The sequence below is a fragment of the Zosterops lateralis genome, assembly GCF_965231275.1.
Source record: "Zosterops lateralis genome assembly, chromosome: 6".
Taxonomy (NCBI): domain Eukaryota; kingdom Metazoa; phylum Chordata; class Aves; order Passeriformes; family Zosteropidae; genus Zosterops; species Zosterops lateralis.
In genome coordinates this window covers 46468076-47044791 of record NC_139761.1, presented here as the reverse complement: position 1 = coordinate 47044791, position 576716 = coordinate 46468076, and the positions used below count along the sequence as shown (strand labels likewise).

The following is a 576716-nucleotide window of genomic DNA, read 5'->3' as shown; positions in this document are numbered from 1 at the left end:
ACTATTTTCAGTTTACTGCTTCACTTTGCCATTCAACCTTACTTGACTTCATAAACAAGAACTATCCCAAAGCCTGCAAAAGGCTGGCAATGACCCCAGGTGACAAAGAAGGACTTCAGACAATGCTGCTGCCAATGTATGCACCTATTCTGTGGGACAGGGGAGCCTGTTGCACCAACCTCAGCACAGGTGATGTGGAGCAGGGCTGGAAGTTGTGGTTGGGTTGATAAAGGCACAGAAAAAAAATTCCCCAGATGATTCCCAGTTAACTCTCAAAAAATTCCCCAGTTATTCCTTGAATAACTTTTACACATACAATGCAACATATTAAGGAAGTTTGCTTTGCTGTGAATGACTTCCTCATAAATAGAATTTTACTTTTTTATCAGAGCAATATCTACTGCTTGCACCTCCTAAGGCTGTCCTTAGGAGAGCCTTAGGACAGAGCAGACAAGGCCCCAGAAGGCAGCTGTCTGCAGGCCCGGGAGGCTCTGTCAGGAGGGGAAGTGTTAACGGGGGCTCACGCCCGAGGCAGGAGGCACAGCTTGCAGGGCCAAGGAAACTTTATCCTGGAAAATGTGCAGGCCCATCACATTACTTCGGAGAGGAGGGGTGGTGGCGGGGGGGGGGGGAAAGTGCTTCTAAAAATGGCCAGGGAGCTGCAGAAGGAGCTGCAGCTGTCTCCTGGGACGGCAGGCTCTGGGCGGTGCGGTGCGGTGCGGTGCCAGCCCCGTGACTCCGCCGGCCGGGGCGATGATGCGCAGCACAAGCCGCCGCAGGTGCGGAGCCGCAGCTGGGGCCAGGCGCGCCCGAGGAACGCGGGCTGTCCGCACCGACAGCCCTGCCCCGCACACACGCTGCCGCTCCGGCCCCAGCCATGCCGGGGAACCGAGGGGACAACGCCAGGCTGCAGCTCGCTGCCCACGATGTCGGCTTTGGATCACCTGTTCTGCGCGGAGGACGCCATAAATTTGGATGTCGGTGCTTGTCCGAGGGTGTTTTTTGGGGAGGAAGGCGCTGCAAGGGCCAAGCAGGGAGCTGGAGGAAGGGGTGTAAGTAGGGAGCATAGCCCAGTCACCGCAGGAAAGGATCCTGAATCCTGTGGCCCTGGGGAGGTCAACGCTAGGCACTTGCCCTCGCCACTCAAGCTGAGTGCCACTTGCACTCCCCAGCCAAGGCAGGGAAAAGCATGAAATCAAAAAGAAAAAAGCCCACTGGAAGAGACAGAGAGAACTCTCCCAATGCACAGACCCGCTCCGACAAGCAAAGGATGGAGAAAGTGTTATTAGCGCCCCTGTTTCTCCCAGCAGGCCACCCCCACCTGGTATTTATCTCCTTGATACTCAGGTAAGTAAATCTGCTCCCCCATCGCTCCCAAAGAGCAAGCTGGGTCATTAGGAGGTATGCAAAAAGGCTCACCCAAGTCTGGAGAAAATCAGAGTCGTGCTGGCTGGACAGGATGGACAGACAAGCCGCAGGCAGCTGGCTGAGTAAGGAGGTATAAAAGGGCTTCTCGGGTGGCTCAGCAGAAAATCCACCTTCTCTTTAAGGGCATGGAGACCTTCTCAGACCAATGATGTGCAAGAGTCCCCTGTGCACCTCCCTTGGCTGGGGCAGGCCAGGCCAGCAGGAGAACAGGAGAGGGCAGCCCCCAGGGAAGGAGGGGAGGGGAGGAGGAGAACATCTTCTACCCGGGGATCCGGAGGAGCTGGGGAGGTGTTTTTCCTCAGAAGTGCCAAGGAGGGAGCTTTCCTCTCCCTTCTCCTGCCACCAACCACTCACAATAGATATGGCTTCAAATCTCTGGGGACCCCAGGCTCCCTGCACGCAGCCATCCATCTGCAAGGCCTCTAATTAAAATTTCCCCTTGGATACACAGAGTGGCTTATCCATGGACAAGGGCATGACTCAATTTGCCTTCAAGGGCCTGGGAGTAACTCTGCCCTTCAGGAAGGAAGAGAGGAAAGAGCTTGCACCCCAAATATCCACTGCCAACAGCATATGCAAGAGCAATCCCTTAATGAGCCATCCAGCACTAGCATGCTTTTTTAACCTCAATTATTTTCTTCACACAGGAAATATTTGCAGCTCTTCCCTGTGTGAAATATTTCAACACAATTCAGAGTTTTTTTTGAAAAACAAGCTGTGGATCTGATGCAGGCAGCCTCAAGCCTCTAATCCAGCCAAAGACTGGGCAGAGGCAGCAGAGTATGGGGGAGCAGTGCCATGCTGACAGCAAGAAGGGTAATCCCCTCCGTGGGATGACCCAGACCCATATCTCCATGGATCTGAAGGAGAAGCAGGTGGAAACGTGGCTGAAAATATTCCCCAGCCCTGGTCACAGCACATGTAGTGCATTGTGTGTAGGGGATCCCATGGAGACAGGGACCCAAACAGCTCCTGCTCTCCTCCCCCAGGCCAGGCGCTCCCTCCTCCTCCAGCCAGGGTTTTTTAGGCAGATTCAGACATGGCCCTGATGATATTTTCCAGGCGCCTCCCAGACATTATATAGATCATGGAAAATCCCTTGCTCCAAGCTTCCTGTTTCATCATCCTCAGCACCATGCAAGCAGTGCTGCAGATGCTGCTGAAGGATGAGCAAGTCCTTGTTTTGGGGCTGGTGTCTTGCAGGGGTTTGCCATGGTAGCAGATGGAGGAGGGAGAAACCCCTAATGTGGGCAAGGCTGGGTCTACTTGGGATATGTCCCTTTGAAATGCTGCAGCTACACATTCTGGCCTCTGCTGGCCCATCAGTCCTCCAGAGAGCCACTCAGGTCTTGGTGGAGGAATCAAAACTGAGGGAGTTCTCCATTCAAAATTCCCCACAGCCAGGGAGTTTCCCTCAGCTCTGTGAGATGAAGGCATTCTGGACTTCCCAGAGTCCAGGCATGCAGCACAGCAAAAGAGATCTGCTCAGAATTTCAAGGGTGTGGTTATCACCTTGTGGCAGGAAAGTGCTGGCCTGATATAGAGGAAGAATGAAGTTCAAAGAAGTCCCATGAACAAAATATTGGCCAACAGAAGTGTTTGTAGGATAGGGGAGAAGTGGATGGTGAGGTGTGGTAATAGGATGAGAAGAAGGTCGAGCCTCCAAGTCTGCAGAAGGCTTTCCATGGAGCTGCCTTGCACAGGGGCTAAACTGTAGGGCAGCTCTCCCAGAAAAAGAAAGAAACACCAGACTTAAATAGCATGAGGAAGAAACCCAGTGAGGAGAAGGAAGAATGGAAAAAGAAATCCATGTCAAAGTTAGAAGTCATGGTTAGCATTAGGAAAGGCAAAAGTTTCCAAAGGAATTATTTAAGTTTTTGAGTGATGAAAGAACAAGCTTCTTGCAGAAAAGCTCAAGGAAGGCACATCCTTCAAAGAGGTGTTTGGCTCTGAATATTAGGTATTAGTGAGGTAATTAGGCAGGGGCCAGGAATGCATGCACTGTTCATACTTGGGTACTTTCCTGTAGAGCATCTTGTTCCTTTCCCTCATTTCCCCCCACCTGAGCTAGAGGAATGCACCTTGGGTGTGGGCCACCATTCCCAGAGCATTTTCCACCATCCTGTGAGGTCAAACAGAAGGAAGACCTGTCACACACAGGAGGTTCTGCACAATGTTTTAGAGACTCAGGTGCAGCTCTTTTGGGCCAGGCTCCTCCAGGGAATCACCACGTCTTGGAAGGATGAGGCTGATGAATCCACACAAGCTGTCCCTCATGACACTCCCTTACACCTTTACACCTTGCCTCCTTCTCAAGTGGACAGGCACTATGGAGTGATATGACACCAGATGATACTATGCCTTATTTCCAAGCAATATGGCACTGTGAGCAAAACACAAGCATGCTACTCAGCAGCAGCTGTGATCATGGTAAAAGCTCAGGCAAGACCACTGGGGAAACCTGTATTTGACTGCCCTGTGCTTTCCCAAAATCACATCTCACCAAAGCAAACCACAATTTAGCTCTGTGTTATCTTCCTTGACAGGGAGTGCTTCAGGCACATGAAGTTGATGCCCTCAGGCTCCAAACCCACCAGGAGGTCTTAATGACACTCCTCGTGTTCAGCAGATACGTCACAAACTCATAAGCTGACAGCTGCTTCATGCTGTGTTTCACTATCAGCTACACAATGATGTATACAGAACCCTGGGAGAAGCCATCCCAGCAGTGGATGAGAAAACAATTCTCTTTTTCCATCCAGACTTTGTTGCACTCAGCAGTGTCCCAGAAAGAGGGCTGCCCCATTCCATGACAGTCCCCATGGAGCAGAGCCCAGATGTCAGCCTTGAGGTGTGAGCTGAACCCTCTCTGTGGCAGAGGTAGGGGACGACACTCGGGCTGCTACTGCAGCTCATGTCTGTGAAGCTGTCAGTGATGAAGTTGTCAGTGCAGTTCATGCACAGCCCCTGCCTACTGTTGACGTTCCCTAGGTGGATGCAGTCAGTTATCTGAGTGATGGCAGGTCCTGTGAAGGGGCAACACACAGGTTTCTGACCACTGGGTTCCTCGGGATGTGGCCTCTTCTTGTTCTTCCTGAGGGATGTCTTGGAGCTGACATGTGGTGCAGGGGGCTGAAATTGGGCTCAAAGACCCACAACAGCTGCAAAAAGAGGGACAAGTGACAGGAGAGCTTGGCCTTGAAGGGGAGTCTGCTGGAGAAGGCAGGGGAGGAGCAGGGGTGGGACTGGATCTGTGGGCTGGCATCAGGGACCCCATGTTGTGGACTGCCCTTCTGCTCTCAGCCTCCTCCATCTGCCAAACAGTACAAAGGAAAGTACTGATGAGGCCACCAAAACTCACCTCTCCAGTTGCATGAGCAAGGAGACTAGGGAATATTTATAAAGCAGGCATGCTTGCTCCTAGTGAGAAGAGACCAATGGAGACCAATCTTGCTGAAGGAGTCGCTGCCTCCTGCTGATGGTGTGTGCTAATAAGAGTGACCAGGGTATCTTGCCACGTTGCAGGACTATGGACATCACATCCCCACCCTTCTCTTCAGGCACTTCACTTTTATACTTACTTTGGACAAGTGCCTGTAGGGACAGAACAACTCCCTACGGACACACATAAGCACTCACACAGGGCTGCTTTTGATATAAACATTGGCCTTGAAGAGAAACAAAGCATTTTAATGATCCATTCCACTCCAAAGGGACGCTCTTTGGTGTGGGCTTCTGGAAGAGTTTGCAGCTCACTGCAAGCTACAGCCTGGAGGAAGGGTGGCATCACAAAATGAAAACACAAAAAGGGGTGAAGAGAGGCTTCAAGGAGAGGGCAGAAAACAGAAAACTCCTCTGGATGAAGTCCCTTCTGACCATGGTAGCACAAAAGGGCTTCAGTCTCCAGTGATGGAGAGTCTGTGTTCATAGCCAGGGTTAGGATCACTTGGTTCCCAGCACAGTCCTGGGGACAAACCTCACTCCTCTCAGGAGCTTTTCTCACTTCTGCCCAGGACCAGAAGCCTTGGACGATTCCACAGTGTAGCCCTTCCTCCATGACCCCAGGCTGAGTTGGCAGCCCCCTGGAAAGTGAACACCTCTGAGCAGTGCTGGTCCGTGCCCAGGCCTTCAGCACTTAATGTCTACAGGAGGTGATCCCTCTGGAATTTCCACCCAGCTTGCCCCTGGATAGTATTACTGAAGTGACCCAACACCTGATCACAATCCTTCATGTACATGCACATCCTCAAAGCCTCGTTAAGAGCACGGTATGACCCAGAACGTGTCTGGGGAACAAGCTGAGACCTCTGTGTGCTCAAATGATTATGGCTGAAACATGTCTTTGCTCTCAAAAGATCTTTCAGGTTCTCTGTGCCAAGACAAAGCAGCAGCAAGAACAGAGTGTTAGTTTAAAAAAAAAAAAAATAAAGGCCATATAGCTCAAGAAAAACTGATAAATCACAAAGCACTTTTCTGCCCAAGATCAGCAATTGCTCTACAAACCAGTTGCCATGAAAGGAATGATTCTCCAGAATTTATCTATTCCAAGCACAATGGCTTTTTGAAAATGCTATGTGACCTCAGACACCTCATTTTACAAAAACAGAGGTGTCAGCTGCAAAGACCCTTGGTAGCCTCACCTACCCGCACACATTGAGAAAGCCTTGGGAGAGGACAGCTGCAAGGAGATGGGCCTCTGGAAGCTCTTCTGGAAGTGCTTCTCATTCAGGTTTGGCAATGGAGGGGATGAGCTCAGGAGAGGGCTGCGCCAGGAAAGCTCAACACCCGACCCCAGTGAGCATCTCTCAAGAATATCCCCAAAACAAATTAATTCACAGAGTAACTGAGACATGAATTTTCTTTTATGAAGGCAGACCTGAGTTTAGCACATGTTCAAAAGTTGGGAGTGGTGTGGGATGAGTGCATGCAAAGCAGAGAAACCTTCAGCAGAGGCCTTTGCAGGTATGAACACATCCTTTGTCACATCCAGAGTGAACACCAAAGCCAAGTGTTTTAACTGGACTGTCTTAAGTGAAAACCTTCGTACCAAGATTCAGGCTTCTATGTCTAAACTGCTCCAACTTGTATGTAAAAGTTAAGAGGAAAATGCTCTCTATCCATTCCAAAGGCAGATGCCAACTGGGCTGGTTTCCACATGGGACAGCCATCTCTTTCATGGGCACTGGGCCCTTCACCAGCTCTTCCAAGGGGGCAATGTTTCTTTTACTAAGTCAGCAATGACTGATTCACAACTCAAAGCACCCATTTCCCACAGAGAGCTTTTCAGGCTCAGACAAGGACATCTGCAATGTCCATGTTCATGAGCAGGGTGATGAAACACTTGTTTGCAAACCCACCCTCTTCCCAGATGCTGCTCACTGAACGTAAAATATGATATGGGTTGGGCTGTTTGCAGGTCAAGGCCTCTTTTTGGCTCAGTTAAACTCCTCTTCCTAACTGATTCTGTGCTTGTTTCTGCTCAAATTGAGTGGCAGTAAATGCCTGCAGGGGTTTCATCACCTCTCTGGGAAGTCAGCAAAGCTGCTTGAGAAATTCCCATCTTGTTGACATGCAACAAGTCATCACTGATGGGTTCCCATTCACCTCGAACACCAAACTACTTCAGGGAGAACCTTTTGCCCAGCAGCATGAAAGTTATGAAATCCTCATGCTGCTTCTCCTTTGGTTCCATCCTACCTAGACCTGAAATATGGAGAAACGAGAAGTCTGTTTTTTCCAGGTCTGCCCACAAAGTTCAAACTGGAACTTTGGGAAGCACCTCTGTACACCCATTATTATTCCTGTTTCTCAGACTGCACTGTTTGGGGCTTTTACTCCTCCCTTCCTGCCCATGGCAGAGCAAGGTGCATTGAGGTGTAAAGTGGTCCAAACAATATTTCTGTATCCAGAAACAAAACAAGCCCAACCTGGGGCAGGAACAATCCCAGATACAAGAGCCCCAGCAGCAGTCAGAGCAGGGGAAAGAGGCTGGGAAAAGGGAGGAGAAAAAAGGGGGAGAAAAGGGTAGGAGAAAAGGATAGAGAAAGAGAACTAGGGATAAGGATCCAAGAGCTGGAGCTTTTAAAAAATAAGCTCATGCATGACAAAAATACATATTTTGCCCATAAAATTGCAAGGCACAAATATGCTAGCTAAGGAATATTTATAAAGCAGGCATGCTTGTTCCTAGTGAGAAGAGTGTAGATGCTTCCAGCTCTCAAAAACTCTAAGACTAGCCAAAAAATCTGTGGCTGGAGGACAGCCAGCCCATACCCAGGCCGAATGATGACAGCCCGTAATCATTTTTGTCTCACTGCAGACAACTGGTGACAAGCACATATGAGGCTCAGCCTTCTCCTTGTACAGCCCTCCCATTTGATTTCCTTGAGTGCAGGGACAAATTTTTTAAAAATCACTGAATGAGGGAATAATTCACTTTGGGAGGGATTTCTGGAGGTGAAAAGTCTTGGAGCTGGATGTAAATAATTGAGATTATAAATCTTAGTAACAAACAAAAACCTCAATTTTCAGTGCTTCTCCTCTCTTTTAACAGACCTCTGCTTGGCCCAAGTCCTGCTTTTTGCCTTGCCACTGACCTGCAAAGCTGCTAATTAATGCAGAGAGACAAATTCCCCATCCACCACCTGGGCACCTTGGATGGCTTGGATACCTGCTTTTGCCCCCCTTAACCCTCTTTGCCCCTGTGGTGCAGGATCAGGCAAGGGCTGGCTCCTGCCCCCTGGCAAAAGCCACTGAGACACCTCCAGCATTGCTACATGGCCACCAACAGGCTATGCAGCCACGGGAACGGGCTTGCACAGCATCGCTGCTTTCTCTCCCTATTGAACACAGCCTCCATCTCCAGAAGAAGAAATCTTGGCTGGTGAGGCTCTAGCAGGGGCCACAGACCAGATGACACAGAGACAAGCTCAGAGCACGTACTGCCCTGCCCTCTAGATGCAGACACGGGAATCCAGCACAGACACAAGCTGAGGAAGAGTTGGCTTTCCCCCTCTCTTACTTCTCTTCCTATCGCATCTTCCACCCTCCAAGTGCAGGAGGAGCAGTGGTGAGGCAGAAGATGCTCAGACATCTGGCTTTGATCGATGAGGGACAACCACCCCCGCCAAGGCCACAGGGAGGTGAAAAGGAGATGGCTTGCACACGAGACAGGGCTGTCTGCCTCCCTGTAAACAGGCTCCCAAGCAGGCTGTGTTCATTTGGGGTGAAATAAGGCATGAAATGAAGCCCAGATCCACCAGCCCTGCTTCAAACAGCTGCCAGCAGATACTAAGAGGATCCTGCCAGAGGAGGAGAGTGCTCAAAGCCATGCTGGAAGTACACAAGGCTTACTGAGAAGGAGAAATGATGACAGAGGGAAAAAGCAGCCTTGGCGGTGCATTAAAAACTGGATCTGGGTGGAGAACATCCCCACCTGCTCGCCTCTCCCTCCTGAACAAACAGCTCGGTTTGCTGAGTTTTACTGCACAAAGGCTCACTCCAGGTTGCCCAGAGCCAGTCCAGCTGGGTGCTCACTCCCACATTCCCCAGCTTTTCCCCTAAAAGCACCATGGGCTTCCCTCTGCAGTTCTGCTCACACAGCACTGAGCAAGGCCAAAGCTGGAGAGAAAAGGGGCAGGCACTGGTATGGGGAGTAACATTTCTCAAGGAGGGGCTGTCCCTGCACCTCCTTCAACTGCATCTGTTTTGGGACTAATATGCACATACTTTTATGCCCAGCCCCATAAATTATGCAGTGAACCTCAAGGCTATGACTACAAAATAGGGGGACTGGAAAAAGCACATACACACACACACACAGAGACACACAGACAAATAAGAACTGCCTGTTCCAAACACCTCCAAGAGTCCTTTCTGGATGCTGCACAGCCCTAAATCACCACAACAGCGTCACCAAAAAACAGCCTGGCAATAGATTTGGAATCCGAAACCCAATTCAGAGATGTTCCTTTCTGCACATCCTGTTCTAGGCTGATTCTGAGGTTGAGACTTGAAGGCTGAGGCATTAAAACATCCTTTTACAAGTCTTTCTCAGGTGACTGATTTCCTCCTCCATCTCATTAGCGGCTGCCAGCAGATGCTGTTTCCCCAGCAGAAACCACACTTCACTTGTTACAGTCATCTCAAAACCACCCTGTCATTTCTCCCCTCCTCACGGCCACAGTGAAGCCTGGAGAATATTCATCAAGAGGCAGACACAGAAGCAGCTTTTTATGGTTACACTCAGGTCATTAATCTCTATCGAGACTTTTCATAATCTTCCTCAGCTTCATGTTTGTTTAACTCTTGGATAGTCGCTCTGTGGAGCTCTGGGTAATCACAGATTAACTGCTTTTTAATATTAATAGCTTTTCATTAATGTGCCAGGCTCTCTCCCCTCCAGGGCCCAGGCAATAGCTATTAGCACTGTGCCTGCAGCTCCCTGTGGTGAAAAGGACTTCTGTCTTTGGGGCCAAAATTCCACAGCATGAGCCCAGATCTTGTGTCCTGTGGCTGCTTTGTAGCAGAAGCATGTTAAAACAGGAGCAATTCCCCCCTCCTCTAGCCCAGTGCAGGGAGCTTCCTCCTGCAGATGGCTCAGCGAAGCTGCTCTGGAGTCACCCTAAACTGCAGCATACTCAAGGGCATGTAGGGGCACCACTCTGATGCCCTCATCCTTCTAAGGAGAGATCTTTACTTATGTAGCCCCTACACCAAGGCCCCACAAAGCAGGGTGGGGCAAGACATGTGGCCACAAAAAACCTCCCAGATTAAACATGAAACGTGGCCAGAAGTGACATGAGGGCTGCAAGCCAGCCAGGGTGGTGTGATCAGAGTGTGAAAGCAAGAGCCTCAGCTTCTCCACCCTGGCAGGACCTGCTAGAGGTGCAAATCTTACTGTGCCACTGCTGTAGGACCCTGTGAGGTGAATGGAGCTGACACTGTGCATCTTCATCCATGTGGTCCATGGGGATGGTCACTGGTGAGTCCCAGAGCCTGAGTCACATCTTAGTGTGCACAAATCGTCATGGGCTGAGAATGGGCTAAGTGTGAAGTCACATTGCTTCTCATTTAGTCTCTAGGCAGGACACAGAGCATGCATTGCAGAGGCACTAAAGAGCTACAACACCTTCCTCATCCACCTGTATTCCTTCTCTCAAGCCTCTTACATCCTTCAATACCTTGGTCTTGTTTAAAAACCTTCACAGGACAAGTGAAGCCTTTCCAAGAACACACTTCTTGCCAAGTTATTCACAACTAAAGAAACTTCCCACCCATGCCTCTGGCATGTTAACCCTCAGCTTTACAAATATCAATGGACTCTGTTTTGCATGAGCCTGAAGCTCTGTGTATTTCCTCCCGCAGCCCATGAGCAGTTGGGATGATCTGGCTCCTGTGCCCATGCCATCCCCTCTAGCACCCTTTGCTCCACATCCACCCTTGCCCTGGGATGCTGAGCTGCCCTGTCTCAGGTGTTACACAGAGCATGAGCTGCACCAGCAGCCAGATCATCTCTTGGCCAGAAGGAGTCCCAGTCCCCTCTTTGCTGACAATCAGCTGGGACCAACATGTCTGGGGCTTGCTGAGCAGAAGCCCCTCACTCCTCCACAAGCCCACCATCCTGCTCCCTGAGTGGAGAAGGAGACCCCCACTATCTGGAGTGCAGGGGCAGCTTGAGATGGGATTTGAGTCCCAGGGCTTTGTCCACCACCTCTGGGGGCTGCAGGATGTGCCACTGGGCGAGGGGCCGGCGTGGGTTGGACAGCATGTCAGACCAGTGCCGCAGCTGGTTGCCTGTGGCTCGGCAGCCCAGGAAGAGTTTGCCAATGGGCTCATTCTTGGTCACTTTGTCATGATCCCAGACGGAGATGACCACGTCCACATTCTGGGAGGGACACAAGAAAGAGGGTCAGTGGGAAGGGGTTTGCTGCACTGGGGACCTACTCAGCCCTGGGCACTTCAGGGAAACCCACCTGGATCTGACTGAAAGGCACCTCGAAAACAAACACCTCATTGAAGTAAGGGCTTAAGGTGTTTTTCTTCACACTTGTCCTTTTTTTCTTCCATTTCCTCCTGTTCAGTATCAGATGCACCTTGACAAAAGGATCTGAAGAGAGAGAGGGCACACCTGGCACAAGGGACAGTTTTTGACTGAAGAACTCAGTCATAAAATAGTTTTTCTGAGCCATTCCCAAGGAGACCATGACATCCCACTTGTCACTCCTCATGGTGAAACAGCCACCTCAGAGCTCACTTCCTCCTGCCAAGCTCCCTGTACAATCCAGGCATGGCATCTTCTGCTGGGAGACACCTCCAGCACTGCCCAAAGCGGCTGGGAGTCAGCCAAGGGCTGAATATGGTGGTGGCAGCAGGAAGCATGTCTTAACACCAAGAGTTTTCAAGGCTTTGTGGCTCTTGGTGCCACCACTAAGGCCTGGACAGGAGCAGGAAGGCATGGGTACAAGCAGCCCCCACTGACCTGAGAGTCCATTAGAGTCCATCCTCTTCAGCTGCCTGGCTTCCAGGATAAGCACCGTCAGCTTGCCAGTGCTGGGGACATAGCGCAGTGAGAAGCAGATCTCACCCAGATGCTCTTCCTGATGGAGAGATGCCAGTGATTAGTACCAGGCAGAGGAGCCCGCTCACCTGAGGCTGGAACACCAAGCTGGCCCCAGGTTTCCTGAGGGGGAAACTCTCATGCTTGCCCCTAAGGGCTTGCTTCTTGAGGTGGTGGCAAGCTAAGAAAGAGCACATCCCTCCCAGCAGAGTTTCCCACCCACCAGGACCAACCTCCACTTTACTGGCCACTGCCAGGTCACTCCACTGCTCGATGACATGCTGCAGGTCAACACTGGCCAAGGGCAGCCGGACCTCACCAATGATGTCATGCTTGGAAAAGCGGTTGAAGTCATAGATCTGCATCACCAGTGTGGATTCAGACACCTCAGCCTGGGGTATCTGCAGGGGAGGACCCGAAAGCCAGGACTCACTCCTCAGTGGCAGCCCTGCCCCATGAGGGTATTCCTCTCTCATGTATCTCCCTGTCTGGAGAGGTTTTTTCCCAGGGAGCAGTGTCTATGCAACACTCTTGATGTGACCAAAAACACATCATTGGCTTTGGTTTGTACCTGGAAAGTGAAGCTCTCGTTGAAGATGGGGTTCAGGGTCTTGCGGTAAACCTTGGTCTCATATCTCTTCCTCCTATCAGATGTTAGGTAGACAATCACATATGGATCAGATGTGCCTCCACTGTCCATGGCCTTCAGCTCTACTGCCCGCTTCACGCCAACTTTCAGCTGGAGAGGAGGGAGGCACAAGGTCACCGGGTGGAGGAGAATGGGGTCAGGCAGCTGGGGGCTCAGTGATTTCAACAGTGAGGAACATATTCACAGCATGCAGGCATGAGAGCTGGCAGGCTGCAGGCAGGTGGGAGAGGGTACATCCACCTCAGTGGGCAGCAAAGAGTGACCATGCCAGAGCATGCCTTTTTCCCTGCTGTGCCATGGCCACGAGCATCCCCACCTCCTGTATGCCGAAGTTGTACTCCAGGGAGTACTGCAGCTTTCCTCGCCGCTTCTGCTCTACTTCCTGCTCCAGATCCTCCATCTCAGGCTGGACCTGTGGAAGAGAGCAACACTACCCTCAGGATGCACTCAGACATGTCCCTGCCATGCCATGCTCCCACCATCCCTGGGGCTGGGCAGTGCAGCAGCAAACCCCTCAGGGAGGAGGGAGGTGGGATTGAGGGGAAGGCAGGACGCACAAGGTTGGTCGTGGTGGAGTTGCTGACAGCACACAAGCTGATTCTCTCCTTCTTCTTGGGCTTCTTCTTGCTACAGCAGCACTTGAAGATGCAGATGAGGAAGAGGAGGAGGAGAATGGCCCCTGCCACAGCCACAGTGATGAGTGCCCATTTGGGTACTGGTGCAATGTTCAGGGAGCAGAGTTGGATAGAAGAGTTAAAACCAAGCAAAACATACAGAGTACATTTAAACCCCTTCCTGGTGCTTCAGCATTAGGCAACTGCACTTTCAAAAGTGCCCCTAGACTCCTGGACAGGCCCCATGCAGCAAGACTGTGGCTGAAGACCATTCCCCCAAATGGGTAGCAAAGATATCCTCTGCTCCTGAAGCAGTGTGGTACCACTCTGCAGTAATCCCACCCTGATGGAGCCCATTAGAAAATGGAATTTGAAGGGAGGGTCAAGTGAATACACAGCCTCAAAGTCCAGCAGCCCCACCAGGTAATGCTGCCTGGGAGAGGAGGGCAAGAGACGCTGTACTCACACGGGATCCAGCTAAGCCAGCTGTCCAGGGAGCCCGGCCAAGCCGTGGTGGTGATGCTGGTGTGTGGGGAGGCCGTAGTCCTGCCTTTCCTGGCTGCCACTGCCATGGCTAATCTGGAGTGACCTGGGAACACAAGCAAAATTATCAGGGTGGGGATTTCCTCTCTGGTAGCACGTGTGCTGCCCAGGGCTCTAATGAGAGTAAACACAATTAAAATAGAGAGCCCAGGGTAAGCGATTAGAGCTCGGCCACATTGACAGTGAGATGTGAAATGGAGCGGGAGGGAGCCGCTGACAGGGAGGACTCTGTGCCAGCCGGCCCCTCCCATACAGCCTTCTCCTTCACTTCCTTGCAAGTCTGCCTGCAGAAAGGGGAGAGATTCGGGGGTCCAGGGCGTTTTGAGAAGACGAATCACTTGGGATCAAAAACCAAGAGCTGTTTTGTGCTGGCTCCTCCCTGGCCAGGCAGAGTGAGCTGAAGGGTTTGCTTAGCTCCAGGACAGCCCCGTCATCAGCTAACACCCCTTTGGGACTGTTTTCCCTCCTGTCACAGGGCTGAGGAGCGGAAAGGTTGGCTCCTGGGCTTGTGACAGGGCTGGTGCCCTCGTTGCCGGTGGCAGTGCTGCCACCAGTCTGGGGCCACACCAGCTCGGAAACTTTCCGTGAGCTCAGCCTGTGCACATGGCAACGCTGACACAGCCTGAGGGAAGGCTTCAAATTTAAAGCAGGATGGTTTACAGCATAGCTTTCCCCATGGCAAAGCTCTTAGTCTAGCATGAACGCTTCCTCATAGCCGAATTCCTTTCGCGTCACCGGGGCAGGTGTGCCCGGAGCCTGAGCAGCTCTGCAGCCAGCCCTGCTGCCTGGGCCGGCAGATATGTGCCTGTTGCTGCCCCAGCCTCCTGCCCTGCTCAAGCAGACAACCCCACCTAGGCTCTACCTGCACTCTGCCCACGCTCTGCCCGTCCCAAGGTACTCCTTGCATAAGGATCTCCCCGGGGTGTAGGAAACCACGTCTGCACTTCCCTTTTCTGAGCTCTAAGCCAGCAAAAATCCTTTCTTTTTCCAGCAGTGTGCTCTGCTGCATGCGGGCATAGGGCTGGAGAGACGTGGGAATTGCTGTCATCTCTGCCACATCATTGCTGGGACAATGAGGTGCAGGTTAAATGACTTGTCCAGGGCCACCTGGAACTTCTGTGTCATTGGACACCCGAAGCAATCACTCAGGTATTTTAGAGGTGCCAGGCTGCAGCTTTGGAGTGAAGGGTGGACAGGACAGCACAGGCAAGCAGACACCCACCCAGCACAGAATTGGGAGTGTCAGTACTTTTTGCCTGCCACAGGCTGTGTCACATTAGTCTAACATTGACCCTGGTTTAGAAAGCCTTTGTGCGAACCCTGAAGAAAGAACTGAGCCACCACTTTGGGAACAATGGGGACAGCTCTGCTGCAGTCTGGCACAGGAGGCACAGTCTCAGTGGGCAGTCTGCTGGGAGCATCGAGCATCTATGTTCCTGGAAAAGGGGCTGGGGGAACCCTGACTCTTGCTCCCACCCTGTGCTGACTGCGTTCCCAAATCCAGACTTACCGACAAGTATTCTTCCCAGCGTCAGTCTCTCCTCCCTGCTGTGCAGGCTCTGGTCAAGCCACCGCGGGTGGCAGGGGCATGCTGTGGGCTGAGATGGGACACCCCCAGGCGCGGAGCTGAGGGTGCAGAAGGGATGGTGGCTGCACTGCACAGCCGAAACAGGAAAGTCTGCTTTGCCAGCTCAGGAACCGGGTGGCCCCAGCAGCTCTGCCAGCCCCACCTCGCTGCTGACCCAAGCAGTGTTCATGCAGGTGAAAAGCCAGCAGGGAACTCCCTGCTGGACCAGGAAGCAAAACCTGCCCTCCTGCCTACAAGAAGCTGGAGGGCATTGCTGTCCAGTTCTATGCAGTGGGAAATTTGCTTCTCCAAGTTATCCCTGCAAGGATGCTGGGCTGCCTTGTGTGGCTGGAGGCATTTAGCACAAGGGAATGGACACTTTCAAGGGGATGGTTGCATGATTGCATCCATCCCTGGTGAGCTCTGCATTTGGGAAGCCCAGCTCCTTGGCCCACAGGGCATGCACTGTGTGAGGGCCTGCAAAACATGTGTGTAGATGAACAGGAATGTTCTATTGCAACACAGCAGGGAGGACAGACAGGACAAGGGGATACTGCTTGGGTGGTTTCATCCTCCAGCACCAACAGAAGCACCAGGCACACAGCCAGGAGCAATTTCACTTCCATTGCATTAAATTTATGCTTGTAAACTTCTTCCCTGGCTGCCAATTCAGCAAAGTGTGCCCAAAGCCTGCCTTATTGCCACGCGAATTTGGGGTGGTGTGAGAAGCAGGGAGCAATACTGCAAAACTCACAGTGTCTAATGGCTGAGGTAGTGATGACAGGAGATGCCCCAGAAACCAGACCTGTCCCAGCTCTGCCCCACCACCCTGACTCACCAGTCCTTCTAGATTTCCACATGGCCACCAAGGTGTTGCCATAGCAGGTGCCTAGCCACAGGAGAAGGGCACTATCTCCAGGAGCAGGAGATGCAGGAATGATGCTGCAGCAAACCTCTGGGGGAGTTTTTTGCTCTAAACTGGAAGTCCCAAGGGATGCACAAGAGAAATGCATTATGGGGATGGGGGAATAGGGAATATTAAAATACTCCAGAGAAAGGAGGTCTGCATATGCACACTAAAAGCTGAGTATATAGGTAGCCTTTTCAATAGGCTGTTTGCTAGAGACAGCTAAAAGGGAAGAGATTGAAATTTTAGGAAGAAATTCTTTACTCAGAGGGTAATGAGGCACTGGAACAAGTTGCCCAAAGAAGTTGTGGCCTCATCTCTGGAAGAGTTGAAGGCCAGGTTGGATGGGGCTCTGAGCAAGCTGATCTGAGGCGTGACACTCCTGCCCATGGTGGAAAGGGGTTGGAACTAGATGATCTTTAGGACCCTTCCAACAAAAAATCATTCTATGATTCTATGATCTCAGTGAGACCAAGCTGCACAGGACCCTGGTGGCTTCCCACATTTTGAGAGGAGATTTGGTGATCCTGGTGACATGCAGGGGGACAATTGCTTGGCCTTAGTGTGGGTGAGTTTGGTCTGCAGGAGCCAGGCTGCACAGGCTGGAGCAGTGGCCCTTGTTCCAGCAGGAGGGCAAGGGAAAAGCTGCAGGAGGGTCCTGTGTCAGCCCCTCTACCCTCATCCTCTCCCCCCCACATCCCTGGCAGTCACTCTTGGACAGAAAAAGGGTGTTGAACCATCCTGTCCCCATGAGCCCCCACAGGGCTGGATGCCACACAGCCTACCCAGGAAAGTAAAATCCTAGCCCCAAAATCAACCCTGCTCAGAACAGCACGTGAGACATGGCTTTCAGGAAAGAAGGGAAAAGAGATCCAAAACCATTACACTAAAATTGCAAACGCGCTGCCCCCAGCCAAACTCTGCAGCTGCCTTTGCTCCCTGAACCCCTGCATATGCTGTGAGTCACTCTGGACCAGGCACCACTATTTTTTTCGGTCAAACCATTCATGGGCTGGGAAATGAGAAGACTAGAGGCACGCTATAAATACTCCAGCTGCAAAAATAAGACATCACGGCTCAAGCACAAGCACCGAGGGGGCTCCGGAAGAAGGAACAGCGCCGAGTCCCCTCCGCAGGGTGACCGCGGCTGTGTCCGGAGCCAGCCCAGGTGACCATTGCTGTGCAATGCCGGCTGGGAAATGCAGTCCTGGCCGGGCACCATGCCAGCCTACAAATCCCAGCAGGCTGGGGAGCGGAGCTGCGCCCCGTCCCGGCTCCTGCTGCTTCCTGCAGCGCGGGCAGGGGGAAATATAAACAGCAGCGCCTTGGGCACGCTGGGGATGCTGCCGCTGGACAGGCTGTGCCGGGGAGCAGAGGCAGCGCTCCGGGTGAGTTTGGGCTTTTCTCTCTAGCAGAACCCTGTGTGCGTGCAGGGGGTGACATCTGCTCCCTGCCAGGCAGCCGGAGGAAGAGCTGCGGGGACCCGCCGGGAATGTTTTCCTGGGGTCTCGCAGCGAGATGTGTGGCGGTGCAGATCCAGTGTCTGTGTGCGAACAGCACTGCGGGTTATCGGGGCAGGGAGATGGAAAGGAGAAGTCGGGCTTGGTTTGCAGTGCTTGGAAGAGCGAAGCAGAAATTAGAGGTGGATTCTCCCACCAGGAAGGGCTGCTCAGCTCCGTTGCCTCCTTGCATTTAATTTTGACTTTGAGAGAATGCTTGGCTGAGATTGTGTCAGAGGAAAGGTTCTGCCTGCGCAGCTGGGCTAGTGTTTGCCACCCTCTCCGGGAGGAGACCCCTTCCCAGCATGGGGCATGGGGTGGAGGAAGCAGAAGGATGCTCAGCATCTCCTGGCTTTCCAGGCAGCCCTGGCTGGGGGAGTACCCAGCTGCAGCTGCAGAACTGTGTACTCCCCGACTGCCCATACAAGCACTGAGCCCCATGGCAAGTCTGTGGCTCTCACGGCTGGCATCAGCCAAGTGTGTTGTCTACTGGCCCGGGCAACATTTTGCAGTCCCTGAACAATAAACATTAATTAAATAAAACTGGGGCAAAAGACAGGTCCCTGTGGAGACCCTGACTTGTCCTTTACACTGCATGTTGGCTTTGCTCTTTGCTTGCTGAGCCCACCAGTACAGTCATCAGGTAGGGCCTGACTGGCTCACAGGGTGTGCAGGGGCAGACCAACCCCATTGCAGGGGTCTCAGCCTTTATCCAAGCCCGCACCACACACTTCTACTTACTCTGGCCTTTACTGCTGCACATGAGCTGCTGATTCAGTGAACTCTTTCATTTGCAGATACAAATTCACCATTCAACAAAAGTGGCAAAAAGGGCAACAAGAATGTGAACTAGAAACCTGTCTATAAGATCCAACCTATTTTGGCTTTTAAAGACAGCCTTATTTGGCTTGGTAAAGAGCTCCACATCAGCTTTCAACAGTTCCATGCAGAGAATAATTCTCTTTGAGAAAAACAAAAGTAAAAATAAAGCAGTGATCTCTGAAAAGCCACTTTTCCATCACATTTAACTGGAATTATCAGAACATTTTATCTTGGAGCAAAGATGCTGTCAGCAGAACAGGTTCATTTGGGCTGCTGTACTTGGTGTGTAGGATGTTTCCTGTCTCCTTATCACTCTTCCCCCTCTCTAGATTGACTATAGATTGACTATGTTGTAATCTGTCAGTTTTAATTTTATATTTTCTCTTAAAGGCTGAGAGTTGAAGATGGCAGAGCCGGAAAGCACAGTCATAAACACCAATGTAGAACAGGTAAAAGGCTGTTCATTACAAAACACATATCCTGTATTTCCAAACCAAGTTTTGAAATGCCACCACAGCCCAGAACTGTGGTGGCCTGAATTGCTTGGGCCTGGGTTTCAGCAGAAGTGGCTGTCCCAGGGCTGCTGGGCACCTAGTCCCAGTGAAATCCATATGATTTCCAGTTGCATGGACTGGGCAGGTACATTTTCTCACACTTAAATTTTGGAGCAGTCAGGGAGAAAGCAGCAGCTTCTCTACATACACAGAGACTTTATTCAACTATCCAAAACAGACATAAATGAAGGGTGATACCACCAGTATGTCCAGAGAAACCCAGCAGAAACAGGTAACTGTGGCTGTGCTGTCCCCACAAACAAATCAATTATGAAGCAATCCCCTCTGTGTGAGCTGTCCTTGGAGCATGTGACACTTATCAGATAGATTAGGGTTTCACAACTGCCAGCCTCATCGTTGGTGGCCTGAAGATGAAGACTGGGTGTGGTACCTTTGGCATGAGGAACCGTGACACAGGGGTGACACCTCCAGCACCCAACTCTACCAGTCTGGTTGGTGCCCCTGCTCACGCCACCTCCACAAGCTCCTTCTCTGCTGTCCCCTGACTCCTCTTTCCTCCCTGTCCTGCAGAAAGACCCCAGCATGGCACTGGTCATTGCTGTGACCACCAGAGCCATCTTCAACCTGGAGGAGGAGCACAGGCTCTACCTGGAGAAGGGCAAGGAGGAGTACACAAGGCACCAGCAGGCCAATCAGGACAAGCCTCTGCCACCAGGCACAGCCTTTGCCTTCATCCAGGTGAGCCCCACACCAGGCTAGGGGCACTCGCAGGATGGGTTGAAAGCTCAGCTTTCCCAGCTTTAAGTCTCAACTCCCATCACAAGGTGTAGTAATGCCTGTCCTGATCTCTTGGCCTCATTGCAGGGCATTGATTGAGACCTGTGCTCCTGACCAGTCCACCTCCCCTACAGCTTTTCCAGGATGGTTGCTCTGTCTGGCTCTCCATAACATGCCAGCCTTGCCACAGCTGACAGATGCAGCACAAACCACTAACCTTAACTGCAAAAGAGCCGCTACAAAGGTACTGCAGTCATGCCCTCTTTAAGAGAGTCCCATCTCCTCACAGGCAGTGCAGTATGTTAACAAGAAGATCCTGGAGAGCAACCCAGCAGAGAGGGACCTCTTTGACATCCTGGTGCTCTCCAACAACAGCCCAGAGAGTGGTGTGCGCATCATCAACAGCGCCAAGCACTACGGTAAGGGGGACCCATCCCTGGCCATGCCTGATGCCCCTGGAGGCTGCAGAGCAGATCAGGCACCACAGTGGACCATGAGTGGCAAACAGAGACGGGATATGAGGGGAAGAGGGAAGAAGTTCTCTTGGAGCCCAGCTCCCTTCAGCTATATCTTTCACACCAGGAAGTCTGGCAGCATTTTGCACAGCCAGGGCATGTTCAGGCAGGTACTGAAAATAAAAAAAAGTTGTTTAAAAAAAACACCCTAAATCCCAGAGTGCTGTCAGGAGGAATGCTCATCTAAGGGAGGGATGGAAGGAATATTTAACTGCACTCTGCAGTTTTATAGGAGCAAAGACAAGTCAAGAAGATGCAGCAAGAACACAGGCAGGTTCCCCACACACCACTGGGAAATTCATTGCCCTGAGCTCTTGCAGCAAAGCACACTGAGACCCAGGGAGGGAGTGAGGGGCTGTGAGAAGGATGTTGCTCCATAAGACTTCATTCACAACCCTTGTCCTCAAGGCCTGGAGATCTCCAAGTTCTGCTTCGTCAGTGACGAGGACTCCACACAGTACCTGAAGTCCCACGGCGTCAAGCTGTTCCTCTCAGCTGACAGGACAGATGTCTGCAACGCCCTCCGGAGAGGTGTGTTCTCCCCTCCATCCCATGTCCCCAAACCCACCACACTTTTTCCAAGCAGCTCAGTACCAAGAGACAACACCAGAGCCTTTGATTTCACAGGGACAAGGGGTGAATGCCACATTGATTACCAGTACAGTCCTGATCAGTTCAGTCTCCTCTTCTGTCCTTACCAGTAGCCTGCAAATACACCAGGCTTGCTCAAGTGCCCTCACAAGTCACTGACTGCATTATGCATCATTCTGGACACAGCTCTGCCATGGGCTAGTCATTCCCTGCCTGACATTTAATCCTTTCTAACCAAAGATGTAACTCCATTCATCAATGAGAGTTTATCAGTGATTCCCAGGACTTTGTGAGGATGCCACAGAAATCTGCTGTCTTGGTAAATGCAGCGTTACTGTGTACTTGGCAATAGATATAAGCACATGCCTGACCTCAATCAGAGGGAGTGCTGTCTCCCCAACTCCTCTAATGGGGTTAATCACCTTATTAATTCACTTGGGTATGAACACATCAGCTGGCCACTGTCCTTCAAGGTCAGGAGCAAGCCATCTGCAGCCTGGACTTTCCTTCACTACACAGCACATTCCTGGAACCTCCTGGAGAGACTCATTGCCCTGACAAGTGTCTCCCATCTGGGAGCCTGGGTCCACATATGAGGGTGGGCAGGGAGCAGCTTGTAGGAAGAGACTGTAATTAAGCCAATTACTACAATCAATGGAGATGCCAGCCCGTATTATTCACACCACGGAGTGCTAAATCTGGGCATTAAAGATTGAGGCTTGGCACAGTGAGCAAGCACCAGGAGGAGGGCTGCACATGCCTTGACAACCACCCACCATCTCTTACCACACTTCAGTATCTCCCCAGACGTCAGTTTCTGATCAGCAGCACTTTCTCAGGGGATAACACAGCCATGGAAAGGCTGTGCTGACTCCCCCAGAAAGCTCCATGACTTGGAGGCCCTGGCACAGTGATGTGGGACAGGGCTGCAGTAGATGCATGGGGAGCAGCTGGCTGTGCATGAGCTGCCCCAGGGAGGGGTGTCCGTCCTGACCCCACCTTGCTCTATCCCACAGGGGTCTCAGCAGCGCTCGTCTTCCAGCAAGAGGTGCAGGCCCCCAGCACCCCACTCCGTGTGGTGTTTGATGGGGATGCTGTGCTTTTCTCCGACGAGACAGACCAGATCTTCCAGGAGCAGGGCCTGGAGGGGGCAGTGCAGTACGAGCGGGCCATGGAGGCCATCCCCATAGGAGAGGTGAGCATGCCACCTCCCTTCCATGGGCACCCACAGGCTCTGCCCCCTCTCCTGCTAGAGCTTTGGCAGCAGCAGTCAAAAAAGTAGAAATCCTTACAGATTTCCTATGCATCCATTACTCCATCCCTTGTGTGGGCCTGATCTGGAGCCTCACTGGAAATGGATCTGTTACCTCCTATAAGTAAGCCCTAAATACCTAGGATTGTGGCCAATCCTCACACCACCTTTTGTAGGCTGTGACCTTTTGCTGTCCATATCCATACAGGACTCAGACCCAGAGGCACTACTTGCTGGGATGCACCTTGCTGGTCACTTTGGGATTAGGATGAGCACCACAAGGCTCACCTTCCTCCCAAGAACCAGAGTGCACAGCCCCAGTCTCTGCATTGCCTGGTCCTGCATTGTGTGGTCTGAAGAGCCCTGAGAAAGCCTGGAAGAGGAAGTGGCTTGTACAGGCAGAGTAGGGCTTTCCTGATTTCCCACACACTCCCAACTATGTTCCTGTGCTTGCAGGGTCCTCTGAAGGCTTTTGCCATGCACCTGGGGAAGATGCGTAAGAAGTTTGGCCAGGAGGGGTCCCCCATCCGCACCTATCTGGTGACAGCCCGCAGCGGCCGGGACATGGGCATCCGGGCCATCAAGACTCTCCGGGAATGGGGTCTGCCCATCGACGAGGCTTTCTTCATGGATGGGGCTCCCAAGGGCCCCATCCTCGCCCAGATCCAGCCTCACATTTTCTTTGATGATGGGCTCCATAACATCCAAGGGGCTCAAAATGTGGGGGTACCCTCTGCCTGGGTCCCCTCCTGCTGCTGACGGGCTGCAGGCCAGCAGTCCTCCCTCCCTCACAGCAGCACAGGGGACTGGGTCAGCTGGAGGCAAAACTTCTGGTGGAGAAGGGAAGATCTCCTAACACACAGCAAGCAAATCTCAGGGAAAGGGGACAAGAGCAGGGACTCCATGCAAAACTTGATGGATATATCTGCTCCTGATAAGAGGTCCTCCATATCTTAGGATAAAGCCAAAAGACACAACTGCTCCAGGACAAGAGGACACCTTTGCTGTAACACTGAGGACTACACCTACCTGCCATGTAGGATATGGGGACTTTTCTCAAAGAAATAAGTGAAACTAATGCCACACACACAAGCTGAAGGAAGGAAGAAAAAAATGCTAGATTTGCCTGTGCTCAGACAGTCTCCAAGATGAAGCAACACAGGAAAGACATCAGCCTGCTGAGCCAAGTCCAGAGGAGGCTGACTAAGATGATTAAAGGGATAGAGCACCTCTCCATTTGGGGAAAGTCTGAGAGAATTGGGATTGTTCAGCCTGGAAAAGAGAAGGCTTCAGGGTGACCTAACTACAGCCTTCCAGGACTGGAAGGGAGCCCACAGGAAAGATGGAGCGGGACTATTTACAAGAGCATGTAGTAACAGGACAAGGAGGAATGGCTTGAAACTGAGCAAAGGCAGGTTTAGATCAGATATTAGGAAGAAATTCGTTACTGTGAGGGTGATGAGGCACTGGAATAGGTTGCCCAGGGAAGCTGTGGATATTCCATCCCTGGGAGTGTTAAAATGGTCAGGTTGGATGGAGCTCTGAGTAACCTGGTCTAGTGAAAGGTGTCCCTGCTCACACCAAAGTAGGTGGAACTGGATGATCTTTGAGGTCTCTTCCAACCCAAACAATTATATGATTCTATTATTTATTCCCAGGATCTTTGCCTAAAGGGACCCCTCAAGACCCTGGCTCATCAGGCACACTCATCTTGGTTTCCTAAGGACACTGTTGTGCCAGTGAGTGCTTCAGGCAGCTCCAGCTGAACTCTGAAGAGGGAGAAAGACTTCAAAACTGTAAAGGACCTACAAATATTTTAGAAATGGGTGAATGGGTTGAAGAAAGAAAGCCTAAGCTATTCCTCCTCATAAAAGACATTATAGCACAAGACAGCTTTCCTTAGGCATGCACACTGCTCACAGAGTGCTTTTAGGAGACAGATCTGTAGGACACTCAGCTCCTGGAGCTGCAAGACAGGGACAAGGCTACAACCCAGTGCTAAGGTCCATGCAGGGGACAGAACAGCTCCAGTGTCCCACCAGGAGAGGGCACTGGAGATGGGCTGCCTGCAGCGCACGCCGGGGGAAAGACAGGGCTGCAGACCAGCCCTACAGGAGCTGGGGAAGGACTGGGTACTGCAGCCAACCTTAAATGGATCTCGAGGGCCATGGGTGGAGGGCATGGGTGGGGGTCTCAGGAGCAACTGCCCCTTGCTCATGGGGTACGTGGGTGTGCTTGGTGCCTGACATCGCACCATACCCCAAACAGGGATGCTTCTCCTCTGGCAGTGTGGACTCAGTTCTTAATTTTACTGGGGAACAAAGAACCTGCAAGGTTCACCTGCAGGTTTCTTTCCCCAGGGCTGGATGTGAGTTGCCGCTAGAGGCCACTGTGCTGCCTGGGGACATGGCACCTCAAATCCCGGCCAGCTGTCCAGAAATGCCTTGTAAAAAAACCACAAACTGGCTGCTCAGGCAGCAGCGGGATTATGGATGAAGAAATAAAGATGATGATGATGTCTTAGTTCCTTTAATCTCAGTGTAATCAGAAAATAATTATTTTTAAAGGCTTCACAAGTGTTGCTCTCACCAAAGCCTTTTTCCCCGCCAATAAATAAATAAACAAGCATCCCAGTGTGAATGCTTTTTCCTCGTGCCTGTGTCTAGCAGTGTGGGAGGAAGGGTGGGATAAGTCAGTGCTCCTTTACACACATTCATTTATTTATCAAGTGTCTGGCATGTTCATTAAAATGGCTTAAATACACAAGAAACCTTCAGTGGGCTTTGGATTAGGCCCCTGAATGTCATCTTGTATCTGTCTCCAAGCTCACTCCTGCTGCCTTGGGCATGAGGACTCTGCACTTCTTGCCTTAGCAAGGGCAGCTGCTGGCAGTGACATGCCACTGGCAGAGGTCCCTTTCCTGCCATCGTGGTCACCATGTGGGTCCAAACTCGGGGCTGCTAGGGCAGGGCAGGAAAGCCTATATGCACAGATTTGATAGGAATCCACCTCCAAAGAAGCAAAGCCTGGCAGTGTCTTGGCACCAGCCGTCTGGCCCCTAGCCCTTTTGCTCAGTGCAGATGCTGAAATTAGATGTTTCGAGGTAGCAACAGCAACAACATCAGCCACTCATCATTCGCTAATAATGCTAAGCAGCCGTCAGCTGAGCAAACATTAATTATGGGATGCTCCAAACACGCTCAGTAAGCAGGTGCAGATATTCGTCCCACTTTTGTGCAGGTCAGATACCACCAGGCTCAGTGCCGTGAGCCAAGCCCCCACCTCCAGCCCTGCCCGCCACACGCAGCCGGCTGCTTCCATGACAGCTGGTGCTGGGGACACGGACCCAGTGCTGGAGATGATGGCAGTCCTGGGCATCTTCCACCACCACGCTGACCCATGGCATTTGCCAATGCCTGGACAGGGCCAGCAGGAGCTTGGTGACCTCCTTGGGTGAGAGGAAATTAGCTGACTCAAGGGTGGTGGGGACAGGCCCACATGAGCTGCTGCAGTGTGTGGGATGCTGAGGCAAAGGGAAAGCACCACATGCCTTCCTCCAGCACTGTCAGCACAATGGGGGATGACAGAGCAAAATGTGCACAAAATAGGAAAAAAGGAAGGAAACTCAAGGCTTGTGGGGTTGCACCATATAGGACCAAGTACAGCTGCTTCAGGCCATAGTTCAGTCTTGTAGCATCAAAACTGCTCTTATTGCCCTGCTCCAATGATGTGCCATTAAAAAACACCCTCTGTCAAGGACTGCTGCCGCTTCATGCTGTGCTGCAAGGACAAACTTGCTGTTTCTGTCTTAGAGGCATCTGTAATAAGTTCATTTATGCTTGAGATGCTCCTCAGGTTTTGGCTTTCTGAGGCATCTTAAGCTCCCTCCTTCAAGGGATTGCTGATGACCAGGGTCTCGTGCCACTGCTGCAGACTGAAGGGGGTTTAGCTGCTGGGGCTGATCATGGCATGCTTCTCTGATGCTCATTTCAGGTTTTGCTGCCTGAGGACCTGCACTTAATTCTGACCGTTGCTTTCCAACAACCCTCCACGACCCCAGCCAAAGCTGCCTGGTGTCTGAGTTTCCTCTGAGACACCCTCCTAGTCCAGAAAAGGAAGTGGGCCCCTACTCTTCTCAGCCACAGGCAGGCCAGCTGCCTCCTCTGCAGGGCCAAGCTCTGCCAGCGATGCCAAACAAATGGCCCTTGTTTCAGGGTGGGGCGCGTGACCCCAAGAGATCAGAGGCTGCAGCTGGTTGGCCTCAAGGAGTTGTGGGAGAGACCTTTGCCCAGGACCATGCCCTTAATCCCTCACTCACTGCACCAGTCAATTTAGGGTTGCAATGCTAAAAACAAAACAACTCAGTGCTAAGCAAGAGAAAGGGTTTTATGAAATGATGGTACTGCAGGGAGGGAAGATTGGTGGGTATTTATCGCAAATAGAGATCTGCAATGTCTGTGTCTGAGCTGTTCAGCTTCATTGACTCCTGGCTGCAGAGGGAGAGGATGCTGGAGGCTGCCGGACCTGGGCGCAGCTGCAGTGTCTGCCAAGGATGCTCCCACACCTCCCTAACCTACAAGCACCTTTGGTCACGAGCACTGAGCAAGGCATCTTTACATTTTTGACCATAACGCTTACCCTAAGTCACCCTGGTGGCAGTATACCTTGAGAAACACTCAGGAGTTCTCAGCCAGAGAGGCCAAGATGCCACATCCCACGCTGCAAAAAATTATTAACAGGCTGTTCTGCATGTAGAAGGTCAGAGAGAGGGTGTGCAAAGCCAAAGACTGTGTTTGCCAACGTGCTTGAAACTGGTTTCAAGATCTTAACCCCAGGCAGTCACACTGAAAATAGTGGTTGTGGTAACAAGTAAAGATGGAGCTTAGCAGAAAGGCGACAATAAATTAGAATTCAGGGCCTTTGTGGAAATATTGACACAGCAGAAACTGCCTCAGGAGGTCCAGACTAATTCACCAAATCACCAGTGAGAGCTGGTTCCTCCCACTCCAAGAAAACACATTGCAACTTTTAAGCTGATCCATGGGTTGCAATGGGGTGTTGACCTCATCTTTCTGAGCCCACAGTCGTCACAGGATCAGAAGTGTCAATTGCTTCAGTGTTTTGTTACATGCAAGAGACATGATTGTACAAATGATGGTCATCTTTGGGCAGCTTCTGCTGGAAACTAAAGGAAATAATTAAATGACATCTAGTGCTGGCAAAGGAAATTAAATGTGTGCTTGGATGTGGCTGGAGGCACTTCTCTGCATCATGATGGAAAGCCCATCAGGATGCCAGTACCCCCCATCCCAAGCCAGGCTTACATGGGGGACAGAAGCAGGAATTGCTCAAGGTGGTGACAAGGTGAGTTGGGTCCCCGTGTTCCCCATCACATCCTGGCGTGGGTGGGGATGAATCAATACCATCATTGTCACTTACCACCCCATCCCGTCAGCCACGGGTCACGCTGCCTTGCTGCCATGTCTGCCAAGATTGTTGTTGACTGTCCCTGGCAATTTCAGCCTGCTGCAAAATACCTCAGGTGAGGCAAACAACATGAGATCCCTGCCCTGAGGAGCAGACAGGACCAGCAGCCGGGGAGAGACAGGTCCCTCCTCCCTAAGGTGGGTGCCAGGTGTGTCACTAGCTGTGGGGGAGGATGGGCCAGGGGATGACGAAGAACATCCAACGCCAAGCAGGGTCAGGAACTGACAGGTGGTGTGGGGGTGGCAAGGATTTGGGCAGGCCCTTGAAGTGCGTGGGACACAGGGACAAGGCAATGTCAATCTTGGCAGCAGCCCACTGAGGCAAGGTAGTGTGTAAGTGAACCCTAGTGAAGACACCAGAGCAGCTCAGAATCTTGAAGACCATAATTATATTTCACTTAATAAATCCTTTCTGGGTTTTGTTTTTAAATAGCTAGGGACAAGATGGAAGAGCAAGATGTGATGAAAACACTACATGTTTGAAGGCTGCTGCAAATGGCCATGATGAGGATGGAGCCATGCTCAGGGCTCCTGCCTGTTATGACATCCAGTTGTGTCACACGGCCACCAGTGAACCACCCTCATCTGCTGGCAGGATCACGGTTTGCAGTGTGAGGGACACCAAGGGAAAAAATACCACCCAGCCTTGGCCTTTTGTGACTCTGCTTAGCATTTCCCCAAGGTCACTGCAGCTCACGATGGCAGCCAGAACATGTTTAAGCAGGCTGCTGGCCACCTGTGCCTCCAAACCAGCCCCAGCCAGCCGGCATGAATGGACTGGGGATTGCCACCACCCATGATGCCAAGGACACCTTCCTCAGTGCCCACAGCACTGGGACACAATGGCCAGGGCCTGCATGAGTCACTTTGTTGTGATTAGTGCAACTCCTCCTTTGCTCCCAGGTTTCCCACCACCTGGAGCTGCTACTAAACCACCTTTTAGTCTTGTTTTTGTGGGTGTTACCCTGAAAAAGGGTGTAGTTTGGGACATGCCAGTGCCACTGCAAAACGCACCCTCACCTTATGAATTGTACATCAGTTTAGGAAACGATGTAGGGAGTGGGCGAAGTCCTGGCACTGTGCCGGGAAAAAGTTACCACTGCTTCACTCAGAATCTCAGGGATGGTGAATCAGGCTCCACTAATGAGCTGCATCCAGCACCTTCACACCAGCACCAGCACCAGTGGAGGCAGGGCGTTTGAAACCAGACTTGCCCAGGCTTGTGAACCCCTAGGCTCTGCTCAGCTCAGATGGGAGAATAGTTTTTTCTCTTTTAGCAACGAGCTTCAAAATAAGAAATGCATTCTCTTGAATTTGAAGATGCTCTCAAAATCCCACCAACAGCTGAGAAAAAAAAATAATCTGTATGTCTGAGCTGAAGCTTTTCTTGCCTTGTAGGTCATTGCAGTCCACGACATTAGTACTGCTGTGATAAATTTAGGAAGAAAATCCTGAGGAAAGGGTGAAGGCAAACACACAGCAATGTGTAAGGACAGAGGGCACTGTAGCAACCCTGACAGAGGTCTGCCAAACTGCAAATGGGAGACCTGCAAGAGCCCCCCAAAACTAAGGCATTTGAAACTGAACATGAGCCAGTGTGCCCCGGTGGCCAAGGAAACCAGTAGCATCCCGGCCTGTATTAAAAATAGTGTGACCAGCAGGGCTAGGGCAGTGATTGTCCCTCTGTACTGGGTGCTGATGAGGCTGCACCTCGAGTCCTATGTCCAGTTCTGGGCCACTCACTACAAGAAAGTTGTTGAGGTGCTGGAGTGTGTCCAGAGAAGGGCAACAGAGCTGTGAAGAGTCTGGAGCACAAGTCCTGTGAGGAGAGGCTGAGGGAGCTGGGGTGTTTAGCCTGGAGAAAAGGAGGCTCAGGATTGACATCACTGCTCTCTACAACTGACTGAAGGGGGACTGCAGTGAGGTGGGGTCTTGTTTTCCCAGGTAACAGATTACAGGATGAGAGAAAATGGCCTCAAAGTCATGCCAGGGGAGCTTTAGACCGGATATTGGAAAAATTTATTCCTTGAAAAGGTGATCAGGTATTGGAACAGACTGGCCAGAAAAATGGTGGAATCCCCATCACTGAAGGCATTTAAAAGCCATGCAAATATGGCACTTAGGGACATGGTTTAGTGGTGGACTTGGCAGTGCTGGGTTAATGGTTGGACTCGATGAGCTTGTAGGTCTTTTCCAAACTAAAGGATTCTATGTTTATAAACTAAGCTGCATCACGTCTCTGCCTGCGTGGCAAAGGGCAGATGGGACAGCCAGGTGTCACTTGCAGAGGAGACCTCAAACTCCTGAAGATGGGGTGCTCTTCCCAACTGGAGCTATTGGAGCTGAGTCATTTGACCCCACCTTGGGAATTCTCTCAAGCAGGCACCAAGGTTGCGAAAGCATGGCCGGGCCCCAGGGGCGTGTCACCCCACACCCACAGCTGTGGCTGCAGGGGACAATGTGCTGGTTCACCCCTTGGAGCCACAGGGGATGCAGGGGGCTAGGGAGACAGAGCAGCAAGGAAAGGGGTTCATCTACTTTGACAAGTAGGAGTGAGAAGGGATAGATCCCTCCATTGTGTCTCACACGTTCTCTAGATGCCTCAGCCATTGCACTCCCTGTTTGCTCCACAAACAAGGAAAAATGTGTAAAAAACCCTAAGCCCAGGCTCGTGCCACTCTATCTTTTTAGGATAATATGGTGCAACTCTCACGGTCCCAGCCTATATATAAATACCTAGACGTGCTCCCAGCTCCTGGTTAAACATACCCACTGTGCCTCTCAAGGCTTTAACATCAAGGCAAACATTCCACAGCAGTGCTGAGGGAGCCTGAATGCAGAAATCCTGTCTCCTTGCTGGAGCCGCTGGCCCCCAAGCATGCAGGCACTGCAGTGTCAGCTCTAAAACTACTGGTGCCAAGGGACAGAGACAGATTAAAATCTCAGGGGATAAGACCCCCAGTCACTTCCCATCCTGCAAGCGCCCAGGAGAGGATCACTATTGGGACATTCCCTGAGACAGCCCCATTCTCCCTTTTTCCCAATAAACCATTGGAAACATGGGACATATAAGTCACTTAGAACAGCTCTAAAAGCAGCAACCCTCTTGCAGTGGTATGAGAGCAGTCCCAGATGAGAACACAAGCCTTGCTACCATGAAGCTCAAGCAAAGGTTCATCCATAACAGCAAAGCTTGCTGCCTTTAATCCTTTAGAATAAAAAAAAACCCCAGACACAGCCTGGGTCCAGAGTTCTTTACTCTGCTGAAGCACTTTGCTGTGCACTGTGTGATGGTACGTGACTAGTACGGCATGCTGTACTCACTGGCCCATCCCTGCCCACTGGAGCCCACTCCATAGCCACGGGATTCTAGCAGAGACTGGCCAGACTGGAAACGCTCGAGGAGGAACTACCGTAGGTGCCCCAGCCTGGGGGCCAAGGTGCAGGTTGCCTGGCTAGCTGCAGTTTCCCAGCCACTTCAAAGAGAAGGGAGGAGGGCTGGTACTTCACTTGCTCTGCTACAGGCTCCAGGAAAGCCTGTAAGGGACGTAGGGGAGGCCTGGGCCTGGCGTCAGGACTGTCCTTTTTCTCTGCAAAGCACATTTATAAAGGGGTTTAAAGCCGCTTGGGAGGGCGAGCTTGCTTGGATGGGGCCACAGTCGGGCTGGTTTATGTCTGACCCACTCCTGCCCACGAGCATTCAAGGGGACAAGAGAAGGAGATCCGTGAGCTGGAGCCCACAGCAGTAGCAGCAGCAGCGGTGGTGGTGATGCCTCTGGGCTCAGGCTACCGGTGCTGTGGACCCACTATGCCTTGGCCCCTTGCCCGAATGAGCCACACGCGATTTTGCTGAGTCACACAGTGCCTCGGGGCCGGGAGGGAAATGGGTTTTGCTGACTCATGGTCAGTGGCACTCAGCTTGACCACACACCCGCAGGGGCAGGAGGAAAGCAGGTGCTGGCCAAAGTAACGGGACCCACCAGGTTCAGCCAATGCCTCCAGAATCCAATCCAATCGCTCCAGAAAACCTCATCCCAATGGCAGCTGTGTCCCACAGGAAGGCAGCAGGTTTCCTGAAGCCCCTCAGCTTGACCAAGATGTAGCAATTTGGAGAGCTCATGGAACAAGATACACCCCAGGGCAGAAACGCCCTCTAAAAATACTTGGGGTGGATCACAGTTAGGGGGGTAGATGGACCCAGGGCAGCAGGATCCTATGCAAGGCCATGGGAGGATGGAAGAAGCTTAGGGACAGAGTGTGGGAAGGAGATGGTGCAAGTGAGGTTTCAGTGACATGACACAGCAATTTTACAGAAGTTGCATGAACACAAGTGTGACGGGAGGGGGACAGGAACCCCACCGCAAAGCTAGGGGCCCCTCACTCCAGCAGGGCCCAGCTCAACCCACAAGCTGCTGCTTTCCCATCCCCACGACTGGACACAAGCAGGAGCAGAAAACAAGCCCCCCGCAGCCCTTAGGACTTGGAAGGGGAAATGTCTGTAAATCCGATTTAATTTTCATTGTTTTTCCAGCAGGTCTCGTGGCTCTGTAAGAGCTCTGTGGGGCAAACTGGGCAGAGATTAGCTGTGGCCTCCCGAGCTGGAGTGGTGTGACACCTCTGAACGCTGTTACGACACTCCGGTGGTAGTGAAGAGCCTATCCTGGTACTCCTCGATGCTCAGTCTGCATTTTGAGGAAGGGGCAGACCTCAGGGCCCCTGCCCTGCACCAGCATCCTTCTCGATGGCTGCAGGTGGCCCAGCACCACCACAGTGCATTTTGAGGGGTGGCAGATATGGTTTGGCATCCCCTCACCCAGGCCTCGCACCATGCCCCTCAAAAAAGCTGTGGCCTAGAATATGCCCATCTTTCCCAGAAACGCCCAGCTGGGAGGCATTGGAGGGATGAGTTCCCCAAGGTGGAGGTGTCCTGAGGCCTGGCATAAACCCGGGGCTGGGGGTGCCCAATGAGACCCCCGCGGTGGCGGACGGAGGGTGGCCAAGGCCCTGCGAGGAGCCCGGGCTCTGCTGCCCGGGGCTGTGCCTGTGTCCCGTGTCCCCCCGCCCCGCTCCAATCCCCAGGAGGAAAAAACGCCGGATAACCTGGAAAGAACACAAAGAAACCCAGCCCGGCAGAAGGAAGTTAAAGGCAATCCAGCAGAGAAGGAGCACGCGCGGCCGGACAGGCATCTCGTGACTGATTTCAGGGTGTTTATTCCCCTTTCCCGGGGGCTGAGTCACGGCCCGAGGCGCGGGGGGTCAGCCCGGGGAGGGGGGGCCCCCGGCCCCGCTCCCCGCCCCGGCCCGCCCTCACGTGACGCCGGTTGCAATTTTAGACCGTCAGCTGACTCCAGAAATCCGTGGAGAGGGCCCGCTCTGCCTACAAAAACACGGGCGGAAAGCAGGAGCGGCGTCGCGGCCTCTCAGCGTCGGGACCTCCAGCCTCTGACCACTCGGCACCGCCGGCAGAAGCGCCTTTGCCGCCATGGGGCCCCGCGGCCTCCTGCTGCTGCTCGTCCTGGCCGGGACCTGCGCCGCCCTCATCAGGTGAGAGGAGGGGGTTCCTCAGGGTTGGGGAGGACGGGGGAGACGCACCCCCGGTACTGCTGCAGCGGTGGCCTCCGAGCTCCCCTCACAGCCCTCCATCAAAGCGAGGAGGGGAAGGTTCGGAACACCCCCCCCCACCCTGCGCATGGAGGGGCCTCAGCCCAGCTTCCCCTACACCTGGTGACCTCCAGCAGCCCCCCGGCATTTCCCCCTATTCTCCGGCTTTGGGAAAAACACTGAACGCAGCACGGCGAGGGGGATCTAGCGTAGGGTGCTGGCAGGAGCCCAAACCTCCCCTACCTCGTACTGGCACATCCCCTGTGTTGAATGGAGCCTTGCTTGCACCCCTTCTCTAGCTATCCCTCCCCTACACACCCCCTTTAACACGTTTAACATGTTTGCCCTCCCCACACAGGATCCCCCTGACCAAGTTCCCTTCCATGCGGCGGATCCTGAGAGAGGCAGGGGAGATCCCAGATATGAATGCCATCACCGAAGGCATCAAGTACAGGCTGGGCTTTGTCGAGGAGGGTAACCCCACTCCAGAGATTTTGAAGAACTACATGGATGTGAGTACCTCCCCCCTGCACATCATCCCCTCTGCAGCCAACCCCAGCAGAGTGGTGGACTGTCACTTGTAGGGGTACCCATCCCAGGGGGTGGTGAGACATGCCAGCCTCCCACTAGCCAGGAAGGCAAAGGAAGGAGAGATGTTGATCCTGTAGGACAGATTCATGCACCCCCATGGCTTAGTGAGTGAGTGGGTGCCAAAAGGTGCTTCCCATCATTACTAAACTAAAAATGCTAATACTAGTAATTATAATAACAACAAACAACCCACTGCCACTCAAGCAGGAGCTTTTCAGTTTGTGACCTATTTCCTTTCCCCTTTGTCACTAATTAACAATCATAAATAGGGGCCTGCTCATTTACAATCCTTCCTAGTGTCTTCTGGCCATTTGGACTCTTCTTCTGGCAAGACAGGGGCATAAAAATCATGCTCCACTCCTCGAGGTGTTGGAGCATAAGTGAGCACAGGATATTGTAAGAAGACTCAGATTGGATACTAGCTTACTATGGGACTGGGAATGCAAAACCCTTCTCACTATCTTTCATCTTCTGCACTGCCTTGGGAGAAGTCACCCTCTACCTGCACTTCCTTCTCAGCAACTTAGGGAGCAAAGGTACCTGTGTGGTGGTGGAAAGAGAAGCCAGATAAAGGACATGGAGTTTGCCCTTGCCCTGCTGCCAGACACATGTAGGGTTTACTATTTCAGGGTTCCTTACCAGGCAGTGTAGGATATGAGCATTAGCTGGCAGAATAAAGCTGGACTCAGATATTTAGGCATTAATTCAGGATATATTCCCCCTGCTGCCCTTCCCCAGGAGCTCTTGTCACCCAGCCAGTGCCATCCTGTCCTGGGAAGGGCCACCGGTGTTTCCGCTGGCAGTGTTGAAAACCAGGAGAAGCGGTTGTGTCACAGTGTTGTCTCTGCAACCACAGCTCAGACCGCTGCTCAGGGCAGCACTGTTTTCCCTTGTCACAGGGCACCAACCCAACCTGTGGTGGCAGATAAGGGACCAGTGGGTCCCTTCCAGCCTGGCTGAAAATACTTTTGCTGCCAAAGGAATTCTTGGGACAACCCCCACTAGCCTGCCTTGTATGCTTCCTGCCAACACCTGAGACCCTTCATGGGTCTATGTATGAGACAAACGAAGCCCCTGTACTGGTGGCTGATTTTCAAGCCCCAGCAATAACTACAGAACCACTGGAAGCAAGTGCTGCATCCCCATTATGGCTAATTGCAACGTTGCAATGGATTGTTAATTACTTAGTGAGCAAGCCTTGCAGAATAAGCACACGGGAGGTGAACAACTGATAATCCTGTTTTCTTCTCTCCCCCCCCCGCCTTAATTCACTAATTCACTATATGAGAGGTTTGGAAAGGCTACTGGCTGACTTCCCTTTCTAGCAGCCTTCTCTCTAGAACCCTGAACCAGCTGCTTACCAGGCAGGACACAGCTGCCTGCCTGTTTGGGAGGACTGGGGAAAAATGAGTCCATGTAGCACCTGCCTAGCATTCTCCATTCATCCTCTCCTCTGTGGAGAGAGGGATACCTTGCCAACAATTCAGCCATTCAGGTTTCTTCCAGTCCCAGCAGAAATGTAGTCTCAGAGCAAAGGGGTATCCATCAGATACCTGTGCTATAGGGACTTCTCCCAGTCTTTCCCCCGGAGGCCTAAATCCATCTCTGGTGGTGCTGCTCATGCTCTTTGTTCCCACCACTCCTCCCATTTTCTCTGGAGACTGAGCATTTGTTTATTCCTCCCCATTCCTAGAGCTTACCATCAAGCACCAAAACCCTCAGCAACTGTACCTCCACCTGCAGTGGGCAGTGCTGCTGCTCACTGTAACCTACAGTTTCTCTGTGAACCCACAGGCCAAGCAGCTTCCCAGCCAAGTTCAGCTTTTCAATAACACAGGTGTTTTGCTTGGCCTCCTTCCATCGTTTTTTCTCATCCTTGTAGTGAACTGCATGCTAGCCTGCAGACCTTCCCCCTTCTCTTCTTCCCTGTCTCCCTGCCCCAAATGTCCTCCCCCGCACTCACCCATCCCACTTGTCCTCAATTTATCCTTTTCACACCCACTGTAATGAGTTCTGAACACTGATGGGGAACCTCCCTTCTAGAGGGCAGAGGCTGGGAACCCATCAGTGCCAAAAACAAGAGGAAGGTAATGTCTAGATAAGAAGCTGATCCTCAATTCAACCCAAAGAGATTTTTTGATCTTTAATCGCTGCTTTTATCCAGCTGCCTCTGCTCATGGCTCCCTTTTTCTGTTTTGCAGGCCCAATATTACGGTTTGATTGGTATCGGAACACCCCCCCAGAATTTCACCGTGATCTTTGACACTGGCTCCTCCAACCTCTGGGTGCCATCCACCCACTGTTCCAAGCTTGACATCGCCTGCAGTAAGTGTCTCGGGTGCCAGAAACTGCTAAACACCTTCTCCTTCCCTGCAAAATTGCATTGCAAGAGGAGAAACTGAGGCAGCAGCAGGAAATGACTTGCCAGAGGTCTATGGGTTTTATAGGGTCAGAGCTGGAAATACAATCCCAGCTTCCTGCATCCATCCTTCATTAGTCCTTTCCTGGGTTTCTTCTTTTCCAAGTAACACCCACACAGGGCCAACTCTTCTCCAACAGCTTCAGCCCTACAGCAAGGGAGCAGCGTCATTGGTTGTGATGTTTCTCCCCAAGTTATAGACCAGTGCTGCTGTTATCCTATTGCGCAAGGCTGACTTTTTTTAAGTCAGCCTCTTGCCAGATCTGATACAAACTGTCCTAGTTTCTGGTTTATTGCTGCACAGAGCATGTGTGTGCATGTTTATGGAGTTATAATTAACGAGGGCCAGGTAGGCACAATGAAATGAGAATGTCTTAGGAACTACAAAGTTTTTTTTATTATTATTCTGTGGCGTTCCTATGCAATAAACTTCCACAGCTGAAGATGTCAGACCTGGCTATGGCAAAATGCCATTTAAAAGCCACTGGTTGTGTTGCTTAAGTAGAGTGAAGAAACCTGTGGAGTCAACAAACGCAACCATGAAAGGCATTCCACAGCACTCATTGGGAGTAGGGTGGAAATTTAGACTTCTTGTAGACAGACCTTCTTTTTACATGTGTGAAAGAAGATTTAGGACACTGGCAGGGTGGTGAAGTCCAGACCTGGTATGCCTAGGGAGTTCCTGATTGTAGCAGGGAGATGGTTTCTCAAGGCAGTGCCTCAAGAGGTGCTGGGACCAAAGGGCTTGTTTTATGAATATACAAGGAAGTTAACCTCCTGCCAGACTGGAATCCAAAGTGGGACCCAGACAGCCTAGCTGGGAAGCTCCTTGTGTAGCACTGTCACTTTGTGTAGGGCTCAGCTGGTTCATCCTCAGCTGCTGTCTGCACCACTCAGCAACCAGCCATGGGACTGCGCTGGCCAACTCGTGACTTGGGAGGAGTCTAGGGAGGAGGAATCTGCCTGCCCATAACACCAGAGATGTCCTACAGCTCCCAACCCAGCCAAGGGGAAAAGCAGCTTAGACTAGGGGAAAGCCCTTCTCCTCTGCAAATAAAGGAATATTTTGAATTCTTTCTGTACTAAAAACAATGTATGAAAAATGTATTTCCAGCTACTCCTAGTAAAAGAACCAGATAAGTCCATGAGGTGGAAAATTTCATGCCCAGAGCAGACTATATTTAAAGCCACCCTGGTTCTCCATGGCGTGCGGAGGGATACATTTTGCTCTGCTGACTAACACGCCACACTAGCCACATAACCTCTAGGTTTTTAATACCCAGTGGCCAAATCGGATTTAACTGCCTGAATTGGATCTGCCCACCTAATTCCCTAGGCACTGAAATGCTTTGTTAAGCAGTCTGAGCTTGGCAAACCCTGGGTTCAGGCCCACCTTCACATCGAGTGTCCATTTGCCCAGATAAGCTGGATGGTGTGGGGTTAGGTATTGAGTGAGTGACTGTATATATAAAGGAACACTAATGCTGTGTGTCCCCTTGTGTCCCCCTTCCCGACTGCAGTGGTGCACCACAAGTACGACTCCTCCAAATCCAGCACCTATGTGAAGAACGGCACCAAGTTTGCCATCCGCTATGGGACAGGGAGCCTTTCCGGGTTCCTCAGCCAAGACGTGGTCACGGTGAGTTACGACTGCCCCAGACTGCTTCCAGTAGAGTGCTCAGAGCTCTTAGGTTTCAGTGGGTCTCCCTTCTTTAGTGTCCTACTCATGTAGATCATCCTTCAGTGCTGTGTTTCCAAGTCCTCTGAAATGACCTGATAATGATGACTGTTGAGGTAACAATAACCATGGCAAGATGAGAAGAGAGAAGGTCTTAATCTGCAGGTCAGCAGGCTGGCAGTGGGGACTGCTTACATGGTGCCCCTGCAAACAGGGTCTCTGGCTATCCCTCCAACCCTTTTCCTGGTGACCCCAAAAACTTAGCAGCCCAAGCACATGCCAACACCACTGGTGGTGCCCAACTTGTTCTTGGCCAATATCCACATATTAGTGGATGCCCACATGGGGCAGCTGCCCAAACACAGACCAGAAAAGGTCTCTTTACTGCCTCATCCTGGTCTCACATCAAGAACTGGTGCTTATGCTTGTAAAGACTGGGTAACACTGTGGGGAGAGGTTCCCCAGCAGTGTTCAGGGTGCAGCTTGAGTTAGCTGGTTGGTAGTTGCTTAACAGTTTGCTTTTCCAGCAAGCAAAGGCTGAACTTTCTGTCCTGTGAAGGACGAGTGCCTTTCATGACTTCCTCCCAGGTACAGATGCTTGTGAGAGTTTGCCAGCTGCCAAACGTCAGGGGTGCATGTGCTCTCAGATTACTCGCTCTCCTGGCAGGGATAAGAGCATATGTTTGCTTTGCAGGAGGGGAGAAACAAAGCAAAAGTTTTGAATAAACAGATAAACCTGGAGATTTGGAGGTTTCTTTTTAAGTCCAGCTGAAAAGTATTGACTTACAAATTTCATCAGAATCAAAAGAAAAGTATCCAGGAGAAACTTAAAGCATGTGACTCTTGCAAGGTGCACTCTGTAGCCCATCCTTAAAGCATGAAGATTTCAGGCTAGCCTGGAAGCATCAGCTATTGCCTCTATGCTGCATCCAAAGATACAGCAAGGCAAACAGCAAACTTCATTGTCCTTAGAAAGTGTGGGCTTAATGCAAGGGCTAACATGAGTTAGAAAGAAAATTGCCGGTTTTTTCTCTTTTTTTGATTTGTAATTTTCACCCTAGTGCCTGTTTCCTAATTAGCTCTTCACTTCCCAGCAGCTCAGAGGAAGAATTTTGTGCCTCAGTTTGTTCGGGAAGTGGGATGGCTCTTGTCAGATAGCACAGCTTGTAGCATTTGGTTTCTGTCTGTACAGAAGCAAGAGAAACCACTTGCATGGAGCTGAGCAGCATCCACTTGTAGTAGGCAGGAGCAGGGGTGACTCTGAGGGTCAGGGACCTTTATCTTGGACACCAGGATGCATCCTCTGATTCACATGTTGTAGGCAAGCTCCCAGTCAGGTATAGTCTTGAAAGAAAGACATAGAAATAACCTTTAGGGTGACCCTCTTGGCTCCAGCCATTCTGGTGGGTGGAAGCAGCCACAGCAACCTCTGGTAGCATTGACATCTGACCAAAAGATGCTTGTTGGCAGGTAGTCTGGAGTCCCTCAGCCCTAATTTTTTTTGGAGGGAGATGAGCTCATGTCAAATACTCTCTCTCATTCTGTGGAGGAGCAATGCCCTGTAGCACTGCACTCTGTAGTGCTGCTTGCTCTCCAAAGAGCAGCAGGTTCAGCCAGCCCTCTGCTGCTCAGGCATCTCATCTCTTTATCACAGCCCAACCTTGGAATGTCCTTCAAGGACAGCAGAGAAAACTGAGCTGGCCATGGGGCACAAAATCTCTCCCATGACTGCAGTGCAGATACACTGCACAGAGGATTACTTTCCTTGCTCTCCCTTGCGCCTCTGCACCCCAAGCCCTCCTGCCAAGCTGTGCCAAAGAGACCCTCACCTCGTGGTCTGCCTTTGCCATCCAGTGCTAACTGCTGGCTGAGGCCACTAACAAGGAGGCCAGGCAGTCTGCGGAGTGCTGACATCTGTCTGCAAAGTGCTGGAGGGTGGCCACGACACGGCCATCCACTGGTCATGATTTTTGGTTGCTCAGCGTCAGAGTGAGAGCCAGCCAAGAGACAGAGACAAAAGATCTGTCACCTGGCAGGAGCACTCTGATAAAGATGGTCTTGGGTTTCAGCCCTGCTGAGGACCAAGTGCAGGCAGGGTCTGCTGAGAATCCATGACTAGGCAGAAATCTGTCTCCCCCTTGGGATGTGCAAGCAGAGCAATATTCAGACAATCCTGACACTCAGTGTTATCAGTCCATTGCATTTTACTTTTTTTTAAGTAGAAGCTTCATTGAACTTTCTGAGTTGCTGAGGAGCAGAGGTGCTGAGGGGTGGCCTTTGTAAACCTGGAGTGCACAATTGGGGCAGGCGCTGGCGAGCGGATGCGTTGCCTTGCGCTCTTCCCCCCACATCCTGCCCTGTGGCTTTCAGCTTTCGCAAGGCTCGATCGCCCTTTCCTAGTGCAGTCCTCCAATACCATTAAAGGCAGCGCTGCTGTCCCAGCCTTGCACTGTCTAACCCTGAGGGGATATTAGTAATTTACAGGGATCGTTATCTGCCATCAGGTAGGAGAGGCCAGCTTGTCAGTCCAGCCTGGCTCACTACAGGACTGCTAGCTGCAGGCTGAGAGGCTGAAATTGTCCTAGCACAGATGCTAAAATTGCCTGTGGTCAGCCAGAAGCTCACAAGCCTCCTGAACTGCTAGAGCCAGAAGCAAGCAGATGCATCCTGCTCCCCATCAGCAGAGCTATCCTCCTTTCTCTGATCATCTTTTTTCTGGGGATCTGCCCTTGGAAGACGTTTCAGCTTTCCAGTGGGGAATGCCAGTCCTTTTCATGGCTGGCAAGGGAGGTGACCTTTGAATTCTCAGTACTCGGCTTGCTATTTTTGTGCTTCAGGCTCAACCTCACTTTCTTGGCTGGGTCTCCTTCCCTTTCACGGGAGGTCTCTGCAGGCTGGTGGCTCTTCCAAGAGATTCAGCAGTATCCTGGGGATGTTTCTTATGTAGGGGAGATCACAGGGGTAGTGGGCAGAGGTGAGAGGGATTTGTGCTCCCAGCTGAGGATGGGTGCAGCGCCCAAAGAGATAGGATACATAGATGACTTACAAGATTTCCAGAGTGGGGAAGAAGTTTAAAGGCACAGCACAAGAGCTTTTCAGACTGGGAGAAAATGATGAAGTAGGTGATGGGGGAAGAGATGTAGGAGGGACAGATGGATATGGGACTTCTGTGCAAAGAGGAGGAGCTGTAGAACAGCAAGGTCAGTGCTGGGACACTGCAAAAGGCTAAAGGGATTCTCCTGCCCTTAGAAATTTGCTGGGCTTTGCAGAGACTCGGGGGGTTCCACTGAGCCAGAGTTGCCAGTCTCTTCCCTGACAAGAGTGGCACCGGGGTATCTGGTTTCTGCAGCTGCCTACAAATGTAATGGTGAAAGCAGGCAAGAGTGTGGCAGCACATTGAGGGATGTGCTACAGCCTGTCTTCAGTGAGGTTCCATTACCACCCCGGTCCTCTGAGTCAGTTTTCTTTACAATCTGCTTTTCCCTTCCCTCCCTATCTCCCCACAGCTTGGTGACCTGGAAATCCTGAATCAGACCTTTGGGGAGGCCACGAAGCAGCCAGGCATGACATTCATCGCTGCCAAGTTTGATGGCATCCTGGGCATGGCGTACCCAAAGATCTCTGTGGAGGAAGTTGAGCCTTTCTTCGATAACATCATGAGACAGAAGCTGATCGCAAAAAATATATTCTCTTTCTACCTAAACAGGTAGTGTTGGGTTTGGCGACACTCCTCTGGTTGTGAGGGCAAGCCCAGTTGGCTTTTCTCTGTTTCCCAGTAGCACCTCTTGTCATCTGTTGTTTTACACTCTGGACAGCACTTCCCAGTTGAGGAAGTCACAGCAAGTTCTGCTTGCAGGACCAGTCAGGCCAAATTCTCTTATGTTTGCTGCTCTGAAGTAAGGAGAAGGGAAGTAGAAATGCAGTTCTTTTATTGATAAAAAGTTGGGTGGATCTGTGACCAGATTTCTTAACTGATGAATGTTAGACAGAGGATGTTTCCAGAGGAAAGAGAAATAAAAATAAACAGGGCTGCGATCATGAGATTGCTGCTACTGCAGTCCCCTTTAGAGAGGTAAACAGCCCCAGTCTGCTGCCAAAATCCATAAGCCATGTGGTTGCCACCATGTTGCCTCCCAGGCAAGGGTGCCCCCCTCTTTCATCACTAATGAGGGGGCTAATGCTCTGTCACCACCCTGGGAAATCCTCCTCTGCAGCTGCCAGCACCTTCCCACCCACTGCTGCTCCCCACAGGACACCCCATCACTGTTCTGGTACCGCAGCAGCGACTCTGAAATACTTCAGCCCAAAAAGTAGCATGCCAAGAGCAGGGGGGGCAGAGAGGGCGGCTGCTGGCCAGTCAAGCACCAGCCCTCCCCCATCACCATATTTCTTCCCATCTGCTCAGCACTTAGCTCTTACCTGACAATAACCTTGAGGATTCAGTCCAAGGCTGCTAGTTGGCAGAGTTGAGTGCAGGTAACCTAACCCTACATCAGCTGTGTCCAGCCCCGCACAGGCACTTCTTACGAGCTGATGTAGAAGTCCCTGTGTCAGCGCTCCTTCCTCTTTGCCATCCCCCTTTCCTGCCGCGAGTTTATTCAGGTCTCTGTGAGAAAGTACCAGGTGGAAAGCTGCAGGATGCCTTGGCTGGACCAAAATATTCCCATTTCCCCATCCCAGCCTCTCTCACAGTATCTGTCCTTACATTGACATAACATAGCACAACATAAGTTATCTGTCTCCAATACTGTTAATGTTATGCTTCACCTTCAAGCACCCTAGAAGGTATTTTGGGGGGCACTTGAAGCAGGTTGTTCTCACCCTGCTCTTGATGTTCACAGATTTGGATATTGTTTTTCAGAGATCCTGCTGGTGATCCTGGTGGTGAGATGATCTTGGGAGGTACTGACCCCAAGTATTACAAGGGCAAGTTCACCTGGTTTAATGTCACACGCAAGGCCTACTGGCAGATCCACATGGATGCGTAAGTTCCCCATCCACCTGATTACATGTGTGGGGTCACATGTGCAGACAGCACATGCCTGAGGCTTGGATGAGACCCTCCTCGAAAAGGAATCATGCCTGCAACACATCCACACCAAAAAAAGGAGATTAAATCCCACCCTAGGGCTGGGTTGTTTGTTGCTGAAAGGAGATGAAAGGCAGAAGCCATAAGGAGATGTTCTGTGAAATCCTTTCCTCTTGTTTATGGCTTGACCCTTGTGAAAGGAAGCCTGCTGCATCCTTGTGGAGAAAAATGTCAGTGTGTCCTCCTTGCAGGCAGAGCGAGCCCCATAGATTGGACTCCAGTTTTGCTCAGCTCTCAGCAAGGCCTGAGCTGCACGTCTGTCCTGCACACAGCTCTGGAGGAGCAGGATGAGGCCTCAGGAAGCCAGCCCTTGACTGAAGGGCACGGTGCAGCAATCAGCGCGCATTGTTGGAGGCAGAGGGGAGGAGAGCAGGCTGAGCTGACGGCCGCCAGCCCCACGGTCTATTCTGAGCTCTCCCACGTGATGGGAAGTTAAAAGTGGCCTGTGATCAGAGTGTGTCCTTTTCCTGGGAATTGCATCCCTCCCCAGCACAGAGTTTTAGTTCTCATTTTCCCCCAGAGCTGCAGCGTTAGCAAAGTATGGCAGAGCCTTGGCTACAAGGCTTTGTCTTTCTGCACCGCTGTGAAATGCAATGCAGGTGAGGAAGCCAAGCAGTTCCTGGCTTGCCTTTTCTCTGTACAGGAACCCTTCCCTTGCCCATGGCTGTCACACCACCCCCTTAACCCTTTGTTTTTCTGCAGTAGCACGGGCCATAATAGTCCGTAACTCATTGTCCTTAGCTCTCTCCCATGTCCATTAGCTGAAGCACTAGCTCTGAAGTGCAGGTAGCAGACAGGGTACCCAGGCAGCATCCATGCTCTCTGCAGAAATGCAGTTATACTTCAAGGCACCTGCTCAGTCACAAGCAGACAACAGGAAGCCAGGGGGTCTGTGCATTGAGTTGCTGATGCATCAGTGTTTCTGAGCATCTGTCTTTCCTGGGTGTCTGTCACAGCCCTCCCTTGCCTTTCCGTGTACTGCTTCCTTCAGCCTTCACTGGGAGGCCTTTAAGGGTTATCTAATGTCTGGGCATCTCTCCCCAGGGTTGATGTTGCCAACGGGCTGACCGTTTGTGAAGGGGGCTGTGAGGCCATCGTGGACACGGGAACCTCACTCATCACTGGCCCCACCAAAGAAGTGAAGAAGATACAGGACGCTATTGGTGCAAAACCACTCATAAAAGGCGAGGTGAGGCCAGGCTTGAAATGTGGGGGTCTATGGCCATCACAGCACCCATGTTTATATCCTACTTTGTACCCAGATGCTTAATGAGACCCTAGTCTTCTGCTCCCTCTGATCTTTGTTCCCAGCCTGTGCTCCTGGAAAAGCCACTGGCACAGCAGGGATCCCTTTATATTTTCACCCTGGGTAGCATTCACTACCCTACTCATACTCACAGTAGAAGTATGAGTAGGTCCCATGAACTTTGGGAAGCTTTGAGTCACCTGTGCACCCATCTCTGGGAGGTGGAAGAGAAGGAATCTGAGTTGCATGTGTGACAAAGGATTCACATTGTGAGTCCAGAGACACTTTAATAAAAGTATATTTCATGCAAATGGCAACATTTTGCATGAAAGTTTCCAGCCATCAAAGCTAATCTCACAAGACTCTCACATTCCTAAAATTGTAGAAGAATATGGATTATAAAGACCTTGTAGAAAAAAATGGCCTGCTCTGAAAATCCTCCCAAGTCAGAGCCATGAGCATTTGTTGGGCATTTCTGCAGTGTCAGAGAACCCAAGCTGCAGCAATATTTGGCTTAGACCTGCCATGATCCCCAAACTTACCATTGTTAATCAAACTGGCTTTGTCTGTGTACTGAGCCACAGCTGCCTCTCCTCTGGTAAAAAAGAGTTGTGACACCCTGGGACTCAATAGAGCCAAAATCTGAATCCAACATCCTTTGGGTCTATGCCTATCCATAAAGCCCTCTTGCCTCTCAGTTTGGAGCCCTAGGCAGGGAGCAGCCTACTCAAGCCCGAGCTTGAGTTTCTGCACCAAGATGAGCTGGTTTTAGGGAAAACCGCAGCAAAGATGTGACTGTGCTTGAGGAAGACTGAGTGTGGGAGGTCCAATCTAAAGCTTTTACTGTTGCAATTTCAGTACGTGATCCCCTGTGAAAAAGTACCAACACTGCCTAACGTCTCAATGGTACTAGGAGGGAAGGACTTCGTCCTCAGAGGAGAAGACTATGTCCTCAAGGTACGTCCAGGCAGATTTTTCCAGCCTTATGCTTCTTCCTCAAGGCCTGGCTTTTGCTTCCACTGCACCAAAACATGAGAGCAGCCAAAGCCGTGCTGGCGCTGCTGCTCGGGAAGAAGTCTGAAAGGTTGGGGTGTCAGGGTGGTGGCACTGCAGATGGATCCAGGTAACCTCATCAAAGTCTCACAAGAATAAGACCCCCTGCCAAATGCTTGTGAGGGATAGCAGGATGGTTAAGGAAGAGAAGGCAAGCTGTTGCATCACTTTATACAAACATTTAGTTCTTTTCTGCTGCATTCTGGTGCCATAAGGCCTTATTATAGCAGAGGCCACCAGCCTGTCATTTAAACCATCAGAATCAACTAGCAAGGACCATTTTGTGCAGACCTTCATCAATGGCTCTAATTCAGAGCTGCATGGGCTGGGAGGTTTATGGTCATGTGCAGCTTTGCTTGATGCTTTAGTGCTTGAGGGAGGGGGAGCTGGGTTTGGAGTCACAGAAGTGGTGGGTTGGAAGTCACTTTTGTAATCTCTGGATCTCAGTCTGGGAGAGGCTGAAGCAAAGGCAGCCTTGCAGGTGTTCTTGCCAAGCCTACAAGGTGGAGGGAAGGGAATGACCTGCTTAAATTGAAGCTCTCACTCTTCTTTCTAGATTGGTGGATCAGGAGAGGCTATATGCATGAGTGGCTTTTCAGGCCTGGACATCCCACCCCCTGCGGGCCCACTCTGGATCCTGGGAGATGTCTTTATTGGACCCTACTACTCTGCCTTTGACCGTGATAACAACCGTGTTGGCTTTGCCACAAGTGCCTAAACACCTGACCCCCACTGCCTCTGTCACACACACACAAACACACACAACACACGGGAGCCATAGAGAAAGGTTACCAGTATTAGAAACCCAGTGAGTGGAAAGGAAAGAAAAAAAGGAAAAAAAAAAAGAAAAAGAAATGGATTTAGATTTAAAATTACATGGAAAATAGTCATTAGTACCCTGCTAGCTATTTTTTCCACTCTGTTGAGTAAGTGGTGCTGGGAGGTCTCTAGCTGACAACTCCAGCTGGAGTAGTCCCTTGCTTTACCGCTAGGTCTTCCAGTAGTTTTTTGAGAATGATTCTCAGAGCTGAACAAGGCCCCATCTCACATCTCCCAGCGCTGTTGTCCTTCCTGGAGGGGGGAGCAGCTGGCTGAAGCCAGCCCCTGGCATGTCTGTTCATGCAGAGGGGCTGTACTGCTGCTCTTGGGTTTGGTCTTCTGTGCTGGGGGAGAGGGACAAGGGAAGGCTGTCTTGCACATTAGTTTTTACTGCTTTTTCACTCGTTGAGTGGGGGAGTGGATGGCCTGGGAGAATCTGTCTTTATGACCCCTCCTTGGCAGGTTGAGGCAGTGACCAGTAGGTCATTTCTCAAGGAGTTTGTGCTGGCTTGGTCCTAGGAGAGCATGTCCTGGGGCTGCAGCAATGGGGAAGCATGGTAGTGTGCTCAGGTGATGAGTTTCAGAGCCTGAGGGCTGTGGTGGTGGTGGTGTGTTTTGTTTAATGATGGCACTAGTGAGAGAGCTGGGAGCCATGATGTCCACATGCCTGACATAAAGGGACAAGGGTTTGTAGGGGGCTCTAGCCAATGGGACTTTTCAGTCAGTATGAATATTAAGGGGGTCAAGATAGGTTATAATAGAGTTAACTTGAATTCAGGACCTTGAAGGCCCAGCCTTCTGCTGAGCAAAGTCATGTGGCACAAGTTCTCTCAAGTTCAGTAATCTCCCAGGTTCTCCAAACAACAAATGTTCCCAGCTTCAACCACAGCCAGTGAGTTGAGAATAATGTTTCCTGAAGCAGCTAAGTGAACTACAGGCTGAAATCATACTGGTAAAATCCATGTTTGTCAGCCACATAAAAGCTTTTGGAAACATGATTCACAGCATTTTGAACTACCTAAAACTCAAGAGACAGTTGGCACAGCCAGCAAACCTCCTGGGTGGGAGGATGCCATAGCAGCTGCTGGACTTGAATTCACTTTCCCTGCTGCCCTGTCCCAAAATCCAACTGCCTTTAACACCCTCTGTACCTGCTTTCCACTTTACTAATGCTGGTGAGCTCTGTTCATGTCCAGCTGAGAGAGTGAGGCACCATCCTGCTTCAGATTTAGCTGATGTAGCTGTGCACAGAGATCCTCCCAGAGAGCCGGGATCTGCGCATGCGGAGCCACTTGCCGGGCTGGCACTGGTAGGCAAACACTGGTGGAGTTGGGAGGATGATAAAATGAGTTTTAAGCAGTACTGGAAAGCAGAAGATAGCCTGCCAAGAACTCCAGCCCCTGTGCTGGGAGTAAAAGACTCACTTCATTTTCCCAGTGTGCTGGATCAGGTCCTGAAGTTAAGGGAGTGGCAGCAGATAACGAGTAAAGTTGCTAGTGGCAAAAGGATAAGATAGCGGCGGCCATGACCCCAAACCAAGCTAAACAGATGGCAAAATCCTGGCTACCCAAAATTCACTGATAATCCTGCCAGCACTAGCAGCAGGGCCAAGAAATTTTTTGAGGAAGGTCTTTGGGCAGTGAGGGAATAGATGGTTTTGCCCAGTGAATTAAGTTTGACATTGTAACCATGCTTCACCTTGGAGGGGTCTGGCATTGACAGTGGGGACAGGCGTAGGCACACATGGGACACATGCATTGTTCCCTACAACCCCAGATGTGACAAATGCTGCTCCTCAAAGCTTGCTTCTGCCTCCTTGTAATCTTCACCTGGAGCTCTGTATCTGGACACCAAAGGACATCTGATTTAGACTGGCCAGAGAACAGTAGCATGTTACCAAAAAAACCCAAATCTTCAGTAGCTGCTCCAAAATTAGCAAATATTCAGCACCTCTCCAGAGATCTTCAGTTTCATACCAGTTAAGTGCCCAGAGCACCTTCAAGGTCGCTACATCGTTTCCCAGCCTCAGGATTTCTTCAGCACGGGGAGGTAGAGTTGGCCTCTTGGATACCTGCTGAACAGACCTGATGTGAGGAGGAAGTTTGACATGGACCTGACAGTGGCTTTTAAACATCTTCAGCATCAGATTGAAGTGGGATGTGCAGCACAGCCCCAGATGGAGCCCTGGAGCCGTGGCTGTGCTGCCTCCTGCCGCCTGCGTGGTCCCGGCACAGTGACTCCAGGTGGGCTGGTGTCTGTCAGCAGGCAGGAGGCAGCTGCCTGGGGAAAGCACAGCCCAGAGTGATGCCCTGAGTAGGATAGGCTGGAGGACCAGTTCACTGCAGTCTTCCCTGAATGGGTCTCCTCCCCTTGTTCTTTTATTTGCATTTTTAAACCCATCTCTAATCGTGTGACTGGTTTTTTAAAATTATTTTGCTGTCAGAATTAATTGTCTCTTCATAGATTATTGAAAAGAAAATACAGTATTTTCCCCTTTAACACTGAGTGTGGTCTTTTCTTTCACAGTTGAGGTGCCAAACTCTTTGTGGGTGTGCAGAGACTGTGTGTCCCTAACCTACTGTCCCTGGATATCTGGTTGCCCTCTTGTGTGGACTCGTGTGTTTCAGAAGGGCTCCTCCCCTTCTCTCTGATAAGGAAACATATTAGGAGTCTGTTGGATTAGTCATTTTCAATAGATTAAAACGTAACTCAGCCTCTGCAAGGTGACATGACAATGCCACCGGCATGATCCATCACTGCTGGGGCAGTGGGCACTCCCAGCATCCCTGCTAGCCTACAGCCTTCTCTTGGGGCCACACCTTCTCAGCTGAGTATTGCCAAGGGTAGTCCATTAATGGGGAACTCAGGCTGTGCCCTTGTCATCTGGACCACTTAGAACAAGTTCCTGCTTAGGATTTGGAGTGGTCCTGAAGCAGCCAAAGTGGAGCTTCAGTTTCTAAGTTTGGCCTAAAATCAACTAAGGTGTGAAGTCTGGGGAAGTCCCAGAGCCCAGTGATAAAACATGGTATAGAGTTTTTTCAACAATGTAGGAAAAATCCATCCCTCTTGCCTAGCTGTGTGATTTTTAGTCCTAGCACTGCTGTATGGGAGCTGGAGACTCTGAAGTGGAATGAAGGCCCCATGTGCCAGGTGGAAGATAAGAGCTAATCCCTACTTTGAAAAAAGCATCATCTACATAAGCAAGATGGATGCAGCCAAGTCCCATCCCATCTTCTGAGCGCAGATCTAAGCACACAGCTTAGCTGATTTCCCTACTGGCATGTCCTGAGCCTCTGTTCCCCCAGGATGCTTAAATTCCCCAATCAGCTGTTCTCCTATGTTAAAGAGATGGATTTTACCCAAAAGGGCTGGCTGGATCCTGAAAACCAATCATGCAGCCCACTGTTCCTCAATAGCCCAAGGGGAGAACAAGTCATCTGCTGCCAAATATTTATTGACAGGGATATGAGGGCCCTGTTTCTGCTGGGGGGATTCTGCCTAAGTCTTCAATCATGCCTTGTGTGCTGAATGTTACATCCCAGTGGGAACAATTACAGCCTTGATCTTGGCCAAGAGCAGGAGAAGCCAAGAGCCAGAACTGCCCACCCCTGCTTTTCCAGCAGGGAGCAAAGCACACCCTGCCTCGGGAGCAGTCTGAATGTAGCCCCATATTATCTTGCCCAGACAGTCCTCAGGTTTATTTCAACCCCTGTTTACTGCACCATGTCTGCAGAACTCCATGCACATGACGATTTGGTATTTCACTTTTCATTAAATGTCTCCATTGATGCAAAGAACATCAAATTTTTCATTACATGTTTCCATAAGTAGTAGGGTGCTTGGCACCGACCCCCAGGGCTGTCTTCATGAACCTGATCCTTTTCCAAGTAATTCTGCTCAGGGCTTTACCAAAAGCCCATTAACACAAGGACCTGCCCAAGGAGAGGGAAGATGAGACCCCTCATTTATGGAGATGACTTGCTCATCTGGTTGGCTCAGCAATTTGTTCATTTGGGAAACTATTTTTACTCACCATGAATGACTAAGCACATCGTTTTGGGGGCTGATGGCTTTTCCTTTTTCCGCTCTTTCTTGGATTTATTTATTTTTAGGATTCTTTGGGAGGGAAGGGAAGCAGAGTGCAGAATGAAAGCTCAGAGAACAGGAGACAGATCAAGGGAGAGTGGGAAGATTGGATTTACCCTTCTGAGTCTCAGGCTGCCTTACTGCTTATGGAATTTAGCAACACATTGAGGAATTTTATAGGGGTAATAGGAAAGGAGCATTGAGGAGGCTGTGGACTTTTTCCTTCAGAAATAAAAAAAGCAGGGTCAGGTTCTGCTAATGGTTTTCTGAAGAGCTTGAGTAGGATTTGAGACGGAAGATTTTCTCACAGCGCTTGATTATGCTACAGCCCACATGTCTCTAACGTGATTATGGGAGAGTTGCTTTGGGACAGGAAGCATCCTTCTGTTCTGTTTGTCCCGTGCTTAGCACGAGGGGAAGCCAGCCTTGATGCCACAGTAATGCAGGTGATTATTCATACTCTCCTCACCCTTTATTTGAATGTAAAGTAGTCCTAGACCAGGTCAAGGGTGTGCATGCATGACCTTTGAAGATCCCCAGAAAACTGGAGGAGGGTTAAAATAATGCAGAATATTGAGGAGTTTTGTTTCTTCCATTTTTTATGTCAGTTCCCTGGGGAAAGGGTCACATGAATGGTTTTTGAATCAGTGATGCTGCATATATGCCACTGTGGTCCACATAATAAACCTCTCACCACTCACACTTAACATTGAGGAAGATGATGAATCACTCACCCAAAGACCAAAAACTGTTCTGCAAACTGTAGGGATGACCTGGTACCTGGAGAAGAGGAAAAACAGCCATGCTACCTCCCTGACCTTTCAGTCCTATTCATACCAGGGAATGTGACTGTCTCTCTTGATCTCACATTCCCCTACACCACCCTACTGCCTCCTCTTGCCTCTCCAAATCCCCTCTTGACCTTTTTCTCTGCTCACCCTCCATCCCTCCCTGACATTAAGAAGAGGAGCAGCCTTACCCACACAACTTTCCCCAGACAAGCGAACAGCAGGCTCAGCAGTAGCTCCAGTCTGCATCCATGGGGTTTCGTTGTTTCTCCTGAGCCTGCAGGGAGGATACTCTGCACAGCTGAGTTTGTCCAAGCCCTCCAGAAAAGCTGACGACAGCTGGCCGTGGCTCTGCCTCTCTGGCAAACCTCTTAATCCCACAGGAGCATCACTCTCACCCTAGCACTGCCTCTGTTTCTTAGCAGCTTCTTGGAGAGAGACCTGGGTCTCATCACAGGCAGCCGAAGCACCAATAAAACCTTCTTTACTTTGGCAGGACCCAACACCACTCCAGCAGCAATAAATCCTGAACCAGAGGGCAATTTGTCCTTTTTTAACTAATGCAGGCACCTTCAGAAGGATTAAACTGGTCTCATGGAAACTGGACCTCCTCCAGCCTCAGAGACCTGTGGATGTGCAAGAAGTTCCCCCACATCATACCAACCCATAGGGATGAACACAGAATGGGTGCCCCTACACTGGAACCAAGCCTGCCTGTGAGGAGCTGAGTGAATTACCATCCTTCTCTCTTAGCTCAGCACTTTGTGGGTAGGCTTAAGGCTTTTCCAGAGGATTTCCCTTCCCTTGCAGTTTCTGCTCAAACGAACTTTTGTTCTACCCACCCTGTTTCCAACACTCTGGGGATTTTTCTGCTACCCTTCCCCAGCGCCACAGCTGAACTGCCTGCTGCAACAAGGCCACCTGCGCCAGGCTGTGTCACCGTGGGGTGACACGGCGTGTCCTTGTGTCCTCACCCCTCCTGTGCCACGGCTGCGTCCTCCTGAATGACCTGCAAGCTGTCCCTGTACGGCACCAGCTGCTCTCCGTCATCGTGTCCCCGGGGGACGCTACCGCAGCACCCTAGGGCTGGGACTCCGTGCAGCTTCCAGAGTGTCAGCAGTGGGAGGTGGCAAGCACATCCCTGATCCTGTGCTAAGCCTGGGCACAGCCAAATCCTCCCGGGCTTGACCAGCCTTTGTGACACCCCCACCCCCCTCCCCTAAAGCAGCCACATGCCGTGCATCCTGCTGCCGGAGTGCTTCCACCCCTGCCTGCATTGGGATTTGCTCCATGCCAGCAGGATCTATTACCTCACACGCAGCATTTATCCCCTTCCCATTCACCTCCTCACGACCAGAGCCCGTTTTTTCCCCACAGCATTGCATCACCGCTAACCCCCCCTTGTTAATTCCGGTTGTCCCCACGTACTCCTGCCACACTTGTTTTAGTTTTTCACTCAGGTCCATAGCGGTGAACCCGCAAACGAGGCTGCAGCGAGTCCCCGCTGCAAAGGTGTCTGTGGGTGATCCAGGGCCGAGCATCCCCTTGTGATGCTCGGGGAAGCCGCTCGGCCCGGGCCCAGGAGATGCCCTTCTCCAGCGGGGCGCTACCAGGATGCTCCAAGCAGGAGGTGACGTCCCAGTGGGGGGGACACGAGGAGAAGGGCTGAGACACGGAGGAGCTCTCCTGCGCGAAGCATGTTCGGGGGGAGAGAGGGGGCTGCAGGTTGACCTTCCCATCCCCTAACTCTCTCCCTGCCCATTCCTAGTCCATGGGTGCCCCCCTCCCCGCCCTCCCCTCCTCCTTCAACTCCAGCGCCGAGGAAGCCGAGCCGGAGGCAGTGCTGAGCCGGATATGCAGCGACTCCCCGCATCCCTCCTTGTGAGTATCCCTCGCTCCTCCTGATGCCTTCGGAGGAGACCGATGGGCGGACGGACGGGCAGACAGAGGTGGACTAGTCACTCCTATTTTCAAAGCTGGGGTGGAGGGGAACTTCTTCTTAATATTCCCTTTCCCATCCTCTGTCTTCATCCCCTCTTCCCCTCCTCCTCTTCCTCCACCTCCCCAGCCACGATATCCAAAAAAAAAAAAAAAAAAAAAAAAAAGAAGGGTGGGGGGAGGGGGCAATGGGAAACCTGCTGGCAGGTGTAAGGAACCGGGAAATGGAATCACCTCTGGAATCCCGCAAAGACTAGGACTCAGGGGAAAAATATCCCCCCAAATACCCACCCCCCTAAGGCAGGCAGGAGGGAGGGCGGAGGGGCGGGCTGCTCTGCCGCACCCGGAGACCCGCTCCGCCCGCACCGAGCCCCGGCTCCCATCCCGGCGTGGGACAGAGAGGAGAAGGCCCCGACAGACCGACAGACAGACAGACAGGCGGGCGGGGAGGGCTGCGGGGGGCTGCAGCGCGCCCGGCTGGCAACTCCCTCGCAGCCCCCCGGCGCCTCCCAAGTGTTTCTTTCTGCTTTTATTTCTCTCCCTTTTTAAAAAAAAAAAAAAAAAAAAGAAAGCTTATTTCCCCAGTGGTGGCTGGAGGGCGGGTCAGGCAGGCCAGCGGGCAGCGGCGGGGGGAGGCCTGGCAGAGGGGGAGGGATGCTGCCCGCCCTGCCCGCGCCTCTGCCCCCGCCGCGGGGCCGGGGCCGGCGGCAGCTCCGCGCCGAGGCGGCGGCGTCGTGGTCCCCGGGTGTAGCGGTGCTCCCTCCTCCCTCTCCTGCCTGCCCTACTCTCCTCCCTCTCTCCTCTGCCCACTCCCTCACTCTTCTCCCTGCTCTCTCCTCGCTCTCCCGGTCCCTCTCTGTCTCTCCTGCCTTCCCCCCCGCGTCTCCCCTTCTCTGCTCCTTTCCCCCTTTTCTCTTCTCCCCCTGTCCCCGGCCTTTCCATCCCCTCAGCCCCGTTTTTCACGGGGGGGGCTTTTCGCTTGGCCAGGGCAGAGCGCGGTGAGGCCGCGGCAGCCACCACGGAGAGGACACAGGACCCCCCCTTGGGCCCGCCATGCCCCTTTGAGGGGGTGGCCTGGACCCCGAGACCCCCGCAAGGCCCCCCGCAGGGCTGCTTCGCCTGCATCGCCAAGCCCCCGGCACTCCGGCAAGCTTCGCCCGTCCTGTCTCCTTCTTCTGCCGTTTATCTCATGGAGAGCAAGAGCTGCAAAGGGGACAGCCTGCGGCCAGCGGTCCCGTGCAAGCACTCGGTGGAGAAGAAGACGATGACCAACCCCACCACTGTCATCGAAATCTACCCTGACACCACCGAGGTGAACGACTACTATCTCTGGTCCATCTTCAACTTTGTATACCTCAACTTCTGCTGCCTCGGCTTCATCGCCTTGGCCTATTCATTGAAAGTGAGTACTGAGTGCGAGGCTCGGGGTGAGGGGACCAGGCAGGGGGGAAGCGTTTGGGGGGTGTGCCTGATGTGAAACACTTCTTTGCCACCCAAACGAGAGGCTGCAGACAATGAGGATGGGGATGGGAAGAGCTGAGGAGCCTGGGGTGTTACTTCAGGTGGGGAAGAGGCGTTTTCACTTGCTCGAAGTACCCTCAGAGGCTCCTCTGTACGGATGCTGCAGGGTGACAGGCAGGCAACACAGGGCTGGTTTGGCTCACGCTGCACCTGCAGGCATGCCGGCACTAGGTCCCTTATTTGGGATCCTGGCTCTTAGAGATCATCAGGATAGGACCCAGCAGCATTGGATGGTCAGGCAGGAACAGTAAGAAGCAGCCAGCCAGGATCAGCCATCAGCTGGCAAGTTGCAGGGGGTAAGAAGCTTACAAAGTGCAGGGCAATCCTGCTTGTTTCTTTCTTGCCCTCTCTGTAATTAAAAAACACCAGAGCTCGTGGCAATCTTCCCCCACCCCAAGCCCTAAAAATACCAAAACAAGCCCTGGAGACCTGCCAGCATCATGGGAATGGTGAGGAGGTGGAAGAGAGTGCAGGGGGCTTCCCACAGTGTCAGGCTCTGGGGGGATACAGAGCTGTGTTGTTGGAGAGGGTCATGGCGTGGAGCACAGCACATGATGGGAATGGGACCAGGTTATTATTCCTGATAGCTGCAGGGGAGAGCACCCGGCAGGGATGGTGCCTGGCAAACAGGCAGCCCCTTGGCAGCTGCCGGGAGAGAGGGGCCTGGGCTGCCCTCCCCTTCCCTGCCTGCCAGATGCAAAACTAACTGAATGGATGTGCAGAGAGCCCGGGGCGGCTGGGTGGCCCGGAGAGGAGCTGGCTGATTTGTTTTGGCAGGCAGCATTTAGAGGAAGGCCAGGGTGCAGACGGGCTTCGTCACAGAAGCAGATCAATTAACCCCATACAGCTCCTGTGAGCTGGACTGTGAGCACCCAGCACTGCAAGGAGGCTGCTCCCAACACTGTCAGGGTCTCCATCAGAAAGGCTCAGGGACAAATCTGTGGCCCCATGTCCTGGGCTCACCCAGCACTGGCCTTGTGGTGCCTGCCTCAGTTTCTCATTCCCCAAGATAGGAGGGCTCTCATCCATTGCCTGTGCAGGAGGCTCTGCTGCTGCCTGGATGAGACACTTAATAACTTAAATCATCCTGGGGCGAAGCATCATCACAAGCAAAGGGCAAATCCAGTCAGCAGCAGGCTAATATGAGTGGGGGGAGCAAGTCCCCTAACACTCTCCACACTTTGATCCAGCAAGGAAAGAAAAAACTGCCTTCCTCCTTATTTTCTTTAAGCTTTTCCTTGTCTGTATTTGCTTTTAGCAATTGACATCTTTCTTATGGAAGAGGCTACCATGAGTATCTGGGTACATGTGTTTCCTTGCTGCTGCAGCAGTGAGGCAGGACAGCCTGAGAACAGGGCTGACCCATCCCCTGGTGACAGGATAGAGTAGTGTCTGCCACCTGCAAAGTTTTTAGAGGCTGGACCCTTCACTATCCTTAACACGGAGTGGAAGGAAGGGCAAAGCCCAGAAGTAACTCAGGGCCTTGCGCAAGAACAGAGGCGTGGGTTTGGCATCTGTCTGCAGAGATCTAGAGGACACCAGCATGAAAAAAAGAGGCAGTGGTGAGGGAAGGCAAATGGGCAAATTTGCTCCAAATCAGAGAAAGGAGAATAGAAGATGGCTGTCAAAAGCCAGCCTTGGCTTTTGGATTGAGAAGGCGGTAGCTGATGAGATGTAACCGCGGTACCCAAACAGAGGTAACGCTGAGCGGGTAGAAATAACTCTGCTCTGGTTTTGTAGCTCCCCAGTGGCTGTGACTCTGTGGCAGGGGGAAAATAGAAACAAAATGTCCCTCAGAGGCGGAGGACAGAGCTAGCAAGTGGCTGAAGGGATGCTGAGTGCTCTCATGAGCTGCTGTTGGGGTGGGTGGTGAGAGGCAATGCAGATGCTGGGGCAGTAGCAGGTCTGTCCTGGGGAAGACAGGGATGTGTAGAAAGGCAGCTGTGTTCCTTATCCAGAGCTACTGCAGGGATCTTCATGACACCCTAGCCAGGCTGGGTGTTAGGGTTATTTCTCCACAAGCATGTTTTCTTCTCTTTTACCATCAATAATGTTTTTCCCAGAAGTTCGGAGAAAAAAGGAGCAAGAAATGCCCTGAGGACAGATGTGCCTATAAACAGACTTCTCATGTTCCCCTGCAATTAAATGTAAGGACATTTGAGCAGTAGGCACTTAAGTCCAGCCTTTCTAGGATGTCTGTGCTCTGAAGGGACTGAGTAAGGTGCTGTAGGAATGAGGAGTGAAGCTGCACCTTCCTCTCCCTGAGCCTCTTCTGGGACCCCTGACGGCAGAGCCCTCAGCCAGTGGAACACAGGTTTCCTCCAGGGCCATCAGTATGCTGATGCCGTGAAGTAGTTCCTGAGTTACAGCTTTTACACTTTCTTTAAATAACTGAAACATCTAGCAACTTCAGGAATTATCGTTTTCATTATCAGAAATAGCATTTTCAATTCCCTGTCATAAAGGTCACCTGCTTCTGACAGATTCATACCGTTAATAAAGCAGTATCTCCTTCGTGACCCAAGTCCTGGAGATGTTTCAGTATATATCTTAGCACACCCTAGCATTTCCTCTGGTTTCAGCAGCATAATGCCCTCACTGGAAGACAGATATATCCTTGGTACACTTGAATATTACTGTGAAGCTGTAATATTCTCCTTCCTCATGCCCTATTTTATTGGTTTCAGCCACAGCTGGGAAAACGGGCATGTCTGCCTGGCCTTTTGCATGCTAGCTACAGCCTTCTAGATTTCTTTCTGCAGGAAAATGCTATTTCATGGTGACAATCATTTACTAAAGAATGTCAAAAAACCCAGCCCCAAAGAATTTATGAAGAAAGAAACACATGAACTCAGGTGAGGGCAGAAACTGTGACATACAAGGCAGGTTCTGTGTATGACAGATGTCAGAGCCAAGCACTCTGAACAGGAGTGTGGCAGCATGCCTTATCTTTATTTATCCCCATAGCAGGCCAGATCCTGAGCAAATACAGCTTGCTGGGCTGCAACAGGGTCACAGAACTCATGGATCCCTCCAGGGGTCATTTCTAGCATCTCAGGCTTCTCAAGGTCAGCCTCCCAGAGTGCAAGCAAGGCACTTGCATCTAATCATGTGTGCTGGATGCTGCAGGAGAAGAGATAAACAGCAGGACCTGGAAAGTTAGAAAACCTAAAGTAACCCTAACCCCAGCCCAGCACAGATAAAAGTATCACTCCAACAGCAACGCTTTGGATTCAGTTGGTTTTGATCAGAAGCAAATGTGGTCTGATATTCAGCAGCTCCCTCCCTTCCTCTTTCCCAGCTCCAAGTGGTAATGAATGATGCATCAGTGCCTGGTGGCAGGAGATCTCACTTCAGTTGTTCAGAGGTTTGTCTCTGGAGACTGTCAGGGTGAGCCAAGTCCTCTGTACCCATTGTGCCATGAGGCAGTAGATCAGAGGAGCTGGGATCTGAGATGAGCTGCAGTATGAATGCCTCGCTGTGGTTCTATAAAGATGAAGATGCCAAGGAGCCTTGCTGGCTTTTTAAGCCTCACCAGCAGCCCACAGCATTACTTGCAGAGTTTTCTTGCCCCTTGCGGTCATGGAAACATGCCAAGCTCTCTTGCCCACTCTCTGCCCAGCCCTTAGCACACAGCTGCAGGCACGACTGTTTGCCTTCCCCTCTTGCCACTTGTTGATCTTCCTTGTTTTGAGTGGAAGCAGACCAGCACAAATCCACAGCTATTTGTTAACCCTGAGAAGCTGCCGCACCCAACCTCTCAGCAGGCTCTCATTCTGCTTCTGGGAAGGAGCAGTGCTTTATGGACGTGGGTGAAATGCAGGGGTGACAGTCCCGTGATGCCAGTGCCGGTGTGGTGGAGGCACGTGGGCTGGAGAGCTCTTGAGCAATTCACAAAGCAAATAAATCCAAGGATCGCCTCCAGAGCTCCTTCTGTACAGGGACACGGAGCTCTGCATAGAAATGGGTTTACTGACAACCAGCTGTGGACTTCCAGGCTGCCTTAAAAACAGCCTCATTAGACTCGTTATCAACAAACCATTCGTCTCCTGAAAGCTGAGGCAGCACTTTTTACTAGAGCAGCAAGTTTGCTGCTCCCAAAAATGACAGGGGCTGAGCCTCAGGGCAGAGAGAGGGGAGGTGACTGCTGGGGGAAGGATTAGGGTGGTAGGAGCCAGAGGGAGCACTTGCAGAAGACAGTGATGAGAGGGAGAGAAAGAACTCTTGGGCACTGGCACACTGGAGGTGTGGGAGGACACAGTGAGGCAGAGATATCAGAAGACAAGGTGAGCTGCAGGGAGGTGACAGGCAAGAAGAGATAGATGGAGAGGCCCCACCACCTTTTGCTGGTGGGAAAGGAGAGGAGAAAAGTTTGTCTGTTAGAGCACAAAAGCTGGCTGTGTTTCACATAAGGATAGGCATGGAAGAAGGAAGAAATTGTGTAATTTGCCAGCCGGGATCAGAGGTGAGCTCTGCCTTGTCCAGGGGGAGATCTCCAAAGAGGATACCCACCATATAGTGCTTGGAGGTGCCCAGGGAAACCCCAGTCAGCAGATGTAATTATCCTCACACGCCAGTCATCTCAGTGCAAAGCAGGGCTGAAAATCCCCATCTAGTTTTAGGCAAGGTGAGAAGGGTCAAAGGGATGATATGAAGAGCCTGTGACTAAGAAAATACCACACCTGGGTCTGGGGTGGAGGTCCAGCCTTGTGACCTTGAAGACCCGCCCCTCACTATGCTTCATCTCTCTGGCTATGGAAGGAATCAGCTTCCAGGGCTCCCAGAAGCTTGTGCACCAGCTGCCAGCACATTATGATGATGGTGGCCACAGGAGCATGAAAATAGGAAAAGCTGAAGCGGGGCTGTAAGAAAGACACCAGCATCTCCTTAAGGACAAAGCAGGGAAGAAGCTGAAATGCTTATCTGCTCTCCAGGAGAGCTCCTCCAGAGCCTGGCTCAGTTGCCACAGCAGGACATTAAAGGGAGACATCTGGATGTATCTGGGGGTGCAAGGCCATGCAGGAGGAGTCAAGGCTGCCCTGGAGAGATGTGAGAGGCTAAAACTGTAAGTGGTGTGTAAGGAGAAACTGCTTTTCATTGCACTTTTATGCCACAAGGGCCCTTGCACTTAGAGGTTCCATTTCAGTATAAATGATTATGGGCAATCAGGGATGATTTTGATGAGGGTGACCACTGAAGCCATAGGGGTTGGTTGGAATGTGTGGGTGAAACCAGCTGGAGGTGCAGAGAGAGGAGGCAGCTGGGTGCCCTCTGGTAGGAGTCAAAGGCAGCTATTGTTTGGAACCCAACCAACAGGAAAGAGAATAGATGGAAGGGATTAAAAAAAAAGGAGCTGTGGGGAAATGGTGTCACTGGGGAAAGGGCAGCCCCAGACGCCCTTCACCACAAATGCTCAGCATGACAGGAGCAGGGCCAAAGGGAGAGCCATGGGAAAGTCAAGGAGAGGTGCTGCTGAAGTATGTCATGGGAAAGGGCTAAAGCACCACTCATGAGTGTGAGCTGGTGTCAGGTGGGAGATGCTGCTGGGAGAGGCTGCTGAGAGCACTGGAGAAGGCTGAGCATGGAAATTAGGGTGCCCCAGGGACAGGAGGAACAGGAGGTGAGGAGTAAGAGAAAGCTCCTGGGGCCAAGAGGAACGGGCCCCACAAAGGTAAAGCGGCTTGGCTGTGGGAGGGTTGCAGAGCTCGGTGTGCCGGCCATGCCAGTCTGTTGGAGAAACCTCTGTCTGCCTGGCAAACTCTGACAGCAAACACCAGCTTGCCTGCGGCAGAGAGCACTGGGTTACAGTGCAGGAAGGGACAAAAGTCATTGGCTCCGTGTCGGTTTTGCCTGAGGCGGCCCCACCGCTGGGAAGAGGAAAGTGTGTGAGAGCTTCAAAGAGTCTGCTGGGAGCAGCAAGCGGATTTCTGGCCTGAATCCAGCACCTTGGGGCTTCTCACCAGTGCGTGAGGAGGTGCCAAATGCCTGGTGCTGCTGAGCCCATGGGTTTTTGGGAGGATGTTAAACTTACTGAGTAATTTCAAATGTGAGTCATCCCGGACATTCAGCTGACACAGAAAGGCATGTGGGCTCCCAAGCTGCCGGCTTGATGCCTTCCCAGAGATCATCTCCTCTGCTGAGAGCTCCAGCCAAGTGTGCCCCAGAGACACATGCAGTTTGTGACGGTCCCCTCTTTGGGATCCCAGAAGGATGCTGAGCTGAGCACTCCACAGCAGAGCAATGAGATGGCCCCAGCTACAGGCTCCAACAAGCAGGGCACATCAGAGGCTCTCATTCTGACCTATGTGCCTGCCAGCACCAGGTCCTGTGGGTCTTATGCCAACAGCAGCTTCCCTACCCGCCAAAGATCAGGGTTTGCTTCTGCAGAGAGGTCCTCATTGGTATGATGGAGAGGAGAAATGTGGCTTGAGGGTCTGAAAAGCAGTTTTGGAGGACCCATGAACCAGCATGACTCAGTGGAAACAAGGGGTGCAGCAACCCTTCCCCATGTCCAGCAGAAGGCTTTCAGGACAGCCCTGTGGGTAAACATTGCAGGAGGAAGGAGAGAAAAGTCTGTAAGATGTGGTCTGAATCTGTTGCAGTGTCTTTTTGGAAAGCTCCTGATCGATAAAAGCCTTTTAATATTCCTCAGTCTGACTCTGCTGCTGGTTTTTGCAGCTTGCCACTCACATCCTGTGTCCGGCCAGCAGAGCCCGGTGGGGGTCTCACTGCCAGCAGCAGGGCAGGTGAGGGGCTCACAGCCCCACTCCCCACAACCCCCCACCCAAGAGCAGGCAGCAGGACAGTGCCTGCCTCACCCTGGGCACCCCACCTGGATACGGGAAATGGATGAGGGGTCCAATGTCCTGGTCCTTTTGTCCAGGTCCTTGTGGCTCCAGCTGCCTGAGTCTGCTGAGTGCTGGCTGAAGGGACAGCCTGGGGACAGGGACATATCCCTGCTAGGAGGCAGTGGAGTCTGACCCCTCCTCTGCTGGGATCCAACTGCAGAGCTGCTGCTGGTGGACAGTGCCATCAGCTGCCTGGCCGTGCCATCATTGCCTGCCTGGCTGTGCTGTCACTGCCTGGCTGTGCCATGTCTGCCTGCTCGTAGCAACATTGCCTGGCTGTGCCATCTGCTGCCTTGCAATGCCATCATTTCCTTACAGTGCCATGTGCTGCCTGGTTATGCCTTCTGCTGCCTGGCAGTGCCATCCACTGCCTGGTAATGCCACATGCTGCCTGGTAATGCCATTGCTGCCTGGCAGTGTCATCTGCTGCCTTGCAGTGCCATCTGCTGCCTGGTGATGCTCGTACATCGGTAATGCCCGCTAGTGGCATTGTTGCCTGGCAGTGTCAGGCACTGCCTGGCAGCCTGGAAGAGGTGGGGACAGGCCAGTGACACGGACATGCACAATCATTGCCCACTGCAGAGCTGTCCCAAGGAAAGCCCATGCAAGTCCCAGCCCGCAGGATAATGAAGGGAGCAGCCTGTGCTGTCAGAATAGGAAACTGCCTGTGGCAGAGATGCTACACAATCCGCATAAGACCTGCAAGAGGAAAGGAACTCATTAACCCAGGACTACTTAATATGCTGGAGGCTCGTGTGCAGCCCTGGAGCTGCAGTAGGATGCTGTGCCAGCTCTCACCCGCTCGGCCCCTCAGTGCAGACAGAGGCACAGGGATGCTCACCAAAACTGCAGCCAGCTTTCTGCCTTGTGGGCTGGGGGAGCTGAAGCCTGGAGCTGCAGGGCCAGGGTGTTGTGACACAGTAGGAAGTGTGCTTTAGTGCCTGTGTCCCTGGGGTGTACAATGGCATCTCAGTTCCTTTGTGCACCCTCAGGCCCCAAATGACACTGCCCCACTCCGGGTCCATGGTTTGCCCCTGGTTTGCCTGGTTGGTAACAGCAACGGGTCACTCTTTCAGGTCTTCTCTGCTTGCAAGGATTTCCAGCCCACAGGTATTACAGTACTTGGCTTTACAAGCTCAACTCATAGCAGAGACTGGGTGCAAACCTCACCTCAGAGTGTTTTAGACACCCCAGGTGCTCAAATACAAAGAGATCCAACCCAGTCCTCACAGGTCACCTGCACAGGTAACCATGTTCGGGTGCACTGGGTTTTGTGACTGTTGCCTGAAACAAGTTATGTCTTTCATACGTGTTGCAATTACTTTAATTATCTTTTTGTCTCAGGTCCGGGATAAGAAACTCCTCAATGACTTAAATGGAGCAGTTGAAGATGCCAAGACAGCCCGGCTTTTTAACATCACCAGCTCAGCCCTTGCCACCTTCTGTATCATCCTTATCTTCATCTTCCTGCGATACCCTCTCACTGACTACTGAGTGAGGCCAACAGCAGCTGCTGCCGCCAAAATGCCTCTATGCCAGAAGTGTCTGCAGTTTCTTGTAGCAAGGACACACAAAACAAACCAACCACTACACCTTGATTGCCAAAAAGAAAAAAAAAATCAATTAATTACATAAATAAAAGTTAAATTCGTTTATCAGCCCAGCTGAGCATACCCTTCTTGCCCTGAAATGGTATGTGAACAGCTGAAGGAAAGGGTCTCACTCTTACACATGTACAGGAAGAAAAATAGACCAAGAAATATTTGTTTTATGGCCAACAAGCTGTGTGAAAAGAGTGTGCAAAGCACAGAGCTACTCACGCTTAGTGGCAGACAGCTGAGCTCTAGGGAGCAGTGGGATCCTGTGGAGCTGGGGACACCTACAGTGATGGATGGGGATCGTGGCAGGGCTAGCTCACAACATATCAGGTGTGTTCAGACCGCCCCATCTCCCCCAGCTTGTGGGGGTTTCTTTTCCTTTTTTTTTCTCTTGAATTTCATCCACTGGTTCAAACAACTCCCAACCCCTGGAGAGCTGAAAGTGTTAGGAAGTTCTTGCTGGGGGGCTCCAAAGCCTCCAGAGAAACCTCAAAGTGTTAAAGGGTAAGTTTCTCCTTGGGATCTCCCAGCAGTGCTGAGAAGGAAGGCACCTTCTGGAGAACTCGCCTGAGCCACCTAAGTGGAGTGCTACTGTATTTCTGTAAAGAGTCAATAAAAAGATACCTCTGATATGCGATGCTGCCGGGTTAATTCCTTCCTTAGCAGGGCTCGGCCCCTGGTCTCTATGGGCTGGCAAGAGAAAATGCTAATGTCCCCAGCAGCTGCTCGGGAGAGATTTAAAGCAGGAGTGAGGGATGCTGCTGCAGGTCGGGGCCGCATGCAGCCGTGAAGGAGAGCACAGACCCAGATTTAAGAGCAGAGACCTCGGTGACTCCTTGATGGAAGATCTATGGCAAGTAGGCAAAGGCAGCCAAGCAGGCAGGGCCCCCCTCCTCTGATAGGACCAACGCTGAAGAGAGAAATAAATCGCCGCAGTCTGAACCTGCTGCTACTGCGGCACTTCCCAGGGTCATTATGGAGAGCCAGATTTCGGAGACGACGTGCCTTTGCCACTGAAACAGACAGGAGCTCAGAGCCCTGCCCAATAGCTGCCTGCAGCTGCCTGTCATGCTGCAAATCAGCACACCCTGACTTGAAAACACTCACAAATGAATGACAAGACCAGGATTAAAATACAGCCTATCAGTCCCTCCGACCCTTCATCTCATCTCGTATGCCACAGCTGCCTCATCTTTTTCCAGCTGTGGGATGACCTCATGCCAAGGGGCACCAATCACTGCAGACCAGCCATGGAACTGAGAGAAGGCATCAGGATCCACCTTTGCACTCACCCTGAAAGCAGAGGTGAAGCAAGAGATGGGGAATGCAGACAGGCTGTCATGGGACACTTCATCATCTGCTGAGTGCATGGTTAAATCAGCAGGCTGTCTCTGGGCTGTACTCAGTGAGGGATGTGCCATAGTGAGATGTGAGAACAGATCATGAAAATGCTTCTCTGAAAGCATCATGAGATGCCACTTCCTTCCTGCTCAGGTCTCCACACCTTCATCCTGTCCTGGGCTTCATTTATCAGGGGAGCTATGGGCAGGAAGACCTGCAGCCCTCCCTGCTCCCCACTCACTGGAGAGCATTTCCACACCAGACCAGACTAGGGGTCTGTTTTGCAGTGAAGTTTTGGTGGGCAGTGTAATGTATGATTCCCTGAAATTATCTCAGCCATGAAAGTCCTATGATCACTCATTCAGAGGTCAATACTCTTCCCAGCCTTTCTTGGTTACCTCTTGCTTCTTTCCCTGAAGCAAGACCTGAGGAGTCATGGCCATCAGTATTTCCATCCTAACATATTTAGGGGCTATAGCCAGTCCTCATCCCAGGCTGAGGAAGGAAATGGCCTGCCACAATGGCAATGCCCTCGAAGAGGGTACAGCCAAAATTACTCATATTGCAGCCCCCCTGAACTGGCAAATTATATCCTGCTGGGACAGTGCTACCTTAGGCAACTCCCAGACCAGTCATCCCAGGATCCTCTGAAGTTAGGAGAGACACAGGGATGAAGTTGTATCCCTTTTTCCCTCCCCCTGTACTTGAACCAGGCTGTGTCTGAGGCTTTGGTTTGGTATCCTTCCCCATCACACCTCTCAAGCTTTTCAGCCCAAACACAGGGACAGCTGGATGGGCTCAGGGGATAACTCAGACAGGGTCACCCCTGCCAGGGGTTCCAAGCTGCAGGTTTAGATCCCTGTGGGACCAATGGCATCTCTTGCAATAATGAGTTCATTCCTTTCTATGAGCTGGCACTCATGTTAGCCACATTGCCACATTGCCACATTGCAAGTGCTTTTGCACTAAAAGACCTCCCCCAGCCCTAGGAAATCTTGCAGGGACAATGCCACTGTCCCCATCTCCTGTGCTACACAGGAGAGAGACGCCCTGCTTGGCATGAAGCTGCTCAGATAAAGGCAGAGCTGACACAAAACTGGAATTGACCCAAAGCCAGCCTTTTCTACATTTAACAAGTGTGACAAATGAGTTATCATCATCCCTTCCCCTGACGGACCATCTTATCTGCAGGAAAATGGATGCTGGTTTAATGAACCAGGGGGAATATTGAACGGACTCGCCAGCATTTTTTGCACGTATAATCCATCGGGGATGGAGCGAGAGGGTTTTTATTAGTAGCCATCATATTTATTGTTTGTTACCCATGTTGTAGGAGGTGAAATTGCTGTGCTGCAGCAGGTTGGAGGCCCACCCAGACCTGCCACGGATAAGAACAGGGTAGCAGGAAGGATGCAGTAACCCTGTGCCTGGAGGATGGGATGACCGACCCCAGCACATGCTCAGCTCCACCACAGCCCTCGCCTGGGCTCCACTTCTGGGGCAGCAAAACTCCTATGCTCTCCCTTCCTCTCTCCTAGTGTCTCTCCTTAAATGGAGTCCCTCCAAACCCACAGCAGAAGGAAAGCACCCCCAAAATGGGGGAAATATGGGGGACCTGTAGATTTACAACCTTTTTGGGGAGAAAAAAAAAAATTATGCATGAATCTTCCAAGTGAAGCAGCATCAAGGTATTCAGCATTCATTTTTCACCTTGTCAGTGTCAGGGAACCCCAAATTGAGACAGCAAAACTACATCCCCTTATACTGTCAGGCAAGTACATCCCAGATTGCACCAACTGTGCTGTTAAGCGAAAGAAAGAACTTTTTTCATTTTGAGGAAACAAGGGAAAAAAAGCAGCAGCCAAATTTGACAGGTCCTTTAAGTGCCTTTTTTTTTTTTTTTTTTTTTTTTTTTTTTTTTTTTTTTTTTTTTCTTTTTTAATTTTGCAAGAAAATTCTGGAAGTTCAGGTTTTGCCAAGGCTGCCACCCGCCGCGGCAGAAGGCAGGCTTTCAAGAGTTGCTTCTCTGCCTTTTCACTTCTGCCACTCACAACGTCGCGCCGCTCTCCAAATCGCACTTTTTTTTGGCTGCGAAGCCGCAGCCTCTGTTGCACTCCGCGGCGGGAAGGAAAACTGTGAGGAGAGGGTGGAAGAGAGGAACAGCTGAACGCAGCTTGAGAAGCATCTTTGGAGATGGAGAAGAACTGACTGGTCACGTCGCCATTTAAAGAATTTAATTGTATTCCTTCGGGGAACTGAGCCTGACAGCTTGATGAGGATTGCTTTTTGGGTTTTGTTTAGCTCGGGGGGAGCGACATTGTGCAATTGTGCCTAAGACACCTGTGCTGATTTTGCATCCCTGGGGTGAGCCTGGGGAAAGGCCACCGAGGCTGGGGAGGGTCACCCTTGTCCGGAGAGATGCTCCTTCAGCCCCGCGGTGAAAGGGCTGCGGGGGGGCCCCGAGGGCAGCGCCAGCACCCAGGAGGAGCTGAGGGAGGCAGGGAGCGGCGTGTCCCAGCCCAGCCGGGGCTGCCAGGCTGCGGGAGGCAGGCAGAGGGCTCTCTCTCCCCGCTGCACGGCAGCGCACCGCCCAAACCCGCGGCGGCCGCTTTGCCCCTGGCCAGGAGCGCAGCTCCATCCACTCCCCGCCCCAAGCACCGGGAACTGCGAGCCCCTACACGGGGCAAGAGCTGGCTTGTGCAAGAAGCAGCTGTGAAGTGAGGGTGGCTCCTAAAACCAGCCAGGAGCGGGTTCCCAGCCCTCCCTCCGTGCCAGCTGGGCTATGTGTGTCAGGCGAGGGCACCGGTACACATTTACCCTCCACGCTGGTGGCTGGGAGCCAGGCAGGGCGTGATGAGCAAACCTTGCCGTGCTTACGCAAGTCTCAGCTGAGCCACGCAGGGCTCGGGGATGCCACCTTTGCACAAATGCCACCGAGCCAGTCTGCAGACGGCAGTGCATCGAGTCTTAGCTGGGGTGAACTGGTTTGGGTTTGGCCGGTAAACACGACTCCATAATTCTCTTTTATCTTTGGGGTGGCAGTAATAAACATGAGGGGGAGCTCATTCAGGTAAGGATCTCCTGGCCCAGTGTTGACATCCGTCGGTTCCCCTGCCTGGGATGAGCTGCCAGGCCTGCAGGCAGAGCATGGTGAGTCAGGCCATCAGCCTGGATACCCAAATTAACAGCCAGGGAGAGATGCAAATGGCAACATCTATTCTGCTATGGGGTGTGTGATCTTCCAGCAAAAGCCAACTATACTGTAGCATCACAACCCTGCTTCCCAGGCACTCTGTGGGTCAGGAGACAGAGTCACCCTGCCAGCAAAGTAGCAACTCTCACCTCCCTTCCCCACCATGTGCTGACATCCTGGGTGACCTTACCAAAGCCTTTTCATCACTTTTCCTCTCCAATGCTCTCATGGATAGATGGCTTCTCAGAGGAGGAACGGCAGCCTTGCTTAGAGCCACCAGGTTCTGGGACCTTGGCACTGTGGGTGTCCTTGGACCTTGGCACTGTGGGTGTCCTTGGACCTTGGCACTGTGGGTGTCCTGTGGCAGGTACAATTACAGCAGTGCCCAGTGGTTGGGCCCAGTGTGGTTGGCAAACAAAGGGGCAGAGCTGGACACTGATGGAGCTGCCTCTTCTCTCCATCCCCTTATCCATGTGCAGGTTGGACACTGAAGAGCGCCTGGCTCTGCAGGCAGACCACAGCAGTGCTCAGCCCTGCCGGGGGGAGGAGGGGGAGGCACAGATGGCAGCAGATGCTCTCATCAGTGAAAATGATTGAAGCAAAACAAAACAAAAAAAAAAGCCCTAGCAACTGGTGAGCAGCCTAACAAAAACCAGCACAAGGGTACAGAGAAAGGGTCTGGACCTGACAGACCCTTGCATAGAGCCTAGCTCCATGCTGCCTTCTGGCCCAGGGTAATGTTTTTCCCATCTCCAATTCACATACAAAGAAGAAAGACCATACCTTATCCCAGAGCACTGGGCAGTGATTATTTTTTAAGACTTGGATATATTAAAATGAAACCACTTGGTTTCTCTCCCATCCCCCTGACAATATCCTCTCTCTTGTCCTTTTCCCTCTGCCTTCAGAGAAGTGAATATGACCCTGGACAGCTTCTAGGCACATCTAAGCCCCTCATCTACCCTCACCTACCCATGGCAAGTCTTAATGTAGGCCAACATGGCACTCCATTTCAGCACTGGGGGCGAAGGAGCAGGAACACTTCCTGCACCTGAGGGCTGTTAATGTAAAGCCTCTGTGCAGGTTGGCTGCTGCTGCCAGCCTCAGCTCTGCTGTCGTGACAGCCTCATGCCAGTGCAAAGGTCCTGCTCTTCCACCCCTCCCATCCCCTGACTTTGACCCACAGTGCCAGCACACAGCAGCCATGCCCCGCGTTTGGCACGTCTCCAATGCTCCTGCCCAGCTTTCCTCCAGTATGTCCAGGGCAGAGGGAACCAGAGGGAATTGATTCAATGTATGATGGTTTACTTTTCCTTTTCCCCTTTGGCAGGAGTGCCTCGCGGCACAGTCAGAGCTACAGAATGAATGCTTCTGCAGCATGTGCTGAGCTGAATGGCTCAGCACGCAGCCCTCCAGCCTGCTCCTTCTGCGATTAATTGCACAGTAGCTGCTCCTGCGACGAGCACGCACAGCTCTGCACGCTGCGAGGGCTGAGCCATGCTGCACACAGGCAGATTCTCCTATCAGGAAAATGGAGACAGATCCAGGGAAGCCCCTGTGTGAGAAACACACCTGCCTGGTGATGCTGCAAGTGCCTTCTTCCTGCTCAGGCGTGTCAGCTCTCTTCACTGAGTGACACCATTTTGGGCTTTGCAGGAAAACGGTGGCGTGCACAGGGATCTGTGCATCCATCCCAGCCATGAGGCAGGAGAACTGGGGAGAACATGAGCAGGTGCCAAAGAAAGGAGCGATGCCCTTCTTAAAGTTGATGCAGAGTTCACCACAGTCAGTACATTCCCTTACGGAACAAAACAAGGTGACACAAAGCCTGACAAGCCCTTTCCTCCAGCACCACATTGTGCTCCACTCCAGGACACCACAGCAAGGGTGACAGGCAAACACATGGTGGAACCAACCAAGCCTGGAAGAAGCAGAGCCATGCCAGCCCAAGGGCTGACTCTGGCCTCAGCTATCAGCACAGCTTTGAGGTTCCAATACCTCTTGCAGTGGGAACACAGTGTCTTGTGCCACAGCCAGCCCTGCTGGGCGAGGGTGATGGGATGTTGGCTCAGCCAACAGTGCAATAAACTGCATTTAAATAACTAGGATAGGTTAAAAAAATAAAGTTATTTGGCCATTTAAAGATATTGCAAGTTGACAAAAGTCTCTCCTTTTTGATGGATAAGAAAGTTGGTTTGGCAGCAATTCCTTTTTCCTAGTTTTAGTTTCCTTCATGATCAGGTTCCAATTTTAATCCCTGCAGGATGCATGCAGAAGGCTCTGCTGCACTCTTCTGCACTTGGCCTGCCATGGCAATTAGGGGGCCTGGAAAACGTTTTAGCAAGAACTATTACATGTATAAGCGTAACTTGCATTTGAAACATGTATCTGGGATGCAATCCATCTTTGGATGTGCCTGAAATCTGGGAAAGAGGAAAAACTGGAGTGGGGTGAATTATTTTTTAAGTGCTTAACCTGAAACAAAGTGCTTTCCTTTAGCCATAAGCAACTTGCTGTGTAATTTTTGCTCGGCTGGTGATGGCTGTGATGGAGAGGGGAGTGTGATGGCCCTGGGGCTGAGACAATAGATTCACATCTGGTAGATGGAGCTTAGAGATGAGGCTGCTTTGTTCTGCCTGCCTGACCATTACAGCATTGCCCTGGCTCTCCCAGCTTAATTTCCCCTGGGGAAAATAGGGGTAATAGGGACGATGGGAGCCATCCAGAGCTGACCAGGTGTGCTCACAGCACTTCCCTCGCTCAGACTGGCTGCCCACTTCCATGTAGCTGTGGGTCCGCACCCGAACGCCAGAATATCAGGTTGAGCAGGATTGGGATCTAAATAGGGTTAGCTCCCAGCTTTGAGAGGCAGGTGAGGTTTTGCAAGCCTCAATCAACGCCTGCTCCTGGCCCCTGTGATCCCGGGAGCAGTTTAGCAGCAATGAATCATTTGTTTTGGTTTCTCCCCACCAGGCGCTCGACTGCGGCGCCTCGCACAGAAGCAGTGGGTGTGGGAGAGATGCAGGTCCCGTGGGCTGGAGCCTCTCCCATGGCCGTGAGAACCCATGTCCCACTGGTCCCCAGCCCTGCTGGAGCTGCTCCTCCTGTTTGCTGCCAATGGGGATGTTGTGTGGGTCAAATCTCCTGTGTCCTCATCAGCCAGGGATGCAGCAGGGGCATCCATGGATTAGCTGAGGAGAGGTTGCCAGGGATGAAGGCTCAAGAGGGAGCTCAGCTTGGTCTCCTGCTGGAATGTACAGTTCAAAGGTGTCCCTCAGGACACTCCATCCTCTGCCTCATCCTCATCACCTCTCCATCCCTTGCCTGCTCCAAGCTCGACATACTTCTCACATCTGCTTCCCACTCTCCTCCCCTGTGCCATGCCACTGGACAGACAGGGAACAATCTTCCTGACAGCTCATCTGGGATGCTCATCTGTGATGAGCCAGGTCCAGTATTGGAAACACTGATTTTAACTGGAGTTTGGAAAAAAAACTGTTTAAATCCTCTTCCTTCAGCAGGCTTTGTGAGCTCATGGCTCTCTGCCTAGATGAGGAAGCTTTGGGATTTTAAGACTCATTCCTTTCCCCTTCTTTTTCCTATTTTACTCCAGAAAAGGGGTGTAGCTGAGGAAACAGTCCAAAGCTGAGGCAAGAGAAGTCTTTCTCAGGTTTTCCCCATCTGGGTGCTTTACATGGCCGCGAGGAGGGAGCTGGGCAGGAAAACCAGCAGGAAAGGCTTCGTTCCCGCCACGCCAGTCGTGCTGCTGCTCCAGTTCCCACCAGGACCAAGTGTTCCCATGCCACTAAAGAAGCGAGTGCCCATGCTACCCCAGCATCTTGCCACTGATTATGACAACTGGGCCAAAACCCATGAGTTTAGGTAGAATATCCCTAATTTTGTAAAAGTTTCCCTGCTGACAGCTTTGGGTGAGCTGGTTTTCTGCACTAGGAGAAGGGCACGAACTCAGCGCTGCTTATGCAATGGGGAGAGTGAGACTTTTTAGCATCCCAGGGTTTTCTACCTCTGGTGCTTTATGAGAAATGACATTTCTGGGAAAGATTTTGCCGCCAGTTACTGTGGGAGCTCGACATTCTTCTCAAGCGAGCTGCCGGCCGCGCGTCTGGAGACATGAGAGTTAATTTTAAAACATCCGGCATCTCTATCGGCAGGGAGGAAGGTTCCCTCCATTTCCTAAGCTCCAGCAAAACCTAAGCTTCTAAATCCTAATCCCTCTCTAAGCTGGAGCTGCCAGGCCAGGGCCAAGGGCAGAGAAAAACCCCTGCCGTGTAACCAGGCCAGTTGCCCAGTTCTTTGGTGAACCCACAGCAGGATGGGGAGCCCTAAGCTCCAGGATGGGGATGGAGATGGAGATGGAGCCGACTCCATCCATCCAGGAGCTGACCCGTGGGTCAGGCTCCTCCAGCTTTTTGGTCACACTTTGCCATGCCAGCCTGCCGTGCTGCCTCTACGCCCGTCCCTCTGCAGCTGGGGCACCCCAGAGAGAACGAGTCCCGTGGGGCACCCCGCAGGTCCCCGCTGCTCCAGGCTCAGCAGGCAGGGCGCTGACAGGCGGCAGGGTGGGAGAGCTCTCGGCTCAGCCTTGCCTCGCCAGGCAGCCCGGGGAGCAGCCACGACCCACAAACACACGGCCAGCGCGTTTTCTGCCCGGCGCAGCGCGGCTGCGGGGCTGTCCCAGCCGGAGGGTCACCGCGGGAAGGGTCTCACCGCTCGGGCCGCTCTCCCGCGGTCCCCCCGGCCCCCGACCCCGCAGCTGCGGCTCTCCCGGGGCGCAGCGCCCGCTCCCTCCCTCCGCGCCGCTCCGCGCCCGCGGGGCTGACGTCACCCTGCCCGCCTCCGATTGGCTGCGGGTGACGTCAACGCTGTCTCTTTTTTTTTTCTCCTTTTTTTTTTTTTTTTTTTTTTTTTCCTCTCCCCCCTCTCCCCCCCCCCCCCCCCCCGCTCCCGAGGCATGACCTCATCGCCGGCGCATTCCCGGCGACGCGCGGAGCGGCGCGGAGCAGCGCGGAGCAGCGCGGAGCGGGCCCCCCCCCCCGTCCCCGCCCGCCGCGGCATGCGGGCCCTGCGGCGCCGGCAGCGGCCGCGCCAGCGGAACAGCCCGCGGAGCGGAGCGGGGCGGCCGCCCGCGCCCGCCGCGCCGGGTCAGTGCCGTGTCCGCGCCGTGTCCGCGCCGTGTCCGAGCGGGACGGGGCCCTGCGCCCCCGGGGAGGCGGGGAGGGGGAGCGGAGCCGGCATCGCGCCCTCCCCGAGGCGGCGGGCAGCATGTGCCGCTGTGTGTGCGTGTCCGCCCGTGCGCCCGGGCACCGCGCTGCGCGGCTCTGCGGGCATGGAATGGCTCCGGTGCGAGGGGAATGATGCGTGTGCCAAGTGCTGGGGCTGGAGCAGCCACACGGCGGGGATTGGGGAAAGGAAGGGGGGGTTGGGGGGCTGGCGCTCCGCGGCCGCGCATGTCGGGGATGCTGCGCTTGTTTTCGGGGCGGGGGGTGGTGGAAATCCCACCCTGCCCTGGCGGTGCGCGCTCGCCGGGCGGCCGCGCTGCAGGTGAGGAGGGGGCGCGGGAAGCTCCGGGGAACACCCGCCGGGCCGGGGGTCGCGGGTGGAGGGGTGTTCTGGCGAGGCGGAGGGCTGGTGTTTGAGGAAGCGGTGTTAACAGCGCTGTGGTTTTTCTGATGATGAAAGAGGTTGGAGTGTCGCCCTGTGTCCTTGGCGTTTAAACGCAGCCGGCATGTGTTCAGCAGCGGGGGTTTTCATGCAACGCTTCACTGCTGCGGCTCCAAAGGCGCTGCTCGCGATTAATGAGTTAAGCTGCTCGTTTAAAATAATCCTCTCCACCTTCCCTAATGTGCCTGGACCGATTGATCGCCCCCCGCCCACCCTCAATCATTATATAGTGATAAATGTTGCTTTCTGTGCTGAGCGTTGTTTGTTTTTAAAGATCCCTGGTTATTTCCCTTATTGATAAATAAGTTCCTTCTCCTTCCTGCTCCCCCCCTCCCTTTTCTCCTCCCCCAGAATTAAATTCCTGAGCAACAGCAAAAGCTGATGTCAGTGCTTCAGCTTGCATTGGGGGAGCTCTGTGCACAGGTCAGTAATTTGCGGTTTCGTTGGAAGGAAGAATGCGGAGCAGTGCTGTTCTGACAGGGATATTTGGATTTTTCTAGGCACGGACGCGTTCATCCCTGGTATTGCGGTAGTTACCGACAGGTTCCTGCTGGGAGCTGGGTGCTGCATAAGCGTATGTAGGAGAGGAGAGGAGAGACCATCCCTGTCCCAAGCAGCTGGCGATGACGAATGCCTTGGGAATGGTTGCCAGAGGTTCCATCTCGCTCTGATTTGGGGTAATAAGGCAGACCCCTCTGTGGCAGGAAAGGGTGAGGGTACCCAAGCAGCCCGCAGAGCACAGGTAGCGCTGGGGATTGTGCCTGGCAGTGCAGGGGCCATGATAACCTTGAGAGCAGCTTGCCCGTGGAGCGGTGTTTGACATTGGCTCGCATTGTCTCATCCTCCTGCGCTGGGGCACGGCTGCCTACGCGCCCAAGGGTGGCTGTGGAGAGCTTTGTTTTCGGAAGGACTCGGTGCACGGGAATTGGTGCTGTGGGGTTTGGCCTGGCCTCTGTGTGCCTCTGCTCGGGCGGCTGTGCCGGGAGGACTCTCTCTGCAGAAGAGGTTTGTTGGGGTTTGGGTCTGCATGGGGGTTTCTGCATTCACTTTAATTTTGCTTGTAACAGCTTGCAAAACAAAATAAGCTGTGGCACCAAGAAAATCCTCCTGGCCATAGCATATTTGGGATTTTCAAACACCCTCAAGGACTTTGCAGGTGTCTTGTACCCAGTTTTTTGCCTGGCACAGCCACAGTGGCAGAGCCTGGATGTGCAGGGTTGTCTAAATGGCTGGGACAAGAGTAGACAGGCAAGAGTTTGAGCAGCATAGGGATGTCCAGATGCCTCTTTGCAATGGCAGTGGGCAGAAATTCCTGCCCTTGTCCTATTGGCAACACAGCTGAGAGGCTCAAACCTGAGGCTGGAAGGTTTCCAAGCTGAGTTGACAGCAGCTCACACCAAAAGTCTTCTAACCCAACAGATCATCCTCCTGTGGTTTTCAGTTGTCCCTGCTTAGAAAGAAGGTAAAGAAAACCTGGATCTAGCATTGCTCTTTAAAATCTAGCCTCAGCTAAGCTTCAGAGAGCTGAGCAAAGTGGACAGAGTCCTTAGGTGCACTGGGGACTCTGCATGAAGATTATTCTTGCAAATACTGCACCATGTTTGTCTGCAGTGTGGTTTTGCTGGGTGCCAGGCACCTCACTGAGAAAGCCACTGAGCCTTTGGAGAGCTTATATTCACCTAAAATTAAATGCAACGTCACTTTTACTACGAAAACACCCCTGAGGGCTGGGTAGGACTAAGCAGTAGTGTCTGTCCCATGCTGCCAAATTGGATCTTAAGAGGTGGGAGAAAACTCACTTCTCTCCTGTGCAATCCTGTCCTCCCCTAGGAAATCTCCAAAGGCTGGAAACCTCCCCAAAGGCTGGAAACCCATTGTACCTCTGGATTTCTGAAGTGACTTCTCTTGGCATGAGTCCCCATTCCATCCCTACCCCTTACCTCTCTGCACCAGCTGCTGTAATCTACATGGAGGATGGAGGTTTTTCCTCTTTGGATTTGCTTCCTTGCCTTTAAACAAGGCTTTTCTTAGGGATTTCAGAGGTTAATTTCTCTGGTGCACAGCTCGGCTCCCAAAGCCCTGGGCACAGTCAGGTGCAGAGCATGTTCACACTATCAGGAATGGAAGGAGGAAAAGGAGGTGCTCCGGTGTTTGGCAGCACTGATTTATGGTGCAGGCTCATAGGACACTGCCATCATACTGAAACAGTGCCAGCAGCTGAATCTGGTAGAGAAAGAGGTGATGAAGAGAAGGAGCTTGTAGATGCTGATCCCTCTCTCCCAGTAGGATGGTCAGGATGCTGCACTGGGAGAGTCTGTGCACCGTTTTACCCTCTGCCATGGGTTAAGGGGAAATGGCTGCAGAAATTCCCAGGTGCTCACGGTCTCTGGGTCTCACTGCACTCTTTTCCTTGCTGCTATGCAGAGAAACTCCTGCAGCCAGAACGGCAATGCAGTCATCCTGTGGGGAAAGCTTTGACACTCCTCTGCATCCCCATGCCCTCTGGGTTTTAAAACCTGTTTTTCAAGCTTTACCTTTCTTCTCTGAAGATACACCTGTCCGGCCTGATGCCAGTGGGAAGGAGGCATCTGACGTAATTGTGGCAGGCTCGGGGAAGGGAGGTGAGTGGCCTGGGAGCATTCATCAGATAAGAAGCTAAACAAGCTCTCTGCTCAAGATTTTTCTCAAGCTTACTCAGGAGACCTGGGTGTATTTGTGTGTGCAGGATTATAACACAGCCAGGGGAGTGTGAGGGAGGGTAAAAACTGACCGTGCCAAGGTGCTGTGCACTACTGGTGTCAGGGGCTGCTGTCAAAGCCAGGAGAGCTTGTGGTGTGATTAGTGGTAGTGCAGGTGCCTGCAGGGACAGTGAGTGGTGTAGTGCACTCCAGCAATGGCTTTGCCTGCTCATCTGATGGAGCAGGAGACCATGACATGTGTCTCATCCCCATGGGACAGTTGTTTTGCCAGCAATGGGCCAGCAGCTGAGACCATGGTGGAAAATATCAAGATCTGGTCATGGTCAGTGCCTTGGTCACCCTGTCTCCTCTTCAGAATGAGTTCATGGAGAGGAAAACAACTCTTTCTCTTCCAAGAGGCATTTCTAGACTTTCTGCCACAAACCTTTGGGTCCATGCTGTCCAAGAGACTCCTTTGGTTCTCAACCATCTCCACTTCAAGAAAGGAGATTAAGAGTAAAGGTTGGCCACACTGTGGGACTGTGCACAGCACAGAGCCCTGCCCAGACTATGCTGCACACTGCCATGACTCCTGTAGGATGGCTGGCTCTGTTTCTCTGATGTTTGGCTCTTACTCTGAGGTTTCTTAGACCCAGCTGGACAAGATAATCTAGGCTGGTTTGCTGGAGGCTTCTTTCCTTGCTTTGCCCAGGGCTTCTCTGGGGTTGGTTTTGCTGCTTTGGATCTTCAGTTTCCCAAAGTGACAGGTATTGTTTGCATGGTGTCTTGGAAGGATCAGCATTTCAGAAGATAGGTGAAGTGCTAATCCAGGCTGGGTTCAGAGGAGAACATGGAGGTGTTCACTGGAAGATGATCTGGTACACAGAGTCTCCTGTTGTAAACAGGGAACATTAACAGGACAGAAATGCAGGGACTGTGCGCATTAAGTCAAAACTTACTTAAGAGCCTCCCAGAAACCTATCTGGGGCTGGAAATCCTTCTTTGATTTCCTTTCTTTGTGCACCTCTTATGCCTTTTTCCACGTTGTTTTTTGTGTGCGGAAAGTGCTCATGGTTCCCTGATATTTGCATGTATGTCTTGTCTTCTTCATTGTATTTTCTTTAAATAAAGCCTTCTCTTGGGGCAGAGACCTTGTGTTCTAGAGGATTTTCTCCAGAGTCTTTCAAGGTCCTCTAGCAATTTGCAGAAGAGGCTCTCTGTGTAGAGTTTCTCATGCTGAGTTATGGGGAGCATTATTTCTGAGTCCACTGATGACTGGGAACAAGCAATTTGGCAACCAGAAGGGCAAGACAACCTGTTCTGGTGTTGATGCTCGTTTTCCTTTAAGCGAGAGAGGGGTTGGACCAGCTGAACTGCTGAGGTCCCTTTAAACCTAAATTATTGCATGACTAGTCCGTAAATATGCATCATCCTGCTTCTCCCAGGCTTTTGTAGGATACCTGTCATTAGGCAATGCTGGTGAGGGGACATGAATGAGGTAGACCACTGCTTTGATCCTGTATGGAGGTTCCAGTGACAGCATGGCCCTGGCATCCTGTTCCCCACCATGTCCTCCAGCCCTGCTAATGATGCAGTGCGTCTTTCCGGTCCGTCTCTGTCAACCCACATTACTCATCCGGCACGGAGGTGCGCAGTGTGCCTGCATCCCGGCTTTTCAGCTCACCTCTTTCAGGCTTTTTAATCGGGGATTTAGTTCTCTGAGGAGCTCTGCTGTCTGCAGCTAACACATGGTAATTCAGCTGATGCAGCAGAAGCTCGGGGAGAAATTTCAGTCTATTAGGGCATTGCAGGTTTTTTGTATCGAGCAAGTCAAGCCCTTTCCAAATGTTAAACCTGTGCCCGTGTAAATCACCCGTCTCCCATTGAAATTCAGACCCTCCAGACAAAGAGGGTCCCTCCATCTCTGAAGCACACTGCTGAAAAGAAGCAACCAAGGAGTGTCTACAACATCTGATTGTTTCTGCGTTGCCTCTAACAACCCTCATTTCCAAGCTTGCAATGGCAGCCTGGTCCTCCTTGAGCTGTGGCTTGAGTGGAGTTATTCATGGATCTTCATCTGCCTTGGCCGGCAGCCCTGCGTGGGGAGCGGACGGGCGCAGCCGGAGCCTCGCTTGGCACTTGAGGCTGTTGAGTGGAGGGCTGGTGCAGAGAGGGTGCCAGCTCTGCTGACTGGAGCTAGCCCATGAAAAGCCATGTTAACCACTGTGCTGCTGTGGGGGACCTCACAGAGGTGTCCCCAGCAGCTGTGCTGGCTCAGCAGGGCTGACATCCAGAAGCCAAGCAAGCCTGGAGCTGTCCTTTACAGCTTACCTGCTGCTCACGTCAGGTTCAGCTCTTCTGGTGGAAAGTCTGAAGGATGCAGCAGGGGAGGAAGGTGACCCAGAGAGATGAGCCTTCAGCCAAAACTGAGCCAGGGCCCTCTGAATTGCTCTATGGGGTGGTAAAGAGACAAACTGCCTCCCACATATCAAGGGAAGTTGACTGCTGCAAAATACCCGAATGCAAATCTCTGACTGGGCAGAATCTCCCCAGACACATCCTTTTGTAAAGCACTCTCATTGTACCATTAAAAATAGATCGGCGCATTCTCCGCTTGCTTGCTGAATGCTGATGCCTGTTAATTCTGTGTCATCCTCACAATCCCTTCTGCTTTGAGCTTGGCTGTCTCTTTGTCTGGCACCTGAGCAAGGTTCATTCAGCAGTACCTGAGGCAAAGATAAGAGTGAACTCTGTTGGACTCCAGCAGGACAGGTGGGAAGGAGAGGGTGACTGAACTGGTCTTAGCTGGGGGTCAGCCAGCCCAAAAGGAGCAAGGCTAGGTGTGATCACCCCAGCTTTCACTTGCAGGATCTCACTCAGCAGCAGGGCTGAGTGAGACCTGCTGGCATGGAGATGAGTTGGAGGATGTTTAAGCTCTGGGTGGATGTCAGGATATATCTCTGGGTTTTTTTTGAAACTGGGGTTAAAGTACACATATATGTCATGCTTAACAGCTGCCTGGGGTTGGTGAGGGGAATACTGCTGCCTTTTTCCTCCTGCAAATGAGTCCATGTAGTTTGCCACCCACAGTAGCAGTGATAATATGTGTTCAGAGAGAAGACCTATGTTACAAATTGCTGCAATACCCAGCTCTCAGTCAGGAGGCCAGGCTGCAGGATTTCATATATGAAGAGCTGTGGCATCTGACCAGCATGCCATGGCCTGACAGGGTTGTGAAGATGGAGGAAGACCTGCAAACCACGTTGTTTGACCCCTGTGTCACCTCAGATTAAGAACAAAACCAGCTGGTAATGAATCATGGCCCCCAAGGGAAAAAGAGAAGAGCAGGGCAGGAGCATCAGCTTGGGCTTTGCCTGTCTTGAGTATTTTTCTCTGGAGAAAGTAATCCTCTGAAACTCAGAGCTGGTGCCTCCTTGTTGGGGCTGTGGTAGGAAGTAGAATCTGAGCTGACACATGCTAATTCATCCCACACCCATGAGCATTTTGGCTATTGTGTGCATATAGAAAATTCATCAAGCCATGAACCAGGTCAGAAAAGTCTTGCAAAATGTGTTTGCTGGCCTGGGGAATGTCTCATCCCATAGTAAACCAGCATAGCCCATTGCATTTGTATTGAATCCTGGATCTCTTAGGGAGATTCACAGTTTTGTGGTCATAGGGTGGCATAGCTGTGGGCATTGGCTTTTTCTGGCTGCAGATCCGTGCTGGGATCTGCACCTCAATTTGCATTGGTACTTGCCAGAAACTGCAGACAACATGAAAGAAGGGAACAAAAATTATTCTTCAGGGAGGCAGGGGTCCTCTTTGTCATTTGAATATGGGGGCCTAATGACACTGCACTGGCCATTAGCCACTGTCATTAGTCACTGCACTGTGCAGTGACAGCCCCTGTGTGTGCTGGATGCTCACTCTGCCCTCACCTGTGACTGTCCCCCACACTCTGCTGAGATGGACAAGTTCCTGTCACTGGGGATTGTGCTTAAGAAGTGAAATGCTATATTTATCTGTAGCTTTGAAGAATCACAGCTTAATCCTGTGCTTTCTTTCACTTGGTGTGTAGGTGGTATGGGAAAATAGGACTCTGGTCCTATTTCCTATAGGGCCCTTTCTCCAGGAGACTGCAAGTGCACCCAGCAAGTATTTATGGTGTTTGTTGTCTTAGGATGAGAGAGGCAGACCCTCAGAGGCTGCAGACATATCTGACTGCATACCTTTCTGGGCTACCCCTGTCTGCTCTTGCTGTAAAAAGGCAAAGAAGGACCTTATCCCCAGGATAAACCTGCTGAGCTAATGGGGTCATGCAGCAAATGATGGGCATACCAGGCAGTGGGCAACAAGGGCCCTTGAAGATCAACAGGACTGCATTTCTCTTCTCCATCATGACATGTCCTCTGTGATGTGTGCCAAGCTTCTCAAAGCTGAAGGTGCTTTTAGCTCTGGGATGAGAATGTGGCCAGCTCTCTGCTTGGCAGGGTGAGAATGAAAATGGGATGGCTTTGGTATTAGAAAGCAGCATGCTTGGGAGCAATATCCTCAGCATGGGCAAAGGCAGTGGTTAAATGGCTGGCTGGTCATGGATCACCTTTGGTCTTGGCTTTTGTAGGCTTTGAAATAAAAGCTTGTGTTTATACTAAAGAGTAAAACCATATAAATCATGTCAAAAGCACAAATCTAAGAGGGGGAGATACTGTCCTTGTCATCTACACTCCAGCTAAATTCCTTTCCCTGCTGTCCCCATTGGCTTTTCCTGACCGGATCTCCAGACTGACTAACATAACTGTAGTCAGAAATTCTTCTGGGAGTGGTCAGTCTATAAATCCTTAGCTGCACTTTTTTGGTGGAAACAGGCTGGGAGGCAATTGCATTTGCAGTCATAACCCATCCAAAGCTGCTGGCACAACATCAGGTGGTGGGAGAGGATGAGAGACCTCTTTGCTTGGCTGAACTGCAGCCAGAAGAGCCAGTCTGCCTTGTGGGGTGAGGATGCATGGGAAGGACTCCCCTGCAGCTGGGTACAACTAGTCCCTTTTCCTTTCATCCCTGAGCTGTCCCATGCTGCCAGCCATGTACCCAAGGCTGAGCACCCCCACGCCAGCACTGCCATGTGGCTCCATGCCACGTCCCTCGTCCGGTGTGAATGTACCATCTGGCACTTTGCTGAAGGACATCCTGGCCCTTCAGCCACGTCCTCTGGTGGAAAACACCTTCTGGGCCGCAGGGTGCAGGTGGAGAGGGCAATGGAAGATGCAGGGAGGCGAGTGGGTGCTGTTTGGTTGCATGCAGCTCCTTGCAGGGCTCTCTGGCACGCTGCTTCCAGCCTACAGGAACTGAAAGGAGACTGCGGCACAGAAAGGAGGAGGGAAAAAAAAATTAAAGAAATCATGAGATCAGCAAGCTTGAAACCCTGGCAAAAGTGCAGTGGCTGCCTCTGGGTGATGTGCTGTGGGAAAAAGAGAATGCTGCCCTTTCCCTCCTTGCTGAAGTGCTCCCTGCATAGAGAGGCATGTGCAGGAGCTCTTGTCCCAGGAGGAATGTGCCTGGGGTGTGCAGGGAGCCAAGATGGGGGTGTAAGATCAGTGTGGGTGAGGCTGTGGGGGAGTCCTCTGTCTGCCATGTGGTTGGCAGGGGTTAGGAAAGAGCAGTGGATCTCAAATTGGCTTGGCTGACACCAGGGAAGTAATTGCTATCTCCCCTACATCTTCATACTGCTGGGGCTTGGGAGATGTCATTCCTCCCCATCCTTGAGATTCACTAGGGAAAGGTGGACAAGCAGATTCTGTGTCTGAGTTAGTGGATGTGGTTAGTGGTGTTTCCCAGCCTCCTTTTAAGGAGCAAAGGGAAAAAAAAAAAAAAAAAAAGCAACAACTCCATTTTTCCATCGTCAAGCAGAGAAATCTTTTGTGCTGCCTCTTAAAGGGACCTTGAGTAACTGCTGAGAAATCGTCATCAGTTACATCACCTCCAAAACGGCTGCTGCAGGCACCTGACAGCTTTGTCCCACTGTTACTCTGGGGAATCATTATGCTCCAAATTCCTCGCCCTTGGAGAAAGCCTGCATGGCTCGCTGGGAGGGAGGAGCCGCTGTGCAGTTTGTGATGATGCTGTGAGTGGCAGAACAGAATCGTGAAGAAGGGCTGAGGTTCCCAGCAGATGGGATAGAGCAGGGGACACATCCTGGAGTTTCCTAACCTCATCCCATTGGCGAGGCTGGGTTCATCAACCAACCCGAGCATCTTTCTGGGAATGAGCTGAAGGCGCTGCAGTAGCATCGCCTCGGGCCGGAGAGCTGCCGTTGCCTGGCAGCTGCGGGTTTCCAGGGAAACCAGAGGTGCTAACTTGTTAATGAGCCCCGCGTCCCTGATTGCTGCTGCAAAATAATAATAATAATTAGTAATGGTCCTGTGATTTAGGAATCCCTCAAACAGCATGAGCCAGCCGAGGGGAGTTTGTTCGGTGCTGAAGCACTTGAAAGAAATGAAGGGATGAGGGAGGAAAATGGGTGTGGGATTTGGAAAAAATGCTGCGGTTTGCATCTTAAGAAGTGTCTGGAGAGCTGGGGTCCAGTGGGGTCCTGCCAGCATCCCAGCAGTGAGCCTGGAGCTGGTTGCAGAACTGACCTGGGTGGATGGAGGAGCCCTGGGCAGGCAGCATCTCAGTGCAGGGCTTACAAGACACAGATATTTCCCCCAGCCCCCAGGGCTGCAAGGAGAAAAGCCAAATCACTTAAGTCAGTACCACCGGGTCCCTGGTGGAGATGGCAGTCCTTCAGGAGTGGCTACTTTCAGATTACTGGGGGCAAATAAACAAATGTTTGCCTGGGGTGCTCCTATCCGTTGGTAAACTCAAGGTGGAGACACCACCAGATGAGTGTGCTTCTGGGATGAGCATCCCATGGAGCCTGCTGTAGCTCCAGCCTCACAGGCATGATGGAAATGTGTTCCTGCAGCAAGGCTGGCTTGCCTGTGGCAGTGGGGGGAGAATCTCCTCGACGGGGCTGCCTGTGGAGAGTAGAGCTCTCCAGGACACCACACTAGCTTGGTGCAAGGAGTGGATATGCTGGTTAGTGAGGTTTGGGGTTGCTGTAGAGACCTGCTGCCCTTCCAGCTGATGTCTCCAGTAAAAGACTAACCATATCTGTGCCCTTCCCATATCACATCTCCCAGCTGGGGGCCTTGTGCAAAAGGAGCAGTTGAGGGAAGTGGCCTCCATCTGGGTGATCTGTGTTGGGCCAGCACAGGGATGAGTTCCTGTGGTCTCTCATGCCACATTGACAGACTCAGGCTGAGGTGTATTCTGGGTTTTCTTGCTCTCTTGCCTGACCTGCCCAGAAGAAGGTCACAGCCAGGCTGAACATTTGCCCTTAGCCTGCTGTGCTGTGTGCATCTCTGCCATGCTTGTGACTCGTGTGGCAGCTCCCCTCACCTACACACATATTTGTGGAGGTGACACCAGGGACAGAATCCCATTGAGTTGGCCCAACCCTCTGCTAATCTCTCTGCCCATCTTTCTGTCCCTCTGAAGTGTGGCCTCTCCTGCTGGGTGTCCCCATTCAGTTAAGCCATGTGCCCATCTCCTCATTACAGGCACTCCAGGGAGAGGTGGGATTAAAGGATTATGATAATGTTCTTCAGGAACACTCAAGAAGATTAAGATGGCTTTAATAAACTGATAAGAGAGGAACATAGCTATGTTTCTGAAACCTTAATTTAGGTTCCAGGTTAACCTTTTTCCCTGGTCTCCTCTCACTGGGGTAAGATCTCTTCCTTTAGCACTGCTCCATGGCTAAGCCTCTTCCTTCAGTTTTCCTTCTGACCCATCTGAGCAGAAGCAGAAAGACATCCTTCTTCTCTGGTCTTCCCAGGCATGGGGACATTACAGCTTATTCTTCTCAGAGACCATCTCATACACAGCCTGCAAGGTACTGTGAAGGTCTCAGAGCTCTCCCAAAGCCTCTTGCTGGTATCTGGGGATGAACTAGCTCATCCTCAGATGAGCAGTTCTAGCTTCCAAGTGCCCTGTGGTTGCTGTCAGAGAAGTTGCTTGTCTGCCTTTGACCTGGCTAAACCTACACAGAGAAATCTCCATGTCTTGGTTCTAATGCCAAGGTTACAACTCCCTGTGACCACACTGAGCTGGCCAAGTCCATCCCCTGGAAAAGAAAGAGGGGCAGAACAGACTCACCTAATTCTGCCTCCCCCCACATCTTTTGGGTGGAGCTGGGAGTGGGACCTGTTTGATGTGTCACATGTGCTGCAGAGGCTTATCTGGTTGTTCTGCAGGAGGGGAGTGATTAGCTGACTTGGGAAACCTGGTCTGTCTTCTCCAATCTCTTCCACCCAAGGTTCCGGTCATGTGCCGAACTTTGTGAAGGCCTCTTGTGCCTTGGTTTCTTTTAGAGTGATAAGGTCATCATGATCTGTTATCTTTCCTAGACCCCTCTGTGTCTGACACCCTGAAAGTTTCTTGCTCACTATCTGGAGATTGGATACTATGTTATATCCGGAGGAGCTCTGCAATGTTGGATTACTCCTTCCTCACACTTCACTCATCCTTCTGCCAAAGTAATATTCTAGAGGTTTTTTGTCTGTCAACTCCTTCTACTCCCTTTTTCTTTCTTCGATGTAATTGGAAGAGCCAAAAAACATTCACAGCCTGGTGTCCTGATGGGTAAGGGAGGCAGAAAGTGATTTGGGGAGTGGGGTGTGAAAGGAAGACAAAGGGGAAAAGCTGGCTAATTTGCATCCTTTCTGAGTGCCCTGGCTCTATAGCCAAGGGACAGCAGGGGGGCTTCTGGCAAGGCGGTAGCAACGTAATGAGGTGTGTCATATCCCAGCAGGAGCCAGCCTCGCTCCCCCTCAGACCCCCTAATTAGAACTGTTTCAATTTTTAAGCCCCCTGAGGAGAGCTGGGGGGAGCGGGGTTCCTGCAGGGGGGGACCGCCCGACGCCCGCCGAGGGGCTGGTCTAATTGGAGTTGCTGCGAGGAGCTGCAGAGCGCTCCCTGGGGCCGGGCACAGCCATGCCAGAGTGCCACGGGGCTGCCAAAATGCTTTGTGCCAGGAGGGGCTGTCACTATCGCAGCTTTTAGGGGATTTTTTTTTTTTTCCCTCCCGTAATTCGTATTAACACATTGGCGGAGGCAGCAGGGGTGTGATATAAGGGCAGAGAAGTACTGCACATCTTAATGTGGCCTCCTGTTGGGAGCTTGGATGCTGAGGCTGAAGCCTGAGACATCTACTCCTGCTTTGGGAGGCAGGTCTGGTAGACCAGGGAAGTTTGGGTTGTTCGTGCTGGAGTCATGAACCAGAGCAAATGCTGGAACTCCCATCTCCACATTCTGTGGCTTTCCATTCTTTTCCTACAAGCTGGCAGTGTCCTCCTGGTTTGGTGGCTGGCAACTGGGGTCCATGCCATGTCACACAGTAGCGTGTCTGACTCAAGCATCTTCTTTGTATCTTGAGCTACCGTTGCAGTAGGTGCCTGCAGGTGGAGGAGCTTAGGGGAACTGCTGGCTTACTCGGATCAGTGTGACTCGTAAGCCTCCTCTGGCCCATGGACCAAATCCTGATCCTGCAGAGGTCAATGAAAATCTTTACACTGGCCTTTTCAGGCACGTTATTCATAGTCCTCCTAATTCAGATGCATTAAAGCTTCCATGAATCTGCTTGTGGGTTCTCTCTAAAACACCCTCTGGCAGGAACAAGAGGAGCCTGGTAGTAGCCCAGGCTTATTTTCTGAATGACTGCAATGGCATTAAAACCTAATGCCATTAAAACATACTTGCAGTGACGTGTTCCATTAAAACTTAAGAGGACACCCTGAGCTGAATGTTCCTTGGCCTGCCCACTGCTCTAGCAGTCCTCACAGGCTGGACATGGAGGAATCTTGTTCTTCACCTCAGAGAGCACCGGGCTTGACCCCCCTCAGCTCCTAAGATGGAAACACAGGGTATTTGTATACCGGGTACTCCTGTATATTTCTAATTCTGTGCATGTTAGATGCTGAAAAGCAGAAGGCTCTCTCGGGCCATCTCAGTCCAAGTACAGCTTCCCAGCACCTCTGCCTTGGTGCCTGGCCTGTTTCTTGAAGACAGGACTAAAGGTCAACTTTATTTCTTGTCTTCCCTTGACTTGCCAAGAGGCAAAGATACCGGTGAGCAGGCACGGGTAGGTGATAAACAGGCAGGTGAAATCCAGTGCAAAGTGATGAACATGAGTGAGTAAACCTGATTTGGTGGTGTGTGTGATGAGCCCTGAACTAGCTTTTACCATGCAGCAGCAGAACCTTGGAGCTGAGCTAAGCTGCTTCTGTGAAACCATTAGCTCTGGGCTTGGCAGAGGTCAGAGAAAGCAAATTAAGTGCAAACTGTTGGACTGGGAACAGGGAAAGGAGGTGACATCTTGCCCCATGCAGGTCCCTGATGTGCCTGGCTCTCAAACATGGCACATCAGGGCTGGCCAGTGTGGCAAAAGGTGTCTGTCTGTGTAACTGGCGGCTCTGTAGATGCTTTGACCTGAAAAGCTCCTTAAATTAGGTCTAAATGTGGTAAGAACTGTGGAGAAGATTAGGGAACAGGCTCATGTGGTCTTTTCTGGTGCAAGTAGTAAGGGTCACCTGGAGGAGCCATCAGTTAGCAGATTCTGAGCAAACCAAGGGAAGGTTCTTCGATGTAACTGGCAAGCCATTCTACTCCCTGCCACTGGCCACTGTGGCTGCTAAATTAAAAGCTGACATGGCTTCAAAAAGCAATTAGACAAATTCATGGAAGAAAGTTCCACTGAGGGCTATTAAATACAAAAGGAAAACCCCTGGCTTGGGCAGCTCTGGAGCCGCACATGCCAGCAGGCTGGGAGAACACACCTCAAAAGTGTGGCTTGTTGTTGCACTCTTAAAGTCTTCTGAAGACATCCAGATGTCATCCTGCCTAACTGATGGGTTGTCATCTCTTTTCTTCTCATTCCAGGTTCAGCACAATGAGTTGGCACTCTGGGCATTAGCAGCGTGAGCAGAGAGAATAGGACGGGTGCTGCCCTGCTCACCCCTCACCCCTCGCTCATTCCCCCTGGGGACACGGGTGCTGGCGTCCCCGCCCTGCCCTTGCACCCCTTGCTCCCCCGTTGCCATAGAGGGGACTGGCCCGTTATGGCTGGGGACAGGCTCCCACGCAAGGTGATGGACCCCAAGAAGCTGGCCAGCCTCCTGAGGAACGGAGCCGAGGGCACCCTGGTCATCGACAGCCGCTCCTTCGTGGAGTACAACTCCTGGCACGTCCTCAGCTCTGTCAACATCTGCTGCTCCAAGCTGGTCAAGAGAAGGCTCCAGCAGGACAAGGTCTCCATCACGGAGCTCATCCAGCCTGCCTCCAAGATGAAGGTAAGGGATCTGACCTTCACCTTTCGTGGTGGGTGCTCACACCCTCTTGTCTTGTGGGATGCAGACTGCCTAAAGGGATAGGAATACATGGATCCTTCCCCTCCATCCCTTGACCTCGGTATCTGCCAGCATCTCTTTGACACCCTTTGGAGAACTAAAGTATGAGCTCATTTGTCTTCGGGGACCTGTTCATTGCCCCCACCCCACTGACGTGGCTCCCTGCTTCAGGAGCCCTCCCCAGGCAAGTCTAACAGGTATATCAGCCTTAGGACTTGTCTCACCACGGCAAACAACCCCCCAAAGCTTCCTGGAGCTGTAAACTTAATCCTCTGCTAAAAACTCTTCCCCTCCCCACTGTCATCTCTAACTCCATTCAGGGACATGTAATCCTCCTCCCCTGTGACGCCAGAAGCTCTTATCCGGTGTCATGGCATATTATCTCTCCCAGGCTTCTCTCTATCGCTCCTGGTTAAATAATAGAGGTGGCTCTGAGCCACGGAGCTGGGCTGGAGCCCCGGCCGGAGCAGTGCCGGGTGTCCCTGCAGAGCCCTGGGCTGGGTCGTGCCCTCTGCTGAGGTGCTGCCCGGGGACTGTGCCTGTGGGTACCGGGATGCTGCCCGGGGGCTGTGCCGGTGGGGGCCGGGATGCTGCCTGGGGGCTGTGCTGGTGGGGGCCGGGATGCTGCCCGGGGGCTGTGTCAGTGGGTACCGGGATGCTGCCCAAGGGCTGTGCCGGTGGGTACCGGGATGCTGCCCAGGGCTGTGCCTGTGGGTACCGGGATGCTGCCCGGGGGCTGTGTCAGTGGGTACCGGGATGCTGCCCAAGGGCTGTGCCGGTGGGTACCGGGATGCTGCCCAGGGCTGTGCCGGTGGGTACCGGGATGCTGCCCAAGGGCTGTGCCGGTGGGTACCGGGATGCTGCCCGGGGGCTGTGCCGGTGGGGGCCGGGATGCTGCCCGGGGGCTGTGTCAGTGGGTACCGGGATGCTGCCCAAGGGCTGTGCCGGTGGGTACCGGGATGCTGCCCGGGGGCTGTGCCGGTGGGTACCGGGATGCTGCCCAAGGGCTGTGCCGGTGGGTACCGGGATGCTGCCCAAGGGCTGTGCCGGTGGGGGCCGGGATGCTGCCCGGGGGCTGTGCTGGTGGGGGCCGGGATGCTGCCCAGGGCTGTGTCAGTGGGTACCGGGATGCTGCCCAGGGCTGTGCCGGTGGATCCCGCAGTGGCCGCGGGACGAGCCCCAGGATGGTTCCCCATCCGAGGTATGGCTGCTGTCACAGCCCACCCTCCTGCCCGTCCGCTCCCACCGTTCCCCCACTCCCGCCTTGTAATTTTATGGCAAAGCGAGGGTAATTCAGGCGATTAATCAAATGCTGGGCCCAGCTGGAGCCATCTGCGTCGTGTCGCCCCCCCCGGCACCCGGAGAAGCCACCGCTGTCCGCATTGGCTGCCGGTGACATCACCCCGCGGGATCAAGGGGACTGGCAGTGCGGGGGGGGGGGGGCGGCTCACGCCAATCTGCCTCGGTGATGCTCTGGGCTGGGCGATTTGGAGGGGATTGCAGGGACTGATTCCTGAACGGCTTTAGCCGCTCTTAAATCCCCTGGAGAATAAAGCAGAATAATCAGTTTTTCGCAAGCTCCGGGGAGAGCGGAGCGGCCGCCCCCCTCCCGGCGAGGGTCACCTCTGCAGTGGCCGCCGTCACGTGGAGCGGCAGCAGCAGCACAACGAGCGATGCGCAGGGGGAGGAAGAAGAGGAGGAGGAGGAGGATAGGGAAGGGGAGAGTTAACATCAGCTGATGCCATCCGCCTGCAAACCTGCAGCTCGCCAGCTGCAGTGGAGCAGTGGGCTCCCAAAGGGGCCGGCTGGTCCTGCCTGGCATTCCCTGCTCTGTCCCCCCATAGAAGGAGCTTAGAAGGATCGTTTTCTCCCGGCTCCTGGATCATTGCATAATAGTCCACGTACTGGCTGGGGATGTGATTGTAACCAGGGATGCTGGGGAAGAGCAGAGGAGAGAGGCGTTGCCAACCGTCTTTAATTCCTTTTTTCGATACGGCAGAAATCCCTCCTGGCACGTCCATGAAAGGAGGCTGCCTGTCCCTGCTGCTGCTGCTCTGCACAGCGCCTGCCATGCCCACCGCTTGCTGCCTCTCCCTGCACATGCAGCCCAGGAAGTAATTAAGTGTCAGGACACCCTTGAGAGGTTAAGCCACTTGTCCTGGGAAGCTGGAGAGGGGGACTGGGAGGGGATCATTGCCGTATTCTCATCTGGCATAAAGCAGGGGTGGTGGCTGAGGCTTGGGGTGTCCAAGCCTTTCTGTGCATGCACTTGTGTGTTTGCATTTTGGGATGTTGAGCTCTCTTCTTGCCCTTTCTCCTTCTCCCCACCTCCCATCTCAGTCAGACCGTATTTTGGGACCCCTAGAAATCAATATGATTTGCTGCCTCGAGGTGCACAGATCCTCAGAAGGGGATGATGAGAGCTGATTTAGACCTTTGATAGCCTGTGTAATTTTTCTGCCTCCACTGGTCAATCCCCCCAGCCCTGCTCTGCCCCTGGCTCCCCACACCGGGGCTGGGGGCGGGGGGCACGGCTGGCGTGGGGAGCAGATGGCAGGAAGGGTGACATCAGTAGCGCGATTGTCCGATTGTCCGGCCCCATTATTCCTCCTGACGGGCCTCCCGCCCTCCTCCTGTTTCCTGCTCCCGGCCGGCCGGGGCTGCCCAGACAAAGGCGGATGGCAGCGACATGGGGCTGCCCGGGCAGCCAGGGGCAGTCCTGGCTCCTCGCCTCCAGCAAAGAGAGCCGAACCTGCTCATCCCATCCCAGCCATTCTAAGGGTGGTGTTCACCGTTTTGGGAAGGAGATACAGGGCAAAGCATGTGGGCAAACCCCATCTGGCCACCAACTCCGCTCCTCCTGCCTGCGTGCTGGCAGCAGGGGATGGGAGAATATATCTAATTTGCTTCTCCCAGTGCTTACTCTCTTTTCCATGTTGCTGCTAAGGAAGGGTGCCATTAGCAGAGCTTCTGTGGGCTGCAGTTTGGAGTGATGCTGTGGGATAACAGCAGCTGCTGGGGTTTTTTGGAGCAAAGAGAGGAGAGGACCATTTGGGAGAAAAGAAGAAATGGAGAAATCCTTTAAAATCCTGTAAAATCCTTTTCTTTTTTTCAATGAATTATGCCTATGATCCTACAATTATGGCAGCTGCCATAGTCACTGCTCCCCAAGCCCTGGTGTGGACCATCTTCCCATGGTGGCCAGTCTGGGAAAAGCTGCAGCAGCAATTCCTCTCACATTTCCCTCCACACAAAAATGGCACCAACATAACTGCTTCTGGTTGGTTTTGAACCCTTCTCCCAGTGCTCACAATAATAAACTCTCACAATAATAAATTCCAACAACAACTGGAATAATTCAGCTCCTCAGTGCAGTTTGGAGAGCAGAGGTTATGGGAAATTCCCGCTTGGGTTTTGCACTAGCATTTCTTTAGAGAAATGTTGAAAATTTTATTTCTTCAAGATCCCCCTGGAAAGTCCACCTCTCAACCACTTCTCACTTCCTGAAATGGAGCAATACCCAGAGCAACTACAGCCATGCTTTGAGGCAAGACAAGGGTCTCTTCAGGTGATGGGAATATTTATTTATTTGCATTAAGAGCTTGGCTCTGCAAGCAGCTGTTTTGCTTGAGGGAAAGCCGGGGCTTATTTTTGAGCCATGTGCCTGGCTGCTTTTTATGTTGATGGAAGCCCTGTTATTTCAGTGGGGTGATTCACTGTGTTTTGAAACAATACGTGACTGAGGTGTCAGTAGTAATTGGGATAATAATAATAACTCACTCTTATCTTAGCCTGGATCACCTGTAGAGCATCATTATTCCTGCTTGGCAGCTGGGGAGAGACAGAGCTGGGACCCAGGCTGTGTTGAACCACCCACTGCTGGGGATTGATGTCCATATGGGAGTTACCTCCAGCCAGAGCTGGGGATGGTGATGTGGGGCACAGGGCTTGGCACAAAGGCACTGAGTTGATGGTCTCAGCTGGGGTTTGGTTGGAACTGTTGGCATGGTGGTCCTGGCTCCAGGCCAGTCATAGCTCTCCAGCCAGGATTTTACAGGGAGGAGGTTTGTTCTTGGGGAGTTGCTCTGGGGCATCTCCAGCACTGGAGTGGGCCAGCAGTTTTTCAAAGGCATCCATGGGTTTGAAAGTTCCACTCTGCATCTACCTGGAGTCAAAAGACTTGCTGCATCTTGGCCCTGCTGCCCCTTGCTAGATGGATGTGGGGACCCTGTGTGGAGGGTGATGCCTGGGGTTACTTCATCAGTCTTGGGGTCACAGTAACCACTGTGGAAGTGCTGTTTCTCAGAAGGATACCTCTGTTGTCAGCTGTGTCCATGTCCTATGCCAGCACCTGGCAAAAGCAGGAACCTGCTATGGAGCATCTCTTCAGCTTTACCCTCCTCCTCTGCCCCAGTCAGCTTTTAGCTTCCCTATGTTTAAGGCCAGAGCTGGGGCATTTCAGGAGGGCATGAGATTAATGGGACACCCATGTGCTTGATTAAACATCTCTGTCTTATTTCCCTTTGTGGTGAGGAGCGGTGCAGGCTCCTTGTATGTTCCATGAGGGCTCCTCAGGACCTTCCCACAGGTATCCTCAGCCCAGCAAGCCAGGTATATATTTTCTGCAGCCAGGCCCTGTGAGGCCAGCACTTGTTTGGTCTCGGGGTTTTAATCCGGTTGTTTCCTCACCCGAGATTCCAAGGCTGGCTGGTGGTTCGTGTGGGCACGAAGGGAGTGATTTTCCCTCTTGACCTCTGAAGGATTTAGGGTCTGCTGTCTGACTCTGTGTCTCTGTGTTCTGTGCTGAGCTCGGTGCTCGGTGTTCGGCGCGAGAATGATGAGGAGTCTCAAGGTCTTGCTTTTCTGGTTTCTCGCGTTGTTTATTAGTTCTTATCTTACAATTCTCTGTGTCCGGCCAAGATGTTCACAGCAGCCTGGACACGAGGTGACTCCCCTTCCCCTGTGTCCGGCCATGGTGTTCTCAGCAGCTCGGACACAAGGCGACTCCCCTTCCCCTGTGTCCGGCCATGGTGTTCACAGCAGCTCGGACACAAGGCGACTCCCCCCTGTGATGGGAGGTCGCTACCTCTTATACAGATAACTACGTACCCATTGTTTACAATTCTGTGCCAATGTCTATCACCTATACTAACACGGTCATTTCTACTTTGATCCAATCCACTGAAACTATTTTGTGCCCACGTCACTGCAGAAGATGGATGCCAAGGGAGAAGAAGAAGAACCCAGGGCACTGCCCTAAAATCACCATCTTGTCCCTTTGCATCTACATTCTAAAAATCCATAACTACAAAATCTTCTGCACAGTGATAACTACACTACTCTCAGTAACACCTTTGTGACTTGCAATTCTTCTCTCTGTTGGATGTTTTTCTCATGGACCAAAATCAAAGCCTGTGTCTTCCTGGGCTCTGTGCCAGGCAAATCCCCCTGCACAGACCCCAGACCCTCTTTTTTGGGTCCCAGGCCTCTCTACCGAGGTCTGTGACTTCCCAGGGCGCCCAGAGGGATGCCCTGGACTCCAACAGTTTGGCATTTACATTGAGTGAAACCTTATAACTTTAATAAGATGTAAACCGTGTTGCACATCTCTGCCGTCGCTCGGCAACCCTGCAGTAATGGCCCAAACAAAGCCTTACCATGTGGAGGGAACGCTAAATCCTATTGTGGGATAATGCTGCTCAGCCAGGGCTGGTTTCTCTCCTGCAGCCTCCTCAGCCTGGACTGAGAGCAGGCTCCTGGTGTAGCTGAGATGAGCCCCTGCCTCACCACAGAGTGGTTTCTGCCTCAGTGTGCTTTTGGGGGAAGATGTTGTTGCTGGCAGGAGGCTTCAGAGTGAGAACTGGGTCTTTGGGATGTGCTAGGGAGCCTTGAAGGGCTAGCCAGCTGCTGAGAACTGGTGGGTTCCTGGTTTTTAACTGGCTTGTCAGCCACCGTGTTTCCCTCCAGCTGTGCTTGGATGACCTCCCACAAAAGTCCTGCATCAGGATTGGCTGTGGAAAAGATGCTGGGGTAGATCCTCATCTGGCTTATCTCAGGTGGCTTCAGTCATTTTTCAGTGTCTTATTTTAGAATTCCCATGTCCTTTTCCCTTCCCTCTTATCCTGCCCTTTCATGCCTCCTGTCATCCTGCTGAGGCCTGGTGCCAGGCTGGGGACAGGTGGGTGTTTTGAGCCCCCCCTTCCTCGTGCACAGCTGTGCGTGGTGCCCCGACGGGGATTTCTCTTGGTGCGGGGCTGTCCTTCCGCTGCGGCGCAGAGATGTGATGAGCTCAGCTAAATCTGTGCTCCCTGCAGTTTTATTTGGATGGTGCTCACGTTGCTGAGCAGGGAAGCACCTGCAGCAGGGTGTGAAAGCAGCATTAATAATGACGGCAGCCCTGAGCGAATCTGCTCTGGTGGTGAGGTAGGGCTTGGCAGTGAGACAGCAAAGTGAGGCAACTGTCTATGAGTGGTACCTTGTTTAAGTGGTCTCCTAAAGACATTTTGGAGAGGGCTTGGCACAGGGTGGCCAATGGGCAGCTCCAGCACTAGCTGAGAAGAGAGCAGCTTGCACACATTCCCTCCTTCCCTGCTTGCTGCTGCCTCCCCCTCCTCCCATGATGTGATGGATGTGCCTTACTCTGCTGGCTGGAAGGGCAGGTGTGTGCCATACATCCAGCTCTTCAGCAGATGAACTGAGCTATGCCTCTGTGAGGATTTTTATCTTCTTTTAGGGCATGGAGCTTCAGGTAGGTGTGGGAGTGTCCAGCTGTGCCTTGAGTACTCTCATTGCAATCCAGTCATCACCGGGCATGGGGGGAATCCTGCCTGCAGACATTTGCCTGCCTGCAGATTATCCCACCGTGTCACCTCCCCCAGTTTATCCCTGCAGTGGTGGGCAGCTAGGGGCAGATTGTGGTACATAAAATCACATGAGAGCAGCTCAGGAGCTCCTTCTCCTCTTCCCAGTTTATCCTTGCAGTATGTCGGCCCCAGCACACATTAGAAAAGGAAGAAAGAGCATCACCCTGAACATCCACTAAGCAAAAGAAGAGATTTTCTCTCTTCTTCAGCCCTTAGGGGTGATCTGCAGGTTTGGAGTGAGGCATGGTGCCTACAGAGGTGTTACTGCGCTACAGATGGTGTCCCCCAGGCTGAACCCTGAAGAGCTGTTGATCCAGCCCCACTGATTCCAGCTGCTGCACAAGGGCTGTTCTGGGAGCACCCCTGCCTGCAGAACCACTCCCAAATCCCTGTGTTCTTGTCCCTGTGACACCAACCAGGCTGAGGAAGAGTATCTGAGGGCTGGGGAGGAAGTGGTGGAAGAAGTTGTGGTGATTTCTGGGATGCAGTTAAGTAACAGCAGGCTGAGAGGGAGGGATGGAGAGGAGTGACCCTCTTTTGGGTAGGATGCTGGAAAGCACTCATAGTTGGTGAGATGTGCCAGTGGGCACCTCTACTGACACACTCACTTGTATCCATGGAGCAGAGTCCCAGCCTGGCTGGACACTCCATTTGGTGGTCAACACCAGCATGTGGAAATGGTGTGGAGCTGGAATTTCCTGCTTGTGTGACCACTAAATTCAGCTTTGCTTCCTGTGGTAGTGTGTACAGCAGCATCCTCAGTGCTCATCCCATTTCTCTGATGCCCATTTCTCTGATGCCCATTTCTCTGATGCTCCCCTGCAGGTGGAGGCAGAGGACCACCAGGACGTGGTGGTCTACGACCAGAGCACGCGGGATGTGACCGGCCTGGCTGCTGACAGCTTCCTCTCCATCCTCCTGGGCAAGCTGGACAGCTGTTTCCACAGTGTCTCCATCCTCACAGGTAGGAGCCCTGAGTTACCACTTCATCTCATGTTCCAGGCTACGGGGCATTCATGCCCTTAGCCTGAAGTGATGGAGCTGTGGCTGTCTGTGTCCATGTCCACCCTCTTCCCCGGCCACCAGTGGCTGTAGTGAAGGAAGGCAGCCCTGCTTGCAGGCTGAGGAGGCTCAGCCCACACTGCCATCACTGTGTCCTCCTTCGTTCCTTGCACTGTCTGTCTCCCTGCTGCTGCACCCCCCAGCCGGGGTGAATGAAAGAGGAGGGTACAGAGGAGTTGTGGTGGCATGGATCCAGCCATCCAAAAGCTGCCCTTTGTTCTCCCATCCCTGTGTTGCTTCATCCCTGGTGAATGTGCCAAGGACCAGACCTGGTTCAGGCACTCTGCTCCCTCTTGCTGCTGTTAAAGGGAGGGCAGGAGAAGGAATCCATGGATGCACTGGAAAGGAGAAGGATGGCAGGGTCAGAGGGTCATCACTGAGTGAGTCAGGGTCTGCTGGAGATGATGCTCTCTGGGCACAAATGTGCAGGCAGGAGGAGGCATGTGCTGCCCTAAATACAGCCCTTCTGCAGTGAGGCAGGTGATTGATGAATGAAAAGCTCTGACCCAGCAGAGAGGAGAAGAGAGAGGCAGGGAACTGCCTGAGGGAGAGCTGAAGATGCCTTTGATTCCCTCTGGCTGGGACAGCTGGGCATCTGGCCTGATGGCTGCCTACCCCTGAGCTTTCTGCCCATGGATGAAAGCAGAAACCCTTGTCCTTGGGTGGGCAGGCACTGCCCCATGCAGCCCCTCAGTCCCACTGAGCTCAGGCACACTCTTAAACAGTGCCAAAAGCACAGAGATGGGAATCACCTCTGTCCCTAGGCCTGTCCTCATCCTGTGACAATTGGATACTGCTTTGGGGCTGAGGCAGAGGCTACCAACCTCTGTGCCCTGGGACACCACAGGGATGGAGGGAATTGCCATACCCACTGAGTGACAGACCCTGGGAAAGGGCAATTGTTGGGGGCAGGGTAGCACGGGCAAGTGGCATTCAGGGAGCCCTGCCCATACAAGGCAGGGGTAAGTGCTGTTGAATTTGAACAGCAGCATTGTGATGGGGAGAACAGAGCAGAGACACAGCAGGATTAAACCCCCTGGCTCCCGGTTCCAGCAACAAAAACAAGCAGGGACTACATAAAATCACGTTAAAGCTAATTATTGTGGCCTGGGTTGCAGGAGCTCTGCTGAGGCCAGTGCTGGAGGATGCCTCCCTGAGCTGGCTATGGCAGCCCCTGGCCTGCCTCAGTAGCTGTGCCTGGGGTTCCAAGGTCACCGTGGCATAAACTAGGACACAGCTTGGCATATGATGCAGGAGAAGGAAAGGGTGGATTTGGTTGCATCTGGGAAGGAACCTGCTTAGTCATGGGGATGGGTCAGGAAATAGCCTTGGTGGTGTGACCCTGGCACCCCCTGACCCACTGCCACTTTCCGAGGGCTGGGTGAAGAGCAGTGCTGTACACTGGCTGCAAACCCCTGCCCCCCACACTGAGTCCTCCTGGAGATGAACAGGGCTGTGTGAGATGGCCCTGAAAACCCTGGAGCCTTTTCCTGCTTTAAGACAAGTGGAGGCCTTGGGGAGCCTTGTAGTCCCAGTGCCCCCCAGCTGCATGCACAGCAGGCACCAGCACTGTGCCATCCCCTCAGCCATCAGCACACTGCCACCAAACCCCTGCCAGCAAACCTCTGTCCCCCACTTGGGCACGCACCTCCTCCATCATCAGGACAGCCATTTCCATCCTCCTGGGCTGCAGGAGCCATGGGCCCCAAGCAGCAGTGTGGGTGTGCTAGGCACCAAGCAAAGCTCAAGCCTCCCAAATTAAAAGCGCAGCAGGGCCTCAGCCTGATGTGGAACATGGGCCACCAGCAGGTGGAAAAAACTGGAGCTGAAATGTAGAACACTGGGTCATGGTGGCGTGTTTCACATGGAAATCATGACTGGAATGGCTGTGCAGAGCATCCAGGGGAGGCTGGGCACGCTTGCTGACAGGCACAGCTTCCTCCTGCCTGTGGTGTGGGCAGCAACAGGCTGGTGTAGAGGCAACTCTGAAGTGCTTGGGAGGTCCGGGGCAGGATGTGTGAGTGGGGCTAACTCTTAACCCTTGCCCTTGTGGGGTTTAACCCCTCGGTCTGTCCACTCCAGCCTCTATCACTTTGTCCCGCCCCAACCCATTTGGTGTCTCAAAAGAGGTGCCTCAGTCCTCCTTGGTGGTGTCTTGTGACCCCAGTGGCTTGGCAAGGGCTGCTGAAATCTCAGCCTGTCCCTCAGTGGATGCCATTACCCCAGGGAAGCTGTCCCAAGGGTCCCCAGTTCAGTGTGGCAGCCCTGCACAGCCCCTTTGTGCTGCCCAGCTCTCTCAGCCCCAGCAGATGCTGGGGTCTGTGTCTCCATGTCCTCATCTCGTGCAAACACCAGGCTTGGCTGTTCTTGCTCACCCCCAGGCCAGCGACCTTCTGACCCTTGAAGCAGTAGATGGAGGTTGATGGGTGAGGACAAGGGAGCTGGGGGTGGCAGGACTGGTGCCAGGGACTCCTCAAGGGTTAACAGCCCAGAAGCAGCAATTCCAGTGCCTGGCAGGGAAGAATCTGAGTCAATTATTCCCAGTCTTGGAAATCATCAGCTTCTCTTCTTTTTTTTCTTTTCTTTTTTTCTTTTTTCTTTTTTTCTTTTTTTCTTTTTTTTTTTAATTGTGTAAGTATAAATAGTGCTGCTTGCTGCCCTCCATCCGTGGGAGCAGAAAGACTGTTGATTTATATGGTTTTCCTGACATCACATGAAGTGGTGGAAAACTGAATGGAGCCAACATTTTTCCTGCATTACGTAATGCCCCCTCCCTCCCAGCCCAGCTCTGCTATTCCTGCAGGAGCCTGACTGTTCTTTAACCTTTGTTTACTTCAGCACAAACCTTTGCTTTTTTGCGCTTTTTTTTCTGCATTTTTTTGGCTTTTTTTTTTTCCTTTTTTTTTTCCTAAATTTGCTATATTTTTTCCTCCCTTATTCTTCCCCTTTGCAATCACTCACTTGGTTTTTATTGAGAGGCATTATCTGCTTATGAAGCAGCAGCAGCAGTGTGGCTCCATTGCTCCCTGACAGCTCCCATGTGCCAGCTCTGGTTTTGGAGCCTGTCCAGGGCTGTGTGTGGTGCTGAGCTGGTGGGTGCTGAGCTTCACCAGCTCCTCTCCATTTGTCCAGCTGCAGTGGGCAGTGGGGAGATTTTTTTTTTACTCCTGCTCAGTGGCTAAAAGCAACAGCCAAGGGCTTGGGATGCTGGTCCAGATGATGCTCAGGGGCCTATCCTGTCCCTAGTTCTGGTCCTTAGGCTGAGCACTGGGCTTCTCTCTCTCACACTTGAAGCCGTGCACCAGCTGGAGATAAAACCAGGATGGCAGTGTGGCCAGCAGTGGTGGCCCCAGAGCCAGGGCTGAGGGGCTGGCTCGGGACCCCCCTTGCACCACAGAGGCTGTTTTTGCTGCAGTTCCCCCTGTGTGCTGGAGGAGCTCCACTGCTGCGATGCCGTGCTCAGACCTGAAACAGGCCCCTCAATTGCGTTCTGAACTTGAGTCATGAGCTTTTCATCTGGCTCGGGAGCGCGTGTGAGATCATCTTCGGCGCCCCCCTCCCCCCGCTTTTGTACCAATTCTTCAAGGAATGTTTAAATTTTCCAGTCCTGTTCTTTCTAAATTTGGAGTGTCTGTTTACTCCCAGGATTCGGAAAGAATGTAACAATATCATCAGCGACAAATCCCTCCCAGCCCTTCACTCGCCATCCTCCTCAGTGAGCAGGCTGGCCGTGACCCAGGTTCTCTCCAGCCCGGCAGTGCCATGGCCATCCAGCACCGCTGCAGAGACTTGTAATTGCATGGCTGCAGTGATCTGGGTGGGGGTTGAGATTTTGGGGATTTTGGAGGAATCTACCAAAGACAGGTGACTTTGCCGCAGGCAAAAAGAAGTAGTGAAGAAGGAAAGGGGATTTCCATTGCAGGAGCTGACTTGGGCTGCCCAGGCATGAGTGGGTTTAGCACTGAAGCGCTGGCTGGAATTATTTTAGACACAAGAACTCAGAGATAGATAATTTTAATTAAAAAAACCAAAGAAGGAAAGAAAAAACACCTTTTCTTTATTTTTTTTTTTCTGTATAGGGACAGTCCTAAAAAGAGGTTAAACATCAGGGTGACTGAACATGATTTTTCTCATCCTTGGCTGAAAATTCTGTAATGCTCTCTTGTGTCGTGTTGGTGAGAAGCCACATGCCAGCCACACATCTCCCTTGCTTCCTGCTCCTCTTGAAACATACTGGGCTGGAGCTGTTCTGGAGGAAAAGAGAAGATGAATGAAAAAAGCCAAGCTAGGCAAGGTGTGAAAGCAGGGCAGAGGCAGGGCAGGGCAGAGGGGGCTTGCCTTCAGTCCAGGTCTCAGAGGCTGGAGTAACAGCATGTGCATCCAAAGCTTGTAATGGCATATGCTGAAGATAAAAGCTTAGTGGGATCCAGAACCAGGATTGAGGTGTCTTTACTCAATGTAAGAAAAAAAAATAAACTAAAACCAAAGAAAGAAAATACCCCACATACCCACACTTTGGTCAGAGAATCACAGAATACTTTGAGTGGAGAGGGACTCACAAGGATCATCAAGTCCAACTCTTAAGTGAATGACCCATACGGGAATCAAACCCTCAAACCCACATCCTTGGGTGTCATTAGCACAGTGCTCTAACCATGTGAGTGAATCTCAGGGTTCATCAGTCACAAGCTGTCTGATGGGAGTGGGGAGACAGGACCTGAGTGCAGCTCGTGATTTGATGGTCACATTCCTCATCACCCACTCTGCACAGCATCACGATTTCACCTGTTGAGTTAGGGCCCTGAGTGTGTCTGCTGGAGACACAGCATGTGCAGAATGCACTAGCTGGTGGGTTTTGTCCCCTGACTCCAGCAGAGCCTCTGCTCAGTATGTGGGCCTGAAGGTGCCCTTGTAGGTCAAGCATTAGGGCTATGATGTCTGAGAGCACCTGGGGACTTACTGGCATGAATCCATCAGATGTACCTACAAGATTTTCCTTTAAGTCTAATTACTGTCTCTGAACCTCCTGCAAGTGCCTCTGTCCACCTGTGGCCACCTCCATCCCCTTGCAGAATGTGATGAACCCAAAGAAGCAGGTGCTTGGCTGGCAGGAGTGTGGGTATGAATCAGGAGTGTGGAGATGAGACAGGAAAAAGAACTCCCATAGGACTCTCAATTTCTTGCTTTTCTCAAGTTTGGGAGTTTTGAAGAACCAGCTTTGTAAATAATGTGAATGGTGACTCAGGTTGTCCTTCATCTAAAATTGCCTACATGATGGTCAGGAATGGAAGAAGGGTAAGAAGGGCTGTGCAGGGGCTTACATCCAGCTTTTCTTCAGGCTGTAGATGGTGAAGTGCATGGGGATTACCTGTGGTGATGGTTTTCTTTTGACTGCCCAGAGGACTAGAGGTAGTACGCTGATACTGGCCTAGAGGGAAAGGCATTTTTTTAAAAATCAAATGGGAATACCAGGGTTTGTGATTTTTACAATCCTGGAGGTTTAGGTAACTCTCTGAACCTCCCTTCCTCTCATGCAAAACATCCCTGAGGGAGTTGCTTCCTTTCCTACAGCAAAGTCATCTGGGACCATTTTAGCCAGGGCAGGACTGTGTTTTCTTGCCCTCTAGCCCCTCTTCAGTGGGTGCTGGCATCCAACGTCAGACACCCAGCCTGGAGGGTGCCCTAAGGAGTGCTCCCAGTCTCCTCAGTCCAAGGCACAGGAGTGGAGTAAGGTGCCCCCTTCTCACCCTGAACCACAACCAGGAGATGCCTGGGAGGCTTTCGGCCCCGGCGGGACCAGTAACTGCATCCCTGGGAGGGGTTAAGCCAGGTCATGTATGTGCAAGGCTGATTGTATTCCAGACCTATGCTCTAAACCTCCCTGTTTAGCAACGCTGTCGTCAGACAACTTGTTTTCCCGATTCTATAATTACCCTCAGGAGCTTCCCCTCCTCCTCTGGCCATGTTTTTAACCATTGGACCCAGAAAAGGCAAGCAAAAGGGTCAAAGGCAGAGTGGGACAGAGGAGAAGGGGCTAAGGGAAGAGCAACCCTCTGGTTGCTATGCCTTAGAAAACTGCTGTGTAATTTAATTTCTCATTTCTGGAAGGTCAATGGGAGGAAGGCAACTTCCCCAGTAAGAGATCCTGATGGACAGGAGCCACTGCCCAGTTACAGTTTCCTTCCTTTTGAGAAATCTGCCTCCCCTCATCCGCCTCCCCCTCTTCCCTGGGCCTGTGCTGCATGCCTGCAAAAGGTCGTCACTGGCAATTATTACCAGGTCCCAGTGCTGGGCGGAGAGAGGAACCACTGGCCCTGCCCAGCTGGGCTTGTGCCAGGCTATAGGCACTGTCCTGACAGGGTATGTAGGTGCTGGACACCTGCTCCCTGCTCTTGCAGGAGAATTACATGAGTGGCTCCAACCCATGGCAGCAGATGTTTTTCCAGTGAGTGCTGTGGTAATAAGAGTGAAGTGTGGCTGACCAGGCTGGCTCTCCCTGGGTGATGCACCTCCTGTCTGCTGAACAGGGGTGGGAGGCAGGATGGGCAACATCCTGGCCAGGAGGAGCACCTGAGAAAAAGGAACAAGGGGCAGCAGCTGATACATGGATGTATTTCTGCACTATGCATGTTGCCTTTTATCGCTCTGTTTGCCAGCTGCCCTGGCAAATCCCTATACTGGTTTTGGCAAAAGGGTGAAGAAAATGGGGAGAGAGCAGAGAGGAGGATGCTGCCTAAGGAATGGTGGCTGCATCTCCATGTGGCTGGACTTTACACTGGTGGAGGAAGGGGGCTGCTGGCTATCTGTGCTTGCTTGTCTTTTGCTGAGGATCAGAGGGATGTGGGACCCTGGTAAACCTCCTGCATTGAGGTCTACTTGGTGGTGTCATGCCCAGCTTCCCACCTGGTGCTCCTAGGAGCCCTGAACTGAAATCTCAGTCCAAACACATCCTGAAGGACCCTGGCATTACCAAAATAACTTGTGCCCAGGGCTCTTGGAAGCCTGAGGGAGATGGACAACCAGAGGGCAGTGAGGAAAGGCAAATTTTGTTTGCGCATCTCTGGGTCAGGGGCAGGTTGAGTATTCACCACATGCTTTTTGCAGCATCCCCCTTGCCCACTGCCCCTGGATGACCCAGCAACCCCAGTAGAGTGACTGGGTCCCCTCCAAGCAGACCCACAGCCACCAGAGCAGGTCACAGCTGGATCACACATCAGCATGGGTAGAGCACTGCTGGTGCAGTGGCAGTGGGACATGGAGGGATCTCCATCCCTGGCAAGCGTTGGCCCTGGCCACCAGCATCATGTGCCCTCCCTTGTAGTGACAGTGGTGGCAAATGTGGGGGACCACAGATCCCCCTGGGGACCTGCTGTGGTAGTCACTTCCCGAGCATGGCTTGTGGGGGAAGGCTGCTTCTCTCTTCCAGCCTAGTTGGAGCGCGCTTTGAATTTTATCCAACCTCTGACCCACATCTGATAATAATCAAACCATATTTGTTACAACAACAAGGCTCGTTAGGAGGCTGGCTCCGCTCGGGGTGGGGGGGAGGAGACAGCACTTAGTTAATGCCAATGACCTCATCTCATGTGATGTCATTCAAAGGAAAAACACTGAAGTCACTCACATATGGCTCAGCCTGGGGTTTTTCAGCCCATAAAGCTTCAGATTTTCAAAGGCACAATACATGCCCCCCCTTCTCTCCCCCGCTTACTATAATCCTGAATGATTTTCTGGAGGCCTGGGCTCAGACCAATAAACTCGTAAGGAGCTGTGTGGAGATGTATTAAGGAGTCCTGCGGGTGGGAAGCGGGGAACAAGTAATTTTCTCCCCCAGAACAAATGCAAAGAAGAAAATACCTCACTTCCCACCTGCTTCAGAAGCCACTAGAGATGGATAGACCCCCAGTGAGACCAGGAAAGGCCATTCCTATATGTCCCCTCTTGCTGGAGTTTTGCATGTGAGAAGGCTTTGGCAGAGGGTACATCACCTCCAGACCATGGTCCTTCTTTGCTGGGACCAGGCAGATAACTCCATCTGACATGGCCATGCACAGGTGTGAGCAGGCCAGTGCCAGCAGCCCCTTCTCCTGCCAGCTGTTGGGACCCATCCATCTCCAGCTGTTTGGGACCACTCCAGGATGAGCATCCTCCTGGGTGGTTTTCTCAGTGGAGATATTAAGGGACAAGGTGAGCTGGTCTTTAGGGACCTGCTGTCTTGTCTCCAGCTCTGCCCTGCAGCAGAGAGCCTGGGAGAAGTTATTTAATCGTTCGTGGCTCAGTTTCCCTCTTGGGAAACTGAGATCACGGCATTGCCCTTCCTGGTGCTGGGGTTCAGAGTTAAACATCGCCCAGGGGATGCACCTTGGTCCTGCCAGGAGCCGCTGTGGGGAGAGGGTGCAGCCGTGCGGTGCCTTCACGGTACGAGGAGCAGCAGGGAGCCGGGATGGAAGGTGGTGCTGCATCTCCCCTTCGTTGTGGGGGTTTGATCGCACACCGCCCTGGCAGGTGCTAAAATGAGGTGTGGGCATGAGCTTCCTCCCACCACCTTCCCGTGCCCCTATGAACTGCGCGGGGCCGGAGCCGGCGTGGTGCAGCGATCCATCTCCCGCCGCGGCCGCTCGCTGCGGGGGTCTTTGGGCAGGCGAGAAAATCGCGGTTGCGCCTTTAAGCGGGGAGAGAAGCATATGTCAGCCCGGCGTTGTGCTGCGTGTCTGTGTGCTGAGTAAGGAATGCGGCCGCATGCCTGACCCGTTAGCTATGAGCGCGGTACGGGCGCGCAGCGAGCGCGGCGGCGGATGGGGCGGCTGCTCCCGGGCTGAGCTCACTCGGGCTGCAGCGGGCGGCGGAGAGGGGGGCGCCCGGGGAAAGGGGGCTACGCCGAGCCCCCCTACCCCGCTCGGCTTTTTTTTTATGGCTTTTATTTTCTCAGCCTGAAGGCTGGAGCCGGGAGGAGGCTGGCGTTGCTCTGCCGCAGGGGCGCTTTTTTTTTGTTTTTTTTAGTATTTTGTTTGCCCGCCAGCTGTTGTTTGGCGGCGGTGAGAGGTGCCCCCGCCAGCCCAGCCCAGCCCAGCTGCCTGGATGCCCGTGGATGTAATGATTGCTCCCTCCGAGGACCAGTTCTGGACAGACATGCGCGAGGGGCAGATGAAGCTGAAAATAAGGGTGCGGAGGATGAAGGAGAGCAGGGACAAGAGAGGTTTGTCAGCCGGCCCGGCGCCTTTCCTTCCGATGGGGACGGAGCGGGAAGAGGGGGCTGCGCCGCCGGAGCCCCGCTTTGCCCGGGGGCCGGAGATCGCCTTTGCCGAGCGGCCGGCGGGGAGCGGAGCGCGGTGCTGGCCATACAAAGAGCGCAGGCAGCTGGCGAGCGGGGAGATGGAAGCGAGCGGGGAGCGTGCGGAGGGGAGCGGAGCGGAGCGATGGCCGGTGCCCAGCTAGGGGCGATGTGCGCGGCGCTGGCGGAGGCGGCCGGGCTGGGACAGGAGCTGCACGGACAGGGCAGCTCCTTCAGGCAGGTGAGCGGCTGCCTGCACGGGCAGAGGCATCTGCAGCGGCCCCGGCGCCGGGCAGCCCTCCCGCTCGGTGCGGGATCCGGGGAGACTGTCTGGCCGCGGGGACCGCTCCGGGCTCCCCTGAACCCATCGCCGTCAAGGCAAGCTGGGCGAGGGCGCGGACGGAGCGGAGGAGGGAAGGAGGAAAGCTCCGGGAGGCAGGAGGATCTGCCGCCAGCATCTCCGCGCCCTCGGACGCCGGGTTGCGGGAGCAGGGGGGGGCAGCGGGCAGAGGAGAGTGCGCGGGGCAAGGACGGGCGAGGACGGCGGGGAGAACAAGGGGCCATGGGCTCGGAGCGCTGCGCTGCTGCCCGCACACAGGCAGCTGCCCGCCGGAGCCATTTCGCTTCACCAGCGCTGCCCTGCCTGCCCATCTTGGGTGGTTTCTTTCAGAAAGGGATTTTGCGGTGTTTCCACCCCCCCGGTGTCAGGGCGAAGGGCACGTGGAAGAAAGGGATATTAACTGGAGCAGCTTAAAAATATGCCGAGCCTGGGATGACCTAGATTACCGAAGGGTTGAATCAAGCAACTTCCCCTCCATCACCACTTAAAATGGGAGGCTGCTAAAAGTGCTTGACAGGTTTTTGTGGCATGAAGCACATAACCCAGTGATGGTGTCATTAGTAATAAGTCACTCCTGGAAATGACACATTTTTCTTTACTTAGAACGAGTAAGGCTGGTCCAAAGCAGGCACAGTCACCAGAGGAAAATCAAGCTCAACAGCTCGAGGAGCGTGTCCGTGGTTGTGTAGGCGGAGGGCTTCCTTTCTGCTGCTTTTCCCTTTTTTAAAGATGTTTTCCGTTTTTTGGGAGAACGGGAGCAGGGGCTGGGACCAGCCTGCAAAGCACGGGGGGCTGGCACAGGTAGGGAGGCAGCAGGGCACTGTAGCAGCAGATGGACAGAGGCTGTTTGAGGTGACCGTTGGGAAAACAGGGAATGCACATGAATCCATAATAGGGCTGATTCATCGTCTTTCTCATCCCCACTGGAAAAAAAAAAATGAGCCAACGGTGGGATGATGAAATTTTGTGCCAAATGAGGAGATGGTGAAACCTGGGCAGAGTAGGGGAGTGGAAAAAGAGACTGGTTGAAAACTGGACATCTCTCTCCAATGCTCTGAGATGAGGGGACATAAAAGAGCATCAGCCAGGAGAGGGCAAGCTGGGCAGGCTGCAGAGCACCAGAATTTCACCAGGCTTGTGGGAAGGATGCGCAAGCAAATGAGCTGCGTCCACATCAGGCATTGCTGGGAGGGTTGAGCAAAATCAAAAGGGACTACAGTACCTGGGGAAACAGTGAGGATGGAGGCAGGGGGAAAATTCAGACACGTCCCAGGCAGCAGGAAATGCTGACAAAGCCCCAGAGCTCCCTGGAGCACAGTGAGTAAGGGTGGCAGTAAGCAGTGTTTCATCATGCCGCCCAGCTTAGCTGCCGGCACCGACAGGCTCCCACCCAGCACGAGAGTCAGGGAGATGGTGTTTTGCAAAGAGGGATTTTCCCAGCGGCTCTGGGGGTTGATGTGCAGCTTGACAGGCCCCTCCATTTTCTGTCCTTCAATTCAACCTGCGGCAGAGATGCTCGGCCAAGCACTCAGGCTCATTGTCATAAGAAGGCTGAGCATGATGCTGGTGAGGCTGGGGTTTTGCAGGTACCCCCAGCTCTTGTCATCTCCTGCTGTAGCTCGATTCAGCGAGGTGCTTTAACACTTGGGGATGGATGGGTCAGAGTGCTGGCAGCAGCATATCCCCGAGGAGGCTGGGCTGATGAAGGGGGGTATCCAGGCACCATCCTGGCCACCGAGACAAGGCAGTAGCGAGAGAGCCGTGCCGGCGTGGCGGCTGCTCCAGCAGCAAGCCGAGGCGCGTGCTCGCCTGCATGCCCCGCTGCTCCTTGCCACGTGCCGCCCTGGCAGCAGCTCTCAGCCACCGCAGGCATTTTAATGAGAGCCGGGCAGAGCCTGGCCTCTCTCAGCCCCCTCAGCTGCCAGGAGCTTTAGCGGGACGGAGGGTCTCCAGCACGAGCACAGGCGCAAAACTCATTGCTGGGGCTGCGGGCTGCCGCAAAACCTCTGGCAGCTGCTTGGGGAGCCGCTCTCTGAACAGCTCCGGCTGTTGCTCTCTAACTCTCGTTATGGCAGCGATCAGGGTGGGCTGTTAAACACATCTTTAATACCCCTGTAGGTCTCCTGCTAGCTTCCGGTGTGAGGGCTTGGGGTGTGGCAGCTGCTGGCCTAGGGAGTATTTCCAGCTCTGGATCCATTCCTCCTTGCTGCCACAAACTGATGGCACAGCAGAGTGACATGTCACCTCTTCCCTGTTTCTTGGTGGGGACCTTTGAGCCTGCAATGCACAGGGGAGGCTGCTGAACAGGACATGCTGCTCGATGTGTCTCTAGGGGAACTTCTATGAGACTTACTGGGCTGGGGGTGTTCAAGAGGCATGTGGCTCTCTTGAAGAGCAGTTTTGGGATGAGACAGGTTCCCTGGGCAGCCCTTTTGAAGCTTCTTGCAGTTAGCAGGGCACAGCATCAAGGCCAGAGCTGTTGGGTTGTTTCAGAGGTCTCTGAAGGAGGTGGTGAGTCCATGGGGCTAGAGATGTATGCGCAGAGTGCAGCCATCAGAGCAAGGTCTGAGAGGCTTTTCAAGCCCCAGCTCCACTTTACACCTCCAGCCTAGAAAGATGGCCTCAGTGCGCAGGGAGGGACACAGGGAAAAACAGGGAGCTGGGATATCCATGCTTTGTGTATCCCACACCTTCCTTTTATCCTCAGCAGCGCCTCTGTTAACATCTCATACAGCTTAATGGATTGTAAATCCCTAAAGCTGAGGCTTACCACCAGAAGGAAATAATGCCGCACTACATCCCTGTCACTAGCCAGGACTTCGTCACCTTCCATGTCACCTTCTCTGCACCACCACTGCTGCCCAGCCTTGGCAGAGAAGGGCACAGTGCAACTCAGAGGTGACAGATTTTGCCTGCAATGTTGTTAGTGACACAGCTATGACTAGGATGTCCCCAGAGACCACCCGAAGGTGACAGCCAGGGCAGTGGAGGGTTCCCCAGCTGTGTCAGGGTCCCAGCTCAGTAGTGCAACATCTCTGTCTTTACGTTTTGTAATCTCCTTCCCTGGCTGTGTTTTTGTTCCTTTTGGTCTCAGGGCTGTAGGCAGGCACTGGCGCAGGGACTGGCAGAGGGCCCCCTCACTGTGCAGTTTGCTGCTGGAGGGGAGGAGCCACACGGCTTCCAACAGTTGCAGCAGTGCAGGTACCACAGGAGCCTGTTCAGAGATGCTGCTGGCATCTTCCCTCTGGCCTGATGGACGGGCTCAAGGAGGATTCCCAGGCTGTTTGCATTCCCTCTGCAGCATCTGTTCTCACAATAAATCCAGTTTCACTGGGAGGTTATCATAGATGTTCAGCTGGAAAATGCGCAGAGGGGATGGCCTGGCAAAGATGGGGATAGGGGAGAAGTTGTAGTGTTTTCCCCTCTCCTCTGTTTGACAGGAGGGCCATGCAGAGCAGGGCAGGGGCCTGGCCCACAGGGGCTGGCTTCTACAGGAGGTGGAAGGGTGGTCAGCACCCTGTGAGTGAAGCCCCGGATGGGGAAGATACAAGGTCTCTGTTGTACTCTGTTGTACTCTTCAGGCACTGTTGCTGCAACACCCTATGCCTCAGTGTGATATTCACTTCCAGGAGGGTAGTTTTCACTTCCTAGGCCTCCTAGAACCTACCTGATGCTGGTTCTTGGCTCCTTTTTTCTCCATGTTCAACAGCAGCAGTGAAAGCATCCCCACTTTTGTTCTGGTTCCCTTCCCCTCCAGTTCCCACTTTTCTTCCTGGGCACCATCTCTGTCTCAAGTAATTGCAGTAGGCAGACAGACACTGTTTTTTCCAGAGAATGGTTTTGAGAGCCCTCTATGCTGAAGCCATGAACAGTTCACTGGGCCATGCCAGACAAGGACCAGTTGCTCCCCAACAAGTCCTCAGTAGGGTAGGGGAGCATCCAGAAGAAACCAGAGATCCCCAAACACCCCCTCCATGACAGATACAAATCCTTCCTGAGCTTAATTCCACACATGCCAAGAGAAATGGTGCTCCTGGCACCAGCATTGCGAATAAAAGAGGAAAGGCTAGAACTGGGCTACCCTGGCTCCTCACTTCATTGGGCTCTGCTGCTCTCTCCCAGCAAAACCTGGGATCCATGGCCTGGAACATAGAGGGGAGGAAAGCCCAGGTGTCAGTTGGAGCACAGACAGGGTAATTTACTGCCTTTGGGATTGTTTGAAGAGCTGCTTTGCTTTCTAAAAATGAAAGGCATGCTGGAGCAGCCGCTGCAGGGTGGGGTGAGCATCACTTCCATGTTGGGATGGTGTCAAGTACCCGGCCCCATCTCTAGGGTTTCCCCCAGGCCCAGGCTGCCCTCAGCAGCTGCAAGTATGGGGGAGATGAGGACAGGTGGGCTGGGAGCTTGCCTGGACTCCCGGACACAGGGTTGAGGCTTTGCTTAGGACGAGTGAGGTGAGCTGTGGTCATCATGTCAGGTGCCAGCATCCTCCAGTTGTGACAGCCTGCCCAGGTAAGCACTGCAGGTGAGGGTGCTCTGCCACTCTACAAACATCCCTGCCTGCTTCACAGCCCCCTCAGCTCCTGCCTGGACTTCCCTAGACAGGGCTGGCAGAGGATCTGCTGCCAGCTGAGTGTGGTGGAGGCCAGCAATGGGGAGAGAGCATCATGCCCTGACCTGCTTGAACTATGAGATCACCTTAAAGAGTCATACAAATCCATCCACTGCCTGGGCACCTCCTGATAGATGTGAGTGCAAGAGGCTGGGCACCTATGGACCAGAGCAGGTACTGATCCCTGGGGCTGCATTTGTGTGCACCCTGATCTCCAAAAATGTGCCGTGTTCCTTCAGAAAAATTCTCATGTTTTTCCACACAAGCCCAGGGTCAGATCTGTGCCCTACTCAAACTCAAGGCTTCTCTAGGGGCAACTGAAGGAAACACTTCCCACAGGGTTTCTGCCCCAGCATCCCCCAGGCTTCAGCACAGAGCAAAGCAGGGAGGTCACATATGTCCATGCAGAGCTCTGGCTAGTGATGGACAGTCCTTGGCAATGGGGACACAGTGCAGGGATGAGCAGTAACCAGAGCTATGCTGCACCTGTGCTGGGCCTCCTGCCTTTGCTCTGATTTAATCTCCCAGTTGAGAGGTGATGTCATTTCGGAGGGAGCCAGAGAAAAGGAAGTGCTGGAAGAGATAAGGTGCTTTAACCCTACCCCTCCTGTCTTGACTGGGTTTTGAAGCTGGGAGATGTGTTAGCTGCTAGGAAAACATAAGAGAGGGGAGGAAAGAGGTTTGTTGAAGGACACCTTCCCCTTAGGCCAGTGGGAGCTGGCACCAGGAGGTGCTGAGATGGAGTGTGATGGAGGACCTTGGATGTTCCCAAGTGGTGTGAGCATGATTTTGTGGACTACTTTGGTTTCTCCATCACCTTCATCTCACAAACTTGTCAGATGGGTTGTCTGCAGCACCAGTCATGCCTCTCTAGAGCGTGGGTGCCACACAAGCAGCCAGAATGGTGCTCCAGGAGGATCAGCAGAAATGTTGCCAAAGTGCTGGAGAAGGTAAATTGTGAATATGCCAAGGCTGCCCTGCTTCCAAATGGGAGACAGACTGGCTTGTTAAAAAGTCTTGTTTAGCTGTAGAGATGGACCAGAGATTCTCATGGTGCTCAGTCCAGGGACTCTCAAAAGGATCTCGTGGGAGCATCCTGGTCCCTTTGACAGTCAAAGGCAGTCAAGCCCCCAAGTCTTCTCTGCCCTTTGGGTGATGTCAAGCTGCATCTGCTCATTCGCATGACTGGGAAAACTTCAAGGGAAACTTGAGGCAGATATGACTCAAGCTTCTCTCCATTGCATGGAACTGCCACCCAGATGTCCTCAGCTGGAGGGGAGTGAAATTAGGACACTGCTAGCCAGACCTGGCTCTACCCTGGAATACAGGATCAGCGAGTGAGAGGAAATCAGGATCACCAGTGATCTTATGCAACTGTGCGGGACATGCAGCAGCACCAGGGGTTTTCCAGTTCCCCTTGCTGCCCACTGTGCAAGCAGGGCAAGGCTTGCACCCCTGCTCAGGCTTTCAGGACTGGCTCTCAGGCTTTTGACCATGTGACAGACACTGTGACAATAGCTCTGGCTGTCACATGCCAGCTCCTGCAAACTCAGATGGGGGTTTTCTTTCAACACTGGGCTTCAAGATGCTCAAGCTGGGTGTGACTGCCCAGTAGCTTGGTGCAGTAAACTGGACACTGCTTGCTGTCACGTTCAGCAAGGTCAGAGCGTGAAAAACAGCAGTGGCCTGCAAGTACCATTATGCCACCATGGTGTGGCAGAAATCACGGGCTTGGCAGAGCTGGGCAGAGGGGGCATCTCTCAGAAATCCCGATATGTAAGTGTAGTCAATGTAGCAAAGCTTGGGCTGACCTCCCAGACCCCAGGAGCTCTGCATCTCCGTGGGCTTGCTTCTCATCATCCTGCCCTGATGGATTTTGCTATCAAAAGGTGACCCTGTCCTCAGAATAGTAAGGACCCAGAAAAAGGACTGTCTCTTCCTGTTATTTGTCTGAATGAAGCTGAGAATAGCCAACTTCATTGGAGAGGGTGTGGGATGCCTCACATGTGCATTAATACCCAGCTGTGACAGGGAAAAATCACAGCTGGTTCTCCATTCCTTTGTCTGTATGTGTGTCACAGCGATCACAATGTATGTGCACTGGTTAGTGGTGGCTGGGCACTCCTGGAGTGCTCCTGGGGTGCCCCTGGAGGCTCTGTTCTCAGGGCTGCAGGGTTATCACCACTGTGTCCCCAGCCTGGGCCTTGGGGTGCTGGGTACTGATGATCTTAGCCTTGCTGCTCCAAGCTCAATGTCCCCATTTTTTCCACAGGAGGCTTTGCCACCTTCTCGTCCTGCTTCCCAGGGCTCTGTGAGGGGAAGCCAGCTGCCATCCTGCCAATGAGCATCTCCCAGCCATGCTTGCCTGTGGCCAATGTTGGCCCCACACGCATCCTGCCACATCTCTACCTGGGCTCCCAGAAGGATGTCCTGAACAAGGTACAGCCCTGTTGAGGGGACACATCTGCCCTGTCCCATTAGGGACCCCAGTCATGCAGAGGGGTGAAAGTATTAAGGACTCCTCTCCGTCCCAGTGGGAAGACCATGTAGTTCCCTTTGAAAGGTGCCAGAAAGGCTGTCCCGTGATGTCACACCAGGGAAGGAATTTTGTTTAAAGGAAAAGTAATGAGAAGAAAGAAAGAGGAATTGCAGTTAAAGTGCTGCTAAGCATCTGCCTACTGCAGCCCTGAGGGAGCCAGCCAGGCGTCCTCATCCATGGCAGGCAAGGAGGGAGAGGCACCATGACACCAGACTGAAGTTGGAGACAGAAAGGAGGGAGAGAGAAATTATGTACAGGGAGTAGAAGGAAATGAAAGAAAAAAATTACAAGAATGTGAGCCTGGGAGCTGGACTGGCTCCATCAAGCCTGCTGGAATGGCAGGAACCAGCCACTGGAGAGCTAGGGCTGAAATCCTGGCGCCAAAATCCTGAGGAGCCAATGCCAGGCGGGGAAATTGATGGTTTCCTTCCCTCCCCACCCCCTTGGAGGGTTTTGTTCATGTTTTGGAACTGTGTTTTCTGCCATCCCCACAATGTGGCCACGTGCTGGAGAAGAGAAGCATTGCCCACGCAAGGCCTCCACCCTTGGCCTCATTCTGTTGCCTATGGATAGAATATCTTCTGGCCACACTGGTTAACGTAGGGTGCTACCAGTGCCTCGCTCCACTCTGTGGGTGAGATGTCTCCTTTCTCCCTCAGCTGACATTTTCACAGCTTTCAGACAGAGTTTTTCCTAATTTTATTTCCTGCATTGTCATATTCCTCTCATACTGGGGTTGTTGGGTTTTTCCCCTCTGGAACCCCTTTCTAGGTGTCTTTGGCCTTGCTCGCTTTACTTGGACCAAAATAAAGATCTGCTGAGGTTCAAACCTGTGTCATCTAAATTGACACAACCCTTTCAGCTGGTCTCTGCTGTATTATCATCAACTAGGCCAAGGCAGCACACACAGGAGAAAATGCTGGGATGGGAAAAGGCAGGGAGTGTGCATGGCAAGACAGATCTTCAGTATGTGCTGTGGGCTTAAGTCAGCTGATCATTTGATGGCTTCTTTCCCACCAGGACCTGATGACACAGAATGGGATAAGCTATGTCCTAAATGCCAGCAACTCCTGTCCCAAGCCAGACTTCATCTGTGATAGTCACTTCATGCGCATTCCTGTCAATGACAACTACTGTGAGAAGCTGCTTCCCTGGCTGGACAAGTCCATTGAATTCATCGGTGAGCTTTTCTTATGGTTGCAGACCCTCCAATTCTCAGCCTGCACAACCTGAACTCTTCCTCCCTGGTCTTGCTCCCAGCAGCTGTTGTCCTCTCACACAAAGGGGCTGAGGGTTGTGGAGGGAGGCTAGAACCATTTTGCTCACCATGGTTGTTCTCTCTGTTTCCTCTGCCGTGCTCCAGACAAAGCTAAGGTGTCCAGCTGCCAGGTGATTGTGCACTGCTTGGCTGGGATCTCCCGGTCAGCCACCATTGCCATCGCCTACATCATGAAGACCATGGGCATGTCATCAGATGATGCTTACAGGTGAGTTGTCCCTTGAGGGTAGCGGGGAGGTTATGCCAGTACACTTCACTCCAGGGAAGGAAAGCAGGCTGAGCCCAGAAAGAGAGGGTCAGGGGTCCTTGAAGCTCTGTCTGGCCTTGGTTGGGTCCCAGTAAAACCAAACCAAATCAAACCAAACCAAATCTGCCCTCATAAAATGCATGCAACAAGGAACGGTTGGGAGTGGTAAAAGGGAGTGGGGAGGCAGTCCCAGCTCTAATCCTAGGGCATCCCAAGCCTCATGGTTCCCCAAGATCCTTTTCTTTGGAGGGTCTGGTCCAAAGGTTCTCAATGATGCCTCTTCCCCCTAAAGAGGCTGAGAGAGTAGGGGCGACCCACCGAAGGACCAAGCACCAACGGGGCTGTCTGTGCCTCTCGGCAGGTTCGTTAAGGACCGTCGCCCATCCATCTCACCCAACTTCAACTTCCTGGGCCAGCTCCTGGAGTACGAGAGGAGCCTGAAGCTCCTCAAGGCCCTGAAGTCGAAGGGCGACTGGGGCGAGGGGGACGCCCAGCAGGACCCAGCGGAGGTGGCCGAGAGCAGCCGGCAACCCCCAACACCTACCTCAGAGAAGGCCGAGGACGTGCCGAGGAGCTCCGGCCCGGCGTCCCCCACCGGTGACCCCGAGCGGCAGAGCGGGACCCCAAAGGTCCTGTCACCCACCACGCTGCAGCAGGGGCTCAACGGCCTGCACCTCTCCTCCGAGCGCATCCAGGACACCAACCGCCTCAAACGCTCCTTCTCCCTGGACATCAAGTCCGCCTACTCCCCCGGCCTGCGGCAGGACCCCCCCGGGCCCCCCGGACCTGGGGAAGCGCCCAAACTCTGCAAGCTGGACAGCCCCTCGGGCTCGGGCAGCCTCAGCCCCTTCTCCCCAGGGGCGGACAGCCCCGACCGGCCCGCGGGGCCCGAGCTGCTGCTGGAGGCCAAGGTGAGGCAGCGGCGGAAGCACCGGCACGCCGCGGGCTCGCCGGCCCACGGGCTCAGCCTCAACGTCGGCGGGGCCTGCGCCGCCCGCAAGAGCCCCGGCGCCGAGGACGGGCTGCCCCCGCGGCTCGGCCAGCCGCCCGCCGTCTGCGGGGTGCACCTGGAGTCCCCCAGCGCTGCCCCGGGCGAGGCCGGCTGGTATTTCGGCAAGGACTCCGGCAGCGGAGGAGGCGGCGGCGGCGGGGGCCTGTTCGGCAGCGCCGGGCCGTACCCGGCGGCCTTCGGGCGCGGCGCGGTGGCGGCGGGCTGCGAGATCAGACTGAGGGACAAGGCGCGGGCCGAGCCGCGGGACGGGCGGCACAGCTGGCATGAGGAGGCCGGCGCCGAGAAGCAGTTCAAGCGGAGGAGCTGCCAGATGGAATTCGAGGAGACCATGTCCGAGGGCAGGGCTCGGGAAGAGCTGGGCAAAATCAGCAAACAGTCCAGCTTCTCGGGCAGCATGGAGATCATCGAGGTGTCCTGACACTCGCCCGGGGTGCCCGGAGACGTGGGACGGGGCTGGGGCGGGGGGATATTTAAGCCGGGGGGAGCGGGAAGGGGGTCGGGGGGTGTATTTATACCTGCGCCTGCATTTTCGGGAGCGCAAGCGCTGAAACCGAAGCGAAGGTGGACGAGTCTTTCCAGAGTCGGGAAACAGAGCGGCGGATGCTTAGTGTCCCTCCTGCACTCACCCCGGCCCTTCCCCGCCCATCCCCAGGGCCCCACAGCCCTCAGAGACACCCGCACTCAAAATTTGGGCCTGAAACTCAAGTGGGAAGAGGCAGGGGTCGCAATTTTGGCTGTGGTGATGGGGCACAGCACCTGGAGGGGGGACCACAGCTGCCCCTTCCCTGCACCCTGGTGCACTAAGCATGCTCCCCTGTGTTTCTCTGGCTAAGTATCCTAAAAATGCTGCACTGGAGCAGCCCTATACATATATAAATATATATTATATATAATATAAAGAAAAAAAAACCCGAAAACACACACACGAAAGAAAAGGTAAATGGTTTTACTGCAATTTTTATTGAGACGTAAATAATATTTCAAATTTTTTTTGTTTTGTTTTTAATTTATTGAAGCTGTTCATTCTGGCAATGATTTGCAGACAATGTGGGGCGGTACTTTCAGCTCTATTTTTACTGTGTATGGTATTTAAATCTGAAATACGAGTTTCTAAGCAATATCTGAGGCCTGTGGCTCCTTCTATAGTTAATGTCCACAACACAGATTTCCCTCCTTCTCTCTGGGCATACCAACAAGGGGACAGGAGACTCTTCTGGGCACTTTTTCTAGAAATGAACAAGTAAATAAGCAAACCATAAAACCTTCTTATGACACAAACTGAGCCAGAAAACTCTTCTGGAAGCTGCTGCCTCTTCTTCCCACCTTGGTCTCTGTTTCTCCTTGTCTCCATCCCGGCCATTACCACCATTCCAGCCATCATCCCATCCTAGGCATTGTCCCCATCCTGGCCATCACCCAGTCCCAGCCATACCCCCTCTCCTCCCTTCCCCTCCTTTTGGCTGCCCATCCTTGCTGGACATGGAGAGGTGGGAGTCACGTGAAGTGGATGGAAGGCTGCAGGATGTCACCTCCATGGGGGAGGCTGCATGGGGAAGGCATTGGAAGCTGCCACAGCAGAGGGTGGGATGGGAGGCTGATGGTAGTTGGGATTCCTTGCTGGGAGGTGTTTTGCCTGCCTGCCCCAGCCCGTCAGCTCCCCCTCACCTCAGCTACCTTGCTTGGGAAGTATGGGCACCACTTTCCCCTTGGGGGCCGTGTTTTTTCTGGCTTCCCACATCCTTTATTTCACATCTGAGAAACTCAGGGGGAGTGTGTTTGCAGGTGCCAGGACTCCCCCGGTCCTGTTGCCCTCCAGGCCGGCTCCCCTCCATCCAGCGGATGATAACCTGTCCAGACATGAAGCTCTGCAAGCACATGGAGGGGCACAAGAGATTTATTTTCAGAGATGGTTGGCTGCTTCCTCCCATCTGGTGGGAAGCCAAGCTCTTGCCCCCAAACCCCAATGTCAGGATTGCTGAGAAGCTGCTTTCTGAAGCTGGAGGCACTGATCTGCCTCCGCTGCAAAGCACATCTCTCCCTGCAGCTGTCTTTGCTTTCTCCCTTGTCTCGCACTAGTTTGCAAAGCTGATACCTCAGGGGTCTGTGTTCGTGCATGTCTGTGTCCTGTGTCATCCTTGGAGTGTTGTTTCTTTCTTTTCTGGGTCCACATGGTTTCTCTCCCTTTCCCTTGTTCCTCCTCTTGTCATTCGTTTCTATCTTTAAATCAAACTACCTGTGACAAAACCAAATGATCTCAGGTTTAAAACGGAACATAAAGCAGAGGCGTGAGGAGCTGCAATCACACAAGGAGGGGCTGCTCACTTCAGCTCGTTGCTTCCTCAACCACCTCTGTGTTCACAGTTGAGGCAAGTCTCCCTGGAGACTCCTTGCTCTCTTTGGGCTTTGGTTTTTCTGGTTTTCCATGGAGCTATTTGGTGAGATGCTGGGGACCCCCACATGCTCCTGGACTGGTTCCCCACGGTGTGGCAGGGAGGGATGGGGGTGGTTGGAGAGCTAGGGACCACCTGCTCCTCTCCCCACATCACTTTTGATGAGAGTGAGAGATCTCATAGTCCTCAAAAGCCTATCACCACCCCTCATTGCCTCCAGCAAACACCTCAAACCTGCTCAGTGTTGCCAACCTGAACATTGCTCTCTTCTCATCATGAAGCAGTGATGACACTATTTTTTAAGCTCCCTTTCTAGACTCCAGAAAGCATTTAGGTCATCTTGTGAGGCAGGCAGCTGTTTCAGGAGCTCCACTTGCAGCAGGCTGTCCTAAGTAGGCATCAATGTCAAGTCTAAGAAGGGAGAAGAAAAAGGCTTCATCGTCCCACTGGTGCCTCTTCACTGGGCATAGTGTTAGTGTCACCTGCCTCCTGTCCAAGGAGTGCTTCTGGTCCTCCTTCTGCTGCCTTCAGTGGCTCCATTTCTTCCCAAGTATGCCAGTGATGATTGTCTGCTGATCTCTGTCCTGTAGCACTCAGTCCCTGCCCATCCCATAGTCCTCCAGGGTTGGTGCCAGCACAGACCAACTGAGCTCAGGTCAGGCAAGTTGCTGGCAGGAGCTGGTTAGGTGTAGCTTTGAGCAATGGAGAGAGGCTTAAATGACTTCCAAAGGATGTAATAGAAGGGATAACAGGTGGGCACAACTATGTGAGGAGATCAGACAAAGCACTAGCAAGCTCCCATCTAATTCCTCCTGTTAAGTGACAGTGTGTTGCAAGCACAGAAAAGCAGATGAAGCAAGTCAGGAAGGAGAGGGCGTGTGTTGTAAATGAGACACTGAATGCCTGCAGAGAGGCTGATACATGGTTTGCTTTTTGTCATCTACACTCTGCCATCGCCTGGATGCTTCTGAGACATGTTTGAGGTTTTACACACTATGGACTCCTCTCTCCTCTGAAACCAGAACAAAGATAAGTATATTTTAAGATTAGTAGCTTATAGACATTCATGACCCACTTCTGCAGTCTTATTTTGATGTACTTTGCATTCATCCCTCTCCTTTACATTGGGCATGTGCATCTGAAACCCTCATATATACAATACTTTAAGTCTATATCCAGAAAATAAGCCTTGATGGAGCAGCCCTGCCCAAGTGTCTCATGCCCATCCTGACCCAAAGCCATCAGGGTCACCAAGTGGCTTGCAATTTACTTAATTTTTTTTTAATCAAATTCTGTCTAATGAACCACTTTGTCCATGAGTCAGAGAGCTGTGGGTTGTCATGAGGACAGATGTGCCATCCTCCACATCATCTGTCAGCCAAGTCTTTTTATGGGCTCTCACAGCTAGCTGAAACATCCCGAAGCCTCACTGGAACCAAAAATCACCTTCCCATGCCAATCTGATGAGGGTGCATTCATTTGTAGGGACCTACAGAGGCGGAAGTGGGAGCAGAGGGAGAGGAAAGGTCCCTTCCTTCAATGGAGGAACCAACAAAGCTGCTGAGTGTCTGATGGCAGTGGCAATGCTTGCACTTTCCACCACATGAAGGACTGAGCGAATCACAGCTCTCCTTCAGACTAGGAAGGACATTTGGTCCTTTCCCTCCCCAGCCTCTGCCTGTCCTCAGGGCTGAGCCTCCTGGCCACCTCCTTCCCAGCTGAGCAAAGCTGGCAGGAGGGCAGTGATCAGGTTGGCAACACTGAGCCAGAGGCTTGGGTCAGAGCAGGCTCGTCCCTGGCCTCAGCAGCAGCATCCCCAGCCCCTGCTGCTTTCCCAGCCCTTCTCTTTGTCTGTTTGTTTCTTTGGATGTCCATCCCTGTTACATCTGCCCCTTAGGAGACAATGCCCCTCAGAAACCCCTCCTGCTGTCCCCTTTCCCCTCCCATTCTTAATACTAATGATAATAAGCTATCAGTGTTGTCATTGCAATCTATGAATGATAGATTTGAGTATTTATGATTATTATTATGATTATTATGGTTATGATTCTGTACTTTTTTGCTTCTTACTCTTTGTATGTTGCTCTTTGTTTCTCTGTTGTGAATAAAAGCAAGGCCCCATCTCACCTTCTCTCTGCTCCCCGCAGCCCGGCTGTGGCTGACTCGGCACAGCTCCCGGCTGCCCCAAGCCTCAGGAGGCAAATCCTTGTCAGAGGAGCTGGAGGGAGGTGCTTCCTAAGGATATAAAGGCACCCAAACCCGGGGCAGATCCATTCTCTTAACTCTTCCCTTCCCTTCCTGCAGCTCCTCTCCCCCATACAGGTTCCTGCTCATTTTTGCAAGAGGCAAGAACCCACTGGCACCAATAAGAACGGATTAAATAGCAAAAGCTTAAAGCTTTAAGGAGCATTGGCCAGGCATCCAGTTCGTGGAATCAGCTCCCTCCAGGTCGTGGTCCTCTCACCTTCAGCTGGCTGCAGCTGCAGGCTGCATCTTCACCCACAGGGCCTTCTTGCTCTGGCATCACAGCTGCTTTGCAAGGCTGCCCTGCTCAGCTGAGCCGGGGGCATTGGCTGCTGCTTTAGCCCCATGCCCTGGGCTTCCTGGGCTTGAGTGTCCTCCTCATGCTGACAGTTCCCCTGCCCAGGAACAGCACAGCCTGGGGAAGACACATGGACAGTGCTAGAGCAAACCCAGTGGCAGAGCCACAGGGAGACATGTGAGTGGCCTCCAGTACCTGGAGGGATTTAGATGGGCTGGGAATAGCTCCCAACATGGGACTTGCTATGGTCTTTATCAAACACTGATAAATCATAGTGTCATGAGCAGACAGAGGCTGGTGCTGGTTTTTTTTTGCACCCATTGCCTGTGCTCCTTGTACAACCTGGAGGTTTCTAGACGACTGTAAGGTGTAAGAGGAGACATTAGGGGAAGGGAAGAGGACTCCCATCTGCACCGTGGTATAAAATATTCCCTGTACTGTGCCAGCCCCATGAAGAGTAATTTTAATTTGCGGGGTTTGACACTGCCCTTCTCCAAGTGGCCCAGGCACAGTTTCTTGTCTCTGTCATGACTTAACTTCGTCATGGGTTGGGGTCCTTCTCATCTTGCTGTGCTGAACACATTTCCAAGGTTGCTCTGAGACCACACTGGAGAGGAGAGAGCTCAGGTCTCACCCCTCTCTTGGGGGACCCTGGTAGATCTCTGTTGGGGTCCCGGTCCAGCATCACCCTTCCTACCTCACCTGCCTTTGGAGCAGCCGTGGACAGGGAGGGAGCAGGCAGGTTCCGACCATGCCGGGACTGAGCCTCTTGTCCCTTCCTCATCCCTGTAGGATCAGACCCTTCCTCAGCAAGCACAACACAGAGAGGGGGTCTGTACCCACCCTGGTGTACCTGGGGACTCCCAAGCATGGAAGAGAGGGTCTGGCTGCCAGCCCCACCACACTCCCTTCCTCGCTGTCCATTTGGCCAGCGCCGGCGTCGGACCTGGGGAGACACCCTGCCCCTGCCTCCTCTTTATTTATTTATTACCAGAGGCTGTAAACAGCAGTGCTTTTCTACCCTCTACTTTCTTTTCCTTTCTTTTGTATTTTGGAACAACGTGTTGTAATAAATACCCGAATAGGTGTTTTAACAGCTGGTGTCAGCCTTGGTTTTTGAGGGTCAGACCTTCTCAGGATGGGGTTCTTTGGGAGTTTGGGGAGGGCAATGGACCTTTGGTTGCAGTGATGGGGCCTAGAGGTAGTGGAGAGCTGGACAAAGAGTCAGAGCTGGACACAGACAGACCTGGATGCACAGCCAGACCCATGTCTATGTATAGGGCCCAGCAGCTGAAAGCTGCAGCTGGACTAATCCAAAGCAGAAGCAGGGCTCATGGCTGAGAGAGTAGTGGCAAAAAAATCAATTGGGGCATTCCTGGGCACTCAGGCTGCAAACCACCACTCTAGGGTCTCTGAAGCTGTAGTCAGGTGCCTAAGCATCCCCTTTCTCATGGAAAGGACTGTCCCAGTCCTGCTCCATGGGGATACACATGTGTAGGGAATGGTACAGATTGCCAAGCTAAAGATCACAAAAATGGGGAGTGTTTGCATTGAAATACACTGTAACATAGGCAGTATAAACAACAATATAGTTGTTGTTATTATTATTATTGTTATTATTTTGCTTCCCAGCTGTGCTCTGCTCCTCACCTTGCTCCTGGCATAATAGCAGAGTGTAGCCACAGGCTTGCTGTGCACTACAGCTCAACCCTATAAACATTTCCTGTTCACCATGGCAAACTGAGCCATGCTGTGCTCAGGGGGCAGCTGGTGGGTGCCAAGCAGCAGCCCCATTTTGGCTGGATTGTGCTAAAGTGGAAGCTGGTGGAGGCATTTCCCTGCCCCCCCTGCAGCAGGTTTTCTTTGGAGGGAGGAGAAGGCGTGAGCAGGCTCCCTGCAGTTCTGGCTCCAGAAAGCCTCAGCACTTATTGATGTATATGCAGAAAGGACATCCATCCTCACAGCTGCTTTCCATAGGCTGGGCTAAACCCCCATGTGTTTTATAAATTCATTCCCCTTATCCAGCTGCAATTGCTGGGTGTTTTGTAAAGCTTCACAAAACCTGCCATCACCTGCTTCTGGGGTAGGAGCTCAGTGTGACTGACACCACTAGCAGCTCCAGAGAGGCTATTTGCATGTCCTCCTCTCTCCACCACTTGTTGCCATGTGTAACATGGGAAGGGAGAATTATTTAACAGAGAAACATAAACACTGCTCCCATCTCCCTCCCAATTTACCTGCCCCTGGCTTAGATTTTCCAAACTCACTACCTAGGAGAAGGGTAGTGCTGCATTTGGGTCCCAGAGTTGATGTCTTGTGTCTCTATTTCCACAGGCACAATTAAATCCCCTCATGTTTCAGGGAGACATTCCCTCTGGGCCAGGGGACTGGCAGCAGCACCCAGGTGGGAGGAAACCCACGTGAAGCTGCTCTTAGCTGGGGCTGGGGCTACAAGTATGTGGAGGCTCTGTCTCCTGGCAGAGGCACCCATAGGTGTGCAACTAGCACAGCTTACTCCCCTTGCCCTAGTGCTGAGGCTGCCTCTCCTCTTGTTCCTCGTGGTTTGCACGGCAGGAACCATTACTGCAACGAGAAACCCAGGAACGTCCTTTTTCCAGCTCTCTGGCTTTTATTGACTCAGAATGGCTGCCAAGCCTATAAATAAATGTTCCTTGAGCTAAATATAGCAGCCACTGAAATAGGCTGCTGGCTATTTATTTAGCTTGTGGCCTCTTTGAAAGCTTGCCAGTCTATACTGCCTTTACCTTCATGCTGTCCCACCCGGGGCTGTGGCCACCCACCATGGGGGCATGGCTGAGTCAGCACGGGTAGAAGAGGTCACAAAAAGTCAGCCCCAGTCCCACACAGCTGGAGAGCCAGGGTGACAGGGTCTGGCAGCTGGAGGAGCTTTGGCACCCTGCACCCCTGCCCAGAGAGCTGGAGGTCCCCAGCAGAGACATTTGCTGGAACAGTTGGGAAGGGGCTGAACCAGTCCCAAGCCAGTTTCCTCTTCTGTGAGGACTTGGTGTCTTTTTCCAGCACCAGAGCCTGGAAAAGAGAATCTATCTATCACCTCCCCCAGGCTTTCCAGCATTAGGTGGCGTGCATTGCTTTTCCACACTTAGCAGGGAGCATAAATACTCCTGGTGCACAGAGCTGCTGTGTGTTAGGACACTTAGGACAGCCAGGGGCATGAATTGACCCCCACCCTTGCACCCCTACTTGAGCCAGGACAGTCAAACTTGTAAGCTGTGCTGTGGCTCTGACCTGGTCTCTGGCCTCAGCTGCTGAGTGGTCTTCAGGCAATGCCACAGCCATGTCCCCTCCTCGGTCTATCCCACTTCATTGTGTGTCTGGGAGCAGTCTGGGAGATGCTATTTGCCACACTGGTGAGATGAGCCCTTATTAGGGCACCACACTTGGAGAGGCTCCAGGGGATGCATGTTCCTCCAGAGTACTCTTGGTTGTGCATTGATGCAAGAAGGGATGGACTTCATGTCTCAAAGACTGATGGAAAGCAAGGTGAGTACTGCTCTGTGCTGTACACACTCTTCTATAACAGGAATAGGATGCTGGTTTCCTCAGGCTGTGAGGAATTCACTGCAGCTCCGTGCCAGGCAAGGGAAAAACCCTGTCACTCCCTGGAAAGCCACATTCACTTCTGGAGCAATCCAAGAACATTAATAACGTTTAGCACTTACAGAGGGTTTTGCTAAACATGAGCTAATCCTTACAACACCCATGGGAAGGAGAAAAGTAATTATTGTTATTTGGCTTAATTTTTCCTTTCCCATGTACCCCTGCAGATGGGGATCAACTCTACCTAGTCCAGAGAGCTCTGGAAATCAGAGGAGAATCACACTCATCCCAGCTTGTAGAAATAAGAAACCTGGAGCCAAGATGGCAGCTTATTTGCCAAAGGCCACCCAGAAAGGCAGAGTTGGAGCCTCTGTGGAGTGTGTGTGGGGGAAAAGTCCTTGCTCCCAGTCCTTCTCCTACACACCAGACTATAACTCCAAAACTGATGCGGTGATTCTGGTCCCCTTGTAGGTCCTCACCTGCAGGATACTCACGGGGTGCAGATGCATTGTCTTGCTACTTACTTTCCTGTCCACAATGTCATTCCACTAGGTGGTTAGAGAAATAACCTGCTCTCCGTAGTGGTAGGTGCTGACAAGGCTCATGAGCATATTGGTTTGGAGCACTACTGCAGCAAGTCACAAAATTTCCACACGTGACCCCTGCTTCTGGAATTACAAGCCCAGACCTGCTGCCATGTGTGGTAGATCCCACCAGCCCTCAGCCACTGGGTGAGCAGCCTCCACAGCTGTGGCCAGAGCACTCCAGAGCGGGAAGGAGCTGATGGGATGATCATTAGGCTTGTCCCAGGCATGTGGCATTGGAGCAAGGCTGGTGTAGAGGGCTGAGATGCTGCTGGGGTCCCTTCTGGGGCACAGAGGGTCTGGATTAGGATGCCCCAGGTGAAAGTGGAGACCAAAATGAGGGTGAATTGCTTGCCTGCATCTTTTGCAGAGAGAAAGGGCAGTTTTAGTGGGTTCCTTAAAGCCATCAATGCTCCCTGGCCACACTCCTCAGCTGAAACCCAGGCACTCAGTGTCTGAGTGGAAATATTGTCTGTCGGCAGTACCCAGATGATGTCATTTAGTTTTCCAGGCTTCTGGGCTGAGCCAGCAGCTCAAGCCAGTATGACTGGATATTCTTTATTTAGAAGGAGCCCAAGTGCAACTGAGTCCAGATCTTTGCAGCACCTCTCTGCCACCTCCCTTCCCTGCTGATGCAATCCCATCTGCAGCAGGGACATCAGGATGCTTCAGAAGAGGTGATTCTTGGAACCTCAAAATGGGACCTGCCAGGCAGGTGGGAAAGTGAAATGCTGGTAGGGGGCAGGTGAGGGCGATACTTAATCCGTGCTACCAGGTGTTCCCCAGGCAGAAGAATCTCCAGTTCCCTCGGCAATGCACACAGCTGAAGAGCCCTTGTCCCTCCAGGTGTCCTTTTACCTCCCTTCAGGTCCCTGAGAAATTTGTCCTGAGCTCCCTGCCATGGCAATGGTCACCCTCCTCATCCTCACACTTGTCATCTCCAGTCTGGGTAACTGCAATTGAGCCTCAGGCTGGCTTTGGGGGGCTTTCTAGTTGGAAATCAAATGTTTTCCCCCTCTGACACCCCTTAACCTGCCTCCACTCCCTCGGCAGCATCTCCTGACAAGCGAGCAGCTAAGAATAGCCCTGCCTCTGGCTCCAGGCTGGTGCTGTTTGTTCTGTGACTCAGAGCTGGCCAGGCAGGCACTTACTCAAAGGGCCCCATTACTCATCTGTCTGCATTGCCCCAAGGATGGGGTTTGTGTCTCTCTTCGCCTCTCCTTTAAAGATCCTTTATTTATTTCCAATAAATAAACCTGCCATGCACAAGGAGAGGTAGTTTTCTTGATGTAGATTTACCTCTAAATATGTGTGCCCTGACCCAGAATGCTGCAACCCCTATAGATCACACAGGCAGCCCCTCAGCATTGCTCCTTCTCACTGCCTTGCCAGGAAGGAGCTGTGTCGGCAAGAGCAGGGTAAATGATAATGTCTCCCAAAATCGCATTTCATGGCACCAGGGTAACAATGAAAACAAATGCAATGAAAACAAAAATTCTCTCCTGCAGAAACCATCTGTGTTGAATACCAGTGTGGATCTGACTGTGCCCAAATCCAGCTGGCTGCTCAGATGCCCATGGCATGACCCAGCTGCTCTCGTCTTGCTCACAGCCCACACTAATTGCAATCCTCCTTCCTCTCCGCAGAGTGTGTCACTGCCCAGTGGGCAAAGCACCTCGGCAAATTAAAAAAGGCCTCAATTTTTTAAAAAGTGGCTTCATTTCCAAACAACAAAAAGGCAGCATCTTCCTCATCTGGTTTGCTCCCCTGAGGCACTCTCTGAGTCACAGCCAGTCATGCTGGGAACAGAGCTGCATCCTTACCAGTGCACATCTGTGTCTGCAAGGCACTGCTGTGACAGCACTGCCAGGAGAGGACACAGCTCCTCCACCCACCCTGCCATGGCAGGGATGGTTGCTTGGGAAAAGGAAAGTGTGGCATTGGCAGAAGAATTGGAGGAAGTTTGTAGGAATGGCATTTTGTTCTCTTTCTGCTGCTTCAGCCCCATAGTTTCTCTCTTTTGCCATTCTTCAGGTTTTTCTTCCAGTTTTTCCAATCCTGCTGCTTCATGGCATCACTCTTCAACCCTGCTGTCATCAGGGAGCCCAGCACTCTGCTCTAAGATGCTTCATGAAGCCTCAACAGCACATAGAGGGTTTCCTGAGAGCAGGCACAACCTCCATGCAAAACACACCTGAGTATCCCAAGCCAGGTCTGGTTTGTGTCTTGTAGAGAAGTGTGTTGGGTGTAAATAGATCCACCTTCCATGGAAGTGGGCAGTTGGTCTGAATTTGGGCTGTGGCTGTGGCACTTCTCACCACCGTGCCCTGGGTCTCCACATAACACATGCTGAGGTTCTGATCCTGCACTGCTAACCCCAAGGGAGCCCTTCCATCTATCCAGGGTGAGTGAGCTCCAGGTGCCTCTCCCCAAAGCCCGGCACAGGAGACCTGGGAGCTTGTGCCTCAGAGGAGATGGTGTCTCCAGCTCAGTCAAGGCTGGCAGCAGCCAAGGGTGCAGGACAGAAGGAAGCAGGAGTCTGAACATCCACCATGGGATGGAAATGGGGTCCTGCATGTCCTGGAAAACACATATTTGTGTGCTCTCTCCACCCCAGTGACCTGCCCTCAATCACAACCCCTGGGGCCATCTGGGGCTGCGATGTTGTGGGAGAGCAGGACCAACCTGCCCAGTTTGGTCCTTTCTTACAGACCCCACTGGCACCCCACAGCATCCACCACACTGCCAAGGGCTTCTGGATGGCAGCTTCCAACCCCGGGAGCTGAGGCCACAGCAAAGCCAGGCCGTGTCAGAGGAGGCAACAGGGGCAAGCTCAAAGCAAGCTCTGTGGGACACCTTTCCCTGTCACCTGAACCGTGCTCAGGAGGGGAGGGCAGTCCCTGAGCTGTACCATGGCAGGCGCCCTGCAGCGGCCCTGCAGCGAGGCGAGCGAGCATCCTCTACTGGCCTCTACCGGGAGCCTCCACACCACCGCAGTTCTGTCTGTGCGGCGCCAGGGAAAGAAGTTTACCCTCGTTTCACATCCCTCGGGACAGCCCGGGGTGACACTCGGTGCCGGACAAACCCCATTCTGCAAGTGTACTGAAGCACTGCTGCAGGTGTTGGTACAAGGAGGAGGAGGAGAGGAAAGAGGGACGAAGGCAAACAGCTGCTCACACATCCTGTTGGACCAACGCAGGACAGAAGACTGGAGAGTGAAGATGTCTGCAAGGCCACAGCCCACGATGGGCCAGGAGCCCCCAGTCTGGCTCTGTCCCCACCAGGCTGTGTAACTTGAGGAAAGGCAGCAGCCACTGTGTACTTCAGCTTTGAAATCTCTTGCACCCTACAGGTGCAAACTAAGAGCATTAAGAGCAAGGCTATGGAGGTTCAGTGCTCCTGCAAGCAACCTGTCCTTCATCAGCATGGCTGGGAAGAATGTCTCAACTCTAATGTTTGTGGTATCCAGCTCCCATCTCATCTCCAAGCTACATGTAGTACTATAGAAGGGAAGGGCTTCATGTGCTCCTAAGAGCCACAGGTGTCCTGCTCCATTCACTTGAGCCATGTGGTTCAAGTCTTTTACATCTCTGAACTCGCTGAGGACCAGGTTTGGGTTGCAGCACTGATAAACTCAAGACACTAACCGTTGGGCTGTGGACAGATGGCTGTAAAAAATGCTACAGCCCACTTCTAGGAGACCCTGCTCTGCACCCCAGAACTTCTTTCTTTACTGACATCCCAGCCTGTCTTCTTTATTAGAGAGGTCAGTGACAAATGACCACTGCCTTAAATGTGTGCATCAGTGACACAGATTCCACATGCCATCTGTGACACACGTGTGCAGTTCCCTCCAACCTCAGGACCTGGGAAATGCTCAGCAACAATCCTCTCTGGCTCAGCACATCATTCTGGGATGGGCAGGAGTGCTGCTGCCTTCAGCCTGTCTTCGAGGCTTGGCTTTGGCTTTGCCTTGGCATCCCCTGAGCACAGCACTGTGACGAAGCGTCTGCATTTGGGAACCCCCACAGAGCCACTGTCCAGCAGACTTGGTGGTGCCCGAGCAAGGGCCAGACTGCCTTGTCTCCAGCCAGGCAGCATTAACCTTCCCCCACCACAGACATTCCTCAGACCTTGCTGATGCCAAGCAAAAGTACATCATGAAGTCAAAGCGCTGCCAGGGCTGCCTCTCCCTGCTCTGCTTTCCCCGTTAATTGCTGACCAGACCATCCATTAGAGAGCAACAGCCAGGATGTGCAGAAGATGCTCCCCACAGGCACCTGGCATGCCTGCCTCTCACTTGCTACAAACCTCTGGGACAGACTGGCACAGATGACCAGGATATCTTTGTTGTGCAGCCCCTGAGAAAACACCCAGGCTCTAAGGGCTTTGTGGTGCTTACCCCTGCTGCAGACAGCTGTGGGTTCAGCCATGCTGAGAGCAGGGCACAGAGGGTATGGAGAAGTTGGAGATGGAAGAAGTGCAATTTCCATCAGGGTGAAGGCACTGGTTGGCTAAGTGGTGCCTGTGAGGGCTATAGCTGAGGCCATAATGTTGCTGAGACAGCACGGTGGGATGGCATTCAGATGACTGAACTTTCTGCCCTCGCCTCTTCCCCCCTTGGCCCCATAATTAGTCCTCTGGGTTATTCAGGGCTCCTGAAGTGCCTTCATCCCCGAGGAGTTTGTATAGCTGTAGAAACCTAAGGAAAGAAAAAATAGGAAAATTCAGTATTCCTCTGAAAGTCCTACCAACCATATTACCCTGGTTCTCCATGCTGCAGCACTGGGTGCAAGGCTGGTACAGGGGAGGTAAACTCTGCCAGGCAAAGCAGGAGCAGGCAGTAAACAGGAATGATGAAGCTTAGGTGCCTTCTGCACCAGGCCTTGGGCATGGACTCCTGAGGGTCATTGGTTTCACCCCAGTTCCACAAGTGTGCACCTTGTACTCCTTCAATGCCAAGCAATCTGGTGCCTGGCAGAGGAGCAGTGGAAGTATGGAGATCTCTCAGGAGATCTTATTCTCTCAGGAGAATAACTTCCCTGAGCAGGGCAGTCATCCTTCCTGGGGGTATTTTTATATCAGGGTGGATTAAAGGGAATACAACCAGCAAGATAACTCAGATCACAGCCGGGAGTCATCTAGTTCAGATAACCTCTGCGGTTTTGCCAGCTCTTCATTTGATAGCATCCAGACAAAGACCAAGCCTTGATACCCCCTCCTCACCAAAAAACAAGGTCCATGCACAGAAAAATAATGAAAAAGGATCCTCCTGCTTCCTCCTGCACCAGGCAGTGCTGCTGTAAGAGGCACAGAAACAGCATCAAGACAGTATTTGCATTTTCTCCAAAGCAGACAGGCTGCCCTTGGCTCTCTCAGCCACCAAAGCTATTAGCAATGAGCTCAGCCTGCTATTATTGCTGATCCAGGGAGCCTGGAGGCTCTCGGAAGTGCAGCTATTGATCCATGCCTTTTACATGTCCCCCTCAGGCCTTTGGTTTCAGTAAACCTCTTTGCCTGTCCTCTCCTTGTTTCTTCTCCTCAACCTCCAGGAATGCTTTTCTGAGGGACCTTGAAGATGAGAGTTAAAGGAGAAGTAACAGGGACTGCAGTGAGAGGGCCAGGGATTTAGCCTGGTTAGAACTGCCTGTTTGCTTTGGCTGACTGTGTGCTTGAATAATCATCTCCATCTTCCTCAGTGGAGGAAGGGGAGGACATTTTCCCCTAGGCTGGGGTTGCAGGTCAAGGGAAGGAAAGCTCGGTGCCTTTCATGGGAATGCAACCTATTTGTGTCTCTGCTCATCCATGGCATGGACTTCCTGAAGGGGCTGTGTCCAAGGAAGTGTCCCCTCCACCCTCTCCATGTTTCAGGGCTGTCAGCATGACTTGCACCAGCTGTTTAGCAGGTGACTGCATCTCTGTGCAACTCACACTGATGGCATGAGCAGATAGGTCTGTTAGTCTGCTGGGGAATACATACTTATGGTAATGATCAATTCAGTGGCATCCTGCTACTCCTGAAGGACAATCCTATACCCCTTGGGCTTCTTCTCCCATCTCTTCAGGTTCACCTTGCCCAAGCAACCAGGTGGTAGGGTGAGGAACCATGCTGGGCAGCTGGGCCGTCAAAAAAACTGGCGGAGCTACAGCCAGAAACATATCTGCTCTGGGCTGATTTCCTGGGTATGATGCAAACAACTTGCTGCCCAGCCTCTTATAAAATGTGTTGCCTCACTCTCCCCACATCCCCAGGAAGACTTTCAGGTGCCTGGGTGCACTTCATAAATGACTAATGAGCCATCGAAAGCATTAGCACTGGTGCTGGCTGCCAGAAGCAGATTGAGATCAAGCCTTCCCTTGCATCCATCAGCTCCACCCAGGAAGCAGACTTCCCTTTGACAACAGCCAGGTTGAGCAACAGGCAGACAACAACTGCCCTGTGCCCTGACCAGGTGGGCCGAGGCTGGCAGTGTGTGGGAAGGAATGACCATTTGCAGACGGAGGAAAACTCACATCTTGCTACAGCCCCCATCACAGACCTGGGAGGGATTTGGTAGTGGCCATGTTTTTTCCTGCAGATGGATTAGGACTAGCAGAGAGAAATCATTAATTTTTGGGTGAGTGTGTGGACAACAGACCCTTGGAGCTGTGGATGCCCTGAGGAAATCTCCACACTCAGCCAGATCCCCAGTGTGCCCAACACATGGGTTTTCATCTCTTCCTTTAAAAGCTGCTCATGCAGCCCCAGTTTGCACATGACAGGCACAGGCCTGATCCCATGAAGAGACCAATGGATGTACTTCCATCATTCCACGAAGATAAACCCCAGGGAGTTGTTTCAGCTGGTTCCACGTACACAAATCATGGTGCTGAGGAAGCTAATGATGGTATCTGTTTTAAGCGATGACTCATTCATGGCATCATTGTATCCCAACAAATCTGAGGAAGTTGCTCTGGGAAAAGCTTTCTTACCTGTCACCCTATCCTCCTGGATTTCATGTAGTAGCAGATTACTGTGAGCAGGGGCCAAAATTTAGCTGACTCCTTGCACTTACTGCCCTTGCAGCATCAGAGTCAGAGGAGAAAGAGGACAGGTCACCTTCCACTGCTAATGCTGCAAAGTAGACATGGAACAAACGCGACCTACCTTTACAGCCTTTGCTGGAGAAATCAACATTTCCTATACATAGAAAAATCAATTGAGGGCACTTACCAAACAAATCCCCATTGGTCTGAACCACCTGCATCAACAGAGCCTTACATGCCCATCTATGCACACCAAATCCTGAGCAGCTCCAGCTCAGCTTTCCCTTGTTCAGTCTGTTGGATCAGGGATTTTCTACTAGCACACACATTCTGACACAGTGCACTCTGCTCTGTGCTGACTTCGGGGAGCCTCAGCAGCATCCTACATTTTTGTGATTGTGTCCTGCAAGCTCACTGTCACCTGTTTTTCACATACCTACTCTGGAGGTGCTGCTGCTTCCCTTGTGTCAGCACTGAAGGAGCCAAGTGAGGAATAGTGTTCCCTCCACGAAGGCCAAACATTCCCACCTCTCAACACTCTCGGATCCCTCCCAAAGCCTCCCTGAAAGACCGCTAACCCACCTGTGCCTGGCTAGAAACTTTGTTACTGATTGGGAATAGCTCTGAATGAATGAGCATTCACGAGTATGAATATTTCCTCTCAGCCATCAGATGGTGCCATTGAGTCTTCTTAGGATATGGAGCCCCGAGGACAGCAGGCTGCCACCAGGGATCACACTGGCTTCTTGCTCCATCTCAAAGGCAGGGAATAACACTTTATTCCTCAGTTACAAGTACTGATACACAAATATTCTGGTATTCTCAAATAAATTAACAAGGATCTGTGTCACTGGTTTTTTCTTGTTTTTTGGTTTGGGTTGTTTTTTGGTGGGGGTTTTTTTTTGTTGTTGTTGTTTTTCACAACTTTTGCAAGGCTGGTTATCTTCTTGGAGCTGGACTCCAGTGATACCAGTGTAGGAACAAGCATAGCAGTATAGGACTACTTCAATTTCTGCTCCAAGAAAAAGATGCGTGTTCACTTCTGGAAAGATTTAGAGAGGACTGAACTGCTTTCAGGCAGCAAGGCTAGAAATTAAAGAGAGAGTAGCATTAGCAAAAGCTCCTTTCCCCTCCACAACAGCGATGTATGGAACACAAGACTTTCCCTCCTCGGAAAGTTAGACAGCAGGGCAGCAGGCTGTCTGATATCTGGGGGTGACTGTCTCATTTCTACCTCTCCTTGCCTCTTCCCTCTATCTCCCTTTTTCTTCTTCTTCCTTTTTTTTTTTTTTTTTTTTTTTTTTTTTTTTTTTTTTTTTTTTTTTTTTTTAAGCACTGAGTGCACTGTAAAAAAAAAAAAAAAAGAGCCTTCAAGGCACGTTGCCTGCAATATGCTCATCTCATTTGACATCTCCCCTCCGTATGTGGGGCCAGGACTTCCAGGGCTTTGGTACTAATAATTTTCTTTGTGGATTTTGCAATGGCCAGAGCCTGGCACAGAGAGCCCTGCTGTCCAGCTGAGGCCTCTACCTGGCATTGCAAATATGCATGAATAACAACTGATTAGTGCTTTTCCTGGCTTGGTTTTCAGATTTAATTGTGCAAGATGAAAGGGGAGAAAAATGCTAGTAACGTGAGGAAAGAGGGAAAGGAGAAATAATTACAAGTGCATTTAGTCAGTGATAAGAATGGCTGCTGAGCTGGGCTGGGTGCTTTCCAAGCACAGTGGGAGCCAGCTTCAATTTCACAGCATAATATTTCCTGCACCCTTAAAATAACTTCTCCCTGCCCGCAGGGTGTCACAGGAGCTCAAGAGCAATGTGTGAGCCCTCCCTGTGCCGCTCGGTGCTCAGTTACCATCCAGGGGCTGGTTTGAGAGCTGTAGCATCACCGGTGTCCTGCCAAGGCACAGAGACCCAGCCAAGAGGGCTGGAGCAGAATGAGGGGATGCTTTGCAGACCCAGAGCCGTGGTCTCCCAGGGAAGGCAGCAGGTGGGGGATTGTTAGCTGTTTGAACCCTCTTCGGTGCCCGGTGAAGAGCAGCTTCCCCGAAAGGGCTCGGCAGAGATGGGACCTCTTTATTGTCGGGGCTAATTGCTCATGTGAGATGTATTTACAGAAGCGACTGTTTGTGCAGAGCGCAGCAGACAAACAGACTCCTGTTCTGCCAGGCACCCTTTGTAATCGGTGGGGGCTGGGAACACTTTAATGCAGCCATCATTTGGAGGCCTCATTTGTACTGCAGGCTGGACGGTGCCTGCGGGATTCTGAGCCCTGGCAGAGGGGGCAGAGGGCAGCTGGCTGCACCCAGGCACTGCTCCTCCTCACCCACCTCGTTGGAGCAAGCTGAGGGCTCACAGCTTGCTCCGAGCCAGGCAAGCAGGATCCACAAAGCAAACCCCTGGGTGTGATCCTGACACGAGTCTGACCATCCTCCCGTGGCTTGCAAATCCGGCTGCTCCCATTTGGGCATTTGGCTGTGGGGGGCACACTCTGCCCTGTGTGAGAAGAGCCCGGTGTGTGCACAGGTGAGCTGCCCATCTCTTTAGTCTGCAGGAGATGTGCAGGCTCTGAGGTGCTTCAAAGGTTATTTGGTGAACTGCTTTTCATGCAGTTGTGCCAGAGGACAAGATGTGCTTGGAAGTTGTTTCTTGCCTTTGTAAATAATGTCAAGGAGTGGTTAAATGCACCCAGGACTCTAAAAAAAACAGCCTTGCAGGCTTTTTGCAGCCTTCTGGGTTTTTTCAAGGAGGAAGCCTAGAGGGAGTTTTGCCATCTGTGAGAGAGATGCAGCATTAGGAAAATAATGCAAACAATTTCCGGCACTGTCTCCATCTTCTTGCAAAACCAGTGGGGATGGACAAGCCCTGGTTTCTAGTTACAGGCAACATCTTTTGCTTATGGGTAGCCTACATCCCAACCCCACAGTGAACATCCCTCTCCAGACTCAAAAATATATGTCCCACTTCTTGCCCTGTGCTCTTTTCTCCACCCTGACACAGGCAGTAGATTAAGACACGCTCAGGGAAGAGCTTATCAGTAAGGAGAAACAGCACCACAGGGCTGGCGTGTGTCTTCTGCTTCCCCTTTCCAAGGGGCCCTTCAAATTGGCTGGTGCTGGTCAGGCGTAATGAGAGCGTCAGTTTGGTTACAGCCTGTCCACAATGACGCGGAATTGCCAGCACTGGGACAAAAGGAAACCCACACTCATCCCTTTACAGTGCTCTCTGACACATGCAGATCAACCCAAGCACCCTGACCCCATGAGTGGCATTTCCCAAGCTTCCCAGCTGAAGCTAAAACACTCTCTTCTTTAAGATGAATTCAATTTATTTTAGTGTAATTCTTGTATTCCACACTTGGAGGAACAGAGAAATCCACCTGATTTTTAGCACTCCCAAACATTGGAGGTTTCTGAGCATGTACACATCATCTCTCACAAGACTCAATGCAGAGGGAAGTGGGATTTTTTTTTTTTTTTTTTTTTTTTTTTTTTTTTTTTTTTTTTTTTTTTTTTTTTTTTTTTTCATTTTCCAGCTGTGGAAGCTGAGGCAAAAGGCAGATGCTGCACAGTAATACCTGATTAGTGGAGAAAAGATTAAAAGCCAGTCAGCACCAGTCTCATATTTTGACAGCCACTCTTAAGTTGTCTGAAAGAGGAAATACCTAATAATTCTGTTCTTCTGTGACTTGGAGAGAGAAACTGAACTCTGGTCAACATCTCTGGAAATGCAGACCACCCCCAAGGACAGATTTAGCAGCTCTCTTCCCTAAACCTTCACTTCACTCTCAGACATCAGAATAAAAGCCATATTTCCCAGACAGTTCAGGACCCAAAATGCCATTTATTGTTTCCAATCTGGTCCTCAGCAGGATTGATTGTCTTGTTGCAAGACTATATATAAAAGGACTTACTATTACTGGCAGATATCAATATTTATAACCACTCACAGTGTTTATTTATATATATATATATATATATAAAGTTCCAACCAAGAAGAGATGCTTTTTTAATATCTAGCATGATTAATAATCATATTCAGAGTTGCAGGCAGGCCCACGCTGTCAGACTCATGCACTTTTCTTTTTCTAATGGCTCTGCAGGAATTTGAACCGTAATATGTTTCATGCACAGGGACAAAGACGTTTTGTCTCAGGGAAGGAGTGTGTGGATGTTTTTGACTTAAAGAGCCAGCGCCGCATTCAGAGCTTCACAAATAGAACCATTTTGAACCCAAGCCCATCAGCCTGCCACATCCCCTGGAGATACACTGCACAGGGTGTATCTCCTCCTGTTGCTGAAGACCCAGATCAGAGCTGCAGATCTGCAACTTGCTGAAAAATGTCACACCCCCTCTGTGTCAGGGCAGCCAACACCTGCTCTGCTTCTCTGCCACCCACTGGAAATGCCTCAGCTCGGCAAACGGGTTCACATCTCTGCCTGTTGAGGCCTCTCAGCTGCCCAGGGTAAGATGAGCTCCATGGGAATGACGCTGCTTCAGATCAAGGAAGGAAAACTCATACAGCCCTAGACAATGCTCCATTCCTATAGTGAGGGGAGAAGAGGGAACATGCAAGGCTGATGTCGAGGTATCAGACCTGAGGCTGCTCGGCCCCACATCAGTACAGGGTGGTGAAGGAGGGACAGGTGTTTCTGATGCAATAAGCCAATAAAGGAGCAAAGTTCACTCCCACTCCTTAGTGCTGGCTCTGCAAGGTGGTGTTTGCCCACCTGTGTGTTGCACTTTTCCATCTAATGACAATTAAACCAGAGGCAGTAAAGGGACAGTTGCAAAGAGACCGGTGCCTTGATTACTTCCTCATAGCCACTCACCCTCTGCAGCACCATTTTGTTATCAGATGGCAGAGCAAGCCGACTAAAAGGCAACACAAAAATCAGGTAGATAGGACAGCTGCTGTCTGGACAGCTATCAAACGTCCTGTTTTGCACAGATCCAGTCATGAGAACTGTGGGACAAAAATAAGGAAGTGAATGTTCACACTTGCTATTTCAAGGCAGTTCTCAGCCAGTGCTGAGTCACTTTTGGGACTGCAGTGTCTTTCTTCAGGGGTTATGGGACATAGCAGAGCCTTCTGACAGACAGGGACAGCCCTCAGGTCCACACTATTGTGTACCTTGGCTTTTGTAGTGAGCCCTGCAGAGTTTTACACAACTGCCAAATCCTCGTGTGAGATGTTTGTCTGCCCCAACTCTCATGCTCTCATCTTCATGAGATCCCCTTCAATCTCCCATCAGTTTCCATAAAGTTCTGGTGCTGCTGAGAAACATCTGGAAACAAAGCCAAACTATGCCTGGAGGCCAGGAGGAGCAGGGAATGCACTTTTTTTTGATTCCTGTTATGCCAGCCAGGCCAGGGGATATAAGTGGCAGAACAAGGAGGAGAGGAGCAAGTGAATGCAGTATTTCTGGCTATGTGCCACAGGCTAAAAGCCCTACAGTCCAGATCCCACAAGCCCACGGGGCACACGTTCTGCCCAGACTGCCTGTCAATAATCTCACATTTTAAATCCTGTTAGGCATGAGTAAGCTGTGGAACAGTAATCCAGGGAAGAGTCGATGCAAAACCCTGCAACGTCAAGCATTATAAACCTCCCAGATCCTCTGTGCTTCCTACCACATCTGTATGCCAGGGACCAGTGCTTGTTAATCACCTTATATTCATGTCCTACAGGGCCTGCAAGCCCTAAACAGGCAGTGCCCTTTGTCCATATGCAGAGGGCTTAGCATAAAGCCCCACAGACTTTCAGACTTGCTGTTTCCAAATAAATAATCGCTGTGATGCATTTTATAGAAGGCTTGGAAGGGGAGTTGCAGGATAACCATCGGACACTGCTCTGGGATTGGCATATCCTTTGGTCTTCAGAGCTGCTCATGGAGGGACCTGACCGAACTGGGATGAACATGAAATGCTTGGTCTGCTGGAGGGACCTCTGTGGCTTCCAGTAGCTGAAGAAAGAAGAAATAAACCAAAACAAAATAGTAATATCAATGGAAGTGTAATGTCAAGGGAAAAAAACCTCAAAAAACCATTATAAAATAATCACCTTAGGTGAGATATAGATAAAGACCTTGTGCCTTTGAAAGGTATGATATAAAAGATAAATGAAATAGATGTTCCTTGTCTGATTTTTATTTTTTTCCCACCAGTAATTCTCCTAGTGCCAGTTGCTGTTTTCCTCCCGATTGTATCAAGGAAAATTTACAGTGCTCCTGTATAGGAGGAAAACAGCTAATCTGACATGACAAACTCATTGTATCAGAAGTCATCTCTGCTTTAAAACATGTGTCATATGACTAAACACCCTACTACTGGTACAATGCATCCCACAGTAAATTTGGATGGAGCTCATCCTCAAATGCCCTGCTAAAAATACCCGTAACAAAGGGCAACAAGAAAATATAATTCAAATGAGGGACATCTGTTCTCAAATGTTTGCAGATAATGACTGGATCGAGTGTCTGCATAAAGGATAATTATTTTCTGCAGATGGTTTGATCTGGTATTTTTTTAAAAAATCCTGTAAAAAAAATCCTTGTCCCAGCTACTCAGGAAAGTATGGGAGGTTTTGCTGTAAGACCTTTTTCCTATCCCCTGCCACATTTCCTAAATGCAAGGATAAGTAAAACTAAAATGTATTGAAGAAATAATTCATTGGAAAACAGACAACATACATTTTCAAGTTCTGGCCTTCCATTTCTTATGGTACACTGCCATATACCTAGATAATTCCCAGGTTGAAGTTTTGTTATAGGAGAATGGCAGAATAAAGCAGTTATGTGTTGTGCAAAGGGATCTCTAGCAGATTTCAAAGGGAAGGTCCATTCCCAAAAGTCCAGCACAATATGCTTTTTAACACAAAATAACTCTACCATCTTTTCTTAAGACAGAGAGATGCAAAGCAAGCATGGCCTAGAAACATTCCCATTCAGTCACCCCCTGACACCCCCTTGCAGAGCAGTGTCAGCCCCAGTAAAACGACACAACCATCGCTCTCCTGTGACACAGGTTTTAGTCAATATTCGTGTCCAAAGCATGGGATGGCCTCCAGCAGCTCTGCCCCTGTAAACACATCCCCCTGAGCAGGGGCTGATCAGGGAAATCCTTCAAGAAAACATCACTTTCACCTCTGGAAGGCTGTGCATCGAGGAACCGCACGGAAAGGATTCACATTTACAAGTTAGGGTTGTGTAAGTCTCAAACAGTGCAATGTTGGGCTGTGTGGGGGTATGTATCACCCCTTCAGCCGCTGTTTGGTCACTTTTGCAGGACAGTCTTGGGTCAGTCCCTGGGGACCCCGTGGGAATTCCAAGTTCTCATCACCGTCTCTAATTAACACATCAATTTGCCTTGCCGGTTCTGCCTCAGAGGCCTCGCTAAGGCGTGTTTTATCGAGAACTAAAGCACTGAAACGAAGCTCCCGCAGAGGGGCCCGAGCGCTGCCGGGGGTCCCCGGCCCGGGGAGCCCGGACTACACCTCCCGGCGTGCCCCGCGCGGCGGGGCGGCGGGGCGGTGCGGGGCCGCTTCCGGGTTGGCCAGCGCGGTGTGTTTACTTCCGGCCGCGCCAGTGCGCGAGTGTCAGCCCGGGGGGGGCACCCGGCGGCCGCCCCGCCCGCGGCCGGGGAGGGACCGACCGACCGACCGGGGCAGGGACCGACGGACACAGCGGCCGAGGGAGGAGCCCCGAGCGCGCAGCGGCCCCGGCCCCCATGAGCGGGCGGTGAGCGGCGAGTCGGCGGCCGCGGGAGCTTCCCGGCGCGGCGGGACCCAGCCATGGACTGGCTCATGGGGTGAGTGGGGCCCCCTCTGTGTCCCTCCCTGCGGAGCTCTCCCGCCCCGGCCGAGGCGGCCCCGCTGCCGGGCAGCCCCGGCCCCGCGTGCGGCGCTAATGACTAATCAGTTCCTGCCGGCGGGAGCGGGAGGGCGGCTGCAGCTCAGCTCCGGGCGTCCCTGGGTGCAGCCGCCTGCCCCCGCGGGGACCACGGGCTGCACGGGAGCCCTTCGCTTGTCCCGAGCGGTGCCTCGCTGAAAAAGTAACTTTTCCTTCCCTTTTTGCCGTATAGGCAGGCCAGGTGTGGCAGCTCTCTGTGCTTCCCACTCGTACAGTGTGGGGCTAATCCCCCTGCGACAGAACATCACTCTAAACCGAAAGGCGTGCCAAGGTTTAAATGGCTTTCTGTAGGGAGGAAGAAGAGACCTCGGCAGAGATTAACGCCAAATCAGAGCCACGCCAGGGGGCTTGGATAGCCTGGGATTAATAGCGCTAATTGCACAGAGACAGAAGGTAGAGAGCTGTTTGCTGCAGGTCTGGAAACCTCAGTGCGGGAGAGGGAGATGCAGTTGATGGGAGTGACCTGATACGCTAGCAGTATCCCAAACGAGATATTCTCGGTTACTTCTTGCATGAATTGTGCTGGCGACCTGCACTCAGGTGAACTGTGAATAATTATGCTTCAGAACCGCAGGAGCACTTGGTTTGTGCTCCAGCAAAACCAGCGCTGCAGTGATAAGCGGCTGCCTTTAGTTCGTTCTTTGCAGCAGTTTGGTCCAGTTCCCGAATGTGGTCTTTGCCATCTGGACTGCCTCCTTTTCTAACACTGATGTGCCTAGAGCAGAAGGTAAACTATTTTGTCACAGTCAAAGAAGGATCATTGGAGTGCGTGTTGCCTTTTGTCTGTAGCTGATCTGTTTGGTGGCAAGAGTGCACTCGTTACTTGTCTTCACACGGGTTGCATCCAACTCTCGATACAAAGTTTTACTGCGAGTCTGACCCCTCATTTGCTCTGGTGGAGGGAATGCTGAGTATCTGTGGGGTAGACGCTGCTGGCTGGCTTTTCCTCCAGCAGGCTGAGCAGTGGAAGAGCAGTATTTGTGGCATGTGAAGGGCTCTGGGTGCCATGTACTGCAAGCCTTGTGTCTTGTAAGTCACAGGGCTGCGCTCTGTTGTTACATGGTGTCAATGAAAATAGAAATGACGAGCTTGTTTTGATGTGTTTTGTAACAACCGCAAAGCGCAGGTGGTCTGTTACATTGACTTTGTAAAAGTAAAAGCTGGAGCGTCAAAGAGTGTTACTGTAATTACAAAAAAAGGTCAAACCCAGGACTTATGCAAGTTACTTGTATGACTCAAAATACTACATGCCCCACTGCAACAGCTGTACTTAGTCTGTGCAAATTACATTGTAAAGCAGAAAAGAATCAAGATTTATTTTAGCCAACCTCTCAGTATATTAGAATGATGGTTTTCTTATGAAAAATATTTTGGGCTTCTTGAAGTAACTACAAAAAAATTGGCATTTGTTCATTTTTACCCAGGGTGGGTGGATCCGTCCATGTGTGGAAAAGAGTTGCCTGTTTTCCCCATTGTAATGGGAATGGATCCTGAGTCATTTGTGTGTTACTCGCTTGTTCTCAGCTATTTCCTGATATGTTTCTCTCCTGACCAAACCCAGTATTGTCCCACTGATGCTGTCAATGTTTTCTCCCTTAAAATGCTGTTAGTTCTATTTGTGCGCATTTTGGGGGGATGGTTGTATGTGATTATGGCAGGAAGGGGGAGCATTGATATTTTGCAGTGGGAAAGGCTAGAAGTCCTGAGGGACCCATTCTTACTTCTGGCAAAGTTATGCCTGCTGTTTGCAACTGTGTTTGTAAATGGAAACATCCTCTTGCTGCTTGACAAAGAAACTGAGGACATTTGCCTGCCCAGGCAGAAGTTTGGGTAATGCCACTTGCTCAGCCTTTCTTTCAGTGGGAGCTTCAGGTGATTGGGCCTCTGATGTGAGGAGGGCAGGGCTGAAGAAAAACCTGCAGAATAACAGGAAAACAGGTCTCTCCCAGTAACACGTTAATTGGTGTTGATTCCTCTGGCAAGCAAAATGTATCGGTCTGCTTCTTGGTGCTGTCTCTTTTTCCTAAGTGTCCTCACTAATAAAACCATTGTGATTTTTCTTATTCTTCACTGCTTTGGGAAGGTGGTAGTTTGCAGTTTCAGCTTTGCATGTGCTTTCCCTACCCCTGCAGAAAGTCTTATATATCTCCTTATTGGCTGTGCCTAATTAACCTTTCGGTGTGAGAAACCCCCTCTGTGGTTTGACTTTGTATTCCTGAGAAGTGATCCTTCCAGTGCAAGTGTGTAAATTAGGCAGCAGTAACAGTTGCTTCTGTTCTAGATCTCGACCCTTCGAGCTGGTGTGGCATCTATCTGATAGACCTTTAGAGTGAGGTCTGCTTTATTCCTTCCTGGTCCTCCCCTTCTCTTGTGGTCTCTTGGAAAGGTGGGGGGGAAGGGTAAGTTCTAATCATACCACAAAGAGCAGCAGCCCAAGTGTCTCTGATCGCCTCAAAGTACTTAATACACACACAAAAAAAAGACCAAACGGAAGCTGAGGCTTACAAACAATAGTGAATTTATTACGGATTAACAAACAGCTACAGGCTTAAGTGGTCACACAGCAAAACTTTTCTGGGTGCTCCCTTCTGTTCAGTCAAGTGCTTCAAAATCCAGTCAAGTCCTAAGAAGGAAAGCTGAAAAGAATGAGCTGCTGGCATGGTACGATGCTTAGTTTAGCACCAAAGTAAAGCCAGAGTCTGTTCTGTGGTTGATTGGTATATTTGACCCTTCCACTGAATGCAGCATTAATACTGATGTTGGTGAAACTATGGTTTCTTCTGTGCATCTCTCCATAAAAAGAAAAAAAAAAAAATCGAGCTTATTTGTTTTACATAGGCTATATTCTAAGTGCAATTTTGACTAGAGATCAGTGTTGCTTAATTGCTTTGCTCAACAACATTTGCCAGAGATCCATATTGCCCACTTTGGAAGAGACTTCAAACCTTTGTGTTACAAATAGCATTGATCTGCTCTTGAAGTTCAAATTAGCAACAAAGGCAGGCATTGTTCCTTCACTTATGAAACCTCCTTTTTGAACTTATTTTAAAATATCGTAATTGGATAGGAGTAAGACATATTAATGGTGCTAATAAACCTGATATGGTTTCATCTTCAGCAGTGCTGTCTGATGCAGTAATGCATTTTTTCATAAGAGAGAAGTATTGAGTACTGGTGAACTGTTATGTAATAAGGGAAGAGAGAAACAAAGTACTTTACAATCAATTACCTGTTAAACACAATCATAATTTGAGCTTCATCAGTGCTATAAACTTTGTAGTACAGTAGGTTAATAGACTATGCTGATTGAAGCTGAGAGAGATGCTTACACTGATTTGACAAAGATTCACAGTTCTTTCTCCCAGCATTTATTAGACTGTAAGTGTAATAAAGAGAGAGGGGCTGACTGCAAGAGGGTTTTCTTCTCCATTTAAGTTTTAGGTCTTGTTATCCATACAGTCATACCATCCCCTGCTCAGTTATTTGTTCTTTCATATGTTGACTAGTGACTTGAGCAGAAGGGCCTAAAAATGATTGAAGGCTGTCCTTTTCTCATATTCCACATCTTTAGCTTTGAGGACAGTTAGAGAAAGGCAATGTCCTGGAAAGATAAGGAAAATACAGATGGCAGGAGCAGCAAACTTCTGGTCAGGAGATTTGTTCCTGAAGACAGCACAGACTGTTTCAGTCTGCTCAGGTGATCTGTGGTCTGCAAGACAGGGCAAGTGGCTACAGCTGTAAACTGAATCACTTACACATGCAGATCTTACTTTGTAATGTCAGTTAATCCACGATAAACAGCACATACATCAGCTGCCTTGCAAAAGCTTCATCTCATCAGGATATGTCGTTAGAAAGTATGTTGTAGTGAAATAACACAGTAATTATGCAAATTCAGTCTTTTTGAGTATATGTTATACTGGTGATTTTTGGAAAACAATGTAAAAGAACTTCTCAAGGTCAGTACACAGCAAGACTTGTAGAGGAGACTTGTATGTCATGCATTTATTTTATTCAGCTATAACTGTCAGGAACTTAAATTTAAGCTGGCAGTTTTTTCACTTGTTTTGGATATAGGATTTTGCCACATTACCCCTGTGGTAATTTTAAAGGCTAGAAGAAAAGTAACACATATTGCTGTTTTGTTGTCTTCTGTTCTGCATTTGTGGAAAGATCTTTAAGAAATGTCCTCGGAAGGCCTTAAGACACTGTCCAGTTCAAGATGACCTGTGGTGAAATAGGAATAATATTGTCATGCAGAGAAGTCCTAATCTTGAGCCAGAACAGCTGAGGACTACATGTGAATAAAGCACACCAGTGTTCTAGTTCTGTGTCATAAAGACCCCATATGCTGTTTGTCACCTGTTAGACCAAACCTTTGTTGCTTTTGAATGGGGTGCACTGTCTTGGGATATCTCAAGTTGGAAGGGAGCCATAAGGATCATCAAGTCCATTAATTGTAAGGAGTGCATCTTGTAGTGGGGGCAGTGAGAAATCATCCAGCAAGCTTAGATGTCAGTTTGGCTGGTGCCTCATACACTTGAACCTGCCTTTATCTAGCAGACCTTTATATAAAAAGTAGGTAATGATTTTTATTCTGGGTACTGTTCAAAGCTTCCTAATTATAGAAAATATTTCTATTAAAAGGAAGAAAGGAATAACACTGGACATTCTTCAGCTGCTGTAGCTGTAGGGAATACTTCCCCCTTTTTCCTTTTAGTCATCTCCAATGAAGAAAGTCTTCTGCCTTTATAAGGCAGTCTTCCCTCTAGAAACTGCTGCAACCTCTCACCTTTCACAGCTTGCATGGTGTGTATCTTTGTTCCGTTTTTTAACTGACCTCACAACAGGTGTTTCCCTTGCATTCCATTCCCTGCAGATTCTTGGCTTCACATGCCATTTTCCCTACTTTGAAGGAGCTGAAAATAACTCAGAATGGGTAAACCAGACATATACAGTCCCATTGGGCAGGAAATATCCACATGCTCCTTATTTGCTTCTATTTATAGGTGTAACATTACCTGTGGGGTCCCAAGTTGCTCTCCCCAGATAAATCTAGGTCTGTTTCTGAGCCACTGGCACTCCATTCACTGCTTACTGATGAGACTTCAATATTACTTCAGAACCTTAGCAGACATGAGCAGGCTCTCTGCTGTGAAACTGTGAAACAAATAATGCTGTCTGCAGGTAAAATTAGACTTCCATTAAATATTAACTTGTAATATTCATTAGTATAGTAGTGGAAATGTGCTGTTACTTTAAAGTGTGAATTTCAAGGGCTATTAGAGTTGTAGAAAAGGAGTCACAACTGTAAGACAGCAATTTAAATTTTCCAGATGTGTCATTGCCTTATGTCTCCCTGGTTCTGAAAGTGCTCGGTTATATTACTGAGATGGTCACTGCCAAGGTGCTTCTTTTGTAGTGCAGAACAGGTTGCAAATAACTGCAGAGCCTTGCTCCCTGAAGTGTCCTGGTGTAGTTAAATATTGATTTCTTGGAGAAAATGCCAAATAAATCCTGCATTTTAAAACATTTGTTACTTTAACAAACCACAGAATTTATCAGTAAGTTACTTTGGTGAGTACAGTGCACGTGAATACTGGTTTTATCTTATTAGAATGCTTTTTTCCCAATATGCTGAGGGACAAAAAGAGTAGATAATTTTCAAGGTCCCTAAAGTAAAAGGAACTATTACTTAACTTAGAAAAAGAGTTGAATATTCTTAAAGTGTAGCAATACTCCTTCCTTGCATGTCTCTGCATGTTGCCCTCTTCTCCTTTGCAGTAGCATCAGGATTCAGGAAGACTGGTAGGTTAAGATGCTCATCTGAATGAAAACAAATCTTCTTTCTTTTTTTTTTTTCTGCCTTGTTTCCTCTTCTCGGGTTAGTTTTCAGCCAAATGAGTTCCTGCAGCTTGTTTGTGAATAATGTTGATAGCAGGATGGTGTTTGTGAGAACAGAAAGCTTAGGAAAAACTTACTTTGGTGGCAGCACGGGCTTAAATCAACTGAATGGAATCTTGTAGTAATGTGATTATTAATGGTAATTACTCTGAAACTAGTTAGTGATCTATCTTCCAGTGAGGTATCCTTCTGTTTGAATGTTGGGAAGAACTGCAGAATGTCTGAAAATAGGAGGTGCCATGACTAGGCTGGTATCCTGGAGCAGGCAATGGCATTAGAGCGCTGTCACAGTTGCTGTCCCACAGTGTTACATTCAGTTTATGGCTAAACTATAAATACACTCATCATGAGCCGGATATTTATGAATAACTCAGACTTTACAATTGGCTGTAAGTCATGTTTCCTCTACCTGAGAGAAGTGCTGGCTGTGTCGTGGTGTGGATGTGAAGGTAGGGGTATTCTGGCTGAATCCAGCAGTCGGATTCAGGAGAGTGCTCAGGAAGCTTGGTTCACGCATGATGGCCTTCATGACTTTGCTATATTTCACTGGCAGTTTCCATCTGTTACACCTGCTGGATGTGGGCCCAGGGAAAGCATACTTCAAAGAGTAAAATTAATAAGAGACTGCAATTTTTTAGATAGCTGTGTATACAAGTTTGAACTCAGTATTGTCAGATCTGCATATTCTGCCATCACTGATGACCCATCAAAGAACTTTAATGTGTGTTTCTGCTAGTGGAATACTACTGAAGTGAGCTTGAGTTTTTACCCACGTTTAGCCTTTTGTGGTTGGTGATAAGGTTGTGAAGTTTGCTTGCTAGGTTCTTTTTTTCAAAGTCCTTCTTAGCAATTTTTCCACTCATCTTATATCGCAATTAAAAAAAAAAATCAGCTGCGTCCTTAACTGTACGTGAAATGAATAAAACTGATTATTTAAATTCACTTTTAAAACTGTGTTGTTTAGAGTAGTACTGGAAAGTGTTACATGAAGTGAGACTACTTGAGGAAGAACTGTTGCTTCATGGCCTTGTTCTGGCACTTCAAACAGTTGCAATCTAGGAGCTTCCCAGTTCCTGAGACTGTGCACAGTAATTTTAAATAATTTAATTTTGCAGCTAGAATGATGAATGTAACAAAATACCTAAAGAGCAGTGTGATAATTTTAGCATTTGGAGGGCAGTTTTCTCAAAAGTTAGTTTCCTTTTATTCTGTCAGCCAAGAGAAACTGGTCAGGGTGCAAGTTTTTCACACAATCCACAAACTTCTGTCCCTGATTGTGGAAAAAGAACATTGAACACATGTGTACATGCACACAAAAAAATAACCCCCAAACCAGAATTTAGATACAGTTTTCTGGAGAATAGCACAAATTAAACTGTAATCAAGACAGGGATGACTGTCATAGATCAAATTCCTTCTTGCTCTAAACACTGAAAGAGTAAAGCCATAAAGCTAGAACGTAAGCCTGCAGAAAACTGTATCTTTAAATGATCCAGGTCTGGTAACTTGAGCTCTTCAGAATATATCTGCATGCTTTTTAATTTCTTTTCTCTTTCCTTTCTGCAATGCTTAGTTTATAAAAGTGGTCACTGAATATTTTTATTATCACTGTTCAGTGACTGAACAGGATCACTGTTGTCCCTCTTCTACACTGAAATCTCTACATTTTTGGGACTTCTACCTGAGAACTAGTATTTACACATAATGAACAGAAGTTGTGTGAAACAAGTTGCATAGAGGTGATCTTGACTCTTACTTTTTTTCTCACTGCTTCAGTTCATAAACGTCAGTCTAGAATTTCCTTATTTAGATAACTTTTCTTTTACATGGTTCTTCATAAACCAGCATGGAGTTGCTCGGGAGAGGCTTTGTTCCTTCTTAACAAGTTATGCAAAACTGGATGGAGATGTTTTTTTATGAGGAGGTGTCTGCTTTGCGGATGGGCTCAGGTTGCAGGATTAACTCTGTGGTTTCAGGTTTGTGTCAGGTAAATGATAAATAGCTTTTTTACTTTTTCTTCACTCAGTCTTCTGTCTGATGATACCCAGGTGTTGGTGGAACTCCAGTCTGTAAAACCTTCATGATTGTCATGTTTACTATAGTGTTAGTGTGTGGCTGTTTTCCATCAGATACCAAGTTTGTAGCGAGGGCTAATAACTTTTATTAGACCAACAAATGTACTTGGGAAAGAAATAAAAAGCTTCTGGGCATGCTTGTATCTCTTGTTTATGTTAATAGACTGTTTTGAACAAAACCATGTTAATAGTACAGTTCCATGTCAGCTGGGGAAATCTCACCTGCTGGTTTAACTGGGGACTGGTTCCTTTTTGAGGAGTTTACTAGCTTACATTCAAAAAGCGATCTTTGGGCATTGGTCTCTTGCTATTTAAGGTTATCTGAATGTCCTCTAGGAAGGGAAAGAGGTTAGAAATTGAAATATTTGCAGGTTCTGGTCTAAGGTATACAGATCCTCAGATGGCCCTAATTTTTTCCAATGTTGTCTTATTTTGCTCTGTGAGCCAACCTTTCTTGGTTCCCTGGTAATTTATGATTAGGGTGCCTGGGCAAACTTGCAGTTCTGATGTTCTTATGGCTTGTCTGTTCTCCTTTTTGTTGTAGCCAGATAGTGCCTTTTTTTAATTATTATTAGCTGAATTTTGAGGTTTGCGAGAAATCTGACTGCTAAGAGGTGAACAAAAGAAATAGTTAAAGGAGTACTTCAGCCTAATGACTATTGCTGATTTTTTGTTCAATTCTAGCCTTTATCTTGCAAGGCAGAGGGTCTGTTGGACACCCCTCTGCTGCTTGACTTCCTGGGCATTAAAGAGTATTGTTTCCTTTGCACAGTATTCCTGGATGAGCATCTAACAGCACTTTGTTCTTACTGTGCCTCTTCTTCACTTGATTATTGTGGTGCCATTGGTAATGAGCAATTTTTGAAGACTCGCCTGAAATTTCAGAGTTTTTTTGATGTATTTATAAATGGGGGGTTTTTAGGTATATGACAGGCTTTTACCATGTGGCCTGGTGTAGCACAGGTTTTAGCTTTGAGTTATGGGTGCTCTTCAAAATGCTGAATTGGGTGATTTGCATTCTTATAACCCCAGAGTGTCTGTACTGAGGTTTTTCTCCCTTGCCCCACCCTGATGAATATGAAGGTACTGGCCTGAGTCACTTGAGCTTGTTGAGGCTTGAGCAAGTGGAATAAAGTGCTATGAAAACTCATCTGAGAAAGGGGAGACTGTGGGTTCATGCTTGTAATGCACAAGCATGTCGGTACTTAACTGCAAGTCTGTAGGTAATGTGGTTGGTTTGCCCTTTAAAGGGGACCTGTCTGTTTTCTCACAGTACTGTAATAAGCTGATAGGTGGGGTTTTTTTGGTGTTTTTGTTGTTGTTTTTGTTTGGGTTCTGGTTTTTTTATGTTTATAAGTATTTTTCCAGGCTTGTTTCAGACAGGATGTGCACAGTCATCCACTAAAATGTAGGCAGCTGTTGCTATATGATGTATAACTTTTTAAGTGGGCAGGGTATTTATAAGTTTTTATAAGTTCACCAACTTGTATTTTCTCATTATTGTTAATAGAATCAATGTTTCTGTTTAAATCAAGTTCCTCTTGGTTTTTGGTAGAGTGAAGACTTACCAGCTCTCACTGTTTGACTCCTTGGGAATACTGGCAAGGAGGCATCTTGTTAATGAAGGAGTATTTTTTGCAGTTCATGAAACACATGCAGTATAATCCACTACCTTGCAGGACAAAATCACTTGCTGGGTTTTTTTGTTTGTTTTGGATTTTTTTAGTTGTAATTCATTCTATAACTAAAGAAGAACAGTTTCACCTAGTAGGTTTATGAATTCCCATGTTTAAACATTTTATTGTGAAACATGGAGGGGGGGCGTTATTATAAAATAAAGTTGGCAGGAATTTCTTGAGAAGGAAGTAACTTTGTTTTAAAGACAGACAAATTTAAACACATTGGTTTTACTTGTTTAGGTGTGTCATCTATCCACAGTATTTCTTAGCCAAGCTGAAAATGTAAAATAAAAGGGTGTTAAATATTTCAGTAGGCATAATGATTTAAGCTCACATGGAGGTTGCTTAATTTCTGAAGGACAGCTTCCATGAAGGTCTTGATGTGTTTTAAAAGATGCAATTCAAATTCACTCCTTTGGCATCTTGAGTGCCAAAGCACTCTTCCAATGGCAAACAGTAAGAAGAAAAAATTTAAAACTTGGAAAACAAACCTGAGAGTGTGTGAGAGATATCACCAGGCTGATAGTCGCCAGTGCTAAAAACAGCCTTGCTGCCTGAGTAAGCAGATAGATTTTGAGCAAAGAGGAAGCAAATTTAGGAATAAGGATGGTGTTTATACATGTAATAAAACTTTCTTAGCAGACATCATCATTTCCTGTCTGGGTTTAATAAAGGCATGATAATTATTTTCCATTATTACTAAGAGCTTGATATTAAAAAAAACAACAACCGCGCACAATAGTATCTTATGTCCAATCGCTGTTGGTAATTGAACTGTAGCTGTCAAAACAAATGCCTGAAGAACTTGGATGCGGGGAATTCCAGCACATGCCTGACCTAAAAGAGTGATTTATTCATCCAGATAAATGTCTGTGGCCTGGTTTGTCACATGTGCCCATTCAGCAAGCAGAGGCTGCAGCAGGCTACCAGGTACTGTGTGTGTGTGTCTGTGGGCACTTCTCACATGCCTGTGGCCTGCCCTTCAGTCCCTGGCCAATGGTTCCTGTCTTATGGCTTGTTTGTTATATTTTCTTCTGCTTGTGAATCTTGCAGTTTCATACCAAGGTGTGTATGAGGTTTGTTTGGGTCTGTAACTTTACAGACAAAGAGTCTGGTCCTAGTTCTGCCAAAATTCAATGTGTGTTGATATCACAGGTTAGACCAGAAGATAGTGCAGACCAGTCTCAAGGGCTAAGAGTGAGAAACACTGGTGCTGATGTGAGGTTTGAACTTGAGGGCACCAACTGCCAGGTCAATGCAGCCTTTGTGGACTGCACAGGACCTGAGTGGGAAAGAACCTCTGCCTTCTGGAGGGCCTGCTTTGATAGTGTGATGGAAAATGAAACCTGATTAGCCTGAAATGTGCAACTTGGTGCAAAACTTTGTCCTCTGCTGTTACCTTTGAAACTAAAGTTCAGTAACTGTTCCATGTTTTCTGCTTTTACTGTGTCTATCAATTACTGTAGAAGCCGAGCTGGACGTAGTCAAGCTATGGAACAGTGGAGAAGGTCAAAGGCTGTTGTGATGGAGGAGCCAGACTGCAAGTGCAAACCAAATCCCACTCAGCTTTTTGTTCCTAGCAATGTGAAATAGGAACATGTTGGTTTTTTTTCCTCTATTCATCTTAATTCTGCAATTCACTTAAGCTTTTTTAAGATGGCACAAAGTTCTAGTAGCTCTACAGAGAGAAAGTTGCTTAAAACTGTTTGGTACTGCTGACTTAACAATGGAATAGATTGGTCAGTATTCATTAAAATGAGAGGGCTGATACATTCTAGCCTTGGTATGTTTTTGGATGAAAAATATGTTGTTACCAAAAGGTGTTGTAAATATGAAGCTTCTCAAAGAGTCTAAGTAAAATCAGCTGTACCCTCATCCTTTTGCTGGTATATGCCAAAGTATATGGACTTTTTATATGTAAAAAAAGAGGCAGGACTCAACAGCTGTGGGAATAACTAATGCAAATTGGATCCATGTTCCCACTGAAAGTAATAATGTTCCTGCTTACAGGAACTCTCCCCATGACTTGTTTCCCTAAGATCCCTGGAGACTATTGGTGTGGGTGGAGTGCACAGGACATGAAGTAAAAATACTGTGTGATAAACCTGTCTAAAAAGGAGTCTAGTCTCCAAGGGAGACAATGGTTATCATATAGCCATGGGCTACTCATTAACTCGTGGTTCCTAAAACAAATATTATTCTACAGTAACAGCCAGCTACTAACATGAAACTGTTACTTTTTAATCTCATTTTGGATTTGCTTCTTTTTTTGCGCCAATGTTTTGGAGTTTAGTAGTAAAGTGACAATATGAGTTTCACAGCAGGCGCTCAGACCTTCAAAGAAAGAATGAGTTCTCCAATATGCTCTTGTTACAAAATCGAACCCAGAAGAGCTTCAGGTTAGCTGGGTTTCAGTAAATACTTTTTCTGCTTCATCATGTGGAAAAGCAACAGCAAGTTTAAAAATGAGGGGGAGAATAAGGCAAAAGTGGGTTTAAAGACAATTGACTTGTCAGCATACTTTTACAATAAAGAACAATTTTAGTGTACTGCATAACACTAAAAGGTTGGAATAATAAATAGAAAGAATTTTTGTATGCAGCCTGTAGTTGAGCTGATGATTTAAATTCTATGATTCACTAAGGTAAATAATACAGTTCTGTAAAGATTAACAACATTAGCAAGAATGCTAGCAAGGATAATGCTGGTTTTCAGTCCATGCATCAAAGCTGAGCTGTCACTCTGGAAGAAATTCCTCTTGGGATATGGTGTTGGTCAATTAGCTGCATTTCCAGAGATTTGTGGAGTCTTCTGCATTGTTACAGTGTTGGCTATTATCAGAATGGAGTACTGGTCTTGGTAGGCTGTTGTTTTACATTAGGATAGTTCTGAGATGTAGAGGTAGATATTCAGAACATATTTGCTTAAAAGCAAAGTAAAGCCTAATCTTTTGTTTGCAAATACCTCCCCTTTTCATGTACAGGAAGTTGAAATGCTTCATAAAAATCTGATTACTACGAGGGACAAGAATTTAACTCCCTTCTAAAATACCTTGTCTAACACTCGTTTCCAATATCTTTTTCTTCTTACAAAAAGTACTAAATGTACTGGTGTTTGGGTTTAGAAAAAAAGCTGGTGTTTGTGTTTGGAAAACTTAAAGTACTCATGGTATACTTTTCCTCATGTTTTCTAAGTCACAGACTAGTTGTACATTTTCACCTCCAAGATGTCTGACAGAAAGATTAAGAAATTGATACCTCTTTTTCATTGTTTTAAGTTAATACCTTTTTGACTACGGTCAATTTTTTCAGATATATTATTCATAAAGTCAGCTGTCTTGTTAGCATATTTCATTCTTGCATTTGTTTAGGGGCCCTGAATTATGATATGTGGTTTAGAAGGATGACATAAGTCATTTTCTGTGATATTTGCTGTTCAACGTTGAAATGTCACCTTTGGGAATGTGACTGTCATTCAACAAATGTTAATCTTTCTAGTAACTTTTAATGATCTTGATAATGCAATGCTAATGAGAAAAGATGATGGAAATGGTTATTAGGGGAGAAGATTTTGAAATTCTATGGACTTTAAAGTATTCCAGGGTATTAATACTGAATCATGGTGGCGCTCTTGCTTTTATTTCTAGTTTTCTAGAGGTGAAAAGATGCCACTTTTTCTATTTCTTCCCCAGAAGGAAGTAAGAATTAAGGTAGAATCTGCTCTAACATCATCAAGAATAGAATGTGTATTTGGAAATGAGACCGTGTGGTTGATATGAGTTGTATTATTGATCTCCTGTTGTTTCTCTAATCTGTATTTGCTTGTTTTTCTTACGATAGGTCTTTTTCAAAGGCAAGTATCTACTTGTGTTTTCAGAGAAGCCAGATGGTACACTGGCCTTGCTGGTCTTGAATCTGCAGTGCTTCCTGAACAGTTTAAATACTTGAAACTTGCTTATTCCTCACAGTTATTCTGAGCTTAAGCTTTTAAAATTTATATAAACTTCTGTCACAATCTGAAGAATTGTTTTCAGTCTGGTAATTTTTTGTGATTAAAACAAAATAATGCACTACAATATTAAAGTTTAAGCCAGTTTGCTAATGATAATCCTTCAGTAGGAATTACTTTAGCATCTGGAAATAGGAAATAAAAAGATCATAGGTTGAAGGTGCTTTCCCTAAATGTAATTGCCATTTAAAATTATGTAAATGCCAAACTGAAATTTCTTCAGACAGAATGCTTAGGGTGAGGATCTGTGATAAAAAGAATAATGATTGGGTTTTTTTCCCAATCATTAGATGAGCGTCTTCCCTGTTGATGGGGTTTTGTTGGTGTTGTATGTGCACAAGAAAGATCTCAGTACGTGTTCTAAATACACTTTATATTTCTCAGTTCTATGATTCTTAGTTCTATGGCACTAGCTTAATAAGCCTACCTTTATTTATGTAATATGAATAGATGAGAAAAGTCTTGATCAGGAGACATATAAACACTAAGTATGTGGAAGAAGAAGATACAATTCTGCTGGGTATTGCAGGGACTAATATATAACCAAGCCAGTTCAAGCAGCTGATCAGTTAAATACTGCCCATGATTTGCTGGTATCGTGCTGAGAATAAATCAGGTTTGTGTAGTGACTGGAAATGACCTTTTTACATTCCTAGGAACTTTTTGCACTTTAGGCTTATAAAAACCTACTGTTCTTCCCTGGCATCCTTCCTTAGTAGGTTTTAGATCAAATTGTTATGGAAATATTGTGTACAGGTTATTGTGCATGTAGATTTCTCAAGAATTTGCACTGGTTCAGCTAACTGGTCAAAAGGTAACTAAAGTATGTATTGCGGTGTCCAATATTTGAGTCTTGTACCTCTGCACTTCCTGGTGAGATTCCATTTCCTTTAAAATACAGTAGAACTTGACTCATTCGGGTATTACATTCTCCAGGATGTCTTGGAGAAGATTAAAAGTCCTGTGTCATCTAAAGAATGAGCTTGTCCTATGCCAATGAAGCAGACAAGGCTGTAGCAGCTCTTATAAGCCTTTATTATGAAAAGGTGTACAGATGTTATAACTGCTGTATCTTTTGTCCTCTTTTCTTTAGAAGGTATAGCTTTTACCCAAACAAACCGGTGAAGAAGTTGCTGTTAAATTCCTTGGATTGTGAAAGTAGTTCAATTCTGGTAGTGGAAGGGAAACAAAAAAGAGGTTGAACATGCAGTGCCTGCTTCCTCAGGTGCACTGTGGCAGCAACATTGGATTTTTAGCATGGCTGTGCCAAAGCAGGAGGTTCCCTTTCTATAGGGGAGAACGGTTGCTTTCTATTTCTCCAGTTTATCCTTCCAGTAAGTTTACTGAGGATAGCATTTGTCTTACTACACCTTGCAAAAATAATAAACAGAGCTGACATAAGCACAAACTAGGAATGTTTCTGAACACTGATTATCTTTAAAAAGCCCCCAAGTAATGATGTTCCTGTTTTACGTTGATCCATGTTAGACTACAGTTGTGACTGTTGTCAGTGTTTCAGGTGCTGTTGTAAATAAATTTGTGTTCAAAAAATAGGAATGATTGTCCATATGCCCCAGTAACCTCTGCTTGCTTTAATTTTCACTACTGTGACTATGAGGGAGATATTTTTACTCAGTATCTGACAAGTGAATACAAATTTCTTCTGTATGTGTCATTGCCATAGGTTTGTTTTTTGTCATAGCTTGATATTATGAGAACAAAAGAAAGCTGGGGACCCTAGTGAGAATGTTAGAGAGGGATTAACAGAGCCTTGTAGCTATGGAGTTAAGCTGGGCTTCTGTTTCCAGTGCCAGTGACATCTTGATTTATGCATACTGGGGATGTTTTTAAACACAGAAGCAATAGGAAATAAGACAGTTTGCTTCTAGCTTGTGTTTCCTGCAGGGCTATTTGGCTTTGCCTTCCAGTTAGACAAGAGTATTCAGAGCATAATCTTGTTGTTCCATCCTCTTGTTGCTGTTTATTTGTTTACCGGTTATGTAAAGCTCTCGGTTTGAATTTCTCCCCTTGTCCAAATATTCCTTGAAGATGTAAGTTGGGAATGTGCATTAAAAAAAAAATCTCTTGTGCACATCCTGTTTTCAAATAGTGTTATTTCCTTCAGTGTGGTGCTCCTACTGAGAATATGGCTCCAAGGATATCTTGTGTGTGACCAGGGTGGGGACTGCTAAGGCGAGAAGTGCACAACACATGGTGGAGATGAGCAAGGTCGTTTTAACTAATGGATGGACTTGTCCTTTTTTGAGTAGCATTTTGTATACTACAGATATCTAAGTAGTCTAAAATGCAGTTCAGGATTTGGATTGGTTGGGGTTTTATTTGTTGGGGTTTTGTTTGTTTTTCTCGGTGTTCACAGTAAGAAAAGAGTAGTCAGTCCGGCAGCAGTTTGGATACTCACGCTGCCATTGTGGAGCAGAGCACCCGCAGATGAACTCGCACAAACACTGAAAGCAGCAGGCTGGAACAGGAATATAAACTTCTCCCTTTACGTATTTCAAAGGTGCAGATTGCTGAGGTAAGCAAGCCTGCAAAGTTGAGATGGATTAGCCGTAAAGTAAGCGTTAACTACTGTGAAAACAAGCCTTCTTCCATTGCCAAGCGCTTCTGAGCGGCCTGTTGCTGCTCTCTTGCTAAAAGGTGACAAATTTGCAATTCTAATAGCGTGACGCCGTTTTCCTGCCACGCTGAAATACTCCTCAGGATTTTAACATATATGAATATATTTCTAGTGAGCATAATTTTGCTTATGGGTTTAATCTAAAAGCAGAGTGATTGATGGAATTTTATTTTTTATTACAAAGGCAGGAGCTTTTAGAACGTATCAAAGGAATTTTGCTAGAAAGATGATGGATTTTAACCTCTAGGCCTGTCTCAGTGGTCTTTGGTATTAAATTGCTAATACAAGGTACTGATTAGGATCTTCCCATTCAATGAAATCATATTGCTTCATCTTTTGTAGGCTTCTATGAAACAACCTTTTAAGTTAATGTAGTTACAGTGCTGATAAAAGGTAAAACATGCCTTCATTTTTGTAAAATAGCATGTGAGTGTAGAAGCTTCCCTGGTCCTTTAAGTGCTCTAAAACAATAAGGCTAATTTTTGCTATGGAAAATTTAACCAAATACTGCAATATTGGTTTTATGGGTAAGTCTTTGCATGGTGTTTGTCACCCATTTCTAATACCGTACCTAGATTTTGTATTGTACCACACAGAAACTCCATCTCCTGGGTTTTTGAGCTATGATAAAATATAGACGATAATTTTTTATTTTAGCAATGTTTGAGGCCAAACATAATGAAAACGCAAATTTATACCATGTAGGTTTTTAATTTTTTTTCCTATTAGAATTCTCTTCCAATTCTCCTATTGTGAGAATATTTTGCATCATTATACAGAATAAATGGTTCTAATGTTTGTTTTGTCATATAACGAATCAATTTTGGTTTGGAAAGTTCCTCTCCCTAATTCCTATCTTTAAAGTCTTTGTTATGATTCTAATTAGTAGGTATTAGCATATGTATCAAAATGCAGAATGTGCAAGCACTATTTGGAAAATTAAATGCTAGGTTTAGCTCATCATTTTGTATCATTGAGATTTATTTTGAACAAAACATTAGCACACTAAAGTATGGAAAGTATAAAATTATAGCATAAAATCAACATCAATAAAAATCTGTCGTGTGTACATGGCTTTTTCCTCTCTTGGTATCCATGCAGCTGGGCAGAAAAGGAGCCATCTAACAAATGTGTTGCTACTCTTCATGATTGAGACTGGAGGAGGTAAATGTGGAATTCTCGATATGGAGTTGAAGATATAAAAATATTAAATTGCTTTTAAAATATTGAGAAGTGGGAAATGGGGTGGATCATTTGGAGAAGGAGAATTTTCCTCACCAGACAAGGCAAGCATATATTTGTTTTTCCATTTGCAATAATGGACCATCTAGCATAAATGTTGGTACCATCCTGCCTGCAGTAGCCCACAGTCATGGGCTGGAAGAGCCTCAGCCTGGGAGCTTTGGCTGTACCAGGAGTTGTGCCCAATCACTTCTACTGTCATCCTTCCTCTGTTGTTAAAAGCTTCTCTTCTGGAAAAGATGAAAAGAGAGGTGAAAAGAGCTGTAGAATTTATTATTTTTTTCAGATTTGGCATAAATATCTCATCTGGTATCTTCTGCACATTACATAATTTTCTTATACATATGCTTCATTTTCTCTCCAGAAGAGAGAAAGCAACTGAAACAACTGAAGCAACAAGCGAAGAATCTGTAGAGGCAACCTTGAAGATTTTCTGTGGAACTGAACTTTAGGTATAAATTTACAAGGAGGAGCAAGTCTTTATAAAAAGCACCACAGTATCCTATAACGAAATTCTTGCTACCACACAAACACACTGCAATTTATGCCATGGTTCCCTGAGCACTTAGGGACTGCTGAGAGAAGTGCCCTCCTCTCACTGTTGGAGCCATTTATTCCCAGCTCAAGTGCTTGAGTGCTTGGGAATTGGATCCTGCTACTAGTGATGCAGCTTAAAACTAATGGAAAGAAAAGAGCATTTTATTTCAGTTGGGATCAATTCTTGATCCAATTCACTATGCAGCTGCACAAGTACCACTGCATGGGAGAGGCACAGAGGGAAGATTGGAAGATGGGAGTGATAGAGAGGGGAGTGTGATCAATTGTAATGGTGGTAGTGACAGTTTGCTGGCTTGATGTATTAGTGGAACTGTGTAATTAGATGCTATGGAAACTTGTTATGTGCTAGACAAGATGAAACCTTTTTTCTATGAAACAGGTTAAAATAATCCATTTTTGGTTAAGTAATATATCCTCAGAGAAATAATTGTTCCAATGTCTTTGAAATTGTTCTTCACATTTGCTACAACTGCAGAGCCAGAAATGTCACTGACAGAAAATGCTTCTGTTTGGTGGGGGAAAAGTAACTTCAAATCTGGTAACAAAGTGTAATCAGTCAGGATGGCAAAGTTGGTAAGCAGAAGATTAGAGGGGCAGGACAGTTGCAGAAACAAGCTGCATGTCAGCATTTCGTGAGGGTTTGTGGTGATGGTTTGTATGTACGTGTGTCATTTTACAGGATGGTGGAGGATGCTAATGTGGTTAATATGCTTCAGCAGATGCTTTAGCACATTTTTCATAGATGTAGTTTTTGACTGAGACTTAGCCTTTCTAACTTGATTATCATTGTTTGAAGAATAGTTTGTACATCAGCGTATTTTCTGCTAAAATTAAACTGGCTCTTTTATACACAAGTTGATTTGCGACAGCAAAGTGAATGCAAATTGGAGTCATTCTGTATAATTTCTTTTGTGTTCTGTCACCCTCTATGGTAACAGCCAGCAAAAACCCAACTCCAAGTTATGCCTGTCTTGTGCTATTTTTTTTTTTTCTGCTGACATAACACTCGGTACTCTGGGTGCTGTGTATCCTGGGGACAGAGATGGATTCCCTTTGTGGATAGTCACATGTAATCTTTGGGTAAAGGACTTAGATACAACACATTGCCCATTGCTGGGTGTAGCTGTTAGGGCTGAAATCCTGTTTATTGAATGTGTGATTATAGAAGAATAACGATAAATGTGCTGCTCCCTCTCTTAGTGTCACAGATGGCAAACTTGTGCTGGCCAGGGTACCAGAGGGAGGTTAGGAAGTAGGATGTGTATCACATATTGTCTATTGCCACATGCTCAGCCAGATGTTTTGATATGTAAAAATCTAGCGTGTAACTTACAAAAAATACGCACTTACTATGAAATGACATTAAGTTCTTTACTAAAATCAATTATAACAGAGTGTACTTAATTTGCTTTATTTGCAAATTGTACTGTTTTGTGTGACTCACTGAAGATGACTAACTCTGTTCACCCTGAATTTACCTAGCTGCCGTTCAGAGTACATTCCTTGTGACTCAGTTCATGCTTAAAATTTCTGATTTTGTGCACATTTTCCCAAGAATATTTGTGCTTCCAGGATGCAAGGGGCAGTGTCTTAATAATACACTTGTTACAGGACCAAGCATGCTGTGCTCAGGCAAAGTGCTTTAGAGGTCCCCGGTGTATTGTGAAATGCAGCCATGTATGTTTATCAGGAGCAGCTGGTTTTGTTCTGTGGATGGATCCATTTGGGGGGAGGGGGAGAGTGCTGGTGGCTTTTAGAGATTAGCTGGTGACAGTTTTGCTTGGGAACTGTATCAAGTTTTAGCAGAGCTACTGTAAGAGAGAGAGAGGAGCTGGAAAGGGACAGTGCACAAGCTCTACTGATCTTTTTGTGTGAGAAGAAGCCTTCAGGATTTGGTTATCTGCCCGTGGGTCAAACTGCAGCCTTGATTAGAGGAATGTGTAACACTTGCTACTGAAATAAAGATCTGGCTGAGCTGGTATAGGCGACATTTGGACACACAAGGCCTAGATGAGGCATCAGAGCAGCTGTGTCCTTGTGCAGGCGAGAGGGAGGCTGTCCGGTTTATTGGATCTTGTCAGATCATGGCAGTGCATGCTTCTTAAATCCCTCGGGGTAGGGAGGGAGTGTTGAAGTAAGGATGGCTTATTTTAGGTAAACAAATTTAGACAGCAGTCCATTTTCTTGTTCCTTTCCTGCTTAGAAATGTGGGGACATCTCACGAAAGGGTAACATTCAATCTTTGAAATTCTCATGTCTGGCGTGTTTTGTGGGCAGGAGCTGCATGGCAGGTATGAGCTGGGCACAGGGCCTGCAGCAGCCTGGTTAGTTTTGGTGCCTTTTGTTTAACTTCAGGAAGTGGTGGATGTGTGTTTGCTGTTAATGCTATTCCTATTCTGCTTCTCTCATCCTTTTTCCTAAGCGGGTATCGATTAAGCATTGACCATAAGGATTTGCTGATCTTACTGCTTCCTTTTGTATTAAAGTGTAACTCTGAATTCTTTTCATAGTGAAAGAACAATGGAAGATACCTGGATTTAAATTTTGGCTGCTGGAACTTCATGTATTTGGAGAAACAGAGGGGTTTTGTGAGGTGTTCAGCACTCTCGTAGTATATAATAGTTATTGCTATGCTCAGGTTTTCTACCTATTTTTAATAATTGAAGCAAATGCTTTGCTCTCCAGCTATGCAGAAGGGACTTGCAAATAATGCCTTTCAAACAAGTGCTGTATCTTGTTTGATTGTTTTTATCTTGGAAGGGACAGTCTTGCTCCTGTATGTCAGAGTGTAGTTCTGTACTGTCTCTTGCTGTGCTTGGAGAATTAGTTACTTACTACACAGGAATGGATTCCTCTTTCTTGGAGAGGAAGGTCCCCTGTCTTTTGCAGCTTAGACCTGTCTGATATAGTACTGACTGATCGGAGAAGTGGGAGAATGTTAAATTTTGGGACTGAAAATGAGACATAAGAGACAAGTCAGTAAATAAAATCTCTTCAAAGGCACGCGTGTAACGTTTGAATTGCAGAGTAAACACAAAACAACTGAGTTGTAATGAGAAAAAACTTGTTCTGTGCATAGTTTCTGTATGGCTGTAACAGTCAACTTGATGTCCAGAATGATAAAACTGGAGGTCATAATCATGTCTTTTAAGCCTTTAAGTAGCACTTTTTACTCCCTCAGAGTAGAATCATACAAAAAAAGCTGATTTAGGCTGTGGTGCCCCTGAGAAAAAAAAATGTGATTTTGCTGAATCTGTTAAACTACTACTGGAATTCTGCTGCTTGATTAGTCTGTCATCTTTAGGAGACTCTGAGATGTTCCACCCACAATTTGTGTCTGTACTGAGTGAGTGGGGGACAAGAACATTGTGGGATGAGGGAGAAAGTTAATGGGGGCCAAAAAGATACAGGCATACCTTTTCACATTGATAATAACAAAGTGATCATCATTTTGGAAAATGGTAGCTATTATATCACTATGACTGAGTAGTCCCAGATTTAAACATAAAGTTTTGGAAGATGTTTAGAAGAGGGTTGTAGAATAGCAGTAAATGAAGAGGCTGATAGAACTTGCATGCTTCCTTATTTAACAAAAAAAAAAACTTCATTGAAAAAGTTGAAAGAAATATTTTGAATGAGTGATGTCTGTGGATTTGAGCACTTGGGAGAAATATGCTAAATCCAGCTCCCACCTGTTTCCTAAAATCAAGCCTTAAAAAGTTCTGTAGTTTAATTGTAAACTTTAAAGTTGTTTTTTTCCCCTCCTCCCTGTAGTGCTCCACTCAGTGTAATTGGGAACATTTTACAATAGTAATGAACTTGGCAAGAGAAGAGCCCTTTGCCTGCTGCCAGAGTAAAGCAAATAAACAAATAAGGAAAACAAAAGAAGATCCCTCCCTGTCCCCTTGGCGGGTTGCAGGAGCGGCTGGCACAGCTGGACATGCTGGCGGAAGGGTGGAATGTCCTGCCTTGCATTCCACGCAGATGGCCTGGACCCTGGCCACCCCAGCAGAGCAGAAAATACTGTGCTCTCAGCCATGCCACTTGTGATTTAATTGCAACTGAAGCTAACTTGAAAAAGCAGTGCATCATCAATTAGAACTGTTTTTATGTACTTCTAAAAATTACACAAGCATTTTGCAAAGGAGAAGTTGAATTCTTCCATCATACAAACGTTAGTGGGATCTTCAACTTAAGGATAATATCTTTTCTTGTTCGGATACCTTGACACTCAGAAAAGCTCAGTATCCCATCTGTAGAGAGCACAGGCATCACCTGAAGAGAGTAATTTTTCTGTAGTCGCATCTTCTGGTTCTCAGCAAAATACTGGCTTTCTGCTTTTGAGGATGGTGGCATAATGATTCTGGTGTTGCAAATGCCAGTGCTACTGCTCAGGAGCATTTGGGACTGCTGGTTGTACTTCAAGTGATTTATATATATATATATAGTTGTGGTGGTCAGTATTGACTCCTGATAAAATTAAAGCGAATAAGCCTTGTAGCACTCTTGCAGAAACCTGCACTCTCAAATTCTGAACTAGGATCTGAGTATTTTATGCATTAAGACTGACTGCAGAAAAAATGTGCTGGTTCTTGCAAAGCCAGGCACTCATGTGAGCTTGTCTTGCAGTTTGCTGTCTGTAGCACTGATTACAATAACAGCTTCTTACCACTAATCAAATCTGCAGGTAGCAGGAGAGAGGAACGGTGCCTTTTTTTCTGTAGCTTACCTATTGTTTGGTAGTCACCACTAAGGAAGCAAAGCCCTGTAACCTTAACTAAAGGATGCAGTAATGATGCTTTGTAGTTATTTATCGGGCAAAATCTGACACTGTTAGGGAAGTAGAACACCCTGTCCTTAATTGAAGGATGTGATAATGATGCTTTGTAGCTTTCTACTAGGGAAAATCTGTGATTAGAGTCACATGTTGTTTTCGAATCTGGAGATGGAATAGTTCATGTTTGTGGGATGAAATAATTGTAGGAAAAACATGGAAAACTACTTCACCTAATTCTACAACGCAGTCTTTACACTGAGGAGTGCAGGCTGGTAATTCAGTGCTTCCTGATGGTTGATAAGAAATTGTGACCTCACAAGTGATGGAAGTATAAAAGCTGGAGTATGATTTCCACCAAGTGGCTGGGAGGACAATGTTGTTTAGAAAACTAAGTCCAAGTAGTCCATTTCCAGCAAAATATTTCAAGAATGCTATGCAAATCCATATATTAGAATAACAAAGCACAATCCAGATTGTCTCACTTGAAGCCAATGGGTGTTTAAGGCCAGCACTATCTCATCAGCCATCAAAACCTTTGTGAAGCAGGGAAGTACCCAGTGTGCAGGCACCTACCATCTGCATGCTCCCGATGCAGGAGTGCACAGGGACAGGGGAAACTCTGGTATTTGTGGCCTTGCAGGTTTGGGCTGTGGCCCGCTGTATGGATTCATGGGGATTGTGCAGCTGTGAAAGAACACAACTGCAAACTGGAGGCATTTGCTTGTGATGAAAACAGCCAGCAGCTGTTGGATGAGTGTCTTTTGTTGCCCTACCAGAGTTTGAGCCAAGTTTCAGATTCACAACATGAACTTCTTCAAAAACTTTGTGTTGCACCAGAGCATTTTTCTATGCAGGTGAGTGCATGGTAGTTACTTCTGCATTATTTTCACACTGAAAATGAAAAAGCTCCAAAATCCCAGTACATTATAAGATTTGGTGCGTTGGTTTTCCAATGTTTATAATTCAAACCTGCAGCTCTTAAATTCCTGCTGATAATGTTTTACAAACCTTCACAAGACTGTTGGACAGTTTCTTCACTTCTCCATAAACATGGTTTAATGGCGCAGGTGTCATGCTGATGTTGGCTATGATTATGTTAGGCCTGCCATTTACTCTCAAATGTTTTTCCCTCAGCTTATTGTTATTGCTTTCAGATACAAACAATTTACTTGCAGTACCAGATAAGTGGGTACGTGGCTGTCTGAAAAACTTTCATTTTTTTCATCAGTGTGTATTTCATGATGTCTGTTGTTCTACGATGTCCAAAGGCAATTACCAAAAACAAATCAATGGTGGATGATAATTCTAAGAGAAATGTACTGCCCGGAGCCACTTATTTAAATATCGCTTTCTTGCTAACTAAAATTGGAGGGAAAGGATTACATTAGCAAGTTAAAAAGGACAACTATCCATCCCTGTTTTAACAAGCCATGTAGCTTTTTCCACTGTTCTCAGCATCCCTTGACCTGCTTGAGCTCAAGCTCAAGAGAGAAACCTAAAAGTACACTGTGTATTGTGTTAAAAGCTGCTGTTTCTTCATTAGCCAGTGTTCTTCAGCAGGGTTTATAATGGTGCTACTGTGAGTTCTGTTAACTAGTGAATTTTAGTTTCTATTTAGTTTAGAGTTTCTTGTTGAACCATCAGTCTCTTTCTTGTCCAAGTTGCTTGGAGGAACATCTGTGCACTTACTCCACCAAAGCTTTCCAAAGTCTGCATTTGGTTGTGATGAACATGTGCTATAGGCCTATCACAGAGACAAGAATGTAAAAATGTTATCTAGCTCTCCACCCTCTCTGAGTCCTTGAAGAACCATTTCTGGTGAGGATGATAAAATACCTCTAAACCTGCTCCTTGCAATTAAGTCTCCTTATATTTCCTGAGGGGCAAGGGAGAGAATTTTGCTGTGTCCATATTGTTATAAATATTTGCTAGGAGAATTTACTAAGAAACACTGGTCAACATGGAATAAAATGATTTGCTTAACAAGTAGAGCTGCTCTTGATGTGACTAACTGGATTTCAGATTTTCTCACTGTCTCTACGGAGAGCTTGTTTAGTACTCCAACAGAGCTGGATTTTTATTTTGAATTTGGCCATTAGCATGCCAGGTGACTTCAGGCACATCTCTCCAGCTCATTTTTGTCTTTCACTTCCCATTCCTAAAATGGTAACTTTCAGGCAACTTATTGAGAACTGCTGATATTTTAAAGACTCACATATAGTGATATCCTTGAGGTACTTAGTCTGCATCTTGTTAAGCTGTTGATAGGACTAAAGCTTTGGTAAATATGATAAATACTGAGAAAGGCTAAGGGACAAATGAGCTTTTTTTTGTTTAGTTCTTTACTTTGGATGACTTTTTTCACCACACAGACCCTGCTACCAGAAAATGCAGCACATCTTAAATACTGGGAATGGCTTGCCACTGGTAACTCCAGGTTGTGGTTGAATTTCAGTGTGTCTTCTCTCCCTAGTGTAAGCCTGGGGTACATAGGCTGCAGTTTGTTTTCCATTGGTCAGTATGGATATAGTTATCTCTATGAGCTTTGCTCTCACTTGTTGATTTTGGAGAAACTTTGTGGGTGTAGGTTCTGCAGTGATTGTTAGCACAGTACCACAGGGATGGCTGATAACATAAATTTACTGCTGTAGCAGCACTGCCATGGGCCTGAAGAAAGAGCAGGAGTCAGAAAAACAACTTAAGTTTTCAGGTGCTAGAAAGAATCTTGCAAATCACATCGAAAACGTTTAAAAATGTATAGTCTGTGTATATTTTGTACTCTTCAGTCTAACAGGGAAATTTTTGCTTATGTAATAGCTTAATCTGCAGAAAGAGTATTGTATATAGTAGTGAGGATTTCAAGCACTCTTGGTTTCAGCTAAAAGGAAAAATTAATGGTAAGCCATTTGAAGAAACAAGCTTGAAATTTCTGTACCATTCAGATGCTTTAATGTGTGTTTCTAAAAAATTGTACTTTGTAACTGGAATATTTTCCCTGAAACAGGAAAAAAAACAAGTCATATTTTTACTAAGCCACACTTTCAAAAATGTTTATATTCTGACTGACTGGATAATAAGAAATAACTACTGTGGTACCCCATGAAATAAGTGATAGTGGTAGTGAGGACAATGTTTTGAAACACAATGATTTCAATTCAGATTGGCTTGTTTATACATTTTTAAAAGTAAGCAAGAGTTGGCAATAGAGCTACTGTTGTATTTAGTTTCTAATTTATCTGTGAAACACTACCAGAAATTTAAGATACATCTGGCACTACAATAAGTTGAGTGAGTTCTGGCAGCATTTACAATAGAGAGCTCTAAACAGTGTTTTGAGTACTTCACTTTTTAGGGTAGATGGATGTCCTCCTCCTTACACCACATTTTCAAGGAAACCTCTGAAAAAGACAGTGATGCAGCAGGTTTGTCAGAGACGCATGCTGTACCATCCTGGGTGTGTTTATTTTGCCTAGAATATCCAGGCCTGAGTCAGAGGGAAGGAAATGTGACACTCTTGGGTCCTGTGGCTTCAGCTTAGGTTTCCATCTACGTTGTTGGTCAGGCTTTGAGTTTCTTATTGTTTCTTTACTGTGGTAACATGATAACTATGAACACAATTTTTACTAATAATTTTTCCACTGAGGTCTGGGACATGCTTGTCTAAGAATAGGGCAATAACAGCAAACCTCATATTTAAAACTAACTTGTCACTTGTGTTTAGTCATCGCCAGAAAACAGTGCTCTGATTTTCATTTAAAAAACCTTCCAATTTAATTTATCGTCTTTGAAATCTGTAGTGCATTTGCCTGTTAGGTAATACATGTTTTAAATGTATAATTCATGACAACGTTTTCAAGAGTGATTTCCCTCTGCTGTGGACTACTGCATCCTCACAAACAGTTTTTGCAGTCCCAGAGAAGGAAATCACTTGAAAGATTCCATTATCTAAAGAAGTGATTTCCAACTAAGGAGTTTCTTTAAGAGCAAGGCCACTGCTAATATTAAGGATTTAAAATACACATTCATCTCTTCCTGAACAATAGATGAATTGCCCTTCAGTTTTTTAATTTAAAGGCAAGTTTCTGCTGTAAAGTAAGAATGCCACCTGACGTACGAGGTGCTTCTCATTAGGCTGTGGGATTTCTTGAGAGGACCAAGACCTTTACGAAGGGGAAACTGCACTCGCTGCCGCCCTGGGTTTAAGTGGCTGTCCTAAACTGACAGCTATGCAGAACTGTGTAGCTTCTTAAGCTTAGCTAGTTATAAATGGTATTCCTCATAACGACCTTGGGAGGTGAATATTGTGTGTCCCAGGCACACACAGAGAAGATGGAGGGTGTTGTGCTTTGGAATTTCCAAAAGAACGTTGTGCAGCCTCAAATAAATTAAGAAGATGCATGCTCATACATAGAAGGATGCTGCAGCTTCTATTGCAAGTATAATTCTGGAAGTGTAATGATAATGAGAGGAAGTGGAGGACTTCCTGCATTAGTTTTTGTGGCTGTGTGAAGGGGCTGTCTGAATTGCAGCTGTGTTGCACAACTGATGAAAGTTAGGCTGGGCTAAGTCTCCTGAGATGTGAACTAATACACCTTCTCTTTATGCTGCATGAAGAGTGGTTAAATTTTTATTAACCTGGAAGTCAGAACAGCAGTAATAATCACTTAGTATGCTATTTGTCTCTGTATTTTACTTCAAGTCAATTGTTTTCCCATGAAATGTGTTGGTGCTAGAGTATGTCCTTAAAATACAATTCACCCCTTCGGAAAAAAAATTTCCACAGTAAACAAATTACTTAGCATGTAAATAGTCTGTGTAAGCTGGGAGAAAGAAAAGTGTAATGGCAGGCCTTTAATACTGTGATATCCCTCTTGCAGGTCTCTAAGCAGAAAAGGGAGAAATTCTGAATGGGAAATTAATTAATTTTATTTGGAAAACGCTTGGGATGTATGTGGTGTGCTGGAGGGAAGATAGTTTCTTAAATTCCTTTCTGAAGCATCCAAACTACTTTTATCTCATTTCTAGATTTGACTCCTGTACTATAGATTTATAAAGCAAATTGATGAAATGTTATTGAATGTATTTTATTTGTCTTTTTGATGATGACTGTTAAAATGTTAATCATCTTTATCTGTTCAAAATTTTGTTTTGTAATATCTCTACTGTGGCTTTAGTGGTTTTTCTATTTATTCAATGTACAATGTTAGTTTCTTTTTCAACTTGTAAGTTTGCTTGTATGGTTTCTTAAGGTCTGGGACCTTGATGAACTTTACTGTGAGGTTGAAAGGTGATTTTGAGGCCAGTATGTGAGACATTTATTTAAGGTGTACGGAGAAGTGATGCCTATTTTTCTTCTGCCTTTGTGGGGGTATGGTTTTGTAGCCTCTACATAGCAGAAGTGCTTTGGAGAGTGTTTTGGAACGTGCTTTTTCCATGTCTGTAATTGAGAAGTATCACTGTGCTGGTCAGTGAGAGAGCTTTTCAGAAAGAGTAACACATGCCAGATTTAATTAGCTCAGCTTCTGTGGCTGATGGTGTTTTTTGGGGTGGTTGTTTTTTGTTTTGTTTTAAGTCATAATGACACTCAAGTAACTTAAAGAATCAAATATGCTGTAGTCATGGGGGTGGAGGGAACCATAGGTGAAAATAGCTTGTTGCATCTGAAATTTTTTTATCAGAGAAAATAATGCTTTGGGAAAATCAACTTGATTTTCCTGTCATTGTGCTGTACTGCAGGTGTGTATTTCCTGTATTAAACCAGGCAAACTAGAAAAGTCCTGTTTCCCAGCAACCCGAAGGGTGTGTGTTTGCCTTTGATAACTGCAGTAGGTTTAAAGTCACATATTTGAAGATAATTGAGGAGTCCTCTACTTTCAACGCAGAATAAGATGGATTAGGTCATTTCTGTTAAGGGTATAATGCTGACATTGCCAGTTAGCTAGACACAAAAGATTTTATGATGAGATACTGATCTTGTGGTGTAAGTTACTGTAGAAAAACAGAGAACTCTCTAAAGCAGACATTGAAGACAAGGGTGGCAGTCACTATAAAAGCTGGCCCATTATGTAACATTAGGATGAAAAGCAGCAGAGAGAAGCTCAATTTCCAAAGTCCAGCTGCTTCTCTACATGCAATGCTGTAGATAATGCAGGAAATAAATAAATACAAATGTATATTCAGAAGAATACCTAAATTTTCTAACTGCATAAAAAGGCTGAATATTAAGTTTTTCATATCATCACAGGCCACATATGTTTACCTTATTTTGGGTGTTGACATATTTCTGAACAGTTTTACTAAGAGAACCGAAACATGGATTTCCTGTTCTTAAAGAGGAAACTGAATATTCTGTCAGTTCTTCTTCAGCTGCCTTCAGTTATTTTACCTATGTAGATGTGAAAGGACAAACCATGGACTAGCCTGCCTGTTCAACTGCCTGTGTTATAAATCTTCTCTAGCATTGGGCAAGGACAACATTTCAGAATGTCTTCTCTGGCTTCATAATAGACTTCAAAGGTCAGAGGGAGCATGCTAATTAAGGAGAAAAATGTTTTCTCTCTGTACATTCATATATCAATAAATTCAGAACTACTTTCCATTACTTTTATTATAATTTCTGTGTATTGCATGGATATTAGTTTCCAATGAAATGAATATTTTGTCCAGATCCTTTTATTTAGGAAGTTTGCTCTGATTGATTATTTTAAATTGTAATTGTCAAGTTTTGTCACAATACAACAAATAAGGATTTGTATTTTTTAACTGCTTAATAACCTCCTTTGCTGGGATTTCCTCCTTTATTATAGTTGAGAGCTGTGGATTCCATAAGCATAACTGCACTTTGCATGAAATCTCAGTCAGGATAGCGTCAACAGAATTATTTGATGTCTTTGGTTATTAAATACATGAAAATAAGGCAACACATAGAAAGACTTGTCAATGATGCTCATGTAACCTGTCATTGCAGTCCATGCTTCTAACTTCCCTTTTAAATGTGCCAGAAGAGGCCTACATGGATTAAAGGTCACGGTATGTGTGTTGCTGTCAGAGTGCATTATTAAGGCAAATTGATGCATTTTGTTCTGTGTCCTCAGTCTCCGTGGGTTGTAATTTCTGTGAAAGGTGGAGATGAATAAACATGTCTCATTTTATTATTGTAAGATGAAACAGGCATGAATTTCTCATGGTTCTGAGCTTTCTGCCCAGTTCTCATACTCTGCCTGCAACACTCTTCCTGTAATTATAACTTTTGCATGAAGTTCTCAGTATAGCTGGGCAGCCTGAGCCCAGCCTTACATTTATGAAGTTTTGCTGTTTTAATTTTTAATGATGGAGAAGGTGTGTTTCCATGGACAGACAGGTCTCCCCTGTGGTTTATTGACGGGATCTTTGGGATTTAATGAATTTTTATTCTGTAGGCTGATAAATCTAATTGAAGTTGTGGATTAAAAAAAAGAAATTGTCAGTGCCTGCAGGCCCTTTGATGCTATGGATGCTCTTTGTATGCTTGCAGAGTAAGTTGCAGGCATGGTAACTCCCCACCAAACAACTGAGTGTATGGCAGCTGAATAAGACAGTGATAATGCATGGTGGGGCTGCCAGGCAGGAAGATAGAGAGTGCTGTAGTGACAAAGCATGTGGCAGCACTTGGGGCTTTCCAAGAGATAATCTAGCTGTGTAACACTCTTGATTTCTAAGGAAGAAATTGCTAGAAACATGATACAGTTTTATCTCAACAAGACTGACTTGGACTAGGCTAGATATGTTACTGCTTCTGTTGTTAGAGGAACAATTTGGTTGCATCTCTTTTTTAAGGTGCATATATCATCTTTCTTCAAAAAACCGAAACCCGTGACCGATTTACAAAAGGCGTTTCTTTTCTCAGTTTCGCTGTGTTCCTTCAGTCATCTGGTAATGAGGTTACGTAAGTTAAACTGGGTCTGTCTCCTCTTGGATGCAGTGATTAGTGCTCCCAGTAAACTAATCCAAAACCACTGCATCCAATATGTGCACACAAGTGTAGCTGAAGCAAGGTGGAGGGGCAAAAGGAGATTATTGGGTACAAAAATGATAGTTCAACATGAGTTTCCTTTTCAATATGCTCATATGGGGCTCAGAGTGAAGACAGTGGCTTTGAAACTTCTGTGTATCGAGTGTCATTTTTAGACATTTTTAGCTTCAATTTCGTGAAGAGTAATAATCAAAGCTAAATTTAAACAAGAGGCTTTCACATGCCAGTGATGACAGGTACTATTGGTACATTTGCTGTGGAATGTCATTTTTTAAAAAGTCTTTGTCACTGTCAATACACAAGTAGGCTTTTGGCCATCCATACATAGTGCTTTTATTATCAGTGATTTTGGTCCTGTTCCATGAACTACACAAAACTTAAATACACTTCTGCATTTTGGAAGAAAAAGTTAAGGTTTTTTTTTTCTTTTTTAGATAAAGACTTGATAGTTTCATCCAGAAGACTACAGTGTACAAAGGCGGAGTACATTGTTTCTGGTTATGGGCTGGGGTAAATTTAATCTCTTCTGTTGGTTTTAAAATCTGTTAATAAACTTAATGTTTTGTTCTGCTTTATCTGGGCTCTTTTTGGTAACAGCCATCAACAGTGAAAATCATAAGGACTTCATGGAGGCTTGCAAACATTTTTCTTGCAATAAAAGGTTGAGGGGTTGTTTGGTTTGGGGTTTGGATTTTTTTTTTCTTAGTAAAGGAGGCAACAAGGATGTTAACTGAACAACCAAGGATGTCCTCCACAGAAGCCCTGTGTGAAGTGAAAGGTCATTTGGAGTTGGAGTTTGTATAGCTTAGAGAACAGGAAGAATAAAATATTGAGTGCAATTTAAAACAAGCACCTCTTTTAACAAACCGATTCAAAGGGTACCGTGCAGCAGCACGTCAGACCCTCTCCTTGGCTGCTGAGTAATCACTCACTGTTTTTTTTCCGACGTGATCATTGCTGAGAAATGAAACCGAGCCCAGGCTGTGGATTGCGGTGAGTGACAGGACGGTCCCCGCCTTTCCGGAGCTGCGGGCAGCGGGCTCCCTCTGCAGCTCCGGGAGGAGCTCCGTGCTCTTGCTCAGCTCTCTTTTCAGTGGCTTGTTTAAATTTTCTCTGTATGTTCAGGGACCCTGCAGTCAAGCTGCTCAATCTTCGTGCTCCCTAGTGTTCCAAACAAAGGTATATCCTGGCCAGATGTTATTTTGTTGCTAAAAGCACTGCACTTTTAGATTTGGTACAGTATTTCAGTCCTTAAGGTGTTCAGACTTTCAGATTGTTCTGTTCTAAATCTCAGTGTGGAGCAACTGATCAAAAATAAAAACATTGCAAAGTTAATATCAGAGAAATTTATGTGATTAGTGTTAGTAATTAGCTACTAATTATGGTAATTTTACGAATTTTAAGTATTTAATGGATGTGGATAGATGTTCTTTAGGTATCTTGGGTTTACTACACAAGAGAACATCCCATGGCACTCTTGTATGACTGCTGTACTGCAGATGACAAAGAAAAATTTTAATTTTTTTTTAGGGCTATTTTTGAATGCCTCACTTTCTGTTCTTTTTAATGTTTTTATCTGTTTCTGCTTACATTGCTAAAAACATGAGCTGTGTCTGCAGTGCTTTAGTGCAGCAGCGCTGATTTCTGGAGCCTGTGTGTGTGCTGGTATTACAGTATGTAAACTTAAAAACCTCTCAGACATCTTTGTAGCCCTCCTGGGAAAAAAGCAGCAGGAAAAAAACCACGATAAAACAGAACCCTGGATATTGTAAAGGCTTGCAGGAAGAGGGAAAAACAAGATACATATATGACACAGGAAAAATTGACTAAAAGTTGGTACAGTTTTCCCGTGCAGGCTCTTTCAGCAGGGGGCAGTACTGGCTCTCTGTGCTTTAATGTCCCAGGGCTGCACAATGGCAAGCAGCAGGATGTGGATGTACCAAGCTGGTCTCAGCACAGGCTTTCAGCTGAGTGAGTTTGTAATAGGTGGCTGGAGAGGGACTATTTATAGATTTTGGAACACCTGTGTAAAATGACAGTCAGTGCAGTATTGCAAGGTAAGTTCTGTTAGCCACTTACCCATTCCTGCTGGCAGGGTTGGTTGAAATTCTTTGGTTGTCAGCTCCTTGTCCAGGTGAACCTATCTGTGGTTCCCTGTTTTCCTACTTGAAAAGAGACTAAGTCCAATGCACAGGAACCAGCAAACAAGGTGATAGCAAGATGTGTTCTGGACTGTTGCTGCTGCTATCAGCTGGTTCAGCGCAGGATGAATGTTGCATTGCCACAAAATAAAACCAGCTTCTCACAGCATCATTCAGGTTGGGAAAGAGTCCAAGATCATTGAGTTCAACCTTAGACCAAACACCACCATACCAACTAAACCATAGCACCATATCCAGTCATTTCTTGAACAGCCCTAGGGATGTGGTGGTTCCACCCCTTCCACCACTTGCTTGGACGACCCCTTCCAATGCTTAACCACCCTTTCAGCAAAGGATTTCTTCCTGATGGAGAAAACATCTTGAGGCTGTTTCCACTAGCCCTATCACTTGTTTCCTGGGAAAAGAGACCAACCCCTACCTTGCTACAACCTCCTTTCAGGTCCTTGTAGAGAGCAATAAGGTCACCCCTGTGAGTGTCCTTTTCTGCAGGCTAAACCACTCCAGCTCCCTGTGCTGCTCTTCATCAGAGTTGTGCTTCAGAACCTTCCCCAGCTCTGTCGCCTTCTCTGGACATGCCCCAGCAATTTGGTGTCTTTCTTGCAGTGAGGGCCTCAGAACTGGACACAGGACTGAGTTACAGTCATTTGTTTTTGTTTTATTGGTAGTTCCCCACTGCTTGTTTTTCTGCTGGTGCAGAATCTGTTTAAGAGGTTATCTTACTGTGTGGTTGATGAAAGATATCAATGTCAAGCACGCCACATTAATTTTAAGCTTGATTTGAAGTCCTTTTCCCCCTGAAGCCTACTGGAATATTCTAGGCATCTTCCACAAGGTGGAGCTTTTAAGGTTCTGTGGCTGGGAATTTTTTCCTCGTGTCCAATAAGCAGAAAGATGAATGGAGTTTATGAAATCTTACAAAATAGGTATAAACCAACTGTTTCAACACTTTTCAAGAAAGGGAGTTAAGTTTTAGAAAAAGCAACAGACTCAACAGATATATTGGACCGCAATATGTCTGAGTCACTGGAATTAATGTTGTGAAAGAGAAAAGGAAGGATTGGAAAAAATAGTTCTCATTACTTATTTATTGTTTCGGTATTACTGTTTCTTTGCTTCCAAACTGACTTGAAAGGTAGGCAGAACTAGATAGAGAAAAGCATTATCAAAATAGTTGCTAACTCTTCATTTGTTGGGAGGAGACTTTTTTTTATTTTAAACAGTCCTACCCTAAAAGAAGAGGAGGAAACTATAGATAACAGTTATTCTGATAGATTAAAGAAAGGCAGAAAGCCTATTTCTTTCTTTTGTGCAGCTGTCTTCTCAAGAGTGAGCTATGTATGCTTGTTCTCTAGAAGAGCACCTTTTTCTGTTTTTCACTCTGCCTGCCAGAAGTTGCATCTTGCTGAATTCTGGAAAAACGCTACTGCTGTTTCAGGCTGTGTTTCAATAATCAGTTATCTTGGGCTTCCCATGTTTCTTTGAGTATCTGAACTGTGTTTTACTCTATTGCCATCGTGTCGGAAATCCCCTGCTGTTGATTTTCTTGGAATGGAATTCATCATCTGCTCGCTGCGCTGCTGCTGGTAAGGCAATTTTATACGTTAACTAGCACAGACATGTGTGGACATGAGCTGATACTGTGCATACAGAAGCTGGGAAGGAGTTTAGCTGAAGAAGAGAAAGGACTGGATGGAGGGGGTAGCAGCAGAGAGGGAGAAAACAAAAATCCCAAGTGTCTTTCCTGTCAGAGTTTTCTACTTCAAGCTATCCTTTCCTGATGATAACAAATGTTAGTAATCTATTTCTGCCTCATCTCTTTGCATGAAACAAAACTTGAGGATAGGGGAAGCTTACTGAACTCTCATTACAAATGCTGCTTCTTTCTTACCTTACTTCACTAAACTCCTATGTTGCTCTCAATGTGTTTAGACCAAGAGACTTATCTATCTTGTCACTCTGTGCTTGACTTGAGTTGCAGCTGGAGTTGAGAAACATTTTTCTCAATTTAAATCATGTTGTTTCTTTCATGCTTTGCATGTGGTGCCTGCACAAGATGAGAAATTGGCTGTGATTTTTTAATCTCTGTTTCAGGAGTCTCCCTAGATTAGGAAGTAGGACTGGTAAGAACTCAGTACAGAGACAGCATATCTGGAATTCACTTTCTCTCTTTCTAATGTTACTACAGCCCCATCTGATGGTTCCCTCCAGTTTTAGGCACAGAAAATAGCATATGGCTATAATAGCAAAGGCAGGTGTGCTTTATGCCAAATTACAATGAGTTAAGAGCCTCTCTGGACAGACTGAGTGCACCTGATTTGTAGACTTCATGTAGACTGGTGGCTGAGCCAGTCTATAATGCTTATACTTCTTGCTGGATCTGTGGCAGAGCCAAATATTTAAGCTGCAGTTTTCCTCATCTGCTCTCACAGTCTTGACACACTAAAAAGTGTCTAAAATTTATTTTTCTCTGGGTTCCACTTTTTTCCCCCCCAGGTATCTTTTCCATTTATTATATTCAAGTATGAGTTTGACACTAGCTGAGTAGATATAGCTGTTGGTAGGGAAGATATGGGGACTGTTTGGGCAGTTTGAAGAGCCCTTCTTTGTAATATAATGTTAGATTAGATTTCTGATCAACAGCCTCAGATATTTGACTTGCAAAAAAATTAAGTAATATGAGTAGGGTGGTGGAGTGATCTTGAAATCATGGAGATTCTTCCCCCCCCCCCATGTTTACTTAATGTTGTATGGGCAGGAATTCTTGCCATTCTCTCCTACTGCTTCTGCCAGTGTAGTTTGTCTGGTTTCCAAGGATCCTAAGTACTCCACCCATTCTCTTTGTCAGCAATAGCAGAAAACACCTTTCTTTTCTGAAAACCATAGCAATATCAATCAGTTAAAAGTACTGTAGATGCAAGCTTTTGCATAATCCATAGTTTTGTAATGATGAGTGATTCCATAGCAGTGAGTTCTAAATGCCAGTGGCTGTCTCTGGAGTTGGATAAAGGATTACTCATTTCCCATTCAAATAAATGGTGATTTTGACAAGGAGTGCCAGGGCAAATTGAGTTAATAAAGCCAAGGATATTGAGGGTATATTTACTAGGGGTAAATACCTAATATTTTATATATATTACACAGGCCAATGCTCTGTTGACAAAACCACCCCACACTGACAGTTCAGAGGCATTCCTGTGTTGGTAACAGGATACAGTTGTCTCAGAGCAAAAATTTTCTTAGCACTTATTAGCCAAAAGATCATAGTTGCTTTATTTAAAAAAAAACTTTGGTATGAAGCTATTAAAATAGCAAGCTAAGGCAGAGAATACATGCGGAAAAGGGTCTAAGTGTAGCCTAACCCTTGGAGAATGGCATAGGCAATTGGTGACTATTTAGCTGGATTCCCTTATGGTCCATTTTCAGTGTAAGTCCTATTTTCAGTATGGAATGTGGAAGAAATGCTGTGTAGCCATTTATTTAGCTTATAATCAGTGTGAGAAATCCCTCTGCAGCTTACAAAGAGAGGTTGATAGTGGAAAATACCATTACTGGGAAGAAAGATGCTATAATAAAATAGCCTGTGGCTTCAGCATCTCCTTTTTTCAAGTTTACTAGTCCATAGGGTTCATGTCTCATCTTCTGTATGATTATCTTACATTATTTTCATGACACAGGTAGACCTAGATGCTCATAAAACTGAGAGATCAGCAATATGAACTTTAGCCTTTTGTTCCTGCTCTTCCTGCAGTCTATTGGAGTTTTTTGTGCTGAGTTCCCATGATGCTGAGATGCAAGAAGAATGATCCTTGCACGTTAGATGCTACACTGATCTTAACTTTAAAAACAGTATTGAAAAGAGGCATGTGGAAGTAATGCTTAACTTCCAAGGCAGCAACCTCTTATTTCCTAATACCTCGCCAAAAACAGTCAGTGCAAAATTATTTGTCCATTTACTTGCCCCTAGGGCTGTTAGCTTAACTGTAGCTGCTGCACCAGGCATATGCACTTCTCATCCTGCTATAAAAGCCCCAACATGTAGAATTTAACAGCTAAAGCAGTTGTCATCTCCATTAATCACACGGGGTTCATTTGTATTTGTTCATTTGCTCTATGAGTGTATCCTGGTGAGTGACTGTCTGTCCAGGTGTCCGGGCAGTCACTGGCTTCTTTGCTTTCCCTCAGTCACTTAGCTCTCTTGGCCTTCTCTGGGTATTTAAATTCTGTATGTGTTTTCTAGGTTTTCTTTAAAGCATGACTAATTGTATGAGTTTTAGAAGGATTTTTTTTTTCCCCCACACTCCTGCCCTCCTATAAAGTTTTCTAGACACATGCTGGAGAGTCTAGGGACTCTAGGGAAACTAGGGAAGGGTTGGTATGAAAACTCACGCCAGGGGTGTCATCAGATGACATGGCTTCAGATCAGAGGCCAAATGTGACACTGCACTTGCTGGGTTTTGTTCCACTCTGTGAACTGCCCTCACAAGTCCAGCTTTCATCCTACTGTCTGGTTAATAAACCACTGGCTTCAGTAAAGAGAATCCATCTTCCCAGGAACAAGGGGATGGGAGCCTTGGACCATGATGGGAGTGGTTTGCTGTGTTATGTTGCATTGACTCTACAGCTGATGGACTTAATTTTCTGTGATTTTAGTACCTGGTGCATTCCACCTGTGGTTTATGTCGCTCATATTAGGTAAGGTTTGTGGGTGGTTGGTAACTGATTTCAGTTCTAAATATCATAATTTCTAGGTCAGATTTTAAGTTGATGTAATTAGGTGATATGTAATTAGGTAGTAGCCAACCATTGATTGTGGATGTATATATTGAATCAAATAATTTCCAATGAAACTGCACCTTTTTTAATCTGTTGAGGAACTTAAGAAGGGAAGAGATAAAACAGGAACTTAAAACCAGTTCATCAGCTACACCTATTACACAGTAAATGACTGTAAATCACACAGTGGATATTTCACAAGAACAGATAAATCTCAGTGAGGCAATCCTAAATGTTTGTAGGAGGAGCTGTGGATATTATCATACAGTTAGTGTATTATCCTAACAAGCAAATAGATCACACCCCTTAAATGAAAGGAGTTATCTGAAAAGGATTTCAACTATTTTGATATTACTTATAATTTTTTATGCATGTCCCTGAAAATGACTGTTTTCTAATAAAGAACAAATGAAAAAACAAAACAAAACAAAATAACCCATAGTATATGTGATAAAAATTTAGCCAGTGTAACTCATACAGCTTATTTATAGGATTTTGTTTTCAAAGTCTCCTATAAAGGAGCGGCAAATTTTCTTCAAGGTAGTTTTTGTATGGGTTTTTTACTTCCTGTTCAAAATCAGACTAAAGAAATGTCTCATGGACAGTATTATGACGTGCACATGATGAAAGCAATAGAAGGACATAGTCAACTAGCTTCCAAAATCAGTGGTAAAGTTAAAGAACAAGAATTAGACTGAAAAATGCCATTGCCAGTGTGATAGTGGCACAGCAATGCTTCCAGACTCTGTTGCTTTTGCCCCCCAAGGAAGAGACATTTTTGTACTGACCTTCAAAAGACAAAGACGTGTTTTGCCACCACTTCACTGTTCTTTTCTTTTCTTTTCCTTTTAGGTGCTGTTTTTTTTAAGATCCTATCTGAAACTGGGAAATTTTTTGTGCTGTGGCACTTTGTCTGTAACTTCTCCTTTCCCACCCCTGTTGGGTTTTACTGAAGTTCTACAATTTGTTCTTTCCCTTGCAGTTCATTTCCTGAACTAATCTTTCTAGCCAAGAGCTACATTAGAGCCTTCCTGACAGCTCCAGTCTTTAAATGAGGAACTGGCTTTGCTTACTGCATTTGATTTTAGTATAGTTTATGCCTAAATGTATTCTACTCTGAAGCATCCAGCTTTACTTCAAATTTAAACCCTCTTGGCTCTTGGAAATAGTGTTTCATTTTATATATATATATAATAAATCAAGTAATGCCATAGCCTTTGATATGAATAGAGTCAAAGCAGTCATGAACAGATCTTACTAAAAATTATGAAACTGTTATTCAGTGAAGCTTCAGTTGGAAAGAAAAAAGAAAGGATTAAAATATTTTTTAAAAATGTTGGTAAAATTTTTAGTTTCTCAAGGGATGTCAATCATTCTCTGAAGCTTGTACATGAATGTATAATGTTGGTGAGAGAGACACTGTTGTCTTTGTGATTGCAGAATAATCTGGTTCTCTTGTCTCAGAGATAAGGACTAGTGATCTGGGACAGTCAGAGTTTGAAAATAGCTCATTGTAGGGTGATGATCCTTAATGAAAGTGAGTAATAAACTTGTGTTTCTGACATATTTCAAAAAATGTCCTGCAGATGACATGACTCAACAGGACTCAGTCCTATCATCTACCTTTTTCTTCTGCATCTGCTTGTCAAAGTAGCATCTGCTTTGTAATAAAAACTGAGGCTCCGGTTGTCTGCTCAGACCCCTTTCCTTTGCCCTTTTATTGGCTTTCTGCAGCTTTGTGGGGAGTAGATTGTGTAAAGTATGCCCCTGGAAAGCAGAGGCCGTTAAAAGGTTTAAGACAAATTTGTTTGAAGACAAAGAGGGCATTGAGAAAAACTGTGGAGAGGGATTGAAGGGCTTTTGCAGTGCAACAGAGCCTTGTCTGTGCAAGACTCAGCCTGCCTCCGAGTTCCAGCAGGCTGCCGAGAAGCAGGCCAAGAAAAGACTCTCCAAGACCTTGTTCCCTTCATCTGTAGTCTGCCATCTGGACAGAGGATGGCTAGAGGGTTCCTGGAACGTATAGAAAGGAATCTTGAGGGCTGAAAATAAATGCCACTGGAGACAGGAAGTGTCTGAGACTAGGAGGGTTGGAGGAGGGGAGCTGCTCTGGGGGTCACGGTGCTGGTAAGGGTGAGGGGCAGATAAGGAGAGCTGCTGAGCTCTATTAGAAGGTGCACAGCCTTTCCTTCAAGCCCTGAATATCCCTCCATTTACTGCTTTATATACTTGAGGGCATCTTACTCGTTTGTTGCAAGGGTTCATCTGAGTGATTTGCGTCTCTTTCTCTTGTACAAAGGGTCACTTCACTTTAATTTGTAGCCCTTGGCATATTAGAGACTTTGAAATCTGACAGGTTTATAGAAAGATAAAGTGGTGCCAGCCACACTGAAATTTGATCTTGATGTTGTCACGAAGCTCTCTGTTGCTTCAGCGTGGTTTTTGGTGGGGTCTGTTGCAGTCAGGTGAGATGGTGTTATGAGTGAACATTGTTCCCTTGAATTATTTTACTCATGTAGGAAAGTCAGTGAGCTATGATATTTTATTCCTTTAGTGTGTTTTAATAAGTGTTATAATACTGGAGAATAATGTTACTCCTTTCTCAGTTATGATGGTGGCACAGCCTTTGTATTCTTCTCAGAATGGAAATGTCAGCTAATCATATCACCCCTCTTTCCTATAAGAGCTGCTTAAACCTCCAGAGAAACCATAGAGTGAGAATTCTTTGCATCACCTGCTTTGCAGTTTTAAGGGTAACCAGCCAGATAACTGTGAATGTTTTTTTGCTTTCTGTGCTAGCCTCTGAGTATTAAGTGAAAATGATGCAAGTTTTCATTTCTCAAGATGTTTCAAAGAATGTGGTCATGGAAGCAGCTCCTTTCTATTACTGAGCTTTTCAATGCACACAATAAACATCTCTTCATGAGATTTCAGGGCCATTATCCTCTAGAGGATGCTCTTAGGAGGCCCAGGCACTGATGCTAGAAAAGTTACACTCTGTGCTTAACTGAGCAATTTTCCTTCACTTAATACTTCTGAAAAATGAGCGTACCCTCAAATATTTACTGTATATCCATGTGAAGGTGGTGCTACATTTCTTATTGGTGACTTTGGCAGTGAAGTGTGCATCAAATGTCAGCACTCACTGCTGGCTAGAACTGAGCTGTAACTAAAAGTCTTTTCTGGGTAAGAGAGGAAGTTTCCAGAGCAACTGTTTAATCAGCTACATGTGCTGGCAGCCTTCTTGGTCACATCACCACGAGTAGTTTATGATTTGATTGAAAATTAATGGGGCAATTACAGCATGAGACCCAAGAGTAGAAGATGCAGGTTTGGAATGAGGATCATGTCAATGCAGTAACAGTAATTTTCAGGTTCCTCACAGTACTTGTTCAGCAAATAAAAGCCTGTTAGACAAATCTTATTCTAGAAATTCTAATTTAAATGTTGATTAATACCTACACATTTGAAAACCAGATGAATATTATAAACTTCTTGTAATGGAAAAATAGATCCTTCCACAGTAATATCTTTACTGCTAGAAGGGTTATCCTATTTTTGTCTCCCTCTAAATTACTCCATATATCATCCCTTAGAGTGTACCAGTAAGGACTGTAATTATTCCAGAGGCTGCACACACAGCCACCATTTGAATCTGTAATTAGGGGGGGAGTGCAGGCTTTCTGTGCTTAGGTTATGTAGTTCTTCAGCTGCAGGATGCATTTCCAACTCCATAGCATGGAGTAGAGCTGTATAGTGTTGTGAAGTGGTATACCAATTTATAGGTTTAAATGCATCTTGTTCTTGATTTAAAAAAAGGATAGTGGATAGCATGATCTCTGTGCCAGCTCATTACTTTTCATATGATTGTTTGGAGGAAAAGCCCATAGTATTGAATATAGGGGTAAACTGGATTCTTTGCTGAGTTTAAGAGCTGTGTGGCATGTTCTTTTCATTTGCAAACTTATTCCCAAACGTCATTAGTCCTTCCTTAGAACAGCAGCTTGCCAGAAAAAGAATTTCAGTAGATTGTCTATGTTTACATGAGTCATTGCTGATTCTTAGCTGGAAGTGTTTTCTGTTATGCATATCTCATCTTGCTGTGAATCTTGTGATTTTTTAGGTTGCTGCTTTTTCTGCAGCAATTTTAGAAATGTTATAACCTTTCTTGGATTGTGGTATATGTGTAATTGTAGCATAGTGCAGTACAACAACCTGGATAGGATAGATCTTTCTTTGGATATGAGGAAAGAGCACAGAAGTGATTTAGTGTAATTTTGAGTTCGGCAAAAAAAAATTAACAAAAAAATCCTGTTGTTGAGTTCATGGCAATTTTTTACACCTTTGTTTCACAAGGAAAAATAAAGAAAAGACCTTTTAAATTGACACCGTCTGTAGAGAAGGACAAAACACAGCATAAATATTGACACGTAATTGCTTCAAATATGCTTAGTCAAAACTTACTACAGGCACTTGTCCTCTTCGAGCACTTGCTACTGTGCTTTTGTGGGGTTTGTCAAATTTGTCATAAGAGTTTTTGAGGAACACGATGTAATTTTAAGAAAATTCCTACAGGTCAAAGGTGGACTTTTATATAAAATGTGCTTGTTCATGCAAGCACACAATCCACGTGCTTTCTGTATAGCACATCATTGCTTTCTGCCTGACCTGGAGTATGAATTGTCTCTGTGTTGTCATGGAGTCTCTGCAATAGCAGAGTTGCTGGTCCCACAGAAGGGAACTAACTGGGTTTGTGTGATTGCACCAAAATATGCGAGCTGGGAGTGAAAAGGAATGAAAAGATGGCCTTGACAGCAAGCCTGATTCTAATGTGTGTAAGTGGAAAAACTTTGTAGTATGTGGACTTGAAATTATTTTGGTCAGTAAGTTAATAAAAATGGTGACCTGTGTTAGCAAATAATTAAGTGTTACAGTGCTGTTTCCTAAGTCAGATCATGAGTCCATAATTTCAACTGCTCTTTAGGAGATGGGGAAACTGGAAAGGGCAGAAAGAATAAAGGGGTGAGACAAGGATTCTGAATTTAGTGTGTTTTGCAGATAACCTCCATAATAATTTATTTGGCACTTCCATCTTAGAGGTAGAGATAAGGCATCTCTCGTGATGATCCTAATTATTTGATGCATGTATTCTTACGGAACTGCAGTGTTTGAGGAAATGCTGTTAATAAAAAAAGCGAAAATGAAATAAAATGCCGACAGCCTGCAATGAAGCTTTATAAGAATTGTTATGTCTGGTATAGGACCAAAACTGGTCCTATAGAAAACTGAAGAGCCTTGGGTTTTTTACCACTTATGAAGAATAAAGCTTTTCTTCATTTAAACTTCAAATGGGTGCATTTTTAAAGGTGAACAGCAGAAGTATTATAATATCCCTTTCTAACTTTCACTGCTCCAAGCTGAGCTTTATCTTTTTTTTTTTTTTTTTTATCAATGTAGTGAGGCTTTTTTTGTTTCTAAAACAAGCAGATAATCCATTATTGTTCTAGCATGTGGAGAGCCTGGCGATATATATCAATGGACTATAATTTTTCATTAAATTAGCTGTCAGAAGGAAAAGTATGAGTGTTTTTGTGAATTATGATCTATCCCAAATTTTTAAATAAGAAAGGGGGTTTGTGTGCAAGTTGATTTGTAATGATGATGTGTAGAATTGAAGCACAATGACGATTTTTCTTAATATTTGGAATATCTGGAGAAAAGAAATGAGAGTTTCAGGTTGGAGGAAAAGGCAGCTCAAAACTGGAGAAGCCATGGAATGTCATGCTTGCTTTGTACCATTTCTTTATAGGCCCTTTTAATTGTCCCATGGGCATGTGAAAAGCTGAAGAATCCTGTGCTGGTGTTCGATGTGAAAGAGTTTAATATAAAGGTTAAATACAATAATGGAGTGAGTATGGCTGCGAATTATAGACACGGAGAAAGCTGGATAGGTAGGGGAAGAAATGCCAGCTCTGCTGGAGGCAGAAAGAATTCCAGTTATTAGAGGTTTCCTTCTCTCCTCACCTGGAGCTGAACCCAGCAGTATTTGCCTGGCTTGCTTGTCTGGGCTAGCAGAGCAAATGCCATTGTAAAGATGCCTGTGTGTCCTGCACTGAAACTGTGCCTGTACAGTCTGTGTGCTGGGTTTTGAAACTTGGTTTCATTGACATTGCATGCCCAAAATCACGCTAATGTACATCTTTTTGGGTAGGGGCCATGCAGTACATACCTAAAATCCAGGGGACAAAAAAAAAAAATCCTTATTTTTTTACCTTAGTCATATCCCTTAAAACATTGGTCGGTCTGACTATATACTTTTTAAAGTTTTGCTTATCTAGGCGCAAGATTAGGACAACCTGTACTGTCTTGGTTTTTTAGTTGTTGGTTTTTAATTTTGCTTCTAGACATGATAGTTATAGGTGCTGATTATTCTTTGTTTTTGCTTCTATTAAATTAGGTGACTGTGGACATACAGCCCGGCATTTTTTGCTAATTGGTCCTTTGTTTTCACTTTTGTTAAAGTAAAGAAACGAGATTTACTCAATGTAAGCGGATGTTAACATTTCCTGGTAGATAGGCTTGCTCTGTGTCTTTAGGCATCTGACAGAAGATGGTGTCAGCAGGACGAGGGCATAGTGTGAAAATGGCCCATTATGAGCTACTCCAGCTTCTGGAGTTTAAGTTCTTACTCATCAACTCACTGTGCTATTCGACCCTAAGCAATTTAATCCGTTTTTGTCCCGTCCCGCTGTCTAAAGCTGGAGAATGCTCCACAATGCAGAGATGTAAATGGCCCGGCTAATGATGTGGTAATTGACCTTTGAAAACTGCATGCTAATTAGTGTAGTTGTGTCCTGTTCACAGCACTGCAGGGAATGCTGCTTTGGTTACTGTAGCTCAGTGACTTTAAGCAAAATTACATGAACTTGCACTAAAAATCCAAGCAAAATGAGGAAGTAAATAACAACAGCAACAGTAATAAGACATTAGACAAACAGTAGATATTACAGAATAGCATGTAAGGAGAATCACCCCTCTCAATCTGCTGTCCAGGGTCTCTTTTGCCCATCCGATGGGAGGAAAAAATTCGAGTGGGTTTAATGGTTGACTTCGACATTAAATCTCTTGGATCAAGAATGCAAACTAGCAACTTGGTGATTGTGATCCCAAACAGCAAGCTTTAAACACTCAGGATTTATCTAAATTCACCAGTGTGTAAGTTGAAATTCTGTAATAAGAACTTTATTTTACACGTCTAGAAGGAATGGCTCAAGCAGGTACCCAACCCCCTCTTGAAAATAAGGTCCCAACCTCTGTGACTGTCATGTCTGTGTTTCACCTACTGCACTTAATGAAGTTGTATTCTGAAGGAAATAGACGGGGAGATACAACTAGAAATGTTAAACGACATGACTCTACTCTTAGTGTTCCTTTTAAATCTTGGAAGAAGGGAAAATGGAATCTGTAAAGAAAGAAAGCATAACAGAAGTGCAGTCTTAATTAAGATATGTAGGTGGAAGAGATTTTTTATGGGGAAAGAGTAGGCTATGAGCTGTGTGTCCTTAGTCATGCTTGAAGGAAAAAACATTATTTTATCATTATATTTGCATGTGGGCCTAAAACTGATAATGGTTAAAATCCTCCAGGAACCATTCATATGAAAGGATGTTAAAAACTAAAAAAAACCTAAAAAGTTTAAAAAAAAAATCATGGTGGCTTTCAGGCAACTCTAACCTATCATACGAAGTTTTTTGACTTCATTAATTGGGCAGTTAGTTGATAAAACTTGAACCGGGTCACTCCTTGCTTTTCAGCCAAAACTGGTTCTCATCTAACCTGGATCTTCAAGATTACTTGCTCCTCTTAAATTGTCCTTCATCTAGATAATGGCACAGTAAAAGGGTAAGAATTCCACTGGCAGCTTGGAAATTCTGCTTTTAATGTTAAAGTGAAGGCATCATTTGCCAGGAGGAAGATGTTTCAGTCCCAAGATAGGACTGCTTGCTTTGTTCTCCCTGATCATCTGTTGCTACTGAAGGAGCACATTGCCATCTCTCTGAAGGCATTTAAGATCAGCTTTCCAGGCTAAATGCTTTTATGATGTAAGACTGTATATGGGGATGGGATACATTATGTAAGTGAGGAGTTAGGGATTGCCTTGCATTGTAGGTTTTCCCATTGTAAGCTCGAGGGACTACTTGTCACTGGAAGTCTGTAAAAGCAGAAGTGTGGCCAGGTAGCAGTTGTGCAAATTTAGTGGTGGGTGTAGTTTCTTTGTTGTATTTTTTTTCCCACTTGAGAATGGTAGCATATAAAGTAAGAATCTTCGAGCTTTGTCTACCATATTGCCTTGGGAGCTGAGCTGCGTGTTCAGGGAAAATGTTTAGAGAAGGTCTGTGTGTACCCCCAGATGAGAGAATGAAGGGCAGTCGGTGGGAACTCAAATGCAGCTTCTCTCATGTAAGAGGTGTTTTGAAAGGCAGGAGGCCTAGGCACTGAGGTTTGAATTGAGAGTTGGAGATTTCTGAATTACGTTCTTCTTTCATTTGATGTTTGGCTTTGCGTTAGCCACTTCATCCCACTAAATCCTAGACTCTGTATTTTGACTGCCCAAGTGTTTCCCAAGGTGTTGTTATTGCTGCTTTACACATTGGGAAGAGAGATACCAAAGTGGAAGATGCCAGCGGGGAGATGTAGCAAACTTTTCCTAGCCTTAAATTGTTTAAGTATCAGGTCTTAAAATTTTTAATATCAGGGAGTATTTTCTAGCTAGCAGCTCTCTGATCTCGAAAGTCCAGTAGAGTTTTACTTCACATTCACTGCTGTGCCTGAGCAAACACAATGAAAAGGCAGCGTGTGGATCGTGCCCTGTGTTGCCTTATCCTCAATAATGGGGAAAGGCAGAAACAGCACTGATTTTCTGATTCTGTTTCCAAGTAGTTTCCTTTTATCTGCTTCACTTTATAGCCATTTCCTCATGGGTTTTTCCGCTGTAATGACTCTTACAATCACTGACACAGGTTGCAGGGATTGAGGGCTTTTTTCCAGAGTGCTGTTAAAATTTCCAAAAGTGCTATGTAAATGTTAGTTAATGTTCTGATGGTCTCAAATATGAGGACCAGACTTTGACTGGGGTGAAGTATTCTTGCCTTTCTTTGAAGGATGGATGACTGGGCTTATGCCTGGGATTTGTCTACAAAGACTTTTTGTTGAACATTTAGGATCTAGCAAAAATGTGAATAACAGCAGCTGAAGTCAAATTTGGCAAGGGCTTTGTTAGGATCACCTAAAAAAGTCAGTGTTCAAATGATTTATGTTGCTGCCTTTGCCGCTGACACACAAAGTATTTTTCACTTAGCACTTCAGAGAAGCTATTTCACTGTGTCCATTAATTTGAAGTACAGAATAATCTGCAAAAATAATATTGTATTTATTTCTTTTGAGACAGCCAATTTGTTTCTCTCTGAAGGTAGAAGCAAAAAGAACATCTGATAAGTGACTCTACAAATGCAGGACGATATTTTTTATGATCAATATTTATTCTTGATATACTCAAGTTTCCACTTTTGTCTTTTTTTCATACCAGTCAGCAGCTTAAAGCTTCTGATTGCAGTTGTTTTCCTGTAATGTGTGTGTTGGTTTTACACTTTCTTGTTGCTAATCATTGGTATCCCACCCCCAGTCCCCGCACATAATTCTTTAGGTCAAAGCCAACTCTATTCCATGGGTGCAGAATCCTTTGTTGAGACTTGTACTGGATACTGAAGTGCAGAGAGTCCATCAGTGTTCCTTACCAAGTAAGCATTTTTGCTTACTTTTGCACAGACACTTCTGAATTAGGAACTGCTTTCAGATTTGTCCTCATTTACAGCTGTAAATGTTAAATTCCTTGAATAAATAATTTCATTTATAATACTTGGCAATAAGCATCTGAATCAACAGTCTGAATTTGGAATTGAAGTAAATTCCCTTTACCCTCCTATGAGAGGAGCATTCCAGAGTGCCCTCAGTGTGTCCGTGCAGTAGCAGGGGTGGTAATAGAAGAGATGAAGGAATCTTCTGAGGATACTGGGGAGGATGTGCAAGACCAAGCTCACCATCAAGTTTAAAAGGAGATTCAGAGTGAGGGCCTGGCACTTCTAATTTGTTTCAAATTTAAAATATTATAATGATTGAGCACATATTGTATACCTGTTGTACTCATCTATATATGGCATGTGATCTGTTTTATAAAACTTACACTTGTGTTATCCAGTTGTATTTCCTGATACCTCTTGTTTTTAATGATTTGTTCTGTATTTGACCAAAATTACAGCTTTTCTTTTTGTATTTAAAGAATTTACCTTCCTTTACTTTCTTAAAAATTCTCTATAAAAGAAGTTTTACTTGTCGGATATGAGGTTTTTGTATTGGAATTTGGGTACTGTTTCATTATTAACAAAACCAATCTAGCGTTAAACTTTTTTTTAGTTGAAAATTTTCTTGTAGCTTTTAACACTTTAGTGTAAGACCACTTGGCTAAAAAAAAAAAAAAAAAAAAAAAAGGAAAGGAAAGAATAAAAAGAAAGAAGCCAGTTATGCCATAGAAAACGTCACTATTTTTCTTTCTGCTTGTTTTGTAGGCTTCAGGGATTTGTATGTACTTAATAGTGTTTAATTTTAGCTGAAGTCTCTTTCTCAGAAATATCTCTCCTGTTCTCTCTCTGTGGTACTTCCAGACTTCTCCTGGATTGTATCATTAGCTAAATTTTGCAGCAGAGACTTTTATACCGACTGGGACTTGTTGGGTGGAGCATGTTGGTAACTCATACAGTTCTTTCCTGTTCTTGGGCTGAAGGGGCAGTGCCTGCTCTGAATTACCTGCTCTCTGCTCTTGCCAAGAACATCAATCTTCTCTTACTATTTTTTATGTTACTTTATGAGCCCTCCTTTGAGATGGACAGAGTTTTGGGGGCTGATCTGAATGGGGGTCTTCATGCTCTACACCCTTTGCCAGAGTTATATAAATACCTGTTGTCCCCGTGCCCATCTGGGTGAATCAGGGCAGCCTTCGCCTCCCACTGCAGCATTTCTTTTCCACAGTAGTTTTGTTAACCCTGTGTAAGGATCTCTAACACCAAAACTGATTACTGAATTCTGCCCAGCTGCTTCTGTTTTTAAAACCTAAAAATCATTTAAAGTGAATTGAAAAGAATGCACTTGAGTACCGGGAAGTCCAATACTGAACTTTACATTACATTAACTCTTTTGGCTGGCCCTTCCAAAGAGTGATGTGCCTGTGTTCATTTGCTCCAAGCCTATCTCCAGGAAACTGCCCTAACTGGGGGATCAAAGCAGGCAGTGTGCCAGAGGTTTGTGTTTCAGACAGTTTGGCACACACTGAAAGCTTGGTCTTTCCTGTATTAAGCCATGGGCAGATGTCCATTAAGAATGATTAGGCAAAATTTATATAAAGGCTTCTAAAATGGTGTGTGTGGTTTTTTTCCTTTCTTTTTTTCCCCTCGTCCCCTGTCCTCTTACTTGAGACGTTTTGTGTGGGTGTGTATTTTTTTCTAAATTTATAAACCCTGGCTTTTGCCCTGGTCCGGTAGAAACTGCTCACCCACCCTTTTCCGTTTCCAGGCGGATTGCTGTTCTGTTATTACAGTTCTGTAACTTTCTCCAGCACTGTCCTGGTTTGCTTATTATAAACAGCTTGCAATAACCCTTTCAGTGCTGCTGTCATTTTTGCTTTAAGTCAGGACTGCTTGTTGTATCCATTAGAAAAACCAAACCAAAACAAAAATCTTCTCCCAAAAAGCACATTAAAGACTTCTCCTGTTATGGCATTCTCTTTGGCTATAGGAAATGTGTTATGGCTTTCATTTGTATATTGACCATTGTAGTGTCCCCACACAGGGCTTTTTTCTTTCTTTTTAATACGAAGCCAAAATCTCCAGTGTAACGGGATTTCTTTACAAGTTTGGCAAAGAAATCTCTTCAGCTCTGAAGCTGAGGCAGCACTACCTTCACATACCAAATGAATCAGAAGAATTTGGGGGTAATGTTTATATCTAGCTAGGTCTTTGAGTCAGCTTTTCTGTTCTCCTTCTCCTCTTTTACTTTTTCATTCGCTATCAAGCAACAATTGATAGTGATATGTGCAATCTTGGTTCCTTTAATATCAGTGTTTAAATTAAGTCTGAATTTTGTAAGTAGTTAGGTAGAAGTAAAGTGAACCTGGCTGCCCTTTGGTGCAGTGCTGTAAGTGTATAATCAGCCCAGAAAAGCAGCCTCAAATTTGTGTTTTGTAACAGTTCAGTATTTCACTGATTATCTTGGGAATTAACTTGGACAGTCCTTAAATACAAGTTATGATGCAAGACAGTAGAAAACAAGGCTAAACATTAAGTTAGTGGACATTTTCCAGGAGAAGGGAGAGTAAACTGTTTCTTCAGTAGTCAAACAGACAAATTCAAATAGATTTTTCAAAAGATGATCAACAATACACCTATAAAATGACAATAAATATAGTGTAGAAGTAATTTTTAACACTTGTGAAAACCATGGCTCTGGCAAATAGGGTACATATGGGCACTCAGTCTCCTCTCTTTCCTGACCAGATGTGGAGAACTGGGGTTGCTAGTGAGTATTTCTTTTTAGATGTAGAAAGATGTTTCATTCATATGCAAAGCTCCCCCTGGATGAATAATTAAGCTCTGAGTGTACTGTAAGTCTGTCCAAGTAGTAGAGGACTGGCTATTCTCTTCTGTACTCAGCCTTTGACTTAACATGTACATTTATTTCCTTATTAAATGGGAATTTATTTAATAGGAATTGAAGTAGATCTTTTAATGATGTTTTCAAAGCTCCAAGTAGCTGGGACATGGTTGAAAATGGTAAATCATCCATGCTAATTTATGTTATCTAAAGAACTGCTCTTTGAGCTAATGTCCAGAATAACTAGGCCAAATGGTACTGTTGAAATTCCCCTTGGAAGCAGAGCAGTAATTGGATGAATGTTTAGCCTGTGAACAAAAAATCCATGCTAAAGTTTATGGATTCTGCTTGGGAAAGGGAATAAAAGAGAAGTGGGCTGTACAAACACTTTATTTGTCAGAAGGGATCTTAAGGAGACATAAAGATGTTTTCCCTTCTCCCATGTGCCTTCACCACAGTGAGGATGACTCAGCTTGTGTATGGTCTCTGGAATGTGTACGTGTAGGGAGAGAGAGAAGAGGATTTCTTTAGGTGCAGCTAATTGAAGATACTGTAGGAGATAATGTCTATAACACATTGCCTCACCATGGGCTTGCCTATTCAGCGAGTTTACCATCTTTATGTTGACTGAAAATAAGAGGCTTTTAAATCTCTGTTAACAAAACACATTTCTCCTGAAGACCTCTCTGAAGCAGGAATTCATTGTTTCTGAAGAGGTTGTGTTGGCAAGTAGGCTTAGCTGTGTTTCTGTGGTGAGTTCTTTTGTCCATGATAGCATTTTGGGATCCCAGCATCGATGTGGCTGACTCTGGCTCTGATTGGACAGTTTATATTTAGTTGCTGGTTTCCTATAATAGTTTTCAGATGGAGATGTTAAAGAACACATACCCTTGTGCTGCTGTAATCCTGAAAGAGCATGGGGGAGTGAAAAAGAAGGAATTGATGTCTTTCTGCAGAAGTAGAGTTTTGGGAAAAAACAAACAAACAACCAAAACAACAACAACAAATAAAATAATTAAAAAAAATACACACCAAAAAACCAGAATTCTGAAATTTTTTTTTTAAAAAAATAGGTAGCCAGTGAAAGCAAAATGCTCAGAAAATTCATCAGTAAATTGCTTAAATTTTGTATCCAGAAAGGTGCTGTGGGATGGTCTTCCCCTTTCCATTCAATAAAAATACGATTCTCCAGTTTAGAATAGTAGTCAATTGGTGTTAAGTAATGGCTACCTGACACCTCCTCGTGACAGCTCCCTTGTTCCCTATTGCTGGCGCACCTCCAATGCAAATTAGGAGATAATCCAAAGAAAGCCCAGTGTCATATATGATCCAGTTATACTGTCAGATATATCTTTTATTTCCAGTAAGGTTGCAAACATACCAGAGCCTGGATTTTACTCTGGACCTGAATTTAAGGTGACCTCTCTAAAATCTCATATTCCAAGAAGAAAACTGAGTATAAGTTTTCATTTGAGATGGGTTTGCAGAGCATTTAGAGATTATCTTTATGTAGCATTTTTGATTTATTAACTTGACCTTTATTTTTCGATTTTCTAAATTATTAGCCAAATAAACCATCCTAGTTTACTTTGAGAGGCTTCCAAGAATGTGTCTGTGCTTTACTCAGCACTGTAGGTAGGTAGCTGCCTGCAGGGACCTGACTTGGAGCTGTTCCGTGGCCAGAGGGAATCTTGGCCAGCTCCTGAGGGACAGTGGGGCCTGACCACAGCAGCCAGTACATAGGTATGATCTTTGTAAAGCTGAGAAGAACATGAAGTATCATTCTCTCTCAGAATGTATATGATAAAAATGGAGCCCACCACCCCTGTGCTCATAATGTAGTGCACCTATTTAGAGTCCTGGCCACTGTGTCTTATTTTGAGCAGGAATTTCTGAAGCATTCTCTAGTCTGGTTTGACTTGAGCTAGTTTGTGTCATGGTTACACAGCACAATTTTCATTTTTTTCTACCAGCTATAACTGGGAGCAAGTCATAGGAAGGTAGGGATGAGAGACCCCTGCAGAGGTCACCTAGTCAGTCACCAGCTCTGGAGTAAGATAATCTCAAAAGCCTGCAATAATGCAGACTCTGTAATCTATTCCTGTACTTAAAACCCAAATACACACACATACCAAGCAAAATAATCCTAACCTGGTGTGTTTGTTGCTTAATTCAAATGCCTTCGTGATGGACAGAGCAGGAAGAACATTTTGTTTTCTTTCTCTTTACATTCTTGGAAGGAGGTGTTGTCTTGTTTTTTCTCCCTGCATTTTCACATTTTTAAGACAGATAACCTTGATGCTCTCTGGGGTCCAGCTAATTCTACATCTGCCTTCAACTAGGGTGCCATGGGTTGAGCACAGTGCTCCAGATTAGGCCAGATAGATCCTGAGATTTTCTGTCCTGCAGATGCAGCATGTTTGTACAGCTCAGTCTCATTGCCTTTTATCAACAGGACCACGTCCATTTCTTCAGCCTGTAATTCAGTGTAACTCTTTTTCTCTCAGCGTTTGTGATCTATAGTCCTTATATAAGTATTCTTGATTACATCTCAGTGTATAATCTGAGGCACCTACAAAGAAATAAAGCATTTTTTTTTCTGGTTTTCTCTGTTAAACTACTTAAAATAAAAATGCAACTTGACAAGCATACTGGCTTTAGACATTTGAGCCATTGAGATAAGAATAATGTTTTACTCGGGCCAGAGTCCTATGGGATTGATTGCTTCTGGTTTTTTAGGTAGTGAATATTTAATCTTTATATTTGCCTAGTGTGCAGTTTTCCCATTATCCTAAAGCAGTTTCACCTGGGCCACAAGCGATGGTCATTTCAACATCCGTTGATAAAAATACTTTCCGTGTCATTTATTACTTAAGTGGGTGTTGATTTGCTCACAGACAGTAAATGATCAACAACTACCTGTAGTGAATTTTGCATTGTGTGGTAGACTCACCAGGCATTAAGCTGTGCCGCTGTTTGGTTCACAGCTTTCAGGGAATGGCAGGGTGAACAGAAAGGGGAGGAAAACAGCCTCATCAGAGACAGTGCAATCCTGTGATTTATGCAGGGCAGCTTGCCCAGCACTGGACTGCTAGAGGATATTTTTTCCCTGCAGCATTCGAGCGTGACCTTAGATCTGCCTGTTTTTAACCTACTGCAAGGAAAACAATCCTTTTAACCACTAATCGTATGTCCCTTTCCACATCTGTAACTTCTGACTTGATACTGGGGGGGGGGGGGGGGGGAGAAAAAAAAAAAAAACCAAACAAGAAAAGCTGAGTATTTGTTATCTAAGACTTCTTGTTTAGTTGCCTTGTGCTCTGAGGGTAGTGCTTGAGTAATATTTGCAGCTGGGCTGGTGAGCAGGACGAGTAGATCTGAAGCTACTTTCAGGCTATTCAGAAGAAGAGCAGCTCACTGATAAAGTACAGCTTTCTACAAAATTTATTCTTGTGCATGCAGGGAGACTGGAGATGTAAAATCTGCCCAGCACACCTCTCACAAAACCTTGGAGCCCACTAAGGAAAAGCAGTAAAAACTCCTTCTTGCTGCTTTTCCTTAGTGGGCTCCAAGGTTTTGTGAGAGGTGTGCTGAGGAGATTTTACACCTCCAGACTCCTGTTTGGCTGCAGGCAGTTTCCTCTGGGCTTCCTGCTCAGTGGCTCTGGTGGTGGTTTCGCATTGTTCCCCACTGATGACTCAGAGAAACAGGAAAGAGATCCCCTGGTGAACAAAAAGCGCAACCACCAAACAGGTGCCTGTATTCTGGTGTTCCAGAGGACAAACCACCTCATTTTGGACTTTTTCCTAAGATTCTTATCTGCAAGTATGAGACTCAGGAGGAATGGGTCATACACGCTGAACGGGTAAGAAAGAGCCTGCATCCTCTTTTGAAACTTCATCATTAAAACCAGTGAAAACAGAAGCTTTTATTTTCCTTTTTAGTGACAGGGTACATGAAATAATGGCCGTGTCTTTTGTCTCGAAAAGAATAGAGGATCACAGCATAGGAAATGTGCAACTTCTTTGTTTTCTTCTGCATCTTGTTGGGCTTTTATAGTGCATGCATTTGGTGGGGGCAGGTTAGAGTTGTCGTATGTTAGAATGAGGTGATCTGCTCAGTAAAGCCATGAAACACTAGCAACTCTGATTCCTGAAGAAGTGCCTGTGATAATCATTCTTAGTATTTTCCAGCTTTTGATACAAAAAAGAGCTAAACTCATTCAGTGTGATGCTTCCTGACACAGAATACAAATTACTTTAAATTTCACCAGATTGAAAAATTATTTTAAGTTTTTACTATTTGAAACTACTACTCCAATTTAATTTGCTGGCTTTGTGGTTTTAAAAATACTGATTTTATTTCTCTCTGCTGTTACATCTTCTCAGTAACAGAGAATATACCATAACTGAAAAGATGATATTGAACTAAATATTCCTTGTTCAAGGAATTTTATGAGAATTGAAAATAGAGAATTTTCAGGTGATTTTTTTTTTTTTAATAATTGTGTTTGATTTTTACTAAAGCAGATTCTTGTGTGTCTTCACGCGATATAAGTTTTATTTCTGAGCCCACCTTAGCTGGTCTGAAGAGGACTTGTACTTCCACTGCACAGTGGTAACTTTACTCGTGGCTGGCAGGTGACTTGACAAATGAAGAAAGTTGTTAGTCTTGGAGTGTCACTTTGCTGAGCAGCCTTTAACCCTCTGTAATGAGTAAGTGCTGCATGGTGCAGCTGCCTTAGTGCTGCTGCTCCTGGAAAGCCCAGATGTGCTTTGGATGTGTTTCAGAGTACAGGTGTGCAGAATAACCCCACAGTGCCTCGTTGTTTTAAATGCACTGTCCATGCTGCAATCTCTGCACAGGAGAGGCAGATCCCAGCCCAGATGGATTGGGAATACTTTGGTAGTGTTGTGCAGCTGGACTGCACTGGTTCTTGCCTCCACTGGTTTGCCCAATGCTTCTTAGAAGGATGTTTTTCCTTGCCAAAATATGTTTACATTTGATTTTTAAAAATTCCAAAATTTGATTTGGATTAGATTTTCTTAATGTCAAAGTAGATGGGTGTTAACATCTTGCTGGCACATCCACGTTTTTTTATGACTGTAATAAAAATGCCATCATCTGACTGCATGCATACAAGATCAAACATAATTGAAAGTTACTATCATACAGTGTTTGGTTTTAAGCTGTAAGATGAATTTGTCCCTCAGTGGGATTGGGTTTGTAGTAGAGAGATACTAAGAGTATATTCTCATTAACTTGGCTTTTTTGCAGAGGTTTGTGACCTTGAGAGATTATCTTAGGGAGTCAATTAAGAAACGATGCTGAAAAGCAAAAGGTAATGGATACTGCTTATGTTAAAGAAAATTTTTTAAACTTTAGTTACAAGAAGCACAATCTTTAATTGGTTTGAGTTTTATTTAAAAATGAATGCATGGTATAGAAGTTTAGGGAAATATTTTGTGCAAGATCACCCTGTGCATCTGTTTTGCCTTGTTCTAACTTGCTAGGTGATGCATAGTCATTTTAAGGAATTTCACTTGTTGTGGCCCAGTGTGTACCTGGCATTACATTTTACAGTGAGAATTTAACTGGAAGTATTGTATTACAGTGAGCAAAACCAGTGGCACCCAAATGCCTGCATGAAATAGAAGCTTCAGCTGTGAGTTTGTGGGAGACTTCAATATTATCTGATTCTAACATGCTGATCTGCTTTACTTTATTAAACAACAGATGCTGAGGAGTTGATTTATCTAATTAAAAAAATTCCTTTTATGTTTATCTCTTGCCTAGATGGTTTAATAATGCAAGGTAATGGAAAAAGAGCTTCAAGTATGTTTTCCTGTTTAGCCTAAACTTTTGCCATGTCAGCAGAAAAGCTTGTTTTGATCTTCAAGGGTTTTTGTTTGGGACAGCGTGTTCCACTTGTCAGGTGGAAGGCACCCTGTTGTGCAGGTCACTTGAGGAGAGGGGAGCTCTTTGGGGTGGAGTCTTGTAGGACAGAGAGTTACTGTGGGAGTGCTCTTTACAGTGCAGTGCATGAAAACTTTATTATTTAAAAAAAACCCCAAAAAACAAAAAAACCCTCTCCCCCAAAAGAATAAAAAAACACATAAAAAAACCACCAAACAAACAAAAACCCCAAGAAAACCTCCAGAACAAACAAAAAACCCCCAAAACAAACAAAAAAAACCCCCAAACAAACAAACAAAAAGAACCAAAAAACCCAAAACCTCAAAAAACCACCCAAAACCAAACAAGAAAAAAGGGGATTGTAAACAAGGATGTGTAGCAAAAGTCATGATAATAAGTTTCTTTTTATTGGACATAATTTGGTCAGGCTCTGATTGCAGTTGTAAACTCATAAAGGGGAGAGAGATTACAAGGGGAGGTAAGATACTTGAAGATATTTTCCAACCTAATAGCAGCAAACAAAAAGCCTCCCCTGCCTCACTTTTCTGCTGTTCCATCTCACCTCACTTGACACTAGTGTAAGAACTGTACAAACGTAAATGGGAAACACAACTAAAATCCAGAGTTTCACTTAGAAACAGTGATTTATAGGCATTCTTTGAGCAGGTCTCACTGGACATGGACATGTTTGCTCTTGCTTGTTGAAGTGGGTAATGGTTAGGCTTGTGGAGACACAGAGGTCTGCTGCTAGCACTCATCAGAGGACACTGAGTTAGAAGACCTACTTTATCTTGCTGAGACTGAGGTAGAAATCTTACCTGCCAGCATCTCTTTGCCCATGTTGTTAAGTCAGCTTTTCTGTTGTGTGCTATCCTGCTGTATGCTGATTGTATTTCTTTGCATTGCAAAGTTTCTTTGTATAAACGATCTCTTTTGAAGGTCATATCAGCTTGGGAGATATTCCTTTATTTGCTTGGTGCTGTGTTGTGACATAGTGACACTGAAAAATGCACTAGCACTGTAATCATTGCAGCATCAGTTTTTTTCTCTTTGCAATTGCTATTTCTTCTTTTGTCTTGTCTGGTCCCTTTACCATTTGGAATTAGTGATACTCAGTATAAGTCTTTGTAGGCTGTTAGGGTGTCAAATAACAAATATTATTTACTACACATCTGTTTCTTCTTTTTCTCCTAGTGACTTGAGTTTAGGGAAGGGTGTAAATCCAAGCATGCATTTCACAAGATACGACCTCAGTGCAGCTCGAACTTTGGTCATGTGGTCTAAACTTCCCGTGTCTTTTAGATCATAATGTAAAGGCCTGTGCATTCCTGTAACCTTCATAATGGTTCAGACAGAACTGTGCCCTTCTGGTGCCCCTGCACAATGGTCATGGCCTCTGCAGGAAGGCTTTGCTGCAGTGGTGGGTAGATTGTGCAGTTGCTCAAGTGAACAAGTTGGACAGTTGGCAACTTGCTGACTTCCCTTCCAGTAGCATAGGGAATACTGACCAACAGCTTACAAGGTAAAAATTGCACCCACACCGGGCTTTGTGATGACCCTGGTCAGAGAACCACATGATGATGCTCTTCTGTTTATCATGGTAATTTTGAAAAGGCCAAGTGACCACATTTGGTCTGAAAATTCAGGTTCAGAAGCTTGTCAACTGTGTGAAGATGGCTGTTAAAACTGAGCAGTAATCTCTGCAACTCCTGCACAGTGGCCATCCCAAATCTATGGTGATGGAACTGAGCAGCATGTACAAGAGATTATTTGCTGAAACAAATGTGTAGCACAATTTAAAATGTTTAGATGTTAAATATTTTTTTTTTAATCTTCTCATCATTGCCCTACCTGACTTTGCATCGCTGAATAACTGCTGTGTGGCGTGTTTTCCTGGGACATTAAGTGCCAACAGAACATAGCTAGATCATGCATTCAGAAATCTGGTGGGGGTGAAAGCTTTGAAAATGCAGTATTTTCAGTTTAGCACCTCAATGCCTATGCCACTGAGGAACACCTGCTCAATTTGCTCAAAAAGTTTGTGTTTAACTTGTGACATTGTTGCATCGGTGTTTCACCTGAGAGTTCAAATAGTTTGAAGTCTCCCCTCTGCTCAGTGCTGCCCTGGGCCCTTGTGAAAATGTTCTTTGAGTTCCATTCTGCATAGAAGGGATTTTTTTTTTTAATTTTTTTTTTTTTTTTTCTGTATTCATCTTGGGTCTGTGTGTACATGAAGGTGATTATATATTATCACAGACAGAAGTAATCACTTCCCTGAAACAAATTCAAGTTGGACAGGGACAAAATACTTTGGAATATCTTAATGATTAATGGATGCTCACTGACTGATAAAAAATATTGTTGGCCCCAAGATGTTTCCTCTTCTCCAAGCCACTGCTTTAAACTAATGATTTTTGATTTTGAGCCAAGTACTGAAATTGAAAAAGAATTTGTTTTTCTTGTGTGCTTCCGTCTTGTACTGACGTAAAACAAGCCAAGGAGAGAAAGTAGTATCTTATGTTTGTTTTGCCCAAAAAAGTCCAAATCGGAAAGAACATAGTAAGTCTGCTTCAGAAGGCCTTTTTATTAAGTCTCATGGCAACTGCAGGAAAAATATCTTTGAAGGATGTGACAAACAGCTCATGAAAGCCTGTTGAAATAGCTCATCTGGCAGACTGAGGTAGTATGAACACCCAAATATCTTATCTGAGGAGAAGCAGCTGTTTGAACTGCTTTACAGTCCTCCCCAATTACTACATCTTCTGTCATGAAAAAAGGGGAAATCTAAGGGTAGCAGTACAGACTGTTATCCTTGGAAAGCACAGCACAATTTTATCAGATTAGCACCAAAAACACAGATTATCCACTCCAGGGGTTTTTTGGATTATGAATCCATTTTTGGAGAGTAGTCTTTAGAGTGCTTTATGGTGTCAGAAAATGCAAGCCAAGGTACAAAATGCCAGCACTCCTGCCTGAGTTCTGCCTGGCTGGAGGTATCTCAATACCTTCTTGAGGTATACCTTCAGCTATAGCCCTCTCCTCAATGAAGACCTCCTTCATTACAGGCTTACTCCTACACTCTCTGAAGCTGACAGTGATCTTCATTCACGTTACAAAGTGAGATGGCTTTTCATATGTCAGTAAAATTTCCTTATTTTGCTCCTTTTTGGAGAAGGAGGGTTGCTGCAGTGTATGCAGGGATGGTGTTTCAGTAGTGTTTGGATGTAGACATCTAAGGCAGCTCTGACTGCTGGGTGTGTACAGAGGGAGAACAGCCCCTGAGGACAAGCAAACTGTGGCAAATACTCTCATGCTATAAACAACAGAAGTTTCCTTTATAAAATACTTTGCTCAAGTCTGTCACTCCAGTCCCCTGCATCCCATGTTTACCATTCCATTATTGCACAGTGACTTGGCCAAATGATGGGGACGAGATTCCAGTCTCGCACCATTTCCCACACGCAGAAAGGGTTTCTGATTCTTTCTGGCCACTGCTGCCCTGCTGTGCTGTGAGGGTTCATTCCTGCAGGTTCTGGCTCCTGTGCTCTGCCTGAGGGAGGCCCCATTTGTTTTACTGTTGGCTCTACTACAAGTTATGGGGAGGTTATGGAACCATCAAAAGCAGGAGAAAGAGGGTGATGATGAATTCAAGGGTCCCGAAAGCAAACAGCATGACTGGCAGTAGTTCCCCTGTCACCCTGTGGTCACAATAGCTTACTATTTGCAGCAATTCCACAACATTCTGGCATTATTTATGCATCCTGGGCACTCCTAATACTGTCCACCTTACTCTATGTTTGCTAAGTTTGAAATACAGTGCAAAATACCAAACCGCTTCTAGAACTGTAATTCTGGATCTTTGAGTAAATCTTCACTTTCAGGAATGGTGTTTGTTTTATAAAGGGTTGGGAGTATTTTTTTTTTTTTTTCTTTAAACTACTTGAACTATTCAGACTGAGGAAATTGTCAAAAGTAGTTTGTAGCAAGTTGGGGGTTGTCCAGCCTGGGGAAGAGAAAGTTGTGTGGAGCTTTCCAGTATGTGAAGGGAAGCTACAAGGAAGCAGGAGAGGCATTCTTTATCAGGAACTGCAGTGACAGGAGTAAGAGGTTCAAACTGAAAGAGGGGAAATTCTCTACTGCGAGGGTGGTGAGGCACTGGAACAGATTATGGGGAGGTTGTGGATGCCCCATCCCTGGCAGTGTTGGAGGCCAGGCTGGATGGAGCTCTCAGGAGCATGGTCTAATGGAAGGTTCCCTGCCAACTGCAGTGGAGTTGGAACTGGATGACCTTTAAGGTCCCTTCCAACTCAGACTGTTCTGTGACTCTATTGCCCTTTATATTCAGCCTAGCTGTGCACGTAGGATTTGTCCTACAACACAAGATTTATGATCTCACATGTGTTTTCTTTGGAGCTTTTTTTTGCATGCGTGAGCATTCAAAAGTAGTTTAGGCATTTTTATATTCACTAACAATGTATGTGTAAAGGCTTAAACAGCAAGCCTTATATGGGGAAAGTATTATAAACGTAATGTTTCTAAATAAAAAAATTCATTAGAACTTGCACTGAGTCATTGTTGTTATATTAATAGTGTTATTCCCAAATATGGATTTGGAACTGGTGACTTCTTCATGGTGAATGCTGCAGATGACTTACAGAAAATAAGTATTTCCATTAAATACCAATTTTTTTTTTTGGGGGGGGGGGGTAACCTCTTTGTCAGCCAGTTATACACATCACTGGGGCTTATAGTGTAGAATAATTTTATAATGTAATTCTGAAACTGCAGTACTCTATGCCAGTCGATACTTTACTATCATATTAGAAAAGTCTTTGGGGTTTTTTTTTGTTTGTTTTGTTTGGGATTTGTTGGTTGGTTGGTTTTTTGTTGGTTTTGTTTTGTTTTACTACAAAAAAGTGGTTAAGACTCAGTCTATGGCACAGAAGTATGCTCATTTTGATACATACTCTTAAAACTGGCCTAATCAGTTTGTCTCCCAACTTTTGGAAATACTTAAATCAAAGAACAACCTATAGGAATTTATGTTCATTCTCATTGCTTATCTACATGCTAACTCATGCTAACAGCAACTCTTCATGGATATTTTATTAGTCTCTTCCAGAAGCACAGATTTAATTCAGAACTCCAGAATATGCTGTTGCAGGTCTTCTGAGTGTGTATTCTTCTCTCCCTCTATTTTTTCTTCCCCCTCTCTTTTTTTTTTAATCCCCCCATAGTATATATACTTACTTAACGGGAATGTCTCACCTCTTGATATAAAACAATGTTGTGACAGAAATTCAAGAGAACTGTAATCCTTGCCCTTATAGAGAATCTCAGGTGGTAGGAAGTGCTCAGCTTAGGATTTGAATATTGCAAAGGTGTTCCATTAACAGTCTGGGGCCAGAACAGGGAACAACAAAATACTTCAGATGCCTAATTTTTTTTTTTTTTTTTTTTTTTTTTTTTTTTTTTTTTTTTTTTTTTTTTTTTGGCACTTTCTCTGCCACCTCCCTCTCTCCCTACAAGTAAACTGCTTTCTGGAGTATGTAGTGTGGTCAGGGCTTACAATGAATGTTGTATATATGCAGGGTAAGAAGTGCCCACTAAAACTAGCCATATAATTTATCTGTTTTACACCAGAACTATTAACAGCCAAATTTACAGCTCATTAGTAATAACTAGGGGCAGTAAATTAACTGTCAGCTTTTATTCCAGTTACTGGGAATTGCAGATACAGAAGCTTGATGTGCAATGGACAGTTTATTTTTGCTTGTCCCCCTAAGATGTTCTGAGGACTTGAGGTTTTTAATGGATTGTTGCTGTGAAAGGATATGGAATAATTGTATTAAATGTAGCCATTTAAAAAGCATTTTTCAGTGAATTCAGGCTTTCCATTAAAAGAGGATGGGAGCATGCTTTCTTCCCATGCCCACTGTCAGACCATACCTATTATAATGATGATGTAAATTGAAGTTTCTTTCTTTGTAGCTGTCTTGAGGGGGGGACTCATGAATATGGCCCCCTTTTAAGCTAAGGAAAAGACCAAAAAAGAAACCTGTTAATGGTTTGGGGTTTTTTTAAGTCTCCAATTCCCAGAACTGTGTCCTGCCTACGATGCAGCATACGCCATGACTTTGTTCAGTGCTGCCAGCTGAGCTAAAAGAAAATGGGATTTCTTTAACTTACTCTGTGTGGGAGAGAAACAACAGTGATGCCAAGGGGTGCCAATGATTAGGAACCTCATGCATTGGCAAGAGGCTCCTGCTGAATGGGAGGGAGCTGCAGCACCACTGCTGCTGACTCTGTGCCTGTTGGGTTTATTGGCTTGGGTGCTTTATTTCACAGCAGTCATGCAGCTACATTACTCAAAGGTGTTGAACACATTATTTTTCAAGACAAGTGTTTGCCTTCCCAGTCAGTTTTAATTATGGGTGTATTCAAGATACAGTAACAAAGCATTTTCTGTGGGGCATTTAATCATTTTTTCATTACAATTTGATTTCATGGAGCTTGTGAGAAGATTTTGGTAATGAGTGATGGCTCAGAGAACATTGAAGAGGTATTACACTGACTACATATTTAAATATTTTTATGAGGTTAAGTGCTGTGTGTTTGTAATATGCTCAAGACACTACACTTAGGATTACTAAAAAAAAATTTTTTTGTAAGCTCTAAAAGGCTGTTGAGTCTGACCTTGATGAGGACAAGTTTAGGTACCTGTACAGGAACTGAAAGAAATCACTTTTTTTGCGGATTCATTTAAATTTTTCACTAAAAAAAATTAATTTCTCAATGGTTGGAATATGACTTTAGAAGAAAGAGAGGTGGATTCTCATCCAGATTAACACTCTAATACTGAGCAGTCTGTGTATTAGGTGCTTCCTGTGAAGGTGAATAACATCTCAAACTTAGTATGTGATGCAATCAAGCTATTTTAGGACTTTTTTCTTTGGTAGCTCATAAGAGAGTGTCAAATCACATCTTGGAGGTCTTTTTCCAGTGGAGAACTTACTTTCTGTTCATACTAATTCTTTTTCTGTTACTAATTTTTAATATGTGTTCCTGATGCACATTTGATCAACAAGATCTGTCCATTCAAACACACAGATTAATTGACAAGTGAGTGACCTTCCTAGAAAACCCACACACATTTCTGTTCTAATGATATTTTTTTTCCCCCCTGAGCTAAAGACAATATTACTACTAGTTTATGGTTTCTGAAGTGGAGGTGTAGAACTTTCCTGTGCTCTGGGGAGAGCTGTATTCTCCACTTGAAACAGCATAAATGGATAAAAATGTCTAGCCACTTTATAAGGCTCATAAGAATGAATTAACTTGTACAGTTATTGAAAAAAGACATTTATTTACATTTGTTGCATTTATGTAAAGGTAAATAAAGTCTGTGCAAGGGTCTCACCACCTGAAAACTCAGGTAAAAATAACCGATTTTTACATTTATGAGTAAGTCTGCATGAAATATAAATACATTTGAAAACAGCAGCACCAGGGTGAGTAAACATTAGTAAGCCCAGCCATCCTGTCCCTTACCTTACAATAATTACTGGTCTGCATTTGAAGAACAAATCTTAATGTTGCCAAACTCCACCTTTTTCCTGCCCAGTCTGTATGTGGGAGAGTCTTTATAAGAATCTGTTTCCTGTTTCCCAGACAAGGGAGGGGAAAAATGTTTTCTCCCTGTTCTGACAAACAAAAGGCAGGCAGTGAGTGCGTGCCCACGGCAGCTGCCAGCCGAGCCAGAGCCTGTGGACAGCTGCAGCCTCCCGAGAGGCCCTGGGCTGGGTCCTTGTGAAACTGCCCCTTCTTCCACTGCCCATCCCATCAGGATTTACTTGCACACTTGTATCAGACAGAGACTGGCCAAGAGGTGACAAAAAGAGCTGGATGTGTGGGTTTTATTAGGCCACTTTGACCCAGTATTTGAAACATTTAAAAAATTGTCGTTATTTCCCCCTTTTCTTCCAGGCTGTTTTCCCAAATCCCTTGTTTTCAGTTTTATGGATTAGTTTTTGTCACAGGCCATTAAGCTTTGAAGAGTGAGTTTTACAAGGAACAGTGGCAGAGCAGGAACATGTGCTTAAGCCACATGGAAAGTAACTGTAGCCCTCTCTGACTGCATTCCTAATATATTTGTAAGGACAGTAAAAATGTACAGAATAGCAACAGAATTATTCTTCTTTTGACTTGGAGGGATATCTGTAGGTGTAGCAGTCACGTTTCTCCAAAACCAAGTCAACTGGTTTAGATTTTAACAGGTATACCAATTCTGTCTCATATTCTGTGAACAAGAGTAGCTTCAGCCTTTTCCCACCTTAAATTTTGAACTTTATTCCTATTTCATCATTCCAAATAGTACAAATTGAGGCTACTGTTTTTTAAAGTAAAATCCAGTGCACTGGTTCACAAAAATAATTTTTGCTTTCAGGAGACGGTTTCAACCAAGTTAAGAGTTCACATCTCTTCTTGATGCTCTCCTTTTAAGTAAAAAACCCATAATTTTGCTCTCTGGAGAACTGTGTAGTCAATAATGCAGTATGTGATCAATAGATGGAGTCACAGTGGTCAGATACGGGGCAAACAGTAGTGTGTCATTGTGTATTAGAGAAGTCTTGTGAATAATCTCTCCTAAAAATGGTTCAAGAGAAGCAAGGGTTTGGCTTTTTCAGACTGTGGTTTTGGAATTATCAGTTCCCATTTCTCTGTTTTGCTCTGGAAAGGAGTTGTGTTGCGTGCAAGCTTGCTCTGGCCATCAGCACGTACGCTGACTCTGGGAGTTCCAAAGAGCATTAGGTGGGAGGGGGAATGTCTCTTACTAATTTGGAGAAATTTAGTGAACTGAATAAAGAAGTTGAGCTTTTTATAGTCTCCATGTATTGAAAAACTGGATAGAATAATAAGTTTCCATCTTTGCTACCATGGCACTCTCAATAGGAAATAAAAAGCATGAATTTCCACTTCTGTATGTGTAGAATAGTTTATCAATAGTAAATCTAAATAAAATAAGTATAAAGAGTAAATCTGCTCTATAGCATGAATAAGTATAATGATGAGGCAGTTTGTGTTACAAACTATGTTGTGATACAGGTTAAATATTTTTATTGTTGTGTTCTTGAAAATTAATTGTAATTCTTCAGCTCCCCTGTAAGTACATACTGGGGTATGGCAATGCAATTTCAAAACAGACAGCTCTCTGAGGATTAAAAAATATACTTACAAAGTCTTTCAGACCATGCTTCATCTCCTACATAGGAATGTAGTTCCCTAGTTGTCCCAAATACACAATTGAAACTTCTACACATTTCAAGTTTCAGACATAATGCTCTGGCTTGATTTTCTTTAATTTTACCGATTAGAGTGATCCTTCAAAGGGTGGTCAGAAAACTACAAGACTGTGAGGAAATGATTGGTTTTTGGTAATCTTCAACCATGGTGAGCCACAACCACTGTTTTGTCACAGCTCTGATACACGAGTGTGCACAGAAGAGCTCTGCTTGGATTGCACCTCTCCATTCTCAAGTGCCAGCCTTCTGTTTCTCCAAGTGTTTTCCTGTGTTCTGGAGCACTTTTGACTTCCTCCAACAGCATTACTTAACACCATGTCCTGGCAGCTTGGGACAATGGGACAAGTAGCTATGTGTGATTTTGCTCTGTGTATGGTGTTATTACTCTAATTTATGGGAACTGATGGAGTTGCCCACGCTGGGTGCTGCATCTTTGCCAAGTCTTTGCAAAAATTTCACTCAATTTCACTCCTAGGTCTTTAAAGATGAGAATGTGAATCAGGTTTTGTTTTTCTGTATCCATTCAGCCAATTTTTGAACAGCATTGCAGCTCCTGGATTGTTTAATATTTGTATGTGTACAGAGCAGATGTTTGTTGACTTCATGGAAATGCAAGGCTGTTTGTGAAGGGTTACACAAGTAGAACGAATGCCAAGCTGCTGAGCTGTTTCTCACTGCCAGTCTGTTTCTCTTAAGCAACAATCTGCTAATAGAAGTTGTTGTACAAAAGCACATGTCTACAGTACAGGAGGAAAATCTGGCTTCCTTTGTTGCATGGTGAGAGAGCAGAGGCTTTCAAGTTTTGCTGCAAACTGATTGTCTGGAATTAGAAATGAGGCAGTAAATGAAGCCCCGGAGAGGGTAAACTGCAGCTTTCACTTTTAGTAGAGATGTAACACGTCAAAGTTGGGAAATGTCTGCAGGTTCTGACTTGCATACGCCTTGAGTTTCTCATCCATCAAGTACCTCAGTAATCTTGAGTATATGGAGTGTGTATATGGGGAGGGTGAGGGTGGGTCATGTTTTTCAGCAAGTTCAGGTATGGTTGGTTATCCTTGTTGAGTTCTATACGTTAAAGTAGCATTTTTTAAGTGAGACAAAGGACAGTATTGAAGCAATCAGGGGGCACGACTTACTTTGGGTTCTCTCATTGCTGCTCTCTGAATGTGTTCCTTGTAAAGGGTGGGAGAAGGCATTTTCGCTTTCTGAGTATAAGAAAGGAAGAATAAGGAAGGCAGTGTAGACAGTGGGCAGTAAAGTGGAACTGAGTGGCTTTCCACGCTAATGGTCACATTAGCAGATAAGACACAACTCATTCAAGTTTTAGGCTGTATCATGTTCTCCACTCCTTCTACACGGTCCCTTGGGTCAGATAATTTGACTCAAATCAATAATTGCTCTTTGCTCAAGGGTATTCAAGGATTACAGTGGAAGCACCACCATAATAATTTTATATGGAAGGAGGATAAAACATTTTTGCCGTGTGTTCTCCATTTGTTTCTTACAACTTAATTTTGAATGACCATGCTGTGGCTTCTATCCCTATGCTTGTGGGTGAGAAAAGGGAAAGAAAAAAAAAGGGGGGGGGTTACAAGAAAAACAACCTTTTCGGTTTTTTTCTCCTTGGGGTTTTTAATCAAAGGTAGCATAGCCTAAGTGGGATGAAATTATTCTAATTGTTACTAATCTGATTAAATATTTATAAAACAAGAGTTATATTTATAGCTCTTCTCTCTGGATAATGTAAATAAATTGATGATTTAATAGCTTTTTCTTTCCTTGATGAAATAATGAGAAGCAGCATTCTTTCTGTTGACTTGGGATGCAAATATTCTCCGAACTTCTAAACACGAGAAACTTAAAACGTTTAAAACTTGCAACAGGTTGTTTAACTCTTTGGGCAATAGAGATCCAGATGAAATTTTGTGTGCTTGTTCATCCCTATTAAGATTTTAGGAGAGCTCCAAATCTTTTGAGCAATTATGCTTTCACTGTCTTGAGTAAGCACTTCAATACCTTATAAATTCAAAAGGTGGAAAAGACTTGCAGTATTTAAAGACTGGTAAAAGGCTTTCTAATAATGAGGCAAAAGGAAATGGGTTTTTTAATTACTCAGAAGGTCAAGAGGTGAATATAATATCTAACTGATAACATTTAAAGAAAGGAGAAGAAAGCTGTAACAGAGAAAGGATGGCAATTGTAGTTGGAAATATGGATGTTAAAAAAAGGTTTCAAATATTCAAAGGATGTGTGGCTTAACAATGGATCAATGATCAGCCATTGAAACAAATTACGGCAAATATAACTGATTTTTCTTCCCTGTCAGATACACAAGTTGAAGCCAGATGCCTTTCTGGGTGGTGTGCTTCAGGCTAATGAAGCTTTGGGTTCACCATAGGGGTAACTTAGATGGAAGGCAGACAAGAACTGAAGGCTGGTTCTGACCCCAGAACCGCTCTGGTTGCTGTGGTGTGCTGGCATAAAGTGTACCCGAGCATCCCCGGGTCTGGGAGCTCATTCTGTGGCCTGGACCTAATTGCCCCTGCCTTCCCAAGGGCCCTTGGAAAGATCCTCTGGACATGGGGCAGCCCTGCCTTGGCTGCCATCATCTTCCTGAGAAGATGGGCTCCTGAGCAGCAGGTAGGAGGCTGCATCATCCCCTGCACGTGCAGTACCTTTGATTTGTGCAATCCCAGTAAATCAAGCTTTTCAGGGAAGCACTAGGAAGGTTCTGTGGTGTACGAGCCTGGCATGCCACCGGAGGAAACGTGTGAATCACTGGGTGGAAAAGTTGGGCGTTACCCGTGTAAGTCTTGTCACTGCTCCAAATGTCTCCTGGCGTTGTTGGTTGGGGTATGAAGAAGGTTTTTGAGAGTACACCTGCACTGGAACAAAGTCAAGTGTACTTATTGGCAAAATGTGTTTATTTTACCAGTATAGCTTGTTTTACTTGGACAGCTCAGAGGCATGGGTGAGAGGTGACTTTATAATGTGTGTGCAGAGCACAGGTTTCCTCAGAAGTGCTGTGTCTGCAGTAGCAGCTCTTTGCTAACTTGCTGTATTTGTGTAGCCAAAATACCTTCTTCGATCAACAAAGCATCCATTTCCATTGTGAAGTAATTAGAATATGTAAGTTGTAAAAAACACAGTGGGGACACAACTTTTGATTTCATCTACAAGGTTAAAATAGATCAACTCAACCCCAAGAAGGGCATGCAATGCTGATTATACCTGACAGATCTGGTCTCTATATGAATTTTAAGCTAAGTCTTGCATGTTTTGTCTTGCCTTTAAAACTACTGTCCCACAACAAGCCGTTATTGGTGAAGACAAAGCAACAGCCATGTGAGGTGAAAGATCAGAATTGTTGTACATTACCTGTTTGTTGCTAACAGCTGAATCCAGGCTACATCATTCCTTCTCCAACTGACTGTTTAAAAGATAAAGTTTTATCTGAAGAGGCTTGATTTCCAAAGGACTCTCTGAATCCTTGGATATGAAGCATAGGTACTCATCCCTTTTCTTTGGTATGGGAAGTAAACATCTTCCCTTAACGCTAGACCTTCCCTGCCCTGGACCTTCCCTCTTCCATTTGGCACACAAAAAGGATCTGATGGGCTGTGGAGAGGCTTGGGGTTACAGGGCAGTGGATGTCTGTCCCTGCCTGGATTGGCAGCAGGATGTGACTTCTCAGTGGTATTCCTTCTGTCTGTTGCATATTTTGATATGCACCCACATTGTGATGGGTATGAATACTGACCTCAGCAAGGTGGGTTTTTATAATTTTCTTCATGAATTTGTTCATAGGGAAAGACAAACAAAGATCCCTCATACAAGGATCACCACACAAGCAGTATAGCTCTGGTTAGGTTCCAAATATGCATGAACACCTTGCATAAGCAAACAAAGCAAAGCCTAATTTGTAGAATAAAGTATTTTGCTAAATTCAGAAACAGCAGTAGCAATCTTTTGAATGTTGTATCATTAAAAGCAACAAGTATATTGTTTTATGATAAAAGAACTATTTTCAAAATTTATCTTTAGTTGATCATTTGTTCTTTGTATACAAATGGAACATGTATTGGGAAGAAAATAAGGACTTTATTTTACCTTGTAGAGTTAGAATACCATGCCCTTTTTGTTTTAACAGTAAGCCTGTAGGGAAGCATTTGGAACATATATTTGGGAGAATATATTCTGTGTTTTAGCACCCTTCAGGCCAAGAAATGAAAAACTGAATTCTGATGTATAATCAATCTGATGCTTGAATATGGATTCAGTATACCAACGTTAGCTTTTGAGCTGCTTAATTCTTAGCTGTTGTCTTTTCTTTTAATGTGACTTGCTCAGGTGTGGTTACCCTGAACTGTCTCTTTGTCACAGATACATCTAGAATTAAAAGGCTGCATCTGTTCAGAGGAATTTTGCATGGTTCATACTTCTGGTTAGCACATGGAAGAGCTTGCAAAGTTTTGATGATGTTTTCAATAATCTGCTATGTTTTAGTTTTGCTGCTTCTGATTAGTGTGTGCAATGCTATTAATGCATCCTATTTATGCTTTTATCAGCTGTGAACACTTTCATTTAAAGAAAACATCAGGAGAATTTCCTTGACACTCTCCTGTTCACTACACATTTAGAAGTAAATTCTCTTACTGAAGTTTTAAGGATTTTTTTTAAAAATCAGCATGCCAATACAGAAAGTTTAGGCAACTGTGGTAAAGACAAGGGGAGAATAACAACGAAGGAGAAAATTTAATACCTGTTTTAGAAAATTAATAAAAATAAAGTGACTGAAATGAAAAATAGCTGTTCCTTTACTAAAGTAAAAACAATGAAAAGATTGATGGCGCTGCCCAAGTCTGGGTGTGTACATGTTTATGTAATGTGGGAAAAATTTTCTAACAAACTAAGAATAGTGGTTAAATGTTTGCCCTCTTGGTAGTATTCTAGTCATGATGCAATTCTCAGCAAAATGTACTATAATTATACAGGGAAGTTGCTATTTGCATAGTAGAACATGGTGTATTTTCCCCAGTTTCAAACAATTTTTAGACCAGAACATTGAAAGGGAAAGGTTCACTTACTGTGTGTTGGAGTCCATTTCCTTGATGCACATCATGTTCCTTCAAAGTGTAGAAGTAGCTCAAGATGCAGGATGAATGCATCTTCTAGCATTCATTTTTACCTCCCCAGTGAGAAACCTAGAAAAATGTGAAAATATTTTAGGTACTGTGTTATTACTGAATTTAGGTAAAAATTTTATATATATATATCCCTTACCTACCTGTGCATCTTTGCAGTAACACTGCAGCTTTCATGCCTCTTCCCAATCATGAAGCAATTTTCATCAAGCATTTGCCAAAGATGTCTTTGCCATGCTCACAGTAATGGTATTTCTCAGTAGCTAAGTAGGAATTACAGTAATTTGACATAATTACGCATTGATCCTGTAGTCTCAGTACATATTGATATTGACAAAGTCCTGAAAGCAAGTAGTTTAGGGAAAGTGTGCAAAGCAAGAAATGCAAAATGTAGATTATAGTAATTTCTTTGGTTTTGGTTGTGGAACTGGAGAAGAAACTTAATTGGCAAAGTTCATACAGAATAGTTTTGGTACACAGAGTAGTATCCTTTCCTCAGTTTCTGTCCAGTACCTTAAGTGTGACTTTTCTTTTGTCTGAGAGCAGGCAAGGCTAATTTTCTTCCTGCATTACTAAAACATGACAAATGGCAATCTTGTCTAACCAGAACAGCAAAGCTCTTCTGTCAGCCAGTGCTTTTGTTTCCTAGTAAATAAACAACCATTCAAGTGTTGTAATGGACTATGGGGGGAAAGGTCTAAATGTAACCATAGAACAAATTCTACGCAAAATGGAGATTTTAAGCAAGACAGCATCAGAAAAGCCATTGTTGCTCAATGACAGATGTGTGCCTAATGATGTTGTTGTTTTTAAACCCATGTCTTTCTCCATGATTAGCTTAAACCTAGGGCTGTTCCACTGTGCATTCTAACTTCTTCCTTGATCAGATGAGAGTTGGGTTAATTTCCTTTATTTTATGGTGTTTCAGCAGTGCAAGCCTGTCACAGTAATAAGAATACTTGTGTCATGCAAAGTGATAATCTAGCTGAAGTTTGAAAGGTAATTCTGTTATAAGTAGACCCTTTCATGACCTCTGTAGGTTCTAGGAGGTTTTTTTAAAAAAGCAGCTATCAAATATTCTGAGCCTAACTTGTGATGGTTTGAGATAATTCAAGTACTTCTGTTTTGTATTATCTTTGTAGAAAGAAGTGATGTTTTCCATAACTTTCCCTCTTTTGGGTGGTTTTTGTTTTGGGTTTTTTTACCACTGCCACGATTTCCCTTAGTGGCTTAGCCTGTTTTTGAAGAAATGTTAGTTAGAAACAATGAACATGATACAACCCAACAATCCTGTGTACACAAGCTTTTTTTATTCCACCAGCTCCCCATTAAACTAGGCCACTGCACTTCCAGAATATATTAGTGCAGAGCCTGAAAAAACATGTATGGTAGCCTTAACCTTATATTGTATTATTCTGCCACTCTTTGTCCAAAACTGCCCAGAATTATTTGGAAGAGGGTTGGTCTCAAGACCATGTGATCATGTTGAGTTTTATAAAATGCTGGAAGTTCTATACCATCAAAGTATTCAAATCAAATGGGTAAGTGAATAGTTCTGAAGGTATTTTCTTCTTCAGAAAATCAGAGCATGAAAACTGGCTGTATTTGTGTAAGAAGTTTTAGGAGAACACCAAGCAGGCTACTCGTGCTATGCAGTCTTGTGTGGCCATGGCTACCTACATCAGTATTTATGTCCCACATGCAGCAGAGCTCTCTTGCAGACACAGCCAAGACTCTGCTGTGAGGGTGTTACGGGTTCTTGTGTACGAGATTTTTACTACAGCCAAGTGTCAGGAAATGTCCTATAAAACTCCGGGTTTTTTTTTTTAGAAATTTGCAAATCTCTCATCTAACACACTGAGTAAGAATTGCTAATGTTTTCACATGGCTTGAAATACTTAGCAGTATGTGAGGTTTAAGGATTCCTCAAAGGCAAGATCTTCACGCTTTTACTTCCACAACTGTTTTGAAGCTCAGCAGTGTAACTTGAGCTGCGACAAAGCCCTGGGGGGTGTGTGTGTGTGTGGATCCCAGTGTCCATCTCCAGCACACGCCTTTGCACGCACTCTGACCAAACAGGTTTTCCTGCCAGGCTGGGAAGTGGCCCCTCCTCTGGGCCGAGCTGCCCCAGTGCAAACACTGCTCGGATCCTACACATTTGCTCAACTCAACGCCTGCTGGAAAGTTCTCCACTGGTATAAGAAATTTGAACTATTTCAGGTTGTAGGTTAGGAACTTTATGACGTTGTTTACATGGCTAAATCTGTGCTGGCCTCCTGTTGCTCTGATCTGTGCTGGGCCTGAGCAGTATTAAGGAATCAAATCAGCTTGGATGAAGCATCTCTGTGTTGAGTTGAGTGTGGAATGCAAATGTGCACTGGTCTGGGCATGAACCAAGTTAATTTTGTCACGTCTGGATTTTGTGGTCCTGCTCTTCAGAAGTAGTAGCTAAGGAGTTATTCGGTAAATGCCAGGAATTACAACAAATAGTTTCTCATTACATAATGTAAGCTCTGTGTGTTATATTTTGTAATGCATGCCTGGGGAAAAAATCTCATAGAATAAATTTCATGCTTATTTCATGAATTGTTTTTTCCTTGTACTGTCATCTAAATGTGACATTACCAGATAAAAGCGTTTACTGTACTGAAATGAAGCCATTCTTAGCACCAAAAAGGAGGGAAACTTTTTATTTCCTTAGTTTCTCTCCATTTGTCTGGGAAAACTCTGAAAGTTCACTCCCAGCATCTCCCCTTTTTCCTTCTGTGCCTTTCCCACCCAAGCATAGATAGTCCTGACCAATAACAGCACTGCCACAGATACCCTCCTTTCCTGTGCTGATTACACCTTTGACTCTTTGGCCTAGAGTTTTGCGCCAATTTGCAATTAAGATTTTATTTTCCATGCCATATTTACCCAAGTCTGTAGAAACAGTAGCTGTTTGTAAAACTTACAGGGAGAGTCCTGTATATATGTAGCAAGTGGTTCTGAATATGTTAAACAATCCCTGGGGACAACTTCTTAGCCAAGTTTTAGAAGTTTTGCCTCTTTATATGAAGCTTGAGGTCCAGTTTATTTGGGGGAGGGGGAAAAAAAGGAGTCTTTCATTTTAGCTTTTCTATATCAAATGGATATTGCATTAATGCTTCCCTGGAGTGCAGCTTAGCTAAACTTTAAAATTAGGGCAAGAAAAAAGAAGGAATGGTAAAATGTGAGATGAAATTGTCACTTGTATTATCTCTGGGAAGGAACTAACAGCAGCTGCAATGGTAGAAATTCAGCATCTTAATCTTTACAGAGTGCTGTAAGCACTGGTGCAGCCCATCAGCAGGTGCTCTGCTTAATAAGTCTTTGACTGACTTGGTGAGATGCATGTGTTGAAAGACATTTTCAGCCTCTCAAAATTATAAAACCATTAGCTTCACTGGCACACCTTCAGTTATTTGTGTTTTCTCCTCACTCTATCCCCACCAAAAGAAAAAAGGATTTCACCTTTGCTGAGACAGATGTTGCATGTCACTCCAGTCTCAGTATCACCTTTTACTAGGCTTTTGCTAAGCACACTGTCTCTATGGAAGACTGTTTATGAGGGTGATGGATTTGAGCTCTTTATTTGCAAATATTTTCCAGTTCATTGTCCAGTATATAGTAGTGCCAAGTGTACTGTTCTGCAAAGTGGAAAGAAGGAAGTCCTCTGCCTCCTGAGGCTGTGCCATGGTGGTGTTTTACTCTACTGGAATGAACTCTGTAGGAAAGGTACTGCCTCATCCTCACTGAAACAGGATGGTGTACAACTTAGTACATAAAGGAATGAACAACTTTTAATAAGAGAAATTATTTTTATATACAGTGTTACATTTTCAGGGTTTCTACAAAGTGATGTCTGAATCTGCTGTTTTGCTCCAAGTCCATGGCAATTCTCTGACTCAGAATCTACTTGCCACAAACTTGCCTGAACAGCTGCACAGGAAACAAGTGTCCTTTCAGTGTGTGTTTTCAGAGAGCTTCTGGCATTTTAGGTGGGCTGACTCAGGAGGACTGGCTGAAATGCAGGTGATACAAATGACCTGAGTTCTCTGTTTCAGATTACCTCTTCATGTAGAGTCTGAGTGTGATCATCCCATCCTTTATTAATAGTGCTCAAGTATTAGTTCAGTGCTGGTAGAGTATCTCTTGTTGAGCTGCTTTTATTGCTGCTTCCTTCAACACATTCATGTTCTTCATCTCATCCATACACACTTGCTGAACCTGGATTAACTTGACATTTGGGATTTTAGAACAATAGATGCACCTACACACTTGTCAGAAATATAATAGCTTTGAGATCACGATTTCTCTGTTCGGCACATACAGCGGCATTCTTTCCTTTTCCTTTGCTCTGTATTTTATTTTACTAAGTAAAGTGGTATTTGATGAACTCTCAGTGGTTCTCATTTTGTGCATCCTTTCCAAAAAGCCTTAATATAATTTTTTTTTCTTTGATGTCCCAGTGGAGCTTTACTGATATTTTGAGCTAATTTGCTTTTCTTGCTGCAAATGATTGATTGTTTCTCATGTTCTGGATGAGATGAGAATATTGTGTACCATTTTTTTGCTCTCTGCCTGTTGTAGAAAAAACACCCTATAGTACTGATGAAGCCAAAGATGATTGCAGGATAGACACTGACTTGTCATTATTGTCAGAGTTTTCAGTAAAGCAGCAGTAGACACCTTGTCACTTACAAATGTGCTGCTTTTAAGCTCATTCTTTTATGCACAAACTTTCTGCACTGCCTGTGGCCACTTTGATAAGGCTTGTATCACACCACTCTGTGTGGCCAGGAAGACCCATTGCTCCTGCTATTATCTCAAGAGTGGAGCTGAATGCATACCTTTAAAATCTATTTCCCCCTTCATTCTGACCATTCCAAACTGCTTTTTGAGACTGAGACAACTTGTCTTCAGGCTGTCTTCTGTCCCAAATCTATGCCTGTAGTGCTGATACTGAGCAGAGCTGCTCGTGCCATCTGCTGCTGTGTGAGGATGACAAAATGGAGAGCAAATGTAATCTCAGTATAAATACAGCTTAGAGGCAAGCTAAAGGATAAAATGTTCATTGCTGATTTTCAGTGGTTCCAGACACTTGGGAGTACCCTGTAACTGGAAAGGGTACTTGGCTAGGTGATATCAGGGCACACTAAAGTCAAACAGAAGGGCTAATGAGCTTCCAAAATTGAAATGTTATATGTCAGGCAGGGACACACAATAAACTTAAGCTTAATTTAAAACAGGACTTTACAATCTGATGTTACAAGGCTTCACTTCTATGCATATAAATGCTGAATTGTACCTTTCTTTTTTTTTTTCCTCCCTCGACATTGTTTGTTTGTCTGGGTTGAATACAACTCGCTTTCTTTGCCAACCTCCAAGTACCAGTATACATCCCTGTGGTGCCTGCTTTGCATGTACTTTTTATGGAACGGTAAAAGGGGCAAATAAGTATATAATGGTTAACTGCTGCTCATAACAACATTATAAACACAAAGCATTATTCATAAAATTTATAAATATCATTCCTTGGCTTGGTAGTTGGGATCAGTGTGGAAGGCTTTCCATCAGTGTGCTGCTAGCACATGTAGTCATGTGTGAGGAGAAATGGGGCTCCCCTCTTCCCAATGCCCTGCAGTGCCCATTCCTCTGTGCCTCTGGTGATGTCACTGTTTTGATGATGTGTCTGTAGATCCAGTACAAGTGGTGAAGCTGTTTGTAGGTCCATTCACAGGTATTTCTGTTAACGTTTAGTGATGATTCCAATACACAAAGCTGCCTGTCTGGTGGGTAAGGCACATGCTAGAAGCAGTTCACCGGTGCTGAAGCACACTTGGGGTAAGGTCAGATGCCACAGTTGTTAACATGCAGGGGATGTGGAGGAAGCAAGTGAAAAAGAGGCTTCTGATGAATGTAAATGGGCAAGATTTCAGATGGCTGTAGACACACCCTTAAGGAAGTGTAGATATGCATCCTTCAGAATATGCATATGTGGAGATCAGACCAGCAGCTGTGTTCAAATAAACACTCCTTGTAGATGGAGTACTTTTCTTTCTGGATGAAGCAGCTCTCAAATAAACCAATTTGTGTCTGCACCGTGTGTTCTAAATGCTGTCAACGTTCAATCTGTACTGCACATGTGGTTTAAATTATTTATGTTTGTGCGATATAAATAAAGTACGCGTGCCTAAGTTGTGCTTCCTATAATAACGTGTTTTTTATTATTTTGAAGCATTTAAAATTGACTTAGAGATGCTGGGTTTCCCCATAACTTGCATTAAATCTGTATTACAGGTAAACTGTAGCATGTAGTTGATCCAAACAGAGGATATTGCTTGAATAGAGGAAAACTGATAGGTGGGGGAAAGGGTGCCACAGAGACATATGGTTGAGGAAAGGGAAAGAAAAATGCTGGGTTGATGTGGAAGGTAGCAGAAGAAATAAATAGACCATTTATTTGCATCAAAGTAAAAAGTGACCAGGTTTGAAAGTTGTGTTTCAGTCAATATTTTGGTTTTACCAGAAGATCAGTTCCTAACCTGCGTGAGATCACTGAACCTACATCTCTGAAGAGCAACTGTTTTGCAGTCAGAGTCACAGAGAGGCTAACTTTCCTAATACAACTGTAATACCACAGAGCTGTATTTATTTTGGTTTTACCCCTGGATTTTTTCTTTAATTTACTTTGGATAGACAGACTTTTAATAAAACTTAAGCTGCTTTATATCACAGGCTTGTTGTTTTTAAGGTGGTTCTTTAACAAACGAAATTCTCTCTGTGCAGATTTTGCTGGTGGGCAAAGCGAGGGCAGCTGCCCCTTTGGCAGGTGCCCTTCCTCCATTTGCCAGGACTCCTGCTTTGTAATGGTACTGTCACAAGTTGCTCTTACTTGGGACAAAGGTTGACAGAGCATCAGATTTTTTACAGGTTGGATTATCTCCTGTATGAAGTGCCAGGATGCAGTGTGGAAAACTGAGCTGTGTTCAGCTGCAGGTGTCCTGTGTGCTATCAGTGAAGTCATTAAAACTCCATCTTAAGTGGATTGCTTGCACAGTGGGAATCAAAATACCTCCTGCTTCACAAGGGTGAGGAGGCCTAACTTGGACATGCAACTAAAAGTGCAGGGCTGCCTGGGTAGATGCTTTGGGACTGAGCAGCAGCATATTTTTCCTTTAGGTTGCATCACAGGGCTGTGGTTTCTTGGGATTTTGCAAACAGCAGCCACATTCCTGCCTGCTTTGACCAGGTGATGCCAAGCTGGTGGCAGCAGCAGCAATGTCACTGTTTGTGCTAGGCTGAATTCAACAGGCCTGTTTGCCTTCTGTTTACAGGGAAAGATGCCTGTTCAGTACGTGAACTGGAACACTTGGCTATACCCTGAATGGCAAATTGCCCTTTCCAATTGCAGCCAGTCTTGCAGGTGTACAGTGGCAAACCCACTGTTTGAGATGTCATGGGCCAGGCTTTAGCATGTCAGAATAAGTAATGGCCTCAAGACTTTCTGTTATAGGTCACACTTTTTGTTGTGACGGGGCTCCAAATGCTACATCTGCAACCTGTGGGCACAGCTGCCTGTCCAGAAGGGCTGTGGACTGGTGTGTTGTGGCATGGCTAAGGAGTTGGACATACAGTGCCTTTCTAAGGGCTGTTAGGAAAATATATGGCCAAGTGGTTTATCCAGGCAAACTGAAGGTGGGTGACAGTGGACCCTGTATTTGGGGACCCTGCTTACTCACTCATCCTCTGAGGACCATCACCCAAGTGCTTGCTCTTAACTCTGGTCACAATGGCAAGTCATCTCTTGCTGTGTACAGCCTTCTTCACTCTTCCTCTGTTTAAGTGTCTCTGATAAAGGTCTCGCTGTCATTGCTGGGCTGCCATGCGCTATGTAAGACACTGCATCTCTGGTGGCCCGTGCCCTTGCCTGTCACACGGAGTACCGAGGGCAGTGCAAAGCCTTGCTCACAAAAGCCATCATTATTCCCGTTTCTCACCGGGAGTCCGGCCTGGCCCCATTAGGGACGGGCCCGTAGTGCAGACGGCAAAGCCGAACGTTTGCCTCGTGTCCTGCTCCGTCAGACACCGCCCTACTTTGCCTTGCCTATTCTCCGGCTGCCAAAACACGGGGCAGAGGACTCTAGAGTCGGTGCCGGCCCTGCCCGGGGCTCGTGTACCGCGGCCGGGCCGAGGGGCGCGGGGGCGGCGTCGGGCCCCGCTCGGGCCGGTCCGGGGCCGGACTGGGCTGGGCTGGGCTGGGCTGGGCAGGGCGGAGGAGCCGCGGCACCGCCCGCCCCCAGCGCCATTGGCGGGGCCGGGCCGGCGGGGGCGGGCGGCCGGGACGGCGGCGGGGAGCCCGGGCCGAGGCAGCCGCGATCGCCGCCGCGCACCGCCGTACCATGGTGGGGGATCACTGCAGCCTCCCCGGTGAACGGCCCGTGCTCGCCCAGAGCGCCAAGCCCGGGTTAAGCTGCAAGATGGTCCTGCAGGCGGTGGGCAAAGTGCTGCGGTAAGGACGGGTCCGGCGGGGCGCTGCCCAGGGGAGCCCGGCACGGGAGGGAGCTGCAGCTCGGGGGAAACTCCGGCCGGGGCGGCGGGAGCTCCTCAGCCCGCTCCTCTCCGGGGAGGGGGGGAGACAGGCTGCTTTTGGCTCCCTCTGGGTCTGGTGTAGCGATCGGGGAGGCTGGAAGTTGTAGCTGGAGAGGAGCGTTTGTTCACCCTTAACACGACAGTCGGGTTTTGTTTGCGCTCTCATGAGAACAAGGTTTCCAGGACGTAAGCAGACAGCGAAGGTCCTGGCTTGCCTGAATAAGGAGTCTGACCAAGATGCTACATATGCTTTGGCAAGTTCTCTACAGCAGTGTTGTAAGATGAGGGGGAAAAATTGCTCATGCAGCTCAGAAGGGCTTGTGTGAACACTGAGACGTGGATGACTGCTGAGACCAAAACCAGACTCTTTGGCAAAGGATGTGCAGTAATTTGATTCGGAGGGGTTCTGACCCGTTCTGGTTGGCAGGGAAAAACGTCACCACAAATATTGGGATTAGGAGCCTCGTTCAACAACTGCAGCTTTTTTTTTTTTTATTTTGGTTGCGTTCAGATATTTTTCTGGGATCTGCGGAGAGTTGCAGTGCTGCTCCAAAAAGGAGCCTTGTTCCTCCAGCATAACTTTATTTGGCAAGCCTTCCTTCGTCCCCGTTTCCTACTGTCTGTTGCCAATTGTTAAATGTTTGTCAACAGAAACATTATCCCTCTCTTCCTCTGTTGACTCATGTCTCTCCCCGAGCGAGTTTAAGGGAGCCATTTATTAAAGCAGAATGTTCTGATCACAAAGCGGCTGAGCTCTGGCTGGGACTTCAGCTAGAGGAGTTCCTGAGCTTGAAGCAGCCTTGGTGGGAACAGCTGCTCAGATTTGCTCTTTAAAAAGTCTCGTAGTGTGGTGGTTTTTTTTTTTTTTTTTTTTTTTTCCTGTTAAAAATACTTACCCGTAGAAAACATTAATTCAAAGAACTTAGGTTTCTCTTTCAGCTTTTTAACAAGTTTAATGTCTCTTCTTTGCATTTTTTGGGGGCAGCGTGTCTATAATTCAATACGGTGTTACACAGCTGGTCATATCATAAAATCCTTTGGCCAGCGACTTGCTATTCACGATGCGAACCTTTTGAAGTTTTTGGTAGCTGTTCGATTGGCAGCAGTCCCAGATGTAAATAGATGGGTGCCTCTGTAGGGAAGAATTGCCAAACCTTTTGTTAAGCATCTATGGCAGTTTATTTTAAAGTATAGGTAAGTTCCTGTGACTTAGCAGTGAAACTTATATTTTTAATTTGTTCAATGCACACTTTTTAAAAAATGGAACATTCACCTCAGCCTTTTTCCTTCTACTGGAGTACGTGCAGAAATTGTGCATAATTTTGCCTTTCTTCTGAGATTTATTTTTGATGTTTACTATAAAACTGTTATGAAAGTGGGAAAACGTTGTCAGACATGAAATGTTTTGGATTCGTGAATTAACAGCATAACTTTATTTTGTTGAGCTGTTACTAGATGGAAATGATGTTGAGTATTCTTTTAATGTGTCTTTTTGTTCTGTCTGGGTTATCTCCTTTTGCTCGTGGTTAGAGAGAAATGTGAAGTCACAAAAACTTTTTTTGGATGCCAGACTGGTTTGCTGATTTCTCCTCTTGAATCTGCTTCAGATGCCTTATCTGACCTTATGTGTGTTACATCATCTTGCTTTGTTCTGTAAAACATAAACCTATTCTGTAAAGAGCTCAGGCAATGTGAGAGCACAGGCACTGATGAGGAGCTGGGTAAATACTACATCCAGTCAAAGTTTCCTTATTGCAGAAATGGGATATTAGTCCTGCAGAAAGTGTGAGCCAATGTGAGCCAGTCAGATGGTGGAAGAAGGAACCACATGGGGTCTCATTTGGGCCAAAAATGGTGGGTTGTTAGTGACAGCTGGGATGGGATTTCTCTGAACAGAGGCACAACAGCTGAGCTTCGTCCACCTTATTGTTGGTAGAAAAGAACAGGAACCTTAAATGTCCTGAAATGTGTTTGAATGAAGAGGTGCAATGCCATGCCAAGAGAGTGACCACCTCATGGGTTAATACTTAAATTGTAGTCATAAGAAGTTAAATGAGATGTATCCCAAATTACTGTAATATTTTGCCATCTCTTTCAGAGGTATATCAAATACCACTTGTAAGCTTGACCACCTGAAACTGCTGATTGAGTTTTCTTCAGTCAATACAATGCTAAACTTCGTATGGAGTAACTTTTCTTATGTTGATCAGGCCAGTGGCTTGGTGATGAGATCAAAGGATATCTTGCTTGTGCACAGCCCGGTGTAATGAGCAGTCCCCACTGCATTTTAAGCCCTTTTCTCAGGCCTGACTGGGAACCGGCAGGGTCACAGTTTCCTCCCAACCTTCACAGCCTGCCAAGGAATTGCAGAAATTCACAGTGGACAAGGAATAGAATGTCTCTGCTCACTCTAAACTGCCTCCACTCCCGTCTCTCTCCTGCTTGTGAATTATAAAGCTCAGTCGTTCTTGTACAATACTTAATCCCTTTGATCAAGGATTGCATAGCAGATTTGTTGTGTTGTTTACGTCGGGTGTGAGTAGTTGCAACTAACACACTTGAAGTTTTTACTGTGCAAGTTGTTTTCATTAGTGGGTAGGTCCAGCTCCTCCTGCCTGCCGGGTACTGTGTGTGTCACACGTTAGCAGTAACAGCTGCCAGAGGAGAAATCAATACATGGAGGAAACGAGGAGGGAGGTGTGAGGAAGCAGAAAGACTTCATGAGAAGAGCAGTCCTGAGAACCTGAGAGGAGTTTAAAAGAGCGTGGGGGAAAGACAGCTGAACCAGAAAGGGGGGAAAAATGTAACAAAAGCAACAGATGTATTCTCAGTCTTTCTAATTAAAGTTTTATGAAAGCCACGGTTAGGTTTATTGCTCTTTTAAATTATTAGTGATTCAGCTATGAAGAACTCCGGAGATGCTTGTATCTTTCATCATATTGGTTAGTAAACTGTGTTTAACACTTCAGGGATGGGACCAGGGCTGCGTATTTGTAATGATTAAAAAAAATTGAGACACCAGTAGAAAAGTGTCATCTCCTCTTTAAATTAGTCACAGCATAGCTGAGAAGTTCCTTAACATGGTGTTTAATTAGGGCTGTTTAATTTCATTTCACTTCATATGCTTTTGAAATATGTTAATGTCATTTTATTCCCTTTTCTGTAATGATTTCTACTATTATTTAGCCCATAATTAGAGAGGAAGAGAAACCTAAAATGGATGTAGTTTTTCTAGTTTTTATTATTTTGATTTCTGTGAGTTGGTGGTTCTTGAGAGATTTAGAAGGGGAAAGGGCAAAGAGTATCATGTCAAAACTAGGAATATTATTATATTTTTAAGCATTAGTTCATTAATTGTCCCAGTTTCTTTTGACACCATGAACTCCTGTCAGCTGCCTTGCAGAGGTCTGTGTTTTACTGGCCTCCAGCAGCACAAGTAGAAGGAACACTCAGGTTCCTGGGATCTCTCCCCTCTTTGGTCCCAGCAGACAACAGAGCCAGCCATAAGCATTTTTTGGAGCCACACACTGCTGATTTCAGGACAAAATGTTCACTGCCTGTGCCAGTGCCCGAGTCCTGATGCAGATGCTCGAGTGGGTTTCCAGTGTGACACTTTGGGTCTTGAACCAGCAATTTTCAGAGGCTGTTCCTGAGCAGCTTCCTAGTCTGTGTGTTTCCATTTAAGTCTCCAGTGAAACTGAGTCCCTCTGGGATAGTTGACTATTAATCAGGGATATGGTGGTAGGAAAGAGGAATGATGCAGGCTACACAGATGTCACTGTGTAAGGTCTTTTGATAAATTACAGTATGGTTTATATGTACACACCGTCCTGGATGAGTGTGGAAATAGATAAGTTAAACCTCCCCTTTCTCATAAGAGCCTCCCTTTCTACAGCATTGTACAGGCACTGATTTGGATACCAACTAAAAATAAAACAACCAACCCCATTCTTTTGGATAAGCATTTTTCAAGAGTGTAGTTATTTGTCTTTTGTGTTAGGGTGATAATGATGGTTTCATTTGGATAAATTAGCAAGTTTGAGTTGACATTCTGGATTCTGCTATGTATTTTTATAGCCAGCATTGAAAGTTTTTGAAAAATTAAATTCTTTCTCTATTTCCCAATTCATAGATGAGGAAGATGACAACTAGTGCCATCAAGATGAGGAAGAAATCAGATTGATTTTGATATTGTACTCTGTTTTTTATGCAAGATGATCATGCAAGGTTGTCTTGTGTTTATGAACTGGGACATAGATGGGTAGGAGCAGAGGAGAAGCTCCTCTGCCTGGACTCCCCTGGCTGAAGACAGCTGTTGTCTGTGACACTTGTATGTATCAGGAGGACTAAAGCAAATATTTAAAAAAATCAATCCTGTTTTATTCTAATTTAGACAGAAACATTTTTCAGTAGTTTAGTTTGGTTCACAGTATTAGGAAGTAATCAGAAGAGCCTTGTTTAACACTAGCTAATCTGATTAATGCAAAAGCCTGGGACAGGCAGAAGAGAAGGGAGGGAGGGCAGGGAAAGGGGCTTATAGGCAAAATGCTCTTCAGAATCCCGTTGGCTATTTTTATCCTGTTCTTTTTCTTTCTCCCTCCCACAACTTTCCATTGTACTGAAATAGTTCAAAATGTTTATGGTTCAGGGCAACTGACATCACTAGTTGTCATGCTGTGTCCTGCTGAATATTTCTGTAACAGGAGCTGATTTGTCATTCAGTGATGGCCTTTTGGGACTCTCAGCTGCTCGGAAAGGACTGGTGATACTGTGAGGCATTAACATCTTTGGCAAGGAGTGTCCAGCCAGGAGGGGTTCTCGTGGCTCTTCTGTGCAAATGGGAGCGTGGATGTACTTGTGGAGATTGCTTTTCGACACAAGTGTCCTGTCCTCGGGATAGATCTGGTAACAGGAGGCAGGCCTGGGTGGCATTGCCAGCCTGATAGACTCATCTGGCTGGGATGTGCCTGCTGGAGAGGCAGCTCTCCCTGCATGTGCTGGGTGTTCCCAGGATACACAGGTAGTAAAGTCTCTTCTGGCTGTAGACACAAAACTTGTGCTCTGCTTGGCATTCAGCCCCATGGGAAGCTGTCGGGATACCTCTGGCAAAGCCGTGTCGTGACTGGGGCTCTTGCTGGAGCTCAGGACATGGAGCTGTGCTCTGGAAAGATGCTGTGTCTCACAGCCAGCTCCAGCATGCCAGGCATTCCTCTGTTTCTTTGGGATAGTCCTCTGTCTGCTCACTTGTGTTTGCTGCAGGAATGTCATGATCCCGGGGCATTTGTGAACATTAGTGAACCATGTACAGGGTATTAACTTAATGAAGAACTTGGTGCCTTTCTTCAGAGGTATTTACAGCACGGAGTTGTATTTTGGTTACATGTTCCACATCCTGTGAAGTGATAGCCAGAGGGAGAGTACTGCTAAAATTCTCTGTGTTGAAACAACCCTCTAAGGTGTCTCCAGAGCTCGTACAGAAAGGGCTCCTGGCCAAGGCTTAATAGCATTTTCCTCTTGTTTAGATGCAAAAGAATGCCTTTTTTTACTGAAGATGCCTCCTGGACACTTTACAAAGAATAGATATGACTGTAGTCTCAGACTTGTGAAATTATTCACCCTTCTTTTATCTTGTTTTCTTGGTATGCATATAGGATTTGTTCCAGATTTTAGCTGCTTGTTTCAGTCTGGAAGATTATTTCATTTATATATCAGCAAAATATGAGTGTGCAACATTCATCCATCTGGGAGTTGACTACAGTTCTTGGTTTGTCTCTTTGTTTCCTGTGTTATAATAGCCCATGTTTCTAGTGCTGCTCTTTATGGGAAAATTATCAATTTCACACAATTTCTGCTATTCTCTGGGATCTCAAATGTCTGTGCACTCCAAGACCTTTATCAGGTAGCTTTTTAGGAGAAAAAAAAAAAGTCCTCTGTAGAAGAGCTTTTCTTTTTCCATTCTTGATTTATTTTTTTTAAAGAGATGTGATGTTAGGAATGTGATCTCCTATCAGTTGTCCTCTCTCTGAGATGACAGAGACAGAATTTATCTATTCCTCTGTCACACATCTCTTTGTGACTACACCAAAATTGAGTTTGTTAAAGTGTTATTTTGTTGAGGGGAATTTTAAAATTCTTTTCTTAATACCTGGTGGATTCAACAGAATCTTAACTGTGGGATTCAACAGAATCTTAACTAAAACTTCAGCAAATTGCTGTCAGAGAAGAGATGTTGCCTTTCTTTTAAGGGCTGCCAGCACCTAGTCTCTGTAAAGGGAAAGGTATTGGATGTATGGATTAACCCTTTTTTCCAGCTTTCTGAAGAAAAAAACTGCTTCTTTGAGTGAATGGAACCCATTAGAACTGAAGCCAGGTTGCTTGAGTTTGTCAGAAAATTCTGCTCTGTTAACTTTTCAGGTTCTTTTCTGTCTGGTACAGACATAAGTTTAGAAGCGCTTTTGCTCAGACAGCAGGACGTGTAGTGGCAGATGCTCCCCAGGTGAAAGGAACATTGAGGAACATTGAGGATGTCTGTGTGTGATTCTTTTTATTTTTAAAAAAGGAAAAATCAGCAATGAGTGCAGCTGTCCTCAGAAAGGCAGGTAGTGGCAAAATATTAAAATTCTTAGCTTACTGTCTGGAAAAAGTAGTCCGGGCACACCATCCAAAGTACATGGAGTTACTGAAGAAAGAAGGCTTGAGTCTCTTCATTGATCGTTTCTGTAACTTCACATAGAGGTGGGATGACATGGGGTGCACCTTGGTGGCTCCACTCACACCCAGATCAGCCCTTCAGTCCAATGTGTCCACACATCCCAAGCCCAGAGCACCAAAGCCTTACCGGGAAGGTGCTGACTGTCAGCAGGATGCATTTAGCACAACAGGGAAGAGGAAAATTCTGATAATGAGGCTTGGCTGATTCCTTCTTTTACAGAGTCCCCAGTTCTGATGTGACTGATACATTTCTCTAGAACTATGCAGGGAAAAGATAAAGGTTAGGTCTTGAGACCACATTCTGTGTGGGACAGAGGGGAAGCTGTATTCTCTCTCAACTGAAATAGTTACTTTTCTGTTGCTTTGTAGCACAGAAAGGTTTTTTCATGTCTAGGCATATCATTCAAATCAGTGCATTTTTAAATCCACACATAACCATCCCTTGCTTTGAGGGGTGCCTCTGGGTTGCAAAAGCTGGGGCAAAAGCACATTGCATTTTGAGGAGTGTCTCAGGTGTTGGTCTCAGCTTCTGTTGAAGATCTATGAACTGATCAATTGCAAATCTCTCATGAACAGTTAAAGATCCTTTTTGTCATTTGCACCTGCAGCCAAGGGAATGAAACCACTTCAGTAGGCAACTGTGCATCTAATTTTAGTATTTGTTTTTGAAAATTATTAGTTTTCCTTAACCAATTTCTTGGTTGTGCTTTCAGCATTTAATTAAAAGACTGAATTTCTATTTTAGCAGGCGCTTGGAGGTAACACTGCAAGTTTGGGTGTATCTGTGGGGTTTTTTCCTGGTTGCTAGTGGATCAGTATGTCTATAAAGGTGTTCCTTACTTGCTTTTCAGTCTCCTGTGGTATATTTGGAAAAGTAATAAATTAGGGTTGGGAATCACTGCTGTCTCACTAGCTAATTAACAGTGATCTAACTGTACCAGTAATTAAACTATTACCCACCCTATTATTTTTTTTAAATCAGTCATTCAGATGTTCTTTACTTTGGCCTATGAATCCATAGTTTGTATTTTAAATAGATTTTTTCCTTCCTCTGTTGTACAGAAAAGCTTCAATGTGCTGTTTTCTAAGAAATTCTGAGACAGCTGTGTGCTATTGTTGACAAAACTGAACAGAGTGTTGCATCATTCTGTCAAAAATCTTTAAAAATTAACTGCATGGTTACACTAGTGAAAGTTTGTATGTATCATTTGTTAATGAAAGTTACCTAGTTAAGATAATGCTTTGATTCCTTTTCCCACTGACTTTCTGACCCTGTGAGAAGACACACAATTTATGCTTTCTATGGACTTCGATTTTTAAGTTTAACAAGATAGTTCACACTGAAGGCCCTGCTGCTTCTCACAGCATGCCAGGAGAGATGGGACTTACCTGAACTGACTTTGGTTTAAATTATAGCCAAAATATTAACAAAAGGAGGAAAAATAATTTTTGATCTCTGCCACTGAGAAGTGACCTTGACCCATAATATTTTCTAGTGAAGAAATATCCTTCCTAATTAAAATGCTGTGGTTAATTTAAAGTGTAAGAGATGAGTTTGTGGAGCTTCATACAGAGAAGGAAATTTTTAGGTAGGGCTGCTTCCGCACATGGGTATTTCTTTGCCCAGGCTGCTCAATAACTAATGACTGGTAGGTGATTGATTTCCCCCCAGCTGTGTGTCTCAATGCAGCAGGATGCACATGTGTGTGCTAGTACACATGCTTTAAAAGTGAGGTCACAGGTGCAGGCATGCAAAATTGCTTATGAATAGTGAAAACAAGTTCGATTTTATTTCCCCCATGCTGTGTATCTGAGTTTATACTGTGTATTGAAACTCCTGCAAAGAAAGCAGATATGTTTGAAGTAGCTGCGGTGTTACCTGTGTTTCCGTGTGCACTCTCAGTTGTGGTGTGCCCTAGCACGTTTCTGTCTGATTAAACCACATTGTTTTAGATGGAGAGCAGACAGAGTTTATGTGAAGGTTTCAGCTGTTGCAGTCCTGCCTACTGTGTGATATAGGTGTTGTTTTCCAAGGTGAAAGTACGGCAGGAAGGCAGGTACTGAACTTATTTTCAGTCTCTTCCCAACAGAAACAACTGACTTGTCCTTCTGATGCAACACACTTTTTGTGCCTTAATAGTTGTAATAATAGGAGCATTTCAAGTATGAGGCACTATATACACCCATCTTCCAAAACACGGTGTGTGGGTAAGCTTGACCTGCATATCTAATGTGGTTTTACTGTTGCAGGTTTTCTTTAGGCTATAGTGGTGCATAAAACTAGTTTGTATTGTCATGTAATTTTTGGTTGTTGTTACACAAAGAGAGCTTGCAAGGCAAGAAGGCAGTGCGGAAACTAAACCATTTTTTATAAAGACAAACTTGTCTGCACCCTGGTACTCTCTGAACAGAACGAGCTGTCTGCATTTGTGTATCTTGGGCTGTATAGCAAGAAGCCTGATTGCTGAAGCCAGGTTGCCATGGTGAAATAATTCTCAGCAATTAAAGCACAGTTCCATCCTGAAAAGCAACTCTGTGCAAGCTATGTTGTGAAATCTCGCATTTACCAGGCCATGAGGTTTCCAAATCAAATTTGCTTGGTTTAGAAATAAAAAGGCAGCTTTGCAGCTCCACAAACTTCATCAGGGTTGGGACATAACAGTGCCTTCAGTGATTTATGTGCTCTGGTGGTGAACTCCCTCCCCGCAAAGGTGCACCACAGGGTACTGGATGTGCTCATCCAGAGATAACAGGGCTCTATCAGAGTAGCCAGGAGGAGCAGTTGCTGCCAAGACCTGAATTTAATAATGACGTAAAAGTCAAAATAACTCTGTGTTCCAATAGGAGATTAGAGGATAATAAATCACTGATTAAATTAATAGACATGTCAAAAAAGACACAGGGAATAGATTTGCTAATTGCAAATTTTTTGTGGTTTTAGTGCAGTACGTTAAATTTTTCTTTAAATTTGCAGAGCTTAGAAACCTTAAAAGAGACATAAAACTTCTTTTTTGTCTATTACATTGTTTTTCCTTGTTCTCTGCTGACAATATTTCTGGCTTCCAGAGTTTCAAATTGTCTGCTGAAAAAATACTGTTTTGAATATAATAACAAACCTGACAGATCTATATTTGTCTTCCCCAGAGTGAAAGAGATGTTAAAAGCCACTCCAAAACTTGCTTTCAAATCTTAGTGCAGATCACTTGTCTTCAAGGCTCTGTGGGTGACCTTTCCACTGCAGCACATGTAACAACCAGGCTCACTGGCTCTGCCATTGTCTGCTCTCAGTTAAGAGCAAATTACCTCCTTTCTCTGTGTGTTTTAATTAGAGAAATGTATGGTATGCTGTAGATCTCTGCCTTTAACTGCAATGTTTTTTGTTTTAGAGAAAGAACTATTTATCTCTGCTGGTTTCCAAAGGTCCTTGCAGAAGTAGCTGAAATGTAAACATTTACCTGTGCAGGTATCTGTGGTGAAATTAATCCTGTCCCTGCTGTGTAGCTGCAGTATGGGAGGATATTGGGCAGTGGAGGATGATGAGGAAGCATTTGTGTTGCTTGAATACTAATGGCATTTTTCCTCTGAGGGAGGCAAGGCTACTGGAGCATCCTTATCTTGGTGTTGTGTATGGGCCTGATGGGTTTGGAGTGTTTGCCTGGGGATTGAAATGAGCTGTGTGTTAACAAGACAAAGCCCAGATCAGAGCTCCAGTTTTCAGCTGATGAATGGCTGGGCAGAGACGTCCTAAAGAGTCAGCATGGGGTGGCCTCTCCTGTCCCCACACCAGGGTCTGCTCTGAGTGCCATTCCAGGGGAGGAGGAATTGCAAGCATGGGAGAATATTGTATGAGACACCTTCTGAAGCAGGGATTTGGAGATGCCCTTTCTGCTCAGTTTTGGCTTCCTTTCAGACAGTTTGCTAGCTGGAAACTTGAAAAACAAAAAAAAACAAAAGCCACCACTCCATGTCATTCCCTGGCTCAGGACTTGGGCACCTCTGACTCAGTGCTCGGCTGTGTGGTTTGTTCTGAGCATGGAGTAAATTAATTGTTACAACACTTAGTCTATGGCCTACTGAATCTCTCTTACCACAGACCTTATTTGGCTCCATGTAGAGATGTTGAAAATAGGAAAAATTAGTGCTTTTTATTTCCTATTCCACAAATTACCAGAAATCTGGACTGTAGTAAGTTGCTTAAGAAAAGAATCTTTCTGAGCCTCTGTACTGGCATCTCCTGACTGGAGTATATGAAGGCTTTTTGCCACCAAGATAAAAGAGAACATTTCAAAATGAAGATCAACTGCTTATCGCTTGGGTAATTTTGTTTCTTCTAGTGAATTGTTTCTTTTAAATTACATCACTGGCTTTCAGAAATACGTAATCTATTTGCCACTGGACAAGGCTTCCCTGGTGTCACAGTTGTGTTATCTGGAGGGGAACCTGGAGAGGGCAAGGACTTTGCAGTCAGGAAGCTGGATACCTCCATTCAGTCTAGAGGAGGAGTTCTGGCAGGTAGGCCCAGGGAAGAAAGGGAACTCGAGTGCAGTGTGTTTTACCACAAGAATGCACTCTGCACATTTTTGTAGCATTAGCTGAGCTGTGGCGTGCCTGGCCTTGCCTCTGCAGCCGTTCTTCCCAGAGCTGCACTGGAGACAAGATGGGGCACTCTGGGTGCCAGCAAACAAACCTCTGGGACTCTAAGCAGGGGAGTTAATGTGCCTCTGACACACCACTGTGGGCAAACACCAAGCTTGTGCTGGGAGGTGTGATGTACCAGATAGGTAAGAAGACTCAGAGCTGTTTGGGTTGGGAAAGACCCCTGAGCTCATTGAGTCTACCATTAAACCATATCCACATGTCATAAATACTTCCAGAGATGGTGACTCCACCAGTTCCCTGGGCAGCCTGCTCCAGTGCCTGATAATTCTTTTGGTGAAGAATTTTTCCCTAATACCCAGTCTATACCTTGAGGCCATTTCCTTTGGTCCTATCCATTGTTACCTGGGAAAAAGAGACCTTTTCTTGCTGCAACCTCCTTTCAGATAGTTGTACAGAGTGCTAAGGTCGCCTGAGGCTCCTTCTTTTTTGGCCACACAACCCCAGCTCAGTCAGCTGTTCCCTGTAAGACTTGTGCTCCAGCCCCTTCACCAGTAGGTGGGTGGGGAGTCCTACAAAAGGAAAGGCCTGATGTACCAGACATGGCATGGTGCAGGTGCCCCATGTTCTCCTTGCTTTGCCAGCAGCACCAGCTGGAGATCAGCCTGCCCCTACAGAATGTTTTGGGCTTTCTGTTGAGAAGCAGCATTATGAAATAATGTTATGGGACTTGTCATCCTTAACATGCCTGCCATGCCTTGGCACCGACTGTTTACAGCAGAGCATCCGGAGGCCAAGCAAAGATTCCCTTTTAAGGCAAAGAGCCACTATGAGAATCCTGAAGAAAAAGTTTCCCTGGCATGTTGGGTACATTCTTCTTTCCTCCTCCTCTTAAATAAACTATTAGTAACTTTTAAAAACAGAACAAAAATGAAGAAGCAGGGCCAGAAATACTGCCAAAGACGCTTTATGCTGCGCAGCCCCCTTAGACCTGCATAGCAACTGAGCCCTGGAGCTAACCCAGGGCAGGAGAGGGGAAGAATGAAGCTGAGGTCAGAGGGGTCTGTCAGAGACCTGTGGCAAGAGTAGATCGGAATGGGGACTGCCTTAAAAAGCTTAATCTCCTTCCCTTCCACAGCCCTGCAGAAAAGCACTGTCCACAGCAATCTGTGAACAATTGTACTGAATGCTGCACTGGGATTTAGACTTGCTTTCCAATACCTTGTACAGCTTCCTTTCCCATGCTGATGTTCTTTTCTTTCCCAGTCCTGAATGTGGATGTGTACATCCAGGATTTGTGCTCTGGGTGTGCTGTCACGTGGCATTTCCAGCTGAACACTTAGCAGTGATCTGGGTTACAACAGGACATGGGATTGCAGGAGGACCTCCAGAGATGCTAATCTTGTGCTGTTTTAAAGAAAGAGGGAAAATAAAGCATCATCTCTAGCGTTGTTCTCAAAGGAAGGGCAGCTCAACTGGTGTTTGAAGGAAGCTGTTATTCCCCTTTTGGTGCATGCTGTACCAGTAAACAAAGACACTGAATTACCAAGAATGGATTTAAGCTCCGTAGCCCTTCTAAGTTTCCAGTTCTTGCTCTCAGCTGAGGAGAAAAGGCAGTGGGCTGCTGGGTAGGAAACTGGACGGCCTTCAAGAGTTTGTTCCTGACCCGTAAGAACTGGCGTAACCTGCTTCTTCATTGTTCTTGTCACTTGGACTCATAAATTTTAGCTCATAAAACTGTTTCCTTCCTGCTATGAATGGATTCAGGACTCCCATGCTTACGCAGAATGTTTGTAACCAGAAATTAACTGATAATTTCTTTCCAGTAAAGGGCCACATTAAAAGCCTGTAAAGGTAAAAAGTATGTCTGTGAGCAGCTGACCTGGTTTACCTTACAAAGCTGTAGCCTTCTGTGCATGGCTGAAATCACTGTTTTTCCTTTCTGCAAAGGGAGTACATTAGAGGGAGAGACCTTGAATATTGGATTTTTTTTGCCTTAATGTGTTTTACTCCCTCTTCTGTTGCACTCACGTCTCCTTTGACTCCCTAGCCAAAGAAGGGAAGAAGAGAGAAGCTAAAATGCAAACATTCAGCACACCTTTAATTTTGTATTCTAAACCCTTATTCACTGTTCATAAAGTTTGGCCTGAAGGACACTGCTACAATGTTGGCTTACTGCCTCTTTAATTTTGTCTTTTAAGAAGCTAACCCCCATCCTTAGAATGTCAAAAAAGTAGATTTTGGTAGGAGTGCCTCACTTTATAACACTTCATATAGTGGTGTGTGTGTTAAAATATAACACTTCAAAAAGAAAAAAAAAAAAAAAAGACAGGATAAAAAATTGAGGGCCACGATAGTTTGAGATACCAGCTAGTTCTGTGTAGAGGTGTATTTGGTAATATTTCTGCAGGCATCTTTGGTTTTGATGTTCCTTGAAACAATTTTTTTCTTTTTGTGTCATTTTTTTGCATGCATTGCTGTGGACTGCAGGGCTGTACTCTCACCAGCACTAATGGAATATGTCACAGCTGGAGTGGCAACAGATGAGACTTGCCCTCTTCTGAATTTGAGGGGATTGCTAGGATTATAGCAGTTAACCTTGTGTCAGGAATAGGGTCAGGTGCTAAAAAAAGCCCAAAAACCCTCACCACATTAATCGCAAAAAATGTGTCTTTGTTGTGTAAGGTTCATGATCCATGGTGATTTTCATCCTCGCAGACTTGAGATGGCTTTCGAGTTTTGAAGTTTGCAAACAGAGACAGATTTGCCATGTGAGGCCTTTCAGACCTGTTCTGTAAATTTTCCAGTGGAAATTGGGGTGTTTGAGACTTGATTGATACCTGAAGCTGGTGCATGATCCAGAGGGCACAGAGTGATGGGAGTTTTGCCTGCAGCTCTGGTCATCACCACCATAGGCTTTCTAAATATTTTTTTTTACCTTTCTAAAGTTGCTCTTATTTCCATTTTAATATGCCAGACTAAAATGAGAAAAGCCACTGATAACATGTACTTTCAAAGGAAAAAGTAAACATCCCAAGGACAGTTAATTTTGTGTGGAGGATGGGAGAGGGGGATCAAAGTATCATTAGTTGTCTTTGAAGACATTTCAGTTTCAGATGCAATGTAAGAAACTGCACAACTTGCTGGAGACAGCAAGAAATTATTACAGCTGTGCTGGTTTCCTCTGAAAAAAAACGGAATCCTGAACTGGTAGAGATAATCTGAAATAGCATGGTCAGTTTAGGGAAGTTTGGCATTTAATAAATCATTAGTCTTCCCTAAGTGATCAACCTGGTAATAAATCATGTGCATGGCCAGAACCATGGATGTCTGGTACAACATACATCAGGTTATGAAGCACATCCACATTGGGATGTGGAGACATTGAGTCTCTGGTCCTTCTTCAGCTAAATCAGATTGCTTCATGTGTGCCTTCTTTCCAAACAGAAACTCTATCCACGTCTTTAGTATTTGTACCATGAATCAACTTTGAACCTTACAGGCAGTTTCTGCTCTGAAATGGGAATAACACTTCCTGAAAATGGTATTAAAACTAAACCTTGATGGTGCTTTGAAGATGCTCTGAAGTGCAGGGGTTTTTAAACCAAAAAACTACTGAGCATCTGATCAAGAAGGAAATGAGAAAGAAAGATTAGAGGAGGATCTTTATTAACTGACATGGGATAAGAAAGCAAGCTGGGAAGTTGGCAGTTTTATTCAATCTTAACAAAGCAGTTAGACTAGGGAAAAAATCAATAGGCTGTCACTTGGTGGAATGTGTTATACCTCTCTGTCTCCAGTGACATCCAGGCAAACTTCCAGCTGATGTGTTTTCTAGCTGGACACAAGGCTGAGTATGGCAGCACTGCTGGAGACATTAGTGTTGTACAGTCTTTGCCTGGCACCAGTTTTCTGAACCTTCTTCTAAGACTTCAGGTGAGCAATCTCTTTTGCCGTTCCCCATCACTTTTCCCTCTCTGAAATTTATTTTTGGGTGTGACTTGGCCTGTGGCATCACGTTCGACTGAGTCCCTAAAACCAGAGGCAAACCTAGCCTGGGAATTGTCTGAGGAATTAGTTTGAACTCTGATTTGCTTGCCAGTAAAAACCTGTAGAGTGCTGTCTCCTTGGATTCCCTAAAGATGTTTCTTTCCTTAATTAGTATTTAAGTACTGATAGACAGGACTTGTCTAGGTTGTGGACAGACCACCAAAGTGCTGCATAATAGCTACTTTCTGCAGCTGCTTGGGTGATACAGTTGATGTGGAATGGACATGTTAAGACAAATTTAGCAGAATTTGCTAATTTTTGAAGAAAGACTCATGTAAACTTGAATCAGGACTTGAGGTGCCTATAACTGTGTTTTGAAAATTCTGCTCTTTTTGTGGTCTTGGATGACACTTAGTTATGTTTTCCAATAAACAGTCATTTACAGGTGATGAATTTTTGTGTCTCCTGGATAGAACAGTAAAACTCTACTGTTCTTCACATTTTTTTTGTATTTGTGTACTTTAAACATAAAATGAAGGAAGGCATTTTAGATGAGAGGAGCTCACAGACAGGGGGTAATGGATGTTTCACTTTGTGCCTTTGGAGTTGAGTCCAGCTGATGTTTTCTTAAGAGGCTTTTGAAAGAGGAGTCAATTTGGATGTTAGGGGTGAGCACAGAGGAAAGGAAGCTTATTCCTAAACTTCACACTGTTTGGTAATCCTGGTGATTGTGAATGAATGAGCTTTGGTTTATCTGGAATAAACAGATATTTTGTATTCTTGGAAGTATTCTTGGTTGATTCATACTCATATGTAATTGTGTTTCTAAAACAGGGTTTTTTCCATCTGCTGTATGTTCCAGCTTTGTAAGTTTAAAAAGAAAATGCTTTACTGTACGGATTGGTATTGATGGTTCAAAAACTAAAGCCAGAGTTTTACAGCCTAGACTGAGCATGACTCAGTTAATTTGAGTAAGTCAATAGAACCCAAGTTCTGCCTAATTGGAGAGGGATACGTAGCCCAGTTCAAAATTATATTTTTAAGGCTGGATTTTTTGGGGTTTTTTTTTAGCTTGTACTTACAGTACCGGGGCCATGTAGTGTCCCAGCTGCACTGCATGCAGGTCATGGACATGTGCTGGTGTAAACAAGTTCTGATCTTGCCGTGGTCTCAGAAGCTGCAGAAGGTTAACAAGATGTTTGTGCTGCACGTGGCAATTGGACGTTCAGGTTTCAGTGGTGTGAATAAATCCTTTGATAGCAGTGATTCTGGGTATTCTGCAGGTTCTGTGATGATACCCCAGAGGTGGTTCTTAAACTGAGCCAAAGCTTTGGAAAGGGGCAGAGCATGGGATTCTTCAGGAAGCTTTTGTTTGTTCCAGTTCCAGCACAAGGCAGTTTGCAGAAAGACTTACACAATCTATTTAAAAGACTCAAAGTGGCTGCATGTGCTGATACAACAGAGAATTCACATTTGTATGAAAATGAGAGGCTTTGGATTTTGCAAAAGAACAATGTAGTGTTTTTTGCAGTAGCAAACTCGTGAAATATATTTAGTGTTGAATTTTTGTTTATTCTCTTGAAATGGAGAAGAGATGCTGAAGTGAGGATGAGGTACACCCCACCCATTCCCATGTGATGGACGGCTTGCCTCAGTCTCTTGTGTCTCGCTTCCTTCTGTGGTTTCCCTCCACAGCCTGACCCTGACAGACTGTCTTTGACCTCTTTGTGTCTCCCTTCCCTCCTCCTCCTCCTTACAGAAGACTGCTCTTAGCTGATGTGGCACAGCCCTAACCTGGGGCCCTTGGTTTAATTATCCTCCACTACAGCAAAGACAGAAACTCTATCCAAACTACTTCTCACTGATAACTTTTTTCCCTGAATGTGGTTAATGCGGTTTGTCAAACCAGTCTCTGAAGCTGAAGGTATTTTCTGCATGACTGTTACTAGAACTATAATTTTCCTTAAAAAATCAACTTATCCTTGAACACCAGAATCCTGGCCCCCTCCCTCCCCAGCCAAACTGAACTCAGAAACCACTAAATGTAGGAAATGCAAGGGTTTGAAGACAGGAATAGTCTTGACAACCAGGAACTGTTATTTAACCAAGTAACCCCTCTGTATTAAGAGCCTTGCACTGAGGAACAACTGAATTCTCATATCCTAAAACATCCCTTTTTGGAGCAGCTATGAGAATTAGTCCAGTTCACTTCATTAAATGAACATAAGGGACAAATCCAGCAGGCTCCATTTGGATTGGAATGTGCTGCTGTGGAAAAAAGACATGGCAGGAAATGTGCAGGGGTACAACTCTTGTGTTGAATTCGTCTTCATGAATACTGCCTTAAGTTTATTTTCATTCTGTATTTGTATTTTTTAGAAAGATGTTCTATGTTGTATTGTTTAAAAATATGTCACAGGCATCCCTTCTTAAAACCATGCAGCCCACCTTTCTCATTAACATAAGGAAAAAGGTGTGACCATCTGTTCCCTGCCAGACACCTGCAGTGCTTTCTGCACATCTGTGTAAATGCATCATGAGGCTGTAAGTGTATATTGTGCTACTGTCACCAAGTTTCCCTTGATTTTCCTTCATGGTGGCCTTTCTGAAGTCCCTCTAGTCTTCATTCACTGTTCAGAGAGGTGTGTGACAAGACTCAGCACCACTTTAAGACAGTGAACACTGGCCGTGCCGGTGACCCAAGTTAGAGTGCTGCTTTCCTGTGGAGGGCACACCTTCATCTCTCCCTGCTCCAGTAGGGATTGTGTGGATGATGAATCTTTCTGAAGATGGGTTTAATAAACACATCAGTAAAGAGCCCATGAAGAGAGATAACCGAAAGATTGTATTTTCTTAAGAAGAGTACTGAGACTTCAAAAACCATTCCAGGAAAGATGTTTCTCACACCCTCACAGCAAAAATTAGGCCTGCATGTATCTCAGACAGGAACACAGTTGCAAGATTATTTAAGTTTGTTAAGAGCCAAAATGTGAGGTCTGTTTCCTTTGGATGAGATCTCAATGAGTTTTGACAGCAAACTTATTGCAGTAATCTGCAAAGGTGAACTTGTCTTGGCTTACAGATCCTTAAAAACCACTTTAATGAAGAGCATGACATTAAAAAAGAACTGGCATCTCTTCTTTGTTTTTTACATTATAATGGACAGCAAGTATTGTCCTGTGATTATGCCTCACCATTAAATAGATCTTCCATCTCTGCTTAGGTGGATTTTTTAACTGTAGGAATACATGGATGTTTAACCACATAACCTAAAAGACCACAGTGCTTGACCCACTCTCCTTCCTCTGAAGTCCAGCTGAATTCCTGGTCCAGGGTTGAGTTGAGAGTCTATTTAAAAAGAAGTGAGAGGAAAACTCTAGTGATTACAGCAAACAGTTTACAGATGGGAGAGGAAAAGTCACAATATGCCATGGAGATAAACATCTTTTATGGAATGTGGTTTCTGTGCTTTTATAAATCCAAATGGAAGGTTATTTCATAATAACGCGTTGGATTTCCAAGGGTTTTCGGAAAACCATTAATTTGGATATCTCTGTCCCAGGTATCCCTAGATTTGAGAAAACAGGTGTTTTTCTGGTTATCACTGCTTTTAGCTGGAGTCACAGATGTTCACTTAAGAAAGCTTCTGATAGGGCTGGAGAGCAAGAAATGATGTAGGCTTCAAATAAGCAGCACCAGCTTTTCCAGATACCTTCTTGCAGCAGCCAGATTTGCTGTTTCTCAGACTGCTGTTCTGCAGGTGACCAGGAACTGTGTGACACAGTTGTTGTTGATCCTCACGTGGGCTCCTTCAGGCACAGAGCCATCCTGCTGTCACCACTGTTGACAGGCATGAGGAGGAACCAGTAGCTCTCCCAGGACTTTGCAATCTCATCTGGCCAAAGGGCAGGGGAGATGGAGCAGCAAAATGAAGCTATGGGGACGGGAATGCAGGAGGAGCAGTGTAAAGGCAAATACAGGAGTTTGGATGAAACAGCTGCTTTCAGGTTTCTGTAACTGTTCAACAGTAGAACAAACCCCATTTCTCTCTTTTTTAATCTTTTGCAGGAAGTCCAAGGGAAAGCCAAATGGTAAAAAGCCAGCACCAGAAGAGAAGAAACTTTACCTAGAGCCAGAATATACAAAATCCAGAATTACTGACTTTGAATTTAAGGAACTAGTGATGTTACCACGGGAAATAGACCTCAATGAGTGGCTTGCCAGCAACAGTGAGTATTGTGTTCATACAGCTTTGAGCTTGCTGTCCATCCTCGAGAGGCCATTCATTCACTCTTTTTGCTGCTTTCAGTGCTTAGAGAAACACTCAGTGACTATTTATGCTTACTGTGTAATGCATGTCATTATACCTTGAGTAGTAATTAAGCTGTCTCATGCACAGCCCAGCTGTGCTCAGCAGCATGAAAGCCTTGATGCATTTCCTCCTTCCAGCTCCCTCCCTGTGGCACTGAGGGCGCTGCAGTTTTGGATGCTCTTTGGAGAGCCATCAAGATTCCCGTTGACTGCTTGCTAAACTGGCTGGTTCTGCATGTTTCTGACTCCAGCTACTGGCCTTCCAGAAGCATTGTAAAAACGTAGTTTCTAAGGACTTGTATGTAAAGCAACTTATGCCTATAGCCAGAAGTTGTAAATTATTTTGGCCAGATTTTTTCCTCCCCACTCCTTTCAAGTTTTGGTGGACTTACTGTGGATTTAAACAGTAGACAGGCTGAAATTCAGAGATGTGACCAACTACTGTAACTGAATGCTGTACCTGTGCACTTCAGCCCTAATTTGCTGTACTTTCCTGGGCTACTCCTGCAAGTAGTAGCCTCCTCCTCACCCTGCACTATGGCCCACTCTTGTTTATGTTTTCAACAGTGTGTGGTAGTAGCAAGAAACTACTTTAAACTGCACACTAGGAAGCTTTATAAAGACTCATTAAGAAAAAGTGAGGTGCCCCATGAGAAGTATTAAGGAGTTAAATTATCTCAGGAGATTTTTAAAAAGTAGAAGTCTACTAGGTTTCATGCTGGTTGTTTTTACAAGATGTGTCGTGAAAACTAATAGTGCTGTTTTCTAGCCACTGTAGATTTTAAGTCTGACTTCAAAAGCACGTAGCAAATTGTTTGCCTTCAGCTTATAGCAGAGTATTCTACTGTAAAGGTGAGGCTGATGACAGAGACACTTTCCAGTCTTGCTGCTTTGTGAGTAATAAGAGCTAATGCATCATGATGCTTTCATCTTAAATCAAAATAAGAGCTTTTATTCTGTGTACCTCTTTGTTTTGCAGTTCATCATTAGGCTCATTTAGCTAAATCATGTTTAAATTTGTATGCAAGCTCAAGACTGAGGTTGCTTCACTTGCTGTATTTAAATAATTGTCTGGAGGATAACCAGTGTTTGAAAGTATTTTACTTCTTAATTTCTTTCCTTTGTTTATTTTTCAGCAACAACTTTTTTTCATCACATCAACTTACAGTATAGTACAATCTCAGAATTCTGTACAGGAGAGTCATGTCAGACCATGGCAGTGTGCAATACGTAAGTCAATATTTTCATTTTATTACCTGTGCAAGGTTTCCATGTCTTCAGAGTTGCCTGGGGGAGGATATTGGTATTGGATGGCATCGGGCGAGTGTTTTACAGCAGGTCTCTACTTGTTGAGAACATGTCAGCTGTACATCCTCTTCTCTCCCTTCAGCAGGGAAGTATGGTGGAAATCTGTTTTTGTGGAGGACTGGAAGGATGAGAATCTCTTGAGTGCTCTGAGCCAGTTTTATCCAATCAGATCAGAGAGGCAAATGACCATGTGTGTGCTTGGGGGAGAGGGAAAGGAGGATGTTAAGGAAACTTCCCTGTCTGATCATCCAGGAGCCTCTCTGGCAGTCAGTCGTGAGCCCAAGGCCCCTTCACAGCTACACACCCCTCCCTACTCACTCAGACCAGCTTTTCTTACTGGCTTGACCCAGGTTTTCCATAGCAGAGATCCTTAAAATTGACTTGGTACAGTAACTAAATAACCTCATAACAGCTCAATCTGGTGCCTCCACCGAAGGGCCCCAAAGAAAGGAAACCCTGAGCTTCTGTAATCTCACAGTTGAAAAAGCCTGAGTGAGTCTCGGGGTTGTCAGCTCGTGCTGTGTCTCTGAGTGTCACCTGGCTGGGCCACAGGTCCCCGTGTCCTTTGTTGTGCCCCTGCCCCACAGAGCTCAGCCCGGAGCTGCTGATTGAAGTACCTGCACAGAGTGTGCTGTTCAACAAGGGCAGGGCAGGACTGCCCGTACTGGTCGCAGTGCCGGCATTCTGGAGGAGGCAGGGCAGGAGAAGGGAGTTGTGAAAACCTCAGAGGGTGCTTCTGAGAGCTGGAATGCTGACACAGCTCCAGGCTGCTGGTGGAGAACCTCTAGTCTGACGTGAGCCACAGGTTCTCTGCCTGAGGCCCTGGGCACAGAGGGCACAAGTGGCAGCTTTGCAAGAGTAAGGAAAACTTTTTGGTTTGGCGTTTTTCCACCTCTGGAACTTGGTAGACTTTAGCAGTTAGTTCTGAAAGACAGCTTTGTAGTATTACTGTACAGTGTGAATATAAGAAAAAGTTAGGATAAACTTCTGCTCCTGATGAGCACAGTGCAACTTGAAGGAATGTGAGATCCAGTCAGGTATGAATAAGCCTGTTGTGTTTTGGGTTTTTTCCCTCCAACATGTGTTGATAGTCCTGTTCTTCCCTCCTCTTGCATTTCCTGGGATTAATTTACTTGAGATGGATTTTAAAAGAGACAACTGGGCAGTTAATGTCATAGTACATCAAACAACGTCCCAGGGAATATGCAACAGAACCATAGCTCTATATTGTATCTCTGACAGTCATTACATAATTCTCAGAAGGAAAGCCTTGCTTAATGCACATTGACTTGAAATTAATATCAGGGGCTTTCTTTGAGAGCACTCAGAAGCATGCAAAGTGTATGGAGGGTATTTTTGCATGTAAAAGTTGGAATGATAACTGTCAGTTAAAGGCCATGCTAGAGACTTTGAAACCAGGCTGGAAGAGAAAGTAATAAATCTCTGCTGGACCAGATTTTATCAAAAGGAGACAGCATGTCTCTAAATAAGAAATGGTGAGCAGTAAGATGAGTATTTTGTTGATTCTCGTTCCCAGGCTTGCTCATGTTTAAATTCCTAGTGCAGCTCTGGCTGTCCCAAGCACTGAGTTTAACTGTTTATCCACTTGGCTAGTGGGAAGTAGTGGCTAAAAGGTGATGGGGAACCTGCATTAGTGTTGCTCCATTCTGCTCTAGTGAGCCTTAAACAAGAGTTCTCTGTAAGCACCTTGTGCTGCAGAATAAAGAGAGGAAGTGCCTGTAGGCGACTGCAGCTGTAGCTTGTATTTTTAGTGGTGGGGACTGATAGCAGAATGTTCCTATCCTTTGTTTTGGAAAACTGAAAAATTGTGTTATTTGGGAATAACAGGAAGCATGTCTACACTTGGGTGAAAGACTTGAAACAGTTTTGTGTGTAGCTAACTCATAACAACCTCAGTACCTTCCTGTACTTGGGGGCAGGTGGCTGATTCATGTTTGCAAACTGGAGGCTGCTTGCTTCTAACAAGTGTGTGGGTCTGTGAAAAAGCCACCAAGGTGAAATCAGCTGCCTGCACACCTCAGCACAGTTCAGCTTTGTGGGCCCCCTTCATATCTGTGTTCTCCAAGTCCTGATATTTGTGTTCTGCCTTTCCTAGCTCTGGTAGGCTAAGGATGTGCTTGTCGTGTTGGAGAAGCACCAGTTGCTGTGGCTCCTTGTGCCTTGGACCATCTCCAGTGTATAAAGAGAGACACCTAAACACTGGTGTCAGTTGCTTATTAATCTAGTGGACACTCCAGGCTTAGCCTTCTGTGGCCATGATCTGTTTGTTCCTGTCCTTTGGAATAAAATAGCATCTGGCTATATAAGATTGCCATGGAGTTACAGTACCTTGGAATTAAGGTGCAGTTTGCCTTTTTTTCTCATGCTGATTTCTTGGGTAGTTCCATATGAAAGTCTGCATTCTGTTCCACCTTTTTATTTTCCCTGCTCAGTTCCTGATGATACATTTTGGATCACACCATTCTGGCCATGCCTAAGAAAGGCTCTTTTTATTTATAGTTGAGATGTTCAAGTAACTATTGAGGAACTGGTTGCTTGTCAAGTTACTTGACATTTAAATTGCACTGCAAGTACCCAGTCCTAAATTTAAATTATTTGCTGGCACAATAAGCACTGGTTGCAGTTAAATATTTGAGGTAAGGTTTTAACATCTGAGAGAAGCTGTGGCCCACTGACAAACTGCAGACAGATGCAGCTTTCAGCCCTCTGTCAGATATGTGAGATAGCAGAGCCATCTGCACACAGTGAGGAGAATTTCTGCTTACGGTCACTAGGAGACATCTGACCAAAACTTAGTCTCAGTGTAGAACAGATGGAAGCATTTGCTGGCAAGGTGGGATAATGCCAAGAGAAATACCATAGTGGCCAGTTATCCTCAAACTTGTTAACAAGGGTGAATGAATATAACTTTGGGAATTACTTAATTTTGTTCATTAATATGTTTATCAGTTGTTGTAAAGGAGATACTATATTTCAACAGAGTATTTGCTATTAAAATTTAGTATGCTTTATAGCTTATTATTACACAAACCGGCTTTAAAGCACCCTGAGGTATAAACTGGTTTTCTAGCTGACATTTGGGTAAAACTCCTCAAAGTGCTGCAGTGAGTGTACTAAATCAGAGCTTATGTAAGTGCTGTACATAAAAGGATGAGTCTACAAAACTCCTGAGGCAGAAATCAAGGATGGATGCAAACTTTCAGGAAACCCACCTTTCAAAACAGTTTGGTCCAGTGAAATCCCTTAATTGATAACACTTATCACTCATTTTTTTCTAATCTTAGTCTCCTTTCTCATGTTTACCTTGCCCTTAGTGTCTCTGCATAGGGAGGGGATTTCCTCCTAGAGTGTTTAAGTCAGACTTGTAAGTTTTACATTTTCTTACATTTAAGTTCCCCCAGCTATATGGTTTTACACAATGCCCCCTTTCTCTTCTCTGCCATCCAAACATTGCTTAGCTCCTGTGAAACCATCAGAGCTGTTTCAGCTGCTCACAAGCATTATACTACCTCTGGCTTTCTGTCCTGCCTTCTTCGTGTTGCCTGTTTTTTGGTATTTCTAGCAGGACTGTCTCCTTTCCAGGCAAAATAATTTGCACATTATATGCTTTTCCCTCCTTCCTGAAGCTTTTTTTGCATATTGGTGTAATTTCTGTTCTGCCTTGACTTCTGTGTCATCAACACCAGCCCAGAATGTTTTAGAGGAAAAGGGAGAAAGTACATATATTAAGATGCAGCATTGTGATTTCACTTGTGATTTCACATGTGTTATGCTTCATTATTTGCATCACAGGCTCGTCTCTGGTAAACTCATAGTCATTTCTCCCTGGGATTTAGAACGGAGCTGCAGATTCCTCATACTCTCCATACTGGGGAGATTTAATTCTGCAGCTTTTTGAAAAGTGCCCTTAAGTCTCATCCTCTTGTCCTTTCTGCTTCCCATCCATTCCCTAATATGGGACTGTGCTGTCACAGTGCCAGTGGTGGAATGCAATTAGGCTTCTGTGCCCAAGTGAGCCCTTCCATGGCCCCAGACTGCTCCTATCCTGTTCATGGAGATAACTCCAGCGTGGGTGGAGGCCACGACCAGGTGCGAGATGTTCATGGCACGTCAGGGGCTCCTCTCTTCCCCTGAGAGCTGTGAAATCTGTTCAACAGCACCTGAACATGAGAAAAACACATGGCTCTAATCAACAGCATACTCCTTGTAGTTATCCCCTTACTGTGGATGATTCTTCTGTTTAATTCCAGTTTTGCATAATTCATTTCCTAATTTTCAAGGGAAGGCAGAAAGGATAGGCAGTGGGATGGTAGAGCAGATTTATTCACTTACATGAGAATATAAGTAAACTTGTGCAGTTGTCAAATTGTTTCTTTTGACTAAAATCCAATTATCAACACTGAATTTTGCACCTAAGGGCAACTCTAAACTGCTTTCTGTTTTGCAGTTGAGGATTCCTGCAGCACCAGAGAACTGCTGGGGTAGAACAGTGCAGCCTGCCTCTGCTCTGGGTCACAAGCATTGTCTTAAGACCCAAAATAAGGCTGAATTGCCTGGGACTGTGTCTCACTGCAGGAGTAGACATACAAGGTTGTGTTGGTGCATTACATTGTGTAATTCCTTAGAGGTGGATTGTAGAAAGGAAGTGAGCAGTGGTGAAGAGGACAGTCTGTGCCTAAGGGCCCCAGTACTGTGTTTGATGCCTGACATAGCTCTAGAAAGAATTTTTGACTCCTGCTGTTTTCACCCACTCACCTTTTTAGGCAATTTTGCAGTCAGTCCTTGTCTCTCTAGTAAATGACAGAGTGACCAAGTACTACATAGTGGAAAGGAGCGGAAAGAAAAATTCTAAAGCATTAATGTTTGCAGAACTAGTTTGTAGTTGCCTTTCTTCTCCTAACCTGAATTAACTCTACGTAGTTCTGCAGCTTTGTCTTGTTTTCATATGGCTTGGGGCATGAGCAGTGTCATTGAGGAAGACCAGTAGAATGGAATTATCAGCCCTGTAATGATATAGGACTGTGCCTTGAGCTTAGACTAATTGAAGAAAAGTTCATAAACAGGAACTCAAGGCTTGTCTAATGTGACATAGGAAAAAAAAACCTTCAAAAGTGTTTTCCTTTTTAGGAAGGTAAATTCTTTATCTGTAAAACATTTCACACTGTGTGCCTAATCCAGTTGGTAGCTGCTCTTGGTAGCAGTTAGAGATGCTTTAATTAACCATGACTTTTTAAAAAAGTAACATTTAGTTGTTTGTAGCCTTCAGATTGTCTGTCACCTGAGGGATGGCTGCAGTTAATCAAAATGATTATGGCTTACTGATTTAATTATGGTTGCTTTTGAAGGGCTAGTATCCATCTCCTGTTAAGATCCTTCAGGAATATTCACTAGTGGCAGAATCACGTGTAAATTCAGGTGTTTGGAGGAGTCTGTAACTGTAAATGAGGAGCAGAGGTCAAAGATGCACTGGTATGGATGTGCAGAAGGGACCTGAAAACTTCCTCCGGGTTGCATTTTGGAACAGGATTTGGAACACCTGGAATCACTGCCAGTGCTGGAGAGCCCAGGCTGGAAAAGGTGGTGTTCTGGAGCCACCATCTGACTCTTTCACAGCATTGCACTACAGAACTAATGTATGCTCTCTGAGGTTAAGCATCAGGAGTCCATCAGTTCATCACTGTGCAATGTTGTTGCCCTTTAAATATAGTTCTGTAATGCTTTTCTGTACAGTTCTACAGACTGTATGTAAACCCGTCATGGATAAGGAGTTATCACTCAGTCAGCAGAATTACTCCCCTTGGAGCTTTGTCAGCGAGGCTTTCTGTGCCTGGTACTGCCACCTGCACTCTGGCCTAGACTGATAGGGAGAGAGAATCAGCCAACATAATTTCAAGTTCTTTGATGCAGAAAGAAGGGAATCTCTTCTGTAGCAGCTGTTGTTTTGTATTACTTGGACACAGCCTGTTGGAGGAGCAGCTGAAGAGGCAAAATGTGAGGTGGTGACACTGTCCCTTCTCTCCACAGACAGTACTACTGGTATGATGAGCGGGGAAAGAAGATCAAGTGCACTGCTCCTCAGTACGTTGACTTCGTCATGAGTTCGGTGCAGAAACTAGTGACAGATGAGGACGTCTTTCCAACAAAATACGGTACGGCCGCTCCCTGGGGCTCTCTGGGCTGCCATCAGCCAAGTCAAAGTTGGCTTTCATGTGTATGACTACCAGACAGCTTTCTCACTTTTGTTTGATGGGTTCTGATTTGGTTTTTTTATATATAGTTTTCTTTCTTTGCATGTTTCTTTTGCAGTTTGGTTGTTCGGGGTTTTTTTGAAGGAAAATTATAAGTTTGGTTGGTTCTTGTGGTAAAAAAAGACTTACATACCAAAGACTCGGTATTTGAATTGGGGTGAAAGTCTCACAAACCTGATCCCTTGGCCTGTATCTCATCATCAGTACCTCTTTTTCTTCAGACATTTTGAGATGATCTAGCCTGGGTTTATAGAAGATAAAATTCTGAAAAGAGTCAGCATTTGTGTGTTCAATACAGTGCTGATAGCAAACTTCAACCTTTGTGTGGCTTTACTACTTCCATTAGAGCCTCGATGCATTAAGAAATGTGGGTAATAAATTGGATTGCAGCAATGTGGCTTGCTTTCTTTGCCCAAGGCTCTGCATTGTCTCTCAGAGTGTTAATCTTTCCCATACAAAGATTAAATAAGAATGTGATTTTTTAAGAGCTGAAAAGCAACAGCAAAGTAATTTTAACTCAAATTTGTATCCTAACAAGATTGCTACATGCAATGCCTTTGGTTAAGGGGTAGAAAGTAGAAACTTGAAGCTACTGTAGGTGGGCTTAATGAGAACTAAAAGCAGCTGGCTTCATGACCACTTCAACAGGTAATTGGGAAACTAGGACATTACAATATAGGACATTACAGTATAGAAAACGTTAGGCTAGCAGCCTTTGCTTACAATAAGCAGCTTGATCTGGAAGGAGGCAATTTCTTTCCCCTTTGATAGAATTTCAACAATGAAATGAGGGAACAAGTTATATAAAGTTATGTACAAACTGCTGCACTCCATCAAGGCCCATGTACCTTGGCTTCCATTTTAGGGTTTCTGAATTGGTGTTCCAGGGGAAAACCCACTCCTGGACAAACTAGATAAGGACACAGAAGAACCTCTCATTTTTACAGCCAGTAACAAAAAAGGTAGTGCCTTTAGAGAACAACTACACTTGCTGCCTGATTTTGAACCTTTAAGATTTCAAATTTAACTTCAAATGAAAATGCTTAATGCTGTCCCCCAGATTCCTGTCAAAAGAGCCCCTCAGGTTGTTTGCTGTGTAAGTTGGGCTGGTTGCTCTTACCCAGATGCTGCTGTGGGGCTGACAGTGAGCAGCTGGTGCTATAATGGTGTTTCTCCATCTTCCTTTCAGGCAAGGAATTCCCTAACTCATTTGAGTCCCTAGTGAAGAAGATCTGCAAGTACCTGTTCCATGTGCTGGCCCATATCTACTCCTCACACTTTAAGGAGACTTTGGCACTGGAGCTGCACGGACATTTAAACACACTCTACACACACTTTATCCTATTCATCAGGGAGTTCAACCTCGTGGACCCTAAAGAGACCACCATCATGGACGACCTCACGGAGGTCCTCTGCAGCAGCAGCAGCAGCAGCAGCGGGAGCAGCAGTAACGGGAGCGGCAACGGGAGCAGCAACAGCGCAGGAGCACAGAACCATGTGAAAGAGAGATGAGCCCTCCTCCTGGACCCAAACTAACATTATAAACAATATAATCTATTGTGTGTATGTGTATGTATATGTTCAGATATACATACGGGCATATACAGCGATGAAAGCTGACCGCAGAGATGCTGCCACCACGCAGGACGTGCAGTCGTACGGGGCTGTACGGAGCTTTGGGTTAATGCGCCAGCCGGCAAGAAGTTGCACCAGTTTTATTTTATTTACTGTCCACTCCTCCTTTTACCTATTCAGATGGATGATGAGTGCTGTTTTTAGAGAAGAGCCAAGCTTGAGAGTGGGGCCACTCTTGTTTTTTTTTTTTTTGGTTGTTCTGTTTTTTTGTTTTGTTTTGTTTTTTTCTTTTGTTTGATTGGTTGGTTTTCTGTTTTTCTTTCTTTGGTCTTGAGTGCAAGCCCTTTGGTCTTTCTAGGATGGTGGTCCTGCCATTTAAAAAGTATCTATTATATTATAAGAAGTAACTTTTACTTTGAAGTGGCTTAAAATGCAGGTTTGTTTTGGGGTTTTTTGTTTGTGGGGGGTGGGGGTGGTTTTTTGGTTTGGTTTTACATAGACTGCCCCTTACCCTGCCAAAAGCTCCCCCACTGAGTGCATCTTGCCCTTTGTTAGCTTGGAATGGGAAGAAACTCCTGGCTTGACTAGAGTAGCAACTAGGGGCTTGCTACATGTTCAAAGTGGGCAAGATTCTCCAGTTGTCTCATCTACTCGGTCACAAGGTGTGAACGTGCAAGAGGATCCACAAACCTTTCTGCTTATTGCTCCTACAACATATATACTCTTTTCTCTGCTCCCCTGCCTCTTCTTTTCCCAGGCACAGCTGCACAGGTAACAGGAGTAGGATCACTGCAGTCCAAAACCATGTGCAAGAGTCACCACCGTTTGCTTTCCCTTGGACAGAGGCCCGGGGAGGGGGGGAGAAGGGTATAACTGAGTCAGTCACCGCCTGTGCTAGAAAGATGGCTGTTGGCATAAAATTATATTGTTGGCTTATTTTAGTTCATCTGTTCTATAATAATAAAAACAAATCTATCAGCCACAAGCTTTGTTTTTGTGTGTGTGCAGCGTCAGAAGTCACCACCAGATTTCACCCCTACAGCCTCCCTTCCACCACTGAAGGCTGCTGGCAGCCAGCTTTGTAAGTAATGGGTTGTTTTCCACCCTGTGATCTTACATTTATAATTATTCCTTGCTTTTCTCAGTAGCCCTAGGAATTGCCCCCCAAGGGAATATGAAGATAAGCACCACTTGGAGAGGGGCAGGTTTCCTGTTAATGCAGTGGATTCCTGGATAACTTGAAGCAAATACTGTATTACAGCATCTCTGGATACAGTATTACATCAGTACTGTATCTGTGTTGTGACAGGTAGAAAAATTATAAAAGAAAGGCCTCATAAAATCAGGCCTGCTCTATTAAATTAATAACTAGCCTATCATCTCTTCTAAGTGCAGTTAAGCAATTGGCAAGTTCCCATGCAAAAACAATCTCGGTATGAAAGGTTTGTTAACACACCAACCTGTTCATGGGCTGAAAAATAAATGCACCTGTGTGAACAGTAAGATCTGTTCCATGAAAACTCATAAAGGAAAACCATGAACAACCCCACTCTTAGCCCAGACACACAAATCACCTTCAGAAAATGCATTAAGAAAACCACCAGCTGGTAGGTGCTGCACACGGGGTCTGTGAAAACTGTGTAAAATCAGTGATGGCAGTAAAGAATTGGCTTTTCCCCAGTGAAGAAAAGGGGCTCTGGGCTGGCCCATCACAGGAGCTGCGGGGCCGGGAGCGGATCCACAGAGCGGGAACGGGAATTCCAGCGGCGGAGACACAAAACAGCCAAAGGCTCCGGGACGGCACAAACACACCGGGACAGCCCGGGGCCGCACAGAAACACACACCGAGACAAAGACAGACAGACACAGAGACAGACAGACAAGAGCGGAGCCCCCGGGAAGCGCCGCCTGGGGCGGGGGAGGCGGGACCGGGACCCGCGGGCGGGGGGGGACACGGCGGGAGGGGGCGGTGCGGCCGCCCCGGGGAGCGCCCTGAGTGTGGAATTCCGGACCGGCGGGAATTGCGCGGGGCGGGGCCCGGAACGGGAGCTCAAACCGGGTAAAACCGGGGCGTCTCGGCGGCCCAAAAAGCCGCCCGGAACTGCTCCGCATGGGAACTGCTCCGCCCGGGCCGCGCGGGGCCGGAACCCGCGTGCGGCGCCCCCGCGAAAAGGCTCCGGCGGGCCCCGTGTCCCGCTCGGGGCGGGGAGTTCGATCCCCCGGAGCCCCCGGGCCCCGCTCGGGTCGCGGCCCCGCGGGGAACGCGGAGCTCTGCGGGCGGCGGGGCCGGAGCACAGCCCTGCCCGCGCCTCCGGGGCCGGGCCCTGCCGGGATTTCCAACAGCCCCGGCGGCTCTGCCGGGCCCGCGGCGGGACGGGGAGCCGCCAGCGCTCTGGGCCTTTCCAGCCTTTTCTGTATTTTCCGTGTTTCCCCCCTTTGCTGTACGCAGCCTTTAGAGGGTTTCTGTGTTGATTTTCCCCTGCGGGTGTTGGGGACGCGGCAGCCCCGGGAGTGCAGAGCCCGGGATCTCATCCTTGCAGATCTATTTGTTGTCTCCTTTGCTGTCTCCTGTCCCCGCAGCGGCTGCGAGGTGGCAGCGCCCGGGGTCCCTTTCCCCTCCCCTCCTCTCTCCCTGCGGGCGGCTCAGCCCTCCCGCCCCAGTCAGGGGTTCCTGACCACCTCTGTGCAATAAAGCTTTAGACGTTGTGTTTGTGGGCCTTGAAAACCTGGTGATAGAGGGTTCTTTTAAGTTAATTTAGTTTTCTGACTGAATTCTATTTTTTTACAGTTGCTGGAGGCATAGAAAGCCGATCAAAGATTTCAACACAGCCTGATTTCTTTAACAAGAATGTTAACAAATGTGCCAGATGAAATGACATAAAATACAATCACAAGAAACTTCTCAGCTGTTCAGCAGTCTGCCAAATTACCCGTTATATTAAATTCTTTTTCAGTAACCCTGCACACTTAAAAAGTCTTACTATTTCTGTTTCTATGAAATTTGCAGTTGCCATGGGTTTTTCTCATAACTAAATTACTTACAAGTTTAATATGCTTGCTGCAACTTTTATCCCTGCAGTACAGCATCATGCTGTTATTTCTCTTAGGATTGTTCACGTTTTCATTTTCTTTTTGTGTTAATAACAGTAAAATAAGCTACACTTTCTTGTATTTATAACTTCTAAAGATACTAATTTCCAGTTATGTTTACCTAAGGTCCAATAATATAATGCTGTTACCTTATGTTAATAGAACTTAGCCTTGCTCATTTTAAGTTAATTTTGTAAATTTAATCTCTGTTAAGTTACAGTATTATTTAGACAATGTTTTGTTCCAGTTTTATATAGATCACAGCTGTATTCGGTATTAATAATTATTAATTTTGCATTTTCTTAAGTGCACCTTCTGTTTTACTGAGGTAATAACTGAGCTATAATTTATTAATAAAAAGTCCTTTTAGGGCAGAGTTTGTTAAGCTTTATTGCTGTCAAAATTCATTTATACCAGGTTTAAGTGTTATTCAATTTGAGTTATTGTAACTTTTACAGGTAAGCTGTTCAATGTTTTGTTTCATTTTACTGCTATAGATACAGGAATGTTTGGAATATATTATCTAAACCTTTTCAGATTTTAGATTTTTTAAGAAGAAAAAGTTACAGACAAACTCACCCCGATAAGTCACAGCTGTGTTATGATAAAAAAAATGGGTTAGCTAGCCAGGGGAAGATCCTGAGGAAAAAGGAATTAAAAGTATTGAAGGAATGATTTGGGAAGACTAGAAGACTCCTGAAAATCAGTGCTGTGAGGAATCTGCTGTGAGCTCAGTCTGGGTCTGCAGCTGGGCCCTGCAGGGAGAGTTTGCAGTCAAAGCTGAGCTGGGTGACAGCCTGCAGTGAGAGGTAGCAAGGAAATACTTGCAGTCATATTCTAGCAGGAAATAACCAGCACTCAGAGGCTGCAAAAAGATCCCTCTGGTGGGAGGTTGCTGCAGTCAAAAGTCCAAAGTATTTAAGATCAGGGTGGCTGAATTATAAAGAAAAAACCGGGACCTTCTCACATTATTAGACAGGAGTCAGTGGCTTGACCTGTCTCTATCTCAAACATGAGGTCTGCTGTAACAATTCCATAGTGTGAATGATGATATGATAATAGGCATTATTCATAAGTTGATATTAGTGTTTTATAGCTGGCTCTTCATGTACCTTACCACCATCTCTTTGTGCGTAATTATCTACAAGAGACGTGTCGTTCCAGGATCCTTTTTTGTTCTCCAGCTGCTTATGCATCTCTTAGACCAGGCTGCCTCTCTAGGCAGTCTCTGCACCCTCCATGGTCTCACCAGTGCTGTCTTGTGATTTTTAAGTATTTTTCAGAATTCCAAGAAATTAAATCTGAGCATTGTTGGAAGCCTCCTCTGCACTGATGGTACTGTGACCTTTTCTCCCAGTAATCAGATGCAGTCCCAGTTCTTGTTACTGAAGTACTCCAGCAGTTTGCTGTGTTTAAAACGTCCCTATCCTGAGGGAATTTCAGAGAACAGTTATTAGATGGTTCAATTAGTCTTTCAACCCAAGATTCTTAAGAGCCTTGTTTTAAAACGTGTCTAGGGAATTCTCTCCCAGTTAGAGCTTAGGCCAGGCCTTAACTCTACCTGGATGACATATCTGGACAGTGGTACTCCTTTCTTTCCTTCAAGTTTTCACTGAATTCTGCAGTCACTGTTTCCAGTTGGAAAAATGCCAGATTTTGCTTGCACTTGTTCTTCTGTCAAAGTTGTGACAATTGTTTGCTACTGGTTTTGGTCATTACCTGAGGCCTGTGAATGATTAATAACTGACCTGGCATAAAGCTGAGAAGGCTTTCCAGAATGAAGTCCATACCTGTAGTAAAAGGCAGTAGAGAAGAGGGAGGTAGAACAGGTGCAAAGGAAAAAGCAAAGGAAAAGCTCAACCAAGGGGTGAAATTAAAAAAAAAAACAAACAAAAAAACCCAAAACCAAACCAAACCAAACCCCCACAAGAAACAAAATATGAGCAGGAAAGGACAAAAAAAAAAAAAAAAAAAAAAAAAAAAAAAAAAAAAAAAAAAAAGCATAAGCAAGAAAACTGCTTGTGAAGAAGAGCACAATAGCAACAATAGATAATGACAAGTGAGAAAAAGAATAAGTCATAAAAGCAACAAAAAAGAGCAAAAATCAAAAAGGCATGAGCACGGGAGAAGGGAAGAGGAGGAATGAGGGCTGGGTGGAGGGACTGAAAACAAGCTCAAACCTCGTGATGCCAGACTTGTCCTGTATTTTTTGTTTCTGAACTGTGGGTTCCTTCCAGCTGTGCTGCATTCTCACTGACCTGTTTGGCTGGGTGCTGCTAACACAGGCTGTTCAAGAGCACTCCTTCCCCCCTACATCCAGACAAACATTCCCATTCAGTCTCCCTTCATGCTGATGTGAGCCTTTCCATGGCAATTCCCTGCACTGAATTCTGGAGGGAAAACCAGAGACCATCAGAAGCCATCAGAACAGTGCCATTGGTCAAGCCCCTCTGCTGCCTGCCCTGAGGACACAGGAGAGTTCAAGGTAAGAAACTGAGAGCAAGAAACAACCATTCAAACCCAAGTGACATCTGGTAATTCAAAATCTTCCTGGTTTTACTTGCTTTGCAGTTGTGTTCTCCCAAAGGCCATTTAGAACTGAAGCATTTGAGAAAGGTTTGACTTGAACAAGAGGCAGTTCAACCCTGGAAAGTCTGACCTGGCTCCAACTCTTGAATTTCCAATCACAATACAGTGATATCTGTGTCCAACACAAGGGTGACTGTGCCTTAGCTTCCCACAGGGGAACTGGAAGAACCTTGTAGCAAGTCTGGGAATGCATGTGTTGGCTCCAAGCAGCAAACCTTTCAGCTGCCAGGAGAGCAGAGCAGTCCCAGGGTACCTCTGGAAGAGCCTGCTGTTGTTTATGGCAGCTGTCCCAGCTCCACTCTGCAGGCATTTGATATTCCTGAAAGCACGGGCGCTTCATCTGCTGGGGTAATCACTTTATATTTTACAAGCAGTTAACAAGAACACAAATAATGAATCCTATTTTAGTGTGGCCTATCTTGTTGGGTTTAGCAGTGGGAATAAGGAAAATACTGAAATAATGCCAACTCCAGTGTTGTTCTTGTCAGGAGTAAATGTTACTGTAAAGCTCAGCCTGAAGGCATCCCAGGGTTCTCAGTGGTTACTGAATTACACTGCAGAAACTTTAGATACAAAAGTGCCACTAAGCCTTCAGAGCTTGTCGGTGACTTCCTCCCATGCTTAGAACATCACCAATGCCCACACTGTGAGCACTGATCCTCAATTCACCTGGGACTAACAGGCCTAGGCCTTCTAACACTGATGAAATTATATTGTTGCTTTAAATATGCTTTGTAAATTGTTTAAAGTGCTGTCAGAACGAAAGAGAGAACTTAAATTACCCTACATTCAATGCCCCTCATCCCCAAAGATCTTGACGGCTCACACCATGGTTTGAGTGTTACTAAATAAATAAAATACCACAGAAAAACAACCAAACTCTACTAGGTTTATAGCATATATAAATTTATAGGGTGAAATGTTGTATCAAGCTTAAACTTTCCCCTATTTTGTCATTATCCCTGAGTCTTTGAGGCTGCAGCATCTGTAGGAAATCCAAGCCTCAGTGCCTATAAATAAAAACAGGAGGAAAATAATTTCTTTATCCATGCCATCTGGAGTAAACACCAGCAGCAGGTAAGCAAGCACCAAAGTCAGCAGCTTGTGTGTCACAAGTGCTACCTCTGGCCATTCAGGGAAAGGACACAGCAACAGTGCCACCACATCTTGTGCACAAACAGCCACGTGCAACTTTACCCTCAAGGGAATGAAGCTGTGTAGAGATCAGAGGGGCAGATTCACCCCAGCCCTATGAAAGGTCCTGAAGCAGTAAGCTGAAAATTCATTCAGGCATCTTCTACTTCAACCCAGCAAAATCAGAGCTATGACCCTCTTCCTTGCCTGGGAACTGCAGAAAGTTACAAGTCTCAGATCCCACAGAGCACACTCATTTTGCATGTGAGTAACAACCTCTTTAACCAAGAGAGTTAAGAAACTCAAGCAAAAATGAGATGATCTGAGGAAAGAGATGGCTCCAAGGTACCACCAGTTCTGGCTAAACATGTGCCTGCCAGGATGCTCCTGGGAGTGATCAGGGGCTAAAGATGGGTGCTGCCAGGTGCACATCAGCAGGAGACTGAAGGACTTCCACAGAAACAAGTCATCCCATAAAAGAACAAGCCAGCTTTATGAAGCCTGCTAAGCATGCTGATCTCATCAAAGCCACAAGCCTTAGCTCACATCCATCATGGAACTTGTCCCAGCCAATCCTTAGCTCACCATTTCAGCTGTTAACAAGAAAGAACTCAAATCCAGAAATACTCTCCCATTATCTAAACTGCAGACAGAGGAGTAGGTTGTTGTTTTGTTCTATTCAAACGTACTAAACAAATGAAAGCAATGTTTGTGCCTGTAGCACAAATGGCAACACCAGGCAGGTTAAATGTAGTTCTGTTGCCCAGTGGCTGTCAGTAGTCACAACAGGGTTCAGTGTGGCTGAGTTATCTGTGCTGCTGTGCCAGTACCAGGGCCTGAATTTAAACCCAGTACCTGAAGGATTTCAAGACAGATCTGTATCTTTACACGATAAGCTGCATGCAGTACAACAAAATCTTTCCAAATGAACTGATGATATAACATGAGAAAAACACAAAACAGCTGGCAGAAAAACCTCAGTGTCCTAATGGGGTCTCTGTTCTTTTCATGGACAGAACTGTTCTGGTTGTGACAGCTGACATGAACAATAAGACTTTTCAAAGCTAGGTTAGCATGTGATTTGGAAAAAACAGAAATTGCTGTGACCAAGCACTCAGATGAAAGAACACTCAGAGAGCTTTGTCTGGACAAAAACAAACAAACAAACCAAAACAACAACAACAACCCCATCACACTAAAAGCACTAGCTAAACTCATTTTTACATTGCTATCTGCTTATTATTTTCATTATTTCTAAAAAGGAGGCATTAAAATGCTCTGGCACTTTCCCACACACCACTAGTGCAGGTATCTCACATTCTCTCACAAAGTGGTGCAGGGTCCTTCACATAAACTACCTCCTCCTCCTTTTAATGGTCTCTGGGATAATTCAAAAGAAAGAACAGAAAGAGCCTGGGCTAGACAGGCTTTGTGCTCAGTGGAGAGCAACCCTCTGCAACATCAGCTCAGATACAGAAAGGGCAAATGCCACCTCACAGAGGATTTCAGCTTCTGTGAAACCACTGCTTCAACCTGACATCAGTAAGGCTTAGATGACACCTGCCCTGAAGCAAGTCCTGCCCTCAAGGACTTTGAAAGGAAACCTAAACAGGGAAAACAAACTGGTCCTGGGCACCAGCCACTAATTTAACTCCTACTCTAAACCAATGGAGTACACCAGGGTCTTCTCTGAAGGGCTTTAATGGCAGTGCAGGAGCTGGAGGTGAATCCCCAGTCTGGGAAAGAGAAGAAAATCTGCACAGCTCTCCCGGACCACAGACTCATCCAAACCTGCAGGGACACACAGCGGTTATAGCCTGTTCTGATCCTGTGTGTGTGTGCTGAATTCCTTCAGGAAAGGCTCCTACTTGACAGCCCTGATTCCAAGTAGATGAAATTTCCTAAATTACTTGTTTCCCACCTCTTAATTGCACTTGACAAAGTATCAAACACAAAAACCTGATTTCCATAGGATTAATCCCATAAATCATCTCAAGGAATATTCTTATATTCTTTCTGTTCTTAAGCATCCAAACTTAGGTAGAAGAGCTACCTCCTCTCATGTCACATGCAGTAGATAATGAAATAGTTCTTAATACAGAAATTAATCTCACTAAACAATTTACTTTTATTCATAAGAAGAACCCTATGCTTGGTTCTATTCAAAAACATAATCCAGAACAGGAAAGTGACACTATTGGGATAACCCAATATATTTACAAGAAATCTATGTAAAACCTGTAACAGAAAGAATTCTGTCCAGGTTTACTGACACTCAACAATTTAGGAAGGTTAATTTGAATCCTTGTGTCTATAAAACCTGTCTTAGCAGGAGTAAATACAAGAAGCAGAAGACAAATCGTAGCTGAAGACTAGCTATACCCACTACAGCAGAACTGTGAAAACTTCAGCTACTTTAAGAACATTTTTGAGAGAGCACCAATAATAATACACATATTTGAATAATCTTACCAGTTGTCCTGGGTTGCAGTGTAGGATGTACACAAAGTATTTATTCTATCACCATATTCATGAACTGTTGAAACCAGGTGGGCTAGTGTTTTCCCAAGCCCCCTGCCTTTTCTGCTAATGGCCCATTAACGCCTTTGGGGTGTTTTCTGCTAATGACTTCTGGGGTGTCTCCTGCTAATGGCCCATGAGTCACAGGTAACTCCCTCCAGGAGTTATCTCTGTTAATGGGCTATCAAGGACACATTTCACACTTCTCATGCTATTGTGAGGTGCTCTGCCCAAGGGGAGAAGCCAAGCATTCTCACCTGGATATAAGCTGGGATTTGGGACAGTGCAGGGGGCATTTATCCACTGGATTCCCAGAGGACCAGAGCTCCCAGACCTTTCTACAGGATCACTGCTTCAGGAAGAGCACCTCACCTGGACTGCTTCCACCATCCTGCTCAGGTTGTATTCTGACCCTGTCAGTGATCCTTTGTGTTATTGTATTTATTTTATTTTACTTTTACCTTTTTACCTTTCTTCTTATTAAATTATATCTCTGACTTGGAGCCTCTCATTAATTTTGCTTTCAAAACCACAACACCAGTTTAAAACTGCTTTAAACTGGCTTAAGTGAAATCTACAGAGCAGATGCTGTGATGTGATCAGAGCATCACAAACCGAGCATGTGAGGATGGGTAGCTCTGAGCAAATATTAAAAAAAGATGTGCATCAAAACCTCAATACATAATTGGTGATTCATTATTATACCAGTGACATGGTCTGCAGAAGAGCAAAAAAGCTTAATCTTTTTTCCCCTTGAATTTGCATGTATTTACCAAAAAAAGTTTGTGTGTGGAGTCCCTCATTCACTCCCAGAGGATGACATCAGGAAGTGGATAGCAAGAAGGTAGTCAGGCACTGCAAACCAGCATTTGTCAGCATCCTGCTGCCAAACAGAAATTTCAATTTGAAGCCAAGACACTTGGGAAGAATCTCTACACAATTTTGTAAGGCAAAAGAAAGCAGGCACACAGTTCCCAGCTGGACAGGTAAAGCTCCTTCCACAGAAGATTTTCAATTACAAAGGCACTACTGGAGCTCAGGGCTTAAGGCAGATCTGTTCAAGCTCACACAGTCAGCACTGAGGCACCAGAAGACTGCAAGGTGTCACTTGAATCCCAAAGCCTGGTCCCAAGCAGTTCTGTGCAGCACAGAGATAGATACAGAATGCATTTGTATCCTGCCCTCCGCTTTCTTCTGCCCGCATCAAACCAGTACACTGAATTTACTTACAAGATACCAACCCTGTGAATGAAGTTAATCTTGTGGTGTCACCACTGCAGAAATGTGAAAGCACAACAAATACTCCAATCCATCAAGGAATTTTGATTGGATTAGAAGCCCTCTGTGCTCCATCATAATCTCCCTGATGAAGGCCAAAAGCAAAACTACATCTGGAGAAGAGAGATTAAAGCCCCCATTAGAACTGTGTAATTATATGTTATTACTGGATTAACATTCATTTCTGATACAGGTGCTTCTCAGATAAAGAGCTCAGGTCCTTCATAACAGCACTGCTTTATTTTGCAGTGAAAGTCTTCTGGCCCAAGAACTGAAAACATGGGCTCTTTTTAAAGCCAGGGGTCAAAAAATGAATTAAACTCAAGCAAGACTCCGTCCGCCGGTCCTTTTTTCTTGCCTACCCCAATTTTTTGAACTGCTGCCTGATTTCAACCAGCCTGGAAGACAGGTAGGAGTTTTGGTTCAATTAGAAATTTTTCACAAGTTTTGCAGAAACAAGCAACAATGGGAAGGGGAGAAAGAGCCTGTAAATGAACCCCTAAGTTTTCCAAGTAAGGAAAAAATTGCAGCCTGTGCTCCCATGTTACTTGATGTCAAAGAACACTTGTAAGAACAGACACTCATAAAAGTCCCTGTAGACAAAGAGACAGAGAGCTCAGAATTTCCCACTAATCGCAAATTGTGTGACTCTGGCTTCCAAAATGCGGGCGCTTGTTTTGCTGCTTGCAAAACTGGGACAGTCTGCATGATCCAGTCTCTCAGTTGGCAGATACCACACTGGATCTTGGTGCTATCCCACAAGAAAGACAAAAAATGCCAAAACAACTTTCCTTTCATCAACAAAGATAGAAATGGAGCCTTCGTATCTGAAAAGAGCTAAAGTGATGTGCAGAGATATGAAAGATCCTGTCTTAGGGACAGGCCACTGAGGAGGTTTGCAGACCTGGTCACTGGAATGTGCTGTTGCCAGATTAAGATCTGGATTCAAATTTCAGCTCAAGCCACTGAGTTCCTTTGAGAGAATCACTGAATTGCTCTTCATCTCAGTTCCTGAATCTGTATGAAATGGACAACAGACACCTCTTTTCCTTCTCCTTGTCTGTCACACCTACATGGGGAAAGCTTGTCCCTTGCTGCAGGTACCACAACAGACTCTTGGTTTTCATCTGCAATTGAAATGCACCTCAATAACATGCCACAGTGTTTATCTGTCCAGGCTCCTGTGGCACTGAGCTCTACTTGACCTTTCCCTTTGAGCAGGACAGGGCTGTGTTTGGTCCTTCCCCTCCTGCAGACTGGGAGGTTTAGCTGTGACCCTGTCACACCAAGTGAATGCTGTCGTGTCTCTGCAAAGCTACATGGAAGCTACACAGGCTGGAGAGAGGCTTATCCACCCCTCTCTCTCCTGCCTCTGCACAGCACTACTGACAGCTGGCACATGATACAGCTTGTAAAAGTCTTTGGGAAGCAAAGAGAAAAGACAGTGTCTTTGCTGCCCTGTCCTCTCTGAGGAAGGGCCTGTGTTCTAGACATTGTTCTCCATGCCAGATAATCAGCAGGGCAATGTACAAGGCCCAGCACAAAAGTTCTGTAGCACAACTGCCTCGTCACATCACACAGGATGTAGTGGGTGACACCATGTTCTGTCTCTCTACAGGATTTTTGCATAATACAAAATGTTTCTCCACCTCTCTCTTGTGAAAAGCAGAGCAGCAGCAACTGTGGAAGCAACAGGCAGCCTGGGAAGTTTAGATTTGTGCAAAATCCATGCAAAACACACAGTTTGTACTTCCAAGTGACACCACAGCATTTGGTTCTACCCACTGCCACTCACACCTTGGGGACTGTGGTAAAACTTTCATATTGGACTGGCCAGTGCTGCTCTGTGTGTTCTGGCTGACTCTGTCCCTTCCCCCCAGAGACAGAGCAGGAAAATGCAAGCAGGAGCTGCACATTAACACAGCCTGGGGACAATGAACCAGAGACCAAATTCAGCTACACACAAGGCTCAAAAAGTAGTGAGCCCTTCCCATTACAGGGCAATATATGTTAAGGTGACAAAAGCTCTTTATTCCCCTTTCCCAAATGAGATTTTTTGGCAGCAGTTCTCACCCTGGATAACCGTTCTGTCAGGCTCTCCTTTTTCAACCCTTTTGCTTAAGCAAATTTGCAGTGCAACTCCACTGAAACTGAACATCAGGGTGGTATCTGCTTTCACACCTCTGTACGAACCACAGTCCATACACTTCCAAACATATCTGGCAGAACAGCTTTTAGAACTATTTTTTTTTAAGTAAATGTGTGCAGTTGGCCCTTGTTTGGATCACTAACCAAAACCAAGCCCCACAGGCTAGAAACAGGATAAAAGCAGCAAACTTAAAACTGCACATAGCCAGGACTGGAGTTTAGTCCCAAGGCTTTTTTTTTTTTTAAGCTCTTCTGTAAACACAAAGCCCTACCTACTCCATGCCTATTTCTGTTCTTATTGTGCAACTTGGTGTTAAAACTGAAGGCTCTTGGGCAGAGATGAACAACTTCCTACACTGCACTTACGCACAAGAGTTTAGATCAGGAGCCCTCTGTGAACTGGAGTTCATGAGTATTCCCATGAAGTGAAGGGAGGTCTCAGCCAGGATTCCAGCTGTTATTTAGTCCTACAAACGGCTCTTCACATATCCTCAAAGCATCCCTAATGAATGTAGCTCCAATACATTCCCTGATACATCCTTGCACCTAATTTTTGAGCAGCACGATTCAATAAACCAGACCAGGACTATCAAAGTCATTTGCTTCGGGCAGGAGAGAAATCACTACCCCAACTGTGCATCTCATAAATAACAAGACTTGACCAAGGCAATTGTCACAAACAGCATACCCCTGGAATCTAATTCCAGGTAACTCCAGTGTGAGTCAGGACTGCTTTGTTTCAGCTTAGATTCATCCATTCCAAAATCTGATTTTCCTTTGAGAACAAGGATGACCCAAGAGGAACTATCCAGAACAGACATTGCAATTTGAATCCGCTGCCTCAATGTGAATATTTCTCAAGAGCCTATGAGCCCTTACAGTAAACACAACTGCTTTTTCTGACATTTCTTCTAGAACCTAGAAGTGCTTCCTATACAAAGACTTGCTATTTCCCTAGACCAACCTGTTTTCCTTCTCTTCTGGACAATATGGAAAGAAATATGTCCCATTCCCAGGGCTAGGCCAGTACTGCCTTCCAGACCCAGGAATGTCCACATAAGAGAGAACATTTTGCAGAAGGATAGGAGGTACAACAAAGAGCAGGTCAACGAGAAGCTGTGGAGCAGAGAAATAAATTCTCTCTTCTCCCAGGCAGCTGTTTCTGGAATATGTTGCCCAGAGATGTTGTGCAGTGCCCACCTTGGAGGCTCTGAGAACCCCGAGGGGCACAGCAATGAGCAGCCTGTTCTAAGCACGTCCCTTCCAGCCTCGGTTGCTGTGTGACTTTGTTATCCAGGGGTGGACCTCTCTGCCCAGGCAGAGGTCTCTGGCTACACCAGAAACACCCACCCTGGCTGCAAGCAAACTCTTCCTTCTGCTAATGCCGTTGATGAAAGCTCGTGTCTTCCCTGACCTTGAAGCTGTGTTATCTCCTTTGGCTGGGAGTAGGCGATAATAGCTCCTGACAATGGCAAGAGTCAGCGCTGAGCCGGTGGAACAGGAAATCCCATTTCTCAAGCCCTTCAAAGCCTGCCTGGCACAGTTTCTCTCAGCAGCACTCAGTGAGATTACAGCACTAAAAATAACCCCCACAATAAATTGTGCATTTAGAAGAAGAAAGGACTTGCCCTCGATGTGGGTTTCCCTTCCATTTGTGGCCTCAAGTATCCCTAGATAGTTGAACTACTACGGTTTTGTTCTCCAAATTAAGCAGGAGCTGCAGCTGTTGGAGTGGTTTTAAATAAAATAAGAAGATTAAAGGGTACAACAAAGAACTAAGATACTTTCCAGTTTTTAGACAAGTGTCTCTCTCTTCCCTCCCTGTTGTTTTCTATAATAAGAAACTCAGAGCTAAATCTCTTCCTCACCAAAACACTCTGTCCTTCTAAGAGGAGCTCACATACAATCGGTTGTATACAGCGGAAACGAGGCAAAGGAAACCAGTCCTGCAGACTTCCCTACAGAACACAATCCCTGTGGGCATTCTGCTGCGGTATTTATGAAAATGTCCGAGCCTGATGGGTTTAATGCACTGCCTGCATCACTAGGAAAGAAGTCATACCTTGTAACAGAGGGCACAGAATTAGCACTACCCAGAGGCCTCACGCAGTTTCACAGTCTTTATAAACGCTGGTTTTGCCTATGTCCAGTGAGAGCCATTAAAGCTCAGTCATTTGCATCCATCACTTTCATTAAAGCCAGCCTGACTACGGAGGAAATTGTCACACACTGTTTGCAAAGCTTGGACAATTTGCATTAGTGCTCTCCAACACAACCAATCTCTTTCTCAGCCCCCAGACCGACCTGTGGCAATGAGATTCACCCTCCTGACTATGGGCTCAGCTGCTCATTTGATGCATATACACCATGGCTTTATATAGCACATGTCAGGTACTGGCTCAATTAAAAACTGTTCACCTTAAGCACAAACACATTTTTCATGTATGTATGTGCTGAAACTAACATCCACTTGCAAAACAGACAAACAGAAAATGCCAACTGGAGTATTTCACACTTGCCTTGTCTTCAATTTACTCCTGGAAGGTCCTAGCCTGCGCTGCTTCACCCAGAGGAAATCAGACAGATGAACTTTAAATGCAGGAAGTTTTTTAGCTACTGAGTCTAAAGAGCTGGGCTCTCCAAGAGAACTAAAGAGCTACAGAGCTCAGAAGGTCAGATAATGAAGTGCAGGTGGCACAGCTCACAGCATCTCATCAGCCATCACCTGGAATGGGGTTTGGATGAGAACAGTAGCCCCTACCTGGCAGCACAGACAATCCAACTACCTCAGTCACAGAGGCAGACCAAAATCCCCAGCTACATTTACTACTTGTTGTCAGATTTAAGCTACAAAAGAAGAAGGGTGTTTCGTGGACAACAGTTTAAATATAAACTCAATTTGGTGAGAAGCACAGCCCCCCCATGCACTACAGATGGTAATATTACACCACGTAGCAAGAGACTGTTATAATATGGCCAAAACAAAAGGCAGAATAAATGTGGGAAGGCCCTAAGCATGAGGTCCTCCACTTTGCAAAATCGTTATTTTCTTCTATAGCTTTTGAAGACCATAATTAGCAGTACTGGTGATGCTAATTGTGCATAGTACAGGAGAAATGAACAATCATAGAAGTTCATGAACACTGCTGAAAAGAGTAGAGCAAATCAGAAAAAGTATCAGCTGCCACAGTGCCCTTAAATCCCATCTCCCCTTACACTGCAGCCCAGCACATCCTTTCACTTACAGAGATGCAAATGATATACAGCTACTTCCCAGTTCTGGGTTTCCAGTATTACAGAGACCAAATCCTGCAGCACTTGTGATTCTCCTCATCTTTTCATCTTTGCCAGCTCCTCCACTCCTCTCCAGTTTCAGCAGACCAGTGAATTCCCCAAAGACCCTATAAACACACTGGCTTTTTCCTAGATGACAGCACATTTTGTATGGCTGCTGCCTGGGTGCTGCCTGGCAGGGCAGAGGCTTCCCAGCCACCCTCACCTCGCCAGAGCATCCCTGATGCCGAGGAGGCACCGGGGAACATTCCAGAAGGTCTCCTCCTGCCTTCCCTCCCTGGCGGACGGTGCCTGCCCCTCAGGGCCTCTGTTGGTGGGAAACCCTGCCTGGCCAGGGCAGGACAGCTCTGGAGAGGGCACCCGAGAGGGGCCAGGTCTGGATTTGGCCAGGGTGTGCCATGTGGGAAGCACCTGCTTTTCCCAGAACTGCTGGGGGCAGTGACAAACCCAGAGGGGAGGAAGAGAGAGTGAGCTGTGACAATCCAGCAGCCACACGGACTGTCCAACCAACAAGCAACAAACCCCAGACCCAGACGTGCCAGGGACGTACCTGAGCAGCTTTTTCAAATGTGTGTGACTGAGCGTTTCAGGCAGGGAGGGTGCAGAAATCCTTCCTACAGCTAAAGCTGGAAGTAACGCGAGAAGCTCAGGTTAGAGAGGAGAACAAATCACAAGCAGTCACAGCTTTTAGTACAGTGGTTTCCCTCCAGACCAGACCTCTGACAGGGCACGATTGCTCTGAAATTTGGATCAAGCTTTTGGAACACATTACTGTGGAAAGCCAGGCCTACAGGGTTGAGCTGTCTTTGCTCCTCAGACGCTGGTGTTAGTTCCACGGCCAGGAGGATGTTGCCTTCCTTCAGCTGCCATCTTCAGCTCCTTTGGTGCAGGAGGCCAGGCCATGGTACTTACCGGCTCTGGCACTGGCCACAAGTTTGTTCTCATGGACATAAACAGGACACTCAACAGCTGGTATCTTTACTGAATGAATTTATTGGTTTTTGAACTAAAGTTGCTCACAGTTATTTAACAAGGGATACATCAGATTTTTTTGTCCATTTCAAACCATTAAATAATGTCAGTTTGTGTCTGTATATGTGTGTGTGCGCGCGTGTGTGTGTCTTTGAAGTACAAAATAGGAAGGATAACAAGAGGTATTGCTTTCATTTATTCTTATATCTTGTGTAAGTAATCCCCTTCCTGCTTGTACCACATGGGTTTTGCTGATATAGGTATTTTTAAATTATTATTATTATCTTGTATTGAAATCCCAGCCTTTTGTAGAGGTACAATGTAACAGAAGCATCAAAATCTATACACAAGGGAAGAGAAAAGAGGGAAAAGAAGGACGGGGGTGATGGGAGGGGAGCTCGGAGGAGAAGTAGAGAGAGGGCAGAGGCAGGAAAGACAACGAAAGCAAAAGAGACTAATTTACAGCAATGTCATGCAATTAAAACTGCCCCCCTCTCCTGCACCCTTGCCTCCCCCCCTCCCCAGCCATCACCCCCTGGTGTCTGACATGCACACAGCAATACGAGAGAGAAAAGTTCAAGAATAGGGAAAATAAATAAATAAATAAATAAAGCAAAAAAATTAAAATAAATCCCTCCCATTTGGGGGAATGGGGAAACAGGGCAGAAGTCAAAGGTCTTTGCCCCAGTTGTGTCTTTAAAAATTTCTTTTTAATCTTCAAACCTATGTACAAGTAAAACTGGTTCAAGAAGGGGAAAAATGATTAAGAAAACCAACAACGACAACAACAACAAAAAAGAACTCATCCAACATTATCATTAAAAAAAAAATAATCTTGCGATACAACATACACCCATAGGAACCCAACGAGCAGCAATCGAAGGTCATAAAAGAGCTGAACACTAATGCTAAGCCTACATTCTTAAAATCTCAGTCAAGAAGTACTTCTCACTGTGTTTTGTCTTCCACGCGTAAAACCACGTTTTTTTGTTTGTTTAACCTTTGAGCTTGGGCCAGAATAAGTTACACTTGGTCACATAACTCTTGAGGAGGAGGAGGAAAAAAGGCGGCAATTCTTCTTTTTCAAAGTCACAAAATGAACACTCAAAAGGTTTCTGTGTCTTTTTTCCCTCTCCTCCGCAAAATAAATAAGAATCAATGTTGCCTCTACACAGTTATTAAACAGAAGATATATCTAACAGCTTATTTTTTTAAATATATATATATGTATATATAAATAACCAAGACCTAATAACTGAAACACACAAAAAAGGTCCCCATCCACCCAATCCCACCCTCCTCCCCTTAAAAAAAAAAAAAAAAAACTGAAAAAAACCAAAAACCACAAAAACAAAACAAAAACTTTATAAAAATATCTTGCAGTAAATTTTAAAGTTTACAGTAGCTTCGTGATTAAGTCTCCCATTGCCCTGACTCCACCTTGTCTTGCTCTGATGAACTAAGTGCCAGTGATTTTGCACACACACACACATACACACAGAGGAAATAAAATCCAATATAAGTCTCTTTTCTTCCTCCTCTTCGTCTTCTTTTTTTTTTTCTTTTTTTTTTCTTTTTTTCCTTTTTTTTTAAGAAAAAAATCACCCAAGCCAACAAATGAAACTGGTAACTTAAAGAAATAATAATACTGATATCAATGCAGCACTAGCAACACAACAATTGCCTCTAAATGCAGGGTGTGGTGGAGGATCCAGCTGGTTGAAGAGGGTCCCAGCGCGGTGGCACAGTGGCAGGGAGTTGACAGGTGGGGAGGAAGGTGTTGAAGGAGGAGCAGCAGTAGCAGCAGTGGCAACTGTGCCTGGTGATGGGAGAGACAGTCCTTGGCAGAGTCTTGTCCCTCTTCTTTGCTACCAGAAGTTGCCTTTTCCCTAAGTTTTAATGTTTTGTTTGTATGTGTTTTTTTTCATTGAACCCCCTCTCCCTCCTATGTTTACTCCTTTCCCCTTCCAGCAGGTTAAAAAGCAAAATGATACAGTATAAAAAAACCAATTAGTTAGTGCGTATATATATATATATATATGTATGTATATTTATACATAAATATACACACATATATACATGTATATATAAAAAAAGGGGGCAAAAGAAAAGGAAAAGGTGGTGGGGAGAAGAAAAAAAAAAAAAAAAAAAGATAAGAAAATCCCGTGATGAAGCTCCCCAATATTGTCTTGGTTCAACGCTTAGTTTTGAGTTGCTCCTGGCTGGTTTCTGATGAGAATGTGCTCTGGATTCATGGAACACTGCGCTCCCGCTACACCCATCTCCTTCCCCACACCCTCCCTCTCCGGGCTGCGTTCACCTGCGCGGACAGAAGTTGCCAAGGGTAAATAATTCACTCCAACAATTTGCAACCTCCTTTGAGCCCAGACTCTGCAATCCCACAACTGAGCAGATCTCTCTTGTGGAGCACCAAAAAAGAAAAAGAGAGGGGAAAAAAAAAAACAGGCGTGCACTGGGGAGGTGTTTGGGGAGAAGTGGGGGAGAAGCCCACTTCCTGAAGGGAGAGGGGAGGCTGGGAACCTCAAACAGGACTGGTCCTTGGACAGTCTACATCGGTTGCCTTCCGTCAACAAGTGTCCGCAGAGCACAGAAGGTGAAGCCGTGGCTGACATGTTAACTTTTCGGGATAATTCCTGGTAGCAGAGCGGAAACAAGTGGTGTCGTCAGAAACACAGAGAGAGCATGAACAGAACAAGAAACAAAACAAAAGAAAACAAAAATAAAAAAACCAAAAAACCAAAACGAAAGAAAAAAACCCAAAAAAACCACCAAAAAATCAGGAAGGAGAAAAAAGCAAAACATTCAAAAAAAAGGGAGGAAAAAAAAAACAACCAAAAAAAAACCACAACCCAAGATCTGGTGAACTGGGTTTGTCATCTGTGCTACCTTTTCTTTCTTTTCATTCTTTCATTCGTTTGTTTTTGTGTTTGTTTCTGAGATATATATTATATATCATATATAAATATATATATGTATATATATACAGTCATTCCTTCATACAAAATTTGTCTATAGACAGTTTTGTACTGTTGTGGCAAGGTATATACATCCTTCTAGTTTAGAGGCTAGCTTGCTAAGGAATATTCTTTCATTCTTTCTTGCTTTTTTTCTTTTTGTTTTGGTTTTTTTTTTCTCTTTTGTTTATTTTTTGTTTGTTTTGTTTTGTTTTTGTTTTTGTTTTCTCTAAGATATTTAATTTTTATGTGTTTATTTAAGGTTGGTCTTGTAGGCCGACTGATGAGACCATCTTTGCCTTGTCTTTGCCAGCAGGGTACTTATTGTCTCCTCTAGACCCATAGTCATTAGAACCGGAATCGCTCCGCTTGCTGTTTGCGCTATGCTTGGTTGGCGTGCCGGGGGGATGGCTCACCTGCCCGTTCTTCTCGTCTGAAAAAAGTTGTTTAATTACGTCAAAGAAGTTACTCAATGGGCTGCCTGGGTACACAAAACAGAGGAGACAAAAAAAGAAAGAAAGAAAGAAAGAAGGAAAAAAAAAAAAAAAAAACAAGAGGGAAAGAGAGAGAAAAAGAGGAGAGAAAGAGAGAGAACAAACAAACAAATGAACAATGGGGTTTTTAACGAGAAGAACATGATGAGGAGATCCAGAGCCACGTGCGTGGGGGTGTGTGGGGGATGAAGACAATGAGCAGGAAGAGGAAGAGTGTTTAGGATGGGATACCTACAGAAATAAAGAACCTGAGAGCATAAAGCACCTAGGGGGAAGGTCCTACTTTTTTCCTGAGTGGGGAAGCATTGCTGTCTCACCAAGCAGAAGGACACAGTACCATGTGACTGAAATAGGTCAGTCCATTAGTAGGATTCACCTGGACACTCCACATGGAAATGTCAGTGACTGTAATGCCAGACACGGGCAAATCCCATCCTACTCCTGCTGTTGCAAACACAGGGTATTTCCATGAGGCTGACCATTGATGCTTTACACTGCAGCCTTGCAAAGCTCTCTGTCTTCACCAGGCATTAGGCTTTCCTTGCTTGCATTTTATCTCCTTCTGAGTTTCTCCTTGCCACCCTGTCATGACTAAGCCTGAAGCACCATGACTAAGTCCCAGGGAAGCATCATTTGGAAAATGAGCTATGACTGAGATGAATGTTGCCATCTGCATGTGTGGTCTGTGGTTTGCACTCACAGGCTTCTAAGCACCTTCAGATCCTCCCTAAACCTGGAAATGAAGATGCTGAATGTGGAAGCAGGCTGTTATACATCTGCCTGTTTCTGGGACCTGGCAGGGTCAAGACCTGCTACCTCACTGTCCTGAATTTATGCTCTCTCCTCAGCACAGCCTCCATGGCACTGACAGGTGGAGCTGTGTGCTACTGGAATAGGCATGTCCTTAAGCCAGCCCCCAGATCAGGCTGCAATGTTAACAAGGACAGAGCACATGAATACAGCTTTTCATGCCATATGGGCCTCCAGGCAGCATGGTTATATGCTCTTAATCTACCTCTGTGTTAGAGTGTCTGTGGAAGGTCACACCTGAGGAAAGGTTCTGGGGTGCTACTGAGAGAAAGGGACCTTTTGGAATTTCTAGTCCCTTTCCATTTTCTTAGATTGGGGGATTAATCTTTATTAAGTATATGAGGGGGTCACACTAAACTCTTCGAACATGGATATTGAAGGTGTTTTTTATCTGATTTACACCATGGAGGTGATGTCTGTTCATGATCCTCAAAACCCCATGATGGTTTTCTCAATATTGGGACTGTTGGCTCTACCATTCTATCAATTTCAAATAATTTCTATCTCCAGCTCCTGGAAAGGAACAGGCTCCTTGTATCTGCCTTCCCATGTGGTAGAATGCTGTGAAGAGTGGAACCTCTCATCCCCAAGATGGGAACATTCTGTCAGGAGCAAAGAGCTGCTTCTTAGCAGAGACCGGAGGACACTGGTGGCTTGATCATAATGTACCTCCCTTCACTTAATTCCAAACATGAGCAACCCAGTAACTACAGCAGGCAAGTACTTTCTGAGCACAGCAATTCAACTGAAGAGCTTGTTGAGTACTTTCTTATTCTCTAATGGAAAATACTAGACAGACATCATCGTCTCACACAGAAAAAGAGGAAAGACACAGTATTTGTGCTCTGCAAAACTGAATGTGCTATTTTTTTTTTTTTTTCCTGCCCTGTGCTAACCAGGTAGTGGCTGCTTTCCCCTGCTTGTTAACAGGCATTGAGAAAAATCAAATGGCTGGCAAATACAGTGAAGAATCTTATTAATCTAATTCATTCCTTGACTTCCTGTGCCTGCTGCTCTGTGGTTAATGTTCTGCTTGCCCTGGTTCTGTCACTCAGTTACACTAAAGCTAAAAGGCTGTGAGTTTCATTCACCCAGCTGACTGAAGCCTTAGTGATGGGCACAAACAGCCAACCAGGCAAAGCACAAATCTCAATTTCCAACTAAGAAGAGAAAGGCTTTCACTAAACTCAAGTCACTTTGGGCTCAGGCCTCTCTGAGCCCCACCTGCCACCTTCCACATGCATGCAAATGCTTGGGAAAGGGGATATCTCTTCCACATTTATGACTTCTACATCAGAGATTTCCCTAAGCCTCCCTCAAGCTGTTTTAGGTTTGTGGGTACACGCTTTGCACAGACTCATTTTTATCTACTCAGACTCATTTCTACTTCTTTTAGGTGGATTTTTTTCAATGAAAAGAGAAAAAAGAAAGCAAACACTCAGCCTTGAATGCAGGAATGTGGGCAGATCTGGTTCTCAGGTGGCTTTGGACCCCTCATCTTCATAAGCAAATGGAGTCAGCAGAGAGAATGAAAAAGAGCACTGAAAAAAATGCTGGAGAGGAAAAGACTGCTGGGTTGGGAGAAAAGAGTAGGGGAGTATCTCTAGTTATTCAGCTGAGCACTTTATTTAACAAGCTTAGAGGGAAAGATATGGGCAGAGTAAGCAGGGCTCTGCAGGAATTGGGAAAGCTTTTCATTTTCATATAGACAGAAACAGTGACAAAAGTACAACTTGCAAGAATGGAGCAATAAAACCCTTTAGAAATTATATATCTTGTGTTTCCTGAGTCCTGATACAGGACTTTTAGTCATCTTACTAAAATATGCAGCCCATGTTTCATCCACCCTTTCTCCTCCCCATGCCCTACCGGCTTCCAAGTGCCTGGAGATTTACTGCAGCAAAAGTATTTAACAGTCTACTTTTCTTTGCCTGTATCACCACTGGATTCCTTACAATCAGCATTTTCAGTTAAAATTTTAATGGGAGGTAAGAAAATCCTTAGGGATGTTTAGAGAGCTACTGAAAACTAAAATAGGCCATTTCACTAACCCTTTCCTTCCTTTGCCTTTTGTACTTGTAATTAAATAGTAAGTCATAATGCCCTCCTGTCCTGGAAGTCAAGTAAAAACTGATGCTGGGCTGGTGTTCACATTGCTCTTTGGATAGACAAGGAGTCCTCACACTTTTACTCTGGAGATACACAAGAATGGGTCAGCTATGCTGGAAGCGTGAAAATGGTGTGGAGTGTTGCTCCTGTTAGTTCTCAGTTCCCTTTGAGGTTATAAATCCAGTAAAACAAGACTTGAAAATGCAGGCCATGATGGGTTAGAATAGGTTTTTCAGCCATCTTCCATGCCTAGCATTCAGCGCAAGATGTGTCATAGGCTCTTACACCTCTAAGTCCATCACGGGGCCTCAAAAAGGCTGCCTTGCTTATTTCAGAAAGTGAGATGACATCCCATTTCCTCTGGACAGGGATGAAGGTTTGGCTCAGTGGTTCTTCAGAACATCCCTGGTGTTTCATGCACAGACTAAGGTCTTCTTTCCCCTTGAGAGCAAATGTTCATCAGCACAGAGCAAAGAAAGTGTAAAGGGTAGAAAGGGTGAGAAACTGAGAGAAGGATCAGAGGCAGGAGGGGATGCTCATAGCATTAGGTTTATGTCTGTTAGGAGGAGATGGATATGTGCAGTTTTGAGTTAGACCAAGGAGCTGTTTGCTGCAAGACGGGGAAAGGGAATGGATTTGAAAACAAGCACTGAAGCTCATGAAAGGGTCATGTATTGAAGGGGTGCTGAGAGAAATATATGGAGAAGGAACTGGTTTGGGGCACCTGTGTGCAGCACTGTCACAGCCAAATATCATGAAAGAAGTCAAAACTGTGAATGGATTTGAATACAACAAGGGCTAAAAGGAAGAAACAGGGCTAGAGATAGACACAAAAACATAGAAGGAAGCTGGGCAGGCAGTTTGCATCAAGCCTCACAGTCCTCAGCATTTCATCTGCTGTTCTTAGGTGGCCCGTCTGACACTGACCTAGCCCCAGTGGCATCACCACTTTGAGAAGCCAAGTGAAAGTGGAGCACCCAGGTAAGAGAGGAAGGAGAAAAAAGGGGAAATCACCCCAGGCATCACAAGTGACACCAGGAAAGGATGCACCTTGCAAACACCCTGCTCTGACCTTGTAAAGACCCTCACAGGCCTCCACAGAACATAACAGGAGGTGGTGAAAAAACAGCTTCAGGACAAGCCTGGAGGCTTCAGTTACTGATTAAAGTCTGCTGTTTTGTAACATTTTTAAGACAGGCAGATAAGGACTTGGCCCTTTTTTCATTGAAGCAAATAGCAACATTCCCATTGACTTCACAGAAGCAACCCTGAGGCACTTCTTTCTGTGAAACCATCTCTGAAATCTGTGTACTGTTAATGCACTAATCCTTGTGGTGCTGAACACAAAAGTTGCACAAAACAAATATGCCATGTGTGGGATTATCCTCTTACCTTTTCTTTCTGTATAGCCTGAGATTAATTTGGTTTCTGTATACATATCCTGGGCTTTAGGAGAAAGTGAATCGGAAAACTTAGGTCCCCAGTGGGAAGAGACATCTTTTCTCAACCTGACTCCTCTTAGTTCTTCCCCTGTTGCTTTCACATCCTTCCTGATTGTCTTTTGCCTACCTCTGCTACTGAGGTTTTCCTCCTATACTCATTCCTTACTTTTAGCCCTTGTCTTTTTCATCCCTAGGTTGCTCTGTTTTGATAGTAGCTGTAGTTTCAGTGAACCATGTAACAAAAATCCAACTTCTTTCACATAAAGCATTAAAACACTCCTTAATGGGTGATAATCTGTTTCATTTCAAATCCATTTTTGCTACTTTTACAGAGTTCTAGCCCTCTTTGTTAAGACAAGGCTTTTTTTTTTTTTTTTTTTTGGTCTGTTTGCTTGGTTTCTATTGGCAGAGTCACTTCTGCCTTCAGAAACAAATGACTTCAAATATAGAATTCACTCCAAGAGTATATGCAGTGAAAGGGATGACAGAAAGATAAAGTGGCCCATTCCTCTTTGTTTAGTTGTAGTACCACGTAGGAGTCTCCCTCCAGAATGAAGAGGCCCCAGCCTAGGCACTGTACAAATCCAAAACAGACAGATGCTTCACCCAGCTCACTAACTACTGACAGAAAGTCTGGGGAACAACTCCAGTTTCTTGGCAGGAAACCTGAACTGCAGCTGGGAAAGGTGACTTGCTTTCCAGAGTCCTTAGACTCTGCCAGTAAAAATGCCAACTGAAAACAGTGTCTGCAGGAATAAACTGCAGAACTACTGCAGAACTGAGGAACTACTCAAGTTATCACACAGCACTGGCACAGGTATCAATGCCACCAGCAGGTGGGAACTTCCAATTGCTACTCATCTGGGCAGACCTGAACAACCAACCTGACATTTAAATGCTCCATAACCCTTTCTTGTTCTTACTCCCCAAAACCATGCCATCTCCTCTGCAGGTGGGTGGCCCAATATTTTTGTCTAGCATCCAGATGGCCATTCTCTATCTTGCACATTTTTGCTCTCACTCTAATAAACATACAGAGAAGCTGAGATCAGTTCAGCCTCTCCTCACAGTATTACTGGAATAATGAGTTAGGGAATGGTGAGCACAGGCAGCAAAGCCCCAAAGGGATGAGGCCCATTTCCTTGCTGCTGTCTCCTGTAGAGCTAATGAGTAAGGGATCAGAAACCAAACGTGTCTGTTAGTGATGAAAAGCTCTGGCCAATCCAGCACCACCACATAACATTCAAAAAAGGAGACATGATGATGGAGAGGAGGGGATCATACATTCATTTGGACAGCTGGTGGCACTGAAAGAGCAGGCAAGGATAGTGGTGGGATGAAGAGATGCCAGATTCTGTTGTGGAGTCATGCTCTTCTGGCAAATTGGCTGGTAAAGGTCTAAGCTCACAATTTTTTTGTATCTGCCTGTCCTTTTATACAGATCTGCCTGCACAAGTGTGTGCTGAGAGGGGAAACTGATGACTCACACCTGTAAAGCCACAGCAAATGACAGTATTGTTGCTATCCGTTCTCTTAGAGATTTCTGCAGCTTTATTCCTATTTTTTTTGCCTATAAAAATGTCAGAAATGTATTGGCACTTAATAATACAATTTCAATCCTTCCTGCCAGATGGATGTTCACATATTATGATATGGGTTTCAAGTTCTTTGACCTGTTCCTAAGGAGATAGATGACCTGTGCATGCTGGTGAAATGTTGCTTCCTCATTTCCACTGAATAAATCACTTCAAAATATGATTTAATCTTCTAGGAAGGCCATCTCAAACTTAGCTTAGTACAGCAAGAAAGTATTTCCAGTAGCTTCCTGGAACACTGGCTATGATAAATAAAGCACTGTGATCTTAATTAAGTGTGACATATCTGTGTTTTCTGTATTAGGTATTATCACAGAGAAAGAGGAAAAGATCTTGTATTGCATAGTAAGTATCTAACCATAGCTGTCAAAATAGGATCTGACATGAATCAAATAATTCAATACATTAACTTTTAGTGCCAAGTTGTTGTTTTTTTGTTTTTTTTTTTTTTTTTTTGTGGCTACCTTCTTCTACAGTGCAAAACCATGAGGTATGACTTGGAAAAGAAATGTCTCCCCAACACAGAACTAGACTGAAGACATATAACTACAGTATGCAGGGAGTCAGCCATTCCTTTGGATACTGGCAGAAGGGGCAGAGATAACTGGTAAACCTGGCTCGAACTCTTTAGAACCACTGCCTTCTCTTACTTGTTGTGATCCACCCACTTTGAATGAGGATGTGATCCCTCAGGTGGGTCTGCTTCCTTTTGTCTCTCAGCTGGGTCACAGTTTGAACTGGACAGCCAACCATGCTCAGAAAAACCAGGAGCCAGCACATTTTTCAGGAATGTTAAAAAACCCCATTGTTCTGACCACCTCATGGTGTGGCAGTGCTGACAAGAGCCCTTCAGCTGGGAGGGCAGCCTGTGGTTTTTTCTGCAGGTTTTGGCACCAATATTTCTGCCAACAGTTGCAACTTTTTGGCTGCAAATCACCAACCTCCTCTTCCATCAAACAGCTACATTCGGAAGTGGGATTACTCTAATTAATGCCAATATGGGTTAGGATCACTTCCAAGAACACCAAGTCCAGGTATTTGCTACTGGTAGTACAAACAAAAACAGACTCCAAATGAGCACCCACAAAGCTACAGGCTGCAACTGCAACCTAAATGTGATGCAACCAGTTTGAAACTTCAAAATGTCTCCTAACCTCTCAAGTAGACTGGAATGCTCCTGGCATGGGCTTGTGCCTGTGTGAATCAAACTGTGATTGCTGGGAGCTACAAAGAGAAGCTTTTACTGCAGTGTGGTTCTCTGTGTGCAGAAGACCATTGGCCATGGCCAGCAAGATCAGATGCCTCTGAATAGGAAAAATGTCAAGTCCTAAACTGGAAGCAAAGGATCTGAGAGAGATGCATTGGTGAGATATGAAATGCAAGTGGATTTGCTGTGCTTCTGGTTTGATCAGACCATTTTGGTGATAGCCACTGGTACCCTACAAGGAACCAAAAAGCTTTTTGTTTAAATCTGGTTAAACCAGGAATCCAGGTTTTCAACTGTAAGCAGCAATACAAGATAAATGTTTAAAAGCGAACACAAGGCCTTTTTTCCAGCCTGCACAGGGTTATGGTCCAAGATTTTGCAGGAATGTATGGTTATATGCAGTGCCTAACATGACAGCATGATCTGACTGGAGTTGCACTAGTTATCCATACTAACCTTCTCCTCTTACCATCACCCTCTTTCCATGGAAGTGGCACTGAGGTAACCACAGACTTTATTGAGAATCATCAGAGAGGGCGAATAACAAGCAAAGATTGCCTTACTTAGAAGGATATTCATCCTCAGATAGTGGCAGTGTGAAGACTGGGAAGTTTACAGTCTTCCTGGGTGAATCTCAGAAGGTAAAGTGGAGGAAAAGGCAGGCTTTTCAGAGCTTCCTGTCAGCAGCCAGCACCTTGGCAAAACATACTTACCAAGGATTCCAAAAAACTGGGAAGGGAAGCTATCAAAAGCTATATACCAGCCCTACCATGAAACCAATCACCCAAAGAAATTCTCAGCTCACTACACGAAAGACCTGAAGTCACTAAAGTTTGTGAAGAGGTACTTTTTCCTGACCAAGGACTAAAATGGCACCATGGGCTTGCTTCTGTGCGGTGTGTATCAATGGCTCCACATCCAATGTGTTCAATATACAACAAATGATACTTGCTTTCTAATTCCCAGCTTTGTGCTTGAAGCTGGAGGGCTTTTCAGTTTATGTATTATCTTGATTTTAATTTTTAATATAAAGGCTCTGCAGAAGGTATTAGAACCTTAATTATACAACCTATTCTTCAGTGGGATAGACATAAATACCAGATTAGATGGTAATAAACAGTTCTCTCAATCCTGCTTCAAAAGAAACAGAATCCAGCTTGTCCTTTTACAGCTGTGCTGATTTTATAAGGCTTAACGGCAGCACATAAAGTGGTAAAGCTTATTTGTCACTAAACTGATTTGGCTGAGAATACACACAGGAATACATCAGCTAAAGTATCACTCCTGTAGATTTTTTCAGGTTACAGCTGCATTTTATATGTAAATATTTTAATTTTACAAGGTAAATTTAATCTTATGAACAGACTTCATGGAAACCAATTTAGTCTTTCTGACAACAGCAATGGCCATTCCCCTGCTGAGATGGGTGGAAACATAAAATAAAATATTTCATCCCAGCATGCATTTCAATTTATTATGAGCCAAATTCTTTTCTTCTATTGTGAATACTACAAGTTGGCAGCGGTTTTCTAGTTTGCACAGGTAGGATTGATACATCAACAGTTGTGTCATTGGGATATTGGCAGCTCCTATGACAAGCCTCAGCTGTTCAACATTAACTTGTTTTTCAATGCCAGTGGCTCTGTGCAAAATCACTTCTCCCACTGATGACCACTGCTAGCAAAAGATGAGATAACATTTAAAGGACTAAACAAATTTGCCTTGCTGTTAATTACAGCATTCAGTGGTTTATAGTGGGTGAAAACAGTTCCTCATTCCCACCAGAGCTTTCACACGGCTGAGGCAGGCATAAGGAACCTGATTAGCTCTTCCTGCTGCAGTGTTAACTCTTTTTGCAAGAATGACCTCCTGTGCTCACTGTCAGAATATGGAACTACAATGAGGTCAGAACCCCCAGAGAATACAGTGTTTCATACACTATTTATTATTACTAGATGAACATTGTGTCAACATCACCAGGGTTTCTTAACTTCAGAACCACAGAGAATGGTTTGCCAAAAATAGGTAAATCTATTCACAAACTTACACTGTTTGTGAGTTCATCAACAGGAATGTGATTTAAAGCAAGCAGCTCCATTTAACTCCTACAGGCCATCCTTTATTTTCTCTGTCCTCTGTCTGTGCTGCAGTAGCCATGAAACACTCTCCCTGCTGGCCTTCACCTTGTCCTCTTTGTCCCTTGTTGGATTGCTGCTGGCACAGTGAGAGCTGGAGGGGCTGCATGAACTGTGAGTGAGCAGTGATGCTCTCTATCAAGAGAATGCAGGGTACTGGCTGGTTATCTTATAGTTCAATTAACTTGAAAGCAGGATCAGCATTTCAGTATTTTTGTATGATGTGAATGCCAGATTCCAGGCAAGAAAAAAAGCCATGAGGAAGAAGAGGGATTTGCTGTCTGATGCCTTCAAGAAGCTGAAAGTCTGAAATGAGTCTTCATGAGATCAGAAAAGTCACCAAAGAAATCATATTAACTCCTTTCAGAGCAAAGGAAAAACTCCCACCACCAACTTAAGGGAAAAAGCCTGAAACACAAGAAACAAGCCAAATTCTGCCTCAGTCACACATGCATAAACCTAGTATTATCTCCACCATGACAACTTCTCTTTATGGTTACAGACTCCAGAACAACTCTGGAACAACTTTCTTCAGTTAACAAAGAGACAGTGTGGCAGCTGCAGGTCCAGCTCAGGGAACACTTTCCTAACATCTTGTCTTCCCTTTCACAAAGATATCTGAACTTAACCTAGATACCAGGATGGAAATCTAAAGAGACCAGAATTCTCTCATACAGAATCTTTCTGTACAAGACATGAATAATAAGACAAAAACAACTCTCTTAGTATTTTGGTATTTCCAATGTTGAATTTGGAGCAGTGAGTAGAGGCATAAGTAAAGAAAGAAAGAATACAGTCCATGTGTGCAGGGAGGGGAGGGAAGGCTAGGGACAAGTTAACCAAAATTCATGGAAGCCCAAGCAAGCTGAGCTGAAAGTTTTGCAGGAAACTTTTTTTTTCTTATTCCTAGCAAAATTCCAAATTTTCAGTGGGTTCACTCCTCCTCCAGCTAGAGACACAACATCCTTCCCCAAGTCCAGAGTGGAACTACGACAGTTTACACTAGCCAAGTGTAAACACATAATATGGAGTGTGTCTTATGGAAAATTTCTAAGGGTCACACCCCAAGGACATCTAGGGAAGAAGGGGGTGGATGCAAAATGGAGTTATATAACACAGCATTCCTGTCTCAACAAATAGCAGGAAACCAAGGGAGACAGCAGCTAGCAGGGCAGCATTCAGCTTCACTGCAGAAAAGGGACTGAAGAATCATGAATCAACAGCAGCAAGTAAAGAAAAGAGGAGAAAAAGAAATCAGGAAACAAAAAGAAAACCACTAGCCTGGGTTACAGTGAGAGAGGGTATCTCAAGTGTAACACCACACATTTGTGCTATGAAGGGGAAAGCTGTGGTGGAGCCTGTATATCTGTGCATGGATGGGGAGGAACAGAAAAAGGGATATGTGCTTGTGTCCTCCAGGTGAGGGAAAGACATATTGAGTTGTTACGGGGTGGGGAGTCTCGAGAAGAGCGTGAGGGAGCAGGGAGAGGGAAGGGGAGGAGGTGCAACAGGACAGGACGGCGCATTGTTATGTTGCTCAGCAGGGGCTGGGGAAGGTGAAAAGGCAGAAGGGAAGGAAGTTCTTACCACATTTGGAAAGTCTGCCAGTCATCAACTCCATACAGTTAGTGGTGTCTGGATCATAGAAGGGAAAGAGGAGGGAGGGAGGGAAAAACATAAAAAAAGGTTTCCATACCTCTGTGCATAAAGTAGTAACTTAGCACATTATTACCTGAAGCAGGAAACATATACATATCTTGGTGTTTAAATAACCCAGACCAAATTCTGCCACCCACTCTACGCCAGTACAAACCTGGCCCTGTGACTGAGAGTGGAGCTGCTTCGGTACTGCTGCCTCCACTCACCCCTTTATCATAGCTAGAGGTATTTATGAGATGTGGGAAATACTCTGCCACCACATTAGTAAACTATAAGCCTTGAATACAGTGTTTCACCTGGCTAGCTTCGCAAATTAGCCTGCAACAGCCAGGAAATTTTCAGCCAGTTCACATATCTACATCAAAAACCTGGAGAGAAGGAAGAAAACTAGCCCTGTGCTATTGCACATGGACTTGTACAGCTCAAACCCATCTTTTAAACCCCAAAGGATAATGTCAAAGTTTCAATCTAACCCTCTCATTCAAGTGTAATCTCCTACTCCTCTTGCTTTCAAGGTCGGTGTTCACAGGCAATAAGTGCTTCTGGAAAGGGTGGCAGAATCTGGTCCTAAGACATTACTGTCCACTTTGTGTATAGCTCCCATTGCCACAGATCCTGGGTGCTTCTCACTCAGGTGCAACAAGCAGAAGGAGCTCCACATGTCAGCTTTAAAACAGAAAGGCCCAGCCCAGCTGGATGCTTCCATGTGGAACCTGCTGGCAAGCCAGATCTGCTGCTGTCATCCAGGATTCCCTTGCATTTGAGATCTAAATCACTGTGTTCCTGGGCAATGTGGAGTACTCACTACTGAGCAGGTGGCTACCAGTTAAAGCACTCAGAGCAGTCTCAGACCTTCTCTTGCCTGGGCTCTTGATGAACACTTGGGTATTCAAGAAATAGGCTTCTTGGAAACATACACATATATGTTAAAAATCCCTAATTGCCAGGAAGTTCTAACTACTCCCTATCTGCTAGAAAGTCTGCAGGACAGAGGGGAAGATAATTTCTCAGCATTCCACCCCTTAAATATTGAGAAAAATAATTTCATAAGAGGAGGGAAGGAGTGCTGGATACACTGGGGTGAGCTGAACTCATGCTAGAAGAGCATGGATATGCACCTCCTCTGATGCAGCCAGGCTTGTACTGCACAGTTAATCTGGGAAAGCATGGAGTAGAGAGGGCAGCTGCTTGGTCCAGTGGCACTGGTCAAAGCATCTAAGCAGTGGTTACATGTTCTCCATCCCTGAGGCTAAAGGTGGGCTGGCAGAGGTCAGTGGGAGATGATACCCATGGGAAGTTCTCTCAGAAAGGCACAAGATTGAGAGAAGGAGAAAGAAGGATGGATGTGAAGGAGAGAACATTCAAGACCTAGAACAACAGAGGTGTCAGAGAGGCCAGGAGTTTACCTGCTTTTGAAATTCTTTGCCTGGTCTGGCAGGCAAAGAATTTCATATACAGCACAATCGCAACACATTCCTCCCTGAAGATGCCTAGCAGGTTTGAGAAGTGCCTACAGTTGCTGATCGAGTCAATGACTAGAACTCACACTCATGGGTCTGTATTATTTTTTTTTCTTTACTAACTTGGAGAATTTTGTTGTCTTGTGCTTTTCAGGGGCTCCTGTCCAACCCCTTAGGAGTCACCTACCCTTTGCGGCAATGCAGAGTGATGCAGATCTATAGTGGAAGACCCCAGAGTATTCACATGACCCTTAGCAGAACTTAGCTTTGAACAAACATGTAAGAGCAAAGAAAATCTCAAATATTACCAGAAAACTTCTTTCTGACTCCCATCTCCAACACCTGGAATTTTCCCCTCAAGTGTATCCAGACTAACTGGCCACACAGTAACCAGAAATGTGGAAACATAAAGTAGTATTTGGATAATGTCGCAGCAGGTCAACACTGTGGCTGGTTGCTAAGATCCTCCTGAAATTGGTATTTCTGTTTCCTTCTTCATTTTAACAAATTAAAAAGTAATCATGTCTCCTTTAAATTAATACTGCCTTTTTCCCTAAGTCATTTGCAGTCAGCACAGCTCTCTTTAGTACTTAAAGCCGGTTGTTTCACAGGTCTATATACGTTTTACATTTTCTCATCACACATGCATTTGCTGTGTGATTAGAATACAAGCTGAGACACCTACACACACAAAAAGGATTGTAACAGAATCTTTTTGACAGCAGAGTATCTTGGGCTCTGGACCTCATTTGGTTCTCAAAAAAAGTAAATTTGCATGTTTGAGGGATAAGGAAAATTTTCTGAAATATGAGACTGTGGGGGAAAAAAAATCAAACTAACACTAATAAAACCTCTAATTTGTCTTTCTTAAGACTTTTATACACAACTATGCTTGAAATTCTCTGCATTGTCAGGGCTAGGCCCAGGAACTGCACAGGAATTAATTTTTATTTGTAGTGTCTTTCCAACACCTGATCAGTTTGTTTTTCCCCCAATTCATAAGGCAGAGACAGAGCTCATACTGCAGCATTTGAAAGACACAGTGTTAATGTATCTTCAGCTTCTCTTTTAGAATAATAACCTTAATACTTCTTTCATTTCCATCATACTGTAACAGCTGCTTTAGTAAACACTCTATGTGATAAAAGATTTTAAAGCAGAAGTTTTATTCTAATCAGAAGTCTTAAGATATAGCTTCTGCTCATGGATAGTAATCCATAATCTAGTGACTGTGGGATCCAGGTATTATACCTGGAAGTGAATAAAGCCAGGGTCCAAAGGCTTTTAACTGAGAAGCACTGATGAGTCATGTAACTGCATTTTTAATCTGTCCTGTTTATTTTTTAAATTAAAACGTAGTTGCAGTGTCAGCTCTCAATCCTTCCGATGATAAGGGAATTCCTTATTTTATAGGAATTGCTGGAAGTCACTCACACTTTGGATTTGACCAAGACTCTTTCATAGAAGACACTCCCTTCAGTTCATTAACAGATGCCAAAAGCTTTGGTTAAAATAAGACCTCCCTTCAAAAGGCCAAACAAGCTCTAAATCCATTAAAAACTACTAGTGGTCTGTTGATTTTTCTTTCCCAATTTTCTTTATTCTTTAATTTCTATCCTACATAAATTTCACAAGGAAGCTGCCTGGTTTGTGATACCTCTCATATCTCTGAGACCCATCCCAGCCCAGGAAATCTCACCCAAACAGCTGCTCCTCTGAGATCTCTAAATCCAGGGCTGGATCCCAAAAAGCACTGAGCAGCTCCTGCCAGATGCTCAGAGTCCCCAGTAAACACTTCCACTAAGGAAGATGATGTCAAGGGAGCCACCAGCTCCTCTGGTCCAAGTTATCATGCAGATTGAAATTCCCCAGTGTTTTTGTGCTTATTTGAAATTCTCTGTTTTTCTATCAAAACCCTGGAGAGCTTAGACTTTTTTCTACATGCTTTATTTCTGGACTACCAGTAACTATTTCAGTTAATTTTAATGAAGGCTGTTCAGTAATAATACTAAAGCTGTTTAGCAAAAACTCAGTGCTCTGCCAATCCAACCAGGCATTGCAGGGCACTTTTTGTAGGTGGAACTATGATAGCAATCTGAAGTAATTACCCTAGACACTACAAGAGTGTAAGGCATAAAGGGTCACAGAAGATTGCAGGAAACAAGAGAAACTTGGGCTCTGAATGAATCCCAGAAAAACTGACCCACAATCCAATTCCAGACTGGCATTTGCAGAGTCCTTTTTTTTGAGTCTGCAGCTGGAAGTTTACCCTGCAAAGCACTTCATTTGCTCCTTACTCCCTCTTCCACCTTGATAAAATCCTTCACACATTTGGAAACTGCTGTAGGTTTCTAACTTTTTTTTTTTTTTTGTAGCAATTTGCCAGCCTGCAGCTCTTGTGAGCCATAAAATACCTGGATTTCACAGATCAGTGCTCTAGCAAGAATTTGCACTGCCCTGTTTTGAAGCTGGATATGGTCTCTAAACACTTGTTTATGCTGATGAAAGGCACTTCCAGCAGTAACAGTGAGATGCTCTGAACTTGGAGATGTCAATAGTTAAAATCTGATATGAAGCCAATAAATGTTATAAGAAAACAGAAGACCTTTTACAAAGAAGTTATAAAAGTTATTTCAGTATTGCTGATTGCCCAGAACATGGGAAAATGGGAAAAAATTCCAATATGTACCATCCCACACTTAAAACCGAAGCTCAGAGAAGCAAGAAAATATTAGGGAAATAAAAATTGCTCCCCGTGAATGATCACAGATGGCTTTTGCATGTCCCTATTCACCAGCTGCTACTATTACTCTTTCCTGCAAACACATCAGAGAAAAACAGACCACGATTTAACGGAAAGAGTGCTGGGCTGAAACAAAGGAACAAATCTGAGATATCCTCCTCCATGGAGAGAGATCTTTTTATCCCAGCAAAATGCAGTGTGCCTAGGATCACCTAAGTAGAGATTCTGAGAATAAGGGCCCTAGATGGAGCCCTTCATGGACAAGAGACAAGGATGATGCTCTCACAGACAGTGAGACTCCCTCTTGATCCCAAAGGAGTCCTTCCATGGTCTCACTGAGCATAATGGCTTTTGTGATACCAGTAACAAGCACATATGGACAACTAACTATTCTGGTTCAGATCAAAGGCCAAAACCATCTGAGAGTCAGACTTGATGTTCCTTTCAATCAGGGTCCCTTTCAGCTCAGAATATTCTGTGATCTGGTGCTCTGTCTCCCTCAGCAGCCCCACAGACACCCCGGAGTGAGAAGAGCAGGCCAAGCATACAGAACACTTCTATCACTGCTTCACTCACCACTGTCAGGTCAGAAATTTCCTGAACCTGCTGTAGTTTCTCTGTTTAGCAATCCCACAAAGATTTCTTTGCAGGGAGTTACCCAACCTCCCTGTGACTAAGAAGTACTCAGGAAGATGAGTATCTGTAAGCTCCTCACATTCAGATCCTATTTCAGTGAGGACTTCCACCAGTTCTAGATTACATAAAGACACATTTTCCAATGGCTTTTTTGGTACTTGGTTTCCACTAGCTTATGCTGGTCTCTAGTTTCTTTCATTAGGAAGAAAAAAATGAACAGTCAATCCCTATCTACTTGTTCTATGCAAGTCATGAGTCACAGACCTGCTTTTGTCTCAGCAGTTATGGCACAGAGGTCCTGAAACATTAGGATACAAAGCTGGTATGTGGCACTAAATTTGTCCATCGAGACAGTGGATTATAGAAACATTACAATAACTTTTGGAATGGATTTAATTTATTTATGCTTTTTTTCAGGTAAGGGAGGGAATCTATTTTCCTGCTTCAGAGTATGCCAGAAGAAATACGCACAGCCAGTTTTAGAAAGGAAAAATGGAAGTGAATGAAGGGATATATGGAGGAAGGGATAATAATAAGGTGCTCAAGTGTGACACAGAAACACATCTGCCTAGATCAGGTATGTAACAGGCTCACACACACACAGATGCATGGGCAACATGACATCTACAAACACTGTTGTCAACTGGAGGAATGAAAGAGAGGAAAATGCATTCTGAAACCCAGGCAGGCCGGCTCAGGGGGCTGGGATGCTGCACAGCAGATCAGAAGGGCAGCAGAGAGAATGATTCTCACTGCCATATGTTCATTAGGCCTTACTGTTCTGCTTCATACTGAATTCATTAAATCTTCCCCTTCTGCAGGTCTCCCTTTACACACACATATGCACCTTTCAGATTGTTTTCACCATCCCACCTGTAACAGCATCAGAACTGTTAGGCAGGAGAGAGAAGACACATAGGATGTGTCCATGCACAAGGAGCTAGGAAAAGCTCCAGTACTGAACCAGTGTTGCTGGTCAGGGGACAGTACCATGTTCAGAGCCACAGACAAAGAGAGTCCAAGTGAAGGTGAGCTCAATCTGTTGCAGCAGTAGACTGCCTACAGAGTGTCCTCAAACCATGAGCCTAAAACGGGCCCAACCAGCACAATCTCTGTGTTCCATTCAGAGCTGGCAATATGTGAGGAGAAGAGAAACAGAGAAGACTTTGCTTTATTTCTAGTGAGCAATGCTGGTTAATTCCATGACAATTTCTAGGAAGATTTTGCACACGTTTCCAACCAGACACCCAGCTATGCAAGGTGCAGAATGTGAACTCTTCTGTTCTTTATCCCTTTATTCCCCTTACTCTCACTGGTTGGAGATGTGAACTACTAGGCCACTCTACTTTGATGCAAAGGTTGTCTCTTTCTTGGTAACAATCCCTTTATTTCCCTTTCCTTCTTCTTCTCTCTTTCTTGTATGCTGCTCCAACCTAAAATTTTGAGGTTGACTTCTCTCATTTTCAAGAGACTTTCATATTCCTGATCAGGTCTGGTGGTGTGATACAGAACAGTCTGGCAAACTGTCTTGTGAGCTGCCTTGCCTGGGTAAGCCCCCAGCCTCATCTGAAAATGAATTCTCATTTTTAAATTTCAAGAGACCATTAATTTTTGGTTTGCTCCATGTGGAGTTATCTGTTCCACTCTGGCATTAGAGGTCAGGCTGGGTTTTCCCTGCTAGAACAATATACTCTCATGTAGCTTCAGGCAGTAGAAATAATATGATTTTTCCATTCCAGAAACAGAGCAAAACTGTAAGTCAGATACATTTTTCATAGCAGATTATGCCTATAACATTTCCCTGAATCCTGGTCAGATGAATGGTTTTTATTCTTGCTATAATATGGCTTTCTTAGGGAGATATCCTGCTTCATATGCAAGCGTGCAAGAGGGTTCAATTTCTTCTATAGAGCCTCAGTAGCTAGCATGTATTAGGGTGAAGAAGTTAAGAGAGATCAAGTTATTTACTTTATAAACCTTTTCTTCCTCACAGGGAAGTAAGGGTACACCTCATTCCCAAAGAAATGAGGAATGCATGAATATTGTCCATTCATCAGGAGTAATATGAAATACAATTAAAGGATGCTTTCCTGTCTCAATCCCCTCATGCTCACTTAGCCCCAGCATTTCCCAAGAGGAAGGGCTGGCAGAAAATTCTAGCTGCTTCTTGAGTTTGATTTAATTTCAAAAGCCCAGGCAGCAAAAACCTGAATCAGTCATAGTTATAGTGTCCTTGTTTTCCCTGCTTCTGAATATAATAACCCATGTGCTGAGCACCATTGTATTCCAGCATGCAGAAGGGTCAGGCAGTGCTGGAGGCCAAAAGCAAAGTGGACACTGAACTGAGCATATTTCTCTGTCAGGTACTAGGTATTCACACTTGTAGATGCAGTTATTTTATCTTTGGATGCTAAAGCCACACTATTAGACCAGAAGGATGTAACTCATATGTGCAATGAGCCAAGGACATCTGGGACTTAATTGTAGGATGCAATGCCAACTTAACTCCCCCACTTTTGTCTTGGCTTGTTCACACAAGGGTCAAGAACAGAATCTGGCTCTAATGCATAATATTTATTTACTTCCTTTTCATCTCCCACTCCTTCTGCCTCACTGTCTTCTGCTGCAGACTCTGCTCTCCACCTTGCTCCAATTTATTTCCAGTATCTGCTCATTCTTTCTGTTTGCCTCTACTTTTCCTTCCTTGATGCATTCCCAATAGCTTATCTGCCTTATGTTTTCAACTTTCACCTTCTTTGTTCTGTCCTTTTAGAGGATAGAAGAGTTACCACTGAGATTCTCTGTGTGTGTGTATAACCACTACAGTGTTCAGAGTGAACACCTGCTACATAATGATGGGATGAGGCCAGTTTCTGTATTATCAATGCAGGCTGCCTGCACATCCAGATTGATGTCACTGCACAGAGTCACACACGTAAGGCTTTCCCTACCACCACGAGGAATCGAAATTTACTTTTCAAATAGATAAAATATAGCTTCTGCAGAACCTTAGTATATAATTTGAGCTATCACAGTATTGAGAATTGGATCACACTGCTGGAAACTATTAGCCACCTTCTGACCATATGTTAATGGCTAAGTTAAAAGTAGCTCTCAAGTTTGCTTGGGGACCCACTGAAGTTGGAGGTTTCTAAAGCATGCCTGAAGGGTTTGAAAATCAAGTATCCTCTAGAGCATGTCCCTACTCTGTGAGACTCTGGAGGTGGAGAGAATCTGGAAGATCTGTTGATGATGCAGCTTTTGATGGTGGAGTGGGCAAATGGCTCTTTGGGCGGGCAGAGGGCAGAAGCTGTTCAACTGGGGAATGCGCTGGGAGCACTGGAGAGGGAATGAGAAACGGAGGAGTAGGGTGGGAGCAGGGAGTTACTGCTCTGACTGAATGGAGCTCGTTTTTTGCTGTTATCAGAGGGATGGCCTCCCTCAGCCTCCTGCTATGAGAGGCATTTTGCCTTCCTGTCCCTGCTGAAGGTGCTGGACAGTAGAAGCCACTTACCTGATAACTGCTGCACTGAAGGCTGGTCATGTGTGCTTAACAACTGTGCCTGAATGGTTTCTACTACCCTCTTAAAGCGACGGCTTGGACCTGCAAGGAGAGAAGAGGCACAGGCAGCTGTGAGAGCAGTGGGAGCCAAGCCCACACAGAAGGCTGCAGGGGAAGGATCATAAGCATCTTCCCTTCAGTCTTGTCCCCAGAAGTGTCCTGACTGTGTGTCTGACCTTCAGCCAAAGGGACGATGGTGTGCTGGACTCAACAGGAAGAGGAATGGCTTTGGGGCTTCTTTTGTAAAGACAGAAAAGGTGAGGGGGTCTGTTTCTTTGCTGCAACCCCTGTGGGGCACATGTGGCCACCCAGAAGAAAAGGGTGAGTGCATGTTTCTGTCAGAAGGAAGAAACTATGGCCTCACAGTGCCCAGCTGAGACTCTGGGACTTTTGAATGGAACAGGGAGCCAGTATCATGAGTTACACCAAAACTGGTGTGAAAAACAGCCATCTTAGCACTAATCATGACAGTACCAACTTCACCTCTTCGGGAATCTCCTTCCCTCCCTGCATTTCCACCACTACCAACACTGTTTTCGTTCCTGATGCCCTCCATGCCCCTGACTGAATTTTCCCAAGGTTAAGCCAGTTCTATTTTTTTCCTCTGGCAGAGCAATTTGCAGGCCTCTATTATCAGCAAGGACCAAGCCAGCTCGCACCCATTTTAGAGCTTTGCCATGGTTACCTGATAAGAGTGTGAAAGTGACAGAATAGATCCCGTTCTCCTTTTGCGCCTCTCCCCCTTCTGTGTATGTTATGTCCACCTGGAACTTCACTGGCTTCTGGAAGACAGCAGGACCTCCTGTGGACTTATATTCTGCACGGAAACTTGTCTGTGAGATGACACTGTGACTGAGACTTGGGATCTGAAAGAGGTTGGTAGAAGCAGATAGTAGAACCAGCGCTAAGGAGAAAAAAATCTGCAAAATTCTGTTTATAACAACACAAATTTTCAGAATGAGTAACATTTTCTAGATTTGCTTCTAGTCTTGAATTTGTAATGTACAGTGTTCTTGTGAAATCAGTAAGAACACAGGTTGCTGGGCATCACAGCAGAATGCACTGCTGCTACCAGGACTGATCTAAATTTAAGGGTAGAATATTGGTGAAATACCCAATACACTTATGAATTTACACGTGTTGTTCAACTTCATACACTCAGTCTTTCTTTTCCTACTCATTCACCAGTTTTGAGAAATGCCTTTTGCTGAGCAAAAAGTGATATTAAGGGAGTGGGCAGAAAAGTCAGTGGAATATAAAACTAAATATAAAAAACACCTAAGTAGCCTGGTCTGATCTTACAGCTGATCCTGTTTTGAGCAGGAGACTTTCCTGAAGAACTTTCCAGCTTCAGTTGCTTGGTGATTCTGTGATGTCAAACAGACATCAGGACACATAAAGTGCCTGGGATATCCACAGGGAAAGCAAGCCTCTAAATAACTCACCCAAACTTCTATCAATATGTAAAAGAACTCTGAGAAGCTTTGTGACATCATCCAACATCTGTATATTCAGAACCATGGTGGAATTTCATAACTTCCTAATTTTCAAGCAATCACCTTTCACACTTTCCTCCAAAATTTAACAACATACTCATATTCTATTTATTGCTTCATAAAGGACCAGATTTTTTAAAAATCCAGAAAAATTACTTGGAAATCCGGTCTCTAATATCTAGGAGGAAAAATGAAGATGAGTTCTTTGAGAAGCTGACTTTAAGGGGTTAATTAGCAGGCTATGACAATGCATCTAATTTTGGATGTTGCCTTAAGAGACAATTCACTGTTTTTTCACACAAATCCCCACATCACACCTAAGCCACACGTGGGGTCAGCACAGAATCACTAGTATAGACAGTAGAACACACTGTGCCACAATATAAACCCAAAAGCACAGCTAAATGCATGAAATTGATACAGTAACATGGCTGCTTATAACCAACTTGGGATGGACACCAGTGTCTGATGTCCACTGCTGTACTGTATTTAGTCCTTGTGTGCTTGTACAGTAACAAGGGTTATGGCTGATTTTTTGGAAGAAGTTCATTGCAGAATCACGAAGACTAAAGTGGAATTCAGTATTTTATGGAAAAAAATCAATATAACAAACTATATAAGAAATTAAGTTTCCTTCTCTTAATTCTGTTGGGAAAAGTCTAATTATGTTGTTGACTACCTTGAATTGAAAAACTTCTTAAATTACCTTTACTGTGCTGACTTTTTTATCACTGGTACCTCTAGATAATGAGAACAAGGACTTTCTATGGGAAAAAAAAAGACGATTTCCCTCTGCTTTTTTAGGCTGTATACAAACCACATCTGCAACAGCTGAAACTCTGGACACTAGAAGAAATTCCCCTTCTTTCTGCCATACAGCACCAAAGAGGGGATTTAAAGCAACAAATGAAGATATAAACAGGCCTTTTGTCTGGCTGAAGTGGTGGAGGGCATACCCATCAAAGGACACCCAATCTGCTGCCGAGCCAGTGACTGTAAGGCTGATTTGACAAAGCAGCAAATCACTGTCTTGATACTGTGCCAGCAGTGTGCTCCACTGCCATGGCATTCCAAACTCTGGCATCCTGCAGGCCTTGCCAAGAAGGCTGAAATATTTTCTCACCTTAGAGAGCATTATCTACAGTTAGTAATTCACACACAGTGCAGTGCAGGCCACGTAAATTAAATCCACAGAGGATGCTTTTGAAGGACCAGAGCCCCTGTCCAGTAACATTTGGCACATGGAGTCCTGGAATGACCAGTGAGGGATGCCTCCAAGAGGCAGCTGGGGTGACTCACCGAGAGGAAAGCGTGGACTATATCAGCCTTAATGGAGCTTAGTGGTTTGTCCTTAATGACCACAAAAATCTGTTCTTCTTTCTCCAAGTTGATGAAGTTACCGAACCAGGATTTTTTGGCAAGCCTGATGTGATGAAAAGATAAAGATGTTTAGAATATGGAGCCCTATTTCTTATTTCCTACACACCCCTAGCTAGAAAAAATACTAAAAAAATACAAAAAAAAGTTTTGATGACAGTCCAGATGTAATGATATTACTATTAATAAATGGGAGATAGTATCAGAATGACATTTCACTTAGTTGAAACTGATGAAATGACAGACCACACAGCCTTAGTCTGGCAGCATGTGTCACCAACAGTGAAAAATCAGGAGCAATGGTAACTCTTCTGACTGAGCCAACATACCAACAAATACTGTATATATAACATACATATAAATCAGGGGACACGTTTCTGGTTTGCCTCCAGGGATCTCTCAATTTCTTGTGACAACATGCAGATCCTGATCACATAAAAATTTAAGCTCCTTCCCACCCAATTGCAACTCCTTTGGTGTTACAGGACTTGGAAAGATGCTTTTCTGAAGGTGTTCTGTACAATCACAAGACCTTGCTTTTTAAAGCAAGCTGTAGATTTCACTGGAGCTTCAATTTACCAGTTAGTGAAATCCACAACCATGCAAGGCCAGGACAAAGACTGTCCTGGTCATTAGTCCCATTCAGGGTGTCTATATAGTGTATGAACTCTGGCCAGCTTACAAAGGAATGAATTTTCAGTATTAAGAAAGGAGAAAACAACACCATGCAAGACACAGTTCAGGCTTTGCACTGGACAGCAGTCCAGCTCCTTAGTTTGTTCCAGCATCAGATGGTGGTTTCATCACAAAATGAAATTGCTCTGTTTTTTTCACAGTGATCGTATCAGCAAATGTTTGATTTTGCTTATTGTTTAACCATTTCAATGCACTTCATTGACATCAGCTTTTAAGTTAAACAGGCTAAAGGAAGAATGCAGGGACATGAATGGTAATGAGAGACACTATCCAGAACCTGAAAGTACCATCTCTGACAGGTGTGGTTTTGAGAGGAGAAAAGAGGCTGACAGCTGAGAGACAGCCAAAGACTTGCTGGATCAAATTAAACCCAGGAAAAATCATACTTAAATAAGCCATACTCTAGTATGGAAGAATTCAGCATAAAAATGTCAGAAATTAAAAGACCTGCCACTAAGTGACCGCCTTTTTTTCCCCCCCTCTATGGCATATTTTATAACACCAAATCCAGTTTGCAGCATGGCACGCAACAGCATGGACATTCACCACTCAGTGGAAGAAGGCAGTTTCTCCACACAAGGAGAGCCATCTGCAAAAGGCATTACTACACACCAGTTTTCCAGCAAAGCAATAAACAGCTGGAGCAAGCTGCTAGTAGCCTCACTTTCTGCAACAGAGGCTAAGAGAGAGAGGGGAGCAAACTAAGAAACTAATTTGAAGTCTAGGCCTTCAGGATAAAGAACAAAGCTTGACCTCAGCAGCAATTTGCACTCATTCCCCATCCCAGAGTGCTCCATGAATTGTGCAGCTGTGGGCCCACTTAATGCACACAGCAGAAAGACCACAACTGGAAGACTGCTCAGCTGGGCAAAGAATGATTTGCTTCATTTACTGCAGGCAACCAAAAATAAGAGTACAGAAAGATTCACTTCGGTAAAACAGTGCCCCCCACTCAATTAAAGTGGGCTGGAAAACTGTCACTCCCTAAAATATTCAAAGGCAGCTGAAACTAAGCCAGTGAGCCAGAGATTAGCATAGGGAGCAGTAAAGAGAAAGGGCCTCTCATTTAAATGGTCATTAAGGAGCCAGGGTTAGAGAGAGAAAGAAAATTACATACTAATTAGCTCCTGTGTCTCTCACACACCACAACAACTCTGCAAACCCCTGGAGAGCTGGGGCAATAGCTCCTTGGCTGTAAGGGGTCTGTGCTCATTAGTAAATCAGCACCTGGTTATCCATCTAAAACGGGTGTTTGTCTTAGGCTTGGATGTATCATCATCTGAACCAGGGCTGGCTGGATGGACTCCAGGGGTCAAGGGGAAGCATGGGCCTGGAAAAGTGTGCTTATTTAATTGAAGATCTGCCATCTTAAAATATGGCTTTTCATTACTGTATTTTCATTAATGGTTTCGCTGGCCCTACATTTATAGGTCTCTTAACAAGCACAGGTAACAAGGGCCCAGAACACAGGGAGTTTCTTTCCTGTTCAACATGGTCCGGAGTCTCCAGAATCCATCTGGGCTCTTTTCCTCGGTGAGGTTATCACCAGTAATTGTGAGTCTGGAAGATTCACTGCTAGCCTGGGCTATGCCCCAGCTTGTAAATCATTTGAATTCACTAAAATAATTTTGCTGGTGTCACATAAGATGGAAGAGATGCCAGTGGCCTCTCCTCTTTCTGTAATGAGCAGAATCAAGCCACAGCACACATGCACTGGCTTTTCTCCCCAAAGCTGGCAGAACTAGCTGTATTCATACACCTGGGGAATAGGCTCACTGAGAAGAGGGGACAGCTTTGGAGTAAAATTACACAATAAAGGCTTTTCTCCTCTTAGAGGGCATTAAGTGCTACTAACTTGGGTTAAAATGTGTATGAACTCTCAGCACCCCGAATGGCATGCTCTAGCATCTCTCATGATCAGGCTGTAAGCAGTACAAAAGCAGAGGAATCTTCTCTTACCAAGGCAAACTTCTTAAACGGGGAGTGAGATAGGAGATATGTGGGGGAGCCTGGGTATGTAGATTACACTAGGGAATCCAATCAGGAGTCCACTTGATGAAAAAGCAAAGGAATTAGCATGAAAATAGAGGCTGGTGCTTTATTACTTCACACCAGAAGTTCTCACTCCTATAATGTTGTTCCTTTTCCTACTTTTGGAGTGTCTGACCACGTAGCCCTCTGTGTTCCCTCTCTGTCTCTGAGCACATGGATCAGTAACCTCCAGAAGTTTACCTGCTTGGCATAAATAGCAGCACTTCTACTCAAGAAAATGGAGCTTTGCAGGTTTAAAGCAGCTGGAGCTAAGTCTCTTTAAATGTCATCCCTAACACATTTTCTAGGACTTTTTCACACGAGAAAGAACAGCATTACCCAGACATGTCAAAGTGTATTACCTAATCATCACGCTTGTTAAATGAATGGAAGACATTGCTGCACCAGACAGAGCTAGAACATGTATTTTTCCCTCAACCCATGAGGTCAATACAGCTCTTGATAAGGATATCTATTTCTTTCAGAAAAGAAGAAAATATGGGAAAAAATAAGACATGTGGAAGTGGGCACTGAACAACAGACATCTATCATTAAAATATAATCTAGTTCATTATTTTTTATGACTTTTATTATGTTTACTGCAGGGTGCAGCCCAATTGAACTCATTAATCTGGCAATTATACAGAAAAAGAAAAGAGGGCCTTAGGCTTTGACTTGCATCCAAACTGCCTCAAATGACAGGCACTACTTCTCTCCACCAGCTTTTAGAGTGAGTGGGAAGCAGGGAAGGCAATAAATTAACAACAAAACTTCCACCAAGATACATACAATCAAGAGAAAAAAAAATTAATTTGAAAGGTTTTCTGTTTAAATGGCTTTAAAAATACATGAGATGAGAGTATTGTATATTTCTGCGTTAATGATGTGCCAATTTTATGAAATTCTTTCATGCCTCTCTATTAGTAAATGCTCGAAAGTGTTGAAAAAACAATATATTCCATTTTTCTTCCTGTATACCTTTACTAATCCCTACTTCTCCTTCTCTTGAAGTCTTTATCTCCCTCCATGCTATTACACATAGATTAGTGTATTCTAGTATTACATATAGAATGCCCATCTCATACCAGATAAAAGCCAGGTCTGGGGCAAGTTGTGAAGACAATACCATTGTCACCAATTACAAAACTTTATCTCAAAATCCCCATCCAAGACTCATGAATATTTCATACAAGTCTCTTAACAAGAGGCCAAATTGCCTTGGTTGGCAGGCTAAGTCCATGGGCATTGGGTGCACAAACACAAGCTGTGAAAATAAAAAGGAATAATTTGGCATCTGTTGCATATTAGGAAGTGTTTGGAGCAGCACTCTGGCAGGGACTTCCAAACCTGCCACGCAGTGATGCACATTTGTGCAGTGAAATGGTTGAAATGTACACTGACTTTTAGGAATGAGTCTGGTGAATATGAAACAGCTTCTCCATGTCCCAGTACTGCTGCCTAGAATTAACACTGCGCTTATTTTCGCAGCCAAAGATCCCTCCGAATTATCTTAGCAGAGCCTCTTGCGTGCTACCCTGAGAATGCAGACTCTTCTGTTCTAAAAGCAAGACTTTTTGGTGCACATTTAGTGCCAGTATAAGTCACTGATTGCCTCTCCAGTCCCAAAGAGTGATTTACTTGACAACCAAATGAATGAAGAGAGAAGAAACATGTTCCAAACCCAGCAAATTCAGCAAGCCATGAGAAAATGAGGTGGCTACTGGGAGGCTGTTTCATCACCTGTTGACCTCACTGCCATTACTGAGGTATAGATTTTATGCAGGGTCCTCATCAAAAGAGTCATTTCACATCTCCATCCCACCCATAGGACAACAGGTTACAGATACTGATCCAGAGCAGAAATACATCAGCTTATGACATTCAGGCCAGGAAACAACACTGGTATTTGACAGAAAAAAAGGCAAAGTACTTACTCTGGGGATGATTCTGGGGTTAAATTAGACATCTCTTCTGGTGTAGGTACTGCTCATGCACAGACAGCCAAAGAGAGGGAGGGAGAAAAGAAATTTGATGATTCAGTAAACCTTCCATTTTCTGCTCGTACACCAATGAAACAATTCTGCACTCACTTGCATTTGCCCATTGCCTCTGCAGGCTAATCCTGACATTTGAATGCTGGTCATACGTCTCTAGATCTCTGCATCTAATCAAGTGATGCATTTCAAGGCTCACTCTACCCTTCCTTAGGTCATTAGGTAATCTTGCACTGGCTTCAGTGGTTTCTGGTTTAGACCCAAACACACTGTGCCAAGGCAACTGCTTTGCAATTGCTTCAAAGCCCAGCTGGATGCAGCTCAGTCACTGCTGCAATTCTCTGCAGTTCTCTCACCACCTCAGAGACAATGGCACCAACCATCACAGTTCAAAATCTAACTATTCCATGGCTGTAATTGTCCTTTCCCATGGGATCGCATCCCGGTAAAACCACAGGGTGTTGGGATAGCTGCTGCTGCTGACGTCCAAGGATAAGGCATGTGACTTTGGATGCCCTTTGCTGGCATGCAGAAAAGCCACCTGGAGCCTGAGGAAGTAAATTTTGCACATCTCAACACTCTAGAGACTTAGAAAACTAAACTAGGCCAGCAGATATGAAACCACTGATTGTATTAAGGAGATTTTTGCACCAATTACCAAAGGAAGCAAAAAAAAAGCATTAACCAAGATCAAAAAAGCCATGCTTCAGAAGGACAATTTCAGCCTATTGCCTCTGGCTGTCTTTTTTTTTTAGCATAAGGCTCAGCCTGTGGCTGTGAAGAGGCAGTGGAGCACAGCCACGGGGGAAATGGCTGAGCCCTAGGTTCACTTGCAAAGCAAGTGCAGAAACTGAAGACAGATTTTTCTTGTGGTCTATGAGCCACAAAAGGGATAGTAATGGTTGCATGGCTGGAGTGTGAAGTGGGCTCAGGAGATGTTGTTGGAGCAGAGGCAGTGGCACAACAGAACCTGCTCATGTGTGGGTTAGGGCTTGGCTGATGCTATCACTCTCATTTTCCAGACCAATACTCAGTCTTTGGTACATAGAAATTGCAGAGCCACAGACAGGTATGAAATTCCTGCTGAACGTCTGCTCAAATCAGAAACCACTCTGTACGTCTGGGTGAGTACTCACCTTGTAATTTCCGACGATGGAAGCGAGGAGACCCCAGGAAACTATTCTTGATGGAGTTGAGCCGTGTCCTCCAAGGCATTCCTCCAATGCTGGGGCTGGATGGTGGTGTTGGGTTGGGTGTGCCTGCTGGGCTCTCCTTTGGCGTATGAACAGGTGTCCCCTTGGGGGTAGGGAGGGGACTTCCCCTTGGAGAGGGGTGAGGGGTGACCTGTATGATGGGGATAGATTTGGTGCTTGGGTCAGTACTAGAAGGGAGCAATCTAACAGGAGACATAGGGTTGGTCTGCACTTTAGGAACAGCCAGCTGTGGGTTAAAGCCGGCAGCAGGTGAGCGGCCCTGAGCGTTCTGCACAGGGTTGTTCTGGGAAGAGGGGGCGCTGGCATTGCTGGCAGGGAGTGGGTTGGATTTAGTAGACTGGAGTGGTTTTTCAGCCAATTTGCTCTTGGATGGCAAAGTCTGCGTCTTTGGGTTGGGCTGAAGTGCTGGCTTTGGTTGGAGTACATGTCCAGGCCTGGAGGCGTTCCTACAAGCATCAGGGTCCAAGGAGACTTGGGGTCGGGGAGAGAAAGGGAGGTCGGAGGTCTGAGGGGGGATGAAGAACTTTCTGATAGGCTACGAGACAGAGTGTCCATGCACATCAAAAACAGTGAAATACGCAAAGAGCGGGCGAGCAGAGAAAGGAAAGTCAGAACAAAATCCATCCGAGTCACAAAGATGCACCATGTCACAAGGAGACACAGGAGATGGAGGTGAAGGGGTAGTGGGGGGGAGGGATTTTGCAAAGAAACAAAAACAAACAAACAAACAAAAAACAAAAAAAAAGACATGCAGTTAGCTGGGAACACAGCATATTCAACAACAGCAGCAGCGGCAGCAGCAAGAACAACAGTGTCATAACAGGCTTCATCATATTAACCAACCACGTGTCAGCAAAGGAAAACAACAGAAAGAAAAGTACAACAAAGGAACAAGGAAAATAAAGAAAAAAGAAAAAAAAAAAAAAAGAAAAAAAAAAAGAAAGTAACCAAGAAAAAAAGAAGAGAGAAATGCCATCTCTCTAGGATTGTTCTGATTGCCCTGCAGTGAGAGAAGCACGATGCTGTAGGGAGGTGAGGAAGGGGAAGAAGAACCACTCAAGCCACAGACAAATTGAGATGTGCCAAGAATGGGACCACCTCTTTCAGCTCCATGTGCCCATATGCAAACCCAGTAGAGAGATGAGATCAGAACAGGTGTGTGATACATACAGAGTGGCAGGGGATACACACAGTTACTGCACACACCAGTCAGAACCTCTTTCCTTCCACTTTACCCCTGGCTGGGTAATGCACCAGTTGCAGCCACCCATTGCAGAAAGAGGGAGAAAAGGGAGACTGATGCCACCTGGGCAACTATTGTCCTCCTCTGATCTGGAAGGTTAAATTGCTCAGCCTTCACTTGGAAGCTTCAGAGCACACAACACCATGAGAAATATATGAACTCAGATTGGTGTTTCATTTTTAAACTGCTACAGCAAAAACTTCAGTAAGGTCTGGTAAATCTATTTATCTGGGAAGAGATGATACTTTCCATCAGACTATGCTTCTCCTGCAACATCCCTCATTGCATTGAAGGATAGCTTGATAATTGGAATTTCTGTCATAAAATCTCAGCAATATTTGCCATTAGGTCCCAAGTCTAAGAAGAGGGTGGGGGGAACCATTGTTTTGTAAGACACAGTTTAAAAAAAAAGACAAGCAAAGTTCATAATCCATCACTGAGGTATCAAAATGGGATTATGATTTTTTTTCCCAAACAGGAACATTTACAAGTGTTAAGAGGTTATTTTGGGAAACCATTCATACTTCGACAGCAAACAGCAATAGACAGACTTGGAAAGGTAGAAGCCTTTTAAGGGATATTAGCAAGCTAAAAATCACATTTAAACAAATAAACAAAAAAAGTCCTTACAAATCATTGCTATTACCACCTTAGATTACAAGTACTGGAATAATTGTATAAATAGAAATCACTACTCAAGATATTCAGCTTTGGTCTATACTTAGATTCTGATTTCTATGAAGTATTACCTAGGAAAAATTACACCATTACCATTATTATTCTCCATTCTTGACACCTAAAAGCCGTAATCAAGAACTAACCAGACGTACTATGTACATGTAACTTTGCCTCAAATCTCAGTCCCAGGTAAACACACTCACTAGGGAGTTTCCTTCCTGGGTGTGATGGATTAGCACAATGTTGCTGTATTTAAAAATCTGCAGGAATGTATTTAAGACTTATGTCTTAAAATTGGGGTTAGGCCACCAAAATTAAAAGAAAATCAGTACATCAAAATATTTGTATTACTATTAAGATTGTAAAGTTAAACCTAAGTCTGCCATGTTGCTAAATTCTCATTGCCAATGAGCAAGGAAGGGGAAAAGATGAGGAAAGCAGTTAATTTGTGGAAGTCACTATCGGCATCTGACTATTAACTATTCGCAAATGACACTGAGGGATAAAACTCAACGACCGTTAATTGCAATATTTCCTTGCAATTTTCCTGTCTTACATGTATGATGGTTTGAGAAGCAGATTTGAAAGAAATAAAGTAAGATTCAACTCCTTCTTAAGCCATTAAGAATCTGAAGAGGCACCCTTAATTACCACATATTTAATAATGAAATGAAGAACAAGATTAGGTCTTGATTTCAACTGGTGCAATGTGGAACACCATTAGCAAGATCTTGTGAAATTTGAGAACCTCTATTTGCTGCTGAATTCAATTCCTCATAGAACTGAACCTAAGCAGTGCAAAAAGTGAAAGGTGTATTTGTTTCTTAAAGTATGTTCTCTTTCAATAATCTAAGGTGCTATTAGAAGCATAGGTAAGGATGTTTTAAAAAAAATATGATTTTTATTCCAACATTTCCTTTTAAGCCTCAAATGTGACCTGCCTTAATATCATTATGATCTGCTGAAAATGCCCCCTGATTGCTAAATCTCTTTGAAGACTATTTAATCAACTGCCTACTAAGTAATAATGGCAAGATACAGCGACTATGGGACAGATCTTGTCAAACTTATTCTTTGATGTTGTCCTACTGAGATGTCAGAAATTGATCCCAAGAGATCAATTATTGAAATCAAGATTTAGGTTTGCTTCACTGGATGCTTATTTTATGCACAAAGCTGTTTCCATCCTCTTTTCCAGTATATTTTGCAGTGGCATAAGAGTTCTCAGACCTCCGTTCCATTCCATTGGCAACCAGCAGCCCCAGTTCAGAAAGAAGGAAATGGACCTTCACTGGTGCCTAGAACTTTAAAGACATAGCAGAGACCACAAGAACACTTATGCTGGTTTCAAAACAGGATAACAATTGGCAGGAGCCCAAAACAGGTTTCAGAAAATAATTCAATCAAGCAAAGTGCTAGAAGCTTTACTAAACTATAAACTTAAAGCTGACAGTCTGTCTTTATTCACAAGAATTACACAGAATATTGGTGTGGAACTGCAATTTCAAATACTTGGAATACTGATGTTAGATTCATATAACTAAGAGTAGATCCATAGATGTATCCATACCTTAAGACATGGACTATATAAATTTGTAATGGGGGGTAGCATCTTCTCATGAAGTCATGGGAGGTATGTAAACATCCTCCAGAGATTCTGGGCCAGACATTTAGGTAACATGCACTGTCACAGCCCAGTGGACTTTTTGATGACATCTAGACTTATGTTAGGCACTGCCGTCTTAAAGTGACTTAGCTGACCTTATCAAGCACTAGGAATACTCACTTTTACCCCTAAAGCAGTTAACAAGGAGACCTCTGTCATTGTATTTAGAAATTGTTACAACTTTGCAACAAATGTACTATCAAGCATGTGTTGTACTGGCTGAGTATTGGTATTAGTTGAGTATCAGTATTTAGCTGACTGCATGCTTAATAAGGGCATGTGAAGGTACCTTATTTATAGGGATTTGAACGTTCTTTACTCATCCTAGTCAGTCAGCTACTTACTTTCCTTTTAAATTTGCTAGCCCTCAAATTTGTGGAATTTCTCTGACTTCCTAATATGAGCTCTTCTGAGGGAAACAGAAGATAACCAGCATGGTTTGGGTCTCTGCTGTGACCTAATTGAAGGCAACTATGAAATGGTTCCTGATCATTTGGTCTGAAACCAGGCTGTGTGCAGTTCCTCAGCTGGAAATGGTGTGTTTAGTCATAGAAATGTTATTCTGTGTGCTTGTGAGACTGAAAAAGGGCAGGGGCACAGTGAGATCCCTGCTAACAATGCAGGGAACATGTAAGAGAAATTCTCCACTTACATTTGTAAGTAACATTTCCCTATGAAAATTTACAAGCTGCCAAGGAAAAGCAAAACATCCCAGCTAAGAGCCACAGCTCTGGAGCAACAGATGTCAAAAAGCATCAAGCATGTGTGAGTGGATTGGACCAACAGATCTTGAAGCAGCACCACTTACCCTTGGACTGCTGAGAGGACTGGTGGAGAGCCCAGACGATGCTCCGCTGATTGACCGAGACCTGAATGGACACAACAAGGAAAACATCCCTCAGAAAACTCAGACAAGTAACAACCCTGAACACCAGCCACCACAGGCACAGGCATGAAGCGAGGAGGAGGAGGGAGGCTGTCACTGGAAAAGGACATAACTCTTTCTTTTCTTTCCTTTCACTATTGTCATGCTTTTCAGGTGTTCTCCCCTCATATCAAAGAAATGGTGTTGCTCTAGGAGAATACTATAATCCCTTTCAATTGAGGCAGTTGCTACTTTCTTTTTGGTCATCAAGCACATGGAAGCTACTAGGTCTGCTCTGTGCAAGTTGAACAGCTCAATTCAAATGGATGGTGAAGACATTCATACTTGTGCTAAGAATTCTGTTTTGCATGGTGCTGGTGGTTACAAAATGAGACTTTCTCTGCCACAAGCAACATGGAAAAGCACCATGTGTACAAGGCACAAAGGTAGGGAGTTCTTCCAGATAATTAAAACCCCAAGACTCCTTGACTCAAGCACACAATCATTTCTTATGTGATGACTTCTCACTGAAATGTAAGATTGCATTGGCTTAGCCCTTTCCAGCTTCTCACTGGTGGATTTCCCATCTCTGCTCTCCAGTGAGATTTCTTGCTGCCGCATTAAGGAAGCCAGGTCTTCTCTGTGGAAAATGAGTTCTGCTTTTGTTGTGATACTTTACTAGTATCAAAATTACAGCTCAGGTGCCCCCAGAAAGAGGTCAATCAAGGGAGAGTGAACTCTCCTATCTGCTGACAAGGTCACCTATACTGATAGTGGTCTTATGCTCTCCAGCAAAGGCCACCTCTGAAAAATGTCAGCTGCTGACAATAAAATGTGCAAATGTGCTGTGCTAAACATGGTGGAAGAGCAAATAGGGCAGACTGCACAAACATTTCAGCAGAGGAAGTTTCTAGGAGGAGGGCTGCCTCGCAGAAAAAAATCTCTGCACCTTACATGTGCCTGTACAAGTGAGCCCCAGAGGCAGCTGCTTTCTATCATTTTTAAATGGAAAGAAAGTTGTCTTGAAGACTGAAACATCTTATAGGAAAGGATTTGGCTAAGAACCTATTTGTTCAACGACTACCATGCAGCAATATGTCAACATAGCAGATCTACCAATGTTTCCTACCTATAATAACCTACCTATAGTAAGAGCCATGAAAGCAATTACTACCCTTCAGGTAACAAACCTGAAAAGGTGGAATTCCTGTAGAAAACAGAGTGCATGGGTGTATATGTTTTAATATGTGTCTGTCTGTGTTTACACACATACATATTAAAAACTGATATAGGTCAGATACTTGAAGTCAGCTTACATGTAAGAATATAAAACAAATTTAGACCATGAACTGCATCAGTTTACTTGCTTCTGCTGTTGTACAATAAAACAAAAATAAACGTCTCTAAAATGGTTTCCCAGACATATATTATCAAACAAAATTGAGTAATAGGACTCTTTAAAAATGTTCTGTTTTTTCTACTTGTATCCTCTGCCCTGATGGTTTTCTTAGCATCCCATTGCAGTTTCTAAGTAGTTTCACACTAATTAGGTGAACACCAGAAGCCCACTCACAGCACACTTTTTTGACCAGATTACGCCTCAACTGGCACCATGAAAATCTGGAGCAGTCATTCTATGCAGAAAATCCCCACTTGGATTTTTTTTTTTTTTTTTTTTTTTTTTTTTTTTTTTTTTTTTTGTGCCTTGCTGCAATCTGTCCATCATAGTGCAGCAGTAAAAAACTAGAGGCTCACTCTTGGCATTCTTTTGCACTAGATTAAGCCTAAATTTGTACCATCAAGATCTGGGCCACTCATAAAGGTTTATGCAAAATAATTTTAAGGGGAGAACTGTCTGCTCCACTTTTGAAAGACTACTGTATATGCCTTTCCTGTAAGTGAAGTAGCTGACTGCACCACAGATGTGTTGTGCAGATGGGAAGTCCATTTAGTTAAAACGTTCCTTGCATGAATCATCAGGAAAAGCTTCTTCCAAACTATGAATTACAAGAGGAGTCTACAGATTATGTTGGACAAATGTGGAAGGCATTCAGGTGCCCAGAGATGCAGTTAAACACCAACTTAAAGGAGATGTTCCCACAAACTCTTAATGGTGGTGGGAAAGTACTCTCTGACACTCACCTGAATTCCAGGACACTTGATTAAAAGTTGCACTCTGCTATTTCCTTTTTGCAATCAGGTGTTTCCAATAGTCCTGAATTATCCCTTCCCAACACCACTGCCTCTTATTTTTTTACAAAAATGATCACACACATGTAGGTCAGCCCCACCTCCCAACTCCCCATTCTTTACTGCATGCAATATTTGAAAAATAGCTGTTGTGTACTGTGCTTTCATCCAGCCTAGGAGCCTGAGGCAGGGGACATAAGAGAGAGTTAGTATGAAATCCTCCTGGAAATGCATTCAGTATCCACATGATTGCCATTGAACAAGATTTATTTCTGCTGCTGATTTACATGCAAAATACATAAGAAGTAAAGTAGGCCCTATAGCAAGCTTCAGTTTGTCCACACTGGAAATTGCATATAGGAGCAGTGGAAAGAGTTTAAAGAAGCCTGTGTTCAATTTAAGTGTCGAGGTGAAAAGAGAGCTGTACATTTTCAGAACTCTTGCTCCTTTACCAGAAAGTGGTGGTATGGAATATGACACCAACACTGAGGAGATTTTCCTTGCATCTTCCTCGATTTAACAAATCTCCCATAATTTACCTTTACAAATGGGACATGATTCTCAAGCTGGCTATAAAAACTCAGTACCATGCCTTACTACATCGTTCTGTACTCCAGTACAAGAAGTGCTAACAAGCAAAAATGACAGATCTGTCCCTCTCATCAAGATCATTTCAGCTGAGCCATGCTGTAATTCAGTTTGCAAAAAAACCAAAAAACCAACACATGCACTGCTCCTGTATCTCAGAGTCAGGTGGACAGAACTGGGACAGGGCCAAAAAAAAAAGAATGAAAAGCTTGCATTATGCTGAAATGCTGTAATGAAAGAACAGGAATTTAAATTTTTAGCCCTCTCACCAGGAAATGAAAGTTTGAGGTCCTACAGGCAGCATTAGTACGGCAGACTCTTATGTCTTATGCCTTATGTGTGGAAAGACGTACAACATCATCTCCATGGCTATGAAATAAATTTATTTAGTGGGAAGTGTTTATTAGTGAGTAACCTCCTAAGAGTCTTTACAGACATTAAATGTTACTGGAAGTATTAAATCTATAATTATTCCAATAACTTGATACTAAATGCAACAATCCAGGAAACTGTGAACACTGCATGTGACTCATTTTGCTCTGTGTTTAGCATTCCTGTATGCTTCTTACACCAACTCAATGGAAGTCATCAAAAGACTGTTGAAAATACAAGCAGGAAAGACAGAGCAGTTGCTCAGATAAAGAGCATTCCTTCAAACACAACTGCCAGATTTAGAGACCCAAAAAGAGACTCTTTAGTCCCTTACAAAGTGACACAGTTGTTTTGAAAAGCCTGGAGGGAGGAATTCAAAAACCCCAAAACATAAGGGAGGCAGACCCAAGGTTTAGGAGGGGGAAGATGCAGGGGGCACTCTAAACATAAGGTGGACACTGAGATCATTGCAGGCTATTCCTTCCATTCCACAAACTGACAATAACCTGGAGACAGCTGAGCTATGAAAGAGAGAGGCAGAGGACTGAAACGCACTGTGCATGGTGTGGACTGTAGTTTGTAACTGTGATGATTTTATACCTTATTCAACCTATTTGATAATTCAAAGTATCAAAGTTAAAAGGTCCTTAATTTTAAAGTAATTTTGTACTAATTTTAGACAGCTGCTGTCAAGAGGAAGCCATACGAGGCCCAGTTCATGTCAGACCAGTGTTCTGAAACTGAGGGGCTTGAATCCAGTTCCCAGCTGGTTTCAGAGAATGCATAATCTCCTGAGAGGTGCAGGGCTGAAGCCTGACACCACTGAGGTGCAGACAGAGAGAAACAGGAGACAGGAGAGCACAGCTGGCCTGGTAACTGCACCACTTATGTAGCACATGTACAGAGCATCCCTTCTCTCAAATCAGTTCCCAAATGCTTTAAACAGTGCCCCTGCTAGGACACACCAGTAGAACATAAAGGCTTCACAGCACAAATTTAACATTTAGATCAGATTTGACATTTGTTTCTTCTTTGAATAACCATCTCCTAGAACTTTTTCTTACAATCCAAGGCGAGTTTGGTACCTTGTTGCAGTCCCAGCAGAACTTGCTTTCATAGCACAGTTTTACCAGGATGCTGAATACAGCCTCTGAGCTGGTCAAGCTGGAGCCATGCTTCCAAGAAAGGGAGCCTGCAGCATGCATGCAGCATGCAGTGATGCATCAGACTTGTGTCCCTGGGTGAAATGCCTTAGAAATTTTGAATTAATTTGATTCCATGTGTGGTTTTGAAAGTCATTCCAGAAAATATCTAGCCAACCTCTTATTTGCTTCAAGCATGAATTGGGTGGAATTTTCTACTCCTCTTTCCTTGCTCACTCAAAGCCAAAAAAATCTAAACTGAAACTTCAGGGTATGAGACGCCTGACAATGACCTGAATGAATATGCAATAGGTGTGCAGTCAGGCTGGGTTAAATTTCATCACTCTTACTTTTGGGTGTTTGAAAGGTACAAACTGTGCTTCCTCACACCCTGATTCAGGGAATATGTATAGAATACCTTAGATGTTCCACTGTCTTACAGTCCCAACCATGCAAATAACATTGTGACAGCTTTTACTGGGAATACTCATGCTTGAGTCGAGTCTGCTCATGGTAATAACCACTTGTAAGATGAAGCCTTACAGAGAGTGCAGAGGAAGGAGTGCAGGTGTTGGTAACACACTTCTTCCTTTCAGCCCATACAGATGGTGATGTTGAACGGCACCACCCTCCTTAATTGGCCAATTATACTAAAGTTCCATTTATAAATGGTTTAGAGAGAATTAACAGATATTGAAGCAGGCTGCAAACATGAGAAGTAAATGTTACTAGTGCTAATTAGCTTTCTCAATGTGAACCCTCTCAAGAAGTTTTTACTGTAGTCTGTAATGATCTATTACAATAGTTTTATTAAATCATTTATTAATATAATATTCTCCTTCTCTTAAGTATTTATAAATGGAACTTTAATTTGAAGCGTGTTGTTCTTAGTTGTACCTATACTGCCTTTATTGAAAATACAGAGCTTTGAAGATATATCTGTCTCTAGGGCCATCTGTTCACCTCTTAAGAAAACATATTCTAAAAAGAGAGGGAATACCCAGCATTTTTAAATAGCACAGACGGGATTCAGTTTCATAAAAAAAAAAAAAAAAAAAAGAAAAAAAAGAAAAGAAAAAGAAGAAAACTGGATAAATTAGGATCCAAATTAACTGGAAAATACCAAACAGATACAAAAGTGCTAAACGGAGAATGGGTTTCATTCTCAGAAGGTGTCTGGTATCTGCACAGTGTCTGAAGATAGTTTTCTGTGCCCATAGACATTGAAATAGAGGGACAAATAAGAGAACAAAAAAAGAACCCAAAAGTAAATTATATGGAGTGTGACTCCAACATAAAAGCACACAAACACACACAAAAGCACCAAAAATGCTTCTTCCCACATCTCTCTCTCTCTCTCCCTGTTGTAAAGCCTCAGTCACTGAAGTGTATCAGCCTGTATTATATTTGGAAATTGCAAATGAAAAGTTTCTCTACAAAGTTACAACAGGTCCCGCAAGAGGAATAATCCAAAACTAGAGCTTACCCCAATGGATCAGCACTCGCCATCCTCGGAAAGGGAAAATAAAGAGAGAGGGAGAGAGAGGGAGAGAGAGAAAGAAAGAAAGAGGGGTATGGAGGCAGGTGGAGAGAAGAGTAGGAAAAGCAGAGTGAAATACTGTTCAGAGAACTGAATGGTCATAATCATTGCCACCGGTGCCTAAGTCTTTCCAGAGACCAGGAACACTAGGGGGACAGTTTCATTAACCAGAAAAAAATCTTTTGTCCCATTCACATATTGCAGATACATCCAACTTTGGCACTGGGGAATATGGAGAGGCACATTCTTAGGCTGCAAAAAAAAAAATATTCCCAGTCAAATCCCAATTAAAGCAGCCAGCAGAGCAATGGGGTTCATACTTCATGCTGCATCTCTTCTCTGCCTCTTACATAAGGCACAGTTATATCACACTGTTATCCAGGAAATTGTTCTTTTTGTCCCCAGTTTGTTCAGTGCAGTGTCCCTCTGTCCCCCAAGCTGGTCTGGTAAGAAGAACTTTTTTTTTTTTGCCACAAATGAACTGTGAAATGTATTGGTTATTAAAGCTTGCATTTCTGAGCCAGCTTGGGAGCCCAGGGTACAAGATTGTAGCTCAAGCTGTGAATCTGCTTTGGTACTGCCTTATTAGTCATGATGGTGTTATAGTCAGGAATTCAGATCAGCTAGAACGTACCAGCTCAGCATCCCAGCACTTATCTCTGTGGATGCCATCTTGTGCTCCAGGATCTCATTTTTCATTTAAAATAAATTCAGTCTCTGGGTCTTGTAGGTTGCAAAGGAAATCTTTCAAATGTGAATGGAGAATAAATCAATGCTGTGCTGAAAAGAGTCTGAAAAAGCAGTTCTAAAAGCAGACTGAATCTCTGGCACCTTGACTTTGAAGGCTAGTGACAATTGAAAACGTCACTATTCTTAATTTTTATCTACTAACTAAAGCATTCAAAATGGAATTAGAATAGTCAGGTTATTAAGTTTTCAGGGGTGCAGGTATGCAAACTCAGGAAAGTGTCACCACCTTTTCACATAAACAAAGATTAGATTAGAAATAAAAAAACAGCTTGGTGTTATTAAGCCAAATTATTTTCAAGTTAGATGCATCGCTTTTTTTCCTCTCTGTCACTTTCTCTCTCTCATTCTCTCCATTTTCAATAAGAGGCTCCCAAGCTGCCAGAGCTACCTCTGGCTGGGTGAGGAAAATCCATTTGCCACAAGACAGAAATGCCAAATTTAATATATGCCCAGTAGATTTCACAGTTTACTGCTTAGTGCAACTAGCCATGCCTCCAGTTACATCAACATTGCAAGTGCTGGGCTGAGCCACCAAGGAAGTTTTGAGAACAGTTAAAATGAAAACGTAGTCAGAATAGGACAAAAAAAGCTGTTGTGCTATGCATTGATAGAGAAGTGGAAAGAAGCATTACAGTAAGTTCTTTTTCATGTGTTTGAGTGACACTCCATTTATATTTCAGCCTGTGGAGTGCAAATTTGAGTAAGATCTAATTCATATATATACAAATATATGTATATATTTAGGAACAAATGCTGTCTTCAATTGTACCTGTACCAATCTATCTACAGTGATGTAACTGAGAAGAGCAAATTGACACCCATTGTATATATAGGAACCTATGTGTATATTTATACAGAAAATACACCCATATTCAGACATGCAGAATAGTAAAATGTAAATAGAATGGGTGCAAGAAGGTTCAATAATGTTTCTTTCAAGTCATTTTCCCAACAGGGAAGGCACTGAAGAGGTTAACAAAGAGAATGGAAAGCAAATTGACAATAGGGTAAAGAAAAGGGGAAATGAGGTTTAAAAAAAAATGAACAATCCCAGGACACAATAGACCCAGAAGCGCAGACATGTGCATTCCCTGTAATACCGAAGCAAGTGAACTACGGAGCTGCAGCAACCCAGATACAGAAGAAGAGAAGCACTGAAAGAGGGGGTGAAAGAAAGTCAGAAATTAAAAAAAAAAAAAAAAAAAAAAAAAAAAAAAAAAAAAAAAAGAAAGGGACAGTGGCCTCAGCTACTAAGACAACCATGTGCATCTAGAGGGAAGGGACCCTTAAAGATGCAGTATTCCTTTAAAAAAGGTATCATAAAATTGGACAATTAAACACTGAACAAAAATTTAATGGCCACCCTGATTATGTGACCCCATTTTGCCGGGGTCCTCTTTGCTGCCTATTCCTTCCTTTCACGTGGTTGTGTGCAGATCTAGAATCCAGGTTCTCTCACATTCCCACCACTGAGGTCCTTCACTTGAACTCTTAGAAGTGGGAGGGAGGTAAGATCACAGCGAATGTGGTCCTCAAAAATTCAGCCTGGTCCTTGAATGAGCAAGACTGGGTGACCCTCATGAGTGCTCTAAACTTCTCCTCCTGTTGTCTGAAAAATACCTGCTTTGAGAGGGAACACAAAATGCCTATGTGGATTTAAGAAATTCCCCCAGAAGATATGGAAGTGTCATTTCTTCTGCTCCTAACACAGTTGTAGCAGTTGCCAGAGAAGGACAGAGGGAGAAGGAATGGTGCTCAGAACATCTGCTGAAAGACTCCTTTTTTGTCACAGATAAAATTTCTGCATCTCTTTTACTGGACTTGATTCCTAATTACTATGAAAAAGCTCATCTTTGGAATAACTTGAGACTAACTTTTAATGCAAGAAGTGCCACATGTTCAAGAGCAGAACTTACATATAGGGAGTGTCAGAGAAAGGAACAGGAATTTCCATGTCCATGCTAACAGTCCAGGAAAGCCCAGCCACTAAAGGCTGTATAACCACTACTTCCTCATGGCTGTGGAACTATAAGGTTGGTATTTTGGCATCTTAGAGAGGGTGCTTTACACATCCCATGAGGCACAATCTCTCCTGCAGATGCATGATGTTCCTCACTGTGGCAGGTTCAGGACTTGGAATGCTGACCACAGAAGACTGCCTCAGACTGCAGAAGGCCAAAACAGTCCTCCACACACCCTGCAAATCTCCTGAGGCTTAAAGCCCACCCTCATCTCTATGTAGAAAGATTTCTATGAAAAGGCGAAATGGAAATAAGAACGGTTTGCCAAGTCCATTGGTTCCTTTAAGGAAGCCATTGCTTCTCCCTTTTTGAATTACATGCCACACTCATAACCTTTGGGTAAGCTAAGTGTTTATCCAAAATGTGTAAAGATTACATTTGGATGAAGAATTATCCTTTGGGATGCCAGTTTTCAACACAAGAGAAAAATTCTCTTCCTCTGAGACCAAAATTTTAGAAACAACATGTACACTAAAAACCTTCACAAAAGTATGAACTTGTTTTTGTGTTCATGGATTCACATAAGTCCTTTTAAAGTCCATAAATGTGGTGGCCTACCTGTCTTCCATTGTGCCTCTCTTGATAGCTGGGAGTTACCCTTTCTGTTGTTCTTCAGCATCTGTCACTTGAACTGCTAGATTAGAATCATCCTGCAAAACTCCTGTTTTCAATCATGTTTTCCTCTTGTGTCCTCTGGGTAGTCTTAAACAGTTTGTCTCTTACAAGAGGTCCTTAATATTTTGTTTATCAGACTGAATTTTTTCCAGGTTTCCTATCACTGTTGTCACTCACTCAGTTGTGCTGCTGTTTCTAATGCTGAGAGTGGAACATTCTGGGCTTTCCTAGTGTTTTATATTCATATCCTTCCCAAAGAAGTCTTAAGCAAATAAATCTTCTACCCCAGGCAGAACTTCTACTCATGGCAGAACTGAACCAGAAATAGCAGTAGGATGAAATTTTAGTGGGGAAATCATTGTTACAGTCCCAGGCTGCACTGAGGATAGCCTCAAATGAATGGAACTGTACAGAAATATACACAGTGTGGAGCTGTAAATATCCCACCCTCTTTGCTTCTCTCTAAAGAGAAAAGAGAGAACAGCTCTGTCCCCACACAGAGAAGGTAAGTACTGCATCTTTAAGGTCTCAGCAGTGAGGTAGAGGAGAGGAACATATTGTCAGTGTTTATACCTTTCTTCTTTGTTGAATTTGGGATTGGCTTCAGAGATATCCAGGCTTTTACTGAACATTGTTTTACTATGGCAGGAACAAAGCGAGAAAACACAGTTACTAGTGTGGACATTTTTATAAAAGAGAGTCACCTGTAGCAATGCTGGACACCCAGCCCCCCAACCCATCCTCCCCTCTTTAAGCAATGCTCTGAAAAACCTTTCTTTAACTTTACAGCCGTAGCTCATGCCTACACAGTTATCAATTTCATTATCTTCCTCTGACTTCTGAGGTCTAAGATGACTTCCCCCATGCATACTTGTAAACCCTGCTCTCCTTTATCCAATTTAAAACCCAGGTACCACCTACTTTGTCACAGTGTCCAGGGAAAACAGAACACACCTGAAGGCATCAATTGCAAAGCATTCATTACCCACGACTTTTCCAGAAGACCTCAACACTAAACATGCACTCAGAAAAGGTTAAAATGAGACCACAGAGCCTCTCAGAGGAACAGTAATCCATTTTGTATTCTAATTTGTAGGGTCTATTACCACTTAACTCCCAGCTCTCGTCCCTATACTCAGTGTATAGAGAAATGCCCTTCTTTCTCATCTTGGGTCTGAATCCCTGCAGCTTAGAAGTGAAATTCCCTGTGCTTTGCTAAAAGGGCAGCTCTCTGTAATATATTTCACTGGTAATATGCTTCACTGTTTCACAGAACACTGCTTCCTAATGCTAGCTGATCTCTCATGCAAGCTCTCCACTTCAAAAACTAGAAGAAAATGAATAGTTAATGAAGCCCATTTTAGAATGGTTTTTGGACCCTCACAGCAAAGCTGCTGAAAATTTCTGGCATATCCCCACCGGATTCTAGCTCCCATGGAATTCTTCCTAGTCTGTGTGCTTTTAGCACAAGGGACAAATTAGCTGATGTTAAACTAAGCTCAGAACCTACTTCTTTTCTTTTGACATTTCAATGAAATACCAGATAGTCTGAGAGGTGGGGATAGCAGAACAGCAGAAGTAATTAAGATATATAATTATGAACCCATTTAGTTGACAACTAGCAGGGAAACTCAAGAATTAACTAAACTTAGTCACCATTTTTAGAGGGGCTAGAGTTTGTGCATACCAACTTTGCCATTTATCAAGATCCATTGGAGAACACCTGGAGAGGTCGGCACAAGCATTTCAAGGAGCCTGTAAGCTCCACAAGCAGCTTTTGTGTGAGTTTCCCTTGACCATTATTCAAAACCAAGTCACTGAAGGACTATATTTTTCACTTAATACTTTCTCAGCCTGTAAGGCTGAAGGCCACCAAGTTTTAAATTTCATTGAAAGATATGCCCTAAACAAGCCAAGACCAGACACTTGTAGGGCCCCCACATGGTTACCAAAAGCACAGATCGTGATACAGACATGTAAACCCTAGGTTGTAACATAAATCCTCTTTATGCAAGCAAACATCTGTTTACTACTGGGAAAGAGGACGGTAGGAATAAATCACAAGACACTTGGGTGTGTTTTGCCCACTGGTTAGAAGTGTATCTTTGCCAGCTCAAGGAAGAAGCAACGGCACTGTGTCTCCAGATGTTTACACAAGTCATCTGTGTCTAAACAGGAGGCCTGATTCCATGGTCAATCTTCCTAGTATTGTAGGACAAAAGCACTGAATAGTTGTCTCTTGAGATTAAAAAAAAAAAAAAAAAAGGTAATTCTTAAAAAAACATCTGCCTTGGGGATCTAAACCCTACTGCTTTAAATCCACTGTCAGTGGGTCATTTCATGGAATATAATATGCAACTAGCCATTAAAAATCCCCATTCTTGGTGGAAGGCACTTGTCACTTTGTCACTGACTGCTCTGACAGATGGTGCCCCATCAGCAATGCATCGTCCCCAGACACTCCCCATGCAGTGGGTTCGTTAATGAAGCCAGTTCGTGTTATAAAGGACTGTGCTGCCAGCAACACAAAATGTGCCGTTGTCATCTCTGGATGTGGATGGGATGAATTATGGAAGCTCACACGTGGAGTAAAATAACATCTTTCCTTTAACCCCTTCGAAAACAAGTACTACCATACCCATCATCATCAATCATGGTCTTATTACATCCCTTTCTCCACCCTTAATCACACTTTTATGTCCGTTCCTGACTTGTGGTCTGCATTGCCCCATATCTCTTTTGTGCCTGCAGGTTTTGCTTCCTCCTTAAGCCAAAGTCCTTCTTTACTGATATGTAGCCTGGATATATTTTTGCTGTGAACTTATCCCAGACCTTTTGACTTCAACTGTTTCCTCATGTGCTGAATGGAGTGAGACATTTAAAAGCAAAAGAAATACTCTGGATAGCAAGACACAGCTTTGCCTCTTTAGGCTTCTGAATCCAAACTCAAAATTCAGAGCTGGAAGAAAAGGTTTGAGTTCTCAGAAAATGCTGTGATCAATTTAATACCTCCTGTTGGACACTCCCTGTGAAGGAGCCTTGGGGTGGGGAAAGTGATTTGCCTCTGCCTGGCTCTGGGAGCCTCATGTCCCATGCATCTCCCAGCAGCAGAGTAAACACTGCAGGTGGAACAAGGAGTCAGTGTTGTGCTCATCCTTATTCCTTTGAGGCCTACTAGGAACACTGAGCACACCCTAGCTTGAACACTTCCTTCATCCACACCTCACACCAAATCACATATTTGAGACAGTTTTCCAACCTACAATATGTCAAGAAGTCCTTATGGCAGTTTCAAGGCCACATATCCAGTCTGAAAAAAGTCCTAGCAGATTCTGGAAATCACCACTTTCTTCACTCCAGACAGAACTGTAACAATTGCCAGGAAAAGCTTCCAGCAATTCTAGGGGCCTCTGGAATATCTATGAAATTATTTCATGTTCTTCTCCCAGTTCTCAGTCAGCAAAGGGAGCTTCTGGGCACAGTAGGCTTTTTTTTTTTTTTTTTTTTTTTTTTTTAAACAGATCTTAAGAGCTGAACAAATAAAAAATTATGTCAAAACAGAAGTTACACCATCATCATCATTCATATATGGGAAGTGTTTTTTTATATTGATTGATTAATATAAGTGTGAAACCAAATGCACGTGCTTCCCTTAGGCAAGTCATAGGGACTGAGGAAGCAACTTCCATGGTTCACATAAGTGAATTTCCACAGTTCACTTACTCTCCCAGAACTTGCCTTGAGGAGACACCATTTTCCTCTGTTGTTTCTCCACAAGACTGACTCTTTCATAGAAAAGAGGCAAATTATATATATTCCATTGCTTTACAAGCATGTGGTGATTTATGTGCCATTCAGATGCATGCAGCACATTTTGGAGGCATCTACAGGGCTTTTCAGATTCAAGTAGTTTTGATGACATGGAGCATGGTGTTCATTTAACTTCAGGTGCCCAAAAGCTAGGAACCTAATCCAAGATAGTCACCTAGATTCCTGTTGTAGGCTCTGGAGTCAGAGAAGAACAAGCAGAAGGTAATTTATCCTGTTTGACAGGATGTGTCTGAGACCTCCCAAAGCCCTCACGTGTCCTCATTGCCCAGTCAGCCTGTAGAGCAAGCTTAGACTGCATGCCCATGCCCTCAACAATTAAAAAGAGGTGAGATGAGTCTTGCCCAGAGGACATGGTGGCTTCCTGAGGAATAGTTGCAAGCAAACAGAACCCTTAAGCCCCTGGCAGGATGTCTGGTCCTGTGTGCACAAGCACTGCTGTATGCCAGATCATGTTGCAAATGTGACTGGAAGTTGCAATGAGTCCTGGTGCGAACAGAAAAGCCCCACAGCTCCTTTGTATGTACAACACAAGAGAAGGGAGCAGACCCAGGCAGGCAGGGCTCCTGGGTGAGGCAGAGACCCACCTCTGTCCATGTTGTGCCATTTCAATAGCTCTGCGAGCAGGAACTGGGGATCCGCCATCTGTCACACTGAGAACCTCCATCGACTTCCTCTCGGGCCGCCGCTTCCCATGCCTGTTCAGCATTGGGGAGTCCACACGCTTCCTGGGGGGATCTGCATGGAAAAAAACTGCTGTCAGCTCAATTTATTTGTGACTTAACTCATGCAGGTTGGTTAAATTCTCTCTCAACAATTTTACTCTCACACCTCCCCTACAAAGACAGATCTCTTCATGATGGAAGTGAACATTCGCAGTCTCTCTCTTCTTCCGAATTTGCAAGCATTAAGACATAACTTGCAATCCACCTGCAGAGAGAAGGAGCCTTGCCACTGCCCTGAAGGTATTATGAGCACTGTAAAATAGAGGTACAACTATACCACAGCTTGCAGAAATTAGCTTGCAAAGCTGATAACAGTAATAACAGGATGATACAAGGTGACAGCACAGACTATAGCACAAGCTGTTAGGCAGAGCATGAGCCATCTAGGGATCCTGTGTATGTACTCAGGTTGCTAGAGCTTGCCTTCCACATCCCTGCCAGCCAGATTAAATGTGACACAGGGACATGAGTACACTTTAAATTCAGAATTGCATTCTGCTCTGAAAACGTACCCTTTTTTTTGCATCTTTAAGATTAGATTTCAGGTTTTTCTCACTGATTTTTATTTTACTTCCTTCAGAAGCGTTACAAATTAAACATGCTTGTCTACCTGAGAAAAATCTTCAATGAGAGGCACACCACACAGCTTTTACTACTATAGTAAATGAAATGCTTTACACTTTTTATTGTGTAACAATTCTGTGAGGTATCAAAGCACTACTTTAGCTTTGCAGAGTGAAAACTGAGGTATAAGAGTGAGATATTTAAAGGCAATTAATTCCTAAAGCTGTTCACAAACATTTACTGAGGTTCTGAGAATCACTTAAATTGTTCTGAAAAGAGTCTTTAGATACTAAAATGCATTGCAGAAGGTGACTTGCCAAATCATCCACACCTTCATGGTGAAGCAGGGAACCCAGTACAGAGCTCCGGAGATGTTTTACTGCTAACATCTCTCATGGCATCAAAACAGTATAAAGGAGAAAAGTGGGAAAAAAAACCAGAAGGATTTTCTTTCCTTTACTTGGGCTATTTCAGTCCCCTGCCTCTATTTATATACACGTTTTTAATTTTAGTGGAGAGTGACCACTTGTTAAAGAAGGCATCCTTCACCCCTGCTGTAAGAAAGAAGCTCAAAGTGCTCAGTCCTTAAGGGTTCTTCTTCTTCTGTCAGGACTCCTGTGCAAAACCAGAAATACCACACTTGACAATTCTACCTCTACTGCCTGCTCTTTATTATCCTGCCCTCCTCACACCCACCATGTACTTGTTTCTTCTCTCTCTCTAACATCATGTTTTTTAGAACAAGATCTCTTTGAGGCAGAGCTTATCCTTGAAACAATGAGCATAAGCAAAGATGGTTCAATGCAAATGGATTAGTGATAACAACTGACCCCATTTACAGTATAACCCAAGTGTTCTTTGTGTTAGCAGTAATAATGTTCCTCTTAAAAATTAATTAGAAAAAAAAAGGGGAGTTGTATCTCACTCCATTTCAAACTCTATCCAGTAATAAAAAGATAGTAGAAAATGGTATAGGCAATGACACCCAGATAAGAAAAAACAGAGTGCATAAAGCTGACAGAAAAACAAAGGGAGATAAACCAAATAAAGCATTCATATTGCATGACTTCAGCTACAGACATGTAAGTGGTAAGCTGGGACAAGGTTTAGATATTTCAAACTCTTTGCTTCTTCAAGCAAATTCAAAATATGAGACAGAGTTCATGCAACAGAACAACTGGTGGTTCAGGAGTGTATCTACAGTACAGTAACACATATAATGATGTTCAGAGTGTATATATCACAAAATGAATACAAGTTTTGTAGCAGAATATCAGACAAAAAAGGAAGGTAAAATAGTGCAGTTTAAAAGAAAGGAAGAAGGCAGATGAAGAAAGCATCAAATGTCAAAAGAATAGTGACGAATAAGCTCAAACAATAGAAATTAAACAAGAAAGATAGAAAAAAGACAAGGAAAATATTTTATGAACAGGTATTTTAAGTCAGCTTGATCCATGCATGTCCAAAACAGAAATGGAAATTCAGCTGAGTGACATTTACAAAAGTGACGGGCCATTTTTTTAAAAGCTGGACTTGAAAAGATAGCAAAGAAAAAATTTGAAGAGGAATTAGCTAAAAACTTGAATGACAGTCTTTTGTACAGCCATCAGAAAGAGAAAACCTGAAAGAAGGACATTAGCCAGAGGGGCCATGAGGGAATCAAAAGAACAACTGAGGAGGAGAAGGATATCGCCAAGAAACTAAATGATTCTTTTTATATCAGACCTTGCAGGTTAAGATGCTGGAAGATATTGATTTCTAATCTATATTTTAAGCTATCAAAGACAGAGAATAAGCAAAAAGAGAAGGTGGTGAAACAAACCCATAAATTCAGGAACAGCAATTCACAAAAGTGGATGGAAAATACATCTAAAGCTTGCATTAATGTGGCTGAGCTTCTAATAAAGGTATTTGATGCCTATATAAAATTGGCTACAATCCTACACTATACATGGCTGAGAGTAGCAAGTATTGTATGCACCTTTTAGAAGGGTCTGACTAAGAAATGACAGGGCACCATCACCGTCAAGTCTAAAGATAGTAAAGGATTAGTTAAATACACATGCATCCTGCCACAATGACTAAAGTGGTGTCAAACAAAAGCTGTAGAAGATTTTGCAGAAGGCCAAGAATTAAAAATAGGAAAATCTCCAGTATTTTCCCTTCTCTTCTTTGATTCTCTGGACATGGTGAAAAAAAATCAAGCCATAGTCCAGTGACAGTGCTAAGGATGTAGCATATATGTATACAACACCTTCTGAGTTTGGATGAGACATCTCTATATCTGTTCTGGCCCAACCTTTTGTTCTCTGGTTTATTAAGAAACTTCACCCCACAACATCCTTTTTATCAAGGAGATATTAGTTGACATTCATTCCTTTTACTGAGAAGTTTCTCATTCCCATGTTTTCGAGTAAAGAAAATGGAGCTGCACGTGAAAAATGTTGGAAGTGGCCCTTCCTTGGCCCCTGGAAGAAACTTCATACAGCTGAAACAGGCAAAGGGACGCTAGAGAAGAAGGCAAGCTGTAGCTGGCCATATTTTTACCTGCATCCATCCTTTCTGAGACTTAATATTCCAACAAAGAGGAAAAAGCAAAATATCCTCAGAGGCCTTTTTTTTTTTAGCAAGAGCTCAGACAATGCACAACGCTCATGAACGTGGTTTCTTCAAGCTGCTATTATTAAATTGTTACTTTTTCTCTGCTTTTCTTTCTTTGTGCAAGGCCACTGCTAATGGCTAATGATGAGATATTCATCAGACACATGACTGCTCCTAATTAAACCTTGCCCCATGTTCTCAGAGATACCGCTGGGAACAGAGGACGTGGAAACCCCCTGTGGAAGAGGAAATACAACGTACAAACACTCAAAGAATAATGCTCAAATATGCAGGAGAGGCACATAGATACAGTCAGTGTTTTCCTGTTAGGAAACATTTTCACTCCTTGCACAAAAAAATACAAGAGTGGACCATATTATTTCAGTTGAAACCATGAAAATATTTTCACGTGTGGAAGAGATATATGATGCATTTAGTGCATCACTACATATCCACTTACATGCTGGGTTTGAAGATTCTAGAGTCACCTTGTTTCTTTTCTTATGACAAAAGCATTTCTAAAACAAGATGATGCTGTCCTTACATGGCAGGATAATCTGTTTGAGTCAAAAGCTGATTAGCAGAGTGCTAGATGACAAACTGGACTGAGCAAGGAGCTTCTGACCACAGGACCTGCAGCTGGCACACCTACCCATCTTCATCAGGATCCCTGCTAACATGCTCTCTGTACATCCGTCCAGGAAGGAATTTAAAAATTGCTGTGTTAACTAAGAATTTTCATCTCTTCTCCCATAGAAGAGATTTCCCTGCAAAATTTTAGGGCCTGGAGCTTGGATAGGTTAATAATTCAATGAAGCTTTAAAAAATGCACTGCAATATAGCCTTGCCCTGAAAGCTTGTGAAATTCCAGGCTTTCCAGTGAAAATATAGGGCACTTTGCTTCTAGTCTTCAAAGTGCTGAAGTACAATACCTGAAAATCTCCACCCTTATATGCAAAATTCCGTTGCAGATCATTGCTAGAATTGCCTAATTCTTTATTAAACTTGTCTGCATGCAAACAGTCACTTATATAGTTAGCTCCTTGGAGAGCAGTTTTTCTGTTGTCTGGATTAGTGGAGCTCAGGAGCACCTTAAAAAGTCAATGAATAAATAGGAATAAAGTGGTATCACAAGAGCTTTATAAGATACATAATTTTATTGTGCATTAAGCTTTTAAAATCTTTCTAAGTCTAAAAGCATCGGAGTTTGATTTGTGTTCTATAAAACATCTAAATTAAATGATTCATACTTTCAGCAGTGCATGTATTCACTTACAGAGAAGAGAATGTGCACATATACAACTGCAGAGGGACGCAGCTACACAGCTTCTTACTAAATGAAGTCCATGAGCAGCCTTTCTGCAACACTGCAAGGAGACTTGTAACTAGAATATTCTGCCACTAGATTATACTGCTACCAAACCTCATCGCCTGCACAGAGCCAGCCTGTGGGTTCACAGCACATTTTTTAAGATTCCATTCAAGACCTACTTGGATATTTCTGCACTGTGAGACAGACATATCTTGAAAGATGAAGCCTTCTAGTTTAACCACAGAACAGACTTGCCTGCCCCAGGCTGAGGATTCTCACCAGTGCCGTGTACACCATTTCACTGGGAAGGTAACAGCGATGCTGGCATTTGGGTTTAAGTTAAAATAAAATTAGAATTTAAAAAAGAAAAGGTGAAGAGGAACTAATTCAGAGGGTTCATGGTGACTAAGGTCATATCTGCAGTACCTATTTCATTTCTAGGGGGAAGATCCTCATCTTCATGACTGGGATACCTCTCCTTCCGGTCAAGCAGAAGAAAATAAATCATTTTTTCCTGGTTTTCTCTGAAAAAAAAGAAAGAAAAAAAAATCTTTACATTTGGAAAGAAAAAAAAGTCAGCATGTACATAGAACTTTCTCATCAAATAAACAGTCAGTGTTATTCTAAGTGAATTGGAAGTGGTCATGTACATGACAGCTAGATACACAACCCACAGAGCTTTTGAGACCTTTTCTGTCTCCAACAAGCAGCTAGTGAGGAAAGGAAGTAAGATTCTCATGTTATACACACAGAACAGAGGCACAGGACAGTCAAGGTTACTTGTCCCCAGGAAGTCCAAACCAATAGTGGCAGCCAGACAGGGCTCCTGAACCTCTAAGTGCTCTTTCTACTACGTGTTCCTCTTAACACCTCAGGAGATACACCAGCTCTTAGGCATAGGCTTAAAATAAATAAAAATTTGGCAACAAAGGCATATCCAACACAAATATCAGCAATGATACCTCCCCACGTGGACTGTACAGCCCATGTTTTAATGAACTGACCTGGCCTGGCAGCTAGGGAAGAAATAGCACAGTATCTCCATTGCTGGTCAGGCTGTGAGCTTGTGACCCATGGAGCAAGAAAGGCTCAGTGCTTGCTCCCAACGCTTCACCAGCAAATGAGCAGCCAGAGGGTGAGAAGTTTTTACCAGTCACTCAGAGAGACAGACATCAGTTAAAGTACTCTCTACCTCTCCCCAGGTTCATAAGCATCCCAGCCCCTGGACACCCAACTGATATGAAGACTGAGCAAGTGCTTACTCTTCCGACAACAAGTCCTGTAAGAGTTTATTTCGGTCACGGAAGCAGCCTAACGAGTGCATGCTATCTAACACGTCTGGATCAATATCCTCCAAGGAAGGGAGAGAACGAATCTGCACCTTTCGAGGGATTGGTTGCTCTGGTTCTGGCTCATTCTTACCCCCTCTGCAGAGGAAAGAAGATGAGGGAGAGAAAGGGGGAGGGAAAGGAGAGAAAAGAAACATGAGTCACAAATGAACCCATACTCTGAAACACAGCCTGCAGCAACAGATGGAAATAGCTTGCTAAATCCCCACTGAGAGACAAGAGCTTCCAAGCAGACAGACATTATTCTCATAAGAAACTGTCATGACAGCTAAGACTGACCAGCAGGTTGTGGATTTGGGTCTTTAATGAGAAATGCCTGTGTTCAGTCAGCAAGGTAATAGGAACTTCACTTACCAGTGCCCTTGTAACAGAAGCAGCTGTTCAGCATCCTAATGCCAAACATTTATAAAACACTACATGTTTTTAGAGATGTTGCCTCACCAGCTAGCCAGACCTCAGACTATGAGGCTGAAAAGTGCAAGCTAAATGATTCCCTTTCAAAGAAGGAGCTCTGAACAAACCATCACTATTTTTCACGAATTCAGATTACAACTGGCTCTGCAGCAAGTTTCTTTCGTTAACCTTCCAATGTGATTAAGAGACCTCAGTGCTCAGGCTCCCACTTGACACACTTTAAAGGGTTCTGGGGGAAAACCACACTGCTTAATTACACACCCAAACATGACAATCTTTGCTTCTCTTAAGACATGCAAATTTGAAAATTTTGGCTCAAATGCGATGCCCGAGGTCAGTGGCAGACCTCAGAACATACCATTAGCAGTAGAACATATTACTCTTTCAAATGTAGTTAACAGGCTTTCTGCACAATTATCTCATCCCATTCACTAGGCTCAGGAAATATTGACTATTCCTTGCAATTAAAGGCCCTGACTGTAATAAACAGGTCAAGGTGTCAGGGTATTTCTAAATGACTAATGATATATATTGCAGACATCCTGAATATCCTCTGATTTTATTTTGGTAGGCAGTGAGCAATTAATGTAAACTCTATCCACCCAAAGAGGTGGGTTTGGTTGTGGTGTTGGGGCTTTGGTTGGAGAAACTGTCTACTCTCAACCTCTGCTATTTCTCAATGGCTGCTTTGTGTGATGTTGAAGTTTCCCTGTCCTGTGAGTGGGGTCCTCTCTTTCTTTTCTGTGGTACAAATGTGTGACTGCCAGGTCCAGGGTCCCAGCATGGGCAACGGGAATCAGGAATATTTAAACTGCATCAGATGTCACCATTTGCTGTTTATGGGGCTGTGTTTGGACTAGAGATCCTTCCTTTTGATGCTGGAAGAAATAAGGCAGCCACAACTTGTGAAGTTTCACAGTTTAAAATGTTCCTGACTCAATGTAAGCTATCCAAGTATCTACACAAAAAAAGGAGTTCCAATCCAAATGTCCTCAGCTTTTCTCGTGTAAGTTAGAAATCAGCTCTGGTAGGTTCATATACATGAGCCCAAGATCTCAGCCAGTGTACCAAAAAGAGAGCTAATGTACCTTAAAAAGAGCCAATGCAGATTATCTCCCCCAAGGTAAGAAGGCAATAGTAAGTCAATGTACCCAGGACAGGACAGTCACATGCTGTGACAATCACAGGAGATTGCTGAGTGCTACTTGCAATTCATTTTTAAGCAAGCTGAAATGCAGTTGTGAGGCATCTGCCCTGTTTGTGGGATGTCACTTGCAAAAAGACTCCTCAGAAATGTTCGCTTCATCTTCTTTTGAAGCAGTGAAAATGTGCTCAGCCCTACCTGGATACATGTCATAGAGTCAGACTCTGGTGTTCATTACATGGGTCATGACAACATGGGTCAGATCCCACTTCTTTTACAAGGAGCACTCACACACACTCTGTTCAATTTTATTTAATTTAGGGAACTAGAAGTAAACACAGAGGACACAGAATCTGCTCTCTGGGATTTGTTCTTGTGTGTCAAACCACTATAACACAGCTCCTGCTGCCCTCTTTGAGTCTTGCAAAAGCATCTGTATCTTCTGCAATGCCACCATGGTCCTGAATCTAAGGGCTAAACTAAAAAATCCTTGTTAGACTAAAGAAACATCTCATTTCTTCTAAGAGGTCGTTACCTCTTAGGATCAAGATCTAGCTCTCAAAATGTAATAAGCAATGGTTAGTTCATAACCTTGCACTATTAAATCCAGTGATAACATTAAGATAAATTCTTGCACGATAAACCTTTGAACAGCAGCTGAGTGTTTCTGCTTTTTAATGATCTACAGTTCACTTCTGAGAAGTATTGACTTAATGAATCATTTGTGTTACGAACAGATGTCCTTAAGGTAATTTAAAGAGATTAAAAAGAATTATTGTCTTTGAAAATTTCCAGGAAACCTGGGTTTCCCACTAGTTGCCCTAGTCTGAATAGAATCTACAAGTTTCTTTTGTATCAATCAGCACAGGAGACATTTCTAGAGAGCACAGCTTGCCATCCTCCGTGCACTCCAGAGTGGCATTTCCTTATGCCCTGCACCTGGTCAGCCTCAGACACAGTCAGGAATTTTCACACCTCCTCATCAGGTACAAGTAAAATCTGCAAAGAGGCGTCTCATCATTTGGCAGTGCAATTCAGAGCTTCAGGAAACGAAAATCACCGGGTCTGGGTTGTGATTGGCATGACTGCAATGCCTGTTCCATTCTCAGTCTAGCAGAGTGACAAATTTGTTGCATTGCAGCCCACACAGACATCAAACAATGTCACACAGTGACTACTGCAAATCACATATATTTTTTTAAAGGCCCACATGAATGTAATTGCTGCTTTAAAACCCACCCTCTTTTGTGAGGATCGGTGGATACAATGGCTGTGATTCCTGATCACGGTGGACTTTTTCAGTCTCTCCATGAAACTCTCTCATGAATCTCACTGTGATGCTCATTTGCATTGGTGCAAAGCAAAGCAGAACCAGTACACTTATTCTTTTTCTTATTTTAATAAGTGTGGTACCTTCAGAATTAAGGCAATAACCCACTGTTACAGGAGTGAGTATTTACCATAACAGGTAATTTTATTTGCCCTCTTGCTTTACTAAAAGATGTGAAAATAACTGCTGCTTATTTTCTGGTTTATGATAACCTGGATTTGAGGTAAAAATAAATGATTTCAATTAAAAAGGCTTGAGAAACCTCACTGAATTAATTTGGGTGGGAGAGCAAGAACTGGAGGTTGCTGACGAAAGGTTTCACTTAGGTTCCTTCTTTCCTTTTTTTAGGCTTGTGAATCATGATTTCAACTTTCAAGACCTCTTTCTCTGCCTGCCTAAATCTGCAATTAAATATTTTCCTCAGTTTTACAGTAGCCTCAGTATTTATTTGAAGAATTAAGTGAAACTGCTTCGATGTTCTGAGTACAACTTTCAGGTCAGTAACCTATATATGAAAAAGAATGAAGATTTTACATAGAATAGTAGAAAAAATAAAGAAAAAAATTAAGATGTGAGCAAAAGAGCCAGAGGATAAAACACTACAACCCCTTCTTCTCTGTCAGCATAAGTATTTCCAGGCAAAATGAATGCAAAGGGGTTGTGAAACATTACCAGATGAAAGCAGTTGGGTTTTGGAGGTGGCAAGGTTATTCACTGACTAAAATTAGCCATAGGATGTTAACCTCCTGAGGTCAATCCATGACCAGTACAGAGAAAATGAGGGAAAAAACTCATTAAAAAAGCTATTTTGAGCAGAAACTTCTTTTTAGGCAATCTGAAGAGACATCTGGAAGATCCTTTCTGCACCGACTACCCTGGGAGTCTAGAGGAGACTTGCTTTTGCAAACCTCCGTTTCTACTTCTGAAAACAGCCCCACATGCAATTTACTGTGTCAATAATCAGAGAGTCTGACCTTCATTGAGAAGTACAAGAAAATGTTCAAATGTTTATGCCTCCAAAGGAAAAAAAATCTTCAAATTCTAAATATAGACGGAAGTCATGAAATGACACCTGCACAATTGTGTATGTGAGCCTGGGACAACACCCCTTCAACAAGTAAAAAGTTCTAGGCAAAAATCTCGAGGAGGGTAAAAATAACAATATAAATTATCAATGACTTTTCATTTTATTTCCAGTTCTGATAAAAGCACAGAGTGTGTCAGCTGATTTCAGTCCATGAAGAAACAGAGGGGAACTATCTGTCCAATCTGATGTAAACAGCATTTACTTCTGCAATTGATAGCAAGATCTTATAGTAGGGATCTCAGAGATTACAATTAGAGATTTCCCCACCCTATTTGTTCCACATTTACCCATGAGAGTTTAAAAAAAAAAAAAAAAAGGAAAAAAAAAAGTATATGCAAGAAACCTCCAGTACTTCTTTGGTTTAAAAAGGTGCCATATCTGGTAACAGAAGATAGCACAGAAAAGCCATGGGCAGAGTGCTGCCACTATTTCAGGTGAACTAAGTTTTTTCTTAGTTTCAATTTTTTTCTTAGCTATTCAACAAACTGTTGAACCCCCTCAGGTACTACTGAAGTCATATAAATCCAGAGGTGAACATGGCACCTATTATAGAATTAAAGAAAAAACAAATAAAGAAAAAGTGGTTTTTCATGGTGACAGGCTTATATATCAATTCATACCATCCTCCAATACTTCTCAAGAGTAATGATGGGATTATGAAGGAAGGACATTCCTTATCATCCACCTGGGAAATGCTGAGCCTAAGAAATGTATCCAAGCATAACTTCCTTGTTTATTATGTGCAGTATTCTCCTTTGTTTGATTAGGATATCATAGTATAAAAAGTTTATTTACTTAGACTTCTTGAAATACTACTAAGGCTACACCAAGAGCAAGGTCACTTTTAAAAGCCATCAATCTTCCTTACACCCAAAGCACCAGACAGGCATGTACTTTTCTCACAGACCTCCTGTTTCACTGTCAGGACTGCTGTTTTTAATCAAGTCACAGAAGTACTCTCACATCAACAGGTTACAAGGTCAGAAGCAGCCTCTTGGCTATGAAGAAGGAGTGGGGATTATGAGACAGAGAAGCTCTTGCTCACAGGTGCTTACTTACCAATATCATCATTTTTGTTTCTACTTCAGAGAAAAGCCAAGATGCCAAGAAGGAACAAATGAAAGCTTTCTTGTCAAGAAGATATTACAAGGGATTGTCTGCAGCACTTGGATAGCAAACTAAATATGGTTGCTAGCTGGCTATTTTTTTGCTGATCACCTGGAGGTATCTCTTTAACACAGCAAGTCGCTGGAGTGAATGTCTTATTTCAAACTGTTATTAGTCATTGTACAATAAAAGTTACTGGGTTGGTACATATAAATGCAATTATATGACTAGCAAAGGGTAAAAAAAAAAAAAAAATAGATGTCTTTCTGTATTCTCCTCAGAGACCACTAGAATACCAGAATCAACAATGAATGTATGCGAAAAAAAAAATTAAAAAGTTACTTACATATACCATATGTGTTTCTGAATATGTTCTAGCTGTAAAGGAAAAGAAATCAAGGAATTAGTGCTGTAAAATAGAAAAGGTAACTCCACAAGTCATCCTTATTCAAGGCATATTCATATAAACCCAAAATTTGAGAGATGGATTGATGCATACAACAGGAACTTTCTGCTGCATAAAGAGCTGCTCATCCTAACCCATCCTACTGGAAATGACACTTTAATTTCAGACATAATCCATCAGTCAGGAGCAAATCCCAGGAAAACGCTAAGTGCAAGGCTTCACAGGTAAGTGTTTTGGAAATTCAAGCTTTTCCCTTCCCAGGTCCTTCCCTCTGTAATCTAACTACTCCTTTCTGTATATGCATAATAGTTGATCCTTTATACTTAAATTGCTTTTCTAGTTTTGTTTTGTAGAAAAAGAGAGAGGAAGAAAGAAGAAAAGAGGTTCAAACAGATAATAAACAAAATAATTTGTACATCTGTGGCATGATCTTCCTGGTTACAGGACTGATTTTAGATTGGCTTCACATTTATCATTAAAACCTAAGCACAGAGCAGAATAAGGTTCTATGTAATTTACTAATTCTGCACCTGAACAATAGACCACAAATTTATATTACTTTCCTCTTTCCTGTTCCACACATGAGAATTTCACTGTGCAATGAAGGACTGATTAAAGCTGAAAGTAGCCATGTCTACCTATGGAAGGCAGATTCCACAAACATTATATTTTTTCTCACAAGCACAGGAAAAGAAGGCAATATGATTTTTCCAAGAGAGATCCTTAACAGCAGAGAGAACAGAAGGTTCATATGACATACTTATAGCAGAACCTACCAAATACGTTTTGTTTTAATCATCACAGCAGAAAAGAACTTTTCCTAGATGTCCAGGGATTATTTGTTGTGTGGGCAATGTTTTTTATATTCATCCCTATGCAGCACCTTTGTAGGTGTAGGAAAAAATGCATACTCACTGCACATGGGCTCACATTTTTGCAACATTCAGGGGAAAGAGCTGGAAGAAAACTCATACGAGGGGAAATCACAGACCTATTACAATGGTCAGGAAGAATGGCGACAGCTGTCCTGCTCTTATTACATCCCACTTCCACAATAATAAGAATCAGAGAGAAAAAGAAACAAAAGGAAAATAAAAGATAAGGAACAGGCAAAAAACCAAAATCCCAGAGATATAAAGTGTTTGCCACAGAGAGCAAGGAACCAGAGACCTTTGTGCAATGGAACAACAGCTCTGTGTCTGGGAAACCAGCAAGACGTGAGTTTAGCTCTATATGAGATCATTTTTTAAAGTGAGTCAGGGCTTTTCCTGAAAACAAAGAAACAATGGAATGCAGCTTAAGAGAGCATGACAGGAGGCTGGAGGGGACTGTGTGGGAGACAAACAGCCTCCTTTAGACCCCAGAGTGTATCAACACTGCAATCAGAGGTGCAGTTGGCACTCACATATCTATCTGTCTTATAACCAGCACCAGTGCCCGTGGCACACACACCCACCAGCCAGGCAGACTCACACAGCTTCCAGCTCTGGCCTCAGCCCTCCACAGTAATTCCCCTTCATGACAATTCCCCTGTGTTACGTAGTCTTCTAAACCCTGCACTATCAGGAGCAAGGTGGAGTATTCCTGACACATGGCCATCTCCCATAGAGATAAAGATTCGATTTGGGAGTTCCCCCAACAGCCTGGAGACACAGCCCTCTTCCTTCTAGTTCTGTACAAGCTGAGGTACAACCACAGAACATAAGGAGAGACTGTTTTGTACAGCTTCTATGGGGCAGGACTGTAGAATTGTTCCTTAGCAGATGTACAGGTTCTGTGAGGATCTGCTAAGGGGTGGACTGTGCCTCCTGCGCTGGTAAAACCCACATCTACTCATTATTTCCCATACACCACATGGAGGGCTGGAGAGATTAATGATTTCAGACAAGATGCAGATGATACAGCTATGCAATGTCCAAGCCTCTTTCATGCTTGCTTTTCCTGCTGCATTTTCTGTCTCCATGGGACACTGTGCTCTTGTGCGCCTGTGATACTGCAGAAATGCCATGGCAAAGCAGACAACAGCATTTCACTTCCTGAGTTAGAGAGGGGAAAGAAAAGAGGGTCACCATTTCATGTCTTAGTCACAGAACCTCTGGGCTCCTTCAGAGAAGATGTCAAATGCCTTCTGCCCATCCCTGCTGATCAATCTCCTTCAAACTAATGAACACACAGCATTTTTCTGAAAGAAAAGTCTTGTTGCACCTTGACAGACATTTGAAAATGTATGACAGCTCTCATGACTGCTGTTTATCCACATGTCTGCCCTTCAATCCACATCAAAACCACTGCTGTGAAACGTGCTGGGATATCCCAGATATGAAAAGTATTCTACAAATCCATTTCCTATGCTGATTCAAACATAATTGCATTGAAATGTTACTAGAAGTATGCTTGCTGCTGCCAACATCTTCACTACTGTTTTAAAGGTAATTAATTAATGCTTTGTTGCTTTTTGTCTGCATTAAAGTGACAGGAGGGTTATAGGAGGGCGATTGGTTTTGACAAGCAGAAGTCTGTATGCTTTCTACTGTGCAGTGCAGGGGAGGGAGATACACAGTGGGAGCTATTCTCACTCCTGCCTTCATTTAAACACAATGTTTAAATGCATTTATGTGACAAAGACATTTAACAACCCTCCCCAGAGGGTTTTTCTTGCTGTTTGCACATGAGTTTGCCAAGTTTAATACCATTTTATGGAAGTTGTAAAAAATCCAGCTTCCTAATGTCTCCTAGTCACTGCAGGCAACTGTCTCATGACATCATCTCTGTAACAACAAAACATGCTCGGATCCACTGCACATGCACAGTCAGAGAGATTTCTGCAGGCTAAGATGCTGTAATGGAAGGAGATGGAGAATTCCTTTATCATGGTTTTACGTAAAAATCCTTCCAAATATTAAACTTGTACACTGAAGAAGCATCGAGGAGCCTCTCTCACAGATGAGAGACCCACTGTGATACAAGCTGCACAAACTCATCAGAAAAAGAGGTCTCCTCCCACAAAGAGCTTACGTCTGAATTCCGAGGCAGGGAACAACAGATGGAGACAGACAGGCAGATGGAAAACAAGACAGCGCTGTCTACATCCTCGGCACTGATCTCAGCAGAGCGGTTGCCAAGCTAAAAAGTTCTGACCTGAAGAAAAACTTTCTCAAAGTCTGTGGATATAGATGAGGGCTTCTGGGCTTGAACTCATGTCAAATTTCAAGCTTCCCTGTCCAGAAAGGGAACAGCCTCAAACCCATCTGTGCACCCACACCTCAAATGAATCCTCTTCATCCAGAAGATCCCCTGGTCTGAGCTTTAAACCTCCTGTGTAATGTCCAGACACTGGTTTTTCCTGGCCACAGGGTTCAGGGTGGCAATACAAACAGCACTGGTAAAACCATTACCCATTTCAGCAGTAGCAGCTGTACTAAAGCAGCCTCCAGGGACCTTGACAAGGGCAAGTATCACTGTCCTGTGTGCATGGGGCATGAACAGGCCCTCAGCAGCCTAAATACATCAACTGGACAACTACTTCCATTCTACAGGTTGTAAAATGAGGAAGTTTAAATGATGGAATAGGCACCTTACCATAAGACCTTCTACAGAAATGAAATCAGGTGGGTTTTCCCTTCTTCATTTTTGTAACATTCTTTAGAATCTGCAGGTCATCATTAGCATACATCAGAACCAGGAAAAAGCAAAATCAGAAAGCAGAGAGGAGAATCTGAAACTATGTGTAATTCAAGGAATTTTTAGGTAATATTCAGGGGTAGGTATTTCCACCTATGTGGACACTCAACATGGAAGACAAGTCATTCTACTCTAGTATAAGATTTCAATGCTAGAACAGCAACAGCTTTATTGGAATAGCTTATGCTGCAATATCTGCTCAGATCTGCTCTAGAAGCAAAGTTTCAATAGTGCTTATCCATCTTTAAAAGGAAAGTGCCTCTGCCCTTTGCCTTTGTCCCAGAGAAGAAAATACTGGCTGAGAATGCAACTGGTTTTTACCACAGGAGCTGTAATTCTTTGCTGTAGCAATGCTGAATCATTTGAAGAGCACACAACTAAAAGAAACCTCATCCTGCAGTACTTTAGGCACCCAGAGCACACCTCCCATAAGCCTTCTCAAACTTTATTACTATTTCATTTTCTCTCCTGACACTATTCCTACTAGAAGGCTGTCCCAGAACCCCACTAATATGCCTAAAATCCTCCTTCTAGTTTCTAGCCTACTTCCCCATAAGGCCATTTGTTTTTTGTGCCAGTATCTTCCCTTAGCTTAAATAATCTTTCTCTCCCTAGTAATTACCTCTAATGAATATGCAGATGACCAGTACAACCCTTCTTAGACATCATCTGTATACATTAACTGAAGCTCTTTTAGGCCATACTATTCAGACAGATTCTTTCAAATGCTGATCATCTTGTACTCCTTCTTTGTTTGATTTCAGCTTTCATAAATATGGGTGGCCAGAAATACCATCACCAGGAGCTAGGATCAACTTTTAATGAAGAGTTTATGTTTAATGAAAGTAAAACATGAATTCTTGTATTTTACAAGATGTTTAGTAAAACAGGCCCACTAAGTGAGAGTGGTCAAGGATGTTCCACTAACAGTATTTGAGGCTATGTAACACATGGTGGGTGTGAACAATATTCCACTAAGACAGAATAAAGTCTTGTTCCCACAAATGAATCATATATAAAGAAAGGTAATGCCTGTTTCTTAAGGCTGGAAAGGGCCAGCAACAATAATTCTGAGTACCATCCCCTTCATTAATCTCCTCAAGTTCCAAAAATGAAGTGAATGATGACAGTTAAACGTGAATGCTGGTTCTGTTTTTGTTGATCATTTTAACAGATGGACTGGGGAAGGTGTGGGTGTGCTGTGAAATGGCAATTACTGCAGGGAGGGAAATGCAGTTAGATGAAAAGAAAAAGAGATACAAATCAAAAAATGAGGAACAAAGCAGTGAGGGGAAGTGAACAATGAAAGAAAAAAATTCTAGTGACCTTACACTTCACTATATTTTTCTGCTGAATTCACTAGTGAGGTATTGAGCAAATGATCAGTAATGGCAATAGCTACGTCTGTACTTATTGTACCCAAGCTGCAATTCTGCTTGGATCTTTGTATAAATATTGAATTGATTCAAGTGAGATATTTTCTAGGAATAGAGGCCTCAAAATAAACCCATATTTATACCCTTTTTCACAGGACACAGCTAAAATAGAATTCAGCTTTCTCCTCAGAATGAACTCTATATTCCCAGCTCCTGTGCAGTAAACAAAGAGCTCCCTTCTGCCTGGCAATCAAAGCAAGCAGCTCACTAACAGCACAGAGTGTGACAGCAGCAGGGACAGCAAACCCAGAGACCCTCAAATAATGAAAATAAGACTGCAGCTATTAACAAAGAACCATCCTTTTTTCCTCTCAGCTCTTTAATATGTATTATTTCAAATTCTTATTCATAATTCAATGGTTAATGCTTGCCAATAACTACCTGATCTGGGGTTTTCTTACCTCCCTAAGGAAGTAAGAAGTTAATTTTGATCAAGAAAGGGAGGGGGATGGGTGTCACTCTGAGACCTTGAATTACCTCAACTGCTTTCTCTCCTATGCATGTACATTCCCAGCTGTATTGAATAGCTTTGAAACATTTAGGGCCTGTCTCTGCCCTGTGGAAAAACTCAGAACAATCTGAAGAAGGATCTAACACTTGATAATCTGCTCCCTAACAGACCATCGGCACTAATATATTTAAGGAAAAAAACCCAACAAAACAACAGAGAAGCTGGTATGTTGACATCACAGAAAGGAAGCTAAGCTTGAGAAGGAATTGGTGACTTTCTTGGCCATGAAGAACAGCTGTCTCACGTCTCAGGATATTGCCCTGCAAACACCTCTGCAGTGTTCTTTACGTGAATATACTTGTGAAAATGTTATTCTTTCTTTAAAAATCTGTTTCAAATAGGTCTTTTAAAATGCCTAATATTTCTTTTCCAGTCAGTGCTATTTATGTACTGCAAAATGTGATGGCTGCTGGATTTGCAAAAGCAGAGATACTAGAAATAACATGAAGAACTTTTCCCCTATGCCACCAGATATAACATGACCTGGATTGGTAATTAATGAAAGAAAAGCGCAGCTGTCAGGTAATATTGTAAAGAGCTGTGAAGGGAGTTTCAGTTAACTCCTTAGGAGAGAGGTGTCTGCATCCCAAAAGCACCGTCACAGCTGGCACAGACGGATGCTGTTGTTACCAATCTCAGCAGAGAGGCCAACCAGTGATCTGAGAGTTTATTTATAAATATTTTAGCAGACTGAAGAACCAGGAGGAGTTTTAAATTTACATTTCTTTATACATACTCCCACTCAGAATCTGTGAGCTTAGTAAATCCGTATAAAATCGTCACCATGGCCTGACAATAGGATTTACAAGGGCAACGTACCCATAAAGGCACACGCCTCCACTGACAAGCAGGCAATCTTACTTTCCAAAATTATTTTAATTGCTAATGTTTTTTAATTCCCTAAAACATTAACACAGTGTTAGTGAAGGATACAATCACCACACAGTCCTGACAGTAGCAGGGTCTCTGTCGTAGTGATGGGATGTATCCTAGAGTCAGACTCAGTGCTGAATGCCAGGAGCTCAACACTGTGGGAGTAGCAGTGCTCAGGACCACAGGGCACAGGATGAAAGAGCACACTGGCAGACAATTGCCCTGAAAGCTGCTAGAGAATAATGCAGAGCAAATGTAGGATAGAATACAATGCAGCTTATGTGAAGTGAGAAGCCAACACTTCTGTCAGAAATATGAGAAAATCACACCGTTTAATGGCAAAACTTCAAATACCAGTCCTAACACCTATGACCCTCAAATACTTACATCTACATCATGCCCCCAGCAAACTGCTGACTCAGACAGAAGAATCAGACAACTCAGGTGGATTCCAAAACATGTGAATGGGCCGGGAGTTCTGTGATAAGCTATGAGGGATTTCTCCTTAATGCTCAGTGTTACATATGAAAAGGAATCATGAGGCTATAGAAGAACACACAAAGGCAATCTGTCCTCATGACTGGAAAGAGGTAGTATCTATCCTTCTCCCCAAAGACTCCACCAACTCCACTCCTTTGCTCAGGAGGAAACACACAGGAATGCCACTAAATCACCAGGTTACCTCAGCTGCTCAACCATTCCTGCAACAAGGTGAAAAGTGAAGCCTTGCTCATGATGCCTCCTTACCGTGAGACGTTTCGAGGCATCCACTTCAATCATCCCCCGCAAAAGGTTCTGACAGTCGGGGGGGATAAAATGGGGCATGTGGAACACTCCACGCTTCACCTTCTCCAGCAGTTGCCGCAAGTTGTCGTCATCGAAAGGCAGGGCACCCTGCAGGGATGGGACAGAGCAGTCAATGGGAGAGAAATGGAGAGGGCCAAAGGAGAAAAGCCAGGATAAACACGGTGAGATAATTGAAAAGAGGAAGTCAGTGCATAATGAATTATCATAATGAGTGAAAAAAACCTTTTTATCCATTGAAAAGAAATAATTTCTTAGTGCTGCTGTATTTCCTCTAACAGAGGAAACGAAACTGAGGACATTGGGGTTTTTTTTATTAGACCTTTAATTAGAAAATGACTACCAGTATAAAGTAAAATGCAAAATATGAAATTGCCTTTCCAGGCAAATTCACCAAAGATGCAAGGATTCACTTAAATTCAGCTCAAGCTTTTGATCTGCTGGTATTCCTCCTGGGCATACTTTCACAGCAGCAATGTTTATCGTCTCCTTATTTTTAATCTTCCTGAGACACGTTTATTGCAGACATTGAAAAGGAGGTGAACAGCTTCTGAGAGACTGTCAGTAAAGAACATGCTCTTTCTGATGGAGCATTGAAATGACACAGCTGAAAGAAACCCCGACCAACATTAGCCTTTGGAAGCAGCAGACATTCTACTTGTTTAATATACTCCATCCAGTTCCCATGCTGTGGTCAGGTCATCAGTTCCTATTGCTTCCCTACTGTAGCTCACTTACATGAATGGCTTGAAGTTTTTTTTAGCTGAAACTACATTTTGAATAGATCATCAGCTTGCCACAAAAAGCAGCAAAAGACCTATCCTTGCTGCAAGGACAAAAAGGAAAAAGAGAAGTTGAAATCTTCAGGGTAACTACCGACTGAAGCTGATACCCCTTTATAGCAAGTCTGCACCTTCCTAGATATTCTCACTTCCTTCTTTCCCTGCCTAATTCTAGTAGGTGCCGAGCTTCCTTGATTTCCAGGATGGTTTGTGGGAAGCTGCAAGCTGTCAGCTGCTGTGATAATGAAGCTTTAAGTTGTCAGCTCTGGCACTGCTCTTACTACAGCGAGTAGTGCATCTGTATAAGCAATCCTGTGTCTATGGTTTAGGGAGAACAACAGCTCCATTTACAGCAGCCTCGGGAAGCCACCTGATGGCAGCCACGACTGGGCACTGCTTACTGGTGTTTGCTCATTCAAGTGGCCTTGAAAGCAAAGCCTCTCCCTGCCTTCTGTAACCAGCCTTCTGAGTTACCTGCATTTTTCCTATCCATTCCAGACTTAAAGGAAAATCAATTCTGATAGTTCAGTACTTTGGCTAACACAATTGAAGCCCTGATGAAGTCAGAAAGGATGCTGTTTGGCATTTCTCCTGAAGGTAACAACTACGTCTCTTTTATTACTACCACCTGCTATCATATCTTGATAGTTTTTGCAGGGTTTGTCCTGACATAATTACCTGGTGAGCTCTGCACTTTCAATCAATAATGGACTTATTTCAATCATCTTTCAGGCTCACATGTATATGTAGGAACAGATGAAGATGCAGCAACAGACACCAAAGCTTGACAGAGAATCCCCCTGAAAATGAAGAGCCTGCTCCTACAAATCCTAACCATCTTGACACATTCTCTCTTCTGTTCTTACAAATTCAAGAAGTTATATTAAGAGCTCATTATACACTTCTATTTTATCAGCTATGTAAGGAAGTGCTCAGTAAGAGATCACTAGGTGCTATCTGATGTGACAGTTAAAATTCTTCCAATGCAACATCAAGATAAAAAAAATTAAAACTTCAAAAATGTCAGTGAACTGTAATGACTAAAATTAAAAAAGGAGTAAGATTGGTTAAGGGGAATTAAAGCATCACACTGAGATTACTTCAAGATATTTTGATTTGAGCCATTAAAGAAGAATCAGCATATCTTTTGATACAAAAAAATCCTCTAAAATTTTAAGTACTTTAAACAAAAATAATATGCAGCATTTATCTCATTTGACACTGTATTGGTGCTTTTTTTCAAAATAAAACATTCAAGTCAAGCAGTTAGGTTTACTGCTAAATGTACAAGAATATCAAAATTTTACTTCAGGCTTGTTACTTTTATAATTATAGATGATCAGCTGAACTGTTACAGATATAAAGCACTTCACATGCACATAAAACCTATATTCATATGGAGAATTTTACCTGCACGTGGTATATGCTTGTATTAACATAAACTGCATTCTCCTACATTATACTGTGGAAATTGATAACAAATGCATGCCTATCTGCCTTCAGCTGGACACCCAGTTGTTGCATGCTTAGGAGAGTTATAATAGAACTTCATTTCAAAATAAATTCCACAGAGAATTGAAACTCTGATCAAAAGAAGGATGAGTTAGAAGATACCACATTTTGAACACTTAAAGTATTACTGAGCCAGATGGAAACTAATTTAAACTTTGTACTACTGGCTCAGTTTTATATTCCCATGTGTACCAAATTAAAATGTAGCTCACTGCTTGCATGAAACAAAGACGAGGTTCTCAAGTCTTCTCTTGAAAAAATACTGAAGTTAATGTATGCATATACCTGCTGAAGCATGTACATACATACAGCAGAAAAAAGTGAACACATCCCAAACCCAGCCATATTTTGATCCTGTGAAGGACAACTTGTTTGACACTCTCTGTATCCTGGAGTTGTAACCCTACACATCCTTACCCATCAAAAAACGTGGTGCAACATCACAACACAGCAAAGAGCATTTATGGACACAAGTTTTTGATGCCTGTCTATGCTCCCCTGTGCCGGGCAACAGTGTTTCAAAGAAGCAGTGAAATATTCCTCATGCTTTTCCTTTGGGGCTGATGTAGAAATAAGAGGAAAGGATGCCACTGAGAGATACAAAAATAGAGGACTAAAAAAAAACCATCTGTACATGATGTCGATAGAATTGCCATTAAATACAGCAGCACTTTCAGATCTTTCTTTTCTTTTTAAAGGCTAGTGCAAGGAAGATGACTCACCACTAGCAACGCAAACAAAATGACTCCACAGCTCCAGACGTCTGCTTTCCTTCCATCATATTTTTCTCCCTGCGCAGCAACGACACAGAGGTTCAAAAGACCAATCGCTAGTAAATGAATTAATTATCCTTGAAGAACCAGAGAGGGGAAAATGGGAAACCTCATGTTTCAATTCAGCTACCTGCTTCCCAAGGTGGCTTTCCCAACTAGGAGCAAGCCATACACAGGTGGCTGATTGAATATTAATTTGAATATTAATGAACATCAGCTTGCAGTCTTTTCTGGGATCTGTGAGGAAACACTCAGAAGTGGGAGCAGGGCAAGAATGGTTGACAACTCACAAATTATCAGCTCTGGCATTTAAACAGTAACAGGATCATTAAGGACACCCAGAAAAGGTGTGTTTCTTTGCCCAGGCTCTTCAGGGAGGTTGTCACCAGCCATGTTATTTGCAAGCCCATGGGATCATCTGGACAGTGTCTCCTGTGGGCTTCCTGTTTGACTTCACAGTAGAGACATACTTTGTAAGGGGGCAATCTTGGGCACTGAAATCTTGGATACTTATTTTCAGAGGAAAAAGGGAAAGCAGAGGGGAAGAATATTTTTTAGTGGAAATCAACATTACTGGCAGTCAACCTCAGCTCTTCTATTGAGATGACAGCTACATCAGAGAAAGGAAAGCTGAGGGGACTATGTCCCTTGGGTCAAAAGATCAAATTAAGCCAGGCTCCTGTACTTCTCTCTGATCACATGGTGTGAAGGGTACTGTGAGAATAACACACAATTATTTTCCAATGTGGCTTCATTCAGGGCTGAGCCAAACAAATAAAACTCTACTTAGGTTCCTTGTGTCCTTTTCTTTCCCTCTGCCTTGGGCATGTTTCTTGTACAGAGGATCTATCTGCGTATTTGCAATGCAGGGCACTTCAAAAAAGGTATTTATGTATACTAATATTAACTAACTTACCCGGATGACTTCAGGACAAGCATAATGTGGTGATCTGAAAGACAAAATACAGTTAAATGAGCATGTAACAGCCTGGTATTTATGGTTATGTGCATTTCCATTTTGTTTAGCAGAATGATGATAGACTTGGTTATGCAGAACACAAGTGTGCAAACCAGCACATTTTTCCTTACCTCAACAAGAACACATTTCCAACAAGCTCAGAAAATGGTCAAGAAGTAGCATAATTTAAAACTCTATGGCCCCGCTGTGAATTCTTCAAAGGGAGGAATGAAGGGAAGATGAGGCATATTCTGTGAGCACAGAATTCCAGCTCTCTAATCCCACCCTCTAACTTGGCCTTGGATCTAATTAAAAGGAAGGCAAACACTGCAAAGCTTTTACAGGAAAAAAAGACAGATGCACCCCTAAACCATGTCTGGTATCTCTTCTGCTAAGATGACTCTCATTTACACTAGTGGTCACAGAAGCTGCCAATACATTATTGCAACATACCTTTTCTTTTGCTTTAAAAAAACAAAAAAGGATGGACAGCAGCACTATTACCTGGTGAGTTAATGTATTCTTTTCACATCCTTCTACCCATATATCTCTTGTTTGATTCCTGGCTGAGAAGAGTTAATTACTTCAACTTGCCAGGTAATAATTTTAATTCCTAAAGATTATAGCCATGGCTATTTATTTTATAGCCTTCATTAAAGTAACTTGACAAGTAAAAGGGATGCAAACTGTCTGAAACCCGTGTGCAAATCATGCTATTGTTTATACTGACACCTCCCAGCAGTCCCTGAGCCTGTCTTCATTTGTGCATGTGTTTCTTGTGACAAATGCAATCATGGCTGGGCAATACCTGTCTCACAAAGTAATGAGCAAACCAGAAGCACAGCGAGGTTAGCTTTGTGCTAGGATGCTATATTAATGCCCAGTGAGACAGCCCATTAATTGAATTTCCATACACACTACACTTATCTTATGGCAAAGTATCATCCCGTGGGCATGGAATACCCTGATTTGGTATCACAGCTTTTGGCAGAGCATGACAATAAACTCAGGGTACACTTGGGAGTGCATCTACCTTGACAGCAAAGCTTCCATGAGGAGAGAGAAATGCAGTTGATCCCTCACTAATTTCAGGAAAAGTGAATTCAGTAGCTAAAACCAATATTTAATACAATGCCAACCCTGGGCCAATTTAAGAGATAGGCTATTCACAGTATTCTAATCAGTCTGTCTGCTCAGCAGTGCCTTAATTTAGACTACATTTTAAAAACCTTGGTCCAAGAGTCAAAACAGATAATGCCAGAGCCTCCCTCAGAGAGTTGGCTAGAGGTGCTCACTGGAACACCAGAAAGAATGGTCTTGTGTCTAGTGGGTAGGACAGACTACCCAGGCTCTCTCTGTAGCTCTGTCACTGACAGCCACGGAAACATGGACAAGGTTATTTAACATTTTTAAAAGCTGCTACTGGCCTGTTTGAAAATGGTGACCAGAACCTCATCATGAGTCTACTCTTCAGACTAAAGCAAGAGCAATGCCACCACAGTTTTCACACCAGGAGAGAAAGTGAGGCCAGAGTGAGACATTTTGAATTGCTTAATGTTATGTACATGTTCCCAAACTTCAAAATACATTGTTTCCTGTGAATTTGCCTCTTTATAGCAAACAAGAGCTGTATTAAACCTATTCTTTCCAAAACCCCAAAGTCTAAACCACAAAAAGTCACAACACTGGACTAACACATGATTTTGTAAGCTTTTAGAAGACAAATTATTCTTGAGAGAATGCTTGACTAGTGATGTTGTCTTTTTGTCGTATCTAAAAGTGGTGTAGAGTATCCAGGCCATCCCTAAGGCACACACAAAGCACAAACACGGAGCAGCACCACAACTGGGACTGCAGCCCAGGTCTGACAAGTACAACTCTCACTAGTGCTGGACTGCTTACACAGAACACTGAAGGAGGACAGTGAGGGAACTGTAGAGAACATAGTAATTCAACTGGAATTTGGGAAAAAAGGGCATGGTAGCAAAAAGAGTACAGGACTTACATAGATCAAGGACATTTACTCAGTTTACTCACCTCAGAACAGAAAGGCCAGCTCTAACGTGTTCTGCACAACTGAGTCACATTAGGTTTCTTGGAAAATATATGGGGGGTAAAAAGAGTGCAGATGCATTCTAGGTAACTGTTGAGCTCCCGTCACTTAGCATGTTTGAGTTTCTCACTCTGGCATGTATTTTAAGTTCTGCAAGGTACAGCTGCCTCTCTGTGTGAGTCATGAACACACACAGTACATAAAATGACTACTACAGGTGGTCCCTGTGGCTGACCTAGAAACTTTAGCCAGACCTCTCAAATCCCACATGGTATCCTGTACAGTTCAGCAATAACCTTCAGTACAAACCTTTTGGGATGGCAATGGCACGGGGTGCACTGGAAGGATTAGTATCTCAGTCTGCAGAGTGTTCCTGAATTTTTATTTGTATATCATGACCCCAAAAAGGATTTCAGAACTCTTAATTGTGGGTGCTGAGCAGTGCAACCACCTTTAAAGCTTCCTTTCAAGGATGTGCTAACATCCTTGAAAAGAAGAATGTAAGTGTTTTGAAGAACTCAAGGTACGTACAGAGGTATTTATGTGTCCCACTAGCAAATCCCCTTAAAGTGTTTTCCTTCCTGAGGTCTGCTGAACTGCAGTGCAATGTGCCATAGATCTTAAAAGGCACCACTGAAATTCTGCATAAGTCTTAAGAGACTGGGTGGAGAAAATGTTATCATAAATCCTTTGAACAAGTTGGATTGATTTGATCATTCAACAGCTGCATTGCAACTGCCCAGAGAGCACAGGTTTCTGGCATTGCCATTCTGAATTCTTGCCAGCACGCACAAGCTAGATATCTGCAGCATTATCTTGGTTAATAGCTTTAAAAGGGATCCTCCAGTCAGCCAGAATCCATAAAAACCTCATTTCCATGCTACCAATCACAGAGCAACTCCAACTGCTGCAAAGACAAAACTCAGTTTTAATCAAAAATCTATTTATCTTTCTACAGAGTCATGAATATTTCTTTGGCTCTTATCACTAATTATTCAATATAGATGTGTCAAGAGCAACATTCCCTGTCTCTTCCCCTAGGCCACCTCCTCATCATTCTGCTACATCTCTGTGCAGCAAAAGCGCCAGTCTGCCCTTGATAACAAATAAATATATCGCTCAGCAAGATCAAGAAACAGTCGCTGCCTGCGGGTACCACTGCAAAAAAACAGTGATGTTGGCAGTGTTTATTTCCATGGTGAGGTGAATTTTCCAAGGCTAGTCTGCCCAGGGCAGGAAGGGCTCTCTGAATGCTCATTCACAGCTGTGACTCTAGGACACAATAATCTCAAGGATCTTAGGGGACCTTAGAGCATTTATGTGGGATTTAAACCAGAGGAAGTAAGACAAGAGAGCAATGGTGAAATCCAGGACAGCTCTGACAGTTAAGTCAGGCATTCAGAACGAAATGTATATATCCTTGATGAATCTTTTCTGAATTTCATCTGAGAAACTTGAAAAGTAGTTCTTGATCTGTGCACATCAAGATATTGTGCAGCTGCAGTAGATCTGAGACAACCAAATCAGGGCCATATCTTTAGTGCAGATGTGATCTGCCTCTGAGTAACAGGTTTTTTTAGTAGGTAAGAGACCAGCACTGCACACACACAAATCCATTGGGAACATATGGTTTATCTGGGAACACACAGTAACTGCTTTGCCAAAGAAGTGGTTGGTTGATCAAGAAGGACAGGAAAAGCTGTGTGATCCTACTCCACAGTGTGACAAATCCTGTGCTACACTGCCTGATGGGTTCCCAAGTCCCGGTAAAGATGAGTGTCCATGCCTCAGTCCTTTGGTGCCACGCCTTAAGATGCTACTGTTTGGGAAAGAAGAAAAGGCCTCACAGAGGCAGAGTTTCTGCAGAGACGGAGGAGCAATAAGTTTCCTTTCCTCTGTTTTTATTATGCATGAAGTTACCTTGACACAGAATGTCATACAGCCGCAGAGAAATCTTCACACATCTGGCTGTTTTTGCTGTTGCTCAATTCTAGAGTCCTTCTTTCCCCTCTCTTAATCACTGTTTCCAAGCTGGCTTTCAGAGGCAGGAGTTACCCACTAGAGCAAAAGGCTGCCTCTGCTTTCCCCCCCATGCTGCGTAGCAAAGGGCTGAGATGAAGGGGAAGAGCAGAGAAGTAGCAAAATAGATAAAGGGAATTCAGGAGAAGGACACCGGCATTCTGAGTAGAGAAAGCGACAGCCACAGATCACAAAGAAAGGGAGGGAGACACTAACAAAAGGCTCCAGCAGCAGTGGGTAGCTAAGGCTGCAGTGAAGCCAGGAGCTGCAGGTAAGGCTGTAATTAAGGTAGTAGGTGTAGTCAAGGCTGAGTGCTATATTCCCATTAAAGCTTCAACTCAGTCATTTACTTTAGGATGAGAAAACTCAGCATCTAGCCCTCAGCCATCTCACAACTCCTCAGGTGCAATTGCATTTTTGGGGAATCTGCAAATCAGTTTATTAATTATCAGTTCAAATTTTTAAATCATGGAACATTTAAGAGGTTTTGATTTTAAAAATTAATCAGATCCTTGTACTAGAAGGGCATAAAATTTGCCAAATTAGGTATCCAAAAGTTAAGAACTGCTAAAAAAAAAGGTTGAAAATGTTATGCTGTACTCTGCAGGTAAGTCAGGTGGATTTGTTGCTGTGCCTACCCAATGCCTCTTTTCTACTTGTGACTGAAGTTGGGAAGTCTGTAGCAATGTGAGGGAACTTTAGTGTCAATAATGACAAGCTTGCAAGCATGCAGCTGATTGACACATGGGAGAATCAAATTCTCTGTCCCTGCCAGAGGATCCTTCTGTGAAAGAAAATGAACAGGTGCCTTAAGTTGAGATATTCACAGGTAATTATGAGTTGCATGTTCCCCAGTTTTCAGAATCACAGTGCTACACATGCAAGTTTGATCTCCAGCATTTATAAGCATGCAGAGCAGCAGCTGCAGTTGGTAGGCACTGTGCTCTCCCAGTAAAGCACTGTTATCAAGCACCAAGTACCCCGAGGCATTGGGCCCCAAGAGCATCCAACTGTGCACTCAAAACTGGTTGACAATTTTGAGTTTCATTTTGCAGAATCCTGTGTCCTCATAAAAATGGAGATAACCAGATCAATGTGGCAAACATAATATGAAAACAGTATAATTAATATTTGCAAACCTAAGACACAGTGATAAAATCCTACCAGCATTCATAGCAAGGCTTGAATGCAGTGAGCAGAAGTTATAAATGGATCCATAAAATGAATGATGAGGAAAACCCAAACATGAAATAGCTGTTTACTCACAAAAACACACCATCCAATCATCAAATGAGGCAAAGATTTGTTGAAAAAAACCTGTACATGCTCATACTTAATGGGCATATCCTAATGTGCACAGGCTGTGTAAATGTTACACTGCCAATCTGAAGAAAAGCACATCTTAAATTCTCAGGGATTGATTTTGCAGAATCCAAGCTCTTTTAACATACCTTGTGATGTATTATAGGTGATGCTGGTACCAATCGTCATTAATAAGGTTGTCTGGTATTTCCTTTTATAATCCTCATTTTAAGTTCCTTGTAACTCACTATCAATTTAACAACAATTTCTTTGCTTTTTATCTGTCTCAGACTGGTTTCATGTTTTTGTACGCATGCATGCTGTGTATGGGCTGAAGCATCTCCATATATCTAAGTTTAATCTAAAGTAAATGCTTTTTCATATAAAAAAAAAAAAAAAAAAGAGAGACAAAGAAAAATTTCTAGTATCCTTCAGTACAAAGGGAAAGCCTGAGTATTTATTTGCATCCTCAAGAAATTGTATCATAGAAATATTGCATTTACTAGCAGAAACTCTCTAGAGCATTAGGATCAAAATCCTACCTGCATTGGTAACACTTCACAAAGTAATTTTTTTATCTGAAACTCTGAGCTGCTGTGGGTGGGGTTACCACATGGTACCAAACTATAAAATAAACAGAGTCCAAAACTAATGAAGTAGATCTAGGACTGACAGCAGTTGACTCACACAACCAGGTAATGGAAACTAGAGCTGGAACACAGTAAAAAAGCGAAAAAAAATCTGGTATTTGGGGCCAAACATGGAGCAGAAATGAAGGGGAGAAGTCAGCTAGACTGTGGTACAAATCAGGAAGGAGATTGGAATGGAGTGCTGGAAATGGAAGCTTTTGATGAGATGGGGTAAAAAGTACTAATTCTGGCATTTCCAAATTCAAGAGTTTAAATTTGCAACCTCAACAACGACTGGAAAACTTGCATATATTTTAGATATATGTACACATTTATTATAAGGGGGGAAGGATACGTGCAGCATCATGTCATGTAATTAAAATCAAAAAGGGTGCTTGGACACTAAGGTGTATCTGCCCCCTGAATTATCTGCTACCACAGGTCTGCTGATACACCAATGACTTGCTAAGATGGAGAACTGAAGCAGAGAAGGGCAATGCATCTTGTCCTAGACCACCATGAATGCCTTCAGCAGAAACAGAAATCAAACTCAGACAACCTGGGTCTCAGACCTGAGGTTTAACCAAAAGGCACTCACTCTTCTTGCCTTGTGACAATTCAGAATGGATTGGACAACCTCTCCCATTCTGAAACACTGCAAGGCAGCACGCCAGGAAGAATCACTGCGAAAGAGATGGAGAGTATCTCTGCATGCCACTGCCTGGATGGGTAAAGAGGAAGAAGAGCTGAAGAGATCTAAAATAATAGAAGCAGCAGCCTATCACATCTTTCTCCTCCTTCCTTGTCTGCTGTGAGCTGACAGACCCTCCCTGCTCCTGAAGGAATGAAGACTCACTGTGTTATTTTGGCATTTCAAGGACCATCTCTCCATAAGACTGCCTTGCTGTGCAATTTCTGCCATAAGCAGAATTAGTCCTGCAGAGCCTACACACAAGCTCTTCTTCTCCTTAAGGGTCTAAAACCACTAAAAAACCCCTACAGCTTATTCCTCTGCACTGCGCACGTGCAGGATTGGCACAATACACATTTCTATAAATGGAGATTCATTACAATCAAGGTGCAGTCTTTCAATGACAAATTACGTCAGTGAAACAGCAAGTCCATCCTTGCCTCCTCCTACACAAACACATCTGGACTGAACTTTTATTGTGTCCTCCAGGTAGTCTGTCAGTGCTATCAGTGCTACAGAAAACCCTGCAGGCCTAAGGAGTATCTCCCAGAAAACAGTGACTCTGAGATATGCAATTACATCATACCTCAGGCTACACGAGGCTACTCTTCATGAAACCTGTCAAGACTCTGTGGTGACCTAACAACTACCCAAACTTTGGACTAAACTTAGCAGTTCACTTGTGATAGCGAAGAATTTTTGACTGCAGTCTCCCTGCTTTGCTGAACTGACAAAGTTAGCTGTATCACACAGCACAACCCCATCTGAGCCACCCACTCTGACTGACAGAAATACCTGGAGACTCCCTGCATGACTGTTCAATGGAAATGTTACAGTTTCATCTCATTATCAGTGTTCACAGAATGGATAAAGCCATTCTCAAAATTAACTTATGGGTGCATGGAGGAGCATCTCATTAAAGCTCAATATCTCAGCCATGATTCACTCTGTTTTGTTCATTTTCATGCTGGCTGAAAGTACCAACTACATGGGCAGGTAAAACTGTTGCCTTGAAAAGCTCTGAGGCTGGTCACTGCGTGCGCTCCAAGGGAAAGGGAGTCATAACTGGATTACCTTTCTCTGTGAACGGTGTGGCATATTGTTACATATTCCTTCCTGCCTTCCTTCACCCCCCAAACCAGAGAGATCACAAGACACCAGTATCAGCCATGCTGGGCTGCATGCCAGGAGAATTAATGAAGTGGTGTAATAGCTCACATGGAGGCCTAGTGATTGGCAACACACTTAAAATGCATCTGCAAGGCAGGAGATTGTAGTGTTGCTGCTGTGTTCTGTTTATTACAGGCACATCTCTTCCGTTCCATTGATTTCTTTATTAGTGCATTTTAAGGCCACAATGTGGGGGCTGGATCTGCTTGAAGCATGAAGGTTTGAATGCCAGCACAGCTTATGGGAAGGAAGCCTCCCTTTGAGACTCCAGATCTGGATAACAGAGCTCGGTGCTAACAAGAACAGGAACCCTACTGAGAGGTTCCTGAGGAGTTTGAAAAATCCTACAAGGCAATTGAGGCTGGATTGGTTTTTATACTTCCTATTTTTTTTTTCTCATGGAAGGAAGTGGAACAATTTTCTTTAAAGAGTGTAGAAGCTTTGTGGCAGCTGCAGGGAGGACTGCATTTTCTCGTCTAGAGGGGAAGTTTGAAAGAAGCTGCAAGCAACAGATGTGCAGAATCATAAGACAATCTGGATTGGAAGAGATCTTTAAAACTTAACTAGTCCAATGCCCCTGCAATGAGCAGAGATATATCCAATGAGATCAAGTTTCTCAGAGCCCCACCCAACCAGAACTTGAATGTTTCCAGGGATGGGGAACCTATCATCTCTCTGGGAAACCTGTTCAATATTTTACAACCCTCAATGTAAAAATTTTCTTCCTTGTATCTAATTCACATTAACCCTTTTATAGTTTAAAACAGTTATCCCTTATCCCATCACAACAGGTTCTGCCAAAAAGTCTGTCCTGATCTTTTCTATAGTCCTCCTTTCAGTACTGAAAGTTTGCAATAAGGTCTCCTGGAGCCTTTTCTCTCCAGACTGAATAATCCCAACTCTCAGTTTGTCCTCACAGGGAAGATGTTACAGCCCTCCAATCACCTTCACGGCCTCCTCTGGGCCCACTCTAACAGGTTCATATCCTTCTTATGCTATGGATCCCCTAAAGCTGGATGCAGTGCAGGTCTCACCAGAGCAGAGCAGAGGGGCAGCATCCCCTCCCTCTCCCTGCTGGCCATGCTGCTTTGGATGCAGCCCAGGACACTTTTGGCTTTCTGGGCTGCAAGTGCACATTGCTGGGTCACATCCAGCCTTTCATCTACCAGCACCCTCAAGCCCTTCTCAGCAGCACTGCTGTGAATCCTTTCATCCCTCAGCCTGTTTTGATGATACTGTCTCCCTACCCAAGTGCAGGGCCTTGTAATTGACCTTGGCATTACAGCTCCTTGCTTTTCATCTGTGCCGCTAAGACCTCAGATCTTGACTTGACAAGGACAGGAGAGAATCGGTGGGTCCCAGTTTACTCACCAACCAGCATTCTATCGTATCATGAACTTCAAATACTTTTTCTATCCATTATTCATGTCTTGGAAAGGAGAGCCTGAGAGGCAGTGGCTGGGCTTTAGAGGAAACCACGATGGCTACCCTAAACTTTCTTGGCCCAGAGAAAACACCAAAAAAACCAGCTGAGGATGGGCCTGGGATGAAGTCATCAGACTCACACTACCCAAGAAAAGTCAGTCTGCATGGGAGGAAATGGAAATCTGCTGGTACTGTCTGTTTTCTGTGCTTGCTGTTAAAACACACAGCTAAATTAACACACAGCTAAAGCTGGTGTAGTGGTTCCAGGCTGCAGCAGCTTGATGCAGCTGCTGCCCTTGCTACAGCTCAGTGCCACAGCCCCTGCAGAGTCACCATGGCACCAGCAATCGGAGAGCGTGGTCCAGCGGTGCCCAAAGGCAACTGAATTCCCATGGAGATGTCTTTAGACTGCCCCTGCAATATTCCTCCAGGCAGGCTCCTTTGTACCTGCATTCATGCCCTGCCTATCATTGCAAAGGACCCTGCTTCCTCCCTGTCACTCCTGCACGGGAGCTGACAGAAGCAGTATTGAGCATGAACACGAATAGCTGCATGCAAGCAGACAGCCTACACAGGACATGCAAATTCCATTTAAGAACATTTTTCCACCCCTTAATATTTTTTTCAAACCCTCCTCTTAAGACAGTCAACCACTGCTTTCAGTTCCCAAAAATTATATGGCCAGTGAATGCAAACACACCAGCATATGCAGATGAATCCAAACCTGAAAGCCTTGATTTTTATATCTGTATGTGACAGCTGCAGTGGCATGCTTTTCACTGTAAAGCACTTAACCTCCCTTCTTTTCAACTTTTTCTACACTACGTGCATCATGTAAATTTATTGTCCTCCTGGGAAACACCAGCGCAGTGTGTAGGTCTGCAGGTCTTTACTGAAACCCTTACTATGGACAATGTGTGGAATGTGCGGAATGTGTCCCTCATTTTTGTAATATGCCTTGAGACACTCACCCACAACTGGTTTCTAACAAGCTGTCTCCAACCTGCAGCGATGCCATCCCAAAGTCTGCTATCCGGATGTTGTTCTTTTCATCCAGCAGTAGGTTTTCTGGTTTTAAGTCCCTGTGGCTGTAAAGAAAAGGGTCAAAATGTAAATCAAATTATCCATAACAGCTTTCTCACTCTGAAACTTGTTCATTATCCAGAATAGCATCCAACCCATTTTACTTTAATTAATTTAATTTGCTTTCTTATCTCAGGCAGGAGAACACACATATCCAAGATCCAATCCTTGCAGTATTCTAGACCATATCCCAGATGCCCACTCCTGATCAATGCAAGGCCTGCAGTGTCCTGACAGGAAAGGAACATCCTCAACTACCAACACAACATGAGGGAGAAACTGAGGGAAATAGGAGGAGGAGAATGTCAGCCTGGATTTAGGGCTGGTAAACTCTATCATATGACAGCTCCTTAAAGTAGGAGGCAACATCATCAATATATTCTGTCAACGACAGGGAACAAAATGAGTGATATCCAGAGAAAAAAACCTTCTTGATGTAAGTGAAAAAAAGCTCCTATTAGGAGTTGTTTACACAGGCATAAGACTTTGAAATAATTTTGGGTAATTAGTTATGATGGAGAAATCCCTTCAACTCAGCAGAGCTTTTAACTGAGGGTGTCAGCAGTGGGAAGGAGAGAGAGGATTCCCTCCTTTCCATCAAAGCTTGATTCACTTATTATTTGTCAACATGGCAAGAGCCAGGCAGCCACAACCTTCATGATAACAACTCCTGCTCCAAATTATATATTGACAAATTTATTAATTTCCACTCCTCACAGCCAAAATCACTGTGCATCCATGTCTGCTTTTAAGTACTCAGGTGATTCTGTATAATTCTAACATTCACTCGATTTTATATCCAAAGACAAAAACCTTGCACAAATTTTGTGATGAATGTACTTTTTTTTTGTTTTTATTTGCAGCTCTTGGAAAGTCACAGAGGTGAGAGAAGCACTTCAGGCAGACCAAAGAAAAACTCTTCTTGGTTATGCTTATGAGTAGGCAAAATTACTCTGATAATAAAAGGTCTAAGTAGCCGCACCCCAAACAGGCAGGACTGCCAACCCTTGGTGGACAGGCAGAACACACACACCTGTGGGAAATGGACATCCAACAACACTGAGTGTCAGGCAAACAACATCCACTTGCAAAAACTTACAATTAAAAGCAATTACTCTGACCAGAAACTGAACTCAGCAAAAGAATCTGGTGTCAGAATAGTCAAGTGACCCCAATCATGGAAGGCAGGGTTATCTTTATGCCATTTCCTCTTCACTTTTAAAAACATTAACACTCCTCATGCATGCAAGTGAAATTCTATCCCTACAAAAATGTAAAGGTGGACAGTCTCTTCCCTCTCAGAGCAACATGAGCAGCATGACAAGGCCTTGGAAATTAGATTCTCTGATCTGAAGAAGAATGATCGGTTAGAGACAACTTGTAAATAATGCAGGTAAATTCTATGTAAAACCAGAGCACACAGTAATAGGATACCTGGGGACTGTAACAATTATTTCCAAAGGAGACTCCCAACAAAACAGCACACATTCAAAGCAGTTACTGGTCATTCACTTCACCGAGACCTATGATTTGTTCTCTCTTTCTTTTTAAAATTTAGTCTCCAATCTTGCATAAATGTGATGAACGCTGTGTGTTAAAATGGCCTTGTTCATGACAAGAAAACAAGCCTGTGGATAATAATAATGATTCAGATTTGTGCACATTTTCATCTGAAAATGCAAAAGGTGCTTTATCCAATCTGTATTTCTCATAGAAATTCAAGGTTTGAGATAACAGCGACAGAAGACCTATTAGCTCTATAATAACCATCAAGATAGTCATAACTAGTTGACAAAAATGCAGGAGATGAGTGACAAGGAAAGGTTCCAAAGGCAGTGAATGACCAGTTAATGACCAGGAAAAGAACCCTTGAATATCATTATCAAGGACAGCAGTCCCAGACAAAGGCAAGATCATCAACACCTGCCAAAATTTAATATACTCCAGCTCCAGCAGTGAAATGGAGTGAAGAGCCCACAGTTCTAAGGCAAGTGAGGAAAGCTGGATGCTAATGAGACACTAGTGTGTGATTTCATCCTTCCTCCAGCAGACATCCTGGACAGTTCTCATCTTACAACTGCTTTCATTACTGAGAAGACCTTACCCAGCTGGAGAGGTGTGCTGCAGTTTCCCTGTCTGAGGACCAGTGCTCAGGGGCAGATAACAGCCCCTGTAAAGTGAGTGCTGCTTGTTTGATGCTACAAAACAAGCAACCTCCCCACAGCTCAAGCTGAGTGAGTGTACTTCTGCTGCGCAGTTTTTCAGTGACTGTAGTTGTCTTCCAATCTTGGCAATTGCTCCTGGCTGACTGCTGAATGCATACATGGTATAGAAGTTGAAGGTGCTGCTGCCTGTGCCTGTTCTGCTGCTTGTGCAGTGCATGATATGGTATGATTCATATACACACTCTATAGCAGGCATACTGCTGACATTTGACTTCTGTGCCTAAAAATTGAATCCTTTGCTTATCCTCAAATTGTGTGGCTCATTTACAGAGCAGGAATGACCAAGGTGGGGCACAAGCTAAGCACAGGACATTCACAAGCCTGGATGTACATTCACAACAAAATATCTTAGTTCAGGAACATGGTGCAGCTAAAGGAAATGCAAAAATGTTCCCTTTCCATGGCTGAAAGCTTTCAGCCTTGGCAGATCTTCCACAGGCCCCAGCTGGAGCACAATGTATGTGAATCTTGAACCAGCCCCACTTCCACACCAGTGAGAGGCAGTGAAAGGGAAGGGACAACACCTTTGAAAATATTCAATCATGCAGTCTCCTTCTCCCCGTGTCATCCTGACTTCCCATCAGCTGGGATTCACAACACAGCTTTAGGACTGAGTTTTTAGGGAGAATCAAATGAGGTTCCTATAAGCTGGCACATATATTATGGGTTTTCTTGAGAGTCACTGCAAGAAAGAGAGGAAAAAGGGGGCACCACCATCCACATTCCAAACACAGAGCAAGCTTCACTTCACTGTGCTGCACAGTGTTTTTCCATGAATGATCATTATGATGGAGGTCTTTAGGCAGAGGTGCTGACCCAGCTCCCAGTGAGCACTTTGAAAGCCTTAAGTTGGGATCTGGGGATTTGTGGGACTGAGACAGTATGTGTGAAACTAAAACTGGAGGAGTAACAGACCTTAATGCGTTTAGTTTCTCTTTTCTTTACTCCTTTTCTCCTTTTTCTTTTTTTTTTCCTCCAGATGCTCATCAAAATAAAACCAAGAAAACTTATCAGCTCTTCACTATAGAAATTATCACATCACTGAGCAGAGAGAATTGTTACATTTATGGCTGCCTGGCCCCAAAATACAAGAACAGTTTTGATACAGCAGTTTTGCATCTCTCTGACCCTTCTCCATCCCTTTTCCAAGACAGTCTCTAGTGCCCAGTATGGATGGTTAGCCTAGGAATTACATGGCAGCCTGAGCACGGATTTTGTATTTTGGCAGCACTGCTTTCAGAGATCAGAGTGCCAGTGGGATCAGGCAGTACTTGCACATTCAACCACAAGAGAATTATATGCCCCAGTGAAAATTTCCCTCTAGCTGGAGCATTTCTCTGATATCCATCTTTGGGCCACTTTGAATCTGCCGAGGCAGCATCCTGGGGATAGGAGTCAGGCCAGGAGTTTGCACCAGAGTGGCAGAACCAGTGTCACTGCCACTGGGAAAGAGACTTCCTCTTTGCATTTGCATTTCCCATCTTTGTATTGCCAGCTTTTCAAATGCCAGGGGGAAGGGAGAGGAACATATGGGAATAGGGAAGGCTTGTTATAATTTACCTAAGAGCCCAGAAGCCCGCACTGCTAATGCGCTCACATTTGAAAAGAATTCTCTTGTGCCAAAATGAAACAAAACAAAACAAAACAAAAATCCCACTGTATGTGGTAATTACTTGGCATTAATGGAATAGTGCAAAGTAAATGCATTTAATTTGGTTCCATTCCAGCTGGTCTCTCTGGCTCTCCATGTCTTACATGACCGCATCAACTCCTCTCTCTGCAGGTGAACAGAGGACTCGTTACCCTTTCCTTGTTCTAAAGGCTCTAAAGCTGTAGGGGCTTTATCACATGGCTGGAAAACCAGAAGAGAAGAAAGCAGCTTCTTTTCTAACAAACACGGCAAACCCTCCAACTGAGCCCTGCACAAGCTGAGAAGGAACGTGAAAAGACAAACGCAGGACTGCAGAAGAAGTCAGTGTAACCCTGATCCATGGTGGCCACAGATTCCCAGTGCTCCCCAACTAAGACAACAGCACAAGAAGCCAGCCTCTGGAGCCAGCATGCAGTGGGCTTTTGAAAGGAGAGCATGTGAATGAAAGGGAGCCGTGGAGGAAGCCATGGCAGGGGAAGCACATGCTGACAGACTCACTGAAACATCCCTCTTCCACAAGTTAAAACAAAGGCTTCACAATTTCTTCGAGGCGTAAGATGCATGCAGAGAGAGCTCTGAAAAAAATTGTTCCATAGAAATGGGCACCATTCTTGGAGATGGTGCATGGAAAATGAAAGGCACAGATATGCACTAACATGTTGCAGATTCCCACTTCCACACTGGCCATGCTTGCTTTCTAGTCAGAGCCAGAGATGCTGTTCAGGCAGTTCCTTTAGTTCCCTCCAGCGCTTTTCCAGTCTGTCCTCCTGCTCTGAGAACATCCCTGTACCTGTACTGCAGCAATTGCAGAAGAAACACACTCTGCCTGTCACCCAGGGCTGCCAGAAGAATTCTGGTGTAGGGACAGACTCTAGATCTTGGATTCAAAGGAGCTGTCACCTGGCATGAGATGACAAACGAAGCCATTATTTTAAAGTGATGTTTGAGCTGAAACATTCATATCAGTTTCTATGACAACTCATTGTAGGTCACAGATTTCTAACCCAAGAAACCTCTTAATTGGAGTAGTTGCAGGTCATTTGTACTAATCAAATTGTTGGCTACTTTGCAAATGCTTTTCTTTCTGACCTCGAACTCCCAGAAGGGCCAGACCACAGAATAATTGTTCAGCAGTATGCCTCTTAAAGTGCCTGATGTGATGCAAATAACTTATCAGCAACAATTAATAGCATGAGAACCATTATTTTGAACTTCATGAGCAAAAAAAGCATTTAATCTTATTTTCTCTTGCTTGCAAATCAGATCCAAACATGTAAGTTGTATCTACCTACAGGAGATTCTTGGTTTATAGCCATGGTTGCTATGCTCAAATATAGTAAGTTTTCACAGAATTCTGCAGAACAAGTAAATATAATTATAGCTACGAAAAAGGACATCATCTATAAACATATCAGGAGTTCTGGGGAAGGGCTTATATGCATAAAACATTGCTTGCTTTTAAACCATTATTTCCATTGATCCATTAAAATATATTGTTTCTCCCTGCCAACTTCTCCTCAAAGCATATATTCATGTATTTCAAAGCCAGAACAGCCTGTCAGGTCTGATCACCACTGCTGCACTTCCCAGAAAACGCTACCTGGCTATGCTTACAGTAAGACTATGCCAGTTTTGAGTTTCCAGTGGCTTACATAAAGAAGAAGACTTACAAAAATACATGTTCCCTGACTTTAGCTGAGCTGGCAACTTTGCCTTTGGCATTGCAGCTGCTGCATTTGATGGTTTTTCTCTGGTCCCCTGTACAAGGGATTTCTGGAAATTCCTCACCGTTTTACAGTGGGTCTTGAGCACAGAACTGAAACTCCTGGATTTAGGTAATGAATGGTATCAACTTTCAACAGGGGAAAAATGCACCTTTCTTGCTTCTGATGGTCTGAAGGGAAACTTGAACACCCAAGTACCAAGGGGGGAAAAAAACCCCAAAAAAACAGCAATCAATCTTATTCAATTCCTCCATTTCTAGACCAGTTTCACATCTGGAGGCCTTGAGTCATGATTTCAAAGCGTCCTTCTGCTGCAGTCCTCCAGCACACACTGTCCCTGCAGAACACCCCAGCACGCTTCTTATAAATAAAGCAGGGCAGAGCAGGAGTTAAGAGAAAGGTGGCACCACATGGCAGAACATGGCACCTGGCATTCTTCAGCTCTCTCTGTTTCTCAGAGACACCCCAGATTTCTCCCTAAAGCCTGCTTCCCTTACTGACAGCGCTCCTGCCTGCAGGAATATACCAGAGATTTTGGCACCACCGCTGTGAAATCTCGAGGCGTTTTTTTACGGGGAGCCTTCCCGTGCCTGCGCCGAGGGAAGAAGACGAGGCAAAGGCAAACAAAGCTGTTATTCATCGCCTCAGCCCTCCCAGTCACACATGCCCACGCAGACACTCCCCGGCAAGAGCCTTCCCCGTGCCTTCCCAAACAAGCACAGCCCCGGGCAAGGAACGGGGAAAGGGCCCTCATAATTGTCACTGATCAATATTCATAAAGAACCCGCCTTAACCCCTCTTGTGCACGCTCATGGGAGGGAAAAAAAAAAAAAAATCCACAAAAAACACCCGCACAAACCACACACCACAAAATGAAACGCAACCAAAATAAAAATAAAATGAAATAATCATCTCTCCTGCTCATTACCGCAGGGGATTTCCTCTCAATGTCACCACTGCCCCGCGCAGTAATTGGCATTATCTGTTATCTCTGAAGCCGTAATAAGGGCTTGCCACGGGGCATTTTGTGTAATCATATTTTTATTTGTCAGCTGGCGAGCCGCAGACGGCGCAGCCGGGCCGGGCCAGGCCGCGGGCGCGCGGCGGGGCAGGGGCCGCGCGGCGGCCAATGGCGGCTCGCGGCGGTGATGTCACGGCCAGCCAATGAGGCGCCGGCAGCCCGCCCCGCCCGGCGCTGCAGCAATTCCCCTCAGACACCGGGAGCGGGCTCTGCCCCAGGAAACCGGGCAATTGGCACCTCGCCCCGGACGTGCTCACACGCGGATTCACGCAGAAAATACAGCCAAACACCTGAGAGCTGCCCCGCACTGCAGGGGCAGCGCATTCAATAGGGGCTGTTGGTTCGGGGCACCCAGAGGCGGTACCCTAAAGGCCCTGAATTGAGGAGAGCAGACACCCACTTTGGGGTGAACGGCATCTCGGGCAGAACCCATCGGTTATGTCGGAAGAAAACTTCCCGGGCTCGGACGGCCTTACATGGAGGTCCGGGGAAGCTCAGTCCCTGTGCCAGGCCGCTCCAGGCACTGCAGCACGGTGCGGAGCGCAGGGAAGGGCCGGGAGGAGAAGATAATGCTGCATCACTGAGCCAAGCGCTTCCCCCCTTGTTTCCAGTAAATAAGAACAGGAGCACGTTATGTTTTTTAAACAACACACAGACTCAAGCTCCACACCTATTCTGCTTCCTTTTCTCAGCTGCTTGTTTAAAAACACCTCTCAGACAGAGGCAATCTCTCCACACGGTAGCAGCAGAAGCTTTTTACTCATGGGAGGGGGATTGGGGAATCCTTTCTGAATCTTTGGTCCAGGAATGCATTTTAAGCAGTGAATGCAGAATGTGGTTACATGCTGCTGTTAAAGTAAGCCACAGGTATTTTGCAGTGTTTTGGGATGTATGGAAAGAGGATTATTATATGGGTCTGGGGACACCAGGATATCAATCTATTCTGCCCGTAGGTTGGAGGCACCCACATTTAGTCATTAACCAAAGCAGAAGTCTTCATTTTTCAATGTGGTCATAACTGGATAACCTGGCTGATGAGATGATTTGTCATTTCACTGCCCCACGACAGGACAAGGTCAGGCTTCATTGCTTAGGAAAGCACATTAGTTTTACACTCACATATATATTTATGCATGCTCTGATTTTCTGATAACTGTCCAGAACACAGCACAGAATATAACACAGACCACATGAGTCTCAGAGTGACCTGGAGGCAGAGCTTATGATTTAGCGCTAACTAAGCCAGCACTAGATGCTTGTCAGGTGGGAGTTAGCAAGGAGATGGGATTTACTTTCAAACGAGACTACTGCCCACAATCCAATATGTTTAACAGAGGAAAATGGATTCCTCAAGAGAGACGTGCATCTGCCTAGAAAATTTCACATAGTGTTAAACGTGCAGAGATGCTTATCTGTCTGACAGCCTCACCACGATCCTCACTCAGTTTGTTAAAGTCTCCCAGATCCAGAGGTATCCATAGCATGTCCAAAGAGCTAGCATGTATGGGCAGATATGCATGCTTTAGTAGAAAGTTCTATCCCAATGGAGATTCTGATTTCTCTGGAATATTCATTTGGAAGTGTAAATAATCTCTCTTTAGCTGTACTTAACCATTTTTGAGTGTTGTTGGATTGAATTCCTTAAGTACTAAGCCAAGCAGGGAACAGAAACATGTATGTATGCAATCCACCAGAGGTTACACTGCCCAGTGTATGTAAAAAATAACAGGTCTACAACCTGCCAAGGATCATGCTGGTTCTAAGGAGGTCATGATCACTGTGCAGTTGAATAGCAGGGAGGAAAAACTGTGGGATTCACTAATAAAACTGGTCAGAGGTCACTGCCAGCAGAGAAAACTTAGATCCTCTAGTTATGGCATGCAACCTGCTCTTGGCTTCTCTGGGAATTTCTCTGACTATTGTAACTCTGCCTGTGTGAGGTAGGCATTGTCCTCAGGACCTTCTCACCCTAATCCACCACCTTTGAACTGCCTCCTCTGCTAAGAGTATGCTGTTACACTCTTCTTATACAGTATACTGTTCTTCATATATCCTCGAGAAAGGATCTTCTTTCCCCTTCCATTTATTAGAAATATGCTCTCTTACAGATCACTATTTCCTGCTGGAATGACTCAGAGATGTAGGGGGAGGGGGCTAGAAGAGCAAGTTAAATATTTAAACATCCATTTTCACTGTGGCCATCTGGTTTGTGAGTTTTCAGCACAGAACTGGGGGTACAGAAAATCCCTCTATGGGTACTGAGAAATAACCACACAGTGATTATGCAAATCCAGCTACTGCAGCATCTCTGAGTGGCCTTTGGCCTCCTGGAGTGGAGGTTCTATGGCTGGCTGTGGCTTTGGAGAAGCAGCCACGAAGACATAATGTAAATGTTCTCCCCCAGCCAATCCAAATGCAAGGAGCTGCATTTGTGAGAAATGAGCAGGCAGTTATGGGTCAGTAGCTATACAGAAACTCTTGGGCTCACACTGATCACCACAACTTGATTTCAGTATAATTCAAATTATCTCAATTTGCTGAAGATGAAAGAGAAACTGGTCCAATGTAAAATGGCACCTGAAAGCACAGGTTAAACCACACTCCATGGTTAAATAATATGACCGAGTCAGGAAGAAAATTCTTCCCTACTGGAAAGGAAATTAAAGGCAGCAGTGACTCAAATGCCCAGAGGGAACTCAATAAAGGTTGCCAAAAGCCAGCAGGTTTCCAAAAACTGAAGGGAACCGTAAAATGACTTCGCTGTATTTGCAGTTGTCCCAGGTTTCTTCAGGGATTCATTCTGATACAGTGTATGTAGTTCTTAGTTATTAGTAAGTGCCACAAAAATTATGGAAATAAAACTCTTTTTCCTCGGTGGTTTTGGTTTTCCTGCAAATTAATTCTTCTCCAGTGAGAAATGATGGACAGTCTTTTCCAAGAGAAGTCTGTCTGTGATTGGTACACTGTCTCACACATGGACAAGAATTAAAAAATACATCAGCACTTTACCCACTGCTTTTAGAGCTTTACAACATCCGTTACTCAAAATTAAAAGTATCAAGGTAAGATCCCTTTATTATGTAGCAGGGAACTCCCACTGGAAATGGCTGAACTCACCATATTGAATGACTATGGCAGAAGTCTAAAGCAGAGATGATTTGTCGGAAGAACTTCCTGGCTTCTTTTGGTGTCAATCTTCCCTTTTTTACGAGATAGTCGAAGAGCTCCCCACCTGACACATGTTCTAGCACCAAATACCTAGAAAAACACAAAGCCAGGATTTTATAAGTATGTGATCACATCAACCCCCTCACACTCACAGTTACATCCAAACACTTCTGTCTATACGTAGTCAAGGGGAACACTTCCAGAAATAACAGTGGAAGGGAATTGGAATTTTAAAATCTGGAGTGATTAATATGTTTAACAGGGGTTCTACAAACTTCACACCTGTCATTACTGGATTCAGTGTCCAAAGCATAGTGAGACATAATCAGGAAGCTAAAAATTACTCTAAAGACTAGGAGGGGAAGCAGAGAATAATCAGGTATAAGCTTCCACAGCAGGTCTCAAAGCTACAATGGAGTGAGACTGCAGCAAGAAGCCTCAGGTCCTTTAACCAAGCTGACAATTCTTTTATAAAACAGCTGTGCCAAAGCTGCAGTCAGACAGAACCAGACAGATGTCAATAAACCAGAATGAATTAAAAAAAGGTGAACAATGTACATTATATATTATATAAAAAAAGAAAAATAAAATAACTACATGTGTGTGCAGCCTATATAAAAGCTCAGCAGTGATTTGCTGGAGCAGCTGCTTGGCCTTGCAACTCACTGGTGAAAAATGTGACACTGAGGGAATACATGGGCACAAAGCAGGCCTAGGAACAGGACAGGAAACTCCTGATCTCATAGAGCACTCCTGGCAGTCATAGGGTGAAGAGCGAAACCTTCTAGAAGGAAAGGACTTGGTCCATGGATGGACCATCTTGTTGTTCTAAGTAGGGCTAATGAAAGGCAGCCAAGCAAAGGAAAACCATATAAGTCTCTGGAAGTGTTGCCTATTAGTGGGAGTGACAGTTTTCCCAGGGAAGTGGCAGGAACACCATCAACTGAATCCTTTAAAAACAAACAAGTTTGAGTGTACTTCTCAGTCTCTGCCTCCCAACAGCGCAGCAGCCCATACTGAACAGTGTGTGCAGCATGATCCCTCAACCCTTTGCTTTACAGCAGAATAGTTTTACTACCAGAACTAATCCAACTCCTCAAATTTGAGTGGACAATGAAGAATAATTAATCCAGGATACTGTCTTTTCTGTACTTCAACCAGCATAATCTCCATGGAAATTTCTGAATTTGAAATGAAAAGTGGGGAAGATTAATATAAATTTGAGGGTCTTAATTAGTCCTGTTTTCAATGTTTCCAAAAAGCTTCCAATGTTTCCAAAAGGACAGTAGAAGGACTAAAAGGAGTTGTGAAGAAAGTAAAGCTTGCTCAATGATAACGGCATTAGCTTAGAAGTTGCAAAAGTGGGACCTGAGCTCCTGGTCCATCATCATCTCCTGTGTAACTTCCATGTGTCAGTTCCCAGCTACCAGGAGGAGAAAGCACTTCCCTGCCTTACTGACAGACAGACATTGGTATTGTCTTGCCAGCTAAACAAGTACTAAAAGGACACAAAAAATGGACAAACCCATAAAATTATAAACTTGGGGGAATTAAAATTGTACTCCTGCATTTTTTGATTGAAGTCAAAACAGTTACAAGAAACACAGACATATTGACTTTTTAAAAATTAAAATCAGTTAAAAAAGAGAAAAATCTTAACTTGAAAATCCCATTTGGAATATGAGGGTTATCTTCTTTCCAAACAGATGAGTAGTTGCCCAACTGTCTGCTGGCAATTTGGAGATCACTGTTTACAGACATGGCATTTTTGGAGCAAGTCATTCAAACACAGAAGAAAGCTGATACAGAGCAGCCACGGGCACTGGGATGTCCAAATTCTCTAGTCCCAAAACTTGGTTCCTAAGCTTTGGCTAACAGACAGTCCTGTAGGAAGGTTTGCTGTAGAATCCATTCTCCCTCTCAGAGACAGATCTGGCTAACTATCCAATATGGCAGACCCAATTCTGGCACAGAATCAATCCTAAAATTCTTCTTCACAGCTTGCTGTCTCACTGTGCCCAGAAGAATCCGGATACAGCAGTGCCTCTTGCCCCCAAATTCAAATTGCTGGCTGCTTTTTTTTTCCTGGGAGGAATCTTACAAAGATGATTGCAGTTACAGGCATACAGAACACCCTCCACACTGGTTTCAAACAAACAGTTTTTGAAAAATACAAACCCAGCATTTCTGTCACCCACAGCAGGAACTGTGAAGCAATTTATTTTCATCAACTTCATCTTATTAAAAACACTCAACAAAAATGCACTGACACGTTGTATGAAAAATAAAACAAATTGAAAGACAGGGAACATTTACAAGGTTATTCATTTTTTGCTTGCCACCTAGAAGCACTAGATATAATAATGGAAATGAACAGGGGAGAACATTTGAAAAAGATTTGTGCCTATGACAAGTCAAGGGACACAGAGAGGCAGAGACGATGTATTCTGATCTGACAAAGCCCCCAACGTGACATGAGTGAGAAGGATGACAAACACATTCCTCAGCGGTTGAGTGCAAGAAAGAAATAAATGATGCAGGGATCATTCCACAAGCACTACGTGGCTAAGCTGCAGCTAGGATTTGTGAGCTCAGGTTGTTATCTGCCAGCCCTATTCCCTCTACTACCTTGTGAGGTTTTTTAGGAAAGCCCCCAGCTAGGAGATTTTCTGTTAAACAAGGGCATAATTCAGCACCTGCCCCCATCTCTGTGCAAGCCAACATTCTGCTGGCATATTACATGGCACAGTAGTAGTACACTTGTTCTTTCCAAACGGGTCGACAAGAGGGGTTTAAACATTTCCAAGTGTTGAACTGGTCCTAAGCATCACTAGACAGCTACACAAAGTGCTGCATATCTGTATCTACCCATCTGTGTGTGTCTGAGTGTGCCTAAGTGACTCCACAGAAGAAGAGAATAAACACTCTGAAAAGCCAAACAGAAAAAGCAAAGGAAAGAAAGAACATTATTCCCTGGGCTGGAAAATAAGGCCTACAGACACTACATCTTTCCTGAATCCATGGCACAGAAAAGAATCCAAATCTTCTGTGTTCATATCAGCATCTAAAACCCTTTACTTTGGCAAAGTGCTATAGGACTGGAAGTATGCTAATGCCAGCTCTTGGAGGATCTAGGAGAAGGTAAATAACACCTACCCTGTAGGGGAGAAAAACACTAAGAAGCATTTTCATGAGTCTCCCTTCCCTTTTATCTTTCCCAGATATGACAGGTTTTCACTTCATTATAGTACTACTTTTCCAATTTATTCTAAGCAAGCAAGTTCTGAAAATCCCAGAACAGTAACCAGAACTTCTCTCCTATTACATTTAGAGATGAAAAGCAACTTATTGGTGAATGAAATTTTGGGGGTTTTTTATCCTGTCTATGTAAGATCAACAGCATCAGTCTTTCTTTGAATTGTAAAAATGTATGAAGACTGTTCTGTAATAGCCATTGCAAGGAGGTTCAGGGAAAGGAAAGGCTGGCAGCGTGTGCACTACATGCTGTGATGATACAGACAGGACCTATGTTAGGACAAAAGACTGTTAGAGCACCTAGCTCTCACATGTTGGATGCTCTGGACACACCACAACTGTTCCAATCCTTGCATTTCACGTAAGAGAAAAAGTTTTAACAAGCATTTCCTGTTCTTTACTGATAGGGAACTGTGAAGCCAAGTGACTTCTCCAGGGTTATAGTCACCCAGTATTAGAGCTGGGATTGGCACCTGTGGTCCCTTGTGTCTTCTACTCCATGCTGTCCCCACTACCAATTTCCCCTTTGCCTGCTAGGACACAGGAAAGCCAGAAAACAGCAGGGTTCTGCAACTCAGTATGAAGCCAAGTGTACGTTAAAAATAAAGTCTCAATTACTTTTTCCTCACTGGATATATTGTCTAAGAGGCTGCAAATATTCTTACAGGCCGCAGTTCACTTTCATAGACACCAAGGTCCACATTTTGCATTATTTGTTCATATCCCTGCTACAAGCCAAGACATGAAATTAAAAATCTCCAGTTGAGTTTCAGTGCTTGAAGGAGACAAGACTTTGCTCTTTAAAAGCAAAGAAGCTGAATGCTAAATATGAGAATAATTGTGTTGATTGGAGAGGAGCAGAGAGATTGCATCTTAGCAGTATTCTATCTATTCCCTTTGCCATTTTTCCATCTGCATCCCATCATCACCACCTTCTCAATAAAATATTCTGAGTTCCTAACCTCAGATGACCCACTACATATCATCAGAGATGCAAGCTTAGAACAATCCTAATTTTTTTCTTTCTTTTTGGTTCATTTTATTCATTCTTTCAGGAACCAAAATAGTACCAAAATCATCAGTTTTCTTCAGCTCCTTTCTGAAGGCTGGTTTTTGCAGAGATGCTCGACAGCAGCTTGGACTTCCCATTCCCAATAGTTGCTTTGTGTGGGGGATTGTAAACTGGTTTTGTCCCATTCTTGTCCAGTGCCAGCACAGCAAGGACTTCTCCATGATTAGACAGATTACTGTTGCACTACACTCCTATCATTTAAAATGGCAAAAATAATTACACTTTTCATGATTATTTGTCCTTTCCATCTGGTGGACTATGCCACAAGTTCTTAAAAAGTGCCTTTGCCCATGCCCTAGGGAGCTTTGAGGAATAACTCAGAGAGCCCTCACTGAGGCAAGGCAGCTACATGCTACCCCCAGATCAGGACTGTGTCTAAAGAAACAGGCTGGCTTTGAGCAATGCCAGGAAAATGCTGTTAAAGAAAGACTAACTGGCACAGAGAACACCAGGACCATGCACTACCAGATACTTCTGGCAAAATAACAACAAAAAAAATCCAAAATGCAAACAAACACACCAGTTATGATCTGCAAAGAATGAAAAGCTGTCTTTTAGCCAGTAGGAAAAATGGTGTGAAATGCTAAAATTCTTGCCAGATGGGATTGCCTGCAGCAGCCCATCAGTGGGTATGCAGCTCTTGTTTTCTCAGGACAATTTAAAACACACTAACAGCTACACCAATTATGTATTTATTATTATAAAAGTGTTAAATGGAGAGATCTCTAGATGAGAGCTCATGCTGAGACACAAAGTATTTCAGGTAAGTATTATAAATGCAAAAAATTGAGATTACCAAGAAACACTCTCTAATGTTCTTGGAATGGAAATCAATTCACACATCTTGTTTTAGTTAGGCAATAGAAGGTTTGTCCATCAGTGCTTGCAATTAGCTGTCTGCTAGGGAAACAGTTAATAATTTATTTATATTAACTGACACGACATTTACATATGTAAAACACAACTTTGATTAACCTAAACAAGTAGGTTTTCAAGTTGGTCTTCTATGTAAGCCTGAATGTACCACTGGGTACCATCACACATCACTGGGCAATGTCATAGAGCTTTTACTGTGCCAGAATTTAACTAGATATCCATGTGGCCTTGTTAGTTTTTAAGATGCACGGCTTCAGCCATGCACCCCAGCAAGATACAAAACCCAGATGCAGTTATACAGAAAGAGATACACTAAAAGACATAAAACATCAGGTGGGAATGTCCATCATAAAGACAGATGAGTCTTTAGTTCTCTTCTGTCCAGATGTTTACTGTGTCAACAGCTGTAAAACTCAATCTTCAGTTTTGCCACAGAATGAAACACAAACTGAAATGGCTGCACCACAAATGGTAGGGTTGGCACTGCCACAACCTTGATGAACCATGGGCCATCTCACAATAATCTTGGCAGATGATTCACAAGAAACTGGCTACTCCTTTTGGCCAATGAATGTGAGAGCTAGAAAGCTCACTAGATTTCAAAGGAATCTGTCTTAGGGAACAAAAGACCGACAAAGAAAAGACTCTAGAAGAAAAAAGACCTAGTGGTTCTCCTTCCAGGCTACCACCCTACTTGAAAAATGTCCTTCCATGCATAAATATGGTTGAACATGGCAGGGAAGAGGTTAAAAGTTGCCCAGGCTGACATGCTCTGTAAGTCTTTGACAGCTTTTTCTCTGCACTGTTTTCTATTGATTATACAATCTCTATCAGATATAAAGCCCCTTGTTATTGGCACAGTCTATAAATTATTCAGAAGTTATATAAATTCTTATGGCGGGCATGAATTTTTAAACCCTTATTTGGCACTGGGCCAGAAGCTCTGTATACCACCCCCCCCCTCGCCTTTGCCTGACAAAAAATGTGCATGTGGTAGATTTCTCTTTTCTAAAAGACAATTTTAACTCCAGTTTGCATGTTTGAATGGATATTGTATTTGATTGCTAGTTACATCTGGGCATGAACAGGTTGGGGCTTTTGGGGAAAAGAGATAGTAAGAGATTATGTTGTTGTGCTCTGTACCTTTGATTTATTTGGGATGAAAGGTGTTTTGAGCAGTGCCCTCATGGTATGTAGTCAGGGATGCCAAGGCACTACAGCAGCCACCCTATATGGGCACATGATATGGAATGGATGTAGCCAGAGGGATCCTCAGCACAGGATGGGCAGAGCTGAGACAACACTCATCAGGTCACTGCTGCAATTCTGTCAGTGACTGTATACTTCGGGGCTTTCTTCTTCAGAGCTAAGTGGCCTTTGCTGTAACCAGGACCCAGACACACACAGCACTGCCTACCAAAGTCTAAAAGAGAAGTCAGGCATGAGAATATACTGTGGCTCTGAAGCAACATCTCACAGAATTGCTCATGTCACAGAATTGCTCCACTATGGGCCTGCCTTTCCCCAAGCCCAGCATCATGGCCTGGATGGTAGCCAAGCACACATGTCAGGCAGTGAGCAGAGGATACAGTCAGGCTTTTGGGAGAACTTATTAAGATTTTGTTGCACAGGGTGTAGCACTAATTCCCACCAGCAGCTCTGCAGACCCTGCTCTGTGCCAGGCTGGTGTCCCTGTCGCGAGCGGTGACACCCGCACCTCTTCCCTGGCTTCTGCCCAGCTCCTCATCTCCAGGCTCATCCTGAACACCAAACCTCCCGTGCACTGACTCCACTCCTACCACTGACTGACTTTCTTCTGGCTACACATGCTTGTAATTCCAGACAGTCCTAAACCAATTCAACAGCAGAAGAAAAGGGGGTCAAAGTAGCTGGTTACAAATATTTTCCTTAGCTCTAATCAAGGCTCAAGTAGAATGCTATTCTGCCTTCCAATCCTATTTTATTTTCTTTCCCTATATTCACAGCACCTGACATCCCACAGCCTCACTCCCAAGGTGCACACCTACCAGAAAATTATTTTTCAGTGCTTAGCCATTGGAGTCACTCTGACTTTCTGAACTCTCCCTCTGCCTTTAGACAGGACAGGTTTCCCTGCAGATGGATTGAATGCCAAAGTCTTGGCCTACCACTAACAAGAACACACAGAGCCTTTTTTTCTCTTTTCTGCAGCTGCTGGCATCTCACAATTAGTTTTCAACAAAAATAAACAGAATTGCAAGAAAACCCTGCAGGAGAGGGCAGGCAACACAGAGACCTCTGCAGACACCACCAGAGCTGTAAGTCCTTGATTCCTGCTACCACCTGATTTTGTATGAGCCAGAAACGTGAGTTGTGCGCAGCCAGGAGGACATTTTAATTTTCTTATCTGGCTCATTGCTTTGCACCTTCACCTCTGAAATCAGGAGGTGCATTGTGTACATTGCAATGAGATTTGGGCACTTCCCCAGTGATAGCATTGTACTGATGGAAGATGAGAAAGGCACTTATATTTGAAAAAGGTGCTGAGGAATGCATGGCACACTTCAGAGGACAATTGTCTGGTGTCCACTCCTCCTCTCAAAACAGATTCTTGCTTAAAATGCTGATCAAACTGGATGACATAGAGATGTAAAATAAATGCTGCCACAAAATTTGAAATTTGAAATCTTAAATGTGAAGATTTGAAAACCATTCAACATCAATCTACACATACAGACTCAAATATCTGTATGCAACTTGATATAGAAATTTACAGATATATATATATACACACAGACATCAATGGAAAGAGATTCAAGAAATAGCAGTATTACCATCTGAAAGAAAAGGGCATGGAGTGGTCTTAGTATTTTTTTCCCTATTTTATTTCCACTCCCCACCAAGCCCCTGACAGCTGAAACTAAATAGTTAATCAAATGGGATCAAATAGATAAAGCCACCCCTGTTGGGAGTCCTGCAACAGAACTGTATCAGTTGGCTTTATCCCCTCTGGAGAGGGAAGTTCCATTTCCTGTGGACTGTCTGAAAGCCCTTAGCTTGCCAGGCTAACAGCTCCTCCAGCAGGGGACGACTGCTTTTCTGTGATCCAAAGAAAAGCTGAATGTACTGCAGAAAACACAGTAAATAAAACTCTGTGTGCAGTCAGCTCAGGAAAGACCTTTTCTATACACGGCACAGAGAAAAGAGGATCATCCCCCAGGTTCACACGGCTCATCTGCAATGCAGAAATCACTAAAGGAGTGTGTCTCTCCAGTGTGTATTACAGAACACACCAAAATTTTGTTATTATTTGTTACTGCCTTGTTCCTTGTCTAAGTAGGTGCCCCATCCTGGAAGTGTTCAAGGTAAGCTTGGGTGAGGCTCTGAGCAACCTGGTCTAATCAAAGGGTTCCCTCCCATGGCAGGGGACGGGTGGAACTGGATGATGCTTAAGGTCCCTTCGAACCCAACCCATTCTGTGATGATTCTATGATTTGTATTTCCCTAAAATTCCTGACTGCCTGCACTTCCTTAGTCAAACTAACTGGTGCACATACAAGTTTTGGTACCCCACTGATCATTCCCCATACCAGGCCACTTAGATTCATTTTGATCTTTAAAACAGGGAGGATGAACCCCCATCCTGGCTGTTTTGTCTATTGACATTATATGATGAGAGAGAGGGAGGCATTGATTGTCTGTAGCTGTTTCTAAATTATCTATTACTGTGGACTCACAATCTTGCTTGAAGGCCATCAGTGTGATCATACAACAAATATGAAATAACTCAACTGTCAGTAATGCTGCTCATTTAGCCAACACAATACATAGCTGAGGCTGTATGTCACTTACAGAGAGCACAGTGCTGCTGTGTTCCCCCCACCCTCCACCTAGATGTGTAGTCCACAGTCTTACTAAGTAAGACAACTCAAAATGATGGATAAAGAGATGGAATAACAGATTTCATAGCCATCTCCACCTCTCCAACTATGCTGGCAAAAAGAACCCTACCAAAATAAACAAGAAAAAACTGCTTGGCTAACACACATATGCTAACAGATTATTATTATTATTTTTTAAAACTCATTTTCACTGTTAAATAAACTGTGGAAAAAGGATTTGATTCATGGTTGTATTAGGAATCTACTCAACCAAAGCCTCTTGTCACAAATTAAATCATAAACTAAAAGTCAAACATGATTTGTGAAATTAACAGTTATTGAAGAAATGCTCCCCAGTGCTGCATTGTGATTAGTCTCTGGCTTCTGAAATATCACCCATAATTCATGAGCTTCTCTGAAACCATGCCACTACTGCTAGTGCTGGGATGGCATGCATGATGGAAAGGTGCTGCCACAACCAGAGAGCAATCCCTTTCCTGATGCTGGTGAGAACCAGAGGTCACTGTGTCTTATTATTTGGGAAGGTACATGCATACACACTCCTCAACCCCCACACACTTGTAACACCTCACCCCTCCACAGGCACTCTCTTCCACCTCTCAGATTTATCAAAAGCCACGGCTACTTCTAATTTTGAACACAGAGGCTTGGCAGAAGCTCTGCATTGTGCCCTTTCTTTAAAATATCGACTAATAAAAAATGAAACTTAATTAACAGTCATTGGTTCTTTCAGAGTCAGTGTCTTTCAGCAGAGGGATTTGCTGCCTTTGCAAGGGGATGCAGACAGCTTAATCTTACAGGCAGAGAAGCTACAGCACAAAGCAGACATAGTGATTGTTAAAAGCTAAATGGTCATTGGCAAAGCATGCTTTGGAGCCCAGTGTTTTTTAGAAGCCAGGATATCCAGACATAGCTTAAAGATATGGGATGCTTTCTTTTTCAAGGTGATTTTCATCATGAAGATATTTTCCTGCCAATAAATGCAGCAATTAAAAAAAATAAATAGTGTAACACCATTCTCACTGCTCTGAGCACCAGATGTTTTCCGCAGGGAGCAAAATACCCCCAAGTCTTATGGAGCAAAGAAGGAAAGCTCAGCTTCTGGCTTCACAGGCATTCAGAGCAAGAAGAAAGCTTCAGGACCTCTACAGCTCATCCCCTCATGGCCTTTCTTCTGCATGTATTCATACATTGTCAGCACTGCCACCATCAGCTGTTTGCTCTGTTCATGCAAGAGTGTGTACTTGTGTGCATGTAGGGTTACACAACACAGAAACCAACACCATGAAGAACATTCCCTCTCTTTTAATCAAAACAGGGGTCTCACCCCCCCTTTAACCTGAATACAGAGAGAATGTCCTCTGCCTCTCTTTCCAGGATTAAAGGAGAACATCCTCCCTGCAAAGCCTGATTTCCCTTTGCTGCCTGTCTGCACACAGAGGCTGTGTTAGATCTGGGCCCCTGTCCTCATCTGCAGCAAACAGGGCTTCATGGAGCCATGACCATTTATGCCACTGAGGACAGAGCATTCAGCATGCAGCTCTGAAAACATCTGAGCCAGCCTCCACCCAGAGCTCTTTCTGGCAACTGCATTCCACCACGGATGGCAGGCTCTGCCCCAAAGGAGGAGGAGGAATCCAAAGGAAATTACTGCCTGCTCTACTAAGCTAGCCCTTAGGCAGAGAGGCCTCCCTTCTCAGAACAGGAATTCATTGCTCCAGTAACAAGACTGGATGAATAGTCCATAAGGGACTGTTACCTCCATTCAGCACACTTTCTTTGGATAAACAGTCATTCCCTTCTTGTGTTGAGACACTAAAAACAGGTCACCAGTGGATGGTGGCTTTTAAAAACTGTTTAGTCTTTTTTAACCACTCTCTTCTACCTGTAATAACCAGTTAAAAAGCTGGAAATAGCAGAGTTCCCTACTGGGTCACCCATTTCTATTTGGAGAACATTGATTTTTTTTCCTGTTGTGCCAAGATTAATGTGGCCTGTTTGTTTGACAACAGATACAACATATTTAGTGCCCTAAATCAAGCTAAAGTGATTGTCTGTGGACAACATCCCAGTCTGCCCTACCTGGCACTGGTAATGATCTGGAGAAAAAAAAATCTTAGAATAAAAAAGTTTTGCTACATAACTGTCCCTGCAGAACCATCAGTGGCCCTTAAAACAAAACTCTGTTACTGATGGGACAAATTTTAAACACTTTTAGTGAAAGTTGAGGGTTTCAATGAAAACTGTTATAATTTGGTTATCCAAATTATCCACTCTAAGTCTCGTAGTGGTTTGATTCAAAGTGGTTCCAGGTCTTACAGGCACAAACCTTCCTTCTCACTTGCTAGTTTAGGGAAAAATTGGTTTGTCCTCTTTCTTCTATTTTAAGTAGGAAAAGAAACAGCATATAAGCCTTTATAAGTAAAGGTTCACTCCAAGGAAGATATTGAGGTGCTGGAGAATGTCCAGGGAAGGACAATGAAGGGTCTAGGGCATAAGTCCTGTGAGGAGTGGCTGAAGGAGTTGGTATGTCTGGCCTGGAGAAAAGCAGGTTCAGTGGGGATCTTACCACTCTCCATAACTTACTGAAAGGAAGCTGTAGCCAGCTGGGAGTCAGTCTCCTGTCCCAGTTAAAAAGTGACAGGATGAGAGGAAATGGCCTTAAATTGCACCAGAGAAGGTTTGGATTGGATATTAGTAACAATTTCTTCAATGAAAGGGTGGTCAGGCATTGAAACAGCCTGTCCAGGGAAGTGGTGGAATCATCATTTCTGGAAGTGTTCTAAAAACATGTGGATGTGGCACTTGGGGACATAATTTAGTGGTGAATATGGCAGCAGTAGGTTAATGGTTGGACAATGATAAATCTTCCAATCTTAATGATTCTGTGATAGTACAGAAAAGAACATGAAAAAAGCCAGGGAAATAATGACTCGTTCGTTCTCATCCAAATACCAAATATCATGCAGAGACCAGCAGAGGGTGAAAACACACCTGTTCCATTCTTTTAGAAACGTTACCAAGTTCCAAAACCCTGATCTCCCTCCCTTCTTCCCTCCCACCCTTTCTTCCTCCTTCCCTTCCCATTTCTCTGGCAAAAGCCAGTAATACCTACAAATATTTTTTATTTTCGTAAACATCATGCAGCTTTAAAACGTGAGGATGTTCTATCAACTTCAGGATGGCTATTTCCCGCTCCACCTGGAAGAAACAAAAAGAAACAGAGAAGATTAGAAGCTGGGTCTTAGAATACATTAGGTATTGTCACACATTTTCTTCCCATTTATCCATTTTCCACTCCTCTTCATATGCAGAGGATACGGAAAATTGTAACAATGCATCTTATTTAGCACTTACATAATTTAAGAAAAATTCAATTTATTCAGCCTCAGTACTCCCTGCCCTGCAGAACCGAAAACGAGCAAAATTTCAAGGTTGAAAGAAAAGTCCCAATTCTACCAAAGAAAATTAGCTGTGGGAGTTACATGAACATTCAAGGCTGTTTCTGCCTCACAATACAAAGCAAATGACATATTCTCAAAGTACAGAGACTCCAAGATGTCACATAGGTCACTCTCCTAACCTCCCACAGCCACAGGTGTGGCTGCTCTATGAACTGCATACTAAATTAATGTTAGAAAATCCCCATCCTGAAGAACTTGCCATGCATGTCAGGGAGAAGATACACAGCTGTGTAATTTTATAGCTCCAGAACTGAGGCGCAGAAAGGGAAAGAAATATAAGAAGTGACATAAGTACAAGGCACAACAAGAAATTAAACCAGATTACTGGAGACACAGTGTTCAGACCCTTAAGCACAAGACTGTGCTTTCCCTCAATTCCCAGTCTGCCCAAGTGTGGCTACTTCCAAGAGCATGTTTTCAATGCTGAGTTAACAAGTTGTGACTAAGTCCCTGTAATTAGTGCAAGCCCTGTTCTCACCCAAAATTCCTATCATGACCACTAAGGGTATTCATTAGAGATGGAGTCAGTGGAATTACTCAGCTGTTAGCAAAATTGCTCTGCTGCTCAAAACCACACTGTATCTGCTCTGATTTGACCTAGGCTAAGTCGAAGGGAGTTAATGTAACACTGTGGAGACTTTGGATATGTGAAATAAGCTCTGCAACAAGATGCAGTCTAAGCATTGCACAGTCGGGCGTGCCAAATTTCAAGGAATCCAGAAAGGCAGGAAAAAGACCTAAAGAAGCAAACAAGGGCAACCAGGTAAGATTTTTTCCAGTCCTTTAAATAACTGATTGTCCTGGAGCTGCTATACTGACAAACAAACCATGAACAAACTACAAAACCATCCCTTAATGTCTCCCCTGCAGGGATCAGATGAGTAATTAGGAATTTGCCCCAGTACAGCTTTAGTTCTTGATGTCCTTTAACTTTCTGAGAGAACATCCTCTGCCTGAACACAGACAACTTTACCTGAATGCCAGTAAGATACTCTGCAGGAAATTAGAAAGTGGTAGTTTGCAGCACTGTGTAGAGGAGGATTTCCCAGTGTGTTGGTTACCACAGATCTCTCTTCCTCTAGAGCACCTCATAAAAACAGCAAAAGCAACTTTTGCACTACATCATCATCCTTAGCCTTCCTCACATACCAGGATGGAAGAAAATATATTTGTACATGTGCCAATCTCAGTCTTTCAAAGACACTTATTCCTCTCTGCAGAGTCAAAAGTCATCTGAGAGATTCCACTTCCACACTTGGGATCTCTGAAAATAGCTCCTTCAGAGAAGTGGGGAATGCATTCGAACATGTATGTACACAGTTCAGCACCGCCAGAACTGCTAGGAATTCAGTGATACACAGTGCTTGATGGTGACAGCTCTGTGGGTGTCAACTTACTCATGACCAGCACTGATGAAAGCTACTTGTACAAACAGGAAGCAAAAGCTGGGTAGATGTCAACTGTTCGACTACTTCACCACAGACCCAGGGGGTCGCTAGTTTATTCCATTTTTGCCTCCTCTTCAAAAAGACCTGTTACTCTTCTCTTCAACAAGATATGCACTGATACTTGCAGAGGGCTTGTTCAGCCCTATAATTGATAAAAGTTGGATTTGCGTCAAAAATGAGGAAAAACAAAACAGAAGAAGCACCCACTCTCACAACACTCTCCGAAATAGTACTGAGATTCACCATGAGCAACATGTGCTGCAGCTGCTCAGAAACTGCAACTCCAACAAAGTTCCTTTTGGATAGGGAAGAACAGGTATTTCATGGGGTATGCGACCAGTGCACCAGCTATGACAGGGATAATCCAACCCAAGTCTTCCTCTTGGGGATATCCTGCCTATGAAAACAAACTCCCTGCAGATGGGCTGTGTAACTGCATTGGTGATTCACTTCAGAGAAACTTCTTGGTTGGTTCAGTGGGAATGTAAATTCAGATCAAGTGAGTGATGGATGGCAGCATCCAGTCAGGGTCCTGCTTGGTTACTGTCCTAAAGCATGTGAAGTGGCAGTGACTTATGGCTACCACTTGGAGGAGGGAATTCAGCTACAGCACTGTGTGGCCTATGTTTGGTAACAGACAATCAGAATAGGAAGGCAATATCTACTTATGACCTGCAGATTTACTCTAGGAACCAACTGAAAAGAATTAACCCAAGTTGCTTTTCTTTCATCATAAATGTGTGAGTGTAGAAGGTTCTATGCATATTTTTAAACTCCTGGGAACTAAATCCTAAGAGACCTCCTACAATTTTGGAAGTCTCAATTTCAAACCAGGTATGTAGAGAACATCTGTCTTAATGTGCCTGGCAGCATTTGACTGCAGCGTGTTCAGTTCAGTGGTGTGTTGTCTGTGCCAGTCAGCTTTCCACAGTCTGCTACCTTTTCTATCTGTAAACCAAGGACAAAACTGATTTACTCATCTCAAGTAAGACTTTCAAGTAATGACCTTCAGTGAAATGGCTATTACGAAGGAAAAATGTCATTACTGTACTTCTCATAGTCCAGGACTTTGTCCCATGTCGAGGCACAAGACATGAGTGCTTGTGTTACTTTAGTATCTAGAGATTCCCAGTTCTCTAAACAGCAGTCTGATAAAGCTCATCCTCAAAAAAACTTACAGCAGTGTCCTGCCTCTTTATCCTTTTGAAGCAAAACAGTTTAGAGAAATATGCAACAGACCACCATCTCAGAATTACTGCAGTCTGTACTGATGGGTGACTCCCCTGGATCCTGTTAATTTTTTATATCCCTACAAAGAAGCCAGTAATTGATACGGGTTGGACACAGACTGTAGATCTCAATAGCGATGTCACTGATGCACAGCTCAGGAGGACCTAGCAGCCATCATGTCACTAGGAAAGGAGAGGTATCTGAACTCATTGGCAAAATAAGAGAGGCCTGAAATAGCATGCAGCTTTGCCTTCTCCCCCAGAGCTTTCCCAGCCCCTGGCATGTCTTTTTTGCGCAGCCCTGTGTTTGCAAGCCATGGAATGCTGTCCAGCTCTGAGCTGGCAAGGACAGGGGAGAGGAGAAACCCTGCAGGGGTGTTTGCTTTAATGCACATGCAATTATCAGAAAGCAGGCCAAGCTCAGAATAGCCTGTCTAGGGAGGCTCAGAGCCTGTGATAAACAGGAATCATGGAGAAACATTTGCCTAATGGTTAAAAGAGAAAAGAATAAAGCAAAGCTTTTCTGTTGCACAAACGCTGGGTCACATCACAGGATCCCAACTAAAGCCAGGGTTCCCTCATGCCATGGTGGGCTACTGACTGTGTCTTGAAACTGGGAGAAACGGCTGTGAAAGGATGTGCAGGGCAAAATGAGATGCATTGTAGCTGTGCAGGTGCCATGCAGGTGCCAATCAGAGGTTCTAAAAATCTGTGCAGGAGGTTGATTTGACAGGATGCTCCAGTGATTCAGCTAATGACAAAGTGCAACACAGGGGCAACGCGACCCTTAGAGGAATCATGCAATACTTTTCATCCCTCTCCTCCATCTCTACTTCACTGTCATTCTCTCCCAGAGGAAATCACATCTCTCTGGTTTAAGCCCATCTTGTCAACAAATTTACATTGGCAACAAGTGCTCTGCTCTCCTGCCTTTTGAGTTGGGCACGCAAGGTGTTAATTCACTTAGAAGGCAAGGAGGGCAGGTCAAGGGAGCCCGATAGGGAGGCCAAAGGAGCCTGTCTCAGTGAAGAAGGAAATTTCCTTTTCTCTTGCATTCATTAGCTCAGTAACTACTGGGTCACTCATGACCCATCTGCTCCTTGAAAAATGAGGCTTACAGCTGTCTCATATTACCAGGCTGTATTTTATCTACCAAACCTGTGCAAGTACTATGCAACAACCGTTGCTAGCAGTTTCTTAAAGCACACCTACATGCAAAAAGCTGGGGGACAGCAGATGACATTTCTCTTTTGAAGCTTTGAAGCTCACCAGCACTACACCAAAAAGCCTTCTCTTTCTCCATTAGCATCAGTAGCTCCTATATGGGTCAAAATGCTGGCTTGAGAAGGAATCCCAGAACTGCAGAAATGGTGAAGGCAGCAAAGCCCTGCAGAATGCAAACATGTTATGCTGTTTTCCCTACTCAGAGAGCAAAATGGTGCAGGGAGGGAAAGCATGGCAGGTTTTCTTGTGAAAATCAAGGTACTTGAGGTAACTAATAAATTGACCCTACTTTGAGGTAACTAATGAAATACTTTTCAGAACTCATGCCTGTCCCTCAGTTATGAGAAACTCATGCAGGACATGACCTTTTCTGAATTCAGAATTCTCTACACTCAGACTGAACTTCAAAGGATGCAGAGATTTGGCTGCTTATCCAACTCCTCAGGCTAAAATTCAGGTTGGAAACCTTGTACCAGAGCACCTACTTTCTCCAATGTCTGGCTTGCTGTGCAGTAATTTGCATTTCCATGATGAGGGCACAGAAAGCAGAGTAAATCACTCTGGTATTTCACTGAGTTGAAGTGGAAAAACCAAAGGCATCTCATAGGAAGAAACTAATATCAGGTTCTCTGAAAAGTCTGTGTTCCTGCCATAGCAGAAATATCACAGCAAAATACCTGAGCTTTTATTAATTTGGTACTTATGCTTTCATATTATGTGGGACTGAAAGTTAAAAATGGAGAAAAATGCCTGGCTTTGGTGAAGACTGTCCAGGTCACCTGTTCACTCTTGACCATAATGACAGAAATAGGCTATTCCTGAAATCAGAAGAGAACAGCATTAAAGCAGAAATGGCTTTATACAACAAGTAACTGCAGGCCCATTATGCCCTGTAGGGTCATCACTGCTGTGATGGGACATCGTTCCTCCAAACAGATTAAGCCATTACCAGATCTAAGCAATACCAAGACATCTAATGCATTATATCAATTTGCATCCACAGTTTCTATGGGAGCATAAATAGAGTTGAAATGGAAAAAATATCAGGGTTTAAATGATTAAACATTAAAGTATCTTCCTCTGCAGCTCTGAATTTGGCTGATTTTTTGCTTAAAATGACCTTTCATTACCTTTATTCAAAACTTATTCAGTAGTCTATTATGAATGCAAATGGAGAACCATGAAAGTTGTGCATCTGTGGGGAGTATTTCTTGCTGCTATCATAGCCATTAACCTCACATTTCTGAATGTACTGAGCCAGATTCAAAATGTATTGAAGTCAACAAAAGACATCAATTGACTTAAGTGGGATTTGAATCAGACCTTCTAATGATCATTAAGTGGTATCTGGAAGAAATCTTCTATTACACAATTTTGACTAATTAAATGTTTTAACGTGAATTCAGGTTTTCTAGTACTAGTAATTACAAGAAGATTTTACAAAAAGTAGATAAGTGAGGGGGGAAAACTAGACTTAGATCTCCACAGAATCAGACAGCAAGACAATGCTTTACAAAATACAACAAACAGACAAAATTACTGGAAAGCTGAGCAATTCTTCATTTTACTGAGAACTCTATTATGGTTTCATTCCACCACAATTTTTGTTTGCATGTGTGCTTTTCAAAGCTATTTCCCCATAAATGAAAATGAAAATAGGTATGTGTGAGAAGCAAGTGAGATGCATATTTGATTTTAAAATTTGCATGTGCAGACTTCTATACTGTGAAGCTTTAGGAGGGCAATTGCTTTCCACAAACTAGTATTATACCAAAATGTCAGTTTCTGCTTATCTTTTTCCATAGTCCCTTCAAAACTGCAACTCTTAAAGTTCTACTGAATTTCAAAATTTAGCATAAAGTCTGAGAGTATGAAGCTGACTGGACAGCTACTGTGTTAATTTTCTTGGAAATCCTTTCTGCTGCTGCCAATGCACCTCCACAACAGGATTCATGGCCTGGCCTGACACACAGATTCCAAGGTCTTGAAGGGACATATCCTACAGGTTATCCAGCCATGGAAAATCCTACCCAGGAACGTCACGGTTTAACTCTGTAGTTAACACCTGCCATGTTCCTCAGGGCTCTGCCATCAGCTCCTGAGTAAATATGGCACTTTGACTTATCTGCAGCGTCTGCTGCTTTAAGAAGCATCAGGGCTTCATGCAAGAGACGCTGATGGGAGCTGACAAGGAGTGGATTTATTCATTCAGCACTTGAGATGATCTGCTGCCCGGTGGTACACAGCTAACGAGTGACTGACACACTAGTCTCTGCCAGCAGTCAGCAGAATAGGCCCCTTTCACTGGAAGGCAAATAGCCTCCCTGTGCCTCCTGTCACCTTCAGTGAGTGCCACATCCTGGCTGCCATCGCCAAGTGGTGCAGGACACAGGACACAAACCTGCAGCCACTCTATAGGAGAAATAACCTGATCTTTGACTTGTTTTTCTTTTCCACCCCTTATCCTGGCTTTTAATGCTAATGCACACAGTGCTTTCTGTAAGTCGTGCACCCAGCCTGGCATTTATGAGAAACCCACCACCCCCACGCAGCCAAGTCTGTGTGAACACTGGTAACCACTGCCCCAAAGCCACACACTCAATCCCTGTGGTGTGCACAGCCCTCCTTCCACACCTACAGACCTCACCCCAAATGTAGAGCTGTAAGTCCAGTCCCCCCTAGCAAGGCACAGAATCAAAGAATCACGGAATAACCTGAGCTAGAAGGGACCCCCAAGGGTTATTAAGTCCAACTCCTGGCCCTGCACAGGACACCCCAAGAGTCACACCATGTCCCTGACAATATACTTTGTTCAAATCCTTCTTGAACTCTGTTGGGCTTGGTGCTGTGACCATTTCCCTGGGCAACCTGTATATAAATGTGTCCTGGGCTCATTTCAGGGGTATATATGGCCCTGTGCAGGTAAGGAGTGCAATTCATAAGCAATTTTCCCCCACCAGAAGTTACATCTGAAGAGAGAAGGTGCAGTCCTGAACATTTAATGCCTTGTGGGCTGCTATGCTAAGCTAAGAAAAACAGTCACTCCACACAGAGAAATAAGCTGTAAAATTAAGGGGTACAGAGAGTTCAGCTTCAAATAATACAGGTGCAGAACTTGTATTATGTGAGACATCACAGATTTAATATGGGCAATACCAAACATAATACTGGAATGCTGAAGCTAAAGAGTGTGTGGAGAATGCAGAAGATGCTGAATTCCATTAAGGAAATATGGGCAAGCACAAAGGAGTCAGTATAGCACAGCACAGCAAAATGTTCTGCCAAAAATACAGTGTGGAGCTTCTGAGAGCATTGGTTGAGGATATGATAAGGCAGAGGGGTTCCCAAGAGCATCTAGGAATGGGACTGAGACAGTGAAGTGGTGCTGACTGTACCATGGACTGGATCCTTGAGGGAGTCACCATCAATAGGAAGAGAAATTTAAAAGCACAGTTTTGGAAAAGCTTCAAAGGATGACTACTCTACCATTTCCTATGCATCTCAGCTAGCCTCTTTCTCCCTCTTCCCCTTTTTCTCCATTAGTCACACTGGCCTTGTTTAGCTCTTTGGCATTGTCTTACACAAATGTCCTTTACATTTTCTGTAATACTCTACCAGAAGCAATCAATGGGATTGCTACTATTCTCTTCTCTACATCTTTCCTTAATGGCTACCTCTGGTTCCCTTAGAAGAAATAAGGCAGGTAACAAATGCTCCAGGAGAGGGCAGAACAGCTGGAGCTCTGCAGAGATTGGAGGCAGCATTCCAGACTCCATTCCTGCCTTGCCCTTCTCTACAACAAGCTTAACAACATCACTGATTTCAAAGAGTGGAAAACAGAGAATATGATTTTTATTCTCCTGTCATTCACTTTTGGTTGCCCCTTAACTCTTTAGATAGATATTCGTATGTATTTGTCTATTAGGATCTCATTTCAGCTGAATTAATAAACTTAGTGAGATTCTAACAGCTGATGTCTAGAAGGGATTTTCCGGCCCAGTAGTCCCTCACAGCTGGCAGTGACAAAAGCAGAGTCTGAACCAACCCACAGCTCACCCCTTTGTTTACAAAATATGGTGTTGAAGCACAACTGCACCTTCCAGAGGGACACTATTCCAGACGAACAGCAGCATGGATCTCATCCAGAAACTGTGAAAAGGCCAAGGGCAACACATATTCACAGAGTTCATGTTTGCACTTTGCTTTGCAGTAAAGAGGGAGCCTTGAGGGGAGGCCTGGCAGCTGCAGGCAGAGGCATCAACAGCTGACTTCCTGCCAAACTGTGGAGCCAGTGCCTGGCCAAGCAACCCTCCAGCCCAGTAACCCTCCAGCCCAGTTCTTCTGCCCCAGCAGGTCACCAATGGTTTCTATCACCCTGCAGCATAAATAGCAGCTCCCACTTCCCACCTCATGTGCACCAGCTCTATGTTAGTACTTCCATGTCCATTCCACCTTGGGACACTGATCCCAAGAACTACTTATTCTTATCTGTGATAAGAAATCAGTCTGCTCTGTCCATAATTCTGTCCCCAGTGTGTCTCTTTAGTGACTTGATCATATTGGTGTATCTCTGTAATGACACAAACCAGCTCTTCTTCAGTTCCAGCCATCCCTGCCCACTGATCTGGATGTGGGATTTTAACTTTTTCATGGAGACCCACCTCAACCACAAGCATATTTTCTCATATCTTGCAAAACAGGGCTGAACAGCATGGGAAATCAGCGGTAACCTCTTAACACTTTTATCTGTGGGGTACCTATTTGGATGTAGCCAACAGCAGATGAGCTCAAAGACTGTTCTCTCAGCTCTGGCGACTCATACAACAGAATTAGTGGATTCAGCCTCAGCTCCAGGTCAGGAGTAAACTACTGGTGGACAGTTAAATGGCCTTCATTAACTCTCCCCTCCCTCACCTACTGCACACCTCAATTTGGAGAAAAGGCACAAGCTTTCAAGATGATGTTAACCCTGACACAACTGCCTTGTCTGTGGTGCCTGTCACTTCTTCCATCACATCAGGGATACAGCAAACATAGCAGCACTATTTGGGAGTTTTCCACTGGGGTTTAATCTTCAAAAGAATGACTAATAAGGCAGGAATTGAAGTACAAAGCAAGAGGCAGAAAGAGAGAAGAGAAGAGGAAATAAAATTGCCTGTTTTGCCTCAGTCTTGAGGCTGCCTGTGTTCACTCCCTGCCTCTCCTCAGGTTCAGCCTGCAACAGAAGACATTACAGCAAGACTTGTACTCCCCTCAGTGAAGACAACATCTTCCTCTGTTTTGTACAAGCAACAGAAGCTGTAGAAAATTAGTCCATTGCTGCCATCAGCAACCAGGATATCTCACAGCTGGGAGTTAAGAGATCAAAGACAGCAACGAAGGAACATTTTGTTTCTCAGTTATTTTATCTCTGCTCTTCTCATATCCTTCTCATCACACACCAGCCCCTTATTGCTGGAGGTGCTGATGACATCTTGCAGACTATCAACATCAATATCAGGATCAAGAAGCCTCTTGGCAAGCAAGGTATACAAACAACATTGTAAAGACAGTTTCTCGAGCATCTCAAAACAAGTGATGGGGATAAGCTAAGTCATTCCTTCTCCTCATTGTCTGAACCTGCTTAGGAAATGAGGACTTGAGACACCTCTGGCCATATCCACCATATGCTCTGATGTGGAATACAACAGTTTTTCACATCTTCATTATGTTTTCCAGTACATTATTCAGTCAGATCAGACTTCCAGAAGCACTCAGCCTATCTCCTTATCTCAAAGTTCGTGGGACTCTCATTACTGATTGAGACCAGAGTCAGTCAGTAATGATTGGCAAATTCCACCTTTAAGTTCTAGGTCTCTAGAGTGGGGTCTTGTACTATGAGGCCTGCCTTTCTCTTTATGAATCTGTGCCTCAGACATTACTTCTCAGATCCTGCAGTATTTCAGAGCTGTTCTAACGGTGAATTCTTCAGCTTCACCATACTAAGCCATAGTCAAACATATTCCCTACCCTAAAAAAGGTCCTCTTTTCCACACAATGACAATCACTTCTATAGTATGGTCTTGAATTTCCTGCGTCACTCCAAAACAACCTATATTGTTATGACAAGTGTTGTATTGCAGTGCAGATGCACCCACCAACACAGAGTTATTGCATAGAGATCAGAGAGAGCAGTGAAATTAGGGCATTTTAAATTTGAGAAGGTGGTATTTTTATTATTTCTGAAGAAGTTGTGGTTGTGCATCTTCAAAACAGTCAACTTAGGTGCCATTATTTGAGTCTCTTCCCATTCCTTTGTATATGTCCCATGTACCACATCTAACACAGAATTCTCAGCTATTTGGCTTTTGATGAAGAGCAAAGACAGGATGCAACACTTTGGTACATCAGGTGACAACACATCGCTAAAGAAAGTGCTAATGACTCAGAAATTACACAGCTAAAGCAACAGGAAAGTTCCAACGTTTAGCAAATCAGCTTAATTCTCTGAAGACAACGGACTTGGATGGACATGCTTCTTCCAGTTAGTCCTGAAAGTGGCAGAGAATGCATTCCAAAAAAAGTTGAAAATTTGGAAACTGGGGTTCACTTAAATCATACCACCTTAGGCCTGTACACCTTGGGATGTTTTGGCACATATATAGGCATCCTGCTTTTACAATCGAATTCAAACTCCCTTGCACTTGTCAAATACTTAAAAAAAAACACTTATATGTGCAGATTGAAAAGTGCTCACGAACAATTTGCTGAGAAAATGGCAGGCTAAATTTGAAACCAGCAATATTTGAAATGGACAGTTGGGCTAGATGTAACCCCCTCCCACCCCGACTTGTCAGTGTTTTCTTCAAGAGATCACATTCATCAGTCAGCTGAACCTTGTTCCCAGATGTCTGGAATATGTGAAAAACAACCTGTGAATCAGGGAGCTTTCCAGTACTCAGCATTATGGTCACAACAGAGTTTTGGAATGAAAAGGCAAAGGATGCTGTTCATGTCATCCTCTCTCTACAGAAAGGAAAACCAATTACCTCTTTTTATGAGACATAATTAGCTTCCTTCTTTCCAATGGAGAAAGCCTTTCCCCCAAGCTTATACTGCCTCCCACACAAGCACAGGACAGACAAAAAAGCAACCAAAATCTTGCTGAGGCGGATGCCATGCTGAGGAAACCCAGCAGTAACCTCAGATGTGAGGAAACAGTGCCTGTGCTGTGAGGTGCACGTGTTGAATCCTGCCTTATGCAAACCTATTTGTGAGGAAAGTAGCACAGAGATGCTTTCCTTGCACCATATAGAACTCAGAGTATCAGCAGCTGGTAAGGAATTGTGGTGATTTTAGGAGTCCATCTCTCTTCCCCGCAGAGATCTACATAACATTAAGCAGAGTTTTTCCCCTTCCTTGGTAACAGTCTTACTCCATTCCCAAGTGGACAAGTTGAGGGTTATTCACAGTTTTGTCCTGTCCTTTGGCATTATTCTGCTGCCCACATGTTCCTGTATTTAGATTAGGACAATGTTACACATCCAGACAGGGAGCCTGTTCTTTATTTTAGAGTGCATTCCTTAGGCTACCACAGAAGCCACATAAAAACAACCACATTCTGTGAAATCCTAGAAATCCTAGAGACTGTGAGAACCCCTTTTTTTTTGACTGTTCCTTCTTTGGTTTTGCATTCTTATTCTTGCTAACGTTTCCAAATTGTTAACCACTTTTTTCCTAAAGCAAGAGTGATTTTCCTGGTAATTTTCCACACATTTCCCATATTCCCTTCAGGATGGGTGGGGACTTGGAACTTGCAGAAAATGTTTTACTTCCATTTCAAGAAAGTGTTTGAAGTGCATGCTTAGTCTACACCATGACTGTATAGCAATAAAAGCAATGAAAGACAGAAGTGATGAAAAGAAAGTGAGAAAAAATCACCTTGCAAACCCATAGGAGAGTTACACATTTAGTTTGAAATGGTGGCCAATGTGAATGTTTTTGGTGGCCAACCAGGAAGTGGGGATAGTCTTTACATCTAACCTGTTAAAGATGCATTTTGCAAAGCTACTTTTTTGATGAGATTCCTTTGGACATGTCTTCATTTACTGTCGTCCCTCTTCCTTCTATGGGAAGAGTGACCTGTTTGAGAAACCTGAGATGTCTCCACAGGGTATAATTTAGCACTCTCCAGGCTTGCCAAGATCCCTGGAGCTCTCTGGTGTCTCTCTGATCCCTTATCTTGCTCATGATCTGCAAATGATCAGTCAGGTAATGACCACAGGAGAGGAGGCTGCTGCCTACCTACTGAAGGCCTGCGTTTGTCAGTTCTACCTTCAAACAAATGAGCAAAGCTTCACTTAAAAAAATATACAGGAAGCCCTGATACACTCTTATTAAGGAAATATGAAGCAGTTCTTTATAGCTGATATAAGCAAAAGAGGAAAAAAATCTAACAGCCCTCCTTTAAAAGTGTTCTGAGTATTTTCAAATAAGGCAATGTTCATTGGCGAGAGAAAGAAAATGTGTAGTACATAGCTGTGTCCTCTCTTTGATCTTAACTGTAATGGCTCTTCCTAATGCTTTTCCATGACAAGTGTGGATGTTCTCCAGACTCCAAATGGAAGTCAGCGCTTCGAATCAGCTGTTTAATAGGATCACTCCAATTGTGGTCTCCTTTAGACTTGAGGATACACCAGAACACCCAGTTTGCAGCAAGTTTCCTTCTGGGAGAAGAGTCTGATGTTACAAGAGAACCCAGGACCTCAGAGGTGACACAGGACTGCAAGAATCTATAGAGAGTTTACATGAATGAATTAGTCTGAATTTCAAATGTAGGCCAGAAGCAGCCCGCCCAGCCTAATTTTTTCTCCCTCGTACTGTTTATTCAACCAAAAGGATTTTCAGACGACCTGAGGGGATTGCCTTCATGGGTGAGTGTGCATTTTACCAGAAGTCCTATTTGGCAGAATGACTTTTATTGTAAGCATTTTGGTTCTGTTGCTCCCGCCGCGTGCTGCTTTTCTTGGTTTTCTGGCTGCCTCCAAATCCTGTGTGAACTTCCCTTTCCACAGCACACCAGGGATCCAGAGATGCACAAACTACATCACTGAACAATCATTTTATGCCTCAAGCACTGCCAAACAGTTCCTTGTGCAGCTTAGGAGGGCATATACTGCTGCTCTGCTACAGAATACCAGGGTGTCCTTCTAGACACCCTAGACCTTCATTTTGGCTGAAATGCCACCTGTATTTTACAGGAGTGATCCTGAACCAGCAAAACAATTCTGGCAAGGGTTTAAAATAGGAATTGTATTTTCTTTTTAACTGAGAGAGAGAATTGGAGAATTTCCTTCCTATGACACCTCTTTAAATAGAGTTGCTCTCCCCAGTGCCGAACTCACCTAATGCCAAGGGGTCAAGCTCTGTTTCTTGAGTGCTTTGTTCCCCTGAACATATGGGGGCATGAGATAAGTCCTTGTCGAAGCCACCAACGATTTAAACATCAGCACCACGAGGAGCAGCTGCCTTCTATGCAGTCAGCTCTGTAAGCCACCCCCAGTCCTCTGTGCCGTATGGGAGCAGCCCACTTCTCCCTGGGGGATCCCCCCAGCCAACTCTGCAACGGGCCTTGAGCTCCACTCCTCACATCCAGCCCGCCTGCTCCTTAATCTTTTGGGATGTGACAGCTTCTGCCACAGCTGCAGACACCTAAAGACTGAGCATGTTGTCTCCTCATTGCCACACAGGGCTGTTCTCCCTTCCCCAACTGCATTTAAAGAGAAACATCCCCCACTTTTTTTTTCTTCTTTTTTTTTTTTTTTGGTGCTGCAACAAAGGAAACAGAGGACCTTAGAAGCAGCAAAAAGATTTGTAATGCATTCCTCTCAGTGGCTGTGGCTAGCTCTCGGTTATACTGATGCTCCAGCAGAGTCAGGGCATTAAAAGCTATGCCTGGAAGAAACCTCCCACACAAAAGGCCACTGTAATTCCTGCAGAGTTAGACTAAAGACTCTGTGCCAGTTTCCTACCCAGGTATGTCAGGCACACATGTAAGTACCAGCTGTTGGATGAAACACAACTGCTATTCCCCTTCAGTCCCTGGAGTGTAAAATCATGGTAATCAAAACAAAAGTCAGAGCATTTGTGAGGCTCCTCTATATTTTCCTTTGAGACAGGTGACTTTACTGCCTTTAATGCAACAGAGAAAGCTGGCTGTGCCCTTCAAGCTACTGACAAATGTAACTGCTTGGCAAAATGCACTCTGCAATACTGACAGGAAAGTTCTCTTACAATAATAGCTTTTCCAAACCAGAGATCATTCACCAGCCAGAACAGGACTATCAAGCATTTCCAAAATGTAAGGTGCAATCCCATTTTCCAACTTACCAACACAAAAATGAGGGAGCTGCACAAGACCTGATGTGCTGGTGCAAAGCAGATGCAGCAATGTCAGAGCTTCTATTCCCTCTGCAGCACTGGCTGAGCACAAACAACAAACAACAACCTCTTCACTGTCACAGATGACCCCTTACAATGGGGTTATTTTGTCCTGCAGGACAAATAGCAGGAACCCAGAGAGAAATTAAGAAAAAGAACTGCTTTCCACAGACCCCCAGGGCAGCTTTGATGCCCTCGGGGCACTTCTACCTTCACACAGGACTTTACAGTCTCTTAAACCCAGTGAGAGAGAATTTCATGTTTCTTTGATGGCGACTTTCACCTGAATCCCTGTCTTTCCTTTCAGTGACACCCCTCTCTGCTGTCTGCTCCCTCCCAGCCCTCAACAGTCTGGGTGTAGCCAGGTGCAAGGTAGTCTATTCAGGGATCATCGCCATCCTTTTTGCATTTTGTTCCTTTGTCCTTTCCAAGCAAATTATCTTTGGGACCCTGGAACAAGCTGTCACTTCAGGCTGCTGCAGGGTTCCACTATCACATGGACAGCAGCCCCAGGACCTGCAGGACACATGTGAGCAGCAGGCTGTGTTAGGAAGCATCAGCACTGAACACCTCACTGGCACATCTTCTGCACCAGGGACTGCTGTCAGGCGCTGTAAAACCATCTCCTGGTGCTAAGGTAACCTGGATCAGGCCCCTGATACCCAGGAGCACCCTTTTCATTCCCAAGAGAAATGTTCTTCAAACTGGAGCATAGGGATTTCCTTACATTAGAACTAAGGAGCTTTCAATCTCTTCTTAAAGGAGCTCTTTTTTTTTTTTTTTTTCTTTTTCTTTTTTTTTTTTTTTCAATTCCAAAATGCAACTATTATATTTTTTTTTTTTTTAAATCACCATTGAGAAACACTAAAAAGCTTTCTGTTAATACTTCTTATAGTTAGTATTTGCTTCCTGCTGGGAATTCACGTGCTGTCAGTGGAACCTTCACCAGATGTTGACGACTTCCCCCATCAAGAATGCCCCTAAGGAAGGATGCTTTCTTTCCCTGTGGCCGCTCTCCTGGCTCTCCTGCAGGAGGCAGCAGCAAATAATGCCCACAATTTCAAAAGGTCCAGCAATGTTGGGTTCTCTGCACTGAAGTACCCTGGGGGTAGATTTTCAGCTGCTTTACTACCCACGGTTAAGATATTAAGAAGAATCCCCTTTCCAATGAGGGGCAATATAAAAAATAGATTTCCAAATTTTTCACACATTGTAGTGGACTGGTCTAATGAGACTCTGGACTAAGAATGGAAGCCAAGCCCCTCTGAAAAGTCTATGCCTAAATTTTGGAGGTGATAAAAGGCTGCTGCAGGGTTCCACTAAAGGTAGGAGTAGTCAGTCTCATTACAGCAAATGTTTTCTACACATTCCTCAAGAAAAGAACTCCAAATACAGGGCACATCTATACTGTTTGGCATAAATACACATCTCAACCAGAGAGAACACTGAAAGGAAAGAAAAAGTGCAATACCTTATATTGTATCAATATACCTAGTTCCAAACTTGAATTTGAATGCCACGTGCATACAAACCCACCTTTGGCATACCTCCAAACAAAATCATAACCACCTAAATCCTCAAGGTTTCATGGGGTGGGGTTAAAGTTGGAATGATTATCTGAAATGATATCCAAAGTAAGCCATAAAGCTGTCTAAGGGTCTCCTAACTTAGTCTGGCTTCACTGGGTGGCAAATGCCATCATCAATATTGGCTTGCTCTGACAGGATATACAAGGGAGGCTGTGAAGCTGAGGTGCTGATTTGTAATTCAGAGTCTAGCTTCACTTTCTGATTTTCTTAATAGCTTCTTTTGCCCTGCATGGGCTACTTAATCTATCTGTGTCATAGTTCAGTATCCAGAGAATGCAGACACTAAGATATTGGATTTTACCCACATTTTCCTGGCTTTTTACATGCATTGCCTGTTTAGATATAAATGCTTCAGGTCAGAGGTGGTCCCTTCATCTGTCTTTAAACACAGCTATGATATCTGGTATGCCAGGACACGTGCTAAGACACTCCCTCTGACAAATGAAGAAATGACATTTCAAATGTCATCACTAACTCAACTTAGAGCCTGCAGAGAACAAATCAGTGGGGGGTAAAGTCTGCAATATGTCATATGGAGCAAAATACAAGTTCAAAGCATGCTGCCACAGCTCATTGTGGTTGGTGCTGGGGCTCTTCTCTACTGCCCTGGCTCCATGCACGGCATCAGGAGTCAGCAAGTAATTCAGATGTCCTTATGCAAGTCAGGAAGAAGCAGAGGCACTGCACACACTCCGAGCACAGGAAAACACAATAAGTAAGCTGGGAGGGAGGGCAGACGGCATTACAGGTGGACTAGAAATAACAGAGCAAGCTTCATGCTGAAAAGCAGGGAATCTTTGTCATGACAACAGAGAGAGCTGTTAAACTACACAACACGCGCAGGGAATGTAAAGACAGGCAGTACGCTGGCAGCACTGCAGCAGTGAATGATGGTTTATTTTTAACAACAGTTTCTGAAACAGGAGCTGGTGATTTTGTTTGTCACTTTTTATTTCATCCAATTCTCTAGATGGATACTAGATCCTTTTGCAAGATTTTTTTTTATTTATTATAGTTTCTCCTTGAAGCAGAGACTGAAAATGCTGTGATAAGTAGATTGAAAGGTTCACTTAGTTTCAGCTGCAGTTTCCCTAAGTGCTTCTGTGTCCCCTGCTGAACTGCTGTTTTGTAATGCAGTGGAGGTAGAGCACGCTTTGGGGATATTCCACAGCTCTCCTCTTGCCTCCACCACACCACAAAAGAACCATTCCTCATCTCTCCTCCCTTCACCCTTCCTTTCCTGTAAGGGGACAAGAGTGACCAAGAAAGAAAGGTGTACCATCACCTTTTTCCCACCAACTAAAACCTTGCAGACCTAAAGCATTAACTAAGCAGTTTCATGCTTCGCTCCTGCCTCACATCCTTCAAGGTGTGTGAACACAGCTTGCTGCAGACTAAGAAGCCACACAGCAAACACTCCACATTGGGGACTAACACTGGGGGACCAGAGGATCCAGAGCTGCAGCTCAGTGGTCTGAGGAACAAGCTCTGCCACTTTGTCCCCCTTAATAATGGGCAGTGAGCATAGAGGACAAGCGTGACTAGGTAGGAGAAACCAGGCTATCCAGGGAATCGTGCCACGCAAGTGCTGGGCGTCGCAGTCTGTAATAGGGGTGAGTCAGACTCTGAATTGCTGTGCTGCTATCTTAGTTACAGTAGATGCTAATTCAGCTGGTCAGGTAGAGTGTGCTTTTAGGAGGCTAATATGAGCAAGCATATTGAGGCTCTGGCTCTCTTTTCCAGGCTTCATAGCTGTTCTGCCTATCCTAAAGGGAAGATACACTTGTGAAACGCAAATGCACAGCAGGATCTGGAATACCAGCCTCCTCTGGAGTTTTCTGGGATGGTGTCTAATGCAAGACTTTGAGCTGTTTGGAGGGTTAATGGGGCAGTTTATTCTTTTATGGTGTTTTCAGAGGCAGCTGGAGGCAATGTGGTGTGGAAGGTCTCAGTTTCAAGCAGGCACCTACCATCTGCCTCATAAAAACCAAGGTGGAAACTTTAAAAAGACTGATTTCAAAAGAGGGAAACTATATGACAGAATGTCACTGCTCTCTGCTCTGATTCTTTAGTACCCAGCAGGATTTGAAAGACTCAGTGTCCAACCTAAAGCCTGCTGCAATTAGCTGAAAAGAGACTCACACTGGAGGGCACTGGATCAGAACCTTGGCTCTTGGACCCTCACTGCCACACCTGCAAACTCTTAGCTGGTCTTTCTATGCGAAGGAGAGGTGAAAGGGTAGTAAAGGGGGATGAGACTCAGTGCTTGCCCTTTCCTGAAGAGATACTCAGTGCACAGCAGCAGTGAGACAGTCCTCTGGGTGCTGCTGCATGAGGCAGAACAGACACAGCCCTTCTCTTTGGTAGCTCTATGGACCTGTGGTGCAGACAGTGACAACAGCTTGTCGTTGTCAGCTAACACAAAGCTACCATGGCAGTCTGCTGAGAGAAGACCCAAAGTGCCATTTTTAGGGTTAGTTTATTCTGATTGGAACTGTATTCCAGTCCCTTTGGGTGTGACCCTTTTCTTGGAGTTTTCTAGAGGGAGTGAAGGAGCAGAGGTGAGATTCTTAGCCGAGACATCAGAGCCAAGCTGTTCTCTGAAACACCCTTTGTTGCTGTCCCTTCGCAAGCCTGCAGCCTCCGCTCCCTCCTCCCCTTCCCAAAAATAAGCTCCATGATGTAAAAACATTCCTTTGGGGCTGGAGGTGGAAAAACTAGGACACCACAGTTTGGAAAACACTCAGCACTGCATGAAATATTCACTATCAACCGAAACAGGTTTACCCGGAGGAGGGTACGATGAAGAGGGAACAGGGAATCAATTTCACTCTCCTATGGTTTGTTATTCTGGCTGCTTCTTCTACTCTCCAAATAAGCAAGGCTTTTTGGAAGCTTCTGTCTGACCCAATTCCCATTCCCTCACTTTTCAGTCTGTGTATGCCTCCTGTTTTGTGAGCAAATAAACACTCATCCTAAAGGCATCTTTGCCCAATCCTAAATACTCCTGCTCTCCTGAACAGGGCTAATAATGTAACAATTTATCAGAGAGAGAGAGAGCCAGAGAGTGCATGTGCAGCTGGGAGATCCATCAGCTGAGCACCACCAGATGGGGACTGAGGATTACCCCAGCCCCTATGAAGGGTCTTCCCTTTCCCTTCACAGGGCCACCTTTTCTGCTCTTCAAACACTGCACATCATCATTGGGTGCAAATCAAAATACTTCTCTCTATAACAGATTGCCAAGTTGTTTGTTCTGGGCTTTGCCCAATGCAAATGACAGAAAGAAACATGGAAAATATGGAAAGCAAGAGAAGGGGCTGTGGTGATCTACCACCCTCATGTGTTTGCATTCTGCCTTCTGCAGGTACAGCCGCAGCTGACATCAACTCAAGTCTGTGGTCCCCTGTAGGTTTCCTGGGATGGGAAATCAAGGCAAAACCAAAATGCCCAGGCAGAAGCTTCAAGGGAGGAAGATGATACAATTTCCAAGCTCTCAAATTGACAACACATATGGGAAATCACATATTTAATTTTTCCAATGAGCTCTCACAGAGAATGGAGCTTACACACAAAGTCCAGCTCCCATACACTGACAGCTTTAAAAAAAAGCTGCAAATGGAAGCTAATCTGCAATTAATTCATTTTCCATTCAACCAAACCCCAAACATGTTTTATGAAACAAAGCAGCTCTTTAAATGCTCCAAAGGGCATCTTCCTAATGGTGAAGAGCATGTGCACCCAATACTTGGTCTGCTCCAAGTGAGGATCTGTATTATTCTACCAAGCCAGGGAAACATAGAGAAGCTCATCTCCCTTGATGCACACAGTTCTCTCTCCACCCTCACAGCCAGAACTACTTGGCTCACTGGGATATCCCAATCCATCCCCCTGAGACCTCTAAAACAGGCACAACGGGATTCAAGTTATGGCCCAAAAAAGCCATGTGCACCCCTGGATGTGTGAAGTTGGTCCCATATTTACAAATGTTATACAAAAAGTAGGATTTATTCACTCAGATGAGTTTGGTCTTATAATTCAGTTCTTCGTGCTGTTGAAAAAAGATTTTTCTTTTTGTTTTATATCTATCAATTACTATGTCATTGTTCATATTCTTTAAAGACCCCACTGAACATCATGCCGTTGTTCTGATACCTGTAGGTGCAAACGAGACAGTTCCAGCCTTACTGAGAGTGGGAAGGCAGTTAGGAATGGAGCTTAGAACAGGGATCTGGCTAGTCCAGAGGTTTCCCAACACGTATTGGCAGCTGTTGCTTATGGAAACACACTAACAAACTAAGCAGTGAGTCTTCCCTAGTGCATCTGCCCCTCTCACCTTCTGGCAATCAGTGAGGAGCACTTGACCTGGAATGTCTATCCAAAGAGCTCTCTGACTCTCGAACCTACACAGGCTTTAGGCTTCCATTATTCTGTAGTTTCACTAGGTGTTTTTTGTTCATTTTACCTGCCCTAACACAATCATATAATTAATTCCCAGTCATTCTGGCAGATCTCTCATTTCTTAAAAACAATGTTCTCATGATAGGCCTATGGTCAACGGTAGCCAGGACAAGGACTCAGATTTCAGAGTATTTGGGAAAAGAAATTAAGGCAACCTCCCAGTATAATTTTCAATCTATTTTTTCCCCCAGGAATTAGCTCTGTTCAAGAATTCCACTCACTGAAAGCAGCAGCGTTTTCTGTTCTATTTAGTGAAACTACACAATAAATGACTGTCTATGTTGTTTTTCTTTTTTTCTCTGTAAAGACAAAGAAATCTTTTCCTACTCATTAATAAGAAATTCCTAAATGATAATGCGCTAGCTCTCTTCACTAATGCTTTTCTAGAGAAGTAACCACTGGAAAAAAGAGAAGAATCTGTAATCGCTGGCAGATTACAAAGGACTAAACAGATGGATAACAGGTACGTGTCATGTCACAATGGAGGAAATGGCCTGGTGGAGAAAAGTCACAGATGAGCTCATATTTATACCAGTGAGTTAAGCTGATAAATATTTATTAGTTCAGATGCTTGGCAATAAACATCTAGTTATTTTTACTACTTGCTGCTTGTGTTTGCTTTTAGGAATAAACTTGTCCTTTATGATACGAAAATTTGCTCTTTAATTAAGATAAATGAGAACAGTTCTTAATGGGGTGCTCCATTTGACAAAGGTCAGTTCTGTGCTGTCCCCCCAGAGAGCTGCAGCGGGAGGTGCCCTCGGTGCCAGCATCAAGGACGACCACTGGCTGAACAGCAGTAGAGTATTCAAGGAACTGCACATTTTTGCTGTACAGACAGATCTCTTCAGACTAGACTTCTCACCAGGGGATGGTGTATTTGTTCTTCATACAATGTCAGGAATACGAAGAAGTCACATGGCCACTGTTCCATTCAAAATTACAGTCTCTGCTAAACAAGCAATGCCTTACTACCTGCGTGAACCACTATGCAGGTTGGTTCTGGTGGCTTCTGCAAGAAAAACCAACAGTGCTCCCAGGGGTTTACAAATTGCTTAAAGAGACACTGTCTAATTCCTACATACTCTGCAGAGCTTATTAAAATCCTCCAGGAGACAGCCACAAGCACAATTAGAGCTGGTTCCAGTAGCACACAGCTGCATCCTGTGATAAGCAGGGGATTGAGTGCATGGCAACACAATTTGACTCAGCCAAAACGGCTATCGGGGGGACTGATCATCACTATCTTCCCTTCTGACATGCTGTCACTGTGCTGGCAGCAGCAAACTTCATAGGGAATAAGCACACCTGGGACACAGCAGAATTTGGCAGGCACCTGGAACTCAGCAGATGTCAGGTGTTTTATATAGCATGCATTTTCCCAGGAAAGTCAGTCCATTTGGATAAATATTCACTGATGCAAATGGAGACACCAACCCTGCTTTCTTCCACCTGCTAGCCACATTATCTGGGAAAGCCTGGCCACCATTTATTTATTTATTTATGAGGAATGTTCTTTGAGAGAGGATGTACCCCTTTTGTCTCCAAGCAGGAGTTATCCCTGCATGTCCCTTCAGTGACAGCTGGTGTTTTGCCTTCATCCCGTAACAGAAGACACTGAGGCCAAGCTGACCTCATGAGCTCAGGTTCAGGGCTCTGTGACATTTCATCAGTCAAAATGCCCCAAAAGCTTTTGGACCCTTGTGTGCAGCTGCAAACCACAAGAGTTTGGGGTTTCTGGGGCAGAAACAAGAGGGAAAGTGAGCAAAAGGAAAACCAGTCTCAATCTTAGGGAAGGTTTCCGTGGATGCATGAAGTTTTATTTGACATACATGGGCCATACCACGCCTATGTCTTCTAGTCACTGGGCTCCATATACTATCTTGTGATAAGGTAATTATCCATGTAAGGAAGAATGCATTAAATGTGAATAATTGCAGCTTATTGCTGATTGATTTCTTTCACATGAGAAAGGGGAATATGTCTGGCATCACCGAATAATATTTTAAGTAATACTTAATAAAGATCTGATGCGCAAGCCTTAGGGTTTTACTTGCTCTTTACTTTTGGGTTAGGCACTTGTGGCCCCCTACAAACTGGAAATGACAATGCTTAATTTGCAGGACTGTGATATAGTTTCATTCACAAATTCTTCATGGGTTTCTGGTGGAGATTAATTCACGATTTCTTGCAAAGCATTGTGAAACTCTTTAGTGAAAACCAGCACACACACAGAGTGGTACAGGGGAAAGGTATTATAACCAGGGGCAAGACCTGATGCCTTTCTGCACCTCTGTCATTTAGCTTTCATGTGATGCCAGGTATATCACTTCACTTGCTCTATCCTTTCACTGACTATTGTGATGATTGCATTTTGGAGTGAGGATTTCCTGTTTTTATGTTTGCACAATACCCCATTCATGCTTCAGCCAAGTCTATGCAAAATAACAAATAATAATTTCCAAGACTATTTCTACCCTATATAATTCTGTTAATGTGTTTGAGGCAGAGAAGATACTAGATTAGTAAAATGTCAGTCAGAAATGTAGAAAGCCTGCCCCTCTGCAGCTGCCCAAAGAGAGCTCTGGAGATAAATAGCTCAGCTATTTCTAACTGGCACATATTGTTCTATGGGATTATTAATGCCTGCTGCAAACTTGGCTTCCAGTGGGTGCCTTCTTTGGGATCAGTGGGTGTTCACAAAGCTTTTCCTTTGCAGAAGGTGTTAACAGCACTGCTTACAAGTAATATCCCCAGTGTCTTTATTGTCATGGGGATTTCTGCAGATGGCACACAGTGGTGACTGTTAGTAATTTATAACCATTCCTTGCTCTTCTTCCTTCTTTTCCCTCTATGCAAGCTCTTCCTACTATTGGCCAGCTCTTGCTTTATCCATAGCAGAAAACCTGCAAGAAGCCTTGGCAAAGGAGTGCACATAGGATGGGCAGAACACCTCAGACAGGTGCACAGCTCAGGGGCAAGTGACAGCACAGCCTGAAGTCAAATGCGTCAGCCCTGGGTTAGATGAGCTGGCAGCCAGCCACCAAGATAAAGGGCCTGCCTCCGAATTCAGCAATGTCACAAGGAGGGAAGGACAGTGGGGATGGCACAAGCTGCTGAACACATGCAGCTGAACCAAATTGGACAGGCAAAAAAAAGACGACAAGGAAGACACATATTAAACATACTTCACTACTGCAGGCTCTGTCCTGCTGACCTTGCCCAGTGATTAATGTTACTTTGGAGCACATTCATATTTGCTCTTAATATGAATCCCTCTGGACTGTAACTGGGAAAAACACCACTCAGGCTGCACTGGGGAACCTGGGAGGTGGAGAATGCATTTTTACTGCCATTTAAATAATTTTGTTTATGCCTGAGTTCCATGCTGTGAAAGTTTCTCTCTTGGGACCAGGTATCACACCTCCCTACTGTACAAACAAATGGCACATTCAAGTCGGTCATGCGGCTCGAAGAAAGTGGAAAATGTGGGTGGAGAGAGGAACTGTTTAAACATGACAGATCTTTTCTTACCTGTTATTCTTCCTGACAGGTTAAGATCCATCTATCAAGCTATTTGCAAGATGCAAAGAGCCCTAATCTTAGTTTACCAGAAAACTTTGCACAGTGTGAGTTGTTGGGAGATTCAGGACTTCAATGAAAGGAGTGGAAAGGACTGTGGTAGGCTGGTAAATGACAGCCTGGAGCTACAGACTGAACCTAGAGAGAAGCTCCTGACCCAGAGGCTGATTTAAAGCCACAACAGAAGCTCTTTGAAGCCAATTTATGAATGCCCAGACTACAGTGTGCTTAGCTTTTGCTAAATCACAAGCTAACCAAATCTGCCAGAATATTTCAAAGGAAATAGCCACTGGGTCTGAAACTTCTTTTCAATTTGCTTTTCTTCCTGATATTTGCTTTTACACATCTACGGTTGTAACATCTAATCCCTTCCTCCTGTTCTTACTTCACAGTTACAGGTAAATCAGAGAATTTTCTACTGAATTTTGCCCATTATATTTCTCATTCATCTCCTCATCCTCCCAGTATATTCCAGCCCAATCTGGGATGCTCCAAATAGGGAATACCAGACCTTTAAAGAATACACTAGGAAAAAGCGTTTTGAGCTCAGCACTTATTCAGTAAGCTCCAGTCACAGCTGGTCACTACCTCCCACACAGACATGGCATGTTCCTGACATGGCCTGAGTCAAAATCTGAGCGTGCTTTTCCTGAGGGAGCGGGGCCATCACTTTCTGTCACCATTCTCTACGTGCACCTGGGCACCAGCTATTTACACCAGTTGGCACTTCCAGTCATCCACATACTCCACATAATTCATAAGCCTAAAGCAGTAAACACCCACCTTCCTGCCATTTATATCTTTCCCCAGGAGAACTCAGCTCGGAGACAGCATTAAGGTTTCTGCTTTTTACCCAATTTTCCAGCTGGGTTAACTGAGGCACGCTGAGGTCAAGCGACTTGCCCAAGGCCACGCAGTCAGCTGCTCAGCCATCCCTGCATCCCTGGCCCTGCCAGTCCTGCGGACATTCGCTGCAGCCGCCGGACCACCAGGCTTCCCTCCGAGTTGTCGTGTGTGGCACACAACACCTACGGGCCAGAGGAATCTTTGTCCTTGGCTTCCAGCTAAAAGAGGCGCTGGAAGGGAAGGAAAAGAGCGGGAGGGAGTGTGGTGGGGATGGAGCTGTAATGGGGGCTGGCGCAGGTGTGGGGATTCTCATTTAGGAAACAAACAGCTGCTCTTGGTGACAGACAGAGCCTGGAACTGATCAGCTTTAGTAAGAATGACACTTAAAGCGTGCGTCAGAGCCTTGGACAGGCAGATGCATGGAGCTTGCTAAAGATGTGCCTTCCACAGCCCCCCAAAACCAGAGAGCCTCAATGGGAAAATGGATTTAGACTTGTGCTGGGGACTCTACAAATGGATTACCTCAATTCACATGAAAAGTACCTCCCACTGAAAAGAGAGGGAGGTAGAAACTCCATCATGTTGCAGCTATGGGTTTTATTAGCAACAGAGATATTGAAAGAGAAAACTTCACAGATTGTACTCAGAAACTTGTGCCTTTTGGGAGAAGTTCAGCTAAATACAGTCTTCCATTTATTTAAAATACATAGAACAAAATTTGTCAAATAAATAGGAGGAAGGGTGGCCCACAAACTAAAGCTAAACCTACTCTGCTCCAAGCAGCACTCCCTCCCACCTTATTCCCCACCCCACAACACATTACAGAGAACAGCCTATTCTCTCCTTAGGATAAATAACCTTGTGGCCTAAAACCAGGAGTAGATTTACTAGGGGTTGTAATTGCAACTGCAGTCCTAACACCTACCCTCACCTGATCAGCACCTCCCAGTGTGCCTTCTGTGCTCCCAGGCACATGATGTAGCTGCAATCACAGGACTGCACTTACTATGAACTAGGAACGTGACAAGATCAGGCTCTCAAACTTACCATAAAAGGCCACTCACTTGCAGTTGGTAGAGTTTATACTTCTGTACCTTTGAATTTGCCTGTGATTTCTTATTGGGGCTGGATTTAGTTTTGGAAAGCAGTTTTCTTTCTCTTCTAGAATTTACGGGATAAAGATCTTTCTCCTTGCATCTACATGTCTAGTTCCCTCTCTACACAAAAAAGCAAATTTCAGAAAAAAGAAGCATTCTCAAATTGCTCTGCACAGGAAGTATACTAAAAACTCCCTGTTCAGCAGAAAATTGAAAGTGTATTAAATTCTATGAAAAAAAATTTTAAAAAATAAAAAATAAAAATAATTTTTATTTTTCTTGGTCCAGAATAAGATGTTCTACATTCTACGTGTGGAGGTAGTTCTGAGGTGCAGTAAGAAGCTTCTGTTTGAACAGCTATTCCAGATAGTTTCCTTATCTACACAAGTCCTATAGGCAACCTCACAAAATTTCAAACAAGATACAAGAGAAATACTATTCTTGCTTGCCACTGTGAATAACTATGATTAAAATACAGACCTCAGAGCCAAGACTCTAGACAGTTTTCCTTTCAGACCTTCAGAAAGGACAAGGAAACCCCCCAAACCAGCCACTATTGAGGCCCATAACAAGGTTAGGCTACTAACAACTCCCTCTCACCTCCCCTTGTCTTGGCAGCTGTTCTTGCATCTACATACCCTCTTTATTCCTTCTTTTAGTCCTTCAGCACAATCGACACAAGGGCGCCCTGTGCCTGCACCTCAGCCTCTCCCTTTCATTTAAACTGTCCATATCAATTTAAACTGCTAATTTGGAAGCTAATGTGCCTGGTGGACCTCCTCTTCTGCCAGCTCTGAGATGGGAAAGTAATGAGCAGTAAGAGGATGTTAACATCCTAAACCACTGCAGGAGGCCAGAGCCCCCAGTCCCACTTGGTGGGACAATGAAGAACAGGCTTTGATTACTGTTTAGTAAACTGGATTATTGGTAAAAAATCTGGGGAATGTTTCTTTTCTCCCACACTCGGCCACTCTGTCTTGGGCAGAATACCCCTAAAAAACAAAAACTGATTTAGTACATTAGGGATCCATGAGAAAAAGAAAAGAGCTGAGAAGCAGCGTGCCAAAGCCAAATGCCACCAAAAAGCAAGAGATCTTCATTCCTTCTAAGCTGCATAGTCCATGAGCTGTGAGGGAGACTTTCCAACCCTTCTTTCTGATTGCCACCCTGTCCTTCACACTACAAGGCTATTTCTGCATGTTTGGTTATTATTTAATTCACTGTTGGCTGCTAAGAATTTAAAATAAAAGAAACAATAAAAAAGAAGCAAGACAGTGCCTGTGCAGAACCTATTGATCACTTTGTTCACTAAGTCTTTGCCCATTTCTATTTGGTCTTTCTAAAGACCACCAGGCAAGATATTTTCTCATTGTCTGAGGGACTGCATTACTTTCTGTGCATATCCACTATTTATGTAAAAAAAGAGACAAACACTGTTCCTTATTTATCTCTTCTCTCTCCTGCTTAAAAAAGCTAGTCAGCTAAGGAGGGGGTAACTCATAAAACCAAGAGAACAAGGGACACGAATTAGAAACAGTGAATATAAACCACCAACTAATCTGAATGGTTTTGCTAATAACATGTTTCTGAAAAATTGCTTAGTCCCAAATGCATCACTGTAATGCTGACAGATTCATGGAAGATTCAGTAAGTTCACAAACCAGCATCCTGATCATGAACCTGGAAGCAGAAACCAGACCTAAATTCCTTTGAAATTAATATAATAACCAAATTTGCTGAGGAATATGCTCCAGGGAACTTTGCATTTAGGTCAGCAAGAAAGACAAAAGATACTAAAAAGGCATTTCCCATTTCACAGTTCTTTTATCACCAGCACAATTTAAAGACATGGGTATATCTACACTAAATACTGCAGAGGGTTTATTATAACAAAAGCAGTATATTGTTTGTATCTCACTGATCGCCAAGCAAGGAGGAAATTGGGTTGTACAGAGCTCTCTGTACCAGGCTGCAAATGTCTGAAATTAAGATGGAAACCAGAAATGAAACTCTTAGCAAGGAAAAACAGAAATGCCTTTCCTGGAAGCTGAGTGCTGGCAGGAAGGGACCTTGGTAGTGCATTCAGACTGTGCACAATAACTTGGAGCATGTAAGTGGCTGCAGTGATTTACAGGCCAGCACAGCAGTGGGTGCAGATTTCAGTTGTGCTGATAGAGGCAGAATAACTCCTGGAAATGAGATGCCAGCCAGTACACAGCAAAAAGTAGATGAAGGCCCCTAAAGTGCTTCAGATTGGAAATTACATCCTCCTCTGCTGCATGAATAATTGTTTGGCTTCCATTAGGAAGCCTCTCAATTTCTATCACAGTTTTGTTGATGTATAAACAATGTCCCCTTTTTTTTTTTTTAACATGGACAGTTCCTCTCTCCCCTAATGGTCTTGGTTTACACCCTTGGTGTCGAGAAACAGCTGGTTATAAAGTCAAGGAAAGACAGTTAACAATAATAATACAGAGTAAAAGACTTGGCTACAAAAGAAAAAAAAAAATTTGAAAATTAGCTCCTTCCCGGCAAAGTGCATAGCTGAAGGACTCAAAGCACAGATTTTCAGATGAACAGGTTTTAGTTCCAAAGGCTCCTTGAAATTAAGACAGGTAAAATTTGTGTGGACAGCCTGCCAGCTGTGAGGCAAAGGCTGTGAAGAAAGCAAGTCAGAAGCTTGGAGCACACTCATTCAACTGACAGGTAATTTTTAATGCCACCTATTTAAAAGTACTTTGCTATGCAATACGTTGGTGTCTCACAAGATTAGTTGACCTTGAAGATTTGAGGACAAATGACTCATTTAAGGAGGCAACACTGTGATTGTGTTGGAGCAAGAGCATTTTTACAAATGGCTGCTGTGTTTGAACCCCAAATCTGAGGCCTCGTTGAAGAAGGTATTTTTTAGACTGTGACTGAAACATAACACTTGGCAGCTTCTGTAGAGGTGTCAGGCTTCTAGGGCTGGACTCAAGAGGAGGAAGGTACACTGCCACCTGAGATGGCACAAAGACAGGAAGAGAGGGAGCGCAGGGCTCTGTAGAAGGAGTTCCTGCCTTTAGTGGATTTTATTTATTTTTTTTTTTTTTCACTCAGCACAGTTGCACAGAGCTGGCCACCACCATATGGGCCTCTGTCACATAACACATACACAGGGAATTGACAGTGTATCTTTGCACTCACTATAAAGTCCACTCACATTGAAAGGTGTCCATACATTGCTGGATTTTCAGCCCAAGCTTTGCCTTCTGCTTCCATGCCACAGCTCCTAGCTGTCATGGCTAATCCAAAGACACCATAAATTTACTACAAGGGGATGTATTTTTCTTTGTATATACTCATATAAAAAGCTGAGTACTGCAAAACTTGTTCTCATATCAGCTGAAGCTGTACTTACTGGCTCATTAGTTTATTCCTGCCCATGTCAACGGGATTAAAACTTCTGCCCAAGCACAGGAACAGATTTTTAAAATACCAAAAGCAATCCTTTACATACCTTTCCATAGCTCAAAGTCATAGCAAAACACAGGTGCTAGAGAAGAATCATTTGCTGATAAGAAGCTAAACTTTATTCAAACTTCTGAAACAGACAGACTACAAATGCTGCTTTTATAGGAACAGTTTTTTAACAGAGGCCAAGTAAAAAAATAAATGACAACTAACCATCAACATTATATGTTCACGCAGCACAGCCAGAATGAAACAGATAAAAAGAAGTTAAAAATAAATTTCAATACTATAAATTAAAAGATGCCACAGAAGGTATGCAAATTGCATGCCACAAGGTCTTGTTTTTTGTTTACAAAGAATGTGTTTTCAGTTTGATGGAGAGGCATCATTACGGAGGGAATTTGAGGCATTTTAAATAGCAGAAGCACTCATTAAGTATTCATTTTTAACAGGAAGACTGGAAAAAAATTAAAATTAATGAGGAAGATGAAGTGGGGGGAGGAACTTTGAAGATGACAGCTTCTTGCTAAAAAAAGACACACTTGATATTAATCGCAAGCAGTTCACACACATGTGTTACTCCTAACTCCAGTGACACAAGTACAAGTTCACAGTGACACTCCAGTACAAGTTCACAGCTGCTTCATGTTCACTTCATGTTAGGATACTTGGCAAAGCCCACAAAGCACAGTGTTGCCCTCAGACACCACGAAACAAAGATGGGGAGTAAATCACCAGGGAAAGGACATGGCAGAGCCAGTTTTAAAGCCAAGTGATTATATCTGCAATAGTAACTATGGGAGATCCTCAGGAAGAGGTAGAGCTATAATCTATATCAAAAGCTCAAACTGATTACAGCAATTTCTGAGTAGAAAAGCACAAGTATTCTTGTACCACTATCATGGATTTTCTGCAAACAAATGAAATTTTTCTGGGCCAATTTGTAGCTGGCATATTAAAACACTATAAGACTTTTTACATCTCTTAAAAAATCTGCCTGGTTTAAGACCTCATGATCTGGACATCAGAGAGATCTTCTCAAACATCCTTTCCTATCCCTGAATCTTAAAAGAAAGTAGAAGCCAAGTTACCTTTCTTTAAACACACATACAGGCTAGATTGCTTAATTGATTTACAACACACAAGTTTTAGAACATCCAGTCTAAATTCAGCTGTCCATTTGTTCCTCAATATCCTCACACGGTAAAATAAAGTTTTGGTTACTCCTGTAAAAATATTTGTTTGTTTCTTTTAAATGTTCATATTCTTGCAGAAGGGTCTAGGGGGCAAGGGGGTCCAGTTGAGGCTTGCTATAAAAAGTGGGCAAGCCTTTGTTCTCTCTGCATCTCTTAGTTCAGAGCGAAAACCTGGATCTGGAAAAGATTTATTATCCAAACTGAACTGCCCCTGGCAGTGGTAGAGTGGAGGACATCCTGGACAAGTGTAAAATGCCTGGGACAAAGATGAGCAAAAGCATAAAGCAGACATTACTGCAGTGGAACGGGAGTAACAGGAGTTGGATGAATATGTTTGGAGGAATGAACATTTGACTTTTGTCTTATTTCACACAGAATCTCCCAGAAGTTTACTTCATGCTAAACACTTTTCTCACTAGAGTTATGTTTTACAGTGTGATGCTTTTCTGTACTGACCATTCCCACTGTACCCTGCAACTTCTTCTCCTGACCCAGCAGAACCCCATGTAGAGGAGGTGCCCAGCACGCCAGACACCAGCATGACTCTACTGAGGAACACCTTTCTGAAATTATGTCCAGGCCTGTTCCAAAGTCCACTGAGATCAGTGGCAAGACTTCCTTGGAATTTTAGTGAGTTGTGGCAGGCCAACATAAGCCAAAGCTCATTTGGAGGAGAACTAAGAAATTTCCATGCTGGGCAGAGATGTCTCAGCTAGCTCCAAACAAGCTGTCTAATGAGCCCAAGCTGAGTGCTGCCCTGATATGACTCTCATGTTTCTGTCCCCACATGGGCACATGCAGAGCTAACTCAGGTGTCTCTGCATGATCCTGTATTGCATCACACAGACATAGCCTAGCTGCTTTGTTGCTTTATAGCAGCAGCAACAGAACAGGCAGTCCACAACTATAGGATTATTTCTTATTAATATTTCCCCCTTTAAGGTTTAGCATCTTCAACAACCCTAAATGAAAATGGATTGAAAATACGGCATGAAAATTCTCCTTTAGGACTCAACTGACACAAATACACAGTTTTCTTGCTCTGAATTCCCCAGTATGGTGCAGAGAGATAAACGGCTCTGTTTTCTCATTCTCTCTTGCCTTTTTTTTTTTTTTTTTCTTTCATAATGCTGCATTGCAGGACCAAATTTTCTGATTATTATGCAGTATCTTATTTTGATTATCCTTTTCTCAAATTAAATGATTCTGGTAGTCTGAGGAAAATCAGGAAGATCAGTCTCCTGCTCCGCAGGGGTAGGTAATGCTTTTCCATAATAGGTTAAGCTTAAAAGCATCCATACAGCCAGAAAAGTGGCTGCACTTCAGGGGACTGCCAACATGACTATATTCAGACAGTGGCATGACAACACGTAACTAAAAAAAGCCCCAGCCACAGAAGTCCCCACCGTTGATGCAGTGACAGCATGAAAACACAATTTTCACTGGTTCAGCTTGCCTGGCGCAGGGTGAGAGGAAGGAGCAAGGCTCTGTTCCCAACAGCAGTGCTGAGCTGGTATTGCGTAAGCATTTTCACTGTGCGGCTGGCACAGCTTTAAAAGAACCTCCTCTTGCTCCCTGTTGAGCATTCGTAGACAATTCTGCGTAGCCAAATGACACAAACAAGGTTTAAGCACTCTTATCATCCTTGCAGAGTAAGCACAGCCATGACAGAAGGAGTAATACCTTTGCTTTGGTTCCTAAATGACTAACCTTCAGGTGTAAAAGCTTCACCTCCGGGTACCTGTACCAAATAAGTGAGTTTCTGAAACAAGCAAATGGAAGATTTTTTTTTTCTCACTTGCAAGCTTGGACACATTTGAGCTACAAAGCATAGGAAAAAAAAAAAACCAAAACAAAACAACAAACAAACAGGAAAACTTAAAATACTATTGGTTTTTAAAGACACATTTAGAAGCAGAATCATACTGCAAAATTGGCTCTTCCAGCTCCTCAGGAAGCCTGCACAAGCATCTAACAACCACAAGAACACTCAAGGTCATAGGCAAGCTCTTTTTGGAAAGAAGCTGCCTTCTGACTATAGTGATAAACTCTGCAAAGCAGAGCCTTGTATTGCAGATGAGATGACTGGGAGATCCCTAAATCAAAAAGCAAAATATGAACATTGTACATAAATAAGAGCTTTATTGAGCCCTGCCTCTGAAATTCATACACAGCAGGAGAGTTGAAATGGGAAAGCTGGTCACTGCTCTGCTTTGATGAATTGCTATACATCAGCACGAAGCCTACTCTTACTTTGGCAAACTATGTCTAGTCCAGCTTTCAAGACTCCAAAACAACTGAGTGATAGGAAAGCATGGTTATAACCCCACATCAATACAGAAAAGGAGGAAAAGGCAACACTGGTTATAGTTTGCTTCCACCAATCTACTCTTGCTGGCTCCATACTGCAAGAGCTTTACCAGAATAATAGAAGAGCATGTGAAGAAGAGTTCTCAACACTGTGGATACTGCCCCATGTATCCACACAATTCTGGCTGAAACTTCTGAAGTCCTCATCTCAGAACCAGGACATGTAACAAGGCAGAAGGTACCCAAGAAGTAACAGCTTTGAGATCTCCCAAAGTTGGGGGCTGATATCTCCCAGCACACCTCTCCTTCTTCAGCTCAAGCTCAGGACTCCTCTTAAACAGCGCTGTCCTACAGTAACATAAAGTGTGGCTGTAGACAGCAGGAAGCTCTGCAGATCATAAAACTATGATCTGTTTCTGGCATCTGCTTTGTCTTGTTTTCCTAGGAAAAGACACATTGGGCCAGACTGCGAGTTATGCAACCTGCAATTACTCAGCTGTCGACTGGTTTTGACAGAAAACATCCACAGCAGAGCCTTCCCAAGGTGCTTAACACTGCAGAAATAGAGCCCTGGGATACAACAGGATGGAAGAAGGGACCGGTCACAGGTTAGTAAATGAGGAGAGAAAGCCACAAACTAAAGAAAATTCACTACAGGAAAATGAATGGTAATTAAACCTCTCTAGAGAATAGTTTTCCACAACACTGGGAGTCCTAGCAGAGATGGGATTGCCATATGAAGCCCAAACAGGAAAAAAGGCTTCTGGTAGTCCAATTAATCACTCACCATATTTCTGACAGTGTTGTGACATGAAGAACTACTTGGAAAGTCTGATCTGTTATTTGCACAAAAAAAGTAAGGCTAACAGAAAAGGATGAAACAGTCAGTCAGTTAAGTATATCATTTGTTCAACTTGTAGTGGAAGGTGAACAAAAAGGAAAATAATGGAAATGAGCTGTGGATATGTTATCAAACTAGAACTAGAGCACAAGGTAAGACAGGGAGCAGAATTTTCCCTGTTTCTTATGGATGTATGAATACTGTTAACAAAGCCATTTTGACTTGCCCAGAATCTTGCTCTCCAAAATCAAGGCAAAAAAGTAGTCTCAGCCTAGTTCAAGGCTGAAACCTTCATGGTCTCCCCCAACTAGTAGCTACAGGTTTTCTAAAGTAACAGTTTATAATGTTACAGCCTAGGACTTCTAACATGAAAACAGAAAATTTGCCCCATTTTCTACTCATGCTTGTTCATCATGATAGGAAATAATATAGAAGAGAAATGCACTAAGCTTGCAGATATTTAAAACAAGTTTGATTGCAGAGCTGGGGAAATGCAAAAGCAGGTGAAGTGAAAGACACACAGAACCAAAGGTTCAGCGGCTGAACTGTTCCGGGAAGTAGGAAGTTCAGCCTTTGTCTGTGATTAAGTGGTTGATTTTGCAAAGTTGGGCAGGTATCAAGAACTGGTTAATTGAGGGCAACAGAGAGTTACAGTACCAAGTGAAAACAGAGCAGTTGAGGGGAGAAAAACAGCTGCCACAAAGTCTGTTTTCCCTTGGGTTTCCTACTTAACTTTTAGGCTAAATATACTTTTCAGCTAACCTATTCTGTGGAGCTAATTCCCTGAAAGCACTGGGAATCCACTTAGACTGCAGCCTAATATGTTGAGGAACTGACAGGTCTGTACCTGTGCAGTGTCCTTTCAGATTCTGTACCCAACAAGGCCTGAAAGAAGCCAGCCCTGCTGAAAGCATTGTATGCACATATTTACACATACCTCATAGCAGATGGCCAGCACACATCCCAGAGCAAGTGCCAGACTTACCAGGGAGTGTGCAACAGCAAAGAGGAATGAAAGACAAATTACTACACAAACGGGGAAAATCATGCCACCTTAGGTTTTGAAGCTGTGAATGGCTGAAGGACAACAGCTCCTCTGATACAATATTGTGATCTTTGCTGCCTCCAAAGCTGGCTCAGTCCCATCCTCCATGGGGACTGAAGCCATATAGGTACCATCAGATACAATACACTGGGTATGTTTCATGCTGCAGTATATTTTAGGAATCCATTCATGGTCCACGCTTTGTGCATACTGCTTTTTCAAAGGGGCAACTTCTGACGTATACTTACACATTTACAAACAACTGATTACAACTTACTCCAGTTCTACTCCAGTTTTCTCATCTATGTTTTTTTGTGACTGCACTGTACCAGCAGACCCATTGGGTGAATTCAAGTCTATGGGAGGGAGACTAATTTACAAAGCCATGCAGCCCATGCCCTTTGGTGTTTTGGGTGAGATGTCAAGATCTCACAGGAACCTCTGTGTTCCTTCTCAGATCACTGTGGCATGCACAGAGAGGGAGGTGCCCAGGAGCAAAGAACGTTTAGCATAATGACTCAGATGGGTGGCCAGCAGTTTAAACCAGCCACTTGATGTTACTATAATGAGGATTCAGTTTAACAGTTGTTCTGCATGCATGGAAATCCCTCCCATCCTCAAGAAATCACTTAAAAATAAGATGAACTAAAATCAAATCATCTGTTTGAGAAGAAGGAGGCTATGGCTTGGAAAATGCATAAAATGGATGGAGTGAAAATGCCTATGGGTGAGTAAAAATTATTTATCACAGCAAGAGGATCAGGGAGCCTCTGAGCTCTATCTCAGGGATGACACAGCATAAAAAGATCTCCTGCAGAAATTAGCTGCAGTTCTGCTGTATCCAACAGGAGCAGAATCCTCTTATAACTCTGAGATTAGACTAGCATGTTTTACATGCATTTTGAGCCACAGAAGTCTTGATTGAAAATTAATGGAAGTTATTTCCATGATGAGTAGCAGAATTACGTCATATGCCACTTGTTCACCAGGCAATAAATACCTGTCATCTATTGTCTACTAAATCCATTAAAACATTCCCACCAATACATTCTGATGCATCCAGGAGCAATCCTCATCTTTCAACTTCTATTTCATTAGCTTCCTGAGTCTCATAATGGAAACTAATTCATTGAAACATATTCTTAGGAACATGCCTGGCCTATAAAATCCTGAAAAACATTCACAATTTCTATAAGGATCAAGTATAGGCTTTAAGCTTAGGTTATCTAAACATCTATATATGTATTAAATCTATAAGACATAACCTTTTTGCCATGCTCTGAATTCTTTAATTCTGCTTGGCTGTCTCAAATCTCCCATTACATTGTGTGCTGCACAATGTAGGCGTTTGTACTCCTGACCATACAAATAATGCCTGAAATGCTGATATACCTTGGCTGAGACATTATAACTTTGAAAAAACATATCTGCATATTCAAATAATGGACCTGGAGATTCTGACTGGCTATTTACAGCACCTTATTTAAATCAGGCTGTGTTAAATTCTGCCCTACTGAAGGTCAGAGAAGGGGTATCAGATTATTAGACAATGATGGCAGGATTGTGGCACCTTATTTCAGGTTAAGGATGGACACAACCCCCTTTCTTTTATTTTAAAAAGCTTTTGGGAAAAAAAAGATGAATGAAAGTTTCTAAGGCATATATATGAGTATTAGTATCTCACAGCTAAAAGTCTGAGCATACCAAACTACCAGAGCAGGTTATAGCTTTAAAGAAGGACAGCTGTGGGGTAATCTAAGGAGTGGTAGATAGAGAACTCAGAATCAAAACAGGAGAAGAAATTTATATTTGCAGTAGCAGACAGTTATAGCAACAAGGAAGAAATTAGGAATTGTACACATGGTATTGCTGTTCAAAAAATGTGTAAAAATAAGGGGAGAGAAACCAAGCATTCCTAATGATCTGCACCTGGAAAGTAAGTGGAAGATAAATAGAAACTGTAATGAAAGGGACAGCTGGAGGGATGATAGACGATGGAGGTCAAGCCTCTGTGAGAACCAGCAATTTGAGAGAGTGAGAAATGAAAGAGTCAGAAATAGCTAAGACCTCTTTAGAAGTGCAGTGAAGGTAAGTCAATATGTTAATTATTTCATCTATCATCTGCTAGTTGTTCCTCAAACTATACCTACAGAACTTGTTTATATCTAGAATTTGATTTGTATCTAACACTTAAATCACAGAAACTCAGTTGTCATGTCCTTTAATCCAGTCCAGAGTACTTGTGATCTTATTTCCAGTGTTAACCTCTCACAGATCTCACCTCTCAAGTCTCCAGGTAGGCCCTAAGACACTATTCCTCCATTGCCTGCTAATGTGGTTGCTCTCTTGTTGGTAATCAAACCAAAAAGGAAATGTGATCATTACCATGAGTTCTTTCAGGCTGCTTAAGCCTCAGTGTCCCCTCAGAAAAGCAGCCTTTGAACCAGTCCTAAATCCACTTCCTGCTGTGTTTATTTTCAGGTGTTGAGACTCCCATTCCTTGTAGGCTGGCCTGTTGATTCTCAGTTTTACAAATCAATTTTGATTTTGATGGCCCTTTTCGTACTACATATACTACATTTTTGTGGCATGACTCCTAACTTCACTGATCAGTTGTTTCTACCATAAGGCTACAACATACAGTACTGCCTCCACAGCTGCAAGAGTACTTCTTTCAGCTCCTATAGATTTTTTAAAAAATTGCTCGAAATCTTTATTTGATGATTGACACGAGTTTATTTATTTCTGAAAGCAATAGCCATGATAGCTGGTCAGTCTCTCTCCTCACATCTGCACTGGGGTTCAGGGTAGATATTAGAGATGAATTAAACCACTAGGAGTGTAATGCAGCACTGAAACAGGCTGTGCAGGGAAGCTGATGAACCTCAGTCCCTTAAGGTTTTCAAAACCAAGACAGAAAAAGCTATAGCTGGACCATGGCAACAGCAGTCCTTGTTTGAGTGGGAGGTTGGACTGCACAAACCCTCAGAGGTCCCTTCCAATCCTTGTTTCTATGATTCTGCACATTTGTCCAATATTTCACTCCTGCACACTCTAACAATCTGTCTGTCTAAGATTTCTTCATCCTTAATATCTCCTCTCTTCCTAAGGCAGTATGTCATCAGCCCCAGACCTGACATTTGAGAGTCTGAACCCTGGCTCAATCTGTATTGAGATGTGTCTGCAGCCAAACAAATGCAGAGAAACACTAAATCATTGGTGCCTGCCAAAAAACCAGGTCAGTTAACAGAATGGCAAAATGAAATACACACCCCCCCGGTGCACTAGCAGCAAGTGACTGTTGCCCAGCACCAAGCAGATCCCAAGTTCTCAGGCACTGGGAACTGGTGCTTTTCCCTAAAAGTGTTCTCAGCACTATCAGCCTTGCACAACCATGCAGGAAGGCAAGGACACCACTTCTCTTCAGAAATGAAGGCTTTGGTGTTAACAGATAACAGATTGCTGAGGTGAGTTTTTTACTGTTATAGGCAGTATTTAGATCTGCTTCTACCAGCTGCTGCATTTCCATGCTGTCCCTGTGAAAGACACCTTTTCATTCTGATAGTCTACTGAGCAGGGCCCAGGTACCTTATCTGTTAGACTGGGGATATTGTGGTACTACAGAGCAACCAAATCTCCAGTTTGACTGCACTGCTGCCCAGAAGGGGGTTGGTTCTCTGAGGTATCTCCACAAGACTACTTCCAAGTTCTTCTGTGGCTTCTAACTCACAGCTTACACTCCTAGAGGAAAAGGAAGTGAAAATACAACCCCAAATGACTGTGAGAACAGCTGTGTGCCACAGTGCCTGGTGTCCAATGACCTTACCCATTTGTTCTTAAGTAAATGTTTTTATTTTCTGGATTTGATAAATTAGGGATTGATTTAAGAGGCTGAAATGAGGATAAAATGAACCCATAAAAACTAGAGGATAATATGTACTCTCTTACTGTGTGCATCTTTCCTTTGGAAGTGCTGCAGTGGATGGTGAGGGACAACAGGAGGTTAGCAAAGGACAGAAGGGATTTAGGAAAGAAATTCAGGGGCAGCTGAGGGAGCAGGAGTGAAGAGAGGAAATTGATCAAAGAAAAGAGATAAGAACATTAGACTGAGGGGATTTATTTCAGGGTATTAAGAAGGAAATATACGAAGAAAGAGCTCTAAAAAAGAATGTTATGCTAAAGTATTTTACAGATGGAGGAAATTTCCCTCTATTGACAGCAAGACTGCTGGACTATCTACAGATCTAGAAATGCACACCAGATTTTTGACCACAGAGCAATAGTAAATTCCAATCTATTACAAGGATCCATGGTGACAGATATTAGACAGTGTAACCAGACTTCCAGAATACTGTAAAATGTAATCTATCAGGAATTCTTATAAGACAACTGTATGTTTGTATCATGACTGTTGAAATCTGCTTCATGTACAATGAATAAAACTAGTAACAAAATCATCATCTCCTGTACATTTCTTATAATGGTTTTTGCATATTCTGGTGACTCCTCTTCATTTTAGATCTTCTAGCCTTGGCTACAGTTGATATATAGAGCTGTACAGAAGGGTACAAAAAGCTATTAGGAACTAGAGAAATAAGCTAAAATACACAGTACAGTTTCTTATGAACAGACTTGAGACGAAACACGGTTTATATACACAGTCCTATTACTTATTTCCTATAGCTATGCCTGCATTTGAAATTCACAGATGATAAAGAATGTTTGTCTCCTGGACCAATGGGAAACCCAAAAGTACGAAAAAACTACAGAGCTGCACCCTGCTGTGTTATACCTTGCATGAGTGACATTTCTTCACAAGTTTCTTACTCCATGTACAGAAGAGGAGGTACTTGGGAGAGCTGCAATATTAAGAACATTTGTGTCTGTGGTATATATATGCCAGGAACAGGAACAAGTGATCCTGTTTTGTAGGCCAGATCCTTCTTCTTGAGTGTTGACAGCTATTCACCCCTGCCTTACCAAAATGTTTTGAATGTGTTCATTTTAGCATAATCTGGAGCATCAGTTCCAAATTTCCTAAAAGGGTAATGATTTTGGTTGCCTGATTGAGTTTTCACCAAGCATTCTTGAAAAAGTCAGCCTGAACCCCAGAATTTCTTGCCACTTTTAAAAGTCCCTGTTTCCACCAGGGACAATGTATGATGTTACAAAAGAGATGTTATTGAGCAATTGCTGCATGCTGAGAGACTGCAAGAGATGCACAAGTTCAAGATTAAACTCAATCTCACCTTCCCTATGGTTTGTTGAGAATTAAGGTAACATCTCCATTATCCCTCACACAACACAAAGCCTTTGCTGCTGCCTCCCCATGCAGCTGAGCACAACGTGTTCCATTACACCACAGGATTCAAGACTACCAGGTGTTCTGACAAAGCAGCAATTTCTGCTCCCATGTTAGAGAAAAAATCAACCATGCTATGACTGCAATTTTTGTCACTGTGTGGTAGCTGGGCTTGGGCTCTCTCACTATTGGCACACCTGGAAAATTCTCTCAGAGTTGGACATGAAACACCATTTTGAACTAAAACTGGGAAGTCTCCTCTGTGTGGTGTGTGCATCCACAGCAGGGGAAGGCAAACAATGGTTTATTGCTACAGGAGTGCTCTTCATGAGCAGACCAGTGTGTTAAATCCATGCTAGCTCTGGATACAGCATCTCAGGGTGCCAGAAGGCAAGGCAGCAAGTTCAAAAATAGCACCTGGTAAAAGAGGAAATGCTCAAATACCTAAAAACTCACCACTACAGAGATCAACATGCTCTAACAGCAGCAGAGCAAACCCACAGCACAGTGCAGTGAGCTCCATCTGACAGCTCTGGAACTAACAGTTAATTGCACTGGGATTGAGCCTTCCCAGATTTTTCCTAAATTAGTGCCAACTACTTAATAGCACAAACTGCAGGGAATAGACTGAGTGAGGCCTGGTTTATACTTAACAAATGATCAGCAAAATGTTCATGTTGGATAGAAGCATGCAAAACAAACAGGAAGAGCTTGTATCCTCTAAATGACAGTGCAATGCCAGTCCTTGGCTCTCACTATTTGTACCAGTTAAATATGCATTAAATAACATTTTTTTTTGAGCTGAGAAAATAAGCAGTGCTAAGAAATGCTTCTTACAGAAAGATAGTGCTGGCGTACAAGGCACCGTCCAGTTGTTTCAGCAAAAATTTAAGATAATATTTTAACAAAGTCTTTACTCAAATGGTTTGCCTGCTCCATACAGGAATAGACTACATCCCATAATTGGCATGGATCAGCCTACTGATATTTATGGTGTTTATTGTAGATGCATGATAGATGCAGACTTAAATACCTGGACCAACTCTGGTCTCAGCCAATCTACTCAAGGATTTATGTCCCATTACTGCTAGAGCTGTTCTGATGCCATACTGGTTCTCTTTCCAAGAGGAAAGAAAAAAAGAAATAAAAGCTTTCCAGACAAGATTCTAGAGTGTGAAATACAAACCAATGTAAAATGGAGTTAGAAGTCTTTTCACCTGGGGTTTCCCCTTGCCTTTCAGGGTAACTCCTACTGCTTGTCCTTCCCCCAAAAAATGAGCCTTGAACCTGACAACAGCTGAAGATCCCAGTGCCTTCTACCGCTCCCACATGTGGTGTAGGGACATATCTTTCTAGCTGGGGATGCTGGGTCTCTCCCAAAGCTGTGGATTCTTGGAGCCTGTCTCAAGGCTTCCAACATCTTGGTGTGATAACATCAGGCTTGGAGACAATGGAAGCCCCTGAACAGGCAGGACTTTCACGGTCTCTGCTGGGGAAAAAGCAAAGAGGACTCCTCAACAGCCTGCTACAAATACAGGGAGAGTTCAAAAGAAATCTAGATTTTGATATATCAGGAGTTCACTGAGATGGAGTTATTTCAGGGAGAACACTTTAGCCAATCTACGTCTTTTAATGAAAGCTTTGCAAGTGGAAGAGGAGAATTTCCAGAAGCTTCAGCAGGAAAAGCAATGCAAAGTTAAACTGTGGTCAGTCTCAAGTGCAAGGACAGTGTAATTACAGTGGAAACGGTCATAGCTGAACAGAAAGGGATTTTACAGGCTAATTATTGACAGTAGCTTCACAGGTGGATGAGGACTGGAATGCTCTGCACATTTAGATGTCTCATCTCCAGGAGCAGTTACTTCCCACCTAGGCTTTATGGTTATGATCAAGTGAAATGAACATAATAAAGCACTCCTTAAGTTCAGCTAGCTCTGGTCTGGGCTCATGAGGGACATTTACTGCTGTATGGCCAAGCCAGCACATGAGGGTGGTAGACTGTCTATCTCTATGTATTTGCACACACAAGGCCGTGGGTAGAACATGTTGGGAACAATAGAGGTTTGAGCCAGACTGCTGTAATACAAATCAAAAGTAGAGTGGAAGAAAGAGGCCAATTATTTTAATAGTTTGCCCAAATATCTCAATTGATCATACTAATGTTAGAAAGGAAAAGGCACTATGCACACTTGACAGGTCTGTTCCTCTGACAGGTACATCATGTGCTCGTGATTCCCATTTGATTTCCTTCTTTAAGAATACCTCAAACTGTGTTCCTTGTACGTGTGGTGGAAAGTGGAGGCGGAGAGTCATTCTCTGAAGGAAAACACAATTACCAAACTTCTTTAACTGCTCAAACAGATGACAAGTGAACAGGCTTTGAATGCTCCCCACCAGCCCCAGTTTAAAACAAAACACTCTGCATTATACATTCAGTAACAGATCCCTAATCCCAAATTCCCTCTAGCAGGAGGGAGCCGGGGGGGGGGGGGGGTGGGGGGGGGGTGGCAGGAAGCCTCTTTTATTTTTCCCATATATTTTATATTGCAAGTTGCTTTTTTATCTCACTGAACTCAGAAGAGATTTGCAGACAGGATGCTGTGCTAACTGGGTTGCTACTAGTATATGAACAAGGGTGACAGAGGCAAGGGCTAAGCAAGTGTTTGTGCACTTGTGGTCTTTGTGCCAATGGGTGCCAGTCATTTCTGCAGTTTGTTCAGTGCCTATGCATGTCACACACACACGTACACTTCTAATCTGCTCTCTTCCAGGGCTAAAAGCTGGCAAGCATGTGGTAATGCTCCAGGTTAAAGGTAAACCACAATGAAGATTAGAGTGTGTAAGTGTGAATATGTTCATTTATACAGTGAAACCTGCATGTTCAACAGCAAGTGAAAACCTGAGCACATACATGCTTTGGGGAGATTTAATTTCCTTTATCCTTTTTTTTTTTTTTTTTTTTTTGCGCCACGAGTACAAGGTCCTCTGGGTTATTTTCTTCTCACAGCAATATGCCAGCCAATCAGAAGAATGATAGATGAGTGTTGCCAAGTTAGCACAATGCTCCTTAGTCAGAAGAGTCCTGGAAAGTTTGATGAATTCTTTAAAACCTTTTTCTTGGTATTTCTTTTTAATAAATGGAAATATTTTCCCTCCCATTTGCTATTTTAAATATAACCACCTCCAAAATCTTGTATGCAAGTACCCTAGAGTATTTTAAATATATTTCACTGAGGATATCCCATGGCCTTGTATCTTTGTTCATTTGTACACAATGGTAGAAGTACTCAGTGGGATTCAGCAGCAGCTTAATGCCATTTCCACAATAATCAATAGCAAAACTCCTAAATACTGCAGCTGGAAAACAATTAGGTCACTATTGAATACATTAGAAAAAGCATTGATTTGGTGGAATTGAGGTTTGGTGTTGGTGAGTTTGGCTTTGTGTCAGGGAAACTGCCCTTGTTATGATCAAACTTGAACCAACTTCAAGTACACTTCTGCCTCAGATTTAGCTTCTCCCTGATGCTGTTCTGATATTCTGGTAATGATTTCTTTAGACCAGCCTGCAGTCAGGAGCTGAGGACAGCTAGGTCACCCAATATCACAGTCTGTTCTTTTAAAACTCTGAAAATAAGATATTCCAAGTAGAAGCTGCTGTTCTTAAGTATTGCATTCTTTAAATTCACTTGGGGGAGCCTAAATTCCTGCTTCTACAGACACCTTGCACAAGTTCATCTCTTTATGCCCCAGATAAAGATATGGGACTTCTCCCAGATTTCATGTGTGTGATTGAAATTCCCAGCTCCAAGGATTTTCAGACCAGAGAGGATGTTGCCTTGATCTAATCAGAGCTAATGCATAGCACAGATCAGGAAACCAACCACTTCCTGCTTCAAGTCCAGCATCTGAAGTTGAACTAGGATCTTGGTTTTTACAAAAACACACTGCAGTGCAAGATGAAGTTTAACTGTCTTTCAGGAGAAAAACTCACCGGAGCTTTGGGTGGCTTGTTCCAATCAGTAACTTCATCCAGTGGTCAAACAGGCCTAGTATTTCTACATGTAATCTACCTACAGCTTACAACTATTAGTTTCCAATCAGCTTTTTATACCCAAGACTGTAATATCCTCTGTTATCACATGCCTATCCTCCTTATCAGTATTTACAAACCACGATTAAGCTATGTCTTAGCCTTCTCTTTAACAAAGTCCCCTGAGTCTTATAAAACACGATCTCTGTTTTCTTGCTCAAATACTTTCTAAATTGTGCCCAATTTCTAAACTTTTTTTCCTTGAAGAACAGGCAACTAACCAAACATGCTGTATTTCAGCAGTTTTTGCAATGACAGCTATTACATGACTTACTGTAGCAAAAGAGGGAAAAACAGAAAAAAGGACTAAGGCACAGAATGGAAGGGAATGAAGAATGAATGACTTAAAAAGAGACAAAATAACAACTGAAAGAGAATGGAGAGGGAAGGAAAGACTCTAAAGTAGGATGAGGTAGCAGAGAGATAAACACTGAAGTAGAAGCTCAGGAAGATGGAAGAGATGATGAACAGACCATGCAAAGCAATAGTTATTTACAAGAACATTTCTGTAAGTTATCCTGTCAGTTCCAAGCTGAACTAACATTCAATTCTCCTACCTATCCTTCCACTCAATTATTTCAGGCAATCAGGGATCTCCAATAGTGATCACTGCAAGACCTTCTGTGGTTAAGAACACACAGAATTATGTACCAAGTTTTTTGGAAGCAGAGCTCATTAGCCTGCAAGACACCAAACCAACTGACAGTCTCCCCAAAACCCTGCACCTGAGATACAACTGATCTCCACAGCAGTGGGATTGCTTTTCTTCCCATCCCCTGCCCTGGAAATATCTCCCTTGCTTCAAGGCCAGCACTGGAGGACTCAGAAGAAACAAAGGGCACACTGACACAAAGCACACATATGGAGCTCTGGGCTCCAGTCATCAGGCCTGGGACATCTGTGGCTTTCTGAGGATGCCTGCATGTTCAAGTAATTAGACCGAGGCCAGCTGTCCCCTTCTCATTCTTCACCCTTTATGCTCCCATTGCTTCTACTACCACTGTCTGTCCAAACAATGATTTGTCTGATGGATCATCAAAGAGTAGGTTTTTTGTTGTTGTTTATTCTTTGAAAGGCAGGAGTGGAAGAGAACTGGTGAGACAGTAAAGAGGAGAAAGGACTCTTCTGAGTATGTCCCATGAGACACCTCTGTTTACAAATGAGCTTTTGCCATATCAGAGGAAAGATTTGCTTTAACCTTTATCTTTTAAAATAATAAACTCCAAATGCTTCTACTGGTACTGAAAATGCAGCCATCAGTAGTGAACCTGGCTGCTCAGGAAACTTTACTGCTTTATAAACAACTCTGGTATTCGGGGCCTAATTTCCCTGTCAGTGATCCAGATGTAATTCAGGGAAATTAATGAACCATATTTCAAGCTCAAGACGCTCCCTGTAGCACACTGCTTTCTGAAATCTTTCCTGCCAATTTGTGCTAGAGCAAGCTAGAAGTACTGTGGGACACAGGTATCCACATCAGCAGGGTTTCTGCAGTACTGCTGAAGAAACCCAGTGAAGCTTTTACCAGTTAAGGGAAGGCAGGAGCGAGAACAGAACCAATCCTTTTCCCTCAGCAGTGAAATTACATATGTAGCTTTGCCCCAAAGGCAGGATCTCAGACAGGCCCAAGCTGGAGCTGGAAAAGGAACACTGCTCCCCAGCCTGCATTTAGCAAGTCAGGGCATGACAAAGCAAAAGGCTGCATGTGCACTAAGCAGCCCCATCCCTTGACAGAGCAGTGAGAGCTTGGATGATACATTTACTGCAGCCTGTGCTGCATCGTGCCTGCCTGTGTATCATCTCCATAGCAGCAGTTCTGCTAATTGAGACCAGCTGCTTCAATTCCAAATTCTTCTCTCCAGAAATATCGATACTACAACATTATGATTAGAAAGCACTTTACCAAATGCTTCTCAATTCTGCACAGCTCAGATGAGGAGCAGCTGCAGAGAGAAGGGACAGTTCCCTGAACATACAGAATAAAACACCGCAAAAACACTGGAGAATGAAGGCTACAAGATGCAAGTCAAAACAGAATAATGATGACAATGAAAGCAGCCTGCTGTATATGCTTCTGCCTGTCACTTTAGATGTTGAAAGGACTGTGAGCAGACTTTTTCCTTATGCTCTAGGATAAATGGCCATAGCACTGCACTGTTACAGCTTCATGTGGCAGGTGTGCATGTTTGTCAGATCCAGCTTTTCTGTCCAAGGAGGGATTAAAGCAAAATCCATAAATCTGGGCCTGGCTTGGAAGAGTAGCTGTGGTCTTGAATCATTTGGCTTCAGGGGCTGCTCTGCACGGCCCACTGGCAAAGAAAGTCACTGGAACTAATAGGCTGGTGGGAAGACTTGCAAAGTAGGGATGCCACCACACCACAACGACTTGGCCTCACTCTTGGCTATCTCCCTTTGGCTGCTGGCTCCACACAGCAAGCTGTCAGCTGGATGCCTTGCAATGGTCACACTGGGATTGCCAAAAGCTGCAGGCACTTTCCCCCTCCAGCCAGACTGGATTACACTGGCTTACAGTATTCTAAATACACTTTCAGGTCCTTTCTGTGACCACCAGGCACAGGGCATTCCTGAAAAGACATCTGGTTACTGAATTTATGTAAGAACTGGGCAAACCATTTCAATCTCATCTGTTATTGCAACCTCCTGAGCACAGAGAACAGAATCCTTCAAAGAGAAAATCTCACAAAGAAGGGTCTGACAATAAGAATCACAATGCAACGTGTAATTTCCTCCTGAGAAAGATGCTGTACAATCTTACAGAAAATGTGGCACACTCCAGCATGTGGCTGTGTAAACATTGGCCTAACACACCGTTTCACTACTCAGATTTCATACTACAACCAAGGTAATGAAACACAGCTAAAGCAGAGAGATCACTTTGCTATGCTAAGTGATCTGCCTCCTACTCTGAAAATCAGTGAGGTAAATAAAGTGTTTTATATAAATAGCCAGACAGTTTCTCTCACCAAACAAAATGCTCAGGTTTTTCAAAAATATTCCTATTATTTTGCTCTGGAATATATTCAGTATTTAGTGTCCCATTCAGATTTTACCATTTACACACAGTTTTCCTAGCTATTTCACCTTCTAACTTTTGGTCTATATTAGAAGTCTGTTTGAATCCACAGTACTTCAGGAGAGGGAATATATCAATGAAATTCCAGAAAGGAAAAGTCTGAACATGTTACAATTGAGTATAAAATTTCAGAATCCTTGTCTGAAAAAGGTATAAACTTCATTTTTTGTGTAACATTCACTGACTGCATATTATCTTACACTCCATTTTCTTTCTGCTCCGAGTAAGGTTGCTATACTTACTTGTGCTGGGAAACAGCTGACACAGAAGTCCATGTGGGAAACAGGAGTGTAAAGATGAGCTTATATAGAGAAGCTCTGTGTGCTTATATAGGGAAGTCACCTCAATGAAATGCTCAATGCTGCATGCTAACCTGTTAGCGTAATTTGCAGGTGACGGTGTGACGGAATTCTGTTGATTGCAGTGCAGTTGTGTTCCTTCCCATCAAGCTGAATTTAGCTTCTCTAGTCACCAAATCACATGAATAAACTGCTATGCATACATTTATTTTATTTTTAGGTTTCCAAGATCAATCAATGACATTCATGTGAGGAGAATCACAAGGCTAGGTAAAAAAACAAACTAACCTCTTCTGAACACTAACAGTCATTGAGACCATCGAGACAAACACTTTGATGGTTTCCAGTGGCACAGCTCTGTGGACTGTAAACTGAATTACAACAGCTTTAAGCAGTCGTGGACCTTGGCACATCAGATCATAGAGAATCCATGCAGCAGAGCAAGCAGTAGTATTCAAGTAACACATCCACCAGCCCCTATTAAATCTCTGCATACTGATGTTTGTACACCTCAGCCTGCAATGTACCACAATGACACTGTTGCGGTGGTGAAAGTCAGGTGCCCAACACACACTGGCCGCAGCAGAGAAGCACCAACTCTGCAGCTGACTGTTTATTTTGTGCACAAAGCATAGGCATTCTCCCATTTCATTTCAGCTGCCCTCGCCTCCCCATAACTAAATTATTGTTATTATGCTCCGCATAATCCTAGTACTGACAGGGATGTTTGTTATACATAATTAAAGATATTAATTTTGCATGGAACAGAAGACATGGAGCCAGGAACTTAATCTTTCTTTTTTAAATCTTCCATTAGAAAATTACCTTCATTAGCACCGACTCACTGAGCTTCTCTCTGTTGACAATTTTTATCGCGACCTTCTGACACGTGACACAGTGAACCCCCAACTTCACAAGCCCTGGAGGAGAAACAAAGCACAATAGAAAGGAAGAATTGGTTAGAGGTTGAGGTTAGTTGTTGAGGTTTTTCCTTTTAGAACACCATCCAGCTGTTGGCAGCTTACATGCAAACAAATTCCCATTAGCACCTCCTCCAGCCAGAAAAGGTCTTGTGAGCAAAGAAGAGCCCTCAGCCCACATTGTGACCATTTGGCAGTGAAGTAACCAACATTGTTGATGCTCCTGCAGTTTCTGCCACTAAAACTGTGGTTTTGTTGAAGCACTGTAGCCCAGCTCTCACCACTCGAAGTGTCTTCTACCTGTAAGTTCTGGCTGCTGAATCGCACTGGACTAAGGGCTTTTGCTAACACACCTGAGATAAACAAAAGCTTGGAAATCAACAAAACTAGATGGTCAAATGTTTGCAGTGTAGACATGGCTTCTACGTTTCCCTAGCTCCTTCCAAAGTTTCCATTTTTGAATAATAAGACACTTAATTAAAGCTTCCCTTTCTGTATTAATCCACCCTGCTGGATAAAGTTAATCCTGTGATGAATGCCATTGTAGTGTGGAGGAACATCAGCATATGCTGCTACAATTCTATGTTTTTGTTTGTTATTACTTACTATATTCTTGTCCTTATGCTGTTAACTGATTATATTGGCAAAAGGATGTTGATATACCTGACAGGATTAGGATGTCTGAACTATCATTAAAATATGGAACACCAAGACTTAAAGAGGTAAGTAACATATATGAGCTATTATCTTCTGCAAAATTTTCATCTAAATCTGGTGACTTAATGAAGGTACATTGAGATACCTCCCACAAGTGGGTTTAAGATGGTCCTTTGAGCTATCAAATCTACTGCCATTAAGAAAATTTGCAGCTGGAAAAGTTGTACTTCGTAGGTTATTCAAGTGAGATCTTGTTTGCTTCAGGTTTTAGTCTTGTCTAACATGCACATACAGCGTAACACCTGATGGGCTGGATACCATCCCATTTCACACACTACATGCCAAATTACCATTTAGGTTAATTCAGTTATAACTGAACTAAAAAAGAAATGGCACCTCCCTGGTGTCACTAAAGACCTGCTGTGTTTTGCAGAACATTTATGAACAGTGACATCAAACAGTAGAAAAATTACTAATTTAGATCCTAGCTCCTAGGCTGGGTTGCAGTTAAGAAGCCAATCCCACCCCCTAATGCAAACACGTTGTTTTATGTGGAATTTGAACACAACAGATTTTCAGTCTGGTGAAACACTGAACACAGGACTTCACACGTCTTACTGAGAGACAAATAGATTATTGCCTTACTACAAACTGGGCCCAATTAAGTGAACTAGAGTTTCCTCAGGGACTTCAGCAATCTTCTGCAGGTACTTGTCCATCCTTTTTCTACACAGTTAATCATAAATTTGGAATTATTAATCACTGGCTATTATGTGGAGAAATAAACTCCCAACTTGCTTCCAGTCTCATCTTTTTTATGGCAGGCTCAAGTGTTCTGGATATTTCTAGTCACATAATTTCTCAGTCTCATCTGGTTAAATGCTGACATCCTCACTTTCAGCCATGACATAAACAAGTCACAAAAATTAATAATGCAGTGCACTGACAAATCCATTTGAAACTTTGTATAGCAATAGTGTGTTCTCTGCCTGAAGCAACTGAGAAGCAGAGCTGGGGCAAGATGCTGTGATGTCCAAACAAACTCACTCTTCTCTCTGAATTTTTTCTACTCAATTTGTAATATTAACCAAAGCACTTTTGGCTTTATGTTCACTGTTCAGAGCACCTGCACCCTTACTTATGCTTTTTCCATTTGGCTTTGTTCTGTGTTTGGATAGAGGCTACTTGGCACTACCCTGTTGAAAGCGTGCACTGTTTCAATCTATGCCAATTGCTTCCTTCCTGCTTCTAGGACAATCCACAGCCTTACATCACTCTTGCAGCACAATGACAGCACTTTTTACATTGCTCTTAGTTATACTTTCAAATCTCAGCAGAACTTCTAGCTCAGTCCTTTATATCTAGACTCCCAGGATCTGTGGCACCATGCTGTACTGTAATGTGGCACAGACCAATTATTTTCAAAGATCAATAAGGGTGAGAAACAACTGCTCTCTAGCTGGTTCTTCACTTGTGATATACCAGACTTCTGGTACCTCACACTTCAGGGTTTGATTTCAGATCCTGTTGCTCCCAAATCAAGACATCTGTCCAACTGAATGTGGCTGATTTGTAAATTATTTTTATTTTGTCCTCCCTGAAGCATCCTGTCATTGAGTTTCAGAAGGGTTTAACTATGAACTTCTGGGACAGACACTTGGGTAACCTCACAGTCCTTGTAGCTATTAACCTACCACAGAAACTCAAAAATCAAGATTAAATCATTTTGCTTACTCCAATAAAAAGTTAAGCAACTGTTAGAAGACATCAAACACTTTGCAAAAATAAAACTGGTACTGAATCACACTGATTTTATATTGAATTCACTTCACTGACCTCAAGAAGTAATTCTTAATTAATTCCATGGTATCAAAGGACAGAATGAGAAAAACATATGTGAGATTTAATGCATCTTTCCTCTTCTTCTGATTTGCATTTAAAAAAAATCAAGAAAAGAAATGCACTGTCATTGCTGTCTGTTTTGTGGAGATAGAAATTTTAGACAACTCTCTGAACAGCCCAAGACAGCACTTTTCACTGTACTAAATTCACTGAATGTAATTTTAGGATAAAAATAAAATACATTGCTATGCCTTGCTTCTTCCCTTCTCTCCTGGCCACTTCCTTTTGACATTTGCATGCCAGCCTAAGCAGAAAAAAAAAAAAAAAAGGAAAAAAAATCGCTCTTGGTAAGTCCATCTGTAGGATAAGACCCTCCTCTCCGGCTACTATAAAGAAAGCCTAATTGAGCTGAGGCAGGTTTGTCCTCAGGACTTCTGTTTCTGTCCTGTAATTTCAGTCAATTGTGTAACTATTGAAAGATGACTTAAATGTGGATTTGAGATCCTGTGGGTTTCTGATTCTAAAGGAGCCCTTTCACTGACACAGAGAACATAAACCATTGGAGATGTATTATTTATCTACATAATAACAGACCTTAGAGAGAAGCCACTATGTGAATAAACTGCTGAGCTGTATCTGAAATAATGCAAGTGGCAGAAATGCCTGCTTGGAAACAACTGCCCAAGGTGTGTTTGCACTGTTGTGGAAGAGGTGCTGCATCTTCCATTTTTTTTTTCCTCTTCTGTATACACAGCTGTTAATGAGCACTTCAAAACCATATAAAACCTCCTCCAACACAAACGTGTCAATAAGTTGGGTACTTATTTGTAAAGCTTATCTACACAATCAGGCCAGCACAGGTATGTGTGTCTTCTGCAAAGGAAAACAAACACAGCTGCTGCTGTTGCAACGAGGATATTTTGCACTGGCTTGGCTTGCAGCAAGTCTGCCAGGCAACAAATAGAGCTTGAGCTTGTCCACTTCATGAGTAATTAATTCCTCAAATGCAGGCAAGTAACCTTTGTGACTGCTAAAGTTAACTCTGGTCTGTCCTGACAGAAAATCTAAGATGCTGTGGGAAACAACTGTTTGAAGTTTCCCTCAACCACCCACACAGCTGTCACACGCTCACTGCTTCAGGCACACCTCAGATCTCCATCTGTAGGTCATTCCCAGGGACTCTGGACACTGGCATCCTAGGGCTTTCAAATCAGTTGTTGCATCCAATGAACTGCAAAAATTGGGCTGGTTTTGATCTTAGCCACTACACTGAAATGCATCAGAACCAGCCCTATAATTGCAGGTTGGGGAGTCAAGGGGAAAACATGAACACACTGGAAAGCAAGGGGATGTGGAAGTTAACACTGTCTTTTCATCATAACTAAACTTGGAAACCAATGAGCATGAGAAACCCCAGATGACATGAAGATGCCACTGAAGGAGAAGAGCAAAGGGAAATGTACAGGCCTGACACAGCCCAGTGCAGCAGTGACCTGCTAATAACCATGCCTGTGCATTTTTTTGCTGGCAAACTCCCACTCTGTGGATGCTTACAGATATATAGACAGTTTTTGAAAAGGACAGGAGCTTATGTGATGAGCAAGGGACAGATTTATATCAGCTGGAAAGGTGGACAGCCGATCCTGAAGCAGTACAGAGAGAAGATTCTTCTTTCACCCAAGAAGAATGTTCTGTGGGGATGGAGAAACAGCTTCCCTCCAGTTGAGACACTATATTCACTGTGAATCCATGACCACAGCAAGTAGCCGATATTGTAACTGGCAATCACCTTCAGGACTTTTCAGCCAAAGACAGGATTTCAGAAGAGACTCATCTACTTTTGCTTTGCATTTTGTGCAGAATTTTCTCTAGCAGAGACTGAATAAAGCATTAAGACTTTGGAGCTAGTGCTATTTGATATGCACTTTAGAGTTGTGTAAATAATATGAATGATTCTGTTATTACATCTCTTGGTTAGAGAAAGAAACATTCTAGGAACAAGAAAGAGTGTTTTCGGTACTATCCAAACCTGAAGTCTGCCAAAGACACTGATCTGAAACAAATTATTATTTTGAGCAAGAAAGAGTCATAAATAATGAAACATCACTGTTGTTTAAATACAACACTTATGGTATATTCATCGTTGATGTTCCCAGTCTTTCAGATATGTTAAACACAAGTAACTTGCTCTCCTGATTTTTAACCATGAGGCAAATAACTACTCAAGAAGTAAAGCTACATTTGCTATATTTAACACATAGGATTTTTCCCATTGGTAAATGAAAGTCTTTTGTTTTCTTTTAAAATAAAACCAACCTAAAATAAATTTCTGTAGTAGGAAAACTAGACACTGATTTCAGAAGATCATCTACACACACATGCTGCTTGCTCTTCACTTCAGAGCACATTGTCAAAAACCTTTAAAAATCCAAGTAGAAAGCCCTGGTCTGGCCAGAAGTATCTGTTTTGGCTGGATGAGCAATTAAAGGAAAGTCTAGAGAGAAATATCACTCCTCTTTTAACTTGAGTTAGCTAATTGCCAATTAATTCAAGTCAATGAATACTCCGCAAATGTTAATCTAGGCACTGCAAAACACAAACATTTGTGGTTTTACTTCAGGGCTAAAGTACTGGCAACAAACTATCTGGATTAGAAGAGGAACAAAAATTCTAGGCTGACAAACTCAAGTACACCCTTTTTCAAAAAGCTTGATATGTATATATTTTTGCTGCACATGAACTTTGTACATATGCTCTTTATATACAAATAATTTAATTTATCCTCACAAATTGGAGGTTGCTGTTGTAAATCTTAAAAGAATTTCTGGATGCTCATTCCTGAAAACTACATGCACTTACATTTGCAAGACCTGCAAAACCTCAAGGATGCCAGTCCAGAAAAATCAACCCTTGCAGCAAACAAAAGCATTAGTACATCTCAAGCAGGGTGGAGGACAAATCTTAAAATGTGATATTCCTCCTCTTTATTCTCCACAGTTATCTTCACAAACACTGCAGTTTCAATTAGGGTTAAATCAGTTCAGTTACAGTGTCTCAACTCTGCTGACTGCAGTGAAGTTGCTTTAGATCTGCAACAGTGGAAAATGGATTAAAATTTGGCCCACAGCAACATGATTTCCACAGCCATAAAATAAGGATAATAACACTTACTTACTTACCTTGCAAGGGCTGTAGAAGGATTAACTGATTAATCCTTACAAAGAGTGTTGGAAAAGGATATAAATCCTATCCAAGTTTTACATATTACAACCAGGAAAACTGCATTCTAAATAGAATCTGGAAAGAAGCCTTTAGATAATTTCTTATTATTAGCTCCCACTTCACATCCCAATTATTTTAGAGCAGAGATTGCTGGTCTCCAATGATGCACATCTTATACTACTCTTAGCTGCACTGGAAAGAACTTTGTCACTGAGCATCCTACTTACAGAAACCAGTAATTGCCCTTAATTACTCAGTCTTCTCATTGAAGGGATGTTTATTTTTCTATAGTAATTGTTATCTCTAATTATTGCATTTAAAATAAACAGAGACTTGTATCAAGTGACATGCAAATTACATGGTATCAATTTATAATTGCATAATGGGAAAAGGAGGTATAGGAGAAATCTAGAAATCTAAAAGGATGAGGATGGAGCTACCCAGATTAGTGATGAAATATTTTGGCTGTTGGCTCTTCTACAGAGATATTCTAGTGCTAAAAGGCTGTTCTGAGAGCTCATGCATTAACTGTTTTTAAACTGCATAAAATGTAATTATGGTAGGACTGAAGCCAGAGTTCAAATGCTCAGCAGGAGCATGGAAGGAGAAGTTCATCAGGGCTGAGATCCATATGCCTCAGCTCAGAGCACAGGAGAGCTGTACACTAAATTGCCACAGCCCAGATTTACTGTCCAGAGCTATGAGCACTGTCAAATGTCTGCTGGCTCAGCCAGCCAGAGGGACACACTCCTAAGCTCAAAGACTGGTGAGAACAATGCATCAGCTCAGATGTGACTGGATCCACATGCCTGATATTAGGAAACAAGAGACACAAACACGTACAGATAAATATATACACAGCAGCTCAGCAGGAGCAGGTTTTACACTGGATGCCTCAGAGATTATGGTAGGATCATCCTCCAAGCTCAGCAGGATCAAAACACACAGAACCAACATCACCTCTATTGATTTCTATCTTGGTCTCTTTCTTGCAATATTTCATAAATCAATACTTCTCAGAAAACCTTTATGCCCCCTGAATATAGCAAAGAATGTGAGTGTTGAGCCCTTTCTATGTGCTCTCTTTCCCATCTCACCAGACACACCCACATATCTGAAGAGGCACCGTCAGGGAACCAGGACAGGAACCTTCATCAGCACACTGTATGCTGCCTTTGCAAAATACCACCATTTCATCAGCCAAACTCTAACAAACTCTTGAAGTCCTCTGGGATCTATCAGCAGCTTGTGATGTCTATGGGCTGAGTTCCTATTTCAGATCAAGTCTTTGTTGCTGTATAAAAACACTTGGGAGACTAAGCTTTGCTGCCACAGAAGTGCAGACTTCAGCTTCCAGTGTGGACATCTGAAAGTGTCAGGGCAGCACCCTCACCCCCTGCACACAGGGAAAGAGAAGAGTGGTTTCCTTGTTTTCAAATTCAAAAGACCAATTAAAATACAACAGATCTTCCCACTGATGCACCAGGAAAATGAGCCCAACTCTTTTTACATCTCTGGATAGATATTGGGAAAACTCTGCTTTCACTCACAACTCTCCTAGTCAGAAGCATTTTTTTTCCTCTTTTCAACAGCTGTACATCTCCTTGTAAAGCTCCTCTTGAGTAATGATGAGAGCCATGTTCCCCTTCAGACTTCATTAGTCCTTTGTCAGGAGATGGCCAAAGACAGCCATCTTCAGGTATAGCAGGAGGCCAGCAGAAGTCTGTCTATCCTGCCCATGGTATGTTTTGGAAAACATGTTGCTGTAATTAGGTAACATCTGAGTAATCAGCCATAACTTCTCCACTTGGTCTAGTAATCTATTGAGAAGCACTGATGCACTAATAAGGAGGGAATAGTGAGCAGCAGAGAGAGGGTGAGGAAGGGGGTGGAGAAACAGCAGATAAACTGCTCTTCACATGTAGTTTTAGCTGATGTTAATCCCATTTTCTATGCTAATTTCTTACATCTCCCCTTCTTCCCACACCTTTCCACACTCCATCAGGAAGTCCTCACACCCTTTTGACCCTCCTACCAACCAAGATTGTTTCAGCCAGGTTATATGTATATTAAAAACCTAATTAAAAAGGGGGGTTACCATAAAAAACCTTTATATAGCAGACAGAGGTCATGCTCTTCACAAGATTAGGCTCACCACAGAACACTTCATCTACCCAGCTCAGTGCTGATACAGCTTACTCTGCCCTCTGACATCTCTTAATCACCCTCTGACAGATTCCTAACAGGATTTTCACCGAGTGCCGAAATGCTGCCCTTCAGTAAGGGCTCAGGAAGTGACTGGATTAACCACACTTGCACCCATGCCTTGGACAAGGGGCCAAACAGCAAGCCACAAGCACGGGCAGCTCCCAGGAATTCCAGAAGGGCTTGTTGATAGTAGTGGAGTATGGCCCATATGCAGGCAGAGGAGAAAAGTGTTGGACAGCTTTAAACAGATACTGGTATTTTTCCAAGGACAAATTACTCTGTATCCAGTAGAACTAAGAGAGACTGATCCCTTGCAGATCCACACCCTGAATTTAATTTCATTATCCACCACACAACTCTGGATCCTCCTCCAGTCTCACCTCAGCGTACCTACGGACATTCTACTTCCACTCTCCTCCAGTGTCCTAACACCTGCAATTCCTTCCCACACCTCTATCCCCATTGACTCTAGTCCTTTATGCCTCCTGCATAATGCCCTCCATAATTTACCCATTTCTCCTGCAGTTCACCTGCCAGCTGCACAGTTTCCTTCTGTGTACCTTATTCTCTTCCTTTCTCCTCTGTAAAAGACAACAGAGGCTGTGGCCAGTCCAGATCTGCAAGCACATGGTCACTGTAAAAAGTGTAGGAAATAGCAGACTTTCTTTATTATACTGGATATGAGAAACTCCAAGCCTCTGCGTTAGGACAATGGGAAAAAAGACCATCTGGAAACTGAATTCTGATTTACAAACAGGAAAGTCACAGCATAAGAGTAACAGCATAAAAGGTAAGAAAAATGAGACTATTATAATTTTAATGAACAGAAACAGGCATATTAAAAAACCCAAACTGAACGAACTTTAAAAAGTAATTCCTTTAATTTGAGAATAATGGCTAAGGTCACAGCATGGAGCTGAAAGGATTTATTGACTCCTACACCAAGAAGAACAGGAGCTGTCTGCTCATGTAGTACAAAGTACACTACAGCTGGTTCACTATGTTCCCTACAAAGAGAGGAAAGCAGGGTGTCATATTCAAAACATAAAAAGGCCCAAGCACCTCATTAATTTTAGGTACAAGAAACAATGCAATACCTGCAGAGCACGGTCAGCTGTGCCTTCGCAATAAAAAGAAAGAAAATAAAGTGAATTTAATTTCCTTGCAAAAGGAAGGTGGTGAGATAAACTGGAACATTACAGCCCACCTTCTGATACCCAGTTTCATCACATGGAATTCATACCACAGTGGCTGAGGCTAAGTATGTCCTGAAATACGACATCAATTTCAAACTCAGGCAGGAACCAGTGATTATAAAAGGATGAGACCTATGCTGTCAAAACACATCTTTGTGTCATACTTCTGCTCCAGGATTTCTGTGCAACAACTCCAGCCTGGGCTGCTGGAAGATCTCACGGTGATTTTTTTTCTCTTCTGGAATGATTCCATGGGTCTGATCTAAAGCCTTCTGAAGTAAATGCAAAGGCTCATCTGTTTTAGGAAATTGCAGATCAGTTTCTTCAACAGCAGCTTAGAGCTATACAAACCTGACTCATTCTAATAGGTGTTGCTGCAGGCAATGACGCTGAAGTGCTAAAGATCTGGCTGCAGAAGACCTTATTCCAAAACCAGCTGTTCTCAATGGTTACCAAAGTGCACGACTCCCTGGATGTGTTAACTATCACTCAGGTAGAACAAATCTGCAGGCACAGATCTTTAATCTTGAGCATCTTTTGCTGCACCACTTCCCTACACAGGAAAGGATTCTGCCTTTAATCAGACTGCTATTTTCTTAGGATCAGAATAAAATCCTTAAATTAGGCTCCCTACAAACACAAGTTCAAGGCCAGAGCCATAATAAAGAAAAGAGCAGATGAATTTTCTAGAAGTCAACTGTATCTCACACCCTGTGCTGTTTCTCTGATTGCTTTCTATTCTATTAGTGATTTTATTTATTTGCCCCACACATTTATCAAGAAGCATGAGAAGACTGCAGGAGGTTCAATCAAAAGATTCACCTTAAGAAGAAGGACAAGTTTTAAGCCTGGATAAGTACATAGAAATAGGCAAACAACTAATAAGCAGCTTGTCCTTACAGGCTACAAACCTGAGCAAAAGTTAAAATATCATTCCTCAAAAACAACAGTCCCACGTGAGGACCCAGTTTTCCCCACTTGTATGTTACTGTGACCCCATTGGCTTCCTTGGAATTATTCCCAGTTCCCTGTGACCGAGAACAGCCACAGCAGCCCTCCCAGCCTCTCCAAGGAGGTGACACAACACAGCACAGGCTACAAACAATGGCCACAGAGGAGCTCAGTGTTGACTCAGAGTCACTCACGCTCAGAAGAGAAGGCAGCTCAGAAATAATTGAGACTGCTGTGCCTGTTCAGTGTCCCGACATACACAGGGGATAAACATACTAAAATATAACAGTACTACCCAGCAATATTGGCATTAGACAAATCACGTATCACTTCCTGAAAAGCCTCTGGCCTTAAGGGATACTGCCTGTACAGAGCACAGAAAATACTTTTGTCCTTATGAACATTACATGCACTTTAGTTCTTTGGCTTTGTATTATGAGCTCCTAAGCAACTAGAAACTGCTATGATATTCTTTACTCGAACTGCAGGGTCAGGCACCTGACATTCAGGCCATGGCCAAATTGCACAGAGTTGAGTATGAAGGGTTTCTTGCTGAACACAAAATTCAGCAGCTGAATAGCCTATAGACCCAGCAGGACAGGTATCTACAGCAACACTATCTGTGACCCTTTATGCTTAAAACCAAGAGTTAAAGGTTGCAGTGCAAATTTTATTAGGGTGATAATTTAAAAAAAAAACAACAACAACAACAACAAAAAAACCAAAACAACAACAACAACAACAACCCTCTCAGCCAGAATGGAAAAGGACTTTTAGAAGAGTATCAGGAACTCTAACAAAGGCTGAATATAGAAAAGCTTTCAGAGCTGGACAGCTGAATTCTGGCACCTCAGTACACAAAGCATTGAGCCTGGTTTGGTCAGATGGACAAACAAAACCAGTTTGGGAAACACTGTGAGCTGCAGTGACCTGTGAAATGTCACAAAATGGTGGAACAGCCTTGCCATATGCACAGGATCTGTTTCCTGAGTTCCAGCCAGGTCAGTGAGGCTTCCTGCACAAGCAGACTGGCCACACATATTAGAAACAGGAGTGCATGAAGGCATGTGGATACTGTGAACTCTACCAACAGCAGAGGGTGCAGCAGATACAGCCCTACAGGTTTCAGCTGCAGAAGGATCTGGTCTAAGTTTCCTGAGGGACCATTTTTACTTGCATATACAAGACTTTCACTCTTCCCTTATATTTCACAGAGATACAAACCCCTGCAAGCTCCAGGAGACAGAGAAACACAGAAAGAAAAGCTTACTTCTTAGAGAAAGAAGCTAACTTCCTTTCTGAGAAAGAGCAGAGGTACTCCCCTCAGGTCATATTAAAGGGAATTAAGGAAAATCTGTGGCTTTTGTGTGATTACAAGTTGTTAAGTACAATGGAGAATCCCTCATCCCAGAGCATCAACTGTAAATCCCACTAATAACTACATGAAGCAGCCTAAATAAAGGTTATTTTGAAAACTTTTGTCTCTCTTTGCAGTGTACTCACTCTCCTGAAACATCTTCCTCTTCAGCTGTGAACAGTACATAATGCTGAACTGGGAAGAGCAGGTGCTTCTGAAACCACCAGAGGCAACCAGGTGAGTGATTATGAGGAACATCCAGACTGCACTTGGTAGCAGTGCACTGGAAACAGCATAAAGAAAATCAAGGAAGCAGATGTCCAGGTATTTAGCAAGAGTTAAAGAAACAAATCAGGCCTTCTCATGCTGTTCTGATTTGTGCTAGCAGGCCATAATTCACTGCTGAGGAGGAAAAAAAAAGAAATCTAGAATTTGCTGTTAGTTACACCATATCACAGAATTATGCTGAGAGGGACCTTTAGAGATGATCACATCAAAGCCCCTGCTCAAGCAGGACAGCTAGAGCACATTGTCCAGCTGGATTCTTGGTCATTCATCTCCACAGATGAAGACTCCATAACCTCCTTGGATTCCTGTTCTGTTGTTTAACCATCCTCACAGTTTAAAAAAAAAAAAAAAAGTGTTTATTGTGTTTAGATAAATTTGTTTTAATTTGTTCTCATTGTCTCCTGTCCTATCAGTGGCCACTAGAGAAAGGAGTCAGTTCACTCTTTATTTCCTCACAACAGGTATTTATACACACTGAATGAGATGCCCTTGAGCTTTTTCAACAAACCAGATTGTCCCAGCTCTAATCTTCCAGAAAAAGCCTCAGTCTCTCCATGTCTGTGACACTATCCTGGATTGAGTAAGTCCATGTTTCTTGTACTTGTGGAGGCCCAGAACTAGATGCAGTTGCAAGCTTGAACAGAGGAAAAGGGTCACTTCCCTCAATTCAGCAGATCCTGCAGCCCAGGATACTGTCTCCTGCCTTTGGCACACCAGTGTCTGGCCAGCTTATGGTCAGCTTGTCATCCACCTGGACCTTGAGGTCTTTCTGTGCAGATCTGCCTTCCAGCTGGCTAGTCTCCTGGATATTCTCCCTTGGTATTCCTTCCCAAGTACAGGACTCTGCATTTTTGTGACAGTCCTGCCTGCTCAGTTCTCCAGCCTAAGCAGTTCTGGATGGCAGCACAGCTGCTTGGTCCAGACATTTCTACTGGTTTTGGTCTCAAAAATACTATGTATTGAATTTAATTCATTCAGGGCTTTCTTCCATTCAGTCTCTGTAGGTATTAGTGAGCAAACAACACTTTCAGAATGTTTTAATGATATTTAATGGAACAATATTGCTGCTTTGCAGCAGTTTTAAAGAATATCATCTAAATTATTTAAAGTAATTCTTCATGTTTTCTACATGTTTTATCCTAAAAGAGAAACTGTCCCCTAACAGCTAGTTAGTACAAGACAACCCAAAGAAGGCAAAACCAGAAGCTGTACAACAAAAAGAAAGTGAGAAAAACATAAGGAAAGATGTGAATGAGCTGGTTGTTTTTCTTCAGCCACAGCACAGTTCATTCTCAGGAGTCCTATAAGCAGAGACATCACTGGATAAGTTATAACTTAAGAGCAATTTCACATGGTTCTTCTCTGACTACAGGCAATGCTGTGGATGGGCCACTGCATGGTAAATTCATGCTTTTATTGTCTGGATGTGTGAAACGACTTCTCCTTCCCACCCCAACCTTCCTACTGGTTCCTCCAGCTTACGAGCCCTCTAAAGAAGCCCATCCCTACAAACTGCTCTCTAATTCTTCCCACACAGCAGGGAACAGCCGCTGTGGAAGAAGAGCAACCATCCACATAACCAAAAATGAGACTTTCTCCTCCAGAGACCTGGCTTTATGGTCTGGTTGGTCTCATTCTAATTCCAAGTGAGGATCCCAGCACAACAGAACCTGTTTTCCAGAGCCCAGAAATTGTCAGGTGATTAAAAGTGTCAGGTTTTAAACTTTATTTTTAAATGGAATCAGCACATCTGGATAATAAAGAATGATTTCTTTGTTTCTTATTTTAATAAATAATTTTTATTTCACTTCAAATTTCAAGCCAAATAGAGGTTGATGCAAATGGCCTATAATGAATGTATGTCCATCTACAGTGACTAGAAAATTGCAGTCATCAACCTATAACATAGCAAAAATTTTCAAGAAAGGATGCAAGTAAATGCACATTAACTGCATTATGACTTCAATGAATGGACAGTGGAAAAGAATGCCTTCCTAATCACAGAAGACGAATGCTGAATTTATTTTGCAAATCATCATACCTGGATGGCCATCAACTTGAAAGTGAACCTTTCTTTAGGAAAATATCTAAAATGTAGAAATTACAAATAAGGAGAGAATCAATAAATTAAATCAAGATTTTGCCCTTGCTGATTCAAATCATAATAAAATGTCAAGATTTAAATTCCCTTGATTTAAATATAAATTACATAAATTCATCAAATCTGTTTGTCAGATAATAATTCTCCTCACAACTGTGAGATAAGCCCCACGTCAGAGCTTACCAAGAGCCCTACCTCCTCAGCACACTCCTCACCACTTCTGCACTTAGCTGGTGTCTAGAGCTTTGCTTTGTGATTCACTTTTCCTAACCTGCTGTTGAATGTGGGAACATAAGGAATTACATCAGTACTTGAGATGGGCTCCAGCTTTAGGACAAAGCCAGAGAATAGTACCAAGTGCTGAAGCAAACAAGGTAGAATCCATGCTAACCAAGAAGCAAAAAGACAGTCATGTTTCCATATATAGAGGAATTTGCCCTCTCTCCTGCCCACATACAAGAGAAAAGCATGAGGTAATATCCTGGCTGCTTTTAGAGAAGCCCAGCTTCATGACACAAATAAGGATAGGAGGCAGCAGAAAATAGTTTTCTCCAGTATTTTTTCTCAAGCCTCATGAATATATTTCAAGACTATAGAGAAAATACATAATATAATAACATAACACAGAAATAGGTGAACAAGAGCCCCATGGAATTGTTATTGCTGTTTATATTGGAAGACAACTCAAGACTAGGACTCTACTGTAATAGACAAAATGCATACAACATGTAATAGGTGCTTGGCCCTGCCTTGGGGTAGATGGTTATGATCCAAACAGATCAGGCAGTCACATTGTACACCTAATTATGTGCTATTTCTCTGAAGATAAAAAAATTTAGGCATTAAGGAGCTGGGCAACTTGCTGAAGGTCACACGGAACCTCTGTGGTAGGGCTGGGAACCACAGACATGCCACAGTCACATCTTAAGTTGGTGGGAGAAGGTTGCAAAAATCTCCAAACCCACCCTGAATCCATTTTCAAATGCTAGCTATATGCTAGGACAAAAAATTGGCCAGTAAGTCATTTTCATAAAATTCCAGACAAACCTCATACCTACCTCCTGCTACAGGAGTATAAAATAATAATAATTCCATTTGTGCCATGAGGTTCCTGACTTACAGCAAATAATTGAGAGCAAAAATTGGGTGCTTTCTATGTTATATGCGAATGCACAAATTTGGTGACAGAGCTTTCAAATTTATGATCCATTTAATGAAAACAGCAATAACAAAAAACTGCAACACTGTATTTTAGATAGGAGAAAGGATGCTGATTCCTGGAAGGTACAGAAAAGAAAACATGAAGGGAAATCTCTCTCCTCTCAGAAAACATTTTACTGGCTCTGCTGTAGGAAAAGGATGCGTCTGTAGCAAAATGATAGGCAGCACTGACAGAGCAAGCTGTTCCAGGGGAAAGGGTTAATCTGGCTGTGTTAGGGAGGGATGTTTCAGACATCAGTGCCCTACTATGTTGTCCATGCAGCAGGAGAATGGCTGCCAGGGCTGAGTCTGTGTCCAGGACAAGGAGCGCGGCCGGGGCTGGGAAGTGCCGCTCTGCAGAGCAGCGGGAGCACCGACTGCACTTGCGGGGAGGTACAGTACAATAATCTCCATCTGCATGATACGGCTTTGAATCCCTTCCTTTACAGCTCAATAGGTGCATCTGCTGCCCCTCTGCTAATCCTCAACCTTGTTTAAAATGCAGATCAGTGGAGATGGTGCTTTTTCTTTCCCATTACAGACCATATCCTAAAAGAGCTTTAATCACACAGACAATATTCTATCTCTTGCAGGGTCTGCTGCTTCATTCTTTCCTCTTGCCTTTGTTTGGAAGCCAGATCTTTGTCAGGCACTAGCAGCAGCAGAATATCATTTTGCAGTGCGAGGTTTGAAGCTAGTCAAAGCAACTATAACCTTTCCCAAAAGTGAGGCAATGTAATTAGAAGGCTGTGACTGCAAAATATAAACAGCAGGGAACTCAGGTCATAAGAACCTCCTGAGAAAATGCATCCTAAACCCTTAGTTATGTTGCACGATTTTAAATGTAAAAAGCAGCATCAGCAGACTTCCTTACTTGTCTTTGTCTCCCTAGCACTAATGCACCATGACATTTTTTTAGATGTCACAAAGTACAAGAGCTACAGAGGAAAGCTATGATTGGTTACATGACTGTAGGCTGAGAAAAAAAAATTAATTTATTTCACAGAAAGAGCATATTCATGAACATACGTATGTGTAAATGCTAACCTGAAATAACTAGTTCTTCTCAGGCAATTCCACTGCCAAATGAATGACCCTGTAAGCCGAAAGGCTGTTCTTGCTGTGACGAGAAGGAGATCATGCAAGTCATCATTGTAAAAATAAGACCATAACAACCACTGTAGCTGAGCACTGGTCCAGCTCTGAATCTTCTAAGAAGAAGTGACATCTCAGAGTCCTCCTTTCTATGACAATTGCCATCAGTGCATTTCACAGGGCAGGACCAGCCTGAAATTCTCCTAATTTACGGTTATCCAATTGATTTTCTTCTCTAGCAACCTTAGATCCCAAAAATAATTGTATGGCATAATACACTATATCTTGTCTCTCTCTGTATCTATAAACTACAGGAAGAAAGACATGCAAACCAATAATTTTACCAATCAGGGTATGTCTGTCTTTCACAAATGTACAACATATGGTGGAGAGGAGGGCAAAGGAATTCTTCCTGTGTTCTTACCATCTAAGAAATATGTTCATGACATGGTGATAAAACACAGCACTTCCCCTACCACAGAGAGCAGGATAGATACTGAAAGATTAAAAAAAAACACACAAGGGATGTGACTAAGAGGGATGTACGTCTTGCCATTAATACTTGTTGAGCCACCAGATTCCCAAGAGACCAGCTGAGGTCAATTCACTGCTTGCGAGAGTTCGAGATGCTACCTGGACTTTGGTAAGCCCTAGGCTTTCCCTTCTTGAAATAGCAGCTGCTCTGCAAGGACCCTCTGCTGTATTAGAGGCAACTGGGCATCACAGAGGGTTTTGAATGGCATGATCCTGCGGGCAGACACAACCCACAACCATTCATCTCATGCCTCACCATGAACACATATGCTCTGCCTGTTTCTTAAGCCCAGGCAGGTGCTCTGCTAACCACTGACTTCCTAGACACCAGGAAACCCAACATATTCTGCCTGACTTACACATCTGTACATTAATTGTTGGAAGCAGCAGTCCATTATTCAGAGCCTCACTCATCTGAACTCATGGGAGTGCCCAACAGTAGGTCTGTGTCTGCTGGATTTGCTGATCAAGGACAGCGCAGCACGTGGTCCCACTTCTGCCAGTTGGCATCACAGCAATTAAAGAGGGGAAAAGACTATGGGACATAGTCCATTGGTGCAGAAATGCATTTATTATTTGACTCATTATGGAGACACAATGTGATTTTCAATTAGCTGTCCAAGGGTATGATCGAACACAAGATGCTTTAATTATGTATTTCATGGACATGCTTCAAAGGTGCCGTTTCACTCTCAAAATAATTAGCTGCATGCAGAGGCAACTTAGAGAGTTCCTGAGAGCCCGTGGCTGCTTTCCTTTAAGAAACAAATGAGTTAGCTAAGTTTCCTGAAGTGCAAAGGCCTTCTGATTGCAGGCAACTGCACCTAACGTATCTATCCAGAATTAGAGGTGACTGTGCATGCACCTACAGCTGTGCTCCCAAGGAAATATGGAAAGTGGTCAATGGCTGCCAGATGTGTATTTCATCCTTGAGAAGCAGACCCCTCTGAGCATTGGTCCTGCAAGGTGTCTTTGACGATGCATCCCAGGTAATGATGCATACCCACATCTCCACATGGACTTCCCAAACCAAATCCAGGAAAGCAGGAGTGAAGGAGAATAAAGCAAAAGGTAGGGAAAGGCTGGAGAAAACCAACAAAGCTGAGTCATATTCACTTCTCTCACTGAATAGCAACACTGACCTACAGCAGCAGTGTTTCATTTGGTATTTGTATAAGCAGTAGTAAATTACTACTTGCTGATGAAAAAGGCAAGGAAGAGGCTATGAAACAGGTTTTCCCCAATTAAAAACGCCTCCCAGGACTACTTACACACTGTCCCCTCCTAATGAGGGCACCCAAAGCCATAATCCAGCTCTCCTTTATAATTAACGTCTGTAATTACTGGTCTACAACACTATGCCTTAACTAATGCCACTACTCAAAACATCAAACATTTATATCTACACTTTTCTGCATATTAGATCCAAAGAATGCCAGTTTCATAGCTGAAAAAAAATCTTTTTTTTTTTTCCCCCTCATATAGAAATATCAGATTTCCATTTCAAGCACTGGTTTAAGTGTCTAAGTACTCCAAAGAGAGTCTAAACAGAAGGTTAAATTTTGGCATCCTTCACAAACATATGTGAATAGAACTGGTTTTCTTGCTACAAACAGCAATGACTTGAAGGACCCCACCTGCCAATGATCTCTACCAAGGTGACCAGGTGACATACACTGCAACATATGTAGAATCACTTTCCTTAAGCATCTCTCCTGGTGCTGCTGAAAATAGTGCCAAAAGGAATTAGAAACATTAATTGAAAAGGTTAAAATGGCAAATGTAAATGTTGCTAGGGGATACTTATTGTTCCCACCACAAAAATGCCGTATGACATCTCTCCCAAGAAACAGTCAACCTGAACACTAACTCCCCAATAACGCAATTATCTGTGTCAATGTCAAGACAGGGCTCTGCCCCTTCGCATCCATTGTCATATATATTTATCTCTTGTATCACAGCAGTCCTGCTGGCCTTAGAAAAGAGATTCCTTGGTGGAAATGAGGCCTGGCAGGAAAACAAAGAACAGATTTTGAATGCATAGAAACATCTTTTGTAATTAAGAGCTTGGGTGCTTTTCCTGTAGGTGTTTATAAGAGGTTAATTTGTTTGTGAAACTAAGCTTCAGGGAATAATTTTTAAATGGTTAGTTCTTAAAATTTAAAGAGATTTTTTCCGCCACTGAGTTCTCTGTAAATTATCACTTAGGGACTGGAAGGAGATAGCATGTACCTTCAGAACATGCAAAATGGTGATGGGTATCACACAGGCAGAAAAAAAAAAATTCTCCATGAATCCTTGCTGTCTTACAGCCTGATTAGCTGGGTGATCCTCAGCACCAGTGAAAATGTCAGTGAATCTTACTGATATCAAGGGCATGTTTACATGAAGGATGGGTAGTTCAGTATGTAAGACAGTTAATAAAGCAGAGAAAAAATAACTTAGCAACTTTAATCTCTGGACAGGGTCATGTGTTGTAGTTCTACATACAATTTAAACTCACAGAAACTGTCCTGTGGGAACACTCATTCAACTGCATCAGTCAACATGGACCTAATTACCCCAAAGTCTTTTTGAATTCGGGCTTCAATCTTCCTACGACTTTGTTTTTTTCCACTGGTAATATAAATCTGCCACACAGAAATACTAAGGATTAATGTACTGGGGTTGGTGAAATGTCAGAAGTACTTCTTAGGTGTTTCAATAAAGGCTCCTTTTCTTTCTCCTTAGAACTGTGCAGGAAAGATAATTTGCTGACCTTGCTGTTTCTAAGTCTGGTACAGCAGTAGCTGTGGAGACCCCATCAATTCCCAGTGACAGCTCCACGCTTGTAATGTGTCCACCCCAAGTTCATAATTCAATCTTTGCATAACACATCCCTCAGAATGTATTATGCACTTTCATACTAGAGTGGGTCAGCAAATAGAGTAAGCATATGTGTCCCTTTTTGCAAAAATTTATACCTTCACTTAAGCAAGTGAATTTTACTTTCCTTTCAAACTCAGGTAACAGGCAGAGTGCACACGCCTAAATCCAGTCTAATCCTATATGTCCAATTTTTAATTGCTTAAAATGATGGATTATTTACTTCAGTGATTTCTTTTCAAAGTTGCCTCTTAAAAATAAATGTGTATTTCACAATACAGCAGTTAGTCTGTGGTGGCCAGCATCTCTGAGCACATGCCACCACGAGACAGAAACATTCCTTTGTCCTTCAGACACAACTCTGAGATCCCAGTTACATAAACCATGACCATGTTGTGCAAGTTATTATGACAGCAAATGTTCTTGTCATTTGTCCTTTACCATTTATTCCTATTGTCTGTATCAGAAGTTCTTCTCCATCATACCAGGAAATCAGCAATTTCCTTTCCAAACAGCCCACCAGAATTTATAGCTATGTATTGAAGGATGTATCAGCCTTTGCAACCTATGCATTTATACTGAAGATATCAACAGCAGTAAAACAAGTGAGTTCAAGTCAATAAATAAAAGAGATGCAAGTGAAAAAATAAATAAACTGATCTCAGTTAAAAGCATGTGAACAAGAAGACTAATTGAGATTAGTGGAACTACTTATGGGTTAAATCAGAACTAGCAAGGGAGGACTACAGTCACCCTTTGCAAGCAATTGAGAACACAGACTACCATTGCACTGCCTGACAAGTTGATAACTCATCTCCTGAGTGGAAAGAAAATATGCCAAAGATTTTAACTGGCTGAGAAAGCCAAGGGTCTAAAAAGTGCATATATTTCATTCACTCACAGAATGGGAAATCCACTTTTAGACCTCTACCTCCTATTGCTCAGTCTACAGATTATTTTTAAGCTTATTTTGAAATTTAAAACATCCCAAGGATATACATTTCAGTCTACAGAGCAGAAAAGCATCACCAATTAATGACTGGGATCCCTTTACTGGAGAAAATCAAGCTCTAAGCCTTCTCTGAAGGATATGGAGTGCATACACACACACAAAAGATTATGCAAATCAAACACCCATCACATTATGCAAACAAAAATTACTACACACAAGCTCATGTTAGTCTTTATGACAGTCACACACCACAGGAAACCCAACTTCCACCAAAAAAAAAATTTTTTTGTGCTGTTGAAGGAGATTCTACAGCTACACACACATCTCATCTCCACCAGCTTGCAAACACAGCTCTAAAGGCTGTTTGCCACAGTGTGATTTTCACCAGAGCTGCAACCAAATGTGAAGCTGTAAGGATCATGATATGCTATCCATTACATCAGTCTAAAGCAAGAATAATTCCAAGTTTGCAGAAGAGCAGCACAGAATCTATTCAAAGTCTGTCTACAGTGCCACAGGTTTTCCTGTTTCCTCACAACAATTTTTGTACAAAAATTATAACACTATGAACGGTGTGCTTGTGACCCCCTTGTACTGTTATCAGTGATCCTCATTTCAGGGAAAGGTTTGGGGAAGGTTCTCTGGCTTTTGAGCATTCAAGCCATCTGTTCCCTCCAACCCCAGGTCTCTTTAAAGTAGACAGACTGGTTTCTCATTGGCAGAGGTAGTGCAGAAATCTGAACTGTCCATGCCACTTGTCTCAAGTTTGAGGTACCATGAAGTTTTAATGACGTGGTCCTAATGCAAGTAGCTGCAGCTGTTCATAAAGTGGTTTCTTAATGGGCCCAAGGCATATGACTGAGCTCATAGTTTTGTACCAGTTTTATGCAGGGTTTCCCTTCATTAAACCATTCTTTAGAATGAGCTGTCATATTCAAAGTCCTTTATGAATTAGGAGGCTTCTCCACTGACTTCAACAGCATCTGGCTTCATGGAAGGAATCAGGTCCCTGCTGTGAAGTGTTTCAGCCCAGTAGCTCTGTCTCAAATCTGTCAAAGTTGGACAGGACTCCTGAGAATTTTATTAGGATTGGGCACAAACAACACCTTGAGTGCAAGCTAGATGAACCTAAGGCCCTTAAGGTAAGACACTACTGAGTAAATCAGTGGACATTCTGAATTGCTATAGAAAGAGGTTCTCTGTCTAGATTTCAGAAATCAGAACTCAGTCTAGATCCAGGTGTATTTGCTGAAAAAAATAAACATCAAGTCCCACTCAATAAACAGGATTTGAAAGTAAGCATTATAAGAGAGCATCTTTAAAACAAAGCCAAGCCAAACCAATAACCATTAGTTGAATTTTCCACTTTGAAGAAAATTTGCTGGTGGAGGTTACCAACAAAACCAATGTTAGGCTTTAGCATTTCACTGTTCTGGATACCATCTACTTCTTCATCACTTCTCTAATTTCAGCTGAGCTTAACAAAACGCTTTACACTAAAAAATAAAACAACAAAAGCTGTCAACAACAGCAACAAAACCCTGAAAGAAAAAAATACCTACATTTCTGGCAATGTCCTCCTACTTGTCAAGCACCAGGAAAGCCTGCCAGATATTAAAGTAACTTAGGAGTGCTCCATTTGATCTGCATATCATGCTATAGAAGCATCACTAAATCTATGTCCAGTCCATGGAAATCACACTGGCAGGAAATCTTCCCTTCAGGCAAACTCAGCTAAAAGGCTTCAGTAGCACTCAACATCTTTTGGCCAGTCTACCAAGCTGAGTGTTTTCTGTATAAAAGTGCCTAAATAATAAAGCCAGCAAATAGGCAGCAGAAGCAGCTAGGAAAACAGTTTCCACAGTGAAAAGCATGTCCAGGAGTCACAAACTTCCTTTTCTCTTGTTCTGAACTGGGAGGTGCACATCTGTGTCTCCTTTTGAAGAGACTGGATTTTTCCATCCCCCATCCCTAAACATTTTCCTTCCAACCTCTACAAATGCAAACCTCTAACAGTTCCAGGCTTCCCCACTATGCTCTGACACAACTGCCTTTGCCCAAGTTTTACTATGGATGCTTTCAAAATTGCTTAAAGGTCTCCTTAAAAGAAAAGTGATATAATTTAAAATTCTAAAGCATACCAATAAACTGAAGTGGTGCTGAATGAAAAGAGGGCATCAGATTACATGGCCTCAAATTCAGATTTCTGCAAGTCAAGGTAGAAAAATAAGGATTTGTCTCTGCCAAGTGGCCAGGGTATCCACTGCCCACCATGTAACAGTGCAAATTCACCCTGAAACCCAGATGAGCAGAGTGAGAACCAGAAAGAAACAGTTCAGTTTTCCAGACAGACAAATGGCCAACTGAGCCACTTTTCAGGATTTTACTTTCCAAACTAAAAAAGCAGTTCCAAGGGCTGGAGGTAAAATAAAAAGAAACAGAAAAAGAAAAGAAGAACTCAGCAGTAGCTGTTCAAAGAGATATCTTAAAATCTCTTATGAATAAAAGTTATTTTTGTCTAAAAAGAGGATGTTCTTTTTCTATTGCCTCCCAGCCTCCTTCCAAATATGCTGACAAAGAAAGATGAATGGGAACTGCAGTATCAGAAAGTGCCTACAAGGACTTGAGTTTCGCAGGTGGAGATGCAAGATCGAGGAACTAGGGGGTCAAATCACCCCATCATATACTTGATTCAAACATTAGATTAAAAATTCTCTTTCTGGACTTGGTGCCTGGAAACCTTTGCATGAAGCAGAGGTGATGGATAATGGCAGATCAGCATTCTCAATCTATTCCCTGTTCTGACCTGATGTTAAGAAAAATGGCTGGGGGACTCCTATCCACCAATGAATAAATCTTAGCTAAACTCAGCAATATATTTAACCAAATTTCAATCTATGGCACTTGGAGATAAACAGTCCTGTAAATTAATAGCTTTGCTTTTCTAAAATCAGAACAAAGAAGGAGCTCTACAGCTAATGATGGACAACACATTTCAGTGGAGATTATTTTTCACAATCCAGTCTGCAGATTTGGTAACAATAAGATACTTTCAAATTCGCATCTTTCTGCCAACAGTTTAGAACATTATTTAAAATGATAAATTGAAAAACATGTCCTCTCTGAAATCTATTTTTACATTTATTTTTGCCCAGAACATGCTTATCAGTACCACTGACATTTCACAAGCATGATATAAAGTGTCTAATTTTACTACTTTTCCATTATTTTGGCTCTCCTCTGCTTGACAAGACTAAATAATAAATGTAAAGGGAAAAAAATAATCTATGTTGCTAGTAGAGTGTCTATTAAAATAGAATCAATTCAGATAGGCTTTTTCTTTTTTCCCCCTACAATATGCAATAGGATTAACAGTCTCCCTAGAAAGATGTACTTTTCTTCTAGGTTACAGGGCCATCTGACTAATTTGACTCAAAAACAAGCCCTCCAACTCTTGACCACCTCACAGTTCAGTACTGGAAAACATCTAGGTCACATAATCCTGTCTCATCCAATCTGGATGCAGTTCTTCCAAGGATATAAATTCATTAGAGAGACAGATTGTAAACAAATACATACACACACAAGAAAAAAATATGCAGACAGATCCTGCCTGCTCACCCTGCATATATATGACTACTTGACCCAGAAACTAAAGGTATCACCATCTAGTCACTGGGTCAGAGTCATTCACCTATATAAATAACTTAAGAAATTTAGCCTCCCTACCACATCATAGAATGTCACAGCATTTCAGAGGAGACTATGCTTCCTTCCAATTTGTTGTTTATTTAGTTATTCCTAAAAAGCCAAGCTGCCAGTCTTACAGTGAATTAATGTTTCACTTCACTGAGAGCCCCAGTGGATTCCTGGTGACATCTCTTAAGCAATGATGGTAAGCAAACAGTACTGAAGACATCAGTATCAGATTATTATGGATTATTTCTGATTTAATCAGTTGACAATTAATATAAATTGTGAATACACAAACCACAGGTACTGGTTAGCTGTGTTTATCTTAAGAGTTAGACCCCCATCAGTTGTTCCCTTATAAAAGAATACCTTACTTTCCCCCATCAGCTGAGCACAGGTTTCCAGTTTAGAAGGTCTAAAGGAAAAGTCTGGGCCTTTGGACTTCTCATGGAAATCTACAACTTTGTGAAGTAGGAAACAATGTCATGTTTGGCATTTAAATATACTTCCATTTTTTTTCTTTTAGTCACATGTGCCTCGCCCAAGACATGAACTGTAAAAACCACCAAGCTGTAAGATGCTGTCAACCAAAAAGGAATATAAATCTGCTTTTCCTCTTGCAACTTGCAGTCAAAATCACTTTCCATACCTGGGCAATTAAAACTGTAAAGGTATTTCTGTATCACTGATATGTCCATTAAATTCCCTCTGTGCCAGGGCTCCCAGGGAGCTTCAATCTAACCACTACATCAGGCACAGCTCTGCCATGTGGGTTACTGAATTTATTGGTTTGCTATTTTTTTGTCATCATTACAACCAGAGACACAAAGTAATTAATTGGGCAGACACAGCACTCTTGCTCATGCTGCTGTCTAGCACAATTAATTACCTGTGCCAGTTTTGGGAAAGCTGATCATCTCACTATTCTCTGTCCCACAGCAAGCATATCTCTCAGTAAATAACTCTGAACAAACACAGGAAGCACGTTAAGTCAATATTCTGCAGTTCTACATACATTTCATTCACGATAACAAAGAAGAAAGGAACAAGTGAAAGTTGTCCATAGTAATTTAAATTGTCCATAGTAATTTAAAGGCCAAGAAATTATTTAATTGAAGATAAACAGATGTGTTTCCTTGACATGTGCAGCACTTCCTAATGTTTTCCGTAGAAAATTCCTGAAACCTCTGAATAATGACTTTTATTTAATCCAACTTTGTTATCCAAAACAAACCCAAGTTCTCTGCCATATGCTCAAGGAGCACAGGGAATCCTACACTGCCAACATTAGGCGCTCATCCGTTGTTGCAATAAGCCTGAGATATCACAGGATGCATCCCCATCTGCTTTTGAATTTTGCTTCAGCTAGCAAGGCTGATAAATTCCCCAATTTGCCCCCTTGATTCCCTTAGGAGCAGTATGCGTGTCAAATTCAACATGGCCAGCATTTCCTGTCCACAAAGGCAGTACAGAGCAGCAGGGGCACAAGGATGGATGGAATGGGCCTGAGCTACCCCATGGAAGACATCGCTCCTGCAGGATTCCCAGTTCTAGTCAGGAACATTGCTTTTAAGGATGGGTGTCCCTGGGGACACTGGGCCCACAAAGGCTCAGCACCTTTGTACTGCTAAAACACCTTTGGGGAAAGGACAGCTTCAGTTAAAATACTTTGGGAACAAGCCAAAGAATCAGCCTTGATCAGGAGGGTAACTACTGTTTTCCCAATTCCCCCTGCTCTGACAAGAACCAGAAATTTGCATCAAGTACAAGGACTGTTTCCCTGTTAAGCTCCTGGGTGGCTCATAGACCATAATGTCCATGTCTGCATGGACAGGGTCTAAGACCTCTAGGCCCTTAAAACAAGGACAATCTCCTAGGTGCAAAATTAAACACATAGTTCCAAACTGTGCCTCTCATCTCTGTTCCTTGCTTTCTTATGCACGAACAAATTGCATACATATAAAATAAACAACTGGTATATAATTGCTCTATTTGTTTTCACTTGTACATCACAGGACAGATTCAGGTTTCCTGAATTTAACCCCAAAAAGGTTTTATAAATATATGATGAAATCATGAACATAAATCAGTCCAGAACATTCAAAAGAACTCTTAAAAATACAGGTTTTTTATGCTTTCCTAAATTTAATTAAAAATAAAATAAATGCACATTTTGCTTTTTCTTTACAGTAATGAATACACTGGAGGCTTAATGACCTCTGTTATCACTGAGAATTTATGTTTATGGTAGCAGCATTGCTCTTTTTTCCTTTTCAAAAAGATACTCACAAACCAGGGGAGGAACTCTTTGAAGTACACACTGGGACTTTTCCTGCCCACTCCTTATGCACAACTCTTCCAACACAATCTTGACCACAGCGCAGTTTTCCTGCTGCAGCCCTCGGCAGATGAATCTTGCACAGTTGGATGTGGTGGATCCCACAGCCCTGCACCTTAGATCCACTGAAGGGAGTGAGCAGACTCCAGGAACTGTCCACGGTCCCTGGGAGTTCTGAGCTCCACAGCAGCAGCACAGGCAGCTGAAAGCAGAGCTCAGCCCCTCATGTGATTTGACTCGGACACATCACAGACCTCTTCCTGACACACAAACTAAGGTGGCAGCAAAAAGGTGGGGAGGGCATGAAAAATTTTGAAAATTTTCTCAATTTAACTTTCACTGTAAATAATTTATTTCAGAGAGAAAAGCTTGAGACCAATCTTTTGGAACTTCATATAGGCCACTAAAACTGTGCGAAAGGAGTCCAAATAAATTAGGCCAGAATACACACCTGGACATGAGGATAAAAAGAGCTGGGGAGTCCCTTTGCTAAGCATCTCTAATGCAAATTTTAAAGTTCATGAATGACAGGCACTTGAAAATCTGTGATCCTGGACCCAGCAAAGGCAGAAAGCATTCAGATCCTGATCCAGCAAAACATTTAGACACATTTATGTAGGAGCATGTGCAAGTCCATGGCAACGGAATAATTCAAGCCAGCAATTGGCTTTGGTCCCTCAGTCCTTCTGAAGTCAACAGAATGCAACAGTGCAACATTAGCTGGGATGGTCTGGGGCAATGAGTACAAGATACAACTTCTGATTTGATTTCATGAACTGACTTGCATTTCTTGTGCTGAAGAGACAAAGGAGTGGCATTTTTATGTGCACTTTTTAAAACTCAGAGGCATCCCCACAGGAAAAGGAGGTAAAGATAAATCTAAGAGAGGTGAAGGGGCTAGTTTTCCTAGAGGGGAAGAGGAAGAAAGAAAAAAGTAGCAGCAGCTTAGTCTACATTATTTCTGCTACAAAATGATTTCTACACCATGCTAAAAGAACCCCCTACTGTGAAGACAAAACTCTTACTATGTCAGAACAGCTCTTATTTCTACTGTGCCTGCTACTACACAAAAAGGTGAGCACTACTTTCCTGAAAGCAGCTTTCTAAAAAGCATTGCTGCATCAACCACATCTGGATTGCACTGGACCTAAGTGCAGACCTTCCCATACTCAGGCCAGTAGCCCAACTTAAATTCTCTCACGTTAGCTGTAAGGATGCTTCAGAAAATGGGAGCAGAAATAAATGCATGAGGAGCTCTGTCCAGTTCCTGCAATTCCTGTAGGACACAGCAATGTCTCAAATGGCTATTTGAAATCTTGGGTTCCTATATCCTGATCAGCAATTATGATTTGCAAACCCAAATTATTTTTTTGCTTGTCCTTAGGCTATTTGGCAATGAAATACGAGGCAGAAAGACAGAAGCCCAGTTCCCAGGAGCCTGGTTGGTGCTTCAGGGCTGAGGGTAGCAGAAACTAGTTTTGACAGGTTAGCCATGCAAATACTATGCAGCAGTCATCTAGCAAGTCTCTCTGTGCTGCTCCCCTCAGCCAGTGTCACAGGGACTGACACATCATGACAACTTTCATACCCAGAGTTAAGCTAAACTCATTTCAATCATGCTTTAAACAAACAGAATTAACACCAAAATCCTAACACTTTAACAAAATAAACACTTTTTAGAGAAGCAAAACATATACAAGCAAATCCAAATAGGCACTGAAGTGTGAATCCCAAAGCTTTCTGCTCATTCCCACAAAGACCTGTGGAGTCATCATCAGTCCAGCACAGATTTAACCTGCCTTTCTCTGTGAGAATCCTACCCTGGCCAAAGAAAAGTGCAGGTAAAGTGCTGCAGAACTTCAGTGTAGGATTGGGGACATTAAATATACACAGCACCTAACATAGCACAGCCCTGCTTTCCCCTCAGGAGCATTGAGACATTGCCATACTATAAAAAACTATTCTACCAGTCAGCTAGAAACAGTAATAGGAATCCTGCAATAAGTACATCAGTTGTCATGCTAAAATTAGCCATGTACAGTTTAAATAAAATCCTGATTAATGAACATTTGCCAGAGGACCTCACGTTTCAGTGCTATTCTAGCCAATGCTGAAATCGTGTAACTTTAAATGGAGAATGAAATAGGTCATTTGGGTGACACTTCCTCATAGGGCAGAACATCACTGTGAAGAAAAAACCAAAACAGAAACAAGGCTTACAGTGATTTAAAATTGTGTATAGAGAGTAGAGACCATGTCTCAGCCTCTCCAGTTTCTACTAAAGGTCCCTTTCTTTGAGTGGAATGAGAAAAGATTCATCCCCTGAGCTCTCTGCACTTCTCCAGGTCCTGGCTAGAGTGTTTAGACATGAAAACAACAGCTGTACTTCTCACAGAAGCTTTACACACCTTGTTTCCAGCAGTGCTACTTTTGGAAGGCCAGCATGGAGACTCAAATGGATGCTTTGAAATCTCTGCCCTTTAGAGATGAGGCTGAAATCCACTGTCACCATTTCACTCTGTCATAGAGGGCAGATAACCTGTCATAGCCAGAAATAAGGCAGGCTCCCTCCCTATGTCTATTAGTGACGGACACTTAACTCCATTTCATTCAAAATGGGGAAAAAACCTGATGCTGTGGCTTTCCACTTGAAATGGCAACATGCTGCTTACAGCAAAGATGTCAACACCCTCAGCTGTCAGACAGAAATACAAGCAAGCCAGAGAGAGAGAAGAAAGTTTCCAAAGGAAATATTATTTCTCAGTATTATATTTATCTTTTATTTGCCTTCTAGAACTAACTGTAATGAAGTTTGAATTGGTGGGGTTTTCCCATCCTGAGCTTATTATAAACACGCCAAGTATAGTGCAAAGAAGTTTAAAATACAGACTTTGCCTTTTACTAAATACAGACTTTACCTTTCCTGACAAGGAAAGGTCCTTACACCACCCAAGGTTTCCATCTACAGTTGTCCTAGTGGGACATGAGGGAGCCAACAGCAGGAGGTACAGTGAAAGTCTGTCTTGACTCATATCTGTTAGTACAGATAAACTGTCCAATTTCCTGTTTATATAGAAAAAAAAAGCTGTCCACAAAACATCACTGGCAGCAGCAGTCTTATTATTTATATTACAGACATGAGAGGACAAACCACAAATGCATAAAATATCAGGGCAGACAAGCAAATATTTCATACTTGGTAGTAAATTCTTCCCAGCTCAACAGCTTAGCTTTTGAAAAGGTGTGAGAAGTAGGAAACAATCACAAGGAACAGAGATGTATGATAGGTATTACTCAAGGAAAGAAAGGTGAATGAGGAAGGCCAACAATTTCCAGTTATATTAACCCCCTTCTGCTTCAAAGATCTTTATTTTAAACTGTTGAGGTGTATTAGAAGGCTCCAGCTTGGTTTCCCATTACATTCTCTCTGTGTCATTGCACCTAATAACACAGAAGGCTTTAGAAATGTTTCTGCTTTCATTATTTTCTCCTACTGGATGCCTAGTTGTTTAATAACTTTATCATTTTACAGTTATTTGTATTCAAAATAATCTGTAAATCAAATTCAACTATAACAGCTCAAAGTGGGGGCAAAGAAACGTAATTATTTGGTATGGCCTGGAGTAATAACTCAGCTTAATGTGATAGAATTGCCAAAAGAAAATGTAGGTTAAGTAGCAGGAACCATTTCCTAACAGCAAGATCTATCAGGCTGAAAAAACAACCACCCTGCAAAAAAGGAGGCATCTTTCTCACTTCCTTTTAAAACAGGACAGATGATGGCAGTGGAGCATATAGCATAAGGAATCACCTGAGAAAAGAAAATTACCTAGAACAGCTTCCATCCTTCTAGAGTGATACACAACCCGAAGGCTAAAACTCTTGTGGAAACACATTCTACACCACCTTAGTCAAATGAAAAGCCAAATGGTCACAGCCCAAGCATTGACAAACGAACACTTATGGGATCCTAATAAGAAAATGTATTTTTATTTTACTCTTCCTGCATTTGAGGAGTCTACATGGGAAACTGCTCAGGTCATGAATGGATATAAAGATCTGAGCCAAATTTACTGAAATTGCAGATGTTTACCTATATATTCATCTTAAGCTTGTTTCTAACTTCTACACCAAATAGAGACAAACTTCCTGTTGAGCTCTCCTGAACTGGGGCTCTTCTGTATAAGCAGCTTACAGCATGAACAACTTACTGTGCATATACACGCAATATATGTATATATTAGTAAATTATTACTCATGTTACTATTATGATCAAATGATATAGCAGTTATTTGCTGTAGATGCCATTTTTGTTTTCCAATTCATTGAAGGAGAGAGTCTACTAAAAACATTTTTTCAAACACTAAGAATTTCATTAATCAAGTAAAACTACATCTAAAATACATTGCAGACTATCAGAGGAAAATATTTTACTTTGTGTGTGAAACTATTTAAATTCTTCAACAGATTTTAACTAATTCCAGAATAGCCACATGAATTTTCAGCCTCATTTCACAGGTGAGAAGACTCAGACTCACAAAGATTAGATGATTTGCCCAAGCCCATACTCTAAAGCTAGCAACAAAGATTCACGTGTAGTTAGGAGCAAATCTAATTTATTTCTATCTATGTTTTTATTACACTCAGGAGCATGCTATTTCAGTTCCTTACAGTACTCACAATCAATAAATCCTTGTATTTTTCCTGTCAGAAGGGATTTGTGACTTTCACCATTACAGAAGCCAAGAAATGAAGGCACAAAGAAATACGCTGACTTGGCCAAAGCAATCACCCAGGGGAGTCAATGCTGAAGGCAAGAACAGAATGTGGACCCCTGGAGTCCCAGCTCTTACCTTCAGAGTTCTCCTTTCCTATGAGAATTCCTTCTTTCTTTTTCTGTCTTAAATGGGTCAGTCTAGAGACCAATGAGATTTTCTTGGAGATTCTCGAACGGTACTTTCCACCAAAAAGGCATCAATATGTACAAGAATGAAACCAACTTAGCTGATAAAACTGTGCAAAACCATCTTGATCCAAGAATTAACACCACCAGGAAAGGAGGAGAGATGGATGCTGAAATACATCAGCTGAAAGACAATTTCAGAGGACATTGGCACAACAAGGTAACTTATGTTGAAGTTTTTCCTCTTATCTCTGTAATATACCTGTTGTTAACATTCATGCCTTTTAGTTACTGAATTGCTTTGAAGCAACAGGGACAGGTAAATGGTAATTCAAGATGTGTTTCCAAGCAGTTTATTTAAGCCTGTCATTCCACATGGCCACTTTTTACAGTTCAAAAGGAAATGAAACCTGGGCTACCAAGTTTTGCATGACTTGTGCATCACAAAGCATTGCCTGTACAACAAACCCATTAATCTAATTGACTCACATTCCTACAGTTTCTTTTTATTCGTCTTTAGGGTAAGCAGAAAAAACTGATAGCACAGACCTGGGGAGATCTCTGCTCACTACTGCACAGTGCCTCAGACATCACTTCCCACCCTCTGGGAACTCAAGTATGGAGCAAGAAAATCACTACACAGTATTGAAACTCTTTTTTTCCTAAGCCTTTTACTTCAGCAAATAGCTCACAGAACACCAAACTGTTTGATGTTTTAATGTTGCAATATATATCCTATGGCATGAGCTGGGGTCTAGGGAAGCAGCCACAGCTTCACTCAGCACAGTAATGAACCTTAAGTAACTTCATACTGTAATGATGGCACAGGAGTAGCATTAAGATATGTCCAGAGGTGTGTTTCCTTACTGCTGATGAAGGGAGAAAGGCAGGCCTGCAGCCAGCTTCTGGAAATGCCCGCAGGGACAGCCATACATCACCTTCCCAGAAGCATCTGTAGTCAGGTTACACCACACACAGCTGGCACTGCAGGAATGAACCGCCCTCTTTCTCACCCCGCTCTTTAAACACATCCCTCCTGCTTCCCTGAATCACCTTCTTGGCTTGGGGAAAAGCAAGGAAGTGCTGCTCTGCAGCCTTTTAAAACCTCATACCATCACAAGCATTTCACAAAGCTGGAGGTGACAATGAGGCCACAGTGAAGTGGCTCCTGAAATCTCAAGGCATTCTTCCATGTCAGCTTGCTCTGTGATCTGGTCCCTCCCAATTCTCACAGTAAATTGTACAGTAGGTCACTGAGCAGTCAGCATCCACAGCAGTTCATCTATCCAAACCCCCATTCCTGATTAAACCAATGTGAATCGTGCAGCCACAGCCCAGCACCAGTTATCAGCTGGTACAACACTCTTAAATGAGTATTTAACATCACCGACAGACAAAATTCACTGCTAGGTTTGGCATGAGGAAAGAGAGATGAAGCAACAGCACCTGCAATAGAAATGGACTTCAGAAAACTTCTTTTAATAAGCAGTATTTAAAATACATGGGTTGGGTTTTTTTTTCAAGCTGGTAAAATGGCAAATTTGAGTAGGGATGACAATTTGGAGATAGATGTCTCAGTCATAAAGTAAAAGATTTAGGTACACTGTAGTGGCAATCTTGGCATAAAAACACTAATTGCACCTTACTTTCAGCCATGGGCATTTCAGTTTCCCTGATTAAGAAAAAACCAACCAAACAACAAAGCCTAACATCAGCATTTTGTACTGGTCTTACTGGTCTTCCTTTGAACTAGAAGATTTAGCTATCCAATTTCTTTCCTCTTATTTTTTTGCCCCCCAATTGATGGTCATTTGGCCAAAAATGAACCAATTTCTTTTAATCACTGGCATAGATGGAATAATTATATATATTAAAAATTACTTGTTTGATTGGTAGCTAAGCTACACTGATGCTACAAGTCTCTGTTGGAGGTTAGTACCTGCTCTAAATGTGTACTACAGATGAGGGCAAGATACCAAACTCTTTTACTGCTATGACACCTGATGGGCTGAGACTCGATTCCAACATTAGAATTTTGTATGTAATGCAATATTTTTATTGCACATTTCCAAGCCACAAAACAATTTAGCCATAAAACTGTCATGATATGAAACCTGTATTTTTAAAATTGCTTTCTGCTACAACCATCACATTACATTACCAAAATGGAAAAACTATCAAGATTAAACTACATTTTACCATTCACTTGCTGCTAGCTGATTATTTATCATTTTCCCCTCAATTTAGACAACAAAAGTATGCAGACAGTCATGTTTATATAATGCTAAATCTTAGCATTATTCTAGTATTATCATTAGTATACAACATATCTAGTATTATCATTAGTATTCCCAGTTTTATAGAGACAGACTAAACCATTCCAAATTTTTCCAACTGTGAATAAACACCACCCATTTCTACATGCATGAAAAAATACATCCAAGGCTACTATGCAGATTTATTTAAATATTTAGTATGAAAGGCAAATCCAATCTTGCACTTAATTGCACAATATAAAGTCTGGTGGAATAGGGCTTTGAAGATCTGTTTACTTTCTATGACAATACAGCCAAGTAGATAATTTTGCAGTGCTTCAGTCTCCCATTTATGCAGGAGAGTCACATTTCTTTTCTCACTTTCCCTCTCATTTTATATTACATGGTCCTGACTGGGTGGCTCCAGAATCTGCATTGTTACTGAACAAGTATAAACATCGTTTTTGACATAAGCCTGACAGTGCTCCAAAAATTCCTGCATGAAGAATTCTTCATAAAATGTATTCTGTAACTTTATTTTCCTAAAATCTATAGGAAACAAATTCACAAAATCCTAAGCAAAACAGCTGTCAACTTACACACCACTTGCCTTTCTCTCAGGTTACCAGACTCTCTGGCTGTCCTGTCATGATCCCAATGTCAAACTAATATTGCAAATATCAGGATTTCTAAGTAAACAAGATTTTTCCACGCTTTTTTATTTTGCCTTAATTTTCAGTACCTTCCAAGCTTGAAAGCTGATATCTAAAATTGAGGGAGAATAAAGCTGCACTTGTGACATCAGTGAGATTGGTGATTTGTTTAAATCATTGTCATTGCAGAATAAAACAGCAATCCTATGGTATATTAGCATTTGTAAGCTAAAACTAGGAATTTCTGTTTCACTGAAAAGAGTTTCTCAGCATCTGAAAAATAAACAGAAATAGGAAACACTATCTCACCTTTTTTGTTGAGAAGAATAATAAAATTCTAGGACTTCAAAGTGTTTCTGCTGGATTGGTTGGAGCCACAGAAACTCTACATTCTGAATTATGATGCTAAATCAAGCATAACTGTAATGAAAACCTATAATGATTAGATTTGTTTAATCCGGAAAACATAAAAATGGTAAAGTGAGATTTGGACAAAGAAAATTTCTGAAAGGTAACCAAGAAAATAAAATCAAATGAAGGATTATTCTTGTTTGCAAAGAATCTATTCCAGCAAGAAATTGAACCATGACACATGAATCCAAAAGCAGTAATGGGACCTACTAAACTAAGAAAAATGTTTGTTTTTTTTTTTTTTTCCTGGCAAAAGATCTCTCTGAGATCTGCAAACAAGAGAGTAGGAACAAAAGCTACATATAAAAACAGACTTCTTTTTAAATCTTCCAGATTTCTTACTCAAATACTGTCTGGACCAAACACTGCCTTTTTTTTTTTTTTTTTTTTTTTTTGTAACTTACAGAAGCCAGAGATGCTCAAACCACAATCTCATTCTGTCACACTCCTTTGCTCTTACCTTTCACTTGGAGCAGCCCACACCTCTCAAGCACTGACATCCATCAGACAACAAACGAGTGGTAGAGCCCAAGCTCTAAAGAGCAGCCACAGCGCTTTTAAGTAGTAAGACAAAGCGGATCTGTAAGTATGTAATCAGGCTGCACAAAGTTCTTTGATCTGAAATTCTGTTAGGTCAAACTGTTCTACCCTTCTCCATCAGCTCCTTGCCTCTTTTGATTTACTCAGTGACAAACTTACTGTAAAAGGAAAAAGATTGCCAGGCTTTAGTGGGTACTAAGACCTCATTCAGCAAAACACTTTGATACAAACAGAGACCTGTAGCCTATACTTAGATGTCCTTAAATGTTACAGAAAATAATCAATAGAGAACTAGACCAGATCTTTCACATATATCCCCCAGTCTGGGAAATTGCTTTATCCCAAAGATGAAGATGGGAGGCACATGTGGGGACAGGGCTTCCTATGCACTCTTACTCCTATTCTCTTATGGCTCAGCAGTTGAAGCAACTTCCACACACCTGCAAAACCTTGACACAAAATGCTGGACCAGAGGCAGTGCAGTGGAGCTCCTTACTCATTGCTCTAAGTGTTTAAAGCTGCACAGCACCAGGTAACATCTGACTGAACAATTTTTACATACCATAACAGAAAGGAAAGATGCCCATCTTCCTTCAGAATTATAATCACGTTCCTGTTAGAATTACAATGCTGACATTTTCTGTCTTAGTCAAACTCTTTCACAGGAAAGGAAAACATCATTGCTGTTTTAAAGAAATAACAGTTTGTTACCCAGTCAGACTTCTTGGCAGAAAGCTAATATGGATATTTGAGCATGAAAGGTATCATTCTGAGAAAGTTTTAAACAAAAGAGAACAAACTTGCCAATGAAAATGCCATCTTAACCTTAAATACATTGGTACAGCAAGACTGTAATGAAATGACAATGTGGCTGCTGCCTGAGGAGGGAAAGCAGATTGAGTCAGGTAGAACCGACATACATAACCAGTCATTTCTTTGCTATTCAATGATCCAAAAAAACACCAAAAGCATTATTTCCCCACATGAGAATTTTATGCCCACATAACAAATTTCAAGAGGGAAATGTCAATACTACAAATATTTAAAGCAACCTCCAGTTTATATTTTAAAAGAGTGAGATCAAGTGCTCATACGCCGTGTTCGTGAGAGCAGGAACCATGGAGATTCACTGTTTACTTACAGGGTGGATGTAGCACATTAACAACACTCACTATTTTGGATCCAGGACTGTTGGCATGCCAATATTAATATGGTAAAACCCAGCAGGATATAGACACTGTCATTAGCACTATTAGACATGCTACAAGCACTATTAAAGAATTGTTCCTTTCTCCAAAGTAAAGCTGCCTTTGCTCACCATAGAGCTGTGTGGCAATTCCAAGTCTGGGTTTTTTTAAGTCTTCCTTCCTCATATTAAAAGACTTCAATTCCTTGTGCTTTGGGTCTGTATCTTATTGCACATTTGTTCCTTTTATTAATTTGGAACTTTTTTCTTCTTTTTTTTTTTGGAGAGTTATGTTAGATTTTGTTTATTTGATTGTTTCTATGAAATTAAGAATAACAGCTGATGCTAGAAAGTAGCAAAGACAACAGAATGGAAATAAGAAACATCATAAGGAAGTAGTGATTGCTGCTAATACAGGTTTCTGTTGTCAAAGATGACACTTCCAGAGAGCTTTAAAAATACTTTCCTCATGTGAAAAAGGACCCAAAATATACTTATCAACAATATTTGTACAGCTTTGTAAGTGAAAGAAGAGTGTGTGCAATGTCAGAGCCCTCCTGCAATTGTGCTTTAGCAAACATTCTCACTCCTCCAATCTGCCCTCCTGCAGCCAGGAATCCTGACTTGCATTGCAGCTGAGCCCTCAGGAACTCCCATCACTGCAGGCCTTTTGCTGTATAAACACTCTTGATTATTTACAAAAAAAAAATTCCAATTGAAACAGTAGTGTGCTTGCAGACCACGGGGAGCAGAGAAAAGTCAAATGGACTGTGGTGGGTCAACCTGCTCTGAGATGGTGGGAGGAGAAGGGAATTACAGAGGAACCCAGGGACTGAGGCATGCAGGCAAAGTGCAGGCTCACATCAACAGCAGCAGAGACCAGCTCAGTCCTACTGAACTGCAAATATTTTCTTCTGACACAGAGGAACTTGAAACTGCTTTGTACTAAACTGAAGAAGGGCTTAACAGAAAGGTTTAATTATTTCACAGTTGCCACCAGTTCAGAAGCCTCAGAGAGCTTGGGTAAGGGGAGGTTACCAATGGCATTTACCAGATGCCCACTGACACAGCTGTACCCAGTGGTCAATGATAGTTTTCTTTTCAGCTCTTGGTGAGAAGAGTCATGGTGTTTTTACTGCTTCTCCCTGGATCTCCATAACCTTCTTTCATGTACTCCTCTAATATTTTTTTTTCCAAAGGCTTTTCTCAGTGGGTTTTCCCTGACTAAAACAGAAAGCTTTAAAAATGAGGATAGAGTCCCTTTGCTACAGGTAACATTTCAGTGCCCCTCTAGCCTTCACATTAGAGGAAAAGGACATGAAACAAACAGATAACTTTTAGATGGCATCACTATTGAAAAGAAAAAACCAAGATATTTCAGCTTAAGCAAAGCAGCAGAATAAAATTGCCTAAGAAGATACTGCAGAATATTTTATTAAGGACATCATGATCTCTCTATTTTTAGGATACTTAAGGCACAAGTTTCCCTTGAAATGATTTAGCATATTTTCAAATTTTAATAGACTTAACAGGTTTAGTATTATAAATGAGCAATAGAGAAATAAGAGTGAATAGTAAAGATGATGTTCAAAATCACATAAGGAAAGAGTTTCTAAGATTTTAGGTTAGTTTTTCAACAGCATTATTGCGGTCAAAAAACCAAATAGGCAAACAACTGTCTAGCTCAAGCCTGAGAGGTTTTTGGAAAAAGATTAGGTGGCACTGCTGTCTGAAGAAAAGTCCTTCCAATGACTTGTTTTAAGCTATGGCACTGTAATGACTATGGAGCCCTGTAAAAAGATCAAACTTGAAAACAAAATTCTGTCCTTGCTCTCTAAGGACTCTACTGTAAAAATTCTAGAGGAATTTTTGTGACTACCAGAACGCAGGTTTAATTCTCTCCAGATGCCAACATTCATCCATGACAGGAATTTTCTAGATTTCTGCTGAAAGCCATCAAGACAGACATCTTTGTATATTATCCACCTACCTGTTCAGCTACTCAGATCTTAAAACAGGTCAGGTCTACATTCTTTAGTGTGAAGGACAAGACATACATTAATTACAGTCAGTGAAAAAAGATGCCTGCCAGGAAAATTCTAGAGCATCCATAATTAATACCAGAATAAAGATTTGAAGAGAGACAGACACAAAGAAAACCCAACCAAAAGAGGGATGAGATATCTGATCCTCTCAGCTCCATGCACAGACAGAAGACAGTGGTCAGCACCATGTGAGAGCACAGTGCTGGCTCAGGGATGAATCACCATTTACCCCCAGGCTTCAAACTAGTGTGAAGAGAAATTTCACATAAAGGCTGCTGGTTATAAACTCATTTGCAAATGCAATTGTTTGATGCCAAAATCATTAACAAAATCCAAGTCATTGGGCCCTTAGGGAAAAAAATACATAAAGCTGGGGTTCAGTACTACTTTATGACTATTTTATTTAAGTTGCTTGACACACACGGGCAACAAGGGCTGAGACAGCAAGCACTGTTATTTTTACATGTGTTTTGCTTGACTAGGGAAAAATTATTTTTTCTTGTGTTTTCCACTGGAAAAGAAAGGAAACAGAAAGACAGAGAAAGAAAATTGCCAGTCCATCAGTCCTCTTAGACAGTTATTGTAAAATCCAAGTTCCTAAACAAGGAAGTAAAAGGTCAAAACTGGAACCTTGATTCTGAACATCACAACTTCATAATAACTGACTAAGGTAAAAGATTCAAACTCAAGTCCTCATTAACAGGAGATGAGAGCAAGAGGGAGTGTGAAAAATCCACCTGAGCTTGTACTAAGATATGCTCTGAGGACTGTTTAAACTATTGTTAATCATTCCTCTGCAGACAGACACAATATAATAGGAAAGGAGGATCCTTCTGTGGTGGAAGAAATAAGGTTAAAAACTGAAATGTTTTAAGCAACACAGGCCAGAAAGAAGCAGGATACATTATCTTAGGCTTTGATCCTGTGTAGCTTCCCTCCATCCCTCATTTATCCATTCAGGCAACCTGAAAAACACATTACTCTGCAAGATGCTCTGCTGAAAGTACTTGTAAAAGAATAAGGAGAACAGGACTCATGCCTTTGTTGGAATGAACTACATCACCTGAGGCAAACTCAATGCTCCTTTCCCCCCCCCTTTTTCAGTACCTGTACTTCACAGATCAATTAAACCTACTATGTGGAGAAAGAGAGCCCAGGATGATACTAAATGTATCAACAGCTGACCCTTGAATAATAAGGCATCCAAAAACAGCCTGTTTGAAATACCCATATCCACTTCATGCAGTCAATTTTATCTCCTGGACCCAAATAACTCATCAAGAATAGGATTATGGGGTTTGGTTGGCTGACTTTAAATTTTGTATTCACTTGTGTAACACAGAAGTTAGCCAAGTGATTTCTAGTAACTGAAAAGACTGTCTTGACTAGCAAAATTTATGTTTTTCAGTGGAATATCACCATTACAGCCTTCAAACAGAATAAAAATTCAAACAGAAAATTAATGGTATAAAGTAGTGTTTTATCCTGCTGCTTGCCAGATCTAAGGAAATGTATTTAATCAAGTGGCAGTCGCTAATATGAGTGAACTTGCCTTCTTAAGTGAAGATACAAAGGTATCACAAAATCTTCTGTCTAAACATTACCAGCTCTTACCTTTATACTCCACTGCAAGGCATATTGGTACTGAGGGACCTTCACTGCAACAAAGACCTCAGCTCAGCTTATGAAGTAATAATAACTGTTGTTTTCAATCAGCAAGTTCTTGTAGTCACAGAAATTTACTTATTCAAAGGCTTTCTTTTCTTTATTTTCACTGACTTACCAGCATCACTTTATAAACCTGCAATTGTCTTCTGCATTGAACTCAAGGAAGTCAGTTGCTGGAAAGGTACAGACCATTACTTCTTTGTTTTCCATTAAAAGAAAATGAAATCAAACTGTGCTCATTCAAGTGTGTGGAATGGGAGGGTATAAAATTAAAGTAGAAAAGACTCCTCCTGCTCTTTATAGTCAGTGAGGTTCCTGATGCAGCTCTTTTATACTTATTATCTTTCAAATGAACTGTTGTTCCAAAGTTAGAGTTTGGGGCTTTTTTAAAAAAATATTTTATTTTCTTTGTTAGAAGCCCTCAGGGTTGTAACACCAGCACAACACAACCCCTGTTTCCAACTGCAACACCACATGGACAGAAAGCCATCTTGTTTTCCCATATAGTTTAATAAAAAGCAAACTTGCTAAGATATATGAATAGGCGCAAAATCTAGACACATTGTCTGGTAGTGACTGCAGGAGCTGACATCTTGACTAATACTGTAAAGGCAGTATTTGGCAGATTTAATCATGATACTAGACTCAAGGGGCAACAGAGGTGTGAGTAAAAGTAGTTGTGGCCATAGTTCATTCCATCAGTTGGGCTATGCCCAGCTGGTACAAATGATCACAGTCTTGACCTCAGTAGAAGGTTTTCACAGATCATGAAATCCTGCTGCCCTCTTCTTGCATAGAGAGAAATTCTAGGGGAAACAATGATATTAGCAACACTTGAATAGAAGTTTCTCTCTGATGTTTCTATTCCCAATTTACCTTATTAGCTTGGTATATCCTATTACCATGTTCTTTGACAACATAAGGTACTGAGATGCTAAGTCACCCCAGACTTGTTGACTTGGAAAAAACCTGACATAGGAATAGGTGCTAAAAGCAAAGCCAAAATCATAATCATTTAGCCATTCTCCAGCCCCAGATCGCCATACTGGGAATGCAGCCCTAATCTCTCAAAAATGTTCATCCGTTTTTGCACAGCTTAAAACTGCGAAATGTTACAGAACATGCACAAAGCTGCTCTGTATATACAGTCTGTTGAAAAACACCCAATGGAGAAGGCTACATGAAGAATGTGGCAGTAAAGATCTGATCCTACAATGTCCAGAGATACCAATGAGGAGAGTTTCCACACACTCAGTGCAACAATAAATCAAGAAACTCATTGGTGTCTGCTCAAAGCGACAAATCCATCTGGTTGCCAGGAAAAGACACAGTGCTTCAGTGCAGCAGCACAGACAAGGAATCATCACTTAATGAAACAGAAAAACTAGACACTACACAGGAGAAGGTTTTCATGGGAAGCTCGAGGCCATCCATACATATTCAAAAGGATCTGGATAATTTATTTGACCTGTGCCCCAGAATGCTGGAAGTTGTTTCTGGTCCATCATTTACCATACATAATCTCAACACATCCCTCCACTTCCCACAGTGAAATAAAAGCATAATACATGCTACTCAAAGATTCTCTTTTTTCTAACCATGTGAGAGAAAAAAAACCCAGCAAGACAATTAAAAACTGGTAGAGAAAATTATATAGAAAGCTGTATAGGGCCTGGATCACAGTGCAACTTCAAATGTACCATTAAAAGAAAGGAGAGAGATCTGAAGGAAATCTCAATATGAATAAATAAAACCAAGCACTCATAAAATAAGAATCACTGAGGTTAGAAGAGAACTTTAAGATCATCAAGTCCAGCCATTGACCCAGCACAACCACTAACTCCTGAACCATCACCCAGTGCAAAATCAAGACGCCTCTTCAATACCTGCAGGGATGGTGACACCACTTTCCTGGGCAAGCTATTCCAATGCCTGACCATCCTAACCATGATTTTTTTCCCCTAATATCTAATCTGAACCTCTCTTCTCTCAGCTTAAGGTCATTTCTGCTGGTCCTCTCATTGTAGGCACAGTAGAAGAGCCCAATCCCCACCACACTACACCTCCTTTCCAGGTAGTTGTAGAGAGTGATGGGGTTCCCCCTGAGCCTCCTCTTCTCCAGACTAAACAAACCCAGCTCCCTCAGCACTTCCTCATGAAACATGTTCTCTTAACATTTCACAAGCCTTGCTTGCCCTTTGCTGGACATGCTCCAGCACCTCAATGTCCTTTTTAAAGTGAGGACCCCAAAACTCAACCCATTTACTTTTTGCAGATGAGGAAAGGATGCTACTATACTATATCTTGACTCACTACTGTTTATATACTTACTTGAGGGTTAAAATTTTGCAGTGGTGCTCCAACATGTGCAATTCAGGATATGCAGCACTTTGGGAAACAAAGAAAATGCAGAGCTCCCGATGGGTGATGAGGTTTTACAAAAGCCATGGAGGGAAGGCATAGCAAAGAGAGATGACTCAGTTCTGACACCTCCCAGCTCTGCTGCTGGTGCATTTAAGAAATTATGGAATTAAGGACTGTGCAGTTAAGGAATGCACTGTGTTAGCATCACAGAACATATCAGCAGGAGCGGGAGGGAAGGTTGAGCTCCAGGAAAAAGGTAAGTGCTGCCCAGCTCTGATACAGCAGCAGCTGCCTTCACCCAGCCCACAGGCTGCCAGCACAAAGAGCTGGAGCTCGGCAGGGCCACCTGCCAGGTATCAGGGCTGTACACAGACAGACAGCTGGTGACTGACGAGCAGCCACTGATCCCAAACACTTTGTGTTAAGTCATTCATCTTCTCTTGGTCTCTTCTGCTAAACAGCCCCAGCTTCCAAACAAAGCCTTAGCCTAGGCTTGCCAGTCTGCTTTGCACCCCAAGCAAGGCACACAGTACGTACAAGATGGAGCAGCAGTTTGTAAGTGCTGATATATGTGGAAAGTAAAATTCAGGTTCTAGCACTTGATACTGACAGCACCTCCTTGAGAAGTTTGTGTATCGATGCCTTCAAAATTGCTGCTGTCTCTCTCACTTTTGCTTGCTCACCCTCCAGCCAGCTTTGGAATAAAGGGTGGTCTTAACAGTAGCCTCAAACCCCAAGACTAATGAAAGCTAGGACCAAACACGGAGAAGAAAAGGAGATACATTCAGACCCACTTGTATCACTCAGCCACACAGAGGAAAGACTGCACATGTATGAATGTCTCAGAGTAATCTAGTAACTTGAGTGTTCATCAAGAAACATAAGGAAATGCTGACTAGACTAAGCTAGCAAATTCCCTAAACATGACAAGAGAAAAATGCCCTCCCTATACACAGTTCATAGGAGGGAGATAAAGACTTGCAAAATTGAAACTGGCACCTATTTATTCTCTTACCCACTGAATTCTCTAGACTTGCACAATGCCTCTTGTGATGAAAGGCATGAAAACTAATACACAAAAACCTGATATATTTGGCAGCAATCCTTCAAAGTACTTTATTCCTATTTAACACAAACATGAGCCTCTGGTTTCTCTGGAAAGAGAAACCAGAACTGACACCTTTGTGTCTTCTCTCCAACCATCTTCTAGCATGAGCAGCAACGTGTTACAAGTAACAAATGTTATGAAACAAGATGAAACACGAGAAATGTAAGGGAACAAAAGTAACAATTCACAGTTTTCCTCACAAAAGGATGTATTCTCCCCTTCTATTATCCATGGCAAGCAAGTAAACATTTCAACACTTGAAACTCTTTCTTGTGCCAAGCAGCTGAGTGAAGTAACCATGAGCAGTGCATACACAAACCCAATACAATGCTAAAATAAACTTCCATCATGAACTGAAACCAAACAACTAAAAATGCTATTTTTTTTAAAAAAGGTATTATGTGTAAATCCAGTGTACATGAAATTGGATGCAATACTGTGCAGGAAGATAAACAAGTACAAAAAAGCCTCCTGAATAATGAAAAAATAAAGTAACATACTTCAGAAGTGTTGCATGGTCTCTGATGGCATTTTCTGATGTTGTTGAGCAAAGTGCTCATTAATAAAACTTTGGTAAACTAATTCCCCCATCACTCCCTTTTGTTAGGATTTCTGTAGTTATTAATTGTTTATTGCTGACTGAAGCCAACAAAGCCAATACCCATCACTGAATGCAAAAAAAAACTTGCCTATGTCAGGGCTTGTAGAAGTTTTCAGGCAGTGTGACAATTGGCAGCCTTATTAAAATGTTTACAAACAGCCTGAAAAAAATTAAGAAAGGCCTAACTAGACCTGTGCAAGTCCTTCAAAATCAACGAAGGTATTTTTCTGGTTCTTTTTTTCTTTTTCTGAATTATCTTTAATCATAAAATAAACCACAATGTTTTCTATTAGAAAAGATACTTGAATTTACTCAGAATACAGATTTTGCACTATGTATTATCAGAAAACAGTGAAAATGATTGAGCAATCAGTAGAATATCTGACACAACTCTCATAACTAACAAAAGGTCTGACACATACTAACAAATTGTTGTTTATGCACAAGAGTATTTGTGAGCACTTCCCTGCTCTTCATCTTATTCCTATTTGTTTTTATTCTAGAATTGCCACCAAGTTCCATCCCACAGAGTTTGTGTAGCAGAGGAGATCGAGCCCACAGCCCCCAGCACTGTACAGGAAAGCTCCCTACTATCTCAAGTGCTTCATCTCAACAGGAAGAGAAGCCAAAGGAGTATGAGTATAAATGGACCATTGCAATTTATAAGCCGTATTAATAATTAAATGCTGGGAGTGCTATTAGCACCTTCACTACATCCCCACCTACAGGTTCCTCAATCATCCAATATCAGAAAACATGTATTTTGAGGTATTTGTTCTTGGTGCTTTGAGGCATAAAATGTCCTGCAGTGCTACAGTCCTTATTTCTTCAGCGTGACGAAGTTCATTTTGTGTTGCTGTTAAGGTTTTGGGTTTGGTGCTTTTTTAAAAAGAATAATCTTTCTATCCAGCCAGACATTCAGGTTAGAGGAGAGCTCACAGTTCTTTGTAAAAGGAAATAAGAGACATGAGCAAACAATGCCTCTGCAGAAAGGGGAATCAAGCTAAGAGAGATTTGCAGTTCTGACCCTCCAGAGTAAAACTGGCAACGGCCCATGACAAGAAAAATCCATGGCTCTAGAGGGTTGGAAAGTGGTTCAGACTGACATATTTCATTTCCTTCAAGGCTACCTGTGACTACTTCCCAAACAAAATCACCAGCTTAATTAGGCTTCTCCAGCAATCTCAAAAAATGGAGCTATCCATTCTCCACCTACCCTTTGCAGCAGACACTTTAAGCACTTTCTGCAGGTCTGACAACGAAGGTGTTTGGCTTTGCAAGGCTCACAACACAGCAAGGAGCCATCTGCAGCCAGGGAAGACACAGGGCAGAGCCTGATTAGCAATTCTGTGCAGGTTCTCTATCTCCTATCACTGCTCTCCCCTCCCCCTTCACATCCCCTAGGGAGACCAGTTCCATATTCAAAGCAGCCTGGGGTCTTCAAGCAGAGAAATGTGCATGATTTTACGTGGCATTAAAGAGGGGAAAGAACTCCAAAATTATAGCAGCTGCATCCAGCCCTTGAGACAGCCCAGCACCGATAAGGGACTCAGAGGGTCGCATAATTCATTTCACCTGCAGCAGTAGCATCAGGGGAGGTTAAATATGTCACTCCATCACAGGGAGGCAATGGGCTGGGGGAAGCCTTCATCATTCATCCTGTCAGCTCTACACCTCCCTTCACCTCACAACAGCAGGGGGAGATGGGGAAGATTTTCTATAAGCATATGAACAACTCAGTGGGGGACACAATGACCTTATGAGTCTCCCCTTCCAATTTGTGAATTAATTGCCAGCACCTGCCCTGCTCTACCAGCTCCCCACCCTGCACTCCATCTTTCTCCCACTACCAAGGGCCTGATCCTGCAAGACTAACTCCAGTCTGTGAGCTCAATGCCCTTCTGGGACCACACATGCAAATGACATTGCAGAAAGGTCAGTGTTTGCAGAACAAGACGTCTTGTCCAAACACAAAACCAAACCTTATTTAAATGGCATAGAAAATTTGTTCCAGAGCATGCGTATCTCTCTTCTTTGGCCTTTCTTGGTGACAAAGGTACTTTCTCATTATTTTTACTGTTGATGAAACATTGTGTTGTTTCTTAGCAATCTGAAAGCCTGGTTTCACATGAAAAGTTTTCTTGACACATCTCCAGAGTAATATTTTCACTTAGGCCTAACATTTCTTTGGTGCATTATTTGCTAGAGTTCAGCTGTGACCACTTTAGAAGAGAATGTACTGCACAAGTTCATGCACATTTGCACTCATGTACAATAAAAAACAACTTGCCTGTAACAAGGTCTTTGGGCCCACACCTCAGGATTTTCTCTTGAGAATTCAGCATTTGAGGCATTTCTGTGACATGCTAGTTGTGCGTGATCATTGTGCAATAAAAGCAAAAGTTATTTTTTAAAAAAGGGTAAGTTTGCTGAGAAGATACAATACCTTAAACCCAGCCATTACAAGGGAATCTTTTGATACATAATACAGATCAACTTAATTCAAAAAAAAACCCCAAAAAAACACCAACAAAAAACCAGCGTTGAATTGTACAACATAATTTCTTAAATGACAGAATGATGGAAGGACTGAACAATACACAAGCACAACAAATTTCTTGAAAGAAGTTAGAAATTAAGAGGGATATTTTTGTTTTGAATTTATAATAGAAGCATAGCAAAACCAGAGAGGGTCAACTGAAGTAAGTGCAAAATTAAATCTTATTAACATTCAAAGGTTAAAAACCAGTAAGCACACAAGTCTTAAACAATTTTTTTCCGTTTTGTCCTATCCTGGACATAAAGGGCTTTATAAACAAAGTATTTAGAGACGTGTTCAAACAATTTCTGTACCTACAGTTTCAATCTTCCATCATATAAAATGAAGAGCTTGTTCTATTTCACTCTTGAAACTACATTCTTTATTCTGCAGAAAAATTCAGTAGATGGCATTTTTTGATGTCTTGACTAAGATAAAACACAGTTGCAAATGGTGCTTTTATATTTCAAAAATATATATATAAATGTTTCAAGAAGTTTTTTCATGCCTTAAGGCTAAATCTTTGAATGGTTTCTACTGTATTTTCTCCCCCTTGCTTGAGTTGCTAAAATCTGTAGCTACCTTCTGCTCTGCCACTTGTACTGCTCCAAACACTAAAGACACCTGAAGGATAAAGAGATGCTTCATAACCAAATGCATACTGGGAAAAACGTTTTTGTTTCTTCCAGTTACCTGCAGCTCATGCACACATATCCATAAACAAAACAAAACATCAGCAGGTGCATAATTCAAATCATCCTTTACAGCCACATGCTTTTCACAATGAGACTATAGAGCAGCAGCACCCTGAGCCCCAGGACCAGTGGAGTTATATTTAAAACAGACAAGGAGGGAAGAATGAAGTGCCTACCTATTTCATTCTCCGGAAACTATTTCAGCTGAACTAGTGCTTACTTATGACATCAGCTTTGCTCATACAGCACCTGTGAGTCACAGCTGGGAGTTGTTTGCTGAATTCAATGGGATTTCCACACAGTCAGTATGGAAAATGAACTCACATTTGTTTCATGGCATATATACCTTGAGAGGGTCCACAGTAGCAACCAGATACTTCAGCTGTATTATAGAAAATATTTCACAATATGGGACAATTTTCCCTCTTTCAGGAAAGCTTAAATTCCATGCCAGAAGCAGATGTGGCAGCTGAGGACTCTGCTGTGTCCAGTCTACCAGTCATTGATCACTAGATCCCAGCAGACAGCATTCCAGCATCACCTGTACCCACACCCTTTAAGCAACACTCTTGCCTATATACTCTACATTGCCAAGGGCTCAGCACCATCACAGACCAGATTTCAAAAAGTTTGTAGGTTAATTCATATGAGTGAATTCATAGGAGTATATAAAAAAACAACTTTTAAGCTTCTTTTGCGCTTCTGAATTGCAACAGGAAAATCACAGTCCAGGAAACATTTGCAAATGGCGAGATCAGGTAAATAGTGGAAAGGTCACAGAATCTCCACGTTTGGGAGGTCTTTCAGAACATGCCAGAGGTGGTGTTGATGAAGGATGCAACAGGTCTTGAGATCCCTCTCAAGAAACCTCTAGCAGCTGACCTGTGTGAGGTCTATGATGGAAAGCAGTAAAATGGATAGGTTGGAAGCTCTGAGCAGTGACCAAATACAATATCCTTGACCTCAATTTGAACTTTCAGGACCTCTTTCACATGCCCTGGAGTTTAAGACATTCTGAATTTCACTGATTTCATTCTGATTCAAATGGAACAGTAAAATTGTAACCAATCGAATCTAAAGTAGCTGATGAGCAATGACCACAGGACTCACATCACGGAATCAAGCCCTTGGTTTCCATTACCTATGGCAAGTGCTGAACCATGTAATTTCTTGGAGCAGAACATGCACTGCCAGTGCTGTCTTACAGCCTCACCTCTACTGCAAGGACTGACTTTATTCTCCACCAAGCACCCTAAATGTTTTCACACACCACAAGTATCCTCTTGACAAACTGGAAAAATTCCAAAGAAAAATCCCACTATTATGTAACAACAATGGTTAGAGTTTATTCAGGATTCCAAAAGATCCCATTCATATCTACATTCCTGAGGATTATTGAAAATCCCAGGGTAAAACTGTGCCGTAGTAGCAGTAGTTGTCATTTATATCATTAAGTTCAAGCTTCCTAATTGGGAAGAGGCCCTCCCTATGAAAGCTGCAGCTGAAAAGGACAAATCACTGACTTTAAAACTTCAGAACTGAATCACAAAACAAATTAAAGACTTGGATAGAGACTGGGAGGAAAGATGAAAATAAGGATGAGGTTATCTGGATCAGCTAATCACAATCAACTGGATGCTTTATCTTCCACAAGGAGCATGAATAAATAAACACCATTAGCAATCCCTAGTCTGCTGCTAAACCTGGCCATCATTAGCAAGCTGATTGCTTCAAGACACTGAACAGGAGTCATTCCTAAGGATGTCTTAGAGGGGAGATGATGTCAGGTGCATAAAGGACATCGCACCACAGGCAGAGAAGACAGAGATAAATACAGTGATGGCTGGAGAGAAGGGGGAGAGGGAGTGAAGACAAAAGAAGACAAGCTAATGGGCTTTGATGGTGAGAATCAGAAGCTTGAATTTGGTATGATAAAACAATAGAGTAACTGGAAGAATCAAAGAGACTGTGACATGATTCGAGTTAGAAGCAATGAAGAATATTTCAGCACAAATGAACCAGATTCAAGGTGACAGGTGTTTAGAGAGACCAGTGTGGAAAAGATTTCTGTCATTATGGAAAGGTGAAGAAGAAAACAGACCTGTAATTTTGCGATTGCAGGCAGATACTCAGAGTTAAGTCTGGAGCTGAAAGAAGCTGTTCCTCAGACTTTAGCTATCTGGATTTTCCTAATTATGTTCTTCAATGACAAACACTGGGCACTTTAAAAAGTTCTCTATGTCAGGATTTCCTCACCATCTTAAGAAGCCTTAAGAAAGGCAAAACTTTAAAGCTAAAATTGCTGCTATGCAGACTATGAGAGAGTTATCTACTTCAAGGACATTGTCTTTACCTACTTTCTTCATACAAAAATCTGCAAAATTCAATCAACAAACTTAAGGAACTGTTTGAAACAGTGATGTGAGAAACTAAATGCCTTTTATTCAAGCCTGTGATCTTTCAACTACATTAAATCCCTTCTTGTTTTTGTGTGATAGAACATGAACAACAGCTAGAACTAGCAGACAATCATTGATTTCTCTCCTGGTATTTGAATTTGCCAAGAAAACAGTTCTATTAGTACCAGACCCAGTAAGTGAAAAAAAAAAAAAAAAATCACAAGAACTGTAATGCTGAATTTTGCAAGAATAGACAGGTGCCACAGACACCTCAGATAGACCTAAGAAGGATAATCTCTCAAGAGAGATTATTACAAGAGGGCATCCAGAGTGGTCTGTCTATTAATGATTGCCTCTCCTGTTCTGATGGCACCTTTATTGCTTCTTTATTTTAAAACATACTACATCTACTTTATCAGATGCTGTAAAAATTTTTTGGGAATAAAAATCCCAGTATTTCTAAAGCTTCTGAGTCATTTGGTTATACCCACTAGAAGAACTTCCCTTATGCTGAGATTTCTGGAATGCAAACCACTGCCTCCTGACTTTGTAACTCCTTAATCTGTTAACTTGACCTAAATGATTCTCACTTGGGAGATTTTGTCAATCACTAAATTAAAACTTCCTTCAATTTCAACAGAAGCTGAGGTTAAATATGCTGAACCTCTGAAAGCAAAGCAACAAAACACTCAGAAAGAGAAAGAAACTCTGAGAGGGTTATCAGTGTGAGTTTTGATCTTTTCTCTCTCAGAAGAACTGTGCTTGATGTATTTGATGAAGTGAGGCAAACTTGCTGTTAACAGCTCAGTGATTTTAAGTGTCTTGTCTGGTATGTGTCTGGGACTGCTGGATACTGTCTCTTATTTATTTGTTTTTAAAACCCTCTTTTTCTTCTTTCTGAAACTCATCTCTGAATGTCATGCTCACAATCATCTCTGTATCCAACCATGACCATGGATCTTCAGTGCTGAGTGCTTCTTCAGTCTCCTTTAACACTGCTGATGGGATGGCATTTAAACAAAATAATGAAAGAAAAATCAACACATATGGAGAAGAATTCCAGCAATGAAGCAGCCAGTTCACCTGTACAACCACAGGCATTTAGAGCCTGCGACCATATTCTTGCACTTCTCAAGAAGAAAAGCAAATGCAAGTTACTGAACAGTCATCAGCCAAAAATGCTTCCATTCGCATCATAAGAACTTTTCACTGTTCTCACCTAGCTATGTACAGACACATTCACAGGAAGACAAAGTCCACACCCTCTTTTACAGTAAAGAAAATTAGATATCCAGCATGAAATTATCAGCTCTCAGGCTGCAGAGCCACAACAGGAGGTTTTTCACAGTCCTGAGTTTTAAGAGGTATCTGATGGAGAACAGAAATAAGTTTCTCATGCTGTGGGAAGCAACAGACTGCTCAAAGCAATTGGGGGATGATGACCAGACAGCCCAGTCCACACTGCTATCAGACAGGAGAACACAACTACAGCACAGGAGTGTGGTCAGTGTGACTTCACTGCTCCCAACAGCCAAACTAAATGGATTAAAGCAAGTTTGGTTAAGCCTACCTGCGTTCTGAAAAGAAGGCAGAAGCAAAGCAGCTAGAGGACAGGACTGAATAAATTTGACTGTAATACACATTATAATTTAACAGCATCAGAATAGAAATGGATAATCTGTGGCAATACAGAAAAGTCAAGAATAAACCTGGAAGAATGCACTAGCTGTTAATGAGAAGAAAAAAAATGTTGTTCATTTTGATAGAGGAATAGAGGAGACTAGTCTTTGTTTCTCATACTCAAAAAAGAAAAAAAAAAAAAAAAAAAAAAAAAAAAAAAAAAAAAAAAAGAGATAAGAGCAGAGCTTTGCAATGTGATTATTTACATCTCCATGCAGGAGTGCTTACTGCCACCAACTACACATATAAAGAGATAGAAAGCTTGCAATAAGAAGGGCAGAAAGGAGAGTCAATGGCAAAATTTCTGCTGTGTATCTTCCTATCCTGTACAGCAATCCTAGACTTCCATCTGGGGTTAGTGCCTACCCTAAAGATTAACAACTAAATTCTGTAAACTTGGCTAAACGTTGTACTGCTGTGACCTTCACAGACACAGACTGCCAGAGTATGGATGAGAACCACAGCTCCCTCCTGTTCTGGTCAAAGAGCAAGACAAAGCTGGGTCTCATCCTCTCCACACAGGGTTATATAGACGTACACCGCACTGTTCAGGAATGTGGCCCTAAATCCACTGCTCTCATGGTTCTTGAAAGTGCAACAGACATTGCTCTTGGCGTCCTTTTGGTGATTTGGACCCGGTGTCTACAGTCTACAACATAAAGACTCCAGAACACCAGAAGAAATCCCTTTCCAGAAAGGGCTGTTGGAGCAGGGCAGTCCATCACAGGTCCATCTAAATCAGTGAAATTAAACAATAAAAAAGAATACCATATGCTATTGTACCACTTAAAGTAAAAAGAGCCCCTCAGCTTCTAAACACAAGGAAATGATCATTTTAGTCAACTGCCAGTCCCCCTTGTAGGGCCAGCAGCGATTATATTTTTTTCCTCCACCATATTATCCTTAACAGAGCTTGTGGATTCTCATGGCAGTGCAGGTCATCATGAAAAGACTGAACCTGACAGGAAGTCCTCTAAACCAGCACATTATTGGACAGACTGTTGGCATTTCACCCTGAGCTGCTACAGCAGACCCAAAAAAGTACTGCAGCACATGAACAGGACTTTGCCTAGATAAATTAACGCATTTCAACTCTAGTTTGCCTGAAAGAATGACTGATTTGCACTACAACTTCCAAATTCAAAATACCAAAAGCCATTTTTAGAGAGCATAGAACCAATGACAAATGAAGAGGTCATTCAGTACCATTTTGCTACACAGCAAACTGTAGTCATATAAAGATTTTAATTCTTTTCTCACACCTACTGCCAGAAAACTACAGCCCAAGTGAGTACTTGTGATCAAACACATGTATACCTGACCCAAAACTGAGAGATATCACACAAGAACCACCAATGTCAACAGGTACAAAACCTGGGCTTAACGTTTTGACAGAACAGTTAAAAGTATTTATCCATTACTGTCCCTCATGCACTCAAAAGTTAATCTATTCTGCTTGAAGTTCTCAGAAAAGTGTTGCACCAGCCCTCTTATTAGAGGGTAAAAAATGAGTTGAGGCAGACTGCTTGTTAAACTCAGCATGAAAAGGGCCCTGGTTTATTCCTCTTCACAGCTTAGTCATCTTAACTCCAACTATTCACTGATTCTGGTTGCAGCAAGCTCCTACTGCAGGTTTCCCTTGCAGCCTCTGACTGCTGGTTATTTCCTGCTAAACTATGACTGTATGTTTTAATTTGCAGACTCTGAATGCAGGATTTTACCTAGCTAGGCTATGACTGCAGGTTCCAACAACAGGCTGTAACTGCAGACCCAGACTGACCTCAAAGCAGTGATTCTCTCTCTCCAGGACCCTGCTTCATGATGGAAGCTCTCCTTCGTGCTCCTCCTCCATCATAAACCTCCCCTTACCAGCCAACCCCCTTTTATCTCACTCATCCTTATTGGCTATAGCTGTTACTCATCAGGGGCAAGGCTGTAGAGCAAAAGCTCTTCCTTTTTATACATCAGCAATTTCACTTTCAGCACAGACCTTCTAAATCTGAGTTTAATATAATTTCCCAGCATTCTAAAAGTATTTGAAATACAAGTATTGGGGATGTCTTGGTTGTGTTTCGCATCATTAGAAGCAATGGCTTCCAAAATCAGGTGAAATCTTCAGAAATATCCCAACTACCTGATTCCAGCACCTTTATACGTTTTTTGTAATCCATATAACTTCTTTACAGCCCTGACACAGCAGCAGGTTACAGCGTCAGTGCTGGACACCTGAATTTACTTTGGAAGTAGTCCTTCCAGGAGGACTATAGGAGCCAGAGCTTAAAACTGCTTGAGCACTGAAATGAAAAGGTCTTCCTTGTTCTTAGTAATGCAAAAGGGTGGCAGATGTCACAGAGTAACTGCAAAAATAATACCTTTTTTATAGGCCGCAGGGATCTACTGATGATCCTAATTGAAAAAGCTTTCCTCACTAAAACACAGAGCCATGGAAGATGATTTCTGCCTTCTCTGCACAAATCAGAACAGACAAAAAGTAGTTTGAAGGATTTTAACTGTTCTCTGAGGTGTTATTCTGAATTGCATTTCAGCTCCATTCATGTCTACTTCAAAACTCCTGCTTATTTTTCTTCTATCTCCTCCTTCCTTTACCCAAAGCCCCTGGAAACATAAAATTAAGAGTAATAAAATATCAATACCTATTAAACCAAAGCAAAAAAAAAAAAATGTTCTTTTTGTCTGGGATGTTGATGAATTGAAGCCTTCTAGGACCTTCACTTTGATGTTTTCAGAAACATCAAAAGATCAGGCTTGTTATCAACATCATTAGTGCGGCCTGAAGATGTTTAATACTCCAACACATACAGAAAATGCAGCACACAATCCCCCAATGGCCTTTGCCTTGTTTTTATTCCTTCTTTTTAAATGTTGTTTTCAAATCTGATTTGCATTTCTCATTCCAAGCCATTTGCCTCTCTCCCATCCTGCCCCATCCTCTCATTAATTCAGAACCAGAAGAGATTTCTAGTGCTGACCTATTCCCCCTTCCTGAAGGGAATTGTATAAACTCCTGTCTACCCAACCATAACATAACACAACACACAGCATAGAACAGACTCACAGAATCACAGAATGGTTTGGCTTAGAAGGGACCTCAAAGATCATTTAGCTCCAGCCACCCCTGCCTTTCACTAGACCAGCTTCTCCCACCAGGTATCTCTGCAGCTACTACACACATGACAGAGTCTAAAATGCTTTTTCACAGTGAAGCCTCTTGCTTTGGTTCTTTCAGGGCTTAAAATTTCTCCCTGGGTAAGCACCTGAGTACTGTTTTCTTTTTCTGAAATTGCCATTTATTTGAGCAGGCAGCACCTTATGTACAAAGGCTTGGAGAGAGGTCCAGTGATGCCAACAAAACTGTATTTAATTTAATTTAAAGCACTGGCATCAGACTGAGCTTGGAGTTTGATGATTAGTTACTTTTGTCCAGCCTATTAAGTATAAGAAACAAGCAATAATCTTTGAGGACTGGTCAAGCAGAGAGATTTATTCCTACACTATCAGGCTTCTTTCATTGCAAACAACATCATTATAAAAATATTACTGCATGAAAGGACCTACCAGTAAGGCTAACTCTGCTCTGCTGTCCTTGATTAGACAGTCTCATGTAATCTTCTGAAAGAATTGATGCCTTCTGTACTCCTTTGCCAGGAGCAACATTATTTCATCTGATTCTCTTCTGTAGGGCCATCAACATCTATTTGGCCACAACATGCACATTTGTACAAGGCTTAGAGGAGAAAACAGAACAGATCATCACACACCAAGTTCCCCACACACCCCAGCAGGTGTGCTGAGTGTACCAGCATGGCAAACAGCCATGCACTGCCTACATCAGTACAACTTGGTGATAACAAAAGCAGAACCTCTGAAATATCTGAAAACGAAATCTTTTATTTTCCATCTTTTGTTATCGAAACCTTGGTTTCAGATTTGCCATGGAAAACAATTCAGTTTCATCTGACCTTATAGACCGGAAGATGTGGTCAAATCATAGATGATTTAGCTTGGACGAGACTTTTAAAGGTCATCTACTCCAATTCCCCCTTGGGGATATAGATATAAATACAGATATAGATATTATAGAAATACAGGTATTTCTTTCCCACAGAAACACTATATCCCTCAGTGTGACTACTTGTTACTGCTACAGAGCAGAAAGGCAATGAGCAGATGGGATAACCAGGAGGTATTCTGCAGGTCCAGGAGGCAGTACTCATTTGGAAGAAGAGCAAACTGAGGAACTTGCACTGTATTTACCTGCAGTTCTATATGCCTGACCTTGCAAGGACCTACAGTAAATATTTTTAACTTGGAATTAACTCTCAGACAACAAAATTCAACCACAATCCTTCAAAACATACAAAAGGAAAGATGTATGGGACAGAATTTTTATTAAGTGATTAGACAAAATTATTACTGCAGAATCCATCTCTGTCACATGCCTTTAATAGCAGAGCAGCCATGATTGGTAGCCTTCAGAATCATTGTATTGTTCCAGGTGTAGCTCTCTGATATAAATAGATCACTTTATAATGTATCTGCACTCTGCCCTTTAAAGGACTGTATTCCTCCTACTATTTGATACACTCAGTTTAATAGCACATTGTCCAGCCTTGTGAAGTACTGGAAGACTGCCATTCCTCACATACTGCACAGATACTTTTGGCTGACAGAGTAAGCAGCAGCACTGCTCTGCTACTAAAGAGGATGGGCCAAATCCAGAGAATTTTTAGGCTGAGGTACACTGGCTGTTGATCTCTGTGGAGTCACATGCCTGTAGCCTGGAATCTGGGACAGAGCCTTGGTACACAACACCTTCATGAGCAATGCTGAGAGATACTTAACCAGCCCAATTCTAAACTGAAAGTAAGGAAGGGGCTGGACAATTGACCTGGCTGTCTCTGATCGTGGTCAAGAACACACATATCCAAGATACAGTAAAATGCACTTTGTAACAACAATGTGGCAATGCCACTAGGCACAAGACACAAGACTTGAGACCTAAGCTTTATTCATGCTTGTGTCCATAGCCTGCTGCATCATGTTTGCAATTCACTTTACCTCCCCAGCCTAAATCAGTTCTCCTGTCTGCAGAATGGAATTAACACTATTTGCTTTACACATTGAAAGCTTTGAGATCTACCTCTTACAGCTGCTACATAAAAGCACTACTATTAAAGTCATTGTTCTGACTATATTTAGGAACTCTCTGTGTGAAGTGCTGAAGCACATTTCTAATGTCAGCAGGATATTAGAAGACCCCTTGTCTCACTGGAACAGCTTTAATGAGCTGGAAGTAGTTCAGTATGTGTTTCTGCTGCCACAGTGCTTCATAGATTGCCCATATATCAAACAATCTTGGAATATTTACCTTTTTTTCTCTGAACCCTCTTGGCTTCAAAGATACAAAGGCTATTCATGTGATTGGCAACGTGCCTGTATGAAAATCTGGGCAGCCTAACAACCTACTACAAGACGTGTGAAGATAAGGTGGCAGAGAGACAATAGGAGGCAAATGAAATTCCACCTATCTGAGAATTGGAAATTAAAGAATTAAGGTTTTGTAGTGTAACCTCCTTCCAGATCAAAGCTTGCAGGGAGACACAGAAGACACAGTTCCTATTTCATTCTTCACTACTGGTTCTCATAGCTTGATGAAAAGATGAAGTAGTAAGAATAGCTAAGAATGCTACTATAATATTCTGAATTTTGAACTATGCTAAAGCAATTGTTTAAAATGGCAATAGCTAGTGAGGCCTGGTATAAAAAAAGAACACTTCTCTGGCAATGTTCTATTTCCATTACTGAGAGAAAATAATCTTTACTGTTTCTGTGCCTCTATCTCCACCACCTAACCAGAGATGTATGAATCCATCCCCAAGCAGGATAAATGACTGGTGCTGTGTCAACAGCCCCTAACCATGAGGGAGAAACAGGTACCAGCAGGGAGAGAGGGGCACAAGACATAATTAGCAGCTTCCTCCTCTGAGTGTATCCATGGTGGAAATGTTTACTTAAAAGACTCAGAAATTCAACAACAAATCTTTTATTAGCATTCAAAGCCATGTGAAATCCCAATAAGTCTTTGCAAAGCCTGGCAGTACTAACTAATGGACCATCTGCATTTGCACCAGGAACACGGCACACAGACGGGAGAGGGGGAAACAAATGGGATCCTTTCTGTAGGAGCTTGCAGAGGGAAGAGAAGGGATACAGGGCACATGTTCCTGCTGAGATGGTTGCAAGGACCAATTCAAAGGCAGCATGCCCACAGGTTCCCCTCCTCTAAAACAAATATTGAGGGGATACCTGAACCTAAACAAAATCTATGTTTCCAAGCTGTTCAAACAGCAGTAGCAGAGAGGAAGCATAAAAATGGTGCCAAAATAAACATACAAATGAAATGGAAATTACCTTGAGGAAAGTTTACTGAAAAACACAGACAAGAGGTAAGTGGTAGAGGCAAAACCACCAACTTCAGAGAAATTACAGCAGCTTAGACCACCTGTGACACACACCTGGGTGTGGAGAGAATGCACAATTAGACTGGAGAAGAATAAAAGCGTATTTTATAGAGTGAGGGAAAACACAAAGTGACAGAAGGGAATTTTTTGAATATTACTTTTCCCACCAAGGTCTCTCTAAGTTGAGTCACTCTTACCTTCAGGAATTAAGCTTTCTAGTCTTGCATTTGTAAAATGCAGAATATATTATCTTTATAAAACTCTTCCAAAACTACAGATAAAAATGTTAATGGAAGTGTGAAGAATTATTATTGTTGCTATTACTGAGGATGCTGTAAGCTCCCCCGTTGAGCTGCTGCCAAAACTGATCCTGTTCTTGACTCCATTTAGGACTGTGCTTGGGCTTTCAACTCTATTTTGGCAGAAAACATGTAAGACAGTATCTGCAACCTAAGGAGAGCCACAATTATTCCATAATTTTCAGGAAAACAGTTAAGGAACTGTTAATCATAGCAATAACCTTGTGAAGATAAGACAGAGTTCACTCCAAGCTATAGACCTGCATCACCCATACAATCCTGTTACTGTGTCACAGTGCAACACTGTCAGAATTAGTGGATTCACACAAGCATTAATAGGATTAACATACTAGTTTATCAGCCACTACACATACAATTCCCCAGACAACAACACATTCCCATCACTGGGATGAAGCATGGCAGCTCTTTAACTGTGCCACAACACAACACTGCCATTTAAAAACTGGGATCAAAGGCTCCTACATGCAGGAAACTCTGAGAGAGAGAGTCTGACAAGGCATAACAGGCTCTCTTTGGACACTGAAGTTAGTAACTCAATAGTTAAGTTACACTACCTTTGATGCTCACGAATTGACAGAGCCTCAGTTCAACCTGTCATTTAAAGTTCTGTGGCTCCTGTATTGGATTGTCACATTGAATCTGTGTAAAGTGCTGCCTTCTGAATCAGTGGCCTCACACCCAAAGCAGTGGATATTCTAAACCACTGCTGCCCTCAACCAACCTCACTTAATATACAAATTTTAAAATCTGAGGCTGTCTGCTCTCTTAAAAATGACCACAAAATTTTAAACATTGTAACACCTCCAGAATCCAAAGCCATCCTGCCACAGATGTCATTCAAGGACCACTGCCAACAAAGGGAGGACTCCTATGCCGTTCAAAAGGCTTCATAAAAGTGAACTACAGCTAATAGTGAACATAAGGTCCCATTCTTATACATAACCAACACTATCATGGTGCACAGGACAGACTGTAAGCTTGGTTTCATCACTGTCATAAACTTTGACCTCTCCTGCCTTTCCACACTAGGCAAAGAGCTCTCTTCCACTCATTCCCATGTCCTTGCACCCTGTAGCTCTCTCCCTTAGCCCTATCAAAAGGCATTCACTTCTTCACAAGTTCAAATCTCTGGCAACAGCAGCTATTGGAAGAATTCACCACCTTCCTGCCTCCTGTCCAGGTCTTTGGAAGGACAGGGATGGAGTTGGTTCAGCAGAGAAAAAGTTAAGAGTAAGGACAGAAAGAAGTGAGTAAAATAGAGACAACAGTGGTACCTGGTGAAAGCCAAGGAGAAAAATGCTAAATTGGGGTGTGGGGGAGAAAGAAATTGGGAGACAATGGGACATCAATGAATAAGCAAAAGAGAATATGGAAAGAACTGAGCTGGTAAGCAGAGGAAGAACAGAGCTAACATTACTGCTTCAGATTTCCTCACCTTCCACATCAAACTACTTAAAAGGAATCCAAGGTTGCTTCCTAGGGGTTCATTACTAATCCTACCTGTGTAAGCAATCTACATGCACTAATCATGTTTCTAGAATTTAAAAGATTTCTTTTAGAACAAACCCAAGAATAGTACTTATTAGGTTATACTGACCACTGCTTCCTGATCCAGTAATTTGCAAAAATATTCTATAAAAAGAGTATTTTAAAAATCAGCCTCATGTACACCACAGTAAACTGTTTCCTAATCCACAAAGGTATGGTACAAATCCATCAGTTTTGTCAGCTGAAAACTGGCAGAACTGCAAACTCTTAATGCTTAGGATGGTAGGAAAACTGACATATTGTTCCAGGGTTGTGACAGACAACCAAATACTGGCATAGGGAGATTGCAGTAGCTGTTGTCGGTTGGGATTCCAGACCACAGGGGATGCTCACGTGGCATTATTGCTCAACTACCCAAGAGACAGCAGAGAGAAATTAGAAGTCAGTATTTTGACTCTGAATGCTTGTCACTGATTTTCAAATAGCAGCAACTATGGATGTTATACTAAATCCCAGAGTTAGCACTGGGATTTTGGAAAGTAAGAACTACAAAGCTGAAGTGATGCTTTCCCTTTACACGATGTAAAGTCATACATGGAGAGTTGATATCAGCAGATTTTAATAACAAATTTGGGTCAGCTACAGCGATTTGTATTTATGCTCAAAAATTTACAATGAAGGTTTGAAACAAACTGTTACTGAACTCAAAGAACTCAGATTCTCAAAGAAAGGTGAAGACAGGTGTCATAAGGTATTTTTTTACAGTTGATCATTAATTTTAGATAATCAGCTGTTATCTAGCTTATACTCATTAAGGTTCAGTACAGCAGGGTAGAAATGCCGAATTATTCTTTCAATTTGAAAGGTACATCACATTTTGAATACTGGAGCACTACTTGGTACCTAGATTATACTGATTATTAAAACTAGGAATAGGTTATGATACCAAGATGGAAAGGGATGAAAATTCCTCCCAAATCCATATATGTTGTGGTTAAGTTTCCCCAATAAAGTGAGGACTAGTGTAAATTAATTTACACTGTTAAACACCAGTTTTTGGACTTCAAATTTTTTTTCAGTAAACTCAAGACGAGGGTTAGAGTTGTGTTGCAGGACTATAGTGCTCAGAGTATGTAAACTGTTGCTTCACATTGCAAACATCAGAAAACAGACATCCAGCAGCATACTGACATTTAATAGGATGATAGATTCCACAGTGGTGTAAGGATGGTCTACCTTAAAAAGTAATTCTACATTAAACTGAAAGATTTTTAATGATGTAAGGCCACTGATTACATGCCTGAAATCAATGAAAAGATAGTAACTCACATAAGTGAATTTGGTTTTCTGTTTTCAAGTTAGTGGATCTTTGTGCAAGCTTTATTTTGTCCATTACATGAAGTGTAATTTACAGAGTGTTCTTTACTTTTTCTGTGCTCAAGAGATGCTTGGAATAGGGCAAATAGCAAAGGTTCCTTTCAGATATTGTAATAAAACTACAGAAAGGTGGTAAGCAGGAGGGAAACACAGGTGCCAGAAAAGACTGAATCAAAAACAAGGTTACGTGTCTCCAATCGCTGCTTCTTTAAGTGTTGAGAAATTCAGGTCTGCATAAAACTAAAGGAGTGCTCTAAGCTATTTTGACTGGCTTTGGACCTGAATGAATTATAGAGGAGATGACAGCACAGATGTCTTCTAATTCCTTTGTACATCAAATTACTTACAAATATTTTTTGGGGAAAAAAATCCTGAAGAACAAGCAAACCTGAACTGTATCAATTGGTGAAGAGAAAAAAGAATGAAAAATCTTCTGTGAGAGAATAAGGTTATATCCTTTGAAACACCAATTAAAGTCTTCAAGAGCTACAACAATGGTGTTCTGCTAAATCCTAACCCTTCTGTTGAAGAGGAAGAAAGCTGAGGGGTAAGACTGATTAAATTATTAATCTGACCCATACTAGTCTGCTTCACTAGAACAAAGAGATGAATTATAGTGAGGACAATGTTATTTTAAATTACACTAAGCAAGGTGTGGAGCACTTATGTATTTCCTGTGCACTGATGTTTCCGTGTGTTCATGCATTCCCCTCATACTCCTCCTGCATATAGGTATCAATCTAACTCAAAAATCTCTCATATGTCCAAAAGGAAAAGTTAATTACAGAAAGAGCAGACTCACCCAAGAAAAAGTAATCTTTTTACTTGAATAGCTTTGTTACAAAAGGCTGGCGCTTATAAGCCCTTAGGGCAAACCCCTCTATGACAGGAGACAATGAACTGCTATGAAGGATGGCTTAGTAAATGAGACATGGGGTTTAGGATTCAGGACACCTGAGTTCAAGCCCTCTTCAGTTAATAATTCACTGTGTGACTTTGAACAACTTGCTTAATTTATTATACCTTTGAGCTTCTTCTTTGTGTAATGCAGATAACTGCTTCCCATCTCTCAGGGTGGCCAGGGTAAGATCTAATGATTCAGTGATTCAGACTCAATCAGATGCAATTGACACCACCAACTATTGTCATTTTTGTTATGTTTAAGAGCATAGAAATTGCTGAATGACTTTTCCAGAAACAGTGCCCCGGGTATGCAATGTCTGTCACAACTTCCACCAACATACTTTGCATTTCTCACACTTTCTTCTTCTACAAATATCTCTCCAAATCCCAGAAAGAGTCTTGTGGGAAAGGCAAGATGCAGGCTGAATTTCTTCAGACTTGTTTTGATGAAGATGAAACGGGGATCAAGTCCAAATCTATTTCCATCCTGAAATATTTGAAAGGTCACATACATACGAAAAATGGATCAAACATTAAATACTGGCAGCTACTGCTAAATGTGGCATGCTATGTGTCAGACTACATACTAAGACTAAATGAGAGAGTGAATTTCCTCCTCTAGATGCTATTTGAGTGTACCCTGAGCAAAGAAAATAATTTATATTAAGCACAGACTGGGTCTCAAGGGATCTGTAATTGTGATTCTGCCATTACATTTCTAGGTGACTTCAGGAAGTCACTAATCTTTTGCACCTGTACTTTCCTCAGATCATCTCCTAACTTTATCACTCAAAAGCAAAACAATATTTAAAGTACCTTGTCTCACAGACAGAAATAAGCAAAGCACAGCTATCTGAACCTCACAATAAATCCTCATATTCAGCTTTTTCTACATACACAAGGTGACTGTGACGTAGATCAGTGCTCCCCTTCAGCTTGGTTCCACTCAAGCTGACTTCACTTCCAAGAAAATTAGCTTTGCTGGACCTGTCTCTTAAAAAAAACAGTGAACAGATGCAGAAAAAGTTGTGTAACTTGAGGCAAGAAAGAGCTGATAAAGCAGTATAGATGTGCAGCATATATTCCCTTGGAACTATGCACATTAGAAATAATAATTTCTAAATGCAATAGTAACTTTCCAGCCAAACCAGTCAATTATAAATGCAAAACACCTTTTATACAGTAGAATGGATGTTAAAGGATGATTCACATTCTGTACACAAAACTATGTTCTCAGCACTCCTCATGCAAACCAATGGAGATCAGAAATTTGCAACATTTTTGTTTATTTCCATCTGTACTTGTCTGCTCTATCACTATGTCTCCCTTCATCTCAGCCTAAAAGAAAACTCTAAAACTGTGGGTATTACTTACAGAAAACCATGATTATTTATCACTTTCCAAGTCTGGATACAAAAAAATAGCATCTGCCTTCAAAATACAAAGTATTGAAGCAAAATATTCACTTTAATTTATCTTTCAGCATTTATTTAAAAGAAACACATTTCTAAAATAGTCATATTATTATTCAAATAGCTATTTTAATTGCTATTTCAAATACCTATATATATATATTTGAAATAGTTATTTCAAATAGCTGTTTTCCTCCTTCATTATTATTTCTATTTTTACAAACCATGAACAAGTGCAAAAATACAAGGTATGAACTGAAAGGCACCTCTCAAATCACCATGGTTCTCCCAGTCCTAACAAGGGCCAATACATTTGGGACTGCATCAAGTCTAATAAAAGATCAAAAGAAAACTTCACACCGAACAATAAAATACTGCCAGAAAAATATCACAGTGTTTTGTTATACTGTCATTTATTTCAGGAGAAGGAAAAATGCAAACGTGTTCCAAATTGCCCCTTAACTAAGTGTGAGTCCTGTGTACAGGGCAGTCCCCAGCAGCAGCTACAGATTCAGCCACGGAGCCACTGCCAACCCTGCAGCTCTGAATTCCTGCTCTGCACAGGTCCCTGTGCTGCGTCCTGGCAGGGAGGAGTCCCGACTGCAGAGTCCAGATGTGCACACAGACAGAGACACACCACAACTAAAGCTGCAATGAAAACAGGGCTGCTCTCTCCAGCCCAGCAGCAGCAGAATTCCTCTCCTCTGCCTCCTTGCTACCTTCCTAATCGCTGTCTTTTCTGCATCACCACCAAAACTGTCTCACTCTGAAGAACAAACAGTAAATACCTGGATAGTACTTCAGCAGGGGACCTGAAGTCTGAGGCTTGCACAGAGTAGCAGCATTCTGTACAACAGACTGTACACTATTCAGAGTACAGATCTGGAATTTGATGCAATATAAATCTGGAATCCTAACTGTGTTTTGTTCATTTGTGTTTCTCTTAAACATGGTGGCCTAATGGCATGGGAAATTCAAACAATCTTTAAAATGTCTCTCATGGTATTTACTTTCTCCTAAAACCCTTGGATAGAGCTAATGAAATTTAATAACCACTGGTTTACAATACTTTCTGATAAAGATAAGAAACTTCTGCTTGAGAAACACAATGTACTGTGAAATTTTACCAAGGAACATCAAAATTCTCTCCTGCACCTTCAAGTCTGAACTTCATTCACTAAAACAAGGTTTATAGCAAATACTAGAAAACAGGTAGGTCTCCAAAAGAACATGTTTTGAAACGATCTCTCAAATTCTTAATTTTTTAAAATCTATTATGCATTTAGGCCTCAACCCCCCATCCTCCTTGCAACAATATGTTTTAATAGATGCTCTCAAGCAAATAAATTTAGTTTCTTAATCTCAATTTTCATTTGCATAAAGCAATAAAGGACTAACTTTTGAACTGAGAATTTCTGGTTTGAAAGAAAAGCTGGCTGATTTCCTGCTTGACTGAGATGAACATCCCAGAAAGCACTGACAGTGAGCACACTTAAAAAATGCATTTCAGTGTGAACTTGCATCGCTCACTGGAGCTGCATGTGGGAAATGCAGAACAGGGACAAAGCAGAAGTCGTTTATGTAGGAAAGGTTCATCACTTCCAACTGTTTAAGGTATGACTAAACTAAAACTAAGGATGGACCACACCTGAATGCTGTTCAACTATGCAAAATACAAATCAAAGTGCAATGTGGTTCCAGTAACACACTAAACGTCTCATTTGCTTCATATCACTTCACGCAACATTATTCAGCTGAACCATCTTTTCCACCCTGTCATTAATTACTACTTCCACAGAAAACACTCTGTTTCGTGGACTAAAAAAATCTTAAACAGCTAATAGTCACATTAAATCTAGCAATTCAAAAAGGAGCATTTTACCAAACGAGCCATGAAATTCGTTTTACTTTTCTGCCACTGGGATGTCAGAAAGTCTATGTCACCTTTAATAAACTTCTCCAAATGAGCATGCTGATAACTGAACAACATGACATTTCTAACAGTGAGAAGGCAGAAAACCAGAAACAATTACATTAAGAAATTAAGGGGGAAGAAGAAAAGCAGGCTGGAAGTATCTTGCTGCAAGTAAAATCTCATTAAGTTAGAGTTTTGTACCCTTCTCAGGAAAAAAAGAAGACTCCTAGGCCTAGGAGTGGCCATGTTTCATATGTTGTGGAAACTTCCCTGTCTGACCATCCAGGAGCCACTCTGGCACCCACTCCAGTCTGTACCTGCTGAGACCAAGGCTCCCTTTGCAGCGGGTGACTCCAGTGACCCCGTGGGTGCCCCTCTTGGCTCCCTGTACACCCCACACTCACAGTCAGACAGGGCTTCCTTACCAGCGTCTCAGACATCTGCATCCTTAAAGCAATTTAATCATGGTGCAGTAACTCAGGAACAGCTCAAGCTGCTGCCTCTAGGGAGAGACTCTCAACAAAGGAATCCCTGGGCTTTTACACCCTCACAGTCTGTGCACCCAGACAGTCTGGGGTCTTCCTGCTGACCCATCAGCTCCTGCTGTGTCCCAGTGTCCAGTCCCCTGGCCTGTGCCACAGGTCCCTGTGGCCTCTGTGGTGCAAAGGGGCAGCACCAGGTCATGGTCCCTTTCCTGGGGCTCCCACCGTGTCCCCCAGCCAGGGCACAACCTGCTGCTCTCACTGCAATTGCACACTCAGCTACCCACTCTCAGTGTACTCCTCAACAGCAGCAGCACATTGCACTCTCAGTGCAATGCAGTAGCAATGTCACTCTTAATAAGACCACCCCAATAACACAGAACAGGACTGAAGTGACCCAATCAATGCATCACCACCTGAAGGGTCAGGAAAATGAGAGTGAAGCAGTGAAAGGGATAAAAGTACTTGTTTAAGATACTTCAGCAACATTCTCAGTCAACAGATTTACTTGCAAGTTTGCAAGAAAAAATGAATTCATATTGAAGAAGAAAAACTGGAACAAAAAGAATCTGACACTTTCACAGAAAGGAAAATTCCAACTTGAGTTTTTCTCATCTTTTCGGTCACAGATATTCTCTGTTGCTTCATATTCTCTTTTATATCATCAAAAATATAAAAGAAAACCTGAAGAAGGAAAAAAAACACAAACCTGACAGGTCTGCCACAGAGCATAAGAAAAAATAGCAAAAGTAAAATGGTAAAACAAAAACAAAACAAAAACTTTGGGAACTAATGGAATTAAACTAAAGTAGGTATTTTCAGCTGATTGATTTTTTCATTGCCATTTCCTGTTTTTCAATCAGCTCTAATCCTTGGCTGGAGAATTCAATGGAGCTATGTCAATTTATATTTGCTAAGGATTTGGCACATCATATTAAGTATTTCCCAGTGTGATCATCTCTCAAAGTTAAGTAATTTAAACATTTCATGCAAGTAGGGAGAGAATCTATATTTCAGTTTCTTGACTGATCCCAGCACAGCTGAAAATTTTCTCAAATGAAATGAATTGGAACATCTATTTGTACACTGAAAGCTTTAATGACATACCCCTAGTGCCTAAATACTCATGTACACTACATATACCCTCTCAAAATACAGTGGGAAGTACTAACTTGTTTCATACCTTGTCTACTTTTATAAAGTCATGGAAACATCTGCGTAAGAAGCCTTCTACCTCTTGTCTGGCACACTGTAGATTATCAGATCCAAGAGCCCTAAATTAATCTACACAACACAATAAACTGTAACACTTCCCTCCATCCACTTCATTTTTGCCTGACTGGTATTTAAGAGCAAATTCCATTGTGGGAAGGGAAGTGCAAACATCATGAGAGGTGATATGGCTGGTACCTGGATTACCACCAGTCAGCTGCACTGCAGTCAAACAAAGAGATGAACTGAAGCATTCACAGTTGAATTTTGCTGGGAAAAGGAAGGGGGCAGGGGAAAAAAATGCATTTTTTTTTGTTTTGATTCTATTTTTTTTTGCTTTGACTCTATTGTGATTGCCAGAACAGTATGAAAGAAGTTTTAAATTTGAGACCACTAAATATACTCATGCATTCTCACCTAGAACAAAAATTATGTCTGTCAAACTCATTGAACAAATTACAAAAGGAAAATACATTGAAGTTTGATTTTTTTTTTGGTTGTTTTTTTTTTTTTTTTTTTTTTTTTTTTTTTTTTTTTTTTTTTTTTTTTTTAATTTTTATTTTATTTTAAATTTTATTCGGCCCCCACCTCCTGTATGTGGAACAGACTGTGCCAAGTCTTGCCTTGATGAAAGAAGAGAGCCCTCACTTTGGGTCTGAAAAAACGGTGGAGAATTATTTAGAAGGAATATTAGCAGAATACCATTTTGCATTTAATCCTAAGCCACAGGAATCAACAGAATTCTCTTCTTTGACCCGTGCACCCATAGATCCAGCTCTTTATGAGGTGTCTTTGATGAACACTGCACATCAAATCTTTGTTACTAGAATCCAATATTGTTCTGTCCTCTTACTTTTCAGAAACATAGGCTTTTACAAAAAAAGCCACAAAAATATTTAAGCACTCCAAACCAAGGAAATTATAATAAAGAGACAGATAAAGCTCTTTCTGAAGTTATCTGAAAGGATGCAGAACAAAACAGTAGGGGGAGTAAAGAAAATCTGCATTAAAACAAACAAGTATGGCGGAAAAATTAAAGAGTCTGTAATTTTTCTCAACATAGAAAAAAAATCTGTGCCTGACAGCAAGTTAACAAATATTTCTAGTACAGTTCATGCTGGTGGCAATTTATTTTCCCAGTGTGTCTCCTTGTCTTTAATAACTTGATGTCTGAATAGGTTTTCCTTTTCTACCCCATGTGTCAAACTCTGGCAAACTGTTTGACCACAGGAAACTTGTAAAACAACATCAGGACATTCAGAGCACAATGTAAGGTTGAGAAAATACCTTTTAGAAACTCAGTAAATTACAGGAAGAATAAGGCTAGAACAATGCATTCCTCACCCCAATATGTGGAAAAAAGACCATCAGGTGATTCAAAACATCATTTCCAGCCTGTAGACCCCTGATCTTTCACTATTCAGGTATGGGATTTGAGGCCCGAAACAACTATTCTATCTTGTCAAATATCCTGCAAAACAGGCCTGCAAACTGCTGTCAAGACTACAGGTTACATAATTCAAAAGATATCCAGTTTTCATTCACAAGAAAGAAACTCCTATCCATTTGTACCATTGATAATATAACTGCAAAAAGAAATTAAAATAAAAACTACATGTTATTCCAAGTTCATGACTGTCTGACTGACTCTGTTCTCATGCCTTTGGCAATTTCTCCAGTAAGATGAAGCAGAAATAATAAAAATGCCTGTCCTAGCCACAGCAGCAGGTTTATTATAAAAATGTGGCAAAATGAAAACTTTCACACAAATGCCTCTAAATATAAGTAATTAATACTAAATGAGACCTCAGCACTCACCCAGCCACAGAGACAGAAACAACAGCCATTCTTCCCAAGCTTGTGACAGTAAAATCTCTGTACTGTGCTTTGAAAAAGCTACTTTGAATATTCACCTTCAAGGAAGGAAGGAGGAAAATCCAGGACCCAACACAGGTGGCAAAGACACTGCCCACTCTTTGGTCTGCTCCAGCCCACCCAAAGTGAACTGTTTATAGAGATCCCCAGTTCCAGCAGGAATGTGCAGGTGTGACAGATGGAATAAGCCCCTAAAGACCCACCTAATTTACCGAAGTTCATTTGCCATGCTACTCCTATAAAAATAGATTGGTTGAATTTTAAATCTGCAAAAGGCTCTTTCTAGATGTGCTTCTGATCAAGCTTATTTACACATGGAAATAAATGTTCTGAGCACAAAAAAATAAGATACTGAGTTTGTGCCCCTCAGAAAATCTGCCCATGGCAGGCAATCACATCTCTCACACAAAACCTACATAAGTGTTCAACCACTCACTGGTAAAGTAAGTGTAGACACTAAGAGCTAACCACAGGGCAGAAAAGCAGGACAGAATTTGCCTTTCTGCACTCCACATAATAACCCTGGTAGTTTTATAGTCTACCAGCTTTATACAAGGCTGCCAGATCTCTCATAGGTGCTGGCAACTAAGCCAATGAAAAGAACAGGCACGTCAGAGGATAGCTGTGAAAGGACACTGGCATCACTGCATATTCTTTTACACTGAAAAGCAAATTAGGAGACACAGAGAGAGACAGGAAGAAAAAGGAACCATGTGAACCACAACTGTGAGGCAAAAAAAAAAAAAAGAAACAGCTGTATTCAGAGAGAAGCCAGAGACTAGCAATCAATGTGCTGCATCAGAAAAGCACAGTGTTTTGTGGTCAGAAAAAGGGATTGAAGAAGAAGAGGCTGGATTCATACATTTATTCCTATCTTTGTCACTGATACACTTTTCTCTCCAGTTTTGATCCCACTGCCCTATGTCACAGCATACCCACCAATAATGGATATAAGGTCTGAATTTCAGAAGTGCTTAGCAGTGGTAACTCTAAATTCAGGCAACAGGTGCTACAGGTATTCAAATGCTCTGGGAGAAAACAAAAAAGCAAATTAAAAAAACCCACAAGTCTTCATTTCTTACAAAACCTCTCTGAGATGTTGTGGGGATTAATTAACTAATGCCTGTAAAACATTTAGAGATTCTCAGATAAAATCCTGTAGATGTCAGAAAAATAATTTAAATCAAATATCACAGAACCATTGAATGGTCTTGCAGAAAGACCGTGCTCACAAGCTACAAAGAAACAGTAGGTTGGCTAAAAGTACTGAGGAAAAGTGGACAATCAAAGAAAGACTTAGCTTGCTTGAAAATCTTAAGACATTCTCCCCAGCTTTTGAAGTCAAAGTTCGGTGAAAATTAGGGTAATAAGACTTGTGTAGGAAACAGACCTTATTTGCCATCATGGCACAGACAGGAGACAAAAGCAGGACCAGAAGAGATGACAGCAGCACCAGCTGCCCACCACTCTCACCCCCACCCCTTCCCCACACACCCGCACGCACACATAGATTGCCATCTTTCACCCGATTAATCCTCTCCCAGGACAGATTAACGCTTATCTGCTCAATATCCATCTGCTTTGTGATTTCAGGAGATTGTAACCAATCCCAAGGCCTTATCAGCGTCTCTCCCCCCATAGGCAGATGGGAAAAGATGGAAATCATCGTGTTCTATTAGCGATGGCAATGACAACAGACTAACACAGCTGCCTCTTTCCCTTGTTCCCTCATTCAGGCTCCACAGCACAGAAAGATTGCAGCGTGGCAACACAGGCAAAGCCACCTTCTCCCTCTGCTTGCTATTCACCTGAATTAATGAGTCTAGAAGGGACAGCAATAGCTAAATGCTCTTTTCTAAATAAGTTTAATACAGGAGGGTTGCTGTCTCTGCCCCAGCAAAAAGATCAGAATGGATTAGGCAGACAGGAAGCTGAAAGGAAAGCCTTGAACTATTAAGATTTAGGCATTTCAGACATCTGCAGATGTGCAGCACAGAAACCAGTAAACAGACCTGCTACAGCAGTATGTTATCCTCTGGTCATCCACTATGATGGGGGAAACAACACACATCCACTCTCTGGACATTCCTACCTGGAGGTTGCTTTCTCCAGCTCTCCACGACTGCATCCACCCTTTAATCAAAACAATTACACGCAAAGTGGGAAAATAAAATTACATCAAGGTACACAGTTTATTTGCAAAGGAAACATGTCTTCATCTGTATACCTAAATGGAGCTATGGCCTTTACATCCACACAAATGAAAGAAATTGATTTCTGCCGTTCCACGTTCCTCATCGTCTTGTGTTCAGTCACTAGAAAGAGCATAGTAATGATTTTATTTGCAGAAATCTAAAGGAGGGCAGTGAAGGGAAAGAAACCTTTTTAAAGGAACATAATCCCATTAAAAATCTCAATGCTGTTTAAGAAATCTTACCCCACACTTCCTGAAGTAATACCCCAGCCTTCTATAACCAAAACACAACAAGACAAATGTGAGGGTGAAAGAAAAAAAAAATAATTAAATTTAAGTTTCCCTTCACTGTTAGATGGTCCTATAAGTTCTTTTGGTAGTGTGTATTCCTCTCATGTTTCTCTTTATCCACGGGAAATACATAAGTGGCTTAAAACAGACTTCCACTAAAATGTTCATTTAGGCACAAAAAAACCCGCTCTAGAATGAATCAGGTGATTTAAGAATCAAAGTGAAATCCCACAACCTGATTAGAGTTTGAATACTGAATACTTGCACCAAACTGCTTATAATCCACAGACAAAGCAATAATTCTTAACATGCAAACACAACAAGCAAATTCTTATTGGATTCTGTCTGGCTGCCCACTGCAACTCCTCAACAGAAATATCTATAATCTCAGAGCACAGACACAGCAATACTTAAAACCTACATAAATATATTCTTAGTCAGTGAACAAAGATCTCAAATCCAGTAGGATGTGTAAGCCTGAAGTCATACCTGGCACTTCTTCCTGGAAACAAGACAAGTTTTCTAATTTGAAGGAGAAGTGGTGAAGCAAACCACTACAGACACAAAACATATACAGGAACGATCTGAGCAAATCCCAAAGCACTTTTCAAAAGGTGAGTATTGAAATGTAGCATCTTTCATGGTGAAATGTGATAGCTCTTTACTAAAGTGGAGCAATAGCACAAAACTGCTCAAAACAGAGAGAAAAATGTGATTTTTCCAATCTGGAATTCTGCCCAGAAAACTGGATCTAAAATCTCTTCTTTCATTAAATGACCTGATGGGCTCTTTAAAGCCTCCAAGTGGGAGTTTTGTACATTTCCACAAACAGAAAAACTCAGTGGTAAATGTGTTATTTGAAAAAAATGAAACAACAAAAGGAAACAAAAGGAACACAATGGACACTGTACATAAAGTAGAGAGGAGCTGTCTGAAAAAGCAAAAGAAAACATAAGAATACATTAGGCTGTTTCTAAAAATGTCCTTAATACACATACAGAAAAGCTCTATTCCCAAAAGGTCACCTGCATGCTGCATCCAGACAGCAAAGCCCACAAAATACAGGAAACATAATGTTTTTAATAATGTAAAAAGTCACCATATAGCAGGTCAATGATCCATTAACTCTCCTGTGACAGTCCTTTGTTCCAGTCCCTCATGAACTGAGGCAATATTTGGCTGAAACAGTGTAAGAGACTGTGCTACTGATCTTATATTGTTCTTCTAATAAACATGCATTCCTCTCTGCAATTGTAGGGTAAAGAGAGTGCCTTACAGTCTTTAGTGCAATTAGACTCGTAATAAACCTGAAATAGTATTTAATCACTCTTTTACAGATGAGGAATAAGGTATTTTAGCCAGCTGAATCTCACTGTTCCCCACGGGTGACAGATATTTCAATGTCTTTCAAGGTCTTAGATTTTGCAAATAAGAGGAAAAATGGGGGTGAAAAAAACCCCAAAATTAATCTGCTGGACACCAGGGAGTGCACATCCCATCCACTGGCATAGGCCTCACCTGCTTTCTTACCATTCAATATGCAGCCTGAGAATTAAGTACATACTGTATCTCCTCTCCAGCCATAGATCCTAAGAGCAAAAGCACGACCACTAAAGAAATTAAAAGTAAGTTCAAAGACCTCTCTAGAATCTTGTGTTATAGGTACCTTTTCAGAAGCAGAAGTCATGAAAGAAGAAATCCCATGAAATCTAGCCTCAGGGTGGCTTTACCTCACATGGCATGTACAAAGGAAAGAAGAGGGAAGTATAAATTATTCCCTTTGGACATTGTGTGTCTAGAAGAACTTAACCCTAATGGCAATTCCATGAGAGAATCTAGATCTGTTGTATGAATAAAGGAGACGTGCACAGGGGTTCTCCGGATTTGCAAAAAACTTTGGTATTGCTCTCCTGTGAGTGCTGACCAGCTTCTGTTCCAAGATGAAAAGGTGTAGCTCCTTCAAACATGAGCCTAAAAAATAGAGCACAGCTCCAAAGGGAGCTGTGAGATTTTGTATTCCTGCCTAACATCTTCCTTCTGTCACAGAGAGGGAAAATACAGTCTCACCGTGGGGCACTGCTGCTCTCAGAAGTACATGTACACATTATGAATAACTGATTTAAGGAGTCACAGCAGAGGACATCCTCGACAACATAATCACTTGGTAACCTTCCTCAGTACCTATTAACATTTCCCCTGTTCCCCACTTCAAAGCTTGTAAAACAATCATAAATATTGAGTAAACATACTAATACGCTTTTTAAAACAGCCTGGAAAAGGCTTTGATTTGATAGTATGCAAGAGAAATTATTAAGCTTCACTCTTGCCAAGTATTTTTAAATTATTCTTGAAAGAATGACTGAGCTGAAAGAAGAAAGCTACTCATTTAGAGGTCAGCTTTCTAGGCTACAATGCTCAGTGCTAGCCAGCATATGCCATCGCCTGAAGGAATTATCCTAGCCTTTCTCTGCTCCAAAATATAGTTTCTGATGTAGCTTTGGCAATGCTCAGTTCGGGCACTTACAGGTTATGATCAAATTATGTCATGTTATGATCAGTTTATGTCAGGTTGACATGTAAATATTCTGACTGCTTTTGCTTACTTCTTTGCTGGTAAACAAGTCTAGTGATTTTTTTTTAACCCTACAGTCAAGCTTTAGTTACGAAGAATTTTCTGTATGTCAGCTCTATATAGGCCCCTTTGACATCATCTGCCCAAGTCTGGCTTTGTGGGTTTTTTAATTAGTTTGACACATCCAAGAAAATGTGATGGGTTTTTTACCCTCCTTTCTATTAAATAGTTCCACATTTCTGTCAACGGTCTCACTAAAAGCCACATCACATGATCTAACATGGTCCTAACACTGCCTTGCCTTTCTGTTTGCTTCCCATGCCAGATACAGATTCAGATACTCCAATCTGATATAAGGAAGGGGACACTGTTTTGGATTACCATGTCTAGAAAATAATGCTGTGGTGAAAGTTATTTTGCAACCCTCAGTGAGCTCCTCCCACTCCCTTCTCACACTGGACATTCTCCTTGCCCTGCTAACTGACTCCACTGAGGCAATGCTCATGCAGTACAATACAGCTGGCACAACGTAGTTCATGATTATGAATTTTAGTATTTGCATGGTTCACTTGGAGCAAGAACTTCAATCTCCTCAAGCATTGCAGAGAACCTTGCAAAGACAATGGTCAGCACTGTAAGGAAAGAGCAGTTTGAGTTATCATCAATACTTGCTTTCTGTTTTTTCCTCCACCTGTATCTTCAGCCACCTAGACTGACTATTCTTTCTCAATTACATCTCATTCAAGCTATGCAATAACTGCTGTTTCACAAATATCTGATGTCTGCAGTAGTCGATCCATGACTTCGCGTTAAATCTCCACTTATATTCTACATCTTTTCTCTCCTTCCCTCACTCCTTTTTCTTCCATTACATCTTGTACAGCACAGCTTGTTAACAGTACAGCTTGTTATCACACACTTGGTTCTTGCCCCTTCTCTGTTCTCTTAACAAGCATCTCAAAACGTAAGCAGACTAGCAAAGACTTCTAACTCCAATAAATGCAAACACTGAGGTTGCTTGTGTATGTCTGCTGCCTCAACTCGTGTCTTTAGTCTGTCATGTCCTCACATTAAATCCACCATCTCTTTACACAGCTAATAACATCACATACAAGCAAGAGGACTGTTCTCTTACTCTCATTTCCAATTCACAAACACGTAAAATGTACAAGTCTGGTGCACTGCAGCATTTGTCAAGTCGTTCTGGTCAAGAGAGTGTACTGATTACAGACTCTACAAACTGGGCACATGTCAATATTCTACAGCCATCAGATTAAGACTTTCTTGTTTTCCAAGAAGCAAGGGAGATTTTTCAGATTACAAACTTTATATAATTATATTATAAGACAATGTATTTTAGGTCTTTCCCCCTATTAGATGTTATAATGAACATAATTTAGTGGTTCTGCCTACTGGGACCCCTACTCTTGCTGATTTCACACTGGTTTTTGGCATAGAAACTGCACTATAGGCATTGGTCCATATTTCTTATTCTCTCCGAGAACGGTTTGTGCTCCTCCATCTGCTCGTCTGACTGGATGGATATCTAGGAATAGTAATGGTTCCAACTCCTTTGCCCACATCCTACATATTCTAAGGTTTCACTGGGGAGAAGTGATGCCATTTTTCACTATTTATTTCACCAAGAATTACATCAAGGTTAGGGTCAAAAATGGCAAGGCAGCAGCTGGCTACTTCCTTCAGGAGTTTGGCTGTAATGCTTTCCTCCTCTTCCCAGAAAGTGCTGAGTGTAGATTTTTGCTTCGACAAGGGAGGATCTGATAATCCCCCGGTGGGTGATACCATCTGTCTGTTCAGGAACACATCCTGACATCAGAGACACACAGAATGGGCTGGTACACAATGAACTCTGGGCCCCACAGTGCCCCCACCACTGGGCACACACCCCACGAGGAGCGGTCACGCTTGCAGTCACCCCCTTAACTTGTGGTAGTAAAACCATTTAAAGGATTGGAGTCTGTTCCCATTCACTGACGTCAATGAGGTGGTAGTAATCTGCACCAACTGAAGTATGGACTAGCTGATTTCTAGACTGATGCAGAATTAGGCCTCAAACAGCAAATCCTTGAGGGGCCTTTTTGGAGAACAGCCATTCTAATATAGTTCATGGAGTGAGGAGCTGGAGCTTGGAAGAGAAGCCTGGAAAAGAGGTGAGGGCAAGGAGGGGTAAAGGAGGTTAACATGCTGCAATGATAGCTACTAAATCTTACTTTCCCAATGGATGTTTTCAAGCGTATGTTTAATTGATATTCTTATGTGCCTCTGGCTACAGCACTTACTGCTTTATTCCATTAGGACTCCCAGTTTACGGCATTACATTATTTGGAAAGATGAAACAGGTAGAATTCAGAAATAATGGAATAAATCATTCTGGCCCTCCCACCTTTCCTCCTGTCTACACCTGAATTCTTGTTTTTCTTTTGCAGCCAGTACATTACATGTCACCCTTAGGACATTTGCAGTAATTTTTGGAGAGGAGAAATAAACTTCCCTTTGCCATGGAGCACAGAGATAAAATGTTCACCCATGGGGAAGAGGAATCAATATATAGATTACAACAAAAATATTCACAAAGGTGTCCAACAACTAGAACATCTGAAGTACAAAGTACAGGCAAGTTTGCACCAGTAAAGGCTTTTACATTGCTGGTGAAGAGCTCTTTAATAATGGCCATCCTGGACAGAGCCAAATGAGACTCGAATCTGCACCACTGGAGTCTCTGCCTCAGTGGGGAAGTGCACCTTTCTCAGAGTGCTGGAGCCATTAAGCCAAAATGCTATTTTGGTTACTCTGCACTGCAATGAGAAGGTTTCTGAGGGAGAACAGGTCAGCAGGACCCTAGTAAGCTTCCATTTTTCCAAGGGGAGAGAGAACACAGCCTGACTGTAAGGAATAGCTGCATCCAGCAGCCTTTCCATCTTCTTCACAGTAACCAGAGAGCCCAAATAAAGGCTTTTTTTCTTTTAGTGGACTCTGGTGAGTGACAAGTGAACAAATGAACAAAATAGCAGAAGCTTCCAAGTTTTATCATTTCTAATTCAAGGCAGATACGAGTGGCCTTTCTGGCTCTTCTAAGACAGGCAACCTTAATTCTGCATTCCTTGTTTCCCTATTTGTTCTTGTTCTTAATGTTTTAAAAACAATTATTGATACACACTTAAAACTGGACAGTTACAAAGAACGTGTCTAAAGAAAAAAAAGAGCAGCCTTTGGGATTTGTCTGCATAACCTTGAGATGTACCTGTCAGTGAGTCCTGTCCTAATCAGACACCCACTGTCTCCCTGAAGGAAGTCCCAACATCACAATGAGCTAATTTTTTCCACTGGAAACCATAAATATCACATTTCTGCAAAAGTGGTAGGCTCACAGTCCAATGGTTAGTACACATCTGCTTAGCTTCAGAGTATAGGAAAGGATAGCATTTTCCTTACACCCTACTGAATTCCCAGAGGATGGATGTTCGCAATACTACAGGAGGAGACTGGAATAACAGTTTCCATCAATCGTGAGATGGAGTAAACAGGACTACACAGTCAGGAAAAAGGACCTTTCTTATTGTTAGAAGCAGAAAATTAAAATGCACGCTCTAATACTAGATGTATCCATAAGAATTAACAAAACTGTTTTATTCAATCTAAAAAAATGTTTTGCCTACTGCCCATGACTACTGCAAAGTTCTACATCCTCAACCACTTTTCTCCTTAGGGAGGTTGTTGGGGAAGGTTTGAGTATTGGAGCAAGTATTTCTCACACTGCCATAATGCTGACTCATGGAGATTTAAGCAAAAGAATTACAGTGTTGCCACAACAAAGCTTCAATCCTAGCAGTCCCAAGATATCTTCAGAATGTGAAAAAACCAGCATGTACATAAAATCCTTTTATCAGCTAGTAACAAATACTACCACTATTTTCTTATTTAAATGTTCAGACATCAGCTATAAAGCAATAAAACATCAGTCTGAAGTTACTCCTCTCTTGCCCTTCTCCCCACTGAAATTACCATATATAAAGCAGGGATATTAATAGTACTTGTCATTATACAGCTCTAAATATATATAAAGCTGAGGATCAAAGTCTGAAAGTTATTTTGTGCTACCCAATCTCATCTAAACATACAGGAGTTTCAAGCAAGCAGGCTTCTGCATCTCATGGGACAGGAATATGAAAAAGCAGAAGTTTTATAAACTGCTCCAAAAAGGAGCTGTTTGTTTGTTTACTTATTTCTTTACCTTTTCAACAAATACTATTGTTCTATGCTTCTATTTTTTTGTAAATAATAAAGAGGAATTTACTAAAATACTTCTCCTTGAAACATTGTCTTCTAACGACACACACAACGTATGGGTGGGAAAGACAAGCAGAGAGGAGAGAAGAGATAAAATAACTCTTCACACTGCTAAGGTCACAGCAACCTTGAGTGCTTCTCTAAGGAAAGATCTGGCATCCTTTCTTCAAGGGCTTACACCTATCACAAGGGTCTATTTGCAGTTAAGTCTGTGAAAGCCTCCTGGCACTACAGAGCAATGCTCAGCAACACAGGATTTGCACAAGAGAAGGCAACAGAGTGAAAAAGGGGGAACATGACAAACAAACATACAACCAACCTTTTTTCAAAATGTGTTCAGTGGGAAAAAACATCACTGATACCAGCTCCAGCTCAAAGCCCGAAAAGCCCCAGCCCCTGCTGCTATGACCTGTGCTGGGTTGTCTGACTGTACAAAACGAAGCCAGGGCTTGACACAGCAGACCCATAGGAAGCTAAGTGCTACTGTGCAAAATTGCTTTGCAATGCACACATCCTGCTCAAAGCCAACTCTGCTTCCTGCACCTTGAGCATCAGAAGGGATTTAATTTCCCTGCAAGGGCCCACGAGAAATGAACAATACAATGTGCACAGTGGGCATAATCCTTGACTCTTGTTGACGCCACACAGAAATCCATTCTGTCTTCTTCTAATCCTTGCGCACAGCCGAAGCTTGCATGATGAAGCTGAAGGGACAGGAGCTATTTATAGCCTTTAATTTCATCCTGCATCAGTGGATTTTCAGGCAAAGGAAACAGAGCTTTTAGCTTGTTTCCCTTTTTAACCTGTTCAGCGCTCACAGCTTGGAGAAGTCAAAATGGTTTTATTTCAGAGTCATTTAATGGTTTCAAGGAAATAAATATCCAAAAAATAGGTCAAAAACGCTAACGGTTCGAAGGCACGATTTCCTCACAGGTCAGGAGTGATGCAGGGTTTCCCACTGCTGCCCCTACAGCTCTGCAGACGCAGTGTAACAAGGGGATATGCAAAGCAATGTAGCTCCCCACGCCTTCAAGGGCTATGCAGACAAACCACAAACAGAAGGACGCACCTATCACTTCCACTGTGCCTGGTCCTCAATTCTCATTTTCTGGTTTGTTTTCCATTTCCCCCTTTCAGCTGTGTAGTCTGCTGCTCCACTGGCACCCTTTTCACTGTGGTCACACCATTAGAGCAGATGAGTTTCATGCAGGTACACAAAGCAGACTGAGAGCTGCCTTCATGAGATAAGAGACCTCCAGAGAGACTGGAGCCTCTTAAGCCTCCTAATCCATCAGGCATGCAAAACTCCCCTCTCCAAGCAGACCCAAAGGAACAATTCACAACAGCTAAGACTTTGCACCAAAATCACACTTTTTGTCTGCATTTTTACAAGCTCATTGCCTATTCAGTGTTTTTCTCATTACTTTTGTTTCCTGGGATTTGACATTCTAAATCTAGGATGGGATCTATTTTGCTTTGTCAGGCGTGAGTAAATCAGACACAAGGAATCTTTTTTTCCTTCCCTTGTGCAGGGGAATAAATTTTGTGAACATGTTTCTACTAAAAGCTGTTGGTGAACATGAGTTTGTCTTTGCTTTGTCTACAAAGCCCAATTCCAGCAAAACTGAATATCTTAATGTGTATTTGTAAAGCACATACAAAAAGTAACATTAAAAAGCAAGAACAAATTATAATAAACATTCATGAAAACATCCATAATTTGAAATCCATCAGGAAGAAATTAAAATGCCAGTGAGAAAATTAAAAAAGAAGAAATCTAGGTATTAAAATCACATGGTCAAACTGATTAACAAGTTGCTGATTTAGCCATGTAAGTTAATACTTGTATAATTAAGTAGCATCTATCCCAATGATCACTCTACACAGCCATGGCTGGCCAGCTACTCCCATGCAATTGATCTGGAAGCAGTGCTGGCCCACGGGTGACAGATAACTATCTGAGATTAAGGAGCAGGCTTTGACCCATCTCAAAACACAATGACATTCAAAAAGTCTCGCTGAACAGTTTGCGTTTCAGATAAAAACCCCAAACTTGCACTCTGCTAATCCATAGGAACAAAAAAATAAAGATTACTAACAGAAACCAAACCATGAGGCAAACCCAAGCAGCACCAACCCTTTTAACAGAAGACCAGCAGAACACCACCACGAGTGATGAGCAGAAAGCCATAAACACCAGAGGTGGGACATAGGTGTTCAGTAAACTAATTGTACTTCTGCATTACAGCTACAAGACCAGACCAGTGCTTTTTCTAAAATTAAAAAACCTCAGACCATGGGAGTTAATTCTAATGTCTGAAAAATGCCAATACATCCTTTCTTCTTTGCTCCCTTCTCCCTTTATACGTCCCCTCTCCTTGATCTTATCTTAATTTCTGGAGAGCCTCCATGTCCTTTAATTTTAAAACTAAACTTACTATACCAAATGACTGATGGTATAAAGCTTTCCAGCTTCAACAAAGGCCACAGACTTTACTAACTGGTAATTTAAGTATGTTATCTCTTTTTTTTCTCCTCTTTTGGTAAGTTTTGGATCAAATATCTTTACTGAGGATTACAAATTCACCCTTATTTCTTGCTCAAATGTTAGTATTCACACTGGGTCAGGATTTTTCAAATCAGTTTAAGAAAATTAAGCACCCTATGGCCATTGCCCTTCAAAAAGAACAAGATACCTTACTCCCTCAGGAACCTAAATAATCCTAGTCAAATCCTTCTCTCAATTACAGCAGTGAAGAAACAGAGTTATCCAGAGGAGTTTTGCAGATATGTGACAGAGGCCATGAGCTCAGATTTAACTTCTGGAGAGTGACATGTGCAATACATCTTTCCTGAGATGCAACATTTGAGGAAGTATTGATCAGATTAAACTACTGGATTGGAAATAAGACAGGATTTTGAAAGGAGATCCATGCATACATATATAAAAATAAATATAAAGCTATATATAAAAATAACAATCTTTATAATTACAATACTATTCTACATCAATGGACAGTATTTCCTCAAAAAATAGCAATGCACCTCAATGCAGCTGTTCTGATGTTAACTTGGAATGCACAGTCTATATATAAGAAATCTTGTAGCTTGGTCCTCTAGCCCACCCAAATATGGACTGCTACAGTTCCTACATATTCCTCACAACCTGGCCCTCAAATAGAGCATTTGTATTTACACTGAAGAAACAAAACAAGGAAACCCTTGAATCCATGGAAAAGAAGTCCAGAAGAACAAGTCTGTTTGGGAAGGAGGGGAAAACAAGATATATAGATATATATATATAGATATATATATATATATATATGATAAATCCCATGACCAGACTTGCAAAAATAAATGAAAAAAACCATTTTTTATGAGCATCTTGTCTGAGATTGTTGGAACTCTTCTGTGAAAGAGCCAACGTGATTTAGATAAAGGCTTAGGCTTTAATAAATAATTTCTCCTCTCCTCATCTACCTGCTCCATTAATCTGGCCTTCTTCTCCTGCCAGATCTCCTAAGAGGACATAATCTCCCAGTTGTGACATCAGTGTCTGCTGCTGTGGGGAATGGCTGGCAATATCACTAATACAGGATTAGGTCAGTGTGTGGCCATGTGTGCCAAGGCAAGCACACAGATGTGGGGAATGATCCTGAGCTGCATCCAACTGCTTGCCTCTATTTAAGCTCACCACTGGAATAACACACCCCATAGGGCTGTGGAGCAGGTCTGCAGGAAGACACTGCCTCTCTGCAGGAATAGCCATCCCATTGGCACTGATTCCACACAGTCAGCTGAAATCCTGCATGGTTTCTGCATTCAATCTCTTTACAGAAAGCAAGTTCGGGAAGCTGGGCTGGCTGTCCTTGTTGCATGGCCTCATGAGGGTCTGTTCCAAGTCTCTGCCAGGCCTCATTTCATCCTTAACCCTATTTTCCTATCCAGTATCTGCACACCTGAAAACACATGGATTCCATGGAAGCCATTCCTTTCTTATTTATTCAACAGACTATGTCCATATCTTCACAAGACAAGATCAGAGTAGTTTTCTGACTGAGAACAAGACCCACTGAGTTCAGTATCCAAAACTGAAACAGTTTAGCCTGGCAGATCTAGCCTGAAAATTTTGCATAAAACCAGGGTAAACTTCATCAACATCCAGAGCTTCTTCATGACCCAAATCTAAATGAAAATCTTCTGGCATAACCCTCCCAAATGTACTACATCTCTGACATAAGCACAGCATCCACATCTGAAACAGAAGTCATCTGAATTCAAACCTTCCTGTCAAGTAAAAAACAACACAAATATGAGAATCAAGTTTCCCTTTGTACGTAAGATTGTACATATGATGACAAACAGAAAAAGAACATTCCAGTTTTAGAAGTATAAATAGTAAATCATATCCTGTTTAAACAGTACAGTATATATATGTATTGGAAACTAAGACTTTTCAAGTCACTTTTCAAAAGTGACCCACACATCAACCTTGAATAGATGCAATTATTGCTACTGCAACTCCCTCTCCACTGTCAACAGAATATTTTTTAAGTGATTTTAGGCATTGTCCTGGTTTAGGGCATAAATAAGGCTTAACAAGAATCACCCCAAAGAAACTTCCTGCTTTTGTCCACAGCCCTTCAAGGAACATTCTCCTTGCCAGGTATTCATTTATAGAGTTGGTTATGAATGAGTAATGAGTAACACAAGACGCTTTTGGTACACTACAACCCAAATTTTCATTACGTGGAGAAACAGAAGGAAGCAAAATGAAGAGCTAATTCCTCCACAGTCTGCAATTCAACCTTCTCAGTCTATGCTCCAAGATGATGTCTTTTTGTCTGTTACTGTAAACCCTTCCAACATAATGAATAATTAAAAGCAGCTAGATTACATGGTATATCACATTAATGACCAGAAAACAGGCATTTATATCATCTGCCCACTTCTCACTTTTATTACCTTCAGCATTGCTGACCCCAGTCACCTCCTGAGTGTTATTCCCATTGAACCTACTGTCTACAGCCTGAAGCCAAGAGAACGAATGACACATAGCTTAAAACAGAAGTCATCAGCAATGCCAGCAGTGCTCTCCAGTTGGGAACTGCAGAAATACCACTTGTAACTGCACCTACCTCAATAACCACACAGGCTCTGAAAAGGCTGTTTCTCAGATTTTTTCACAATGGCATGCTCCTTGGCACAGAACACGCATGGCAAAACTTAGTCCCACAGATAACAGATCTCACCAGTTTGTGGAAGTATGGTAGGAACAGAAACTTGATTAGCAACCTTGCATGCCACCAACATTCAACGCAATCTGTCTTCTTTTCTGAAGAACAGCATCAGTCCTCACAGATTTGCCAGGAAAGAGAGGAGGGGAAAAACCACAGTGGAGAGACTTTCAGTGGTAGGGCATATCTGAACTTAGATCTGCTGTGGAGTAGTATGCAAAGTAACCACAGTGAAGAAATCAGACCAAAGTTAAGGTAAGTTCTCAATTAGTTTGTCTACTATCCAAGTAAAATGCCACTAAGAGAGGAATAGGGTATCAAGAGAAGAACTAGCAAGGCAATTAGCTCAAAAACTATTAGTGAGAAGTAGCATTTCTCTTCTGTAAAAATTATTTCATCTTGTTTCTTTTGCAGGCCAGCCTTTCCTCGAAGACATCTTCCCCATTTTCTCGGCTATGTAACAAGAAAAAACCAAAAAATATCACAGGACATAATTTCAACTATTTACAGCACAGTCAATCACACAAAACCCACATGTGTGTCCAGCACATCTGCCACCATCCTGCAGGCAAACAAAAAAAAAAGGATCCAAGACACACAACAAGATTTTCAGCATGTGAGTTGCAGCGATGTATTTGCAACGCAGCATCACGGCTACAAGCTGCCCTACAGGGGCACAAGCAGATGGCTTGATATTATTCTCCAGACCTTGGATTGCCAAATGGTAATAGGGCTGTAAATCACCACCTTAAAAAAAATCAGACTGGAAGTGTAAATGTGTGCGTTTATTTCTCTGTCAAAATGTGCACAGTATATCTATATTGCTGTCCGTTGTACAAATATTTTCTTCTTCAAGAAGCTCTACATGTTTTGGCTTAACAGCTGGCCAGCCTCCAGTAGCCCAGAGAAGCAGTACCTGTTTGTAGACGTCAGTCAGAAATATAAGCCACATTTCAGAAGGAAGAGACTGGAGACGGATTCAGATTCTCTAATTGTTGAATGAAATACTTCAGATTACCTCAATTCTCAAACTATCATGATCCTATCAGATATATATGAAATACAGCAGAGGAAATGTTACTTTTTCTCCTTGTCCAAACAGTTAAATCTCTTCTTAACCTCTAAACTCTCCACTGCTTATACAACAGTCTGGGCTGTAACTAAGTCCAGACTCCCACCACCACCAAACTGCACTGCACTTTGCTATCTTCTCTCTGCCCACTCCAATGATCACTGATCAGTAAAATGCTATCTGTTGAGAGCAATGGCTGTGGATCAGGATTTGTAGACTCCAGGAAATTTACTCAAACTCTCATCTGGTACTTCTTTTTGTTTTTTTCTCTATATTAAATCAGACTATTGAATCAGAGACATTTTAGATAATATTAATGTTAATCTCGAGTGGGGGTGAGCAGAGGTGGTAGCACTAAATAATTAGGCTTAAGTACCCTGTTAAAGGATGAATTATTTTATCTCTATCTTATAAAACAGAGAATAAAATGGAAAAGGATTGATTTCAATAGGTGCTGCTGGTAATATTTAACAATCGAAAGTTTGAAACTGAAGAAATCACTTTTTTCCAAGTGGGTTATGGACCAAAAGTTGATGAAAAATTTCTATGGAACAACAGTGAACCTATAAAAAGAACTTGATCACAAACTGAGCAAGCTTTTGAAGCGCCAAGGGAGAGAAAACCCTACTTCTGCACAGCTAGAAAGACAACAACATTACCCGACACATGAAAAAAAGACACAAATTCAGAGTTTCTATAACTGATGTTGTCTCAAAGATATATTAGATTTCCTTTTTATCCTCACTTCCTCACCAAGAGGTATAAATGTCACCTTCACTTCCTTCTCTGTCTCCACAAAGTCAGGGGGCTTTACAGCCTTCTTCCTAGGGTGACTGTGAATCTTGTCTGTTCAGCACACTGCCACAGAGACTATTGATCTCTGCAGTTGTACCACAGTCAATGACAGCCCCCTAGGAAAGTTAGCTGGAGAAGTCTGCCCAACTAGAGGAATCCACACAGGAAAAATATCTGAAAATAAGTGTGATTATGGAAGGGGTTTCAAGAATCATCCTCTCGGAGAATTTTGAGAAAGAACAATGAAAACCAAAAATGCAGACTGTTTTAGTAGTGACAAAATTCAAAAGAAAGAGACTAATAACAATTCAGTCAACATCCAACCTGTCTCCCAGGTTAGCTCAACAAGAATGAGAAACCTGTATTTCAGTAAGGCTATTGTAACAACCATTAAGCATGAGGCCTCAAAAATTGCCTGAATATCTTCAAAGAACAGAGAATGCTAATGCTTTAAGGCCAAATGATAAGCTTCTAATAGCCACTACTGAAATCAGTTTCTTAATCACTCCTTAATAGCAAATTGGTTTTTGGAAGTCTAATAACTTAAAATCACCAAGATTTTAAGTACTAGCCCTGAATGAAAGATGTTGGAAGATATTCTTTGCTATTAAATCTATAAATAGACTCAAAATTTAGCCTAGTTTTTAATTCTCACTGATATGCCCAACAAGACAATTAAAGTGTTTTTGCAGATAGAACAGTTTTCTTAATAAGCAGCTCAGACACCAAAATCTCCAGTCAGTTCATAACTGCTTCATTAGCATACTCAGCTTAGGAGTTAGGAACAATTACTTACTTGAATTACTTACCTAGCTTAGTCCTTATTTTTTTCAGAAAACTTAACTGTTAAAGATTAATCTAAATTAAATTCATTTATTCTCTTGCATTATAAACTTGGAGGAAAAATGAAGAGATCTTGAGATGTAAGAAGCACTGACATTTAGAATCACCAGCACCATCTATCACTGAAATCAATGCAAGCACGAATCCAGGGGAATTATTCCATGAACCAGTGAGCGGATGGATAAATCTTCTCAATAAAACATTCAGGTTCTCCCTAACAATACAGCACCCTGATTTTTAGTTTAGGAAACAAAGGGCAAAAGGTAAGAGCTATAGGTAAGCATAAATTCAGGTTAGGAGTAAAAGGGAAATTTGGATTTTTTTCACTGTCACAACAAAAAGACACTCAAACCTGGCTTCCTCCTTGTGTTCTTGCATGGATGACACCGTGATATTGCCAAGTGTAGCATGTTGCACTTGGAATTGGGCCTACCTAACTGCATTAAAATTCTGATTCAGAGCATTAAAGATTAGGCTTATAGCCCATCCTACACTGACTACAGAAACACTGTCAAACTAAAACCAGAGGCTTTGACACCACTCTCTGAGTAGGAAGAGCACAAGGGCAATGGTAGTTCTGTGTCACCAATGTGACATTTTTCAGGAGCGGGGAAGGGAATGAGCGGATGCATCCGTGCTTGCCTGAGCAGACAGGCAGGCACAGACACAAAGACACAAATCCATCCTTGTGCCAGCAGTCACTGCTCTGTCTTCCTCGGGAAGCTACACCCACTTATGTTGATTTGCTCTGCAGATACTTTTAGAACCAGATCAACCTGTGCAAATCCACAAAACCATAAAATCCAGTGGAGCAGTGCCAGTGTGCAGCAGAGGAGAATCTAAATCTTGCTTTACCTTTGACTGAAGGGTTTTACGAGGGAGGGAATTCCTTTTCTTTCAGCTTATTTAAATGGCCTGCAGTTACTATGGTTACTCTTAAGGCATTTCAAATCCGACTGCATGATGCAATTGGTGAAATGACAAGGCACAAAAATTGATGTTCCTGCGAAACAGGCTGTTCACCCAGGACAGAAAACCAAAGACTGTAAATAGCTGGTGGTGAGGATCTCATATTTAGGGTACTGGCTCCACCTCAAACACTTTTCAGTTCTATCAAATTAGCATTTCCACTGTAGCTCTCTTGGTGACATGGGGCACAAGTGCTTTTGTTTCAACAAAGCCCACTGTGCGAAGTTGACTCCACTGAGGCTTTAAGACAATAGAGAAATGCCATTCAAAGAGCAGGAAACAATGAGCTATTATCTCTCTCATTTATCTGGCCTATCCACCAGACAGAGAGCAAGAAAATCTTGTTGCTTTAACAAATTATGTCATAAACAGCAAAAGAGGTTGCAATCACTCTCCTTTCTCATCCTGCTATGGCTGCATTAGCTGAATGTTAAGGAGACTTTCTCGGAGTGTTTGGACTTGTCCATTTTCTCTCACAAGCTTTATGAAAATACTGCAGCCAGCATCGTAACAATTGCCTCGTTAAGCTATAACGAGTTAATGAACAGAATATGGGAACACAGAAGCAGCCACTGATCTCTCTCGAGCACAGTTCCTTATACAAATACCAGTGTAGACATTTTCAGCCTAATAAAACCTGTTTTTTTAATATAGTTGAAAGTGTTGGTGTAATTTTTTTTAATCCACATTCATTTTAATTCATTAACCTGCCCCAGGCTGACTACTTAATAGCTTACCATTTCTTCTTCATCCTTAGCCTGGTATCCTGTTTGACAACAAAACAAGAAAAAAGGTGGATGAAAAAGGAACTGTTTGTTAAATGAAATCTAAATGATGGATTCAGATAGAGGTTTTCCATTATTAAAAGGAACTGAAGCATTATTTTTCCAAACTACAAGAGTCCAATACTGACTTCAAAAAATACAAATCTAATGCGAAACAGAAAGACAGTCCTGTTTTGTTTTTTTTTATTCAGCAACTATGACCTAAGTTGAGGATGCCCAGTTTTCCCCTGTAACAGAGGCTGCCATGATGACACCACCATGCCCTGACAGGGCATGGAATTGCCATTTCAGGCTCTCATCCTGTATCACTGATGCTGGGCCACTGACTTCACAGGTTGAAGGATTAAACCTTTAGGCCTCAGCACAGTTGCCACACACCACAGGAGTAATACCAACTGAAGGTTTCTGGCAGCAAGAGACACAAAAGTTCATACTTAAAAGCTGTTCCCTTGGTCTACTGAAGCTTCCATTTTTGATATTGCCTCTCAAAAGCTGCATCATGGTAGTAAATTTGCAATCAGTAAGATGTCCAGCATTCCCTCAAACATAAACCAAAATTCTAGAACCAAATCAAAGATCTTTGAGTGAAGTCTCAAGAAAGACAGGATTAAATGTTAATTAAGTTACATTTCAATAAAAATATCATCTCTAGGACTCACAAGTTGCACTACAAATGACAAGTGATCCCTTTTGACTCATCATCTCCAGTACGTGTCTTTAGCTCACCAAATGCCTTTTTAATCTGATGCCTTTAGCTTTAACAACAGTTTCTTACCAAACCCACTTTAGTTACTCTCTCTAAAATTATGTACTTATGTCAGCATTGGTTTAGGGCTTTTTTTTTAAAAACTCCTTCTAGACCACGGTGCTTTCAGGACTCGAGGCACCTGTTCCTTTTTACAGCACTACATCAATGGCAGAAGCAAGGCCAGAATCCATAGACAAAGCTCCACCAGTCTCTGCAGTGCTGAGAAATACTTGTACTGTTCAATTTCATCAGTTATGAACTGCTGCATAAAATGGAAAGTGAAGTGCTAAGTCTCCAGCTAAATCTCTGGACTGCAAATTTGGGACGTAGCAACACACTGAACTAAGCAGCAAAGCAACAACCATGTCCTTAAACACACCTCCCACTCCTAATGGTTAGCAAGGCCCCAAACCCTTTGCATGTTTAATGTAGGGATCTTCACCTCTGCATATGCAGGTCATGGAAAGGCAGGAAGGAGGGCTGAGCAAAGGGGCCCTGAAGGCTTCTCAAGCTTTTGGGTAGCATGCTGTATTGTTGAACAGCAGCGGGAGAGTGAGAACTCTGGAGGTGCAGCATCTGCTTGTGTTTCAGCAGTTAGAAGATGTCTGGCTAGGCTACAGAACAAGCAGCAGGAGTCCTTGCTTTGCCAGTCCAGCCTTATAGCCTTACAGAAAAGCAGATGAAGAGGAACTTTCTTCATTCCCTGTGCCCTCCAGGTCAGTGCAGCTGAAGATTACACTTAACACTGAGTGATTCTACCCTGGAGGGCAGCTGACCAATTGACAGTTCAAAAGATAAAGAAATGTTCAGGGAAATCATCACAGAATGAAATCCTGTTTCTAATAAAGAAATAAATGGTAGATTAACTAGTGTGACTTAAACTGTTAAGTCACACTAATGGCTTCATCATGATTCCCAGTATTTGTATTTCCTCTGGATTAGAAGAGTCAAAGTCATTCATTGGTGCTAGAATAGCAGTTGTACATCTCAGAGGATATGGCAAACCACCATCATAAACACAAGAAATATTTTTCATCACACAATTTTAGCTACATCATAATTTCTCATACATTCTAGTCTGTAAGTCTTGCCATCCAGTCTCTCAGGCTCTTCATCAAAACTGTTAAGTTACAGCATTGGGGAAAAAAAATAGGAGTGAGGGCAGGGAAGCAGACAGAAAAATTCGCATTGAAAATATACTCTGGAAGGCCATTACAGTATCCATCAAACAGCAAAATTAACAGAGTGTTGATTTAGGAGATATATTTCCAAAACATTAGAGTCAACATTTCCAGGTTTTGGAAGAACTATGTGGTAATTTAAGAGCTTAAGATGCCACTTTTGCAACCCAGACCAGCAGTATTGATGCTACACTTTCCTTCACAGCAGTTTTCTGGCTAGGGCTCCAGGATGAAATGGAAAGGCCACAGCAGTCACTGAAAAAAAAAAATTGAACCTATTCATACAAGGTGCTGGAAATTAAATGATTAATCAGCCATCAAAGCAGAATGCTTCAGAGCATTAGCATTCAGACCTGTTCAGAGGGGTTTGTACCAGTGAACCTGAATGCTGAGGTTGCCAACCTGCTCTTTTACATCTGTATATGTTTCTCGACCTGCAGGAAGAGTGGATAATCCATTATATCAGGTATTATTCTGAAACATTTAAAAAGCCAAAAACTGAATAACCAAAGTCAACCAAATGGGAAAATAGAAGAGCTTTGTGTTCTATTTGCTTCTTTCCTTTTAGTTGCTTTTAAAATCAAAGGGGTATTTCTCCCCACAGGCCTGACACTTTCACATTCCACAATCTCTACTCATGTGCTGCTTAGGTGTTCCTCACTTTATTGTTTGCTCTGTAAGTTAAACTCATATAGTGACTGCAAGTTTAAGTTCCAGATTAGTAGGATCATTTCACTGACATCACTGAAAAATAAAGGACCAAAGTTTGTCTACCAATTCTCCCATATTCAAGGAATTATGTTAGCAGGGAACATTTCAGCATTATTCTCAAAACAAAAGAGCAAAGAACACAGACCCACTGAAAGGCAGGGCATGGCTATACTAGGCAACTGCCAAATTCACCCAATCAAAGAACTCAAGATTTTGACAACAATTCTATCCCTCATTTAGCCTAAAAGCCTCTTCCCAAAAAGAATCTCGTGAGCATTTGCTTATATTTCAATATCTCAAATAATTAACGAGTGTGTCATGAAGCTAGGACCTAACATGAAGACAGGGTTTTGAGCATGTTTCTGTGCTAAAACATCTAACACTCCTAGATGCCACTAGAAACCTCAGAGTATTTACATTTGGAACATTCTACAGCAGCAGATCTGGAAAGACATTGAAAGCAAAAGTCCTTTTCATCCCTTTCTCAGAAGCCTTGCAGTTAGCTAAAATTCCTTGGAATAATACAAGCAATAGGACAGGAGAAAATGGCCTCAAGTTGTGCCAGGGGAGGTCTAGCTTGGACACTAGAAAAAATGTCAAGCCCTGGAGCAGGCTGACCACCATCCCTGGAGACATTTAAAAGGTGTCCAGATGTGTCACTCAAGGACATGGCTTACTGGTAGACTTGGCAGTACTGAGTTAATGCTTGGCCTTGATGATCTTAAGAGGTTTTCCAACCTAAATGAATGATTCTTATACATCACAGGTGTAGGTTAAAAGAGATATCTATTTGCATAATATATACAAAACAGATATCCATTAAGTTATTTATAATTACATGAGCTCCCTAATATTACACCACAGATGCCAAAGAAATTACTACGCACACAGCATGGAAGAGTTTACAGAAATGCATTAATTACAAATGAGAATCAGAATATCACTTAGCATTTAATATTTTCTTCTGATCCAGAATAAAAGGAATGAGACTCTATCCCTCCACATACATGTGTACAGGTGCATGCAGACACTTTCCCTTGCCTGTTGATAAAGGAGAGATATGTCTCGAGAAAGGCCCTTCAGTACTGTGACAACTTTGACAGCCCCTGTCATTACAGCTTATCAAAAAGAGGACAGAGCATGATACCAGTATGTAAAAATCCCTTCCCCATTTCTGCCCTTTCCTTCACATTTCTTATCGTTTGCTGCCAACATTCCTTTACATTGTAGGATTATCACTGACAGACATCATTTCAGAGTAAAATTTATAACAAATTAAAGGCCTGGCTTTCTTATGTCATCATTAATTCAGAGAGCCATGAGTTTTATAAGAGCACAAAATTCACTAAAGGTCACATCCACTGTCCAAAGAAGTCAAAACTGTATTTCCAGTGAATTAAAATCTGATGAGTATGGATGAAACCCTAAAACTATAATAGGAAACATATTTCATTAAGAGATCACTTAAGAAGATCATAACCCACTTCAAGAACTAATTTGAAAGGTCTTTATTTTAAAAGTAACTTTATGGTACAATCAGCTTTACTAGTAAATGGAATGGTCCCTTTGAGAGACTTTGCCTTGTATCTTACCCAAGGATGAAGCTGCAATGACAGCAGCTACAAAGAAATCACATGCTGGGTATATTTATGTCCATAGAAACTAGAAAAGTGCTAACAAGGGAAACAGTACTTTTCACAGGTTCAAAGCAGAGCTCTTCTGGTTTTGCTTTTAGGTCTGGTTTGATCAAAATCAATCTTTTAATGCTCTCCTAATTCTTCCCCCTCAGTCCTTTCTTTTCTTGTCTCTGCAAATGAAGGCCTACAGAAGATCCATGTTTGAGGGGCCATGCCCATCTTTTGTGAAAATGAATAAACAAGCATTAAGAAAAACCACAATCTGCTTAATTTGGGGCCAACTTCTGTCTTCTATATCATCCCAGCAAATCCAGCTATTTGTGAATAGAAATAAGAACCACTGTCTGCTTCATCCCACAGGCTGCTTTGACAACATCATTTCTACCTCATTTTCAGTAAGGTTAGCTACCAAGATTTTAGACCAAACCTGAAAATTAAGAATTGCTGATTTTTTTTTCAAATTGGGTTCAATGACAACACTGGAAGTCAAAATTTTAAAACTTTTTTATCTAAGCCTTCTAATTTACACTGCTACTAACTTTCTACTTTGCCATGAACACTTTTTTTGCTTTCTGTGATCTGATCAATGGCAAATAAATGGATATCTCCCCTAAGAACTCTGCAGCTGTCTTAAGTTGTGCACTTAAAAACTCAACCAACCAAAAAAAATCTTATGGCAAATATTTCTCATATTTATTAGTATGCACATTGAATTAAATAGGTTCTCTTCAACTGGCTCTAAGGGCCTTTGCCCACCTCACATGAAATTCTCTCAGACAGGTAAAATAGTCTTCAACACTGACATGAGACCTATTTGCTTCAGCAATGAACACACTAAGATGCATTGGTATACTAAGGTAGGAGGAACTCATACTGAGTTCACTATTTGCTATAAATCTCAAAAATACTTCTGGGCATTAAGTTCCAGCAAAATTTTATTTGATAAAGAGGATTTAGTTAGGAAAAAAAAGTCTACATTCTAATCCATAATACTAAAGCCAGTCTGCATAGTGATGAACATTTCCCTGGTGAAACAGTTGTAGGATCTGGTCATTAAAACACCACACTGAGATGCAGAAATCTGGTTTTCAACTCACAGCTGTGTCACAGAATTCCTCAGCAAGTCTGAGATGTTATTTAATCCCTTTGTGATCAACATATTCAATGAAGTTTATTATTTTCTTTATAATACCCATCATGCAGTTACTGAATCTAGCAAAATAGGGTTTGAATCACATTCCAATCCCCACAGTGCAACTGTAGTATTGAGTTCTGACACCAATTCCTCACCATGGGAAGCCAGCTGGCAAAGGAAGCTGTGGTTAAAAAACACGCCCGCAAGTGTCTTTCTACAAATCCAATTAAAAACTGGCTGCCCTATCAGTAAGAAAGGGATATACTCAGCTCTGCTGAACAATTCCCTGATAAAATCCTACTGACAAGGTAAAATTCCCAGCGCCAGCTCCACAGGCCTGGTGTAATTCACCAAGTGCTGCTGGAACAGCAGTTCTGTAGGACCCAAAGGTCTTGGGTCTGTCATGGGATACACCAGGCACCAAGTGACAGAGCCACAAACCAACAGCAGTAGGAAAAGCACCAGGGACATGGTTTAATGCTGGACTTGGCAGTACAGAGTTGTTTAAAAAAAATCATCCAAAATGCATTGTTTCCTCCCTGGCACATCACAGTACCTAGGAAGACATCAGTTCTCCAAAACTGCCATAAAGACAAACCAAAGAGAATTCTCATACTTTGATTCTGCATGAGCTTGGTTCCAATGACAAGAGTTGTATTAATGAAATGCCTTTAATATTTACATGGACAGTGCACTAATTTCCACAGAGACAGCACTTTTCCAGGGATGTTACACAGTAGGCTGATGGCAAAACAAGCAGGACCATAAGAAAAGGAAATTATGAAGTCAGTTTTCCTATGGGTTTGTGTGACAGTTGGATTCCAGTGAGCTGCAAACTTGTATTTAAGATTTTCTTCAGGCCACAATTGTCCCAACAGAGCTTTTTCACTTGTAGCTCTGGTGCCTAGTAAAGGTTATACTTGTGATGCTCTTTCCTCAGCAGAGCATTTATGAACCCCTCTGTTATGCACTGTGGAGGCTGTTACCTTTCTGGTCAAATTTGGATTAAACTGGCCAACAGATCCACAGCTGGAATGGAAAAAGATGAACAACAAACAAGGATGGTAAAATTGTTCATGATCACATAAGCCTTAATCCCTCATGAATCTAGTAAAATATCATGAAGTGGCACTTAAAGCCCAGTAATCTTAAACCTTCTCATAAAGCTTCCAAAGTTCTTGAAGCTGGTTCAATAAATAAACAGAAATATTCAAAGTACAAGTGGAAAATGAAAAACAGTGAGAGATGATGGGGGAGACTTCTATATAGAAGCACAGAATTAGTGCTTTGCACTATTTCTGCCTCAGCACGTTAACCTTTCTCTCTCTGACCTCCACTTTCCTTTAGTTACTCACCATGAAATAAGTCTTTTAATTACTATGTAACTAAAGCTCTCTTTCTGGCAGATTGACTGAGAGGGCCAAGCTGGTGTCTGGGGACTACAGGCCCTTTGGTGACAGTTTTAATTCTGGTCAGAGCAGAAAAGTCAATAAATCATTCTTGCAGAAGTTGTTACTAACCCTGAGCAAGCCCTGGGAGGAGAGATGCAATTTCTATTCACTAGGAAATAAAGTCTTGTTATTTTTTTTTTCTTTTTAACTTTTAGAGATGAAACAAAGAAGTAAAAGAAAAGCAGAAAAAAAAAGTAATTAGGTTCAGAAAAGGCAGAAAGTGCAAAGTCCAGCTTTGACCAACTGGAGGAGAACATTCTATAAAGTTGCTTGATGGAACTAGTTCTGACTCATCTGAAGCAGAACTGCATTGCCAGTATTTCAGGACACTGACCCAAACCCCAAGAAGGCAGTAACATAGAACCAATCTTCTTGATTTGTCCTCATGCGTTCTGTTTTTTTTCTTCACAATATATGAGCTTCCATTGGTCAAATTAAATTTTTCTTCTTCCAGATTTTTTTTTTTTTTTTTTTTTTTTTAGATAGACCTAAAATATTTTTAGGTCATCAGCGCAAATGTTTCAATTAATACTAGGTAAGGCATCCTCTCAGAGTCTGCAAATAATCACTAATTAATCACATGAGTTTTCCCCTCCTCTCCACTTCTCTTTGTGGTCTTTGGTGACAGCAGCTGTTATACCTTCAGCCCGTTTATATCCACATTCACCCTGTGAAGCTTCACTGGTCCCTTTAAGATTTATTTTTAACTGACAGAACATATAAATTTCTAACTTTATATTCTAATTTTAAGGATATTTTAAAGTGATGCGTCCCAGCAAAAGAGGGGATTTATTTGGAAACATCCAGTCATCAGAAGAGCAGGAAATGAAAAATCAGTGATCCTACACAAGCTTCCAATGACAAGCAAATTATTGCCAAGGTGCTATCATCTTAGTACCACAATGACAAGACTCCTTCAGAAATATCAGTAAGTAGGTAAAAATTTTGTCACACATGTAAAAACTGAGGTGTTCTGATATCATCTCCTGCTCAAACTGCAGTTATTTTATACAGTTGTGCCTGACCTTCCCTTTGACCAATACAGATTCTCGCACTGGCTTTGCTGAAAACAGCAATAAATGAACAAAGATCCAAAACAACCTTTGTACAGTGTAAAAGGAAAAACCAAAGTGATGAGGATTTTCAGGAAAAAAAAAAAAAGAAAAAAAGGGCTAGTTACAAAGGATAAACGCAGCAGATATCAGCAGTTTCTGCTGTAATCCTACATTGTTTCACTTGAGAGAAAGATTAATTCTCTGCTGCACTTGGCATATCTAAAAAATTACAATGTCCTGTCTAAGTCACAGCAGAGGTAAAGAAAACAAACCCAGCACATCCATGCTTTATTATCGCTTCACTTCATCATCGACTAGAACACAAGAAAATCAATAAGGATCCTATAAGAACACATCCACCATAATAAAATATGTGGCTTACATATATCAAATCCTAACAAGTGTGCTTGCATGCTCAGTAGAGAAAATCACTCCATAAAAAAATCTCAGGAGAGAACTAAAAAACAAAAAAGGTGTCTAAGGAGGGGACAAAACTGAATGATATATCCGGAGGACAAGGAGATAGCTAGCTATAAGAACCCATCATCAATATAGTGGACTAGACAGGCCAAGGTTTCTATCCATTATTCTAAAACTTTAGGTAACTTCTTACTTCCAAAGAGCCATATGCATTTAATTTATTCACTGTCCTGTACAACAGGAATTTCCATTTATCAAATCTACTAATTTACTAACCATTTTAATCAAAAGGACTTCTCTGTTATTTGAAGATGTATTTTTTACAGTGTTTCCCCATGTTAAAGTCTAGTATTCTAGCCCAGGATCTCTCTCAAGAGGTTACCTACAACCTACTCCAGAATAAGCTTCTACTGACTTCCAGCATGCAAGCCAGATATTGAAAACAACAGCATCAATTTTTAAGTAGTAGTACCCCTATTCCTGTAATTACTAAGATTATTGATTAGGAGAGAGTAAAAAAGATTTATCTTTTTGTTTGTTATTTTAAAATTCATTTTCCTGCCTTCTCCAGTTCATTTGGCACATTTAGCGACTTCTTTTATATGTAGCCAACTACACCCTTTTCTTTGGCATGTGTCCTTTCCTAGTCGTCAAAAAATCGTTTAGTGAAAAATACTACAACTGAGACAAGACTTTTCAGCAAGAAATAAAGAAAAAGGAGTAGGCCTGAGAATTGCCTCTATATTGTGGCTTATGTATCCTTTTAAAAGACCTAGAATTAAAAGAGAAGAAAATTTGAAGAGTAAAGAATAAATAATTTAAGTTGTACCATTAAATGGTCCTTTACTATCATGTTGTTTTCCTAATCAGTTAAAACACAAATTCAAAGTGAAAGTGCCCCTTGAATGTTCACCTATTGCAGTCTCCTTGATCTTGGATACTGCCTCGTACTCCAGATTGCTTTTACAACATCCTTTTATTGAGCTTTCTTTACACTGTAGTCCTGTAAGGCCAGAGAGACTCCTCAAATCAATTCTCAGTGCACCTGAATCAATTTCTGAAGCTCACCATGTCAAGGGAGCAACCTTTTCTGAGACCAGAGCAGTCATATGAGTTTCTGATACAGTGCATTAAATTTCTTCTGTAATTCAGTGTCAGGCTTTAAACCTAGTGCAGACAGTAGATTTAACATACACTTGTAAAAATCGAGAGTAGGGTATAAATTTGCATTACAGGTATTATAGCACACATTTGACACAATAGTTCCCTTCTACTGTGAAAACAACAATGGAATAGTTCCAATTTCTCAGCAAGATCCTGACATTTGGGCACAAGACTGCGAAATAGTTTTACATCACAGAAACATGACTTGAAACTTTGATAAGGATATTTAAAGATAAAGAACAAAAACCCACTGATTCTTTGGATTCAGGGCAAGATTCCAGAGGATTCACTAGTACACCCAGGAAGATGGCCTGGTTTCTGTCACTTAAAGAGAGGGAATGACATACAACGTATTAACAAAAGAAGTTTAGAGAAGCCCACAGAGTGTGACATCTCTGTGAGAATCTCCCAGGATCTGAGCCACACGTACTCACAACTCATTTGAGAACTCTGCTCTCCAAGAAGCAAACCAGCAGGTGCTATTAGTCCCATCCTCACAATTCTCATCTCCCCAATAAGAAGAGCACATTATGATGATTTAGTTTGCCCTCAAAACAGTTCCTGAGTGTCTGCTCCGCCAATGCTTGCTCCTGAATATGCCATTATTCATTCTCTACTTTTCTCAACAGAACCATACTTATTATAATACTCTCAAAGGATAGGAAAATGGATCATTTGCCTCTTTCCTCCAGTGCCTAATTGTAAGACACGGCAGTACTTCCCTGCTTACTAACAACACAAAAGTGTCATTCCTATATCCAATTAGGAAAGAAGGTACTACAAACTCATGAAGAGAAACTTTAATTACACAGTGGCTTTGAAAGATCTCTCCATACAGATTTAGTATTCTTAAATGTGCCACTCATTAAAAACTTTATGTGAAAAAACCAGCATATTTTTTTATTTTAATATTATTTACAAAATAAATTGAAAGCCTGTAAATACAGCAAATTACTCCTGGTTTTTTGCTCAAATTTTGAATACTGCTTATAAGTCACATGCCTCAAAACAGTATTTAATTAAAACCACTTAGGAACAGAAGACAACTTTAGAAAAGAGGAAAAAGCGAGGTGTTGAATTTGCCTATTGCTATTTTTCAGAGTTTAGTTTTGTTTAACTAGAGTAGTTCATCCTTTTCAGAAGCTCCAATTTCTTTCTCCACTAATAAATAAACAAAAATATTTCAGCTTTTTATGTTAGGTGAATATGTTTAATTACATACCTGGACTTTGTGTGTGTGTGTGCATTTAAATGTACAAATATGTACACATATACTTATTATGCTCTTATGTGCACAAAAGAGAGAGAAATGGGGAAAGAGGCCTATGGATAATGACTACCTATTTCCTTCTTACACATTTCCAGCACCAGGTCCAAATGCAAAGAAAACTGATCTTCTAAAAACCAGGATGTATATCAGTGTAAAGTTCATGCCCGAATAATGGAGTAGATGCAGAAAAGAACTGTGACCAGAAGGAAGCCATTTTCTCCCAAGTTCCCAACCCAAAAAAAAGCTTTTGCTTCTTGTTGGAGATGATACAAAAATCCTCAGTAACCTCTGGGGGATTCTTATCCTTCATTTTATTTGAAAGGTGTTGTCCGCAACAGGTCAGTCTGACTACCAGATTCTGCTTTGGAATTAAAACCAAAAGAGCCTTTCCTGGTTCTCCCCATTCAATGGCTCAGCTGGAATCATGCTGTGGTGGATTTTAATCCTGTCACAACACAGCACCAAAACAGCAAGAGAGAACCCACATACTTGGATGAACTTTGCAGACAAAACTCTAGTGCTGTATGTAATGTCTTAAAACACATCTTTGAATCAATTTTTAACTAATGATCCATTTTAATGGTAAGAAAGACTATATTGCTCTGATTCAAACACAGCAAAGCATAAAAGCCCCCTTCTACTCAAATATGAGGGTACATGGTTATGCTTTCATGGCTGAGGACAACCACAACAACTTCCTAACCTTCATGTTTCCATGAGAAGATACATCACTACCAGTCTCTGCTTCCCACTTCAAAAACTTCTCTCAGGCTGTAAGCAGCCAGAGAGGTGACATTTTATAATTTATCTGCTTTAAGTTTTTGTAATGATGTTTGTTTTCATACCTTGTTTTACACAAAAGTAATTATTACCTTCTAGGAAGCTTCACACTTCACTTGGCTCTCAGTAGATTAAGTCCCTTGAAGTGGGTTTATTCGCACAGGAAAACCCTCAATTCCCTCCACACAGGAGAGTTGTCACATTGGCTTGTCAAGTGCCTGCCTAAAACCCCGAGGTTATTTTCTAAGTTCAGGTGGGGAGGCAACTGATTACTGCAGAGCAAAAGTAGACTTTCCTCCTCCTCCCACAGCAGCTTACACTGACACCAGTGGCTTTCTCCTTTCTCTGTGTTTGTAAAGCCCACACCCAAAGAGGGTAAAATAACTGCAGTGAAAGTGGGGATAATGAAGGATAACAGAATGGAGCTAAGAGTGTGACAGCCCATGCAGGCAGGGAAAGAAATTACGAAAACATTCCTGGCCAGAAGTGACACAGGTACAGAGAAGAACAAGAACATCCATTTCTTCCTGCTTTCTCTCTCTCAACCAAGCTATTATTCAGCAAAATGGGCATCCACACTATTATCTTTTTATTACTGTTAGCAACCAAAGTATTTGAACAGATCTTAGATCTTATGGCAAACTCTAGTTAACAGGAAAGATTTCACTTCCAGGAACAGTTTTAGCTCCCTTGCTACCACCCTGCTCCTTTTATTTTTGCACCAAAAAGAAGGAGGGACGATGTATAAAGGAATATGTCCAGAAAAGTACATGGAGTGCTGTTGGCTTGTCCTTCTAGTGGTCTGCATCATGATACCACAATTGCAAGAGAACATGAATACCAGGAAAAACACTGACTAAGAAGGTGAATTGAGGAAAAAGAGTTGTATTTCTCACTCCAAGCATGCAGCACTAATTCCATTTCATAGATGCTGGGTGGCTTAATCTCAAAACTCCTAACCTCCTTCCAAATTATGCCACATCCACTTCCCAGAATCTCTCTGTTTCAATGCTTACTAATACACTCATTTTAACTCATGCAGTCACTCAAACATTTCTGCAGGCACTAAGATGTCAGGCAGCGTCAACATACAGTATTGCAGTTACACTGATGTAGAAAAACAGGAGAGGCACTGCTGCACAATATTACAGATCCCTCTAAATTTTATGTTTTATTTGAGAGTTCCCAAAACACCTGTGAAAATGAACTCCTACAAATTTTACCCATGTTCAATATTCATTACATGCAAAATCTTGAAGAACTCATGGTTAGGCACCATACACACCAAGGGTCCCAGAATCAGGCACAGAAGAATATACAAAGGTAGCAACTTCCTTTTTTCACACCTAATTACAGTCTCAGGTGTTTCAAAAGAAGCAACCACAGCATGGAAAGAGATCTTTTTGTATGCAAAGAATGTATACAGAGAGGTAAAAATATGCGATCCCAATCAGCCGTTGCTGCAGATCTCCAGAATAATTTCTGAATATTTTAGCAAGCAAACATAGCATTTAAAGCAATGTAGGCATAATAATTTCACTGAAGGCAAGCCCTGCAGTGCATTTCTTGCTGTGGTGTTTCAAGAACACAGAAAACCAGTAACCTGAATGGGGCTCTGGACATAACAGGGTCCTCCCACAACCAAAGGGGACCACGTAATTCAGACTAATTTTAGGAGAAGTTGCATACATGACAGTAGGAGGTGTGGGGGAGATGACTGAAAATACACACCACAAACTTAGCTTTATTTTACACAAGTGCATTTTACCTGCAGTGCCATTAATGATTTACAAAAAGATTTTATAATTCCCATGTCTCCAGAAGCTTATGATCCAGGTTCAATAAGCTAATAATACTCCTTGGAAACATTAAATTTACAACAGCTATTTTAAGAAGTAAAGAAACCTTAGAAAGAAAGACTATAAAACAGAACCTTGCAATGATTCAAAATGCAATACCCCTTCAATGCTACTTGGCACAGCAGAAGACACATATTCCAGTAGAAATAAAAAATAAATAGCACTTCACCAAGTACCTAAAAGCTCTTTCAAAATTCAATGTTGCATATGCAATAAGCATTTCGATTGTCACCCAGGACAGAAATGTTGTTGTATATGAAACAGTACCTGACAACTATTTAATAACATTTGACAGGATACAACAATGCATTTTGCTTTGTTTGTTTAGGACAGATTTGACAGATATTTGGTCATAACTACGAAACCAAAACTAAAGGGTTTGAGTAAAAAATCCACTGAAGGCTTTTGTCCACTGACACCCATAAACAGGGCTGTCAAGGTGAAACAATACATCAAAAAATGCCAAATAAGAAATAATTTAGAAGAAGGAACAGAGAAAGGAAAAGCAGATAGGTATTGAAAAGATATTGGAAACTCCAATACTCACCTAAGGGAGACATTTATGTGCCACACTGCTAAATCTACAGGAGCCAGCCAAACACAAGAGAGACACAGGTCACCAATGTTACTAATAGGAGTAATAACAACTGTATTTATGCTTGGAGTTCCTAAAGGCAAACTAAAAAATGGTTACAGTATCTGTTTACAGTGCTAGGCATTCTGCAAGTACTGGAAGATAGCTGGGATGGCTCCCAAGTCTAACAGAAGACAGCAAGCACAATAGGGGAAAGGCTGAAGATGTGTACAGTGAGCATGGCAAGGGCTTTGCAATCATAGATTGAGCAACACGGGGCAGAGGGATTGTGGTGTGTTTACTTCAATGAGGACATCTCACCACAAAGCTAGGGCAAAAGGAGGAGCGTGGATGAAGGTGATGTGAGGAGGATCAAGGAGGAGAAACAGCCAAGCGTTGAGCAGCACACCAGTGGAGCGGGCAAGGCAGCGGCACAGGCTGCTCCAGGCCAGCCCCAGCCTGTGCTGTGCCGCCTCTGCAGCTGCTGCTCCCAGCTGGTGTCCCTGCCTGGCCGCTCCCCGAGCTGCTCCCTCAGGCCATAGCCAGGCTGTGACGGGGGAAGCACAGCCATGGTCCTGCTGCTACCTATGGAGCCGCATCCTGGGGCTGTGAGATCCATAAGGAGACTGGTGACACAGTTGGACCTGTGCTTGATTCTGCCTTGAGTCTCTCATTTGATTCCACTCGCTCCATTCCTAAAAGAGATACTGGTACAACTGGAAGATTTTCAATTATGGAAAATATTACCTGCCTGGAAGGACTGTTCCGCGGATATTTAAAGTTAAACCAAACCAAAAAGTCTGGATATTCACAGCTTGCCTAATAGTGAATGAAGAAAGAAAGAAGAATAAATGAAGACTGAAGAACAAATAAATTAGAAATACAAGGAAAAAACACATGCACCAATTGCAAAAGGTATTATTTACTGTGGTAAATGCAAGTACGAATGACAGTTACAGAAAAGAAAAGAAAAATATGACAATGCAGACAACTATAACATCTAGGAAAGAAACAGCAACTGCAAAACAGTCTCCAGAGGAAAACAACGAAGTTCCAATAGTCAAAATTCTTCAAAGCAAATGTAGGCAAATAAAATGTTTAAATGATGAGAAGAAATGTCTCATTCTGTACAGAACACAGAACCCTCCAATGACAGAGGGCTGTCTGGATAACCCAAGGCAGCTTGTCTGACACCTATTTGCTGCTTACAATTTGATTGAAAATAAGCGCATTGCAGACTACACAAATGCAACTGAACACCAGTATTTGCTAAGACCTTAGGTTAATCCCTCTTAAAATAATGCTGTTGAATAACCCCAGAACTTAAAATATCTACACACAGTAAACTAGAGCGCTCAGAAATTAAAATACACTTACGCTGCATATTTCAAAGTTTAGAACACAACTCTTGAAGAGGAAAAATGTATTCTTACCACTATTATACTACTTCAAAGTTCCTAATTTGATGCTTCTCACATCAGAAACACATTGGAAATTTATAATATTCCTTTAAAGGGGAATTTACAAAAAGAATTCACGGCATATACCCAATAGCTTAGTTCAACATCATTATTTCTTTTATATTGCAGCTTGATTAAATATCTGGAAGATTAAAAAAGAAAGAAAAATAAATCAAGCTCTGTAGTAAAAAGGGTGATGCTAAGAAATTTTTTTTCTAACATAATGAGATCATACCATTAAGGCTCCACTGCTTGCAACTTACAAGTAATTTTCTTGCTTTATGGGATATTGTCCTTCATTCATACACACACTCCATTATGCATTATAGATAACACATATAGGGGGCTAAATGGAAGAAATTGCAATAAGTATTTCCACAAGATAATGGAATGGATATATGATACAAGGGAGACTCAGTATGGATGAAGAAATCCGCTTATCAGGTCCTGCACAGCGTTCCAGCTATTTATGTAAAGTTTAAGCATTGTTATCTGGAGAAGGGAGAAGAAGGGGGAACTCACAGAGGAACAAGGTTATTCATTTGCTTTAGTAAGCCTGTGTGATAAAGCCCTACTCACATTCCCCACACCCATAAGTTTCAAAGACTTGTCTTACTGAGACTCTGGGCTCTCTTTTCAAGTTTTACTAAGAGTAAGAATGATGTCGTTGATGCCATTACTACATAATATTGTAAAGGTGCAGGACTCAGGGGGAACAGAAGTGGAAAATTTTAAAGGATATATTTAAATAGAGGTAAAGATACTTTACCACTAGAAAATGCATAATCCTGTTAGAGTGCTCTTTATTGTCAGCTATCCACAACTCCAAATTCAACTTGTCTTGCTGAGGAATAAATAAAGAAACCTCCTCTCTGGAACAATATATGCTATTCAGATTTTCTTATCATGGGAGAGGTTTAATCCAAACCATTTTGGATCTCCATTCCCTCCACTGAATTTAATAATGTCTGGAAAAGGCTTCTGGAATTTAACCTAATCTCACAGGCTTAGCTAAGACAAAAATCACTAAAATTTAAAGACTGAACCTGCCTTTGTGCATGAGTTATTATTCAAGGGATGTTTTCCTGGCAAATTAGGATTCTGGACTGGGTCTCTCTTCCCCCAGATAGTCATTTCCACTCTAATTCCCAGTACTTCAGTCTGTAAATTTCAAAGAGCTCTTCAGTACTGAAAGAATTTATGGGGATGAAGGGAATCTACAAGTGAAGAACTAAACCCTAAAGGTCTTATCTGTTTCACTTGACCAGAAAAACTTCACCAGCAGGCAGCACAGCACACAGACGTTCCCACTTTTCACTTCACTTTTCTCAATAACATCTGGTCACAGAACTCCATAGGAAAATTTCAAAGCAATGGCAAAACTTACAGAAGAGAGTATTTCTTAAACACTGTCAGCATCTTAACTTTTAATACCTGGTTTATGACTTTCACAGACACTCTGACACACATTCCAAAGAGCATGTTGCCCTATTATTTCATCCAGTGTCCAAAACGTGGGATTATCTTCTTCTTCTTAGAACTTCTGTTTGCTGAGAAGTTTTGCTACTGATATCAACAGCCCTCCTTTACAAGCCTCTTGAGTCAGCAGTCACTCTCCATGGTTCTTTTTATAAATGTTGTCAAGTACAGGCAAGTTTAAGAAATTACTTATGTCAACAATATCTCCCCTCTTCTCTATGCTCAGGTTTTTAATTGCAATGATTTAACATAGTACACTCCAATAATTAAAAAAAAAACCTAATTAAAAATATAGGTATTGTCAACAATAGACACACATCCATCATTAACTTCTGAACCTTTAAACCCCAAACCCTCCTGCCACTTTAAAATAATCTGTTAGGAGAAGAATTCAAAAGGACAACCAAATTTATAGCATATAGGGAAGCAAATGATCCAGAACAAATAGCTCCTTCATAAAAAAACCTAACGATCACTAAAAACAAAAACAAAAAAAGCACCCCAAACCAAACCAAACAAAAAAATCCAAACTAAGACAAAAACCACAACAAAATAAAATCAGGTCTTCCATTGGTTTCTCCATTGTTGGTGTGAGGTTTGGTGGCACTGGGGTCCCTCAGGTAGCAAGACTGAATTCGCATACAGAGTCACAGCAATGAATAACACTCAAAACCAAGAAAAACTCTCAAAAGATTATTCCAGCTTCAAATTACATATATCTCCATTATAAGCACTAACACAAACACAGGGAAAGAAGGAAGCATAGATGAAAAAAACAGATACCTCTATAAGCCAAGGTTAAGAAGGTATACATAGAACAAATGAAAACCCTTGAAACATGCCACAATGATACACTGCTGCATAATCCTTTTGGAATAAGGAAATGCTGTATTCCACAAAAAGAAGTCTTTTAAAAGCAAAGAATTTGCCTTAAAGCTGCATGTTCTATGATTTTGAGTGTCCCTGTATCACAGTGTCTTACTTTCAGGGTCAGAAATCCTAAACAGAAGTAGTTAAACAAAAGAGACAGAGAGCAATTGGTAAGACCTTTTCCATTTTCTTGCATCAATGCAAAAATTCCTCCTAGGAAAGCAAGATCCCTACAGTTAGAAGTGGGTTAGGTGAACCCCAAGGGACCATAATTCGTCATTGTCTTAAAAAAACCCTAAATTCAATCTGAAATATAGATGCAATTAGAATTCCAAGCAATGGTAACCAAAACATTCAAAAATAGGTGTAGATACTTACTTTCCTTAACTGTAATCTTTATCCCTGGAATCTGGGTCCCAACTTACCTATTGCCCATGGATACAATGTTCAAAAGCATTTCAATCCTCTACACAGTGCCTCCTTTCAAAATCCTCCTCTTACAGAAGATTCTAGTTTCCAAGTGGTTTTGTCACCAATCCAAAAAACATTTGTGTATACCCATAAAGCAGCCTGGAGCTTTATTTTACATAGTAGGAGTACTTGGAGATAATGGCCTGTAAATATTAAGCCTAGAGGAAGGTCACAGTCTTGCATATGCATGGCTCCATCATTTTACAAATTGAAGACAATTCTGCTTTTTACCCCTCCTAAAATGCTGTACAAAGCTACTTGTATTTCCTCTCAGAACAAGGTGATCAAAATATGGGACTGGTGGAAAGAAGAGTGATCAATTAGCAAAACCAGAGAGATGCCCTTCAGGCTTCCCTAAGTGACCCTGCATTTCCAAGCTGAAAGGAAACATCAGCACTGAGTTGAGTGGTGGGAGGTGAAGCAACAGTTCCAATACAGAGCACAACTGCCAACAGCAGAACCTGAAAGCCAAAATGCTTTGTTCAGTTTGTGCCAGAAGAATGTACAAACAGCCTCAGATCTTCCTGTTGTGACAGAAAAGAGCACTTAATAAACAAAAACATCACAGGCAAAAAGATGCAGATTGGGCATCTCCCCTGCCAACACTTAATATAACCAAGGCAAGTACTGTTTTAATAACATATCACTCCAGCATTTCAGAAGCAAGCACGTCTGCAGAAAAGAGAGACTACATAGAGTAACCCAATGGACACATATCTTTTTACGTCTTATGTAAGGATGACAGATTTGGGGGACAAATAAATTGTTTGCCCTGATTTGAATGCAATTCACTGAACAAGTTGCGCAGTTTCTGAGCCCTGAGAACCAATCTAAATGCCCTGTTAATATATAAACTTATAAACAGAAGGCTTCCCAAAAGAGCCAATGAAGATGGCTATCACAAGCTCTTCTATTGTAATAGTTGCAGCACAAATTACCAAGTTGGCCTCCTCCAACAGAAAAAATCCACAAATTCGACAGATATATAACCATCCATAGCTTGGATGGATTCAAGCCATCCACTGATTGGATCTGTAGGAGCAGAGCAGAGATTACCTGCACACAAACAATTATCCCTACACCTCTATCCTTTCTCTCCACTACAAAGTAAACAACTCCATTCACAGCATTACGCCAGTAGAACCACAGAATGGCCCAGGTTGGAAGGGACCTTAAAGATCATCCAGTTCCAACCCCGCTGCCACAGGCAGGGAAACTTTCCACTAGACTAGGTTGCTCAGAGTCCCATTCAGTGTGGCCTTAAACACTTCCAGGGGTTGGGGCATCCACAGCTTCTCCAGGCAATCTTTTCCAGTGCCTCACCACCTGACAGTAAAGAATTTCTTCTTAATATCTAATCTAAACCTGCCCCTTTGAGTTCGAAGCCATTCCCCCTTGTCCTAGGACTATATGCACTTGTAAATAGTCTCTCTCCAATTGTTGCCATTATTGATTATCAATTATTATTACCAGTAATAGGAAAGCAAAGAGAAGAAAGACCCGATCAACTGTACAGGAAAAAAAAATTGCTACAAACAGACTGAGTGTTCTGAAGCTATGCCAGAACCATGGACAGGTCAACTTTGGTCATGACAAAAAGAAAACTTAAAAAAGAAATTGTCCTACAGATTTGCATCCATCAGGAAACTGTCAAAGAGCCTTCATGCAGTGCTGCAGAACAGCACTACAAAGGATGATCTCATTCCTGAAGATCACTCCTACTTGACGTAGCCTCCGCAGCTACCAAAAAGAAGAAATCCAGGATCAACATTGTTGGATTTTCTGCACTAGTTGACCTGTTATTAATCACATTCCAACATCTCTACTGATTTCTTAAGTTCTGTTCACTATAATTCTGCCTTTTTTGCAAATATTTTCTCTCTCAATCTTTGTTTTCATCTGAAATACAGCAAAAACAAACCAAAACTCAATAAATATACCACTAATAATAAAAAAAATCTTTCCTGAAAGCCCCCTCTACTTTATAATAGAAAGTATTTACCAGGCCTTTCAAAGACTGTATAATGCAGGGTGTTAAGCCATCTGTGAAAGGTGTGAAAATTTAAAATTGATTCACTAACATAGCAAGACAACAAGACAACATTGGATTTCCAAGCCTTTGTGTCTTTACATATTCTGAAATTTCATACATAAATAATTTCTTTGTTTTCCCATCACCAGGCACTGAAAGATTAGATATGATGTATTTTTATTCAAGGCATGTCCCCTTCCTTATTGCTTACTACCTTTCTTACTTACAAAGAGAAAATTAAAATAGGAAAAACATACTGCTACTATACATGGCCAATTAAAAATAAAAGTTGTCAGTGTTTATTGAGGGATGAGGTATTAGGGGGCAGGGGGAGGGGGTTGAAGCACAAAACCCCCAAACTACTCCAAGATATTACTTACAAAAATCAGGAATGCAGCAAAAAACATTAGAACAATCCCAAAAAATTGTACTAGCTGCAGTGTGTACCTCCTCACATTATCCAGTAAGATCCTAAGTTCAAAATATTTTGAGGCAAGTAAGATATAAAACCTCTTATCATCCTTTATTATGTAGTATTTACTTCCTACAGCTTCCACACCACCTACCATCAACCCACACCCATTTAAAATAATTTTTAACTGAGACAACCATCACATGTTTATAGCATCTCCTGAACAATTAGTAGTTTGTGGTTGCCCTTGTGTGTATGTCTGTAGGTCACTTCCACGTCATACCTTTATCTCCTCTCCTTCTGGGAGGGTTGCTGTGTTCTTACTCCACTGGATTGGGTTTGTGCAGCCAGGCTTTGGTAGCAAGGAGACAACAGGGGAGGCTTCTGTGAGAACCTTCCAGGAGCTTTTCCCCCATGTCCCACAGAGCCAATGCCAGCAGGCTCCAGGGTGGATCCACCACTGGCCAAGGTTTAGTCCATCAGTGACAGTGAGAGCTGCTCTCTGGTAACTCTGGCCTGCACTGGAGCAGTTAATGAAGAGCTGCAGTCCACAGAAAACACTCAAGTTGCGCAAGTTTGTGGAGGACTGTTGGCTAGGGGAGGGATCTCATGCTGGAGCAGGGGGAGAGCATGAGGAGTGCTCCCACCGAGGCGAAAGGAGCGACAGAAATAACCAGTGATGAACTAATCACAGCCCCTATGCCCTGTCCTGCTGACATACTGGAGGGGAGGAGGAAGAGAATTCAAAAGAGAAGCCCAGGGAGAAGGGAGGGGTGGGGGAAAGCTGTTGTTAAGATCTGGTTTTCAGTTACCCAACTCTGGTTTAATTGGCAATAAATTAATTTTCCCCAAGTCAAGTCTATTTTGCCTGTGACAGTAATGGGTGAGTGATCTCTCCCTGTCCTTATCTTGACCCATAAGCCTTTCATTAAATTTTCTCTCCACTGACCAGCCAAGGAAAGGCAGAGAGAGCAGCTTTGGTGGGCACCTGGCAACCAGCCATCACATAATACCTTTGAAAACTGGGAAATATTCAAATCTGATATGCTACCTTAACTCATTTTAGAGAAAAGTAGCATGTTACAACAGCTAACCTGCCTTCCAGTAACACTGCAGTACTATTCCTTTCTGAAGGAAAGAGGAAAGAAGCCACATTTGAATTAAATGTAAATATCTCAGTAAATACTGAGATATCTAACAGACAGATTAGATAATGTACCTTTAACAGATTACAGTTACGATGGTGACATATACCACAACAGGATAAAGAACTTTTAGGAGGATTAAAATATTCCTAAAATTACATACAGCAAGAGTTATCTGAAATAATACAGCAGATTATTCTTGCCTAAATACCATAAATACTTCCCTGCTATTTGGATAAACAGCTCTAGGGATACTTTTCAAAACAATGATTTTAACAGTCTGTATTTATTTTGAATATTTAGAATTTAAAAATAGAGATATTTTAAAGAGAGAGAAATACAACTTTCGTGGTTATTCTCAAGTATTGTTGCTGAGATTGCTTTTAAAGAACTCAGTATTTATTTGGAATCATTTAATAAATCCTGGTAAATCTCATTTCTCCTGGTAAAATACCAAAATCCCTATGGCATACATTACAGACCTCAGCATCTCAATGGCTTTCTACAGTCACCTGTAACTGCTGTAGGCAAACTTTTACCCCTAGGGCTGCAACTTTTAAATCCTTCTCTAGAAAAATCATAAGTTTTCCTCCATTTTCATTAAATTAAAAAAATCCCTATATAAATAGAACATCAAAATAATCCTCCTCCAATCTCCTGAACATGACACTGCAGATTATATTGCACTCCCCAATCCCACCGTTCAGAGAATTATTCTAGTAATTAAGGTATGTCACAGAGAATATCTAACTCCTGCACATTTAGTTTTGATGGCAAGGCTTCACTAAAGAAAAATAAAAACCTGAGAAAAGAGAAAACCATGGCCTAATTCTCCAGAGCAGTACTTGGTCACAGGAAAGTCAGCTTTATTTGTGTGAAATGCAATTACCAGAAACTCACATGAAACCAGTTGTACTGGATAAATGCATCAGTTTTCAATTTAGTCACTGAAGTCTGTGTGACTGAGAGAAATCTTTCTTAGCATACGAACAACAAAGACACAGCCAGGACTCCAAATATTCACATTTTGCTGAAGGAATGCATAGATCAGACACAGATACAGGCAGTGGAGGCTTTATTTACAGTCACTCTGTGTGATGTGGGTCAGATTGAGCTAGACTTACATTTGCAGTTAAACTGGTGCAACAGGAACAGAACACCACACTGAAGTAGTTAATGTCAAGCCCCTGATTTCCACACTATACAGACAATTAAGTAATTTTATTTCACTGTAGATCGGTACCCAAAAAAACAACTGTCACCAATACAGAAATGGTTTGCAGCTCTCTACAGGATCAGAAGCTGTTTCAGACCCTCTAAGACCCTATTAGGAGTAGCAAAATGGTCCTAAGTAATACCTCATTTATGCCTGAGTATCTTGATATAACTGAAGGAAAACTACTAATCAGTCCTACGGTTGCACATGCATGGTTAGATTTAATATTGTTCTATCTTCTAGTCATGGTTAAGTGGTGGGTAGGAAGAAATGTGAACATTTGCAGTAAGATCATGACTTTTTAAACATGTATACCCTCAGGAAAAATCAACATGTATGTGTTCCGACCATTTATATACAAGAATTACATCAAAAGTTGGTTGGCTTTCTACTTCAGAGAAGGCTTCAGTATGAAAAAGCTTTTGTATCCTCTGCATAGATCCCAACAAACCACTCCCAAACGAAATCTCCATGCCAGGCCAAGTTCCAGAAGCTGATCTTATAACTGTGGCCTTTCAACAACCTGATGAATGTGATGCCCAATTTCCCAGAGCAGTCATGGGCACATTCAAGAAATTTCACAGGTTTATTCTGTAAATGAAGAGCAAAGGGACAGAGGTTTGGTGGGCTACTCATACACATAGTGCTGATTTTTTTTCTGCAGTTGTTTTAAGATGCAGCTGAAGGGAGTACAGAGTAAAATAACTTTATGGCTGCAGAAAGCATGTAGCACCTAGGTGACTTCTTTGAGGACATTATAATTGCCATACTAAATTGAGTCAGTGGTACAGTCTCATAACAGTCAGTCTACCCATCAGAACAATGAGCTAGAAACAAGCATTCATCGTACTGTTCTCCATCCTCCTGTATTTGACTTTGTCCTATCACCCACCATTTCTGCATTTGAACACATTCCATCTCTTCTGTACATGCTACTAACATATATCTCTTAGAGACTTCAAGGATGCAACATATGAAAGGGGTGCGTGAGTATTTCTCTAAAGAGAAATTTCACTAAGTGACAGTGTGAACGCTGTGACAGTAGTTTTATCCAAGTAGAGAGCTTTTGCAAAACTTCCTAAGAATCGTAACATCGGATTTACATAATCTTCCCTATGAATCTGTATACAGCCAACTACACAGCTGAAAAAAATTCTTTAGTATTTTACCCTGCCTTTTGGCAACTGCAATTTACCAGAGAATAGATACAGGCTGCTCTGTAAATTTTACCCTGTAACAAAGCAACAGACATCTGTCCTATCTGCCCTGTTAATTACTGGGGTAGGGTAAAGATTTAGGGTAAACACAGTGAAGCACTGGAACACATCTCTGTAGCCTATGTGGTGGGGAGAGACGACCTTGCTTTTTGTCAGCAAGAATTTAAATAAAATTCACTCTCCTCAAACACAGAAACTCCTGAGACTGAAAGACAAGAAGCTTCTAAAAAATGAGGACATCTCTTGGGTGAAAAGCAAGCTTTCAGCTTGAAGGCAATTCCCCACCCCACCATCACAAATGTCACAGAAGTTGACTGCTTTGCCTGATTCCCGTGCAAACTTCCACCCTTGTGATCACAAACATTCCTTGGCCATACTGCATTATGTTGTCAGTATTCTGTACTAAGGGAAGTGGTAACTAGTTTGGTAGGGCTTTTTCATTTTGTTCAGCCCTTTTTCTTCTGCTTTGGTTTTTCGTTTGTTTTGTTGTTGTTTTTTTAAGATGAACAAGCCAAATCACCACAGGGAGCATTTGCAGTGAAGATGCCAGGAAATAGATTTCATATTCCATATATTTCCTGCCAAAGTATATTTGCATACTATGCCTTCCACAGCTGACTTGGAACTGCAAAGATCTGTTTTCTTTGGCCTTTCAAAGTTTGATTGCTACTTCCCATATCAAAGCTCAACAGGAAGCCAAGCTCCCTGTCACAGTTCTTGTAGACACTGGCAAACTTGCCCACCAAAACCCATCATCAGTGTGACATTCCTGCGAGCCCACAGTTACAGCAGTAAAAATTGAGATCTAGAAGATCTTAATGGATAATCCCTTATTCCTAATTAATGTAAGGAACTACAGTGGGTTTTTTTAAAATATTTTTTTTCTGCAGCCAGCCAAGAAGAGAAATTGCAACCACTGAGCCTCAAAGGATAAGTCAGAAATACTTACATGGGGAGACAATTTTTGCAAACTCACCACACTCATCTCCAACTAGGCAAGCTATCCCTGTAGCTCTTTGGGAGTGTCCAGAGGTTAACTACGTGTTTGAACACAGTAAGTGTCATAGCCAAGAACAACTGCTGACCTTCCTTCATCAAAAATCATGAATCACATTTGGATGCTGTCCAACAGGCATAACTCCCAATCTTCCATAAGCAGAATGGAGCTTGTATACACCATTTCTTACTGTGCTACAAATAGTGGGCATTACTAAATAACCAACATCTGTTTTAAGGACCTCATTCTTCTTAGATTCAACATGATGCAATCAGACAAACTATTCAGTTACTACCTTAGAAAACCTGCCTGAATGTTTGCTGAGATGGATCAGATGTTATGCTGGATCACATGAAACCAGCAGCATCTTCCTGCTGTTTGTGTACTTACATGGGCAGCACAACTAAATAAACCTGTTCTCCCCCAGGTATTCAGTTCACACTGGATTCTTTGGATTCTGAAAGGGGCAAGCTCACATCAAACTTCTCTGTAGTTCAGTCATGTGAAGCATCTCTCTTGTATTGATTCTATGGTACCTAGAAAAAGCTAAGCTTCCACTAGAGTATTTTTGTTAGATGTGGAAAATGGAACACTAACCTGGTTTCTTTCCTCTCACAAGGAGTCTATTTTCAACAAGCTTTTAGAAATTCAGTATTTCTGACACTACTACATTTCTGTCCTTTGTGCAAGTAGCCAACATGTTTATAACTCAGAGGCAGGCAAAAATCTGTATCTCTTATACTGAATCACAGGAAAGTATTTCACATATGTCACAGACATTCTGGACCAAGTATTGATCCTGGACGAAGTGCTCCAACTACACTAGGTGACAAGCAGATTGCAAATGACAGGAACAAGATGACAGGAAGGGAAATTTAGCAGCCCACAAAATTTTACTAGGAAAAAGCAGCTGAAGTGCAATTTATACTAGGCAGCAATACACGTTTCCCAGGTGTCAATATCATTACAAGTTTTTGCTTGCATGCCACTAGGAGACAACAAATAAATTTTTATTAGAGGCACAATCACCTTGTTTCAGCAGCCCAAGAGATTAATTTGATCCCACACCGTAACACAGCTGAGCTAAGGTGACAGCAATAATATGCAGCTATTCCATTCAACAGCAAGTAACACCCATGCCCTTACAGTGAGGTGCAAATCTTGAGCACTGACATGCCAAAATGTTACATTGACAGATAGAGTCTCCCAAATGCCAGTCCATAGAGTAAACAACATAAATTGAATGCTGTGCTATCAACAGAGCAGGACTAAATGGGCTGTGTAATTAAGCAGAGCTCAAGTGCACTAACACTGAAAGTATTCCTGCACTGCTCTTTTCCAATACCAACTTGTTCCATTTGTTAATGACAATTCAAAGTAATCCTCCTGCTCTGTAAAAATATGAAGCTGGCTAACAGCCCTGATTTTTTTTATATATCTAAGAAAGCAGTGGCTCTGTAAAACACAGCCTGGCTCCATTTGACATCCAATGGATAGGCAGCTACTAAGGGCCAACTCAAGTTCTCCACACCCTGTCAAATATTCAAGCATCATCCTATCAGCTTCTGTTTCTCCAGATACCTATAGAACTAAAAATAGATGGGGGCTGGGTTTGGTGTTTCGTGTTTGCGGGTTTTTTTTACTGATCTCCATGCACTCTGCCAAGAGCTGAAATAAAAACGCCTATGGCTGTGCAGTTCTGGGAACTCTGGACTAACATCTTCACTAACTGACACAAAAATTAACTGCAGAAGTCTGCCCTCCATTTCTCTGGCTCTCAGTAAACTATCTTCAATAACAGAGGAAATAAGCTTTTTACACATAAAGAAATCTTCTGAAAGACCCAACATTGAAAAAACCCTGTTTTTTTCCAGCAGACAAAGGCAGCAGGACACTGCTCAGTCAAAGGTGTGACTTGCATCATGACTAGTACAAGGTGCAAACTAAAAACCAGAAAGGATTCATTTTCCTCCATCCATTTCATTATTATTTGTATTACACTACAAAAGCTTCAATCAAGATCAAGTTTTCTTTCCTCTAGTCACTAAGAAAACACAAAAGCAAGAGAAATGAAGCCTAATTTACTGAGTGGAAAGAGTGGAAGCTAAGACAGAATGACAGACAAGCCAGGCAAACACAGCTTGTGGAAACCTGACTGCAGATCTCCTGAGAGAATCAAAAGAAATGCTGTCTTTCCCACCTCATTTTGCAGTGGGCAGGAGAAAGAATTTTGAAAAAGCAATAAACACTTTTGTCAGACAGGCCACAGATACCACCTGCATACTAGAAAGAAATTATTTCTTTGGTTGCCATTGATATTGCATACAGCTAAAAAGTTAAAAGACTTACTTTGTTTCATATGGTTACTTTTAGGTTATCAGGCAGTTCTTGGGAGGTGCAGGGAACAAGGAAGGAGAAAAAACTAAACCCATATCAGTTCAGAAAACAAAGAATTCAGTCTTTCGTGAATGGGGATTGAAAACAGAGACCTTTTTCCTGTCCCAATCTATCACTGCTTCTGCAAAGCTGAGTGACTGCAGTTCAGACAGAACCATAATTTTCTTAAGTGCAATGTTCAAGATAGCTTTAATTGCAAATAAGGTTCAAATAAAATGGTAGAGAGAAACAAGTGCATTAGGGGAAGAAAAAAAGCAACAAGATGCCTCCATTTCCTACCACTTCCTGCACAAGCGTAACCGAGATCTCAATCGATGAGATTGCACAAAGGGCACCTGCTTTAAGCAATGCAGCTGCTTTCTGAGAATGGGCTTGGTTTGTCTGCACAGCTGGAAAAAACACATGAAATGTTCAGATGATTACCTGTTCTCTTTCCCTTCCCATGAGGATATTCTCCAACATCAAGTGACTTTTGAAACATAAAAAGCTGAAACATGACTGTTTCAGAAAACCTGTAGGTAGTTGAAAGATTGGGTAAAACAGAAACCTTTTGGGAAAGCTGAATTTTTATTCAAGGTGGCCTGATCACTGAAGGATGCTCAGTTTTGTGGCTGCAACACTGCAGAAGAACCAGTAATCAATGACACAATCCAAACACTTTCAATAGGTTTTACATCATATCTCCAAATAATGCCTTTAATTCCATCAGCAATTCCTCTATGTCTTTCAGTAACTCAATCTGTCCAATTCACTTTTCTCACTTTCAAAATAAGAATAATCATATGCATTTTATCCAAGTGGTACTATGTAACTAACATTGCTAAAGTGCTTTGAGACTCCTGCCGTAGAAACATACCTGTTGTATTATTCATTTTGATTAAGAAACTGAAAATATAATGACATGTATGCATGCACAAAGTAGGAAATCCTTATCTGAACTCAGGAATAACATGGAAAGAAATTGATCTCACCTACACTTATCTTCATGTAAGTATGCAATCCATGTACCATTAAAGTGGTACATTAAACTGTGAGTCTGTAGCAGTAAACTCAATACAGTACACTATTGTACTTGGGTTACATGCAGAACATTAAGGTTCTAGTAACCTGCCTTTTGCTCAAAAAAGCCCTGCCAGACACTCACTACAACTCCCTCCTTTGCTTTTTAATTGAAGTGGCCATCACTAAGAACTGGTTTAAGTTCCAATTACGGTTGACACTTCTCTACAAAAAATTGATCACTGTAAAACAGGATTACTCCTCTCATTTCAGTACATGGATGAACCCAAGAATGCAGTTGTCAATGCTCAGGACTCCTTGTGCTGTGCTGAAGAGCTGAAAATAAAAACATCTCCATTGCCACTAATAGCTGCCAGTTTATTCACAGGATGAAAAGTCTCAGATTATAACAGCATGGATACAGTGACATTCAAATGTATTTGGCAGCGAACTCAAAGAGCAAGAGAAGCAAAGAGGAAAAACAAAGACAAGATTCAAAGTGTAATCTGTCATTTTTATAAGTACTGGGCACCTCTGTTCTGATGACTGCAGAGCATTTTCCAATCCCCACTTTGGCAATCCAACATATGGGTAAAATAGATGAGTACAACCTTTTCATACATATGGAAAATTGATACTGAGACACATCAGGCACAATTTTCAAGGTCTATTATTTTCGTTTATTTAATTCTATGTACAAGTATTCCAAAGACAATCAAATTGAATGTTAATGGGATATGATATGAGCTTCTGTGCCTGAAGTTTTTATAACAATAAAGTAATTTAAGAGCAGAGAGAAGAACAAAACCTGAGTTTAACTTTCTGTATCTTTATTCCAGTTCTTATCTTCACTGCTTCCTTGACTTGGAGACTAAAGTGCCAACTAGATTGTGAACACTGGAATGGCTAAACAGACAACAAATGTAACTGGTTAAATGCAGCTTTGTATTATGGTTGCCCCCTATCAGCTCAAATAGAGCAGATCACAATGAAAAACTATCCATACCAAACTAGTAATAGATCATCCAAAAGAGAAAAATTAGAATGGACACAGTTCTGCTCTTAACAAAGCCAGCAACAAAAGATGCCACTTAATTCCAGAAGAATAGAAAATTACCAAATAATGACAAAATTTATGTTCACCATGTTGGTTTAAATATTTTTGGCTAACCTTTCTTGGCTTAAAACCAGTCTCTTTTCTTCCAGTTCCAAAACTGTCTATATTAATACCCCTTAGGCATTTATCCTTTGTTTTAAAAAAAGCAAAAAGCAAACTCATCAGACTTCCAAAATGACCTGACAATGCCAGCTCTCAGAACTGACAGGTTCATGTGGACAATTAGAATATTTCGATAAATAAGCTTCTGTTTCAATTCTCATGGCTAAATACAGATTTGAGAGCCCAAGATGCTACACAAAGTGGAAGAGCCAGCTACTATTATTACATATACATGGAAAACTCCAGCCTTCTCCCTGGTATCTGTGTCCCTTCATATTATGTAAACATGGTATATCTCCATCCTAATGACATTTATTATATAGCTACTACTGAACCTCATATCTCAGTTTTATCTGTTATGTAATAACTACAGCATTTAAATTAGAAATGAACAGTTTTTGACATGGCTTTCATATTCACAATTTTTAAAAATTCCCAGTGCCACTGCAGTAATTTTAGACGAAAACTTGAAAAGACTAAATATTTTATTTTGCCCTTTATTTGGAGGTAACTTTTACAGTCATGTATTGAAAATCTGCATCTAATGAAAATGAAGTTTTCCCCAAGTTCTTATAAGCCCTGACAATGGGATAGAAATTTTGTAAAAAGACACAGTCATAAATTATGTGATCTGAGAGGCTGACCACAAAGTTACTTGCATTTTTAGTTCAGCCATTGTAACCAGCATAAAAATCAAAAAGTCAGTCTTCAATACACTGCAGTTATAGGTGTTCTACTACTATCAAACAGCAGAAGCAGCTTCTGCAAAGCCAGAGAAGCAACAGTAATTAGCAAAATGCTTTTTTTGGTTCACTAATTAAAATAACAGTTCTAAAAGATGGTGTCCCATATGGAACTGCAAAAGGTTTTCCAAGCAGTGAACAGAAAACTGGCATTACCACACTCAGCATCTTTCCAGATAGAGTTTAAACGTTTTTGGTAGTTTTCTTCATTTCAATTGTTCTTTAGTTTTTATTTTGTTTGCTTGGTGGGGGTTTTGGTGAGGGGAATTTTCAAAATTATTTGTTGGGGTTTTTTAGGGGGATGTGTTTTCTGTTTGTTTTTATGGAGGGTTTTGGGTTGCTTAGCTTTTTTAATTCTTTTAAGGCTTTCATTACGTATGTACAAGTATCAAAATTTAAAATTTTCTAGCTGCACCCCATTAAAGTCTTTGTATTGTTGTGACCAAAGGCAGGCAAAATGCAATCTCAGCTAACCCACTCCTCCAGGCAATAGGCTACATGTACACATCAGCTTCCTGCCTCCACCCCCCACAGATCAATGTCACAAGCAGCTATCTAGGGAGCAGCAGGGAAGCCAAGCTGGTGACCGTGTTCAAACACTCCAATAGGTTATTGAGCTGTGGTGTTAGGTGCTGCAGTCCAACAAATCTGTTATGTTCCCCCCCACGTAAACCAGACTGCTTCAGAGTGGTTCACCACAAAAACAGCAGGATGGGGCTGCTTTTGTATCACCTTGCTTCAAACAGAACTACTCAACGAAGGTCAGCAAATCACACAGGCAAAAGTCAGAATAAAATGGAGAGGGAAAAAAAGAAAATAAAGTTACTGGCATATGGGAAAGAGTATCAAACCCTTCTCAAATAATTGCTAAGGCGCTTATCAGTTTTTTAGACAGTCAGACATTGTCTAAAAAACTCGTACGAGCAAAATAATGAAAATTCCTTCTTACTTTTTATGCAATGCAAGTATCAATTGTTCTAGTTACTCATTTAATGACGTGCCACAAAAGTAAGAAAAATAGAAATAAATGGGCAAACATTGCAACTTACACTGCTGAGCCAGAGAGGACAGTAGGCAAAGATTTGATACCTCTGTTGTCAATAACTGATAGAAGGATACTTCAGTTTCATTGCTAAGACAAATCCACGCCCTAATATAGCTAAGTGGGAAATTTTTTACAGAATTCAGCAGGTTCCAGATAAGGCTCAGGGTGATGCAATCAAGGATGTGTTCCCTAACTACCCAGCATGCTGAGCACTCCTGCAAATCACTGGCTATATTCAACCTGCAGAGACTTTGGTGCACACAGCAGACAATCAGAACCTAATAAAACCATCCCTGATACATGAAGCTGATGAAAAAGTATAGCAAAATGAAAGGAAAACACACCTCTGGCAAATGTGCTGCTAAATGACCCTTCCTTCCCACCAAAAAAAAAGTAAGCTGAGCTAAGGGAACTGCAAAACCTTCCAGTCCTTCACTGTTTCGAGCACCTGTGCAGGAGCCTGGTGAACCTCACTGGCCTTACAGCAGTTACAGGTTTGTGCTCCTGTTTCCTCTGGTTTGGCTCAGTCCAATGCACAGGCGGTGCTGCTTAACGCTCTGCGAGAGGCTTTCAGTTCTTGCTTAACAAAGCTTTCCTCCCACATGTCATATGTATTCAGGCTACAGTCTGTTTATCTAATATCTCCCTCTTTCTCTCTCCCCCTCCCCCTGCTTTCCACCCCCTTGTCCCCAGAAGAGAATAACCATAATGTGCCTATCGCTTGCAGAAACAGACAGCTCAGCTCCCCCTTGCCATCTGGTCATACTCTGGTCTCTCAGCTGCCGTCAACATATGAATCCCGTTGTTTTGACTAGTGGGGTCCCAAGGAACAAGCAACAGTGCAGATTGCGGGGAATCAGGATGCCCTTTTCTCTCTTCCTTAAACCAAAAAGCAACCCACATAATTAGAAAGTGAAAGAGTGTTTGTGAAATGCAATAGGAAGGCACAATCTCTTTACCTTTGCTTATGTGATGGGGATCCGGTCAGCCACCCCAGGCTATTCTGCAACTCAGCAAATTAATATAATATATTTACATAGTGACTTAACTTCCAAGACACATTTTCTGCTTTCATCACCATCACAAGAACATCCTGTCCTGCTTACTCCTCAACCGTTTACCTCTTTACAAACAAAAAATAAAAATCAAGCTCCCACAAAAGCCAAAGGCAAATATCTAAACCCTTAATCCAGGAGAATTTATCTTACAAAGACAGAGTATTTTAAAAGATAACTCAAAGTTTGTACTAATTGGTAGAACAGGTGGGGAAGAGATTAAAAAAAAAATAAGAAAAATAAGAATTGTGGTGACAGCTCATAAATTTCTTAAAACAGCAAATTGTTAATATTATTTCTAGGCTAGAACAGCATTACAAGTCTATGAAGTATGCCAAGGATAAAATTAAAACGCAGGGGTTTTTTATAAGCACAAAGAACCGAAGTTGGTTTATCACCCTGTGTGCTTGAAACCCAGTGGAAGCAGCTGACTCTGAACCAGTCAGCAGCATTATGGAATACAGATGCACCAATGTCTCAGCAACATGACCAGCTTGCACACCCTCTCCTACCAAAATGGAGTAAGTGAAAGTCTCAACAGGCATCTGAATCTCTCCATGATAATTCTTCAGAGGGTTCAGAACTCAGCAACCCAGTACTGCAACAAGGTAGAACAAAATGTATCTTTATGCTTGGAGTGGGAAGAAGGCATAACTTAGAAGTACACATTTAAAAACTCACGTCAGTGCCTTGGTAGTAAGTTTGAAAAACTGCTTTGCTTTGCTGTAACTCATTTGGAACAATGCTATGAAAGCTTTATAAAGTCTGTTTCTGAATCAGATACTTTTCAAAATTCAGGTTTTATGTAAACAGAGTTGCTATTCTCCCACGACACTACTAAAATTATTCACCTTGTGATGTTTTATTCAATCAGGAATGCATCTTGTGCTCCAACAGTTCCACGCATCCAGGTTCATTAGTCTGGCAACAGCTATATAGTGAAACCTTTATCTGTGAGTACGTGAAAAAGTATTATATCACAAAACGTACGCAAATAGAGAAATAAAACAAAACATAATGTGAAATTATATTCACATAAACCTATCCATTTTCCCCCATGTAGCACACAGAGAGAAAAACAGCATGAAGGTCTGCCAGAACAGCAGCTGGATGGCATAACAGGTCTCCCTTCAATGAGGCAGTACCATTTGGGCCCTTTGTCTCCCATATCTATGACTGCACAACCAAAGGTATCATCACAAGTAGCTCTTTGCCAGCTTTCATGGCCCAAAATGCAGTCAAAGTTCAACTTTTAGCCAGCTACACCATAAGACTTGAATTTTGCATCTTTATTGAGGCAGATATCTGCCTCCCTGAGCAAAATCACAAGAGCAGCAAAGTTAATAGTGGCACAGGCCTCAGCACTGGCTGGATGTTTTTGGATCCAAGTACTTACAGTTCTGAGCAAGTTTGTTCAGCCCAGACCTCTCAAGACATTGCTTCATTCTATAAGTTGTTGACCTAGTCAGATGAAAGTCAGTTTAAGGACACCTACAGATTGCAGCCATAGCTCCTATGGCATGGCAGGTGTACTTCACATTGCAGAAAAAGCACTAAAATTTGCAGGAATGGAAAGGCCATGGAGACTCCAGGTAGGGAATCAAGTTTAAAAATTGTTCTTGTTTTTGTTTTGACAGGGGGTGTTTCCAATATATCAGAAGGGCAGCAGACAAAGCAATTATACTGCTACTGCCCATATGGTACCTGTTTTAGAACATGGGTGAATTCACTAAACAACTGTCACAACCACTAGGAGTTAAAACATGAAAATTTAAAACCTCTATCAACCATTATTATTTCCTTCACGAAGTGCAACGTACAACATGTAGAGCAAAAATATTTATCTTCTGAATTCCAGATAGTGCCCAGGGCTACCTGAGGTCTGGTGTAATTTAGAGCAACCCAGAGTTCTGGCGAGTTCCTACCACAGACCAGCCTGGCACTAAAAGAAGTCCTGCCATCAAACATGCTGCCCATGCAGGGGCCAGCTCTACAGCCACAGGGCATGCCCTGCTCCATATTCAGCAAGATTGCCTAGCACACCGACATTTGATTTCCTACAATAAACACCTACAATGCCCTTCACTAGTAGAGCAGAATGACCTTTAATTCACATAAAATATATGTTTATGTATATTTGCTTGCATCCATTTATATACAACACATTATATCTCACTAATATTTTTCAGAGAGTTTTTCTTAATCTATGCTGGTTTATGATTAGCTATAAATCCCCTAGGATTTTCTGATCTAAATTAAATACGCCACAAGTCTGAGAGGAACACTACATCTCCTTACAGATAAACTAGTATGTAACCCCACTTCTTATCTGCCCAGTGCAGCAGTTTCTCCCAACCTTCCATAAAATCAGAAAATATATTTCTTATCTGTACAAAGTCAAGGCTCTGACAAGGCTGTTCCCCTTTCAAATGTCACCACCATTCCAGTCACCTTTTTCTGTCTCCCTCTCCCTGCCTCTTGTCGTTTACCAAGGAAACATTCTGCAAGAACTATCAAAAACTGTTGTGACCCAAAATTATACAGGTAGGTAGCACTGCCCTCTGCCTTTTTGTGATTCCCCACTTTATCAGCAGTACCAAAGGGCAACACAGAATAAAAAATCTCAGTCATTCTGGCTACTGGATTCATTTGTGGGTGGCAGCACTAATGCAGCTGGCTTTCCTCACTCACTTTACTTATACTACTCATGATATTTAGGTTCTCAACTCTTCATTAAGTTCTCTGAGGAGTCTTATTTTTCCTTAAATATAGCAGCTAATGTGCCTCACAGACTGCTTTGGTATAAATAAATATTTCTTGTTACAAACCCCATTTTTAACAGGAGAAAATGGTAGACTTGGGAAACTACAGGCTGGTCAGTCTTGCCTCTGGGCCCAAAAAGATCAAGGAGCAGATCTTCCAGGATACTATGCTAAGGCAGATGGAAAATAAAGAGGTGATTGGAAAGAGCCAGCATGGTTTAACTAAAGCGCAAATTATGCCTGACAAATCTGGTGGCTTTCTATGACAGGGTTACATTGTGGTGGATAAGAGTGACTGATGTTATCTATCTGGACTTGCACAAAGCATGTCACACTGTCCCACACAACATCCTCATCTCTAAATTGGAAAAGACAGGGACCATTCAGTGGATGTTCACGAGGAGACCAGTGATGACCGGTGTTCCTTGGGGGTTTGTATTGGCCCCAGTGCTCCTTAGCACCTTCACCAGGGACAAGGACAGTGGGATTGAGGGCACCCTCAGCACATCTGGTGATGACATCAAGCTGTGTGGTGCAGGCAATCATGCTGAAGGGTGGCAATGCCATCCAGAGGGGCCTTGAAAGGCTGGAGACAGCTGCACAAAAAGCCTCTGAAGCTCAACAAGGCCAATTACAATGTCCTGGACAAGGGCTGGGGCAATCCCAGGGGCAATACAGGATGGGTAGGGAATGGATTGAGAGCAGTGCTGCAGACAAAGTCTTGGGGTTGTTGGCAGACAAGAAACTCAGTATGACCCATCAACATGTCCCTGTGGCCCTGAGAGCCAAACGTGCTCTAAGCTGCACCACAAGGTGTGACCAGCAGGGTGAGGGGGCTGATTCTACTCCATTCTGTTGAGACCCCACTTGCAGCACTGTATCCAGCTCTGTGGCCCCCAGCACATGGAGAACATGAGTGGATCGGCTGGAGCCTTCCAGTACCTAAAAGGGACCCATAAGAAAGCTGGGGAAGGATTTTTGATAGGACATATGGTGACAGGACAAGGGAGAACAGCTTTAAGCTCAAACAAGGCAAGTTTAGCTTAAACATGTAATTCTGTACTGTGAGGTGATGAGGCACTGGAACAGTTTTCCCAGAGAAGTTGTGGATTCCCCATCCCTGAAAGTGTTCAAGGCCAGGCTGGATAGGGCTTTGAGCAACCTGGTCTAGTGAAAGGTATCCCTGCTCATGGCAGAGGGGTGGAACTAGATGACCTTTAAGTCCCTTCCAACTCAAACCATTCTGTGGTGCTATAATTTTACTGCAGAGGATAGAAAACACATTTCTTTCCAATGGAACTCTTATAATGAAAACTTATTATCAAAGCAACAAATGTAATTCAGAATGACTGGAAGGCTGATCTAAAACACATCAAGAATCCAAATGTGTAAACTAAGATCCTTGTCAGTCCTAAAAATATGAGACACAAAGAAAATGGGCTCATCATGCTTCAGAGAATGTGGTGCATTTGGCAAAGCACTAATGGAAACTGCTTTTCCAGCTGGCTGCATGACACCTGGCTCAGACAAGGTAAGTGGGAAGGGGGAGAGGATTTGTATCCAAAATTGTTTTAAAGCATTCGAATGACAACTCATCACATGCTGTTGAGCATTCAAAAGAACTTTTTCTCACCAGCTGTAACTTACTGAAAGTGAACATAATTTGCATGTAGCACACAGTTATTACAATACCTAACTTCACTACAATACGACTCCCAGTCTTTTTAATCCCCTTTCTTTCATCCCTTATTCTCTACAGCAGCTATTAAAAAATAACAGTAGTGAAAAATTAGGTATCACAGTGATTAATATCTGCATGCTGGAAGACAGTGGGGCAGTTTGGAACACTAAAAGTTAAATAATGTTGAGAGATATTTTCAAGTAACAACAAGTTCTCCAGGAGCAATATTCTACACTACTGCATGCACACCCAAAGTCACAAAGTAGATTTGCTAGAAAATACTGTTCCACAGTGGGGAAATCTGTATCCATTGTTAGCAAACAAAATGACATTAGATGTAGAGATCAAATCATAAAGGCTGTCGGCAGTAACCATGACTTTGTCGGGGATAAACTTATCACCCTCACTGCTACACAAGTCAACACAAAGCTCAGCTGACCCCTGTGGAGGCCCAACTGCCCAAGTTATATTATTCAGACACTGCTGCTTTAAAGCAAATTGCAGGGTGGGGACGTTTCTGCCATACTACTCAGATCCAGGTTTGAGGCTTGCCTGATACGCTGCAGCAATGGGCAGCTCTGAGATCTTCAGGAGACTGTCAGAAAGAAGTCAGTAGAGCTTTAAGGACTATTTTGCAGAGTCATTCTGAGATAACAGCTAATGGTATGCTCCATTCTCCTGTGATAGCTCTTGTATAACTAACTGAAGAGAATCAGCTGCAAAGGAGGGAGATTTTATGTCTCATTAATTTTGAAATTTTTAAGATGCTTTTAATACCAAGCAAATCAATAATCTGAGTATTATACCCTGCTTCTCCTTTGTTTTCATCTCTACTGATATTCTCAGCTGTGCCACAATTTAGGCACAGTTCTTTATCATTTGATCTGAATACTTTAATGCATCATAGTTTACCACTGCTGTTAAAACCAGTTTTATTCCATTTTTATTTCACAAATTCAGAAGTTTGTGGAGGTGTCATAAAGAAATTTAGTAGTTAAAGCTTGTGCCACTTTTGAACAGCAAGTGCTACTATCAGGCTACAAACAGTACTTTGTGATTAGCCACAGCTCTCAAATCAGAGAGATATACAGATGCATAACCACACATATCCAATGGAGCAAAAAAATTAATTAAGGGTGCAAATTTTTAAACAAACAAACAAACAAACAAAAAGCATAGATGAATGGCTTTTGAAGCATGGAATGACAACATTCAAAGTCACTTCAAGTTTAATGTTTTAATACATTCAGCTTGGAAAATGCTGGACAGTTCCTTCTGTTTGCCAGAAACAACGACTTGCCTCTGTGAAACAGGTTTCTTGCAGAAAAAAATTACATAGATGGGTAAATTCCTCAGGATCAAGGACATCACCAGAGGACTGTGAGGGGGAACATGCAGTGCAACCTATCACTAAGTTAAGAATCATAAATTTTTTGTACAGTGTCACCCATAAACACATACAATTGTACAATGCACCTTTAGATCAGTTTTAAACAAACATGAGCACACAATTGGTATTAATGCTCTCCATGTATTCAACATGGACCAACAAGGAGAAGGATACATCACCTGTGAAAAATGGTGAAAAACTTTTGTGTTCTGCTGGGCACTCAGAATAGCTGTTGCCATTTCAAAACCAATTACTACTGAACAATGCCTCACAATAAAAGTCTTATGATAATATCTGTAGATCAACAAAGGCACAAAAGAAGGATTTAGCATACACACAGAACTTTAACACATTTCTCAGAGTACTGTCACCTCTGTTTCAAAATATGTGAGGTGAGACAGTGAAGAAAGTTTAAACTTGCCAGTTATTTGTGTTATAGAAATATTTAGTAGACAAGGGCATCAATATGCAAGGGTGTTAGTTTTTTAATAAATACATGTTTTTCAAGAATAAAAAATAAAATTCTTTCTAAATTACTTTCTTTTATTATTTTGCTTCTGGCAGTACTTAATATCCATGAAGTTTAATATTCAGAATGCAGGTTTCTCTGGGTAGCAACTGCTCAGCCAGCATGAAGCTCCCTAAGAGGATGGCTCCCAAGGTATTTATATAATAGGAAAACAGTAACAATAATCATCAGATGTTTATCTCAGCTTAATGAATTGATTCTAGATCTCTGCTGCTTGAATAGTTGAGAAAATAAGAAGTGTTCAAGAATGATGAATGAAGAAGTAATGACTTACACTATCAGCCTGTGGCAGAGATCATTCTTTACAACAAAAATAGGTACCGTACCCATGGTACAGTATGATTTGCTATGACCTTTCTATAGGTCACCTAAAGTTGATAGGAATTTTATTATAATCACCTTACAGAGCTGTACTCTAGCCATGTTAAAAACAGATTTCCAATTGTTTAATTTCTCATATTTCCAGAATATCAAATCCACTTCAGAAAGGCTTGTATGTATTCAGTGAACAGAATGGGCCCCAGAGCTGTAATACACTTCACTCTTATCATTTCAACATGAATTGCTCCTGTCTACAGAGGTGCACAGATAAAGCTGCCCAGAATGGCAAAAATATAAGAAAGTTCACAACTACCACAGGAAGCAGGACTTCCTGGCCTCTATAATTTTTCTCCATCTATCTGCTTTGTTCTCAAGGTAGCTATTGCTCCTGATCCATGATGTATGGAGAAAAGCAGCATTTTGCCCCTAACTATCCAAAAGCATGCCTTGATTTTTAGGAATCTTCATAGACTTCCTTCATCACTTAAATTGAAGCAGAAAAGAAACTCAACTACAATAGTCAAGCCATGGTAACAAATAAAAGCTACCACTGAGGGAAGTGATGAGGGTCTTAATTCAAGAACTAGATGTAATTACAAGTTTAGCAGTTGCTCCAATGCAGCTCAGAAAACGCAGCCAACACAAGGAGCAAGCCTGCGTTTTGTCCTACAATGTATCTAAAGAAAGAAGGCATACCAATGATCCCTCACAGAGACTTCAGTGTCAGACTGAAAGGGGCATTCTGACTCACATTAGTGAGTCTCCATTAGACTCACAATTCCATAAAGTAAGAAAGAAAGACTACAGGAATCTGAGTAGTATTTATGCAATAAAATGAGAATTTACTAAAAAGAGTAAATAAAATTCCTATTGTATTATAAAACAAGAAAAAATAATTTGGATGCAACTGAAGACCCCCAAAGTTATTTAGCAGCTATAAGACTTTAAAAACTGGGGTAACAAAACTGGAGAGCAGAACAATCTTTCTCAGAAAGTTCTTTCTGTATTAACTCTCCTCTGTGAAAGGAGCATCCACCCCAGCACTAAGTGACTCCTCTACTGACAGAAGTCAACCCTAACTTCAACAGAGATACACTGCATTTACATCAGATAAATCTATGGTTTCCCTACTAGCTAGACTGTTTTGTGAAACTAAATCCTCACTTTCCTTCTGACTTCAGGAGGAGGGAAGTGAATAATTTCCCTACACATGACTCAGTACAGAAGAGAATAGAAGGGAAGATTCTAGAAAAAAACGTATTTCCCATTTTGCATCATCATAAACAAATTGCTTTCAGGAGAAAACAATTCTTGAATGAAACAAATGATTCCGTTAACCTTCCATACTAGACAAGGTGTCAGCACAGACTTCCTGGAAAAACAGATCATCATCATCATCACCACTGAAACTACAGAAGTGTCTGTTTTGAAGGTCAACTTCTCTGCTGTGGATTACCTCTACTCAGAGAGGAAAACAAGCCACAGGGAGAAGTCAGCCACAGGTCCCTTGCTGGGATAACCCAGCCCAGAGAAGGAACTGTTCTCACATGTGTCACTGAATATCTCAGAGGCCCTGTATTAGTGAATGACTGGCATGGTAGAGCTCAGCTTCAAGCACACTTTTTTACTCTACAACATGTAATACCAGGCCAATGCAAATAGCAAGGTCTGCTCAGGATCCATCTCTGGTACTGAGACACCATCTCTGGAAGCAGAGGCTTCTCACTGCCACAGGGAATTTTCCTGTTGATCAGAAAGAACTGAAACCAGATTCCTTCACATCAAATTCAGCAAGAAGGATGCTTTAGACCCCTCACTTATCCTTACTAAGGAAGAAAAGGAAGTGGCAAAACTCCGAGGGTCTTCCTGATTTATAGCTTCAGCAAGTCCCAGGGGCAGAACCTGTAGATCCAACATGGATATCCAGGAAAGGTTTCATTTCAGATAAGATGAAAATAAAAATATTTTAATAAAATCAGTTGGGAGTTTTCCCTTCCTACTTCTTTTCTTGAGCTCATTTGCTGTATGTAGCCCTTCCATTGGCCTCATGTTTCCATGAAAATTTCAGCCAATGTGGTGACTACAAGAGAGGGGCCTGACCACGTGCCTCTGATAAGGAGTTCAAATGGGTGGGAACTCATTTCAAAGCTGAAGCATGATCAGGACAAACCTTCAAACTGAACATTGAGAAATAACTCCAAAAAGTTGTATTGGAATCTCATTATAAGCAAATGCATCATTTGATATACCAGGCCAGTTGGACCTTATTTTTATAACCTAAATCTCTAGTTTAAAAATAGCATTCCTGAGCAGTTGCATGTATTTCAGATGTTGCTCTTCTCTACTGCTGAATCTAAATCATGATTCTCAGTTCTGATGACACAACCATTCTCCCTAAGCAACTGATGGCAATGTTGACACAAATGAGCATGACGTGTTTTAAGTAAGTCGGAGAAGTTGCTTCTAGAAACCAAAATCCAGCTTTCATTTGGCTTTCCATATAATACCATAAATAAAAGTTAAAATTAGAAGATAATTATAAATAAGAGAAAAAATATTTTAATTAGAATAGCTTAAGACACAAGTGATTTACTGTATCCAGAAGGTTTTTTTACAAGGTTTTGAACAGGCTTCCTATCAGCTTTCTTATAGTTCTGTCAGCATTGCCTGTGGACTGTTCTAAGCAGCACATACAAACAGCTGTATCCTTTCAGCAGTATTTTTTCCTTATTCTCTAGAAAGATGTACCCATTTTCGTTTTCTTCCTAAAGGTAACAAGGGGATAAAGAGGCTGCAGGAGGCTCAGACACAGCACTTTGGTTTTGTGCTGTTTCATCACGATGTTTAACTCATTATGACATGCAGGATAGACAGAGACCTTCTGATATGCAAGGTCATTCTTGAACCACAAATATTATTTTCAGGAGTCTCAAAATCCCTAAAATGTCACGTCAGAAGGCATCTGTCACTAGTTAAGAGGAGCTGTGGGTTGTCATTTAAAGGTTCTGTTCCTTGCCTACAAAAATTTCACAGATTAAAAAAAATAAAGACTAATAAATAAATCAAAACAACATACACAATACCCAGGGTGGGCAGCAGGCACACATCTTAAGCCATGACTTACACAGACCCTGAAGCCAGCATTTCTGGAGGTTAGGGATCAAAACAAATGGGAGAGAAAGAGGCACGTTGCTCATTAAATAATTATGAGGTTTAGTCTAAATTGCTAAGTAAAAGAGTCACTGCATGTTTAGCAGATGCTACTGTGTAAAACTAAATCCACTAAGATACCAGCGTGTTTTGCTCTTTTTCCCCTTGCTCTACTTCATAAGCAGGATTTCCATGATCAGACAAGCATCCACTGAACAGCTGGACAGTTTGCCAATTTTACAGCAATCAGTGATCACTGAACACAACAAGTCCTCTTCCCAAACCAGAAGCACCAAAACAATAATGATAATAATAAGCTTGAAGGGATGAAAAAAATCCTTCCATCTATTCACATTTTTCATACCGTTTATACTGTAATTTTACTTTGTTTGGGTTCTTTGGGGAAGCAGGAAGAAAAGTCATCTTCAGAGCATTTCCTCCCTCATTTAGGGGATATGGAGGAGAAACACTTTATTTGGTCTGTCAGTTTCTTGGTATTTTCAGTGAACAACAGAAAACCAAATCAGACATCAGCAGACCCCATTATATATTACAAAACACTATACTTTAAAAAAAATAATCCTTAGCTTCTACAGAACACTGAGTCTTCAACTTTAAAAGCAGTTTGTGTAAGGCCCATTATCAATATTACAGGTGACAAAACAGAAGTGTCAAGAAATTACTCTCAAAATCAGAGATAAAGAAAAAAATCAAACCTGCTCATGTCCAGCCATTTTCTCACCTACTTAGAAACTCTTCCATGAAACAGCAAAGAAGAAATGGATCTTTCTTTTAATAAAAGGAAAAGAATAGGTGGGCGTAAATTAGTCCCTTCAAACTTAATGTTTTAGCTTGGGGGAACTTTTATGGTTTGACAAAAACTTTTTTTACAAATAGAGGAAGCAACAAAAGAAAAGACTACAAATTTCTCATCACCTGGATACGCCAGTTGTGACCTTTTCAACCTTGGGATATTTCAAGTACCCAGCAGATTGCTGCTGCTGAAGTTTCCTCTATGGTCACACTAAAATAGATCACTAGAACTACAGATCATGACACATTAAGTTTGTGGCACAGATTCTAGATCTGGCACCAACATTTAATTCGGTTCTGAAGGGGTTAATTGGGAAATTTGATCCTTTATATTGCCCTAGGAAATCCACAGTACATCCCTGATTAATGTGACAGGATGCATCAGTTCATAAAGAGTGAAATTTACCCTTGCACAGTAGGATAGCTCTAGACCAATACTTAAGTCTCACTTAAGCACTTAAAACAATGAAATATCAAAACATAGTGGAAAGAGAGCATAACTGTAGATGAAATTCAGTGCCAATAAATGTGTAATAGAAAGACTAATGTGAAGTTGCAATATACATTTCTGACTCTCAAGTTAACTGGAGTCATTCAAGAAAAGGCTTACCATTACTTCAGACGGTGTAATAAAAATATCAACTCAATGTGAAGAGGTAATCAAAACTGACAACAAAATGTTGAACAATCTAATCTAAAATTGTACTTGAGAATGAGATAATGCCAATGTATGAATCAATGATACATCCCCAACTGGAACACTGACCTCAAAAATGCACAGTAGAAATAGGTAACATTAAGAGCAAAAACACTGAGTGCATGAGGAACAGACCAGGATAGAATGAAAAGATTCAGATAGTCAGTTTTGATGATCAGACTAAAATAGACATACTAGATAATGTTAGACACACACAGGACAATGAAAGATAGAGATGATACATTAAGAATGTCCCCTTAATACCTGGACATGTATTCTCTCTACTAAACAAAAGGGAGTAAAGTTTTAAACACGGAAGGAAAAGGAGTAAAGGATTTTGATGCTTCTTTTCATTCATTTGGCACAACATAAAATCACATCCATCCAAAGTACAGACAGATATTGGGAATAGATTCGTATCCTTTTTTTAGAATCTTTAACACATGCAGATAGAAGGCAATTACTAACAAAGATATCTAGGGTAAAAAAAAAAAAAAAAAGATCCTATTACTGGTGATTCTGAAGTCAGCTGCTGCAGTATTTCTAAAACTGACCACTGAACAAATCTACTACACTGTATTGTAACAGGAGAGAACACTGGTCTGACACAAGAAAAACCCTTGTTTTATCACAGCATTCCTGTTGTGCTCATTAAGAACTAGACTGTCTGAAACTGACAGCAGTGCAGAACACAGATAACTAAGACCCTTTTAAATTAGTACATCCAGGTGTCATCTTGACCCACCACAGCAGTCTGGAGCTTTAAAACTGCAGCATAGACATACACAAGTAGAACTAAGCTGATGGTGTGGAATAGCATAAGATTTCAGACAATGTCCAAGACAGATCTAAAAGACAAGCCCTTTTACAGTAGTAAGTATGTGGTTATGTACAGTTCTGGAACAAAAAAACCCCACTTTTCTATACTCACTCTCCTGAAATTCAAAGACGGTTAAGCCTCAGACTCAAAATCTTACCTGTAGCCAAAAGTACTTCTGTTTAACTGTGTGTGTTTCGCCACATAACTCTTTATCAATGGTTATTAATGCAAAAATAACAATTTTGATAATTCTGATAGGCCTTCTAATGAAAATGAAGTACAAAACTATGAAGTCTGATATGGAGCAAGCTAAGCAGTGGGAAGGTACCAAGTAAACTTCAAATAAAGGACTGTCCTTATTTTCTCAAGAATTCTAGCAAGGAATTGAAGTACCGACTTCCCCTTCCTTACCACCTCCTGCTGACGACAGTGAGATAAAATAAACCTCATCATACTGATTTTTATCAAGCTCTCTTGAGACAAAAAGAAGTCATTTCTGGATTCGAGGTCAAGTGTAAGAATTCTAGGCCCAAAGGTCAATTGTCTAAGAGAATTGTGGGCCTTTGTGGATAGGTCAGAACAGAGGCAATATCCAAGCTGTGACTATTGTGTCAACACAGAAATGCAGTTGCTATAAATTCAGAGATCACTTACATAAAGAAAGTTAAGGGAAAAAAAATCAAGGTTACAGAAAGGCCTTTTCAAAGATTGAAACAAATATGCACCTCTTTGCAGAAAGGGTGTAGTATCTAAAGTTTCAGACACCAAAACCTTTCATAATGCTTGTGGTTTTGTACTTTTCTTGAGTAGCAATGTCTGAAATGAGAAAATCCAGCATCTAGACACTTTCCCAACTTTAAAAATTTTAGTCTCTGCCCTTACACAGAAGGTCAAATCCATAACTAGAGTCAGTCCAACAGCACGGAGTCCAAGGCTCTGAACCAAACAGCACCAGTTGAGGATCTAGCCTATAGTCACCAAATCTGATCTTTCAGTTACACTTACAAAATAAATCAACCCCAACTGAGATTATGGGATACAAACTCAGGCTCTTCCTGGAGTAACCCATGGTTAAACTGTGAAGCAATGGAAATCTAAAGTAAGACTCAACAGCCTCAGAGCTATCAAGTAATTTTAACAACAGCATAAGCAAAGCACCAATTTGCCTGTGGAGAGAGACACACTCTGGGCTTCTTCATGATCTCACATATCCCACTTTTCCAGCCTGTTATTACATTAAATTCCCTTCAGTGTTTCATAATATGAGTGAGCTTACAGTCAATCACACTCTGTGGTGCTGAGCTTGCAAAGCAGCATGGATCAAGATCTTTCCATTCCCTTTGAAATCCAAGTCTGGATTGCTCCAGCTTGTTTTTCAATAGAGCAGTATTTTCAAATGCTACAGTTCAATTTTACAATGCTGCTGGCAAGGCTGGGAATCAAGCTAAATCCACATGCATCCAGCAGGGAAAGTTGCCACAGGGAAAGAGTAAAAAAATCAAAGGGTGAGCAGTAAGATGATCCTATACCACTGACTTGCCGAATGCCAAAGAATAAAGGTTTAATAGGACCAGAGAAATAAGAAAGCCAAAAAATTTACTTCCAATACTGTCAATAGTTGCTATTATGACTGAGATGGAAACACAAAACTGGAAGGAAAAAAAAGCTGCTGCATATGTATTGTTTCTTTGTCACCCACATACATTTCAATTCCTAAGTGCTTCTCTTCAGCAGTGTATGTCATTTTAAATAAGCTTCACAGTTGACAAGAGAAAGCATCATGGGGTTTTTTTCCCCGGTATAGCTTATAATCAAATCATATTTGACTAATATTTCTATCTATACCTTTTACTGCTTATGGCCTAGTCTTTGCTGAAGTTGTTTGAGGAAAGCAACTTCAAAATATCCTCACTTGAAACAACTTTCCAGTAGCACCCATTTGCTGACTTCAGAATGGTGACTCCCATAAGGACACAAGGGAGGCAAGAAGGTCTATAGTAGGATATTGTACTGCTCTGCTGTGTCAAATTGCTGTAAATCCAAAGAAATGTCAATGAAGCACCAGAACTGCAACACAAAACAAAAAAAAAAGTGTAGCAGGAACATAAATCTGGTCCATCAGTATGTGAGAGTTTTCCTGTAAAACACAATCTCTGAACAAAATACAAATGGTACAAATCTGATGACCGGGGAGAATTTTAGACTCTCAAGTAAAACAACCACTTATAACCTAAAACTAAAGGATAGTGATGGTTTAAGTTGATATTTAAATACTATTTTGTATACGGATTGCCTTACCTTACACAACTTCCAAAATGTGGAGAAATAGCACATCTATGCAAGTTCACAGCAAGAAAACATTGAATGGCAAGAACTCCATTGCAAAGGTCACAGTACGAGGTGTACTCAGCCACAAAACCAGAACCAGTAAGAAGGCAAATGAGTTTTAAACTATTTCCTTTCAAAGCTAAGTATTTTTGCAAGTCAAGAGACAATAGGAAACCAGAGATTGCACATTAGAGCCAGGCTACTGACACTATAATCACACCTGCTTTTGTGTTAAGGTTAGGGAATAAAGTCTTGGTGATTTAATTTCTCCTAGGATGCAGTATAGCTGTGTTAGGACCAAGACGAAAGTCTTGTCAAGTTCAATGCCCTACTTGCAGCAATGGCCATAAACCACTTGAATTCATTTTTAGACTGGAAACAGACATATTTTGAGATTCATATCTCAAAACCCAAATAAAACAAACATATTTTGGAATAATCAGTGGGGGTGGAGAAGGACAACTTTGCTTTTTGAATTGAAATATGACTCACTTTCACCTCATCAACAGTCTAGTATTTCAATTTTTTACTTTATTTTTTTAATTTTAAACCTTTCAACTACCATAAACTTGTGGCAAAACAGGGAAAATTAAGGTTTTTTAAGAAGTTCATGTCCTTACTGAAGCTTTTGCATTGTTATTCTTTTGTGAATTTAGTTTAAAAACTTGTATCCCTCTTCACTGGATGGCAGAAAGCTGTTCACTTTAGTCCTCTCACTGCCAAATTGACAAGCATGCTGAAGAAAAAAATTGAAAGGGCCAAGGTCTTTTTTTTTCCTTTTCTTTTTTTAAACATGCCTGAGTAGGCAATAACCAATTTTTATTCTGCCTCCAAAAAAAATGACCAATAACCTACTGCAGCATGTGTTACAGTGCTATGTTTTAAATCAGAAACAGCAATCTAAATAAGTAAAAATAAAATCATATTTTGGAGCTGAGACTGTGGGTTAGACAAGAACAAGTGATGCCTTAACCTCTCCTCTTCTCCCATGGTAACCGCAAGCACTAAAGGTCATAAATTGTCACTGCCCCTCTAATACATAAGCCACACGCACTGAGAGTTCTATGCATGGGTCAGACTCTGCCCCCAAACTGCACACTAGGCTGGACTTTTGCTTCCTGAGTGAGGCAAACCCAGCAAAAAGAGCCAAGAGTTACATGCCCAAAAGCATCATGGGTGAAACAACACTTTTGCATCATATATCTTAGCTGGCATAAACATCTCTTGGTAATTTTCAATAATTACATCACAAGGGACCTAAAGTATTATCAAGTAAGGCCTCAAATTTGTATTATCTGCTGTCCACAGTATCAAATTCAACCAAATACTGCCAAGGGCTCATACACCACAACCACTGTCCATCACTAAAAATAACAGAAGTTATTCTGTATATTAATGTTTTTTATTTACCAATCCCATTCTTCTTTAAAATGAACAAAAAAGTCCCCCAAAACAACACAGAAACCTAAGCAGTAACTTTGGTTTCACTTTACAGATGCACTGTAGGTTTCAAACACCATAGTCAAAACCCAGTACATTTTAAAACAACTAATCTTAACTGGAATTATTTGCCCTAAACTCTTCAGCATTCGATTGTTAATGAAACTGCATGTCTTCCTACAGAGTATTTACGCAGTAGCACAGTCACAGATACAGCATGATTCTGACATTTACTGTAGTCCTGGAAAGGAAACAAGCCAAATGCATCCCTGGCACAGCTTTAATAATTTCAAAATTCATTTGCACAAAACTCTACCTTATTATCTCAAAAACAGTAAGGAGCAATATTTTATTTTATCTGTTTTCTGAAGTCCCGTTTTTACCTCCCAGAACATCACTTAGTACTTCAAAATAGGTCTTAAGTGGGACTCAAGTTATAGCTAAATCTCATACTAGCAAAAGGGTAAATTTCACTCCTAAGGCACTGATGAGAAGATTCTCCTTTCCCATTAGCCAAAATATTTTCTCCAGACAGTAACTTACAACATGACTGTCTTTAACGCCCATGTAACAGACTTCTAAGGTCATCCCTTAAAAAAATTCTTTGATATTTCAATTTTCAAGTTCATCAGCAGCCTCCTCAGAAATGCCTGCATTCCTAACAGTCTAGTCTTCAGAATAACCCGGGAGCTGAGCCACCCACTTCACACCGACCTATACCCTTTCCAGGCAGTACTTCTGGGAGCTGAAACTTACAGACACAGTATTTGGTAAATATCAGTTTGCGAAAAAAGACTGCTGGTATTATCCATGGGGTTAATGTTGTAACCTTTCTTTGTCTTTTACATCCCACTTGCAAATTTAGGTGGGGGTGGTGATGAGGTGAGGAATAGAAAGGAGAAGAGAGAAGATGTGGGACTATGTGGTAGCTTAGACTGATAGACAAGCCTTTGAAAGTATCTCAAATTATCTGGATCTCCAAAAATTACTTAAAAGGGAAAAAAAAAAAAAGATGAAAAAAAGAAAAAAACTGCACACCACCAGAGGGCTGCTGCCTGCAGGAAAATGAAACTGCTGCATTTTAACACTGCAGTAGAATTCCACCAGCTCCACGGAGGCATAAATAAAAGTGACCAAGTTATAAATCTTTTGTAACTAGAACACACAGCATCATACATAGTTTTACTCAGTGACATTTTGTTTGAGAGATCAGGGACAAATTCCCCTAAGGAAAGAAGCAACAAAAGTCAGCATAGCCACATACTGTCAAAATGGGAATATCAAAGCAATTTTTCCATTTTATTAGATAGTTAGAACAACTTTAGTTTTAAATGCAAACACAGAAATTTCAGCATTTATGTATTGGTATTTCAATAATCAAAAGGACAAGCTATGAATGAAAGACACAGAATGAACAGATATCATCACCTGAACAGACCAGGCCATATGGGCCAGTCCATCCTCAAGACATTACAGAAAAAAAAAAAAAAAAAAAAAAAAAAAAAAAAAAAAAAAATACTAGACCTAAATAGTAGGGTTATCGCAGGCCTTTTCATGATGCTTCTTATTTCTGAAAAAGTTATCTATGCTAGCTGGCTAACCCTGTCAGTCCCAAAAGGGAAGTCAAGAATTAGCTTAGTTTTACAGCAGGGCATCATTAAAAATATATAATTTTTTACTAGTCAAAGGCTCCACCCCAAGTCAGTGACTGAGCCTGTTAAGGCCAGTGAAGACTACATAGTTATTGTTTCTGAATAATCTGCCTTACAACTGCACAATGACATGAACAGACCCTGTATTGTACACATCTCTACTCTCTTGAAGCCAAGAAATGTCCCAGCTAGGACTCTGCAGTATTTTAGAGATCACAAGAGTACAATTGGCGACCCAACCCTTTGAGAAGTTCAGTACCTTTAATCCAAAGAGCCTTGAGAGTAGAGAATAATCTTGCACAAGAGAATTAGAACTCTACAGGATCAAGCAGAAGGTTGGTATTTTGTGTACACACATACACACAAAACCCAAACCAACCCTGAAATGAAGTCTCCCATACACAAAGTGTACAATGCATTATGAATAAAAATGCTCAGCTTATCCACATCTGACATACCATATTGATCTGTAGCTGATGCAGAGTTTATCAAGAGACCAAAACAAAGGCACAACTGCTACAAGTAAATAATAAGGTGAAAGATGGAGATGACAGGACTTCTACACAGGGCAATGTTCTTAGGTGCTCTGGTTCACTTCTCCAACTTTCACTGCCAGAAGAGAACAGCCCTACCCACCAGAGCTAGAATTCCACCTGTGACTGCAAGTTACACATCCCCTTTGATCTGGATCCTTGGCCTTGCCATGTGTTCAATCCCCACCATCGCAATGAAAAGAAAAAGACCTAGAGCACACAAATTTCTCCACTCTGATGAATTCTTCAGAAATTTGCAGTAGAGCAGGCACTTGAACAGTAAATATGATGATAATTTTGCTATTCTAATCAAGGTTCCTCTGAGTTCTCGGGAAGTAATCTGCAGCCCACCTGGTTCCACAGAGCCACTGGCATCAAAGCACTGAGGATAAACAAGAATTGGTGGAGCTAGAGAGGCTTCACAGCCATAACTCATTTAATTTAGTGGTGATAAGAGAAATGGTGATGACAGCATTAAGGACACAGATCCAGAAATCCTGCCTATTTTTGCAGCATTTTGTCTGAGCAGGACAAGGCACCTGGTAATAAAGATGGCAACTGTCCCAATCATGCTAGTAGTCTGGTTGTTCCTTTCCCTAGCAGAGATGAGGTAATGACAAATGAAAGGACATTTTCTCCATCCTGAAACTTAATGCAGACTGGTTGGGTAATTTCAGTACAGGTATGTATGGAACACTAGAGAAGAATTACTACTGAAAGTACTAAAACGTTTGCTTGCCTTAATTTGTGCGTTAGCTGAGCAGACAGAGTTCTGCTTTAAGGATGAAATATAGTAATTTGTAAAATGCTGGGCCTGTATTTTCAGTTTGAATTGAATTTGCTTACAGTATCATTCCACTTAGTGCTCTAATTTGCTTGAATATTCACTGCAGAGATGTATTCCTAGGCTGCTCTTAAGTAGAACACTGCCAGAGGTCTGCCTCTGCTGCCATCAATGAGAAGCTTGCTCACGAGTCAAACTTCCCTCTCAGACAAACGTGAGGAAGGCCTTGAAGTTACTGAGACTGCACCATGTAACTGAGTGAGGAATTTGCCTAAGTATTGTCTTCATGGCAATCGGGAAACAACAAGAAGTAAAAGAGATGTAGTTTCATAAATATGAGCAATGAAATAAACCACAGGCCCAGAAGAAAAGCAGCATGGGACAAAACCCAGAAACTCTAGGACAGATTGTTCTTTATTGTCGATGATTACTGATTTTAATCAAGCTTTACTGATTTACAAGAGTGGGAAGTTTGGGGGAAAAAGGGTAGATTTAATTAGCTGCAAAGGCTAATGACAAACTTGAAGGCTGGTGCTCACGAAGTGTAAGAAATCTTAAAAGCTGTGCCACTCATAGCTGTGTCTTTACAAAAAAACAAATGCTCGCGTTTAATAGGGCGATAGTGCCTGCGCCATTGCCAAGTTCTAATATAATACTTGGCTTTGTCCTTGGTGACGATTTTGTACAGACAGGCATTGCAAACACACAAACAGCTCTCAGTCTTCCTCTCAGCTTTCTGCAGGAAAGGACTACTTCAAATACTGCCACTGTACCAAAATGGATACATGGAGGAAATACGGAGAGGGCTCCCTTCTTCCCACACTCCCCGAGCACTGAGCTTAGCTGGCAAACAGAAATGACCCAGTTCAAGTCTCCATTGCCCCTGCTTTGCACTCCTCCAGCAGCAGCAAGTAGGCAGGAATCCAGCCTGCCAAGCTGTACGGGGATACCCCCAGCATCAGGGAATCATAATGTGCTTTTAGCACCACCTTTTCATGGTAACTTCAGTATAAGAATCTTAGTCAAGATAGTGAGATCTGCCATAGCAGCATCTCGTGGCCCCCAAAACCAAGTGAAGATTAGAGAAGCTGTGCTGTTTAGGACAGCTTTCTGTTAACCTGATTTTTTAAAGGAAATAAAATTTAAATGTTCAGGCTGTCTGTCTGCAACTCCCCCATAACATCAGAACCCATTATCAAGTTCTGACCAAGTTTGAAAGAGCAAGGGGAGTCTATAAGACTCTACAAATTTAATGGAAAGTGCTGAATGTCTATGGAAAAAAACCCCTAAGAGATTCAAACTATCGCTTCCACTACGGAAAGCTCACTTGTGATTCAATCCTTAATGTATTTTAAGAGAAAGAAAAAAGATGGACAACCAGAAGAGACAGCTCCAAACGAGTCACAAACATTGTCCTCACCTAGTCCAAGAGACAAGGGACAGAGAAAGAGCAGGAGCAGTAGGGAAATACAGAGTACAAAACTGGAGAATACAGAGTTCCTTAGTTTTACAGTTCACTGAGCAAGTTACAGTTTAGCTGCACAGGACAACACAGAATAGCAGAAGAGTTGTGGCTAGAAGTGATGTCTGGAGATCCTCTAGATCAACAGCCTTGGTCAAAGCACAGTCAACTGGAGTGGCTGCTCAAGGCTTTGTCAAGTCTGGATTTGAATAGATACAAGGAAGGAGACTTCCCAAAATCTCTAGGCAACAGTGCCAGGTGTAACCCACTCTCACAGTGGAGGAGCTTCTTCCTATATTTAAATGGAACTTCCTATTCACACACAAAGGCCTGACTAGGATTAGTGCCTTGGCATGGAAGGGATTACATGTAGACAATGTAACACAAATTATCCTTCCCCTCAGCTCACGAACTAGGCAAGACATGTGAAATGTGTGAGAAAAAAACTACACCTAAGAGAAAATAATTCTCCAAGGACATCAGTACCAATTTCCCAAAGACAAAGCATCTTTTATAAGAAGGAGACAACCCTAAAAGTACCTTGTTTTTCAGTCGACCATGACCATACACTTAAGAAATAAAAAATCTGAAAATACACTTATCTAGATATGGGCTATGTCCTTGAATATTTCTATCAGCTCTTCTAGCAGTAAACACGAAACTATTTAAATAGGGTCTAAACAATTAAGGGTCTCAGCCTTGGAACTGCAACATCTCCAAAAATTTTCTGAAAATACCTTCCTAGAGTCTTAATTAATTTTCTCTAAGAAATTACAGCTGCAGAAAGAACCAAATATCTGTCTAGTAGCCTCTAAATTAGGATGACAATCCTTGGATCAGTTTCCATTTTGCAGAGGCAAGGTAAAACGGAAGTTTAAAACAAAGATAAACAAACAAAACCCCAAAAGCAACCAAAATAAAAACTAACCAAGCAAAAAACCCACAAAATTGCAAACTAAACAACAGATGATGATGACTTCAAAAAGAAAACCATAGATCAAACCTGTACCTGCTGCCAGCAGGTTTTCTCAACATGACAGACAAGCTACCCATCATTTAGAATCTCAAAATACAATGAAAGCTTTGTAATAGAATACTGGGAGAGATTAAGAGATTCCAGTATGGTAAAAATCTTAAACAGTCAAATCCATTCCTTAATCTTAGGGACAGGTCACACATAATAAAAGGAATTCACACAATCACTTGAATGAAACTCACCCAGGGCAAATGGCTGGCATGATAAGTAACCCAATCCTCTGCTTGCAGTCAACTAAAGACATCAGAAAATTTTTAGCATCCCACAATGAACATTTAACGCCACAAAGATTTGGGATATGAAGTCCTATTTCTCACTTAAACTTGTGCTTTAATGCAAATGCAACAAAACATTAGTCTTAGCAAAACCTTGAACTAGATGAGCCCAGACTTCATCAGAGCAGGACATTTATTTTTTTTAATAGAATATTTAAAAAGGAAATTGTAAATCTCCAGCTCATGTTTAGCTGCAAATATGTTCTTGAAGGTCCCTCTTCCTCATAAACTATATTTTTGTAAGGCAGATGAGCCAACACCATGAACCTGAGCTTTGGTGTGCCTCATCCAAAGCAACAAAACAATCACTTTTCCAATAAAGTATCTGTGTAGAAACCTATATCTACACTGCTAGCCACACATAAAATAATTAAGAAAAATAATGAAAGAAGATAAAGATCCAAGCAATTCCATCATCATTCCGTGCTGGGTCAGTATGAAAACCTGCTACATTTTCATTTGCAGCCGCTGTTTTACTTTGGCAGACTGACACTTAATAGTTCTAAGAGCAGGCTTTAGACAAACAATAAAAAATTAACATTTTTTGGTCCAGTCCAGTTTGCTTCTTCCAGAAACCAGCTCCTCCATTACTTCTGCTGCAGTCAATAGGTAAAATACAAGGGGAGTCAGTTTATGGCACTTAAAGCTGAACACACAGAGGAATGACACTGCAAAAACAGAATGTGTTAATACATAGGCAATGTAGACATTAAAAAATATATACATTACCACACTGATTTGCTTTCTCCCACATTAAGCACATAGTGCAAAAGACAGCAAATCAAAATTGCAAAAGCCTCAGGATATAAAGACAGCATGTTGTTTTGTAAGTAGAAGCAGAGAGCCAGAAGAGCACTTACTAAATGGATGCCTGAAAACAGTTTTCCTTTTTTTTTCTTTAAAAAAAAAATTAAATATAAGTACTTCACTGGAAATATTATCATGGCTATAATTCCCACACAGTGTTGGAACATTAAAACGAGAAAGAAAAATAGATAGCACTTGCACTCCACCCCAAGCCACCTGATGATGATTTCTCTCCTCAACATCCCCCTGCACCCTGCATTAACCCATCTGCTGTCAATCGATTCCCAAATCTTAGTGCAAAGTTTTCACCAGCAATGATCTCCTTCTGTCAGCAGCTGGCAAGTTACCTACTTTCTTCCAAACTCCTTAATTATCAAATCACTGATTATCAAATCACTGTGTGCATTATTAGCTAAAATACTAAAAAGCAGCCTGTTATCTGTGGTGAGCTACAAAAATAATGGTCCCTTCCAGTCTAATCTTACCCCATCCCAAATTAAAAATGTTTATGTGAAAAAAAAAAAAGAAAAAAAAAGAAAAAAAAAAAGGTATTCCTTGTCCTTCTAAGCAGGCAATAACCTTTATCAAGGAAGCCAAAGTAGGTGCAACATAAGTCTAAAAGCCAGAAACTGCTTGGCACAGCCATGGGGTGCAAAACAGTAAGTTTGGCCATTAGTATTCCATGAAAGACTAATTTAGGGCAGTTTTAGGGGTACTTTATATCAAGGGGCCTGATATGTCTCCATGGCCTTCATAAAATCATTTCCTCAAAATAAAACCAAGAGGACTGACAATTCAAGGAAAGTGTCCTACCCTACCAACTCCAACACAGAGCATGCATCAGCCACCTGCACCAGCCTGAAGGTTACTCTGCCCTCTAGGAAGGCAAGAGCACCACTTGCAAGAGAATGTACCTGGATTTGCTTTAACATGCACCATCATTTACCTTCTTTGTCCATACTGCTTTCTGTCCTTAGTCTCATGACACACTTGCATTGAATAGCCTTTAAAAAGTTTATCCCAAGGTCATTGCAAAAGAAAGAGTGCATTCCTGTTTATGCAGTCCACAGGACAACTGCACCCTGATAGGTATCTCTGCCACAAATGACACATCCAAGAACAAAATGCTTGCAGCTACATCAATAGCCAGTAATGCACTTCCACGAAAGGAATCAAAACAAACTCTCCTCTTCCACCTAAACTCCACTCAAACCCAACTTTCAAAAGCTATGAAGCAATGGAAAAAATCTGGGTAAATTTTTTAGTGTGGTTTTTAACATATTTTTATTAGGAATGTTTCTAGTCTGTAAACATTATTAATTCATTATTTTTTTTTTATTTAAAGTTAAATGTATAGTAAGAAAAATGAAACTGGATGAACAGTATTAAAATGCTCTAGAAGTAGGCATTTTAAATCAAGTTTAATTTGGTCACATTTGTGTACCTTTTAAAAAGAATTTCTGGAAAACTTATATCTACCAAGTATGGATGCTCATAGGAATCATCTCCAAACTGTCTAGGAAAACTGAATTTTTGGTTTGAACTTGCAAACATCTGTATTGGATGTGCTTGCACTATGATCCAAGCAGAATGCAATTCTCTTATGCAATACACCAAACAGACTACATTCAAGAGTACAATTCAAATCTTTGAATACTGCATAAGTGCAACCAATCCATAAGTGAGGTAAAGACAGTTGGGGAAAGGAGATATAAATAGCTGTTTGCCAGAAAATCTGAAACAAATAAGGATTTAAAGGAAATCACTCTGCATTTACAGACACTGCAGATGAAGATGGTTCAAGTTCATTAAGAACACTATTTACAACAAATTATTCATGTTATTCTACAGATCATTATGGCTGTTTTGTAGAAAAACATAATGTTTATGCATGAACTGGAAATGAAACAATCTCCTCATATTCCATAAGCAGAATGAACAGCATTATTGACTAGGATTGTGAAACATCTTGGGCTTGCTTAAAAAAAAAACCAGAAAATTTCTTTGGGATATTTCTTCATAGGACAATCCACAACAAACAAACAAACAAAAAAAAAATCCACCCTCATCTATTTACCTCAGACTTGATGATCCTTCTACTGAAGTCAGCTCAACTTAAAATATGGACTGACTTTGCAAGAGAAAATTACAGTATCTTAGCATTTGAAGAGGACCACTACATGAGCATTCATTTATGTCTCTGCCTTACTGTACCTTCATGGAAATCTACATCTAGGCTTCCACCTTGTCTCATTATGACTATTTTCTATGTGCACAGTACAGTCTTCATGCAATGTCTTCTACTTCAGAAGGTATCACTTCCAAACTTCTAATTTCCTTTCAATTTTTTTCTGAAAGCTGGAATTCTTCCACCACCTACATTTGTTCTATATTACCTATCTGCTAAATTTTAGGTGTGCATCACATTTATTATAGTCACTGCAATTAGAGTTTAACTCTCTAAAGCACACAATATTAAAGACTTTCCAAAATGTCATGTATGGAGCAAGCTTATGGTATACTGAAAACCATTGCAATGTTGGAGAATCCAAAATATACACTGGCTGCTCCACGCAGTTTACAAAAGGAATTGTAAGAACTCACCTAAAACACTACACTTGGTCTTCTCATAGAATCACAGATTTTCTAGAGATTAAAAGAATTCCTCTCAAGAGGTAAATTTTAACAAGAAGCCTTTTTCCTTTTTTCAACCTCTCTCCTAACCCTAATGCAGTCCTTCTCACTGTGGCAGAACAAAATTACATTAGAACAGTGACAAAAAGTAGAAAAGCACCTGAACAGTGCAAGAACCTTATTTGTGAAATCAGTGCTTGCACAGTTCCTGCTGGCATCTAAAATGTAAGTATATAGTCATAGAGTCCCACTCATTTGACAGTATCCGAATTTTAACAACCCTTGGGTGAGAAAGCTTACTGTGCTTTACAAAGAAAAACAATAATTCAGAGCCTGCTGCTGTTTCCATGAGTTCATAATAATTGTGCGACTGATATTGTGGTAAAAGACTAATGGCATGTCCCTACAAAGTTTTCAGAAGGATGGAAGTCAAAAATAATTTTCACTGCATTTAGCAAACAGGAATTTGCTAATTCAAACAATAAACAAAACAAACCAAATGAGAGGGAAAGTCATAAAAGGGATAGCTGAACTTTCCAGTTCACAAAAGTAGCAGGATAATTAATATTAGTTTACTTCAGTCAGTAAAGCAGGCAAACAGTCCTTTTGAAAAGTCAAAGGTATATAAAGTTAAGAAAGACCAAATCTCTCAAAACTTGCAATGATTACTTGATAACCCATTAAATGTGTGTCACTATAACATAATCTTTCTCAGGAAAAATTCATTCTTAAGACCTCTACTAACGACAGTATTTCTTGCAGTACTTATTTCTATGATGACAAATTCAACATTTAAGTTTTCATAGACTATTATGAGGAAGAGTTTGGATTCATACCTCTTTGAAAGAAACTTTCATAATGAAAGCAAAGTATATGTATGAAAATATTATGAGGATATGTACTGGTTTGTTCTTGGCTTGTGTGTTTAAAAAGGCCATGAGGAAAACTGCAATGATTTACACCTCTTACAATGATATATATTCATCTGGACAGCTAAATGGAAGAAAGCTGTACTCCTTAGATTCTCTCTAGATCCAATACGCTGGATTAGAAAAAAAAAATTATAGCAGTACGAATGAAGAGGATATACTTTGTTTAGCCTACTTACCTAAGAAAACCAGGCTTCTGAGACCACATTGACTACCCAACATTCCCTGAATAGAGCCGAAGTTTTCAACCAAATTTGACAGAGACAAACGAAAAAAATTAACAAATTTTAGTTTGTGCCAGTGTCATGGAAACAGATGGTTAAGGCTGTAAAGAAATGTCCTGTTTAAGCTCTCACTGAATAAAAGGCTATTAAATTCACTAAGACCCAAATTTGGTGATTTCTGTTCTTACATAACCCAACAGCACACTGCTGAACACCTCGCTCATGGCTCATATATAATTAACATGTTATACACCAAAATAGCTGTAAGCTATACAGGATGCAATGCAGGAAAGGGAACCTGTACACTTTTTGTGAAGGTCAAAGTGCTGTGAGTTTCAAGCACGACTTTTTCTACCGGACTTAAAACAGAATAAAAGGAACATAACAAAATGGATAAGCAACATTTAACTTCCCATGAAGTTTATCTCAATGTGAATAGAGTAAATCCCACTTAGAACCAATGCCTTATTGCTTGTAGACAAATCAGCATTTTAGAAAATTCAGCTAGGTATTGAACTGGTGCTACAGTAAACAATGATGCTGAAGCCTATACCGTGACTTCAAATGAAAATACACGAAAACCCTCCAAAATGCTGAAGACCTTCACAAGAAATACTTCAGTTCCTCATCTTCGCACTCATTAATAAATATTCACTACAGTCAGTTTGAATTACTGTTAGGAGTTTCAAGGGTGAAACAGGGGTTAGTGAGGTCAAAAGAAACACAAGAACAGAGGTAACTGTGGAATTTTAAAAAAAGAAATAGAGTAAGGAATACACAAGAAGCTGGTTTCATGTAAAATCAGTGGCACGTGAAGAAAACCTATACCTAAACCTATCACACTGCTTCATGATCGGGTGTGACTGGGGCTTCTCAAGGCACACTGTTTCCATGTGTGTTACTGTAACAGGACACACATCCTTTGCTCACTACTCTTAATTACAATGAAAACCTCCTATAATTAACCATAAAAGAATGTACCAGTGGAACAGAGATAAAGCAACCTTTCCCCACACACCCATATATATACAGCAGTGATTTTTTTACACTGGCAGTTCTGTAAAATAATTTCTTTGAGTACAACAATCAAGATTCTGATGCTTCTTGCATTCTTGCAAAATCATTTACATAGAGATTCCATAAGCTATTCCACCAGATGACGTCAAGAAGAGGTGCTCTAAATTCAACCTATTACAAAAGCAAACCATCTTGCTACGGTACTCAAATGAGATGTTAAATTCATATGTGGCATTACTAAAAATAATCTTTGTTCCTCTATCATTCCCACTAGCAGCAAAGATCTAAGCCCAACCATTTTTCAGCACTGCCCTGTGTATCCCCCTTCCAACTTCCCTGCCTGAGAGCCCTAATCCTCTCTTTGTGCCATCAGTCACCCTCGGCAAGTGTGACGCACCAGCCCAGAAAGCTGCTCAAGACAAATTTTGCATATCTGACCAATCAATACTTTCAGTTGTTACCCACCAATGTGAACAGAAGGCTTTTCCCTGTCAGTTTTGCCCACCCACAGCCAGATGTCACCAGGTGCCACTAATGTCCCAGATACCACAACCGGACCTCTCTGCAGGGACCAGTAGGTTGCTGCTGATAAACACTTTTTTTCAGCTTTTAAGGTGGCAATCAGCATGAACTTCACAGAGAGAAAGCCAAAGAGAGTTCTACCTACCACTAAGTTCTCCCTCCATGGCACGCTCTCTAAGTCTGCTCTGAACTAAGAATGAACCCTCACTCCTCTCCAAAACCCCTTCTTCTGATGTCAGTAACAGCAAGCAACAGTGATTAATACATTTGTATAACTCCAGTGTATCTGGGAGCAAAGCTTGACCTGCCTATCTGAAATACCATTACAGAGTCAATAATTTTTTATTCCAAATAAAAGTGGTGGATATGAAGATGACTGCAAAATGGACAGGACTTTGCAACACAACTTACACTTTCTTTCTACTCATCATTTCATTTTGCCATATTTTTTTCTCACTCTTCCTCATCCCCTTAGAAAAAAAAAAAAACAATTCCAAGACATTACCTCCTAATCTCCCATGCTTCAAAGTCAATCTCTAAACAAATTATTACAATCACAACTTCCTTCATCTGTAAGCCACTGCAACCCAGATGCCAAGATCCACAACATACTATGGTGAATCAGGCCCTTTTACTGCACTGCTTGTCCTCTCCCTAAAATGCTGCAGGTTGCCTGCTTACCTTCCAAAACAAGCAGGATGAGGATGAGCTACATGCCACACACTGGTTATGCCATTCTGCAAGCCCCCAAATGTGATTAGCACAGAAAATGCGAGAAGACCAGAAGGCATCTTTCCATATTTAGCCATGTATGTTTAATACTGAGTTACATTTCACCTCAGTGCATTATTCCATTAATCAAGGGCGGGTATAACAAGAGAGACACGGACTGACATCAGCTACTTTCAAGATCTCTCTTCCTCCTTCCCCCACCTCCAGCTCCTATGACACCATGTATTGTGCATTTCATGTGCATTCATGCATGCAAACAGCAGAGACTTATCTATAAAGATCAGTTATATGGTAAAACTGCAAAAGGAAACTTTCACCCTTGTCCAGCTGGTTGAATAACTGCAGAGGCCAACAGCAGCAAGCCTCTAAATACATCCTGTTCTTCTCTCTCCACCCCCACATCTCTAATCACTTAGGAGGAAGATAGGAAGATTAGCAGAGAGGAAAAAAAACATAACCAAAGCTGCAGATAACCCTTTAGGACCACAACATCAGGCTATAAGAACGTGGAGCAAAAGGTTAATGCAGCCGTATTTTCAGGAATCTCAGGCACAATTGCATTTAAAGGGGAGGGAGGGGTACTGAGAAGGTGAGAGAGAGAGAAAAAAGGAAATGGTGATGAAGACAAAAATGAATTTGTCATCTACAGCTAGCTCTTTGATCACCTGGAGTATTCAGGAAAGGATTATCAACAGAAATAGGGCAGCTTTATTAACAATACACCACAATTTTTCTTGTAGGATATTTTCATTGCAATCATCAGAACCGATTTTAGTAAGAACACAGCTGCAGAAGACTCACTGAGCTATGCAAAGGATAAAGGTGGTAACCAAAACAGTGACAGAGAACTACCTTTAGCAGCTGATATACTGAAGAGATTTGAAAAAAAGAAAAAAAGAAATACAAATAAAAGTCACTTCCACTAGAAGATAATGTCATCTTCATCCATGTCTCTGAACGGTTGCTATGGGGTTGTGAAGAGGAGGGGAAGGATGGGGGGGAGGTTATAATCAATCATCTCAGAAGAGCATTGCTTCTTACAGAGAAAGATCTGGATTTTGACTGTGTCCCCAAGAAAATTGCGGACTGCAGAGCTGCTGCCACGCAGGGCAGTGAGGAAGCAGGCAGAGCACAGGCAGCAGCTGGGGATGGAAACGCCTATTAAATCCTTTAGACAACAGATGGGCAAAGCTCGGCTGGCTTATAAAAAAAAAAATACACCACAATGCATCATGTTTTATTGTCCCACCATAATGAACAACACTTAACACCCACATGCCCAAAGAAGCCCCCCCTATGGCTGATCTTACCCTCTCCCTACATTATAACCTCAAGTCTCAATCCACTTTTGGGGGGATCCCAACCCAATGAATTTGCCAGATGTCATTGCTTATTGCACCTGTTACTAAAAATAAAAAAAAAAAAATTAAGAAGGAAGGCATTTGGGCTTCTTTTTAAGGGTTTTTCTTCCAATTAATACTCCCCTGCCCTTGAAGTGAATATGCTACCCAAGCAAGCAACAGTAAGTCCAGATCTTGAACGCATTTAGGGGATCTAATTATGTCATGTAGGGCAGAAGCACCTGCTCTCTGCTAATTCCCTCCACTCACTTTCCTCTTTTTAATATTTCTTACCATTGTTCCATTCAGGAAAATCTGCTGGGGGCGAGTTTCATAAACAAGCTTTAAGCAAAATAATTAAATAACCTCCCTTCCCCCCTCCCAACCCCTCCTACAAAAACACAGCATAACCAGAATGAATTCTGCTACCGATCCTCTATTTTTCTTTTATTTCAGACCCTACCCACAAAAACCACCAGCCCATCCATCCATATTTGCTAAATACCCACAGCAGTCAGTGCCAGAGACATACTGTACATATTTCCACCACCCCCCCCAACTGCACCTTAAGGACTACACCCTTTTCAATCATGATGTCATGAAATACTGCTGGTGACTCCCCCACTACCACCACCACCACCTCCTCGGTACTACAGGCTGTGAACCTTTAATTTCAATATAATTTGATTAAAAAGAAAAATGCTCCTAAGTAGGGCAGTGGAGAAACGGATGTGAAAATTCACCACCAGCAGATCATCTATTTTTTTTCCTCTGCATGCACTCTGGCTGTCATCAGAACAACACCCATTAGCAGGAGTAATGAACATAAAGCATCCTGGGCTTTTTTTCTTTTTCTTTTCTTTAAAAAAAAAAATGGAGAAAAAAAAATTTTAAAAAAGGAAGAAAATAAGGAATTAAAATTGAATGTAAAAATAAATAAAGGCCAAAATCCCCTATGAATATTATCTCCAGTGAAACAGCAAATGGGAGAACCTGAACCCTCGAACACCCCATCCCCAACACCTTACTGGCTGCTACAGCACCTTCCCTCTAGCATCGGTGCTGCTGCAAAAGAACCAACCTGTCTGTCCTTTTCCTAGGGTTTTCTCCAAACGATAGGGTCCAACATATTGTGCATGTTGAGCTCCGCTGCCTTCTTTCCCTGTTGATGTCATTTCTACCTGGATCTGTAATTCTGCAATGTGTATGTGCTGATGAGCTGGAATTTCTCCCTCTGCAGCTCTTTAAATTCCCACTTTGCAGCTGTGCAAGCAAAGCACTCTTTTTCTTTGCTTTAGTCCCCTTGGTTGCAGATTTTCGTCTTCCTCCTCTTTCTCTCCTCTCTCTCTCTCACGTGCTTGTTTTCTCGCTGGGTCTGCTTGGGACGCTGAAAGACGAAGGAGTTATTTTAGTGTTCAAAGGGGGGGATCTACGATCCAAGCCCGAGGAGCATGATGCTGGTGATCCGAGCTCCGCACGCCTTGTTCCCTCTAGGAGCTGTTCAAGGGAGAGCCAGAGCTGGAGCAGCGGAAGAGCCGGGGCCCGCAGCTCTGAATGACATTAAAAGCAGCCAATCCCCTCGGCTCCCACCTTCTTCTCCCCTCCTCCTTCCACTACCTTTTCTTTTCCATCACAGCAGTTGCTGCCTCTGCCTGCTACAGAGCATCATGACCAATGGCAGCAGCAAACACCTAAGTTCATCAGCCTATTGATAAGGCACAATTAAATATAATTTAGTGTGTACATTAATTTAAGACCCACGCATACACTTCTTCTTTTTTTTCTTCTTTTTTTTTTTTTTTTTTTTTTTTTACCTCTGTATTCTACTCCACTATGCAGATGCAGTTCCAGCTTATTAAAGAAAAGGCAAGATTGTGGTAGGAAATAGGAAAAGGGGGGGGAAGCTACTTTTGAAAATGATCTTGGGAAATTATTTGATTCTGTTTGATTCTGGTGGACCTGTTTCCCCTGAGGGTTTTAGCCCTTAAAGAAAACCTTGGGAAAAGAGGGGGGCTGCGGGGGAGAAGAGAAAAATAACAGAGACAATCCTGTAACCACTGAACTCAGTGACAGACCTGCTTTTGAATTTGATGGGAACAAAAAAACTTCGGGTCCTTAGATGAACAGATCAAAAACTGAATGGCCACTCTCTTAATTAAAATTGCAACTGAAAATCCAGGGATTAGATGTTAATAGGAACAGATTGCCTGATCCACAGGCACCATACTGGCAGTGTAAGAAAACTTTCACTGTTTTTGCCCAAGTAACACTGTGCTTAACCTTCAGAGATGAGGGAGCTGGACAAAAGAGTTTCTGCAGAGATATTTCAAGTTCAGCAGAAGCCCATGTACTTCCTGGATTCAGGACCATACAACAGTTTCAGCCAGCCTCCAGGGACATCAAGCTGAAACTGTTCCCACACACAGGTTCCATTTTTACCTTCTCTTCCTTTCTTCAGACAGAAAACCAGTCAAGATACTGCTATTCAAATTCCAACTGAGATACAGACAGAGCAAGAATTCTCAAGTCAGGGAAGGTAGCCTTGACAACCTGTAAAGGGAGAGTAAAGAGAGGGCAAAACTTTTACAAGCCTTATCATTATCTGTTGCTCAGTGAAAGAAGACTATTTCAGGTTTGTTTATTTGGTGGGGTTTTTTTGAAGAGGGAAATTTACTTTTTTTTAATATCTATATCAAGAAACAACAGATGCTCTTGTAAATTGGAATAAAACTAGAAATTAGCTGTCTACCTGTACCACAGACAACATGACTATCCACCAGGTTGCAGAGGAGTTAGTAAGGTGAGGAGATGGGAGGAAATCAGGGTGGTGGATTGAAACGTTAATTCCAGGAAACAAAACCCTAACACTTGCTTTGGGAAAAAACCCTCAACCCTGCTTTGCCCTTTATGGTTCACAGAATCACAGAATCATTAGGTTGGAAGAGACCTCCAAGATCATCCCAACCCTAACCTCAACTAAACATGGGACCAAGTGTCACATCTAGTCTTTTCTTAAACACATCCAGAGATGGTCAATCCACCACCTCCCCAGATAGACCATTCCAATACTTAATTACCCTTTCTGTAAATTTTTTTCCTAATATTCAGCCTATATTTCCCTTGGCACAGCTTAAGACACTGTCCTCTCGTTCTGTCAGTTGCTGCCTGAAGAAAGTGACCAACCTCCACCTGACTACAGCCACCCTTCAGGAAGTTGTAGAGAGTGATAAGGTCACCTCTAAATCTCCTTTTCTCCAAGCTAAACCCCCCCAGCTCCCTCAGTCATTCCTCACAGGGCTTGTGCTCTAAGCCCCTCACCAGCCTTGTTGCCTCCTCTGGACACCCTCAAGCATCTCAACGTCCTTCTTAAACTGAGGGGCCCAGAACTGCGCACAGCACTCATCTTTACTCACTTCCAGGCTGTGTCAGTGCAGCAACCTGTAAGCAAACTCCAAAACGCCATCCCCATTCCTGAGCTTCCCCCTGCCCACCGCACCCTGTGTGATCACCCACCAAGACTCCTTCCCTGCCAAGCTCTGCTTCTGTGTCCTTCCAATGGCAACCTCTGCCTCCTCCAAACCTACAGGTGTTTACTTTGGCCTTACTACTCAACTTGACTCCAAACTGCCATTTCTCCAAGCTCCCCAGACCTTTCCTTGCTCATTGTTCTCCCACCACACCTCTGCTCCCCCTTCACCCTCCCCACCTCATGCACTCTCCCCTCAGAGCACCTGTGCATCACCTCATGCACCTGAGCTCACAGCCCCTCACCAGAGAGGGAGGGAAGAAAGCTGGAGAAAACACCACCAACAACCAGGGGGGCACGTTTCCATGCTGTGTCCACTCCTCTCTGCCCTGCAGCCCTGGCAGAGCCAGTGGATCAGAGGAAGAGGTCAGAGAGGAGGCACTGCTGGCAGCCACAGCTACATGGCAGCTTTTCCCTCCCAAAGCAGTGAGTGGGGTGTCAAGACCCGGAGGGCAGGGACCCACTGTGTGGAGCATCCCTGTGGAGAGCCGTAGAGTAAATGGGCTACATGGCTAATGGGAGGCTGACAGGCCTAAGAGACCTGTCCCATGGCCAAGGGGTGAGGTGCCGCCTGCCCTTGGTAGGAAGGAAACCTGCCCCAGGTGTGGCGCAGGACTCGGACCTTACACCACTGACAGTTTGAGACCCCAAACACCCAACCACAAGGCTCAGAGGCACTGTGATGGATTCAGCAGGGCAGCCTGGTCCATCTTGTAACAGAGTTGAAAAAATGTCTCTGAAACTTGAGGCACACACCACATCCCTCAGAAGACCTCCTTTCCCTGTGGCTTACGAGCCATGATGGGGCCGTTCCAGGTGAGGCACCATGGTGGGAGAAAAACTCTCCCTGATGGGCTCTTGGCTACAGAAAACAAATGTTGGGGGCAATCAAAATGTGTCATGGCTTCACTCCTCTCTAAATGTCTGTCCCCCCACACTGTCAAAAAGTCCCCACAGACAGTAACTGACAAGGGTGAATTATGGCAATGTGTGCATAGCTTTCAGAAAAATGAAATTATTTGGGTTTTTGTATAAATTAGCAAAGTATCCACACCACCATATTAATAATGCAGGGGGTGAATATCAGCATAGATCAAAATATTTTTAATTCCTTAATTCAAAAGTTTTAATTCAAAATCTTTTTTAATTCCTTAAATATCTTAAAAGATATTTAATACGAGATAATGATGTCTGTATGTAGATGAACCATATGTGGGTCATGTTATTAATAGAAAGATGAGAAATCAGACAGTATTGTCCATCCAGGTCCAAACTTGTGTATTTCACATTTGTTTCTACTGGGCATTGAGGAAAGTGGGTTAAGAGACATGGATGTTACAAATATCCACCTTCTGCCATAAAATATGTGTCAGTCTCATGGCTGGAATAAGGTCAGAAACTTAGTGAAGTTTATATGATCCTGACTGGAAGATAAAACAGCACAAGCAAACACACACATGCATAAACCACCTCCCACCCTCACCTCCCCCCCCACCCCAACACATCCACCCTCCCCTAAAAACTCCCATATCTTTTTGGTCACATTTAGTTATGTTATTTTGATTGAGTTGAAATGTCCTTCTGTATAGACTATTGCAACAATTTCAACCTTTTGTCCTAAACTCATTTTGAAAAAATGCTTGGACATTTCTTGATTACTGAATAATCAAATGTTTTGGGGTTTTTGTTGTTGGGTTTTGTTTGGTTATTTTTTTTTAAATTTTATTTGTTTGCTCATATGGAGCCAAATCCCATTTATCTGTTCCCCTTTGATCTGAAACTCAGTCCTTTGAATCTAGGTTATGTCCCCCTGGTGTGAATTACTTATACAATAACTCCCTCAATTATTTGAAGCTCTGTTTATCCAAATGTTTTGATGTTCCAAAAGTATTTTGAATAAACAGGACTCTGCTGTCATTGGATATATCAGATATCTTTGGGGATGCATATGGGATGATTTCCCCTGACCTTATTTTGTATAATCTTGTGCTTAAATGAGCAAGCAGTGTAAACTTAAGTGTATAGTAGGCATATTGGCATAATCTTTGGTTCTTGTACTCTTTTCTCCATTATTTTTCTTTTGTTATTCTTATCTAAGGACTAAATTCCTCTCAGGGAGGACTCAATACTGATCCCAACAAAATTTTGCTTGAGTATGAAGTGAACAAAATAGAAATTATTTAGAATTTTGCAAAGTTTTATCATACTTCTGAAAAAAAAAAAAAAGCAGAGCAATGGTTTTGCATGGTTTTTTGCATTTTTTACCCACTCCCATTGACACCAGCTTGTGTCTAATGAAAGTCTTCATGATCATTTGTTTTCTTAGATGCTTGTCATTGCCTTTCCTCTTATTCCCAGGAAAGTCTTAAGGGTCAAGATGGATCATGAGATGATGAAAAAAGCTACAGGAAAAAAACAGGTCCATGAAGAAGTCTTGTTTTAATGTTTTTCACTTGTTCAGTTGAATAGATGTGTGAAGTTATTACTGAAAAAAAAGGAAGTGTAAGGCTTACAAGAAAAGTCACCAATAATTGTTGTGTAATTAGCATGGAATAATAAATCAAGAGTTCTCTTGAGGTAAGAAGAATTCAGATAAGCTAGGACTTCATCTCCAATTAGAATAACCTAGAAGCTAAGGTTATGCTAAGGACATACTAAAGTTAAAGAGGACAAAAATATTCAGTATTTGCAATGTCAGGATCCATCATCCCATCCTAAATTGTGTATTCCAGCCACATTTGTATGGACACATGACACCACTTTGATAAGTGTTGTAAGGATTTAGATATTTTGAGAATTAACTTCATTGTATAGGTATTTCATAAGAAACTGACCCAGGTGTTCAAGGGACATTTAGTCATCAATACTGTTGACAAACTGATAATACTTTTATTGAGGATAATTATATCAATCTGCAGCATCTCCAAACAGATGTTAAAAGTCAAAACCTGAAAAATTTTATCCTTTGCATTTTCCCCTTAGGTATCTTCTGTCTTTACAAGAGGCCAAGGAAGACTGCAAGAAAAGAAAGGATTGGATTTCAGTAAGTGGGTGGTGTTTTGAATTCTTAGAACGCACACAGAGTTCAGACACTTTTCTTCCTATAGCAAGTGTTGAGGAACTTAATTAGTTAATATCAGTTGCTGGAAGGCAGTGCTTCCACACAGATTCCCACTGTGGCAGCTCCTAAAACTGGTCTATATTGCTCAGCAAAGCCATACCATGACAGTAGTCAGGCAGACTCTTTGGAGATTTTGCTGTTATTGCCATTATTACTATTGTTAATGATAATTTAGCTACCATTGTTAGGATTCTTGGCATTCTACATATACTAGTACATAATTTTTAATACTCACTGAGAAAAAAAAGGGAACTGTTAGCTTAATATCTACATATCATCTTTGTTTCAAGCTGAATTAAGGTAAAGGCTTATAAAATGTTTAATAACAAAATAGATAACTGCTTTCACAGTATCATTTCCTCTGGACCGTAGACTCTCTTTATTCCTTTGGAAATATTACTGTCATTTTCTCAAGCCTGGTGCTGTCATTACCTGTGCTTCACAGAATTTTTAAACTATTAAGAAACAAAAAGCTATTTCCAGCTTAATATAACAACGTGAAAACCTCTGTATGAAGGGTTGTTTTATTCATACACTGAGCTTTGTGTTTCCTAATTATATGAATATGCAGGCACATTCACTTAGTTCACTAAGTGGAGATGTGACTAGGTCTTGACAGAAATCAAACTGGAAAGCAATCAGACACTTCAGCATGAGGACAGGTGTGTGATAACTGACCTGTCTTTGAGGTACAGGAGACCAAAAGAATTTCTGTCTTCAGTTCTGTCAGATCAAGTCTCTACCTACCCTAATACTGTACCTCCAGTTGTACCTGTAAGTACAGACGTAAGGGGGAATAAGTCCATGGCAAGTGTATGTGATTCTTGGCTGCAGTACTCTCTCAGGATCCAATTGTTTTCAGCTCAGGGACTTTCTGAGCCAGATGTTGTTTCTGTGTGTGCCGTACTCCTTAACAGAGGGGTTTTTTCCGTGAGCTTGTTTTTGTCTTCCCTTAAAAACTTGACACCATGACAGATGGCCAGATATCTCTTCAGATTATGTGCATGCTTCTCAGAAGACAGTGAATCCTTGAGACAACTAACATCCATTGATCAATGCTCAAGAACCCCAAAAAGGAAAGAGAGAAAATTATGTGTGAGTCACCATTCTTGAGATCCTGCAGAGCAATTCCAGCTGCAAGGTTACTGCTTAGGAAGAAGAAGTAGAGCTGAGAGTTCAGAGCAGTTGATGTTTGAAATATAGAAAATAGGTATGTGAAAACCAAAACACAATTTCTGACTGTGTTTTTTCTGGTTTTAGAACAATTCCATCCATTCAATTTTTGCCACAAAATGCATGTGCACCCTGATCTTTATGATGGTATCATATAGAAGCAACTGTAAGGTACATATTAGCACCTATCATGGATGCTTTATGGGGACTTTAACAATATTCATGGAAGTTGTATGATGTCAAATACATTGAATAAAGCAAATTCTCTAGATTTTAACACAGGTGATTCAGTGAAACATTCAGCCAACATCCTAGAATATTCCTGCAATTCTCTGCTGTGATTTTAAGTAGCTAAAAAGTATTGATCAGAATGAACAAGGAAAAATATCAATTGTCTAGAGCACAGTCAGTCTGCCCAGTAGCTGCCACCTGGCTCCCAAACCTCTCAGTTGCTGGCACTTGTTCACACAAACCAGTGAGTTCAACACACTTCCTCCCCACTCCCTCCCCTGCACTCTTGTTGGTAGAGATTAAGGGGTGCTCTCACACCTGGGGCTGGCCCTTAGAGACCCCCTCACCCCACTTGCTCCCAGATCACTTCCCAACTCACCATCTGGTTTGGCTTGATCTGTGCTAGGGATCACACCCACTCACAC

At 43.5% G+C, this 576716-nt stretch overlaps 7 protein-coding genes and 1 long non-coding RNA gene across 24 annotated transcripts in view; 5 read left to right on the top strand and 3 right to left on the bottom strand.

The window, feature by feature from the left end:
* LOC310911155 overlaps positions 1 to 1637 on the bottom strand; it is a 2015-nt gene extending 378 nt beyond the window's left edge. The window contains exon 1 of the long non-coding RNA XR_014590456.1: positions 1420 to 1637. This is a non-coding gene — a long non-coding RNA (uncharacterized lncRNA). The remainder of the gene's footprint in view (positions 1 to 1419) is intronic.
* A 7665-nt stretch (positions 1638 to 9302) lies between these two features.
* SYT8 (synaptotagmin 8) lies at positions 9303 to 15489 on the bottom strand. Its single transcript, XM_083864158.1, has 9 exons — positions 15303 to 15489; positions 13716 to 13838; positions 13193 to 13350; positions 12952 to 13047; positions 12558 to 12725; positions 12220 to 12387; positions 11909 to 12026; positions 11403 to 11536; positions 9303 to 11314 (listed from the first exon to the last, which is right to left on the bottom strand). The coding sequence occupies exons 2-9, from the start codon at positions 13819 to 13821 to the stop codon at positions 11081 to 11083; spliced, it is 1182 nt and encodes a 393-aa protein (XP_083720284.1). The 5' UTR covers positions 13822 to 13838; positions 15303 to 15489; the 3' UTR covers positions 9303 to 11080.
* Positions 15490 to 17535: 2046 nt separating this feature from the next.
* LOC310910327 (cytosolic 5'-nucleotidase 1A-like) lies at positions 17536 to 24854 on the top strand. Its single transcript, XM_083862886.1, has 7 exons — positions 17536 to 17654; positions 18978 to 19036; positions 19673 to 19840; positions 20169 to 20298; positions 20803 to 20925; positions 22002 to 22180; positions 22694 to 24854. The coding sequence occupies exons 2-7, from the start codon at positions 18992 to 18994 to the stop codon at positions 22994 to 22996; spliced, it is 948 nt and encodes a 315-aa protein (XP_083719012.1). The 5' UTR covers positions 17536 to 17654; positions 18978 to 18991; the 3' UTR covers positions 22997 to 24854.
* An 8196-nt stretch (positions 24855 to 33050) lies between these two features.
* CTSD (cathepsin D) lies at positions 33051 to 48718 on the top strand. Its single transcript, XM_083863058.1, has 9 exons — positions 33051 to 33267; positions 33683 to 33836; positions 36117 to 36240; positions 37855 to 37973; positions 41519 to 41718; positions 42874 to 42996; positions 44146 to 44290; positions 45206 to 45304; positions 45957 to 48718. Exons 1-9 carry the CDS (start codon positions 33206 to 33208, stop codon positions 46116 to 46118), a joined length of 1188 nt encoding a protein of 395 aa, XP_083719184.1. The 5' UTR covers positions 33051 to 33205; the 3' UTR covers positions 46119 to 48718.
* Positions 48719 to 52645: 3927 nt separating this feature from the next.
* On the top strand, positions 52646 to 63612 carry IFITM10 (interferon induced transmembrane protein 10). Its single transcript, XM_083864253.1, has 3 exons — positions 52646 to 52974; positions 54019 to 54433; positions 62745 to 63612. Exons 1-3 carry the CDS (start codon positions 52865 to 52867, stop codon positions 62892 to 62894), a joined length of 675 nt encoding a protein of 224 aa, XP_083720379.1. The 5' UTR covers positions 52646 to 52864; the 3' UTR covers positions 62895 to 63612.
* An 8521-nt stretch (positions 63613 to 72133) lies between these two features.
* On the top strand, positions 72134 to 120538 carry DUSP8 (dual specificity phosphatase 8). Of its 5 annotated transcripts, none has more exons than XM_083864336.1 (7): positions 72134 to 72694; positions 86876 to 87285; positions 95031 to 95169; positions 111763 to 111929; positions 113050 to 113209; positions 113393 to 113516; positions 113917 to 120538. In XM_083864336.1, the coding sequence occupies exons 2-7, from the start codon at positions 87055 to 87057 to the stop codon at positions 114983 to 114985; spliced, it is 1890 nt and encodes a 629-aa protein (XP_083720462.1). In that variant the 5' UTR covers positions 72134 to 72694; positions 86876 to 87054; the 3' UTR covers positions 114986 to 120538. The 5 variants fall into 5 exon arrangements, with proteins under 5 accessions (XP_083720462.1, XP_083720463.1, XP_083720461.1 ...); XM_083864337.1 differs by lacking the exon at positions 72134 to 72694 and adding an exon at positions 72931 to 73637; XM_083864335.1 differs by lacking the exon at positions 72134 to 72694 and adding an exon at positions 72931 to 73891.
* A 17810-nt stretch (positions 120539 to 138348) lies between these two features.
* On the top strand, positions 138349 to 247889 carry MOB2 (MOB kinase activator 2). 5 transcript variants are annotated; one of them, XM_083864379.1, is made up of 5 exons: positions 138349 to 138499; positions 237464 to 237624; positions 238843 to 238936; positions 245060 to 245184; positions 246473 to 247884. In XM_083864379.1, exons 1-5 carry the CDS (start codon positions 138483 to 138485, stop codon positions 246793 to 246795), a joined length of 720 nt encoding a protein of 239 aa, XP_083720505.1. In that variant the 5' UTR covers positions 138349 to 138482; the 3' UTR covers positions 246796 to 247884. The 5 variants fall into 5 exon arrangements, with proteins under 5 accessions (XP_083720505.1, XP_083720504.1, XP_083720502.1 ...); XM_083864378.1 differs by lacking the exon at positions 138349 to 138499 and adding an exon at positions 173188 to 173237 and having other exon boundaries at positions 246473 to 247886; XM_083864376.1 differs by lacking the exon at positions 138349 to 138499 and adding an exon at positions 176261 to 176346 and having other exon boundaries at positions 246473 to 247888.
* Positions 247890 to 263914: 16025 nt separating this feature from the next.
* BRSK2 (BR serine/threonine kinase 2) lies at positions 263915 to 569708 on the bottom strand. 9 transcript variants are annotated; one of them, XM_083864353.1, is made up of 22 exons: positions 569322 to 569708; positions 417448 to 417542; positions 368746 to 368831; positions 356496 to 356636; positions 346646 to 346762; positions 336344 to 336377; positions 335377 to 335445; positions 332304 to 332450; positions 324996 to 325027; positions 319481 to 319645; positions 318645 to 318742; positions 313604 to 313754; positions 309762 to 309827; positions 299914 to 299974; positions 295441 to 296053; positions 294245 to 294293; positions 289506 to 289629; positions 287396 to 287576; positions 286663 to 286752; positions 278238 to 278285; positions 267275 to 267339; positions 263915 to 266537 (listed from the first exon to the last, which is right to left on the bottom strand). In XM_083864353.1, the coding sequence occupies exons 1-22, from the start codon at positions 569413 to 569415 to the stop codon at positions 266085 to 266087; spliced, it is 2979 nt and encodes a 992-aa protein (XP_083720479.1). In that variant the 5' UTR covers positions 569416 to 569708; the 3' UTR covers positions 263915 to 266084. The 9 variants fall into 9 exon arrangements, with proteins under 9 accessions (XP_083720479.1, XP_083720480.1, XP_083720481.1 ...); XM_083864354.1 differs by lacking the exon at positions 278238 to 278285; XM_083864355.1 differs by lacking the exon at positions 309762 to 309827.
* Positions 569709 to 576716: the final 7008 nt, after the last annotated feature.

Bases quoted from the DNA above. Each gene is read 5' to 3' on its own strand.
- SYT8 (XM_083864158.1), bottom strand. From the start codon at position 13,821: ATGGCAGTGGCAGCCAGGAAAGGCAGGACTACGGCCTCCCCACACACC. The intron at 12,027-12,219 runs GTTGGTCCTGGT...TCTCTCCATCAG, and splicing joins CAGTGGCCAGTAAAGTGGAG to GAAGAGCATCTGGGTGAGAT. The intron at 11,315-11,402 runs GTGGGTTTCCCT...TGTCCCTCCCAG, and splicing joins TGCCTTTCAGTCAGATCCAG to AATGTGGACGTGGTCATCTC.
- LOC310910327 (XM_083862886.1), top strand. From the start codon at position 18,992: ATGGCAGAGCCGGAAAGCACAGTCATAAACACCAATGTAGAACAG. The intron at 19,037-19,672 runs GTAAAAGGCTGT...CCTGTCCTGCAG, and splicing joins TAAACACCAATGTAGAACAG to AAAGACCCCAGCATGGCACT. The intron at 20,926-22,001 runs GTGTGTTCTCCC...TCTATCCCACAG, and splicing joins CTGCAACGCCCTCCGGAGAG to GGGTCTCAGCAGCGCTCGTC.
- CTSD (XM_083863058.1), top strand. From the start codon at position 33,206: ATGGGGCCCCGCGGCCTCCTGCTGCTGCTCGTCCTGGCCGGGACCTGC. The intron at 33,268-33,682 runs GTGAGAGGAGGG...CTCCCCACACAG, and splicing joins ACCTGCGCCGCCCTCATCAG to GATCCCCCTGACCAAGTTCC. The intron at 42,997-44,145 runs GTAAGTTCCCCA...ATCTCTCCCCAG, and splicing joins TGGCAGATCCACATGGATGC to GGTTGATGTTGCCAACGGGC.
- IFITM10 (XM_083864253.1), top strand. From the start codon at position 52,865: ATGGGTGCCCCCCTCCCCGCCCTCCCCTCCTCCTTCAACTCCAGCGCC. The intron at 52,975-54,018 runs GTGAGTATCCCT...TCGCTTGGCCAG, and splicing joins GACTCCCCGCATCCCTCCTT to GGCAGAGCGCGGTGAGGCCG. The intron at 54,434-62,744 runs GTGAGTACTGAG...TTTTTGTCTCAG, and splicing joins CCTTGGCCTATTCATTGAAA to GTCCGGGATAAGAAACTCCT.
- DUSP8 (XM_083864336.1), top strand. From the start codon at position 87,055: ATGGCTGGGGACAGGCTCCCACGCAAGGTGATGGACCCCAAGAAGCTG. The intron at 111,930-113,049 runs GTACAGCCCTGT...CTTTCCCACCAG, and splicing joins AGAAGGATGTCCTGAACAAG to GACCTGATGACACAGAATGG. The intron at 113,517-113,916 runs GTGAGTTGTCCC...GCCTCTCGGCAG, and splicing joins TCATCAGATGATGCTTACAG to GTTCGTTAAGGACCGTCGCC.
- MOB2 (XM_083864375.1), top strand. From the start codon at position 217,909: ATGGTGGGGGATCACTGCAGCCTCCCCGGTGAACGGCCCGTGCTCGCC. The intron at 218,019-237,463 runs GTAAGGACGGGT...AATCTTTTGCAG, and splicing joins GCGGTGGGCAAAGTGCTGCG to GAAGTCCAAGGGAAAGCCAA. The intron at 237,625-238,842 runs GTGAGTATTGTG...TTTATTTTTCAG, and splicing joins TGAGTGGCTTGCCAGCAACA to CAACAACTTTTTTTCATCAC.
- BRSK2 (XM_083864353.1), bottom strand. From the start codon at position 569,415: ATGACATCAACAGGGAAAGAAGGCAGCGGAGCTCAACATGCACAATAT. The intron at 336,378-346,645 runs GTGAGTGTCTCA...TTTGTCTTTCAG, and splicing joins TTGTTAGAAACCAGTTGTGG to ATCACCACATTATGCTTGTC. The intron at 286,753-287,395 runs GTAACCATGGCA...CTCTCCTTGCAG, and splicing joins CACTTTCACACTCTTATCAG to GTCCAAGCCGTCGCTTTAAG.